The sequence below is a fragment of the Macaca thibetana genome, chromosome 4, assembly GCF_024542745.1.
Source record: "Macaca thibetana thibetana isolate TM-01 chromosome 4, ASM2454274v1, whole genome shotgun sequence".
Classification (NCBI taxonomy): domain Eukaryota; kingdom Metazoa; phylum Chordata; class Mammalia; order Primates; family Cercopithecidae; genus Macaca; species Macaca thibetana.
The window spans coordinates 74,753,546-75,330,261 of NC_065581.1; the positions used below are offsets into that span (position 1 = coordinate 74,753,546).

The following is a 576,716-nucleotide window of genomic DNA, read 5'->3' on the forward strand; positions in this document are numbered from 1 at the left end:
ATTGAGGAATAATTAATATCACTACTTTTCTAAATGTGAATCCAAATGAGAGGTCTATGCAAGGATCACACAGATGAAGAACAGACTTGATAAATTTGGATTGAGAATGCAGCTTTGACCAGCAGCCAAATATATTTCCAAATGCTTTACACTAGGATTTTACCTACCCACTCTCAATTGTTCTGGAAGTTAAAACTAGGAGGAGTAGAAGGGAATGTAAGTTTCCCTTTAACTGTTTTTTTTTTTTTTTTTTTTACCATGAATTCTATATTGTATTTTCTTTTTTTTTTTTTTTTTTTTTTTTTAAATTTATTTATTATTATTATACTTTAAGTTGTAGGGTACATGTGCATAACGTGCAGGTTACAGATGTAACTTGTGCCATGTTGCTGTGCTGCACCCATCAACTCATCATTTACATCAGGTATAACTCCTGCAATTCCCCCCTCCCCCCTCCCCATGATAGGCCCAATATACACCATGGAATACTATGCAGCCATAAAAAAGGATGAGTTTGAGTCCTTTGTAGGGACTTGGATGCAGCTGGAATCCATCATTCTTAGAAACTATCACAAGAACAGAAAACCAAACACCGCATTTCACTCATAGGTGGGAACTGAACAATGAGATCACTCGGACTCAGGAAGGGGAACATCACACACCTTTAACTGTTAAATGTCAAAATAAACAAAGCCAGACACCGGTGAAAGTGATAAGGATAGATTTTAATCAGTAATATACTATTGCAATTGGGAAGAGAGTCCAGTGTGAACTAAACTCAACTTGAATTTGTACAGAGGTGACTGGGCATTTTAGAGGGAGAATGAGAGAACAGGAGAAAGGAGGGGGATTAACAGGGGCTTGAGCAGTGACAGGGAAGTTAAGAAGTATAAAGGGTTGGTCAATGTAAATGCTATTTAGGCCAGCTGTATATTTTACCTGGCAATTATTTTAAGTTATGATGCTATGCCCCCTAACAACCACCACCAGACTGGGAGACAGAGGCTCTGTCCTTCCTGATGATTACATTTCTAAGAATGGCTTCCTGGTCCTTGTGGACTCCTGAGATGTAGGAGATATGTATATATCTTAAAGAACAGAAACATATTTGCAATCATAAGCACTTTTTAGAAAATGCTCTAAATAAAGGAGGTCAGGAGCCTATCTCAGATGTTCGCTAAAACATCATTAATTACTTTGACAGTCTTGAGCTTTCCCAGACAAAAATTTGAAAGAGGGATGGGTCTTCCTAGGGATTAAATCTTTGGTTGCCAGAAGATGTGTTACAGTTTGATCAAGTCTCTTAGTGCAGGATTTTGAAGAAAGTTTATGGACCAAGAGAGTTTGGCAGTTCTCAGTGGCCCACATACAAAAAAAAAGCTCCTAAAGGTCAAGGTTTGTGTATGCCCTGTTACTAAGAGTTACCTTGCCAACACAACCAGGAGGGCAAATGCTTCTATTCTTTGGAGCTACACAGGGCTACTAGGAGAGGAGTTGGAATGGATCCTCCCAAAGCAGTGGTTCTCAACCAGGACATTTTGCCCCTGAGAGAATATCTGGCAATACCAAGAGACATTTTTGTTTGTCACATCTACAGGAAGGAGGTACTGATAGTGTCATCTAGTAGGAACATGTTAGGGATGCTGCTAAACATCCTATAATGCCAAGCCAGCCTTCTACAACAAAGAATTATCCAACCTGAAATGCAAGCCAGTAATGACAAATGACAAAGACTTTTTGCTTGACCAAACTTTAGTCAGGTTCCTGAACCTTCTTCTAACCCCATATGTACACTACTCTGTACATTGCTTTGTAAAATCCAGTTTTGGCAGGGATACTGCTAAGTCATTTTAGCAAGAACACTTCACCCTCAATATCTTATCCATTCCTCATCCTCTATCCCCCAGTGTCTGATGATCCTGACCTGTCTTCAGCAGAAATCCTGTTAGGTTGGTTTAGCCAAAATTCCCCTTCTCCTTGAGGTTTCCTCTAAGTAATTTTATAGCCACTGACCCCCAGCCTACTCCTTCGCTATAAATTACCACCTGGTGATGCTATATGCAGAGTTGAACCCAATCTCACACCCCCACCACAAAATCCCACTGTCGTCGTCATTATACCAATCACAGTGATCCTGAATAAGGTTTTTCTTACTTGAATAAGTATCACTGAATAATTGTTTTAAACAATAGAATAGGATTTTTTTAAATTAGGAAAAAACTATAAAATTTGTATATATTCAATAGAAATTGAAAAGAACATGTGACTAATTTGTGGATCAATATGCATTATATAACATGCTATTGTTATTACAAGAAGAGAACTGAGCTGGAATTGAGAAGACAAGTAAATACTCACAGTCTTCTAAATGAGTGGCACTGTGGTAGACCAGGTCATAAAAAATAGCCAAATTAAGTCCCTGAGGACTCCTCAGTTTAATTGGGCAGAGAGACATATAAACAATTGACTATAATAAAATATGATGAGAGATATATATCAATATAGTGATGTAATATGAAACATAAAAAGAAGAAAGGAACAATAAGTGGAGTATGAGGGGATTTGAAAAAATGTATTTCTCATATGGAGCCTGGCTCTGTCGCCCAGGCTGGAGTTCAATGGCACAATCTTGACTCACAGCAACCTCCACATCCTGGGTTCAAGCAATTCTCAGGCCTCAGCCTCCCAAGTAGCTGGGATTACACATGCACACCACCACGCCTGGCTATTTTTTTTTTTTTTTTTTTTTGTATTTTTAGTACAGACGGGGTTTCACCATGTTGGCCAGGCTGGTCTTGAACTCCTGACCTCAGGTGATTGCCCACCTTGGCCTCCCAAAGTGCTAGGATTACAAGTGTGAGCCACTGTGCCCAGCCTGTTTCAGATAAATCTTAAGTCAGATATACATTATGTTTTTAAAAGGTGAAAGAGGTAACTGGAGGATAGAAAAGCAAAAACAAAGGCATGGGAATCCTACTTGATAATGAGGTATATATATTCCTACAAAAGTAGCTTAACCTGAAAGGATGAGGACAGAGAAGGTATGAAGATATAAGGTGGGCCCTTTGTAATCTTCGAAGTTTGAACTCTAAGTAAGGAAGAAAATTGACACCAGAGAAACACATTATACAACCTGAACCAGCACAGTAAATGAGAAAGAAGGAATATAATCAAGAGTGATTCACAAAGCAGAATGATGGAATTTGTGACGCAATTGGTTACAGAAAAAGAAATTTGAAAAATCAAAAATATCCCTGGAAATTTCTTGTTGAGCACCTGGTGGATGAACAGCAGTATAGTTAAAAGATTCTGATGAGTTAAAGGATGAGAAAGAGATTGAAGAAATGAAAAAATGACATAGTATATAATAAATTATTTTGTGTACATGTTAATCAAGTACCTATGCACAAACATCCAGTAGTACTTCAATATACAGATCTGAATTTTAAGAGAACACTAATGACTGAAAATATTTATTTATTAAATATCTGTATGTTGGTGATTTAGTGAGCATTTCTCAGCCAAGTGTAGAAAGTATTGCCTAAAGGAGATTGCATCTAATGGGGACCTAAGACGAGTACACAGTTTTACAGTAAGCAATGCATATGAAATGCATAATTAAGTACCAAGATGTACACAACACTGAGTGTATAGTCAGAGAAGATCAGAAGGAAAGAGAAATCGAGTAGTGTAAAAAGGCTTTACAGAGTTGGTGGAAGTAGGTTAGGTCTGGTAGGCTGTGCAGAACTTAAATAAGCAGAGAAAAATAAAGGTATTCCACTCCAGGAAAAAAAAAAAAAAAAAAAAAAAAACACAGGTGACAGCAGAGTCGAACATGATGTATTCTCTGGACAGTGGGGAGACAGTTTTTTTTTTTTTTAAAAAATGAAATTTCATATTTAAGGGGCAGTGGAAAATTAAGTTGACTGAGTGCAGCAAGAACAAAATCATAAAGAGAATAATATATACATACATATGTATGTGTGTTTGTATATATATGTATATGTGTATATAGATGTGCACAAACATACATATTTATTTTGTGCAGCGGAATAATAATAAAAGGGATTTAATTTTTCAAATGAGTAGATAATTAAATCAATGTTTAAGTAATATTTGCTAGGCAGTAGAATGCAAAAAAAGAGAATTCAATTTTTACCTAAGCACAAACTAATGATAACTAATTTTCTTTCCTTTTTTCACCAAATATTACTGAAGGATAAATATCTGTGTGCCATGCCATGTTCTTGACCTTGGGATACAGAGGTGTACAACCCAGATCTCACATCCAACAGTTAGGAATCTAGCTGGGAGAGACAGACAACAGGCCAGAGAGTTTCCTAGTGCCATGCCAGATCAAGGAGCTGACTTTAGACTGAGACAAGGGCACTAGGAATAAAATGAAGGCTCAATAGATTACTACCAGCGGAAGGAAAAGAACAAAATTTCTAACTTTATAAATGGACAAATACTTCCATTGTTGAAAAAGAAGGAAAAGTGAGAAACCAGTCTGGTTCAAAATGAAAAATAAGTTCATCTTAGGACATATTTAATATGATGAGACAGCAACACAATTAATTCAGTGGAGAAAAAGATAAAAATAAGAAAAAAGAAAATTTTACCAGGACATATGCATGAGCTTCTGAGAAAAATGTAAAAACTTACCTTCAGTGAATAGATTCTCTGCTATAAAATAAGCAAGCTATGGTATTAAACACATTTGAATTTGTACTATAGCACAACTATAGATAGCAAGTTATTAAAACCCACAAACTACACTTAAGAATGAGCAAATATTGTCTGTTCTATACAACTCATTTTAAATCAACCAAATGATCACCTACTAAGAAGACAGAATAAACCGGAATCAACAATCTGTAGCAACAAACAGACAAAAAACAAACAAACAAAAAAAACCACACCATTTTAATAGTGAATGGGTTTACCAGGTAGGTGTTATGATTAAACCAAAGCCAGACATTGTGAAGCCTTCTTGTTTTCATGAGTTAAAAGTAATTTTCTTCCTGTTAGCTGACTTCTTACTGTAGGGAAGGAGAACTTGAAAGTCAAGGAGAGTATTTACTGTTAAGCCATATAAGATGTTCCTGCCCTCTAAAGGCTGGTGTTCCTTCCAATGTCTTTTTCTAACATCCAACACAAAGAAATGTTGGGCTCCATTCATAGTTTTACAAATATCATTCAGTTCTCATGCTGAGGTTGACTGCTAAAACCTCCATAGTGCCATCCTCGGTGATTACATAAGATGGGCTACATATTAGAGTTGCTTATTACAAGTGGTTGAATAAACTAATAGCAAAATCATATCTATTTTCTTTACTACCAAACAGGGTGTGTGTGTGTGTGTGTGTGTGTGTGTGTGTGTGTGTGTGTGTTTTAGTTTGCAATTATTGCTTTATTGCTCCATTCATAATCTTCTATGGCTAATCTTATCATAGTTTCCTGCATGATGAGCATCTTTCTATTAGCTATATGTCTGGTGAATTTACTTTATAATTATTCATGTTAGGATTGGATTAATCTATAATGTAATTAGCCACCTATAGAGTTTTGAGAAATAATATTCTGTTCTTTTTTAGTGAGAAAGATAAGTAACACAATGGAAACATATAATAATCTGCTTCCTGGCTTCAGGTCACTTACCTGATCTCCTCTTTGGAGGAAGAACAAGGCCATAGCCATACAGTTTTGTTGGAAGCCAATGTCGCTTTAAAACATACATGTTGTCTATAAAGAAACTCAATAGTAAGGAAGTCAAATATTCTTCATAATTGGTAAATAGAAGCAGCAAAACAGGTCTACTGTTAAATACGTTAACATCTGCCAGAATTTTGTCCTGAAAGATTGTCTCACTAGAGGCAAAACAGCTATTGCTGTCAGCTTTCAGCTAATAAATTTAAGGAGACAACTTGCAGTTAGTCATACAAATTGCAGCAGTGTGGGGATTTGAGTATATCTTCTAGATGCCACCAAGAAAGCCTCCAATTCTTTACAATCTAAAACGTGAAAAATATAAAATGTACATTTTAAATTACCGAGAGATATACATTGCTTAAAACATAATGGTACATATTGTGTACACAATGGTACACAAAAATATCAATTCTTCCAATTTCTTACATATATGTTTAACTAATCAAAAACTATTGTTTCCCAAAATTCACTTTTGGCATTATCAGAGAAATATAACAATATCCAATGATCCATATTTATCATATTTTGAAAAACATCAAAAAGTAGTTATTATATATCATTAAATGCAAGTGTTACCTTGAGTTGATGTTGTGAAAATAATCTTCTAAAAGAAGTCAAGAAGGACAATGGGTTTCACATCTCATCTCAACCCAAATTGATTGGTAGTGGCTTCTGGAACACTGTTTTTTAAAAGAATTTCACTGCTGCCACTGTGCTTAGTCAGCAATAGTGCCACAATTGATAAGTGATGAGTACTGTGGGATGGGTGAGACAATTACTGCTCTAATGTCATCAGTTCGCCACACCAAGTTAAGGTAATGGCTGACAAGTTTAGTAATTAGAGCAGTGTAATGGTAACATGAATGGGCAGCGATTACCAACAAATTATCAAAGTTCTAGAAGATTGCTTCGTGATATACAACCACCTCTCTGCTTCTGACACAAGACTATATGTCCTATGAAGCTTCTCAGAAACAGCTTAATGAGTCAGTTTTACTCTGATGAGAAGTTTGTGACTTTTATTGAGTACCTACCACGAATCAAGTATTCAGCTAGATAATGGAGACACACACACGCACACACACACACACACATTCTAGCTTTCATAATCAGTAGCTCACATATGGCTGTGTTCAGTGGGTTAGAAATATTTCCATAATTTTGTGGTGATGAAATTAGATCATGTGAGGTAAAAATTCAGAAAAAAAGCAATATGTAAACTAATCAGGAGTCTGAATATGGAGTATACTTCTACTCAACTCATCAATCTCCTTCAAATGGGAAGCCAGTTTCTACATCTAGAGATGTAGGGGTCACGAGTATAGAAGCAGACGGCATGCCACAGCAGGGGATGGGGTTTTATGTTGGGAAACAGCTGCCACTGATTTCTTAAACCTTCAGAGAAACATGAACTAAACCATCCCATGATATTAAGAATATGTCCAAGTTGCTCTGGTGCACAAATTAGAACTCAGGATTAAAACTCACTCAAAACCATACAATTATATGAAAATTGAAAAACATACTCCTGAATAAGCCCTGGGTAAATAACGAAATTAAGGCAGAAATCAAAAAGTTCTTTGAAATCAATGAGAACAAAGAGGCAACATACCAGAATTCCTAGGACACAGCTAAAGCAGTGTTAAGAGGGAAATGTATAGCACTAAATGCCCATATCAGAAAGCTAGAAAGATCTCAAATTGACACAGTAACATCACAATTAAAAGAGCTAAAGAAGCAAGAGCAAATAAATCCAAAAGCTAGCAGAAGACAAGAAATAACTATTATCAGAGCAGTACTGAAGAAGATACAGACATGAAAAACCCTCCAAAAATTAATGAATCCAGGAGCTGTTACTTTGAAAAAATTAATAAAATAGACTACTAGCTAGACTAATAAGGAAGAAAAGAGAGAAGAATCAAATAGACACAATAAACAGTGATAAAGGGGATATCGCCATTGACCCCACAGAAATACAAACTACCATCAAATAATACTATAAACAACTCTATGCAAATAAACTAGAAAATCTAAAAGAAAGGGATAAATTCTTGGACACATACACCCTCCCAAGACTAAACCGGGAAGAAATTGAATTTCTGAATAGACCAATAACAAGTTCTGAAATTGAGGCAGTAATTAATAGCCTACCAACCAAAACACACACACACACACACACACACACACACACAGAGAGAGAGAGAATCAATCAATTCAGATTGATTCCCAGCTGAATTCTATAAGAGGTACAAAGAGGAGCTGGTACCATTCCTTCTGAAACTATTTCTTTTTTTTTTAAATTTATTTATTATTATTATACTTTAAGTTGTAGGGTACATGTGCATAACGTGCAGGTTTGTTACATATGTATACTTGTGCCATGTTGGTGTGCTGCACCCATCAACTCGTCATTTACATCAGGTAAAACTCCCAATGCAATCCCTCCGAAACTATTTCAAACAATTAAAAGGAGGTACTCCTCCCTAATTCATTTTATGAAGGCAGCATCATCCAAACTTGGCAGAGACACAACAAAATAAGAAAACAGGCCAATATCCCTAATGAACATCCATGTGAAAATCCTCAATAATAATAAAGCAAATTCACCAGCACATCAAAAAGCTTATCTACCACAATCAAGTCAGCTTCATCCCTGGGATTCAAGGCTGGTTCAACATATGCAACTCAATTAACGTAATTCATCACATAAACAGAACCAAAGACAAAAACCACATGATTATCTCAATAGATACAGAAAAGGCCTTTGATAAAATTCAACATCACTTCATGTTAAAAACTCTCAATAAACTAGGTGCTGATGGAACATATCTCAAAATAATAAGAGCTATTTATGACAAACCCACAGCCAATATCATATTGAATGGGCAAAAGATGGAAGCATCCACTTTGAAAACTGGCACAAGACAAGGGTGCCCTCTCTCACCACTCCTATTCAACATAGTATTGGAAATTCTGGCCAGGGCAATCGGGCAAGGGAAAGAAATAAAGAGTATTTAAATAGGGAGAGAGGAAGTCAAATAGCCTCTGTTTGCAGATGACATGATTGCATATTTAGAAAACCCCATCATCTCAGCCCAACTACTTAAGTTGCTGAGCTCCCCAAGCTAACAAGAAACTTCAGCAAAGTCTCAGGACACAAAATCAATGTGCAAAAATCACAAACATTCCTTTACACCAACAATAGACAAGTGGAGAGTCAAATTATGAGTGAACTCCCACTCACAATTGCTACAAAGAGAATACAATAACTAGGAATATAGCTAAACAAGGGATATAAAGGACCTCTTCAAGGAGAACTACAAACCACTGCTCAGGGAAATAATAGAGGACACTAACAAATGGAAAAACATTCCATGCTCATGGATAGGAAGAATCAATATTGTGGATAGGAAGAATCAATACTGTGAAACTGGGCATACTGCCCAAAGTAATTTATAGACTCAATGCTATTCCCATTAAACTATCATTGACATTCTTCACAGAATTAGAAAAACTACTTTAAATTTCATATGGAATCAAAGAAGACCCCATATAGCCAAGACAATCCTAAGCAAAAGAACAAAGCTGTAGGCATCATGCTACCTGACTTCTAACTATACTACAAGTCTGCAGTAACCAAAACAGCATGGTACTGGTACCTAAACAGACATATAGACCAATAGAATAGAACAAAGACCCTAGAAATAACACCACACATCTACAACCATTTGATCTTCGACAAACCTGAAAAAAACAAGCAATGGGGAATGGATCTTCAATTCAATAAATGGTGCTGGGAAAACTGGCTAACATATGCAGAAAACTGAAACCGGACCTCTTCCTTACACCTTATTAAAAACATAAGATGGATTAAAGGCTTAAATGTAAAACCCAAAACCATAAAAACCCTAGAAGAAAACCAAGGCATACCTTTCAGGACATAGGCATGAGCAAAGATGAAAATGCCAAAAGCAATTGCAACAGAAGTCAAAATTGACAAATGGGATTTAAATAAACTAAAGAGCTTGTGACAGCAAAAGAAACTATCATAAGAGTGAACAGGTAACCTACAGAATAGGAGAAAATTTTGCAATCTACCCATCTGACAAAGGTCTAATATCCAGAATTTACAGGAAACTTAAACAAATTTACAAGAAAAAAAACAATTCCATCAAAAAGTGGGCAAAGGATATAATAGACACTTTTCAAAAGAAGACATTTATGCAGCTAACAAACATATAAAAATAAGCTCAACATCACTGATTATTAGAGAAATGCAAATCAAAACCACAATGAGATACCATCTCATAACAATCAGAATGATGATTATTAAAAAGTCAAGAAACAATAGATGCAGAAGAAGATGTGGAGAAATAGGAACACTTTTACATTGTTCGTGGGGATGTAAATTAGTTCAACCATTGTGGAAGACAGTATGGTGATTCCTCAAGGGTTTGACCCAGCTATCCCATTACTGGGTATATACCCAAACGAATATAAACCGTTTTACTATAAAGACACACACACTCTTATGTTTATTGCAGCACTATTTACAATAGCAAAGGCATATAACTAACCCAAATGCCCATCCATAATAGACTGAATAAAGAAAATGTGGTACATATATACCATGGAATACTATGCAGCCATAAAAAGAAATGAGGTCATGTCCTTTGCAGGGGCAGGGATGAAGCTGGAAGCCATCATGCTCAGAAAACTAACACAGGAACAGAAAACCAAACACTGCATGTTCTCATTCATAGGTGGGAGTTGAACAATGAGAACATGTGGACACAGGGAGGGTGTCCACACACCAGGACCTGTTGAGAGGTGGGGGACGAGGGGACGGAATTTACAGGTCGGGTCAATAGGTGCAGCAAACCACCATGGCATATACATACGTATGTAACAAATCTGCACATTCTGCACATGTATCCTGGAACATAAAATTTTAAAAAAACCGATAATATATGGGGCCAGGCATGGTGGCTCATGCCTATAATCCCAGCACTTTGGGACGCCAAGGTGGGTGGATTGCTTGAGCCCAGGAGTTCGAGACCAGTCTAGGCAACATGGGGAAACACAGTCTCTACAAAAGATACAAAAATTAGCTGGGCGTGATTGCATGCTCCTGTGGTTCCAGCTACTCAGAAGGCTGAGGGGAGTGGATAGCTTGAGCCCAGGAGATAGGGGTTTGGATGACCCGAGATTACATCACTGCACTACAACCTGGGTGACAGAGTGAGACCCTGTCTTACAAAAAAAAAAAAGAAAGAAAGAAAGAGAGAAAGAAGAAAGAAAGAAAGAGAGAAAGAAAAGAAAAGAAAAACAAAGGAAAAGAAAAGAAGAAAAAAGAAAAGAAAAGTATGTGGAGGGAAACTGTCAATATAATGGTCAAAATGGTTTCAGCATTAGGTTTATCAATCAAATGTAAAATGATATTTATATTGGCTAAATAGGTAAGTGGTTGATTTATAGATACTTTAGTGTTAGTCTAATTTCCTCGTAACAAAAATATTTATGAAACATCTCTAGTAGATTATTGGCACTGATGACAGCAATAATTTTTTTCTATTTATGCACCCTCTTTGAAATGTGGCTTTGTTGGCCCTCTAAGTAAGAGGCAGAACCCATTTCCTCACCCCTGGAATCTGGACAGGCCTCTTAGTTTGAATTAACCAAGAGAATATGGTAGAAGATCTATTAGGGAAGTTCTAAACCAAGGCCTCAGGAGGCATTGCAGCCTCTGTTCTCATCCTGGAGTGCTACTATTACCATGAAAAGAAGTTTTCCAGCCTTCTTATGAAAGCAAGACAACAAGGAATGGCCTAGCTGTCAGCCAGCAACAATTTCCAGGCGTATGACAAAGACCACCTTAGACTATTCTGTCCCAGTGGAGTGGCTAGATAATTCACTGCCTAAGTGATTCCAGATGAGACCAGTAGAATCACCTAGTTGAGCCAGCCCAAAGTAATGATCCAAAGAAATGTGAGAAAATAAAATGTTTGGCTATATTAACTCAGTAAATTTTAGGGTGACTTGTTACTGAGAGCGTGGTGCTTCCATAGGAAAAATCTAAAACTGGTGGCATTAACAAAAGAACTGTTAGTAGAGGGTGGAGATGCAATGAAGAGGCTGCTATATGTATCTCAAAAAAGAGTGACTTAGGTAGTGCCAGAAACTTCGGCAAAACTGTCACTTGGAGTAATTTGGAAGATAGAAAATGTAACTGATGTAGACTTCATATGGTTAAAATGGGCTTTTTACACAAATTGAGCTATAGAGTCATTGCAATATCAGTAAAAGTTCTAGCAGGTGTTTTGAAGAAATTGGCAAGCTAATTCTGAAATTGTGAGTAAAGGTAAAATAACTAAAATAATAAAACAATTTCAAAAAGAATAACAAGATTGGAAGATTTCAAGACATTGTATACAACTACATAGCAGGGTGGTGAACTATTGGAATAATGATATTCATTTAGATCAATGGAAAATCAAGGAATAGACCCACCCTTATAATGTCACCTGATTCGGCATAGGGATGTCAAGGTAACTCAGTGGAATTCTGGAAATGCTGGAGATGAGAGAGAGAGAGAATGTGTGTGTGTGTGTGTGTGTGTGTGTGTGTGTGTGTGTGTGTAATATATGTTATACATTTTACATGTATATTACATATATGAAAAATTTATCCTTGGCTATTAACTTATGTACACAAATTAAATAAAAATGGATCACGGACCTGATGGTTATGACTAAAATTATAAAACTTCTGGAAGAAAACATGAAAAATCTTTGTGATATTTGGTTAGGGCAAGAGTTCTTGAATAGGAAAGAGGAAATCATGAAGCAAAAATGGATAAAATAGACTTCATCAAAGTTAAAGACTTTGGTTCTTTTAAAGACCTGGTTAAAAACATAGATAGATAAGACAGCAAATGGGAGAAAATGTTTGTTACACATTTATCTGACAAAATACTTGCATGGAGAATATATAAAGCACTCTTATACTAATATAATCTCAAGAAAAATGGCCCAGATTTTTAAAAAGGCAAAATATTTTAAAACGTATTTTACAAAAAATGTGCAAACAAACAATAAATCCATAAACAGATGGTCAACATCACTCATTATCAGGGAAGTACAAATTACCACCACAGTGATGTATCAGTACATATTCACTATAATGTCTCAAATTTAAAAGACCAATAATACCAAGTGTTGAAAACTCTATGAGCAACTGCAACTCTCATACGTTTCTGATGGGCTTGAAACATGGAGAGGGAGGAAAGTTTGCAGCTTCTTATGAAGCTAAACATGTACTTGTCATTGACCAGGAATCTCACTCCTAGGTATGCACTCAAGAGGAATAAAAATATATGGCCACACATACCTATATGCAAATGTTCATAAGAGTTTTAGTGATAGTAGCCAAACATTAAAATGCCAAATGTACAACAGCTAGTGAATAAGCACATAATACCACAGTGTAGATTATGGCATATCTACACTGTGAAATGTTAACAGTAGAAAGAAGTGAACTATAGATACATGCAAAAATATGGATAAATATATAAAGCATTATGATAAATGAAAGAAGTCACAAACAAAATAATATAATCTATGATAATATTAACACAAAATCTAGAAAAGGCAAAAGTACAGTAATAGAAAGCAGGTCAATGGCTGCTTAAGCCCAGGAATTGGGAGAGAGATTTGTCTGCAAAGGATTATAAGAAATCATTTTTGAATGTGTGTGGGTTGGGGAAGGGGAGAGTGTAACTTGACGTTTTACTTCCCTTGTCTCTGGATTAAAAGAAGTCACACAGGAGAAGCTATAGCCTTATCTATGAGGAGTTTGGCTTCTGTCTAAAATCTATGTGTGATTTTTCAGATCTGACTGTGGTCAATTACAAAGGTTTTAACTGATAAGCCTTATGGAAAAAACTTGCCCTCTCCACATTAGACTTAGTGCTGAGCTAGTGCGTTACATCACTAAGGAGAGTTGCAGTCAAGGACTCAGCCTCCTCTGTTCAGTCATGCTTTTACATACATTCACATTCTTAGCCAAGGAACCTTCATTCCTACACATCTTTCTGGGGTCTTCAGCCAAGGTTGTCTTCAAGTACATCTACCAAGGCCTCTTTATTGGGGGAAGGAATGGGAAACTTTGAAGACATTTTTCTTCAGTTCAACTCAGTGCTCAGTATTTTTTCACTCCTAGCCTGACTTCCTTCTCCCAGCCCCTGAGTCCGTAAAGCTACAGAATTCTTCTGTTCAGGATGCTCTCAACAGTGAGATGACCCCACATTTGTGCAGATCCACCTGACCCTTGACCAGTGCACCATTCCATGGGGGAAAATGGAAAAGGGGAAGTCCGCTCTTTCCACTTTAGACTCTGGCTTTATGGTTACCTTCATTTTTAGCTTTTTACTTTATTCAGCTGCTCCAAAACATGGCAGCTCATTCCTCCCCACCTCTCTCTAGCTCAGCTCAGCTCCTGACAATCCACATCCAGGCCTCATTTAGTTTTCATATCCCTCAATTTTGGGCCTGACGTATTAGTGGGAAGAGACTTGGGAGAAGGGATAAATGTATTTGTGTGAGAAGGATGAGAAAAATTGTGGCCACAGGGAAGGCTGTTTGCAAAGACAGATATAATAATGCTTCACGTTCCTGTATCTCTGTAATGTGACTTTGCCACTCTTTCCACCAAAGGTTGGATTTAATATTCGCAGTCTTGGAATCTGATCTGGCTTTGTGTCTTGTTTTGAGCAACAGAATTCAGCAGAAGATGGAGTTGTGAGCCTAGACCTCAAAAGACCTTGCAGTTGGTACTTCTGCCCTCCTGAAATTTTGACAACTGATCTGAGGCTCTATTCTAAGTCTAACAAGGGAAATTTCCTGGTCTTTCCTGGTAGGGACTGAGCAGGGAGAAGTGAAAGGGGGGAAAGTAGCAAAGAGAAAGGGAAAAACTGGGTTAGTCGATAATCACAATGAACTTGAACATGTTTTAGTGAATGTGGATGCAAAGGATGTTGGGCTGAGGATGACTGATCAGAGCTCAGGCTTGCAAGATGTAGGGTAATACTGGTCATAATTTATGGCCCAGAAATCCAAGGCAGATAAATAGAAGGACAGATGGTAGAACAAGGACCAAAGTAGGAACCTGTAAAATAATCAAACTCAAACTTCATTACTGGAGCTGATAGCCAAATGCAGTCATGTCCTTAGTGAGTGATTGTGGTCTGGGAGTTGGGCAATCTGTAAGCAGAGGCTAATGACCCAGGAAGCCAAGGAGTGGTGCAGTTGATGTGGTGCTGTTCACTTCAGCAGTAGCAAAATCGCTTTCGTGCAAGCCATGTTGTACTGATAATACTTGTGAGTGATTCCATCCTTTCAACCAGGCTACACAGTCATGTGACCTCAAAGAGAGCAAGTCAATGTATAATTAGTCTTTCCACTATGGAATGCCCAGGAACCAGACCTTAAATTATGGAGAAACATTTAAAAACCCAGAGACTAGTTGAAAACTTGAAAATTTAATATCCTGGCAAGTAAATATATTGACTTCATGTTTACATTACAATTCCCTACCAAATGTTTTTTAAACTAAAAATATATTGCATATAATATGTAATACATTTAGTTTTTATTTAATTAGGGATTATTATTATTACATGTCTATAATAATCTCATATTAAATTAAACTGAAAATATTTGAGAGAAAGATGGATATAGTTATCCATCTTTAGATGGATCTATAGACACATATATTGGAGAAATATATTGTTTTATTCATTAGGTATTATTAGTTACTTTGCTTCTTAGGGATTATTAATGAAGGTAGATCTATAGAGATATTAATATATATTCATATGCATTATTTAATCTATAAATATTCTTGATACCAGTGCAAAAAAAGAGTGAGAATGATAATTGAGAAGAGCTTGAATTTTTCTCAGCGGGGACTTGGCATCTCTAGTGATCCAGCTGCTTCAGACTGTAAAGAGCAGTGAACTGTCACTTTTCATTTCTAGTCATTCAAAGGACCAGTCACTTGCAGGGCTGCCCAGCATCTTTTCCTCACCACATTCTTAGCGATTGCCAAATGAACCTTGATTCTCAAAGAAGAAGGAAAGTATTTTTACTCAAACCTATGCCACTGAGATTTACTGTCTGCCTAAAACATCAAACTGCTTTTCATGTCATTTGCAAGGACCAAATCAAACATGGGAAATGTAGAGATGTGTACTCTTAGGATCATATGAATATGAAAGACACAACGAATGAAGTTGTCCTTCCCCGAGAGAAATAAGACACTGAAGAATAAGAAGTGGCATCCATTCAACACACAAGGAAGGCATGTGTTATATCTAGAGTCTTCTAAAAGAGCACAGGCTGAATAGCACTGTTTTTCAGGGAGCAGCAGAAATTAAATGCACAGCAGAACTGTGATGAAATAGTGCTGCAGTTGTTTTTAATTTTAGTAGCTGAAAAAATGTCTTACAGAGACATGTACATTTTTATCTATTACAAACCAGAGCCATTTTTAACAGAAAACTTACTTTGTTGAAAATCTGCATAAACTGTCAGGGGAAAAGTCTCTCTTTTACAAGGTAGAAGTAGTTTGAAATATAAGAACTTCTCTTCATATGGTCAACTTGGACTGACTATTATTACTGAGACAACTTCTAGTTAGGCCTTAGGCATAAATAGCATAAATACAGAAGCCCACAGAGAATTGTGGGGAAATTCTATTTTATCTATATATATATATATATATATTTTTTTTTTTTTTTTTACCCAGACACTTCATTTACTTCTCTGTCTCTCCTAATAAATTCCTTGAGTGCGTGGAGCATAACTCAGCTTTTTTTAGAACGTGAGTGCCCAGCACAGTGTTTGACCACAAAGAGCAGATGTGTAGTAAAAATTTTAATAAAAGAATCTGTTAATTCTCTGATTTTCCAGTGCATATTGACTGATGGTTGTTTAACAGAAGGTATAATGCAACAACTAATTTTGATAGTTTTAGTAGAGCTTGAAAAATATTTTGTAATCAAGGAGATTGAAATGAATGGCTCTGTAATGTGATGGTTACACATTGCATTTTCCCAGGCATGAATATTAGTATAATTCAAATGAACTGGTTCAAGCAGAACATTGTTCTTGAGACCACAGTAATGGCCAATACAGTTTTGAATGAAGATATGGCTTTTTGTGGAAGAAGGAATTGAAAAGCTTTTTTAAAAATTAGCAGACTAGGCAATTCATATGAAGACAGGGTCCTATTAAGTTTTCTCATCAGTGTCTCCCTGATGCTTAACACAATGCTTAGTAAATAGTAGGTATTCAACGTATCTATGTGGAACAACTTTATTTGCCTGGGAAACATAAACATAACCAAGAATGAACTGGAAAATGGTAAACATAAGACATTGATCTAGATTTGTGTGGACAAAATGACTTATTGGGTAAGCTATTGGCTCCTAGAGAGCAAGGTGCAGATCTTATACATTTTGTATCTCTAGCATATAACACCGAGCCTAGCACTCAGGCTACTTAAATATTTCAGGAATTAATAAATAAGTCACTATTCCAGATAGTGTGAAGGCATAGTGTGATAATTTTTCTTCTCACGGTGCCCAAGGTATTGTTGCTACTATTGAAATATGTGGGCAAAGATAACACATATTTTCTATCTCACTCTGTTGAAGTTCTATTCTGTTTTTCTGCTCTCTCTTTTCTTTGAGACCACCACTGTGCATGACTTATTTAGAACTAAAAGTTTTGAACATAAAGGCATCCAACAAAGAAATCCAATTTCAAAGGTGTTTTGACCTTAAAGTTCTGTCCCGCAATATTTATTCCAAGGATATGTGTTGTTGCAGTGGTTGTAAGATGCCACCAACCTTGAAAGTCAAGAGGGCCAACAAGAATAGAATAAAACAAATGAAGTGAAATAAAAGGAAACCCAGATTTCCCCACTGGTTTTTACCTTTCACCTTCTGAGGCTTTATGCTTAGAAGTATTCCGTCTGCCAGGTAAGGTATGTCAGCCACCATTTCAAAACTATGACCCCGACAGTCAAAGTGATTTGATCTAAGTGACTTAGTTGAAAAGGTTGAAGGAATATCGAACTGATATCCAGTATTGTGTGACTTTAACACAGTGTCTGCATTCAAAAATAGAGACAATAAGTACTTCCCTGGGTGTTCATGAGAAACAAAAGAACTAAGAGTCAGGATTCTGGTCTCAAGTTAATTCTCCAGGTCAAAGATTGTTTCTTTCTTTCAAAAAATAGACAGATAGCAATGAACAGTCATACATGTTCTGTCCTAAAAATTGGTTATTCTTACTATTTCCAAGTAATAACCGATGACAGGACAGAGGTCAAGCTTGTGTAATTTCTCACAGCTGTGGTCTACACAGCTTGAATAATAGCAGCTCAATATGTTTGAAACTCTGGAGGAATGAGTCCCTTTTGCAGCCACAAGACAAATCTGTCAGAATGATTTCTTTTTTCTTGATATATTACCCTGGGCAACATCTGACCAGTAGTAGTGTGGGCTCTTGGGAAGCTGGGAAGCTAGAACAAGTTTCACCTGGCATTTAATGCTTATTTCTGAGGACAGAATGTTTTGGACATGAACACTTGTATATATTGAATTGACAGTTTTCCTTTCAGGTTAAGTTTATTAATAAAGTTGAGGTCAGTGGCACGAAAAGAAATCCTGTTTGAAGTCCATTAAAACTACCTTTTGTTCTATCTGTTTATCAAAATGTGTTTTTTCCTTATTTTGTTAAGTTTTATAATGTTTTTATCATAGAAACTTACATACATAGGTTTTTTTTTAAAGCAAATACTGCTGAAAGCAACAAAAAACATTATCACACCTGTCTTATCACTCCCCTTTCCTACCTCAATGTCAATTCCGTAGTCACAGTTTCTACTTTCAGGTCTTATGGCTATTTCTTCACACACTTGAAATTGTCAAGGCTTCTAACATTGCCTGCCAATGATGCCAATGTCTGGTAAAGGCAATACTTAGTTTTCACTTTAGACATTAGCTAGCCCAACTAGATAGGCTTCTGTGAATTTTCTGGGCTTCAGTATGTTTTAGCAGAGCTTTCAAGTGGAAAAAGTACTCTCTCTTTCTTTCTTTCGTTTCTTTCGTTTCTTTCTTTCTTTCTTCCTTTCTTTCTTTCTCTCTCTCTCTCTCTTTCTTTTCCTTTCCTTCCTTCTTTCCTTCCTTCCTTCCTTCCTTCCTTCCTTCCTTCCTTCCTTCCTTCCTTCCTTCCTTCCTTCCTCCCTCCCTCCCTCCCTCTCCTCCCTCTCTCTCTCTCTCTCCTCTCTCTCTCTCTCTCTTTCTTTCTTTCTTTCTCTCTCTCTTTCTTTCTTTCTTTCTTTCTTTCTTTCTTTCTTTCTTTCTTTCTTTCTTTCTTTCTTTCTTTCTTTCTTTCTTTCTTTCTTTCTTTCTTTCAGATCCTCTGCGTTGGCTTCCCAAAGTGCTGGGATTACAGGAGTGATCCACCACGTCCAGCCACCTTTACTTTCTTTTAAGGTAAGGATCAATTTGGTCGATGTTTATTATGTGTCATCTGACTTCCCAAGGAAGCACTTGGCCCCCAGTAGAGCATCATGAGAACCAGCTAGAGCCTAGTGCTTAAGTCAGTCTACCCTTATCTAGTGTGGTGGTAGGTCAGGGCTGGGAGCCACTAGACCAGCATATAATTGCAAATGTAAGGCTTGGAACCCTGTCTTCTGATCACTCTAGTGGGCGCTTTTACACTCCAACCAAGCAAGGCAAAGAGCAGAACAGGGAGAGAAGCCAAGATCCTGCCATGTCTTTCTTATGGAGATGGGGGAAACGTGTGTGGCTTTTGTCTAACGTATTATAAGGTTTCCCTATGCCATTCATTTTTCTATTTAGACTACTTCTCCAGACTGACATATTATTTCCAGGAGCCAAAACCCTACTGTGTTTTCAAAGTCCAGCTAAAATACCAGCAGGACCATTGCCTTCCCTGAATAACCAGTAACATTCTCTTTTTCTTGCTCTGAATTGTCGTAGGATTACCTTATAGCAGTTAAAACTTTCTTTTAGTATAATAATATTTTAATGTAATAATAATTAACATAATACTCTGTATACATTTCTTATCTCCTACATAAGCAGAAAACCATATGATGGCAGGGACCCTTTTTATAGGTACGTAATAATCATGCAGCTATAGTAAGTATTTCCATCTTTTGCCTTGTCAACAGTGTGATTATCTTTGTGATTTTTTATTTAATGCCAATCTACTCCATAGGCTATTACTTGTATTTCAGCAGAGAGAATACATGTCTTATCCTCAAGTATATTCTTATAATTTAGGAAAATACCAAGTATATAGTAGAAATTCAAGAATATGTGATGAGAGGATGAATAACAAAAAACATAAGGCATTGAAAGATTCTGGCATTCGTTTTGAAGTTAAAATTAAGTAAAGTTTAGTATGACTTTAGAATCACGAACATATTTTATATATTAATTGCTTGAAAAATGATAATCTCCTTATTATTTGCATAACTGGAATATTAAGCAAGCACAATTTGTATTTGTAGAGCATAAGAATCAGAAAGTATTTTTATTTTCATCTTCCATTATCTCTTTAAAATTTATTTATATGAGAATGGGAGAGAATTTTCCCTGATCCATGATGAAAATTCTGGCAATCTCATTATTTTTAAAAATCTTTCTGGCCAGGCTTGGTGGCTCACGCCTGTAATCCCAGCACTTTGGGAGGCTGAGGCAGGTGGATCATGAGATCAGGAAATGGAGACCATCCTGGTTAACACGGTGAAACTCTGTCTCTACTAAAAATACAAAAAAATTAGCCGGGTGTGGTGGCAGGCGCCTGTAGTCCCAGCTACTCGGGAGGCTGAGGCAGGAAAATGGCACGAACCTGGGAGGCAGAGCTTGCAGTGAGCCGAGATTGTGCCACTGCACTCCAGCCTGGGCAACAGAGTGAGACTCTTTCTCAAAAAAGATAAAAATAAATTTAAAAAAATCTTTCCTATCTAACACAAATACTTCTGCTCTTTTAAGTAGTAAAATTTACCCACACTCCTTCAGAAATTAGAATATCCAGTCAAACATATTAATCAACACTTCAATCTTCAATCACAGGTAAGACTTTTCCCCACTTCTCCAGGTCTGGCTATCTGTAGGCAAATTGCATGCCAACTGGATAGGGTTTGGCCTTTTCTTATATATAATGGCCCTGCCTTATTTTTCTACCCTTTCTCCCCCATTCAGCTCCCACTCCCAGGTTAAATCTGGGGAAGGAAAAATGGAAAAAGGAGCCAGAAGGTCTGGCTTGAAGACACTGTACATTTTAGTCTGGCAAATGTTTCCAGATATATTTATTTATTTGCTTATTCATTGCTCATGAGTGTTTTTAAGGATTCCTCAGTGATTCCTCACTGATATTCAGTGGTGCTACCCCTGACAAGGGAATAGTGACAAAGAAATGCTGCGACCTGTGTTTTCCTCTGACTGTCATTCCTATTAGTATCCTTGTTTTAAGGAATATACTCTAGGTTCTCTCAGTATAGGCCTTGTTACCCTTCCAGAGATCTTTGGAAAGTATACAAAATATCTCCAAGATGGCTTATATCTAGTCCATGAGAGAAACATACGTCCTTTGCCTCTGCTAGAAATGGGAGTATAGCTGGTTTCCAATTGGCATGCCTTTTGCTCTGATAACTCAGAACAGTAGACAAAATCTCTCTCATAAATTTCCAAGTGTAAGTCAGACTCTAGTCTGTTGAGTTTATAAAATCAAGGAGATAGCTGTCACATTTAATTCATGATCCCTATCAAGCCTGTCTCTGTAGGCTTGAGAGGAAGGGAAAGCACGTCTTCACCCCTGCATTGAACAGAATAGATTGAGACACATAGCATAGATTTCTTCATAGAAATAATATTCCCCAAATCTCTTCTATATATTTTGTATGTCAGCTGTTTATCATCCCAATAGTGTTGTACAATATTTTACATGTTGTCCAACATGCTGCAACTCAATAATCTGGTTTGTACTTAGTTGAACTATCCAGTCGTATGTTAGCTAGATTTGTTTATCTGCCTACACTCAGCTGTGAGTTGGCCAATCTAGAATGGCCTTTGCTGAGGTGAACCAGATGTCTTAGTACTACTACTCAGGTATCATCCTCTAGCCAGCTAGTTTTGCCATGTTCTCATAGTAATGGCAGAGGAGGAAAAGAGAGCATGCCCACGCATCACGTTTTCCAACACCTTACACACCAAAACAAGTCACCTGGCCAAGTGCAGAACCTGAGTAGAAAAGAATTACAAAGCTATATGTCAAAGTACATGGAAGCAGAAAGGGGAAAACATTAGAGCCATTAATGCAAGCAATCTCCTGCATTCCATACAGTAAAGTCATCTCACCAATTCTTTGCTATAATGATATGTTGAAAAACTAACTTGGGAATATAGGCTTTGACGAATTTAGGCCTAAGTTGAAACTGAACCAGGAAAGGTTCGTTTTAATTTACTGTTACAAATACACGCTTTCAATTTAGAAAATTAAATAGCCAATTTCTAAAGAATATAATTAGGAGATTTTTAAAAGAATTAAAGAACTTATTGAGCTTAGCAGTAGAATGCATAGTAAAAACTAAATCACTCTACCAACATATAAATGGTTGATGAACTAATTACAACACATGGATGAAGATAAATGTAGTTTTATAGTATTATTGCAGTAAATTACATAACTGTGGCATTGTTAGAGTATTTCGCTGCATTCAAGAGAAATCATGATTTTTTTTTGGGAATAATATCAGAGGACCTACAAATCTGTGGCAACAGTAGGAAGCCAGGGTCAGAATTTGGGCAGAAAAATAATCAAGTCACTGTCCCAGGAACATTCTGGCTAGGATTCTACCATCAGAACTGGACTCTCAAAAATATAGCCACAGCGATTAATTTCACCATTTCCCTTCAAATTTGCCTCAGTCACCAAGTTGCAAAGTCCTAGTTGAAACCATGCAATTGCTGCATCTAAATCACATGTCTACATACTGGGTGTCAGAACTGGACAAGGGAAGAGCTGAGCCCTTAGACTCCTGTACTAGGAGGACTGACAGAAAAGATGTTCAAATGGTTAGAAGGTATAAAAGGAAAAAAAAATGCTCACTATTGAACCTCACCAAAAAGTAAGGTTGAGATTCAATAGTCAGTCTGGGAAGGTAAAAGCAGGTATAAACCATGGTGTACAGGGTGAGAAGAAAAACTGTTCAAGAAAGTATATAAAACATAAAAACACTTAGGGCCAAGCTAAAGAGATTTCAACTTAAAAATTGGTATTGCCATGTTATAAAACCACACACTAAAATTCTGGCTCAGTATTTATCAAATCTTAAACTCTGCGACTAGACATGAAACAATGAATCCTTTTTCATACCTTTTGAATAATTGATTTGTATTGGCATGTATGAATTGAGAAATGCTGGCACCAGTAAATATAAGAAAACAAAAACCAAAACCATAATATTTGCAGGAGTGTACATTTTAATTGGGTACAATAATGTCAAATTGTGATAATGCCTTTATGAATCTGTCACTCATTAGGTCAAGGAGATGAAGTATTCAAGATTAGTATTTGCTCTCTTTTAAATAAGCTAAGGCTCTTTAATTATCTAGATTAAGAAAGAAAATAAAATAAGCAAAGAAATGAACTCTGGATCTGCCCCACTGATATTCCTTTCTCACTTTATCCCTGCCCCCAAGATCTGAAAAATTAATAGATATAGCAGAGAAAGCATTAAAGAGGGAAAAATGGCAAAATATAATTATTTAATGTCTTTGAGCATTGCTCCATGACTGTCTGTTCATAATTCAGCTTATCTCTCTCACACCTGTATGGGGAAAAATTGGGTATGATGACATCTATTTAAACATTGTGTGGACTGCAATGTGTTCTATTCGAATTCATATATTTTCTTTGAGTTTACCTGTGGGGGTACGCATAGGATGGCCAATAAGCTTACCCTGAGGTATGGGAAATCAGATATTTTGCTTTTAAACAACAGTCTGTGAGAATATACTCTCGGGAGTGGGACAATGGGTAGTACTACTTAAATCTACTCTGACTCAAAAGTTTTAAACACAGAAAAAGTGTGAGGAGAAAAGGGAGGGAGGGAGGAGGAGAGTAAGAGGCAAAAAGAGGAGAAACACTAGCAACAGGGAAACTATAAACAGAAAGGACTGACCTATCCTTTATAAATGAGAACTACAAGTGGTTCTGGTAGGATGAAGGAGGAGAACATAAAGGATTAAAAAAAAAAATAGCTCAAAGCAACTGTGTGGTGGAGCAAGCATATATTAGCTTGCAAAGCTTTGTGCATTTCTTCCCATCTCTGCCTTCTGAGGTATCATATTGGTAGCTTGAAACTGGCCATAATGGGAGTATTTATATCATAAAAACTGGGAAATGCTACAGATCAGTATTTTTTCTCTTCCCTCCAGAAATTGTGAGGCCAGTGATGAAGCCAGAGGTGTTCAAGTTCATGTTTAAACCATCAGTAATTATGATCCCATATATGGTTTAGAATTTCAGTGAAATTTTGGTCAAACTGCTCTAAAGTGATGTAGAACCTGGGCCTGCTTTTTGAATATTTTCTCTTTTTTCTTTTTATTATTATTATACTTTAAGTTCTAGGGTACATGTGTGTAACGTGCAGGTTTGTTACATATGTATACTTGTGCCATGTTGGTGTGCTGCACCCATCAACTCGTCAACACCCATCAACTTGTCATTTACATCAGGTATCACTCCCAATGAGGACCAAGATGCCATGTGCTGCTCCCAGTGATGTGTCTTGGTCTCTGCATTTGAGAAGCCTCCGTGAACAGCGCTATTGTGCTGCATTGCCTCCAGAAGTCAAATATTATTTGGAGGTGAACAGAGGTAATGATGTTGTGTTTTGACAAATCCAAAATCCAGACAAATAGTGCTACAGAATAAAAAGTAATAAAAAGCCACTATAGTGGTCTTGGTTTACCTCTAGAGATTATTTACAATAGCTACACATGTGAAACTCTTTATGAATGAATCACAATTCTTAGTCTTTAGATCCACTTCTATTTATTTTGTTCACTCACTAAATTATCTTTTAGAAAATAATTTTAAGACTTACCCCCAATCAATAAAATTTTAATCTATTTCATCATATTTTTTCATTACTACATGGTTTATTTATTAAACACTATCATAGTTAAAGTTATAGGGATAATTGCATTTGCATTAAAAAACCTTGAGGAAATTATACAATTAGAACTATGTTAAGCTTTATTTTTAGTGCATTAGAGAGTCAGCCTGCTTTAACTACCACAAGTAGTTGGCTTCATCCATCTCTTCTATTTTCCCTGATTCACAATTAGAGAACAAAGTTTGTGTGTCCTTGCTGAAACACCTGCAGAAGAAATTAACCATGGTATGTATCACAGACAGTTTTAATGTTTTCTGACATTTACCCACTATTGTTGGGAAATTCCTGTATTTCTACACATAATTTAGATATATTTATATATATTTTTTCACCATATACCGGGGAAAACTAATGAATGCTTTAGGCAAAAACATAATGCATGTGGTAGAATCATATTTCCATAGTATAGGTATTCTAAAATCAGGTTTTAAGTCCCTATCATTAAACCTGTATTCTCAATTAGGTTTAAAGTCCCTATAATTAAATATATATTTTCTATTATATTCAAATGATTCTAAAATTTTAGCTATATAAGGCACTATGAATATTATAAAACCCAAACTCCTTATACTAAAGATAAACTGAGTTCCAGAGAAAAATGAGGACCACAGAAACACAAGCCATAGAAATATGAGTCATGAGTTCCCATTCTACAGAAAACATGAGCATTACATTTGGAAGAGAGAATAAAAACCTAAAACTGTTAATACAATATCATTATTGTTTGCTTACAAATAAAGTCAATCCCCTGACACAAACCTATAATTGACCTCAAATTCCTGGGCTCAAGCAATCCTTCTGCCTCAGTCTCCCAAGGAGCTGGGACTAGAAGCACACGCCATCATGCACATAGTTCAAAATACGTTTTTAAATTTTCATTCTGTTTTCTTCTTTGACATATACATTACATAGAAGTGCACTGTATTGTGGCTAGAGAATTGTTTCTTAAGGAAATTGAGATTCCAGTTTAATTGTGCCAATTGTGTTAAGAGAAATATATTAAAAATTTTAAGGCTTTATCAAATTCTTCCTAAGACTTTTAGACTATATATTTCCAAGTTTTGTGGTTAGTTGCATCAAGGTTCATGGTTATTACATCTTACTTATGCAGTGGAATTTTATTAATATGAAATGTCTTTTTTTTTCTTTGATACTTTTTGTGTTGAATCTATTTTGTCTAATTTGATGTACTAACACTTTCTTAGCTCTTTGGATACTGCATTATAATTTTTAAACATTTTGCTAAATGAGCCTTTTTTTATTCTGTAATTTGCAATTTCTCTGTGTCGGCAGTGTATGATTGAATTTTTTAGTTTAGCAATCTGAAGTTTGAGACATTTAATAGAAAAATAAGTACATTGATATTTAGTTTTGCTATTGACATTTTGTCATAATTCTTTCCATCTTATTTTGTTTTCTACTTTCAATTTTTTTTTGTTTTCTTTCTTGATATCTTTCTGATCATATTTGATATGCTAGAATATTTGATTTGCTAGAATATTTTATACTTTTAGTAGTATAGAAGATAAAAATAAATTTTTTGTATTATATATAGATATTTAGTCCAGTGATGAGTCCTAAGTAATATGCATATTTACAATTATTATTTTTTATGAATGGCTAAAACCAATTGATATATATATACACCCTTACTTTCATTCCTTTTTCTCATTTGGCTGCAGCTTACCTCTTCATAAGTACTTCAAAAATGTCATAAATGTTCTCAGTTATTACTTAAGGATTAATATCACTGTTTTGTGATTCTGTATTCAAATTTACTTTCTGTCAGAATGTTGAAACTATTAATTAAATGTCTTCCATTCTATAATGTTGCTGAAATAGTCATGTGGTTTTAGCTTTTTTTGTTTCCAGTTAACTTTTATTCTCTCTTCTCAGTTTTGTCTTCTTTATATTCATAGAGCTCTGAAATGTGAAACACACCATGAGGGGTTTATGTATGTCACTTTTTTTTTTTTTTTTTTTTTTTTTTTTTGACAGAGTTTCACTCTGTCACCCAGGCTGGAGTACAGTGGTATGATCTTGGCTCACTGCAATCTCTGCCTCTCTGTTTCAAGTGATTCTCCTACCTTAGCCTTTCGAGTAGTTGAGACTACAGGTGTCCACCACCACACCCAGCTAAGTTTTGTATTTTTAGTAGAGACAGGGTTTCGTCATGTTGGCCAGGCTGGTCTTGAACTCTTGACCTCAAGTGATCAGCCTGGGCCTCCCAAAGTACTGGGCTTAAAGGTATAAGGCATCACACCTGGTCTTATGTATATCCTTTTAAATTTACCTTATTCATCTTTTGGAATCTTTCAATCCAAGATTTTAGAATTACTTCAGCCCTGGAATATTGTTTCTATTTTTCCTTTGCTTCCAATACCTCATTAAACACACACCTATATATTATTTACTTGTGGGACTTCTTTTAGCAATTTCAGAAATTTTTATTATATTAATGATATCTTTTTAAATATAATTTTTTTTTATTTTAGACTAGGACAATCTTTCCACTCACTCTTCTAACTAATGTATTCATTCTTTAGCTTAGCCTATTCTTTATTCCATTTATACCTTACATTTTCATATTTTGAAGATCAGTTTTTATGTCATCTGTTTCCTAATCTTTTGTGAATGGGATATAATCCTTTGAAGCATATTAATCACACTCACCTTAAAACTTTCTTTTTGCTTACTTTACTTCGCTTGTCAAGTTGTTGATTTATTGCTGGGTTTGTTGCCTTTCATACATAAATTTATTTTTCAAAGTCTGGTAATTCTTGTTTTTCTTCATATCTTTGTATCTCATACTTCCTATTTGTCTGCTTGTGGATGCAAATTACAAACACTAGATTTTCTTTTTTCTTTTATAGCAGCAGAAGTATAAGGTGTGCAGAAGGAAAGATATGTAATTAACTTGTTTTCTATTTTCGTGGTTTCTATTTGCCTACTGAAGCTTGTAAATTGCCTTGGCTACTGTTCTGCATTTCAGGTTCTATCTCCTACTTAGCATGGACCAAACATTTCTGCTGTCTGCTTCTTTGCAAGAGAGTGAAGGTCCAGTGTGAAGGTGTCAAAGACATAGTCCACTCTCAGCACCGAATAGGTCTTTTAGGGAGCTTAATTTTAAATTTGCTTACCCATCTAGCCAATCCCAATTATTATTATTATTATTATTGTCAAAATGTGTTCTTACATTTTGTCTTCCAGCATGCTTACACATGCTTATAAAATGTTTTTGTTGTTGTTGTTGTTTTTTGTAATTTCAAGCTATTGAGGTGAGTGGGAGATACAGAATGTGTGCTCAGCCAGCCATCCTGATTGAAACCAAAGCACAAAAAGGGACAAAGTTGTAAGTCTAACCCAGTTATCTGACACAAACATTATTCTTGCCTCACTATGCTATGTAATAACACTCAAAATGCATGATAAACATAAATTTGGTAACCAGATGATAACATGACCCTCCTGTTCTCATTGGATTGATTAACTTTTTTAAGTTTACCCTTAGGCATGTGAAAAGAGAACTGTTTAAATCCTATGGACAGAAGCTCCTTATGTAAGATCAGATCAATTATGAATTCAGTTGGTGCCTGCAAATCTCCGTGGAGGCGGGATGGCTTAGTTGCTAGCTTTGCCTTTTAAGGTAAATAATAGAACCAATTAGCAATATTCTTGTTCAACATGGATAACAACATTTGTTTACTATACATAAAGCTTACTCAATATAAAATGAACTGCCTTTTATTTGGTGATTGAATTATTACCTCCATTGGCAGAGCAAAATTCCTATGCCATCAAAGTTTTATGAAGAACCTAACATTCTCATTTCCATCTGAAATCATTTATAATGATGTCATTTATTATTAGAATTATTGATTAGGTCAAAATTAGGAAAAACTTACAATTTAAATCTTTCTGTTTCATTTTATTCCCTCTCCTGGCTTCTCTTTATCACCTACCAAGGCTTACTAAGAGACAAGTAAAACCAGCACTAGGTTCACAGAATTAATTGTTCATACACCAACATTTGTGACATCTGTCTATTTTAGCTAATAAGATAGACTTATTTGTGTATTTCTCCTTGCTTGAATTAGCTCACACAAACACTTAACAGGCCTCTTTCCGAGAACAGTCTGATTCATTAGTATGAACGTGTACTGGGCTATCATGTTACCGCTAGCAGTCATTTCTAGTAACTTAAAAGATACGAATATGAAAATATTTTCCTCTCAAATTAGTTCTAGGTCACCCATAGAGATGTTATCTGTTACCTGAAAATTGCTTCTAGTGTGCGTTCATTCCTCTGCTTTCTCTGCTACATTTTTAGAAGTCAATGTCTAATAAATGACTAATTTTCCTAGGGAACCACTGGAACCAAATTTCCCTTGTAACACTTCTAGTCAACAAAATAAAACATCACATTGAGATTCTTTGTGAGCTCCATTATGGTGCTTGTAGCCAAATAGTCAAGTCATTAAAAGTATTTTACCATGCAGTTTCTCAAACAGTTTTTTTTTTTTGAGAACTGTTTGGATAATTATGCCACTATTCAACTTTCCAGGGGATCAGTTTGTCTACTTAAGAACTTTGTCATGATTTGACAGCAGGAAAATTTGCTCTGTAATTATTCAAGTTATACCATCCTGATATGAACCAAATAAATGTGAGAAATGTCCATCAAAACAAATGAAACTTTGCCTAACCAGAGGCATGCTCTAGGTAAAAGCTTTCTGGTACTCGTGTGCTAGAGATCGCATGAGTGGTAATACATCGATTTCCTCAACCTTTGGGGTTTTCGAGGTTAGCTTAAGAACCTTAAGAACTTATGCATTGAACTTGCAGTCATAGCATTCTTATACTCCATCATGCCTTACAAGTTGTTTTAATCCATGGGTTCATGACTGGAAAAACAGAGAATTATTCATCTGCATAACTACTAACAGGCAGAAATCAACTCAAATAACTTTCAGAAAATAATTTATTCACTTCTCAATGTCAAAAATAACCACCAGGCTGGGCGCAGTGGCTCACACCTGTAATCTCAGCACTTTGGTAGGCCCAGGAAGGCAGATCACCTGAGGTCAGGAGTTCAAGACCAGCCTGGCCTACATGGCGAAATCCCATTTCTACTAAAAATACAGAAAAATTAGCCGGCCGTGGTTGCATGTGCCTATAGTCCCAGCAACTTAGGAGGCCGAGGCACGAGAATCACTTCAACCCAGGCAACAGAGGTTGTAGTGAGCATAGATTGCACCACTGCACTCCAGCCTGGGCGACAGAGTGACACTCGGCCTCAATAAAAGAAAAAATCCCACCAATTTGGCCATAGATGCGCTGCATCCTCAGATGGTGATATTGTGTTACGGTAAAACAATTCAAGTATTACTGAGAGAACTAGGTTATTTTTATCTGACACTTTTCAAATGAAAATCATTAAATATACTAAAGAGTTACTCAAGTGAAAAATTCTTTATAAACAAGCTATCAATTTTCAAAAAAAGTTTAATAAAACTTGCTCCATTCTTACTAATACTTAACTTTTTAATTATCAGCTTTTAAACATATAATCTTATGCATTCTTATTAGAATTTTCCCTTATTACTTAATCTGCTTATAAATTGAATTCAGAACCCCATGGTTTGCCATTTACATATTCTTTTTCACTCATCATTAAAAACCTCCATTACATTTTGCTTATCTGCTGAGGGTAGATTTGGGAGCAAACTACACTGCCTAGAACATAGCAGGGATTCAATAAATTAATTGATTCACTGACTAATGTTAGTTTATTTTTTGCTTGTTCTCTTGAAGACTCATTTCTTCTCTCTTCAGTACAGAAAAAGAACTATACAACAAAGAAATAAAAACGCACTACTAGAGAATTGATACTAGAAAGATAATTTCCTTCCAGTCCAGCATCCTTTCTGGGATACCTTTTTACCCAACAAAAAACAACTTCTTTTTTAGTAGGTTTTTCGTTTGTTTGTTTATTTGTTTGTTTGTTTTTTGGCCTAATGTTATGCAACCAGAAGTTTGTTGGTCCATCAACTTGCCACTGAAGCAATGGGTTTAAATAAAACCTGCCTGAAATAAAGGAAACACATCTCTTACAACAAAGTAGAACATAACAAAGCAGAATATGTTCAAACAGAAAATTGATGTAGGATTTCAAATTATTTCATTGCAAGCTTCAGCAGAGAATTTCTTTGTGGTCAAGCTAGGTCACAACTGGGCTGTGAGGATTTATAAGGTGGAATCATCAGGGAGTGGAAGAACTAAGATGTAAATTACAATTCATTAACTGGGTCTCCAGCAATCTCAAGTGTTAAGAATTTTGAGCACACTTGGAAAATTTAGGAGAGTACTTTGAACAGAGCCAAGAGAAACACAATGTATAGGTCTGAATATAAAAGTAGTAATTAACCATAATGAATACCCTCAGTCTTTTAAGACAATAGAAAGTTATTATTACTGAATACACATAAGCTGACTTATTTTTCCCCTCAGTATCCTACCAATTGGAAGCATATGGAACATATAGGAGAACAAAGTCTTACTACAGCAATCTGCAATGATATCATGGTGAAGGAAAAAATGAAAATACCCTCTTCTAAAGGTGCGAGTAAAAACAACAAAATACAGCTGCCTTTGCACCTGTTGGTGATGCTCTTTAAAAGAGGGATACTATTAATATAAATGCCTTCCTTCTCCACACTTTTCTCAAGATCCTACAAGCAGTAGAGCCAGTATTTCGTGCAGAGAAGGAGGTCTGCTTACACAACTCAGTAGTGTCATTAACATCCATTGTGAGAACTAGACTGAGCCTTCTCACTACCCTGGGTGGCCCTGCCCAGTATCAGAGGATGAGATTTGGGTCTGTGAACAAGAGTTGGGAGTCATTGCTTGGTGTCAGAGAGAAAAAGGGCCATGTCAGAATGCAGCTTTCCAGGTATACACAGCATCTGAGAGGGTTGGCTTTCCTAAGGTCAGGGGTCAGACAGGATGTGATTTTTAAATATTTCCATAGTGTAGGAGTAGCGCTGCTGTATTAGTCCATTTTCATGCTGCTGACTAGGACATTCCTAAGACTGGGTGATGTATAAAGAAAAAGAGGTTTAATGGACTCACATTTCCACATGGCTGGGGAGGCCTCACAATCATGGCGGAAGGCGAAAGGCATGTCTTACATAGCAGCAGGCAAGACAGAATGAGAGCTAAGCAAAAGGGGAAACCCCTTATAAAATCATCAGATCTCGTGGGAATTATTCACTACCATGAGAGCACTATGGGGGAAAACACTCCCACGATTCAATTATTTCCCACCAGGGCCCTCCACAACAGGTGGTAATTATGGGAGCTACAATTCAAGATGAGATTTGGGTTGGGACACAGCCAAACCATATCAACTGCCTGTAAAACAGAAGCCTGAACTAGAGGAACTTTTGAGGACTGTTTTCAGTCTTCCTGCTTTTCTCTACTGAGTAAACATGAAAAAGACACAAATGTCTGTCACATTAAAAAAGCAAACGAATAAGAAAAAGTGGTTAAAATATAGAAAGAAGGAGAAAAAAATCCTAAGGGATGATTTTCCTAGGACACTTTGCCTGTGAAAATCTATGGGGCCAATTTTGGTATAAAAGGTATGGATGGAATTATGTCAGGATCTTTTAAAAGAAGTTCTGCAATGGAAAATAGGTCAGTTAATATATGAAAAGCAACATGTGATTAATCATGACTAAAGTATGAGGAGATAAAATATAAAATTTAATAGGAAAAGTTTCTGGAACGATTTAAAACAATAAAGTACTCGGAGGGAAAAAAATGCAAGCAATTTAAAAAACATATTTAAAGTATGCAAGTATATAGAAGCAATCCAGACAGCACATATCTAAGTGTGTTAATTGAATTAGTTGCAAAATGACTTTAATCATATGCTGGTGAAAAGAGAATAAAAGCAGTTTTGAAGTTAAAATGTGACAAATTATGCAAGTATAAATATAATCAGGAAGTAAATATAGAGAAAAAATGATGAAAATTAAATATAATGAAACGAAAATTATATATAAATACTTTTAAAGGTAACATAATAGGAAACAATTAAGATAATGGGCTCAAGAGCAGTCACATTTATAGGAAAAGTGGGTACTAGAGATGACACTCAAAAGAGGTAGCTCTTCTGGAACTCTTCAAACTGGGTATACATTTTGTCAGGCTTCCCACCTTTCCCTCTTTGTTTCTAGCTTACCCTTTCTTCTTCAAAGAACTCTTGGAGAGTAGTTGAGAATATTTGATTCAGGTAAAGAGAGAGGAGCCACAAATACTGAGAAAATATTTGCAAAAATGTTTTTTAAAGTAAGTGTACATTAAAAAACATTTTAAAAACATAAACAAGCAGATGTATACGTCTCAGATTCTTGGCATTCTGATCCTATAACCATCATTACCAGCTGTGTAATCTTGAACAAACCTCTTTGCCCCTGTGTGTTCCAAGTTTTGTTTTGTGGTTTTTGTCTTATAAAATGACTGGAGTTGGCAAGATACTCTCTGATGTCATTTGTTCTATGTTATGTATAGTGTTATAATTTTAAAATCAACCTTGTCACACAAACCTTTGATGAGACATTTAGAGAGGCATTATAAGGCATTTGCTAAAGCTTGTATGTATAACAAAAAGCTAGAAAATTAAGTTGAAGAGTCTCACTTTCTAAATGTACTTTTAAAATGCTGAAATAAGTGCTAAAATCATTCATTGTCAGAAGTAACTCTGCCAGTGGCCACAGAACATGTAATGTCTTGAATGTTTTCCACTTCTGGCTTTTATAATAAGACACCAATGTTAGATTTGGAAGACAGCAGATCTGGGAGAGAGTTGTAAGTATTAAAATCCTGTCTGTCCTGAGGAATAAGTAATCTGAAAAGGAAGAAAGAAAAGCATTTAAAACTAGCTCTTGTCAGGCAGTTAACATTGTGATTTATTATTTTTATAGGTTATTATGTAACTATTAACATGCTGCCTTTTCTTCAAAGTTTATCCTACATAATAAAAGCTGGAGAGCTAGAAATACTGAGCATGTATTTCTGCATGAAGGAATATGCTGCAGGCTTGAGCTAAAGCTTTTAGACATCTACATAAGAATTATTATTGAAGTTAGTTGATGAGATTTCAAAGAGAGACAAAGAAAGCAAAGAGAACATAAGACTGATCCTGGTGATACCTATCTTTAGAGCACAGGAAGGCACAGTTAGGTAAAAGGAATATCAAGGAGCCTAAATCTAGAGAAGCAGGACTTTAACAAGGGAATGCTTAAGAAAACGAAGAGCAGCGGCCAGGAGCTGACTGGACGCGGTGGCTCACGCCTGTAATCCCAGCACTTTGGGAGGCCAAGGCCAGAGGATCACCTGACATCAGAAGTGAAACCCATCTTTACTAAAAATACAAAAATTAGCTGAGGCAGGAGAATTGCTTGAGCCTGGGAGGTGGAGGCTGCAGTGAGCCGAGGTCAAACCACTGTACTCCAGCCTGGGCGACAGAGCAAGACACTGTCTCAAGAAAAAGAAAGAGCAGCACCAAGATAAAGGGAAAATTATCCACAGTATTTTCATGGCTATAATATACATAGTTTTAGAGAGACAGGGTCTTGTTATATTGCTAGGCTGGTCTCAAACCCTAGGCCTCAAGTGATCCTCCTATCTTGGCCTCCCAGACTGGGATTACAGGCATGATCCACAACTCCCAGGTGATTTCCATGGATATAGACAGAGATTTTCTTGCAGCCAAACCTTTACTGACAAAGAACTCCCTCTTGTCTAGTAGAGGAAGGGTGAGAGAGCTGCAGCCCACGCTCGACCTTCTCCCACATTCTCTCTAAACTATACCCATTACTCTTGTTCCTTTCTCTTTAAAAATCCAGAGAACTGATTTCAAAGCCTGAGACAGGCGAAGGTCACTTTTAAACAAGGTTTTATCAGTGGAAATAGCAGCGTTTACTAACTCAGAGAAGAGAATTCATGTAGAAGCTTCATGACACATCAGGCAGAAAGCAGCGGCACCAGAACAGAGGGCATGCTTCAGAGTCTAGATGAATGCTGGGTGCTCTGTGAGACTCAGTTGCTTCTCAGAACTTCACTGGCAGCACTGCCTTTACTTTTTCTGGTTTCCCCCCTTTTATGTAGCTTAGCCAGATCTCTCTGTCTCTGTTTCTCAATTTCTCCCTCTCTTCCTCTCCCCACAACACCCTTCTCTCTCTCTCTCTCTCTCTCTCACACACACACACACACACACACACACACACACACACACAAGCATCCTCATCAAAAAATGCCTTTTCTTTTCCAAGGAAGGGTTATAAGTGAGCCCCTACTTTTGATCTCTCTTGCGGGTCACCAAAGTTAATTAAAACTCATACATAAAGAAAAGTCCTAAAACTTTTTACCTACTCAGAAAAGTATCAAAATGTTGACAATTTCAAGGATCAAGCAAAGGCTTTAATATTAACAAAATTCACATTTAAATTTTAATAATTTTTAAATAACCACAAGGCTCATCTTCAAAGCAAAGACTATACCAGATGGTTCTTTGCCGGCACAAACTGTTCTCCATGTTTATAGTAGGTTTCTGTAAGTGCCTTTGATAGACAGCAACCAGTTGCGTTACAAAGCAGTGTGACATCAGGTCAATCATGATGAAACTTGATAATGCCACATCAATAATATGACATTTTATGCTGCAGTTTGGAACAAATTGCTGGAAGGGAAGAAAGTGATATCTAGTAATGAATGACTATTCTGAACAAATGTTAACTCATCATATTGTGGTCTTTGTTGATGAAGTTCAAGGCCAAAGGCATGATAACATTGACTCTCAGAATCCCTAATGACTCTTTTTTTTTTTTTTTTTCCCGAGACGAAGTCTCGCTCCGTCGCCCAGGCTGGAGTGCAATGGCGCGATCTCAGCTCACTGCAAGCTCCGCCTCCCGGGTTTACGCCATTCTCCTGCCTCAGCCTCCAGAGTAGCTGGGACTACAGGCGCCCACCACTATGGCCGGCTAGTTTTTCCTATTTTTTAGTAGAGGCGGGGTTTCACCGTGTTAGCCAGGATGGTCTCGATCTCCTGACCTCGTGATCCACCCATCTCGGCCTCCCAAAGTGCTGGGATTACAGGCTTGAGCCACCGCGCCCGGCCCCTAATGACTCTTACATCGAAAAATAAATACATCTCCTGATATTGAAAATAACATGTCCTGTTGTTCTCATAAAAAAAATTGCACTACATAATTTATCTAATTTCACATCAAATTATTAGGCACATTTGGATACATATTTCAGGGGTGTATACAACTCCTGAAGTACTACAGGCCCTAAAGCCACAATCACAGGATTGGCAGGTAGGAACAATTGGTTGATCTTCTGTAGGGCAGATTATTCAAATCAGCAAATCACCACATAAAATAAACAAAGCTGATCCACCCCGGCTCCATTAGTAAAGCCACTGTGCTCTGCTCCCCCTGTTTGTGATGGTCATGCCAGCAGCCCAAGCATAGTGGGGAGTGAGAGTTTAACTTAGCTTCAGGAAATTGAAGCAGACAAACAAATCATAAAGGGCCTAGAGTAATATAGGAACTATCTGGCTTGCAGGAAACTTGATCCAGAAGGAGTGGGGTGGGTGATGCAGAGAGCAGAAGAAATGAGGTTGTGTCAACTGATAGAGGTGAACTATGAAGGGAAACTCAGATACATCTATTGGGGAATTTCATCACTTTTCTGACTTGTGTGCTATGAAGACTTTTCCCCAGATACCCACTAAATCTTTACATAATTTCATATTTTTAGTTCATGTGTTAATGGGTGGATCTGTTTGAAGGAGGGGGCATTGTGTGGTTTTGAGACACATGAAAGTAAGAAGTAAATCGTTAATGGAAGCTTCATGTAACCTAGTCTCCTGCTTCTTTGTAGGACTAGTTGACTTGCTATTCTCTAAATACATTGACAAAGATTCTATGCTTGACTAAATTTTAGTCAGGTTCCTTCAACCTTCTAGGCTCATCTGAGCCCTTCCTTATAAAATCCAGTTTTAGTAAGAAGTCCACTAAGTCAGTTTAGCCAAAATGGTCCATTCTTAATATTTCATAGAGTTTCTCATCCTCTACCATCCCTCAGGTAATATCTCATCTTTCTGGCCTGTTTTCAACAAGAATCCTGTTAGGTTGGTTTACCCAGAATCTTCCTCATCCCTGATGTTTCTTAGAAACACATCTGTAATCCCAGCACTTTGGGAGGCCAAGGCAGGTGGATCATGAGGTCAGGAGATCAAGACCATCCTGGCTAACACGGTGAAACTCCGTCTCTACTAAAAATACAAAAAATTAGCCAGGTGTGGTGGCAGGCGCCTGTAGTCCCAGCTACTCAGGAGAATGGCACGAACCCAGGAGGCAGAGTTTGCAGTGAGCCGAGATCGCCCCACTGCACTCCAGCCTGGGCTACAGAGGGAGACTTTGTCTCAAAAAAAAAAAAAAAAAGTGTCATTGATTTTTTTCTATCCTGCTTTAGTGTCATGGCTCTTCCCCTTCTCTTCCTATGAACTATATTCAGAATTTCTTCAAGATTTATCCCAAGTGCTGTATCCTTGATAAAGTAGGTTCTAATTTCCTAATTTAATTTTCACTCTTCCTCCTTAAAATATACATAGCATTTTGTAAATATATTTCTTACTATACTTAAAATAATCTGATTGTATTCTAGCCTGCTATGGAAATTAGCTGGAAGCGAGGAATTGTGTTTTACTTATCTTCATGGCCACTGAGGTAGCTAGTCCGGTACTCAACAAATGTTAGTTAAAGTACATTGAACTAAAATGCTAAATTGTCAATAATACTGAAATTAGTGTCTTTTTATCTGTCCTGGTCCAAATTTAAATATTTTAATATCTTAATTTAAATATTTAATCCAGATGGGTTCTTGCATATCCTTGCAAGGTAAATTTATTTTGATAATCCCTTTTAACTATGGTACGCAAGCAGACCTTTCTTCAAAAGAAGAGTGTGACTTTTAGCTGTAATCTGCCATCTTTTAGATGTCAAGAAGTGAAGTTCCCTGAAAACTTTCTATTGGAAGGCACAATTGAGTATTTACAGCAGACATTATGTGTGGCTGTATTCTGTGTTAGATTTTTGTTGGAATGCAGGTTATTTTATTCAGCAATTGATCAGAGAAATATATTCGAAAGATATATTGTCTTGACAAACGTTTTTTTAAAAGAAGACTTTTTATGCTTTGTCTATTTTTGTACTTTTAATTATTTCCTTTGGAAACAGTTAATTGGGAGCTACATTAAACTTGCCCCAATATCATTTATTTTGTAGCTCACTGTCTTGACAGAGACACAAAAAATGTATCTCACATGGTGTCCTATATATTATCCAGTGTCTTTTTCAGTCTCAGGTATCAGCAGGAGTCAAAAGTGATTGATTAGAGCCACAAAAGCCCTTGTATTCTTCTTTCACAAAATTAATATTTTTCTTTGCATTTGCAAACCCTGACTTATATTATTAATACATTCTTGCTATTACGTGAAGAAAAAAAAAAGCAGCCAAACAAGACTAGGTAAAATACCATATGCTGCAGACCAGGGCAAGAAAGCTTATGCCTTTCAGTTTGGGCCGTTTGTTATGAAGATAACACAATGTAGCAGCCATTCACAAAGAAAGCACAAGGGAAAAAAGATCATTTAAATGTAACATGCTTGGAATTGACTGCTTTTGCACACAAATAGAAAAAGGAGTCTTGTCTACTTCAAAATAAAACTATTACTACATCTTCACTGCCACAGTCCTTCAGATTTTGTTTACTGGTAGCTGTTGGAGATATTCTGACTTTCTGTAAATAGAATTCCAAGTATTCTAAGAGACAAAATAGAATGAAAGTGCACTGCTAAAGATATGGATTTATTTCTTTAACACATTAAATTCATAGTCAGCACTAATGTATATCCAGGTGTTTTATCTCAAACACAATATGGCAAATATTAAAAGCCTTCCAATTTTTGAAAATTTCTCCTTTTCATAAGGTTTTTTAGATTATTTTGGCCTTCAGAATTCCCTATTTCAAAGCACCTGGTCAAAAATGTCATAGCTATTCATTGAACATATATATACTGAGCATCAATGGTATGTCAGACAGTGTCCTAAGAACAAAAATAAATAAGAAAAAACTCTGTCACTCAAGGTGTTCAGAAAAAGAAAAAGAAGAAATAAAACATACTATTGAGTCCAGGAATGGTAAAGTAGCATATATTAGATGTGCACACTTACCTATATGAAATATTAACTCTTTTTGCAAAATTTTTATTTACTTTATACATTGCATATTTTTTATATATTTATTTATATTTATATATATAATTTCAATAGCTTTGGAGGTACAAGTGGCTTTTGGTTACATGGATAAATTGTGTAGCAGTGAAGTCTGACATTTTACTGTATCCATCATCTGAGTAATGTACATTGTACCCAAAATAAAATTTTATATCCTTCCCTCCTTTTCCTCCTTTCTGAATCTCCAATATCCATTATACCACTCTGTATGCTTTTGCGTACCCATAGCTTAGCTCCCACTTATAAGTGAGAACATGTGGTAGCAAATATTAACTCTTGATAAAATAGAAAAAGAACTGTTGATGACAGCATAGGTAAGAAAAAACAGTAGGAAAAATTGAGGGGAGTCCGTACTCAAATGAAGAGAATCATGCTGTGTTGTAGCTGGATTTATATTAACAGAGTAGCTGGAAATTGAAGGGGAAAAAAACTCAGAAAGGAGGCTGGGCGCAGTGGCTCACACCTGTAATCCCAGCTATTCATGCGGCTGAGGCAGGAGAATCCCTTGAACCTGGGAGGCGGAGGTTGCAGTGAGCAGAGATTGCGCCACTGCACCGCAGCCTGGGCGACAGAGTGAGATTCCCTCTCAAAAAAAAACAAACAAAAACTGGAGAAAGGAGGCTCCACAGACTAGAAAGCCCAAAATCTACATACACACTTTCTTCAGTTCTTGGCCAGTTGTTAACCTGTACATAGAAGGAGGAAACTACAGAAGCCCAGGAAGAAAATAAGAACTGGAAGGCTGAAAGAACTTAGCAGAGATTTCAGTACCAGTTGCAAAAGAAAAAAAGGTTGGAGTTCAAATTTCAATATACAGGTAGTCCCTGAATTACGATGGTTGGCTTTACGATTTTCTACTTTAAGATGCTGTAAAAGTGATATGCATTAAGTAAAAAACAGATTTTAAATTTTGAATCATGATTCAACATTCTTTAAAATGTCTTTATTGTAAAATAGGCTTTTTGTTAGATTATTTTGCCCAAATGTAGGCTAGTATAAGTTTAGGAGCACATTTAAGGTAGGTTAGGCTAAGCAATGATGTTTGGTAGATTAGGTATACTAAATGCATTTTCAACTTATGATATTTTCAAGTTATGATGGTTTGTTATGCCCAGACCGTTTATTCCCTGAAGAAGACCACCAGAGTCCAGAGTCAAAGCTAAGCAGCAAGGATCTTTATTACAGGTTCGAACCTGGAACTCTCCCTCGCTCGTGAAACGAGACGGGCAGGAGAGCTCCCCAACTCAGCTCCGAACAATGTTATATAGTCTAAGAAAAGTGGGCATAGAGTTATTATACAAATCAGATATATGATTGGCTAGTGTTTGAACAAGGCGATTTGGCTAACTATGATTGGTTCCTGCCATTTCTGATATTTTGGTTCAAACTTTGAGGCGGGAGAGCAGGTTTATGGCAGCAAGAGTTTATCTTACTTAAACACGTCTTGTGACCTTGCCTCAGAACTTACAAAATCTCTGGTATGTGCAAAACAAAATCTCTGGTACGTGCAGAAAACCAGGTACTCACAGAACTTACGAAATCTCTGGTATGTGCAAAGATTAGAGAGCAGAACAAGGGTGTAGCGGGTGGGGGGCGGGTACACATCTATCTTTGTGTCCTTTCATTCCCCCCTTCTCATAAGTAACTGGATGTCCAATCTTGGATTTCCAGAGTCTTATAATAGCCTCACTTTCTGGGTGTAGGAGAGGCTGGTGATGGCTACGGAGGACCATTAGTTGGATGGTATCAAACCTTTCTCTGACAAATTGTAAAATTTTATTTACCACACAGGGGCCTATAGTGAATAGAAGTAGTAAAGACATTAGGGGGCCTAAAAGGGGTGCCAGAAGGGAAAACATTGAAGAGCTCCACCAATTGTTAGCGGCTGTAGTGAATTGTTGCTTTTTCATTTCTAAGCTTAGTTCGTGTAGGCATTGGACTCTTTCCTCAACTAACCCTGACTCATTTATATAGAAACAGCATTCTTCTTTGAGGAACATACAGGTACCTCCTTTCTCAGCCGTGAGTAAGTCTAAGGCTCCACGGTTTTGAAGGGTGACCTGTGCTAGGGAGGTGAGCTGCCGCTGAAGGGAGGCTAGGGAATAGGCGGAGTCTTCCATAGCAACAGAGAATTGTTGTAACAGCTTGTCGTTTTCTATCATGGAGTGTTGTAGGGCCCCTCCTGCTAACCCCGCTGTGACAACAGAGGTGGTTAAGGATATTCCGGCAATTAGTGGTAGAAAAACTGCTCGTCTATGTCGCGCAGTTTTAGTTGGGGCGGTCCCTGCCCAGCCTATGAACTCTGCCGGGGTTAGCAGTGTCAGTCGGGGAACTAGGGTAACAGGGATACACAACTGTCCATCAGAGATGCTTTTGGACAGAGTTTTTAACAGAGTCATATTACACCAGAAGAACACACCAGGGGGAGCATATATGGGACTATTAGGGTATGTAGCCGATTGGTTACAGAGGCTGTTGCTAAATGCCGAATAACAATAGGGGTATTTCTCTTGGTATGGGTCACGGTACAGGGCCACATCGGGTATCGTGACTATCGATGAGTTAAAACCTGTATAGTTTGTGGGAGGGGAGGATAGAGGAACAGCCGTTAATGGTGGTCTTCCTAGGGTTGCACACATAAAGCAAGAGGACAGGTCGCCTAAACCAGTGAGGTTGGCGAATGCTAGCCCTTCCCGTAATAGAGTTAGCCAGGAGAAGGGCTGCAAGTCTTGTGATAGCTTGGTTTCTTGCCTGTGGATTTGTGTGTGGATTAAGGGTTGAATCTGGACTAGACTTCTCCACAGATATAAATGGCTACTGGGCCAGGTACTAGTTGATGAGTAATATACTCCCCCATGTTGTGGGGTTGTCCACCGAGAGTCCCATGGGTCTCTAATTATTCAAGTGTAAGTGACGGGAGACTCAGTTTTGTAAAAATACCACCCTTGTCGTTCTCTCCAGTATCGGACAGAGTGCGTCTTACAGTAGCTATATGGGCAACCTGCACTCCGGTGCCACCAATAATTTTTACAATTATATTCAGTTTGATCATATTCAAAACAGATCATGGGTATTGCTGGTTGGGCAATCTGGAACCTAGTGAAATTGAAGTAAACTATAGTATTACACCCTGGGGGGGGCAGTCTGCGCTAGCTAGCAGTTTACCCGCTTGGGGGGTTTCCCCGGGGTGAGTTTTTTGTTCTCATAGAGCCAGAACCTCCAGACATAGGGATTAGACGGCGCAGCAGTGAGGAGAGTCAGATGCATAAGGCATAAAAGCATAGATAAGCTAGACATGGTTACGGCTTTGGGGATGACGGCGCAGGGTTAGCTTTAAGGGATTGTTCTTAGCTTTGTCTACAGTCCATGTAACCGGTGCTCCAGACGGCTCGAGAAGGTCGGATGTTGGGTCCACTGGTTTGACGTGTGTGTAGTGGATCCACGAAGCGATGCCTTCTACTTTGAGAGCGGTGGGAGTAGTCAGGAGTACTTGCAGTGGTCCTTTCCACCTGGGTTGAAGAGTTTCTTGCCGGTGGCGCTTGACTAGGACCCAGTCTCCCGGCTGGAACGGATGAGGCGTCGGCGGAGGTCCTGCCTCGTACAGTTCTTGTAGTCTGGGCCAAATTTCCTGGTGAATTTTCTGTAAGGCTTGTAAGGAGAACAGGAGCTCAGAGACATTTTCAGTTTCAGGTTTGAGTAAGTCATCTTTTAGACTGGGGACCAGGGGTGGGGGTCTGCCATACATGATTTCATATGGTGTGAGGCCTAGTCTGTAAGGGGTATTTCGGGCCCGGAACAGAGCGTAGGGGAGAAGTACTACCCAATTAGCGCCAGTCTCCATGGTCAATTTAGTTAAGGTCTCCTTCAGAGTCCGATTCATCCTTTCTACCTGTCCTGAGCTTTGGGGCCTATAAGCACAATGTAATTTCCAATTTGCCCCCAGAATGGAAGCCAAATCCTGACTTACCTTAGCAACGAAGGCTGGTCCATTGTCTGACCCTATTTGGACGGGAAAGCCATACCTGGGGAGGATTTCTTCCAAAATTTTCTTTGCTACAACCTGAGCAGTTTCTCTCTTAGTTGGGAACGCTTCTGTCCATCCTGAAAAAGTATCTACAAAGACAAGTAAGTACTGATACCCATATTTTCCAGGCTTTATCTCAGTAAAGTCTATTTCCCAATAGATACCAGGCCTAGTTCCTCTACACCTAATTCCTGCGGTGGTCTGGGTTTGGGGGCAAGCGTTGTGTAGTTGGCAGGCTTTGCAATTTGTTGTGACATCGCTGGCCAGTTCAGCTATGCGCCTGATTCTAAACTTGGCGTGCCTGATTAAGTCCATCATTCGCCGGGCACCCAGGTGGGTTGTCCGGTGGATGTGTTCCAACACCTGCCGTCCTAATTTTTCTGGTAGGATGGTTTGGTCATTTATATCAGTCCACCACCCATTTTTAACCTGTTTTAGGGGAAGCGTGTTCATCCATTCGCGATCCTGTTCGGTATAGTCGGGAAAACATGGCAAATTTCGTGGGCCAGGATCGGGGAGCTGGAGCGCGAGGAGCTGACTGGGAGCTTTTGCTATGCTCCTTGCGGTTTGGTCGGCTAAGAAGTTGCCTCGAGCAATTGGCGTAGTTGGTTTCTGATGCCCAGGGCAATGTATGATAGCCAATTTCTTTGGTTTCCACAAAGCAGTTAATAGAGCTAGGATCTCTTGCTTGTTTTTTATTTCTTTGCCTTCGGCTGTTAATAGTCCCCTTTCTCTGTAGATGGCCCCATGTATGTGCGCAGTAGCGAAAGCATAGCAGCTATCCGTGTATACTGTTAGTTTTTTCTCTGCCCCTAGGGTGAGGGCCTGTGTAAGGGCTATCAGTTCGGCTCTTTGGGCCGATGTCCCTGGAGGCAAGGGTTCCGCCCAGATTACCTCAGTCTCTGACGTTACAGCCGCTCCTGCATACCGCTGGCCTTGGTGGACGTAGCTGCTGCCATCAGTGAACCAGGTGAGTTCTGTGTCGGGGAGCGGATGATCTTGCAGGTCCTCCCGCACCCCATGCACCTGAGCTGGTATCTCAGTGCACTCATGGGACGGGGCGTCCAAGTCTGGATTTGGCAGCAGTGAAGCAGGGTTTAAAGAGGTTGGGGGCAGAAAAGTTATTCTGAGGGGGTTTAACAGCAGTCCTTGATAGTGGGTGAGCCGGGCGTTACTCATCCATCGGTCCGGCGGCTGCCGGAGGACGCCTTCAATGGCATGCGGGGTTATAACGCGCAACTCTTGCCCCATGATAAGTTTATCAGCGTCTCGGACCATTAGGGCGGTCGCCGCGATTATCCGGAGGCAGGGTGGCCAGCCAGCAGCCACTGAATCTAATTTTTTTGACAAATAGGCAACTGGCCTCTGCCAGGGGCCTAGGTACTGTGTTAACACGGCTTTTGCAACACCCTTACTTTCATCCACGTATAAGTGGAAGGGCTTGGAGACATCAGGGAGCCCCAGCGCGGGGGCTGATAACAAGGCAGTTTTGATTTGCTGAAAGGCCAGCTCAGCCTCTTCCGTCCAATTGAAGGGCTGCCGTTCCTTTGTTGCCTGGTATAAGGGCTTGGCTAACTCAGCAAATCCGGGTATCCATAACCTACAGAACCCTGCCGACCCCAGGAATTCTCTCACTCGCCGTGTTGACTGGGGTCTAGGGATGCGTAGGACTGTTTCCTTTCGGGCTTTGGTTAGCCAGCGTTGCCCCCCTTTTAATAGGTACCCCAGATAAGTTACCTCCGACTTGCAGATCTGAGCCTTCGTTGCTGAGGCTCGGTGTCTTCAGGAGGTCCTCAGTCCCTTGAACACAAGTTTCCGGGGACCTGGCCGCTATTAAGAGATCATCAACATATTGCAAAAGAGTTATTTCAGGGTGTTGCCGCCGGTACTCACCCAGATCTTCATGAAGGGCTTCATCGAACAGGGTTGGCGAGTTCTTGAACCCTTGTGGCAGTCTGGTCCATGTTAGCTGACCGTTGATGCCCCTCTCAGGATCCGTCCATTGAAATGCAAAGAGTTCTTGACTTTTGGGAGCCAGAGGAAGGCTGAAGAAAGCGTCTTTTAGATCAAGAACGGTATACCACTGTTTTTTGGGATGTAAGGCACTCAGAAGGGTGTATGGATTGGGCACAGTGGGATGTATGTCCATGACCCTTTTATTAACTTCTCTTAAATCCTGTACTGGCCTGTAGTCCGTACTGTTGGGTTTACGAACAGGCAACAGTGGAGTATTCCAGGATGAGTGGCAAGCCCGTAGGACTCCCTGGTCTAGGAGTCGGCGGATATGGGGTGTAATTCCTTCTCTTGCCTCCAGGGGCATAGGATATTGCCGAACCCGAACCGGGTCCGTTCCTGGCTTAACTTCCACAAATATGGCAGGTCGATGTTTAGCTAGCCCCAAGCCCCCAGTTTCTGCCCACGCTTCAGGGAAACGCTGGAGCCAAGGGTCAATTCCCTGATCGGGGGGCTTTTGCTCTTGATGGAGTCGGTACTCATCTTCTAAGGTGACAGTCAGGATAGATATTGGCCTGTTTTGGGAATCAGTTATCTTGGGCCCTTCTGGCTCAAAGTGGATTTGGGCCCCCATCTTTGTCAGCAAGTCCCTCCCTAATAGAGGGCAGGGGCTCTCTGGGATAACTAGGAAGGAATGGGAGACTTTTCCCGTTCCTAAGTCTACAGTCCTCTGGGTTGTCCAGGGGTATTTTTTGATGCCTGTGGCCTCGTGCACCCAGGATGTTTTCTTAGACATTTTTCCAATTGGTTTGGTTAGGACTGAGCGTTCCGCCCCAGTATCGACCAAGAAGCGAACTGGGGACCCCTCCACTTGCAAAGTTACCCTGGGTTTGGGGAGGGGGTCCGAACCCCGTCCTCCCTAGTCAGAGTCCTGGGTAACGAGTATGGAGGTAGGGTTAGCTGGTCTCCGTTTCTTTGGGCAGTCCTTAATCCAGTGGCCACGTTCCTTGCAATAAGCACACTGATATTTTTCTAATCCTTGCCTAGGGCCTTGCTTTTTCTGCTTTCTGTTTTGGCCATTTCCTGCCTGGGGGAAAGCTGCTATTAAGACTTTGGTCATTTCTTTGGTTGCCTTGAACTGTTTTTCTTCTGGAGTATCCCTATTATTATAAACTCGCTGGGCCATCTGAAGGAGGTCCTGAATCTGCTTTCCCTCTAAACCTTCTAATTTCTGGAGTTTTCTTTTAATATCTGGTGTTGCCTGGTTTACAAAGGACATTACTACCGCTGCCTGATTTTCCGGTGCTTCCGGGTCCATAGGGGTAAACTGTCTGAAGGCTTCCATTAATCTCTCTAAATACACAGTGGGGCTTTCTGTCTTACCTTGTAACACAGAATATACTTTAGTCAAATTGGTGGGCTTGCGAGCTGCAGCCCGGAGACCCGCCATTAGAGTCTGGCGATAAATGAGCAGTCGTCCCCTATCTTCTGCCGTGTTGTAGTCCCATCTGGGCCGGGTCAAAGGGAAAGCCGCATTAATGAGGTCAGGATTTGCAGTTGGCTGGCCGTCATCTCCTGGAACCAGTTTTCTGGCCTCAACTTGGATTCTTTCCCGCTCCTCCGTTGTGAACAGGATTCGGAGGAGCTGTTGACAGTCATCCCAGGTTGGCTGGTGAGTAAACATGACACTGTCTAACAACAAGGTTAGATCTTTGGGATTATCTGAGAACCGAGCATTTTGGGACTTCCAATTGTATAAATCACTGGTGGAAAAAGGCCAATACATGAGACGGGAGAGCCCGGTATCATCGAGCGATCCTATTTCTCTGAGAGTCAGGGCTACAGTGGAGTCAGGGAGTCGGGAAGCTTGGTCCCGCTGTACGCGGCCTCGTGTTCGGCCGGCCAGCCCCCCCAGGTTACTTTTGCTCTCGGCTGCTTCCGCTTCTCGGTTTCCCTCTACGGAAGCACCACCCTGGGGGACTGGGTCCTGCGGGATAAGGTGCGGATATGGTGGGGGAAATGTGGGTTCTAACGTTAGGGGGTCCTGGCTGTCCGGCAGCACAGGGGCCGAGGGAGCAGAGGGAGTCTTTTGTCTTGTAGGTCGCGTTACTAGGACTTTGCAGGGCTCAGGGATGAATGGAGTTATCCAGGGTGGTGGGTTTTCCATAAGATCCTGCCACACTAGAATATAAGGAATTTGATTAGGATGTCCTGGCTGCCCTGGCAGGAAAATCTTAGTTTTTACCTTAGTAATAATAGAGAGACAGAAAGTTCCTTCGGAGGGCCACCCTACGCCGAAAGAGGGCCACTCCGAACGGCAGAAAGTAACTAGCTTTCCCTTCTTTAGTTCTACGCTTAAGTTACGCCCCCGAGCCTTCACATCCTTAAAATTGGTAACAAGGAGTGAGAGCGGCGTGCTCTGGTTGTTGCCCATCTTTGGACTGCTCCTACAAAGAGAAAGGGGGACGAAAATGAGTGTGAAGCAGAGGGGAGTATCCGACAGGTCCGGTCCTGGAAGGGGAAGAAAAGGTTTTATGTTTCGTTTTGGGCTTACACTTAACACTTAACAATAACGGACAGACAGTAATAATGATGAGCATTCGCGAGCGCGTGTCGGACTTCCGACCTGAGTCAGACGGGGCAACCAAGGATGGAGGCCCCCAGATGGGCACTGGGGAACGTCTCCCACCAGTCCCGAGTGGCTGTCTTCTAGCGCGTCCGCCAAGACCGTGCCACTTACAGAACAGACCAATACAGATTACAGATTACGGATTTCGCGAAATTTCAGGGAGACAGACAGAGACAAAGACAGAGACAGTGACAAAGCCGGCTTACCTACAGATTAAGATCCGTTGACTTGGGGGTCTGGTGGGCTTGGGGGAAATCCCGGACGAGCCCCCGTTTGTTATGCCCAGACCGTTTATTCCCCGAAGAAGACCACCAGAGTCCAGAGTCAAAGCTAAGCAGCAAGGATCTTTATTACAGGTTCGAACCTGGAACTCTCCCTCACTCGTGAAACGAGACGGGCAGCAGAGCTCCCCCACTCAGCTCCAAACAATGTTATATAGTCTAAGAAAAGTGGGCATAGAGTTATTATACAAATCAGATATATGATTGGCTAGTGTTTGAACAAGGCGATTTGGCTAACTATGATTGGTTCCTGCCATTTCTGATATTTTGGTTCAAACTTTGAGGCGGGAGAGCAGGTTTATGGCAGCAAGAGTTTATCTTACTTAAACACGTCTTGTGACCTTGCCTCAGAACTTACAAAATCTCTGGTATGTGCAAAACAAAATCTCTGGTACGTGCAGAAAACCAGGTACTCACAGAACTTACGAAATCTCTGGTATGTGCAAAGATTAGAGAGCAGAACAAGGGTGTAGCGGGTGGGGGGCGGGTACACATCTATCTTTGTGTCCTTTCAGGTTAACCAGGACATAAATGCATTGTAAATCGATGAGCATCTGCATTAGAATAGCTCGCATATTTTATTGAAATGCCACAAAAACATGGCTTAGGAGTAAGAAATGTGTTCCAGAACTAAGAAATTTGCCATAGACCTATTGACAAGACTGAAATAAGTCCGCTTAAAGCCAAAAGCAAGCCTCCGAAAGCTCTAAATGATCCATGAGTAATATAACAACATACTAGAGAAAAAGAAATAATTTTTGAAGGTTTTACACACATCATCCACAATGTCTAGTATATAAACAAGAAAAGCTAGGAGAGGACAAAAGATATTAATAACTAAAATCAGAGAAAAACTAAATGAAACCAAGATGCAAGAATCGACACTAAAGATTAATGAAACCAAAAGCTGGTTCTTTGAAAGAATAAATAAAATTTATAGACTGCTAACTAGATTATCCAAGAAAAAGAGTGAAGTTCCAAATAAGCACAAATCAGATGACAAAGATTACAACTGATCCCACAGAAATATAAAATATCCTCAGAGACTATTACGAATACCTCTATGCACAAAAATCAGAAAATCTAGAGGAAATTGATAATTTTTGGAAACACGCAACCTCCGAAGTTTGAGCCAGGAAGAAAGTGAAAACCTAAGCAGACCAATAACAAGTTCCAAAATTGAATCAGTAATAAAATACCTACCAAGTTAAAAAACAAAAAAAGGTGAATTTACAGCAGAATTTTATCAGAAGTACAAATAAGAACCTTTACTAATCCTAACAAAACTATTCTAGAAAGTCAATAGTATAGTTCTAAAAATTGAGAGCATGATATCCTACTGCGTATATCTCAAAACAGAAAGAGGATCCTCCTCATTCTGCCTGAAGGACCAAGTGGAACAGAAAATGCTTCATTGAAGAAATAATACTTAAGCTGAGGGTTGAATAGGAATTTGCCAATGATGTAATTTGGGAATGAAAATTGCCAAAAAAAAAAAAAAAGGCATAAAGCTATGTGAGATCTTGGCCCATTTGGGAAACACATCTTGGTTTAAAAGAGAATAGCATGGGCTAGAGACAGGAGATGAGTCTAAAAGAGTCGAAGTTGAGATTAGAAACCTCTCTGGGAGAGGAAGAGATAGTTGAAGAGGACGCTCTAAGATTTAAGAAGATATTCAAGAGACAATTAACATTTAACACTCTGAAAAGTAGCCAGGAAACCTGGATAGTACTCTAGAACCTCAGAAACGTAGGGTAAGACAAGCATCCAGTTAAGTACTATGTGACAATGAATAAATCTTACAGAAAAAACCTTGAGTTTCTTCCCTGCAACGGAGAAAGTTTCATCATCCTTCAGAATTTTCTTCTGATTGTGTCACTGCTGCTTCCCTTCTTCTTTTTTCTTTCTTTACATTTCAGGAGAGTTTTCACAGTTTAAAAGGTTCTGCTGCTTACAATTTCTCAGTTCAAGAATGGCTTTGCAATCCAGGCAGGACAGGTAGTGTTCATCTCATTTTATATTGAAAGAACAAATTATAACATAAATTTCATACTTCATCACATAACCGTATCAGTTATAATTAAACTTTTTAAGCTTTTTATTTTTTAAATCTCACCTTACCATACTTTGAACAAAACTGATGCTCCGGAAAGATGCTATATGTTTATTCTTTAACTTTCAGCCCACTTGGAACATCAGTGCCTATGCCAAAGAGTGAATAGTGGGCCAATGGAATCCAGTGTTCATATGCCCTTGTGCTCTGACTCCTCCTGACTTGTCCAGCCTTATTAACTGCCATGCTCATGCTGCCATGTACACTACCCAAATACAGCACTGCTTGTATCATCTTAAGCCAAGAGATTGATAAACTCCAGAAATCATCTCAGAAATAAATGTTAAATATTTCTAAATCTGACTGATTTTGCTGGTATATGACTGCTATGGAATTGACATCTGTATTCCCAAGCAGACTCAGTAAATAAAAATAAAAATTAAAAAAAAAACAGAAATAGTTTAATTGCCCATAGTAAAAATCTTCTAATGAACAGTCAATATCATAAATGGAACATGTGACTAAAATAACATGACAGGGGCTTCTAGTATTAAAATTCCCTTACCAATACAATAGGAGTTTCTATTAGGAAAACTCTTAGAACTCTCACTCATAATTTCATTTTGATTTATTCTCCTACTCTTCCTTTTCCTCCTCCTCTTCCTTCTCTTGTTTTCCACTCCTACTCCCCTCTCTTTATTTTAAATATTTTTAACAACTGTTATTGATTTCACAAAATAAACATATATTTTGATGAAATATTTGGCATCATGTTTATGTTGGTTGTCAAAATTCAGAGAGACTTAAAATTCAATTTTCCTGTTGTTTTGTCTGCTCTTTTATGAGACTTTATACATTGGTATCAAATTCACATTTAGTTATTGGGATAAAGTTTCATAAGGCTTATTACTGAGTTCATTATTCCATAGGGTTTCTAGAAAATGTTCTCCCCAAACATCTTTCCACACTGTCTCATATCAGAAAACAGCTAAAAGCTTCTTTACACTAGTAAAATTTTCTCAAATTTTTAAAGTTACCCAAAGTGCTCTAAGGGCATATTTCAGTGTTGAAAGAGAATCAGCTGGGCATGGTTTCCTACACCTGTAATCCCAGCATTTTGGGAGGCCAAGGTGGGTGAATCTCCTGAGCTCAGAACTTTGTGATCAGCCTGTGCAACATGGTGAAACCCCATCTCTACCAAAAATGCAAAAAAAAAAAAAAAAATTAACCAGTCATGGTGGTGTGCACTTGTCATTCCAGCTACATGGGAGGCTGAGGTGGGAGTATGGCTTGAGCTCAAAAGGTGGAGGTTGCAGTGAGTTGAGATCACACCATTGCATTCCAGCCTGGGTGACAGAGCCAGACCTTGTCTCCAAGAAAAAAAAAGAAAGAAAGAAGGAAAGAAAAAAAAGAGAGAAAGAATCAAAAGTCTTTGACAGATGTTGCAGTTATATTCTGCAAGAGCCAAACTTGTGGCAACCCATAACTTCCTTAGTATAAAGACAATCTGCTACCAGAATTCACAGCTGACACCCTTTACCCTTTTACCCTTTAGGGTAAAAGTTACCTACTTTCCATTACCAATAATTCTTCCAGTTTCTCAGGGCTCCCCACTAGAAAAGCGAAGAATTCTTAATGAATATTTTCTTTAGCAGAAAATACCACACGTTGTTATTATGTTTGAAAAAACAATAATTTTTTAAAGAGATGTGAACAATAATTTTAAAATGTTACATCTTTAACAGGTAGTTATCATTTCCAGAGCTCTTTATTTTTTTCTGCAAATTCATATTTTCAGGCGTTAGCATTTTCCTTCTCCATGAAGGATGAATTTTAACATTTCTTGTAGTGCATTGTTGTCTGCAATCATTTCAGGTGTTCTTTTCTCCAGCCATCAATAGGTTCTTCACACATATGTGCTGATCAGTATTCAGCTGAATACTCAAGGCGGATGTCTGCAGATTTCCAGGGTTTTCTCTTCATTCAGCTCTCTTCTCTTCAGCACTCGGTCCAGCCATGTTTGTCTCCCCAAACTCACGCCCTTCCCCATGTCTCACAGATGTATATCCTCATGTGACTTTCCCCTTTTTGATTTGTTTCTGAGCTCTATGAGGAGAGGGCCCCTACCTGCAAGTCCCATCCTCACAGGGCTCAGAAACAAATCAAAATGCTAAGCCAAGTGACCAATATCTGAGACTGACAACAAGCTATTTTCCTATATGGTAAATGCACCTGATAGCAGTAACTTAACCATACCCTGAGAATGACCCTGTATGGCAGACACATCTGACAGCAATAACTTAAGTATACTCTGAAAATTACCCTACGTTCTAAAAATAATGTGTGTTCAGAGTTCTGAGCTAAAAATCTGAGAGTGGCTCATCTGAATCCCTGACCCATCCCACATAATGTGGGCCATGCAGGGGATCAAGGCCTTTTGTTTTGGGTTAAGTGAAAGTTTCTGGGTGAAGTTTGCTAAGGGGATAGTACTACATGAAAATGCTATTAAGAACTGCATGCTTTTTGTAAATGGTAACACTTCTCCTGCCCAGCCTGCTGCCAATGTACTGCCCTATATATAAGTCCACTCAATAAACAGTTTGTCTTGTTCACTGGCTCCAGATCTTTTATTTGGCCTCTCTAACATGGTAAGTCAATAGGGGTCTGACACATTCTACATTTAGATTTTGACCCAGACTCTGTAACAAAACATACTTTTTCTTTTCTGCCTGTTATGAATGGAATTACATCCCCTCGAAAAGACATGCTGAAGTTTCAATCCCCATTATCTCAGAATATGACCTTTTCTGGAAATAAGGTTGTCACCAATATAACTATTTAAGGTAAGGTCACACCGAAATGGAGTAATCCATTAATCCGATATGACTGGTATTCTTATAAGGAGATGACCTGAAGACAAAGAAAGAACTCACTATGTGAAGAAGCAGAAAGACACAGGGAGAACATCATGTCATGAAGGAGAGAAGCAGAGATAGGAGTAATAAAAGTTGTCAAAGCTCAGTAACTGAGGCCCTAAAATATGGTACTTTGACATGCTGGACTGAAGAAGAGGCTTCAAGGTCTGCATGACCTTCCCCACCCCCACCCTCCTGTCTCTCAATCCTCTCTCTCCCAAAGCACAGGATGGAGTTTTCTCTGAAGTTCTCTTATCTGCCTAAAGTCCAGATCTACTAAAGAAGAAAACCTCTGGTCCTTATCCTGGTTTTTCAACAATTGAATGCATATTGCAGAAAGGAAGACTGAAGCTGTCAACACACCTGGGCTGACTTTTGTCACAAACCAGTGTCTGCTCTGCACACCCAACAGACTTGTTCCAGGCCATTGTGTATTCTTCCCCTAAAGAATTATAAGATGTTTAATCTGGCCATTAAGAAAACCCAAGCTTTCTCATTTTTTAGCTGGGGGCGATAGTCTCTCCAAGTAGACATTTTAGGGGAATTCATATTAATGAATTCATATTAATGAATTCCCCTAAAAATCATTTACTCCTCCCCAAAACCATCCACACTTCCCATCTCTCTTTCCCCTAAAATGTAGTGTATACAAGCAACCGTACCCCGTTGTTTTGCGAAGTTGCCACTCTGTGATCCCCCAACCCACCTCAGACACACTAATAAATAATTATGCTTTTATCGTATGAATATGCCATTTGTCAGTTGATGTTTGGTGAGGCTTCAGAAGACAAAGGAAACTTTTCTTTTGGCCCCTATGAGCTGCAAGCCAAGGAGTGCCAAGGATTTCTGGCCACCACCAGAAATGAGCAAAAGGCAAGAAAAGATTCTACCCAAAGTTACAGATGAAGCATGGCCCTGATGACACCTTAATTTTGAACTTCCAGCCTCTAGAACTGTGAAAGAAAGAATAACTGTGTTTTTCTAAGCCATCCAGCTTGTGGTACTTTGGTAGAGCAGCGTTAGGAATCCAATACACTGCTTAAAATGCTTAAGCAAAAGACATTATTTCATTACTTTTATGGCTGAGTAGTATTCTGTGGTGTATATATACCACATTTTCTTTATCCATTTGTTGGTTGATGGGCACTTAGATTGGTTCCATATCTTTCCAATTGCGAGTTGTGCTGCTGTAAACATGCATTTGTATGTGTCTTTTTCATATAATGACTTCTTTTCATAGGGTAGACACCCAGTAGTGGGATTGCTGGATCAAATGGTGGTTCCACTTTTAGATCTTTTTTTTATTTATTACTTTTTAAATAACAGACAAGCTTTATTTTATTCTTTTTTTTTCTTTTTTATTATACTTTAAGTTCTAGGGTACATGTGCACAATGTGCAGGTCATTAGTCTAAGTGAAATAACTCAGGAATGGAAAAACAAATATCATATGTTCTCACTTATAAATGGGAATTATGCTATGAGAGCACAAAGCCATAGAATGATGCACTGGACTTTGGGGACTTGGTAGGGAGAAAGTTGGGGGGAGCGAAAAAGGCTACATATTGGTACTGCTTAGGTGACAGGTGTGCTAAAATCTCAGTAATCACCACTGAAGAACTTATCCATGTGACCAAAACCCACCTGTACCCCCAAAACTATTGAAATAAAAAAATGAGCTCTTATTGAAAAAAAACGCTTAAGCAAACTTACTCTTCCAGTCCACACCCAAGACTTTATCAAATATTACCACAAATGTCTGAACCCTATTTGAGCCCAATCTGGATTCATGTAAAAGCAAAAAGAAAAACTGCCTGACTTTGCCTAGCGGATGTCAGGAAAATTCATAGAGGAACTTACTTTTAATCTGCACCTTATATTTTGGTCAGATTTTGCCAACCAAGAGTACCTAGAAAGGGATTTAAGGCAGAGGAAATAGCAAGCATATTTTTCCGATTTTTATGCCAGACAGTAATACATTTTAAAGGACTATATCAATAAACAGTTTTATCATTTTTTTCTTTTGCTTTCACAATTCTTATATCTGTCTTTCATTTGGAAATAGAGATGATTTTTCACATAAGAACTGTTGATCAGGTTGGATAATCACAGTTTAGATAATAGAACATTAAACACCATAACACTCCATATAAAAGCACAGATTGATCGTGCATCTGACAGAGCCTGCAATGAAACCAAATGGTAGTAAATTGTACACATTTGAAATATATACATAGATCTAAAACTAATAAAACCTCAAAATACAAAGAGATTCTGCATTTATAGCAGAGATTATTTTTACTATTCTTTTTTTTTTTTTTTTTTTTTTTGCTTTTCAGAGCAAGTACATTCACTAGTATACATCGGTATAATTTTTTAAATTTTATGCTGATATAACAAATCAAATCATACAAAAAAAACTGCTTACACTGTATCTATTGTAGTCCATAGACTCCTGTCCTTGGGAATAAAAGATTATTGATTATTGACCTTTTCTCTATCATTTCTTAGTAGGAAAATGAACCAAGTAGAGATTTTTTCCACATACAGAAATCTTATAAGTATAGGATATGAAGTTTATGGTAGGTGGATTGATAATGTTTCTCTGTGGAAATATCTAAGGCCACACTAACTGTGGAGTTATGCTGGTTTAATATGATCTTTTCAACATCATAGTTAGTGTCAAAACTTCTTTAGGATCCAACTTTGAAATCCACAGATGAGTTATCCTATCATCTCTCTCAAAATCAGTGTATTCTGCCTTTCTATAGACTGACTTCATATCTTTTAACAGTTATGGAATAATACCACATTTCAAATATACACTGATTAGAAACATATCAGTATAGAAGTAGATATTTACATGAACAATAACTTTTATTAATAAATGCAAAAGCTTTGAGTTTCACCTAGATCAGTTTACTAGCAATATTCTATAGAATTCTGGATTCCTCAGAGGATCTGAAATGGTTCCCCAAACACATTTGAATTAGGTAATAAAAGTGTACCTATAGCATTGTTCGAATTAAGATATCACAACATAGGAGAAGCACTTATTATGGACTGGGGAGAGCTATTTAAATGTGTGCTGCTGATACTGCAGCACACATAGATAAGACGAGCAGGCAGCTATAAAAACTTATTCAGTAACACTGATACTACAGTTCAAGCAGATTACAAAATCTCCATCTACCTTTCTTGATTGATCAGCTCAAAAACAGAGATTTTATGACATTTTTATAATTCTGGATATTTAATGAATCGTCTCATTTTGTTAATTTTTTATAACATTTTCAAGGAGATGAGTACAACAAAGAAGATTATCTATTTATTTATAAAACAGTGTAATATATTTTATAGATATATGTATATATATAAAATAATACACTGATAATTGAGCCATTTGTAATAAACCACATAACTTCACAAAAACAAAGCTACAGCAGAAGTAAATGAAGGATTTAGATTCCTGTAAAAGCTATTGCTGAAATGTCTTCAGTTTATCTGAATGTTGTATAGTACACAGAGCAATAATTAAGAACATGCCAACATCTTTCAAAAGTAACCATTTTATGAAGACATTTACCATTCTTTACAAGGATATGCTTTTCAATGACATTATTCATTGGCTATTCTGAAGAAAGATGCTGCCAAGGCTATTTAAAACAAAACAAAACAAATTCTCCTTTTTTTGATAAAGAAACTCCAATAGCTAAATAACTTTGAACAGTCACATGGCTATAGTAGGTAGCATATTGTTGTAATTGCAATAATGGAAGTGAACATGATAACGCAGGATTTGAAATGTTTTTGTGATTACAACAGAAGATAAAATGTCAGCAATAAAATTAAAAGTTCAATATGGCACTCAATAGCCAAAACTAAATAAATATGCCTACTTGGAGAGACTATCTGCCAGAGCTAAAAAATGAGAAAGCTGGAGTTTTTTAATGGCCAGATTAAACATCTTACAATGGTATAAGACCTTTTATTAATTTCTGTCAAACAATGAAGACTTAAACTTGTTGAGGAACAAGTTGTTATTACCTTCTAGTTTTATGTCTGATCCACTAAGAAATCACCAAATAATTGGACATGTTAATGTTCAAGTTCAAAACAATTATTTCCTTATATTCCTTACACGTCTTGCCCTCCTCCAAGTTTGCACACCAGCTTAATTGAGATCTTATTTTTTATTATTATTTTCTGTAGCCACATAGCTAGATGAAACAGGATATTCTTGATTTGAGGTTTTTTAAAATCATACGTAATTTTATTAAAAACTAGTTAATTAGAAAACAAAATTATTTACATGATATTTTACTTTTGATGCAATATAAAAGCACATAACTTCCCTAGACAGAAGAATATTCATATGCATATTAAAGGAATAGAGACAGTGTATCACAATGCTGAGAAATGTCTTTGAGTTCAAAGTAAATGAAATTTAAGATATTCTGTATAAATTGCTGTATTTTCCAAATTCCTAGAAATAAAACTTTACTATTTTTTCAGCCTTATGAGGTATAATTGGCAAATAAAATTATATATATTTCTGATGTGCAATGTGATGTTTTGATATATGTAAATGTTTTGAAATGATCAAGTTAAGCTATTAGCCTAGCTATGCTTTCAAGACAAACACATATACCCATTCACTCACACATTCACACAGAAAGCAGTTTGATTTTCAAGCTACTATAAACTTAATGTGTGCCACTGAGGAATTTGAATTCCTCAAAAAAGTCATATTGTTTTCATTGGTTGATAGGAACATTTGATAAATTTAAGCTCATAAAATTTATTTATACTTATAAAGTACTTTCAAAGGTAGACAAAAGGATAGATGCTGTGTATATTCAACTTCAAAATAATAACATTATTATATAACTATTTGCTCTGGGCCAGCAAAATAGTACTCCAACCTTCTCTAGAAAATGATTATTTGGGTACTGACATCTAATAAATGATTCCTAGTTACTCCCAAATCAAAATTCAAAAGTTTCTAATGTCTACCATACATTTGTCTTGTTCTTTAGCTCTATAATTTTTGCCCTGATCTTTAATGGAACTGAAAAACCACTTCATAGAATAGACTACAGAAAGAAATTATATCACTTTTCTAAGCTTTATCTTCTTAAGGCTAGACAAAGTAAATCTCTTTTAACTTCAATTATAGGGGTTATTTTACAATAAATAGTTCTACAATGAATAAAGGAAATCAAAATCTTTTGTCACCAATGACCTTTGGTAGAAGAGCTGGCCCAGCTCTGAAAATTAAACAGAAGCCTAGCGTCCTCACACCTGGCCTGATCAGCAGAGATAAGCTTGATAACCTGTTATCTTTATAAACTTGATGAAAGCGAAGGGACTGTAGCTTATTCTTACACCGCCCTATACAGGAAAGGGCAGAAAGACAGGACTGAAAATTGTGTTAAACTTAGTGTTTCCAGACCCATTAATTTTAAAAGTTTGGATTAGAATGCATGTTCTCACTCATAGGTGGGAACTGAACAATGAGATCACTTGGACTCCGGAAGGGGAACATCACACACCGGGGCCTATCATGGGGAGGGGGGAGGGGGGAGTGATTGCATTGGGAGTTATATTGATGTAAATGACGAGTTGATGGGTGCTGACGAGTTGCTGGGTGCAGCACAGCAACATGGCACAAGTATACATATGTATCAAACCTGCACGTTATGCACATGTACCCTAGAACTTAAAGTATAATAATAAAAAAAAAAAAAAAAAAAAAAAAAAAAGAATGTATTTCCTTCAACTGCATCCCAGGAACATTAAGCTTCATCTTTAAGGACATTTTAAAATTATCTTCAGAGGTTCTTCAAAGAATTTTCTCTTAAGCATTTTAGAGAAACTCAAGAGGTCTACATCTCAAAGCTAATAGAGCACCATAAAGTTTTCTATTCTCTCATGTATGCAAAATTGGAGAAAAAAATTCTTTTCAAGCCTTTTTTACAAATACGATACCCTCCATGTAAATCAGATGCAGTAATTTTTTTTCTCTTAGGTTTTATGTTTCACTTTTTGCTCAGCTGTTAGTCAAGTCTAATTATTGTAGTTTCAAGGAACCTGTTTTTCATAACCTCTTCTTTTCCACTGCTTGAACTTTTAACGGTTTCTCTGGTTTTTTACATATTTTTTCTTCTTTAATTTCTTTACATGGCTTTGATTGGCTCAATTAAAAGTCAGAGGTTTTAGTTGCTTATGCTTTCATTTACATTGTAGCAGATTTTCAAATTTCTAATTAGTACAGATGTAGTGAGTTGAGTTAAATCACTCCTAATCAATTTACATTTTTTGGTTGAAAACTCTCATATATAATCTAAGAACACATTGACATTTCATTTGTTGGAAACAGAGAACAGATTTTTCTCATCAATTTTAATTTTTTATTTTAATTACATAGCACATTCTCCCAATACACAGACAAAAATACTTTAAACTCATACATGTATGTATACATGTATAGAGGATTAGACAAGTATTGTAGTAAAATCTGATGCTGTCTGAAAAATTATTTGAATAATCACCCTTCAACTTTAAAAAAACATTTTTAGACTATACAGCATTTTGTATGCCTACCCAAGTAATTTAACATGTTGACAATAAAAATAGACATCACCATTCATTTTGTTACTCTACTTACTAGAATTAGTACTACTATATTGTCCAACCCTGATCATTATGAAAAATAAAATAGATTGTTATCAATAGTGTGGTAAGACAACAGAAATAAGCCAGAAGTATCCTAGAAGAAACCTGGAAAATTTTAAGTAAACACTAGAGTAACAAATAAAATTTTAATCTTCCTCATGTAAATAAACAGTTAAATTTTACCAGCCTAATGTATAAATATCTATAAACCCAGTTAGGTTTCAGGCATATATTGTTGGCCTTGATAACAGAACCCCAGTATTATTTATTCCAGGGGAGAGTAATGTCAGGGAAAGAAGTCTCTTTTTCCAGCCTCAAGGAATGAACCATGCTTCCTGTTTATACTAAGTATAATTTATCATCTAATACATCATCATCAAGTAAAATTTACAATGTCATAATTTGTCTGACATTGTATGTGTATTCTCTCTTTATATATATATATATTCTTTGTGTATATGTATATATTAGTTTTTCATATACTCTAGGGGCTGTTATCATTTGAAATATACATAATCTAGGTGTGAATAGTTAGAAGCTGAAAGATTCTATTCAGGTGCCAACATTTCAGAGCATCTACTGTAAGTGCTTCCACTACTATTATCTCTAATTAATAGTAGTGGGTTGGGCTTTTCATCATTTCATGGAAAGGGTAGAAAAATCTAGTGATCCCAGTAGTCTGTTGTCCTTAGAACTTGAGACTTACTCCTAACGTAGGCTTAATAACGGTATTAAAATATTTGTGGAGGATCTTCTCACCTGATCTGACTAGAAGGTTAGCAGAACCCTGTTATTACACAATGGTGAAACTGCCTCCATGGAACCTTGTCTTACTAAATGTTTTTGTCAAGTACTTACAAGAACAGAAACTGGGATTTCATTGAGTTACAGAATTGATTGTATGAGTATTTTCATTCCTACTGGCTAACAAATGCTGAAGAATATGGCAAAATTTGGTCTAAGACATGCTGTTATTGTAACGTACCTCCTGTTAAAAAAAAATGAAAAAGTTATGTAGTAGTCCTCACGTATCTCTTTCTTTTTGAGGATATCCATGTCTTCCAGAAAAAAAAAAAAATGTGAATGACACAAAATCAAGATGAAATCATTAAAACCAAAACCACTACAGCTATTTTAAAAGAGTGAATTTTATACACAGAATTGATAAACTGGAAGATGTTGGGAGACTACAAGGCAAAAAGGGAATAGGGAGGTTGCAATGATAGAAAATTACGGGCCTTCAACAGCAGGTCTTGAACAAACAAGGGAAGAGTTTGGGTTATGAGAACCTAGATGCTAGGAAAAGAGCTGTACTCAGACCTTGGAGAAGGGGCAAGTTCTATTTACTCTGAGGCTAGTCTGAAACTGTGGAAAACCACCTGAAAACTGAATCAATTGACTGTGGAGAGACCCATTGCCTGGGATGGTGACAGAAGGATACATAACAGGAAGTCACATATCTCTTCTCTCTCCTAAGGTTTTCTGGTTCCCTGTAGTGTCAGGGCCTAATAGGGGAGAAGCCGGACAAGCAGAAATGCTTGCAGAATCCCAGCCCAGTATCACAAAGCAAAGTATAGAAGAATGGGATTGCAGCTATGAAGAGAAAATGGTTTTGGTCATCTTGCAACACATAGAAATTCAATACAATTTTGGAACTGATTGGATTGGAGAAAGCCATGTAAACTGGTTTTGGCTAATGGAACCTATGAGGACATCAGCTTGGGGTTACTGGTCTTAAACGTTCTTTTGAATAATGTGCTTGCTTCCTTTATAATTTCACAACTTACCTATGAATTGTTTTTAAAATAAACTGTTTTAACTGGGCGAAGTGGCTCATGACTGGCATCCCAGCACTTTTTGTGGCAGAGATAAGAGGATCGCTTGATGCCATGTGTTCAAGACCAGCCTGGGCACCAGAGTGAGACTCTTGTAACTACAAAAAAAACTTTAAAATTATCCAGGAGTGGTGGCACATGCGTGTAGTCCTAGCTACTTGGGAGGCTGAGGTGGAAGGATCACCTGAGCCCAGGAGTTCAAAGTTACAGTGAGTTATGATCACACCACTGCACTCTAGCCTGGGTGACAGAGCTAAATGTTGTTCTAAAAAATAAAATAAAAAATTAAAATAAATTGTTTTAGAAAGAATAATCCTGAAATGAACCCACATGATAGGGACAACTGAGTTTTTGGCTGCAGTGCAAAGTACTATAGTAGAGAAAGGAGTCTTTTCAGCAAATGGCATTGGAATAATCGAATATTCAGATACAAAAAGAAACATGGACTTTTATTTATGCCTCATACATATTTTTAAAATTCAAAATAGAGCATAATAAAACCTAAAACCATAAAACTTCTAGAAGAAAACATAAGAGAAAGCCTTTGCAGGTTTGGGTTTCTCAACTTATTTTTTTATATATCATACCAAAATAGTAATTCCTAAAAGAATATATTGATAAACTTCATCAAAATCAAGAACTTCTGCTCCTTGAAGGACATAAGAGAATAAAAAGCCTAGAAATAAATATTTTTGCAGCTTACATCTGATAAAGCGCTTGTATCCAGAGTATGTAAAGAATTCTTAAAACACAATAAGAAATAAAGACACGCAAATTTTGAAAATGAGCAAAATATTTGAATAGATATTTCACCAAAGAACATACAGGGATGACAAACATACATATGAAGAGATGCTCCATATCATCACTCACCAAAGACATGCAAATTAAAATCACAGTGAAACAATACTACACACCTATCAGAATGCCTAAGATAAAATAGACTGAGCATACCAGGTGTTAGCAAAAATATGGAGGAACAAGAATGCTCACACTCTCCTAGTGAAAATGTAAAATGGTACAATCTCTTTGGAAAATAATTTGGTAGCCTCTTAAATAGTTAAGCATACATCTAGCATAGGTTTAACTGTTTCACTTGAAAAGAAAATACATGTTCCCTCAAAGACTTGTACAGGAATGTCCGTAGCAGGTTTACTTATAATAGCTAAAACCTGGAAACAATGAAAATGTCTACCAACAGGTACATGGATTAAAAAGATAATAATAATACAATGGAATACTACTCAGAAATAAAAAAAGAGATGTGCTATTGATACAGCAACATGGATGATCTCAAAATGGTTATGCTGAGTGAAAGAAACTAGACCAAAAGATTATATATACTGTATGATTTTATGTGTGCAAAACTGTAGAAAAGGGAAACTAATATATACCAAGAGAAAGCAGATCAGTAGTGACTTGGGAATAGAACAATGTGAAGCAGACAGAGATGGAGAGGAAGAATTACAAAAGGGTAGAAAGAAACTTCTTGGAGTGATGGTTATCTTCACTGTCTTGACTTGGTTATAGTTTAACAGATATATTCATACATCAAAACCTATTGTATTGATGTACAATTCATTGTATGTAAATTGTGCATTAATCATGTTTAAAATTGTTTTTATGTTTTTGATCTTTATATAATCAAATCACATTGAAATAAATATCTTGTGGTTTGCTTCTTTCATTCTAGATTTTTTTTGACATTAGCCCTGTTGATTATTAGTGGCAGTTTATGTGTACAATGTATTGAAATATATTTATCAATTACACTGTTGATGAACATTTAGGCTCCTCCTAGTCTTTGTCCATGGTGGCAATGCTGTTTCACACATTCGTATGTTTGTCCCCTGGGGCATTTGGAATTGTTTTCTTAGGATAAGTTTCTAAAGTGAACTGTAGGATTATTTGCATTTTCAATTTCTCTAGTGAATGCTAAACTATTTTCTAACATGATTGTTCCGATTTACACTCTTACCAGTAGTGAATATTCTTTTAGTTCACAAATTGACCAACACACATATAATAAAATCCAATTTTTCAACGGCTGCCTATCTGAAGTATACTATTGTCTTAGCTCATGCTGCCATAACAAAATACCATAGTCTCAGTGACTTAAAAACAGATATTTATTGTCTCAGAGTTATGTAAGCTGGAGTTTAAGATCAGAGTGCCAGTGTGGTCAGGTTCTGGTGAGGGCCTTCTTCCTAGCTTCTAGATGGCCACCATCTCGCTGTGTCTTTACCTGGCAAGGGTGTGCACTTAGAAAAAGAATTGCACTCTCTTTCTCTCATCGTAAAGGCCACTAATCCCATCATAAATGCCTCGCCCTCAAGACCTAATCTAACCCTAATTACCTCTCCAAGCTCCTATCTCCAAAGCATATATAACAATGGGTCAATAAGAAAAATACAAACATTTCAATAAAAAATTGACAAAAGGTATATTCGAACATTTTACACAGAGGCAAAAAAAAAAAAATCCTTAAGAGACATCCAACTTATTTAGTAATTGGGTCATTAATAATTAAAACTATAGTGTGATTTCATGGCTGTTATGAACTGAATGTTTTTGAACTCATAGTAACAGAGAATAGAATGGTGGTTACAAGGGAATGAGTGTGGGGAAAAAGGGAAGCTATTGATTAGAGGGTTCAAACCTTTAGTTATAAGATGATAAGTACTGGAAACCTAATATACAACATGGTAACTATATTGTATTATATACTTGAAATTAGCAGAGAGTAGGTCTCAAGTGTTCTCACCACACTCACACACACACATTCACACACACACACACAATGGTAAGTGAGCTACTCATGTCTGAGTATTCTTTTTTTTTTTAATTTATTTATTATTATTATACTTTAAGTTGTAGGGTACATGTGCATAACGTGCAGGTTTTTTACATATGTATACTTGTGCCATGTTGGTGTGCTGTACCCATCAACTCGTCATTTACATCAGGTATAACTCCCAATGCAATCCCTCCCCCCTCCCCCCTCCCCATGATAGGCCCCGGTGTGTGATGTTCCCCTTCCTGAGTCCAAGTGATCTCATTGTTCAGTTCCCACCTATGAGTGAGAACATGTGGTGTTTGGTTTACTGTTCTTGTGATAGTTTGCTAAGAATGATGGTTTCCAGCTGCATCCATGTCCCTACAAAGGACACAAACTCATCCTTTTTGATGGCTGCATAGTATTCCATGGTGTATATGTGCCACATTTTCTTAATCCAATCTGTCACTGATGGACATTTGGGTTGATTCCAAGTCTTTGCTATTGTGAATAGTGCTGCAATAAACATACGTGTGCATGTGTCTTTATAGCAGCATAATTTATAATCCTTTGGGTATATACCCAGTAATGGGATGGCTGGGTCATATGGTACATCTAGTTCTAGATCCTTGAGGAATCGCCATACTGTTTTCCATAATGGTTGAACTAGTTTACAATCCCACCAACAGTGTAAAAGCGTTCCTATTTCTCCACATCCTCTCCAGCACCTGTTGTTTCCTGACTTTTTAATGATCGCCATTCTAACTGGTGTGAGATGGTATCTCATTGTGGTTTTGATTTGCATTTCTCTGATGGCCAGTGATGATGAGCATTTTTTCATGTGTCTGTTGGCTGTATGAATGTCTTCTTTTGAGAAATGTCTGTTCATATCCTTTGCCCACTTTTTGATGGGGTTGTTTGTTTTTTTCTTGTAAATTTGTTTGAGTTCTTTGTAGATTCTGGATAATTAGCCCTTTGTCAGATGAGTAGATGGCAAAAATTTTCTCCCATTCTGTAGGTTGCCTGTTCACTCTGATGGTAGTTTCTTTTGCTGTGCAGAAGCTCTTTAGTTTAATTAGATCCCATTTGTCAATTTTGGCTTTTGCTGCTGTTGCTTTTGGTGTTTTAGACATGAAGTCTTTGCCCATACCTATGTCTTGAATGGTACTACCTAGGTTTTCCTCTAGGATTTTTATAGTATTAGGTCTAACATTTAAGTCTCTAATCCATCTTGAATTAATTTTCGTATAAGGAGTAAGGAAAGGATCCAGTTTCAGCTTTCTACTTATGGCTAGCCAATTTTCCCAGTACCATTTATTAAATAGGGAATCCTTTCCCCATTTCTTGTTTCTCTCAGGCTTGTCAAAGATCAGATGGCTGTAGATGTGTGGTATTCTTTCTGAGGACTCTGTTCTGTTCCGTTGGTCTATATCTCTGTTTTGGTACCAGTACCAAGCTGTTTTGGTTACTGTAGCCTTGTAGTATAGTTTGAAGTCAGGTAGCGTGATGCCTCCAGCTTTGTTCTTTTGACTTAGGATTGTCTTGGCGATGCGGGCTCTTTTTTGGTTCCATATGAACTTTAAAGCAGTTTTTTCCAAGTCTGTGAAGAAACTCATTGGTAGCTTGATGGGGATGGCATTGAATCTATAAATTACCTTGGGCAGTATGGCCATTTTCACGATATTGATTCTTCCTATCCATGAGCATGGTATGTTCTTCCATTTGTTTGTGTCCTCTTTTATTTCACTGAGCAGTGGTTTGTAGTTCTCCTTGAAGAGGTCCTTTACATCCCTTGTAAGTTGGATTCCTAGGTATTTTATTCTCTTTGAAGCAATTGTGAATGGAAGTTCATTCCTGATTTGGCTCTCGGTTTGTCTGTTACTGGTATATAAGAATGCTACTGATTTTTGCACATTAATTTTGTATCCTGAGACTTTGCTGAAGTTGCTTATCAGCTTAAGGAGATTTTGGGCTGAGACAATGGGGTTTTCTAAATATACAATCATGTCATCTGCAAACAGGGACAGTTTGACTTCTTCTTTTCCTAACTGAATACCCTTGATTTCTTTCTCTTGCCTAATTGCCCTAACCAGAACTTCCAACACTATGTTGAATAGGAGTGGTGAGAGAGGGCATCCCTGTCTTGTGCCAGTTTTCAAAGGGAATTTTTCCAGTTTTTGCCCATTCAGTATGATATTGGCTGTGGGTTTGTCATAAATAGCTCTTATTATTTTGAGGTACGTTCCATCAATACCGAATTTATTGAGCGTTTTTAGCATGAAGGGCTGTTGAATTTTGTCAAAAGCCTTTTCTGCATCAATTGAGATAATCATGTGGTTCTTGTCTTTGGTTCTGTTTATATGCTGGATTATGTTTATTGATTTGCGAATGTTGAACCAGCCTTGCATCCCAGGGATGAAGCCCACTTGATCATGGTGGATAAGCTTTTTGATGTGTTGCTGAATCCGGTTTGCCAGTATTTTATTGAGGATTTTTGCATCGATGTTCATCAGGGATATTGGTCTAAAATTCTCTTTTTTAGTTGTGTCTCTGCCAGGCTTTGGTATCAGGATGATGTTGGCCTCATAAAATGAGTTAGGGAGGATTCCCTCTTTTTCTATTCATTGGAATAGTTTCAGAAGGAATGGTACCAACTCCTCCTTGTACCTCTGGTAGAATTGAGCTGTGAATCCATCTGGTCCTGGACTTTTTTTGGTTGGTAGGCTATTAATTATTGCCTCAATTTCAGAGCCTGCTATTGGTCTATTCAGGGATTCAACTTCTTCCTGGTTTAGTCTTGGAAGAGTGTAAGTGTCCAGGAAATTATCCATTTCTTCCAGATTTTCCAGTTTATTTGCGTAGAGGTGTTTATAGTATTCTCTGATGGTAGTTTGTATTTCTGTGGGGTCGGTGGTGATATCCCCTTTATCATTTTTAATTGCATCGATTTGATTCTTCTCTCTTTTCTTCTTTATTAGTCTTGCTAGTGGTCTGTCAATTTTGTTGATCTTTTCAAAAAACCAACTCCTGGATTCATTGATTTTTTGGAGGGTTTTTTGTGTCTCTATCTCCTTCAGTTCTGCTCTGATCTTAGTTATTTCTTGCCTTCTGCTAGCTTTTGAATGTGTTTGCTCTTGCTTCTCTAGTTCTTTTAATTGCGATGTTAGAGTGTCAATTTTAGTTCTTTCCTGCTTTCTCTTGTGGGCATTTAGTACTATAAATTTCCCTCTACACACTGCTTTAAATGTGTCCCAGATATTCTGGTATGTTGTATCTTTGTTCTCATTGGTTTCAAAGAACATCTTTATTTCTGCCTTCATTTCGTCATGTACCCAGTAGTCATTCAGGAGCAGGTTGTTCAGTTTCCATGTAGTTGAGCGGTTTTGATTGAGTTTCTTAGTCCTGAGTTCTAGTTTGATTGCACTGTGGTCTGAGAGACAGTTTGTTATAATTTCTGTTCTTGTACATTTGCTGAGGAGTGATTTACTTCCAATTACATGGTCAATTTTGGAGTAAGTACGATGTGGTGCTGAGAAGAATGTATATTCTGTTGATTTGGGGTGGAGAGTTCTATAGATGTCTATTAGGTCTGCTTGCTGCAGAGATGAGTTTAATTCCTGGATATCCTTGTTAACTTTCTGTCTCGTTGATCTGTCTAATGTTGACAATGGAGTGTTGAAGTCTCCCATTATTATTGTATGGGAGTCTAAGTCTCTTTGTAAGTCTCTAAGGACTTGCTTGATGAATCTGGGTGCTCCTGTATTGGGTGCATATATATTTAGGATAGTTAGCTCTTCCTGTTGAATTGATCCCTTTACCATTATGTAATGGCCTTCTTTGTCTCTTTTGATCTTTGATGGTTTAAAGTCTGTTTTATCAGAGACTAGTATTGCAACCCCCGCTTTTTTTTGTTCTCCATTTGCTTGGTAAATCTTCCTCCATCCCTTTATTTTGAGCCTATGTATGTCTCTGCATGTGAGATGGGTCTCCTGAATACAGCAGACTGATGGGTCTTGACTCTTTATCCAGTTTGCCAGTCTGTGTCTTTTAATTGGAGCATTTAGTCCATTTACATTTAAGGTTAAGATTGTTATGTGTGAACTTGATCCTGCCATTATGATATTAACTGGTTATTTTGCTCGTTAGTTGATGCAGTTTCTTCCTAGCCTCGATGGTCTTTACATTTTGGCATGTTTTTGCAATGGCTGGTACCGGTTGTTCCTTTCCATGTTTAGTGCTTCCTTCAGGGTCTCTTGTAAGGCAGGCCTAGTGGTGACAAAATCTCTAAGCATTTGCTTATCTGTAAAGGATTTTATTTCTCCTTCACTTATGAAACTTAGTTTGGCTGGATATGAAATTCTGGGTTTCAAATTCTTTTCTTTAAGAATGTTGAATATTGGCCCCCACTCTCTTCTGGCTTGTAGAGTTTCTGCCAAGAGATCTGCTGTTAGTCTGATGGGCTCCCCTTTGTGGGTAACCCGACCTTTCTCTCTGGCTGCCCTTAAGATTTTTTCCTTCATTTCAACTTTGGTGAATCTGGCAATTATGTGTCTTGGAGTTGCTCTTCTCGAGGAGTATCTTTGTGGCGTTCTCTGTATTTCCTGGATTTGAATGTTGGCCTGCCCTACTAGGTTGGGGAAGTTCTCCTGGATGATATCCTGAAGAGTGTTTTCCAACTTGGTTCCATTTTCCCCCTCACTTTCAGGCACCCCAATCAGACGTAGATTTGGTCTTTTTACATAATCCCATACTTCTTGCAGGCTTTGTTCATTTCTTTTTCTTCTTTTTTCTTTTGGTTTCTCTTCTCGCTTCATTTCATTCATTTGATCCTCAATCGCTGATACTCTTTCTTCCAGTTGATCGAGTTGGTTACTGAAGCTTGAGCATTTGTCACGTATTTCTCGTGTCATGGTTTTCATCTCTTTCATTTCATTTATGACCTTCTCTGCATTAATTACTCTCGCCATCAATTCTTCCACTTTTTTTTCAACATTTTTAGTTTCTTTACGCTGGGTACGTAATTCCTCCTTCAGCTCTGAGAAATTTGATGGACTGAAGCCTTCTTCTCTCATCTCGTCAAAGTCATTCTCCGTCCAGCTTTGATCTGTTGCTGGCGATGAGCTGCGCTCCTTTGCCGGGGGAGATGCACTCTTATTTTTTGAATTTCCAGCTTTTCTGCCCTGCTTTTTCCTCATCTTTGTGGTTTTATCTGCCTCTAGTCTTTGATGATGGTGATGTACTCATGGGGTTTTGGTGTAGGTGTCCTTCCTGTTTGATAGTTTTCCTTCTAACAGTCAAGACCCTCAGCTGTAGGTCTGTTGGAGATTGCTTGAGGTCCACTCCAGACCCTGTTTGCCTGGGTATCAGCAGCAGAGGCTGCAGAAGATAGAATATTTCTGAACAGCGAGTGTACCTGTCTGATTCTTGCTTTGGAAGCTTCCTCTCAGGGGTGTACTCCACCCTGTGAGGTTTGGGGTGTCAGACTGCCCCTAGTGGGGGATGTCTCCCAGTTAGGCTACTCGGGGGTCAGGGACCCACTTGAGCAGGGAGTCTGTCCCTTCTCAGATCTCAACCTCCGTGTTGGGAGATCCACTGCTCTCTTCAAAGCTGTCAGACAGAATCGTTTGCATCTGCAGAGGCTTCTGCTGTGTTTGTTATTGTTTACTGTGCCCTGTCCCCAGAGGTGGAGTCTACAGAGACAGGCAGGTTTCCTTGAGCTGCTGTGAGCTCCACCCAGTTCGAGCTTCCCAGCAGCTTTGTTTACCTACTTAAGCCTCAGCAATGGCAGGCGCCCCTCCCCCAGCCTGGCTGCTGCCTTGCAGGTAGATCACAGACTGCTGTGCTAGCAATGAGGGAGGCTCCCTGGGGGTGGGACCCTCCCGGCCAGGTGTGGGATATGATCTCCTGGTGTGCCTGTTTGCTTAAAGCGCAGTATTGGGGTGGGAGTTACCTGATTTTCCAGGTGTTGTGTGTCTCAGTTCCCCTGGCTAGGAAAAGGGATTCCCTTCCCCCTTGCGCTTCCCAGGTGAGGCAATGCCTCGCCCTGCTTCAGCTCTCGCTGGTCGGGCTGCAGCAGCTGACCAGCACCGATCGTCCGGCACTCCCCAGTGAGATGAACCCAGTACCTCAGTTGAAAATGCAGAAATCACCGGTCTTCTGTGTCGCTCGCGCTGGGAGTTGGAGACTGGAGCTGTTCCTATTCGGCCATCTTGCTCCGCCCCCTCCGTCTGAGTATTCTTTTACTTACTCTTAAACATTTGCTGTTTGATAAAAGGTATTACAACTACCTGGGCACGTTTTCCTAAGCAAGAGGCACATTTTCCTAAGTAAGACTGGGAAACAGAACAAAAAAGTCCAGACAAGCTAGCACAACCCTGACCCAATTATTAGATTGGTGCAAAAGTAATTGCAGTTTTTGCATTGTTTAAATTTGCCACTTGATATTGGAACACATTCTTAAATAAATGTGGTTATGTTATTCATCATTTTAGTGCATATTTCTCACTTTTTTTGTGAATGACATTACTTGCTGTATATTTTGTATTTATTTTAGACTATGGAAATGATGTTAGGCAAAAAGCAAATTAGAGGGATTTTCTTATTCGAGTTCAAAATGGATTGTAAAGCAGAGGAAACAACTCAAAACATCAACAGCACATTTGGCCCAGGAGCTGCTAATGAACATACAGTGCAGTGGTGGTTCAAGAAGTTTTGCAAAGGAGACTAGAGCCTTGAAGATGAGGAGTATGGTGGCTAGCCATCAGACGTTGACAACCACCAATTGAGAGCAATCATCAAAGCTGATCCTCTTACAACTACAGAAGTTCCTGGCCAGGCACGTTGGCTCATGCCTGTAATCCCAGCACTTTGGGAGTCCTAGGGGTGGATCACTTAAGGTCAGGAGTTCGAGACCAGTCTGGCCAACATGGTGAAAATGGATTGTAAAGCAATCCGTTAATAGAGACGGTGAAACACTTTCTCTATTAAAAATACAAAAATTAATTGGGTGTGGTGGTGGGTCCCTGTAATCCCAGCTACTTGGGAGGCTGAGGCAGGAGAATCACTTGACCTCGCGAGGCAGAGGTTTCAGTGAACTGAGATTGCACCACTGCACCCTGGTCTGGGCAGCAGAGGGAGACTCTGTCTCAGAAAGCAAACAAACAAAAAACAAAACAGGGGTTGTCAATGAACTCAATGTCAACCATTCTACAGCATTTGAAGCAAACTGGAAAGGTGAAAAAGCTTGATAATGTGCTCCTCATGAGCTGACTAAAAATCAGAAAAATTCTCATTTTGAGGTGTTGTCTTTTATTCTATGCAACAACAATGAACCATTTCTCAATCAGATTGTGATGTGTGACAAAAAGTGGATTTTATACGACAACTGGCAATGACCAGGTCAGTGGTTAGACCAAGAAGAAGTTCCAAAGCACTTCCCAAAGCCAAACTTACACCAAAAAAAAAGGCATGGTCACTGTTTGGTGGTCTGCTGCCCGGCTGAGCCACTACAGCTTTCTGAATCCTGGAGAAGTCATTACATCTGAGAAGTACGTTCAGTAATTCAGTGAGATGTACCAAAACTGAAATGTCTGTAGTCAACAGAAAGGGCCCAGTTCTTCTCTACTATAATGCCTGACCACAAGTTGCACAACTAGTGCTTCAAAAGTTGAACAAATTGGGTTACGAAGTTTTGTCTCATCAGCCATATTCACCTAACCTCTCGCCAACCGACTACCACTTCTTCAAGTATCTCGACATCTTTTTAAAGGAAAAACACTTCCACAACCAGCAGGATGCAGAAAATGCTTTCCAAGAGTTCACTGAATCCTGAAGTGCAATTTTTACACTACAGGAATAAACAAATTTATTTGTCATTGGAAAAATGTTTTGATTATAATGGTTCCTATTTTGATTAATAAGATGTGTTTGAGCCTAGTTATAATGCTTTAGAATTCACAGTCCAAAACCACAACTACATTTGCACCAACATAGTTGGTGCAAAATAGTGGATTTGTTTTTAAAATATTAAAATACACTAATAGTTTTCATCTTTGTTACTGGAGTTGACATGATGCCTTTATTGTTACCTAATTGTACCAGTTACCTTCTCTCTTTTGAGGATCCTACTCAGGTTATCAGTTTCTGTTGCAAAAAAGGACACAGTTTCAGTCTTGAAAACAGCCCTCTCTCTTGGCTTCTTGTTATTGATACTAAGAATCAGCAACCTCTTGAAACAGCTCTCCTGAAACAACCTTGATGCTAGTGACTAGCGGGGCCTGAGAGAGATCTGACGTACTTTTAATAGTACACGTGGTGCCATTTTGAGAACACTGCACTTGACGGAACATTATTGCAACGAAAGAGCCATATTAATGTCTTATGAGACCGTAAACTTGTTGAAAATACACCTGAATTCTCAGATGTAAGGACAGGAAGATGTAAGTAAGCCTGGGGCAAGTGTTTAGCTTATTTTCTGCTTAACAATAATCGGGAAAAGAGTAGCAAACTCCTATTACTTATGATTCATGCAGCGATCCACTTATACCTCAGGTGGACAACTTAGGGAAGATGAAGCTGTTTGCATCATTATACCCAAGAGAGTGATTCTCAAGATCTGGACTGTGAAGATCTGACAGTGTGAAACACCAGACCATTTAGAAAAACCCATTATGTGCAATTTGTTCCAATTAATATGAAAGCCTAGCATTTCCCCGAAAACACCTCCTAGGGTAAGCAGTGAATGGATTGATATTTTGCAGATTCTGTTGATTAGGTTAACCAGAACATAAGGCATTATGGCTCTCAGTCACCAATTATTATGCTTTATTGGTATAACAAAGTCTCTCATTTTCCAGCAAAATGACCTCCTTAGTTTGACCTTTCAAACCCCAAATCACTTTATATCTGTTCAATTTCTTTTGTAGAATATGACCTCCAAATAAAATTTATTAGTTAGTAAAGATTCGTGGAAAAGTCCTGTACAAAAGAGACACTCACTTCAGAAATAAGGGTGCAGAGCAGAACACAAGTGACAGAGGGAAGTCAGGAGACCATGGAACTGGGCCGGACAATGCCTCTAATGCATCAGGGTGAATTTAGGTAAAGTTTTTCTATGCCTAATTTTTCTCATCTGTTTCTTAATAGGAGAAGTTGAGCTAGATTTCCTTAATAAAAGTAGATGTCTTCACTTCCTTATTTCTGGATTCTTCTAACTCATATTTTATTCTGCCTTTGTCACTGCTCAGGACATTCCCTGTCATCATCACCTTTAAAAACTCCCATTAAACAACCAACAGAATCCTATGCTTCTTAGAAAATGTCTTAGTTTTCTAAGAAACGTTAGAGCTCATAACCTTGTAACAATTGAAAGTCTTAAGGTGTTTGTGTATGTGTTTGTTTTTCTCAAATAATCAAGAAAGAGATGGAGCCTGTGACTGGCTTCTAAAGTGAGAAATTGGTGATGAAGCATATCTTCACACCCATGTACACAATATTATGTTGGAGTAATGTGGTAGAAAATGAGTGAGAGGAAGGGTTCTGTCAAGATTTCACAATAATGAAAGCAAGGAAGCCATGGTCACATGGTGTGGCAACCTGGAGATATACTACTTATAGCTCCCTACCAGAGAGAACTTTCAGAAGGACTGAGCACAGAGTGGTTTCAACACAAGACTTATTTAATGGGAAGCATTTTCTCTACAGGAAGTTCATTCATACTCAGTCATATTCGTTCATATCCTGTGAATATACCTGTGATAGTTATGTACACCAAAGACTGATCAATGTGAATATCTGCCACTATTGGTCTAAAGGCTTTATTTAGTCACAAAAGCATACTCAGACATGCATACAGCAAAGCAGAAGTTTCAAAGAATCAATGTCCCCCAAATCAGCAATAACAGACAAGGAGCTGGTGGATAAAATCTAGGTTTTTCACCCTGGGACAGGGGTAAGGTAGGTAACTCAGTCATATACCACTTTTCTCAGAGTTCCCCAGAGTGTACACATTCTAACTGCCCACAGTAATTGGCTTAATGATATACACTTTATATTGACTTCCCACTTCTCCCTGTCTTACTTCCACACTCATCTACTAGTTTACCAAACAAACTACTTTCACTTACATCCTTGTCTCAGTGTCAATTTCTAGGTAAATACAAACCAAGACAACTGGCTTGGGTTTGTTATAGCAGGCAAGACTCTAAATAATGCAGAAAGCTTCCCTGAATCTTCATGCCTGTTCATCTTCCAGAGCCTCTTATGTAAACCTCAGCACTTTGTACTTACCTGACATAAAGTAGCAGTTCAACAAATATTTGTTGAACAAAAGAATGAATGAAGAACAAGAAGAAATGAATTATGAGAGAGGAAATATTCTCAATACTATATTCTCAGCACAATGCCTGTATTAGTCAGGGTTCTCTAGAGGGACAGATATATACATATACACACACACACACATTCATGACAATTACACATATATATACACATATACATATATGTATATACACATATATACACATATACATATATGTATATACACATATACATATATGTATATACACATATATACACATATACATATATGTATATACACATATACATATATGTATATACACATATATACACATATATGTATATACACATATACATATATGTATATACACACGTATATGTATATACACATATACATATATGTATATACACACGTATATGTATATATACACATATACATATATGCATATACACACGTATATGTATATACACATATACATATATGCATATACACACGTATATGTATATACACATATACATATATGCATATACACACGTATATGTATATACACATATACATATATGCATATACACACGTATATGTATATACACATATACATATATGCATATACACACGTATATACACATATACATATATGCATATACACACGTATATACACATATACATATATGCATATACACACGTATATACACATATACATATATGCATATACACACGTATATACACATATACATATATGCATATACACACGTATATACACATATACATATATGCATATACACACGTATATACACATATACATATATGCATATACACACGTATATACACATATACATATATGCATATACACATGTATATACACATATACATATATGCATATACACACGTATATACACATATACATATATGCATATACACACGTATATACACATATACATATATGCATATACACACGTATATACACATATACATATATGCATATACACACGTATATACACATATACATATATGCATATACACACATATATACACATATACATATATGTATATACACATATATACACATATACATATATGTATATATACACATATATACACATATACATATATGTATATACACATATGGGAGTTTATTAAGGAGTATTAAACTACATGATCACAAGGTCCCACAACAGGCCATCTGCAAGCTGAGGAGCAAGGAAGCCAGTATGAGTCCCAAAGCCAAAGAACTTAAAGTCTGATGTTTGAGGGCAGGAAGCATCCAGCATGGGAGAAAGATGTAGGCTGGGAGGCTAAGCAAGTCTATCCTTTTCATGTTTTTCTGCCTGCTTTATATCCTGGCCTCACTGGCAGCTGATTAGATTGTGCCCACCCAGATTAAGGGTGCGTCTGCCTTTCCCAGCCAACTGACTCAAATGTTAATCTCCTTTGGCAACACCCTCACAGACACACTCAGGATCAATACTTTGTATCCTCCAATCCAAACAAGTTGACACTCAGTATGAACCATCACAAATCTACCCTTGTCAACTTGAACCCATATACATCTCTTACTCTTCAAATAAAGACAATAATAAGGTCATAATTATGCCTAATATAATACAACTATACTTTGTACAACCAGAAACACGCCAATCCCTAACCCAAATACTATTTCATAAAGTTAACAGTACTTAAATGCTGATATAAAGTCAATAAATCTTATGTCACATGATAAAGGAAAAAGGAAATAAAATGAAGATATTTTCTTAGTACAAGTGTATATATGCACAAATATGTTTTTAACAAAGGAGGAGGAAATACTCATGACAATTACAGTCTTCGTTTCTGCAGCTGGTCACGTAGTCGTAGCTGATATTGATGACTACCTTCTTCTACTACCCATTCTGTATTCCGTTTGCTTTCAGCAAGCACTTCAGCAGGTTGTGTTTTTTTCCCTGGTGGAGTGACCCAAACCTTCATTCCTGAGAGGTATAGGCTATTTGTAGTCCTGCCTGGATTGGGCTGTTGTAGTTTCCCATGGACCTTAATCACAGGGCATGGTAATACTAAAAGATACCCTAATGGATCTCCTGTATTCCATTCATACTCTTCCTTACCTCCATTGTGGAGTAGACTAATTTTTGATAGTCTGGGTCAGTCACCCCAGTCAACACTGTAACTCACTTCTTAGCCTGTTGACTTAAAGGCAGGAGAAGCCCAAAGCATCCAGGTGGCAATATTAACTTCCAGTTTAATGGAATCGTTGTTGTGTCTCCTGGTGGCTGTATTCCTCCCTCTGGAACTAAGACCTCTAGACCAGCAGAATGTAATGTTGCGGGAACAGAAAGCAAAAAATTTGCTAGTGGATCACTAGCGGTGATGGTGAGTGGTGCCACTTCCAATTCCACCCCTTGATTCCTGGACCCATGGATCCTGGCTATGGGAGAAATGGTACCATATATTGGATGCTGATTCAGAGTGTACATGGCCTTCTGGAGAATTTGCCCCAGTCCTGCAATGTATTGACAGCTAGTTGGCATTGTAATTGTGACTTTAAAAGGTCATTCCACCATTCTATCAATCCAGCTGCTTCAGGATGATGGAGAACATGGTAAGACCAGTGAATTCCATGAGCATGAGCCCACTGCCACACTTCTTTAGCCATAAAGGGAGTTCTTTGATCAAAGGCAATGCTGTTGGAATACCATGACAGTGGATAAGGCATTCCATGAGTGCATGAATGGTAGTTTTGACAGAAGCATTTTGTGCAAGATGGGCAAACCAATATCCAGAATGTCTATTCCAGTGAGGACAGACTTCTGCTGAGGTCATCCGTTGGTTAGCATTCACATGGGATACAAATACCTTCATAGTTTTTGACAACTCAGAGAGGTTCATCCAACCTACCTCTTCCCCAAAGTTTTTGTCACTAATTTTCCAATCATGCTTCTTCCAAGTTCCTGACCATCCAACCAAACCACTGGCTACAGCCCATGAATCAGTATATAATTGCACATCTGGCCATTTCTTCTTCCATGAGAAGTGCATAACCAGGTGCACTAATCAAAGTTCTGTCCACTGGGAAGATTTCCCTTTACTGCTGTCCTTCAGGGATGTTCTAGAAAGTGGCTCTTAGTGAAGCAGCTGTCCACTTTTGGGTGGTGCCTTGGTATCGTACAGAACCATCTGTCAACCAGGCCCTAGTACTCTCTGCCTCTGTCGACTGATCATAGGGAACTCCCCATAAGGCCATCAGTGCAGCCTGGGGGAGAAGGCAGGGTGGCAGGAGTGGGGACCACAGGCATTTGAGCCACTTCCTCATGTAACTTACTTGTGCCTTCAGGACCTGCTCAAGCCCAATTACATATATACCACTTGCATTTGATGATGAAATGCTGCTGTGCACTACCTACTTTATGGCTAGATGGGTCAGTTCATGATAGTCAGTTCAGGTCACATGGTAACTTGATGACATAACATTCAGTTTCCGCCAAAGCCCAGTAACAGGCCAAGAGCTGTCTCTCGAAAGGAGAGTAGTTATCTGCAGAAGATGGCAGGGCCTTGCTTCAAAATCCTGGAGGCCTCTGCTGTGATTCATATATGAGGGCCTGCCAAAGGCTCCAAATAGCATCCCTATATGCCACTGACACCTCAAGCACCATCGGATCTGCTGGGTCATATGGCCCAAGTGGTAGAGCGGCTTGCACGGCAGTCTGGACCTGCTACAGAGCCTTCTGTTCTGGACCCCATACACCATGGAATACTATGCAGCCATAAAAAAGGATGAGTTTGTGTCCTTTGTAGGGACATGGATGCAGCTGGAAACCATCATTCTTAGCAAACTATCACAAGAACAGAAAACCAAACACCACATGTTCTCACTCATAGGTGGGAACTGAACAATGAGATCACTTGGACTCGGGAAGGGGAACATCACACACCGGGGCCTATCATGGGGAGGGATTGTATTGGGAGTTATACCTGATGTAAATGACGAGTTGATGGGTGCTGATGAGTTGATGGGTGCAACACAGCAACATGGCACAAGTATACATATGTAACAAACCTGCACGTTATGCACATGTACCCTAGAACTTAAAGTATAATAATAATAAAAAATTTTAAAAATTTTTAAAAAATTAAAAATTTCAAAAATAAAAAAAAATAATAAAAAAAAATTGGCAGCTGTTTGAGTTACTCAATAAATGGGCCAGAGTAACACACCCAAATGAGGAATTTGTTGCCTCCAAAATCCAAATAGGCCCACTAGGCATTGTGCCCTTTTTTTGGTTTTGGGAGGGGCTAAATGCAGCAACTTATCCTTCACCTTAAAAGGAATATCTCAACAGGCCCCCACACGTTTGGACCTCTACAAATTTCACTGAAGTAGAAGGTCCTTGAATTTTAGTCAGATTTATTTCCCATCCTCTGACATGCAAATGTCTCCCCAGTAAGTCCAGTGTGTTTGCTACTTCTTGCTCACTGGATCCAATTAGCATAATGTCATCAGTGTAATGGACCAGTGTTATATTTTGTGAAAGTGAAAAGCAATCAAGGTCTCTCAAATAAGATTATGACACAAAGCTGGGAAGTTGATATACTCCAACGTAGGACAGTAAAGGCTGGCCTTGTCAGTTGAAGGAAAATTGCTCCTGGTGGGCCTTATGGACAGGAATGGAGAAAAAGGCATATGCCAAGTCAATGGCTGCATACCAGATACCAGGAGATGTGTTAATTTGTTCAAGCAATGAAACCACATCTGGTACAGCAGCTGCAATTGGAGTCACCACTTGATTAAGCTTATTATAATCCACTCTCCTTCTCCAAGATCCATCTGTCTTCTGCACAGGCCAAATGGGAGAATTGAACAGGGGTGTGGTGGGAATCACCACCCCTGTATCTTTCAAGACCTTGATGGTGGCACTAATCTCCACAGTCCCTCCAGGAATGCAATATTGTTTTTGATTCACAATTTTTCTAGGTAGAGGCAGCCCTGATGACTTCCATATGTCATTTTCCGCCATAATAGTCCTCACCCTGCCAGTCAGAGCTAATGAGGGGGTTCTGCCAGCTGCTAAGGATATCAGTGTCAGCTCAGAGCCAGTGTCCAGTAGTCTCCAAAATGTCTGATCATTTCCTTTTCCCCAGTACACAGTTACCCTGGTAAAAGGCCAGAGGTCTCCCTAGGGAAGGATGGGAGAAAGATGAACAGCATAAACTGTCGGTAGTATAGCAGGATCCTTCCTTAAGGGGGCCTGGCCTCACCTTCATTCAAGGGGTTTTGAGTCTGTAAACTGGCTCACTTCTGGAAATTGATTGAGGGACAGTGATTCTCTGTTTTTACAATTCAAATTAGTCTTTTGTCCACTCAACCTTGAAGCTATCTGCTTATATAAATTAAGTAGGAATGCAGTAGGCCTCCTATCAATTTCTTGGAACTTCTAGGAACACCATGATTAATTAGTCAATGCCAAAGTTCTACATGAGTCAGACTATTCTGATTGCTGCTTTGCCTCTGCTGGTCCATTATGGTAGCCATGCCCACCTTGCCTTTGATGGTTGAGTGTCACCACTTGACCCCTACCACCTCAGGATCCAATTACTCCTAATGTATTTAAATTCTGTAGTTGAGCGACTGTGGTTCCCACTGTTAGATCTGACATACAGAGAAGAGCAATTAAAGGGCTCTTCAAAGATGCAGGTGCTGTCCTCACAAATCTATTTCAAAAGACATTGCTCAAGGATATATCTTCTGGACCTTCACAGCTGGGATAAGTAGTTCTAAAGTGATTAATCCACTCCACCATCCCAGTCTCCCTAAGCCTTTAGATTCATTCCTCTACATTAAACCAAGGGAGACTAGGTATTTCCAGCTTCCTTACAGTGTGCCATCTTTTAATCCATATTTCAGTTAACCAAGCAAACAAACTATTAGAACCTTTTTAATTCCCCAAGCTGCAACATTAAATGCGGAATCCCTATTTAGGGGGCCCACATCAATAAATTCAGCCTGGTCCAAATCTATGTTCTTTCCACAATTATCTCACACCATTAATATCCATTCCCATGCCTGGTCTCCAGATATCTGCTTACATAAATTAGAAAACCCAAGCAGTTCTTTTCGAGTGTAGTACACTGCCTCATGGGTCATACTCGCAACCTCACCTCTAGGGTCCTGCTGGGACTTTAGTCTAGTTATAGGTTTAGCAGCAAACAGGGTTGGGGTGGCCCCTGAGTAGAATCAACATTATCTCGCCTGGCTGTTGCCTCAGGCAGTGCAGGGTTTATCTGCTCAGGCAAATGCAGAAAGGCTGATGTCAGCACGGGTTGGGAAGGGGATGTTGTCACTAGTGGGGATGGGGAAGCTGTTTCTTCTGGCAAAAAGATTCATCAGCGTTTACAGACTCAGTGTCCCCAGCTCCATCAGGGTCCTCCTAAAAAAATCCATATTCCAAGTTGCAGGATCCCATTCTTTTCCAAACAATGCCCTCACTTTAATAGTAGACATCTGGAAAGGCTTTGCATGCACCTTTCATTGAAGGTCAGCTACTCCTTGATAAGAGCTTGTATCTGTTTTTCCACAGTTTCAGCTCTTTCTCTGCAGGAAAGAAGACTCTCACTCAGGGCAAGTTTAGCAGATTTGAGGCCCAGTATCTGCTTCTGAAGCCAGGAGATAGAATTCCTGAGCCTATCACTTTCTTTCATTGCTCTGTCCAGTGAACTTAGGAGCCACCAACCTTGGTTCTCCAGATGTTGTCAAAAGTATTATGTATGAGTCAATAAACTCCTTGCCTGTCATGAGTGGTGAATCAGGAGTGACAAATGGATATATTTTATATAAATCTCTAAACAGTTAATGCCAAGGACTATCAGTGTTGTCCATACTATTAGAAGTACAGTCCTTAGCATTTTGGGGCTTAATTATAGTAAGCAACCAACTCCAGAAACCCCAAAACCAATGAAAAAGCTTCATCCTTAATATTCTGTTCCTCTAGAACAACTACTGGTACCAAAATCTGTATGTCAGGGTTCTCTAGAAGGAGAGTTGATAGGATAGATAAGTAGATACAAGGGGAATTTATTAAGGAGTATTAAACTTACGTGATCACAAGATCCCATAATAGGCCATCTGCAAGCTGAGGAGCAAAGAAGCCAGTCCAAGTCCCAAAGCTGAAGCACTTAAAGTCTGATGTTTGGGGGTAGGAAGCTTCCAGCATGGGAGAAGAATGTAGGCTGGGAAGCTAAGCCAGTCTATCCTTTTCAAGTTTTTCTGCCTGCTTTATTTCCTGGCCATGCTGACAGCTAATTAGATTGTATCCACTCAGATTAAGGGTGGGTCTGCTTTCCCAGTCCACTGACTCAAATATTAATCTCCTTTGGCAACACCTTCACAGACATATCCAGGATCGATACTTTGCATCCTTCAATCCAATAAAGTCGGCACTCAGTATTAACTGTCACAATGTCCAACACATAATAAGACACTGAAAAAAATCTATAGATGGAATTAATAGCTGAATGAATTTGGTGATAACTAGCTGAGAAGTTAAAGTTGAAGATCTAAGGACTGGGTGTACTCTTTGGAGAACTGTATAAATAGAAAGGAGAATTTTGCTATTGAATAAGGTGCCCTTTTTTAGCAAGACAACTATAGTTGAAGCATTTGAATTGAAGAAATATAAAATATAAACTCTAATAAAATCATTTCCTATAATTTCCTTGAAATGACATGAATCAAAAATCAGGGAGATGTCTAAAGAAATCAATATGCAGTATGAGTATTCAAACTCACATCAAAATCAAGCATTTAGACAATGGAGGCTAGGTTCAGATACAAAGTTGGAAAATTAACTAGAATTAGCTTCAAGAAGAATATGATGCACTTGAAATTTATTTAAAATTTTATTTTAAAATTAGTTTCACTCTAGTTATGTGACTTACTAATCATAGGCTTTTTCTTCAAAAATAGGTGTCCTGAATTTTTTGAGAGGTCATTTTTTTTTAGTCATACACTTTTTATTTCATCCCTTAAAAAAGGATTTAGAAGAATTATACAAATCACCTAATTTCCTTAACCAGCCCAAAGTATAATGAATCAAAGTCATTTCCTTCTTAAAAGTTTCTACTGAAAATCCAAACATAAATCTTTATAATCTGTTGTGGATTTTGGTAACCATCTAAAATTGAAACAATTCAAGCAGAATATATAATTTTGAATTTAAGTTAACTTTATGTACCCCTAAAACATATTTACAGAATCAGATCCTTTAAAAAGTTACAGTCAGATACATAACTATGAAATGTATAAATAATATGCTTAGTGCTACATTGCCAGAATCACATGAGAAGAACACACAGAAGAATACTTTCTGTTTGTTTATTTTTACAAAGATTTCTTAAGATAGAGATTTCATGTCATGAATCCTGGGGAAAGCCAGACATCAGTGACACTGACTGTTGATATGAGCCAAAATAAAATCAATCTGAAAAGATCGCTTACTGTTTACGCTTCTTATCTGTCTATTTCAGACTCCAGAGTAAATCTTTGTTTTTGTCCAAGGTTTCTCATTCCCACTGAAAGCTTCTAATAGCTGTATATTTGATAAACAGCAATTGCAGACTTCCCCAATGCAATCCTCAATAACGTGAGCTATGTGTTTTGCAAGTATTAATTCTCAAGAGGACTGAGCACAGAAAGAAACTAAATATCACTGCTATTTATTTTATGGTTTTAAAGGCATTGTTCTACCCATTTATTGAAATTTATCAGAAATTAATTATATATTAATATAAGTAATATATCTACTAAGATTTGTCACTATTAAAATATAAGTAATAGAGCTGGTATCTGTTAGAAATGCGAAATTCTAAAAGAGATTTTTCAGAAAAGAAAGTCAGTTTTCCTGAATCAATCTATGTTCATCTAAGCTTCTTCCTGATATTGATAACCTAAATTCAATTGCATCATATAAGAGGGAGACAAAAAAGCATCAGCTTATTTCATTCCTACTTTCCCACCCCTTAGCTATGTGTTTTATTTTCATTTTTAGTTAAAGTCTCATGTGGAAACGGTTTTTCCTTAAGTTAACATTGCTGTTTGTCTTACTGCTTGCTCGTCTACCACCCTCATTCCAGTATGAGACATTAATCGAATTAGAACATGAGGAAATGGCTCATAACTTATTGAGATAGCCTATAGAACAGTTCAGTTAAGCTTTATATAACTCCAACCAGGTACCGTTCTTTTTAGACTAAACAATCATTTAGATTTAAAACTGATGTTGGAAGAAAGTTTAAAATCTATTTTAACATCTTAATTCACATATGAGAAACCTGAGGCTCATAAAGTTTAAAAAGATCAGACATAGGTCATATTGCAAGTTAGTGGCAAAGCACTCAGATCCCAACTACTCTACCTTTTAACTCAAGAGATAGTTTAATTATAAAATTATCCTTGGCCGGGTGCGGTGGCTCAAGCCTGTAATCTCAGCACTTTGGGAGGCCGAGACGGGAGGATCACGAGGTCAGGAGATCGAGACCATCCTGGCTAACACGATGAAACCCCGTCTCTACTAAAAAATACAAAAAAATAGCCGGGCGAGGTGGCAGACGCCTATAGTCCCAGCTACTCGGGAGGCTGAGGCAGGAGAATGGCGTAAACCCGGGAGGTGGAGCTTGCAGTGAGCTGAGATTCGGCCACTGCACTCCAGCCTGGGCGACAGAGCGAGACTCCGTCTCAAAAAAAAAAAAAAAAAAAAAAAACAAAACAAATAAATAACTTATTCCAATCTGAGTAAAATATAAGAAAACATTTCAGTGAGGATCCTTTTAGTCTTCTTTCTCTATACTTATGGTAATTTTAAAATTTTGAATCAATTGTTTTTATTTTATTTATTCATCTCAATTACACACCTGGAACCTTAGGGGAGATGATTCTACATCCTCTATTTCAAGAAGCTTAACATTAAGACAAGGTAAGGAGGAGACACCACATATTATAATCCAAAAGCTTACAAAAAATATGTTACTTTATCAAATGAGTTGTCATAAGGCAGTTTTATGCAAGTTCCAAAGGAGAATAAACCACAAGTTTACAGAAATTCAGAGAAGGGAGAGTTCTCAGTGGACTAGATGAATGATGAGACATTGATTTAATATTAGGATGAATAGAGAGGGAAGGTATACAACAACAGGGGGACAGAAGAGTAAGAGAAGAGAGGATGCATAGTAGACAGTACTGGATGCTGGACTGAGCAGCTTAAACTTCAGTGGTGGGCAGTAAGGAAGGCTCCCAATTATGTATTATTAAAAATAATACATAATTTTATTATGTAGTCATTTTACATAATAAAATTGGTCATAAAAATTAATCTGACATTAAAATGCAGAAGGAAGTGGAGGAGGAGTTGTTGGAGGCAGGAGGAAGAGTTGGGAACATTTCTGTAAAGAGCCACACATGAGACAATAAGGGCCTAGACCAGGATGATGCAGATGTCAAGAAAAGGGACAATGGGAGGAACTTCCTGAAATTGATGTCACTTTACATCATTAATATTATCTGACTTTTAAAATTTATTACAATATTACAAAGGTTATGGATAGCATTCTATTATTTTTATTTTCATATCAATATGACAGTCAAAAAGCTTTAAGTGACAGCGACAACTTAAAGGCAAATTTAATGAGTAACACAATTATTGAAAATCAAATTTCAATCCTTATTCTCCTGATAATTAAAAAATATGAATTTTCATATTTCATAATAGGACAGGTATAGAAAGCAAAATATCACAATTCTTCCCTTGAATTATCTAAAATAAGAGGAAAAACAGTCACAAAATTATTTACTGAAGGTATTAAATTTGCCTCAAATAGACCCTGAAATTTATAAATTACTAAAATATAAAACGAATAAACTTGTATGTATGTATTTCCTGCCCTGAAATATAGCTTAAAATGTGACCTAATCCTGGGAAAATTGAATAAAAAGTATAGATTAGTTTTAAATCAACAAACTGTGTAGCAACTCTCCTTAATACTTGCTTTGTATCAGAATGTTAAAAATTCCAGTAAAAATGACTAGCATACACTATTGCTCTATAAAGTCTTTATTCTTATGAAGTTCTTATGAAATAAATTATCATTTGACTTTAGAGCAATACTTACAATAGAATTAGAACTTAAACTGAGAACGGTTTGAGGTCCAGAGTATGAGGAAAAGATGGCCATTCTATTTATCACCTTGATTAGTCTCACTTGTTTTACCCATACTTTGAAGATACATGAGCACCAAAAATGACATATCACATATGCTGACTTTTTTAGTTGTGCTATGTTTTTGCCCAACATGAGCCTGTGGAGATGATTGAGAAATGAGACATTACCTTATATGGGGACAAAGAAGAGGGTCACTTTGTTACAGGGAAGTCTAGACATTGCCAGTCTAAGTTTGAACAATCTTTAGGAAAGAAGAATGACTCTTGAGTTTTGTATGTGGTTCCGGACTATATATTTTACGAAACTATAAAAACCTCGACTGAAATATGCAAAATGAAGAATGCCATTAATTTTTCAGGTATTGGTTTGTTTTCAGCTGGACCTAAAAAGAACTCAAACTATAGTCACAAATCATACAGTCTATATTTGGGGTACCAAGATGAGGCAATACTGCAAAAAATTTGTCTACAAGCTACCAATTCTATAGCTGGTCCCTCAGGCATGGATTTTACACTGTACTGTTTAGGTAAAAAACAATCTTCATCTTTATGTCTCCCATATTGTCCTGAGAAGAAAGTCTGATTTGATTGGCCACCTACGAATTGCCAGAACCTATGTTAAACACCTTTACGTATGTAATCTCAAATAATACTAGGCATTCACTGGGAGAGCAAAACAGTCATGTAGGAAGTAAACATAGTCAGTTGATTGTATTATATGACTTCAAGATGTATTTTTTTGCAGTACAATTTTTTTGCAGTACTTACATTGAATAAAACTTCAGTATTACAAAAATTACCACATATTTAGGAAAAACATTTTTCATTTTATACACTTGCTTTGTTTTGAAATATTACTGATATCTATCTGTCCAGGACTATTTAAATCCCATTTTATTTAGAGACAGATTAAATATGAGACGTTCTTACTTTTAGGATATTCGAATTTTAGAGCTCCAGAGATCCACAGAAATTATATGATCCAATGATCTGATTGGAAACTGAGGTCCCTAGATGTTAAGTGGCTTGTCCAAGGTCATATAGCTGACTGGTAGCAAAGTCAGACTAAAATACTTCAATCTTGTAGGAACAAATTATTATATCATCAACTTTCTTTTTCTTTTTTAAAAATCAGTATCAACTATGAATATGTAACCAAAGTAATTACTTAGCTTTTATCTTAATAAATATGCATATATAAAATAAAATCATTTTCAATCTTAAATGATCTGATATTCTAATATGATATATGTCTGAGTAATCACTAAAATTTGTGGACTCTTAACACTTTGTTGATTATAAAATCAATTAACCTCTATAAAAAGTCTTTCATAAAGTTCTGTATCAATAATACAACATATGACATAAATATTTGATTTTGTTCCCTAAGTACAATAAAAATAACTTTAAAATTTACTTAAAAATCTATGTATTTACTCTTCATATACCCTAGCAAGATGAAACAAGAGCCTGATAATATGTAAACAAGATACTGCTTTCTCTTTTTCTCTATGGCTTTCAAGACTTTCAAAACAGGGTAGTAGAAAATGTCCATGATCTGGGGGAATGAACTTCTGGCTTTGTTAGAACTCCTAATTTTCTTCTCATTGTATTGTTTTCGGTAAAATTAAAGTAGTACATTTTTATATGTGTGAGAAATCTACACAAACATGTACAGACTGGTAGAGTGGTGGACTTCAATCTCAGAAAAAGGGCTATTTTTTTTTAAAAAAAAGAACATAAAATTTTACTTAAAAGAAGATAACATACTGCTGCAAGCAAACTAAAGCCAATGCTCTCCAAAACTTTCATTTAGTCAGCCTGTAGAAGACTGCTGCATGCCTGTAATCACTATACAATGCAACCAACCGACCATGTGTACTTCCTACATGACTCTGTTTTGCTCTCCCAGTGAATGCCTAGTGTTCTTTGAGATTATACATGTAAAGGTGTTTAACATAGGTTCTGGCAATTTGTAGGTGGCCAATCAAATCAGACTTTCTTCTCAGGATAATATGGGAACCATAAAGATGAAGATTACTTTTTACCTAAACAGTACAAAATAAAAATTAAGGAAATACTTTCTAGACCATAAAGTTGAAAGCAATGACTTACATATTCTGGAAAGTTTCAGAGTGAAGGAAGCTCACATAACTGGACTAACATTCATTTTTCCCTCTTGAAGTGCTGGTAATCATTGGAAGAGGTGAAATCCATGTTTAACTCCCACATTAAAAGTATACAAAATGATGTAGAAAGTCATTTCTATGAGAACTTCTCTCCCTCTCTTCTTGTTGCTGAACTGATATCACCCTACCTTCCCTGGCAACTCCTGCCCATTGTACTAGAAAGTCTAGATTTTCTCTCTCATCATTTTTCTTTTACTGTTATCTTTCCAATCCTTTTTTCAAAAAAAAATCTCTGCTCTTTCTAAATGTGAAACAATGTTAAAGGAATGTAGTGGACACATGATGGTTTTCACCTGCCCATTTCTCCTTGGTCTTCTTTGCAAACTGTCTCTTTTCCACACTTAGTCCTTATCATTTAGATTGGCATGACCCTATACCCCACTCTTTCTAAGTAAAGTCCCTTCTCCAGCCCTGACTGCAGGAATGGACATGTGGCACAAATTCGCCAATCAGCATATTTTATCTCTTTGGAAACAATGAAGAGGTCACTGACACATATGTGGCTTACCTTGGCTGAAATTATTGAGTGAAAGGGGCCCACACTTTGTTTCGGTGGGGTGCAATTGTGGAAATGTCAGCATGTAGTTGCTAGTAGACATGTCACAATAATGGAACAGCTTTTCTTCGTGAGAGTGAAGCTACATGCAGGAAGTCATAATTAAGAGAGGGGAGAAGAATACTAGTTACATAATTTGAGCACCTGGAACCCTGCATTTATTTCAGTTATGTCAGAAAATAGAACTTGGTTTTGCTTTAACTTATTTGAATTGGGCCTCTGTTATTTGGAAAAGAGTAAGGTTTGAGAACTACACTTTCCTTCTCCATATTCCACCTTAGAAGCAATTTGGTTCTCCTGTTGATAGAAAATTCAGAGCCATGTCACAGCCACTCCTCAGGTGGGAATTAATTATTCAAGGGTATCTATCTTAAAACACATCTTATTCTAAATCTTGTGAGGTCAACAATGTTTTGTACCAAAGTATTCTGAAAAAGAACGTGTCTAATCACTGAGTAGCAAATAATACATAACTAATGATTTTCCTAGTCTAACCATGTTGTATCATTATTTGGTCCATATATTGATATCATCTAAATACGAACCTACAAATCAGTCACCTAAAAAAACCCTAATTTAGGCTGACAAAGACCTGAGATGAAGTTGGTATATAAATCTAGTCAAATGGACTAATGGCACATAGGTTTTCCATATAATATTCTAGAAATTGCTGAAGATAAAGAGGAAGAAGGATATTATAAGTCAGGTATTATAATTATAGTATTTATTCATTTCCATATTCAGTGCTAGGAGAAGATTTTGTGACTTGAAAAATCTGAGAAAAATTTATGCCCTAGACTATTGTGCTTAGGAAAATAAAAGATACAAAAAATGTTGAATATACCCACAATGTAAATATACAGTTATTTTGTGTTTGCTTGGAAAAAATGAAAAAAAAGTATTCACGCAATAGAAATCGAAATTGTAATAAATTTTTTATTTCTCTGAAAATGAAAACCTGATTTTCTTGTTATTCTTTTATACAAGAAATTTATAAAAGATATATTTAAGAGCAATGTGATACATAGTGTACCTAGAAAAAATAAAATTTTGTTTTGTTAGATATGTTGTTTTTTTTAGGCACAAGCTTTTTAAAAATGTCTGTAACAAAGACCACAGGATTCATGATTCTCTATCACTTTAAGGGAGTTCTCTCTCTGTCTCTCTCTCTCTCTCTCTCTCTCCTCTCTTTCTTTCTCTCTCTCAAGCCAACAGGAAGATTTATTTATTGAATACATACTCTGGGATAAAAATTAAACATGCTTTATATATACACAGAAACTTACATAAAACATTATAAAACATATATATTTTGTATAATCTTCACCTCTTGGGAACTGAGAAATTGTATTGCCCTCAACTGGATTTTTTTCTCTGTTGCACACACGACAGTCATTGATGACTGTGGTCAAGTAGTTTCAGCGGCGTATAATAGAATGCATAGCAGTCTGTTATGCACTCAGCAAATATTTGTAGAGAACGTACTATATCCCAGGCACTGTTCTGTACTATGGATACACAGCAGTGAAAAATTAACTAAGTCCCTATCCTAAAGAAACTTACGTGTTAGCTTCTTTCTAAGAAGCAAATAGCAATTATATAAAATCAGATACTAAGTGCTATGGAGAAGCATAAAACTAAATAAGAGATGTGATAGTTAATTTTACATGTTAACTTGTTTATGCCATGTTACCTAATTTTTGGTGAAACACCGGTCTATATGAGGCTGTGAAGGTATTTTTTAGATGTGATTAACATTTAAGTCAGTAGATTTTGAATAAAGCAGATGATTCTTCAAAATATGCGTGTGCCTTATCCAATCAATTGATGGCCATAAGAGAAAAAACTGAGGTCCTCACAAGAATTAATCTTGCCTCTAGACTGCATTTGGATTAATCACTGCAACAGTTCTGCCCTGGATCTTCCTGACTGCCAGCCTACCTTCCGGACTCAGACTTGCCAGCCCCTACAATCACATGAGCTGATTCCTTAAAATCTTTCCCAAGACAACAGAGGTGGGGGTTGAGGTGGGGGAAATCCTGTTGGTTCTGTTTCTCCAGAGAACGCTGACTAATAATACAAGAAGGATGGTAAAGGCAATTGTGAGAAAGAGATTGCGATTTTACATAGGGTAGTGAAAAAAATTGATGAGCTTGTATTTGAGTAAAGGCCTGCAGGAAATGAGAGAGCTAGCCACATAGTCACCTGAAGAAATTAGTCCAAAAAATGGGAACAGCTAGTGCACAGGCCTTGAGGCAGGAGCATATTCAGCATGATCAAGGAACAGCAAAGTAGCCAGTGTAGCTGAAGAGGAATAAAAAATAGGTAGAGAGAATGGTCAGAGTGGTGAGGGAAGGGGCCAATCTTACAGGTCTTAAAATATAATGGCTTTTATTTTGAAGAAAATAGTAAGTTGCTAGTGGGGGTTTTCAGCAGAGAGGTAACATGGTCTGACTTCTGTGATTAAAGAACAAACATGACCACATGGTGAGGGTAGAATCTAGGAGAAAATTGCACTAAATCAAGTAAGAGATAATGGTGTATTGCATTTGGATGGTATTAGTGGAGGTGGTGGCAGGTATTAGTTTCTGGACAAATTCTGTAAAAGATGTAGCATGTAAGAGAAAGAGGTCAAAGTTTCTGAGCTGAATAATGGAGTAGGAATAGTGGATTGGCTACTGACTGAGATTAGTAGCATCGGGGGAAGAAAAGTAATCATGAGTGGAGAGATCCACAATTTCTTTGGTCATGTTCAAGTTTTCAATGCTGATTTCTCATCAAGGGGCTGTGTGGAGCAGGCCGTTGGAGGTCGTCTGGCTTGGGGGATAATGGTTTGTGAATAATTTGCTTAGAAACCTTAACTCTAAACCTGAGTGTTACTACCTCTTAGAGGGTATTTTGAAAAATGATGAGGGAATTTTTGTGTCATAATGACTGGAGAGAGTTAGCTGGCATTTAAGGAGCAAAGACTAAGGATTGTGGGATTCTCACAATGCACGGAATAGTCCTGAACAACTAAACTTCCCTGAGTTTTACATTATCCTTGACTGTCCTACTGGCGTTAATTCCAGTAAGGTTAACAATTTGTTTTCTGATATATTGTGAAATTTTCAGGAATGTGACTGCTGTGCAAATCAGCATTCCTTTGCACTTTGTTTGGTTCTGAATTTTCAGAGTTTTAGTTTCATAAAATCATATGACCAACAGCATCATCACTGCTGATGATACTTGAGATAACAACATACTAGTTCCCAAATACTGGTCTGTCTTTACAGTTGTCTTATTCAATTGCATAGTAGAGATAGTTGAGACTCTTTTTTTAAACATACTTTGAAACAAATACTATTAAATTAATGGATACATGAAATTCAAGAATCTTATTAAATATTATTAGTAAATCTTAAAATATTTCATCTTGCTGCTAGTCTTTCTATTTTCTAATTTTATAGCACCATACTAAGAAATCATGTTGTGAAATTGTTGAAACTTTTTAAATTTCTGCTTCTTTTTTTTTCAATTTATGTGCTATTCTCAGTTGTCTATCAAATAATGCCATTAAATTTTAGAGATATTTAGTAGAATTCTAGGTAAAGATGTATTTTGTGTGATAACATATGTATTTTGTGTGATAACATAGATAACATATATATATAGCATAGAGAATTTTTTGCTTTTTTGAGATGGAGTCTTGCTCTATCACCCAGGCTGGAGTGCAGTGGCACAATCTCAGCTCACTGCAACCTCTGCCTCCCAGGTTCAAGTGATGCTCCTGCCTCAGCCTCCCGAGTAGCTGGGACTATAAATGCACACCACCACACCCTGCTAATTTTTGTATTTTTAGTAGAGACAGGGTTTCACCATGTTGGTCAGGCTCATCTCAAACTCCTGACCTCAAGTGATCTACTTGCCTCTGCCTCCCAAAGTGCTGGGATTACAGGCATGAGCCATCAGGCCTTTGAGACAATGCATGTAAATATACACCAGCCCATTTACTATAGTATCAGAGTTTTATATTTTACCGTTTCTATCAATCATTTCAATAGTCTACAGTTTGAGTTGGAACATTATTCTTACTTCAAAGTTATTTTTCTCTCTCCTTATCAGAGAACAATACTGGTCTTTATAATTGTCTTCTAACTGTAGTTTTTACTTTAGTGTGCACCAAAAACCTTTATTTGCTGGTACTTCTGGTAGAGAATAACTTCTGATCTTTTTTCTCATATTATAGCTAAAGTTCTTATAAATTATTGAAAGTTTTATTATGTATTTTAGCATAGTCAAGCCTGTGCATTTGCATAATAAAATATGTATTATTTTTGTAGATATATATTTTATTTTACTATGCATCACAGTGACAGCATTATATTGACTTTTATGAATTATTTGGTAGGTTATATTATCTATAAGCTAAATTTTAGGGTGAAATTTTTGAGCTATTAGCATATAATTGTTATAAAATGCAACATCATTTTTGATAAAAATAAAAATACTCAATCTAAGAAAAAAGTTGCTGTTCTAGTCAGGGTTCTCCAGAGAAACAGACCCAATAGGGCAAGTATATACACAGAGAGAAAACTATTTAAAGAAATTGGTTCATGTGATTTTGCAAGTTCAAAATATGCAGGCTGGGCAATCACGCTGGAGGTAAGAGAATGAATCCTACATTTTGCAGTTCAAGTCTGAAGGCTATCTGCAACAGAATGACTTTCTGTTTGGGAAAGTCAATCTTTGGCTCAATTCAGGCCTTTAGATGATTGAATGAGGCCCACCCATATTAGAGAGGGCTCTCTGCTTTATCCAACATTCACCAATTTAAATCTCATCCAAAAATGTCATCACAGAAACATCCAAAATAATGTTTGACTAAATATCTGAGCACTATGACTCACCTAGGTTGACATATAAAATTAATCATCACAATAGCATACGTTAGCTGCAGGGTAAGACAGACAAATATCTATATGGCTTGATAAATAGGGCTCCACTGAACAAGTGTCTTCCATATAGAAGTGTTCAAATTGGTGAAATACCACAATTAGAGGAATAATTATGTTGAAGAATTTATTATAAAAATGAATAGAACATATAAAAGTAATATTTGGAATTTTTAAGAAAGGACTTTGGTTCTGTTACCATAACATAGCCATTTTTTAAGTTTTAGATTTTCTTCAAAATATTTTATATTTTGTCTTTGTAAATAAATAAATACTTATACATATAATCAAAGATCTTTCTAAGGCACTCTGATCTTATTTACTTCCATCCCCTCAAATATTCATATTTATCTTTTCAAAATACTCAATTTGAGATGGTTTTAAACTACATGGGAATATGAAAATACAATAGAAATTCTTCTATAATTTAACTTTTAATTCACATAATTTTTAATTTAAATGATAAAAATTCTATATATTCATAATATAAAACATGATGTGTTGATGGATATATATATTGCAAAATGGCTAAATCAAGAAAATTAACATACGCATTACCTCACAAATGCATTATTTTTGTGTGTGTTGAGAACACCTAAAATTTAACCTCTTAGCAACTTTCAAGTATATAACACATTGTTATTAACTACATTCATCATGTTGTAAATAGATTTTTTAAACCTATTCCTCCTATCTAATTTAAACTTTCTATTCTTTTGACATCTCCACAATTCCCTCCGACCCCAAAGCAGCCCTTGACGACCACCACTCTATACTCTGCTTCTATAAGTTCCTCTGTTTTTAGATTCCACAAATAAATGAGATCATGAGGTATTTGTCTTTCTGTGTCTGACTTATTTCACTTAATATCATGTCCTCCAAGTTCATCCATGTTGTCACAAATGATAAGACTTCCTTCTTTTTTAATGCTGAATAGTATTTCATTGTGTATATATACCAAATTTTCCTTATTCATTCACTAACGGATGCCATATCTTGATTGTTGTGAATAATGCTGCAGTGAACAGGGAAGTGCAGAGATCTCTTCGACATACTAAGTTCATTCATTTGGATATACACCCAGTAGTGGGCTTGGTGAATCATATTGTAAGTCTATTTTTGATTTTTGGGAGAGCCTCCAAACTGTTTTTCATAATGGCTGTACTATTCCCTCCTATAAGAATTTGAGAAGAATTGGTATTAATTCTTTTTTAAATGTTTAGTAGAACTCAGCTGAGAAACCATCAGGTCCCGGGCTTTGAGCTTAGTTTGTTCTTTACCTAATTCCTTCAGTTTTTGTTTTTCTGGGAAAGTCTTTATCTCTTCATTTCTGAAACACAGCTATTTCAGCTAAAGTATTCTTGGTTAACAGTTTTCTGGTTTTGTTTTTTGCTAAAGGAGTTTGAATATACCATCCTACTCTCTCCTGGCCTGTGTGGTTTCTGCTGATAAATGAGATGATATTAAAATTTCCTTGTATGTGATATTCTTCTTTTCTCTTGCTGCTTTCGGAAGCCTATTTTTGTCTTTAATTTTTGACAGTTTGATATATGCCTTGTTGTAATCCTATTTGCACTGAATCTGATTGGAGACCTTTGACCTTCCTGTATCTAAATATTTACATCTATCCTCAGATTTTGGTAATTTTTAGCTGTTATTTCTTTAAATTAGCTCACTTCCCCTTTTTGTTTCTCTTTTCTTTATTTAACTCCTATAATGCAAAAGTTCGCTCTCCTGATGGAGTTCCATAAATTCTGTGTTTTTCTTTTTTGCATTTGTTTCCTTTTTCTTCTTTGTATATTTCAAATAACACTTTTTTGAGTTCACATATTCTCTTTAGTGCTTGATCAATTCTGATGTTGATGTTTTCTGTTGCATTTTTAATTTTATTCATTGTAGTCCTCAGCTATAAATATTTTTGTTTTTTATTATTTCAATCTCTGCCAAATTTCTAGTTTTGTTCATTTATTATTTTACTGATTTAATCATATTGTTTCTCTATATTTTATTGATGTTTATTGAGCTTCCTTTAAACAATTATTTTTAATTATTTGTCAGGCAGTCTAGAGATCTCCATTTCTTTGGTCTCAGCTACAAGGAAGTTATTATGTTCTGTGAATGCTGAAATATGTTGTTGGTTTTTCATGTTTCTTGTTGCCTCATGTTGGTGTTGGCACATATGGTGGAGCAGACTCCTTTTCCAAACTTCATAGGCTGGTATGGAGGTGAAAAACCTTGCCCTATGGGAATCTGAGGTGGTGTTGCCTGAGTGGAGAGCATTGGTTCTGGCAGCAGTTAGGGTACAGAGCCATAGTTTCTGTGCAGCTCCAAATAAAGTTTGACATTGAAGATTTCAGGGATCCATAATGATCACTTCAGTGGGGGTCACAGTGGCAGCAAGGTCTGTTAAGGCTTTTGGTGTTGATGGTTGCTAAGATCTTCCTAACCTCTTTTTATCCCACTGGAAAAAGTTGTGTCTGAGGGAATCCCTATTGTCACTAGGTTTGGTTTGTGGGTCCACTTGTGATAGTGGTGGTACAAATGTCTTATGAGTTGCACCCATGGGGCAGTCACAGAGCTGAGGTCTAAAACATGGGCATGTACTTAGGGACTATAGCTCTGTAGACTGGAGTGGTGATGGCACTAGTGCCTGGAGTGCAGGCATTCCTGCTTTTGGGTTGTTAAAGGTGTGTAAGATTTAGTGCTTGTGAAGTATGGGAGCTGGGCTTGGGAACAGGAGCATGTGTACAGCTGCAGTGACTATAGATTCAGGGTTTAGGGCATAGATCTCTATAACAGCTCAGCTGGTGACTGAAGTTCAGGCCCCTATACATTATGTGGTCTGAATGTGTCCCTCAAAATTCATGCCCTAAAAACTTATTTCTCAATGCAACATTGTTGATAGGTGGGACTTTTTGGGAAGTGAATAGGTCATGAGGCCCTTGCTTTCATAAATGAATTAATGCCACTATTAAAAAGGCCTATGAGAATCAGTTCACTCTTTTTGTCTTTCCACCTTCTGCCATGGGAAGATACAGCAAGAAGGCCCACACAAGATGCCAATGCCATGATTTTGGACTTTCCACCTCCTAGAACTATGAGAAAAAAAAAATCATATTCTGTAGAAATTACCCAGTCTATGTTATGTTGCTGTAGCTGCACAAATGGACTAAGACATAAAGAAAGACCTTGGTTTCAGGATCCACAGTGTGAGCTACAGTAACAGCATAAATTTATTTTTATCATTTTTAGATGTTTAATAGGTTTTTAATTAATTGTTCTTAAGGTCAAATTTTACTTTCAAGTATTACTTAATGTACACCTAATATGTTTTACTATGTTATTCAGGTATGACTGTTCATAGTTTTCTCTATAATTTTCTCATGAATTAGCTATTTATAAGTGAACTTTATATGAAAAAATTATATGAATAAATTTTACATATAAATTTTACATTTTATATGAAAAATTGTAGTGAAAATCATTGTTAGACTGGATCAAAAAGAAAATGGAATGTCTGTTCAAAGATTACAATACTTGTAGCTAGACTGGAGAAAATGACTCCTCTTTACATTAACAGCTATCTAGGTGAGGTTCCCATAAGGGGCTCTTAAACTCATTAAGTCTTATATCAGAAATAATTTTTAACCAGAGGAACAGCTGATACTATCAAACTCAAAGCTATATCCCAGTTTATGTTTGATACATTATCATCTATCTTACTATGTACACAGCAAACTACTAAAATTGCAGGGTTTTTTAAACTTAATATGTATTTAATTTAGCCTATTCCTGTTCTCCCTCCATCCCTTCTCCCACTCCCACCAATACTGGCTAATTGGGAATCCAGATGGAAAAAGGCATTAATTAAATATCTAATCTAATTGTAGCTTTTTTAGATTAAAAAATAGTCAATAGTCTCTTCAGGCAGTGTTTAGTCTCTGTTGAATAAAGGTTTTGTTTTTGTTTTTCGGATAGCTTCCTTCCTCTTTCTTCTTATAATAATACCATGTGGTGTTTTTAAAATAATTATGCAAATTCTGAAATATTCTTCCCATCATTGAGATAGAGTTTATGTTACCTCTACTTGAACTTGGCTCAACTATTGTGGCTAAATAAATAGACAAATACAACTCAGGTCAAAGCAATGCTATGTGACTTTTGAGGCTAGGATTTAAAAGGTCAGGCAATTTGTCTGTTTACCTAAACCGATTTACTTTTAGCTGCCATGTAACAAGTGCAGTTACCCTGAGGCCATCATGGAAAGAGACCACATGAAGAAGAGTTCAAGATGATTTCGGCCACCCCTGATTATAATTGCATGAAAGACTCCAAGTAAGAACTCCCTCGGTCCAGATTCTTGAGGAAAGCAAATAATTGTTATGGTTTAATTGATGTGGTTTATTTTAAAGTGATAGATAACCAGAACAGATAGCATAGGGTTAAATGGAGAGACATGACTATTATGTGGCTTAAGTGTCTTGGAGCTTTTTGGGAGAAAGGGTGCCACTGTTATGATGCTCTTCCTTTGGCATGTAATATCTGGAATTGACTTCATTCTCCTCCTCCTTACACAGTATATATCTTCCCCCATCTCCCTTCATGTACCAAATACTTGGAGATGGAAAATTGGGATATGGCATAATTGTATAATTTGGAATATTCTTTCTTAAGATAATAAGCTTGCCTGCAAGGCTACTTTTTTATTGGATAAAACTACTTTGAGTTACAGAAGCTATTACCTCTTTTTCATAGCAATCCTCCCGAACAAATTCTAATCTCTAACCACTTCCATCACCATTTCCCCAGCTTGAACAAAATGATTCCTGGGATAAACTGATAGGAGGTCATTACTCAGAAAGGGAAAAACACATTAAAGTTTTAAATTATATCTCTCCTTCCACAGAACTTATATTGTTGGGCCAGGGCAACCACCAGTAATGACATTGGGGTTACTGCCAATCAATCACCAAGCTGGTGGAATAACAACCCAGTGCATGCCTCAAGTAATGTCTACTTCTTCCTGCACCACCACATCCTGGCTTTACTCTGGCCTCCACAGATCAGCAGCTTTATTTTAATTACTGCAGCAGGCAAATTCAACTGTAGTCTTTTTCTGACTTCAAGAATATAAGAATACCAATCAACTCTGTTTTACAGGAAGTAAAACTGACTTAGGTCCTCAGCTTTGCATGGGAATTTTAATAATTTAAGTTTAGGTATAAACACACCATAAAATGCACAGGTTTCAAACCTACAGCTCAGTAAATATTTACATATGTTGATACCCTGCAACCACTACCTAGATCTAGATGTCACTCATTTCCAGCCACTAGGAGGCTCCCTCATACCCCTTGTCAGTCAATAGCTGCCACAAAGGTAAGCATTATTCTAATTTCTACTACAACTGTAGATTGGTTTTGCCTGATCTTCTTCACATAAATGGAATCCTACTCTTTGGCTTCTTTAATTCAACATTATGTCTGAAATCTCTTCAGGCTGTTGCTTTGTAGCTGTATGGTATTCCACTGTATGAATATACCACAATTTATTGATCCATTTGAGTGTTGATAGATATTTTGTTTGTTTCCCGTTGGACTGGAAACCTTTTTATGATAAAATATGTGTACCATAAAATGTGCCACTTTAACTATTTTAAGTACAGTTCAGTGGCATTAAGTACATTCACATTATAGTTAAACCATTACCACTATCCATCTCCAGAACTTTTTCATACTCTCAAACTGAAATTCTATACACATTGACAACAATTTTCTGTTTCCCCTTCCCACTAACCCCTGGTAACTGCCATTTCACTTTATCTATATGAATTTGTCTATTCTACATACCTTATAAAAGTGTAATCATGCAGTATTTGCCTCTTTGTGACTGGCTTATTTAACTTAGCACGATGTCTTCAAGGTTCATTCACATTGTAACATATGTTAGAATTTTCTTATTTTTAAGCATGAATAATACTCATTACATATGTATATACTGCATTTTGTCTATCTATTCATTGACAGACACTTGGGTTGCTTCTACCTTTTGGCTATTCTGAATAATGCTGCTATGAATATGGTTGTACAACTATCTGTTGGAGTCCCCACTTTCAATTATTTTGTGCCTATAGCCATAAAGATCATATAGTAATTTTATGTTTAATTTTTGAGGAACTACACTACTGTTTTCCACAGTGGCTATACCATTTTACAGTCCCACCAGCAATGCACAAAGATTCTGATTTCTTCATATACTTGCCAACATTTGTAATTTTTTGTTTATTTGTTGTTGATACATATATATGGTCATTTTAATGGGTGTGAGGTGGTATCTTATTATAGTTTTAATTTGCATTACCCTAATTACCTCTGATGTTGAGCATCTTTTCATGTGTTTATTGGCCATTCCTATATCTTCTTTGAAGAAATATCTCCTCAGGTCTTTTGCCAATATTTTCATTGGGTTGTTTGGTGGTTGTTGTTGCTGAGGCTGGAAACTTTTTACCTCTGTTTTTCTGCAAGGGTAGAATTCTTCTTTACCTTTGCTTGTTTTTGTACTTGATATGGTTTGGCTGTATCCCCACCCAAATCTCATATTGTAGCTACCATAATTCCCATGTGTTGTGGGAGCGACCCAGTGGGAGGTAACTGAATCATGAAGGCGGGTCTTTCCTGTGCTGTTCTTGTAATAGTGAATAAGTCTCAGAGGTCTGATGGTTTTACAAAGGGGAGTTCTGCTGCACATGCTCTCTCTCTTGTCTGCTGCCATGTAAGATGTGACTTTGCTCCTACTTTGCCTTCCACCATGATAGTGAGGCCTCCTCAGCAATGTGGAACTGTGAGTCCATTAAACCTCTTTTTCTTTATAAATTACCCAGTCTCTAGTATGTCTTCATCAGTAGCATGAAAACAAACTAATACAGTATGCTGTCCATATACTTCTGTATGTTTCTTCTCATTTTTCATCTCTAAAAGTAGTTTTCTTATGTTAAACACAGAAATGCACTTTTGTGATTTCTTTTTATGTGTTACAAGTTATTGTTACATGTTTAAAGTACGTGAACAGCTTCAGATTTTATACTGACAAAAATGAGTTGAATCAGAATTCTCACCCCCCCCCCCCACCCGCTCCATATAATTCTTGAGGGCTTTGGGAAATAAATTTGTAATCATGTAATTATTTAGGGTGCTCACTTTTAAAAATATTTGAATAACTAAAGACTAAAGGAATAAACATTCAATACATGAAGGTGAATACTTTTAAATGAGCATCCTCTAACAGTTTCAGAGAAATCAGTAAATGAGACAGCATAGTGCATGTAGCAGAGATGTCCAGATGGACAGGTGGGGAGTGGTCAGAGATAAAGCACACCTGTCTTCCAAATAGTCAAAGTATTGTACTATTTCACAGAGAACCAATGAGCTTAAAGTAGCATTCATCAACCTTGATATTATTGATATTTTGGTTTATTGATATATCTTTGTTGTGAGGGGCTATTCTGTGTATTGTAGGAGGTTTAGCAACATCTCTAGTCTTGATCCACTAGTTTCCAGTAGCATCCTCACCCCTGCAAGTCATAACAATCAAATAATGTTTCTAGATTTTGCCAGTGTGCCCCAGGGATTAAAAATTTTATCTTATTCAACTATTGGTTCAGTGCTGTGAGTGTTCGTTTAGAATGTGATGCATTACTTAGAATGATCCCTTAGTTTCCATGGCCAGTGTCATATCTCATTGGGGTCATAATAAAATGTAGGGTATATTGTATTTAAAACACACAGACCTGTGTTTGGATGCTAGATGGCACTGTAACTTTACTCAACCATGTTCCCCTTCAGTGTCTTTTTCCTTTAATTAATGAAAAAGGAATAGTAATGATCTGTGACCACTCTATAAACACATGGTGAAAGTAAGTTCAGATCAATGGAAAGACCTAGGGAAAACATTTGGGCAAATCATATAAGATGTTCTTATCTAAAGGATATAGAAGGAAGTCAATATGGTGAGGATACAAGGCAGATAAACATCATTCAGGGTAGAAGAAGAGCTTCACCCCAGAGGTAGGATGGGAGACAAAGTGGAGTTGGTGGAATTGGTGGTAGGGTGCATATTTATGGTTGATTATACAGTGAGGAAGTGAGGTAGCATCAAAAATTCATGAAGCCTAAATGTTACTGAAGATATGCAGCTTTATGTATGTAAGACTAGGTCACCCTTCAAGTAGCCTTGCCTAAAAACACGCTGGCAACCCTTTTACTTGAGCCAGGTGCTCCCTGTTGATCACAGAATTATTTAATTTATGATATACGTTAAGTTTAAATGAAATTCTTATGATTTATTATCAGCCTCCCTAGACTAACAGAGCCAGGTGGAAGTAGATATAAAAACCCCTAGGTGTGAATCCACAATGATGAAAATGTACCCAGAAGTCTCTAGGAGTCCTGCTAACAGGTCTTAGACCAGCGTAGGACCTATCCTGCAATTTTATTGCTGAGAGGTTTACTTTGAAGATTAAATGGAATTAGGAGAAACAATATAAGGAAAATTACTGATACACAGGGACTCATTGAAAAAGTAGTGTTTGAGTCAATTTTCTGTTGCTTATAACAGAATATCTAAAACTTGGTAACTTACAAAGAAAAGAAATTTATTTCTTGCAGTGATGTAGGCTGAGAAGTCCTATGTAAAGGTGAGAGCCTTCTTGCTGGTGGGGATTCTCAGAAGAGTCCTGAGGTGGTGCAGGGTATCACTTGGTAAGGAGGCCGAGTATGCTAACACACTAGCCTAGGTCTCTCTTTGTCTTCCTTTAAAGCAACAAGTTTACCTCCCATTATAATCCTTTAATTCATTAACCCGTGAATCCATTCATTCATGAATTGAATGGATTAATCAGTTCATGAAGGCAGTGCCCTCACGATCTAATCACCCCTAAAGGCTCTGACCTTTCAATATGGCCACATTAGGGATTAAATTTCAACATGAGTTTTGGAGGGGACAAATATTCAAACATTGTTATTGGCATCATTTCTGTCATAATTATATTACTATTCTTAAGGTAGCACAGTGTAAACACTTAATATTGAGGACACTGGTAGAAATGGAGCCCAACTGACTTCTAGCTTTACTTATAACAATTGGTTTATAGAAGATCAGAAATTAGGACTCCTGGTGGCCTCTAGATGAGTATATTCAATATATTATTTCCGTTTAACAATCTTTTAGCATCTATCTAGGAAAGAAATAGTTGAAGTATAAGAAAATCTGGATAGATTTAAGCATCAGAGTAAGATTAAGACTAACAGAAAAGTCCTTTCAACTTTTTCAAAAGACTTTAAAAATACGTGTACTGATAAGATTGGTGACTTCATTTTTTGCATATTCCTATGGCAACTAAATGTCTTAAAGTGGATTTTTGAAAATACTTTGGATAGAACTTGCTTGAGAAACTGAGGAAAAAAATCAGTTTTTCTTGACTCAGCATTTTAGTTCTACAATTTGTAAAACTCAAACGATAAATGTTGTATAAATAATCACACTTCATTTAAAAATGATTACAGCTATAGTTAAAAGTACTGCATATTTACTTTGCGTAAGCCAAGCTAATTAACGGGACATGATTTGTTCTTTAGCTAAAACTAAAGCTAAAAGTTTAGTTAAAAGTCCTGTGTGTCACTGCCTGAAGAGGGAAGGAGAAGGTTTTCCATAGCACTGGCCCCAGGACAGGGACCCCCTGGGCATGTATCTAAGAGCATTAATATCGTTGGAATAGAACATGTAATTCCTAATCTTCTATACATATTATCAGATTTGCATGCAGGCAACCTTAGTAAATATTTACTGAGTTAAAATTAAGTATATAATAGTATTTTGCCATATTTTTAATTCCTGGAATAAAGTTTATACAATCATTAAAATGTTAAAATATCATTCTATTAAATGCACCAATGTTTTATTAAATATCCAAGCTAAAATTCTTCATTCTCTGAGAAAAAATAATAAACTTGTAAGGTAATTCAGATGAATAAATAACTTTTAAGATTTTTTTTAAAAAAAGTACTGTGTGTTTACTTTGTGTAAACTCGGCTAATAAGCAGTAAGCTATGACTTGCAAATTTTCTCTACAAGTTGCTGATAAATGTTAAAGAAAACCATTTAACTTAATCTTCGTATATCACTTGTAAATTTTAAGATATTCTTATCACCTTTCTTTTCATAAATTGGTCACAAACTAAAAATAACGAACTTATAAAATCAGGGGAAAACTAAGAAATTCTGGTATTTCTTAATTCTATTGTGTTAATGAAGTATCTGAACATAAACTAATTTTGTTAAAGTGTAGATAAGATTGATATGATTTGGCAATCTATTTCAAAAACATGGAAAGAATACTTAAGATTGTCATGAGGAAATTAATTATGAATTTGCCTGTAATGAAATAAAGCAGAGATATGTGAAGGCACTGAATGTAACTTAATGGGTCCCAGGCCAACATAAGCCTATAGAAAAAAACAAGTCATGTGTTAGGAGAGTGAAAAAAAGAGATGAAGAAAGCTAAAAAAGAGATGAGGTAGAGTCCCTGCATTGGCTGTACACAGCCTATCACTGCCCAAAAATAAGGTGTCCGGGCCCAATGTATCTGACATCTCTGTCCACCTAGCTAAAAACTGTTTTTAAGGCTATTATATATTCTGTGTAATCAAGTGTATAATTTCTTTACTAATTCCCTTCGCTTTAATTTCATGTTTATAAAACCACTATTTCATTATAATCTAGTGTTCGGGGCATTGAGAAAAAAGTGAGAATCATGCTAGTGTGGGCATTGTAATTCTACAAAGAATTATAAATTAATAAATTGCCATTGTGATTTTAAGTTACTGGTTGTCAATAATTGTAAAATAATAAATTTTCAGTCATTAATAAATTTTCATACACATTATGTCTTATGAGTCTGAGTAACATAGATTTGCCCCTAAAAGATGACCTTTCAGAGTCTGATAGATCAGAGTTCTAATTCTGCTTAGCAGTGATCCAGCCTCTAATGTGTGGTGGATTCACCAAGGCCAATGCCATGTTGTAATGTAATGTCCCCAGCAGCCACCAGCTGACTGCCCTAGATGACAACCACATCTCCAGCTTCTTTATCAATATATTGGCAATCTACATAAGAGCAACATATTAAACTAGCAAGCATATTATTATTATCCTAAATTTTTGATTATCAATTGCAGTTTGGCCCCCAAGACTGCCAGATTCTCTTCCATGCTTCTCTAGTCAGGTCATTCTCCTAATCTCTATGGAAAATATTTCCCATCCTCTTCACTCCCCAGAGAAATCATGCCTCACCCCCATCAATTCACTTTCAGTGAAGATCTTCCCATTTATTTCCAGCAAAAACAGAAGGCATCAACAATTTACTCTTCTATTTTCTCATCACTTAACCCACAAATTTATTTGTACTAGAAAGTATTTCAGGGGAAGATAACCTATTTTAATCTCAGAGGTGAAAGTCTTTCTACCAGGAATCAGGTTTATCATATATCCTTAGAATATATGATAAATTTCATCCCAATCTATATTCTTAGAGATTTCATCCCAATTTATATTCTTAGAGATTTTGTTTCATTGAGTGTGCTGTTTCCCCATCTCTGATAAAGCTGTAATGGGACTCTCCTATTAACATTAAAATATGCTCTCTTTCAATTTAAAAATAATACAAATTAATAAACAAATTAATGAAGCAGCAAATCTATCTTTGCACATCATAACACTGTCGAGCAACCATCCTGTTTCTTTTATTGCCTTCACGGCCATGCTTCTCTCCAAAGAGTTGACCTAATTTGCCATTCCTCTCTTTCTCATCCTCCATTTATGCCTCAGTGCTTTCTTTGGCAACATCTCCATTAAAGGCCCATTTGATAAAGCAAGCTTGTCCAACCCACAGCCCACAGGCCACATGCAGCCCAGGATGGTTTCAAATGAGGCCCAACACAAATTTGTAGACGTTCTTAAAACATTATAAATTTTTTTTGCCTTTTTTTTTTTTTTTTTTCAGCTCATCAGGTATCACTTCTGTTAGTGTATTTTATGTGTAGCCCCAAACAATTCTTCTTCTTCCAATGTGGCCCAGGGAAGACAGAAGATTGGACACCACTGTCCTAAAGTCATCAGTGAATTTGATGTTGTTCTGTTTAATGGAAACTATATTTTTCATTGTAAGAAATGTGTCACCTTTTAAACCACTGGCAAAGCTCTTCTTAAGACATTTTTTCCCTTTGCTCCTGTGACTCTCCATCCTCTTACTCCTTGGCCCCTGTTTTCAGTCTCCTTTGGGAGTTTTTTTTTTTTTTTTTTTTTTTTTTTCCCACTAATATTTGGGAGCAAATCAAGGGAAATGGGCTTAAAATCTAAATTATTTGAGATAAATCACTACCATCAGCAACTGAATAAAGTTAGGGCCATTCCTGAGATGAGAAACACTAAAGGAAAGATTCTCTTAGGAGTGGGAGGAAGAGCTCTTTGCAATGAATTCTGGGCATGTTTATTTTGAGATGCCTGTGAGATATCAAATGGAGAGGATCTATAGGCATGTGGGAAAAGGGATTAGAGTTCAGAAAATAGGAAGGAGATTGCCAGCTAGAAAAATTTTCTACTTGTAAATAATATTTGAAAGCCTAAAGTGAATAATACCACCCAAAGAATGAGTGCATAGTAAAGAGATGCATAGTAAGTGCACTGGAGTGTGTAGTAAGATGGCCTGGTACCAAGGCCCAAGGAATTCCAAAATACAAGAGTTTGTACATGGTATTTAGAGCCTGGAAATTGATTCAATAACCTAGGGAAAATGTAACGATTATAAAGGCATACAAGCCCAGGATCAAGTACTGGGCTTAGTAAACTTTACAGGTTGAACAAAAAAGGAGGAGCCAGCAAGGAGACTGACAGGGAGTGGCCAATGCTGTGTAAATACATCTTGAGATCATAGCCTCAAGGACAAGAGAAGAAAGTGTTTCATTTGTTGAAGGAAGGAAAGAAAGAAGAAAGGGAAGAGAAAAAGAAGGAAGAAAAGACAAAAGAGAGAGTGTGTTGTGCTTTGATTGTGTCTCTCCTCAAAAAATATGTTGAAGTTAAAATCCCTGGTAGAGTGGGAACAAATCCAATGATGTCCTTACAAGAGATGTTCATGTAAGAAGAAATAAATTTAGACAGACAGTCACAGAGGGAAGATAGCCACGCGAAAAAGGAGGCAGAAATTAAAGTGATGAAGGTGTTGCTAGTAACAATTGGAAACTAGTAAGAGGCAAGGTAAGATTCTTCCCTAGAGCCTAAAGAGGAATCCTGGTGCTGCCAACAACTCGATTAAACTTCTAGCCTCCCAGAACTGTGAGAAAATAAATTTCTGTTATTTTAATCCATCATGTTTGTGGTAATTTGTATGTCAGCATTACAAAACTAATCTTGAGGAATCTTGATATATAATTAAGACATTCTCAAGTCGACATTCATAATGAATCCACAATAATATAAAATTTATTCCTCTTTTGCAGAGAGGAATATAGACTTTTTACTCAATTTCTTATATACACTCAGGTATCCTATGTTTTCTAATCATTGACATTGTCCCAAAGACTTTGAAATCTCTTTCATTGTGTGAATTTTTTTTATCATACTTCAAGTTCTGGGAGACATGTGCAGAACGTGCAGTTTTGTTACATAGATATACACGTGGCATGGTGGTTTGCTGCACCCATCAACCCGTCACTGACATTAGGTATTTCTCCTAATGCTATCCCGCCCCTAGCTCACCAACCCCTGACAGTCCCTGGTATGTGATGTTCCCCTCCTTATGTCCATGTGTTCTCATTGTTCAACTCCCACTTATGGGTGAGAACATGCGGTGTTTAGTTTTCTGTTCTTGTGACGGTTTGCTGACAAAGATGGTTTCCAGCTTCATCCATATCCCTGCAAAGGACATGAACTCATCCATTTTTATGACTGCATGGTATTCCATGGTGTATATGTGCCACATTTTCTTTGTCCAGTCTATTATTGATGGACGTTTGGGTTGGTTCCAAATATTTGCTATTGTGAACAGTGCCGCAATAAACATACCTGTGCATGTGTCTTTATAGTAGAATGATTTATAATCCTTTGGGTATATACCCAGTAATGGGATTGCTAGGTCAAATGGTATTTCTACTTCTAGATCCTTGAGGAATCACCACACTGTCTTCCCCAATGGTTGAACTGATTTACACTCCCACCAACAGTATAAAAGCATTGCCATTTCTCCACATCCTCTCCAGTATCCATTGTCGCCTGAAATTTTAGTGATCATCATTCTAACTGGCATGAGATGGTATCTCATTGTGGTTTTGATTTGCATTTATCTAATGACCAGTGATGATGAGCATTTTTTCATATATCTGTTGGCTTCATAAATGTCTTCTTTTGAGAAGTGTCTGTTCATATCCTTTGCCCACTTTTTGATGGGATTGTTTTTTTTTTTCTTGTAAATTTGTTTAAGTTATTTGTAGATTCTGGATATTAGCCCTTTATCAGATGGATAGATTGCAAAACTTTTCTCCCATTCTATAGGTTGCCTGTTCACTCTGATGATAGTTTCTTTTGCTGGGCAGAAGCTCTTTAGTTTAATTAGATCCCATTTGTCAATTTTGGCTTTTGTTTTCATTGCTTTTGGTGTTTTAGACATGAAGTATTTGCCCATGCCTAAGTCCTGAATGGTATTGCCCAGATTTCCTTCTAGGGTTTTTATGGTGCTAGGTCTTAAGTTTAAGTCTTTGATCCATCTTGAGTTAATTTTTGTATAAGGTGTAAGGAAGGGGTCCAGTTTCAGCTTTCTGCATATGGCTAGCCAGTTTTCCCAACACCATTTATTAAATAGGGAATCTTTTTCCCATTTCTTGTTTGTGTCAGGTTTGTCGAAGATCAGTTGGTTGTAGATATATGGTGTTATTTCTGAGACCTCTGTTCTGTTCCATTGGTCTAATTTTAAAGCAGAAATTCCTGCCTTGTTTACTTGAAACAAGACTCATATTTCAAGGTGTACCATGTAAGAAACTCCAGGTAATGAGAGCATGAACAATTTCTGTATTCTCTGGGTACTAAACACATTTCAGTTTCTGTTTGCACATCACTCATGCCATGTTTCACGGACTTTATAAAGACCCATGCTTTTTGAAAGTACCCAAGAAGCATTAAAGTATAAGATGATTTTATAGAAAATAACAACAATTATGGCTTCCTTTGATATCACCTTTCAATTTCCACAGTCAGGAGGAATTGAAATTATGTATAGTTACAGAAATGACTTATTCCAAATATAATTACTAGTAAAATTTACATCAAGAGCAATAGTCATTTTTAAAAGTATTATGTATTTTTAATTATAAATCAAATGTGTGCCCATTAGATGCAATTTGGAAATCAAGACAAATACGGATACGAAAGTGATGATTATCCATAATTGCTGCTGATAAATAAGCTACCATTAACATTGGAATGTGTTTCTATTATTATCTATGCATGTAAATTTTAACATGATTTAGGTCATGTTGTATGTCTACTTTGTAGTCCTACTTTTCACTTAAAATATTTCATTCTAATAGATTTTTTCATGTAAAAAAAGATGTTTAAATCATCTTAAATTGTACAATAATAAGCCATGGTTTAGATATCATAATGTATTTAACCATTCTCTGTTTTTTGTTTTGTTTTGTTTGTTTGTTTTTTGAGACAGTCTCTCGCTCTGTTGCCCATGCTGGAGTGCAGTGGTGCAATCTCGGGTCACGGCAACCTCTGCCTCCTAGATTCAAATGATTGTCCTGCCTCAGCCTCTGGAGTAGCTGGGATTACAGACATAAGCCATCACACCCGGCTATTTTTTGGTATTTTTAGTAGAGACAAGGTTTTGTCATGTTGGCTAGGCTGGTTTCAAACTCCTTTCTTCAAGAGATCCACCTGCCTCGGCCTCCTAAAGTGCTGGGATTGCAGGCATGAGTCACTGCGTGTGGCCTTAAACATTCTCTATCGTAGCACTTTCAAGTTTTTATACAACCTTAAAAATGCAGTTATAAGCATACATAGATATGTTGGCGCTCATCAGGACACTGTGACCTTCCATTAATTTAGGAAATGCTATTACAAATGGAATTTCTCAGGAGCATGCTGTTAAAATGACAATTGAAAATGGCTCTCAGTTTTCTTACTTTCGGAGTAACCACTCTGATGAGGTGACTAAATAATTTGTGTAGAAGCAGCTATGGATATGTGTATATAATTAAACTGTGAACTTTCATGTCTATTGAGGTATGTTTTTTTTTTTTTTTCGAGACGGAGTCTCGCTCTGTCGCCCCGGCTGGAGTGCAGTGGCTGGATCTCAGCTCACTGCAAGCTCTGCCTCCCGGGTTTACGCCATTCTCCTGCCTCAGCCTCCCGAGTAGCTGGGACTACCGGCGCCCGCCACCTCGCCCGGCTAGTTTTTTGTATTTTTTAGTAGAGACGGGGTTTCACCGTGTTAGCCAGGATGGTCTCAATCTCCTGACCTCGTGATCCGCCCATCTCGGCCTCCCTGAGGTGTGTTTTTAATTTATTCCCTGAGCAGATAGTTTTGCAAACCATATTGGTTGTTCAATTTGAACATGAATGAATGACCTTGGGCAAATTAATTCACAGTTAATTTCCTATGTGTAAAACAAGTAAGATAATAATTTGGGGGAAAGAGGGCCAATATGAAAAATGGAAAGTACAGATTTATTTTTAAAAAGTTATCACCAATGGCTCATGCTTGTAATTCCAACATTTTAGAAGGCTGAAGTGGGAAGATTGCTTGAGGCTAGGAGTTCGGGACCAGCCTGGGCAACACAGCAAGATCTCATTTCTAAAACTGAGATTGATCTGTCTGTCTATCTATCTATCTATCTATCTATCTATCTATCTATCTATCTCTAGCTATTTAACTAGAGAGATATGTATCTCATATATATATGAATATGAATACTATTATATGAGATCTCTCTATGTATTTAAAAAGTAAAGTTATAATTATTACCATTATAAACAAATAACTGATTCTAACCAATTATTCAGTATCTCTAGTTCTTGCAAATTTTAGCTATTGTAATACTACATTTAAATTGTGTTTTCTGATATTCCCCTCCCCAAATTCCTACATTAATGTTGAGAAAGAGCCGATAAAGTATCATTTTTACTTTACAGTTCATAAAATTATATGAAAAAAATCACTGAAGCAGTACTTTGGCAATATTACATATTACATTCTAGGCTTCTGTTAATAACTTGTGTGGAATATTGGAATATGCAACCAATATGACATATCAAATCCATAATCATTTCTGGAAGGTTTGTCAGAGTATATTTTCCTATCAATCTAATAAAGTTGACCATTAAAGGCTAAACTCATAAAATACCATAGACCTGAGTTTCCATTTCCCTGTAAAAATATATTTTAGACCATTTTAGTACTATGTTTTCAATCTGAAATGATGTAATATTTATCTGATCTTTGAAAATTTTATTTAAGATGACAAGATTTAATACAAACTAGATGCCATAAGCAATAACTTTCAAAGAAAATTTTAACTGATGCAACTTGATTGACTTAAATGTAAAGAATCTATACACTGGGGCACAGGTATAACATCTTCTTTCTTCAAAGAAAAATTTTATTGAGCAAGAAAGAAGTTTTCTTTATTTTAATAGTAAATATTATATTACTATTACTTTTAAAGATGCTACTCTGCACAAGTTCTGTGTTGTTATAGAAAGGGCTTTAGAAACAAATTTAATAAATAATAACCTCAACTATTCTGATTTAAAATATTTGGACTAAAATTCTCACAGAATTTTAGAGTTATTTTTTAGTACCTTTGTATTTTTTCTTAAATATAAAGATAAAAAACTTCTGTAGTTTTTGTCATCTCTACTATTCTCCTATTGTCTTCTTTCTCTGATATTCTTTAATCTGGTTTCCTATTTTTGACAGCTGATTTTTCACTCTGAAGTTTTTAAATTGAATCTTTTAAACTGAAGATTGTAATTTTCCATCATTTGATTTGCTTTAATCACCATTTTACATGGCCTACATTAATTCTATCCTTATAGATTTGACCTGTTTTTCCTCAGCTGTCATATGAACAAGGTGGTATTTCTGAATGTCCACGAATGGAAAAAAAATTCCACTCAGTTTCTCTTCTCATCTTTCCCACCCTTTATTGTAATTTCCTTTAAGCAAGCAAATCAGGGGCAACCTTTGATCATTTTTCTTTCATCTTACTTGGCTAAAAATTTACTTTGCCCTTCAGGAAATTTCTGTAATTTATCCCTTTCTCCCTGAAGCTATTACTAGACAAATTTCATCCTTGTTTTAATGTTACCATTTTGGTTCTTGTAAATTCCTTTCTCATGCTATCCTATCAAAATTCAGTGTGGACACAATATCTGTAAAAATATTTTTTCTCATTAAAATAATTACTTAATTCATTTGTCAATCAGTCTTTTAGACTGCATAACTATTGCATTTCTTTTTAATTGTACTCCTGCCATTCTTTTTTTGTAATTAATTTCTTTATTGGTTTTGTTTTTCACTCAGTGTGTATCCCACTTACTCTCTTTATAGCTACTTGTCTTCAAATACATTCTAAAATTTAAAAAGGTGGATAAACTCTTCCCGCCAATTTTTGTTATCAAATAACCAATAATTCACCTAAATATGACCAACAATGAACCAGATAGTTTTTTAAGTCCATGTATTTTTTAGTTACCTTTAAGCAATTTCAATTTTTTTTCAACCTAGTGTGTAGTTTTTTAACCTCTGACATCACACTTTATTCCATGTTCTCTCTTTTTGAACATAAGAATGTGCTTTCTCATAGAAAAGATATTTTGAAAGAATGTTTAGCTTCCATAAGGTGGATTCAAAAAAAACTCCTTGTGTCATATGTAATGCAGCTAAGCAATAGTACTACTATTACTACTGTATCTGTTTATGACATTATTTTTTGGAAAATAATGTCAGTTATTCAGTAAAAAAACTACATGTTTTTAGTTTCAATTTGTATGCAAGAATCCGTCTCCATTTGTCGTGTTTTGGTGTTGGGACTTCCTTTCCGGTACTGGCTAGGCAACCTTAAACAAGATACTTAACCTCTTTAGCCTCAGTGTCCTCATTTGCAAGATGAAGAATAGAAATAATACCTATTTAATAGGCTAGTTGTGGAAATAAATGAGGGAGTTCGTGTAAAGGGCTAAGCACAGATGCAAGAAGTTTTCTGAAGGCATCTGGGAAAATTCTTCATCATTCTTAAATGGAAGGAAGTCTACTTCTCCCTCACTGGCCTTGAATAAGAAACTATGTAGTGGTTGCTGCTCACGGCCAACTTCTAACCACAAGCTGTTTGAATTTGACTCTGGGGATAAGAGAATGGAGAGATGAAAAGAACCTGGGTTCTCGAAGACGTTGTTCAGCTGCTGAATCAAACCTGAAATCCAACCTAGTTGGGGCATCTTGTTATGTATATTTATATATTTCATCCAGTTTGAATTGAGGTTTCTGTTTATTTCAGATGAACACTAACAGAGAATTTGGTGAGTTATAGAACTTCTGAGGAGCAGAAGTGCCACAGGCTACAAATGCAGGAGTCAAAGAAAGTTCAAGTCAAATGTGAGCTTCACTGATACCTATATTCCTGCCAAGTCTGTGGATCCCTGGAGGCTAGTGAAGTCAGCCTCACCTCTGGATCTGGCCGTGTTGTTCTCAGGGGGGGATTAATGAAATACTTAAAAAATTAAGAAAAGAATGTAGTAATGTCAGAGGTGTTTAAACCAGAGCGACTCCATGTTTGAATAGGGGCTGGGTAAAATAAGGCAAAGACCTACTGGTTTGTATTCACAGGAGGTTAGGCATTCTTAGTCACAGGGTGATATAAAAAGTCAGCACAAAATACAGATCACAAAGACCTTGCTGATAAAACACATTGTAGTAAAAAAAAAAAAAGAAAGAAAGAAAAAAAGCTGGCCAAAACCCACCAAAACCAAGATGGTGATGAAAGTGACCTCTGGTCTTCCTCACTGCTCATTATACGCTAATTATAATGCATTAGCATGATAAAAGACACTCCCACCAGTGCCACGAAAGTTTACAAACACCATGACAATGTCCAGGAGTTACTCCATATGGTCCAAAAAGGAGAGGACCCCTCAGTTCCTTGAATTGCCCACCCCTTTCCTGGAAAACTCACAAATAATCCACCCTTTGTTTAGCATATAATCAAGAAATAACCATAAAAATAAGTAGCTGAGCAGCTCACATTACTGCTCTGCCTATGGAGTAGCCATTCTTTTATTCCTTTACTTTCTTAATAAACTTGCTTTCCCTTTACTCTATGGATTTGACTGGAATTCTTTCTGGCGTGAGATCTGAGAACCCTGTCTTGGGGTCTGGATCAGGACACCTTTCCGGTAACAGTAATATAAGAATACATCATTTTACTAAAAGTAGTCTAAACTTAATGCACTCTATGGTTCTGTGAGGTGATGGGGCTGGGGAAGAAGAGTCTGAGGACTAGTTTCTCCTTGTTCTTAGAAATGAGAAAACTTTGTTGCTGGAGTTACGAATTGGCAGAAAAATGATTAGAGGATTTGGGGCATGTATGTCAAGAGAGAATTATTATAGTTTTAGTGCGTGCATGAAGCTCCGCATTTTAGCTTTTATCAATAAGCTGCAGAGAAATGGACATCATCTTCAAAGAACGAATGTTCCTTAATTTTAAAATAATTGGCTATTAATCTTCATGCTAGGGAATAGGAGGATAAATACTTGAAGACTTTTTTTGCAAAATCTTTATTAACAAAATAACTTTTTAAAAATATGCAGTTTAAAATCCATAGACCTTTACAAATGTATTAAATATCTGCTAAATAACAGAGCTTTCAGAGAATGCAAACATTATAATTCTTTCATCATCTGTTAAGTTGAAGGTTTGTATCTTTGGAGTTCAGTAGCTCTTCACAACCTTTTCATCTCAAAGCATGAGTTTGAATATGACTATTGGTGGCATGAATAAATAAGGTGGATTATTCTGAATAATGTCCAGAAAACTAGGTATTGTATCATTTTAAGAATTTAAAACATTGTGAGAGGAGATAAATGATTATATAAATTTTGTAAGACAATATCCTTTATTATTGGGATTATTAACAGAGTCAGTGCTTACTCGGTGGTCACAGAGCTGTGAACCAAAATTTTTTACCCCAGTATTTTACCTTTCAGACAACACAATATCCCCCACTCATGTTCAATCAAGAAAAAACTTGGTCAGTTTTGAACCTTGGTTCAGCTTAATTTTTGAGCTGCTCTGTTTTTCTTGGCTTTCCCTGACTCCTTATCCTCTGCTGCTTCTCCTTGTCAAGACCCCCTCCTGCTTTTAGCCACTGATGCTCCATGACTTTGACCCTTACTTTGAGTAGGAGGACTTGTGTTCAAAAGATCCTCTTAGCATTTCTGGTTCCTGGTATAATCAGGTAGGTCCTCCAGGTGGTTTAAGCCCATTCAGACCTTTATGTTTGCCATAACCTGCCATAGTCAGGAAATCTATATTTTCCCTTTATTCTTTAAGCATAATTTTTTTTCAAAATTTGGTGAAAATCCTAAGCTCCTATAATGAACCTTTAATTCTTATTATCATTAACTTTAAAATAGCAGTATTTTAACTGATGAAATATTAGCCCAAGCAAGAGACTAATAGCATATATAATAAACTTTTATAGATCACTAAAAATATTTGGTCATATTAATTACATGTAAACACTGCAAAGAAATAGGCATTGGGTTATAGTTTATTTTACTAATAGTAGCTCAGAAATTGCAAGTAAGGAGCACTGACTGCTTTTGAGACATTTTCTCACCAAAAAATAAGGGCAATATTTGGATAAAGTAATTAATTTCAATGCATGTGAGATATGTACACATAGGGTATAGTTATACATGAGATTGGTGCTAGGAATAAAATCAGCAGGCACCAGAATTTGATAGTATCTTCCTTGAACTTGATTGGGACTTTGCTTTAGATAAAACTAACTCTAGAAATTTGGGGGTATTGAGAGTCCAATATTTTGAAGGGGTGGAGCATGTCCCTTTTTTTTTTCTATTACCTACTAAGTCTAACATAGTACCATATGTTAAGTTTATAATCATTTATTAAATCAGTGAATAAAGAGAATTATAAAGTGATGATCAAAAGAGCCAATACACTTGTGAGACAGTAGAACTGGAAGAAAAACCCGTCTCTACTAAAAGGTGGGGGCTGGTTTGCAGACTCTGGTTTAGTGTCATGTCAATTTGAGCATCAGGAGCTGCTTACATGCAAGCTTGTCTCTGATAAAATGATTACAGACATATACACTGAAATTTTGAAAAATCAAATATATTTTGATTATAATGAGACTTAGGAAACACTTGCCAGCCGAAAAATCATTTGACCTAATTTAAAACTTTAATGTATTTTTTTTCCATTTTCAAGTTTTCATGCTTTGCTTAAAAGTAGTCAGATTCCCTACAAAGTGTGCAGTGTTTTTGGTAGCTATGTCCAAGGCCTTTGCTACATTGAGTAAAAGTGATTCTCCTTTATCTTTTCTGGAGCTGAGTCAGTGGTAACAATATATTCCGTTTTGCAAAGAAAAAAATGTAAAAATCTTGGATAGAGTCATTATTCAAATAATTTATTATTGAAAATACAGAAACATTAAAAGATTCCAGCAATATTTTTTTTGTTTCTGCTAGAAAATGCATTCTGAGATGAATACTGTCTGAATTACTTTTCCCTGGTATCTTTGGCTTCCTTTTCTACATATAATAGATAAATTCTGTGTGAGCCTTTTCAATTTTACCGTTAAAAGGCAGCCAAATAGCCAAATAGAATCAATTCAAACAGAATAGCACTCTTTTGCTCACATTCCAATTTTGAAGAGGAAATCTGTGTGAAGAAAGTACATTTCCTATTAATTCTTCTTTTGATAAGCCAGTATGAACGTGTGCTGGAAATGGAAACTCATATAATAGCAAAAAAGCTGCATATCTGCATGATTATTAAATGTATTAAAATGTGTAAAGTGCTTATAACAATTGCCTAGCCACAGATTTTGTGCTCTGTATGGATTTGAAAACTAAAAATATAGACATAATAGGCAAGTTATACATGTATGGTAAGCCTAGGCCTAAGTTCTAAGAAAAACTGTAATTTCTAAGCCCGTGATACATTATTCACATAAAAAATATTGTTTTTCATTATTGTTTGCTTGATTCTGGAGGCAGTAAATAACAATTTAGTACACGATATCATTTATTTTTACTTCTATGTAAATAAATATTTTTTTCTTATTCTGTTTTATAATTTTTAGAAAATTGTTAGATATCTACATTCTGTTCCTAGAAGAGACAATACATCAGCTCAACTCATTCATTGATGCTAAGTAGTAACTCCTTTCCTTCAATCAGTCATACATGGGAACTTTGAGGAACAGCGGTTCTCAAAGGTCGGTTGCATAAGAACCACATAGGGGTTCCTTTCAGTGTAGCTTCCCAAGCCTGGGCACTGAGATTTTTACTCAAAAGGCTAAAAATTAGCCCTGGAATATGCTAGTTTGGCAAGCCTTGTCAGCTGTTCCTGATTCGGGCTGTTTCCAACAACACAGGACATTATCGACATCCTTTTACAGTTGAAGCAATGTAGAAACCAGGAAAGGTTAAATTACATGATCAAAGGCACACAGCTAATTGTTTAAAAGCTAAAATAGGCATGTTGAATACAGCTAGCTTTGGTTGCAAAATTAGACGTTTAATTAGAATTCACTAGTCGGCCAGGCGCAGTGGCTCCTGCCGGGGACGGTGGCTCATGCCTGTAATCATAGCACTTTGGGAGGCTGAGGTGGGCGGATTACTGAGTTTAGGAGTTGGAGACGAGCCTGGTCAACATGGCAAAAACTCGTCTCTACTAAAAATACAAAAAAATTAGCCAGTCGTGGTGGCGCACGCCTGTAGTTCCAGCTACTCAGTAGGCTGAGACACGAGAATCGCCTGAATCCGGGTGACCCGGAACTTGCAGTGAGCCGAGATGGTGCCACTGCACTCCAGTCTATTCAACAGAGTGAGGCTCTGTCAAAAAAAAAAAAAAAAAAAAAAAAAAAAAAAAAAAAAAAAAAAAAAAGGCCGGGCGCGGTGGCTCACGCCTGTAATCCCAGCACTTTGGGAGGCCGAGGCGGGCGGATCACGAGGTCAGGAGATCGAGACCATCCTGGCGAGCACGGTGAAACCCTGTCTCTACTGAAAAAAACAATCTAAAAAAATTAGCCGGGTGTGGTGGCGGGCGCCTGTAGTCTCAGCTTCTCGGGAGGCTGAGGCAGGAGAATGGCGTGAACCCGGGAGGCGGAGCTTGCAGTGAGCAGAGATCGCGCCACTGCACTCCAGCCTGGGCGACAGAATGAGACTCTGTCTCAAAAAAAAAAAAAAAAAAAAAAAAAAAAATTCAAATCTCTTGACAAGACAAGGACTGATATGAGTTCAGTTTTAAACCTTCCCTAAGCAGCCTCTCAATCTTAAACAGGATGCTAGTATTATTCTGTTTTGTTATTCAATCTACTCTACGTATTTTTTTTTTTTTTTTTTTTTTTTTTTTTTTTTTTTTTTTTTTTTTTGAGACGGAGTCTCGCTGTGTCGCCCAGGCTGGAGTGCAGTGGCCGGATCTCAGCTCACTGCAAGCTCTGCCTCCCGGGTTTTTACGCCATTCTCCTGCCTCAGCCTCCCGAGTAGCCGGGACTACAGGCGCCGGCCACCTCGCCCGGCTAGTTTTTTTTTTGTATTTTTTAGTAGAGACGGGGTTTCACCGTGTTAGCCAGGATGGTCTCGAACTCCTGACCTCGTGATCCGCCCGTCTCGGCCTCCCAAAGTGCTGGGATTACAGGCTTGAGCCACCGCGCCCGGCCTACTCTACGTATTTTGTATATTTCAGTTCAAGTTAGCAACTATTTACTAAGTACATACAATATGCAAGGCATTGCCTAAAACATACAGATTAAAACAAATGAGAAAATTGTAACTTTTCAAATTTGATTTTAATAAATTAATGACTAATCATATTTTATATTTAACAATTTTGGTATTTTTAGATTGATTCAGTAAATTAATTAACTACTTAGGCAATGTAGAACCTTACCGTGTTGAGTTATAAATTTTTAATATGCAATTTTTCTTTTCATAGTTATAATATGCTCCTGGCAATAATTTGTGAAGTACAAAACATTTGTACCTAATTTTCTCTTCTGTTGTTCTGTTCTAAATTTGGAAATAATATCTCAAATCTAAACTTCTAAATTAAGTTTGGACTTATAGACATAAACATCTTAAACAAAAACACAATTGAATGTATTTCTCAGAAAAAATGTTGAATATAAAATCATAGAAATGATTTAAAAATAGGGATGATACTGTCTACTTTTTCCTCTAATACACATACTCTCACCCTGACACATAGTCATACAATGCTGATGGCTTTAATGGGCAAGCAGCATGGTCATTCTGTAGAAAATCTTGAGTATAGTAAGAAAATTAGTATGTCTATTTATCTTTTAATAATAATTAACATATTGGACATTTTCCATGTGTCATACCCTGCTATGCACTTGAAATACTCTCATTTAATTTTCACAATCCTATTATAATCCTCATTTTATAGATAGGAAAATTGAGGCTTGGAGAAGTTAAGTAACTTTTCTGAAGTTAGCATTCGAGTTGAAGAAATCTGATTCTAGAATTTGCAGTTTTAGCCACAATGCTGACACATGTGCCTCAAGCTTACAACAGGATGGGATTTCAGAAAGGATTTTTCTATACTTCCCTTACCATTCTTATAAAACATTTCTGGCCTATCACTCATGTTTGAAAGACATTTGGACAAGAATTAATATGATCAGCAAATGGGCCTGCTGTGCAGGCCCAGCAGCAGCAGCCAGGTGGGGTGCCTTAATATCACAGCTTTCTCCTACCAGCTTTCTTAACCTTCACTGCTATTTTGTATATTCTTCTAACAAAAAACTCGATTGGCTTTCTTAACTTTATATGAGAAATCATTGCATTTTATTTCATCAAAATATTTCAAATAGAAATTATATGCTTTAAAACAAAGAAAGCTTATTTGGAGCAATGTATTCAAATATTAATATCTTCATGGGTTTGACTTGAAAAGTAGTTTCCAGAATATTATTACCCTAAGAATATTAGAGTATTATCTAATATTAATTCTAAAACACATGCATAAATATTTCAATTAATATTTTCCTGTTTTTAATTCCTTTCATCTACAGGGAGGCTGAAGGAAAGCTGTGTAACAGAGATCACAGCTAAGGGTGGTACACCATGTGGCTCAAAGCTGGAAATGATCATTATGGATGTCAGAGGCTTCTTTTGGTAATGCATGGAGATAAAGCAACTATGTGATGTGTTAGGACAGGAACAATTCATAAATGAAGTTTTAGCTCTTCCAAATATATTGACAGGCTGTTGCTGCATCTGTCTCATTAATATGCCCTATCAAACCAAAAAACAAACAAAAGGAAAGGATTTGCTTAAGGATGGATTCAAAAGCAAGAGCAAGAAAAGAATGAAGACAATAAGCTCCTGATGAGTTTACCATGAAGGCAAACACTCACCTCCAGCTGAGATTTTGAAATTTGTTTTTCTAGAGGAGGCATTAGATAGTATAAAAGCAGTGCTCAACAGAGTAGCATTTATAAAAGTTAATCAAATAGTGAAATCATTGAGGACAAAGAGCTTTAGTTATCTGAAGATACAGTATCAGATATTCACTTTTAACTCTTAAAATGAATTATTATTCATGTACAAAAGCTACTGATTTTCAGCCTGAGGAAAATAATTTGAAAGAACAGGTAAGAATTAGAATAGGTAAGAATACTATAATTTCTGATGAGCACACAGGTGCCAAAGATTCTTTCACAATAAATAACTGGAAATAACTTTTCCAGCAGAGAGTTGAGTAGAATGTAAGGAAATGAGAATTTAGGTATCATTAATTTATCAGCACAGCCAAGCTTATTTTGATAACATATATGAGGAATATGAATTTAAAAGATTTATTTTCAAAGAGATAACAATTTACAATTACCAATAGATGTACTTTGATATTCATCCTGGTGAAGTAGGATATTTCCCTGACCCCTTCATGAAACCTGTGACAGGAGTGCCTTGTTTACTCAGCCCACCACTCTCAACTCCTCGTGGAAGGGAGTGCCCAATTGAATAAGGTGGGAACTGGAGCGCGTGCGCTCTCGAACCGTTTCAGCCCTGGCAGGATCAGACTCCACTCACTTGGACCCCCTGCATTCCACCTCTTGTGGGAGGGAACGCTCAGGGGAGTGGGTACTGGCTCAGGTGAGTGAGCCAGAGTGAATGCTTTTGGGTGCCGGCAGGAGTGAACTCTGTGCAGGCCCAGCAGCAGCAGCCAGGTGGGGTGCTTGCAACTCGGGAAGTCCCAGAGGACATGTTACAGTACTCTTTTAGCTCTGCTGACCGCTGATGGCTTAAGTGTTAACAGTTCAGTGGGCCCTTTGCCTTTCCATGCAAGGCGGCTGCCCTCCACCAGCAAGGGCAAAGGGCCAGTGTGACAGCCTTTTTTATCTGCACTGGTGACTCCCAAACTCTTGTCCAGCGCCCAGGAAAAATGAGGTCACACAAACGAATTGAAGGATGGTAATGTGGGGGGTTTTATTGAAGGATGGTAATGTGGGGGGTTTTATTGAAGGATGGTAATGAGTGGGGTTTTATTAAAGGATGGTAAATGTGGGGGTTTTATTGCAAGTGAAAGTGGCTCTCAGTGGGAAGGAGTGCTGAAAAGGGGATGGGGTGGGTAGGTAATCTCCTCCTGGGTTTGGCTGTCTCTGGCTGTATTCTTCTCTGAAGTTATCCCATCAAACTGTTTCTTTGAAGTCAAGCCACTTCTCTCTCTAACGTGCAACTGTAGTCCCTGACATGCAGATGCTTCTCCCTTCTGCTGGCTCAGTCTAGGGTCTTTATAGGCACAGGCTGGTGGGTGGGGAGGGCCATGGGTAGTTTAGGAAAAGGCAGCATTCAAACAGGAAAACAGGGATAGAAGTTCTCACTTTGGGCCACGGGTTTCAGGTTTTTCAGCTTAAAGGTGGAGTTTCTATCGGGGACCTGCCCTTTTCTGCCTAGAATTTCTCTGCTGCCTGTCCTTGTCACTGGTACTCCAGGCCCTTTGGCCTACGATCTAGGCTAGGCACTTTCTCCCCAAAACACTGTTACTTGTCTTGTTAGAATTCAGCTTCTCATTACCTCTTCAAAAAGCCACTCCTAACTACCTTCCCCCTAAAATCTGGTATCCATTACTCTGTTTCCCATGGCACTCAGTGTTGGCTCCCATTAAAACACAGCTATAATATTTTTTAACTCTTCTGCATTCCCCAAGAGACTCTGAAGTCCTTACTGTCAATCCCTACAATGTTTACTCAATGTTCTGAGTAGCACGTCACAGGTGTCTAACCAGCATTCCAGTATGGGCCATCAATAAATTAATACAGTATTTTCAGAGTCTTCAAGACCCAATGGTGCAACATTTTCATGGTGCAATTCTAGAAACAACTGAGGCAGCCTGATTTTTGCCATCGATAAACGCAAACACTTAAAGATCAGCAACTGAATGCACTTAAATAACACATACAACCAGCATTATACATTTATCAATTTTTTTCTTAATATTGCTACATCTGTCATGTTTAAAAAATAGGGAGTGTGGAAATTGTAGACCAAAAAGTACCCGAGACAAGTCTCAGTTTAGAAGTTTATTTGGCCAACATTACGGACATGTCCCTGACATAGCTTCAGGAGGTTCTGACATGTGTCCAGGTGATCTGGCTGCAGCTTGTTTTTTCACATTTTAGGGAGACATAAGATATCAATCAATACCTGTAAGATGTACATTGGTTCGGTCTGGAAAGATGAGGCAACTCACAGGGAGGTGGGCAAGGTTGGGTTCCAAGTCATAGATGGATTGAAAGGTTTTCTGATTGTCAAGTAGTTGAAAGAGTTCATCTGAAGACCTGGAATTAACAGGATGGAGTTTCTGGGTTAAGATAAGGGGCTGTGGAGAGCAAGGTTCTTATTGTTCAGATGAAACCTCAAGATAGCGAGTTTCAGAGAGAATAGATCAAATGTTTCTGATTAGGCTTACCGAGTAGTCTGTTCTGTTAGTCTTAAGGTCTCAGTTTTAGTGTTAATACTGGTCAGCTGTGCCTGAATTCCAACAGGAGGAAGGTATAATGAGGCATTTCCTTTTTTTTTTTTTTTTGAGACAGAGTCTTGCTCTGTCTCCGAGGCTGGAGTACAGTGGCATGATCTTGGCTCACTATAACCTCTGCCTCCCAGGTTCAAGCAGTTCTTCCTGCCTCAGCCTCCTGAGTAGCTGGGATTACAGGCACCCACTACCATGCCAGGCTACTTTTTGTATTGTTTAGTAGAGACAGTTTTTTGCCATGTTGGCCAGGCTGTCTTGATCTCCTGACCTCAGTTGATCTGCCTGCCTCTGCTTCCCAAATTGTTAGGATTACAGGCGTGAAAAAGTTTAAGGAAAATGGCTACTACTCCATAGGCAGAGCAGTTGAGGTATTTCCAGTCACCCATTCCCATCATGGCCTGAACCAGCACTTCAAGTTTACTTTAGAATGCCCTTGGCTGAGAGGAGGGTTCCATTCATTTGGTTGGGGGTGGGTTACAATTTTATTTTTGGTTTATAAAATACTTTTTTCCCTTGAATAATAATAGAAACGTAGGGGTTATGCAGAAGGATAAAGGGACAACTTCAGTAATTTGAAGCAAGTTGAAAATTAATAATAGAGTCCCGGGCATAATTATTTAATCTAATTTAAGAGTAGAAAGGTGTTTCCAAAGTCATCTTGCCCAAATCCTTTCCTTTACACAGAGGGAAGCTGATTTTCTCAGGGTCACAGTGCAATAAATGGCAGAATACAGATTAAATCCCAAGTGTTCTGACTCTAAATCCAATCTTTTTCAGGATATCACAGCCCCTTCAATAGTGCAAGTAGAAAGGGCATGTTTCTGGCTTTAAGCTAGCAATGGGAGAAAGATATGTTTATTGTTAATGTAACATAAATGGGGAAGAAAATGTTATCATTTGTGATGCAAATTTATTCCACTGTAATAAGGCAGTACACTAGCATCAAAGTAATAATTCTTTGCATAATATCATCTGGAAGAGGATATGTAAATGAATGCTGGCTAACTAGCAGAATACACAGCAATACAGTTTTAGTGTACAATTGGTCCCCATAGTTTGTCATGATTTACAACTGTGTTTCAGTTAGCCCTGAAGGTGAATCATCAGAGTCTCACATGTGTTAGGTTTTCTGACCCAGATCAAAGCCACCTATTTTCAGTGTGTGTCAAGGGAGTGGTGGGGGTTGAAGGGTTGAAGGGTTGAAGGAAGGGTGGGATTTTGCTTTAGTTGGAGAAAATAACCCTGAGGCCAGGAAGTCACTACTTAGGATTAAGGGGTGTCAGAGCCTTGACTTTGCTACTTAAAATGTCTGAGTGACTTTGGAAATGTTAACTGCTGTAAATTGTTAATGGAGGGGAATATAAAATAAGAATACTTTATAGATTTGTGAGGTTTGTATGCATGAGGTCTGCAAAGTTCTAGGCAAGGGGTGCGATATTAATAAACAATAGACATTGTTGTTACTTGTGATTGTCTTGACATATCAGGTTTGTACCTTAAACAGTCTATGTTAATTTTTGTACCCACATAAAAATACCTAACAAATAGAAGATGAAGCAGAGAAAAATGTATGAAACTGAACATCATAACTGTCAATGACAATGTGACTATTAAAGTTAAGATTGTATTAAATTAATTAATTGATTCTTTTTTCTCTTCCTTCAGGTTGTATGTCATATACAGAAAAAAAAAAAGATACTACTGTTGCTAGGTCAGTCTTCTCTCTGAATAAAAATGATCTTTTAGATAATCTTAAAACAGCTCTTTAAAATTTACATTTTGAGGATACAATCAAGTAAGAAGGTTATTTTGGATGCTTATGATAAGTTATCTATATTACACCAAATACAATATGTTTGGTTTGGAAAACGTTGTGCTCAAAGGCAATGATCTTCTATGTAATTTTTGGGTTGCAGTGCATGACAAAGTAATGGGGAACTGAGGAGGTTGTGTTTCTTTGGGAGATCCAAATTCACTCATAAATTATTACTACTAAGATTAATAATAATTGAGGGTTTCGTTATGAAAAAAATCATCCATACTCATTTGCTAATGGGCAAAGAAAACTGCAATATCTACTACAGCAATCTATTTACTTTTACACTTGGATTTGCTAAAAAAAAAATCACTAGGCAAAGGGAGGTAGGAATTCAGGCAGTAATAATAGCAAATATTTATTTAAAATTTAGTATGGTCCAGACACTCTTTAAGGTGCTATATACATGAATTATATCACTTGATGTAAGTGCAATTCTTATCTTCTCCATTTTATAGATTAGGAAATTGAAGTTATAAAAGCAAAGCAATTTATACTGGGTCAACTGACTAGTAAGGAGCAAAACTAGGAGTATAATCCAGGCAGTCTTTATTCAGAGCTCACGCTCATATTTACTATACTATATGCCTGCTATTCAGAGCTCATGCTCATATTTACTATACTATATGTCTCCTATCAAGGTCAAAAACAAAACAAGTAAAGCAACAAACTCATCTCAATTGAAGATAAAACAGATATATTGCTAGATAACAGAAGATGATGAGAGTTTGTTTTTTCTGTATCCCTAAGCATTTTTAGTACCAACCTTTCTATTTTTGACAGTTTGCATGCCATACTGAGCTATAAGCTGTGGTGTCTACACAGTCAGAACCACACTCTTCCACTAATGGATTTTCCACCACTCTGCTTTTTCTTCCTCTCCTGAAAATAATTGGTGAGTTTCTTTTCCCCAACTAATCTTAATAGTCCTTCATTTAACATTATATTTTACCCTGAATGTTTATACCGATTAATATTTCCATTATGAAATAAGACCTAACAATTGTGACTTTAAAAACTTCCCTATCATTAAATAAACTTTTACTTTTAACGTTGATCTTGGCAGCATTTAGTTCTGAATATTTCTTAATATTTCTGCCTAATTCTCGTATTTCTTTAATGCAAATGGAATGCTTTAAAAGTATATCTTCTTCAGAGAACCTCTTTTGCCTTACCTTTCTTTGTTATCCGTTCTTTCAGAAAGTCACAATGGCTCCAATAGTAACTGAACAAGCTCTTTTGTCTCCATGGAAGGTTTCGCCATATGCACCTCTAAAGTCCCTTTTCCAAATTGTTAATGTGCCTCAGTGATTTGCTTTTTTACTTGATATCTTAATAGAGTGCCTTTCTTCTTTCCTAGTAGACCTAAAATGGCTTCTATGGTGCTTATAATTTTAGTAGTTTAGTCTCATTTGTTTTGCATGTCTTTTCATCAATTCAGTTGGTAAAACCGTGGAACTTCTCATTCGTTCCAAGAAGATAAAATAGCACGAAAAACTGAGCTCATAAACACATAAATTAGAGTGCAATATTCATACAACAAAGACTTATTTACTTTAGAAACAGATTTTTGTTTGCAGTGTTTCTTTTCAAAGCCTAAACATTCTCTGTATATTCAAAATAGAAATTTCAGTGAAAACACTTTTGAACATTCTTCACAAATATAAGTAGACAAATAAAATACTTCAATTCGGGGAATAGTTCTTTTTACAATGTGTGATTTAGGTATATTAAAATGAGATATTATTCATAGTTATAAACACTGCCTCTGCTCAGCTGTATTCTCAATCTTTCCACTTTTCTACAATTCTACACTTTATGCTTCAAATTTAAGTATTTTTAAAATACATTTTTTCTTATGTCTTTCATAGTTTAATAGATTTAAACACTATAAACTCTTACGGACTTTGCTCTTTTAAAGCAAAGATAGCAACTATATTGACAAAGATTGGGAAAAAGTTGCAAGATATGCTAATAATTATGTAAATGACATTATAAATTACAAATTTTGTGTTAATAGCAATTGAATTCTTAAAGATAATGATATGTGGGATTCTGTGAAATAATGTTAAATCAAATAACCATAGGTTTATTATCTATTGAAGATTACGCTAGGCTGTTAGACCAATTTGAAGGAAGTACAGCCAATAGTTAAGTGATGACCAATATGAATATGAAGCAAAAGCAGGTGTGAAAGTTATCAGGTAAAATATTAGCCAAAATTCCGAGAAACAGTTAAAAGACATGAAAGAGTTGTGAAGGTAGCTGCCTCAGATACCATGGAGAATGTTAAAGACATTAATGGATGAAACACTCTGAACAGGAAGCTTGTAAGACAAATTAAAGGGGGGCAGCTAAAGAGAGACTGAGCTGGCCTCCTGGATGTGCTGGAGTGAAGGGTTAAGTTTATGCACTTTAAGTTTATGCACCTTGAAGTAAGATAGGGTGGGTGGAGGTCTTAGCTCTACCATCTACTAGCTGAATGTCCTTGGATGAATTAATCAATCAGAGTTAGCTTATTGTAAACTAAGGATTAAAAACATTACATGACCCGTAAGGATTTTGTGAGGATTAATCAAATCAGATAGTCCATGATTACCTGGTATAGTATGTGTAATATTTGCTAGTTATTATTAATCATTATACTTGACTTTAAAATTTGGTTCTCTTACTAGGCTGCTAGAACATTGTAAACAGGGGTTTTATTATTTCTAAGTAGTACCTAAGATGATAAATGTTTCCTAAACTGCTTAACTGAACACAAAGCTAATTTTTTTCTGTGTAAGGCATGTTGGCTTATGAATTATTGATGACATTTCTATTTTGTGATAGAGCAGTTTATATCATTTTTATAATTGTATATAATAAAATAATGCAAAATGTCATTCTTTAATGTTTTTAAACAATAGGTATTTTTAAAGTAACTCACATCTTTATTTGAGATTTTATTAGATATTCTGCTGTTTTTGATTAAACTAACCATCTTACAATTAATATTCAAATAACACACAACAGCAACTAAGGTGTTATTTGTGTTACTGTGTGTTATTTGATTACATTTTTGTACTCATTTTATCCATTTCAATAATTTTGTTTTATAGTAAACCGACTAATAATAATTTAGTGTTCTCTTCATCTAAGGTTTTATATTTTGCAAACAGAGAAACCATTTTCTTTTGTGTTTTTGTTCAAACTCTGAAAATTTATACATCATTACCATTAATAGTTTCCTTTGCTAATTTATAGACTGACTTTTAATAACCTTGCTCTCTTGAAACTGTTACATGTGAGAAGCATGATTTTTGAAAATATTCTGTTCTGACTGTCTGCTCAAGCCCCATTCAGATCCTCTGTATTTAAATGCAATGAATAACAGGAAGAGGTAAAAGACCTTACACATATCTTTTCACATTTTCACCTTCTGTTATTTATAAACTCCTTTAGAAAAGTGGCTTGGGTCAAAGCAAATGATGTTTTTAGAAAAGTAGTTCCTAAAAGGCACAGAATTAAATACTTCAAGTACCTGGAGTCCATTAATTTCTTTTTACAACAAAAATGTACTTATTACCTATTATGTATTCTCATTAAAAATGAGAGAGGCCAAAATCAGTACAAAAACGTACAATTTTCCTGAAAGTTATTCTATGTTATATACTTTTGGAAAATTCATAACCACATTATTTTCAGAAGCTCAAAGAAAATTATAAATTTTACTTAGATTAAGAGATACCTACCTAAGGCTTAATGTGAAAGGGTACGATTTCATTAAAATTCAGTTTGCAGTTTTCCCGTGGATTTCAGTGATTGCACTGTATTTTGGTTGTTTACCCATTTGGTTTAATTATCAGACTGTGCACTTGTATAGGGCAATAATCATGACTCACCCTGTGAGTTCAACAGGATTGAACTCCAGTTATGTGCTGGCAATGAATGTGAAGCAAGTACAGTCCGTAAGTGATGACCAATAGGAATACAAGGCAAAAGCAGGTATGAAAGTGATCACGTAAAGATTAGCCAGAAGACTGAGAAACAGTTAAATGACATGAAAGAGTTGTGAAGGTAGCTGCCTCAGACACCATGGAGAATGTTAAGACATTAGTGGATGGAACACTCTGAACAGGAAGCTTGTGAGACAAATTAAAGGGAGGCAGCTAAAGAGAGACTGAGCTGGCCTCCTGGATGTGCTGGCATAACACGAGTTCATTCCAGTATGTTTCAATGAATGAATGAGTGGAATTGAAACGGAATTTCACACATGCAGGGACACAGGCAACTTTTCTACATTTCCCCTACTTGACCCTTGTTTATCTCTCTGAGAAACGAATTGTGATGATTGGATTTTACATTTGTTAATAAGAACAGCAAATACAGTAAGCCATTAATTTACTGTTCATTACTTTGGAGTTCAAGATAATTCAATCTTGGTTTATCTTAAATTTATCTTTGCAGGATTTAAAGATGAATGGTATCAAACAAATTACAGTAGACTTAAAATCCTTGAATTTCTTTAATGGGCAGATGGCTAAAGCAATCATGCTTAACATTGTATAGAAATTTAAAATAACTGATTGGATGCAAATGAATGTCTTAATAAAATAAAATCCATTTAGTAAAATAAGTTTAATAAATCTCTATTTAAAAATACTTGATATTTTATTCTATAAATAACACATTAAGATTTCTACTTAACAGCAACTAAGCATTGTGTGTAATACTACATACTACAGAGAATCTGCCTTCAGGATGTTTAGAATCCAGCTGAGATTCTAGCACATGAAAGAATTATAAAACAACATATAAGGCAAAAATATATGATTAAGAATAAAGGCAAAAATACAATGTGAAAAATAGGAAGGTGAGAAAAATCACTCTACAATCATAATTTCTTGCAAGAAATAAAAATTTAATTTCACTTTTGGAAAAAGAAAAATCGTTTTATAATTCATCTTTTCATCAGGTCCCGAAGTCCCCCTTTCCCATCCTGCTCCCTCATTAGAATCAATGCACTTATTTCCGTGATATGTCTCTCTAGCGATTTTTTTTTTCTTCAAGGCCTTAATCTCACTTTCAGGCGAGCAAGCTCGAGGGGGCGCTCTCCGGAGGAAAAATACTGGGCCTGCGCCATTTCCGGCCCCGAGCCCAAATTACAGAACGCCTGGTCCGTAGAGCCGAGGGCCCCAGTTGACTAGGCTCCTGCTCAAAGCTAGAGTTATTTTCTCTAGACTCGCTGTGGAGCCCTGGGCTCCTCCTGGGAACAAGCCGCCTAGAGGGGCAGTAGGGGCCGAGTCGGCCGCACGGGCTTCTGGGGCTTGTGGTCTCCGGAACCGGCTCCCGCCTCACTTCCCCGAGGAGTGGAAGGCCTTGGGCGGGCCAGCGTTTCCGGGCTAGCGCTGGTGACCACCTGCTGGGCAGCACGTGGAACCCCGCCCCTGGGGATGGCGCAGAGCGCCTGCTCCAGGGCGCCTGTGCCCGCTTGAGGGCGCCTTCCCCCGCTACAGGAACCCAGAAGGTAGGTGGGGCGGGTCCTGCACAGATTTCCAAGACGCCCTCCCACCGCGCGAGGCCTGGCTTTCTGTGCCTGTGGACCACTTGTCCCTTCCACGTGCCCTGGATTTGGACGTGAGCTCGCAATATTCGCAGGTGTGTATGGAGCTCCGCACACGTTTGGACATTTCTGTTTGCCTAATTGATTATAGACTGCATCTGCTGTGGAGCTACTGAAGCATCGGCCCACACCTGTGTGGATTTCTGTGGTATATTCCGGAGTCTGAGCATGTTGTAGTCTGGCTTGACCACCAAAATGGTTCTTGAGCTTGGAAGAGAGGCCTGTGTTTTGAGGTCTTTGGTGGAGTTGTCAAATCCATTCACTGAGCAGATCTTTTATTAAGCACCCATTCTATTGGACAAAATAGGTGAAGTGCTGTAGGTGTCAAAGGTGGGACAGCCGTGGTCTCTTGTCTCAAGGACCTCACAGGCTTCAGTTAGCAAGGGATTTATAGATCCATAGCAAGCATTGAGGGTAAAGGGTGAACTTGTATAAGAAGGATTTGATAAAGTAGTGTGGGACATGGGGGCTTGATGGAGAAGCTTCATGGAGGAGGTGGCCCTTTAAGGAGGGATAAAAAACATTTGAAAAAGGCAGAAGTGAGGAGTACAGTACAAATGAAGGGCTTGTTAAGAATAAAGGCAGGAAGCCACATATGTATGGAGAAAACACAATGTCTTGGTAAGTCTAGATTGTTTGAAGAGGCAGGAATTAAGTCTGCCTCTTGGACTGAAAAGCTTTGAATGGTTTTAAAGTCTGGAATTGCAGACACATTTGGACTTGAATTCCATCAGGAACCATAGATAAGGCAATGTGCAGTTGTTTAATATTCATAGCATGCACATAATGTAGAAAAATATGAATAGAATATATTGTTCAATAGCAACATTTGTGTCAAATTGATTACACACATTGATCACTTTTGGAAGACTTGTTTGTATTTTTGTTGTCTATTTAAAATCGAGAGATTTACAGCATGTCATATGACTGCAAAGAGACTCAGTCACTTGACGGGGATTTGTGAGTTGGTATCCATTATTCTGTTTATTTTTATATGTGAGGACTTAGTCCTTCAGAAGAGTTTCAGATCAAATGCAATAAAGGGCATGTGTAATTTGAAACATGTATGGATGATTTTGAGGACATGATAATGGACCATAAATGACATAATTCAGATGTAAAATTTGAAAATGGTCACACAAAAATTGAAAACCATGAGTATGTTTTTTATTCTTTTTTTGTGAATGTGTCTGGATGCCAGTATTTGGAATCAGCTTTGCAAAAAGTGTTTTGTAGGCCTTGTTAAAGCTTAGAAAATGTTACGTTATACCATGTCTTTAGTGTGTATGAGGATGTTAACGGTCCATTGGATATTGTGGTGAAGATCAAAGAGAATATTTTAATTCTTTCGTAAGGCATGTGTACATTAAACTGTGCCATACCAAGGTGCTTGAAGCTGAAGATCAGGGTGACAATTTATTATAACAAAGCTAGCTAAATTAGGCTAGGTCACTTAGGAGCATTGTTGAGGCAAACATACGTATGACTACATTGTGGAGAATAGATTGGAGGGAGTTAGAGATCAGTTAGAAGGCTGATACAATCATAATGACAAGATACTAAGGGTTTGAGGAAAAAATGTAGACACATTTTAAAATACAGGACAATAATCATGGGAGTAAGGCTGCTGAAGTCAGAGAACAAAGTGTTTTAAGAGTAGAGGAGAGTGGTTGTCAGGGTCAAATACTGTAGAGAAATAGAATGGGGGTTTGCAAGTGGTCTTAAGGTTTGGCAGTTGTGATGTCATTTGCGACCTTGGTAAGAACACCTAGGTCGGGTGGGGGTGATTGGATAATTTTTTTTTTTCTTTTTTTAAAACTGGGAGCAACCTAAACATGATTATGTATTGAAAGGTAGAAGTCAATTCAGGAAACGACATTGAAAGAGCTGAGAGGAGAGGATTGATGGAAAAGGTATAAGGGTTTGGTATGCAATTAGTGCACTTTCTTAGAATATAACTTATGTTAAAGGATAGGAAGGAAGATATTGGCTATTTTTGAGGAGATTATTATCGAGTAATCATAGCTTCCTTATGTGTCAGCAGAGTGCCTAGAATCCAGCTGGCTTATCTATCCATTCATGTTAAGTTATTCAGCTAAGATTTTCAGAGCTTATCATGTGTTAGCCACAGAGATTTCTGCTCTGAACAGATAGGCAGTGGGCTCAGTGGAGCTCTCTTACGACTAAGGCCAATAGACATCAAACAACTGACTACATACGGATTATCCAACTGTAATTGTGATAACTGAGAGAAACAGTATAGAATTTTAAGAGCACCTGTAATCAGAAGGAATTGACATGGCCTGAGGGTATCAAGGAAGGAATATTCAAGAATAGAATGTTTAAGCTGGTGCCTAAAAGGGATCTCTCTTGTTACCAAGTCAGCCCTCCCACCCCTAATGTGGCCTTCTCTTGCCCTGTTATCATCCCATTTCCTCTTCTCTGTTTACTGGTGAGCTGGTTCTCCACTCTTGAGCACTTGAAATGTATTTTGCCAATAGGTTGATAAAGTGGGAAAACTTTCAAAAACCAAGGCTTTGTAAGGATCTTTCTCAAGCCAGTTATTTCTGCATTATGGTGGCTAAATATGAACTAAGTAGCCATTAAATTTTATTCATGCTACATTAATTCCCATTAGGGAAAGAAACGGTTTTGGGTTTGGCAAATCGATTTTCAGCCACAGCCTTAGCGTCTTAACATCCTTTGGTGGAACCACAGTGAGCACAGGGCCTGTCACTTCTTATTAGGACTTTTTGGTAACAGCCAGTGAAGGTTAGTCTTCTTTTCTTTCATTTAAAATTTTAACGCTCTCTGGATCAAGTGATTGGGGATTAAGTATCCACTCATGTATCTTCAGGGAAACGAAGGTACTATTGCTGCTATGATTTTGCATTTATATAGCACTTGAGTGTTGGCTAAGTGCTTTTACAATCAATTTTATTGTTCAATTTAAAAGATAGCCTAAAATCACCCCTGTCAAAATTTATTTGATTTGATTCAGAGAAAAGAATCTTTTCTGAAAAATGGGCCTTCTATGATGTGAAGAACTCTGATCTATCAAAAGATTAGACGTAAGACAATGTTAACATCATCTAAGGAGAGTAAGCTGTTAATAGAAGATAGTAGCCACATAATGCTTTTGTTGTTACCTGCCTTTACAAGGAAAGAAAGTGAAAATAAACATTATAGTGGTAGAAATACATCCCTGTAGGAAGTCAACCCCCCATCATATAGTTTGTAACTAAGGAATTCAGAGCTGTTTTATGAGTGACAGTCTGTATCTTTTAATATACATCCTTAAAGCATTAGGTTTTATTTAGAGCAAGGCTTGGCAAACTATTTCTGAACAGTGCCAGAAAAAAATAAATATTTATTCAATAGAGTAAATATTTCAGGCTTCGCAGGCCATACTGTTTCTGTTGCAACTACTAAACTGCAAAGCTGTAGTGCAAAAGTAATGATACATGAATGAATGAGCATGTCTGTTTGGATGAAATGTGGTTTATAGAAGCAGGCCAGCCAGATTTAGCCTGTGGGCCAGTTTTCCAATCTTTGATTTACAGCATTTCTGAGATTCCTTACTGAACAGGGAGTGTTATAGATTGGAATGATTGATAGCCAAAAGCTCCATGAAGGCAGAGATAGACTTGTTTTGTTGACTGTTATATCCTTGTGTCTACCACAGTGCCTGACAGATTGGGGATAATTAAATATATCTGTTGAATAAGAGAGTAAGAACAGAATATTTGATGGAAAATTACCTGAGGTAGGCTAAATGGTTCTATATTCAGATTTTCAGGTTCTATGACATGCTATGGTACTGCCATTTTGGGTAGAGCAAATTCAGTAGACCTTCCTTATCTGTGGGTTCTTTATCCATAGATTCAAACCAGCCACAGATTGAATATGTTTAAAACATTGAAAACAATAATACAACACTAAAAAACAATGTAAATAAAAAAATAGTACTACTACTATTTGTTTTTTATGTTCATTATTGTTCCCCTCGCATTTTGGAAATACAGCAAGATATATTGAAATCCAGTAATTTTTCATTGATAATCCAGTTCAATTTAGATGCATCTGGTTGATGGAATATTGTATACACAACTTCTCTCCACTGTCCTTGTTCTTTACATTGGGATTTTGTAAATGAGTCAAATTCACATTTTAATCCTCTGTTCTTCAGACAGTAAGTTTTTGAGTACTTTACCATTTCTATCTGTTTAAAACAGGGGGGCTAGAAGAGAAGCTCTTTTTCTTTTTCTTTTTTTTTTGTTTGTTTTATTTTATTTTTAATTTTTATTTTTTATTATACTTCAAATTTTGGTATACATGTGCAGAACGTGCAGGTTTGTTACATAGGTGTAACAAATGTAAGTTTTTGAGTACCTTACCATTTCTATCTGTTTAAAACAGGGGGGCTAGAAGAGAAGCTCTTTTTCTTTTTCTTTTTTTTGTTTATTTCATTTTTTATTTTTATTTTTTATTATACTTCAAGTTTTGGTATACATGTGCAGAACGTGCAGGTTTGTTACATAGGTGTACACATGCCATGGTGGTTTGCTGCAACCATCAACCCGTCATCTACATTAGGTATTTCTTCTAGTGCTATCCTTCCCCACCCTCTGACAGGCCCTGGTGTGTGATGTTCCCCTCCCTGTGTCCATGTGTTCTCATTGTTCAACTCCCACTTATGAGTGAGAACATGCAGTGTTTGGTTTTTTGTTCCTGTGTTAGTTTGCTGAGAATGATGGTTTCCAGGTTCATCCATGTCCCTGCAGAGGACATGAACTCAACCTTTTTTATGGCTGCATAGTATTCCATGGTGTATATGTGCCACATTTTCTTTATCCAGTTTATCACTGATGGGCATTTGGGTTGGTTCCAAGCCTTTGCTATTGTGAACAGTGCTGCAATAAGCTCTGTTTCTGTGTTGTCCGATAGAGCTTAGTTAAGCATGAGCCCTCCAATGACTATGAGAAGAACCAACATTTCCTCTTCCCTTATTTGCAAATTTAAGGGAGAATATAATCTTAACCCTTTTTATACTTCCTCCTCTGCTGTTAAAATATGAACAGTTGTCTTGGATGAGGGCTTTTTTCTTTCTGTTATTAGACTTACATATATTTCAAGGCTTTCTATCAAGGAGATAAAATAGTTTACAAACTGTAGATATTTAGAGGGCTGTGTATACTATCCCATTTTTCTTTAGGTTTTCCTTAAAATAACAAAAGTACAGGAATCATTCTTTTATTACTATTGGGAGCACTATTTAAAGTAATTTGTTGAACTTTTTATTATTTAGGTTTCAGATTTAAACGACAGACATCAGTAGACTCAGAGACTTTTAGTATCTTGTTCTGGGATTTTTTGTTTGGACATTTCACTCTGTTCTTATGTCCATTATTATACTCCTTAGATTTTGGAAATATGGTAAAATATATTAAAATACAATATTTTCAGTTGATAATCAAATTGTCTTTAAGGAAATGTTCTGAAGTAGGTTCTTAAGTATATCCTTCATTTAAGTCAATTTTTATAATGAAAGTCCAATTTACTTTTTAACAGGCTTTCCAAGTATCTGTCAGCTCTTTAATTCTTCCTTCCGATTTATTCAGTGAGCTCATTCTTCATTTCATTTTTGATTAGATTGCTTTCACCATGGCAGAACTCCGGAAAATAAATCCTCTTGTATTTAACATGTGCTTTAGTTTAATCTGGATGAGTAGAAGAATGAAAACAACACATTAAGATGTAATTTTGATTGTTGGAGAGAGAGAGATATGGCTTTGTTAATCTTTAAGATAATTGTTAGAAAATATATTTCAGAGACTGCTGATTGATTGCTTGCTTCTTTTCTTATGACTTCCTATTTTCATGAATGTCTGTCTCTTGCAAGATTAAAAAATAAAACAGAGCATATTTTAAAAATTCTCAAAAATAGGTTTTACAATACCTGATTGTTTATGATCCATTCCTTTTTATTTCCTGGCAGGAGAAAGCTGCTTTCTTTCTTGTCTGAACTGTTGTGTACTTTATCTATGCTCTATTATTCATGCATTAGTTGGTATTTTATGTATTTATTTATTTTTCTATTTTCACAGTAGATTAAATGTTCCTAAGGGGAAGGATATCCTTAACTCTAGTGCCTGGCACAACCAATAAGTGGTTCTGAACATTTACTGAAAGAATATTAGTTTCTTATGATAATCTGCCTTTTCATAACGGTGCATAAAACACTTAGGTAGTTCTCAAGAGATTGTTGTTTCCTAAATAATTATTTCTCTTATAGATATGGCTCTAAATAATTTACTCTTAATTAATAATCCACTCTTAATAATTTAGTTTCCTATTCTTATAAAGATTATCTTTTAATTAAAAAATTCACCCACTGTCCATCATCCATCATTTATTTGATGATTACTAGACAGTATTTAAACTATGTAACAAATAGGTTTTAAAAATTACAAATATTTCTGGTAAACCCTCTTCATCAAAATCAGTTTCCAAAAACCAAAATTGTGTTACCTTATTGCTGTGTGAATACAAGTAACTACAGCATAATCGCAGACACCAAATGAAGCAACTGTTTCAGCTCAAAGACTTTGGCAGTATGTTTCATGCTGAATTGCTGCTGTAAAAATATAGTGGCAAATAATAGACAAATTCCCAGTTTCTCAGCCTTTTTTCAAAAATATAGCTACTGCATAAGATCACTGAGAAACTTACTGATTCAAACTACTTGGCTGGAACTAGATTCCTTAATTATTAATGTACTTACCTCGTTTTCATTACTCATTGATCTAAAAGCTGAAGTTCAGTAAAGAATTAAAGAAACAACTTCAGAGAATAGTTCAAGTGGGCTGAGTAAATATTATATCAGTATTATTTTGTACATGTTGTACTTTCCAGTAATTTTAGTAGGATTTCCAACTGGGATCCATCACTTCACCGACCTAAGATTGGAATCATACTCCAGTCTTCAGTCACCTGCCCTCTCTTTTAACAATCTGGAAGCAAGCCCTTCAATTTCACAAACATCTTTTAGAGCTTCCTGTATTCTTTGTGCACACTGTTAGCATCCTGGCTTAGTTCTTCCAGCCCTTCTTTACTGTGTGGTGTCAACAATCCCTCAGCTCCTTCTGTCCCTGCTTAATCCTCCTAAAACACCGCTTGGAATTTTTTTTTTTTTTTTTTTTTTTAACTCATCCACTCTGAAGGCTGCATTGGTTTCCAGCTGTCTACTTTAAGAAGTCAAGACCCCTCTGACTGACTTTCAAGACCCCAACTTCCCTATGCTATTTTATTTTATTCCTTAATACCATATTCTTTAGTCAAGGAGCTTATGCATTCTTCCAAGAACACCTATGCCATTATATGCTGTCTGCTCTGTTGACCCAATTTGAAGTGCTCTTTTGCCCCTCTTTTGCCTCTCTGAATTCCTCCCATCTTCAAACATTCCAGGTACACTTCAGAAGTCCCTCCTCCTCCTGTTCACACTAACCCACACTAGTTTGTTTCTTTGAGTCCTTCATAAATGTATAGTCAGGTCCATGTGGAGACACAGGATTTGGAGGCAGTGGGCCTGGGATTGAATCATGGCTGTATATTAGTCTCAAGTGGATCAAGCATTGCAATGAGTGTTTACAGTGTGATTGATAGAGTTCATAGGGATCACATGTCAATGAACTAATTTTGTCTCCTCAGCAACTTTTTAAGGTAGGTGCTATTTTGATTCCCATTTTACAGTGAGTAAACTGAGGCACAGAGCGGTTGCATAATCTCTGTCTGAGGTCACATAGCTAGTAAGGGGCAAAGCTAGGAAGTCAAATTCTCCTCCTCTTCTAGCCTTTATGTTAGTCTTGCCTCTTTACGATATATTTGAAATGATTTTTATGGTGATTTTTAGAATTGATTGATATGCAGTATTACTTCCTCCTGTCTCACTGGGGAAGTCTTTAGAAAAAAACACATGACTCCTTTATCCGTAAGTGCTTTTGGAGTTAATGTTTCTACATGCCTTTGTGTGTGCATGTGTGTGTGTGTGTGCATGCACACATGTGTTGCTGTGTTAGTAGGCTGAGATGGTGGTCATCAGGACAGGCACGAGATGACCACTGGTAGTTCAGGGAAGTGCATTCCTATCAAGCTTACATTTATTTCCTACTCCCAAGCCCATAAATTGTAATATGGAAATAATATGTACAGAAAGATGAATATTATAAACACAGTTTTACCGCTTGTTAACTGCATAGCCTTGAGAAAGCCACCTTCTCTGAATTTTAATTTCCTTAGCTCTAAACAGTGATACTAAATTTCACATTACATAATTCTAAATGAGGTAATAAAATGAAGTAATTAAATGAGTAAATGAATATAAAGTGAATTCAGGTATCCAATTTTCAGAGGTATCCAACAGACATTTGTTACATTTCCCTTTGAGGCTCACCATGCCCCATACTCCAGCCAGTCTCATGGCTTTTCTCATCTCTGTTGATGCCTTTTCCATTGCCTGTATGATCTCATTTCCATATCAATAAATTTCCCTAATTTATCCTGTCTTTCCCTAAGTACCATCTACTTCCTGAAACTTTCTGTGATTCTTTACCTGGAATTAATCACTCCTTTCTGTGAACTATTTCACTCACAACCCTTTATCATTTAGCATTCATATATAATATGGCTTAATCTTTCCCACTGAGCTGTGTGCTAGAAACAACACAAAGAAGACATAGTGCTTGATTGGCTCTAATGGGCTCCCTCGCTCTCAGGGGAGAAAGACCCGCAGATGGCTGTAGATACTACCTTGCGATAAAAAACATGGATGCAGCTGGAAACCATCATTCTTAGCAAACTATCACAAGAACAGAAAACTAAACACCGCATGTTCTCACTCATAGGTGGGAACTGAACAATGATATCACTTGGACTTCGGAAGGGGAACATCACACACCGGGGCCTATCATGGGGAGGGGGGAGGGGGGAGGGATTGCACTGGGAGTTATACCTGATGTAAATGACGAGTTGATGGGTGCTGACGAGTTGATGGGTGCAGCACACCAACATAGCACAAGTATACATATGTAACAAACCTGCACGTTATGCACATGTACCCTAGAACTTAAAGTATAATAAAAAATAAAATAAAAATAAAAAATAAAAAATAAAAAAAATAAAAAAAAAGTAAAGGGATGATGGAAACATTCTATATTATGGTAATGATAGTGGTTACATGACTATACATTTGTCATACTTAATTGAATTATTCACTTAAAATTGGTGAATTTTATTATATTTAAATTGTACTTCAATAAAGGTTGATTAAGAACAAACAAAAAAAAAGCATCCCAGAGTGCTGTGGTAATGCAGATAAGAGAGCAGTTAATTTCAGAAGGGGCAGTTGAACTAGACCATGAGGGGTGAGTGGAGAACCTGTAGGCAGGAAAACGGGGGAAGGATGTATTCCTCAGAAAGTATCAGTGACAAAGATTCACAATCATGAGAGCAAATGGTTTGTTAGGGAGGCAGCAAGAATCCTGTGTAGCCAGACTGTCCACAGGCAGTGGAGAAAAGTGAAGCTGGAAGAGTAGCAGTGTTTTTGGTCCTCAGCAGAATCAGTTGTGTGGTTAGAAATCTAGCTTAAAAATAAAAATTAAAAAAAAAAAAAAAGACTTGTAATTTGTTTCTCCATTGTGACAGTCTGAATCACCACTGAGACCTGACAGTTCCACAACCTAGTGGCATCTTGGGTGGAATTGAGAAAAAGGTTGAATTTGTAACTGATTATGTCCACCACCAAACTGAATACTGGGTGTTACTGGAGAGGGATTTTGACGAATCAAGGACTCATTAGAGGGGCTGCCAGAATGAAAAGGAAACTTAATATTATGATGTTATGAGAAATGAGGAATTTTGCAGGGGGAGAGCATGATGGTTTGCTTTAGATCCTTGGAGGGTGATTTGAGAAAGTGAACATTATACTCTTTTGCTTTCTAGGGCAAACCTGAGATTAATAAGCAGAAGTTACAGAGTGTCTGGGAGTAATTTCTAAGAGCTGATTGTTAGGTATTTTCAGTACTGTTCATGCCCATGGAGGCTGGGTAGGATTCCTGACCCTATCCTTGGGCAACAGACTGTATCATTTCTTTTAGTGGAAAGCTCCTTAGTGTCCGTGATATACATTATATTCAGCATAGTATTGATGTTAAGTATATTTTATTGTATTTGAAATATACTGAAATAGATTATCTGTGTCTAACTATGCTAATTTAGTGTGTTCACTTGGCAGTCAATGAAGAGAGATTAAAAGTTTTGGAGTCAAACTATATCTTCGTCTTTTACTGTCTGAGCCTCTATTGATAAAGCAGAGATGATAAAAGGTACATCACAGGATTATGAGGAGGATTAAATAAGATGATAGATATAAATCCATACATACACTATTATATCATAAAAATGTTATTGTTTTGAAAGTAATCATTTTCTTTTCTATGATCTATCATACCATGACTTTCTAAAAGCAGTGAGCTTCCCACGGCGGAAATAAAGCATAGTAATATTTTCTGTGTTTTTTCTAAACTGCAGGCTTTCTTTGATCATTCAGGTCCATTCCTGAATGTCTTCTTTATGAATAATAAATGTTACCATTTCCAGAGTGACAAAAGAGTGATGGTGAATTAATCTAAAATTGTGAACTCACTTTCCATCATCTAGAAGCATCTCCAGACTTCAGCATACAGATGCAACTTTCTATATTTATTTGTCCTTCATTTTCTGTTAATACAGACATGGATACATAAAATACTTGCCCCCATTAATAAATGTCTGTAATCATTTTATTTATTAAGATTTAAATAAAAATATTCTTTGGCTTTCTAGGTTAGCACCCTTATTTTGAAAGAGGAAGCATGTGTGTGTGTCTATGTGCATATATGCACATGTACACTTGAGTTCTTGCACACACACATCGAAAACACAGATGAAGATTGTTAAATATCATTTCTCATACTGAAAGACTGGATTTTTAATTGTTGTTTCAATTAAGAAAATTATGATTTTTCTTTCATAAGTTTTAAATTAGTGCCTAAAAGGTTTAAAAGATAAACTTTTCTGCACCATCTTTTGTAGAATAATGCAGATGATAAAGAGAGATGTAATATGAAATGATTAGGCTAAGAAGCTGACTTTTTAAGGGTTTAATTATTACTGTTATTGTTAGTGTCCTCATGTAATTGTGCTTCAGTTTTGGATACTGAACTAGTCTTACTGCTGAATGAAAGAGTAAAAGCAGAGAGAGGAAAACAAATTTTCACATGTTTTACATATTATGTATACATTTTATATACATCCTCCTAAATATACATGTTTGTATCATAACAGCTAAACTTTGCAAGTTCTTACTATGTACCAGGCACTGTGTTAAATCCTTTACCTGGAATATCTCATTTAATGCTCACAACAATTCTATGATGTAGCTTTTGTTATTAGCCTCATTTCAGGTAAGGCAACTGAGACTTACAAAGGTAAAGTCTGTAATTGGTGGAGCCAGCATTTTAACTAAGCTGTCTGACTTCACAGCTGGAACTTTTAACTGCCACACGACTCTGTCCAGGGGCTTGTGTAGTCACAGAATCAGAATTGGAAAAGACATTGGTCAATCCTTGTAGTCTTCATATCAGTGGATGTTAAGTTTGTTCTCATCTCAGACAGATGGCCACGCAGCCTAAGCTTGAGTAACTTAGTAATTGGCATTTCATACCTTCACCAGACAGACCATTTCATTATTGGACAGCTCCCATTACTAGAAAACTTTTTCAACTATTTATGGGAAATTTGTCTCCCTGCAATTTGCACATACTGGTTTGAGTTCTGCTTTTGGAGAAATATTGAACATCTCTCTTCCCTCTTCTCCTTGTGGGAATCTTTCAAATGTTGTATTCCTCTAAGTCTTCTCTTTTTTCAGCAGCTCTATGTGGTTTGTAGACTCATCACTATTATGTTCACCCTTTCTGACAGTATAGTTCATTGGTTATTTATGACAAGATTTAATACACAGAACTGAACACAGCTAGGAGGCAGTCATTGAGGCAGAAAAATTTTTGGACTGAACCATAACACCTAGGTTAGAATGTTAGCACTAATGCCTACTGTGTGACATTGGGCAAGTGGCAACATGGCCAAGTCTCTGATCTTCATCTGTGATAGGGCCATAATGACAACCCTGATGCACAGGATTATGTTGTGACTAAATAAGATGTTGCTTGGAAAAGTGCTCTATGTATCACAGCCGCTGACTCAGGCTTTGCAGCTTCCCTCTCCTTGGCCTGCCTTTTCGTGCTTTTCACATCAGCATTTCTTGTTCCTTTGTTTCCCTTTGCATCTTTGCTGAAAAAGTCAACTAACTGAAGCCTTTTCTGGTGCTGTATTTAAAACTGCGAACAACCCTTACCTTCTGTCTTCATCTTACCTGCATTTGTATTCTCAGCTGTGTTTATCACAATCTGAAATACATACATTTTACTTATTTATTTTGTGACTCCCCAACTAGAATGAAAACAATATAAGCTCATTACTTTATCTCTTTCTATCACTGCTGTGTTCTCAGGATGTAGCAGGTGATTTACAAATAAAAAAATTACAGTCACATTTATGTTTCTGATGTGGTCTGGTCATCAAAAAGGACAATACAATGCTTTTCCTTTTTTAGCAGGAGAAAGGTACAGTTACCAAATTTGTGAATTGTTCTTTATTTTATTTATTTATTTTTTGAGATGGAGTCTTGCTCTGTCACCCAGGCTAGAGTTCATTGTTGCAATCTCAGCTCACTGCAACCTCCACCTCCTGGTTCAAGCAATTCTCGTGCCTCGTGCCTCAGCCTCCTGAGTAGCTGGGACTGCAGGTGTGCACTACTGTGCCCGGCTAATTTTTGTATTTACTTTAGTAGAGATGGGATTTCATCATGTTGGCCAGGCTGGTCTCAAACTCCTGACCTCAGGTGATCTGCCCTCCTTGGCCTCCCAAAGTGTTAGGATTACAGGCATGAGCCACAGCACCCAGCCTGTTCTTTTAATATTTCAATTCCATATATTTATTAGTCTGTTAATTTCCTTGTACTGCAAGGTTGTTTTCTGACAAAACGATTATCTGAGCTGGACTCCCAAGAGTGAAATATGATTATAAAATTCTAAAATGTTAGTTAAAATGAAAAAAAAAAAGAAGTTTATTACTGGTTTCATTTTCTTATGTCTCAGGGTCACAGTTTGATGGATACAAATTTTTATTTTAAAGTAGCAACAAATCATTGCATTTTGTATTTATTAACTCATTGTAGCCCATCATTATCTTGATATCTGGTTTCTGATTGACAGTGTATCTATAAGGCCTTTGTCTCAAAGTGGTCACAGCCCAAGCTAGTTGACTGTTCCCACGTTATTATGGTTTTTGGAGCTGGTAGATGAAGGGGAATGAACAGGGTAGGGGAAGCAGAAATTCAGATGTGTTTAAGACCTATACATAGGAGATTAGGTATGCCCAGGGGGATGCTGGGATCTCAGCTTGAGTCTCAGGATGAACAGAGTCTAGGAAACATGCTACCTGCCTAGATAGAGTTCTCAGGAAAATCTCATTCATCTGCCTGAAGTAGGTTATGAAGTTAAGATTACTGGGGGTGTAGGGAGTGCCGAATTTCCACACTGATTCCTATCTTTTGTTGTTTAGTGACATGCATATAGAGCTAGCTCTCTGCCTAGTCTTCATGGAAGAAAACAACTGAAGTCAGCAGAATGTCTGATTGTAACAGGTGATCTGTCTACTGGCAGGGGAAGAGGAAATAATTTTCTCGCAGCAAAAAAGCATCTTAGGATATAGGAAAAGAAATAGAAAGATACATTTTCCTTGCTCAAGAGAGTTGACTTTAGACCTATAAATTATTGACACATGCTTTTTGGTGTTCAGTGTTTGCACATCTACCCAGATCAAATAATGCTGTTAGCAGTTAGTGCTGTGTCAAACTTTCCTGAATTTAAATCTGCAGAATCACGTTTGCTCAGAGTACCTGAAATATCCTACAGCTGCTTATTTAAATTATGTTTAATTTGCTTTAAAATGCATTTTAATCACCAGGGTGCTTTCAGAAGAATGCTATAAATCTATCATTGCTAAATACCAAAGCATTGCAAATATACTTTGTATGGTAGAATAATGACCAGATTAATGCATTGTACATTTACATTCTGTTTTTTTTTTTTTTTTTTTGAGATGGAGTCTTACTCTGTTGCCCAAGCTCGAGTGCAGTGGCTTAATCTCTGCTCACTGCAAGCTCCATCTCCCAGGTTCAAGCAATTCTCCTACCTCAGCCTCCTGAGTTGCTGAGATTACAGGTGTGCACCACCATGCCTGGCTAATTTTTGAATTTTTAGTAGAGACAGGCTTTCACTTTGTTGGCCAGGCTGGTCTCGAACTCCTGACCTCGTGATCTACCTGCCTTGGTCTCCCAAAGTGCTGGGATTACAGGTGTGAGCCACCACGCACGTCTTACATTCTGTTTTAAATGAGAAGGGATTTATATGTTTTAGCAGAATCAGTATTTGTAATGAATTTATGAAAATATCTATGATTTTACAAATATATTGGAATTAAATTATTTTAGCAGATAAGAGAGGGATACAAGGTCAGTGCAAACTTTAATTAATAACAGCAATCGTGATAGATGCTTTTGTTAAGTAAACAATTACCATTGCTGGAGGAATGAACATTTGGGCACAGAATTGACTAATTGTTTTTCTAGTTACACAGGATCTGCATTTTGGATTCAAGATTACTGATTGGGTGTCAAGGAAGACATTGATCAATATAATGGTTAAATTAATAAAAGGAAGGAGACTTTTAAATGAAGCATTAAGTGGTTTCCAAGACTCATTTCTTCTCTTCACATAAATGGCATAATAGTATAGCTGTAATAGTAGTAGTAGTACTAGTACTAATAATGATAATAACTAATAATTCTTAAGTGCTTACTATGTGCTAGGTACTATCATAAATGTTTTTCAACAATGATTTACTTTCATCTTTGAAACAATTTAAAACAATTGTGACTAACATTTTTGCTTTATGGATGAAATGAGATGCAGAGATTGCTCTGAGTCATTCAACTGGGAAAACATAAAGCTAGATTCAGCCTACAGGCCCTCTCTTCTGAAGGTTAGGGCTTAGTTTCTCTACTCCCCAATTCAATTGAGAAAATGTCGACTTACGCAGACACTCTTGGGGGTGTTAGTGGAGGAGTGAAGAAGGAGAAGATGACGTAGGCCCTGACCCTCAAGGAATTTTAATAGAGGAGAGAAGGGACAAAAGCAGATGGTGATTGTTTTAGGTGATGAGTACTCCAACAAGAGTTACGAGAAGGGACAGTCACTATGGGATGAAATGGTTAGGGAAGACGACCTCCTGGAAGAGGTGAACTTTGGCTTAGGCTTTCCCTACCTGCTGAGTAAAGTTGCCACAACAAATTGTGTCCTTTAGTGTTCAGGTTCTGCTAAGAATTGTATGAATGGTGTCCTGATGTGGTGCCTTGCTTAGGTTTAAAGGGGCTTTGGGCACTTAAAAACCAATGTAAATGTGCATATATTTTTGATGGAGTTTATATCTGAAAACATAATTTATTGCTTATCCCTTCTAAAATGTGGAAGCAGTTAATGTTTGATTATTTAAAAGATCTTCTATATATGTGGAAGAAAGAGTTCAGAGAGGTATTTCAGGTAGAACTGAAATGTAATGTTCTGCGGCAAAAGGTAGAGCAATGCTTTAAAAAGACAACTTTCTGCATTTTTTTGGTAACATTCACAGTGAATACTCCCTTCAACAGTGGGGTTGGGCTTGACTATATTAATGATGTGAATTCTTTATTCAAATTCTATGTTCAGACCCTTGTTTTTAAGTCACGTCTAAGATTATTCAGTTATTCTAAGGAAAAATAAGAGTTTTAAAATATGTGTATTATAAAAAAGAACAACAAAATACAGTCATGTACTACATGATGTCATTTCAGTAAACAGTGGTCTGCATATACTGTGGTAATTCCATAAGATTATAATACCACATTTTTACTGTATTTTTTCTATGTTTATATATGTTCAGATCCACAAATACTTAGCATTGTGTTGCAGTTGCCTAAAGTATTCAGTGCAGTAACATGCTGTACAGATTTGTAGCCTAAGAGCAATAAGCAATATCATATAGGGCCTATGTTTGTAGTAGGTTATGCCATCCAGGTTCCTGTTAAGTACTTTCTTTGATGTTGGCATAATGATAGAACTACCTAATAATGTATTTCTCAGGACGCATCTCTGTCATTAAGCAACAAATGACAGTAATACAACAAATATGAGTGTATACACATCCCATATTAAAAAAAAAATAGATCTTTGCAAGACAGAAGAAATTTCTCTTTTTCTGATTACAACTCCTCCTTCACCTGCAGAAGTAATCATAGTGCTTGGGATATACAACTCCATATATTTCTTTATACTTTGTCTACATATGGATATGTTTTTAACCAATATATAGTATTATTCATATTAATTACATAAATTACATGCATTTTACTACCTTGCTTTTTTCTTTTAACTGTGAAATTTATTCATTTTAATGGATGTAACTCTAGTTCATTTATTTTTTATTGCTTAATAGTATTTGTTTGTATTAATATGCCTCAGTTTATTTAGCTGTTTTATCAACAGATACGTAATTTATTATTTTTATGATAGACAGTGAAGGCATGAACAGTTTTTAACATGTCTCTTTTTGTACATATGTCACTGTCTTTTTATATGTTTGCATAGTATTTTCTTTTTCTGTGCATTGCTTGTTATATGTTTTGCCCATTTTTAATGGATTATCTTTTCTTTATTAATTTATAGGTGCTCTTTAGATACTAGGAATAGTCACCTTTTATTGAATAGTTGTATTAAAAATGTCTTGCCTAGGCTGTGGCTTACCTCTTTACTTTTTCATGATGTCTTTGATGAACACAAGTTTTAATTTTAATGCAGTAAAACTGGTCATTTCCCCCTTACCACTTAAATAGGTTTAATGTGCTATATGTATCTAGTTTAAGAAGTCTTCCATACTGGGTGAATAAAATTTAATTTAAAAGTGCCCCTTAAGGCATTTTAGATGGTTAAGATGAAACAGGAAGCATTGCTGTTTTTTTTTTTTTTTTAAAGAAAGGTTGAGTCAAAATTGGCTGACATCCAGTTAAAATATCTCTTATCAATACCAGTTTACTCAAAGCAGAGCCCACTATCATACCTTAATTACAGTATATATACCTTTTCTGCTCAATCTCAATATTTACAAAATATTATTTGTAAATATGAGAGTTTAGGGAGGGAAAACCATAGATATAACATCGATTTTCACAGAATTCTGTGGATTTACACATGTGCATATTTCTTCCTGTACAGAAAGCTAATGGTAACCATAAGTAATTCAAATGGGACACTACTAACTATAATGAAGGAAGAAGAAGCCTAGGCTTTGGATACAGTTACAGCCGAGTGTCCTTGAGGTGTTTCATTGCTATGGCTGTTCTCATGGCCATTTCAAATTTCTCTGCTTACTTGTCATCTTTCTTTGATAAATTCAATCTTAGTTACAAAGCAATTTAATGGCCTCAGTTATACAGTCACAGTCTAGCCAGGCCAGATAGAACTTGTCAACCATGAAGCTTGGAAGTTGAACTGCCTTGGGTTTGGGTGGTCAGTGTCCAAATTTCCTGAAATTTTGTTCCACTTTCTATAACCATTTACATGAAGTACAAGGACTTATATGGAGAGATCCTCATGAAAATTATTGGTTTATTTCTTGGTGTCTCTTAATTTATCCATCATCATGGCCTCAATTATTTGTTTAATCTCCATTTTTATAATCATCATTCATAAATTGTAGTTGTACTTTACTATAAAATAGTTATAATTATTGTGATTAATAATAATAAAAGATAAGCCTGGGCAACATAGGGTGATCCCCATTTGTACAACAAATAAAAAAAAAAATTAACCAGGTGTGGTGGTGCACGCCTGTAGTTCTAGCTACTAGGAAGGCTGAGGTAGAAGGATCGCCTGAGCCCAGGAGTTTGAGGCTACAGTGAACCGTGATCATGCCACTGCACTCCAGCCTGGGTGATGGAGCAAGACCCATCTCAATAATAATAATAATAATAATAATAATAATAATAATAAATGTTAAATAACCATGGAAGCCTTCAATAAGATTCCTGTGGTATTTGCATGTTTTGTAGAAAAGCAGTGATATGGGTGGATGGTGACTTCAGGCAATCCAGCCATTCTTTTTCTTAGAGAGTCAGTGTGAGTTTAAGAGCTTTTGGGTAGGGGAGCCTGGCAGTTAGGATGATCCTATGGGTGTCGTCCTCTGTTCTCTGACTTTATTTTATCAGATTGAATTCTTCTTAAATTTTTCTTTTTTCTTTCCATCATTTCCCCCATCACTATGGACTGTAAAAAAAGCAAGAAATATATCTAATTCATCTTTTTATGTTTGGATTCTAGCACAGTTTGGGCCTCAAGTGTGATATGCTGTCAAAACATATTTGTGGAACTGAATTTCTGTCATTGAGCTGTCACACACTACACAGAATGGTTATTAGAATGATGAGCATAGGTTTAGTCATTGTAGGTAAAAATACAACGTTAATGGTCTATAGAGAGGCGAATTATGTGGGCTTATGGTTAAGATGTTTATGTTACTTCAGTCATTTTATGCTAGAAAAGTTCTCTGAGAAATATAAGGTTTATTATTACCTTTGAATTAAGATAACAGTTGATAGAAACAGAATTGTTTTAAAATATTTAAAACAACCTTTGCTACTGCAAAAGTGAATTTGGATTTTTTGCCTCAGTCTATTTCATGGCTTCAACTGCCACCCGCATGATTTCTCAATATCCATCTTTTTTCTGATCTCCAGTTTCATTTTCCCAATGGCTTAGCATAGCTCTACCTTGCAGTTAGGTAAGAAACATGTGGCGCTAGCTGGCCCTTCCTGCACGTCTCTTTTGTTTCTGCCTTCTTTTCTCAGTTTATATTATTACTGTCTAGATAGTTGTGCAAGCTGGAACTTGGGGGTCATTCTTGATATCTTTTCTTCCCTAGTATAACTTATCTAAGGGATCACAAAGTACTTTTGATTTTACTTCAGTTATATCTTTTCTGTCCTGACACTTTTTCTCCTGTTGCCCTGTTTGTACCTTTCATTTCTCAGACGGAAGTGGGATTGTGGCAGTATTCTGTTAAATGGCCTCTCAGTTTTGGCCTCTTCACTTTTTTTTTTTTTTTTTTTTTTTTTTTTTTTTTTTTTTTTTTTTTTTTTTTTTTTTTTTTTTTTTTTTTTTTTTTTTTTTGTTTCTTTTTTTTTTTTTTTTTTTTTTTTTTTTTTTTTTTTTTTTTTTTTTTTTTTTTTTTTTTTTTTTTTTTTTTTTTTTTTTTTTTTTTTTTTTTTTTCCTCACCTCTCCACGTGTCCTCACCTCAGCCTCAGTAACAGTTGTCTTTCAGAAGTCCAGATCTGAGCCATGAGCCTGCATATCTGTAATCTCCTGTAATGACATAGGAAAATAAATTTAGCAGAACAGTCTTTTCATCCAGCAAAATACATGTTTTTATTATAAGAATATCTCTAAAGTTTTATTTTAAGATAAATTGTCACATATACTATATGTGTAAATTATTTTCTTTTATTTTCTGTATTGCAGTAATATTTGTAAGGAGGTGATACTTTTACAATTTTTTTATAGTATCTGAAAGGACAATTAGACTCAGAAACCATGTTAAGGTAAAAATCTGAGTATCTTTTACAACAGGAACTACTTTGAAACATTTTTATGGTTTTAAACAATTGATTTTAATTGATTACCCTGGAGTTGAACTTAACATGCTGATACCTCCAAGGCTAGTCCTTATTGCTTGAGTATTCCACTTATTAGATGAAATAGATTTATGCTATTACCAGTAAAACACCTCTTTCATTATCACAAGATAGCATGACAAAAAAGACTCTAGAAAATTGCATAATACAAATGGCATCACCAAAAATAAAAAAACAGATGTCCCTTCTGCTGCTATTCTGCCTATATCTCTCATGGGAACCAGGGCCTGGCTGTGATGTCAGCTTGAGGCCAGTTTTTGACTGTCATGAATTTGTTTGGATTCATGATCTCTAATTGGTTAGATCCAAATTTTGAGGAAGGCAAATTCCGATTGGTAGGTGAAGCATGGAGTTTGGAATGTTTGGTATACAGTCATGCCCTGCATAACAATGTTTCAGTCAATGACAGAGTGCATTTATAAGATTATCATGAAGCTGAAAAATCCTTGTCTTCTGGTGACTTAAGAGCCATCATAATGTTGTAGCCCAACACATTGCTTACACGTTTGTGGTGATGCTGGTGTATACACACGTACACTTGCTGTCATGTACAAGTATGACACAATTATGCATGATACATTAATATTTGATAGTGATAATGAACAAATATGTTACTGGATTATGTATTTACTATATGTTTTATCATTATTTTGGAGTATACTCTTTGTACTTACTAAAAAAAAGGTAATAGCAAAACAGTCTCAGGCAGATCCTACAGGACACAATCTGCAAGAAGGCATTATCAAAGGACAGGTCCATGCATTTTATTGCCCCTGAAGACCTTCCGGTGGGACAAGATGTGGAGGTGGAAGACATTGATATTGATGTTCTTGACCCTGTGTAGGTCTAGCTAATGTATGTTATTATGTCTTAGTATTTAACAAAAATATTTAAAAGGTAAAAAATAAATATAGAAAGTTTAAACTAGGAAAAGCTTATAGAATAAGGACATAAAGAAAAAATATTTTGGACATGGCTGTACAATGTATATATGTATATGTGTTTCTAAGCTAAGTGTGATTACAAAAGAGTCAAAAAGTTAAAAAAATCTAAAATGTTTATAAGATAAAAAGTTTTAGTAAGCTAAGGCTAATTTATTATTGAAGAAAGAAAAAAATTTTAAATATATTTAGTGTAGCCTAAGTGTATGGTATTTATAAAGTTGACATTAGTGTGCAGTAATGTGCTAGGCCTTCACATTCACTCACCACTCCCTCATGGACTCACTCGGAACAACTTGCAGACGTGTAAGAACCATTCATCTAAGTGCCCTATACAGGTATACCATTTTTAAATCTTTTATATCGTATTTTTACTGTACTCTTTCTATGTTTAGATATATTTAGATACATAAATATATATGATTGTGTTACCGTTGCCTATAGTATTTAGTAGAATAATGTGCTGTACAGGTTTGCAGCCTAGGAACAATAGGCTATACTGTATAGGCTAAGTGTGTAGTAGGCTATACCATGTAGATTTGTGTAAGTGCACTCTATGGTGTTCACACAGTTATGAAATGGCCTAAGGATGGATTTCTTGGAAGGTGTCCTCATTATTATGGGAGACATAATTATATTTGTCTAGGATGAGAAGATAGCAGTTGTTAGACTGCAGGATTTTTGACTCTTTTGACCTTGAACGGTTCTTGTTACAAGGAGGAGACCTAGAGATGAATTTCTGTTTTGTGTGACCTCCCCTAGTGCCCATGAACATATGCTTTATGCTGTTTATTGGTGTTCCCTGTCCCCTACCCCGAGACGGAGTCTCGCTCGGTCCCCTAGGCTGGAGTGCAGTGGTGTGATCTCGGCTCACTGCAACCTCTGCCTCCTGGGTTCAAACAATTCTCTTGTCTCAACCTCCCGAGTAGCTGGGATTACAGGTGCATGCCACCATGGCTGGCTAATTTTTGTATTTTTAGTAGAGATGTGGTGTCACCATGTTGGTCAGGCTGGTCCCGAACTCCTGACCTCGTGATCCGCCCACCTTGGCCTCCCAAAGTGCTGGGATTGCAGGCATAAGCCATTGCACCCGGCCATAGGTATTATATTTTTTAAAAATGGTCTTCTAGTATTTAGCTTGTTTGGGGTTGTAGTGGTACTCAGTGGGGTTGTGGAGTAAGTAACATGAATCCTATGAATTGATGGGTTTTTAGTGGAGAAGAGCAACTTCTGTGGTATAAAAGTGGATTGAATCTATTATTCTCTGATGTCAGGGGATACTTATCCACAGAACCTGGAAACTAGAGGACCAGTCCTGAGTTATGGCTAACCTGCAACAAGAGCTATATTACCTTTGTGTGTTTGTTATCTGGAACAGGTTAAAGAGCGAGCTTAAAGGGCCAGAAATGCAAAGGGCATCATGTGCCAGAAGATGTATAGAATGGAAGGGCTCCATGTTTGTGAAACAGTCCCTTTCTCTCTTAATAGGCTATTTTAGGCTAGTGAAAGTAAGAACTCTATTTTGTTTTTAGGCATGCAAATCCATGTAGACTGTAATAAAGGAAGTATTAGATTTACTTGTAAAATGGAGCCCTGAGAGAAGCCATGACACACTGTCACTTGCTGTCTGAAATTTGTGGTGTTCTCCTCGATTAAATTTAAATGAATGAGACTGATGAGAAGTAGAATCCTTTATCAGAATTAATAATGAGCCCTAAAGAAAACGTTTCTGTGGGACTGCACTTTTTTGAGTTTGTATCTTCAGTATACTCAGAAGGCTTTACATAGTAGAAGTTAGGAAAAAAAAAATCAATTTCCTAATTTGTCATTTACAAAATGACTTTTTGGATAGGGCCATTTACCTTTTCCAAGGGACTCTGTACCTCATCATCTCCCCTCTTTAATCTCCTCTTTCTGTTGAAGCTCAGGCCCTGGCTCAGCTGGTCCTGAAAAGCCTGGTCTCTCCTCTGGGATTGACACAACCTCTCTCAGTTGTCTCTTCTGGTTATTTCTTTGCTTTGTGCATGCATCGTATGTTCGTTCTTATTTTATGACACGAGACTTTTTTTCACCGCCAGGGTGTATATAGCCTTATCAAGAATCCAAATTTGTGACGTTTATGAATTTGAGTTATGTAATTCATCAGACTTTTTAAATGTACTGTATGAACAATATGTTCATCTTTGTGATGAGGATTATGTCAATTTCAGTGTGTGAAATACCAGTGTAACCAAGAAACACCTATAGTTCTTCCAAAATATTTTTAAAAAATCCGTGTTAGTAGTACATATCTGTTCCCTTTCCTCTTACGGATTTACGTAGTGGAATGCGATTGCTGGTTCTGCCATGTATACATGGTTCTAAATCTCTGAATCACTGTCCTTTCTGTTAGCTTATAAAATATGTGTGATGCATGTTCCCATGTGAACTTCTGCCAGAATCCAGAGATCATTCCTGTGACAAAATGAAGAAGCAGTTTGAAATCAAAAGGCAGAGTGTGGGATGGAATTTTAAAAAAGTAGTGTTAAGAGACTGTAGACAACTAAAATCCATGCTTAGTTAACTCTTTTTTCAATAAGAGGAAAATGATAGATAGTTGATTTGTTTTGACGGGAACAGAAAGAAAGAAAGAAGCCTGTATCCTTTTATCTTTGCAAGCCTCCTGTCACGCACAGACTCTGCTGGAAAGGCTTCTACAGGTGCCCTTAATAATTAAAGTAGAAAAATTTGAAATCTCGAGTAAATCTTCATTCTTTTATGTAAAATTTCATATGACATTAATCTACTGAACGCTTTACAGTACAGTATGTGTTGAAATGCTAACAATAATTAGGAAATTTGTCAGATGGATCTAATCCAAAAATTACATGTTAGACCTTGTCCAAACTTTACTGAAACTGTTAAACTAATTATCTCAAAAGTCTTGTAATTTCTTACTGTTCTAGCATTGCCAGCTCTGCTGCACCCCACACTGGGATTTGATAAATGCATATTTCACCATCACGATACATGAGGACTTCCTCCTGCACTCATGCTTTGCCTTATTACATTCATCTCAGTAATTTAAGGAGTGTTAGCCAGCATCTTTCAGTTTCTTTCTTTCTTGGCAAGTATTTAGATAGGCCTCACATTAGATAAAATCTGGTTTTCTCCCTTTTAGCTTAGCCTCTGACCTAAAACTGTATGTGAATTAGATTTTATCTTTCCTGTATTTTCTTTACTCAATAATTATTTTGGTGAAAGTTTAAGGTTAAACTGTAGAAGGGCATAGTTTGGAGAGAGTAGACTCAGTGGAAATAGTCAAGAAAGGATGTCTTAGTGAGTGAAGAGAGACAGATGTGACCTTTTGGTTAACTACTTAGGTTCCCTTCCTAACCTATTCTCTCTCCAATGCTATTCTCCTAATATGTAATTGACAAAGGCTTACTGATGAGAGCCAGAGTTAAGAGTTGGCCAAGTAGCCCTGTGATTGGAAGACCTATATTGATGTATTCACTCATTGATTTACTCACTAGTATTTAGTAATGTGCCTACTGTGAGCCAGATTTAAGAGTTGGCCAAGTAGCCCTGTGATTGGAAGACCTATATTGATGTATTCATTCATTGATTTACTCACTAGTATTTAGTAATGTGCCTACTGTGAGCCAGTATTCATGGCATTGGGGATACAGGTCATAGTAGCTTGCTACTTGGTCATACTGGAAAGTTTTCTGCCACATTTCCAAAATCTGTGTGTCCTTTGAATTCATGAAAAGAACAGAAAAGGCATTCAGAGGAAGGGATATGGAAATGGGCTGTGGAAATGGCTGAAGTCAATGGGCTTAGTGGAATTTGGGAAAGCTGATCAGGAAGGTAGATTAGAGAAGCTAGGAGGCAGAATTCTCATTTCATGGACCATGTTTCCTCAATTCTGAAAGCCCTTTAAAATTTCGGTTAAAGTTATGTTTAATGTGCAAATTCTGTTCTTTCATTCTCATTCCCCTTGTCTACACCAAAGCTGTTGTTGAATCAGTGGTGTAGTTTACAGTTGAAGATGGCTCAGAATTGCAGAGGTAAGCGCTACAGGCTAAGCTTCTCTTCACAATCAAAAATTGATCGGTGTAGAGCTCTGAGACTTCATACAAAATGCTTCTTCATTTTTTTCTTTTTTTAATTAGCTAAAATCTTTTTTTATTAATTTACTTATTTATTTTTGCAGCTTTATTAAGGTATCAATAAATAAAATTTTATAAATTTACAGTATATAATATGGTATTTTCAATATATAGACATTGAGAAATGATTATGTCAAGCCAGTTAACATAGCAGTCACCTCATTTTTGTGTGTGGTGAGAACACTTAAGATATATTCTTTTAGGAATTTTAAAGTGTACAAAACATTATTAACTGTGTCACCATGTTATATCATGGAACTCCAGAAGTTATTCCTCTTGTCTAAGTGAAACTGTGCCCTTTAACTAACATCTCCCCTTTTCTCTCTGGCCCCCCACCCTTGGAAACCGCCATTCTTTCTCTGCCTCTATAGGTTTGACTTTTTTAGATTTCACATATAGTGAAATCATGCAGAAGTTCTCTCTCTGTGCCTGGCTCATTTCACTCAGCATAATGTTTTTCAGGTTCATTAGTGCTGAAATGACAAAATTTGTTTTTAAAGACTGAGTAGCATTTCATTATTACATATTTTTCTTTATCTGTTAATCCATTGATGGACACAGGTTGATTTCACGTCTTTTCTATTTCGAATAATGCTGCAGCAAACATTGGAGTGCAAATATCTTTTTGACATGCTGATTTCATTTCCTTTGGATATATACACAGAAGTAAGATTGGTGGATCATATGGTAGTTGTATTTTGAGTTCTTTGAGAAATCTCCATATTGGTTTCCATAGAGGTTGTACTAATTTATATTCTTACCAACAGTGTACAAAGGTTTCCTTTTCTCCATGTCCTCATCAACACTTGTTTTCTTTTGTCTTTGATAAAAGCCATTTTAACTTGGGTAAGATGATAGCTCATTGTGGTTTTAATTTGCATTTCCCTAATGATTACTGATGTTGAGCTTTTTAAAAAATACACCTGTTTGTTATCATATGTCTTCTTTTGAGAATTTTTTATTCATATATTTTGCACATTTTTAGTTTTTTTGGCATAGAATTTTAAAACTTTTATCTTTTAAAAAATTTTTGTGGGTACATAGTAGGTGTATGTATTTATGGGGTACATGAGATACTTTGATACAGGAATGCAATGTGAAATAACCACATTATGGAGATTGCAGTTTCTGTCCCCTCAAACATTTATCCTTTGAGTTACGAACACATTATTGACTGTAGTCACCCTATTGTGCTATTGAATAGTAGGTCTTACTCATTCTGTCTATTTTTTTCATACCCATTACCTCCCCCACCTTTCTCCAGGTCCCCCACTACCCTTCGCAGCTTCTGGCAACCATCCTTCTACTCTCTATGTCCAAGAGTTCAATTATTTTGATTTTTAGATCCTACAAATAAGTGAGAACATGCAATGTTTGTCTTTCTGTCCATAGCTTATTTTACTTAATATAATGATCTCTGGTTCCATCCATTTGTTGCAAATGACTGTATCTCGTTGTTGTTTATGGCTGAATATAGTACTCCATTGTCTATATGTACCACATTTTCTTTATCCATTATCTGTTTTTTTTTTTTGAGACGGAGTCTCTCTCTGTCGCCCAGGCTGGAGTGCAGTGGCCAGATCTCAGCTCACTGCAAGCTCCGCCTCCCGGGTTTACGTCATTCTCCTGCCTCAGCCTCCCGAGTAGCTGGGACTACAGGCGCCCGCCACCTCACCCGGCTAGTTTTTTGTATTTTTTAGTAGAGACGGGGGTTTCACCGTGTTAGCCAGGATGGTCTCGATCTCCTGACCTTGTGATCCGCCTGTCTCGGCCTCCCAAAGTGCTGGGATTACAGGCTTGAGCCACGGCGCCCGGCCCTATCCATTATCTGTTGATACACAATTAGGTTGCTTCCAAATCTTAGTTATTGTAAATAGTGCTACAACACACATAGAATGCAAATATCTCTTTAATATACTGATTTTCTTTCTTTTGAGTATATACCCAAAGTGAGATTGCTGCACCTTATGGTAGCTCAATTTTCAGTTTTTTTGAGGAACCTCCAAATGGTTCTCCATAGTGGTTGTACTAATTTACATTCCCACCAACAGTGTACAAAGGTTCCCTTTTCTCCACATCCTCACCAGCGGTTGTTATTGCCTGTCTTAAGCCCTTTTAATGGGATGAGATGATATCTAATTGTAGTTTTGATTTGCATTTCTCTGATGATCAGTGATGCCGTGAACACTTTCATATGTCTGTTTGCCATTTCTGTGTCTTCTTTTGAGAAATGTCTCTTCAAATCTTTTGCCCATTTTTCATAGAATTATTAGATTATTTTCCTATAGAGTTGTTTGAGCTCCTTATATATTCTGGCTATTAATTCCTTGTCAGGGGGATAGTTTGCAAATATTTATTCCCATTCTGTGGGTTGTCCCTTCACTTTGTTGATTGCATTCTTTGCTGCACAGAAGCTTTTTAACTTGGTGTGATACCATTTGTTTATGTTTGCTTTGGTTGCCTGTGCATATGGGGACTTGCTATTGAGTTTTTGGAGTCCCTTGTGTATTTTGGATATTAACCCCTTATAAGATATGTGGTTTGCAACTATTTTCTCCTATTTTGCAGGTTGTTCCTTCAGTCTGTTGATTGTTTCCTTTGCTCTGCAGAAACACTTAAGTTTGATACAATCCCATTTGTCTATTTTTACTTTTGTTGCCTGTCCTTCTGTCATATTCAGAGTATCTTTGTCAAGACCCAAGTTATGCAGCTCTTTCCTTATGTTTTCTTCTAGTAGTTTTATGGTTTCATGTTGTGTTTAAGTCTTTATGGCATTTTAAGTTGATTTTTATATATGTTATGAGATAAGGGTCCAGTTTGTCTTCTGCATATTCCATAATTTCCACTTAGAAAAATATAGAATAGGGACAATTTCTGTAGGATCAGTACTAAGATAGTTTTCTGTCTTATATGTCTTATAATGTTTATTGTGACAGTTTGGGAACTATAGTGATATGGTTTTCCTATTTGTCCCCTCCAAATCTCATGTTGGAATGCGATCTTCAAGATTACAGGTGGGGCCTAGTGGGAGGTGTTTGGGTCATGGGGACGGCTTTCTCAGGAATGCCTTGGGACCTCCCTGTGGTAACCATTTCACTTGAGATCTGGTTGTGAAAAAGAGTCTGGGACCTCCCTCCCTTTCTTGCTTTTTCTCACTGTGTGACACACTAGCTCCCCGTGTCTTCTACTACGAGTGAAAGCCTCCTGAGGCCTCACTGGAAGCAGAAGCTGGCACCATTCCTCTCTACAATCTGCAGAACCATGAGCCAAATAAACCCATATTCTTTATAAATTACTCAGCCTCAGGTATTCCTTTCTTGCAGTACAAAATGTCTTGCAGTACAAAATGGAATAGTGCATCTAGAAAAGTATATGTAAGGAAAATAATATCTTTCAGACTTCCTCAACTCATGGTCAAGGTTTGCTTTTATTTTGGTCAATAAGTCTGTCTTTTCTCGTCTTTACCCCTTTTTCTCTTTCTCTTTTTCTTTTGTTCCTTCCTTCTCTTTTTCCCTTTCCCCTTTTGTCTCTAAATCTATCACTACATTAATGTCTGTATATCTGTAGATTTTTTAAATTTGTGGTTTCACTGCATTTACTATTTCATGTTTTACTGTACATTTAATGTCATGTGGGAAATATTTTTCCATAGCTTCAGATATTTTCAAAAACATTTAGTTGAGTTATATGATATACCACAATTTGATCTCTATTATTAGATGTTCAGACTGGTGACAGGTTTTTTTTTTTATATTGGTAATTATAATTCTACAAATCATGTATGGGCATAAAGTTTTGTATGCAGCTCTGATCATATATTGAAGATGAAATATTAGAACTTGTGTTTCTGGGACAAAGGGGAATACATATTTTGAAGATGTTTGATACATATTAGGAAAATATTCTCCTGAATGGCTGTGTAATTTAAAATTCCCACCAGTCTTGAGTAGGAATTGTCTGTGGCTCCTTTTTTTTTTTTTTTTTTTTTTTTTTTTTTTGAGACGGAGTCTCGCTCTGTCACCCAGGCTGGAGTGCAGTGGCCGGATCTCAGCTCACCGCAAGCTCCGCCTCCTGGGTTCATGCCATTCTCCTGCCTCAGCCTCCCGAGTAGGGGGGACTACAGGCGCCCGCCACCTTGCCCGGCTAGTTTTTTGTATTTTTTAGTAGAGACGGGGTTTCACCATGTTAGCCAGGATGGTCTTGATCTCCTGACCTCGTGATCCGCCCGTCTCAGCCTCCCAAAGTGCTGGGATTACAGGCTTGAGCCACCGCGCCCGGCTTTTTTTTTTTTTTTTTTAAAACAGATGTTTCATCAGTGATCTTGGTGATGAAGTAACTTTTGAATTTGAAGTTATAATATAAAATAAATATAATGTAAAATACTTGACGGTTCAGAAAATTAGCGAGTTGATAGCAAATTAAAGTTCAATAAGGAAAAATTAGGGCAGGAGAAATAAATGATACAAGTGGCCAAAATTATGTTTGGAGTAGCTGTTTCTACATGCATTGCTTGAAGGAAAATCCAGGGTCATAGGGAATATGACTAAATTTTTTCACAGCCCCATGGGGAATGTTACTGTGGTAAGAACTGCTCTGAAATGAAACACACACACACACACACACACACACACACACACACACACACAAGTAAGCCCTGCTGGAACTGACGCTCTGTTCTAAAGAGTGTTTGACTGATTTTATACTTTAAACTATTAAGAATTAAGCGACACTACATACCTTCTTGGGAGATATTAAATGTTCATTTTCATTATTTCCTCTAATTATTTGAGCATAAATTGAATTAAAAAGGCTTTCTGAAAGTTACTAGCTGATCTTTCCTCAGTGAAACAGAGAGTGTATTTAGGAAGCTGGGGTGTTTTCCAGTAGCAACAACCAGTTCTGATTCTCTGGGTACGAACTAGATGTTCAACAATTCAACTCAATTCTGACACTAACTACATGGAGTTAGCTTAAGACTTCACAGGTTTAAGGGCTCAGTTCCATCAGACTGCACTCAGTTTAAATGCCAGTTGCAAGTATTGGGTCCGTAGGTTACTTGCACTCTATCTGACCTAGCTATAATGTCAGAGGTTCTCACACCCTTCTAGTCAGGCTTGATAACTTGCTAGAATAACTCACAGAACTCAGTAAGGCACTCTATTTATTACCAGTTTACTATAAAGGATACAGCGCAGGAACAGCCAAATGGAAGAGATGCATAGGGCCATGTATGGGGGGATTGCACGAGCTTCCACACCCTTTCTAGGTGTGCCACCCTCTTAGCATCCTGATGTGTTGACCAACCTGGAAGCTCTCTGAATCCCACTGGTTAGGGGGTTTTATGGAGATTTCATCAAAAAAGCATGATCCATCATGAATCCAGTATCCAGTCCCTCTCATCTCCCTGGAGGTTGAGGGGTGGGACTGAAAGTTCCAAGCTTTTAATTATGGTTTGGTCTTTCTGGCAACTAATTCCTATCCTGAAGCTTTCTAGGGGACCTGCCATAATCTACCTCAGGAAATTCTAAGGGATTTAGGAGCTTTGTGTCAGGAACTGGGGATGAAGGCCAAATATATCTTTCTTATGATGCCACAGAAGTTCAGTTTTCTTCCATGAAATATTAGGGGAAACTGAAGTATCTTTATTTTGCAAATGATACTTTGAAGATAAGAATGCTGTTCTAAAATTAAGAAGGCATACGTTTATACACACAAACATGAGGAAGCAGTTTTAAAAACCTGGTTTTGTTTGGTTGTATGTTGTAGTTCTGTGTGTGTTTTAAATGTGATTTATATCCTACAAGCCTGCACTAAACCTCTTTATTAGCAATTATTTCTTTTCATTTTTAGTACAAATCTAGTTAATGTTCAGACAGATGACCCTATCTTGATATAATTAAAATCCAGAAGAATTTTATAATTTGATATTTCTTTCTGATAGCTGATATTCAGCATGATTTCCAGACTATTAAATCATATGCAACAACTTAAAAATCAGAACCTTTAATTAATCAGTTTGCTTAAATCAATTAATTAAATATCTCTACATGATGACAGAGAATTTGCTGTGTTTTTGTTATCCAGAGTACTTTGTCTTCTTGTGCTAATAAACTGTTTTTCTATTTTTTTCTTTTAGCCTGGAAACCCACTATTTATAATTGAATGTGAGATTCTTTTCTAACTGAAACAACTTTGAATAGGCAACTTTTAAAAAATCAGTATTATTATATATATTAGCAAACTTACATCTTGAAGGAGGGTCTCAAACATCATATGTATGTCTTGTGCACATAGGGTGCTTTTCTGAGAGTAATGAGTGTCAGAGTCCACTGCTGCCATCGCTAATGACAGATGGAGGATGATCCAGGGAGTGAAATGGTTGTTGAGAAAGCTAAAAATAAGCGGAGCTATAATTCTAATTAGTTTGTTCATCTTAACAATATCTAGTCCTTGGTGTAGTCAACAGCTATGAAAATATAAAGCTGTGTACTTTGATTTTGGAAATCTGGTTTCTTTACATTTTTAATTATAATTTGATACATGTTAATTGAATGAAATTAGAAAAATAACAAAGAAATGAAGATAAGAGGATAAAAATCACCAATAATTCTGCAGTTATACATTCTGTTTAATTTTTTTGTATTCCCCATTTTACATGTAACTGGGGTCCTATTGTACATATAATTTCATGTCCTCGTTTTTTGTACTTAACACTTTCTCAGGCTGATAAAAAATTTCTGAAAATCTAATTTTTAATGGCTAAGTACTATTCATTTGTATAGTCATACCATTATTAACTATTTGTCAGTCCATTTTCAATAATGCTGTGAGGAACATATTTTATACAGATTTTTGTGTTCATTACTAATTATAATAAAACAGCATTAAGCTATTTATTAGATTGTACATTTTCAGTGCCAAATTACAGGATATCAGATAGTTATACATGGCTGTGGGTGGGAATAGACCTGAGAAGATTTTATATGGTGGTATATGAGTTGTTCTTTAAATGGTGTACAGTCAGGGCTTGGGCAGCTATATAAGAAAGTCAGGGCATCACAGCAGTGGAAAATTTATGAGCAGAGATGTGTACAGGAGTACACTTGGGGCTGTATCTGTTTGGTTGAGTGTGATCCAACCATAATGGAAGGATAGGCTGGGGAAATGGAAGGAAATAAAGTTTGAAATGTATGGTGAAGAATTTGAAATTGTGTTAGGATAGATGGGACAACTGAAAGTCTTGAATATTCTGGATCATCTTACTTTTCACTCTTCATTAAACATTTTTATTTAGCACATTTTATGTGCACAACTCTCATGATAATCTAATAAAGCCTGGCGGAGGCCACAGGGGCTTATACTTGAGTAGGGATGATATTAAACCAGTGTATGCAGTGGTCTGTCATGTGGCCTCCGTAAGTATGTTTATATTTTAAGACTGTGACACACTGTTGGTTTGGAAAAGTACGCTCGGAGTGACGATTGGAAATCTTTGAAAGTGAAGAATCAGAGTAGACTCACAACTTAAATGATGCAAATATTTAAAAGATTGTTCTCCATATAGATTGGAGGGGGATGGTTAGAGGCAGGAACAGCAGGTAAAAGGTTCATTAAGGAATGCAAGATTTAACAGATGGGTTGGAGGAAAGGAAGGACTTGAATTTATGAATAGATGTTTTAATTTAATGGTTCTGGTTATTTAGTGCACTCTTTTCAAAATATAAGAGCCTCGGTCCTACTCAAGATTTGCTGAGTCAGAATTTTAAGGGAATATATTTTAAAAGCTCCCTCAGAGATTCTGATACGTTTCTCTGGTTAGAAACAACTAAATGAATTAGTATGTGTTTTTTCCACCCCAAGAAATTGTCAAATAGTCTAAACCTACTATTGAATCTTAGTATATTTAATATGCATGTGTGTGTATTTTTCTTCTGCATAACTTTCTCATACTGTTTTCAGTCCTGAATTTTTTTTCTGTACTTGGTGCCAAGTCTTATTATAAACTTGTTAATTAGTGTTACTCTGCAAAATCAATTTTAAGCAAATGAAATGCACTGCACAAGTTAAAAAGAATTTCTGTAACTTTTTTCTTATTAAATGATAGGGACAAAAGCCAGGATGGATGTTCAAAAATGGTATTTGAGAACTTCAAAGCTGGCTCTGGCCTTGGCAATTATCCGCTCAAAACCAGCAGACAAAAGCAGCAGAGAATACACAGAGCACCTTGCTATGTTGCTGTCTGAGGAGGAGTCAAAATGGAAATCAAAAGTTGAAGTCTTGGAAGCTGAAGTTATGCAATTACGTCAAAAACTTCTTGTGGGCAGGCTTTGTTCAGGATCCTTAAAGAGTGGTGAGTATATACAATTGCCTTTTGGTAGTATGTCAAACTGTTTTATTTCAGCTGCACAATTATTTAGAAATGTATTCCCAAAACATGAAAATTTTTAGTTTCCATGAAAGCTCGACATCTTCTAGTCTTATACTTTTTTTAACTTCTGGTCATTCATTAAAATTTTATTGTCACTTTCCTACATTTGACTTTGGAATGAAGTTGGAGAATGAAAATAGTATAGATGTGAAGGCAAAAAGGTCTTTTAAAATCTCATTGTTCAACTGTATTATTTTACTATTACATTTTATTTTGCTTTTATATTCAGTAGTTAATCTAGCAGTCCAAAGTGAAATACCAGCTATTGGCCAGGCTTGTGTGGGTGGTGAGGACCCCAAAACACATAGAAGGAGGTGCTGTCTTTTCTACTAAGTACCTACCATTCTAGCAGAGAAAGCAGACCTATAAATAATTAACCTAGTTGTGATACATACTATAATAGAGAGACTGACAAAATACAGAGGAGGAAGTTATTCCTTCTTCCTAGTTTCTTGGAAGGCTTCTTACCTGTGGCCCTTAAAGTTCTGTCCACTTGTCAGTGAAATGGTTACAGAACATCCAGTAAGATACAGGAGCGTGAGCAAAGACACTGGAGTGGTGAATACAAATTGCATTCAGGATACTGCCACAATTGCATTTCAGAGTGACCAAAACACTTGTAAGGCAAGGGCGTGATGGAGAAAAAGGTACAGAGGGAAGTTGGGACCGGATTCAGAAGGGCCTTGAATGTCAACCTAAGGAATATTTTACTGTATTACTTATCAGTAAGCTGAGCATACAATTTATGGTTTCTACTAGAACCCTTGTGAGGGTGAATGGAAGGGCCTATTAATAATTACACTGGGAACACAGGGGCAACCCTGGGTTTACTTGAGCAAACTAGAACATGTGGTTACCCTGTTAATCAGGAGCCACTGGGCTTTTTTAAAGCAGAAGATTGACACTCATGATTGGGAAACATAATTCTGGCAAGTTAAAAAATAAAACATAAATCAGGCAGTGTTACTTTTTTGCATAAAACTCTTCCCTGACTTCTAATTAGGCTTTGCATTAGATTCAGACTTCTGATAGTGGCCCAAAATGCTGTGAGTGATTTCACCTCTACTCACCTCTCCCACCTCATCTCATACACTCTCCCCATTATCAGCTAGGCCCTAGTCAACATGGCCTTCCTTCCAGCCCTTGAAATCTCTTTATTGCCATGGAACTCTCCTAGGTTCTTCTTCTCTTTGACTCTTTGAGGCTGGTTTCTTCTTTTCCTTAGGTCTTATTCTAAGTGACACCTCCTCAGTGAGGTATTCCCTGACCCCTCTAATGGACTTCTACTAGTTATTCCCTACACAGGCACCTCCTATGTGGTATTTACTTATTTGTTTATTTGCTTGGTTGCAGATTTATCTCCTGAACTTGAGCTTATGTTCACTGAGGAGAGACTTTTGATTTTTCCAGGTCTCTTTATTTATTGCCCAGCTCAAAGCCTGACACATAGAAGGTGATCAGCAAGTATCTGTCCAATGAAAGAGGAACATAGAGGATATTTTAGCTACAGTGGTGATTCGAGGCAGGGAGATCAATTTTTAAAGCTTTGACCAAAGCCCACATGAGGAATAGTGAGTTGAATTAAATCTGTTATAGCGAGAAATAAAAGGACAGATATATATGAACAACTTGAGAGTAGACACTTTAGAATTTATGAATGGTTTCAGAGAGTGGTTGAGGGAGATAGCAGTATTTGGGGTAATACCTAAATACCTAAATAAGGTTTCCCTCCTAGCCTACTAAATGGCTTGTGATACTTTGAATTCAGATGGTGAACACAGAAATAAGCTTATAGGATAAAAGGTTGAGCCCAAGTTTCTCTGAGTGTAGGCTAATACCTAGAATGTGGATTACCTAGAAGGAAGGTGGAAGTATGGTCAGAGAGGATGAGCAGGCTGTAACTACAGACACAGACTTAGGATCTGTTGGATTTAAGGAATAGTGAAGTTATAGCTATAGATGAGACTCAAAGAGAAAAGGGCCATGAGTTTAGGTGGGAAGCCTGCAGATTCCAATATTTCAAGGGTGTCAGAGGAAGATGAGGCTTATCACCTTAAGAGCATGCAGATGTAAGGTGCACATATATGCTGTGGGTAATAGGAGACTTTAGTTTTGGGAATTATCATGAAAATCCAGTAACCTAATACCCAGGTGTTACTAAAATCTTACTATTGCAAGAGCAAAAATAGTATTACACAATTTGCAGCCACATTTTAGTTTCTCTGGAGTCCTTTTGATAATGGGCTCTTTGAGTATACCCAGTGAATGAATGGCAAACATAGTCAGTTTTTCTTCATTTTTTCCTGTGTAGTTATACAATTAATATAATGTCTCAAATGTTAAAATTTCCAGGAATCTTAAACTACGGCTATCATAAGCATCCATGAAATCAAAACTCTTGTTTACTATCCAAGGGTCTATTCGTAATACTGATAAAATGTGCATGTTATTTTTTTTGTAACACGAGTATGCCTAATAGGAGGAACCTAAGCGATAGCTTTTTTATGCTGAACACTTTCAGTTACAGTGCGTGTGATAAAATTTTTCAAAAATCATATAATTAAAGTCAGTTTTACAGCAGGAGTTGCAGGTACAATGTTTCTGTGCAGATGTTTGGAGGTAATCTGTTTCTCTGTTACCTTAAACTTCAAAAATGAGGAATAAATGAATAGATTTAGATAAATGTTAAAGGGGACAGAAAAAATACACAAAAGGAGAGCATACAGTAACAGGAAAATAAAGGAAGAACATGGCAGTTATATAAGGATGACATGAAATAGTGACATGCCTTGCTCTAAGAAAACTCCATACCTGAAAATCAAAACTATATTACAAGTGTACTTATATTATTAAATATTTTTTCTAGAATTTTCAGTGCTTTTTTATATGTACAACTGTTGTTGAGTGTTTAGAGAAAGCAAGTACTCAATAAATGTTGAATTGAATGATTCTTGACAGATTGAGAGGCTGGGGAATTCAGTTTACAGCATCAACTATTCATTGAAGCAACTGAGCAACCCAAAATTAAATAAAGCAAAGCCACAATGGCAAAATAAACAAATAAGAAAGTATGTATGCTTTCTATGCAACATTTCAGGAACTCAGCTATTTCTTTATTCTTGTTTTTCTACAGCTTCTTAATGAATATACCTCTTTATTATATTTACTAGGGGACTAGACTATATAGAGGAGGGATACATAGAACTTGATTATAGAATAATGTCACATTTTCATCTTACTTAAATGCTCTTTACTAATTTATGGAATGAAAGAATGAAAAACAAAAGGAAGGAAGAAAGGAAGGAAGAAAAAGAAGTCTACATACCCAGTGACACATTTCTCAAAAACTGTTTTGTGATGTGTGGCAGGCACAGTTAATCATCTTCCTGATCTGTGGAAGAGAAAATAAGAGTGAAAAGCTATGCTCTTTTTCTTTATAAAAGATTATGTATATTTTATTTTATAGAATCTCTTTTTAAATTTATTTTTATTAATTTTTAAAAAAATTTCATGGACACTGTAACAGCTTCCTGTTAAAGAAGGACTCTTAATGTTGGCAAGGATTTAGTCTAGGTCTGAGAAGTTGGATGAGAAAGACTCATAGCACAGAGACTAGCCAGGAAGATGTCAGTGGCTGTTTCTAAACTGGACTAGGGATTGAAGGGTTTATGGTGACAAGAGCAGGACTTTGTTAATGGAAAAAATGGCATAGACTTCCGTAGGCAGATTTAAGATTAGAATTTGAGTGTGCGTGTGGGTGGGGCAGGGGGAATCAGGACAGTTGCTATTATATTACACAGTCGTTTGATATTCACAGAAGGGAAGTAGATTGATGAAGTGTCAGGTATGTGCCTTTTTGCCTACAACTTTAAGTAGTTAATATATTCATAAATCATAGATAGGCTATAGGATGAGCGGTTGGCTAGAGTAAAAGGATGAGCAATTGACTAGAGTGAAAAGAAAGAAAAAATCAAACTAAATTAATTCATTGATGTACATGTTTAGTAAATGTTTATTAATTACAGGGCACTTATATAGAGTGCTTAGGGTAGTGGAGGTGGAGGGCAGTATGCAGAGCAGTATAAGTAGTTATGGTTGAACTGAGTTTTAAGTTTTGGGTCCCGAGAACCAACCAACCCAGCCAGATGGCTTTGGGAGCTTCCTGATCCTCTAGGTCACATTGCTCAGGTTGATCCCCTCACCCTTCTTTTCTGCCTTATAGCCTGAGGACTGAATTCTCACTGTTCCATTGCCTCCCCAGTTCTTGCTTTCTCATCTTGTATAAGCATGGATTCAGGAAATAGTTTTTAGCTAGACTGGTGGTTATTGACAAGAGAACAGAACAGGGGCCAGATGTTGCAGCAGCCCCATCTGCATCCTGACAGATCCAGGATGGGGCTTGCCTTAGTCTTCTGATGACTATTTTCCTGGTCCCAGCCCACACAGCCTCTGTTTCACCTCTTTGTGCTTCTCACCTTGTTCCAGACCACGTACTGAGGAAACATTGCAAATAGCTGACTTACCAACGCAACTGGGGAGCTCAGCATTTATAAGTTGGGGCATTCACTGTTTCACGGATGCTGAAAGAGTATGAAAATTGAATGCGTAAGCATTTCTCTGTCAGTTTCCATATAAGCTTTCATAATATAAATTGTCTAATATACTATGAAGTTTGTTTAAAATTGTAATTGATTTAAAACATACTTGAATAATACACATAAACATAAAAAGATATATCGTTATTTGATAGAGATTCTGAGAGACTCTATAATAATTTAATTTATAATTATATATTAGACATGTTTTACTCATATAAAATTTAATTGATCTTTGGATATTAGAGACAGTCAACATACAAAGAAATTAAAGATTAAAAAGCTCAGAATATCAAATGACTTTAATAATGACAAGGCAATAATTTATAAATGTAAATATTTTAATTATCATAACAGGAGCCGACACTGCTAGGGATGATATATAGAGATTAGGAGTGAGAAGGGCCAAATTCTGGCACGAGGAACTGGGGCTGAAAAAGCAACGGTGCTTCAGAGACTGGGCTTAGGTTAGGGCATTCCAAAGTATGTAGCATTCCTAAGAGAAAACATTATCCCTCCCAAATCTGTTCCTAGTACTTGGTTCTAAATCTCACCGTATTATACAACCATTTTCTTTGCCTCAACTGGGTTCCAGGAAGGTATATTGGAACTCCAAGTAATGCCCAAGTTAGGTGGACTCTACTTTCTGCGTATCTCTGGCATGTCTGCATTTCTGTCCGTTCCAGATGCCACTTCCTTGGTCATACTTAATTTATCCCAATAAGACTGGCATATATTTAGTTGTAGCCTTGCCCCTTTCTAGTCTAAATTGTGGCCCAGTCTCAAGTCATCTTATTTAATTTCAGATATAACCCAAACGCCTTAAACTGGACTACAGACTTTTCCAGAATTTGGTGCTTACTTACTTCTCCAGCCCAACCTGTCGCCACCATGTCCTTCACATTCTGCACTGAGACGTACTGAATTTCTTATCACTTGTTTGAATGGACCTTCTTGCTGAGCTCCAGGCTTTTATACATATTCTCTCTGTAAGATATGTTCTCCCTCTCCTTTTGGTCTGGCTATGTACTATTCTTTCTTTTGTGATGCAGTATCAATATTGCTTTTGTCTTCACTAACTACCTCCTTAGACTAGATTAGGTTCTCCTGATGTGGGTCCCTGTTATATTTTGTACTTTATTATATGTGAGCTAAATTATAATTGTTTAAGCAGTCTGTCTTCCCTGTGAGACCCAAACTCTATGCTTTCAGAGACTATTTTCATCCCACTGTATTTCTATAGTTAGCACGGTTCCTGTCATGGAGGGACATGCTTGGTGGTTATTTGGTGAATAAATAAGTTTAGAAATGGTCTGTGTGAGGGTTCATACTTGGAACAAAATGGCCTTGCTAATCTGTAGTTGCTAGATATCTGCCAAGCCCCTGTAACAGTGGAAGTAGAATAGAGAGAGCAAGATCCTGAATCCAGGAACGAGGCCCAGTAAAGTAGGGTGAGTATTAGAGCTCCTAACTTTAAGAGAGCCACACGTGTTTATAAGTAATGAATCAGAACGTAACAAATGAAGAATGACAATGTTAGCTTCTCATCAGTGTGACAAAAGGCTAAAACCATTCATAGTACTTTTGCATTCCTAGGTCTTTGCTTACTGTGATTTTTTTTTTTTTTTGGAATAGCTTAATGCTATAACAAATTGCAATCATCTTTATGTTTAGGATTACATTTGTTTTTGGACAGGTTTTGTCTTTTAAATGTCCTACTTACCTGTTTTTGAATGTTAAGATTCTACCAGAAATCCAAATGTACCATGAGGATTCTGGATTTAATATGGATCCTAGAAATCCTGAAATTGATTTTTTATATAAATTTAATGTGCGGTGAATAAATCCAGGTAGATAGTTCTAGACTTTAGGCTGGAAAAATGTATGGTATAATATCAATCCCATTATCCAATTGAAAAGGAAATTAGATAAACAGAGTAAATAGGATAAGCCTGAGATTTTGCATTTCTGATACGCTTCCAGATCATATTGATGCTGCAGGTCTGAGAACCACTATTTGACCAGCAAGGGACTGTGTGTGTCGGGGGCGGGGCGGGGGAGGAGAGCTTGGCTGTGAAGGGAAGAAAAAGAGATAGGTTGGTAGTTGAAGAGAGTGCAAATGGAAGGACGGCGTGCTGGTACTTTGGGAAGGAACCAGCAGAGAGAGAAAAGTAGAAGATACAGAAGGAAGAGGATAACAAAAGAATCATTGCTGGCTCAGGTTCTTAAATGTAGAAGAAATACAGAGCACAAGTGGAAAGACTTGTCCTGGATCTCAAGAATATGTCAGCGTCTCTTTTTCTGAGACTTTTCTGAAGGTAGGAGTAGGTGCCCCTTTATCTTTGTTTTTGCTGAGTTCATTTCTGACAGGTTTTCTACAAGCTATTCTTTAAAGTTTATTTTCTTCTCCCACTTCTCCCCCAGTGCCCTTTATTCAGAAATCTGTCTCCTGGCCCCATTGTTTCTTTTTTCAACTGCTTTGGGTTTTCATTCTGGAATTTCTTTCCTTGCTGCTTCAACTGTTGTCTAGGAAGTTGTGCTTACCTCTTGCCTTGATTATAGATAAGGAAATGGGAAAATAAGTTATCTAAAAGGTTAAATATATAGTGAATGGAATGGGGTTCCTATAGAATTTGAGAACAATGACTTTTAGTACTTTAAAGTGGGTTCATCAGATCAGTGAGTTCCCCACAAGCTGCATGAGCATCAGCTGGGAAGTTGTTAGAAATGCAAATTCTCAGATCCCACCATTCCTGATTCAATTAAGAATCAGAAATTCTAAGCGGAGCTCAGCAGTTTGTGGCTTAACAGGTCCCCCCAGGTGATTCTGATGAATACTGGAGTTTGAGAATCACTGGTTTAAACAAAAGTAAAACATATGTTCAGGGAGCGTAATAAAAAATTTTACCAGAAAAGAGTCAATAGAAATGTAATCATTCAAAACACCCGAGTGCAGTAAATTTAAAACACCGAAGTGCAGTAAATTAAGAGGGATTTGTAGACCAGCTTCTAAAAGACTTCTCAGTGCCAACTGACATTTGGCAACTGGTCAATAAAAAGTAAGTGTTTATTAAGAGCCTGATTGAGCTGAGTGGCAGAAATGAGAGAAAATGAACCAACAACAACAAAAAAAATTGTGCTACAATGACCCTAACAACAACAACAACAACAACAACAACAAAAATAGTAGTGCTACAATGACCGTAACACTATGTTTGATACTGTTTCATACTGTTCAGTGCAATATATATATAAACATAATAGGGATCTAACGATTGGGTGTTGTTGATTCTTGTTCTAGGAGAATTCTCTCCCTCCTCCCCTCCGTCTTACTGCCTTCCTTAGTTCTTAATAAGCACCCATATGTGAGTGTATAAAACATCCTTTTTTTTTTTTTTTGGCAGGGAAATACATCTTCTTTCTTATATCAACTTCAAATAATTTTAGAGACATCGTGGAGGGGAAACATTTTGGGTAGGAAATTCAGTGTATTGTACACTGGAAACCAGTAGAAAACCTTAAATTCTAATTAAACTATACTATTATATCAATCCATAGAAAAGTACATAAAGTGACATAGCTAAAAAGAAATGTATCGCATAAATGAATGCTAACATATTGTAGGCAATAAGACAAAACAAATTTACTTGTAAATAAAGTTTACAAGTAATATCACACATGTGGAACTATAAACACACATACTTGCATTATATTCTGAATCATACTGAAAGCTAAAATAGTAAGCTTGATATAACATGAATTTGAGTGAATTCCTAACTAGAATATGCAGACAAAGCACATGTATCAATAAAAGTGGTACAAAACCAGCAGAGAAGTATAATGCTTTGGAATGAGTATCTGTAAAGGGAGACCCAGTGTGTATGTGGGATCCACATTGGCTTTACTGTGATTTGGGAGGTAGCACCCACCGATCACAGGACGGGAAGTTATTACATTTTATATTACAAGTCAATGGTGGTCTTTTCACATGAATTTCCTCTTACAGAAACATTGTTTACATGAATTTTAAATTTAAGTTGTGTGTGGGCATTTATTAGCACTGGCGTAGAAATTAAATACATGAGAGAATACCACTGTTGAGAGATGTGTGTGCTGTGAAGGAGACATTGAGGTGTTGTGAGCTGCTTTCAGTAATGGATCAGATCCATTGTTTCTCATTTTGGTGGACTCAGAAAATGACACCCTAAAGTGTGGTACTTTGGTGTGCTGAGTACTTCAAACTGAGGAACATGAAGGGTCTCAGAAGCAAAGTCTCTTTCTGACCTTTTCCCCTGCTTTCTCCTACTCCTCTTTCTCCCCAAGGCAGGCCATATAAACTAGAATTATTTTTCCCTAGGCAGGTCTTTGAAACTAGAACCCTTTTCTGAAAAAAGCTAGACATAAAACCTAGAAACATTACTTTAACCTTCTTCTGCCTTTCTGTGTAAGCTGACCATAGGGAAATTCTCTGACCTACGTTGTCTGAAAGTAGATCATAAGACACTCATTTCAGAAGGTGTCTTTCCGTGTGCCCACAAGGAATGAATGCCACACAGAGAGGCCAGGAAGAATCCAAACAGACAGGCCTTGCTGGGTTTCCCCTCTTTGACTATTACCATTAGGTCATATCATTTTTGTTCAGTTACATTTCTATATGGCTGTCCATTCTGGATCAAACCTAAGCATAAAACAGACAATTTTCTATGAACCTTTGAATTGTCAATTCCAAAGGTTCCCATATCAAGTAAAATTTTGATTAAGTAAATGTGTTATCTTTTTCTCCTATTAACCTGTTGATATGGTTTGGATGTTTTGCCACCTTCAAATCTCATGTTAAAATGTGACCTTCAGTGTTGGAGGTGGGCCTAGTGGTAGATATTTTTTCATGGGGATGGATCCCTCAAGAATGATTTGATGCTGTCTTCATGGTAATGAGTGAGTTCCTTATGAGTTCATGTGAGCTCTGGTTGTGTAAAAGAGCCTGGCACTTCTCTCTCTCTCTCTTGCTCCCTGACTCACAATGTGATACACTGGCTCCCTGCCTTCTGCCATGATTATAAGCTTCCTGAGGCCTCACCAGAAGCCAAGCAGATGCTGGCACCATGCTTATACAGCCTATAGAACCATAAACCAAATAAACCACTTATAAAGTTCACAGTCTCAGATATTCCTTTATAGCAATACAAAACAGACTAACACAGAAAATTGGTACCAAACAATGTGACATTGCTATGAAGATACCTGAAAATGTGGATGTGGTTTTGAAAGTGGGCAATGGGCAGAGTTTGGGAGAGTTTGGAGAGCTAAGAAGAAGACAGGAAGTTGAGGGAAAGTTTGGAACTTCTTGAGACTAAATGGTTCTGACCAAAATGGTGACAGAAATATGGAAAGTGAAAGCCAGGCTGATGAGGCCTCAGATGGAAATGAGGAATTTATTGGGAATTGAATAAAGGTCACCCACTTTATACCCTAGTAAAGAACTTGACTGCATTGTGTTCATGCCCTTGGGATCTGTGGAAGTTTGAGCTTAAGAGTCATGATGTGTGGTATCTGGTGGAAGAAATTTCTAAGCAGTAATGCTTAGCATTCAAGATGTGCTGTGGCTGCTTGTAACTGCCTATTATCAGATATCAGAGCAAAGTAATGACTTAAAGTTGGAAGTTACATTTAAAGTGGAAGCAGAGCATACAAATTTGGAAAAGTCTCATCCTGGTCATGAGTTAGAGAAGGAAAGAGCATTTTCATGGGAGGAATTCAAGTGGGCTGTGGAACAATCACTTTCTAGAGAGATTTGCTTGACTAAAAGGGAGTCAAATGCTACTATCCAAGACAGTGGGAAAAAGGGCCTCAAAAGCATTTCGGAAGTCTCTGAGGAGACAGCCCCTTCCATCACAGGTCCAGAGTCCTAGATGGAAGGAATGGTTTTCTGAGTCAGGCCCAGGGCTCTGCTGCTGTGCATCACCTTGAGAAGCTGCTCACTGCATCCCTGCTACTACAGCTCCAGCTGTGGCTCAAAGGGCCCCAGATACAGCTCAGGCAGCTGCTCTAGAGGGCGCAAACCATAAACCTTGGCAGCTTCCACTTGGCGTTAAGGCTGCAGTTGCACACAATTGAAGAGTGAAGGAAGCTTGGCAGCCTTCACCTAGATTTCCAAGGATGCGAGGGAAAACTTGGGTACCCAGGCAGAAGCCTGCTGCAGGGGTGGAACCCTTGTAGAGAGCTTCTTGTAGGGCAGCATGGAGGGGAAATTTGGGATTGGAGCCCCCACACAAGAGTTCCCACTAGGGCACTGTCTTGTGGAGCTGTGAGAAGGGGACTGCCATCCTCCAGATTTGAGAATGTTAGAACCACTGGCAACGTGCACCCTGAGCCTGGAAAAGCTGCAGGCACTCAACTCTAACCAGTGAGAGCAGTCACAGGGGTGGAGCTGGCCAAGGCTTTGGGAGCCCACCCCTTACACCAGTATGCCATGGATGTGGGACACTGAATCAAGGATTATTTTGAAACTTTAAGATTTAATATCTGCCTGCTGGGTTTTAGATTTGCATAGGATCTGTTGTCCCTTTGTTTGGGCCGATTTCTCTGAAATGGGAACCTGTACCGCCATTGTATCTTGGAAGTAAATAACTTACTTTTGATTTTACAGGCTCATAGGTAGAAGGAACTTGTCTTGAGTCTCAAATGAGACTTTGGACTTTAAGTTGATGCTAAAACAAGTTGGGACTTTTGGAGACTATTGGGAAGAGGTCATTGTTTCATGCAATAAAAGGACATGAAATTTGGGGTGCCAGAGACAGAATTATATGATTTGGATATTTGTTCCCTTCAAATCTCATGTTGAAATGTGATCCCCATTGTTGAGGGAAGGGCTTAGTTGGATCATGGTAGCAGATCCCTCATGAATGACATCATGTCCTTCTCTCAGTGAAGAATGAGTTCTTGCTCTGAATTCATATGAGATTTGGTTGTTTAAAAGAGTGTGACACCTCCCCTCTTTCTTGCTCCTGTTCTTGGCACTTGACACTCTGGCTCTCCTTCACCTGTTCTCATGATTATAAAGTTCCTGAGGCCCTCAACAGAAGCAGATGCCAGCACTGTGTTTCTTGTGTAACCTGCAGAAACATGAGCCAAATAAACTTACTTTCTTCATAAATTATCCTGTTTCAGCAATTTCTTTATAGCAACGCAAACAGACTAACACACCTATCTTTTGTTACAGGAATATTGACCGTGACCCTTATAAAGGGTGAGGAAAGATATCATTCCTTTTCTGCCTCTATAGCATTATTAATTATTTTGTAATAAATGTGTGATAATTTTTCTTGTTTTCTCATATTAGGAGAGAAATATTGCTTATATATCTTTAATACATTCAGACTATGTCAGCTATTTTTTGTGCTTCAAAGTACACAAGAAAACGATTGCATCCAGAGGAAGCTGTTTCTTATGTTTCGAAAAGCTGAGCTCTAACAGTTCCTCGTTACTTTTAAAAATTAACACATCACATGAAGAACAAAGATTAGGTCACCTTTGTGTCCTCTTATGGTGCTGGATTCCATGAGATCTTGTACCCAGTGGTTTCTCAAAGATGTTTCTGGGCTTGATATTTAAAATGATCATCTCTGACTAGGCTTGTAAATACAAAGCAGCAGAAATTATTTTCATGAAGTAAAGTAAGTTTTTGTATGTAAATTATAATACATGTAAAATGTTAACACTTTACATCAATTTCACAAATACTAGTTTGTGAAAAGTTAACTGGTAAAAATAATGCTTCTGATCCTTATATGTACTTTTTATATACTTGAAATTTTCTAATTTATTAATTAAACAGGATATGCAGAACTTAGGCACCTTCCTCTCATCCTTTGATATTCTAATAAAAAAATACCTTCTTTCCTGGAATTAGTATAATTCATTTCTTTCTGTAAAACAGTATTTTTGACAGAATGACCCTGACCCAGTTCGTACAAATTATATGGCATTTTGCAAATTTGAAACCTAAATGTGTTAATAACTGTGCTTTTAATAACTCCAAAGTTATTTCTACCTGTGTAGTTTTAGGGAGTGTTTATTCTCATCTGTTCATTTTTTATTCTGTGAACCACAAGGCATCTTCTTCTGTTTGTCTCCCAAGCAGAAATCAGTCCAAAGTAGGCTAAGTCCATGCCTGTGGGCTGCTTTATGTGGCTGTGTAGCTCTGTTGTCTGCTAGGGTGAGAGATACAGTGGGGGATGGACCTGAAGGCATGTGTGCCTCAGTGATTTATACTTTTCTAGTCCCTCTGAAACTTCTTTTTAAAGAAGTGCCTTGCCCGTGCGCTGTTGTCTGTGATGGTAAACACAGTGACAGCCAACTTAATTGTTCATGTAACCTTTTTAACAGTAAATACCATATGAATCCAGGCCTTTTGTACGTGGATTCCTGCAGGCCTGTAGTAGTGCTGAGGGGCTTCCATAGGTATGAAAAATAAAGTGTTGCCTGTAATCCCAGCACTTTAGGAGGCCGAGGCGGACAGATCATGAGATCAAGAGATCGAGACCATCCTGGCCAACATGGTGAAACCCCATCTGTACTAAAAATACAAAAATTAGCTGGGTGTGGTGATGCACATCTGTAGTTCCACCTACTTGGGAGGCTGAGGCAGGAGAATCGCTTGAACCCGGGAGGCGGAGGTTGCAGTGAACCGGGATTGTGCCGCTGCACTCCAACCTGGCGACAGAGCAAGACTCTGTCTAAAAAAAAAAAAAAAGGAAGGTACAATAAAGTGTCATTAATTAGATTTACAACATTAGTTTTAAAGGTTTATTTTTGTTTTTTAAAAGACTTTCTGAAAGTCTTTGCCTCTTTTGTATTGGTAGACTTAAGGCTAGAGTTCTAGGCAGTGACTCTCAACCCTAGCTCTACATTACAATCATCTGGGGAGCTGTTAATAGTCTTGATGTCCAGGTTGTACCCCAGACCAATTACATCAGAATATCTGGGGTTTAGACTGAGACACGATTCTTTCACAGTCCTTAGGTTATTCCAAAATACAATTGAGATTGAGAACCACTGGTTTAGGGTGAACTATTTTTTCTATAGTCAACCCAAATGCCTTCATTGGCAGTTTTCATTATTCATCTTACCTAATTTTAATCTTTTTATTTTACTGGGATATTCTCTGAAGTACACTATAGTTACCTTTTAGAAAGAATGGAACCACCATTCTATTTTCTACTTCTATGAGGTAGACTTTTTTAGATTCCACACATAAGTGAGATGATGCCATATTTTCTTTCAGGAATCGACAGTTGGGGGAGAATAGAGAGATGTTGTTCAAAGGGTCAAAGGGTTGCAGTTAGGATGAATAAATTCCGGTGATCTATTGTACAGTATAGTGACTGTAGTTAGTAATAATGTTCCATATCCATGAAAATTGCCGAGTAGATATTGAATGGTCTTACCACAGAAAATGCTAAGTATGTGAGGTGATATTTATGTTAATTAGCTTGATTCAATTATTTCACAAGGTGTGTGTATATATGTATACATATATATATATATATAAAACACAACATGACCTTGTACACTGAAAATATATATAATTTTTATTTGTCACTTGTATTTTATAAAGCCAGAAAGAGAAAGAAAGAATGGAAGGAACTGATGTGACCTTTCTGACATGGGCCTTTTTGAGGGATGAATTTGACTGTATTTTCCTACATGAATCTCAGAGTTTTGAGAGCATGAATGACAATGGTGAGTGGGTAGTGGTTCTGTGGGCAGCTGGAGGTGTCTCTGTGCATATTTGGAAGTGCTGCTGGCATGGCTGGGTTTGGAGTTCGGCTCTTGGAGGTAATCTCAAACTCCCTTGAGTGAGTACTGAGCAACTGTAAAATGAGAGCTAGCATTGATTCCAAACCACCCCTCGCCTTTTTTTCTCTTGTAAAGGTAACTAGTAGAAGTAGATAGTTTCTTCTACCATCAAAAGTAGTATCATAAGGTACATCTTTAAAAAATTAGAAATAGTTGTATATCTCCTTTTCCTTCAGTATTTTGTTGTCATATGTAGCTTACTGAACATTTGGGGTATACTTTTGAAACAGAACTCCTTATCATAGTACCATGATTTCTATGGTGTTAAGAGTCCTTAAATTGGTAGTAATACTCAGAAGCCCATAATTAGTTAAAATGCCTTTTCAGAAAGGGGTAAATATCATTCCTTCCATTGATTCACTTTGTAGATGACTTCTTATGTAAGCTGGCTATGAAATATTATTGGCAGTACGCTGAACATTTGCAAGAAACCCTGTATCAATTGATGCAGAGGTGCTTTTTATTGCATGATTTACAAGTAAATGTTTAAGAGGGTACTTTGTATATACACACACACACACATTACTACATGGTTTTTAGTTAAAATTACACTAAAATCTTGTGGCACCATTTGTCTTAATTCACACTTTTTAATATTAATACTGTTAATAAACAACTTTTACAACAGTTCAAAGCTGTTAAATTTATTTAAATAATTAGGATATTATCTTTTAGGTAGTTCTGTAGAACATGCTTTTTTCCCTCAACTAATGAGGATTTTTATATTTAAAGAAGGTAGCAGACACATAATTTTTATGGATGAGTATCATGGATTTATATGTTTACTAGAACACATTTTGGAAATAAATAGAAGTGGTGTGATGTTAACAACCATTCTGACAACAGATTTGGTTAAGGAAAAGGGCAAGGCTTAGAATGCCGTGCTTAATATAAAACACTTATAGACACTAATGAATGATCATAATCAACGTTTAGCATACAGTAGGTGCTCTGTGATTAATTTAGGAATGAGCATGTATAAATTAATGAAAAAAGAAAAGGAGAAGAAGCATTATTGATGGAGCAGTAGGGTTTCCAAAGATGAATTCTTGGAGACAGAGTGCTTATTGGAAAGAGCACTCTTTCCATTAAGAAAAAGTGACTTTTAAAGTCAGAAGAATCTGAATTTGAATATTAGCTCTGTCAATATTAGCTAACTTCTTTTGAGCAAGTTGCTTACCTCCATAATACACACTCTCCTACTCTGAAAAATGAGGAAGACAATGGTTTGGATAATGAGGAACGTAAGATTCAGGATTAATGAGGAATGCTTCACACACTGCTTCCTGTCACATAGGCAACAAATAAATACTAGTTTTCTTCCCCCTTGGCCTTGATAATCTGAAGGGAAGTTAATTAATTCCTTAGCAGCAGAAGAACGTAAGAATTTTTTTTTTTTTTGGAATTGAGAATTTTATTGTTTAATTCTGTCTTAAAAACTACTGAATCTAGCTGTTAAGTAGATTATGTTGTGGAAAAGGGTAGGGCAAATATTTAAGAGTGTTGTGTGAGTTTTTTTCTTCCAGTAAAATTGAATGATGGGCATCATGGCCACATTCTCCAGTTTCAGTCTAGAATCAAAAGTGAAAGATCCTCAGTGTGTTACAGGTCTGCTTCTCTTAGGAATAAATTGTTCAGAAAATGTAGGAATTCGGGTGTTACTGTATTCAGTTATTTTGTGAGTTACATTAATGGAACTTAATTTTCATTCTCGATTCCATCTCTGTATTTTTATAAAATGCTCTAATCTGATTGCTATTCTTTTGTTCTGATTTCTCAGTTATATAATTTTCAGTGTTCTTCCCCTTCCACAATGAGCTTTGTGATTTCTGTCATCTGTTAAACATCATTGCTACTTGGCTGTTTCAGGAGCCCCATAATAGGTTGTCTGCCATGCTTTTTGCCTCTACAGTTTTTTTTCTGGCACAGTTAAGATCATGTCTTATGTGTTGCCATCATTTAGCTCCTACTTATAAGTAAGAATATGTGATATTTGGTTTCCTGTGTTAGTTTGCTAAGGATAATGGCCTCCAGCTCTATCTATGTCCCTACAAAAGACATGATCTCATTATTTTGTATGGCTACATAGTAGTCCATGGTGTATATGTACCACATTTTCTTTATCTAGTTTATAGTTGAGGGACATTTAGATTGATTCCACGTCTTTGCAATTGTGATGAAATTCTCTGTACAACACACTCCATGACACAAGTTTACCTATGTAACACTTGAACTTAAAAAAAAAAAAAAAAAGTAAAGCAAACAACACCATAGTCTATAAAATGTCAATTCTTTTTATTATACTTTGAGAATTGACTCTGACTTATTTTTATTATTTCTTTATAACATGAATGTTTGAAACAATACTATCTCATTCCATAAATTTCACACACTGTAATATCATTTAGTTCTTTATTTAACAATTTATGTTTGTCACTGTGAAAAACAACATTTCCACAAATTTAGTTTCAAAGATCTAATTGGCTTTTTATTTGCAATTCATAAACGAGGTTGCATCTAGTCTACAAAATAAAAAGGAGCTTCAATGAATGAAAATCATGTCTTAAACAATGAAGATCATGTTTTAAACAGTGAATGGATGGATGTACATGATCTAGGAGCTGATTCCATTCAAGGTCTTGTCTATTGTGCACCCAGAATCTCTTTTCAGCCCCATATTCCTATCTTTGCATTACCTCTGCTCCAGCTCTACTTTCTCCACACGATTGCTTGTGCCCCTGCCTCGGTGCCCTTATCTGTGCTTCTTCCTGGTATGAAAGACTGCCCCCCATCCCAATAAATGCTCCATGATCTCTCAACACTCATGCAATATCAATTATTTTTGGCCCTTCCCTAGTTTGAACTAATTTGTTTGTGACCCTCTGGCATATCACCTGGACCTGTGTTTGACAGAAATGCCTTTTTGCCTTGAAGTAGAGTCAGTTGTTGCCCTGCATTTTCTGAGTTGTCTGATGGTAGGAAGCCATGCCTTATTTGTCACTTGAGTCCTTTTAGTCTTATTTCAGTGTCCTTCCATTGTAACATCCAACATGGATTTGATGAATTAAACAGAATGCAGTATGAGTTGTGTGAAGTCTTTTATTATGGTAAGGCAGAACCTATTTAGTTTGGTTTATTCTCTTCTGGAAAAAAAAACGTGTGTTAATTTTATTTTTTTTTTTTTATTATTTATTTATTTATTTATTTTTTTTTTGAGACAGAGTCTCGCTCTGTCGCCCAGGCTGGAGTGCAGTGGCCGGATCTCAGCTCACTGCAAGCTCCGCCTCCCAGGTTCAGCCATTCTCCTGCCCAGCCTCCCTGAGTAGCTGGGACCACAGGAAGCCCGCCTTATTTGTCACTTGGTCCTTTTAGTTTTTTTCAGTGTTTCCATTAGTAACAGACGGGGGATTTGACTGTGTTAGCCAGATGCAGTCTCGATCTCCTGACCTTGTGATCCACCCGTCTCGGTCTCCCAAAGTGCTGGGATTACAGGCTGAGCCAAAAAAAACGTGTGTTAATTTTATTTTTTTAATGGTAAGAGGTTATTCTGCTCTTTTAGTCAAGTGTTTTTAATTTCCTAGACCTCTGATGTTTTAGTGAGTGATGGATGGATGAACTGTAATACTAAAGCTATGATGTTTCACTAGTTTTTAACTAGTTATAAAAGCTGGAAACCCCCTGAGAATGGACTTTATTTTGAGGACCAATGCAATAGTAAAAATCAGTGGAAATGAGTTCTGCTTGATTGAGGTATCTACAGAAAATTGACTTTGAGCTCTCCTTTCTACTAATCACAAGAATATATTAGGTTGATGCCAACGTAATTATGATTTTACCGTTTTAATCATATTTGACAGGGTAATGATTGACCAGTGAGCTTTTTTCGGCTGTGCTTCTTTTTCAGAATTAGGAATATTTTTGTTTTGTCTTCCTATGCTAGAGAATAGACTCTGCAGAATCAAGCTTATGGCTTTTGGCCATATCCCTAATGTGCTTACAGAGTTCTCATTTGGGCTTTACTGGTAGATAGACTATACTTAAAAAGAGTGTTAGCTATGGAATCACATATATCTCCAAACTTCAGTGTGTGAATAATTCTTGTCTTCATAACAAGCCTATAGTTAGTTCATATACTTATGGCATGTGATGAGTTATTATGTCATCCTTCAAATATTTCATTCAATGACAAAATGAAAGGCATTTAATTTCTTAGTTGAAAATTGGCCTGTTAACAGTTTTTTTTTTCTTTTTTTTTTCTATTTCTAGGTTGTCTGGGGTGATATGTTTTCACACAGTTTTGTAAGTTTTTAAGAAAAGAGTAATTTATGTGATTCCACAGCGACATAATCTTTTCACCTCTGAACTTTTGTAATACTTTTTAAAAGAGTATTATTGTAAGATTCATTTAGCAGAAATTTCTGAACACTCACCTTGTGCCTGGCACTATGCTCAGTGCTTTAATACACTGGTAAAACAGATATGGCACTTTCTCTTTGGACAGTCAAAGGCAGAAAACAGATGGTTAACATATATTAACAGGTTCCATGGGAGCCAATTACAGGGGAATCAGATCTGATGTACAATATCAGAGATGGCCTTCTTGAAGAGAAGCATTTAAATTAAAATCTGAAGATTGAGCATTAGTCAATCAGGATAGCTGAGTTTTGAGAGGTGAGAGAATGTTCTGGATAAAAGAAATACCACAAGGTGTGGAAGTGAATATGGTTAGAGGAGTTATTCTCAAACTTGGCTGCACATTAGAATTACCTGTATTGCTTGAAAAAAAAAATGCAGTTTTTATTGAGGTATTGTCAGCAGATGAGTGACACAATAAGATTTGCAATTGAAAAGACCACCCACTGGGCTCCATCAGGAGACACATTGGCAAGTGGTGAGGCTGAATGTGCGGGGACCAGTTAAGAATTCATTGCCCTGGGATTGGCAGAAAAGGGTAGTAACTTGGGCAAGGGTAGTATCAGTTGGGAAGGTGAACAATGGTGAGAATAGAAGTTGGCAAAAGGTAAGTAGAAATGGTGAATTAGGTAGGATAATTTTAGGAAAGGTAGCATATAAACCAAGTGAAGAGAATATATATATATATATATGTATACACACACACACACACACACACACATACACATATATATATTTTTAATTTTATTTTACTTTAAGTTCTGGAACAGAAAACCAAACACCGCATGTTCTCACTCATAAGTGGGAGTTGAACAGTGAGAATATTTTCAGAATGAGGAAACAGATGAGATGTCAAGCAAGGTAGAAACGGATGACTGTGCATTAAAGTGACCAGGAGGTCACTTGCTTACTTACAGTTTTGTTGAAAGAAGTAGCATATATATGGAAGATCCAAACACCTGAGACCAGCAGTGAGTGTCATAGAATATTAATGGAAAGAAAACTGTGGGCATGTGGTTAGGAATTTTCAGAGAAGAGACAGCATGTGAACAAGGAAGCATAGAGTATCAGTAAGCAAGGGTTTATACAACCTGGGAAGGGAAGAACATCCTGAGGTTTGCATTTAGTATGTCCAGGGCAGAAAGTATGATTGTTCTTATGAGGTTTGCCCTAAGACATTAAACAGAGGGGAGACATTAAAGGATGGTGTCATAGGAATGGTGTAAAATCTACACCAGTTGTGTATGGGATTTAGGAGAGAGGAAGGAACTAAGGCAGAAAAATCTGGTAGGAGAAGATGGGTGTATTCTAAGCATGATGAGAAGAGAATGGACTAGGATGCCAGCAAGGCTAAAGGGTAAAGGTTTCAGTGTGGTGCATTTTGTAACAGATAAAAATAATGCAGCTTATTTAATAACCGACTAACTGTAGGAGAGAATAAAAAGGAGTGCTCAAAAGGAATTCAAGATTTTGAAATTGGTGCTTTGAAGAAATAACTTTTTATCCAACAGTGTTGTATGTATATGCTGTTCAATTACTTTGTTGTTTATAAGGACTAAAGATACTCTTGGGAGGGAAGGGGGACATGTGTTTAATAAGCCAACGATTATAATTTTTTTTGGTACCTGCAAGATCCATTGTTAGATTTCTCTTGGGGTGACACCTCCACAAATAAGGGAGAGGGTCTCTCAGATGTGAGTGGTGATTCTGGACCCTCCAGGGTTAGTGAAGGTCAGAACAGAGTTCCCCTTCTTGGATCAACAGAATTTATGGGGAATTCTGGCACCCTGGGGGAAAAGGAGGTAAATGCATCAAGACCTTGAAAGGCACTAATAGGATGACTGATGCATGTCATGGCCTATATTATAATCTTCAGCACGTGGGAGAAAAACTATCATTAGTCATCAGAAGTGAAGATTAAAGGGGATTTTATCAATATTTTATGTATCCTAGGACTATGAGATTATTTCCTTGGAGAAGGCTAAGTTATTTGAAGATACATGTTTAGCACTTATTAGGGACAGTCTGAACTATTGATTCCAAAATAAATAAGAAGAAGGTGTTGGAAGGTAGTATTACCCACTGTAATAATATTTTATGTAATACTAGCAAAATATAGTAATTACCATGATTTTCTGAAGTTTGTGCTTTCTTGTCCTCTGTTTCATAGAAAGCAATTTCTTTGGTGTCTGTGATTGTCAGTAAGGTTTTAGAAAATAAATTATTTGATTCTAGTCTTTCACAGTGAAGTTTTTGATAGGTTTTAAACAAAGCCTACATTTCATGGATGGATTTTGATGTGTCAGATGTAAAAAAATAAAATGAAATCTTGAAACCAGAATCCATAAACCATAAGCCTTTATAAAGCCCACTTTAAAAATGTTCCAGTCACAGTAAGGCCTTACCCCTGGAGAAGCAGCTCGGACTTGGAGCATTCTCACAGGAGTTTCCTGATTGAAATCTCTGTCTCTTTGATCTCAACAGATGTACATTAGTTAGAGAAAGATATGCTTGACTCCCTATCAGACGAATCAATGCCCACATACAGGCAGAGTCTGTAATTGTGAGATTTATAAGTTGCACAGTACCTAGTAAGACGAATGTGATTCAGAGAGTGAAAGTGAAAGGTGAAAGAATTGGAAGGTGAATTGAAATTGCAGACTTGTGCTTGTTCAGGTGTGATATAGTGAACATTCAGTTATGCAGATGTTTATTGGTTGGATGATTATGTAGGTAACTGAAAGTTAAAAAATATTTTTCAATACAATAATGAAGATGTTCTAAAATAGCCAAAATAATTAATAGGTACTTAAATGTATACTAGCTTACTTCTAAAGATTGGAAAAGAAGAAAAAGTCTGCTTACTGCTCATTAGGAGCTTATGGTATGGTTAGAAACGTATGAGCTCCTAAAGTAGTCACGTGTAAAGATACTACACATGATGCATCTAGTTTTGTCTTGGGTTATATTCATATTCATTTGTTTATTGATTAATTGATTCATTTCTTTATTCAACCAAAACACTTTGATTTCTGGAAGTCTACCAGGAACAAGACAAAAGTAATACAATTTATATTCACATGGAGGATGTAGACATTAAAAAATAAACCTGTAAGCGAGAAAACTGACTGTTGAAATCTGTGAACAAAATAAGCCAGATTGAAGTGATGGAGTACCTGGAGATAGAGCAGGGCTGCTAATTTAGACTGGATCATCAGGAAGCCTTTATTCAGAAGGGAATGGTTGAGTTGACCCCTGCAGGAGTGGAGCCATCCAGGTTGGTTTGAGGCAGAAAGTTCAGTGAGCAGAAACAGCCAATGTGGCTGTGGAGCAGAGCGAGTAAGGCATAGAGGGTGAGTGATGAGGCCAGAGAGGAGGCAGAGGAAATGCCTGTTCCAGTGGGTAGGACTTTCAATACAGTGGAAATTCTTTGGTGAACATTAACGAGGAGTTTTAAACTTCTTGCTCTGGCTGCTGTATGGAGAATGGGCTGTAACTGAGAGTGTATATAACAGGACTGTGCCCATAAGGGAGGTGATAATGGTTTAGCTTAAGGTGGGTGATTAGAAGTAAGTGATTAGAAACCCTGGAAAGGGAGCAGAGCTCCAGCTGAACTTGGAAAGATTAAGCAAATTAACATGAACTCACAGAGAGGAAGTAGGAAGACATTCTTGGAGTCACAAAGTTGAGAGTGGAGATGGCATAAATGGGGCATATCCTACTTCTCTGCTAAGAATAGTAGTATAAACATACATTAACCCATTTATGCCTAGTGTTCCATTATCGGAATGTTAAGCTTGTGGGAGTTCTTTATATCCTACTAATCAAGGTCATCGCCAAGGTCTGATTTCAAAATCCAAAAAGTTGTAACCTTAGGCATAAATGGATTATTGTAAGATAGTGTTTCTCACATTGGAATCACGTAGGAGCTTTAAAAGACAGTAGTATCTGGGTTTTACACCCAGAGATTCTGATGTGTTTGGCATAGGATGTGGGTTAGCATTGGTGTTTTTAAAAAACTAAGTCACTCTAATGTGCAGGCAAGATTGAAAACCAGAGATGTAAGATCTTTCATTATAGTGACTTAGTGGCCACAAATCCAGCAAGAAACAGGTAATGCAGGCTGAGTGCAGGAGTTTGGGAATAGAGCAAAGCAGTACTTTAGAGACTTCTTCAATGAATCACCCCCTTTTAATTCAGCATTTATAGGGTACAAACAATGTAGAGAACATAGAGATATGAGAATCCCGTGAATATTTACTTAAAAGACAGTTTTCTGGAACTTCTTAGGAAACACTGAATGCCCATGTTTAGGAATAATTACTTTTAGTATTTTCTTCTTATGATAATATAACTTAAAGAAACATTGCATTGGGTAAAAGGTATCAGTGCATCTGATTTTCAATAAATAGAGTGAAGTAGAAATAAATAGCAACCAGAGTTGCCTAGCAAGGGAGGCTCAGGGGACCAACTCAGCCTAAAGGTAATATCCCAGGAGAACAGATGTGAACAGTTAGAACTGTGTGGCCAAGAGCTGAGGTCAAAGCAGTGTCTTCAGTGTCTTAGTGGGAAACAAAGTCAGGCAAATTCTCTTGGAGGAAGGCTTGTTCAAGGAGAGAGAGAAGATCTGTGAGATCTCAACCGGAAAGGTAACTGGGGCTAGACGGTGGAGAGAGCTGTGTGGTTTGGCATTTATAGTGTGTAGGGGGCACTGGATTGGGTGTATTGCTGACTTCAGTATTTTTTTTTTTTTTTTTTAACCAGTTCCTCATGGTAGCATTCACGCATTGATGAATGAAAATTATGCAGGTGGATTCACTGTTTCACTTTGTAGCAGATTGTATCGTCATGGCTTTGACATTATTCTATAGGGCTATGTGTGATATTGACATCACAATATAAGTGTTTGCCTTCTCTCATCCTGACACTTCCTGTTTCTTAGGAAATGAAATTAGGACTATGCTTTTTACTATACTGCAAGTTTTTGACCTTTAAGTAATGGAATCCAAAGAGAGATGGTTTCCTCTTATCAGCTCCCAGTTTTTGCCTATTAACTCTTTTCTTTCAGAGCAATTATTCTCATTTATTCAGTCTCTTTTAATTCAGTATTTGTAAGGTACAAAACAGTGTAGAAAATACAGAAAGATAAAGTTTAAGCCCTGCCCATAGCATCACACAGTCTAGTGAGAGTAAGATCACATCGTTAATTGTACCCAATGCGACCCTGTAGTCCAGAGAAAGATACTAATGTTCAGAGGAGAGAGAGAAAGTGATTGTGTTGTCTTAGAAAACAGGACTTTTAAAAGTCTTTTTGAAGGAAGTTGCTTACCTTTAAGGATGGATAGGATTTAGAGAGCTATGGGTACTAGGCTGTTTCAAGCAAGTGGGAACAATGTAAAGTATAGCTAGAGGAATATACTGGCAAATGATGTAATATGACTGTGGCATACAGAGCATGAAGAGGTGTTCTAGAAAATAAGATGACAAACTAGATTGGAGCCTCTTAAGAAAAAGTGTGACAGCCAGTGGAAAACCTGCTGCATTCTGTAGGCAGTGAGTGGCATTTTAAGGATTTTCCAGCAGGAAAATAACGGGGAAACTTAACATTTATTGGGTGTATGCTATGCGTTTCTAAGACAGTATACTTTCCATAAGTTATTTCTTTAGGTTATCTGATGGATAAGGTTATTTAGACAGAGTAATTAAGCATCAGTGTTTAGAATTCTTTGGGAGAGGGAGGAGATTGGAAACAGGGACATCACTGTCATAGCTCAGGTCTTACATATAATTACTTTGGCATGGAAATAAAAGAGGTGCTGGTATTTTTAAAAGGATTTTAGTTGTTGAGAAATATTGAGCTCTTACTCAACAATAAAGGCTTGGAGTATAGCAATAAATTAGGGAGTCCAGGACACTTAAGGAGTGCACGTTCCTAAGGGCATGGACAGAGTATACCATTAGGAAGTGATCAGGAAGTGGTAGTAATATTTAGAGAATTAAAACTGGATGATGTGATAGAAATTAGGAGATCAGGGAGACCTTTCTGAAGAAGGGACATTTAAAGAGATGCTTGAATGATAACAAGGAATAAGCCTTGAGACTACTGTGGGTGGGAGTGAGGAGAGCATCCCAGGCAGAGGGAAAGTTTAATGCAAAGCCCCCAAATGGGAACAAGGAAAGAAGGGGGAGATAGGATCAATATCATCTGTCAATGAAATATATATGGAAGTCAAGGAAGCAGTCAAGGTTGACTCTCAGGTTTCAAAGCTTGGAGACTGGAGGGTAGTAGCAGTCCTAGCAGGAAGTTGTACCAAGAGTAAGTGGAAACGATGATTTTTTTTGGACAAACGAGGTTTCAGGTACTGAAGTCAAGTCATATTGAGATAGTAGCAAGCAAGGATACCTGGTGACTTGAACTTGAGAGAGGTGTCAGGATTAGAAATACAGATAAGAAAGTCATCTGCCTAAAGGAATTCTTTGAGGCAGTGGGAAAGATGGGAACATCTATGAGACTGGAATGAGGGGTGGTATCAAAAGCACAGCAAGAAGGAAGGTTTGTGTTGGAGAGTTAAAGGATGGTTTCAGAGAGAAAGTGACAACCAGGAAAGTCCAGAATTTGAGCACCTATAGGCAAAGGGAGTTGTATTGTCAAATAGTTTAGAGCCAAGCTGACCCACAAATCTGCTGTGTTGTTTTTTGAAGCTCAGGTAGTGAAGACAATTCAGCTAAAACGAATCTTCTCATTAGTTTATAATTTCACGCATTTGAAAGTGGTATCTCTTTTGGTATATTCAAAGTTAGAAAAGTGATGCAAGTTGCTAGAATGGGATAAATTAACTGAATTTTATTTGGCTCTTCTCTCTTTTCTTCATTAGTCTAGCTAGTGCTGTATCTATTTTATCAGTATTTTCTTTATCCAGTCTATCATTGATGGATATTTGGGTTGGTTCCAAGTATTTAATATTGTAAATAGTGCTGCAATAAATATACATGTGCATGTGTCTTTATAATAGAATGATTTATAATCCTTTGTGTACATACCCAGTAATAGGATTTCTGGGTCAGATGGTATTTTTGATTCTAGATCCTTCAGGAATTGCCACACTGTCTTCCACAATTGTTCAACTAATTTACACTTCCACCAACAGTGTAAAACATCCTCTCCAGAATCTGTTGTTTACACTTCCACCAACAGTGTAAAAGCATCCTGTCCAGCATCTGTTGTTTCCTGAATTTTTAACGTTCTCTGTTCTAACTGGCATGAGAAGGTATCGCATTGTGGTTTTGATTTGCATTTCTCTGATGGCTAGTGATGATGAGCATTTTTTCATGTGTCTGTTGGCTGCATAAATGTCTTCTTTTGAGACGTGTCTGTTCATATCCTTGGCCCCCTTTTTGTTGTTTTTTTTTTTTTTTCTTGTAAATTTAAGTTCCTTGTAGACTCTGGATCTTTGCCAGATGGGTAGATTGCAAAAATTTTCACCCATTCTGTAGGTTGCCTGTTCACTATGATGATAATTTCTTTTTCTGTCCAGCTCTTTAGTTTAATTAGATCCCATTTATCAATTTTGGCTTCTGTTGCAATTGCTTTTAGTGTTTTGGTCATGAAGTATTTGCCCATGCCTATGTCATGAATGGTATTGCCTAGGTATTTTTTTTTTTTTTTTTTTTTTTTTTTTTTAGTTTTGAGCTTTACATTTAAGTCTTTAACCCATTTTGAGTTAATTTTTTGTGTTAGGTGTAAGGAAGAGGTCCAGTTTTAGTTTTCTGCGTATTGCTAGCCAGTTTTCCCAGCACCATTTATTAAATAGGGAATCCTGTCCCCATTGCTTGTTGGCACATATACACCGTGGAATACTATGCAGCCATAGAGTAGAATGAGTTCATGTCCTTTGCAGGGACATGGATGAACCTGGAAGCTATAATTCTCACCAGACTAATACAGGAACAGAAAACCAAGCACTGCATGTTCTCACTCATAAGTGGAAGTTGAACAATGAGAACCCGTGGACACAGGGAGGGGAATATCACACACTGGGCCTGTCAGGGTGGGGAGCAAGGGGAGGGAGAACATTAGGACAAATACTTAATGCATGCTTGAAACCTAGATGACGGGTTGATAGGTACAGCAAACCACTATGGCACATGTATACCTATGTAACAAACCTGCATGTTCTGCACATGTATCCCAGAAACTAAAATTTAAAAAAAAAAATGCAAAAAACCAACTCCTGGATTTGTTGAGCTTTTGAATTTTTTTGTGTCTCAATCTCTTTTAGTTCAGCTTTGATTTTGATTATTTCTTGTCTTCTGCTAGCTTTGGGATTGCTTTGCTGTAGGTTCTCTAAATCTGTTAGTTTTGATGTTAGATTATTAAATTGAGATCTTTCTAACTTTTTGATGTGGATGTTTAGTGCTATAATTTTTCCTCCTAACACTGCCTTAGCTGTGTCCCAGAGATCCTGGTATGTTGTATCTTTGTTCTCATTAGTTTCAAACAATTTCTTGATTTCTACCTTAATTGCATTATTTACCCCAAAGTCATTCAGAAGCAGGTTATTCATTTTTTATGTAATTGTATGGTTTTGAGCTATTTTCTTATTCTTGAATTCTATTTTAATTGCAGTGTGGTCTGAGAGAGTGGCTGTTATGATTTCAGTTCTTTTTCATTTGCCGAGGAGTGTTTTATGTTTGATTATGTGATCGATTTTAGAGTATGTGCCATGTGGTGGCACATGAGGAGGAGAAGAATGTATATTGTGTCGTTTTGAGGTAGAGAGTTCTGTAGATGTCTCAGGTACCTTTGATCCAGTAATGAGTTTGGGTCCTCAGTATCTTTGTTCATTTTTTGCTTCCATGATCTGTCTAATATTGTCAGTGGGGTGTTGAAGTCTCCCACTATTACTGCAATTGAAGCCTTTTCTTTGTTACCGTTTCTCAAAAATGCTTTGCAGTGTGCTAAAATATATCCTTCTAGAGGCAGAAGTCAGTTGCTTTAAACTGAAACACTGTCATATCACAATATGAATTATGAAATATTTAAAAATATCATTTCCTGTTTGACCACCAGTTGGCATAAACATTACTTTTAAATTGTCGAATTTAAGGCATCTGTATATGTGAGTGATTATTATTAATGCTAGGAAATCATAGATGGTACTGACAAATTGTGTACACCTGTGATGTTATTTCAGTGCATTTGAAGAGATTTCTATTTGATCTCAACCTTTGTTTATGTGTGTAGACACACACACACACTCATATATATTTATAAATAATGTTGAACATATATATTTTGAAAAAAATTTGTATATATATGTATTCAGACCACCAATTATGTAGGAGAGCAGGCATCAAGCAACAGAAATACCCACAAAATAAACTCTGTGTCTGCCCTGAAGAGCTTCCTCTTTACAATAGGGAGTCACTAAAGCACTTAAAACAGGTTAATGAGTATAGTGATGTAATTATGTATAAGGTACAAGATAGCATAGACAGGGGAGATACTTTTCACAGAAAACTTGTAGCAGGGTTTGAAGAATCAGTACATCTCTGGATTATAGTATAAGAAACACACCAGATGAGAAAAAAACTTTGCAGTTACGTTAATTAGTGTGGTGTGTTTTTGGTGAACTGTAAGGAGTTTAAAGTTGCTTGCATGTAAATAAGGATGAGACTAGAGGAAAGGCTGGAGAAGGAGAAAGTGGCCACACAGTGAAAGGCTTTGTAGGCAAAACTGAGGAACATGAACTCTATCCTGTAAGGTATGGGTAGCCTGTGGGAGATTTTAAGGAGAGAATTTCTGTTATCAAAGTAGTATTTTAACAGGGTGACTCTGATTGGTCTAGAGTGTGGCCTAGGGGAGGACAGAACCAGAAGGCAGTAATCAACTAGGTGAGGTAATTGTGTTAATCAGTTCAAGAGATCATAATGGTGTGGATTCAAGTGGTGGAAGGGACGAGGGAAGGACAGATTCTGATACATATGTTATGACAGTGAATTTTATGTGTCCACTTAATGGGTCATGGAGTACCCAGATATTTGATCAAACATCATTCAGTATGTTTGTGAGTGTGTTTTTGGATAAGATTATTTGAACTGGTAGGCTGAGTAAAGCAGATTACCTCCCAAATGTAGGTTGGCCTCATCCAATAAGTGGATGCCCTGAGTTGAAACAAAAAAGTTAACACTTCCTTAAGTAAGGGGGGACTCCCCTTGCTTGAATGCCTTGAGCTGGGATGTGGGTTTTATCCTGCTTTCACACTCAAACTGCAACATCAGCTCTTGAGTCTTAAGTCTGCTGGTTTTTGGACTAGAGCTTACAGTATCCTGGGTCTCCAGCTTGCTGACTGCAGATCTTGGTACTTCTCAGCCTCCATGATTGCTTCAGCCAATTGCTCAACTCAGTTTCTTAAAATATATGGTGTGTGTGTGAATATATATATATATATATATATATATATATTTTTTTTTTTTTTTTTTTTTTCTCTGAAAAACCTTAATACATGTGTCAAAGTTAGAATCAGCATAACATAGTGCTTTCACTGTATGTAGAGGGTAGAAGAGAGAAAGGAGCCAAGGATGGTTTTTTACACTGGGCCTAGTGACAGGAGGGATAGCCACAATATTAGTTGAAATGGAGAACATGTAGGGCAAACATAAATTGTGTTTTTATGTGCGATGCATGAAGACTGTTCAGTTCTATAAAGTTTGTGAGCTTGTAGAGAGTTCAGAAAAAAAATTACCCTTTTGACATTTGGTTCTACGAGTGTTTTATTTCATTTTCACACTGCTATAAAGAACTGCCTGAGGCTGGGTGCGGTGGCTCATATCTGTAATCCCAGCACTTTGGGAGGCTGAGGCGGGTGGATCACCTGATATCAGGAGTTCAAGACCAGCCTGAGCAACATGGTAAAACCTAATTTCTACTAAAAATACAAAAATTAGCTGAGCATGGTGGCACACACCTGTAATCCCAGCTACTAGGGAGGTTGAGGCAGGAGAAGCACTTGAACCCAAGAGGCAGAGATTGTAGTGAGCCGAGATCATGCCACTGCACTTCAGCCTAGGCAATAGAGCAAGACTCAAGACTCCATCTCAAAGGAAAAAAACAAAACAAAACAAAACAAAACAAAAAAAAATGACGGGCTGCATGGAGACTGGATAATTTACAAAGAAAAGAGGTTTAATTGACTCACAGTTCCAAATGGCTAGGGAGACCTCAGAAAACCCACAATCATGGTGGAAGGGGATGCAGGTATGTCTTACATGGCAGCAGGTGAGAGAAAGAGCAAAGGGGGAAGAGCCCCTTATACAACCATTAGATCTCATGAGAACTCACTTACTATCATGAGAACACCATAGGGGAAACTATCACCATGATCCAGTCACCTCCTACCAGGTCCCTCCCTTGAAACATGGGGATTACAGTTCAGGATGAGATTTAGGTGGGGACACAGAGCCAAACCATATTATTCCACCACTGGTCCCTCTCAAGTCTCATATCCGTCTCACATTTTAAAACACAATCATCCCTTTCCAACAGTCCCCCAAAGTCTTAACTCATTTCAGCATTAACTCAAAAATTCAAAGTCCAAAGTCTCATGTGAGACAAGGCAAGTCCCTTTCACCTATGAACCTGTAAAATCAAAAGCTGCTTAGTTACTTCCAAGATACAATGGGGGTACAGGCATTATGTAAATGCTCCTGTTCCAAATGGGAGAAATTGGCCAAAACAAAGGGGTCTACAGACCCCATGCAAGTGCAGAATCCAGTGGGGCAGTCAAATCCTAAAGGTCTGAAATGATCTCCTTTGATTCTGTGTCTCACATCTGCTGATGCAAGGGGCGCCCATGGCCTTCAGCAGCTCCATCGTAGGCTGGCATTGAGTGCCCATGGCTTTTCCAGGCACGCAGTGCAAGCTGTTGGTGGATCTACTATTCTGGGATCTGGGGGACAGGAGCCCCCTTCTCTCGGCTTCACTAGGCAGTGCCCCAGTGGGACTCTACCGCGGCTCCAACCCCCATTTGCTTTCCACACTGCCATAGCAGTGGCTCTCCATGAGGGCTCTCCCCCTGCAGCAGACTCACGCATCCTCTGAAATCTAGTCAGTGGTTTCCAGACCTTAATTGTTGAATTTTGTGCACCTGCAGGCCCAACACCATGTAGAAGCTGCTTGGAGCTTACACCCTCTGAAGCAATAGCCCAAGCTTTACTGTGGCCCCTTTCGGGTAGAACTGGAGCTGGAGCAATTGGGATACAGGGCACCAAGTCCCTAGGCTGCACAGAGCAGGAGTGTGGTCCTGGGCCCAGCCCAGGAAGCCATTTTATCCTACTAGGCCTGGGGACCTGTGATGGGAGGGGCTGCGTTAAAGGTCTCTGACATCCGTGCAGACATTTTCCCCATTGTCTTGGAGATTAACATTAGACTCCTTGTTATTTATGTAAATTTCTGCAGCTGGTTTGAATTTCTCCCAAGAAAATAGGTTTTTATTTTCTAAGACATGGTCAGGCTGCAAATTTTCTAAACTTTTATGCTCTGTCACCTCTTGAATGCTTTGCTGCTTTGAAATTTCTTCATCTGGATTCCCTAAATCATCTCTTTCAAGTTCAAAGTTCCCAGTAGGGGCCGACAGACATGTCATACAGGAGAGCTCTGGCTAGCATCTGGCAGGTGCCCCTCTGGGACAAAGCTTCCAGAGAAAGGAACAGGCAGCAATCTTTGCTGTTCTCCAGCCTCTGCTGGTGATACCCAGGAAAATGGTCTGGAGTGGACCTCCAGCAAACTCCAACGGACCTGCAGCAGAGGGGCCTGTTAGAAGGAAAAGTAACAAACAGAAAGGAATAGTATCAACATCAAATAAAAATAAGTCCACTGAGACCCCAGCTGAAGGTCACCTACTTCAAAGACCAAAGGTAGATAAATCCATGAAGATGGGGAGAAACCAGTGCAAAAAAGCTGAAAATTCTAAAAACCAGAACACCTCTTCTCCTCCAAAGGATCACAACTCCTCACCAGCAAGAGAAGAAAACTGGACAGAATGAATTGGATGAATTGACAGAAGTAGGCTTCATAAGGTGGGTAATAAACTCCTCCAAGCTAAAGGAGCTTGTTCTAAGCCAATGCGAGGAAGCTGAGAACCTTGGTAAAAGGTTAGGCAAATTGCATACTAGAATAACCAGTTTAGAGAAGAACATAAATGACCTGATGCAGCTGAACAACACAACACGAGAACTTCATGAAGCATACACAAGTGTCAATAGCTGAATTGATCAAGCAGAAGAAAGGATATCAGAGATTGAAGATCAACTCAATGAAATAAAGTGAGAAAACAAGATTAGAGAAAAAAGAATGAAAAGAAACAAACAAAGCATCCAAGAAATATGGGACTATGTGAAAAGACCATATACTATGCTTGATTGGTGTACCTGAAAGTGACTGGGAGAATGGAACCAAGTTGGAAAACACTCTTCAGGCTGTTAGCCAGGAGAACTTCCCCAAACTAGCAAGGCAGGCCAACATTCAAATTCAGAAAATACAGAGAACACCACAAAGATACTTCTCAAGAAGAGCAACCCCAAGACACATAATCATCAGATTCACCGAGGTTGAAATGAAGTAAAAATGTTAAGGGCAGCCTGAGAGATAGATGGGGTTACCCACAATGGGAAGCCCACCAGACTAACAGCAGATCTCTCTGCAGAAATTTTACAAGCCAGAAGAGAGTGGGGGCTGATATTCAACATTCTTAAAAAAAAGAATTTTCAACCCAGAATTTCATATCCGGCCACACTGAGCTTCGTAAGCGAAGGAGAAATAAAATTCTTTACAGACAAGCAAATGCTGAGAGATTTTGTCACCACCAAGCCTGCTTTATAAGAGCTCCTGAAGGAAGCACTAAACATGGAAAGCAACAACCAGTACCAGTCACTGCAAAAACATACCAAATTGTAAAGACCATTGACGCTATGAAGAAACTGCATCAACTAACGGGCAAAATAACCAGCTAGCATCATAATGGCAGGATCAAATTCACATGTAACAATATTAACCTTAAATGTAAAAGGGCTAAATGTCACAATTAAAAGACACAGACTGGCAAACTGGATAAGAAGTCAAGACCCATCAGTGTGCTGTATTCAGGAGACCCATATCACATTCAAAGACACACATAGCCTCAAAATAAAGGGATGGAGGAATATTTACCATGCAAATGGAAACCAAAAAGGCAGGTATTGCCATCCTAGTCTCTGATAAAACAGACTTTAAACCAACAAAAATCAAAAGAGACGTAGAAGGACATTACATAATGTCCTTTCTCAGCAAACACAACAGCAGATCAATATAACAAGAAGAGCTAACTATCCTAAATATATATGCACCTAATACAGGAGCACCCAGATTCATAAAGCAAGTTCTTAGCGACCTACAGAGAGACTTAAGACTTCCACACAATAATAGTGGGAGACTTAAACACCCCATCGTCAATATTAGGCAGATCAACAGGACAGAAAATTAACAAGGATATCCAGGACTTGAACTTAGCTCTGGACCAAGCAGACTGAACAGGCATCTACAGGACTCTCCACCACAAATCAACAGAATATACATTTTTCTCAGCACCACATCACACTTATTCTAAAATTCACCACATAATTGGAAGTAAAACACTTCCTAACAAATGCAAAAGAAGGGAAATCATGACAAACAGTCTCTCAGACCACAGTGCAATCAAATTAGAACTCAAGATTAAGAAACTCACTCAAAACTGCACAACTGCGTGGAAACTTAACAATCTGCTCCTGAATGACTACTGAGTACATAACGAAATGAAGGCAGAAATAAAGATGTTCTTTGAAACCAATGAGAACAAAGACACAACATAGCAGAATCTCTGGGACACATTTAAAGAGGTGTGTAGAGAGAAGTGTATGGCCCTAACATCACAATTTAAAAAAAAAAAAAAAACTAGAGAAACAAGAGCAAACAAATTTAAGAAGTAACAGAAGACGAGAAATAAATAAGATCAGAGCAGAGCTGAAGGAGATAGAGACACAAAAAAACCCTTGAAAAAATCAGTGAATCCAGGAGCTGGTTTGAAAAGATCAACAAAACAGATAGACCGCTAGCCAGACTAATAAAGAAGAAAAGAGAGAAGAATCAAATAGATGCAGCAAAAAATGATAAAGGGGATAATCACCATGTATCCCACAGAAATACAAACTACCAACAGAGAATTCACAACCTCTATGCAAATAAACTAGAAAATCTAGAAGAAATGGAGAAGTTCCTGGACATGTACACCCTCCCAAGATTCAAAGCCCTGAAATGACTAATAACAAGTTCTGAAATTGAGGCAGCAATTAATAGCCTACCAACCAAAAAAAGTCTAGACTGATTCACAAGCCAAACTCTAGCAGAGGTACAAATAAGAGCTGGTACCATTCCTTCTGAAATTATCCCAAACACTAGAAAAACAGGGAATCCTCCCTAACACATTTTTTGAGGCCAGCATCATCCTGATACCAAAACCTGGCAGAGACAAAACAAAAAAAGAAGATTTCAGGCCAATATCCCTGATGAACATCGATGTGAAAATCCTCAGTAAAATACTGGCAAACTGAATCCAGCAGCACATCATCAAAAAACTTATCTACCATGATGAAGTTGGCTTGATCCTTGGAATGCAAGGCTAGTTCAGCATACTCAAATGAATAAACATAATCCATCACATAAACAGAACCAATGGCAAAAATCACATGATTATCTCAATAGATCCAGAAAAGGTCTTTGACAAAATTCAGCAGCCCTTTATGCTAAAAACTCTCCATAAACTCGGTATTGATGGAACGTATCTCAAAATAATAAGAGTTTTATGACAAACCCACAGCCAATATCATACTGAATGGGCAAAAACTGGAAGCATTCCCTTTGAAAACCCACACAAGACAAGGATGCCCTCTAGCTCACCACTCTCATTCAACATAGTACTGGAAGTTCTGGCCAGGGCAATCAGGCAAGAGAAGGAAGTAAAGGGTATTCAATTAGGAAAAGAGGAAGTCAAATTGTGTCTGTTTGCGGATGATGTGATTGTATGTTTAGAAAATCCCATTGTCTCTGCCCCAAATCTCTTAAGCTCATAAGCAACTTCAGCAAAGTCTCAGGATACAAAATCAACGTGCAAAAATCACAAGCATTCTTATACACCAAGAACAGACAGACAGCCAAATCATGAGTGAACTCCCATTCACAATTGCTACTAAGAGAATAAAATACCTAGGAATCCAACTTAGAAGGGATGTGAAGGACCTCTTCAAGAACTACAAACCACTGCTTAAGGAAATAAGAGGAGATGCACAGAAAATGGAAGAACATTCCATACTCATTGATAGGAAGAATTGTATCGTGAAAATGAACATACTGCCCAAAGTAAATTTAGATTCGATGTATCCCCATTAAGCTACCATTGACTTTCTTCACAGAATTGGAATAAAACTAATTTAAATTTCATATGGAACCAAAAAAGAGCCCACATTGCCAAGACAATCCTAAGCCAAAAGAACAAAGCTGGGGGCATCACGCTACCTGACTTCAAACTATACTACAAGGCTACAGTAATCAAAACAGCATGGTACTGTTACCAAAACAGAGATATAGACCAATGGAACAGAACAGAGCCCTCAGAAATAACACCACACATCTACAACCATCTGATCTTGGACAAACCTGACAAAAACAAGAAATGGGGAAAGGATTTCCTATTTAATAAATGGTGCTGGGAAAACTGGCTAGCCATATGTAGAAAGCTGAAACTGGATCCCTTCCTTACTCCTTATACAAGAATGAATTCAAGATGGATTAAAGACTTAAATGTTAGACCTAAAACCATAAAAACCCTAGAAGAAAACCTAGGCAATACCATTCAGGACATAGGCATGGGCAAAGACTTCATGACTAAAACACCCAAAGCAATGGCAACAAAAGCCCAAATTGACAAATGGGATCTAATTAAACTGAAGAGCTTCTGCACAGCAAAAGAAACTATCATCATAGTGAACAGGCAGCCTACAGAATGGGAGAACATTTTTGCAAACTATCCATCTGACAAAGGGCTAATATCCAGAATCTACAAAGAACTTAAACAAATTTACAAGGAAAAAACCCAACCCCATAAAAAAGTGGGTGAAGGATTTGAACAGACACTTCTCAAAAGAAGACATTTATGCAGCCAACAAACATATGAAAAAAAGCGCATCATCGCTGATCATTAGAGAAATGCAAATCAAAACCACAATGAGATATCACTTCATGCCAGTTAGAATGGCAATCATTAAAAAGTCAGGAAACAACAGATGCTGGAGAGGATATTGAGAAATAGGAATGCTTTTACACTGTTGGTGGGAGCGTAAATGAGTTCAACCTTTGTGGAAGACAGTATGTCGATTCCTCAAGGATCTAGAATCAGAAATACCATTTGACCCAGAAATCCCATTACTGGGTATATACCCAAAGGATTATAAACCATTCTGCTATAAAGACATATGCACATATGTGTTTATTGCAGCACTGTTCACAATAGCAAAGACTTGGAACCAACCCAAATACCCATCAATAATAGACTGGACAAAGAAAATGTGGCTCATATACACCATGGAATACTATGCAGCCATGAAAAAGAATGAGTTCATGTCCTTTGCAGGGACATGGATGAAGCTGGAAACCATCCTTCTCAGCAAGGTAACACAACAGCAGAAAACCAAACCCCGCACGTTCTCACTCGTAAGTGGGAGTTGAACAATGAAAGCACATGGACACAGGGAGTGGAACATCACACACTATGGCTTGTAGGGGTTTTAGGGGGCTTGGGGAGGGATAGCATTAGGAGAAATACCTAATGTAGATGATGGGTTGATGGCTGCAGCAAACCACCATGACATGTGAACACCTATGTAACAAACCTGCATGTTCTGCACATGTACTCCATAACTTAAAGTATAATATAAATAAAAAGAAGTGAAGCTCAGAACAAACAAAGTTCCACAGATCTCTAGGGCAGAGGCAAAATGCTGCCAGTCTCTCTGCTAAAGCATAGCAAGAGTTACTTTTACTCCAGTTCCCAATAAGTTCCTCATCTGCACCTGAGACCACCTCAGCCTGGGCTTTACTGTTTACATCACTATAACATTTTGGTCTCAATCATTTAACAGGTCTTTAGGAAGTTCCAAACTTTCTGACATCTTCCTGTCTTCTTCTGAACCCTCAAAATGGTTACAATCTGTGCCTTTTACCCAATTTCAAAGTTGCTTCCACATTTTCAGGTTATCTTTATAGCAGTACCCCATTCTCTACCCACATTGCTATAAAGAACTTCCCCAAACTGGGTAATTTACAAAGAAAATAAGTTCTGTTGACTCACATTTCCACATGGCTGGGGCGGCCTCAGGGAACCCACAGTCATGGTGGAAGGGGAAGCAGGCACGTCTTACATGCGGAGAGAGAGTGTGAAGGGGGAAGGAGCTCCTTATAAAACCATCAGGTCTTGTGATAACTCACTATCATGAGAACAACATGGCAGTAACCACCTCCATGATCCAATTACCTCCCACCAGGCCCCTCCCTTGACATGTGGGTATTACAGTTTGAGATGAGATTTAAATGGGGACACAGATCCAAACCATATCAATGGGTTTAATTTTATGGGTAAGTTAGGGAATGTAGAAATAAGTAAGAAAGGCATCAAGAATTCATGTGACTGGGCAGAGTGGGTGGCACCTGTAATTCCAGTGACTTGGGAGGCTGAAGTGGAAGGATCCCTTGAGGGCAGGAATCAGGATGTGAGACCAACCTGGGCAACAAGTGAGACAGTCTCCTGAAAAAAAAAGAAAAAGAGCTGGTGTGGTTGTGAATAATTTTGAGGGGGAGCTCAAAATATACAGATTTACTGTTAATCTTGGTGTGGGTATTCCTAGGGCAGGATGTGTGACAGGTGGGTCCCATCTCTATTTTGTTAAGTATACTTGAGATCCACTCTAAAATGGTAAATGAGTTCAAGGTGGACCTTAAAAACAAAGAAAATGGAAGGGTGAAGGGTTCAGCAAAATGAAATAGAAAGTCTGTGGGATCCAATGCATAAGAGGGACTTAGAATATTGTAGATGGACTATGTAGGTTTTGTTTATTAATTTTTTTTTTTTTTACAAGACGAAGTCTCACTCTGTCACCAAGGCTGGAGTGCAGTGGCACCATCTCGGTTCACTGAAACCTTCACCTTCCATGTTCAAGCAATTCTCCTGTCTCAGCCTCCCGAGTAGCTGGGATTACAGGCACACACCACCACACCCAAATGACTTTTGTATTTTCAGTAGAGACAGTGTTTTACCATGTTGGCCAGGCTGGTCTTGAACTCTTGACCTCGTGATCTGCCCACCTCAGACTCCCATGTGCTGGGTGTTTATTATAACTTTTAATTGACATTTCATGTACTTTTGGTTATAATTGCATACTTTAGCATAATTTAGATTTCTGATCTCCATAATTATGTAATAATAATAGAAAACATGAAACAACATGTGTCAAACTGTGCTGGAGTGGGGGGTGTGTGTGTGTGTGTATGTGTGTATTTTACCTCTATTAAATCTAATGACAAACAGGTAGGTGCAATAAATTGGAGAGACGTTATCCCAAGCTCATCTCCCCAATAAGATATGAAGAGAGAAACCTTACTTGACTTTTGCTTTACCTTAGTGTCTTCTGGAAAAACGGGAATTACATAAAGCGGCACCAGCATGGCTTCGTTACCTTTTCTCTCCTTTGGGCATGATGCTTCTTTGAAGTCTAACTCAGTCATACAAGCAGAGAATGGAATCTGATTGTAGTTTTGAAAGAACCATTTAAAGGCACAAGGATGTATTAGTCTATGTCCATGCTGTATATTACTCAAATGAGAAAGGGTACTTAAAAATCTTATCTTTATGAATAAATATTTATGACTATTATCAGATATTATAACCCATTAATAATAATATTGAAAATGTTTAATCTTTTCTAAGAAAACTTTTTTCCTATTTATGTTTTTCCTCTTGTAAAGACACATACTATAGTCACAGCTGCCCAATATTATTCATCTTATTAGGGAATGAGTGGTTTCCAATATGGAAGCATTGGCTTCCAGTGTAAATGCTATTTGTAGTTATCAGAGTTTTCATCATTGAGGACAGATAGGAGCAGAACTAAATTGGTTATGGGTTACAAAAGTTATTAATAGTAGATGCTATGAAAAAGCATATTATTGGCTTTTTGTTGGTTGATTTTAAATAATTATTGCAATAGCCACATTCTTTTGGTTTCTGTCTCTCTCTCTCTCTCCCCCTCTCTCTCCCCTCCCACTCCCTCTTTCCCTCTCTCTCTCTCTTTCTGTCTTCCTCTCTCTCTTACCCCCGGCCTTCTCCTTCTCTCTGTTTCTAATTCTGTCCTTCTATCTGATCTTTCTAGGCTATCTATGTAATTGTTGTGGTTTGGTATAATTTTCCAAGGAGTTGATCATGGTTCATTATAAATATTAAAGATAAGAGAAGACCTGTTATAGCCCGCAGCAAGTTGCAGCTCTAAGCGTTTCCCCTGATGAAGTGTCTGCTACAGATGATTCTATTGTTTAGTGAAAGGATCACAAATATGACAAGAGACAGAGCCTCTGGCCTCAAGGAACTCATAAACAAGTGGATAACATGTAGAAATCAATGAACACTATAATGGAAATGTACAGAAGCTGGAATAGAGCATACAGCCTCTTCGCTGTCATTGGAAGGTGATTGGACTTGGAATGTAATGATTTTGCTTGTTCACCGTGTGGCTTTTCTCAGTTGTCTTAATCAAACTGAGCTCCGTTTTCTAATTGGCAAATTAGATATCAAAATAACATACTTTTCAGGGTTTTTGTGAATATCAGTTGAATTATTTGATGAATCTAGTTCGTATAATAAAATATGAATATAAGATTCTTTTATTCAGCTTGATATTTTGACTTTAACAATGGAAGCCATATTGTGTGAAATCCCAGCGTAGTTCTCTGTTGCAATGTTAAAGCATTCCTTTAGAGCACTGAAAGGAGATTCTTCTGTGTATGTTTTTCCATATTAGCATTTCTAACATATGCTCTCATGACATTTTTTCTGATTGTATAGAAATAAAGCAGCCCGTAAGAAAGGTGGTCAATTTTGTGTATTCCTGTCCCCATAGCATACATTGGTAGAGGTACTCCTTCAAATTTGTACTTGTCATGCCTGAAGGGGATTAGATGGAGTGGATGTGGCTTGCCAAAAGGCATGGCAGTGAGAAGTAAAGAGAAAAACTAGCAATCGCATTTTTCTTCCCAATTTATCCATTGGTAGAATTCATTTTCTGACTTTTTCTTGAAATAATGACACATGAAGTTAAGCTTACCTTTAAGGTTAATGCAATTGTTCTACTTTTTAAATTATTTTAACTTACATGAAAGAAAAGTATAATTTTCTAGATTACTGTAGTCCATATTTCCCGTTTATTTATGTGAAGAATGAAGTTGATGTCTTGAGAAGTCATTTTCAGTGTCTATTTACTTAAAATGATCAGTCCATCTGGCTGTGTTAGTATAGAAATAGGCCAGGCGTTGTGACTCATGCCTGTAATCCCAGCACTTTGGGAGGCGGAGGCGGGCGGATCACAGTGTCAAGAGATCGAGACCGTCCTGGCTGACATGGTGAAACCCTGTCTCTACTGAAAATACGAAAATTAGCTGGGTGTGGTGGCATGTGCCTTTAGTCCCAACTACTCGGGAGGCTGAGGCAGGAGAATCGTTTGAACCTGGGAGGTGGAGGTTGCAGTGAGCTGAGATCACGCCACTGCAGTCCTGCTTGGCAAGAGAGCAAGACTCCATCTCACCAAAAAAAAAAAAAAAAAAAAAAAAAGCCACATGCAGTTTAATGTTTGCTGATAGGTCATTGTTCTGGTTACAACTACTTTTTGAACTTTCTGCATTGTCATCTCCTTTTAAGCATGGCATATAGAAGTTGTAGTGATCATTAGGAAGGACATATCTGCACATTTTTGGTGGTTATAGTAGACACTTGTTAAATGAATGAACTCTAAGTTAAAGCTGAATCCTCCAGTTCTACCTCATCAGCTTCTGATTTTTCTGAAGGACAAGAGCGACACATTAGATAGATTTAGGAATATATGGTGGAGAATGTAGAAGATGTCACGTTTACCATTATTTTTGTGCACTGTTCAACTACTGTCCCCCTTTCTCAAAATGTAAGAAAATATGACTGTCAGGTGAAATCTCCTTTAACTTCCTGTATGCCAGTAGTAGTTCTGTACAACCCTATGCTTTCTTATCCTCTTTCCTTCAGCTTAGAGAAAAGTGTTCACTTTGACATTACAGATCCCAGCCCATCCACTGGGTCCTTGACTCAGTCTCCTATCTTCTCCAGGGCCATGTCTCACCTGCCATTCTTTTCTCTTATTTCCAGCCTCTGCTTATCCATTGTGTTTTTTCTTTGTTTTTAATTGCTCATTTCACTCAATTTGTCATGCCACGTTTGTCTGTAGTTGCTATCCATTTTATGCTTTCCTGATCTAAGTCCTCAGAAGTGTCCTTCACTTACTTTCCTCACTTACTTCCAGTCTTCACTTACTTTCTTCACTTCCAGTCTTTGCTTACTTTCTTCTCATTCACTCTTTAGTCCGTTGCAATAAGTTCTCTGTCTGCCACCCTGTCCAATTGATCAAAACTGCTCTGGATAAACCTGCTATGAATGAGGTCACTTATTTTTTTTGTTGCTTTTTTAAATTAGCAATTCCAACAGATATTTTTTCAACCTATTGTTTTGGTGGATTTTTTTGCTTCATGTATGTAACTCTTCTTGAAACTGTTTCCTTTACTTTTATGACACAATCGTTTTTTTCTTGTACCTTTTAAATTGTTCCTTCTCTATTTGCTTAATGACTGTTATAGCTTCAAATATTGATCCTATTCAGGGTACCTTTTTTGATCCTTTGTTTACTCAGTGCCCATACTCTCTCTGAGTGATTGTAACCATTTTTATGGTTTCTACTATCTATACACTGATAACTCCTAAAATGCATTTTCAGTCTAGACCTTCTCCCCGGTCTTAGGCTTGTGTGAACAGTTTCTAAAGGATCATCTCTGACTAGATTTTCTCCAGCTGCTTCAGAGTTTACATGACTAAACCTGAACTTTTTATAGTCTCTCCTAAGCCAGTCCTTCTATCTTTTTACTATTTCAGTTGGTAGCACCATAATCTACCTTGTCACCTAAGTCAGAACCATGGAATGCATTTATTCATACTTCCACTTCATTGCCCATATTCAGTCAATAAGCTGGTCTGCAGATTACATGTTGATATTTTGTGTTTATTTTCCCAGTCAGTCCTTTTCTTTCTCTTCCACTGCAGCTGCTTAGTTCATTTCACTCTTCACCGATGTTGGGACTAATAGAAGTGTTTTCAGTTGATCTCTCAATGTTTTATCATGTTCTCCTCAAATAAGCCCTTCCTATAACCAACAGAATGATGGAATTAAAATAAGACCATTTCATTTTTCTGCATTACAACTTTCAGTGCCTCATTCCTGCTCCCACTGCTGACAGTAATATTTCTCATACTTAGTTTCATGGATATGTGTGTGTGCTTCAGAATATTCAATGAGAACTTTTCAATTTGGTTTGTGCGTTTCACTGATAATCATTTTAAAAACAACCACCACTTTGTGTTTATGATGGCGTGTCTGTCAAAGAGTGACCTAGAGTAATTAGATTTAGCTTTAAATGCAGTATTTTTCAGCCAATATGAGGAAATTCTAGAAGTCATAGACATAGTTTCATGGATCTATACTACATACACATATGTACATACACAGGTACATACACATGTATATACATATATATACACACACATATATATGATATGCATACACAGAAATATGTAGATATCTGTATATATTTATATTTGTATATCAGATATTTTATGTGTGTATCTGCATAATTTTTCCAAAGGGGTCTTAATATTATTCAAGTTGGAAATTCACTCTACACTTTATAGGATGAATTGTAAGATTCTTAATATGTCCTGTATTATCTTTTATGATCTGCCCTCTACATTATGTATCTTAGTCTCTTACCTTATACTTTCTGTGGAAGCAACATCAAATTACTTGAGAGTCCTCATAAACACAAATGCTATTATTTTTCCTGTTGTATTTATGCGTTTACACTTACCCCTTAGGTGTATGGAATTATCTTGCCCTCTCTCTTCTCCTAACTTTAACTTTGAACTCCTACTTTATAAGTAGTTCCATCATGACCTCTTCCAGGATACACTTATCTAACAAGGTAGGCTGTTCAGTGGCCCTCCTGATTTTATAGTTCCCTCGGCAAATCTCTATGTCTGGGTACACCTTATTGCTTTGTAGTTACTTATTGGATTCACTACCAGACTGTGACCTTCTTCGGGTCTTGTGGCTTTCTCCTCTGCATTTTTCAAGCATGGCATTGTAATTGAATGAAAGATAATGACCTGAAAATACATGAATGAATCACCTTTCTACCCAAGAAGATAAAGACCTTTTTTCTACAGTCTCTGCAATTTCTTTCACAGTTTTTTCTTTACTCAGTTTTGACACTACTGCTTGTTAAATGCTTAATGTGTATTTATATACTTCATTTCTTATTTTAAATAAGTATCAATGGCTAGTTTTACATGAAGAAATTTCAACTGCATGAAGATAATCCTTCTATTCCTTTATTTTTCAGGAAACCTATCTTCCCAGTTGGAGGCTCAGGAACCTAAGAGTTCTGAAAGTACATTAGCTTCGATGGAAGATTCTGGATGTGATTTGTCAAATGAGCAGAGAACTGAATCCTCAGACCTGTCCCAGCACTTTGTAGAAAGCTGTACCCCCACTCACTTTCCACCACTGCCTCTTGTGAAAAGACCTTGTGCTATCCTGCAAAATCCTTTGTCTTCTCACATGCAATTCTTGCAATATCTTCTTGAATTAAAGAACTTGACAGAATCAGGTAATCTTAAAAGAGACTTAACCCACTTTGAAAAAGACTCTTCCACAGTCTCTGATTCTGTTTTTCAGTTGCTGGATGGCCTGATCACTTTTTACCGTAATCCCAAACTTCCTTTTTCAAGATTTTGGACAGAAGCTGTTGGTACTTTAGCTAGTCTGATCAGTGACTGTAACTTATCTAGTCATATTCTTAAAAAGTGTTCCAAGAAGTTGGAAGAATTTGAGAAAACCCTACTACATGCTATTTTAGGAAACAATCATATAAATCGGGTAAGTAATAAATCCCTCTTTTATTTATAAAATGCTAGTAATTTTAGTGAGCATCTCTTTGAGTAATGGCTGTTGTTGTCCCTTAGCCTTGTGGTTCAAGGAGTCCCTTAATGGGTCTTTTTCTGCAGCTGTCTGCAGCTCTTATCTGTCATGATGTCTCCACCTCTAGCCTCTGATTTCTACAATATAGTTTTCTGCATAGATGCCTTTGCTTCAAGCTTGTTCTTCTCTGCTTTGAATTACTTTCTCTGTTTTATTATCAGCACCCTTGGATTCTTTTCTTCTTTCTGTTTTCCCTTTTCCGTTTCTATTTCCTATTGTTCAAAAAGTCTCAAAACTTTTGAGAAAACCACTAACAAATAAGGTTGTCTAAACTTAACTTCTGTGAGTGTTAAATTCCTCACGATGGATTCTCTGTACTGTATTGAATTTGCTCTTTTTCTGTCATTGACTAGCAAATATCTTGGGGTTGAGGAATATTTTTCTCTTCTTTTGACCTTTCCCTTGTAAGTGGCAAATGCCTCATGGACCCTCTGCAGGTGTGGGTGAATTGGATAAATTGGCTAAGGAGCACATAATATAAAGCTTTATTATGTTTTTTTCTTATTTATTTAACATGGCTTAGAAAGATTTACTCAGGGATTCTTTTTTAACAAGTGACATTGAGATAACCTGAAGTTGTTTTGTTGTTTGGCTCTTGAGACATGGTAGAGAATTTCTTTTTCAAATTATTTCTGCCTTCTTTGCTATCTGATCCTTTTACTGGGAAATTCCAAATGGCTTCACATTTTAATCCTCTTGAATTGACTACCAAAATATAATAGAATAAACCAAACGGTCTATCTAACTTATTTACTATATTTCACTGTAGGAAACAGGTTATTGGAGCTTGTTTCTTTGGATACATCATTGTTAAATATTTGCCTCAGTGCTACGATCTAACATTTAGAGTTTTTGTACAGTGGAGGCTTTATCTGAGTTTTCAAAATTTTGATAAAATTTGCACTGCTAAACCAATTTGTTTCATGTACAGCTGTTCTTTCCTTCTCTATTAAGGTATGATTGGATCAATATTTTATAAACTTTATGATTAAGCTTTTGGCATTTGTGAAAGATATTGAATTTTCTGTCTGGAAAATGGAAATCTTTTTCTTTGGACATGGTCAATCAGGAATTAAATATCAGATTTGCCATAGTTGTATCTGAGATATAAAATCCATTTCTAAATCATCAAAATATCTTAAATACTTCATATTTTTTAAACTTCTTTTTATACTTTTGCTTTCTTTTAAAAACTACTTTAAGCAGTCTTTATGTAACTTGGAACCTTGAAGATACTGGCATTTATATTCCATATCAGAGTTACTGAATGATGCAAATATTTTCCAGTCTAGTCTTTGCCTTTATATATGTATTGGAGGTTGATATGACTTACTCCTACACAAGAGTAACCTTGGGAATTGTATGGAAGGAGGAGTATGTGTAGAATAAACTACACATAAACTTGTGAAAGTCCTCTTTACTCTTTCCTCCACCTTCCTCAAGCCGATGGACAGAGTCTTGGAGGTGCAAGATATGCTGCCTGAGGTTGGTGGAGGCGTGACATAAACACTTCCTTGGTTGCCTCAGCTGGTATCTTGCTAGGTTCCATGCAGTCCAAGTTCCCTGACTCTGAGCCCAGCACAGCACCAAGACTTGTGCAGGAATTGCAGTCCTTGTGGTCTAGGTTGCCCTTCATGTTTATTTATAACCCCAAAAAAGTTTAGTCCATGGTGGCAGGGCTTGCCAAAACTCAGGTTCCAACTGCAACAGTTACCCCTGTAAGAAAGCCATTCATTCACTTGTTCTTCTACTGTTGACCAACTTTTCAGCAATGGCTGGCACGATGGCAAGTGACATAAGAAATATATACTTCATCTATAGAACCACCTATACCATCACAAGTTTGAAATGAAAACTATAGTTTTCATTTGTTGTAGAGACTTCCTGGTTTTGGTATCAGGATAATCCTGACCTCATAAAATGTGTTTGGAAGTGGACCTTTTTATTTTCAGGAAAAGTTTAAGAAAGATTGTTCTTAATTCCTCTTTGAATGTTTGGTAGGATTCACCTGTGTGGTCAGCAGATTATTTGTTGGGAGACTTTTTTTTTTTTTTTTTTTTTTTTTTAGACGGAGTCTCACTCTGTCACCAGGCTGGAGTGCAGTGGCACTGCAACCTCCACTTCCTGGGTTCAGGCGATTCTCCTGCCACAGCCTCCCGAGTAACTGGGACTACAGGCGCATGCCACCACGCCCAGCTAATTTTTGTGTTTTTAGTAGAGATGGGGTTTCACCATATTGACCAGGATGGTCTCAATCTCTTGACCTCATGATTTGCCTGCGTCAGCCTCCCAAAGTACTAGGATTACAGGCATGAGCCACCACACCCGGCCTGTTGGGAGACTTTTGATTGCTGATTCAATCCCCTTATTTGTTACTGGTCTTTTCAGGCTTTCTGTTTCTTCCTGATTCAGTTTTGGTAAGTTGCATGTTTTTAGAAATTTATCAATTTCTTATAAGTCATCCGGATTGTTGGCATATAATTGTTCATAACATTTCCTCTATGATGCATTTTCTGTCTAAGGCATCCATTATAATATCTCCTTTTTGATTTCTGATTTTGTCTTCTTTTTCTTTTCTTACTCTAGGTAAGGGTTTGTCAATTATTTTATCTTTTCAAAAGGCAAACTCATAGATTTTTTTTTTATTTTTAAACTGTTTCCTTGTTCACAATTTATTTTTTTGCTCCAATCTTTATTATTCTCTTTCTTCTGCTTATTTTGGGCTTAGTTTATTCTTTGTAGTGGACTTTAATACCTCAATTACAATAATGGATGGAACATCCAGACAGAAAAATCAATAAAGAAACAACTGACTTGAACGATGCTGTAGAGTAAATGGATTTAATTGACCTATACATAACTTTCCACTCAACAGCAGAAGAATACACATTCTTCTCAAGTGCACACAGAATGTTCTCCAGGATAAATGAAATTTTAGGTCACAAAACATGTCTTAACCATTTTAGAAGTTCAAAAGCTTTCTAGATGTTTCTTTCTGACCACAATATAATGAAATTAGAATTCAACAACAATATGTAAAATGTTAAAATTTATAAGTATGTAGAAACTAAACAATAAAATTTTGAACAAACTTTGTGTCAAAGAAGAAATCAAAGGGAAATTCAAAAGTATCTCAAGACAAACAAAAATGGAAACAGAATTTACCAAAACCTGTGGGATGCAGCAAAAGTAGTAATAAGGAAATTTATAAGGATAAATGTCTACATAAAAAAATAAGAATCTTAAGTGAACAAGTTTTCAATTATTTTTAGCATAGAGATTAATAGCTGGAATTAGAATTCTGAAGCTTTTACTCACTAGCTATAACCTTAGATAAGTTAACTAACTTCCACGTTCTACATCTGTAAAATGTAGGTAATAAATGTGACTTCATAGGGCTAAATACTTAGCATAATATCTGACATCATATAAAAACTTAATAAATGTTTCTTTTTGTTATGTTTCTCTTGAGGAAGTGATTATATCTTATTTTCTCCACTATGCCCAAGACAATGTTGAGTTTGTTGTAGCAGCAACGTGAGGTATTTTTTTGAATTGAAAATAAGATATTGAAAAGAAGTGACAACTTATATTTCGTATACCCTCATAAACTTAAATACCGTCAGCTGATTTTCTAAGCAACAGCTCTTATTAATACCATGACATTCCTGAAACACCTCCATATATATTAGGAAGTTGTATATTATCTCTTTGTGTCACTATTTTCCACAGCTACAGCTTCCAATTGACCAATGAGCTTAGTAAGGCATAGTGGATATTTTTCTTTCTGTTTTAATTATGGAAAGTCCTTTGTAAATTTAACTATTTGAATGTCATGGTTTTAATTACTCTTTCCACTGGTCCCTTCCTATAGAGCTGTGCTATGTTGCATCTCTGATATAGCATTTTGAAGTTGGTGATTCCCTCTTAATACTGTCAGTTTTGCTTCAGTCACAGTCATTTGTGCTTAGATCATTTCAGGCAGTTTATGGATAAATCTGAAGATGATGGATCATGAAATCAGAATTTTTTTTTTTTTTTTTTTTTTTTAGGCAGAGTCTCTGTTGCCCAGGCTGGAGTGCAGTGGCGTGATCTCGGCTCACTGCAAGCTCTGCCTCCTGGGTTCACGCCATTCTCCTGCCTCAGCCTCCTGAGTATCTGGGACTACAGGTGCCTGCCACCACGCCTGGCTAATTTTTTTTTGTATTTTTATTAGAGACAGGGTTTCACCGTGTTAGCCAGGATGGTCTTGATCTCCTGACCTCATGTTCCACCCGCCTCAGCCTCCCAAAGTGTTGGGATTACAGGCGTGAGCCACTGTGCCCGGCTGAAATCAGTTTTTTTTTTTTTTTTCCTAGTATGTATCCCTTAGTTGTATCTTGAAACTTATTCATGCCATAATTGTATTGACCAGTAAAATATGTTGACTTTTTAATTTAATTCTGCTCAGGTAGCAGTATTTGTTGTATGTTTCGCTGCTGCAAGTTAGGACACTGTTTTAGTGATAACACTGGATTTTCTTCCTGAGCTAACTTTCCAACAGCCTTATCCTCTGTGTTTGTGATTTTTTATGGTCTTGGCTATTAACCAGTTACTTAACCAGTCTGCTTTGTTTGAGAATATTCCTTGGGAAATATAAAGAAAGTCTAAGGTTAAGGGTCATTTCATCCTTGTGTATAGCTGTATTAAAATAAACAAACAAAAAACAGCTGGGTGCAGTGGCTCACACCTGTAATCCCAGCACTTTGGGAGGCCGAGGTGGCCGGATCATGAGGTCAAGAGATAGAGACCATTCTGGCCAACATTGTGAAACCCTGTCTTTACTAAAAATACAAAATTAGCTGGGCATGGTGGTGTGCACCTGTAGTCCCAGCTGCTTGGAAAGCTGAGGCAGGAGAATCGCTCGAACCTGGGAGGCAGAGGTGGCAGTGAGCCGAGATCGCACCGCTGCACTCCAGCCTGGTGACTCAGTGAGTCTCCCTCAATCAATCAATCAATCAATCAATAACTGGAAAAGTCAGGCACGGTGGCTCATGCCTGTAATCCCAGTACTTTGGGAGGCTGAGGTGGGCGGATCACTTGAGCCCAGGAGTTTGAGACCATCCTGGGCAACATGGTGAGACCCCCGTCTCTACAAAAAGTACAAAAAAAGTTAGCCAGGCATGGTCTTGCATGCCTGTAGTCCCAGCCAGTCACGAGTCTGAGGTGGGAGGATTGCTTGAGCCCAGGAGGCAGAGGTTGCAGTGAGAACAGATCACATGACAGCACTCTAGCCTGGGCCACAGAGGAAGAAACAGATACACACACACACACACACACACACACACACACGGAAAAATATGGGTTAATGTTCCTGCAATTTTACTTTAATTAGATAAACATTTACTGAAACATTTGTATCATAAACCAAAATTTTAATACTTCTTTTGATCACTGCATCAGTATATAAATCAAACATTTTCTGAATTTTCAAAGCGGTGTTTAACTTTCATTGCTCATGCAGAGGAAGGAGGAAGAGACAGAACGGAACTTTCTTCAATTTACTTTCAAAGTATACTATACATTTAAATACCTCATTAAAATAATAGCAGTCTTCCTATTATGCTTTATAGTATATAAAGTACTTTCACATGGAGCTTATTATCTCTGTGTCATGGTTGTTATTACTGTCTTCAGTTTATAGATGAGAAAATTGAGGTCAGGCAGGTTAATGGATTCACTGGAAGTACTTAACCAGTACTAGAAGAGCTAGGTCTCATGTTCAGGTATATGATGCTGAATATTTTCCTCTTGGTATTATGTCATATTTCCATCGTTAATTTTTACAGTTTTCTAGATTTTTTCCTAAGTGCAAAAGAAAGAAACTGACTTTTGTTAATGTATTAAAGAAAATATTCGTTGGTAATGAAAGACCTTAGTGCCATTTTTCTAAATTGCATAAAGACAATATTTACACTGGTTTGGTTAAATTGCTAAATTATATTATGTGTAAAAATTTATGTTTTTAGGACTGGGCACGGTGGCTCATGCCTGTAATCCCAGCACTTTGGGAGGCTGAGGCAGGTGGATCATCTGAGGTCAGGAGTTCGAGACCAGCCTGGTCAACATGGCAAAACTCCACCTATACTAAAAATACAAAAATTAGCCAGACGTGGTGGCATGTGCCTGTAGTCCCAGCTACTTGGGAGAATGAGGCAGGAGAATCGCTTGAACCTGGGAGTCAGAGGTTGCAGTGAACTGACATCGTGCCACTGCACTCCCGTGTGGGTGACAGAGCAAGACTCTGTCTCAAAAAAAAAAAAAAAAAAAAAAAAAAAAAAAAAAAAAAAATTGTGTACAGATATACAGACAGCAAAAGCAGAAAGAAAAGTCCTGTTCTGCAGTACAATATAAGATCACCTGTTTCTTGTTCTTTTTTATTGGCTATAAACAACAGTCTTTTGGAAACTTTATAATTGCCTATACAACCTTGTCATCTTAGTTTCTAATTGAATATAAGTTATATGGTTTTGCTTGTGTGCACATACAAATAAAACTGTCAAAGGAGGCAGAGCAAGATACCCGAACACAGTAGCAATTGCTGCACCCCCTTCGCCTCCACAGGAACACTAAATTGAACAACTGTCCACACAGGAAAGGACCTTCATGAGAACCAAAAATCGGGTGAGCTATAATAGTACCTGATTTTAACATTACATTAAGGAAAGAGTCATGGAAGAGGGCAGGAAAATCTGTCTTGAATTGCCTACACCACCCCTTCCCTATTCCCTGGCAGCGGCCATATGGCACAGAAAGATGATCTGTGTGTTTGAGGTAGAGAGAATATACTGATTGTGGGACCTTGCTTTGCAGCTTATTGCTGTCCTATCAGTGGGAAGCAACAGGGAGCAGAACTCAGCTTCTGCCCATAGAGGCAACATTTATACTAGGCCTGGCCGGAGGCAAATCATCCATCCTAGCTGGATGGATCCAAAACTTTGCCTGAGTTTTGGCAAGTTCTGCCACCATGGGCTAAAGTGTTCTGGGGTTCTAAATAAAACGTGAAAGGCAACCTAGACCACAAGGACTGCAATTCCTGCACAAGTCCTGGTGCTGTGCTGGGCTTGGAGCCAGGGAACTTGGAGTGCATGGAACCTAGTGAGATACCAGCTGAGACTACGGAGGAAGTGCTTGTGTTACCCCTCACCAACCCCAGGCAGTACAGATTGTATATCCAAGACCCCTTCAATCTGCTTGAGGAAGGTGGAGGGGAAGAGGAACTTGTTTTGTAACTTGGATTCCAGCCCATCCACAGTAGAATAAGGCAACAGGCAGACTCCTAAGGCTCCCATCTCAGACCCTAGTCTCTGGATGACATTTCTAAACACACCATAGGCCAGAAGGGAACCCATTGCCTTGAAGGGAAGGGCCCAGTGCTGGCAGAATTTATCATGTGCTGAATAAAGAGCCCTGTGTAATTAGTATTGGTAGCCAGGCACTATTTACCACAGGCCTTGAGTGAGACCCAGACCTATGTTGGCTTCAGGTGTGACTCAGCACATTCCCAGCTGTGGTAACTTTGGGGAGAGACTACTTCTGCTTGAGAAAAGGAGACAGAAGAGTAAAGGGGTCTTTGTTTTGCAGCCTGAGTACAGCTTGGCCACAGTTGGGTAAAACACCAAGAGATCGCCTGGGATAAACAAAATCAACAAACCTTTAGCTAGACTAAGAATAAAGAGAGAAGACCCAAGTAAAGATAATCAAAGACAAAAAAAAGAGACATTACAACCAATACCTCAGAAATTCAAAGTATCATTAGCAGCTACTGTGAGCAGCTATATGCCAATAAATTGGAAAACCTAGAAGAATTATATAAATTCTTAACATACACAACCTACCAAGATTGAACCATGAAGAAATTTAAAGCCTGAATCGGCCAATAACAAGCAATGAGATTGGAGCCCTAATACAAAGTTTACAATGAGAATTGTAAAACATTGCTCAAACAAATCATAGATGACATAAACAAATGGAAAACATCCCATGCTCATGGACAGGAAAAAATAATATCATTTAAATTTCTATACTGCCCAAAGCAGTTTATACATTCAATGCTATTCCTGTCAAAATACCAATCACATTCTTCACAAAAAAAAAAAAAATTAAAAATTACACAGAACCAAAAAGAGCCCAAATACCCAAGGCAATTTTAAGCAAAAAGAATAAAGCTGGAGGCATCACATTACCTATGAACTACAGTGCAGGGCTACAGTAAACAAAACAGCAAGGTACTGGTATACAAACAGAGGCATAAACCAATGGAATAGAATAGAGAGCTTAGAAATAATGCTCCACACCTCCAACCATCTGATGTTTGACCAAGTAGACAAAAACAAGCAATGGGGAGAGGACTCCCTACACATTAAATGGTATTGGGATAACTGGCTAGCCATATGCAGAAGATTGAAACTGGACCCCTTCCTTACATCATGTATAAAAATCAACTCAAGAAGGACCAAAAACTTAAATGTAAAACAAACAAAATAACTACTAAAACCCTGAGAGTTAACCTAGGAAATACCGTTCTGTACAGTATTTCATGCTGAAGACACCAAAAGCAATTGCAAAAAAAGAATTGACAAATTGGATCCAATTAAACTTTAGAGCTTCTTCACAGCAAAATAAACTATCAACAGAGTAAACAGGCACCCTACAGGAAGGGAGAAAATATTTTCAAACTGTGCTCCGACAAAGGTCTTATTTATCCAGATCCTATAAGGAACTTAAACAAATTTACAAGCAAAAAACAAACAATACTATTATGAAGCTGGAAAAGGACATGAATAGACACTTTTCAAAAGAAGATATACATGTGGCTAACAAGCACCTGAAAAAAATGCTCAATATGACTAATTAGAGAAATGCAAATCAAAACCATAATGAGATACCATCTCAACCAGTCTAAATGGCTGTTATTAAAAAATCAGAAAAAGATGCTGGCAGGGTTGTGGAGAAAAGGAAACACTTATACATTGTTGGTGGGAGTGTAAATTAATTCAGCGATTGTGGAAAGTATTGGGGTGATTTTCTAAAGAACTAAAAAGGAATTACTCTTTTGCCCGGAAATTTCATTATTGGGTATGTACCCTAAGAAATATGAATTATTTTACTATAAAGACAGATGCATGCATATGTTCATTGCAGCACTATTCACAGTAGTAGAGACATGTAATCAACCTAAATGCCCATTAACAGTAAACTGGATAAGGAAAATATGGTACATATACACCATGGAATACTATACAGTCATTAAAAGAATGAAATCACGTTCGTTGCAGCAACATGGATGGAACTGGAGACCGTTATCCTTGGCAAACTAACAAAGCAACAGAAAACGAAATATTACATGTTCTCACTTAGAAATGTGAGCTAAATAGCAAGCACAGATGGACACAAGGAGGGTAACAATAGACACTGGATCCTACTGTAGGGTGGTTGGTAGGAGAAGGGAGAGGATTAGAAAAAATACCTATTGAGCACTGTGCTTAGAACCTGGGTGATAAAATAATCGGTACACCAAAGCTGCATGACGAGTTTACTTATATAACCTGCACCTGTACCCCTAAACCTAAAATAAGACAAAATTATATACCTGAAATTCTAATTATAGAAATTTGTTGTTATTTTATACATCATTCTTTTTGTGACTATCATAAAATAAATTTTAAACTGAAATAAAAAGATAATATATGGCGAAATTAAAAAGTCTCCCAGTGAAGAAAATCCCGGAATCAGTGACTTCACTCTGAATTTTATCAGACATATAATTTTGAACTAATACCAATCCTGTTCGGACTCTTCTAAAAAATAGAGGAGAAGAGGATATTTCCAAACTCATTCTAAAAGGCCAGTATTAACCTGAAAGCAATACCAGACAAAGACACATTAAAAAAAGAAAACTACAGGCCAGTATCCCTCATGAACACTGTTACAAATTCCTCAACAAAAATCTAGCAAACCAAATTCTACAACACATTAAAAAGGTCATTCATCATGACCAAGTGTGATTTAACCCAGGATGCAAGGGTGGTTCAGCATACACAAATCAATCAATGTGATACATCATATTATCAGAATGAATGACAAAAAATATGATTATTTCAATTGATGTGGAAAAAGCATATGATAACTTCAATATCCCTCCAGGATTAAAACTGTCAAAAAACTGGATATATTAATAGAAGGAACATACCTCAACAGAATAAAAGCCATATTTGACAGAGCCACAGCCAGTATCATACTGAACGGGAAAAAAACTGAAAGCTTTTCCTCTAAGATCTGGAAGATAAGGATATGCACTTTCAACATAGTATTGGAAGTTCTAGCTAGAAAAATCAGACAAGAGAAATAAAGTGCATTCAGATTGGAAGTGAATAATTCAGATTATTTTTGTTTGTAGATGATATGATCATTCATTTGAAAATAAAGACTCCTCAAGAAAACTGTAAGAACTGAAGACAAATTTAGTAAATTTGCAGGATTCAAGATCAACATAGAGAAATCACTAGCATTTCTATATGCCAACAGTGAAAAATGTTAAAAAGAAATCAAGAAAGTAATGCCATTTATGATAGCTACAAATATAATAAAAGACCTGTGAATAAACTTAACTAAAGAAGTGAGAGATGTCTTCAATGAAAACTGTAAAACACTGATGAAAGAAACAGGACAGGAAACACAGAAAACAAAATCTATTTCATGTTCATGGATTGGAATAATCAATATTGCTAAAATGTTCACGCTACCCCAGGCAATCTATAGATTCATTATAATCTCTATGAAAATACCAATGGCATTTTTCAACAGAATAGAAAAAAATAGTCCTAAACTTTATATAGAACCACAAAAGACCCAGAATAGCCAAAGGTATCTGGGGCAAAAACAACAAAGATGGAGGATCACATTACCACTATACTGGAGAGCTGTAGTCATCAAAATAGTATGGTACTGACATAGAAACAGACACACAAATCAATAGAACAAAATAGAGAACCCAGAAATAAATCTGTGCATCTACAGTGAACTCATTTTTGACAGAGGTGCCAAGAACATACGTTGGAGAAGGAACAGTATGTTCTGTTAATGGTACTGGAAAAGCTGGATATCTATATGTAAAGTAGTGGTACTAGACCCTATCTGTCAACATATACAAAATCAAATCAAAGTGGATTAAAAATTAAATTTAAGGTCTCAAACTATGAAGCAACACTGGGGAAACTTTCCAGCAAATTGGTCTGGGCCAAGGTTTCTTGAGTAATACCCCACAAGCAAAGGCAATCAAAGCAAAAATGGACAGATTGGATTACATCAAGTTAAAAAGCTTTTGCCTACCAAAGAAAACAATTAACAAAGTGAGGAGATGACCCACAGAATGGGAAGAAATATCTGTAAACTACTTATTTGACAAGGGACTAATAACTAGACTATATCAGCAGCTCAAATAACTCTATAGGAAAAACATCTAATAATATGATTTTTAAATGGGCAAATATCTGAATAGACATTTCCCCAAAGAAATACAAATGGCAAACAGGTATATGAAAAAAGTCCTCAGTGTCATTGATCATCAGGAAAATGCAAATTAAAATCGTAGTGAGATGTAATCTTACCCGAATTAAAATGGCTTATTTAAAAAAGATAGATAATAACAACTGCTGGTGAGGATGTGGAGCAAAAAAAGACCCTTGTACACTGTTGTAAATGTAAATTAGTACAACCACTATGGAGAACAGTTTGGAGGTTTTTCAGAAGAATAAAAATGGAACTTCAAATGATCCAAGAGGAAGTTAAGTAGGTAAAGAACAGTTTGGAGGTTTTTCAGAAGAATAAAAATAGAACTTCAAATGATCCAGGAACGCCACTGCTAGGTATATACCCAGAAGAAAGGAAATCAGTACATCAAAGAGATATCTGCACTCTCATGTATACTGCAGCCTTATTCACAATAGCTAAAATTGGGGAGCAATCTAAGTGTTCATCATCAGATGAATGGATAAATAAAATGTAGTACATACACAGAATGAAGTACTAGTCAGCCATAAAAAAGAATGAGATCCCGTCATTTGCAACAACACTGATGGAACTGGAGGCCATTATTTTAAGTGAAATAAATGAGACCCAGAAAAACAAACTTCACATGTTCTTACTTATTTGTGGTATTTAAAAATTAAAACAGCTGAATCCATGGAGATAGAGAGTAAAATGATGTTTACCAAAGGCTGGTAAGCGAGGACTTAATTTAGATTGTTGGGACATAGAAGGCCTAATGTAGGAAGTAGCTTTTAAACAAGATGAGAGGAAGTTAAGTAGGTAGAGAGTTGGAGTAAGAATTTTTGTGGTCTAACATGTCATTCTAAGACAGTTATCATAGCATATATGCCTGAGCCAGGATGTTATTTGAATATTTGCAAGGAAGCAGTGTTTTAAGGTTGAGAAAGAGAAGGGTAGAGAGCTACATAATGAGTTTAGGAAAATATAGACTGGAAAAGATTGGTATGTTGCCTATACTGTATTAGTTTTCTATGGCTGCTGTAACAAATTAGCACAAACTAGTGCCTTAAAACAACAGAAAGAGGCCGGGCATGGTGGCTCACGCCTGTAATCCCAGCACTTTGGGAGGCCAAGGCGGGCGGATCACGAGGTCGAGAGATCGAGACCATCCTGGCTAACACGGTGAAACCCTGTCTCAAATAAAAATACAAAAAATTAGCTGGGCATGGTGGTGGGCACCTGTAGTACCAGCTACCCAGGAGGCTGAGGCAGGAGAAGGGCGTGAACCCGGGAGGTGGAGCTGGCAGTGAGCCGAGATTGCGCCACTGCATTCCAGCCTGGGTGACAGAGCAAGACTCCATCTCAAAAGAGAAAAAAAAAAAAATATATATATATATATATATATATATAAAAAAATATATATATAAAAAATATATATAAATAAATATATATATATATAAAAATAAATACTCTCTCACAGTTCTGAGGCCAGGATTCTTAAATAATAGTGTATTCATGGCCACACATCTTCCTGTAGCATGAAAGGAGAATCTTTCCTTGTCTCTTAACATCTTTTGGGGACTGCCAGCATTTCATGACTTGTGGCTGCATCTCTGTCTGCTCCATCTTCACATAATCTCCACCATTTGTCTAATATCTCTCTGCCTCTCTCTTACAAGCATATTTGCGATGACATTTAGGGACCGCCTAGACAATTCAGGGTTACCTCTTAATCTCAGATTCTTTATTTAATCACCTCTGCAAAGACCCTTTTTTCATTCTTCCTTCATTTTATAGGATTTGGGGGAACAGATGGTGTTTGGTTACATGAATAAGTTCTTTAGTGGTGATTTCTAGGATTTTGGTTCACCCATCACTCAAGCAGTGTACACTGTACCCTGTGCTTGGTCTTTTATCACTCAGCCCCCTCCCACCCTTTCCCCTGAGTCCCCAAAATCCATTGTATCATTCTTAACGCCTTTGCGTCCTCATAGCATAACTTCCACTTATGAGTGAGAACATACAATATTTGGTTTTCCATTCCTGAGTTACTTCACTTAGAATAATGGTCTCTAATACCATCCAGGTTGATGTGAATGCCATTATTTCATTCCTTTTTATGGCTGTGTGGTATTTCATAGTATATTTATATACCACAATTTCTTTTTTTTTAAATTATACTTTATGTTCTAGGGTACATGTGCACAATGTGCAGATTTGTTGCATATGTATTCATATGCCATGCTGGTGTGCTGCACCCATTAGCTCATTTACATCAGGTATATCTCCTAATGCTATCCCTCCCCCCTGCCCCCACCCCACAACAGGCCCAGTGCGTGACGTTCCCCTTCCTGTGTCCAGGTGTTCTCGTTGTTCAGTTCCTACCTGTGAGTGAGAACATGCGGTGTTTGGTTTTCTGTTCTTGTGATAGTTTGCTGAGAATGATGGTTTTCAGCTGCATCCATGTCCCTACAAAGGACACGAACTCATCTGTTTTTGTGGCTGCATAGTATTCCATGGGGTGTATGTGCCACATTTTCTTAATCCAGTCTGTCATTGATGGACATTTGGGTTGGTTCCAAGTCTTTGCTATTGTGAATAGTGCCACAATAAACATATGTGTGCATGTGTCTTTATAGCAGCATGATTTATACTCCTTTGGGTATATACCCAGTAATGGGATGGCTGGGTCAAATGGTATTTCTAGTTCTAGATCCTTGAGGAAGCGCCACACTGTCTTCCACAATGGTTGAACTATTTTACAATCCCACCAGCAGTGTAAAAGTGTTCCTATTTCTCCACATCCTCTCCAGCACCTGTTGTTTCCTGACTTTTTAATGATCGCCATTCTAACCCGTGTGAGATGATATCTCATTGTGGTTTTGATTTGTATTTCTCTGATGGACAGTGATGATGAGCATTTTTTCCTATGTCTGTTGGCTACATAAATGTCTTCTTTTGAGAAGTGTCTGTTCATATCCTTTGCCCAGTTTTTGATGGGTTTGTTTGTTTTTTTCTTGTACATTTGTTTGAGTTCTTTGTAGATTCTGGATATTAGCCCTTTGTCAGATGAGTAGATTGCAAAAATTTTCTCCCATTCTGTAAGTTGCCTGTTCACTCTGATGGTAGTTTCTTTTGCTGTGCAGAAGCTCTTTAATTTAATGAGATCCCATTTGTCAATTTTGGCTTTTGTTGCCATTGCTTTTGGTGTTTTAGACATGAAGTCCTTGCCCATGCCTATGTCCTGAGTGGTATTGCCTAGGTTTTCTTCTAGGGTTTTTATGATTTAGGTCTAACATTGAAGTCTCTAATCCATCTTGAATTAATTTTTGTGTAAGGAGTAAGGAAGGGATCCAGTTTCAGCTTTCTACTTATGGCTAGCCAGTTTACCCAGCACCATTTATTAAATAGGGAATCCTTTCCCTATTTCTTGTTTTTGTCAGGTTTGTTAAAGATCAGATGGTTGTAGATGTGAGGTATTATTTCCGAGGTCTCTGTTCTGTTCCATTGGTCTATATCTCTGTTGTGGTACCAGTACCATGCTGTTTTGGTTACTGTAGCCTTGTAGTATAGTTTGAAGTCAGGTAGCATGATTCCTCCAGCTTTGTTATTTTGGCTTAGGATTGTCATGGCAATGTGGGCTCTTTTTTTGGTTCCATATGAACTTTAAAGTAGTTTTTTCCAATTCTGTGAAGAAAGTCATTGGTAGCTTAATGGGGGTGGCATTAAATCTATAAATTACCCTGGGCGGCATGGCCATTTTCACAATATTGATTCTTCCTATCCATGAACATAGAATATTCTTCCATTTGTTTGTGTCCTCTTTTATATTATTGAGCAGTGGTTTGTAGTTCTCTTTGAAGAGGTCCTTCACATCCCTTTAAGTTGGATTCCTAGGTATTTTATTCTCTTTGAGGCAATTGTGATTGGGAGTTCACTCATGATTTGGCTCTCTGTTTGTCTGTTATTGGTGTATAAGAATGCTTGTGATTTTTGCACACTGATTTTGTATCCTGAGACTATACTGAAGTTGCTTATCAGCTTAAGAAGATTTTGGGCTGAGACAATGGGGTTTTCTAAATATACAATCATGTCATCTGCAAACGGGGACAATTTGACTTCCTCTTTTCCTAACTGAATACCCTTTATTTCTTTCTCCTGCCTGATTGCCCTGGCCAGAACTTCCAACACTATGTTGAATAGGAGTGGTGAGAGAGGGCATCCCTGTCTTGTGTCAGTTTTCAAAGGGAATTTTTCTAGTTTTTGTCCATTCAGTATGATATTGGCTGTGTGTTTGTCATAAAGCTCTTATTATTTTGAGATACGTTCCATCAATACCGAATTTATTGAGCTTTTTTAGCATGAAGGGCTGTTGAATTTGTCAAAGGTCTTTTCTACATCTATTGAGATAATCATGTGGTTTTTGTCTTTGGTTCTGTTTATATGCTGGATTACATTTATTGATTTGTATATGTTGAACCAGCCTTGCATCCCAGGGATCAAGCCCACTTGATCATGGTGGGTAAGCTTTTTGATGTGCTGCTGAATTCTGTTTGCCAGTATTTTATTGAGGATTTTTGCATCAATGTTCATCAGGGATATTGGTCTAAAATCCTCTTTTTTTGTTCTGTCTCTGCTAGGCTTTGGTACCAGGATGATGTTGGCCTCATAAAATGAGTTAGGGAGGATTCCCTCTTTTTCTATTGATTGGAATAGTTTCAGAAGGAATGGTACCAGCTCCTCCTTGTATCTGTGGTAGAATTTGACTGTGAATCTGTTTACTTGTTGATTTATGGGCATTTGCGGCAGTTTCATATGTTTGCAATTGCAAATTGTTCTGATATAAACATGGGTGTGTATGTATATATATATTTTTTGTATTGTGACTTCTTTTCCTCTGGGTGTTTACCCAGTAGTAGGATTGCTGGATCAAATGGTAGTTATACTTTTAGTTCTCTGAAGAATCTCCAAACTGTTTTCCATAGCAGTTGTACCAGTTTCCATTCCCATCAGAAGTGTAAAAGTGTTCTCTTTTCACTGCATCCATGCCAACATCTATTATTTTTCTATTTTTTGGTTATGGCCATTCTTGCAGGGGCAAGGTGGTATTGCATTGTGGTTTTGATTTGTACTTCCCTGATCATTAGTGATGTTGAACATTTTTTCATGTTTCTTGACCATTTGTATATCTTCTTTTGAGAATTGTCTATTAATGTCTTTAGCCAACTTTTTGATGGGATTTATTTTTCTTGCCGATTTGTTGAGTTCCTTGTAGATTCTGGCTATTAGTCCTTTGTTGGATGTATAGATTGCAAGGATTTTCTCTAACTCTCTGGGTTGTCTGTTTACTGTGCTGATTGTTTCTTTTGCTGTGCAGAAGCAAAGACCCTTTTTCTAAATAAAGTGGTAACAGTCACAGATTCTAGGGACTTCATGTGGATATCTTTTGGGGGCTTTTTTCTGCTTACTGTACCTAACCAGTATTAATTTTCACTCTTACTCTTTGATTTTACTAAAATATCTGTGCCTTCTTCCAAGTAGACCATGCCGCTATCCATAGAGCTCCTTGGACTAAGGATAATTCTAATTTAATCTCCTTTGCCAGGAATAGAAACTTGGTGCATTTCAGTCCAGTGAGTCCTCAGTAGTGGCTTCTTTCAGACTTCTGAGAACTTTTCTCCTCATTCTCTGGAAGATTATGAGAGGCAACTTTTATTGCTTTCTCTGGCTACTCTCTTGTGAAGGATGTAAAATTGGAACTCTTACAGTTATCTTGCTGCCATCTGAAAGGATAAACAGCCACATAAAGAAGGATAAAACCTAGAGAATCAAAGTAAATCTAAGCCAGAGCCATGTTAAGTCAACCCTGAAGTCTATGCAGTTTCTGGATTTCCAATGATATGAGTCAGTGCATTTTGATACCATTTAAGGTAGTTGGAATTTGGTTTTCTGCAGTTTGCTAACACAAAACATCTTAACTAGCTAGGCCATGGCAAGGAGTTTGGGTTTTATTTGATACATGATGGAAAGTCATTGATTGTTTTAGGTTTTAAAACCTTACTTTAAATAGCATTAGGATAATTGATTAGCAAGAGATAAGAGGTAGCAAGAGAAACAACTTACGCTATGTAGTAGTCCAGGTGAGAGTGGATAGTGGCTTACTTTGGTGCTGTAAGTAGAAGTGGAGATATGTATGCACCTAAAATATATACTGGGGGTAAAGTATACACTGGAGGCTTTTGCTTTAAAGTTGGTAGATTGAGGACACAAATCTAAGCTGGCTCCTATCCTGATGAAAATGATAGTAAAGAACTTTTTTAAAAAGGCACAAACATATGGAGAACATGAGACTGTGCAACAGCAAAAAAATATTAGAAGCTAGAAAGAAATAGACAATTGATGAATCCCTTAGCAGACCCAAGAAAACAGAACCATAAAGGAGAATTTGAGAAAGCCATTAACTAATTTAATACAGTAGAATCTGCCAAAGACTCATAAAATAGCTCTCCTAGTTACCTCTGGAAGAGAGAATGGAAGCTAGGTGCTAGAATATAAAATAAGGACGATTGGTCAGAAGTGTGATTTGGAAGCACTTAGAATCCTGGATCCCCTCTTCTGCCTCAGGAAAGGGGAATTGTCCTCCCACAATCAGTAAAAGACTGGATATTTTTTCATTGGAAATAAAAAATAGAATAAAAAGACCATCCCAAGAGGAAAGATATGAACGTATTGATATCAAAGTTCCCTAAAGGAGAAAAAGCAGCCAAATCATCCTACACTAAAGCTTACAGTGCACAAGCCTCACCCATGAACCAAGAGCTTCTAGTTAGCTTTCAGTCCTTGCTCTTAAGTATACCCATATAATCAGGATTAGCAGATACCTGAGGAAATAATCTAATGACAAAACTTAGATCCTGAAGACAATATGGGGAAACCAAAGAGCAGTTAGAAATGCAAAACTTACATTTAAAATGCTTATATTCTCAGAAAGGTAAAAGCATGTTTTACAACTAGGAAAAAAAGAAAATGGTATTTTAAATTTTTCAGGGAATTAAAAAAAAACCTTTAAATTTAAAAAAATATGGTTATGAAAACACATAAATTAATAACGGTTTGGAAGATTTGGTACATAAAAATTATGCCAATGAATAAAACAAGGTAATTACAATAGGAAAAATGTACCAAAATGGAAAAGTTACATAGTATTTTACATGGCTTGGCTGTGTGTAGTTTAAACATTGAGTAGTGATATAGCAAAATTACTGAAGAAATGTGTGTATATAGGTGAGAGAGCAGGCAAGAGAGTTGGGGGTGGTGGGAAGAAAGGGAAGGAGGGAGAGAGGGAGAAAAGGGAGGTTAACGCAGAGCGAAGAAAGTCAAATTATAAGCATCCATAGTAGAAAATCAGTATTTTTTATGTTATTGAGAATAATACAGGTAAATACAAAAACAATCAGCTAGAAGAGTTGCAAATAGAAGTGATGGTGGAAAGGAGTAGGGTGCTACTTGCTGCAGAATAAATGTTATAAAACTGTCCTTTGGCATATATCTGAACAACTTTAATACAAGTAAAAATCCAGGCCAGGTATGGTAGCTCATGCCTGTAATTCCAGCACTCTGGGAGGCCGAGGCAGGTGAATTGCCTGAGCCCAGGAGTTGAAGACCAGTCTGGACAACATGGAGACGCCCTGTCTCTACTAAAAATACAAAAAAAATAGCTGGGCAGTGTGGCGAGTGCCTGTAGTCTCAGCTACCTGGGAGGTTGAGATGGGAGAATCCTTGACCCAGGAGGTCAAGGCAACTGCAAGCCATGATTGCACCACTGCACTCCAGCCTGGGTGACAAGAGTGAGACCCTGTCTCAAATAAATAAAATTAAATAAATAAATAAATACCAAAATCCAGTAAGTATTAGGGGGAAAATGTAAGGATTTGATGTGGAGAAATAGACATCAACAGTATTCATAGTTTCTGATCACTAACAACTGGGTGCATAGAGGTGCCATTTAGAGATATAAGAAGGCCTGGAAGGAGAACAGTCTTGGGAAAGGAGGGGAGCCCAAGTTCACTTTCACACGTATTGAGTTTAATGATAATTGTAAGATGACTGCAAGACAGATTTGCAAAGCAAAGCAAATCAGTGGCCTTATCAATCTGGAGCTTAAAGGAAAGTACTGGCCTGGAAATAAATTTAGTCTTTGTCAGAATATAGAGGTTTTTTAAGGCTATGGGAAAACAAATGAGGATTAGAAAGAGAGGAAGACCTAATACTGAGCCCAGAGGACTGCCAACATTTAGTGGTCATGTAAAGAAGAAGCCTGCAAAGAAGTTAAAGAATTGGAGGATTAAAGCAATAGGAGAAAAATTAGGAAAGTATTGTCATGCAAGCCAATAGAACAGTATAGTCAGCTTTGCTGCATGCTACTCAGAGGCTTAATAAGGTAAGAACTTAAAGGTGTTCCAAGTCATAAGCTTTTCATATGATTAATATGTAACCGTGATAACCAGATAATTTAGTACCCTTGTCACAAATTTGCTGAAGATAGTCTCAAATCTTAATGTGCTGGCAGTCTTATTATTACTTGCATATAAACAACTTAATTTTCTGAGCTAATGCTGGGGAAGAATAATATAAATAATCCAAAATAATAATTTAAAATTACAAATATATAAGCGTTGTTATCATATTTGCGCATGATTTTTGCTGAGCTTAAGACACATGTGCCTTTTAATTGCTGTTTCTGTTACTAGTGACTGTGAATATGTTATGCCATTTTACCATAGCTGCTTTTTGGTGTTAATAATTTGCCCTTTTCCCTGGTTTTCATCTCCCAGTTATCTCTTTCAAAATACAAAATTCCCCCTTACTTCTATGCTTTAGTTTGGAAACTCTTAGAAACAGACAACAGAGGGACATGGCATGCAGACGACTGTGGTTGTTCACGTTCATTTCGAGAATTAACGCTTTAAAACAAGCACTATTTTTCCTGATGAGGAATATCTGACTCTCTTAACATGATAGGCATTTGAAATTATTGGGAATATCTGAAAGTTAGAATTATAGTCAGTAGTTAACTAAAATGGATGGGTATTGGAAAATAACAGGTATTCTAAAGAGTTTGCAAAGAATGGAGACTTCTTCAGGTCAACTTAAGAAAAAGCAGAGTATTTCAAGGGTCACTGCAGACGAGCTTGCAGTCTGATTACGTGCAGTGTTGGAGTCCAGTCTGAGTGGTGGGAAAAATTTAAAGATAAAGTTATAGGAAATAGACACAAACCTTCTTGGAAGACTGGGAGGTTTGCATAGCATCAGTAAAAGATTTGGCTGAAGGCAGTGTAATCCTCTTACTTTGAGTTAATAGCTTAGAGTAGGTACAAAGGAATATAAGGGAGTTTATCTAAAGAATTGTTTACTCATGTGGTCCTAAGACTGACCTTTTGCGGGCAGGACTGATCTCTCTGGGGGAAGGTGACCAGACTAATTACCCACAGGTGTGTTGACTCAAAGCCTTTGTCATTAAATCCGTGCTGAATAAATGTCCGCAGGGCCAGCTAGTCAGGGCACAGCTGCCACAAACTTTCTGTGAGTGGCCCGGCCCCATAGCAGCTCTTTCACTGAATATCGGAGTCTGAGTACGTTATTCATCCTTTGTGCAGCCTGGGTCTGCAGGTAGGACCCTGGCAGTGCAGCTGTGGGCAAAGGCTTCTTTCTTTGACCTTCTTGTGGTTTCTGTTTTCAAATTATATATGTGTTAATCTATTAATTAATCTACTGTTTATCTCTTCTCTATATCATGACCTTTTGTTTCCCCCATATTTGAAACTAAACTAAGGACCTAGCACAGTCCTTAACATATTATAGTCCAATTGAATTAAGTAATACTAATTCTAATATTATCTTATTGAATAGTTGAATTAATGACTATCTAATGTCTCTTCTTTTAAAAGTGTATGTCAGGATCATCATGCCAAAATCATCAAGTGTGCTCCAATAAGCCACATATATGAATATTAATATTTATATATAGAATTTACTCTTTTTAGAAAAAGATGGGGTCGTGCTGCTACCTAGGCTGAAGTACAGTGGTGTGATCATAGCTCATTGCAGCCTTGAACTCCTGGGCTCAAGTGATCCTCTGATCTCAGCCTCTCTGGTAGCCGAGATTGCATGCACACAGAACCATGCTCAGCTAACTTTTAAAACTTTTTATTTTTATTTATTTTTTAGTTTTTTATAGAGACAGGGTCTTGCTTTGCTGCCCAGGCTCTTCTTGAACTCCTGGCTTCAAGCGATCCTCCTTTCTTAGTCTCCCAATGTGCTGGAATCATAGGTTTAAGCTACCATATCTGGTCAGATTTACTTTTAAAATAAAGTGTGGTAAAAATTAATCTGACACTACTATGTTTACTGATACTGTATCACATGATAATTAGGTATTGCTTTTGTAGAGCTAAATGGACATCTGTTTTTCTTTTATTTTTCTAATACTTACGACCTGTCTATATCAGTGCAGTTAGATTTCCCAGAAATTGCGCGTTATTTTCCTCCACAGCATGTTAATATACATTAAAAACTTGCTACTCAAAATGTGGTCCGTAAACCAGCCATGTTGGTATCACCTGGGAGCTTATTAGAAATGCAGAATCTCAAGCCCCATCCCAGATCTATGGAATTCAATTCTCATTTTTAATAATATCCCCAGGTAATTCACATAAACATTAAATTTTGAAAATATTTTGATTCTAATTTCTCACTCATTATGGTCTACATTAAGTTCTTTCTATGTGTTTTGCAATTATTTAATCTTTGTAACAACCCAGGAAAGGTATTTTATTATCTCTGGTTTACAGATGAGGAAACTGAGGCATAAAGAGGCCCAGGCAGGCCTACTTAAGAGACTCTATTCTTAAACAGGACAGTTGCTGCCTTGTCAAAGCTATGGTTTCCTTACTTTCAGCTCCTGAGAGCCCAAGGCCCTGTAGTCTGCTATTGTCTTTCCTCTAAGCTCAGAGAACTCTTCTTCCTTTTAGTCTCTAAATAAATCTTTGATGAGAAGCATCTCTGCAGTGGTTACCCACCAGGTTTCAGGGCCAAATGGATGGGTTGTGTGCTTTTTTTAACCCTTTGCACTCTCAAGGGAAATCATGGTGACATTTTTGTCTGGGAAACAGAATTATTGACCTTTTCCTGTATCTTCTGCTCTGAGAAGTCACAGGCCACTGGTACTCAGAATGGAAGGAGGGGAATGTGGAATGTTGTGAATGCAGCTTGAATTCTGGTATTTAGAAGTTCTGTAGGAAATAAAAGTTAAACTGTTGGTTAGGATTAAGGAAGGGATGAGAGAAGGGGAGAACTTGAGTCCATTTTGACTAGGCACCCTAAAACAGTGAAAGTAGATGAATCTTCATTATCAGCCTATAAGACATTATGTGATTTTATACATGAGGAAAAGGACTGCTGTTTCTAAAAGATATCTTCTTCATCTACTCATGGCTTTTAAAGTGGCTTTACTGAGTTATTACTTAAGATACAGCATTCAATAAATTTTCATTTACTCAGTTTTGTCTGAAATTCTTTTCCATTTTACACCACGAAATATAAAAATGAAAGTATTTTGGAGACTTTATTCCAGTATGGTTGAGATATTGGCCAGATGACATTGAATCTTTTTTATTTTTTCATAAGGGAAGAGGTCTGAAAGAGGGAAGTCACAGGTTGCTTTTAAGGGGAAAGAGGATGCAACTTAGAAAGCAATGAGAAGATTAGGGCCACTTCTCTAATTTCACAGTTTAATCTGTTGAGTGTATCTATAGGTTCTTATATGTAGCTTTGATTGAGCTGGAAACATAGCCATTGCTGATACATGTTTTGCATATAAGAGTAAGATTTTAAATATAAGTTTTGAATGAATAACTTAATAGATATATGTAAAATTATTATTATTTTCAATCAAACACCTAGCAACTTCAAATCTAGAGCAGCCTATGACTGAGTAAATATAGCACGTATTGTAATCAGCAACCATTTAAATTAACTTCATTTCTCCTTAGAGCTTTTGCCTGAAAATATGAAGGGGTTATTATATTTTTTTGAAAATCTATTGGTTTTTTTCCACTGTTTATGTTTGTGGTCAACTGCAGCTTTGTTTAACCTTCTGCATGCTCAAGGGAAATCATGGTGACATTTTTATCTGGGAAACAGAAGAAATGACTTTTCCTACATTTTGCAGTGATCACTATTTGAAAGATGGAGCCTTTCTGCCTTTCTATTTCTTGGCAATCACAAATCCAATAACTTTAGGTTTATCTAAGAGAAGTCAGTTGGATGAATCCTGGGATGCAAGTGAGCATATATATAGCAATGTCTGCTTACCCTGTGATAGGCATATACCTTAGGATATAGAAAAGACAAATGGCAAAATAACTTAAAAATATACCTTCCTTCATGATAAAAAGCTTGTTTTACTTTACAGATGTGTTCAATTTTATTTTCATGGATCTTAATAAAAACCATGAAAAATCAGATGAAGCTGACAGCTCTACATGACAGTAATAACTTCAGATGCTAGAAACTATAGAAAATATAACAGAAGTATGTATTTTTTTCTTGGCTTTGTAAGTACTTGAAACCAGAACAGGCTCAGAAAGATGTCTTAGTTTATTTCATCAAGAGTTTTAATTTGTGTTGTGGAAGCAAGTTTTTCTAAAATATAAGATCAATTTTAGTCCAAAGTAAGAGGCCTCTTTTTTATTTTATTAATTTTCATGAATCTCTCTTTTTTTATGGTAAGCATTTTTTATGAGAAAGAACAGCAAGTTAAACAAGATGTTAGGAATTAAATGTTGCCAGTAGGATATGCTTTACATGATTTCAAAGTAAAATCAAATCACCTCAAATCAGAACATTTGAACACTAATTCATCCTACATTTAAACAAAATTTGTGTATGTCCACTTATCAATATATGTTTACTATTGTTTAGTTTTTATATTTTGCCAGAAGATACGTTCTTTAGAGAATAATACTGAAACCTCTTTTTATAGCAATCTAATCTTAAATAATTGAATTAAGAGAAATCAAGTTAAACAGCTACAGAGAAATACAGTGTGCATTTCTTCTTCCAATTTTTCTGCTAACTGACATAAAATTAGCAGTAGTCTTTAGCCTATTTTTTAAGCAGTGATGCATGAATTCCAGCCAGACCCATTGAATCTCTGGGAATGTGAAGTTTCTAAGTTTCACAGGCAATTCTAATGCTCATTGTTCATGGAGAACCACTGTGCTATAGAGGCAACTGATTTCAGAATATACACACACACCAATACGTAACTGAAAGAACAAACTATCTTTCCTTTTTTTTTGATGATTTAATATGGGTACTACTGAAGTTTTCAGATGCTGTAGTGATCACCAGTCTCTCAATATGATGCTATGTGTTTTCTAATTTAAACTGTTACTGAGGAGACACTGTGTGTTGAGCAGGCATCACATGCTAGCTGTTTTGGCAAATGATGGGTTGACATAACCTGACTCAGCAACTGGGGGAGACTTTCTGCCCATCAACAAATGCTATGTAAAAATAGATTAATGTATCTCTTTGATACATTTCAAATCTATGAACATGAGACTTCATTCCTTATGAATTAATTAAATACCAAGGGAATTCATACTGAAGAAACTGTACATCGTTAGGTACAAGAGTGTCAATTAAATCTGGCAGAACAACAATTCAAACACAGGGGTTATTACGAAGCACTTTTAAAATTTGCAGTCTGGTAAGTAATAGCAAATGACTGGATGTTTAGCATTGTTAAATGTAAATGTCAAATTAAACTGACTTGCCCCAAGTTGGTTTTTCAGAATACCATATTTGATGGAATAATTTCTCCTTTTATACCCCATGATAAATGGAAGAAAAAATGTAATTGGCCATCTGAGTCCTGTTCACTTGCCATCCTAGGCGACTCGTATTAATGTTTCTATTTCTCATTCTCACTTTATAAAGAGCTACTTGTCCAAAGTTCCCAAGATCTCAGTTGCAAAGCACAAAGGATATTCAAGCACTGAGGCTTATTAGAAGTTTGCCCATATGCCCTATTCCCATTCTACTTACTTTTATGACATACTAACGCTGAAATTTCTCCGTCTGCTGATCACTGGAGCTAAGATAGTATAGAATTCGGGAAATCATTGGGGATTTGGATTGGGAAATCAGTTTTTCACTTATTGGAAAAATATATGCCTTCTCTGAGACTGCATTTTATCTTTTGCAAATGAATTGGAGGAGGATAAAATGATGTTTTTGGAGGCACTTTGTAAATATGTAAAACTTTATGCAAATACTCTTATTTTATTCTTAAATGCAGCTCTCTGGAGTGAGAGATGATCCATAAAGGCCACATGTAGCATTAACATCTTTGTGAAAATTTGTTTCAAGCACTTCTCAAGTATATATTACCACTTGGAGATAACAGGCCTAATTTGGTATCTAGAAATATCATATTTTCCATATTTGCAGTAAACTCTTTGGAATGGAGAAAGACATAGCAGAAGGAATAAGAGGGAGGACCTTGAGTGAAGGCAATGATAGGGCACAGACTAGACATTTCTCATATCTCACTACTTTTCCCTTAAGTTTTATCTGACTCTAGTACATGATTCTGCAAAGCAGTTACCAAGAATGAAAAAGCAAAGCAAGGATATTGTGTATGTATATTGTGTATGTATATGTCACTACATATACATAAAATTTGCTTATTTTTATGAGAAGGTTTGTTTTTGTGAGAAGGTGAGATAAATTACTAGTATTTAATTTGGAAAGAGTGGAGATGAGTAGAGATTTCAGTTTACTTTTCTTTGTTAGAGAGCTTTTGGCCTCAGGCTCTTACTTTTACAGCTAGATAGCAGGAAATTGAGGAAGGAACTGCCATTTTTTTCAACTGTAGTTGGATATAAATGGTTATCAGCTTTGTTGGCTTAACCAGAGTCCCTCATCCTCACTGGATATTAAAATTACCTAGATTGCTCCCATCAGATTTACAGTATTACAGTCTTCGATGGTACCTGTCACATATTTAGTTTTGAATGAAGGCCACAGAAACATCTGAAGCACAACCAGAGTTTTACCTTATTTTTACCTTTCACAGTCTCTGAGTTAACATTCCTAAATGCGTTTCAGGTATCCACTATTCCTGTTTAAAAAAATAAAAATAAAAAGTTATGGAATGGGAATTATTTGATTAAACTATTTTCTTTTTTTTTTTTTTTTGAAGATGGTAATTTGTATGTATATTTTACTACAGTAAAAGAAAAATAATCTCTTTGTGAGGAGGGCCAAATTTATTAACCAGATTAAACTGTTTTCTTAATGTTCTTGTGAAAAGTATATCTATGGGGAAGATTCGTAAAGGAAAAATATAGTGGAGTGAAGAGGTTTTTGTTGGGGAAATTATATATATATATATCTCAAATTTTGAGTGACTGTCATGGTAACAGCTGATACTGAGTGATTTTATGCATGATTTCTTAATTATGAGCAGTCTCTCACTAAGGTAAAATTGTAAACATGTTATTGAATTTAGAATAAATAGAGTAATATATATTAAATAATTAATAATTTTCTTTAAAGGAATCTAAGTGGGGATCATGTATTTCAATAAAAACTAACATTGCTACAAGTAAAGGTACTATATAAACAATTGTAAACATTCCCATTTTATAGTAAATATTACAAGGATGTCAAACATTCCTTCTATACAACATTTAACAGGAGGTGCTAGGAAATGTAATAAGACAAGAAAAAGAAATAAGTAATAAGGCATAGAAGGGGAGAAGTAAAACTGTTTATATTTGTAGTTAATATGATTAATGCATATAGTAAATCCAAGAGAATCTACAAATGATTAGAAATAACAGAACTTAACAAAGCTTTAGATGGGAAGGCATTACTCAAATTTAAAGCTTCTTTATGCCATTAGTGATATGTTAGAAAGTTGGTTAAGAAAAAAATTTCGTTGACAATAGCAACAAAAAATGTATAAGACTAAAAATAAAAGTAGTATCTCTGTGGGAAAAACTTAAGAATATTAACAAAAGAAGTAAAATAATTAAAGGGATAACTATATCATGTTGATGAATATGTGTATTAAAAAAATATGAAAGCAGTCCTGCCTACACAGTTGGGAGATACGCCTATCTGTGCTGCCCAGCAAGCTTGACAACCCTGGACCCACAGCAGATTCTGAAATGGTCTTGTATTTTGGCTCCAGACCTTCTCAGATGTACTCTGAGAGAAGTTCTGCTTACCCAGGGGCTTGGAGGTAGACACATTGTCTGTGTTCCCTGAGGCAGATGTGCAGACTTTGATCTGAACTGTGGACACTGAAGCAGCCAGGTGATCCAGTTCCTGTAAGCCATGTTCTTTAGCAGAGACTTTCTACTAGAGAAACAGCCAATGACCTAGCAGGAGCCCTCCCAGAGACCCACAGGAAGGCCACATTCATCTGTGCACCTGCTAATGGGGCCTTCCATTTGCAGACCAAGAAGCTGACCCTGAGTTTATTTCCCGGCCTACTGACCAAGGTCCTGAAGCCAGTCTAGTTCACTTAGGGACTACACATTATCCATACCTGCTTAAGGTCCTGGTGGTTGGTGGGGTGGTAACCATCCCAACAGCCTTGGACCTCACTGCAGATCCAGCAACAGCCATGTGCTCTGGCTCCAACACCACTAGACTGCAATCCCAGGTGCAATTCTATCAGCCCAGGGGTCCAACAAGATAAAGCTTTTATTGGCATAAATCAGTCTAAAAAGATTGGAAGAGGTATTTGCTCCTTCAAATGCACAGACAACCATGCAAGGCTATACAGGTGACAAAGAATTAAGCAAATATGGCACCACCAAAAGAAACTAATAAAACTCTAATAACTAATCATAAAGAAATGGAGATCTAAAAATTACCTGAAAAATGTTTCAAAATAATCATATTAAGCTCAGTAAGATGCAAGACAGCACAGATATATAACCACATGAAATTAGAAAAATAATACATGAACAAAATTAGAAGTCAAAGAAATAGAAACCATAAAAAAGAACTAAACAGAAATCCTGGAGGTGAAGAATTGGAGAACTGAAAAATTCTATATAGAAATTCTATAGCAGATTCAATCATATGGAAAAAGAATTAGTAAGCTCAAAAACAGATCATTTAAAATTAGCCAACTATAGAGAACAAAAGGAAGAATAATTAAAAAGTGTAAAAAAGATGGATCTATGAAACACCAGAAGCTTATAGATATATGGATTATGGTAGTGCCAGAAGAAAACACAAGAGACCAAAGGAAAGATTATTTAAATAATTACTTAGTGAAATCAGTAACAGAAAAATACTCCATGTTCTCCCTTATAAGTGGGAACTAAACAACAGGTACACTTAGACATATGGAGGAAATAGTGGACATTGATGATTACAAAAGGGGGAAGGGAGGGAGAGTGAATGTTGAAAAATTACCTATTGGGTACAATGTTTACTATTTGGGCAATGACCACACTAGATGTCCAAACTCCACCACTATGCAATATATTTATGTAGCAAACCTGCACAGGTACTTCCTTAATTTATAAAAATAGAAAAACTAAAAATTAGCAAAATACTTATTGAAAACTTCCCAAATCTTGGGAGAGATATGGGCATCCAGATTCTTTAAGTTTAGAGAACTGAAAGCAAGATCAAACCAAAGAAAATTGTTTTGAGACTCATTATGATCATACTGTGAAAAGTGAAGGATAAAGAGAGTATCTTTTCTCAAATTAACAAAAAAATTGTATCTATCTTATACAACATGGTGTTTTGAAATATCTGTACATTGTGGAGTGGCTAAATCAAGCTAACTGACATAAGTATTACATCACATACGTACCATACCTTTTGTGTTGAGAGAACTTAAAATCTAATCTCTAGTAATTTTCAAAAATACATTATTATTAACTGTATTTATGTGGTATAACCATTTTTACAATAGATCAATTGAACTTATTTCTCCTATCTAACTGAAATTTGGACCAACATCTGTGATCATCCTTTGACCAACACCACCCACACCTCCTCACTACCTCAACCCTGCACTGATAACCACCATAGCACTCTTTACTGCTATGAGTTCAACCTTTTTAGGTTTCTGATGTTAGAGAGATTATAGAGTATTTGTCTTTTTGTGCCTCGCTTATTTCGCTTAATATAATGTCCTCCAGGTTCATCCATTTTATTGCCGGTGACAGGATTTTGTTTTTTTTTTAAGGATGAATAGTATTCCATTGTGTATATATACCACATTTTCTTTATCTATTCAGATAAAGTATTGATGGACAATTAAGTTGATTCCAGCTCTTGTGAGTAAGGCTACAATGAATATGGGAGAATATATGTTTTTTCAAAACACTCATTTACTTATTTTGGATATATTCCCAGGTGTAGGATGTCTGGATCATATGATAGTTGTATTTTTACTTTTTTGGGGAACCTTTATAATGTTTTCCATAATGACAGTACTGATTTACACTCACACCAACAGTGTACAAGGGTTTCCTTTTCTGCAAATTCTTGCCAGTACTTGTTATCTTTTGCTTTTTTGATAGTAACCATTCTAAAAGGTGTGAGGTGACATCTCATTGTGGTTTTGATTTGCATTTCTCTGATGATTAGTGATATTGAGCAGATTTTTTTATATGCCTGATGGCCATTTGTATGTCATCTTTTGAGAAATGTCTGTTCAGGTTCTTTGCTCATTTGTAAATCATATTATTTGTTTTCTTTCTATCTTTTAAGTATTTAGATATTTTGGATATTAACCCCTTACCTTATACAGGGTTTGCAAATATTTTTTTCCCACTCCATAGGTTGTCTTTTAACTCTTTTCATAATTTCCTTGGCTATATATAACCTTTTCAGCAGAATGTAATTCTACTTGTTTATTTTTGCTTTTATTGCCTGTCCTCTTGAATCATATACAAAAAACTATTGCTCAGACTAATGCTATGAAACATTTCTCCTATGTTTTCTTCTAGTAATTTTACATTTTTTGTCTTATGTTTAAGTCTTTAAACAATTTTGAGTTGATTTTTATATACGGTGTGAGATAAGGATCTAATTTTATTGTTTTGCATGTGGATATCCAGTTTTCCCAACACCGTTTTATTTATTTTTTGATACGGAGTCTCACTCTGTCATCCAGGCTGGAGTGCAGTGGTGCAATCTTGGCTGACTGCAAGCTCCACCTCCCAGGTTCACACTATTCTCCTGCCTCCTATTCTCCTGTAGCTGGGACTACAGGCACACGCCATCACACCTGGCTAATTTTTTGTGTTTTTAGTAGAGATGAGGTTTCACTGTGTTAACCAGGATGGTCTTGATCTCCTGACCTCATGATCCGCCCACCTTGGCCTCCCAAAGTGCTGGGATTACAGGCATGAGCCACTGCGCCCGGCTTTCCCAACACTATTTATTGAAGAGAATGTTTTTTTTTCCCAGTGTGTGTTAATAGCAACTTTATTGAAAATCATTTGACCATAGTGTATGGATTTTTTTTTTTTTTCTGAGCTTACTATTAAAGAGAGACTCTTAAAAGTGGTAAGGGAGACTGAGCACATACAAGTAAACCTCCATAACATTATCAGTAGATTTCTCAATAGAAATTTTACAAGCCACAAAGGAGTAGGATTATATATTCTAAGTGCTGAAAGAAAAAAGACAACCAAGAATACTCTATCCAGCAAAGCTGTCCTTCATGAATGAGAGATAAAGAGAGTCTCAAAGAAAAGCTGAGGTAGTTCATAACAAGACCTGTCTTACAAGAAATGCTATGGGGAGTTCTTTGGGTTGAAATGAAAGGACACTAAATAACAACATGAAAATACATGAAATGATAAAACTCACTGGAAAAGGTAAATATGTAGTGAAAAGCGGAAAAGTCTAATATTATAATGGTGTGTATAAGTCATTTTAACTCTAGTATAAAAATTAGACAAAATTGTCAAATATATTTATAGCTATAATAATTTGTTAATGGATACACAGTATGAAATAATGTAAAGTGTGATATAAATAGCATGTTATTGATGGAAGAGAGGAAAGAAGAGGTTAGAGGAGAGGTCAAAGTGTAATTTTTGTATGTGATTAAAGTTATTATCAGCTTCAACTAGAATGTTATAAATAAGATGCTTTATGCGAGCTTGTGATATCCACAAAGAAAAACCTCTAATTGATACAGAAAAGATTAAGATAAAAAATGAAAGCATACCACAGGAAGAGATTAATAAATCAAAGAGGAACTCAGCAAGAGAAGAAGAAATGTACAAAGGAATTACAAAACAGTCAGAAAATAATTAAGAAAATGGAAGTAGTAAGCCCTTACCTGTCAATAATTACTTTAAAAGTAACCGGATTAAATTCTTCAATCAAAAGACACAAAGTGGATGAATAGATTAAAAAAAAAAGATTCAACCACAGGGCTGCCTACAAGGAACTCACTTCAGTTTTAACAACACAGCTGGGATGAAAGTAAAGGGATAAAAAAGAGATTCCATTCAGATAGTAAATAAAGGAATGCAGGAGTGGCTATACTTATATCAGACAGAAGAATCTTTTATTCCAAAACTGTCATAGACACAAAAATGTCACTGTATAGTGGTCAGTTCCTCCAAGAGGATATGACAGTTGTTAACATCTAAGAACCTAACATCAAAGCACCTAAATATATTTTAGATACAAATATTAACAAAACTGAAGAGAAAGGGCCATTCAATAATAGTAAGGGGCATCAGAACCACACTTTCAATAATAGACCATCCAGACAGAAAAAAAAAAATTGGACTTGAATAACATTGTAGTTAAAATGGCCCAAACAGACATATTTCATCTTACAGCAGCAGAATACACATTTTTTGAAGTCTATAAAGAACTTTCTTCAGGATAGGTTATATGTTGGTCAACAAAAGAAGTCTTAACAACTTTAAGAACATTGATATCATCTCATATATACATACTTTGACCACAATAGTATGAAGTTAGAAATCAATTCCTGGAAGAATCTTGTAAAATTCACAAGGATGTGCATTTTGAACAACCAGTGGATAAAACAAGAAATAAAAATGGAAAGCAAAAATGTATTAAGATGAAGAAAAATAGAAACACAACATAGCATATCTTATGAGTTGTAGTAAAAACAGTTCTAAGGGTGAAGTTCATAGCAGTAAATGATCACCTTAAAAATGAAAAATCTCAAACAACCTAACTTTACACCTAAAATAACTAGACAAAGAAGAATAAACTAAGCCCAAAGGCAGCATAATAAAGGAAATTAAAATGATTAGCACAGAAATAAATGAAATTAGAAAGATGATAGACTTAAAAACAACAAATCTCTGACTTAACTGTCACCAATAATTTTACTCCTTGCTCATGCTTTGTGGAGTTTAAAGATCCAAACTGATTAAAAAAGTCATACTTTTCCCTCTGTTAGAGGCAGCCTGCCTACAGTCATGCATGCACTCACACCAAAATACAAGCCTTTTGTCCTACCTACCCTTGACCTAGCTTAAATCACACACACACACACACACACACACACACACACACACACACACGACAATAGAAATGGTAAACAAAACTAAGAGTCGTGTTTTTGAAAAGATAAACAAAATTGACAAATCTTCAGCTAGAATAAGTGAAAAAAGAGAGAAGATTCAAATAGTATTATAAATGAATGAGGAGATATTACCAGTGATACCACAAAAATGCAAAGAAACATAGGAGACTACGGTGAACATTATATGCCAACATATTGGATAATCTAGAAGAAATTGATAAATTCTTAGAAATACACAACCTACCAAGACTGAATCCTGAAGAAATAGATTATCTTAACATAGCAATAATGAATAAAGAGACTGCATCAGGAAAACAAACAAACAAACAAAAAACAAAAAAAACTCCCAACAAATAAAAACTCAGGACCAGAAGACTTTATAGGTGAATTCTACCAAACATTTAAAGTGCAATTAATGCCAGTCATTTTTCCAAAATGTGAAGAGAAGTGAACACTTCCAAACTCATTTTATGAGGACAGCATTACCCTGATACCAAAGCTAGACAAGGACAGTACAAGAAAAGGAAGTACTGGTGAATATCCTTGATACATATATGCAAAATGCACAACCAAATAGTAGCAAACTAATTTCAGCAGCACATTAAAAAGATCCTATGCTGTGATAGGGTACGATTTATCACAGGGGTCAAAGTATGATTTCTTCATAACCACATTAAGAATGAAAGATTAAAAATCATGATTGATCACATACAGAAAACCACTGGAGAAAATTCAATATCCTGTTATGATACTATCTCTCAACAAATTATGTATAGAAGGAGTGCACTTCAACATTATAAAGACGATGTATGATAACTCCACAGCTAACATCATACTCAGTGGTGAAAAGTTGGAAAGTTTCCCTCTACCTCAGGAACAGAACAAGGGTGCCCACTCAGAACACTTCTATTCAGCGTATCAGTGGAGGTCCTAGCCAGAGCAATTAGGCAAGAGAAAGAAAGAAAAGATTCAAATTTGAAAGGAAGAAGTTACTTTATTTCTGTTCACAGATGGCATAATTGTATATAGAACACCCTAAAAATGCCATCGAAAAACTGTTAAAACTAGGAAATGAATTCAGTAAAGTTGAAGACTGCAAAACAAACATTTTAAAAAATCAGATGTGCTTCTATATTACTAACAACAGACTATCTGAAAAATAAAGAAGCAATCCCATTTATAATAGCATCAAAAATAAGAGTAAGTTTAACCAAGGAGGTGTAAAATCTGTACAATGAATACTTAAGATGTTTGTGAAAGAAACCGAAAGACAAGTATTTAAACATATCCCTCGTTTATGAATTGTAATAATTTATATTGTCCATACCACCCAAAGTGAGCTACAGATTCAGTGCCATCCTCATTAAAATTCCAAAGGCTCTTTTCACTGAAATGTAAAATGCTAAAATTCCTATGGAACCTCAAAAGACCCCAAGTAGCAGAAGCAATCTTGAGAATGAAGATCAAAGCTTATGCATTTACACTCCCTGTTTTGAAACTATATCATAAAAAGCTATAGTAATATAAACAGGGTGATACTGGCATAAAAGCAGACATGTAGACCAAGGGAACAGAATAGATACCTAAAAAAGAAACCCACATGTGTATGATTAACTATTTTTGACAAGGGTGCCAAGAATACAAAAGGGTTAAAGGATAGTCTCTTTAGTAAATGGTGTTGGGAAAATTGGATATCCATGTGTAAAATAATGAAAGTCGATTCTTATCTCACACCATACTTATAAATTAAGTCTGGATGTTTTAAAGACTTAAATTAAGACCTGAAACTATAAAATTCTTATAAGAAAGCATAGGGAAAAAGTTCTTTGACATTGGTCTTGGCAGTGATTTTTTGGATATGACACCAAAGCACAGAATGTAAAAACAGAAACAAGTGCATCTGCATTAACCTAAAATGTTTTGCACAGCCAGGGAAACAATCAATAGAGTGAAAAACCACCTTATGAAATGGGAAAAAATTTGCGAGTTTATTAAGGAGAATTAGCTCACAAGATCACAAGGCAAAGTCCCATGATGGGCCATCTGCAAGCTGAGGAAGAAAGAAGCCAGTAGTGGCTCTGTATAAGTCTAAAAGCCTCAAAATTAAGGAAGCCAACAGCCTTCAGTCTGTAGTCAAAGGCCCGAGAGCCCCTGGCAAACCACTGATATAAATCCAGGAGTCCAAAGGTGGAAGAAATTGGAGTCTGATGTCCAAGGGCAGGAAGAACAATGGATGGAAGCATCCAGCACAGGAGAAAGTTGAAAGCCGGAAGATTCATCAAGCCAGCTTATCCCATCTTCTTACACCTGCTTCGTTCTAGCCACACTGGTAGCTGATTAGATGGTGCCCACCCATATTAAGGGTGGGTCTTCATCTCCCAATCCACAAACTCAAATGTTCATCTCCTGTGGCAACACCCTCACAGACACACCCAGAAACAATACTTTACCAGCTATCTAGGCATCCTTCAATCCAATCAAAGTGACACCTAGTATTAACTATCACACTTATTAAAGTAAGAGTCTCACACACAAGCATATGTATGTCTGAATGACTACACTGTTGGGTTTATAATAGAAATAATAATAGCAAAAGATACTAAACTAGAATAAGTTTGCTTTGTTTTACTGACAATAAGTCAGTACTTACTTGAAGGATATTATTTTTTAGTTTAAGATTCATATTGTAATAATGCAACCATTAAAATCAAACTTATAAATAAAACCAAAAAATCAACAGGTAAATATAAAATGTATACATTTGATGCAAAGAAGGTAGTAAAGAAGGAAGAGTGGAATAAAAAATGAGAAAAAATTAAAAAGCAAAATGGCAGGTCTAAATCCTAACGTATTGATTACTATTCAAATAATTAAATACTTATCAAATATTTGTTTAATAAATATGATGTAGTAATATTAATAATTAAAAAAACATGAAGGAGTAGACATTCTAATTAAAAGATAAAGATTGTCAAATTGGTAAAAAAATAGGTTCCAACTCTGTGCTATTTATAGATGAGGCACTTTAAATTCAAAGAGTAAAATAAGTTTAAAGTGAAAAGTTGGGATAAGTTACAACATACAAACAGTAAGCATAAGAGAGCTGGAATAAGTACATCAACATCAGGCAAAATAGACTAAGAAAAGAATAATGCAAAGAAAGAAGAATCATAAGGATAAAAGTGTCAATACATCGGGAAGAAATAGCATAATGTATTTTTACCTAACAGCAGAGCCACAGAAGTGACAAAATTGAAAGGCCTGATAGATAACTTCATACTCATTCTGCAATAAATGATAGAAAAAAGTAGGTGGAAAAATCTGCAAGGATATTAAACACTACTGACAAAATCGACTTAACTTATATAGAAAATCCTAGCCAACAATAGCAGTATGCACATTCTTTTAAAATATACATGAAAATAGTCCATATGCTAGACCATGAAAGTATTTGCTTGTTCTCTGGTGAGCAGGTGTATGTAAGCCTACCCTCAAGGGCTAAGGGAGCTGAGAGGCAAAAAATAAAAAAAAATTAAAAAAAAAAAAAATAAATAAATGAATTTCTCAGAAAAGAGTTAGTAGGGACTTATGAACAGAAGCAATGCTTGGAGAGGCTGTGAGATGGTGGATCCTTGCACCCACTCTCCAAAAAACATCCCTCATGTATCAAGCTTTTAGTGTAAAACAGGTACAGACGGTCACACTTCAGACTTTCTTGCCAACATTTGTGACCACTGGGGAGGTTAGATGAGCATCTTTATGAGGCATTGTCTCAAGACCTTGCTGCAGAACAGCTTGGTATGCGGAATCAAATATCAGTCATCAATTTTGCTTCCATATGGCATCATTCTTGCAATGCAGCAGGCTATTTTCCTATACTCCACGGTTTAAAACCAGCACTTACATTTTCTTTATACACCATGGAACACTATGCAAGCATTAAAAGATGAGTTCATGTCCTTTGCAGGGACATGGATGATGCTGGAAACCATTTTTCTCAGCAAACTAACACAAGAACAGAAAACCGAATACCACATCTTCTCACTTGTAAGTGGCAGTTGAACAATGAGAACACATGGACACAGGAAGGGGAACATCATACACCAGTGCCTGTCAGCAGGTGGGGGGCTAGGGGAGGGCGAGTATTAGGAGAAATACCTAATGTAGGTGACGGTTTTATGGGTGCAGCAAACCACCATGGTACGTGAATACCTGTGTAACAAACCTGCACGTTCTGCACATGTACCCCAGAACTTACAAAGTGTATATGTATATATATACACTGCACTTACAATCTCACATGCCTACCTTTTTCATGATAGTCCCTGGGCTTAGAGGGAGGGTGCTTGATATTTTATAGCTTTAGCAGCAGTGCATTGGCTCCACTGAAGGCAAATGTTGCAGCAATAGAAAAGGCAAAAACAGGATAGTAAACAACATGTAACACCTAAACCAAGAAGCAGCTTCTGCCCCTAGATAGCCCAGGACCCAAAAAATCCATGAAGCTGATCATTCATAGTGGGAGTTTGGTCTGAGAGATTGGTTATTTGGGTTTTCATATCAGTCATTAATTTAGTGATACTTTCTTTTGTATCAAGGATATTAACATAGCATTCATTCATTTGTTAGGTTCACACAAGTCCCCCCTTGTGCAACAGTGAATATGTCAAAACCATGCAATTTTGGAGGACAGCTTTTCTCATGAGAGTAACTTGTGTATTTAAAAGGGAGATTTTCATGAAGCAATCGTTCAAATTTTTCTTTGTATAATTTGTTAGAGCTTCCACATGCCAAATAACATCTTCAGTGCCTGGTTAAGGAAGGAAAACATGACTATACCAATGGAAAACAGATATAACTCAGCAGGATTTCATATGAGGGAGATACACAGGCTTTGTAAGGCTATGAACTATCTGGCCTTGTACCCATGTATAACCCAAAGAACATCTTCCTAACAATTGGTGGCGGGGTAGGGGGTGGTAAAGAGGGTAACCAAGGCCATAAGTTGGTGCCACATATCCAAAGCGTTTCATTTGGGACCAACCAATAGATTCCTGCATATAGTGCCGATTCTGTACATACTAATCAGTACTTTGTAATATTATGTAAACATCTGTATCTTGGTACCCATCTCCTATCCTTGTTTAATTTGGCCAATTATCTTTAAAATGTTTCTTTGGTTTACAGTATAGTGCAGGGCAAGTGACTAAGCTGACCAAAAGATGGAGTTAACCAAAGAAACTCATTCCATATTTGGGTTATACCATTGTGGTATCTGGTCATTTTGTTCTTTAGTTGGGATATTACCAGTGGAGAGTGAGTGAGTTAGTTTCAATGTCAGAAAAACTCTCCCCATGTCCATTTTCAGAAAGGGTGGTATTATTAATGGGCCATTCAATGATTTTTATCTCTAGTCATACGTGAGCTTAATACCATTATGTAATTTTGGGAATGATGATATATTCCTCATATTCTATCCAGTCCTGCTCTTGGAAGGGAGATACCCACCATGGCAGGCCAGGATCATCAGAGAGTGGTATGAGACTGCATACCCAAAAGGTGTTTTTCTGTAAGCCATCATCATAGTTTTTGGCCCATTGTAGGTTTCATTCATGGGCAACAGCTGGTGAGAGTAGTGACAGAAGATAGCAACCAAGACCAAAAGGGGGGGAAAAAAATAAAACAACTTAGTGGGTACTTGCAAGGAAAGATTTTCTTCATCTTTTAGAATAACATTAGTTGGCATAGTTTTTTTTTTTTTTTTATTTCTGTGGAGAATGTCATTGGTATTTTGATAGGGATTGCATTGAATCTGTGGATTGCTTTGTGTAGTAAGGACATTTTAACAATATTGATTTTTCTAATCCATGAACATAGAATAATTTATATGCAACCACAAAAAAGAAAAAAACAGTGTTATCCTAATGAAAAAGAACAAATTTGAAGGCATCCCATTACCTTACTTCAAATTATACTACAGAGCTATAGTAACTACAACAGCATGGTACTGGCATAAAAACACATAGACCAATGGAACAGAATAGGAAACCAAGAAACAAACTCTTCAAAAATGAGTTCAGTTGTTGGGATCACACAAGTCCCCTGTTGTGCAGCAGCAGTACTGGAATAAAAACAGAAACACAGACCAGTGGAACAAAATAGAGATCTTAGAAACAAACTCATTGAACATGAGTTCAGTTGTTATGATCACATATTCCTCCCTTGTACACTTGTTTCTTCTTTGGTTATAACTTATTTTCTAGAGGAGGATGCTTAATGCAAGCAAGAATTTACTTTCCTCGGAATTTAGAATGGGAACTAGAGTCTGAGACAGCTGCTGGTGAACTCTAGAGCTTTTGGGTTGTTACAAGGGTTGAACAAAATGCTTGGTTGTGGGAAAATAGTAGAATCCAGCTTTTATAGAGAGTGGAGTGAACAGAAGAGTAGAAACAATAAGTCATGTGGTTTCCAAGAGACACAGAGAAACTCACTGATGAGACAGTAAAACTAGCAAATTGACAACTTCTCATTTCTCATGAGTCTGTCTGCTCTTTCTACACATTTGGTCCCTTTCTACACATTTGCCCCTTTCCTGCCAATAAAATTACAGTTTTACTTCAGTTGGCTAAGTGGGTTTCTCTTTCTTTAACCTCAACTTGCCCTTAGATGGGAAGGACTTGCGAGTTCTAGTGTATGCTGAATATAAAAATCATTTCTTTTTGTTTTATCAGTAGTTCACATCCCTTTCTCTGGGCTAGAATCATTTGACCAGCATCTGAATATACTGATGTCCAGAACCTATCCCAGAAAAATTAAAATAAATTTTTAAAAAGTATATCCAGGTAATGGATACATGATCATTATCTAGTCTTCTAAGAAAAGCATTGTCTGAGGCCGGGCGCGGTGGATATCATTAATCCATTTTGGGAGGCCGAGACGGGCGGAACGCGATTCCAGGTGATTCTGAAAAAATACAAAAAAATATCACAAAAAAGGGCAGGTGTGGCAGGCGCCTGTAGTCCCAGCTTTGAGAGGCACTCATTTATACATGATCATTATCTAGAGCAAGACTTCTAAAAAAAAAAAAAAAAAAAAAAAAAAAAAAAAAAAAAAAGAAAAGCATTGTCTGTCAGTCTTATGTAATAGAGTTTTAGTCACATGTATCCTTATAAATGTTGTGATTTTGGTATAATATGACAAATATATTTTGTGGGTATTGGATTTTGGTCAGCAGGTTTTATCTGTACTTTTGGCATCACTATTTGGCATGTGCCATTTTAACTATAAAACATTTTGAAAGTATATTGAGAAGTGTGTTGTTTGGAACTTTTATTATTATACAATACAATCAATTAATAGAAGATATTTTTATATTGGATGATAAAGATTATTTTATTGAATAGAAAAATACCTTTGAGTTGGAAAGGTAGATAATATGTAAAAATATGATGAAACATAGATACAAGTAAGAATTCCTTCCCACCATGTCACCCCTTCAGCCTTCTAATTAGATACCGTACTTCTGTACAGTAGTGCTTTGAATATGAATGAATAATATTCTGTGAACTATCACCATTCCCTGCTATGTTTTTCTTATTCAAGGTGACTCGTTAAAATTTCACGAACTTTCCAGCCTCCCACGTTTGATGACACTGTGTTCGTTTTATTTTCAGTTAGATATTGTGCTACATAAAATGTATATTTGATAAACCTTTTATGTAAGATCAACTTAAGAAAACTGTGTTGGGGGAACATTATTGCTCAAGGTCTGAAAAGAATAGGAGTTGAATTTTAAATTCTGTTTTTTATTCAATTTAAATAGTAATTCGAGCTTTACATTTTTACAAGTTGTAGGGAAATAATGACAGTCTAAGCAGTTACTTAGTTTTAGTGTCTTAGACCAGGAAAATATTTGTAAATAAACTTCAAACACCTTATAGTTTAAAAATCAGGATTATTGCTTCAAGGAATGAAAATTCAACAAGGATAATGGCAAATAGATTAAGGATAATTTATTGTTTAAAAATATATACAAGTCTCTTACGTAGATAATTTTTGCTGTTTTCTCTTTCCCCAAGAACAGAAAAATAAACGTTTCATTCTGTAGCACAAGGACTTACATGAAGATTTGTTTTCTAATGACAAAATTTGTTAAGCATTAGAACAGATTATTAGAGAAAGTTATAAAATCTCTTTCTCTTGATATCTCTAAAAATAGAATCATAGCTCCTTTTCTTAGGATGTAAAGAATGTTTCTTCCTAAGAGAAGAGGGATGAAAATAACCTGACCTCTCACAATCCCTTCATCTGGCCTGTTTCATATTGCTTTGCTTGAGGAAAATATATGGCCAAAATCTCATTATGGTCTTGGCCAAAAGAATAACTTTAGAACAGAGCATGTACATGAAGTGCATAGAAAACATGCTGTTAATTTTCCATGAAGTCGTACTTCTGCATATTTATTGCTTTGGGCTTTAAGAAAAAGAAATAAGGTTCAATTTAATCAGTGTTGTTCAGTTGTCTTTTCTTAGAAACAATATAATATCTACTCTGAGAGACTGAAGTGCCTCTCAGTGTCCATGATAGTATACTTATTGTTGTTTTGGAGCGCCTAGAAATGCCCTTGATAAACCCTTTGGTTAAAGGTTAGCAGATGCAGTAATGGTAAACAGAATTTAAGGAATCTATAATATATAATTGCCTTCATAGAAGTTTATATAACAGGTATTTCTATGGGGTGATTCTCACTCTGCCAATATTCCAGGTATGTATAGAATATAGGGAAAGCTTTATATATAAAGGGATACTTGTTCTGGTTATTGGAGTATTAATAAGTATCAAACCAAAGATTTATCAAGGCCACGGTGATGTAAAAAATAAAAATGGAAGAACTTCTAGAGCATGGAGTTGTGCAGGAAATACAGGTATATGGGTGGTTTGAGGTCATATTTACTGAATGTCTTAGATCATTATTTTAAAGGAATTTGGTTGTTACAGAGTTTCAATTACTGTTTTATGGAATTTGTTTATTAACAGATCAGGGATTGGCAAACTATGCCATTGGGTCAAATCCAGCCTGCCACTTGTTTTTGTAAATCAGGTTTTACTGGAACATATCTACACGCACGTGTTTATGTGTTGTCTATGGCTGCTTTTGTACCACAGTGGCAGAGTAGGGTAGTTCCAACAGAAATCTAAGGTCTGCAAAGCCTAATATATTTAGTTGCTGACCTTTAAAGATAACCACCATCATAGATGATAATTTTGCTTTGTTTTGTTTGTTTTCCCTGGAAAATGGTCTGATCAGATTTATGACTTAGAAAACTAGCTTTGGCAGCCCTGAGAGGATATCAGCTTCTTGCCATATGCCAGTTCTTTGGAAATAGATGTGCTTCATATTTTTTTTCTTAAGAATGGATGTGTGAATCAATGAATTATAAATTTATTAGGAAGTACTTGTGTGAGTTAAGAAGTAATTTTAGATTTCAGTTAAAATCTAATAAAGGCCGGAAATAGGGTGGTGGCAGGAAAAGAGCAGAAAGAATGTAATTTAAAAGTTATTTGAGAAATAGAATTAGCTGGACTTCATGTCATTTTAGTTAAAATCCTGTTTGTTTGTTTTACCAGTGGCCCTTATTTTAAAGCTCTTTGTTATGGGAATTGTGAAACATTTACAAAAGAAGGGAAGAACAACTATGTAATATACCCCCAGTCTCAACAACAGACATTTGCCAATCATGTTTTTATCTACCCTTGCTCCTTAAAAACATGACACTGTTGCTGGAGTATTTCAAGTAAAACCAAGAACTAATCTAAGGGTGATCGATACTGCTAAGCCTGCTAATAATCTCACTGCAGATATGGGTACACAATCAATGTTAGTATATTTCCTAGTTTAATTTAAAAGGTAGCTTGAACAGTGCTTGTCATAGAATAGTGTAATGGCTCTTACCTAGGAAGGTTTTCCAAAATGCACATGCCTGGGACTATCCACAGACATTCGGATTTTATGATTCTTGAGAAGTGTTATGGTCATGCGTCTTGAAAATATCTCAGAAGTTATTCCAATGAACACCAAAGGCTGCAGAGCACTGGATTAGTTAAACACCTTGGCTGCATGAGATATCTTTATGGGTTTTACACACAAAAGACAGATGCGAAATTTGCGACCATTGCATCTTTTTGAAGCCTAAATCAATACCAAGGCTGTGAATACTATAACAGTAATACTACGTCTAAGCATTTTTAAACTTCAGAAAGTTTGAAAACAGTGCAGAGAACACCTTACACATAGAGTGAACCTGTTGCTGTGATTGCCTGGGCAAGTTCTGTTCTTGCCTGTTGTCCTAGAGTAATTGTTAATAGCACTCCATTTCATTCTGAAAAGGATCCCAGTTACAAATATGGTGGAATATGAAATGTCAATATTCACTAATATAAAAACTATTCAGCCTCCTTTTAGATCAGAGAAGATGATTTGAATTTATGTCTGAAATGAAATGGAAACCCACTGAACAAAAGAATAATGTGATTCCATTTTTGTTTGAAAAGATCAGTGGTCAGTATTGGCAAATTGATTAAGGGCAGCAAGGGTATCCCTAATTCCAGATGATGGCACTAAAAGGAGATGCTATTCAAATCAACTTTTGGCTCTAGAAGTGTGAAACTCAGAACAGAGGTATAGACTAGAGATCAGTGTGGAGACGCTCAATGTCAAGATAGAAATGGCTGAGATCACTTAAGAGACAGTGTAAAAAAAATGAAAACAGGAGAGGACCAGGATTGGTCCTGGGTTAGTCTGGTATTTTAATGTTTGCAAAAGGAAAAAGGAGGTCAGGCAATGGATGAAAAGATGAAAGCCGTGAGAGGAGGTTGTTTCAGAGAGAGTTTCATCACTATTAAAAGCTGTTTTGAGGGTGTCACAGGTTGAATTCCCTGGGAAGCAGACTCTGAGAAGATGTGTAATGTGAAGGATATTTATTTAGAAGGCCTTTGGGATGAACCCTTTTGGAAGAGAAAGAACAGAAACAGGATAAGAAGGAGACGTGGAGCCTCAGTAGGCTCACTGATACCCTGGGGATTCCTGGAGCTAGAATGATTTTTCAAGGCTGTCCTAAGTTGGGCCGGGACACCAGGTCATTATACTCCTGCATTGATCAATTCTGGAATGTGGGCCATTCTATGAAGGGACATGACTTTGGGTGACGTGGCTGTCTGCAGATGAGGCAATGTCTGAAGGAGCTGGCAGCTGAAGGCTGTCTATCGACAGCACTCCGTACAGTTGGGGCAACAAGTGCTTCATTGAAATGTGATCTGGGTGGCACATCACAGTGTCTACCAGAGGACAAGTTAGAGGAGTATATTTAAGTGACATTTGTTTATTTACTTACTCAACATATTTATGGAACATCTACATTGTGCTTAACAGTGGACTAAGTACTAGTGGAAAAATATGTAAAACAACTATTGCATATTGTAGTAAATGTAGTGAAATAAATGAATAGGGTTAAGTAATAGAGAATTCAGGGTGAGGATTTACTTAGTTTATGTAAGGAAGTCATTGTGACCTTTACAAAAACGGTTTAGTGGAGTGGTTTGGGTAGAAACAGATTGGAGTAGTAGGAGAAATGAATGCAGTGGTTTTATTTTCAAACAGATGGGTTGTAATTTATTTATATGTGAAAAGATAATGTGAGCTTCCTATATTAAACGCTTACTAATTATTGATGACTCATATGTAGGTCTCTTATATTTAGTTTTTAGAATTATTTCACTTCTGTTCACTTAGTTGATTCTCAATCTTGTATGGTTTATAGGAAAGGCGTATTATCCGTTTTGTAAGTAATGATAATGGAGCTCATAGAGGCCAGGGAGTATACCCAGAGTTACAGAGTCTGGTGGAAAATAGAATGAGGCTGAGAATTCTGTCTTTTGACATATCCGCCAGTAGTCTTTCTACCAAGTCAAACTAACCTACTAACTGGTTAATATTAGGGAGGGTTTAAATATCTTTTACCAAATTTAAATAATCATAATATTGCATGTAAAATTGTATTATTACAGATGAAATACAATATCTGAGACATGCTTATACTGAAAAAAATGCATTGTTTATTTAAAATTTAAATTAGTTGTGTTTCCTATATTTTAGTTTGCTAAGTCTGGCAGCTCTAGTTGTATGGCTCAATGAGATTTTCACATTTCTTTACAGTCTATGCTGTGAAAATAAAAAAGAATTTTCTGGTATCATATGCAGTTGGCAACACTAGAAATGTAAGACTTGCCAAGTATGAGACCTATGTTGTTGGGCATACCTAAATGAATGTAAGTTGAAGTAAGCGAAATCAATGCATGCTGAGCAAGTCTGGCCACTATGTGTTGCCCACCATCAGATGTGGAATCTCATTAATGTCCACCCAGTCTTCCCAGGTGAGAAGAGACATGACAAGATAGTTTTAATGAGTGTTGAGGTATACCTAGCAGATGGTTCAGCATTTTCTGGTGCCAAATAGGAAAACTCTGTAGTTAACACTTGAATGGATCTCCAAATCTTCCTCCAGGCCACCTGTTGGGGATTCTGTAAGCTTAGCTCTGGCCTTGGGATAGTAAATGTTGTGGAAAAAAAGGAACAGGAGCAGTTTGTCCCAGTCTCTCATGATTAGATACTGATCTCTAGGCCAGCTGCTGTCTGGAAAAAGCACATTTAAGAGTATGATCATACGAGTAAAACTGTTTATGAGCCTGATAAGGGGTGAAGAAGGCATCTGCCAGGTGCCAGAAAACAAAAAGTATAGGCAATAGTTTGGCAACTACATGTCACACTATTAAACACATGTGTGTCCTTAAATATATTTGTTTTCTAATACTGGTGATCATCTAAAGGCAATTTAGTCAATAAATTTCACATGCACTTGTTTGCACATTGCTGTTAAACTTAGAGAAAATTCCTAGGCTTTCATTTTTATAACATGAAAAGTAATTAAAACTAAGACTTCATGAGGCTTTTTAGCATTTGGCTAGAATCTTGCTATTAAAGGAAAAATACGTTTTAGACTCCTTGAACTTATAATAATCAAAGGTTAATACATAAATAGTCACAAAATATACAAGGAGGTATTCACAAATAACATGCATTTTTCAGGCATAAAACAGCAGTATTTATTCTTGTGTGTATTTTGGATGTTATAAATGATTCCTTTTTGTATTGTGAGAATCCATGGTCTGTCTCCAAATTAATGTGTTTCAATACATCTTCTTGATTAGATCTTTTGCTGTGAGCAGGAGAAAAAGAAAAAAAAAATCTGTTTACCTTAAATCAGAACTGCTTATATTGAATGTGATTGCATGATTGGATATTCAAGAGTATTTAATTAAAACTCAGTTGCAGTCTAATTTTCTTTTAACAGTTGATTAAAGCTGTGTAAATAGATATCAGAGACCTCATTCCATTGTTTATAGATGATCTCCAGTATTAGAAAACAAATATATTTAAGGCCACACATGTGTTTACTAGTTTGGCGTGTAGTTAACAAGCATAGACTAGTATCAGATTGTCAAAGGTCTTGATTTGAGTACTGACTTCATCATTTATTTGCTGTGTGACCTCAGGAAAGTAGTTCACCTCTCTGAACTCCAATAATTTTGTAAAAGGTGAATAATCATAAGGTGATTCTGAGGATAGAAAGTCCAATCTAGAGAGAATGCTTAAAATACTATCTAGCATAATGAACTATGTAAAGTATGTTTTGATATGTGTTCATAGAATAAATTTTATGAGAGTTTACATATAGAGGATAAGATAATTTCAAAATATTCCATAGAAGAGCACCTGAAATAAGCCGTGTTAGGAGTAAATCTTAATGTATTTGAACATTTTGATCCCAGCACTTTGGGAGGCCGAGGAGGGCGGATCATGAGGTCAAGAGATCAAGACCATCCTGGCCAACATGGTGAAACCCCATCTCTACTAAAAATACAGAAATTAGCTGGGTGTGGTGGTGGGCACCTGTAAACCCAACTACTGAGGAGGCTGAGGCAGGAGAATCCCTTGAACCTGGGAGGTGGAGGTTGCAGTGAGCCGAAATCATGCCACTGCACTCCAGACTGGCGAGAGAGTGAAACTCTGTCTCAAAAAAAAATTTTTTTTTTATACTTTTGATGCATATTAAGAAGTTATATTTGGCAGGACTTACTATGTAGTGTTTTTAAAATAGTGGTTACATTTAGATAAAGATGCTCTCATTAACTGTTTTATTTTCTAATTTTGGACATTCACAATAACTATATATATTTTTTATTATTATACTTTAAGTTCTAGGGTACATGTGCACAACATGCAAGTTTATTACATATGTATACGTGTGCCATGTTGGTGTGCTGCACCCATTAACTCGTCATTTACATTAGGTATATCTCCTAATGCTATCCCTCCCCTCCTCTCTCCACCCCAAAATAGGCTCTGGTGTGTGATGTTCCCCTTTGTGTGTCCCAGTGTTCTCACTGTTCAATTCCCACCTATGAGTGAGGACATGCAGTGTTTGGTTTTCTGTCCTTGCGAAGTTTGCTGAGAATGATGGCTTCTAGCTTCATCCATGTCCCTACAAAGGACACGAACTCATCCTTTTTTATGGCTGCATAGTATTCCATGGCGTATATGTGCCACATTTTCTTAATCCAGTCTATCATTGATGGGCATTTGGGTTGGTTTTAAGTCTCTGCTACTGTGAATAGAGCCACAATAAACATACGTGTGCATGTGTCTTTATAGCGGCATGATTTATAATCCTTAGGGTATATACTCAGCAATGGGATGGCTTGGTCAAATGGTATTTCTAGTTTGAGATCCTTGAGGAATCACCACACTGTCTTCCATAATGGTTGAACTAGTTTACAGTCCCACCAACAGTGTAAAAGTGTTCCTATTTCTCCATATCCTCTCCAGCACCTGTTGTTTCCTGACTTTTTAATGATTGCCATTCTAACTGGTGTGAGATGGTATCTCATTGTGGTTTTGATTTGCATTTTTCTGATGGCCAGTGATGATGATCATTTTTTCCTGTGTCTGTTGACTTCATAAATGTCTTCTTTTGAGAAGTGTGTTCTCTTCTTCACCCACTTTTTGATGGGGTTGTTTTTTTTCTTGTAGATTTGTTTGAGTTCTTTGTAGGTTCTGCATATTAGCCCTTTGTCAGATGAATAGATTGCAAAAATTTTCTCGCATTCTATAGATTCTGATGGTAGTTTCTTTTGCTGTGCAGAGGCTCTTTAGTTTAATTAGATCCCATTTGTCAATTTTGGCTTTTGTTGCCGTTGCTTTTGGTGTTTTAGACATGAAGTCCTTGCCCATGCCTATATCCTGAATGGCATTGCCTAGGTTTTCTTCTAGGATGTGTATGGCTTTAGGTCTAACATTTAAGTCTTTAATCCATCTTGAATTAATTTTTGTATAAGGTGTAAGGAAGGGATCCAGTTTCAACTTTCTACATATGGCTAGCCAGTTTTCCCAGCACCATTTATTAAATAGGGAATCCTTTTCCCATTTCTTGGTTTTGTCAGGTTTGTCAAAGATCAGATGATTGTAGATGTGGGAATTATTTCTGAGGGCTCTGTTCTGTTCCATTGGTCTATATCTCTGTTGTGGTACCAGTACCATCCGTTTTGTTTACTTATAGTATAGTTTGAAGTCAGGTAGCATGATGCCTCCAGCTTTGTTCTTTTGGCTTAGGATTTTCTTGGCAATGCGCGCTCTTTTTTGGCTCCATATGAACTTTAAAGTAGTTTTTTCCAATTCTGTGAAGAAAGTCATTGGTAGCTTGATGGGGATGGCATTGAATCTATAAATTACCTTGGGCAGTATGGCCATTTTCATGATATTGATTCTTCCTATCCATGAGCTTGGAATATTCTTTCATTTGTTTGTGTCCTCTTTTGTTTCATTGAGCAGTGGTTTGTAGTTCTCCTTGAAGAGGTCCTTCACATCCCTTGTAAGTTAGGTTCCTAGGTATTTCATCCTCTTTGAAGCAATTGTGAATGGGAGTTCACTCATGATTTGGCTCTCTGTTTGTCTGTTATTGGTGTATAAGAATGCTAGTGACTTTTGTACATTGATTTTGTATCGTGAGACTTTGCTGAAGTTGCTCATCAGCTTAAGGAGATTTTGGACTGAGACGATGGGGTTTTCTAAATATACGATCATGTCATCTGCAAACAGGGACAATTTGACTTCCTCTTTTCCTAATTGAATACCCTTTATTTCTTTCTCCTGCCTGATTGCACTGGCCAGAACTTCCAACACTATTTTGAATAGGAGTGGTGAGAGAGGGCATCCTTGTCTTGTGCTGGTTTTCAGAGGGAATCTTTGTAGATCTCTAAGGACTTGCTTTATGAATCTGGGTGCTCCTTATTGGGTGCATATATATTTAGGATAGTTAGTTCTTGTTGAATTGATCCCTGTACCATTATGTAATGGCCTTCTTTATCTCTTTTGATCTTTGTTGGTTTAAAGTCTGTTTTATCAGAGACTAGGATTGCAACTCCTGTCTTTTTTTGTTTTCCATTTGCTTGGTAGATCTTCCTGCATCCCTTTATTTTGAGCCTATTTGTGTCTCTGCACATGAGATGGGTCTCTTGAATACAGCAAACTGATGGGTCTTGACTCTATCCAATTTGCCAGTCTGTGTCTTTTAATTGGAGCTTTTAGCCTATTTACATTAAAGGTTAATATTGTTATGTGTGAACTTGATCCTGTCATTATAATGTTAGCTGATTATTTTGCTTGTTATTTGATGCAGTTTCTTTGTAGTATTGATTGTCTTTACATTTTGGCATGTTTTTGCAGTTGCTGGTACCAGTTGTTCCTTTCCATGTTTAGTGCTTCCTTCAGGAGCTCTTGTAGGGTAGGCCTGGTGGTGACAAATTCTCTAAGCATTTGCTTGTCTGTAAAGGATTTTATTTCTCCTTTACTTAAGAAACTTAGTTTGACTGGATATGAAATTCTGGGTTGAAAATTATTTTCTTAGGAATGTTGAATATTGGCCCCCACTCTCTTCTAGTTTGTAGAGTTTCTGCTGAGAGATCCGCTGTTAGTCTGATGCTCTTCCCTTTGTGTGTAAGCCGACCTTTCTCTCTGGCTGCCCTTAACATTTTTTCCTTCATTTCAACTTTGGTGAATCTGACAATTATGTGTCTTGGAGTTGCTCTTCTCGAGGAGTATGTTTGTGGTGTTCTCTGTATTTCTTGAATTTGAATGTTGGCCTGCCTTACTAGGTTGGGGAAGTTCTCCTGGATAATATCCTGAAGAGTGTTTTCCAACTTGGTTCCATTCTCCCTGTCACTGTGAGGTATACCAATCAGACACAGATTTGGTCTTTTCACATAGTCCCATGTTTCTTGGAGGCTTTCTTCATTTCCTTTCACTCTTTTTTGTCTCAACTTCTGGCTTCATTTTATTCATTTGATCTTCAATCACTGATACCCTTTCTTGCAGGTGATCAAATCAGTTACTGAAGCTTGTGCATTTGTCACGTAGTTCTCGTGCCATGGTTTTGAGCTCCATCAGGTCATTTAAGGACTTGTCTACACTGGTTATTCAAGTTAGGTATTTGTCTAATCTTTTTTCAAGGTTTTTAGCTTCTTTGTGATGGGTTCGAACTTTCTCCTGTAGCTGGGAGAAGTTTGATCATCTGAAGCCTTCTTCTCTCAACTTGTCAAAGTCATTCTTTGCCCAGCTTTTTTCCGTTGCTGGCGAGGATCTGTGTTCCTTTGGAGGGGGAGAGGCGCTCTGATTTTTAGAATTTTCAGCTTTTCTGCTCTGTTTTTTCCCTATCTTTGGGGTTTAATCTACCTTTGGTCTTTGATGATGATGACATATAGATAGGGTTTTGGTGTGGATGTCCTTTCTGTTTGTTAGTTTTCCTTCTAACAATCAGGACCCTCAGCTGCAGGTCTGTTGGAGTTTGCTGGAGGTCCCACTCCAGACCCTATTTGCCTGGGTATCAGCAGCGGAGGCTGCAGAACAGCGAGCATTGCTGAACAGCAAATATTGCTGCCTGATGGTTCTTCTGCAGGCTTTGTCTCAGAGGGGTACTTGTCCATGTGAGGTGTCAGTCTGTTCCTACTGGGGAAGCCTTCCAGTTAGGCTACTCGGGGGTCAGGGACCCACTTGGGGAGGCAGTCTGTCTGTTCTCAGATCTCACACTTCGTGCTGGGGGAACCACTACTCTTTTCAAAGCTGTCAGACAGGGACATTTAAATCTGCAGAGGTTTCTACTGCTTTTTATTTGGCTATGCCCTGCCCCCAGAGGTGGAGTCTATAGAGGCAGGCAGGCCTCCTTGAGCTGGGGTGGGCTGCACTTAGTTGGAACTTCCAGGCAGCTTTGTTTATGTACTCAAGCCTCAGCAATGGCGGGCGCCCCTCCCCCAGCCTCGCTGCTGTCTTGCATTTAGATCTCAGACTGCTGTGCTAGCAATGAGGGAGGCTCCATGGGCATGGGACCCTCCAAGCCAGGCACTGGATTTAATCTCCTGGTGTGCCATTTGCTAAGACCCTTGGAAGAGCGCAGTATTAGGGTGGGAGTGACCCGATTTTCCAAGTGCTGTCTGTAACAACTTCCCTGTGTTAGGAAAGGGAATTCCCTGAACCCTTGCGCTTTCCGGGTGATGTGATGCCTCGCCCTGCTTTGGCTTTCAGTGGGCTGCACCCATTGTCCTGCACCCACTGTCTGACACGCCCTAGTGAGATGAACACGGTACCTCAGTTGGAGAACACGGTACCTCAGTTGGAGAACACGGTACCTCAGTTGGAGAACACGGTACCTCAGTTGGAGAACACGGTACCTCAGTTGGAGAACACGGTACCTCAGTTGGAGAACACGGTACCTCAGTTGGAGATGCAGAAATCACCGTCTTCTGCATTGCTCACCCTGGGAGATGTAGACTGGAGCTGTTCCTATTCAGCCATCTTAGAACCGCCCCCACAATAACTATATTTGATATGTGTACATGATTTCTAAAATTCTTTTTAGGCAATCAATAAACTTATAGTACATAAAGTGGTGTATTTTAGGATCCTGAAAGATGTATGTGGAAATAAACCTTATTTCTGTTCAAAAGGAGGTTATTTAGATAATAACAGTGAACAACTATATTCTGTGAAGTTATAGCTAAAATGTGTGGCTTGTAACTTTTCTTTGTTTTATTTTATTTTTTCCTAAACAGTTGCTTTTATGTTTGGGATTAATATTTGTAATGATTCTTGAAAAGTTAACACTGGAACATATACAAGCAGTTGTTGTAAACTCATATGAATAATTATTCGTTGGACAGTCCACACAAAAAATTTCCTATAATTGTTAATTGTCAAAAATTTGAATACCCACAAAGATAAAAAATACAAATAAAGAAAAATAAGAAGGAAAAAAAAGTTGAATATGCAAAATTCTAAATATTTAGTTATGTATATAACTCATATTGCTTAGAGATTATTATTATTATTATTGTTATTATTGGTTTGAGGAATAGGTTAAGAGGGTAGAAAGTTTTGAAAGAGAAAACAGAAAGTTAGACTGAACTATATGCATAGAGTGTTCTGTAGGGATTGTTTCTAACTCTCTTTCCTTGATGTCACCTGTAGTTAGAAGAGGAAATTACCCTATATGAAGTAAGTGATCATGGGTGATACAAAGTTTGACTCCTTGTTGGTGGAGGGCTGGAAAGCTAGGTATATATCAGGATGCTTAGATTGATCAGGTCTCTGGTAGTTTCCCCAGGATACCACAAAAGTGAGCCTTTGTGTTTCATAGTCCATGGATATTTCTATGCAGTAATGCCTATTCATTATGTGAGCAGGTGAAACTATGTGGGCTATTGATTCTAAGCACCCCAAAAGACCACTGGAAAATTAAACGTGTTGATCAAGCAAACCTAAGTTTATAGAGCACCCCTTTGACAGAGATGTAGGAGAATCTCCAACTGGGAAAATTAGGGAAAGGTTATTTAAAGAATTTTAGGGCCTGAAATGAGTAGTTTTCAGGTGAGTCTTGCCAAGCAGGAACACGGTTGGGATTGGGATGAATTTGTGACTTATATTTTTTGATTGATGGACATAGGTAAGTGAGTATCCTGAAGCAAGTCTGGATGAGTAGGTTATTTTCACTGGATAAAAATCTTATCTTCCATGAGTAAATATATCCTAGAGCAACAGCTAAGTTTTTGGTGCCTGATCCCAGTATTTTTTAACACAGAGCTGGAAAAGATACCTTTGTGTCATTATTGCTTAACATAAGGTCAGTAAATTATGCACAGGCCCATTTTTGCTTTATTGCTTAATAGTTTGTTTCAGTTCTTAGTGACTGCAGCTATAAATGAGTTTCCTTTCATTTGCCTGAACAGTATCAGTGAGAGAGGCAACAGCTCTAGAGTACCTCAGAAGTTTTCCAATATGCAAGCATAGTTTAACACATATATACAAACCTACTCCCAAGAAAAGCAAACAAACAAAAAACCAACGATATTTTTTTTCCCGTCTTCCTTTCTCCTGTCTCTTGTGACTCTCCCCAGATTGTGGGCCAATCTCTTCTTCAGGACATTCTTATGAGAACACTACTCTGAAACTATATTGGGCACTTGATCCTGATTCTTTCCACCATCACGTCATCCTAATATGCAGAAGCTTTGGTGATCAAAGTAACCTTTGTTTCCTGAGCATTATTTCCTTTGGACTAGACCTAATGGTGGTTGATTTTGAGTATTGCAAGTCATTTGATCATTTTTCTCTGATCAAAACTACATTTAAAATATTATTTCTGCCATTTATTTTTTAACCATAGCTGTTATTAAACTTGTCCACTTGTGGTTCTGGAAGAGGGCTGTTGGCATTTACTTATGTCTGATTATTTTAAAATGTCATTGGATCTAACTGTATATTTCATTTTTAATGTACATCAGTGATGATTTTCAATAATAACATTTTAAAATTCATCATAAGTAGGACAAGAGAATCTGTTTCCCTTGGGATTTTTAAATATGGGAAGATTTTTCACAAGACCTTCAGTTTAATTTGTTGAAACCTATTATCCAAAAACCATCAGTGTACACCTCCAATCAATGTTAGATGTAGTTAGTTTGTCGAACCCCAGACGATGACCCCTGTGGGGTGATCTTCAACAAGCCAAGTACATCTAACATAGGAGCATCTCAGTAAGGGAGGGTTAGGAGATTTTGATATGGGATTTGGCTTATGCTGCCTGAGTCTAAGCATCCTTTAGGAAGTGTGAACTGGCTCTAGATTTGGTTACTGTTACAAAGCAGGTGACAGTTTAGCAGATGAATATCTTAGTAATCTTTCTTCAGGAGTCCAGAGAAATAAAACAGGCCTCAACGTTCATTGATAAGAAAGCAGCAGTCATGCAAAAGGAAGACTCGTTAACCATTGTTTGCAGCTATGCTATGACTCGGCTAAATCCTGTTAGAAAATTATTTGGGAACACCATGGGCCAAGTGGTAGCTGGGTTTATTTTCACTTTCTCAAAGTATAATCCTGTCTATGTAAACCCTTGGAAGGAATAAAAACTCAGGACCCCAATTCACTAAGCCAAAAGGAAAACATTAAACTGAAAACTGAGTCATGCAAACAACTGCCTTTTCCTTTTGTTCCTAAAACGTTAAATATCTCCACAGGTAGCTACTCTATGTTCCCCTTATCTTATGTAAAGTGCTAACTTACTGAGAACAAGAATAATACAAAATTGACTGTTCCCCTACCTGGTCCTTTTATCTTGCAACATGTGGATTACCATACCTTCCCTTTCCCTCCTCCATCCCACTTTTCCCCTTTAAATATTCAAACTCTCAAAGTCGTCTTTGGAGACAGGCACAGACCACAGACTTTCTGTGATTCCGTATTTCTTTTCTCCTGGCCATTGTCCTTAACTTTGGCAAAATAAACTTCTAAGTTGATTACTTGTCTCAGATACTTTTTGGTTTACATACATATATCATATGGATTGTGTTCTGTGCCCACTGTACCAAATAGTGGGAGCTCATTTCTTCCTTTTAAGCCTCCTTAAAAGGATTACTATGACTACTGTGTAGGACTGAATGGCCCCTCGGTGCTACTTTTTAAGCTGTTTGACAAACTTCCACCATATCCTCTAACCCCCACAAGAAGGGGTGCTAAGTAGAGTGCACGATCTCCAAAGTTTCCCTCTCCTCCAGCAGCCAAGGCAATCAGTCACACAGACAGGCTTGCTTTCTTCTGAGGGTTATATTGCTTATCACTATGAGGAGCCAGAAGTTAACAAACTTAGGCAAATTATAACTAATATTCTAGATCCATGTTATTAAAGGATAATATCTGTAGCCATGGCATGTGAGCAATAATAATACTCTTCAGCTCTTTATCTGTTCTGTTGTTTCCTCATCAGTCAAGGCCATAACATTAAATCATAACTTAATAGAGGCATTTCTGAAGGCAAACTAGCCAACAGAGGTCAGATACACTGTTTAGTAGTGATCTAAGGTGATATTTGGCTGAAATTAGAGATGTCAGAAGAATGATGAGTTGACTTTTTCTTTTTTGTTAAATATTGGTTGTCTCTGCCTTGCTTTTGATAAGGTGTTGGATGATATTCATTCAATTGTTCATTTGTCACAGACAATATCTGACCTTGCCAAGTATGAGAACTTAGATACTAAGTAAAGTCTGAGAACTGCAGTAATGAAGGCATGTGCAGGAATGTTAGGATCACTAGTAACTGGTACTGCTGGGTTAGAACTTTAGAGAATATGGAACTCTCTGGCAAATATCTGAAGTGTTTATATTATGTAGTAATAGCTGAGGATCACACATTTTGGCCATCTGGTAACTAAGCAGAAAAACTGACAAGTGTGAAAATTAATAACATGACTTGAATCTTTAGACCAAAACAAAACAAAACAAAACAAAAAAACCAAAACAACAACAACAACAACTTCTTTGCAGGGTACATGAGGTTTATATGAGCGCTTATAGGCAGAGCCAATTTTTTTCCTCAAAAAAGGAATGTAAAATTCTTTCTGAGAAAAATTTCAGAACAGTCATCCATCCTTGAAAAGGTATTACATAGTCCCTATTTAACATTTAATATTCAGAAAATCTCTATCCTTATGAGCTCTCCAAAAGGAAAGCACTATAAAATGTACCTCTGGGTTAGTGAATCAGCTGTCTTTTTGTGAGGGAATTGCCTATGATATATTTGTATTTTAGATAGTGTCTACTCAAATTATAATTTTAATTTTAGCATAGTTAATTCTAATTTGCTCTTTAAAACATCATTAACTAGTAGATTTCATTGTTTTTTAAAACTACTTATTTGTCAAAGTGTGTCATCAGTAAGAAGGAGGTTCTCAACTTAATCTGTAGTACACAGGCATAGTTCTTTTTAAAAAGTTGATCTAGTTAATCAATATAAATTAGGAGGAGGACTGGGATTTAGTCCTGTTGAAATTTTAGTTTTATTTTTAAAATGCATTTCAAAAATTTATTTATTTTACTATGACAGTAGTTTCCTGGCTTGATTCTTATACATTACAACATCGTCATTTTGATTTTTATATAATCTCTGCGTATGAAGTCAAGAGAGATGATAAATCCTTGAGCATTTAGAAGATAATCTTTTTTTCTGTTTTTAGCTGTTTTCCGGTGAGATTAAACCATGTTTAGTGATCATTGGTATAGCAGTTGTTTTAAACTAGCTAGTTCCTTATAAAAGATTGAGGTGCCTAAAACTAACCTGTGTCAAAAAGGTAGTATCAAAACTAAAGAGATTCTCAACAGAATGATATATGACATTCAGTAGACATACATGGTTATTTTACTCAATGATTAGACATTCTTATTCCTGTTACTATTGCTGCTTAACAAATCACTCCAAAACTTCGTGGCTTGAAACAAGAATCTCATTTTATGATCTCTTACAGGTTCTGTGGGTAAAACATTTGGGAAGGGCTCTGCTGGGTTGTTGTGGCTTGAGGTTTTCCGTGAAGTTTCAGCCAGAGAGTGATATGGATCTGAAAGAGCAGGAGCTGGAGCAGCTGGGTACTGGACACATATACACACACATACACACACATTGTAACTATATGAGGTGAAGGATGTATTAAATGTTGTCATCACAATGTTGTTGTATATCAAAACATCATATTGTACACCTTAAATATATCATTTTTGTCAATTATACCTTAATAAAGCTGGGAAAAATAAGAATGCAATCCTTAGTAACTTAAAACAATAAAAATAGGAATGGAAATCTGATGATAGTTTTTCACAACAGATGGGAAAAGATATACATCTGATTCATGTTAGGGTAGGTTGACTGCTGTAATAATCAATCCCCAAATCTCAGTGGTTTAGTGCAGTGCAGGGTTATTCCTTCTATATACATTCTAAGCAAGTGTTTTTGAGAAACTTTACAAGTGTTTCTTCAGGAATCCTGGCTTTTTTCTTGCTGTGGCTTCACAACTCCTGAAGGCACTGGAATTCTCTGCTGGATTTTCTGTATCCAGCTGAAAGACAGGTGGAGATAAGATCTGAAGAATAATGTGGGAGTGTTTAATGGACCAGGACTGGAAGTGGTGTGCTTTCAGTCCTGGCCATTGTACATTGGCCCAGACCCAGTCACATGCCTTCTCCAAGTGCAAGGGAAGCTGGCAAATGTGCTTGGAGGGAAAGGAAAGGAATCTGCTGGTGAGCAGGTAGGCAGTCTCTGCCACAAAATTTTCAACTGTCTTTTTCAAAGAGGCTTATGTCCTAATGAACTAAAATATTCCTCCAAACATAATTACTGTTACATTCTTTTGTATTCATATAATAATGCACAGAATTTTAATGATGCCTAGGAGTTTACATTGAATAACAGCATTAATATGTATTTTTTCTCTTCTGTAGTCTCTAGCCAAGTAACAAGTAGAGTCTTTGAGTTTATGTGAAAAAGGGATATGGCATCAGATATAGCCTGAAGGGCTAAGCAAATATAAAATGTAATCCTTGAGACAAAAAACATTCAGATAATGGCAAGAATTTCATCAGGACAAGGTAGAATTGGATATTAAACAATGGGTTATTCCAAATAGTGGTATTCACAATTACAGTAAGTTTACAGCTCAAAGCATCATTTAGAGAGTATTTTTTAAAAGATTTACTTGTAGTCAGGTTATTACTATTTACATTGACAATCCATCTTTGACACTTGTTTGTTCTGAAGCTTTGACTTAATGTTTTACAGAACAGAATCAAATTGGATTGTATTGGAGTTTTTATGCATCAAATAATACTGAAAAAGTACATTTTAAGCTCAAAAGTTGCTAACAATACTTTAAATATATACTACTGATAGTAATTTAAAATATGCATTCAAACGAGGATGAATAAAAGCAAGATAGTGTTTTAGCTTAATTCACCTGCTTATGTTGTGATGAAGTCATATTGTTTTTATAGTTATGTGACTCTAGAAGGGGGAATAATATCATATTGATATTTATTCATGGTTAAAGAGGAAAAAGTCAAACTGAAGCCACTGAGATAAAGACAACAAGATTGCTTACGGAAATGTTAAGAATGAGAAGGCATAAGTGATCAGTTGTTACTCTAGAATATGTAGAAATCTAAGGGAAAATAAACCTTTTATGGTGATCAAAAAAGAGAACTGCTTAGTTTCTGATGTCAGTAAGAAAATAAGCAGTAACCATTTTTGTTAATAAAATTATCATGGTTCTAAAATATTAGCTCCATACTTCTAGTGCTCAACAAAGTGACATCAAAGGTATTATGGAGATGTACTAAAGGACTCTGTACCAGTGCTCTGTATAGTGAGGGCATGTTCAGAAATTAGTTTTGGCCTCTAGTGGACAATAAATCTGCCTCAGCTCAATAGTATTCAACCCATAGACAAAGGAAAGTGAAACCCAGATGAGGCAAAACAAAATGCAGTAAAGACCTAGGAATCAGAGGAACTCATCCCTAGGCATTTCCATACCATCCTCTTGACACAGCCTTCCCAGTCCTTTCTTCTGCTGGTTATCTTTGCGTGTTGTGGAAGCCCCTGACGCTAAACTCAACTGACTTTGCTGCATGCTAGATACATAAGTATATTGACACTTCAGACAAGCAAACTGTCTCTTCCTGTAATCCCTATTACTTTTTCTTTTCCTTTTCTTCATTTGTAGAAGGACAAGGAAGCATAAACAGGCAGTGCTGATTAAAAGATAGGTGGATGCTCAGAAATAGACAGACCTTCAGTTAGCTCTAAACAAATTCCTAATTGCTACCTTTCTCCTTGGGGTGGGGTAGGAGCAATGGAATGTCTAAGTGAAACTATACTATGCCTATTAAAATTCTAGATTCAGACCAAGGACAAAATTTGTTAGAAACATCCAAAAGAATGTGCCCCTAAACTTTAAATCTGTTCCTATACATGTCTTTCCCATATTATTTCCTACTTGATTTTACTACTAAAAAGAATTTCTATGTTTATTTAGCTAATTAAAGCAATTTCTTCTTATTGGAAAACCCATTGTTGAACATACTGAATGCCTGACTTGTATGTTAGTACTTTTCTTTTTAAAAGTAGTAATATTACCTATATATGTGTTTTTCAAGAACATAATTCAGCTTTGTCTTTTTTTTGAACTTTTTGTAAATTGAATTACAACATAAATATTCTTTAGTAACTTGCAGGGCTTTGCTCAATGTAGTGTCTGTTAAGACACATATCTGTTAAGATCCAGTCATTGAATGAAGCTGTAATTCATCCTGCATTCATTGTTGGATGACACTATTTTGTGTGTGTGTGTGTGTTTGTTGTTTTTGTTTTTAGTTTCCTAAATATTCACGCTTGCCAGCATTTTACCTGTAGCTAAATTCTATTCTTATTATACACACATTATTCTTGGTATCTCTGAGGTACTGCAAAAAGAGAATATATAATAGGTATTAAGGGCAGAATTTTTTTCTACTTTATAGGTTAGGTTCAAATAAGGCCCTGGAAAGCAGAAACTTAGTAGAACTTGTTCTTCACAGTACCATGCATACTTGCTGTTTCACAAGCATGCATGGTACTGTGAGGATAGAGATGGTGAAGTTTCCTGAGTTGCGAGGAGCATCCTTGAGTTCAGGATCATCTGGATTTCATCTGTAATATCCAGGGTGACCTTTGTTGCCTGATAGTGACTTGTAGGGAGATCTTTATGTGTAAACTTCTGCTGACCTGAGTTCTGATTATCATTGATGATTAGTTGGGTCGTCTCTGAACTTCATGCCCTTTTCATTCCCCATATCTGTGTCATCTCAAATGAAGTTTGCCATGTGCCACAAAGTGATAATTTAGCTTTTATAGACTTTAACATCTATTGTTATTTCTCTAATCCTACTCTCAATTTTTATTTTTTATTTTTACTATATACTAAAAATTATAATTGCATATATTTATGGGGTACAATGTGATGTTATAATTTTTAATACAATGTCATTAAAAAAAATCTTGTTCTAGTGTTTTACTTTTCTATCCTCTTTCTTTTCTTCCCTAAATAGGACTGAGCAATGAAAGAAAAGTGGCTTTTAGGGCCCAGGTGTTAGGTAACATGAGTCGAGAAATTTTGTATTTCCTGTGGCCTCCCATGTTTTACATCCGACATCTCTCAATCCTTGTGTCACTCACTTAGGCAATGTCTTCTTTCTGCTCACTGTCCATTGTTTTTTTTGGCAGCAACTTGAGCTGCATTGCTCACGTACTGCAGAGATTTTAGCCAGTGTGTGCAAACCTACCAGTTAGAATCTATAAAACAAACCATTGAACAGTTTTTCAGTGTGGCATTAAATTAGAACTAGTTTTGTGTTTTCTGCATTTTTTTATTTTGTTTCTTTTTGTTGTTGTTGTTATCATCTACACTATTAGTCTGAAAAATTTACATTGCTGCATAGCCTGTTTTGGTAATTACTGTAAGTTTTTAATTGACAATCAGTGTTTAAAATGAACATCTTTGGAAATTATTTTATATCTAATTTTCTTTTTTCTTTTTTTTTTTTTTTTTGAGATGGAGTCTCGCTCTGTCACCCAGGCTGGAGTGCAGTGGCCGGATCTCAGCTCACTGCAAGCTCCGCCTCCCGGGTTCACGCCATTCTCCAGCCTCAGCCTCCTGAGTAGCTGGGACTACAGGCGCCCGTCGCCTCGCCCGGCTAGTTTTTTGTATTTCTTAATAGAGACAGGGTTTCACCGTGTTAGCCAGGATGGTCTCGATCTCCTAATTTTCTTTTAGATTATATCTGAAAAGTGGTAGAGAATCTTTCAAAATAGAAGCCTTATTTTGCATATCTTTTTATAAGGTAAAAAAAGTGTGTCCCATTAGAAGTATAATGGTGTATGATCTATATTTATATCAGTCTAATTGATTTCTGAAATTTACCTTTTCTAGTTTTTTAAACAGAAACATCAACACCAGTAGAAGTCGAAAATTAAATTGAATTGATTTTCACAATCTTGCTGCTTTGGAAACTTTAAAAGTTTCTTTTCCTGGTCTTTTTTACACAAATTTTTAAACCTGTTTTAAAACCACCACTTGCTTTTCTTACAACATTATATTTCACATTTTTTTTTTACTATATTATACTGTAAGTATTCTGTGTTATTACGTAATTTTAATGTTGTGATTTGTGGTATTTATTTAGTAGATTTAACCTAATTTTACCTATTCGTACATTGTTACATTGTTGGATATTTAGGTATTTTGTTTTTAATAGTGACAGGGTCTTGCTTTGTCACCTAGGCTGGTGTACAGTGGCACAGTCATAGCGTACTTACTGCAGCTTTGAGCTCCTGGGGTCAAACAATCTTCAAGCCTCAGTGCACATAGGTGTGCACCATCACACCCAGCTGTTTTATTTTTATTTGTGTGTTTTGTAGAGATAGGGTCTCACTATGTTGCTCTGGCTGGTCTTGACCCTAGCTTCAAGTAATCCTCTTGGTTTCCCAAAGTTCTGGGATTATAGGTGTAAGCCACCACACCCAGCCTGATATTTAGCTTTTTTAAGAAAATAAAATTTAAATGTAGATATACCGTACTTTTTTTCTTTTACATTATTTCAATATTCTGTTCTAATTTAATAAGTATAAAGTGATATCTTAATTTTAATTTGGTTATTTTGCGGTAGAGAATTTTATATATGTATTTACCATTTCTGTGTCAATTAGCTATTCATATGTTTTGCTATTAATCTATTTTGAACTCATTATTGTTTTAACTGATTTAAATATTTTTTGACTAGCACCATTAACTCTTTTTTGTCATACTTTATGGATTTTTTTCTGAATGATCTTTTTTTTTCACTTTAGTTATTATTTGTGCTACTAGTTTAACATTTTTATAGAGGTAATGTTTTGTTTCATTCATTTTACTGCTCAAAACTGAGAGAAATCATTATTGGACCAGAAACCTAATGATAATTGGTATTATTTTAGGGAATATTCCTAGAATTTAAAAACTACCCCTGATTTACTTTAATCTGATTAGGGTTTTATAACTAACATCCCTAAGTGATACCCTAAGCTCTTTCTTTTCACCCAGAGTTTTCTTCGCTCTGTCCTTTCCTTCACCCAATGAAAACATTAATCTATGATGTAGAAAATACTTTAGGACTGGAATTTGGCAGATATCTTTCCTTTATTAAAGTGGCCCAACAGCTAATTTCTTAGGAAGTAATAAAGGCCTTTCTTTTTATTTGTGATTTAATATCGCCTAGATGTATATCTTGGTGTTGGATTTAGTATGTCAGTTTTATTTGGAACCTAAAGAATTCCTTCTGTGTCCTCTGTCTGATCTTTTGTTGGTTCCAAGGGAGAGTCCTTTACTTGGAACAGCTTTGAGGATTGGTTCTGATCTATTTCTGTTTTCTTCTTCAAGAACTTTTAGCTTTTACAGTATCTTACTTTTACGTGTACCTGCTTTTCTTTCTTTTCTTCATTTATTTTTTTCATGTGCTGATTAACTATGAGTTTGGTTTTTATTGTAAGCTTTCTGAAGGCCTAAATCTTATTTTTTTCTGAATGGTTTTCCTTTTATCACTGTATACTTGGCAGTGTCAGTATCAGGATATGGGTTGTTTTGATAGAAACTTAAAATAAAATACAAATGTAGGTATTTTAAAACTTTAAAATAAATAGACATAAGAAAAGGGAAGCAGACCTCTTCAGAATATCAAACACAAAGAGACTCCTGGGACTAGTTTTCTTTTCCTTTCTTTTTTTCTTTTTTTTGAGATGGAGTCTTGCTCTGTCGCTCAGGCTGGAGGGCAGTGGCACGATCTTGGCTCACTGCAACCTCTACCTCCCAGGTTCAAGCAGTTCTCCTGCCTCAGCCTCCCGAGTAGCTGTGACTACAGGTGCCTGCCACCACGCCTGCCTGGCTAATTTTTTGTATTTTAGTAGAGAAAGGGTTTCACCATGTTGCCCAGGCTGGTCTTGAACCCTTGACCTCAGGCAATCCGCCTGCCTTGGCCTCCCAAAGTGCTGGGATTACAGGCGTGAGCCACTGTGCCTGGCCTGTTTTCTTTTTTAAATCCCTTTAGTATGATTCTATCAGTGTTAAAATAAACTCATATTTATACATTGAAGATGTCTTATTTTCTCTTTGTTCTTGAAGGATAGTTCTCGTGGTCACACAATTATAAGTTAATACATATTTTGTCACAGTAGTTTGAAAATACTAGATCAAAGATATATGGCTTTTATTGTTGCTATTATGTTGTCAGTCTAGTTGGTCTTTTCTGTTAGTATACATTATACTTCTTTCCTCTATGAATTCTTGTTGTTTCTTAGGCCTAAAAAACTTTCTTCCTTTATTTTTTCCCATATTATTTATTCTTCAGTAGTCTCTCTTAGTTTTTTCTGTTTCTTTTTTTGAACTATATTTAAAGATACTGTATCATCTTCTTCAATTCTCTATGTCTCTTAACCTCTACTCACATATTGCATGCACATCATTTCTCTTTCCAATATTATGGATGATTTCTCTATGTACATTTTCCAGTTTATTGCCCTTTCTCTTTAGTTGTAACTAATTTGTATATTATTTCGTTCACTGAGTTTTAAATTTTAATGTTTTTATTTCTTTTTTGATATTTTTATTTTTCTCGGACTTACTGTCATTCCATTTATAGTTATTCTGTATTCTGTATCAGATAAGTGTAATTAAGGTCTGAAGTCTTTGAAGGTCCAATTTAAAAAAAATTTTATTATTTAACAGATTTCAAGTTTAATTGGTCAACTTTTATTATTAACCCACATTTGTCTGAACTTAGTCTATAAGAATTCTGAAAACCTGAACTGAGAGTGTTTTCCTCAAGAGTGGTTTTGTATTTGCATCTTGCAGTTGTCAGAAAAAAAAAATTAGCTTCATCTCCCAGCATGCGGTTTCCTTGTTGCAGACCCAATGTAGATATGGCTGGATTTGCAGATTCTTAAAGGTGACTATTAATAGTGCTACTGGCTGGGCACGGTGGCTCACGTCTGTAATCCCAGCACTTTGGGAGGCCAAGGCAGGCGGATCACCTGAGGTCGGGAGTTCGAGACCTGCCTGACCAACATGGAGAAACCCCGTCTCTACTAAAAATTCAAAATTAGCTGGGTATGGTGGCACATGCCTGTAATCCCAGCTACTCAGGATGCTGAGGCAGGAGAATCACTTGAACCCAGGAGGCAGAGGTTGTGGTGAGCTGAGATTGCGCCATTGCATTCCAGCCTGGGCAGTAAGAGTGAAACACCATTGGGGGTTATTTGTGCTGGCACATTAGATCTTTACCAGTCTACATTTCATTAATACTATAGTCCTTTAGGCTTCATCTTAGAAATGTTAGTCTCTCTCCTACTTAATAAAGGCCAAAGTCTTATTTGAAAATTTTGTGCTGATGGTGCTTTTTGCCAGCAGAGCAACCCCAACTTACTCTTTTTCTGAAAGTTTATTGTCTGATTTAATGTTATATCTGTTTATATTTTTCCTTTTCTTTTGACCATTGAGGACCTCTCTTTCTTTCTTACGAATTCTGCAATACATTAAAATTTACTGATTTATTTAATGTTAAGATATACTATCAAATTCTGGAAATAAGGCAAAGGTTGATTGATTGTCCGGTCAGTGACATTACTGGGGCTTCATCTAACAGGACAACCTAATTATTACTTACATTTCTAGGGGAATGTAATTTGGCAGGGCCCTGACCCTGTGAAGTTTCATATTAACCTGTAGATCCCTTGATAATATAGATGTAAATGATTCTTGTACAGTAGAAAATAAGTCCTGAGGTTATGGTAAGGATTTATCATGTAAGATATTAACCAGTTTTGTGTCTAACGTAATGGTCTAATTCAACTTTTTAAAAAAAATTCAAAATTCAGTTCCTCAAATGTTTTTTACCCTCATTGATGCTATAAATACATAATTGACGTGTGTTAATTCTAAATTTGTATGAGAGTAAATGTTTTAACTTTTTGAAAAGTATCCTTTCAGATCATGGTAAGTTGGATTGCATTTTGATACCTTTTTTTTTTTTTTTTTTTTTTGAGACAGTCTCACTATGTCGCCCAGGCTGGAGTCCAGTAGCAGGATCTTGGCTCACTGCAATATCTGCCTCCTGAGTAGCTGGGAATACAGGGGCCCGCCACCACTCCTGGCTAATTTCTTTTTATTTTTAGTAGAGACAGGGTTTCACTGTGTTAGCCAGGATGATCTTGATCTCCTGACTTCATGATCTGCCCGCCTCGGCCTCCCAAAGTGCTGGGATTACAGGCCTGAGCCCCAGGATAAGCAGAAGTAACTACTGAAGCAAAAGTAATGTTATTTTATTTTATTTTATTTTATTTTTTTAATTCTAAGTGATAATAGGGACTAGCTGAGTCACTGGCACATAGATTACATTCAATATTCAATATATAAAGAATGAATGAATACATAACTAATTTCAACTGTTATAGCTTTAATTTTGTTTTGTCCTATTCTTTAGAATTATGGCATTTTCAGGAATAATCTCCTCCCTTGTAGGGAATCTTAACACATCTAATTATTTTTAAAACAACATTTTATGTAATTAATTACAGCAGAAATTTTTACTCTAAACTATGTATTTTTATAGTATATATATTTTCTATGTGAGCGAGAGCCTTTGAACGTTGTTTCTTTTGACTTTCAGTTGAGATTGAAGCATTTACCTTCACTCTAAGTGCACTGAAATTTTACGAATTTTGTAAAACAGCTTTTGTTCTACACCACACATTGGAGCTGCTCTGTTCTTAGAGGGACAGTGGGATAACAGGCTCTCTCTTTCTTCTTTAGTTAACATGTGGGTTAATTCCAGTGGTCATTTCTCTGGACATTTTAGCCACTAATTGCTTGCCTGTTGTGTCTTCTCTACTGTGAGAAGCTGGACATATGTTAATAGCTATGGTTGCTAGACATTTTGTTTATTTCTAAAGTTTTATAGGCACACCTGTAGCATTTCTGCAAAGAGGGTTTTTGTACTTTCTTATTTTCCAAACTTCCCACAAATGACATCTAGGGTTGGTTGGTTTGTTTTATTCTTGCTTTGAGCAGAGAGTTATTTCTTGGTTTAGGCAATACATATTCATTATAGAATAATAGGAAAATAAAGAGGTTGACACATAATTCTGGATGCTTCAGAAAGTAGGAAACACATTAGTGGCATTACTGTATCAGCCACCAACATTTATGCATGATACCTGTCCCTGGGTCTCTGTGTCTCTTTGTCTTCCTGTCCCGCTTGCTTACAGTGCTGGCCTGTTACAGAGGTTGATGGTGCAGTGTAATAGTTGTGTTTTCTTAATTCAGAGTAGTAATTAGTAATTTTTTAAATCTGGCAAGTGGTTCAACACTTTTTATGGATCCCCTATGGACTATCAAAGTTTTTATGCCTTAAGAGAAATTGAGATATGATACATTTGGGTATGCAATGGGTTAATAAACAGCACAAGTCACTACATTTTTTTTTTTTTTTTTTTTTTTGACGGAGTTTTGCACTGTTGCCCAGGCTGGAGTGAAGTGGCATGAGCTCAGCACACTGCAACCTCCACCTCCTGGGTTCAAGCGATTCTCCTGCCTCGGCCTCCCAAGTAGCTGGGATTACAGGTATGCACCACCACGCCCAACTAATTTTTGTATTTTTAGTAGAGATGGGGTTTCACCATGTTGGCCAGGCTGGTCTGGAACTCCTGACCTCAGGTGATCCACCTGCCTGGCCTCCCAAAGTCACTACACATATTCTTATGTATATTTTTAATCTAACTTTGAACAAGTTAACTTACTCTCTTTAAAGTATGGGTCCTTAGTATTTAGTTTGAGATTAAACTTTCTCATAGTCTCATGGTTAGGATTAAATGATACAGTATATGTAAGCAGTAAGTATTGTACATAATGCAAAGTAGATGCTTAATAAATTGTCTTATATAAATATTGATATTATTATATTCTCATTTATTGCTATTTTATCCTGTAAGTTCTTTATGTTTTACTTTATAAGCATCAACTATATTAGACATTCAAGTAAAAAAAAAGATCTAGGTCTAACTTTGGACTCTACCCCTTACAAGTGACTTTAATGTTCCTGATTCTCAGTTTCTTCACATTAAGAAAAGAAAGGGAATGTTATGATCATTGTTATTGGGATACTTGATGTAGTATACCAAGTCTTTCACCTAAATTCTTAGTTCACATTGTTCCAATAGACATAATTAGTTGGTTTAATTTTATTTCTTTCATTAGTAGGGCTGTACAAATAGATATTATAGAAAAAGAATTGTTCCTCATTCTAACATGCATCCATAGACAGTCCTTCCATATAATCAATCTCTATCACTTGTTCACTTTTTCAGTGATAATTATGTACCTTTGATCTCAACTTTTTTTGTTAAATTTTATTTTACAGAATTCAGTTGTGAGCTTGTGGCACTCATCTTTTTTCGTTATTCTCTTATAATTTGATGTATCTGATATTAGCAATGTGTATACATCTTTAAACAAATGTCAGTGACTCAATAATAAAAATGATTTTTATAAAATCAGAAGGGATATGGTTTCTACAGCCCCCCACATTCTTTTGACCTCACAAAATATTATGTTCTTCTTCTTATTTTTTTACATCTATTCAAATGTCATCCACTCCCCAATGATAAGGGAATGAAATTCTGTTTATTAAGCAGTTGCCTTTGAGAAGTTGGTCATAAATAGGCACAATTCGCTCTACATACTGACAGATGGCTGTTAATAAAGGTTGTTAGGGAGGGCCCCAGAGCTTTCCAGATTCTCAAAAGAATCACATTGGTGTGAACAAGTCATTTCCCACATTACAAAGTCTAACAGAAATCACTGCCTGCCCCATCTCCAAGCCCACAGGAGACATTTTCATAGGAAATACAAGGACCTTTATGAAGGTGCCCACCATCCCTTCTTGTGGCTTTTGGATATTAATTATCTTTAGCTTAAATCTTGATAAGTGCTTAGTAGGTAGGAGATGTTTTAAATATCTGTAATTTTGATTCTTGTTTTCAACAGGTTATAGGAATTTAAATAGACATAACATATATATGTCTCTATTGCATTTTACTTATTTGGGACACATTGTTTTAGTTTAGAGGGTTTATTTGGATCATCTTGATCTGCTACTCACAGTATGTGTCTCTCCGGCTATTGCATAATCTAAAATTTGATTTTTAAACTTTGGTTCAAATTAATTGTTTAAAAAACATTATAGTAGGGTTAAGTGCTGTGGTATGCTGTTGGAGGAGTGTCTTCAGTTACAATCTATACTCTGTGCATGCAGTTTATTCATCCACCCTGAAACTCATGTGGGAGAAGGAGCATCATATATTGGCCGCTAGCTGGGAATATAAATTCCCTACTATTGAACAGTATCTCAACCTTATAAGAGGAGGTCTACCAGTTAGAACTATAAGTACTGAGTGATCAAACAACACCCACTTCTGCTTTTAGTTTTCACTTGATCCTAGTTTTATTTATACTTTGGCTACTTGATGGAGTATTGTTGTGCGTACTTAAATTTATATAGCACCTCATTCAAATGAGTAGTTCTGGATATACACTTACTTGGTGTCCTACAATCAGGCAGACACAGTTTATGGCAGGGTTAAATAACATATGTAAATTTTTATTTTCTATAGAGAATAATGTTTACTTGACAAGAAAGATATGACTTTGTTCTATACTCAGGGTCCCTCCTTTTTGATTTTCTAATTAGAGTAGGCTATAGACTCCATGTAATATTCTGATCAACTGCAAGCACACTGGATCTTCCTGATCATGATATCCAAAGGACAGAGCTTCTTATTTCCCAACTTAGACCAGCTGGAGATCTTTATATACTACTCCAGCCCCTTCTCAAAGTGTAGAGCCTTATGATTTACTTGAAATGTGCTTCCAAGTGATAAACCAAATGGTAATATGTTGTCTCCAGAATTCACAAAGGCCTATCAAGCATTGTATCTTTTTCTTAGTGATAGTGAATACATACTAAAGCAACTTGTTTTTCACTTTAGAGGGAGTATTTCTACATGCATTAGACCCACAAACTTCTGAAGAATTCAGGGCTCTACCTAACGAGTGTCAGGGGCAGTGTTGATCCTTCCAGAAAATCACTACTTCTAGAACAACAGAACTGTGTAATTGGAAACATACCTAATTAACTTCACAGTAATTCACAGCTCTTCTCCAAGTTTCTCCTATCTTCTGCACAGTTAATGTAGGGAAATTAATTAGGAAAATGATAAGAATTTCTACCCATTTCATTCATATTTCAAGACTAATGTGGCACTAAAGTTTGTGAATCCTCTAGGTAAACATATAGGTCAAAATACCTTTGGGAATGCTACATTTACAGGAATAATTCCCTAAACTACTGGGCAACCAAGGTAGCTGCTACTTCTATTGTGATTAAAAGAACCTGCATAGGCCCTGCGCGGTGGCTCACGCCTGTAATCCCAGCACTTTGGGAGGCCGAGGCAGGCGGATCACGAGGTTAGGAGATCGAGACCATCCTGGCTAACACGGTGAAACCCCGTCTCTACTAAAAATACAAAAAATTAGCCGGGTGTAGTTGCTGGCGCTTATAGTCTCAGCTACATTGGGAGGCTGAGGCAGGAGAATGGCATGAACCAGGGAGGCGGAGCTTGCAGTGAGCGGTGATCGCGCCACTGCACTCCAGCCTGGGCGACAGAGCGAGACTCCGTCTCAGAATAATAATAATAAATAATAATAATAATAATCTATATAATTAGGTAACTCTGAAACAGCTGTGGGATGAGCCAGAACTCGGACACCTCAGCTGCTATCTGTAGCAACAAAATGCATGCCCTGTACTGTACCTACTTCTTTTCCTTGGTAGTGCATTTCTAAATCAAGGGCTCAAATGAGTACTTTTAATTGGCAGAACTCACATCCAAAATCCTAACTGCAGAGTAATCTGGGAAGAATTACTTCTAGTTCCCCAGCTTCTGAAATACAGAAAGATGTGAAAGAAAAAGATTATCATGTGCGTTGAGTGTGTCCTCCCATGATTTGGTCCACAGTAGCCTCACGTATAATATTGTTGTCAGTCTTGGTTTCCATATCAGCCTTTCGAAAAAATTCCACTGTATTTACAAAAGGGTAAGTGTCAATTAAAATGTAAGGAAGAATAGAGATTGTTTTAATAATATTCATGTAATTTTGAACCACATTAATGGTTATATAGTCTTTGTATGAACTTCAGTCATGTCGGGGAGAAACAGTTCATAGATACACTATGGAATAGCTCTTTATGATGAAATTCTCTTCTCAGCAATCTTCTCCAATAGGATTATATTAACTCTGGAAAAATATATTTTATTTATAGTATTTAACTTTTCAAGGTTCAGTGAACTAAATTCGTGTTATATAGCCGTGAATGCTCTTGTATTGTCATCCTAAATTATAACATTTCACTTATTGAGCACTTACTAGGTGCCTGTCACTATGGTAAGCATTTTCACTATCTAACTTAATAGACGTTTCTCTTCAACTCTATAATCCAGGGATCCCCAGCCACCAGGCCGCAGACCAGTACTGGTCCATGGCCTGTTAGAAACCAGGCCACATAGCAGGAAGTGAGCAGCAGGGGAGCTAGCGTTACCTCCTGAGCTTCCCCTCCTGTCAGATCAGATGTGGCATTAGATTCTCATAGGAGTGCAAACCCTATTGTGAACTGTGCATGTGAGGGATCTAGGTTGCACACTCCTTATGAGAATCTTGTGAGTGATAATCTGACGTTGAACAGTTTCATCTCAAAACGATCCACCCTGCCCCCCTTCCATGGAAAAATTGTCTTCCACAAAACTGGTCCCTGGTACCAAAAAGGATGATAGATGACCTATCTATCATTTATCTAGCTAATCTATCTAAAAGGTAAGAGCTTAAATATCTTGATTTATCATCTCCTTTATTCATTTTGTATATAGCCTATTATCTAAACTATTATCTTTTGCTACTTCAACTAAAGCTTCCATTTTAGCACCCTGTTTCATGTTTCAAAATATTAACTGCTATAGAAAATCTTAGAGCCTATAATATTATAATTTGTGTACTTTATGATTGTGCTTGAGACTGACCCAGAATTACGTTGATACTTTTTATACTCCTCACAGCATTTAGCTCAGTAGTAAGGTCTTAGAAAATACATTTTGATTTGACTTGATGGAATACAGAAACTTACTCATTTTTATCTTTAGTTTCAGGTGCAGCGTTATGTCTCTCAGAGTCTGGTAACCCTGGGAAGCTGCCACTTGTTGAGAAAATCTATTATATCTCTGCTTCTATCAGAAGTAAATGGCTTTGCCGATGATCTGGGAGCCATCAATCAGGTACATATAACTTGAAACTGTAGCTCTCATTTATAGTTAATGTCCCTATATGTTTTTCTTTTCTTTCCCCTTCTTTCCTCTCTTGCCAGGCTAATATTTTAGTTATTACCTTATGTCTAATATATGTGAGTAATATTACTGCCTACCAAAATTACAGAAAGATACTTTCAGAAAACAGTTTTGAAAATAAAACCACTTTATAATCCTTACTTGCGTATATGTGCCAAAGATGCTGTTGGTGACAGCAAAAGAGTGCTTAGATGAATGGCTTTAAATTCGTCCAGGCAGGCAGCAAGTTTCTAAAGCAAAGTGAAAGAAAAGTGAACTGGGGAGGATTCTAAATGGAGAGTAGTCCTTAACCAGTATTTTTCATTCCTCATTGCTTATGAAAATCATCTGGCTAACTTTTAAATATCCTATTGCCAAGTCGTATGCCAATCCTATTACATAGGGGTCTCTGAATTTGGAATTCTGGTATTGGTATTGTTAGAGCACTTCAGGTGATTTCAATATGCAACCAAGCTCGAGGAACACTGCTCTAAGCCCTTCTATCTGTGGAAGGTCTTCTATATCACTGGTGACAAATGTGTAGAAGGAACATAAATCATTCCCATATTTTAATGTTCACACTGGTTTATTACATGTATTCCATTTGATAGCTCATTTAATATTTTTATCATTTCTGTAGTCAAAGTCACAAAGGAAATTAGAGATAGGTAGAAACGTCTTGGTAAAGAGAAATAACTTTAATAAAATATTGTATATACATATAATTTAAACAATTTTTAACAAAGTACTGACATCTAATGACATAGTCTAAAAATATTATACAATCTAATTGAATTTGATGTTTGACATGGTGTATCTAGTAAGCAAATTTTCAGTTGACTACCAAATGTAAACTCTCTTAAGAGCTCTGTTGGATTTTTTTAAAAAGTCATTTTCGGCTGGGTGCAGTGGCTCACACCTGTAATCCCAGCATTCTGGGAGGCCAAGGGGGCGGTGGATCACAAGGTCAGGAGATCGAGACCATCCTGGCTAACATGGTGAAACCCCATCTCTACTAAAAGTATAAAAATAAAAAATTAGCCGGGCGTGTTGGCGGGTGCCTGTAGTCCCAGCTACTCGGGAGGCTGAGGCAGGAGAATGGTGTGAACGTGGCAGGCGGAGGTTGCAGTGAGACAAGATCGTGCCACTGCACTCCAGCCTGGGTGACAGAGCGAGACTCCATCTCAAAACACAAAAAACTCGTTTGCACTGTTGTCGAGGAGAAAAAAGTAAGCTATATTGATTAATTGAAAAAGAGCAAAGTGTTAAAATGTATGATGCTTTTTGTAGGCGTTCCAAGATCAAGGAACTGACCATAGTAGGTTGCAGGTCCCTGAAAATAATTTACAGAAAAGGAAGTACTTGAAAAATGCCTTTGAATTGAATAAGCAGAGGATAACTGAATGTAGAGGCATTAGGATGTTATTTAACAAGAGATGCCAAAGATTCTGGGGAAACAAGGTGAAGTCTTAGCGTTTAACAATAGGAAGCAACGTGGAAAGTGAGTTTAATTGAATTCAGTTGTTTGGAGGATATCAGTAAGTGCAGAAAAAATGATGTATATATTCTCATTTAATTTTCACAATAGCTCCATGAAGCAGTTACAATTTTCACATACTTTATAGATAAGAATACAAAACATTAGAGTGGTGAAGTAGCTTGACCAAGACTGAAGAAAGAGCATATGCTAAAGCCATAATTCAAACCCAGATGTTCTGACAGTTAAGATACTTTAAAATAATAAGAAAAATAGCAATAATACAACAACAATAACTAGTGTTTGGCAGGTTTATGTTGTTGAATTCTGTTTGCTTGTATTTTGCTAAGGAGTTTTGCGTTGGCCAGAGGACAGTGTATTTAATAATTGATGCCAGGAAAACTGGATATCCATATGCAAAAGAACAAAACTATATTTCATTTTTTTATCATATACAAAAATCAAATTAAAATGGATTAAAATCTTAAATGTAAGATCTCAAGCTTTGCAACTACTAGAAGAAAACTGGGGAAGTGCTGTAGGACATTGGCCTGGACAAAGATTCTTTTGGGTAAGACCTTAAAAACACAAGGAATAAAAGCAAAAATAGACAAATGAGAATATATCAAGGCAAAACGCTTCTACACAGGAAAGGAAACAATTAGCGAAGTGAAGAGAAAACCCACAAAATGGAAGAAAATATTTGCAAACTAGCTATCTGACAAAACCAGAATATATAAAGAACTCAAACAACTCAATACCAAGAAAACAAACAATCTGAATTAAAAAGGGGCAAAATACCTGATAGATATTTCTCAAAAAAAGACATACAAATGGCTAGCAGGCATATGAAAAAAAGAAAAAAATAAAAAATAAAAAGCTCAACAGTACTCATCATCAGAGAAATGCAAATCAAACCACAATGAGATATCATCTCACTCCAACTAGAATTAAAAAAACAAAAAGTAACAAATGTTAGTGAGGATTTGGAGAAAGGGAAATACTCATAGACTGTTGATAGGAGTGTAAAGTAGCATAACCATTATGGAAAACTGTGGACATTCCTTGAAAAATCTAAAAATAGAACTACCGTATGATCCAAGAATCCCACTGCTGGCTATATGTCCAAAAGAAAGGAAAGAGGTATCAGACTCACATGCTCACAGTAGCCAAGATACGAAATCAACCTAAGTGTCCATCACTAAATGAATGAAGAGAATTTGGTGTGTGTGTGTGTGTGTGTGTGTGTGTGTGTGTGTGTATATGAATATTATTAAACCATAAAAAGAATGAAATCTCATCATTTGCAGAGCATGGATGGAACTGTAGGTGATTATATTAAGTGAAATAGGCCAGGCATAGAGAAACAAATATTGTATGTTCTCACTCATATGTAATGGGAGCTAAAGACATGGATCATATAGAGGCAGAGAGTAGAATGATGGTTACCAGAGGCACGGAAGGGAAGAGAAGTTGGTTAATGAGTATGGAAATACTGTTAGATAGAAGCAATAAGTTCTAGTATTCAATAGTACAGTTAGTGAATTTTAGATATCGTTAATTATAACTAAATATAATTGTAGAAATTATAACTTGTTTTATATTTCAAAATAACTAGAAGTGAAGAATTGTAATGTTTCTAACATAAAGAAGAGATAAATGTTTGTGGTGATAGATATCCCAATAACCCTGATTTGATAATTATGCATTGTATATGTGTATGAAAATATCTCATTTACCCCCAGTATATGTACAACTCTGACATGTCAAGTAAAAATGCATAAAAATATTCATTTAAATTCTGTGCATTCTACTATGTGTAAACTGTACCTCAACTAAAATATAGTTTTTGAAACCTTAACAAATTTTTGAACCAAAAGTAAATATAATTTTTCTCATTGCTTTTATACTCAGTGTTTTAGCTCACTTTAAAGACTTTATTTCTCTGTCAATATAATGAATGCTAAGATCTTACTAAGAACTTTCTGAAGAATAGTTTTAGTTTTTAATGATATAAACTTTTCTAAGTAGTCACTAATTCAAAAAATGATTGTGTATGTATATATATGTAAATCATATTGTACTCTATGTAAGTCTGATTGAATTTCTAAGGTATTTGATGGCAGAAGATAGATCTGTTTAATAAAGATTAATGGATGGTTCAATAATAATTATTATCATAAATATTCACTGAGAAGCCTTATGTGTCAAACACTATTCCAAACATTTCATAGTCCTCCAAATATTTTGCGCATATTTTTGTTTGAAATACATAGCGATTAATTTTAATTTTATGTCATTTAATTCTCCTAACTACACTAGTAATTTGTATTATTCCCATTTTACAAAAGAGGGCAATTAGGATTAGGGAGTTTAAGTAGCTGGCCCACTATCATAGGAAGTACAGCACCAGTTTGTCGAACCCACAAAGTCTGACTCCAGAATCTAGAAGATAAAATATGGACTAATTTCTGTTACTGACTAACCATGTCAGTTATTTGTATTTCACTAACACCATTTTATTTAATTTGTCTCATGCAACTGGTATGTGTGTTGTCTCACCTACTTTTTAGCAGGGTAAGTAAAGTAGATATTTGTGTTAAGTTTAACATGTTTTTTATGTATATTCTGTGACCATTGAATCAGATTTTTGAAAGGTGGTTTTGTTGCCTCTTATCCTAGTATCCTTTCTCTAGCTGTGTTCCTTTGAATGTCATTTTCTTGGGTCTTGTTGAAATTATTTACACAATGCTGAGGATAAAAGTTTCCTAATACCTTCTCAAATGTGTATTTTGGATTTCCCCCTTCATTGCCTTTTCTTTATCAATATGTGTCCAGAATTGGTGGGTTCTTGGTCTCACTGACTTCAAGAATGAAGTCGTGGACCCTCACGGTGAGTGTTACAGTTCTTAAAGATGGTGTATCCGGAGTTTGTTCCTTCAGACGTCCAGATGTGTCTAGAGCTTCTTCCTTCTGGTGGGTTCATGGTTTTGCAGACAGGAGTGAAGCTGCAGACCTTTGCGGTGAGTGTCACAGCTCTTAAAGGCGGCGCATCTGGAGTTGTTTGTTCTTCCCGGTGGGTTCTTGGTCTCATTGGCTTCAGGAGTGAAGCTGCAGACTTTCGTGATGAGTGTTACAACTCATAAAGGCAGTGTGGACCCAACGAGTGAGCAGCAGCAAGATTTATTGCAAAGAGTGAAAGAACAAAGCTTCCACAGTGTGGAAGGGGACCCAAGCGGGTTGCCGCTGGTTGGCTCAGGCAGCCTGCTTTTATTCCCTTATCTGGCCCTGCCCACATCCTGCTGATTAGTCAATTTTACAGAGAGCTGATTGTTCTGTTTTGACAGAGTGCTGATTAATGCGTTTACAGTCCTTGAGCTAGACACAGAGTGCTAGACAGAAAAGTTCTCCAAGTCCCCACTAGGTTAGCTAGATACAGAGTACCAATTGGTGTATTTACAAACCTTGAGGTAGACACAGAGTGCTGATTGGTGTATTTACAAACCCTGAGCTAGACAAAGAGTGCTGATTGGTGTATTTACAATCCCTTAGCTAGACATAAAAGTTCTCCAAGTCCCCACTAGACTCAGGAGCCCAGTTGGCTTCACCTAGTGGATCCTGCACAGGGGCTGCAGGCCCAGCTGCCCGCTAATCTTGAGTGCCTGCACAACTCAGCCCTTAGGCGGTTGATGGGACCCAGCACCAGGGAGCAGGGGGCGGCGCCCATGGAGGAGGCTCCCGTTGCACGGGAGTCCACCTGGAGGGGGGCTCGGACATGGTGGGCTGCAGGTCCCGAGCCCTGCCCCATGGAAAGGTGGCTGAGGCCCGGTGAGAACTTGACCACAGCGCTGGTGGGCGGCACTGCTGGGGGATCCAGCCCACCCTCTGCAGCTGCTGGCCCGGGTGCTAAGCGCCTCACTGCCCTGGGCCTGCGGTGCCGGCTGGCTGCTCTGAGTGTGGGACCCCCCCCCCCCCCCAGCCCACACCCATGCCGCTGGAACTTGCGCTGGCCTGGGAGCGCCACACGCAGCCCTGGTTCCCACCCGTGCCTCTCCCTCCACACCTCCCTGCAAGCAGAGAGAGGCGGTTCCCGCCTTGACCAGCCCAGAGAGGGGCTCCCACAGTGCCCTAGCAGGCTGAAGGGCTCCTCAAGCACCACCAGAGTGGACGCTGAGGCCAAGGAGGCACTGAAAGCGAGGGCTGCTAGTACATTGACACCTCTCAATCCCCACTCTAAACAGGACACCCCAACTGCTGTTGGGAATTTGGGTGATGACCACTCTAGCTAATTCCTGCTGGATAGGGGCAATGAAGGGGCCCTGCAGTTGTAGTGTCCTCCAGAGGGGAGCTCTCTAGGCCAGTGAAAGTGTCAGTGAGTCAGTCCAGGGATCCTTGGTAGAAGTTGTTAGTTGAGCTCATTTGGGATTTGTAAGACCATCTATGGCTTGATGGCCTCAATTCTAGAGGAAACAAATTTGACAAGAAGGTTAAAGATACAGGACCCAAAGGTGAGTAACAGCAAGATGGCTGCCATGGGACCTAGAAAGGGGAGAAGCCATGTTGCCCAACTCCAGAGGTTAGTATAAGAATTTGAAAGGTGTTGTCTGATTTCAGAAACCTTTTCCTGTAAATGCCAGGTGGCATCTCATACTATCCCTGACTGTTTAGTGTAAAAACAACACACTTTCCGTAAGAAGGTGCAGAGTCCTCCTTTCTCAGCAGTGAGGAGGTAGGTCTAGGCCTCGGCGGTTTTGGAGAGTCACTGCTGCTAAAGAGTCTATTTGGGATTGTAAAGTAAGGATAGGTTTCATTATTTCTTGCAAACTGTCTGAGAAATCCTTTGAGTGTGTGGTAGTAGGATAATGAAGTGGATAAATCAGCTATTCCATTTCCTGTAGCAGTAGCCATTCCTAACCCTATAAGTAGGGGTATTAGTTGTATGGCTCTGCACTGATGGACTTGAGCTTTGAGGGGTACTGATAAGGTCTGATTTCTTGGGGCAATATTAATGTTGGGATTTAGAAATACTAAGGTGCAGGTGCCTGTCCAGGTAGTGGGGAGGCAGATATAGGTTGACATTCCACGTAAGAAGAATATACCTTGACTGGGTAGACAGAAATTTACCCTGGGGGCTTTTAAAGGAAGAGGGTACTCTGTTTTCTCTTTACTACTTTCATCTCTCTTTCTTTCTTTGACTTTCTGTATCTTTCTCTCTTTCCTTTCTGCTGGTCTTTCCCTGCTACCAGCCACTTATGCTGCTGTTCTCCCCTCTCCTTCCCCTTTCTGATGGCTTTGGCAGTGTAAGACTGCCACTTCCTTGGGTTTTTGCACTGTGTGCAATAACTCCATAATTTCCTTGTGGCATTTAACGGGGGTTCCCCCAGAGGTTAGGAACTCCCTTTCTTTCCATATTGTAGCATGGACACATAGGATTAGATAAGCATACTTGCTATCTGTATACACATTTATTCTTTTTCCCTTTCCCAGTTCTAAGGCATGGGTAAGTGCCTCTAGTTCTGCTAACTGGGCACTGGTCCCTGGGGGGAAGAGGCTTACTTTCAAGCACAGTTACATCACTAACTATGGCATAACCTGCCCTTTGTATCCCATTCTCCACAAATGAACTTCCATCAGTATATAGGTTAAGGTCAGGATTAGCTAAGGGGACTTCTAAGAGATCATCTTGGGCAGCATAAGTCTGGACTATAATTTGGTGGCAGTCATGCTTGATTGGTTCCCCATCCTCTGGGAGAAAAGTGGCAGGGTTGAGGGCCATGTATGTACGCATTTGAAGCACCGGTCCCTCAAGGAGTAGCGCCTGGTATCTAAGTAGGTGGTTGTCTGATAGCCATAAACTTCCTTTGGCACCTAGTATGCCATTTACATCATGAGTAGTCCAGACAGTGAGATCCTTTCCTTGTATTATCTTGATAGCCTCTGACACTAAGACAGCCACTGCCACAACTACCGGTAAACAGTGAGGCCAGCCTTTTGCTACTACATCAATTTCCTTACTTAGGTATACCACTGGTTGTGGGGTTCTCCCACGAGTCTGAATAAGGACTCCAAGAGCTATACCTGCTCTCTCTGTGACATATAGAGAGAAGTTTTGTCCTGTAGGAAGGCTTAAAGCTGGAGCTTGTACTAGGGCCTGCTTTAAAGTTTTGAAGGCTGTTTCTGCCTCTGGCTCCCATTCTACTAGATGAGTATTTGCCCTCTCTGTTTCCTTGGTTAAAGTATAGAGGGGCCTGGCTATCTCGCTGTATCTGGGGGATCCATAGTTGGAAAAGGCCAGTGATTCCAAGGAACCGCCATAACTGTTTTAATGTGTTAAGGTGAGGATAAGCCAGTATAGGCTGTATTCATTCCTTGCTGAGGGCTCTGGTCCCTCTGGCTAAGATTAGGCCTAAATATTTGACCTGCTGTAGGCATAGCTGGGCCTTTGACCTAGGCACCTTGTACCCTTGATTAGCTAGAAAGTTCAAGAGATCTAGAGTAGCCTGCTGGCATGAGGCTTCTGAACTGGTAGCCAAAAGTAAATCATTCAGATACTGAAGGACCAGAGTGCCTGGACTTGAGAAGTGGCCTAGATCTTGGGCCACTGCCTGACCAAACAGACGAGGGCTATCCCTAACCCTTGGGGCAAGACCGTCCACGTAAGTTGGGATGTGTCTGTGGGATCCTCAAAGGCAAAGAGGAACTGGGAGTCAGAGTGCAGGGGATAGAAAAAGGCATCCTTGAGGTCCAGAACAGTGAACCATTCTGCTTCCTCTGCTATTTGAGAGAGCAAGGTATAGGGGTTGGGTACAACTGGATATAGAGAAATTACCGCCTCATTGATGAGCCTAAGATCTTGCACTAGTCTTCACTGACCATTTGGTTTTTGTGCTCCTAGAATTGGGGTGTTGCAGGGACTGCTGCATTTCCTTACTAAACTTTGAGCTTTTAAATGTTTAATAATATCCTGTAATCCTTTATGAGCTTCAGGCCTTAAGGGATATTGCCTTTGGTAAGGAAAAATGTTGGCATCTTTTAACCTGATTTGGACTGGGTGGGCATTTTTTGCCCTTCCAAACTGTCCTTTGAATGCCCAGACTTCAGGGTTGATTCCGTCCTCAAGTAGGGGACAACAAATGGATAACTTGTTTCCCATATTCATGTAGATAATAACTCCAGCCTTGGCTAATGTATCCCTCCCTGATAAGAGTCTGGGACTTTCAGGCATAAGAAAAGCATGTGAAAAGAGCAAAGTCTCCCAATTACAACTGAGGAGGTGGGAGAAATACCTGGTTACAGGCTGACCAGGGATTCCTTGGATGGTAACATATATTGAGGACAGTCATCTGGGACAGGAGATTAACACTGAGAAGGCTGCACCACTGTCCAGGAGGAAGTCAATTTCCCGGCCCTCATTGGTTAAGCATACCCAGGGCTCAGTGAGGGTGATGACATGAGCTGGCGCTTGCCCCGGTCACCCAGAGTCCTGTTGTTGGATCATCTGGTTGAGGGGGCTTCTGACCCAGAAAACCTTCATCTTCTGGGGCAGTGCACCTTCCAGTGATTGCCTCGGCATAGTGGACATGGATGAAGGGGCAGCTTGTTTCTCATTGGACAGTCTTTTTTAAAGTGTCCTAGTAAACCACACAAAGCTTACTGGATGATTGGCCTACTCCATTTTCCATCCTGTCTGGATCACCAAGGTTTGTTTGTCTGAGGGCCATGACTAAGGCTGCAGCCTTTCTCTGATCTCGCTTTTCCTTTTGGGCCTGCCCCTTTCTGTCCCTATCATAGAACACCGAGGTTGCCAGGTATAATAATGCCTCCAAGTTTTGTTCAGGATGCAGGGCTTGCTTTTGGAGCTTTCTCCTGATATCTGCGGCTGATTGGGTGATAAACTTATCTTTTAGGATCAGTTGGTGATTTGGGTGACAGGGACCATATTTTCTTTAGGCCTCCTGTAGCTGCTCTAGGAAGACAGAAGGATTTTCTTCCTTTCCCTGAGTTATGGTGGACATCGAGTAATTCATTGGCTTTTTCCTAATTCTCCTTAGTCCTTCTAGAACACAGGTCAACAGATGTTTACGACTCCAGTCCCCATGATCTGAGTCAAGGTCCCAGTGGGTATCCATATGGGGGATGACTCGCTGACCAGTAGGGAATTTGTCCCTTTCTTTGGCTGTCATTCTATCATTTACTTGACTAAGATACCAGGTATCTCCAAACTCTCGGGCTGCAGCCAAAGTCACATTCTTTTCATTAAAGGCCAGGGTTTGGTCTCACAATAGCATGACATCTCTCCAAGTGAGGTCAACGGTTTGCCCTAGACCCTGTAGGACATCTGTGTACCTATCAGGATCATCTGAAAACTTCCCCAGGTCTGCCGTGATCTGCTTTAAATCAGAGAGGGAGAAGGGGACATGTACCCTGGTTGGACCAAATTCCCCTCCCCCTACAGTTTAAAGGGGACATAACCGATAGCCTGGGGGTTTTTGTGGTCCTTTGAAGATTTCTTTGCTTATTTCTGGGCAGGGGAGATTAGAGGAGGCTTATCATTAATAGGAAGGGGAGCTATAGGGAGGCTAGGATATGGGGGTAAGCTGAGAGGTCCTCCTGTGAGATGTAAATTATAAATTTGCATAGTTGTGGATTCTCCTTCAGTGAAAAGAAAGCTTGGACATAAGGTATTTCACTCCATTTGCCTTCCCTCTTACAAAAAAGATCAAGCTGCAGGATAGTATTGTAATTTATACTTGCCGTAGGTGACCATTTTTCCCTGTCAGAGAGAGACTATTGGGGCCAAGCCATAGTGCAGAGAAAAATGAGTCACCTCTTTCAGAGTTTGTGGGTCAAATTGGTCCCAATGGTTTAGGATGCATTTCAAGGGTGAGCCTGTTGATGCCTGAGTGTTTCCCATCTGAAAAACAAAACTGCCCTTAGTTTTGGTTTGTTTTGTTTCTCCCCCTGCCCAAGAACCCACAATGGTCCCTGGAATCTGCTGATTGGAATAGTTGTGCTCACCAACGCAGCAGCAGAAACAACCCCTGTCCAGGAACCCGCAATGGTCCTTGGACCCTGCTGATCAGAATAGTTGCGCTCACCAACGCAGCAGCAGAAATACTAGCTTTTCCCCCAGACCACATGGAGGACCGAGGAAGGTTGGATTTAGTGGCTCTTACTGACGCATTCTCAAAAACCTGCACCCTTGCCTGTCCACTAAGACCACATGGAGGACCGGACTGAGAAAAATCGAATTTAGTGGTCCTTACCGACGCATTCTCGAAAACCTGTTAGAGTCCTAAGCATTCTCCTGTTAGTATTGGGACTTTACCCTTGTCCTATAAAGATGTTATGCCCCAAAAGTGAAGTAGAGGGCCATACCCTGTGGGAGGGAAGGGATTTCCAGGGTCGGAAGAGTGACACCTTTTGTCCTCACTTGTGTGAAAAGGGAGGATACAACACTGTCAGATACTATGATTATGTGGGGAAATATAATTTATCACCTGGGAAAATTAAAGATGCATATCCTGTAAAATATAGCAAATTCGCTGTACTGAGGAGATCTGTACAAGGATGTTCATTTTAGCATGTTTATAATAGCTTAAATTTGGATATAACAAATTTCTATTTTAAAATATGGCTTGATATGGTATATATAAAATGAGTATTTGATAATAGTTAAAATGAATAAATTATTTCTGTATTAACATTCATAGATTTTGAAACAAATAATGTTGATCTAAAAGGAAGGATGAAGTATTTGAGAAGGAGAGATACCCAAATATAACATTTTTTACAAATTGTAAATGAAAAATAAATTTTACAAATTATAAATACAATACAAATTATAAGTACAAAACACATGACACTCTCACTGCATGTATACTTTTAAAAATTTATTTTAAAAATACAAAATCTGTAATGTTTTTAATTTATATATTGCCTGTCCTCAAGATGCATGTTTTTGCATTGTAAATATTTTTATATAGGAAAGAAAACAGCTCTTTAGGTGTCAGACATATATTGATTTAAAATGAGTCCTCAATTTTTAAGCGATTTTTCACAGAAATATTCTTCTCCGAGATGCAGTTCATACCTCTGTCTAATCAGCATGTTTCTGGGTACAGTAGCCAAGCTATTAAAAATGAATAATGCTTTTGGAATATTGATAAGCATGGGTGAAATCTGAATTTAGAGTATTACATGCATACTTATATTAAATACTTCAGAGACCTAATGTTTACAAAGTAGATTAAATTTCTACATTAAAATAGATTTTAAAATTTGGAAGAAAAGCATATTAGCAGGAGAAATCTCAAAAGTTCTGCAGCCTACACCAGGAAGCATTTTTACTTTTCTGTTTTCCTTGTAAAGTAAAATAAAAGCTAAGCAATTCATTAATAAAAATACAACATGCAAATGAAATATTCTGAATCTGCAATGAGTTTATACATTTACTTCTCTAAAACAAACTAATTTTCTATATCAAGGCAAAATGTAGCAACAAAATAAGCATTTTTAATAAGATAAAGAAAAGTAATCATAGCTCTGAGCATGAAACACTTGACCTATTTCAGTTGAGAGAGGACCCATATTCTTTTCTGAAATTATGCATGTCTTGATCATATCTAAGATCTATGAAGCTTGGCTCAGTCAGCAATCAATCCATCAGAGAGAATAGAATTAGAATTTGCATCAAACTGTGCTCAAGTAGACAAAATAGAGATTATGGGCCCTGGGCATGAACTTTTTTCATTTAACTTTGTTTTGTTTAACAAGAACTTAAGAGAAATTCTGGATAATGAGCCCTGTTTTATCAGATTTGTGCAGTTTTCTTCATTACTGGTGTTTGTAATTCAAATAACTATTAGGTATAAATGAAACAAGGCTGAACATTCCCCCAAAATACCCTATTGGCCTAAAAATTTCCACATCACTGAATACCTTTTTGAAACTGCTACTTATTAAGAAAAACTTCCATTCCTGAGCTCAGCTGGCAACAAAAATAAAAGTTAGCTAGGGCATTTGCCACTTATAGGCTAGAACATTTTGAGAGACTCTCCAAGGATAAACTAAATCAAATGGTAAAGTGCATGAACTTTAGAATCAGATGTCTAGTTAAATTGTAGTTTGACCTTTGAAGTAGTCTTGTCAACAAATCAAACCTAAGGGTTCTAGAATGAATTGCTAACTTGCAGGTAAAACAAATAGAAGAACACGTTAAGTTAACCAAGTGGATGCAGTCAGTAAAACCTAGTTTGTGCAGGAAAAACAACTCCTTTTCCTCAACAAATAGATTACATTATAGTGAGAAGAAAGAGACCCAGGCGAAGAATGTGCCTGTATTTTAAAAGAGACCAAAGAGACTTTATTAACTTATAGCCATGTATCAGGAGTGGATGAACTATGGTCCATGAGCCAAATCTGGCTTTCCACCTGCTTTTGTAAATAAACTTTTATTGGAACACAAATACTTGAAATGGTTAGACATACAACAATCTTCAAAGCATTCAATATTTACTGTCTTGATCTTTACATAAAATGTTTGTCAATTCCTGGTATACATAAATCTTATTTGTTTCCTGATTTAAACAAACCAAAAAATAGAATACATAATTAGATAATTGGGGAAAATCTGCACAAATGTATATTATGATTTTAAGGAATAATTAATTTTTAAAAATTTGATATTTTATTGATTTTTAAAAAGGTGCTTATTATCTTTTATAGCTACATATTTAAATGATTAAATGAAAATTAAAATAATACTTAATCGTTTTAAGCCTCAATTTATCTTTTCTTAAGATATTGACAACAGTGCCACCTATCTCATACAGTTTTTGGGGGGTCTCATGAGGTAATTCATATTTGCATTTAGCAAACTTGTCATAATTGCACCATTGCTGTTAGCTGATATTATTATTACTATTCAACAACATATAAAACTTAAAATATAAAACACCACTGACATTAATACACATTTATAAAAACAAACGTTATTACAACTATCTTCAGGAGCAAGTTTTCAGGTATTATGTTTGACAGTGTTTTTTAAACTTTTTCTGTGGAAGACAGTTCTAGGTAACCAGAAAGATTTTTTTTTTTTTTTTTACTGCAGGTATGTAAACTTATGATGTTCATCATCCTTTCAACATAAATATTGGACAAATAGTTAAGAAATATTTTGGAGAGGTACCAAATTAGTCTTGTTGTGATTTCTGAGTTTCGTTGTGTGACCATGGCACTGAGCATCTGAAGGGGACTGAAAGATTTTTTATGGGAGGCCAGAATATAAAGGTTGCTTCATTTATAATTTTGCCTTTGCAAAGTGAATAAAGCTTTAAACTCTTTAAACTTGAATCTAAAATGTGACTTAGGGTACCAGATGAGATATAATAAAACCACTACAATCTATCATTCTCACTAATTAAAGCTAACATAATTTGAAAATAAATATAAAAGTCAACTACCTAGCCGGGCACAGTGGCTCATGCCTGTAATCCCAGCACTTTGGGAGGGCGAGGCGAATGGATCACCTGAGGTGAGGAGTTCGAGACCAGCCTGGCCAACATAGTGAAATCCCGTCTCTACTAAAAATACAAAAAAAGTAGCTGGGTGTTGTGGTGATACCTTAATACCAGCTACTCAGGAGGCTGAGACAGGAGAATCACTTGAACCCAGGAGGCAGAGGTTGCAGTGAGCCAAGATCGTGCCATTGCACTCCAGCTTGGGCAACAAGAGCAAAACTCCATCTCCAAAAAAAAAAAAAAAAGTCAACTACCTGAGAACCCTGAAATGTTAAAAAGTAGCATGTGAATTGTTAAAGAAGTCAAAATGAAGGACAAAAACCTACAGAATATGTTTCTTATGTTTTCCTTTTTTTTCAATATCCAAGTTTTGATTTAACAGCAACCCCAGTCAAGGAACTCTGTTGTACTTCAGAGCAGCAAAATCTTTAACAGAAACAACTTTTGGGCAAGAGGACTGGTAATGGGGACTATATGAACTGGAGAGTATGGAAGGAATCTTTGGGACTTTTGTTTTTCTTTTTGTATTTTTTTTTTTATCGAGTCCCTACAATGGGTTTTGTAACTATGTACAAGTAGCATGAACGGTGAAACTCTGAGAAAAACTCAGTCTCTCTGACAGGAAAAAGTAGGTAAAAAGACTTCTGGGAACAGAAGAAGGTGGTGGTGAATTAAGGTGAATCTTCCTACAGAGAATTAAGGATATCCTTCTCCAGCCCTTTACTATCTCTGGACAACTCTTTGGACTAGGGAGAGTTGGAAAAGGGCATCCTTAATTCTCTGTAGGAAGGATATAATTTCCAGACTCACCCCTGACCTGTGTGAGACAGACTCCAACATAGAAGAGGCTTTGACAACAGAATTATGATGTAAACCACTGTATATAACCCAGGTAAACTCCCAAAAATAATGGGATAAACCCAAACTTCAGAGTAAAGACATTGAAAACTGACAGTGAAACTACCATTAACAGAAGGTAGGGCAGAATTTGTACTCTGAACCTAATTATTTTGGTTGTTGGTGTGCCACCTGCTTCTGTAAATAAAGTTTCATTGGAATACAGCTTTTCTGTAGCTGCTTTTATACTACAAAAAAGATCAATATTCTATAAAAACAAAACAACTTAGTAGTCAGTGTCTCCCAATATAATGTTTAGTATTTCTGGGATACAATCTAAAACTACTCAATATGCACAATTACAAAGAATCAGAAAAATGTTAACCAGTTCTCAAGGTAAATGACAATCATCAGAGGTAATCCCTGAGGTAACCCAGATATTAAAATAACCAAGGACTTTAATGCAAATATTATAACCATGCTCCTTGAGGTGAACATCAGTAATCCTGAAAAGAATGAAATGGTAGAAATTCTAACCATAGAATTAGGAAATATATATGTGTTGTGTGTGTGTATTTTGTGCGTTTATATATGTATACATATATACCTGCATACATGTGTGCATAATTTTAACATATCCATGTTTTAAAAAGTAAACTTTAGAACTGAAAAATATACCATCTGAAATAAAGTATTCCCTGGATGGGCCCAAGAGCAGAATAGAGATAACAAAGAAGTCAGTGTACGTGAAGACAGGTCAGTTGAAATGTTCTAATTTTAAGAAAAAAGTTATACTGCAGAAAATTGAACAAAGTCTCAGGAATCTGTGAAATAATACCAAAAACTACAGCATATATACTATTGTGGTCCATAAAGGAAAAGAGAAAGAAATTTGTGACAAAAGTATATTTGAATATAACAGTCAAAGGCCTTACAAATTTGGAGAAAACCGTAAATGTATTAATTTTCTGTGAGCCATAAACATAATAAACTCAAAGGAAACCTCACCCAAACACATCATAATAAACTTTTTGAAAACTAAAGATAATTCTTTCTCCTTTTATGTTTAATTTTTAAAACTTGTAATGATCTTTTAAATTATATTTTATTTTAGATTCACAGGGTACATGTGCATGTTTGTCACATGGGTGTATTGCATATTGATGGTGATCGGGCTTCTAGCGTACCCATTACCAAAAAAATGAACATTTAACTACCCGTCTATTTCTTTTTATAGATGCCAGAGGAAAATGGCACATTACATTTAGGGGAACAACATTTCAAATGACTGCACTTTTCACATCAGAAACCCTGGTGGCTCCAAGATTGTGGAACAACATCAAGTTGCTAAAAGCTATAAACTGTCAACCTAGAATTCTACATCTAGTAAAAATAATCCTTCAGAATAATAAACTGTGCTTCACGTGTAGGAAAGTTAACATAATTCATTGTCAGTAGACCTGTGAAATAAATGCTAAAAGCAGTGCTTTAGACTACAGGGAGTTGTGATATAACAGAGAAACTTGTAATTTCAGGAATAAAGGCAGAGCAAAAGTGATGCTTAAGGGGATTAAATATAATAGACCATGTTGCTTTTATTACATTCTTTAAAAACGTATATGCTGATGAAATAAAGCTTAAACATTACTTGGTGTATATGGATGCAATGTATATGATAACTAAAATATAAAGTTATTAGGATATCAGGAATTTTCAATTGTATGGCTTCTAATTGAAATGGAAAATGTTAACTGTAAATACACTGAGAAAGGTTACAAATGTGTGTGTGTGTGTGTGTGTGTGTGTGTGTATATATATATATTTATTTATTTTTTTTTGAGATGGAATTTTGCGCTCGTCACCCAGGCTGAAGTGCAATGGCGTGATCTCAGCTCATGGCAGCCTCGCCTCCAGGGTTCATGTGATTCTCCTGACTCAGCCTCCAGAGTAGCTGGGAACACAGGAGTGTGCCACTTCTCCTGGCTAATTTTTCTTATTTTTAGTAGAGACAGAGTTTCACCATGTTGGCCAGGCTGGTCTCAAACTCCTGACCTTGGGTGATCAACCCACCTGGGCCTCCCAAAGTGTAGGGATTACAGGCCTAAGGCACCACACCCAATCCAATAAATGTATATTTTACCTTCTAGAACAAAATAATAAATATAAAGACCTTTAACAAAAAATAATTAAAGTGGAAGCTAATAAGTATTTAAATAATGTAAAATAATGTAGTTCTATACTTTGCAAACACTAATCCAAAGAAAGTTAGATCGACTGTGTTAATATTAACAAAAATATATTTCTAAACAAAGAACATCAACAGGGTAAACGGCCGGGCGCGGTGGCTCAAGCCTGTAATCCCATCACTTTGGGAGGCCGAGACGGGCGGATCACGAGGTCAGGAGATCGAGACCATCCTGGCTAACACAGTGAAACCCCTTCTCTACTAAAAAATACAAAAATCTAGCTGGGCGAGGTGGCGGGTGCCTGTAGTCCCAGCTACTCAGGAGGCTGAGGCAGGAGAATGGCGTAAATCCGGGAGGGGGAGCTTGCAGTGAGCTGAGATCAGGCCACTGCACTCCAGCCGGGGCGACAGAGCGAGACTCTGCCTCAAAAAAAAAAAAAAAAAAAAAAAAAAAAAACGGTAAAGACAGATATTACATAATGATAAAAGTGTCCATTCACCAAGAAAATATAATGATAAATGTGTGTGAGCCTACCAAATGCTTGAAACTTCCAAAACATGTGAAGCAAAAATTGATAACACTGTAGGGAAGACTGGATAAATATGTTATACTTGAAGATTTCATTATTCCTTTCTCAGTAATAATAAAGTTAGGCATAAAATCGGCAGTATTGTAGAAAACCATAACAAAGCCATCCTAGTTCGACTTGTGTCATTTCTAGAACACTTCACCCAATAACAGAAGAATTCATAATCTTTTCAAGGGGTGTGGAGTAGGGATTGAGATACCATTCTAGACCATGAAACAAACCTTAACAAGATTTAAAGAATCATACCTGGGATGTTCTCCAACCATAATATAATTTTGCTAGTAGTAAATAACAGGAGGACATCTAGAAAACCCTTCAACAATTTGGAAATAAACAGTACATTTCTAAATAACCTATGGATGAAACATAAAGAGAAACTGGAAAAAAATTGAAGTAAGTGAAAGTATGACATGATAATTCATGAGATGCACTTTCTAAAGCAGTAATAATTTGAGAAATATATGGATTTATGCTAGTCATTGAAGGAAAGTTTTAAATCAATAATATAAGAAACTAGAATAGCAAGGAAAAATCAAGCCCATACCACACAAAAGGAAGAAAATAATACATATAAGAGCATAAATGAATGATGTTGAAAAGATGAAAACAGTAGAAACTACAGGTGTTATCCTTTTAACACCTGTAATGATATCAACTTCCATTACAGTCATTGGTAACTTGTATATTTTCTTTCTTCCTCCAAATTATAAGCATTCTTTCCCCAAATTACAAGCATTTGGGGGAAGAAAGAAAAGATACAACTTGCCAATGACTGTAATGGAAGTGGACATCATTACAGGTGTTAAGAGGATAATAAGGGACTACTATAAACATCTCTAGTCTGTACAACAAATTAGATGAAAAGGACCAATTATTTGGAAGATACAAACTACCAAAACTCCTTCAGGAAGAAATAGGTAACCTTGATAGCCTTACCCAGTTAAAGAAATTGATTTCAACGTTTAAAATATCCCAACAAAGAAAATTCTAGACTTTGAGGGTTTCACTCGCATACTCTACCAAAGTTTAAGAAAGAAATATTACCATTTATATATAATCTATTCCAAATATTAGAAGAGAGAACACTTGACAACTCATTTTATGAAGCCAGGATTACTATTATTTAAAAAAAAAAAACAGGTAAAGACATTACAATGATGCCTCAAAATATAGAGAACAGTGAAATGTTGGTTTTAATCAAGAAGCATTCTCTGAATTAGGCTATGCCTTAGTTCCCTGGGAAACCCTGGGAAAGACTTAGTTTAGAGAGGCAGCTCATGGAGTACTTTAGAGCCAGGCAAATCATGAGTCACACATTTTTTCATATAATTTTAATTGCATTTATTATTGAATATCTTTGACACTTCATCAGAAAAGCTGGAAAGGATGTTGAATCAATCTAAGACTCAAACAATCCTAAACTAAAGGAGCAGTTTGGCAGAAAATCCCATAGTGATTTTGGAAAAATATTCTCTATTAAAATATTAAATATTTAGTAATTTAAATTACTCTTTCACTGTTTTAATTCAAAGCCATAGGCCATTTGAGAAAAACCGACCAAGGGGAAAGATGTCAAAATGTAGGCAGACATATTAAAAAAAAAAAAAAAAAAAAACTATTACAGAACAAGTTGTTCAAAACAACCATCTGAACCTCTGGCTAGTTCATGCTAAAGAGTATAATCAGTGTATCACAGATAAAGACCAGGATGATTATCACTAAAAGCCATAGATCGTTATATACTTGTGTTGTAATGGCCTATAGTTTCTAATTTCAGAAGACATTTCTGAAGATGCTGTGACAATGAAACTCAAAATATGAAAATAAGCTATATGTCCCCATTTAAAAAGGATAGACTGACATTTACAAATAATCATTAATTTACTCATGATTTGATCATGACATTATCATAGACATTAAGACAGACATGTAATAGAATGGGTAAAATGTGAGGACAGAGAACAGAGTGCTAGTTGGAAGCCCTGAGTTCTAATTCTAGCTCTGTTGCTAATGAGTTTAATGGGTTTGAAAAATCCACTCCTCTGAGCCTAATTCTATAATCAAGCATGGTGGTTAAGTATAGGTATTTTTATCTCTAGGGAGTTAAAGACTTTACAGGGCAGTCAATCCAATGTGAAGTTTATGAGTAGTCTTCAAACAGATTACATCGTAATCACTTTTCTGGAGAGTGTCTCAAGGGTCATATACAGCAGTTGCTGACATAGGCCTAATGTCCCTACTGATGCTAATAAGAATGACTCATGAATCTGTTTGCATTTGTCTTTCTCTTGTCACAATCACCATACACAGTTTTATGCCTCATGGTATTAATAATTCTTTAAGAATTCGAATTAAGAATAGAGTTCCTGGTCACAAAGCTGGTCTTAAAATGTAGATTTGGAATTTCTGATTACTTTTATTCCTGTAAACAAAATCTCTCCATCTACATTGGAGGGTCATAGTAAAACATCTTTCCGAGCCTTAAGAACATAACAGAAACTTTCCATCAATATATGAATACATCATGGTTAATTTCAACAATCTTCTGAAGATCTAGAGCAATCTCTCAGTGAACTGCAAATATCCCTCTCAGCTCTTGAAATTTCTGCATATCAATTCAAAAGTTTTTATTGCAAATTGAAATCTTTTTTGTTAAAGAGTGAAGGTAATACAAAACATTAAATGAATATTCAGAAATTGGCAATTTTGTGTTTTTTATTCTAAAATTTAAATTATGCAGGGAATATATCAGAGTATATTTAATGTTGTATTTATAACAGTGACTGGCCATACCTGAATCCGTCCTCTAATCCTTGTCACATGTTGAGGAAAGCAGTTAAAGGCCATGATTATATTAATAATATTAGAAAAGGAAAAGTGTCCAATATCTTCACATCCCTTTCCTCCCAGAAAAATGATGAAGTAGAGATGGCTATAGGAACTAGGACTCATTAACCTGTAAGGAATAAGACAATCTCTATAAATTTTAAACTAAATGTGAACCACATTCCCAGCTTGTGTGAGGGGGGTAGGTTAATGACTTCAAATTTTCAGAGACCTTTTTTCACTTTCTGCCATTCCCTGGGAACCAATTAAACCTAGCAAGAATTCACACTACCTTGCCCTGTGAGTCTTTTTCCCCCCTAGCTTGCCTACTGGTGCTGCCTTTTGAAGACTTCAGCTTCATGTGGGTGCCTCAGCTTTAATATTTCATATTGTACAGCTAGCAACTTTTGTCTTCTACCTTGTGTTGAGGTGGTCAGGTAAAATCCAAGATGCTGGGCAGGAGGAACTGGCAAATTCTCCTAATGGGTTACCTTCAGTACTGTCTGACAGATCATCTTTTTGTATTTAGTCTTTCTTATTGTTTCCAACTTACGAAGATAATCCTTTTTCAGAGAATTCTCCTCCAGTAGTTTTATATCTATGTGTCTACATGCGTCTGTGAGGGGGAATGTGTTTATTACTTTCAAATACTCTCTAGCAAGAGGGTTAATTTGGTCACCTTATTCACTGTATGACTGGATCTCTATGCAATTTTATATCTTAATTTTCTACATTCAGTTATTTAATATATTTGGAAAGTATATTAATGCATGGAGTGAGGTGGGACACTAAGTGGGAAAACATTCAGTTTCTCAGTTATTTGTTTAGTAATACTAACCTTTTTGTTTGGGATATTTCTTTTATTATGTACTTCGTTTTCACATATATAGTGTTTGTTTATTGATCTGCCTGTTAGTTTGTACACTGCTATGGCACTAATTTAGTTATTTTTATTATGTATTTTATTTTTTATTTATTTATTTTTTTAATTTATTTATTTTTATTATACTTTAAGTTGTAGGGTACATGTGCATAACGTGCAGGTTTGTTACATATGTATACTTGTGCCATGTTGCTGTGCTGCACCCATCAACTCGTCATTTACATCAGGTATAACTCCCAATGCAATCCCTTCCCCCCTGCCCCCTCCCCATGATAGGCCCCAGTGTGTGATGTTCCCCTTCCTGAGTCCGTATTTTAATACCTAATTATTTTAACTTTTTTATTAGATGTTCTTCCTGTTTATATATCTAAGTGTCCTTGAGAATAATCTTTTCAAGTTCAAAAGTAAAACTGTAGATTTTCATTGAGATATTTGTTGAGTGCACTGAATTCTTAAAACAGCATTCTTGTTTTTTTTCTTCTAAGCTGAGGAAACATTTTAAAAATTAGGTCTTTGAAAAGATCGGTCATTGTGGGGTTTATGGAGCTCCAATTATTTATAAGTATTGTCTTTTCTCATTATTTTCATTTCTTCTTTTCTATTACATATCAAGTGAATTTCTCAAAATTTTTTATCATTTACTCAATTTTCTGTAATAATTCTTGAGTTTATCTTCAATATGAATTTCAATTTTTTTTTCTTTTTATTTATTTTTATTATTTTTTTTTTGGAGATGGAGTCTCACTATGTCACCCAGGCTGGAGTGCAGTGGCGCAGTCTTAGCTCACTGCAAACTCTGCCTCCCAGGTTCATGCCATTCTCCTGCCTGAATTTCAATTTTCTTGTTGGAATTTTAATTCTTTTTTAATTATCTCATTAGTTCATCACAATCCATTTTGATTTCACTCCTTATATATGCTTTTTTGTCATTCAGTGTGTTTGTCTTTTTATCTTTTATTGCATTTCAGCTTTTTATAATGGACATGTATCACTTCATGCCACTGAACATGTCAAATTATCTTCTCTGGTTATTTTCATTTCTTTAGTAAGTTATTTTCAGAGTTTTGCTCTGCTTTATCGAATTTAGGGCACTATTCCTTGTATCATTTACTGTTTCTCATAGGATCTGTATTGTTGTTTGTTTAATTGGCTTTTTTCCTTTTACTTATATCTAATGAGAAAATCATCACTGGAACTGAATACAATTTCTCTAAAGAAGTCCATGTGGATTTTCCCTGTCCCTGGTCATTGTGTACTTAGGCACCAGTAAAAAACCCATCTTCACTCCTCTGCTGGAGAGCAGGTTGTGGCACTTGTGTTCAGTGCTTTTTACTTGACCTTAACATGGAATTCTGCACCGTTAGCTATAGTACTTTTTGATTAATTTATGGGATACAGAGAAACTGGAGTACTAAGCATTGACAGTTCAAGGGCCTTTGTTATATCTTGCAGTATACATAGCATTAGTGCCCCTCAATCCCCCACCCTGTTGTTTAGCAAGTCTAGGAGAATTTTTTTAGGCCATCTATTACATTTTTCTACGCAACTCAATCAACCTCTCACTTAGAGTTTATTTTTCCCTCATAGATTCTTTCATTGAGAAACTGAAGGATTTTGTGTTGGGGAAATAATGGTTAACAATAATGACTGTCATCTTTTTTTTTTTTTTTTTTTTTTTTTGAGACGGAGTCTAGCTCTATCGCCCAGGCTGGAGTGCAGTGGCTGGATCTCAGCTCACTGCAAGCTCCGCCTCCCAGGTTTACGCCATTCTCCTGCCTCAGCCTCCCGAGTAGCTGGGACTACAGGCGCCCACCACCTCGCCCGGCTAGTTTTTTTTTTTTGTATTTTTAGTAGAGATGGGGTTTCACCGTGTTAGCCAGGATGGTCTCGATCTCATGACCTCGTGATCCGCCCGTCTCGGCCTCCCAAAGTGCTGGGATTACAGGCTTGAGCCACCGCGCCCGGCCAATGACTGTCATCTTAAAATGTTCTGTGCTTTTACTAGGAGTTGAAAGGAATGAGGGAATATTATTTTTTTTGGTGAGTTAATGAAAAATGAAAATGAGTTTAAATAAAAGATTCAGTGGTGCTTTCTCTCAACGTTATGAAATGGTATGCATGGAGCCAGTATATACAGAACAAATGGTTGTGGAAGATCCAGGTGTATGGTCACTGTCAAAATAATTCTGTGCCTTAGATTATAATTAATTAAAGAGAAATGTTGAGTAAATACAAGAAATACAGCCAATTATTTCCTCTGTATTTGTCTGCGCTAGCAATAAAATGTCAATTAAATATGATTAATTCTTTCTTTTTTCCATAAGCATGAGAATGTATTGCTGCAGTTTTAATGGCTGCCATGATGAGGTCTATCAGTCACTGAAAAGAAATCAGCAGAGTCATTTCAGTGTCATGAGAAAATATCAAATGCATTTCAATAGCATACCTTTACTGATTGTTTTTCTCTTGTTTCCTGTGGCAAGTAAAATATATTTGTTCAGAATAAGTTTCTGATGCAATCAAAAGCCAATGATTTCTATGAAGACTTCTCTAATCAGCATGGAAAGGAGCAGCCATTTCTTTCCTACTCCTATCTTTGTATTACAGACATTAACACTTTTTAATGGAACCAATTGTAATCCAGTGTTATTTATATGCCTGTTTTTTGTATGTACTGAGGTTAGTGAAAATGTCTTATTTATTTTCTATTTATATTACTCACCTATGAAAGAATGTGTTGACTGAATAAGGATTTTCACTTTAAATAAAATGTAGTAATCTGTAATCAGTAACTCTCACTGACCCTGAAACTCACTTGTTTTCCAAGCTGTAATTCACTCAGAATTAGAAAGGAAAAAAAGGAAGGAAAGAATGTTGGAATATGTATCTCCTCTTCACTTTATGTATCTTTATGCAGGAATCCTTTGAGTTCTTAAAAAGAATGATTTCAGGTACAAACTAATTTAAGGTTCTCTCTGTTTTTCTGAGAGTATATGAGATATGCATGGCACATATTTGGTACTTTAAAAGTACTTATGGAAAGATAGAAAGCAAATATAAAGTGCAATGATAAAGAGAGGGTTCTGGATGGCCTAATTGTGTCCAGTGGCAAGTCCAGGGATTAAAAGAAAGAAACAGGAAAATTAAAGCTGCATTTGAGTGTGAAAGTTGGGAGTTTCAGGTTTTAGAACTGGAACACTTCTAGTTGTTAGTGTAGAGTAGGTATGAAGTTCATTGCAATTGACCAGGCCAACCATTTGTTCACTGAAAAGCCTTAGAAAGTTCTTCCACAGGGCAAGGGAATCATTTCTGATGATGGCAGCATGGGAAGCAGAAGAGGGCCTGGGAGACAGTTCCCTGACATTTTGATCAGTGCCCATAAGAGTGATAGGCACATTATATCTTAATAAGTAAATAAAAACTAAAGAATAAAAGTTATTTGGTTGAGAACTAGACAAAAAAGAGCAGTATGAGGATGCATCATTAGGGTCCCTGTTGAGGGCCATGGGCTGGACTCTGCCGGGGCCTCGGGGAAAGTACACTCGGTGGTTGTAATGCAGCACATCTAGGTCTTCTGCTGTGTAGTCCCACTCCCTTCCCAACTAGATTGCCAACCTCTAAACTCCTCTCTTAAGGAAACTCTGAAGTTGTCACACTAAATACAGAGCCAGGTCAAGGAGACAAAAGGTAGTCTCAACTCTAATTATGATTGCAGTACTAACTAGAATGATCTCATACTTTGTTCTCGTTTATTAACCAATTTATTTTCAATATGAACTGTAGCTTCTTTCAAAACTCTATTGTTGTATATTATTATTAATATTGTGATATTTATTGAGTTCTTAATATGGGGGAAGTGTGATGCTGAATGTCCTGGGGTAAGCCATAGGGATACTTAGAGTTTAATTGGGAAGAGAAATGCAGCTGCAGTGTCCAAACCAGAGTAGGTCATCAATAATTATTTTGAATGAACACACATATAATATAATTGCTGAGTTTTTTTTTAAATGGCATCATTAGTATTAGGGAAACACAAATGAAAGAAACAAAAATAAAAAGCTATTTCTGTGAAAAATAACAATAATAAACAATTTATACATTAACCTAAAAATAATTGTTGAAGAAACAGCTATGTATATTATTTAATATATTCAGATTTATAAATAGAGAAAATGTTAATATTTTAATGTAGAGAACAAGTCAAAAACATTTAAGATAAAAGAAGTTTGTGTGCTGGATTGGCATTCCCTGACAACCTCACAGAAAATAAAGGATTTAAGCCTCATGGGAATGAGAGTAGGACTGAAAGAAAGCATTTCAGGTCAGCTGAAGGTAGTGATGGCGCAATAAGGTGCCTGTGTGTGTGAAAGGGGTGAACTGACAGGAGCATAACTGCATTTCTGTTCACTATGAGCCGAAGTGCATTTCGTTTTTTTTGCTAACAGTTTCCTTGGAGATAACAATTTTAACTATAACTTATGGTTCATGGCATTTTATATAAGCGTTAGTTTCTTTTTGGTATATTTTCTTGATGATGCTTAGATACTCAAAGAATGCAAATAAGGGAAAATGAGAATTCCAAATAATTTTTTGAAGAAAGACCTCTTCTTTCCAGTCTGGGTGATTATAGAGCTGTAGTGCATACTGTAAAGTAGAAAAGATATTTAGTGGTGCCTGGAATGTCAAAGTAGCAACTTAGTGTGATTCTCTGTAATGGTATGGGAAAACCTCTTTGATTCAGTTAGTTGATGTTTATCCCTGACAATATGTCACTTTTTGTTGGAATTGCTACTTTATACAATATTATGTTAACATTTGAGGCAGCATTTCCATAAATATTTATCCCACGTGGCATATTGGTTTTAAACCCATACTGAAGAGCAAATCTAATATTAAAGTATAAAAGCAGTGGCAGAACCCGGTATAAATTAATAGCAATTTTATGTCTGTTTTTATGTTAAACATGTTCAAATTAGTTAGGCATGTGAGAGGATAACTATATTGTATATTCTATTTCATTTGTCCTTTAGTTTTTTGAAAAGCACCTACAGAGTTGAAAGTAGGGATTTGAAAGGGGAAATAGTGATAGCTTCTAAAAGAGTGAACTTTTACTACATGATATCTGGTTAGTCTTTAATGACCTAGACGTACATTCCTATTGGAATATAACTTAACTTGCTTATTTGTGAATGGGTCTGTGAACTTAGATGTGAACATCTAAGTTCTAGACATAAGTGAACCAAATTAGGGATTCAAATTTGTAATTAAGTTTTATTCTTGGAATTTTAATCAAATTCTCTTATTTAACTTAAACATAATTAAACTATTTTGTTTCCTTTCTGTAGAAATAAAAATAACAGCTAAGCCTGGTAGCTTTGCTCTAAGAATTTAAGTGTCCCTCTCTTAGCTGAGCCTCAGTCTCCCTGTATCAGAAAATCTTAGCGGGTCATGGGACGTGGCACATGGTTAAAAATGAACAAAAGAAACAACAGCAATAAAAAACTTTGAAAATAAAAATACATGAGTAAAGTAAATTTCTTCAAGTGATGCTGCAGTCATCAGAAGGGCTAAGATGCCCACAGTTTTATTCACCATGGCTTATACATAATCAGTGCAAATGTTGACACAGTGAAAGAGACAAATAATGTATTAATATTAGTTTTGTTCTGATAGTTTTTACCTCACATTAGATTGTGAACCATACTTTGGGAATTTCCCATGTGTCTTATTCTGTTCATGCTACTATAACAAAGTACCATAAACTGGGTTGCTTATAAATAACCAACTTTTTTTTTTTTTGCTTTTTAAATTTTTTGTTTTTGTTTTTTTTTGTTGTTGTTGTTTGTTTTTGTGTCTCACGGTTTTGGAGACAGGAAAATCCACAATTAAGGCATTGGCAGCTGTTTCCTGATTCATAAATGGTGCCTCCTAGCTGCATCCTCACATGGTGGAAGGGAGAATGAGTTCCTTTGGGACTGTTTTATAATGGCACTAATCCCATTCTTGAGGACTCTCCCCTCATGACTCTAATCATCTTCCAAAAGGTCCCATGTCCTAGTTCCATCACATTATTTAGTTTCAACATATGAATTTTAGGGGGTCCCAAACATTCAGACCATAAAACTATGTATAGGAAAAGAAATCAATAAAGCCAATAAGACAGGTTAGGCCAGATGCAGTGGCTCACGCTTGTAATCCCAGTACTTTGGGAGGCCAAGGAAGGTGGATTACCTGAGGTCAGGAGTTTGAGACCAGGCTGACCAACATGGAGAAACACCATCCCTACTAAAAATACAAAATCAGCCAGGCGTGGTGGTGCATGCCTGTAATCCCACCTACTTGGGAGGCTGAGGCAGGAGATCACTTCAACCCGGGAGGTGGAGGTTGCAGTGAGCTGAGATTGCACCATTGCACTCCAGCCTGGGCAACAAGAGTGAAACTCCACTTCTTGAAACAAAACAAAACAAAACAAAACAAGGACAGGTTAATGCCAGCAAAATATGGTTTTCTAATACATCAGTTATAGGACCTAGAGCATTGTGCCCTGGTGCATTATAGCTCATAGATTTATAGAACATCAAGAGAAAATAAAAGATAATCCAGACCAATCCTTGCATTTTACTAATGTAAGATAAAAGACCTTTTAGGAGTTTCAGTGACTTGTCCAAGGTTGTTCATTTTAATAGAGCAAAAACAAAAGTGCTATGCTATCTCTGCAATTTCAGGGATTTGTGGCCTTAGGAAAAAATGGCATTTAATATCTTTAACTCTCAGCTCCTTTATTATAAGTCAAAGATCACAATGTCTACACTACATAACTTAAAGGCCTATGAAAAGCATGAGGCAACGTGCATCAGGGTGCTTTGAAAACTACAGTGAAATCTTGTGGTAGACCAAGGTCTGGAGAAGTATTGCTCTCTGTGAAATTGCTGAGGTTTAGTCTTTCAGAAGAATCACATCTAAAATATGGCCTGTACCCCTCACATGTATGTTTCATGAATAGTTCTACATCAGGACATAAATTAAGTTCTGTTAGAAGAATAGGGAATGAGATAATGAGAGGTTTAGAAAGTACAGTCTAAAAAATAACAACATTGGAGATCTGTTTTTGATTATTCATTCTTCAAACACTACAATATTCTACTAGAATAGCCAACTAATGGGCTACTCTAGTTAATTGTATTTTGTTTAACAAAGAGTTAGTTCAACATAATTCAACATTTTCTTGACAGTTATGAATCTTTGAGAGTATGATACTTGTAAATGTCAGTTCTTGTTGGAGATTAGCTGAACTAAAGAGATTGTGTTAATTCTATATGACCATGAGCTTCTTTTTAAAAAATAAGCCCTATGGTTTCTGAATTATTTTACGTTTCTCCAAAAGTACGATATTGAGAGTTCTAAGTCATTTGGATTCTGGTTAGTTGAGAAATTTATTCTATTCATGACTCACTATTAATTTTACCCCTTATATCTAAATAAGAGATAGTATTATTTACCCCAACAATTTTTCCCCTCAATATTTGAAATTTAATAGTTGACCAATATGCTCAATGTCTTGTATACTTTTCTTTTAAAATGTTTTTCTTAAAAAACATCAAAACAAAAACCAGAAATGAATAGAAAAATGAATAATGTACAATGCAGTGTTAATGTCAACAGTAATTATAGAGTGGTGGATTATAGATTACTTACTTTGTTTTATTGCTAATCCAAATTGTCTAAATTTCCATAGTACTATGTATGCTTTTTTAATAAGATAAAAATATATTATTTTTATTTAAAAATTAAAACATATGATTGGAGATAAAGATAAGAAGGAGGAAAAAAACGTGGCCAGTGTGTAACTTACCCTAGTAATAATAGCCACATAACCGTAGCTTATCTACAGAGCTTTATGTAGACACCATTTGTGTCTGGCTTGTGACACTTATCACAAGCACAGAAAAGGTAGTAATAATAATAGGTGGTTGTGATAGTGGGGTGGTCATAGTAGTGATAAACATGTCCTGAGTGCTTGCTGTGTGCTAGGCAGCAAGTTACACACTTGACTTACATTATCGCATTTAATCCTCAAAGCACCCCTCTCATATAGGTATCATTTCCTCTGTTTAATAGATGAGGTGATAACTTTTCTAAGATCAGAAACTGGTGCCTGAGCTAAAATGAAAACCTCACTAGTTTCAAAGCCACTACTTTGAGGATCAACTTATGCTATTCCCAAAATAATAATAATAGATATTGTGTGTGGGGGGGGGGGCGGGGCGGTTATCCCTTCCTTATGTAGAAACTGTGCTAGATACTTAAGAAAATTACTGCATTTCAGTCCGGGTGTGGTGGCTCATACCTGTAATCCCAGCCAGCACTTTGGGAGGCCAAGGTAGGCAGATCACCTGAGGTCAGGAGTTTGAGACCAGCCTGCCCAACATGGTGAAACCCTGTCTCTACTAAAAAAATAACAAAAATTAGCCAGGCGTGGTGGTGGGTGCCTGTAATCCCAGATATTCGGGAAGCTGAAGCAGGAGAATCGCTTCAACCTGGGAGGCGGAGGTTGCAGTGAGCCGAGATTGTGCCATGGCACTCCAGCCTGGCCAACAGAGCAAGACTCCATCTTAAGAAAAAAAAAAAAAAGGAAAATTACTGCATTTAAACATTACAAACCTCCCTATGGAAGATCTATTATACTTCAGGAACTGAGGTTCAAAGAAGATGGAAAAACTGCTTATGGTTAGTAAGGCTGACGTCTATCTTTCTCTAAACTCTAGTTCCTTAATGAGTATGCTTGGAAGATTATTAAAATAGACAAAAGATTTCCATGCTTTACTAATGGGATTGGTTTTAGGAAGTAAAGATTAAATGGGAATAACTGTACTACTGTTGAAAAGGTGGTGTCTCACCCCTTCTCTATTTGAAACACAACTGTCACATTATTAAGGAAATACATCTGTGTTTAATGCCATGTGGAATGAGTAGAATCAGGAAATGATCATTGAAACAGTGGATTAAATAGAACTTTAACAAAGTTCTTTACAAGGAGAATTTAAAATATGCACTGTGCATTCTTATGAACTATCCATTTTAATATTGCTAAGAGAATAATACTCTATTGGCATATTCTAATCTTATCACAAAAATGTTAAGTATTTGAGGTCATGATATGCTAGTTTAATCACGCCACATTGAATTTAAAAATCATAACATCACTTTATACTTCATAAATATATACAACAGTAATCTGTCTATACAGTAAAAAAATTGCTGGTTTTCTCCTAATAAAATTTTCTTCTTCTGGTATCTTGCCCTGGAAATGAGTTCTTCAGACGATTTCCAGAATGCTCTATCAAAAACTATTTCTTACTTACATCCTTTCTCTGGCAAGAATTTTATCCTGTCTCTTTAGTGACAGCGTAAAATTCAAGTTCCTCTGCACAGGGAACAAGCTCTATGAACCGGCCCTGTCTGCCTTTTCAGCCTCATCTCCCACAGTGTACACTTAAGTACATTATTGTCTTTCTTTATATCTTTGCTGTAGTTGACACTGCTCCTCTACATGGAATGCCATTCCCGAGCCCACCCTTCCTTCTCTTTTCTGACTCCTTCCCTTCCTTCAGACTCAACTCAGGTGCCTACCTAATCTCAGAGTCTGGTATCCCAGATTTCTTTATGAGAAATAAAGCCCTATCTATGCCATTGTATTCATAAAAGTTTGCCTCAGTTTATCAGGAAGAACAGACTTCATTAAATTAGTATTGCTAACAGTTTGATGAATTGAGAAATGAGGAAGGAAAATAGAGTAATGAAAACCTATGTAGTGACATGGGTCATGAGCATGTTGCATGATTTTGGAAATGCCCTGTCATCTCCAGCTGTGAGTCTAGGTTCCCAATGTTGGTCCTCTCAGGGCTACAGAGGGTAAATTGCAAGAGCGTGGCTAAAGCCTGGCATCCAGACCCACTCACAGCTACACAGATTGTGGCAAACAGCTTTGAGGCTGTTATTTATATATATATTAGATATATTAGATATATACATATATCTAAATACGTAGATATAAATTATAGATAAAATGCAGATATATATGAAATATGTAAGATGTATATAAATATAGATATATGTCTAATATATATGTTAGATATCTCTATGTATATTAGAAGAATATCAATGCACCTGTCTCACGGATGCTACAATCAAGTGTGTGAAAGAACATTGGAAACCCTACAGTGCAATTCAAGTGTCATTAGGTATAAGACAGAAAATATCTGGCAAATAAAGTACAGCATGTGAATGAATGCATTACTTAACAATTGGGATATGCAGACTTTGAACAAAATCCACTAATTTTAATGTTTTGAAATTTTGAAAAGTTTAAATCTGAACAATCTATTGCCTGATCACTATTACTGCTTTTATAGAGGTGATAACAGATTTCTCAAGCTGAATTCCAAGTAGAATGCAGCCTCCGAGTACAGCTGATTTGCCATGTATCTGATAGGCAGCGTGAGGCTTTGTCGTACTTTTCAATTATATGAGTCAGATCCTGGGGTTTTAAAAATATATTTATTAAATTTTGATAATTTTGATATTTTCCTAGTTAACTTTACAGTTATGATATGCTTTTACATATCATTAATGATAATGATATTAAAGTATTTTTTAAGAATTTTCACTGAGATTGCAATTTTTTTTAGTATCAGAAAATTTCACACTTTTACAATATTGAGTCTTGTCTCTTTATTTCCAGGTGGTTTGAATTTATTGTAGGCACTCTTTCTCTTCTATTTTTTTAATTCAAATTTAATTGCATTATGGTTAAAAAATGACCTTTGACTTATACTTTTTGTTGTGTTTTGTAATTTTCTTTGTGACCTAATACATGGCTATTGTTATTTTTCTTAATATTCCATGATTATTTCAAAAGAAAATATTCTGTTTCTTGCATAACAATTTCTGTGTATGTTCATTACCTAGTTATATTTTTGTCTTCTTCATCTTGTTATCTTAGAAATGTTAATTTTTTTCTAATATTGTAGATATATTTGCTGCCTCCGTTTTTGACAGTTTTTTTGTTTGTTTGTTTATTCACTTTTTGCATCTCAGTTGTAAGTTGACTGGTATAGCTTTGTGGGGGATCATAACTTTTCTCAATATGAAATAACTTTATCTTACTCAGTGGTTTCACCTTGAGTTCTATCTATTATACATCCACACTTACTTGGGTTTTTTAGCATTTCTCTATTGTATCTGATCTATTCATTTATTTAGTGCTTTATTAATTTATTTTATATGTGTCTAAGGTAAACATCATATGGCACTATGCAAGTTACTAAGAACGTATTAGTTAATAACAAGGTGATAACCTCTTCCCTTGTTGCACATACTTTTTACTAGGGTAGAGCTGGAGGGGGAGACCCTGAACAAGAAGAATAAAGTAATTGCAAATTTTGATAATTTTTATGAAAGAAGAAATTGAGTCCCTATGTTGAGATGAAGTTAAATACGGTAATTAGTGATGTGTTGTTTTCTTCTACCTTACATTTAATACTTATTCTTACCACTTTTTTGTTTGTTTACTATGATAATTTATTTTTGTTTTCCCTTTCCTGTCTTTTTTAATGGTGCTTTCCCTTCTATTGGTTTGAAGTAATGTATTCTAGTTATACATATACTGAAATGTATATTTTTTGAGTCACTGCCTAGAGATAATCAGTATTTTTCCTAGACCAAAAAAATGAAGACCTATTGAAATTGAAATTGAAAAAACTCTCATCTTATCCACCTACCTATACATTGAACAAGGCACACCTCTCTACATTTTGTGCCCACTTGAGATTTCAGTTCCATATTTCGAGTACTTTTTATATTATATATTTGTTATGTATTAATAATTATTTGGCCTACACTCTGCATTATGGTAATCTCCTTACTACAATTTTGATTTTATTGGTTGGTGTTATACATTAATATCAGTTCATATGTCTGTGTGTATTCCATTTTTATAGCCACAAATTTTTTTTCTAGAATCTATTTTTTTGTTTTCTATTTACTGGAGTACATCTACCAGCAGTTTTTTTAGAGAGGGTTTAGAGTGAAGTTTTACATTGTGTTGGCAACTTTGAACTTCTGTATATTTCACACAGCCTGGATAGTTGTATTTCAGAGTCATATCCAGGACAAAATTTCTCATTTTGGTAATTACTGATTACTTAAAAGACCTACAGAGGAGAATATTTTAAAAATATGGATCTAATTTAATTTTGTTTGCTATTAAGCAAATAGTTGAAGCAGTGGGAAGTTTTTACTGATGAATTCATTGGAGAAAGAGCATTGTTCAAAGGAGTGGGACATTGGCTTCATCACAAAGAATGATTTCTGTTGCTTTGATAAAAATTTACCATTCACACAGGCAATAATTTAAAGGTATTTCTGATTATCCCATGTAAGTGATGAGTACAAAGCTCCAGTGCCACTATTTGTCACCTGTTGTCCCCTACCCCATTAAAGCAAAGCTACAAGTATATGAGTTGTGTTGGAATACTCTCCTACTCACGAGTTACCTAATTGTATCCGTCCATCTAGCCCCTCTGACCTTGTCACTTTAAATCACTGGGGCCACTTTGACCACATTATCCATGACGGCTGCAAATTTTGTTAGGCTGAGTTGCATGAATTCCTTTAACAGAGTGTAGAATCACAATTTTTCTCTCCATAAAACAATGTTGCTAAATGAAGTTACCTCCCACAGTAACTTTGAAATCCAACGGTTGGTGAATACATTTGTTTCTTTTTGACATGCAGAATTTCTTCTAATGAAGCCATGTTTTTAACCATATGTACTCAGGGAATACTGTGCATAGTGATGTTCAAGTCACTGCTGATCGGATGTAATCTGCATCACTGTTCATTCTAAGTACATAAGAAACATCAGCTTTTGTATGGGTGTGTACTTTTTAGTAATTTGTGTGCTAAAGTGATGACATATTTTCTTTATATCACTTATAAAATATGATGCCATATTTTATAACACCTAAAACTATAAAAGGAATCATATTCAGGTATAAGTTTTATCTGTTATATCTACAATGAATGAAGTCTTTCATCTAAAATTATACAATAGTTTCAGTTATCTAACAGATAGTAATTTGTTTAGGAATCTTTATTATATTGGCTGTAAAGAAGTGCCCTTGAATAAAGAAATAATATGACTTTGTTTTCCATTGCTATGTTGTTTGTGAACAAAAGAGTTGGACTTTTATTTTTATTTTACCATCATGGCATATTAAGTGTGTCACCTGATAGATGTACCTAGTCTAGTTAATGCATTAATGCTCAAAGGCATATACAACTGATCAGAACATTTTAAATAAATAATAATATTATTCAAAAAATAATTGCAATGCCAAAAAGGATTATACATTAAATTATTTGAGTTATTTTGTTAAACAAGATTTAACTTACATGGTACAATACATTATCTATGCATATAGCAATTGGAGTTATTTTTTTCTTTTTCATTTAATTATAATTCATGATCCTGCTATACCAGATTTCCATAAATATTTGTTGGCTAATAATGGTGTCCAAAAAACATCATGTGCCTTTTAATAAAAGTTAAGGTGGCTTTTCAAGGACTGCAGTTAGGAAGACCTGTTTACTGAATATTAGAATATTTTTAAAAGCCTGATTTAGACCTTTGGCCAGTTAGTAGGATTTGTCGGAATAGTTATTTCCTTTAAATTATCTTCTATATATTTCCATCACAAATTATTTTTATTGAGTTTCTATACAGTTTAAGCAGGATATACTATAAGTGTTTTTGTTTGTTTGTTTGTTTGTTTGTTTTGTAATTCCCTTTAATCTGGCATTCTGAATTTTAGGCACCTTTAATGGAAAAAAAATTTTTTTTGTAAGGAAAGGATTCTTTTATTTCTTCTAAAGAAAAAAAACAAAAAACAAAAAACAGGATACATGTGTAAAACATGCGGGTTTGTTACACAGGTATACGTGTGCCATGGTGGTTTGCTGCACTTAGTGACCTCTCCTGTAAGTTCCTTCCCATCACCCCCGCAACAGGCCCTGATGTGTGTTGTTCCCCTGTCTGTGACCATGTGTTCTTATTGTCAACTCCCACTTATGAGTGAGAACATGTGGTATTTGGTTTTCTGTTTCTGCGTTTGTTTGCTGAGGATGATGGCTTCCAGCTTCATCCATGTTCCTGCAAAGGACATGATCTCATCCCTTTTTGTGGCTGCATAGTATTCCACAGTGTATATGTACCACATTTTCTTTATCCAGTCTATCATTGATGAGCATTTGGGTTGGTTCCATGTCTTTGCTCTTGTAAATAGTGCTGCAGTAAACATACATGTGCATGTGTCTTTAGAGTAGAATGATTTATATCCCTTTGAGTAAATACCCAGTAACAGATTGCTGAGTCAAATGGTATTTCTGGTTCTAGATCCTCGAGGAATCACCATACTATCTACCATGATGGTTGAACTAATTTACATTCCCACCAACAGTGTAAAAGCATTCCTATTTCTCCACAGCCTTGCCAATATCTGTTGTTTCCTGACTTTTTAATAATCGCCACTCTGAATGTCATGAGATGGTATCTTATTGTGGTTTTCATTTGCATTTCTCTGATGAGCAGTGATGTTGAACTTTTTTTCATATGTTTTTTGGCTGCATAAATGTCTCCTTTTGAGAAGTGTCTGTTCATATCAGAAGGGATTCTTATTGGCGCTAATCATGCATATTAAACCATGGAAAAAGGGTCTCTTGATTTTTGCTTACTGATCTTATGTACTCACAGATGCATTTGAAATGCAATATTTGGTGATTCCCACACTTTCATTTTAGAGGTGAAGCTCTGCCCACCTGGGTACCAGTAGCAGAGTGCTTCTGATCCACAGTGATCATTATCATCATAAATTGCTATTGATCAAAAGCCAGATGCAAATCTTATAAATATTCTGAACTGATTTTATTAGCTTTTATTCCATTTGATCTCAGGATATTATTAAATTCATGTATTTCCAGGAATTATAAATTATTACAGGATAACCAAATCTTACAGCTTATGATTTCCAAAATTCGTTTCACATCACTTATTTGCATCTTAAAATAATGCTACAAGCAGCATGATGGACACTGAGCATTCTCATTTTGCAGATGAATAAACTGAGACTCAGTATCCCTTATTAATTAGCAGCAGGATGTGAATTTTCTGGCCTTGTTCCACTTCTCTCTCTACTGTAATATATGATGTTCTAAAAGTGATTGTGGAAAATCTATTAAATAAAATTTGAACGATGTCAGAAGGGGGGAGTTGATAGCAGCTGCTATGTGCACCTAAATCTGTTACTTAACTTCTTTATGATTCCAGTGGAAAGTGGAGCCATAATGTAGTCTAGAAAGATTTATTAAGCATTCTGGTCAGTGTACTTTAATAGAAAACCTGTTCACACTCAGATAAGTGTTAACAGGGATAAGAAAGATGGATTGAAATGCTATAAAATGATTTTATTTCATTAAGAAACATCTTTTTATTATTAATAAACTACATTTCTTATTCTAAGCTCACACTTCCTAATAGTGCCTTTATGACATTTCAAAGTATTTTATATCAAACCACTTATAAAATGAGAGTTTTTACTTTATATTTATGTCTCCCTGGCTATATTAAGAGCAAAATGGATATATAGACATATATTATATATATAGTACATGTATATTGAATATCAGTGTCTCCAAAATATAACTCAAAGCTCTCCACTTTTCACTGTCTCCTCTGTAACCACCATAATTAATGCCACCAACTACCACTTGAATCACTGAAATTGCCTCTCCAAAATGATCTCATATCTCTTTCCCTCTTCATTTGAACATTTTTTTCTGTTCTTCTATTTCTTGAACACGTTCCTCACATTTCTGGCTCAGAGTATTTCACTTGTTCTTTGTCCTTGAAATGCAGCTTTCTCGTATCATGTTCAGCCACTTCTTTTCTGTCAGAGCAACATTAATCTAATAATAATATCACCTTCTCAGAGAGGATTATCTTGGCAATGTCTGATGCAGAATTTCTCCCAACCCCATCACCCTCATGGAAGTTATCTGAATTGATCCTTCCCATCCAATAATGGTCTCTTCATTGTCTGCCTCTCTTCTCTGTAGCACAATCTCCATTTGTATGTCTTGTTCCACAGTGCCCTTTTGATTGGTTGCAGAGGCTTAGATTTGAAGGAATTATAGGTTGGTACAAAAGTACTTGTGGTTTTTGCCATTGCTTTAATTGCAAAACCACAATTACTTTTGCACCAACCTATATCGACCTCTTAAAGCTTGATAAAGTTTGTCTATAAAATTTTGTAGGCCTGGTTCTTTCATCGAAAGCCTTTGTTTTTGTTTTGTTTTTGGACAATAGCTTCCACTTTTTAAATTTTGGTTTTTGGATTCTTAAACCATTTATAAACTATTTATATCAACATAGATCAACTACTTATGTCAACATAGATTAAATGCCTGGAAAAATCAGGCATTAGTAAGATTTAAACTTCCATGCCACAAAAATTTTTATTCTCATAAATTTTAAGTTTTCATGTCTTGTTTCAAATGTGCTTTCTCATCCTAAATTTTGCAACTGTTTTCTCTGAAAGGCTACATGTATATTCATACAAGTTTGAGTTCTGGAGTCAAGCAAATATGAGTTCAAAATCTGCTCCAGGCATGCAGTACTTGGATGAACTTAAGCAAGTTAGATAACTTCTCTAAGACTCAGTTTTATCATTTGTGATAAAATTGTGAAGATATTGTGAAGATTAATGATGTAGATATGAAGTGCTTAGTCCAGTATCTGACACATAGTAAATACTTAATGATAGTTCTTGTATTGTTACTATTCTTACTGGTAGACATAATATTTCTGATTTTTTAAATAATTAGACCATATGGTTGTCATTATTATCATGCATACTTCAAACATGTCTAGATGAAACATCTTTTAACCAAACACATTTTGGGAAACATCATTCTAGGACATGTTTTGTAGCCAGTGAGTATCAAAAGCTTTGGTAGATCCACAATAAAGAATTAAAAAAACGTTAAAAGCAAAGAACAAAATGTCAACAGCAAGAAATATAAGCAATTGATGAGGAGAGGTAGCATTATTCTGGTTGCAAATCTTATACTGATTTTATCAGTTTCACTCCATGAAAAATTATACAAGTAAATATGGTAGTTTTAATGTCTCAAATTATTTAAGGAAATCTAAGATACAGAATATTTGTTAGTTTGACTGCAGGACTTCTGTGAACAGATCAACAATATCAATACTTAATGAAAGGAAAAATCTTCCATGTAACAAAAATATAAATATAGTTTTTATATATATATATATATAAAACTAATATGCAGATTTAAAGTAAAAACTCTTAAAGAGAGAAGAGTCTAGAGCACTCTGCAATAAACTGCCCTCTTGATTCTCCCTTCTTTTTTCAAATAACTGTTGTATAAATCTGTGTTTTTAGAGTAGAAGAAGTCTAGATGTTGAAAGTGATCAAAAATAAAAGAAGATAAGAAGCCATATCTAAAGTTATTGTCCTCAGTCTTTAAGTCAAAAGAAAGACAAAGCTATTAAGCAGAACTCTCCCAAGAATGAATCTATGATAGACAATCTAATCTACCTATAGAGTAGGCGTTAATTCACCTTTACTCCTGATCCTGTGATCATCCCTGAGGTCCCAACCAGCAGTGCCCATATGCAGCACAATCTGGCCACTGAGGTGGAAAAGAAGAGATTGGCAACTAGAAGAACATCACCCATGGTTCATATGGTACTGCTTGTTTGAGATCTGCTCCCTTGCCTTTCATCTGGATCCATCTCGTACTCAGCTCAGCTGGATGCCTAATGCAGAAGGAGTCCTCAGAAAAGTTATTCAGTATTTATATACTGAATATCAACTCTGTGCCAGAGACTGATTTAGGTGATGGGAATATTGCAGTGAGCAAAACAAAGTGCTTCCTGGACCTTACATTCCAGGGGAGGGAGCCAGAGAAAAAGCAAATACATATAAATTATGTCAAATAATAAGTGCTACAAAGGAAACTAAGTTACAGTGAGGAGAGGGAACATTATGAAGCTGTGTTATTAGATAGAATAATGAGTTATGACATTTGGATTAACCTGTGTTCTCACATATTCATATGTTGAAGCCTTAATCCCCAATATTATAGAATGTGATCATATTTAGAAACAAACCTTTTGAAGAAGACATTAAGTTAAAATGGATTCTTTAGGATGTGCCCTAATCCAATCTGACTGATGTCCTTATTAGACGGGGAAATTTGGACATAGGAAGAAACAGTAAGGGTGCATGTACAGAGAGGGATAGCCATGTGAAGGGGCAACAGAAGGGCAGTCATCTGCAAGCCAAGGAGAGAGGGCTCAGCGGAAATAAACCCTGCCAGCATCTTGGTCTTGGACTTCCAGTCTCTAGAACTGTGAGAAAATAAGTATCTGTTTTTTAAGCTACCCAGTTTGTGGTGTTTTGTTACAGTGGTCCTAGCAAACGAATACAGTTAGGATGAACCTCTCTGTCGGGATAGCAGAGTTGACATTTGAACACTAGCCAAGATGAAGTAAAGGAGTGAGTTGTGAATATTTGATGAAGAGAATATCAGGAAGAAGGGGAAACAAGTACAGAAGTCTTTAAAATGTTGCATGCTTGGGATAAATATTTGGTGAATATGAGAGTGGCTGATTGGATGGGTAAAAGTGGGTACTCAATACATACCTGTTGAATTGGGAAGTATAGAGATGTAGTGAGTGCCTATCAGCTCCCCACAACTCCTGGACATTCCCTCTTGTCAGAGATCTGGCTGGACACAGACATGTCACTGTCTTATAGGGAGGCTTCTCAGGGCTATCCCATCACCCAATAAAGAGAGGAAAGAGGGCAAGTACTACAATACAGGTGGTCCCCAACTTGCAACAATTCAGCTTATGATTTTTCAAATTTAAGATAGTATGAAAGTGATACACATGCAATAGAAAGTATACTTTGAATTTTGATGTTTTCCCAGGCTATTCCTGATACAGAGTACTCTCTCACCATGATGCTGGGTAGAGACAGTGAACCACAGCTCCCAATCACACAGTCACCAGGGTAAACAACAGATGTGCCCAAGTGTCCTCTGTTGCCAGATATTTTACTAAACTGTAGGCTAATGTAAGTGATCTGAGCACATTTAAGGTAGGCTAAGCTGTGGCATTTTGCAGGTTAGGTGGACTAAATGCGTTTCCACATTTAGAATGCCAAGGAAATGAACAAAAGAATCATCTCTTAAGTTTAGATTAAGTGATGTAATATTGCTGAATGTCACTTTACTTTGTAAAGTAGTATGTCCAAACTCTAAAGTTAAATGGATATACCTTTTACTTGGCTTCATTTAATTCTGGAACGACTTTTTAGAAGCATTTAACAGAGAGGATCAGGGACAGTTTTAGGAGAGAACATATAATTACATGCCATTCGAACTGTTTACAAACATGAATGTTACAGAGCTAGCAAAACTGTAATTACATTCTGAGTGAAGCTGTGATATGCTGGTTTTCATCAGGTAGTTGCATTATTAAAAGTTAATTTTTACAGCAAAGAAGTGAAGTTTCCAAAAGAAGCTTGTGTTTTGAATCTGTAATGACTAACTGCTCATCATGTTGTTTTCTGATAATAAATTACTGAAACTACTTCTCCCTTTAAAAATGACTACTGAAGTACAGTTGTTTTAGATTAAATATGCCAGTGTAGGTTTGGTTTGAGGGAGATTTTCTGCTAATTTTGCATTTTTTACAAGTGCTTGTGAATTATATGTAAAGAAGACTTTTATAGTAATGATGATACATCTGATTTTTCATATTTGCATGCTTAGCACCATGAGTTGGATTCCTTAACATTCAGATGAAATCTCACTTTGTTTTTGATAATCATAGAATTCTACAGTTGGAGGTGACTTAGACCATATAAGTTCCTCACAGGCATTCCATCTTTTTTATAAATGAAGAGACCTCAAGTCAAATAAAGAGAAACCAGGACTCTTTCAGGACCACAGAGCAAGTGGCAAAATCAGGGTAGGCCTGGAATCTTGACCCCCTCATATTCTTTCTTCCTATTTAAAAGCAAACAAAAACAAAAGCCTACCTAAAAAAGATATTTGAGAAAGTATAATCATGCTGTAAATTTATTTTAAATTGAGTTTTTGTAATCTAAATACAGATGTTATAACATATCATAAAAAGTTGCTTTCTTTGAATAAACACAGGAACAGAAAACCAAATACCACATGTTCTCACTTACAAGTGGGAGCTAAACATTGGATATGCCTGGACATACAGATGGGAATAACAGACACTGGAGACTACTAGCGGAGAGAGAGGGAGGAGGGCAAGGGCTGAAAAACTATCTATTGGGTACTATGCTCAGTACATGGGTGACAGGATCATTTGTACTCCAAACCTCAGCACCAGGCAATATACACGTGTAACAAACCTACACGTGTACCACTGAATCCAAAATAAAAGTTGAAATTATTTAAAAAAGTAAAAAATATGTATTTTTAAATTTTTATTTTTATTATTCTGGTAAAGGTGACATGTCAACTTTATTCAAGTTGGAACTACACAGAAACGGGGAGTCACATTTCTTCCTCAGGATTTTAAAGTGTAGAAGGACATAGATGTACGAGGACACAAAACACTAGTGAACATAATTGAATGATAGACCTGGATACCATTAGGACATCTACATTTCTAGAATATTATTGGCTTAATTAAAATTGTCATGGGAAAGTTTCCCTCTAAGATAATTTTTTGTTTTCAAATTGATTTTATCTAGATTTCCCCAAGAGTCCCAAGTTTGCTTGGATCATTTTGATCTTAACATTAAATTACAGTAATATAAGGAAATGGGAAGAATATGGTACCAATATTTCTTCGGCTCCCTTAAATGGTGTGCAGTGTTCCCATGCCAACATTTAGAGCCTTTTAATAGCTTTGCATTTTTACCAGAATAGGGTTTTTTGTTTTTGGGGGAATTTTTTCAAAGAAACGTAACTCTGTTGATGCCATGCATGTTGCTGCTGGTCTTTTCTCACATTCACTCCTGAATCTTGGCCTTGCCTTCTGTGGCCAGGCACAGTGACATGCACCTGCAGTCCTAGCTGCTCAGGAGTCCAGGGCAGGAGGATTGCTTGAGCCTAGGAGTTCCGAGGTGTAGGGTGCCACGGTCGTGCCTGTGTATAGCCACTTTAATCCAACCTGAGCAACATAACAAAACCCAGCCTCTAAAAATAAATAAATAAATGAATAAAAATGTTGTTTTCTGGAGACATGTTTATGTAAGGTGGCAGAGTTGTTTTTTGTGACCCCAGAGAAAGGCAGGCAGTTTAAAAGCTTCACCTGCTTTTAGTTTGCTTACTTTTAAAACTAAGGGGTCATAGCTGAAGGAACCCTTAGCTTTTTTGTATGTGTACACGGACCTGATCATCTAACCCACCTCATGCTAATTTATCTACCTGGAGTGCTCTTCCTGCCTCCCTACATGAAAAGGTGGTTATTCTCTAGGCCTTCAGCTTCCTTGAGGGTCCCATCACGGATATGTCCCCATTCCCTGTTTTGGTCTGTCTCAGTATTCTATTTGTTTTCTTCATTTTACTCATAATTCTGTGTGTATATGCATGCATATGTATGTTTAGCCATTTGTTTCCTATCTCCTCTTCTAGAGTGTAAGCTCCTACAAAGCACATACTACATCTTCTGGTTTCGTGTCCATAGAACCCCTGTATTTTTTGTAGCATATAGTAGCCCATTAGGTAATGCTAGGTGAATGAATGACTGCATGAATAAGTCACTATGTGATACGTGTGATCAGAGTGTTGTTTAACAATGGTTTTAGCTTTTTGCTATATTTAACATGATTGTAAAAGATATAGGACCCTTCAAAGCACGTTTTAAATCTCTGAAACCTTGAAATGGGTATGTAAACTAGACAGAAAGTAGTTTCAGCTATTGTTGGCGATTTGCCAGCCTTCAAAAAATCAGAAATTCAAGATCTTGGAAAGAGATTTTTATCGTTAACAACAAACACTGAATACTGTTACATATTGTTTTATACTAAATAAATGTCAAAGTTTTATGACAACATAATTTAACAGATTTTGAAAATGTGAAAATTGTTAAGAGTTTCAATGAAATGCATATTACATGGTAAGATGCATATCATATAGCATGAGAGATGCATATACCCCTTAATCTTGACACTTTGGGGGAACTCTAGGACACAAGGAATTTATCAAATGATACTCTTGAAGGGATTAGTGAGTTGAAGTCTTTATTTTTTTTTGACAAAGAAATTGTAATCCAGAGAGATTACATGATTCAACTATTTCAAGTCCTTTTTCTGGAATGTGATGATATAAATCAATACATAACTGACTTCTCCAAGGTCACACCAGCAGATAGTGGAATTTAAAATAAGAAAGAGGACATGCTTCAGAGCCATAGAGACTTTGTGAGAACCTCAGCTCTATCATGACCCAGCTCAGCTTCACTATTTCTTTATCTATATGACAGTGATAATTATACTAATGCTATGGTTGGAATATATCCCCCAAATGTTCGTGCGTTAAAAACTTAATTGGCTTTGTAACAGTTTTAAGAGGCGGGGCCTTTAAGAGGTGATTAGGCCTGAGGGCTCTGCCCTAATGAATGGATTCATGCTATTATCGCAGGAGTAGGTTAATTATCATGGGAGTGAGTTCTTGTTTAAAGGACAAGTTCAGGTCCATTTTCTCCCTGTGTCCTATGTTCATTTACCATCTGATACCCTCAGCCATGGGACGGCCCTCACCAGATGCTGGCACCATGCTCCTGGACTTCTCAGCCTCCAGAATCATGAGTCAAAAAAAACTTCTGTTCTTTATAAATTACTCAGTCTGTGGTTTTCTATTATAGTAGCAGGAAATGGACTAAGGCAACTACCTAACCCATTGTGGTTTAAATAAGAATTTATATATCAAGTATCTAGCACAATGCCTGTCCACACTTGGTATTCTGTAAATATTAGTTTCCTCTGCCTTCTCTTAAATGTCACCTCTTTTTATATAATGTCTAATAACAGGAACCCCACCGTGTTTCTGCCAAATCAATCTGTTTATTAATTAAACCCATTAAAAATACTAATCATAATGACTTACAAAAATATGAGGCAAAGTACCATAGTAAGTCCGATGACAAAATGTCTCAGGCAGTACCTCTCAAATTAGAAAGACAAATAGAAAAGATGTGGAAGATATGAAGGAAGAGGAGCGGAAAAAGGAAGAGAAAGAAAAATGCAGAATGAAATTTTAAATGTTAGGGTCATGCCCATTAATACAAGTCTTCTATTAATCTCTTGCAGAATAGATACTTGCCTCTTGTGAGGCAGCTACCAATTTAAGGCTAAAAGTATAATGTGCAACATTTAAGAAAAAAATGGACTTTAAAATTCATACTGATAGAAATCCTAGCAATACCCACTTTTAATTTATTTCACAAAGATATAAAAACCTAATTTTTAGCTGAAACGAATGAATGTAATCACAATTCACTCTTACTAGTAAAAGTGTCACTAGCTACCAACAGGGTGTGTGTGTGTGTGAAAAAAAAAATATATATATATATATATATATAAAATGTATGTGTGTTTACATATGAATTGTTTATAATTTTTCTAAATCTCTTATAACCCTTCAAAGTTGTGTTGAAACATATGTCATTTTTCAGATTTTTATGGCCAAGTATTCAGAAAACAATCTTTTGACAGTTGAAATGCCAGTTTTCAGAAAGAAGGAAAATTAAGCCATTTCCCTCAAGCATCATCTAGCTGATGGTTGCTGACAACAGAAGATTTTCTTACACTTAGATTTTCCAACCTTTCTGACTCACATACATATCTATGTAGATGGCTTATGGTTCAAACTTGAATAACCATCTTAAATTGTGATATTCAGAAATATCAGCTCTGGCCCTTTACAAAATGAATACTTTGAAATTGTTGTGTCTGTCTCCCTAATAGTTTTGTTTTGGAGGGGGGAAAATGCTGTGCTCCAGGAACCAAGCAGTCAGCCTTTATTTATTTATTTTATTTGGAAAACTTATGGATAAGGAGCCCAAAAAAAGGCACTGGAAGATGTGAGAATTATTCTCTTTCCCTTCAAAAAGTTTTATTCTTATTGAGGCACAGTAAGAAAATAAAAAACAGTTTAAGTGAGAACAAAAAAAAGATTGCTTGTAAAAGATAATCCATGGTATGACTATTCTGACAACTGCACTGGTACTTTTCACAAGGAAATACAGATGACCAAGTCATAATGAGTTGAACTTGATGAAAATAGATGGGCAGGGAGTATTTAATGATGCTTAGTCTTTAATAATTAAAATATAATTCAGCCAATTAGTAATATAATGCACCAAACAATTCATTTGCAGTACCAGTTTTGAAAGATTGGTTTGATTCAGGTACTAAGTAGTCGTCAGAGGTGACATTGTGCCACCAGGGAAAAGCTGGTTTCCTTGGGTTTCTACATACATTTTTCTATTTGAATCAGATAAAATAAGTAATAAGTAAATATATAAGAAAACCTCTTTATATTAAGGCCTATTTTAGATGGCAAATGCAAATCAATTAGTAAATTAAATACCACTGATTATTGATATTCCAAACATGAAGTGTTAAATAAATCATAGGACTTTTCCTGATGCCTACTATAAATGATTTTAAATAGTTTTTTAGGTCAAATTCACAATTAATAACAAATGAGCTTTTAAGTCTTCAGAAAACATGAACATAATAATAGAGAAATTATGGAGACATTGTGCAAACTTTAGATAGTGATCATTTAAAAGTTAATTTCGGCCAGGCGCGGTGGCTCAAGCCTGTAATCCCAGCACTTTGGGAGGCCGAGACGGGTGGATCACGAGGTCAGGAGATCAAGACCATCCTGGCTAACACGGTGAAACCCCGTCTCTACTAAAAAAAAAATACAAAAAACTAGCCGGACGAGGTGGCGGGCGCCTGTAGTCCCAGCTACTCGGGAGGCTGAGGCAGGAGAATGGCATGAACCCTGGAGGTGGAGCTTGCAGTGAGCTGAGATCAGGCCACTGCACTCCAGCCTGGGTGACAGAGCGAGACTCTGTCTCAAAAAAATAAATAAATAAATAAATAAAAATAAAATAAAATAATAGTTAATTTCATGAAATGAATAGTTGGCCATTAACAATCTGGGCCTAAAGAATGTTAACATCCTAAATCATAAATAACCACTTTATTTTATAATGGATGTTTTAATTTCAAATGACCTGTAGATATTTGTTCACAGGTTTGCTGTTGTATTTATTCTGTTTCCTTTTGTTTTGTTTATTTTTTTAATTAACAGATAACACAAACCACTCAAGTGAATTTTATTTATTGCTATATAAATATATTTTTATTACATTAAATCATGTGAAGTTGATATTTTTGTGGATCAAAACTGTCAAGTCAAAAAATCTCATGGTTTAACTTAAAATAACAGAGGTCTGGGTCTAGGACTGAGCATTTTAAAGTTTAATCTGTAATCCAGGCTTCTACATGAAAATGCGTATAGTATGGCAACATATAGACACTTACTGAAGGTGGAAAGCATTTGAAATCTCATGAGGTTTGCATACTCAGTGACCTAAACTACTTACCTTTTAAAAGCAATCAGAATCCAATTTTTTTCAATGTTGCTGAGAAATAGAATCATTAAGGAGACCATATATTTATTCCTTCAGCATGAAAAGAGTATTATTATATCTGTCTAAACATAAGTAACCTGAGAAAACAAATTAACATATATGTGTATACTTGTTTTCCTTTGAATTTAAAATAAAAAGCATGTAAATATTATTTTCTCATATTAAGCAATTAAATATATTAAATAAAACATGACAGTGTTTTCTGTTTATATACTATGAACATTGTGAAAGTATTCACTGCCTGTTTCTTCATTTCTAAAACTGAGTCAAGCATCGAGAATTATAAAATGATGACATGAAAAGTATGTTTTGGAATTCTCTTGTGTTATATATAGAATAAACACCATGCATATCAACCACATTTAAAATGATAAACCACATGGATGGAGTTAAACCAAATTAGAAATTAATTATAAGTGGCTTATTCTGCCCTTCAAATCTAGTTTTTAAATGTTCTGTGAGACTATGCAGAATACTGAATTTAGAACTCTTAGGTCACACATACTTACATTTTGATTTCATAACTATGGTATGGCAGACAGCATACTTGTCTCAATATTAAGGGTTGAAAAATCCCTTTCTCCATGCTACTCCAAGCCTATTACTAGTTGAAGAGATAAAAGTGCCCCAGAGATCTGCGGTATATATTTCTGCAGCTTTAGAAGTTGTCTGAGATGGGATCTATACAAGGAGAACATGCCATGCAAGGAATAACCTGTCAATGTACACAAGACCAGGGGCCTTACAGGATCTGCTTTCAAAAATACACATCCCAGATTATTTGGGGCTTCACATTCCATCCTCAGAATCCATATCTGATCCCCCACATGTATGAAGCAAACCCAAAACAAGGAAGAATAGAGAGACTGTTACATATACTTAAATAAACTATCTCAAAAAAACCTATTCTATTTGGGCACCTGTGCTTTAGAATGTGGTGACTTTTATTATTGATGAAAAACTGAAAAGTAACTGAGAAGTAGTATTATATGCAGACAGAAATAACTGTGATAAGTGGAGTTCTATCAGAGAATTCTGTATTTCTCCATCGTAGAACTTAATTATTTACACAGTTACTCATTTAGTGTCTATCTGCATTGCCAGAGTATAAGCCGTATGATGGCAAGAACTGTATTTGTCTCTCTTGAATGTATTATTGTGGGGATTTTTTTTTTTTTTTTTTTTTTTTTTTTTGAGATGGAGTCTCACTCTGTTGCCCAAGCTGGAGTGCAGTGGCATGATCTTGGCTCACTGCAAGCTCTGCCTCCCGGGCTCATGCCATTCTCCTGCCTCGGCCTCTGGAGTAGCTTGGACTACAGGTGCCTGCCACCATGGCCGGCTAATTTTTTTTGTATTTTTTAGTAGAGATGGGGTTTCACCGTGTATTGTGGGTATTTTTTAAATCACTGATATGACTTTGTATTTATGCCATTTTGTATAAACCTCTTCAAGGAGAACTACAAACCACTGCTCAATGAAATAAAAGAGGACACAAACAAATGGAAGAACATTCCATGCTCATGGATAGGAAGAATCAATATCATGAAAATGGCCATACTGCCCAAGGTAATTTATAGATTCAATACCATCACATTAAAGCTACCAATGACTTTCTTCACATAATTGGAAAAAACTACTTTAAAGTTCATATGGAACCAAAAAAGAGGCCGCATTGCCAAGACAGCCCTAAGCCAAAAGAACAAAGCTGGAGGAATCACACTACCTGACTTCAAACTATACTACAAGGCTACAGTAACCAAAACAGCATGGTACTGATACCAAAACAGAGATATAGACCAGTGGAACAGAACAAAGCCCTCAGAAATAACACCACACATCTACAACCATCTGATCTTTGACAAACCTGACAAAAACAAGAAATGGGGAAAGGATTCCCTATTTAATAAATGGTGTTGGGAAAACTGGCTAGCCATATGTAGAAAGCTGAAACTAGATCCCTTCCTTACACTTTATACAACAATTAATTCACGATGGATTAAAAACTTAAATGTTAGACCTAAAACCATACAAACCCTAGAAGAAAACCTAGGCAATACCATTCAGGACATAGGCATGGGCAAGGACTTCATGTCTAAAACACCAAAAGCAATGGCAACAAAAGCCAAAATTGACAAATGGGATCTAATCAAACTGAAGAGCTTCTGCACAGCAAAAGAAACTACCATCAGAGTGAACAGGCAACTTACAGAATGGGAGAAAAATTTTGCAATCTACTCACCTGACAAAAGGCTAATATCCGGAACCTACAAAGAACTCAAAGAAATGTACAAGAAAAAAACCACCCCATCAAAAAGGGGGCAAAGGATATGAACAGTCACTTCTCAAAAGAAGACATTTATGCAGCCAACAGACACACGAAAAAATGCTTGTTATCACTCGCCATCAGAGAAATGCAAATCAAAACCACAGTGAGATACCATCTCACACCAGTTAGAATGGCAATCATTAAAAAGTCAGGAAACACCAGGTTCTGGAGAGCATGTGGAGAAACAGGAACATTTTTACACTGTTGGTGGGACTGTAAACTCATTCAACCATTGTAGAAGACAGTGTGGCAATTCCTCAAGGATCTAGAACTAGAAATACCATTTGACCCATCCATCCCATTACTGGGTATATACCCAAAGGATTATAAATCATGCTGCTATGAAGACACATGCACACGTATGTTTACTGTGGCACTATTCACAATAGCAAAGACTTGGAAACAACCCAAATGTCCATCAATGATAGACTAAGAAAATGTGACACATATACACCATGGAATACTATGCAGCCATAAAAAAGGATGAGTTCATGTCCTTTGCAGGGACATGGACGAAGCTGGAAACCATCATTCTCAACAAACTATCGCAAGGACAAAAAAACCAAACACCGCATGTTCTCACTCATAGGTGGGAACCGAACAATGAGAACACTTGGACACAGGAAGGGGAACATCACACACCGGGGCCTGTCATGGGGTGGGGGTTTTGGGGTGGGATAGTGTTAGGAGATATACCTAATGTAAATGACGAGTTAATGGGTAACAATATGTAACAAACCTACACATTGTGCACATGTACCCTAGAGCTTAAAGTATAATAATAAAAAAAAAAAGAGTATGTTATTTTCAATGATAAAATTCGGGAGAAAATTAATAAGGAAAACATTTTGTCTTTCCCAAAGTCTTAAGTGAAACATAAAAGTATGAACAGAAAGAACAGAAAGTCACTTTTTTGCTTACTCTGAAAGAATCTGCAAAGAACTCACCCAAGCGTTCTTGACCTCTTAAGTGACGCTAGTTATGAAAGAAGACACCACCTATCCTCCTGCTGCACACTTCAAAAACAGACTGCCTGTAGAGGAATGTAAATGACTCTTTGAAACAGAAAAATTCTTGAAAGCTTACTAATGGATTTCTCTTCAACAAAACGATTTCAGGAAAATGGATAGAAATTTTCTTTTCTGAGTTCACCTTAGTGAAGTAGTCTTTTAGCTCTGGATCTAAAAAAACATTAGGTTCTACATATAGAAAGTCAGATACATTTTATATGGTTTTTAATTGAAATTAAAAATCAGCCTTCAGTAATGATTAGTGTATTTTTTTTGGAGTACATATGTTTATTGATGTCAGTAAACATGACCTCATCTTTTTTTTTTTTTTTGACACCTGAAAGTGTCTAGATTTTTTTTTTTTTTGTAACTACTTACTGTCTTTTAAAGCTTATGTTAGCCTTTTTAAAATTACTTCTTAGTCTCAACATTGTATTCTGCAGGACACTGATTCTCTGTGAATAAACAAAAAAGCCTTCTATGTTCAAAACATTGTGGTAAACAGACTAGTTTGCTGAAAGCATCTGAAAGTTCCTATTTAAATTATGGGTCTCCAAGAAGATAATTATAGTATTCAATCATTTTAATCTTTTTCAACAACAGAACCCTTTTTTCAGGAAGAGCCTCCTGGGTCTAATGTTTAGCAAAAAAAACCACCAAAAAACAAAAAACAAAACAAAAAATTCAGGAAAAGTATACCTTTTTCAAAATTTCATTTTATTATATAGAAGTATTGCAAAACAACATTTAAGTGTTTCTAATGACTTCTGACTCATTCTATATTCTGAATAACTGCCTAGGTCAAATTTGTGGAAACCATACATACAAACACATAGCTAGTTGCATTTTCCACATGGTTAGCTATATGCTGCTGCTCTTGCATCTGGGTTTAAATGGAAAACACAGGGGTAGATCTATTTAAATGTGCTCCTTATCTGTTGGTTATGTCTCTCCCTTCTTCACACCTTTGGTGCTTATGAGCATCTATTTTTTGGACAGCCTGTGCCATCTTCTGTATTAATTGAATGATTATGAGCTGGAAAAAGTGAGTGTCTTAAACATCAAGGGGTAGCTAATTGAACAGTATTATATGAGGTCATGAAAGTGTGAAATTTAAGGGGAAATTCTTGTAAAATTTATTTTATATTTTTGTGACTTCCTTAGGTCATTTGCATACATTCCCATAATTTAACTCAATTTCCAGACACATTAGTGTATTCCAATTCAGTTCAGTTATGATGGTAACCACCTGGAATTAGTGCAGGCACTACAGGTTACAGGTGCAGTTACCGGTAAGATTACTCTCACTTCAGGTGCCAACTGCAAGTTCAGAGGTTTCCAAGCCACCTACATTTCTGAGCAAATAGATTCAAATATGGGAGAGTTCCTGCGATTTCCTTTTAAGTCAATAATTTGCTAGAGTGACCTACAGAACTCAGGAAAGCATGTGCATAAATCAAGATCTACCAAATAAGAAATACATAAAGTGAGGTCTGGAAGAGTCCTGAACCCAATTCTTATGTGTCATCTTTCGGTGGAATCAGAGTGCATCACCCTGGTATATCAGTGTGTTCACTAAACAGATAACTACACCAAACCTGGTGGTTCACAGAATTATTAGTGTTTTAAATAGCCATGATTGAGTGGATCATCAAGCACATGATTATACTCAATCTTCATCATTTCCACATTTTTCAGAATAATCATCTGTTTTTGAATTGTGTCATAGTTATATTCTTGGAGGCGATGCAAGTATATTGAGTTTCTTTCCCACTCTAAAAGACCCAGAAAGTTTAATGTTGGAGTTGTATGTTACCCTTTGCTCTCAATTTTCACCTTTAGGAATCTCCTTTGGTAGCATTTTGTCCTCTGACCTTCTTACCATTAGAATTAGCTCTGATGGGGGTTGAGAGGATATGAATTAGCTCTGATGTGAGTTGAGAGGTATCAGTGACTTCCCTGCATAGACTACTTCCTGTAGTCTACCAGGAAGGGTTTAGTGGTAGCCTTTTCACTGTCTCAGGGCCTGCAAATTACCAGATGCTTGACATTTAGAAACTAGACATCTAGATAAGTGGGCTTTGTTCCCAATAAGTGGAATATTTTACAAGGAATTGCATTTCTTTACATATGAAACAATGAATTACAGTATGAAAAAGCTTTTATATAAAATATTTTTATTCTGCTGAAGCCACTTTCTTGGAGTATTTAGAGGATTTTCGTTGTAGTATTAAATATATTGTCTTATGTAAAGTTCTTAATGTCATTTTTATATCAAATCCAGACAATATATTGGGATATTAATTTGAAGAAAGAATGTAACACTCTTCTAATTTAGTTCCCCCAAAATGTAAAATTTACTAAAATTTCAGACTAAGAAAAAATACAAGTACTTTTAAAATGTGCTCAATTTTTATTTGAGATATATCTTTGATATTAACTAATGATAGTGAACTTACTATGGACATTTTTTTCCAGAAAATAATTGCTCATAAAGCATATGTCCAGGTTCATACATGCATTGGTTGAGTAAATTAATTGATCCATCTCACAAATGTAAGTAGTTTCTCAGAATACATGGTATTAGTTTTACCATATGTATCTGAAAAAAGATGAGCTTTTTTAGTAGTGTCTTTTTTAATGTATGCATAATTGCACATATTTATGGAGTATGTGTGATATTTTGCATATGATATGTAATGATCAAATCAAGGTATTTAGGATATGCCTCATCTCAAACATTTATCATTTCTTTGTGTAGGGAACATTTCTCATCTTCTAGCCATTTTGAAATATATAATAAATTATTGTTAATTATAGTCACCCTACAGTGCTATGGAACACAAGAACTTACATTTTCTAACTGCATGTAAACATTAAGGAACTTGTCTTCATCTCCAACTCCCCCACCCCTGCCGTGAGCCTCTAGTAAATATTCTAATCTCTACCTTCATGAGAGCAACTTTTTTAGCTCACACATATGAGTGACAATCTGCAATGTTTGTCTTCTCTGCCAGGCTTACTTCACATGACATAATGACCTTCAATTCCATCTGCAAATGACACTTTGCTGCAAATGACAGGATTTTTTTTTTAATGGAACAATACTATTGTGTGTGTGTGCACATTTATATACATATATTCACAATGAAATGCTTTTGTGTGAGATATACATATATATATCACATTGTCTTTGTTTATTCATTTATTGATGGACAGTTTGTTTTTTTCCGTATGTTGGCTAAGGTGAATAGTGCTACAATGAACAGCGGGGGTGCATGTGTATATTTGATATACTGATTTCCTTTCTTTGGATAAATACTTGGTAATGGTATTGCAGGATTGCCTGGTAGTTGTACTTTAAGGTTTTGTCAGAAACTTCCATACTGTTTTCCACAATGACTATCCAGATTTACATTCCCTCCCCAACAGTTATTTTCCTCTGCATCCTCACCAACAGTTGTTATTTTTTGTCTTTTGGATAATAGCCATTGTAATACTAAGTGAGATGATATCTCATTTTGTTTTTGTATTCACTTCCCTTATGACTAATGATGTTGAGTATTTTTCCTTATACCTATTGCCCACTTGTACATCTTCTCTAGAGAAATTATTCAGATTCCTTTCTCACTTTTTAATTATATATATATAATATATATATTATTATATATATATATATATATATATATATATATATATATATATATATATTTTTTTATTTTTGGTGTTGACTTCTTGAAATTCTTTGTATATTCTGGATATTTGTTCCTTGTCAGATGAACAGTTTGCAAATATTTTCCCACATTTAACAGGTTGTTCCTTCGCTCTGTTGATTTTTCCTTTGTTATGCAGAAGCTTTTTAGTTTAATAGTAATATGTGTCTATTTCTGTTTTTGTTGCTTGTCATTTTGAATTTATAGCAGTAAAATCATTGTCTACACCAATATCCTGAAGCAGTTCCCCTGTTTTCTTCTAGTAGTTCTATAATTTGGGCTCTTACATGTAAATCTTCAATCTGTTTTGAGTTGATTTTTATATATCATGAGACATAGGGGTTTGGTTTCATTATTTTTTCCTTTGGATATCCAGTTGTCTCAGCACCATTTATTGAAGTGAGTGTCTTTTTCCTAATGTGTGTTTCTGATACCTTTGTTGAAAATCAGTTGGCTGTAAATACATGTATTTGTTTCTAGGTTCTCTATTCTGTTACTTTGGTGGATGTGCCTATTTTTATACCAATACCATGCTGGTTTGGTTACTATAGTCATGTAGTATATTTTGAAGCCAGGTAGTGTGATGCTTCCAGCTTTGTACTTTTTGCTAAGGATTGAATTGGTTATTTGGGTTCATTTGTGGTTGTATACAAATATTAGGATTGTTTTTTCTATTTCTTTGGAGAGTGTCTTTGGTATTTTTATAGGCATTGCATCGTATCTTTATATTACTTTGAGTAGCATGGTCATCTTAACAAGATTGACTCTTCCAATCCCTGAGCATGGGATGTTTTTCCATATGTTTGTATCCTCTTCAGTTGCTTTCATCAGAAGTTTTGTAATTTTCCTTGTAGAGTTTTTTCACCTCTATGGTTAGATTTATTCCCAGGTGTTTTTTGTGTGGCTATTTAAATGGGATTGCTTTCTTGATTTCTTTTTCAAATAGTTTGTTTTTACTGTATAGAAATACTAGTGACTTTTTGTTTTAAATTTTGAGATAGGGGCTAACTCTGTCACCCAGGCTAGAGCGCAGTGGTGCAGTCATAGCTCACTGCAGCCTCAACCTTCCAGGCTCAAGCAGTTCTCTCACTTCGGCCTCCGAGGTAGCTGGGACTACAGGCATGCACCACTATACCCAGCTAATTTTTATTTTTGTGTTTTTTGTAGAGATGAGGTTTTGCCATGTTGCCCAGGCTGGTCTCAAAGTGCTCGGCTCAAGCAATCCACTTGTGTCAGCCTCCCAAAGTGCTGAGATTATAGCATCTGGCCAAGATAGTGACTTTTGTATATTGATTTGTATCCTTCAACTATACTGAATTTGTTTATCATGTCTAAGAGTTTCTTGGTGGAGTTGTTAGGTTTTTTAAAATGTAACATCACATCATCTGCAAAGAGGGATAATTTAACTTTCTCTCTTCCAATTTGGATGCATTTTATTTCTTCCTTGTCTGATTGCTCTGCCTAGGACTTCCAGTACTATGTTGAATAGGTATAAAGTGGGCATCTTTGTCTTGTTCCAGTTATTAAAGGAAAGGTTTTCGGCTTCTCCCAGTCCAGTATGATGTTAGCTGTGAGTTTTTGTATATGGCCTTTATTATATTGAGGTATGTTCCTTCTGTGCCTACTTTCTTGAGAATTTTTATCAGGAGAGGATGTTAAATTTTACCAAATGCTTTCTCTGAATCTAAGATTATAACTTTTTCCCTCATTCTGTTGATATAATGTATCTTGTTTATTGATTTGTGTATGTTGCACTATTTTTACATCTCTAGGATCTGATTATGATGTATTACCACTTTGATGTGCTGTTAGATTTGGTTTGCTAGTTTTTTGTTGAAAAATTTTGCATTTATGTTCATCAGGGATATTGGCCTGTAGTTTTCTTTTTATAATTGTTTTCTTATCTGTTATGTTCTATGAGAGTAATACTGGAGTAATATAATGAATTAGGAAGAATCCCTCCTCCTCAACTTTTTTGGAATATTTGAGAAGAATTCATGTTAGTTCTTCTTAATAAGTTTGACAGAACTCATCAGTAGTGCCATCAGTCCTGCATTTTTCTTTGTTGAGAGGCTTTACTGATTCAATCTTGTTACTCATTGCTTTGCTCATGTTTTCCGTGTCTTCCCAAGTCAATCTTGGTAGGTTGTATGTGTCCAAGAATTGACACATTTCTTTTAAATTTTTCAGTTTTTTTGTTTTGTTTTGTTTTGTTTTTGTGAGATGGAGTCTCACTCTGTTGCCCAGGCTGGAGTGCAGTGGTGTAAGCTTGGCTTACTGCAACCTCTGCCTTTCAGGTTCAAGCGATTCTCCTGCCTCAGCCTCCCAATAGCTGGAATTACAGGCACCCACCATGATGGTTGGCTAATTGTTTTGTATTTTTAGTAGAGATGAGGTTTCACTATGTTGGCCAGGTTGGTCTTGAACTCCCAACCTCAAGTGATCTGCCCACCTCGGCCTCCCAAAGTGCTGGGATTACAGACATGAGCCACTGCACCCAGCCCTGTTAGTGTATAATTGTTTATATTAATATTTAATGGGGTTTTGTATTTCTGTGGTATTGGTTTTAATGTCTCTGTATTCATATTGATTTTATTTGGGTCTTCTCTCTTTTTTCCTTTTTTGGTTGCCCAGCTAATGGTTTATCTATTTTGTTTATCTTCTCACAAATCTAAGTTTTGGATTAATTTATCCTTTGTATTTATTTAGTCTCCATTTCATTTAGTTCTGCTCTATTTCTTATTACTTCTTTTTGTCAACTAATTTTGGATTTAGTTTGTTCTTTCTTTTTTAGTTCCTTGGTGTTATTGTTATGTTGTTTATTTGAAATTTTTCTACTTTTTGAGGTAAATATTTATTGCTGTAAGCTTCTCTCTGAGCACTGCCTTTGCAGAATCTTATTGGTATCTCATAGTATGTTATGTTTCCATTTTATTTTGTATCAAGAGGTCTTTTTATTTTTCCTTCTTAATTGTTTCATTGACCCAATGGTCATTCATGGTCATTTTGTTTAATTCATATTTATTTGTACAATTTCCAAATATCCACTTTTTATTTTTTCTTTTTTTTTTTTATACTTTAAGTTCTAGGGTACATGTGCACAACGTGCAGGTTTATTACATATGTATACATGTGCCACGTTGGTGTGCTGCACCCATCAACTCGTCATTTACATCAGGTATAACTCCTAATTCCATCCCTCCCCCCTCCTCATAATAGGCCATGGTGTGTGATATTCCCCTTCCGGTGTCCAAGTGATCTCATTGTTCAATTCCCACCTATGAGTGAGAACATGCAGTGTTTGGTTTTCTGTTTTTGCAATAGTTTGCTGAGAATGATGGTTTCCAGCTGCATCCATGTCCCTACAAAGGACACAAACTCATCCTTTTTTATGGCTGCATAGTATTCCATGGTGTATATGTGCCACATTTTTCTTAATCCAGTCTGTCACTGATGGACATTTGGGTCGATTCCAAGTCTTTGCTATTGTGAATAGTACCGCAATAAACATACGTGTGCATGTGTCTTTATAGCAGCATGATTTATAATTCTTTGGGTATATACCCAGTAATGGAATGGCTGAGTCATATGGTATTTCTAGTTCTAGATCCTTGAGGAATCGCCATACTGTTTTCCACAATGGTTGAACTAGTTTACAATCCCATCAACAGTGTAAAAGTGTTCCTATTTCTCCACATCCTCTCTAGCACCTGTTGTTTCCTGACTTTTTAATGATTGCCATTCTAATTGGTGTGACATGGTATCTCATTATGGTTTTCATTTGCATTTCTCTGATGGCCAGTGATGACGAGCATTTTTTCGTGTGTCTGTTGGCTGTATCAGTGTCTTCTTTTGAGAAATGTCTGTTCATATCCTTTGCCCACTTTTTGATGGGGTTGCTTGGGGTTTTTTTTGTAAATTTGTTTGAGTTCTTTGTAGGTTCTGGATATTAGCCCTTTGTCAGATGAGTAGATTGCAAAAATTTTTTCCCATTCTGTAGGTTGCCTGTTCACTTTGATGGTAGTTTCTTTTGCTGTGCAGAAGCTCTTTAGTTTAATTAGATCCCATTTGTCAATTTTGGCTTTTGTTGCCATTGCTTTTGGTGTTTTAGACATGAAGTCCTTGCCCATGCCTGTGTCCTGAATGGTATTACCTAGGTTTTCTTCTAGGGTTTTCATGGTATTAGGTCTAACATGTAAGTCTCTAATCCATCTTGAATTAATTTTCATAAAAGGAGTAAGGAAAGGATCCAGTTTCAGCTTTCTACTTACAGCAGGGAATTTTCCCAGCACGATTTATTAAATAGGGAATCCTTTCCCCATTTCTTGTTTTTGTCAGGTTTGTCAAAGATCAGATGGTCGTCAATGTGTGGTTTTATTTCTGAGGGCTCTGTTCTGTTCCATTGGTCTATATCTCTGTTTTGGTACCAGTACCATGCTGTTTTGGTTACTGTAGCCTTGTAGTATAGTTTGAAGTCAGGTAGCGTGATGCCTCTAACTTTGTTCTTTTGACTTAGGATTGTTTTGGCGATTTGGGCTCTTTTTTGGTTCCACGTGAACTTTACAGCAGTTTTTTTTCCAATTCTGTGAAGAAATTCACTGGTAGCTTGATGGGGATGGCATTGAATCTATAAATTACCTTGGGCAGTATGGCCATTTTCACGATATTGATTCTTCCTATCCATGAGCATGGAATGTTCTTCCATTTGTTTGTGTCCTCTTTTATTTCACTGAGCTGTGGTTTGTAGTTCTCCTTAAAGAGGTCATTTACATCCCTTGTAAGTTGGATTCCTAGGTATTTTATTCTCCTTGAAGAAATTGTGAATGGAAGTTCATTCATGATTTGACTCTCTGTTTGTCTGTTACTGGTGTATAAGAATGCTTGTGATTTTTGCACATTAATTTTGTATCCTGAGACGTTGCTGAAGTTGCTTATCAGCATAAGGAGATTTTGGGCTGAGATTATGGGGTTTTCTAAATATACAATCATGTCATCTGCAAACAGGGACAATTTGACTTCTTGTTTTCCTAACTGAATACCCTTTCTTTCTTTCTCTTACCTGATTGCCCTAGCCAGAACTTCCAACATTGTGTTGAATAGGAGTGGTGAGAGAGGGCATCCCTGTCTTGTGCCAGTTTTCAAAGGGAATGCTTCCAGTTTTTCCCCATTCAGTATAATATTGGTTGTGGGTTTGTCATAAATAGCTCTTATTGTTTTGAGATATGTTCCATCAATACCAAATTTATTGAGAGTTTTTAGCATGAAGGGCTGTTGAATTTTGTCAAAGGCCTTTTCTGCATCTATTGAGAAAATCATGTGGTTTTTGTGTTTGGTTCTGTTTATATGCTGGATTACGTTTATTGACTTGCATAGGTTGAACCAGTCTTGCATCCCAGGGCTGAAGCCCACTTGATCAGGGTGTATAAGCTTTTTGATGTGCTACCAGATTTGGTTCGCCAGTATTTTATTGAGGATTTTTGCATCGATGTTCATCAGGTATATTGGTCTAAAATTCTCTTTTTTTGTTGTGTCTCTGCCAGGCTTTGGTATCAGGATGATGTTGGCCTCATAAAATGAGTTAGGGAGGATTCCCTCTTTTTCTATTGATTGGAATAGTTTCAGAAGGAATGGTACCAGCTCCTCCCTGTACCTCCGGTAGAATTTGGGTGTGAATCCGTCTGGTCCTGGACTTTTTCTGGTTAGTAGGCTATTAATTGTTGCCTCAATTTCAGAACCTGCTATTGGTCTATTCAGAGATTCAATTTCTTCCTGGTTTAGTCTTCGGAGAGTATAAGTGTCCAGGAAATTATCCATTACTTCTAGGTTTTCTAGTATATTTGCGTAGAGATGTTTATAGTATTCTCTAATGGTAGTTTGTATTTCTGTGGGGTCGGTGGTGATATCCCCATTATCATTTTTTATTGTGCCTATTTGATTCTTCTCTCTTTTGTTCTTTATTAGTCTTGCTAGTAGTCTATCAATTTTGTTGATCTTTTCAAAAAATCAGCTCCTGGATTCATTGATTTTTGTGGAGGGTTTTTTGTGTCTCTATCTCCTTGAGTTCTGCTCTGATCGTAGTTATTTCTTGCCTTCTGCTAGCTTTCGAATGTGTTTGCTCTTGCTTCTCTAGTTCTTTTAACTGTGATGTTAGGGTGTCAATTTTAGATCTTTCCTGCTTTCTCTTGTGGGCATTTAGTGCTATAAATTTCCCTCTACACATTGCTTTAAATGTGTCCCAGAGATTCTGGTATGTTGTATCTTTGTTCTCATTGGTTTTCAAAGAACATCTTTATTTCTGCCTTCATTTTGTTATGTACCCAGTAGTCATTCAGGAGCAGGTTGTTCAGTTTCCATGTAGTTGAGCGGTTTTGATTGAGTTTCTTAGTCCTGAGTTCTAGTTTGATTGCACTGTGGTCTGATAGACAGTTTGTTATAATTTCTGTTGTTTTACGTTTGCTGAGGAGTGCTTTACTTCCAACTATGTGGTCAATTTTGGAATAAGTGTGATGTGGTGCTGAGAATAATGTATATTCTCTCGATTTGGGGTGGAGAGTTCTATAGATGTCTATTAGGTCTGCTTGGTGCAGAGTTGAATTCAATTCCTGGATATCCTTGTTAACTTTCTGTCTCGTTGATCTGTCCAATGTTTACAGTGGGGTGTTGAAGTCTCCCATTATTATTGTATCGGAGTCTAAGTCTCTTTGTAAGTCTCTAAGGACTTGCTTTATGAATCTGGGTGCTCCTGTATTGGGTGCATATATATTTAGGATAGTTAACTCTTCCTGTTGAATTGATCCCTTTGCCATTATGTAATGACTTTCTTTGTCTCTTTTGATCTTTGATGGTTTCAAGTCTGTTTTATCAGAGACTCGGATTGCAACCCCTGCCTTTTTTTGTTTTCCATTTGCTTGGTAGATTTTCCTCCTTCCCTTTATTTTGAGCCTATGTGTGTCTCTGCATTTGAGATGGGTCTCCTGAATAAAGCAAACTGATGGGTCTTGACTCTTTATCCAATTTGCCAGTCTGTGTCTTTTAATTGGAGCATTTAGTCCATTTACATTTAAGGTTAATATTGTTATGTGTGAACTTGATCCTGTCATTTTGATATTAGCTGGTTATCTTGCTCGTGAGTTGATGCAGTTTCTTCCTAGCATTGATCGTCTTTACATTTTGGCATGTTTTTGCAATGGCTGGTACCGGTTGTTCCTTTCCATGTTTAGTGCTTCCTTCAGGGTCTCTTGTAAGGCAGGCCTGGTGGTCACAAAATCTCTAGGCATTTGCTTGTTGTAAAGGATTTTATTTCTCCTTCACTTATGAAACTTAGTTTGGCTGCATATGAAATTCTGGGTTGAAAATTCTTTTCTTTAAGAATGTTGAATATTGGCCCCTATTCTCTTCTGGCTTGGAGAGTTTCTGCCGAGAGATCTGCTGTTAGTCTGATGGGCTTCCCTTTGTGTGTAAGCTGACCTTTCTCTCTGGCTGCCCTTAACATTTTTTCCTTCATTTCAACTTTGGTGAATCTGACAATTATGTGTCTTGGAGTTGCTCTTCTCGAGGAGTATCTTTGTGGTGTTCTCTGTATTTCCTGAATTTGAATGTTGGCCTGCCTTACTAGATTGGGGAAGTTCTCCTGGATGATATCCTGAAGAGTGTTTTCCAGCTTGGTTCCATTTTCCCCCTCACTTTCAGGCACACCAATCAAATGTAGATTTGGTCTTTTCACATAATCCCATATTTCTTGGAAGCTTTGTTCATTTCTTCTTCCTTTTTTTCTCTAGACTTCTCTTCTCACTTCATTTCATTCATTTGATCTTCAATCATTGATACTCTTTCTTCTAGTTGATCGAGTTGGTTACTGAAGCTTGTGCATTTGTCACGCATTTCTTGTGTCATGGTTTTTATCTCTATCAGTTCGTTTATGGCCTTCTCTGCATTGATTATTCTAGTTATCCATTCATCCATTCTTTTTTCTAGATTTTTAGTTTCTTTGCACTGGGTACGTAGTTCCTCCTTTAGCTCTGAGAAATTTGATCAACTGAAGACGTCTTCTCTCAACTCGTCAAAGTCATTCTCCGTCCAGCTTTGATCTGTTGCTGGCGATGAGCTGCGTTCCTTTGCAGGGGGAGATGCACTCTGATTTTTTGAATTTCCAGGTTTTCTGCCCTGCTTTTCCCCCATCTTTGTGGTTTTATCTGCCTTTGGTCTTTGATGATGGTGACATACTGATGGGGTTTTGGTGTGGGTGTCCTTTCTGTTTGTTAGTTTTTCTTCTAACAGTCAGGACCCTCAGCTGCAGGTGTGTTAGAGATTGCTTGAGGTCCACTCCAGACCCTGTTTGCCTGGGTATCAGCAGCAGAGGCTGCTGAAGATAGAATATTGCTGAACAGTGAGTGTTGCTGTCTGATTCTTGCTCTGGAAGCTTCATCTCAGGGGTATACCCTGCCGTGTGAGGTGTAAGGTGTCGGTCTGCACCTAGTGGGGGATGTTTCCCAGTTAGGCTACTCAGGGGTCAGGGACCCACTTGAGTATGCAGTCTGTCCATTCTCAGATCTCAACCTCCATGCTGGAAGATCCACTGCTCTCTTCAAAGCTGTCAGACAGGGTCATTTACATCTGTAGAAGTTTCTGCTGCTTTTTGTTTATCTATGCCCTGTCCCCAGAGGTGGAGTCTACAGAGACAGGCAGGCCTTCTTGAGGTATGGTGGGCTCCACCCAGTTCGAGCTTCCAGGAGACTTTGTTTCCCTACTTAAGCCTCAGCAATGGCGGGTACCCCTCCCCAGACCTTGCTGCTGTCTTACATTTAGATCTCAGACTGCTGTGCTAGCAATGAGTGAGGCTTCTTGGGCGTGGGACCCTCCTGGCCAGGTGTGGGATATAATCTCCTGGTATGCCGTTTGCTAAGACCCTTGGTAAAGTGAAGTGTTAGGGTGGGAGTTACCCAATTTTCCAGGTGTTGTGTGTCTCAGTTTCCCTTGGCTAGGAAAAGGGATCCCCTTCCCCCTTGTGCTTCCCAGGTGAGGCTATGCCTCGCCCTGCTTCAGCTCTCACTGGTCGGGCTGCAGCAGCTGACCAGCACTGATTTTTCGGCACTGCCCAGTGAGGTGAACCCGGTACCTCAGTTGAAAATGCAGAAATCACCTGTCTTCTATGTCGCTCATGCTGGGAGCTGGAGGCTGGAGCTGTTCGTATTCGGCCATCTTGCTCTGGGCTTTTTCTATTTCTTTCTTTTCTTTTCATTTTATTTTTCTTTTTTGAGATGGAGTCTCACTTTTGTCACCCAGGCTGGAGTGGAGTTCAGTGGCCTGATCTGAGCTCACTGTAACCTCCACCTCCTGGGATCAAGCAATTCTCCTGCCTTAGCCTCCTGAGTAGTTGGGATTACAGGCACCTGCCACTACGTCCAGCTAATTTTAGTACTTTTAGTAGGGACAGGTTTTCACTATGTTGACCAGGCTGGTCTCGAACTCCTGACCTCAGATGATCCACCCCCCTCGGCCTCCCAAATTGCTGGGATTACAAGCAACAGCCACCGTGCCTGGCCTCTTATTATTTATTTCTAGTTTTATTACACTGTGGTCTGAGAAAGTATTAAATATAATATTGATGTTTAAAATTTTGTTGAGCCTTGTTTTGTGACCTAATGTGTATGCATCCTAGAGAATGTTCTATGTGCTGGTAAGTATCATGTGTATCTGCAGCTGTTGGATAAAATATTCTGCAAATATCTGTTAGGTTCATTTGGTCTATTGCTCAGATTGTTTTTCTTAGTTGATTTTCTCTCTAAATTATCTGTCTAATGCTAGGAAGGGGATGTTGGAATCGCCAACTGTTATTGTATTGGACTGTCTGTCTCTTTAGATATACTGGTATTGCTTTATATATCTGGATGCTTCAGTGTTGGGTGCATGTGTATTTAGAATTATTATATTATCTTCCTGAATTCATTCCTTTATCGTTATATAATTACTGTCTTCATCTCCTTTTATACTTTTTGATTTAAAGTTTATTTTGTCTGATACAGGTATAAGTACTTCTATTTGCTTTGGTTTCCATTTATATGAAATACCTTTTTCATTCCTTCACTTTGTATGCATCTTTGAAAGTGAAGTGAACTTTTTGTATGCAGCCTATAGTTTGGTAATATTTTAAAATCAATTCAACCAGGCTATATCTCCTAAGCGGAGAATTTATTCTGTTGACATTTGAGAATATTATTGGTAGACGAGGACTTACTCCTGTCACTTTGTTAATTGTTTTCTAATTTTTTTGTATATCCTTTTTCTTTTTTTTTTTTTCTTACTGTTTGTCATTATGGTTTCCTGACTTTCTGTAATAGCAATATTTGACTCCTTTGTTTTTCTTATTTTTGCATTTGCTATACCCTGAGTTTAATACCTTCTGTTTCCATGGTGATGTATATTGTCCTTTTGCTTCCAGATGAAGGACTGCCTTAAGTGTTTCTTGCAGAGCTAGTCTACTGGTGATGAATTCCCTCAGTATTTATCTGGGAAAGACTGTTTTTCCTTCACTTTGGAAGGATAACTAATGGACATAATATTCTTGGCTGACAGATTTTTGTTTTCAATGCTTTGAATATATTATCCCATTCTCTTCTGGCCTTTAAGGTTTCTGCTGATAAATCCATTCTTAGTCTATTGGGAATATCTTTATATGAGATTTTATACTAATATGACTTGGCTGTATTCTCACCCGAATCTCATCTTGATTTGTAGTTCCCACAATCCCAGTGTGTTGTGGAAGGGACCCAGTGGGAAATAATTGAATCATGGGGGTAGTTACCCATATATTGTTCTCGTGATAGTGAGTGAATTCTCATGAGATCTGATGGCATTATAAGGGGCTTTTTGCCCTTTGCTCACCACTTCTACTTCCAACTGTCATGTAAAGTACATATGTGCTTCCCCTTCCTCCATGATTATAAGTTTCCTGAGGCCTCCTCAGCCCTGTAGAACTGTGAGTCAATTAAACCTCTTTCCTTTATAAATTATTCAGTCTCAGGTATTTCTTCATAGCAGCACTCAAACATAAATTGATACCACAGAGAGTGGGATGCTGTTGTAAATCCCCTCAGTCTCTGTGGTATCTGCTGTTGTCCCCACCTGAAAATGTGGCAGCAACTTTGGAACTGGGTAACAGCAGAGGTTGGAACAGTTTGGAGGGCTGAGAAGACAGGAAGATGTGGGAAAGTTTGGAATTTCCTAGAGATTTGTTGAATGGCTTTGACCAAAATGCTGATAATGATATGGACATGAAGTTCAGGCTAAAGTGGTCTCATATGGAAATGAGGAACTTCTTGGGAGCTGGAGCAAAGGTGACTCTTGCTATTCTTTAGCAAAGAGACGGGCAGCATTTTGCCCCAGTCCTAGAGATCTGTGGAACTTTGAATTTGAGAGAGATAATTTAGGGCATCTGGTGAAAGATATTTCTCAGTAGCAAAGCATTCAAGAGGCGACAGAGCATAAAGTTTAGAAAATTTGCAGCCTGACAATGCAGTGGAAAAAGTTAAAAACATTTTCTGGGGAGAAATTCAAGCTGGCTACAGAAATTTGCATAAATAGCAAGGAGCCAGATGCTAATTGCCAAGACAATGGGGAAAATGTCTCCAGAGCATGTTGAGACCCATCATGGCAGCCACTCCCATCACAAGCCTGGAGTCCTAGAAGAGAAAAATGGTTTTGTGGGCCAGGCCCAGGGCCGCCCCCCCCCCCCCGCCCCGCCCAACCCTGCTTTATGTAGCCTCGGAACATAGTGCTCTGTGTCCCTGCTGCTTTAGCTCTAGCTGTGACTAAAAGGGGCCAAGGTACAACTCTGGCCATTGCTTCAGAGGGTGTAAGCCCCAAGACTTGGAGGGTTACACTTGGGGTTGAGCCTATGGGTACACAGAAGTCAAGAATTGAAGTTTGGGAACCTCTGCCTACATTTCAGAGCATGTATGGAAATGCTTGGATGTCCAAGAAGAAGTTAGCTGCAGGGGCAGAGCCCTCATTGAGAACCTATGCTAGCACAGTGTGGAAGGGAAATATGGGGTTGCAGTCCCCATATAGAGTCTCCACTGGGGCACTACCTAGGGGAACTGTCAGAAGTGGGCCAACATCCTCCAGACCCCAGAATAATAGATCCACTGACAGCTTGTACTGTGTGCCTGGAAAAGCTGCAGACACTGAACACCAGCCCATGAAAGCAGCTGGGAGGGGGGCTATACCCTGAAAGCCACAGGGGCAGAGCTGCCCAAGACCGTGGGAGCCCACCTCTAGCATCAGTGTGACTTGGATATGAGACATGGAGTCAAAAGAGATCATTTTGGAACTTTAATGGCTGATGTATTGGATTTCAGATTTGCATGGGGCCTGTAGCGCCTTTGTTTTGGCCAGTTTCTTCCCTTTGGAACAGGAGTATTTACCCAATGCTTGTACCCCCATTGCTTGCAGGAAGTTACTAACTAACTTTTGATTTTACAGGCTCATAGAGAGAAGTGACTTGCCTTGTTTCAGATGAGACTTTGAACTTGGACTTTAGGGTTAATGCTAGAATGAGTTAAGACTTTGGGGGACTATTGGAAGGGCATGATTTTGTTTTGAAATGTGAGGACATGAGATTATGAGGGGCCGGGGTGGAATGATATTGTTTGGCTGTGTTCTCACCCAAATCTAATCTTGAATTATAGTTCCCACATTTCCCACGTGTTGTGGGAGGGACCCAGTGAAAGGCAATTGGATGATGATGGTGGTTACCCTCATGTTGTTCTCGTGATAGTGAATGAGTTCTCACAAGATCTGATGGCTTTATAAGGGGCTTTTCCTCCTTTGCTTGGCACTTCTTCCTGCTGCCATGTGAAGAAAGACATGTTCACTTCCCCTTCCACCATGATTGTAAGTTTTCTGAGGCCTCCTCAGCCCTGCAGAACTGTGAGTCGATTAAACCTCTTTCCTTTAAAAATTATCCAAGCTCAAGCCTTTCTTTATAGCAGCATGAAAATGAACTAATACAGATACTTCTTTCTTGCTGTTTTTAGAATTCTCTCTTTGTCTTTTACTTTTGACAGTTTTACTGTAACATGCACTGGAAATGAATTTTCTGAGTTGAATCTTTTTGGGATTCTTTGAGCTCCTTGTATTTGGATGTCTGTGTCTCTTTCAAGACTTGGGAAGTTTTCTGCTATTAATTTGTTAAATATGTTTTCTATTATTTTGCCCTTTTCACCTTCTACAGCACTGAAAATTCATATATTTCTTCACTTTCTGGTGTCTCATATATCATATATGCTTTCTTCATTCTTTTTCTTTTTCTCTTTTTCTTTCTCTTTTTTTGTCAGACACGTTATCTTCAAGTTCAACGATTATTTTGCTTATGAAGTCTATTGTTGAAGATGTCTTTTGTGATTTAGTTGTATTTATTGAAATCTCTAGTTCAAGTATTTCAGTTTGATTTCTGTTCTGATGATATCTATCTCTTCTGAATTTCTCTTTTAGATCATGTGTTGTTTTCCTGACTTTTTTTGTGTAGTTTAATCTTTGCTCTCTTGTATCTCACTCTTTCTTCAATATTATTATTTTGAATTTTTTTTCAGTCATTTCATGGATTTCCTTTTTGTTGGGATCTTTTAATGAAGAATTATTGTGTTCCTTTGAAATTGTCATGTTTCCTTGCTTTTTCATATTTTCATGTCCTTACATTGAAATTTGTGCGTATGTACAACAGTTGCTTTTTCAAGTTTTATGGATTGATTTTCGTAGGGAGAATTTTTTATTGATGTATCTATAATGTTGATTCAATAAGATTATTTTGCTTTGAATGTGGGTATGCACAGTAGGTTAGATTTTGTATGATTTGAGGCGGCTGTAATCAATGTCAAATTTGTCTGTGTCTTCCTCATTTGCTTGGGCTGCAGTTGTTAGTGGATAGTGTGGTGAGACTTTGCTGGGGTCAGGAGCATCAACAAGGCAAGTCCTTGGGCACAGGTTTGCCAGTTCTCAGGCCCCCAGGCAATGTCCACTGACACCAGTGGTAATACGTCTGGGTGAGCCAGTCCTTGGACTTCCAGGCATATTGCTTGTGTGTTGTCAGTAGCAGTGGTGGACTGGGTGGACAGGCATGTCCTCAGGCCTTTGAGTGGCGTACATAGTGGGTGTGGTGATAGTGGTAGTCTGTGCAAGCCACCCCCTCCTCCCCATGTTGGTGTTTGCATGTCATTGCCAGCAGCAGTGGTGGTAAAGGCAACCTTTCCTCAGGCTTCCCTGTTGAGTGCTGCCAGTAGTGGTAAGGTCAGGTTGATCTCCAGGCTTCTAGACATTATGCATAGGTGCTACTGCAAGAGGCTGTTGGCAGGGTAATCCTATCCCCAAGTTGTGCACATGGGATTGGGCTGACTTGGGTACGTTTATCCCTGGATCTCCAGATGGCATGTTCAGACCTTGGAAGTGGTGACAGTTGGTGGTATAGGCTTGTCCCAGAACCCCCTTAGGGTGCATGCAGGTGTTCTCTGGCCCTACTGCTGGAGGGGGCAGGGTTACTGTCATTGGCATCAGTCTCAAGCAGGTGGCTCTCAGGCTGTAGTGAGTGCATTCTATTACTCTCTCTGTCCTGGAGGCAGCCCATTTCCTGGGCTATAGGACACTGCATGGGTGAGAATGCTTGAGAACTAGCCCCTCCACTCAGTCCAGCTGGCCTTATGTCACTGAAGCTCTCTGGATAAATGTAGGATGATGTCATTAGGACTTCAGTGATGTGGAGATAGAGGGGCTGTTGGGCCCCAAAAAGTATCTAGTTTGGTGGGAGCTGGACTCTCCAAATGGCTCCAGGCTGCATCTGCTTGGTTCTTGGAGAGGGTGTGGGACCCAGTACAAACTCCCTCCCTGTAACAATGGAATTGCGTGGATCCCAGGAAACTTTACCTGTTACTCTCAGGACCCACAAAGGCTTAAGAACTCTTCCATGGCTGGGATTGCAGGAGCCTGCAATGGGGATGTCCGTGGAAAAAGATATTTTTCCCACAATGGAGAGTGCCTTCTGGCTCCACGCCAATCCTGGCCAGGCTGTCTTCTTTGCTTCTTTGCTTCTTTATCTTTCCATGCTTTAGAGGTTCTCTGTCATTGCCCTGCTGCATCCCAATGTTCTCTGTTAGACACTCTATTTGATGACTGTTTTTGCTCCTGCTTTGTAGAGAAGGTGAGTGCCGGGTGCCGCTCGACAGCTATCTTAAAAGGCTACAAGAACCACTTTTTAAAAAGTGTGTGTTAACATAGGCATCCTAAGTAGTTGTTCTCCTATTTTCATTATTTTCCGAGCAATTAAGTTAATGTGAATTTCCCAGAATGTATTTAGTTGTACTTTGAAGATTTTGCTAGTTTGATTTTCTAAACAGAGATTTGCTGAGTGTTGACTTCCTTTAGACTATACCTCATAACACTATTACAGTAACACTCTGGACATAACCATCTTACAGACATATCATATTGTTCTATAATTATTTACATATGTAACGCCACCATGAATGGTAAGGTCTAAAGGATACAAAACTGTACTCTTTGTTGATTGTTGTGTAATTTCTGTCTTAGCACTGTGCTTGACTTAGCCACTAAGGAAGTGTTATTTGAAGTGAATCTATAAAAACATCAACGAGCCAAAGTTCCTTTCTTTTTATATACTCCTTTTTTAAAAACATTTATAATCAGATAATAACTCTTGCCAGCCACTAACACAAGAAAGCTTTTTCTGGGACCATTTGGCTTTTACTGTGACAGATAAATTGCCCCAGCTGTTTCTTAACATGAAGATTATGAAAATAGTTAAATTAGAGAAACTATCTCATAGTTTGAAGTCTAGTTCCTTCTCCAGAGCTTTTTGTATTACATATGAACCTTTTTAAAAAATTTTCTCCCATATAACAAACCTGCTCATGTAACCCCTGAATCTAAAACAAAAGTTTAAATTATTTTAAGAAAGGAAAATCATAACTAAGAGAAAATATGTTTACTGTTTATTAAGTGGAAAAAATTCTCTAGATTATCTTCAGGCAACAAAATTATAGTTAAATGTGAAGTATTTTATGAATTGTAGTTAGAAGCAGACTTACTGAATGGTGTATATATTTCTTAATAAAAATTATGTAGAATGTGGCAAAGTGTTTGAAATATTGAATAATATATACTTGAAGTATGATTACTTTTTCTTTATGCAGAAATTTTTAATATTGTGATATTTCTTTGTTCTAAAAAGTAATTTATCAAAATTAGTACATAAAGACCTGACAAGGTGAATTACACTGTACCTAAATTATACCTCAAAAAACTTGATTAAGAAAGGCAGGTGTGGTGAATGGTGATTGATTGAATTAAAAAAAAAAACATAATACAAGTGTCTGTAAGAATACAGAATACATACAGCTTTTTTCTTCTTTTCTTTTGTTGTGCAGTTCACTAAGTCTTTCATATCATGTTCTGATAAACTGATTGTATCGAATTAGTGATGATACATAGTAAAAATAGGAATAAAATGGGACAAATATGATGCCTTTTAATTTCTTTGAGTCAGCTCTATTCAGTTGTCTTTTGTAATGTAATAGTCTGAGGTCAATAAAATTTGCTTTCAATTTCTAAACAAAGTTATTGGAAAGGTTCTGCTCTCTTGTGAGCCAATCTTGTTGTCACTAATCATGGGTTTTGTATCTACTGCTCCTAAAAATTATACCTGCTCACTTTGGTAAACTTTTCAAAGTTTAAGCACTACCTAGGAAATGATTTTAGCCTGTAGCTTTTGCCTGGCTGGGCAGTCACTGATGCTTCTCCAGCAAATCTGGCTCCTGTATTTTGCCTGGTTGGGCAGAGTTTGATGCTGTTATAGAAAATACTTAGAGTCCTAGGCAGAATATTTCCTGTTGATTTTACCTTCACTGGATATTTAAACATTTGTTTTCCATCAATAATGGACATACAGATCTCTACTTTTCAATATATACCATATATTTCACCAGCTTTGATTTCTTTTCTCTAGCTCTGTCTTGATTAGTAGCCTAACACAGTGAAATATTGCATTCTTTCCCAAGAATACTGCTTTTATGCTTCCTCTTGTCTATACATATCTTCCTTCAGAGAGATAAGTATAAATTTAAGTAATTATAGACCTCATGGACGCCAACACACTCTTTGAGATTTTGTTAACACATAAAACTGATTTGGCCCTTGACTGCCCACATCAGGGACATCTGATTCCATTGTCCTATAAAAGGCTAAATTGTAAGGATTATTCTGAGTTGTTTCAGAGATTAACAACACCTCTCCCTACTCTTCCTTTAAGTTCTCTGCCTCCTCCTTGCCCCAATGCATCATCACTAAGCAGAGCAGATACTCCTTGGTAGCAGCCAAACAGACGTTTTTCCTATACCAACAGCAATTTTCAAGTCACCTCTCCTGAAGAATGCTGCCATACTCTTTAGAAGGAATTGAGTCTGCTGGATCATCACTCATAGTTCAGCTCATTTCCTGCCCTTCAGCGTCTTCTCCCACCCTATGACTATTCCCTTTAGAGTTCTTTTATAATTTACAGCATGCACTCTGCATTGCCATTATTAATTTACTTCTTTATCTCCCTAGATGTATACTAGGGACTCTTAAAGGTGGAGATCATGTCCTATTCATCCCTGTATCCCCAGCACCTACCCTTGAGTTAGATACATGAGAGTACCCAATAAATATTTGTGATAGGACAGAAGGGAGGGAGTAGAGAAACGCAGACGGATATGTAAAGTTTTAAATTCCGAAGTACCACCAGCTGAGTCAGTCCTTAGAGAATTTAGCTGCTTTTATTCCAGTTTCTGAGCCCTGTTCTTTCACATAATAAACCCTGTATTAATAAACAGATTGTCTGATCAGTATTGTTTTGTTAAGAACTACTGTGATGATGGAAGTCCAGACTAACAAATGATCTATTTACTTTTCATATGTACTTGAAAAAGATTTCCAGCTTTAGATTGTAATATCATAGTATAAAACAGGGAAAGTTTCTTATAAGTGGGGTTGACAGCCCCATAATTAAGACAGTGATACTGAGAAAGTAGTGTAGCTGCAAGGTACAGTTTTTGAACGTTGACTCAAGAGATCTGTGAGAACAGAGGAATGCAAACCCTATTTTTTTTTCTTTTTTATTATACTTTAAGTTCTAGGGTATATGTACACAAAGTGCAGGTTTGTTACATATGTATCACGTGCCATGTTGGTGTGCTGCACCCATCAACTCCTCATTTACATTAGGTATATCTCCTAATGCTATCCCTCCCCACTCCCCCAACCCCACAAGAGGCCCTGGTGTGTGATGTTCCCCTTCCTGTGTCCAAGTGTTCTCAGTGTTCAATTCCCACCTATGAGTGAGAACATGTGGTGTTTGGTTTTCTGTTCTTGTGATAGTTTGCCGAGAATGATGGTTTCCAGCTGCATCCATGTCCCTACAAAGGACATGAACTCATCCTTTTTTATGGCTGCATAGTATTCTATGGTGTATATGTGCCACATTTTCTTTTTTAAAAAAATTATATTTTAAGGTCTAGGGTACATGTGCACAACGTGCAGGTTTGTTACATATGTATACATGAGCCATGTTGGTGTGCTGCACCCATTAACTCATCATTTACATTAGGTATATCTCCTAATGCTATCCCTCCCCCTCCCCCCTCCCCACAATAGGACCCAGTATGTGATGATCCCCTTCCCGAGTCCAAGTGATCTCATTGTTCAGTTCCCACCTATGAGTGAGAACATGCGGTGTTTGGTTTTCTGTTCTTGCGATAGTTTGCTAAGAATGATGGTTTCCAGCTGCATCCATGTCCCTACAAAGGACATGAACTCGTCCTTTTGTATGGCTGCATAGTATTCCATGGTGTATATGTGCCACATTTTCTTAATCCAGTCTGTCACTGATGGACATTTGGGTCGATTCCAAGTCTTTGCTATTGTGAATAGTGCCTCAATAAACATACGTGTGCATGTGTCTTTATAGCAGCATGACTTATAATCCTTTGGGTATATCCCCAGTAATGGGATGGCTGGGTCATATGATATTTCTAGTTCTAGATCTTTGAGGAATCGACACACTGTTTTCCACAATGGTTGAATTAGTTTACAGTCCCACCAGCAGTGTAAAAGTGTTCCTATTTCTCCACATCCTCTCCAGCACCTGTTGTTTCCTGACTTTTTAAATGATTGCCATTCTAACTGGTGTGAGATGGTATCTCATTGTGGTTTTGATTTGCATTTCTCTGATGGCCAGTGATGATGAGCATTTTTTCATGTGTCTGTTGGCTGTATGAATTTCTTCTTTTGAGAAGTGTCTGTTCCTATCCTTTGCCCACTTTTTGATGGGGTTGTTTTATTCTGTAAATTTGATTGCATTCTTTGTAGGTTCTGGATATTAGCCCTTTGTCAGATGAGTAGATTGCAAAAATTTCCTCCCATTCTGTAGGTTGCCTGTTCACTCTGATGGTAGTTACTTTTGCTGTGCAGAAGCTCTTTAATTAGATCCTATTTGTCAATTTGGGCTTTTGTTGCTGTTGCTTCTGGTGTTTTAGATATGAAGTCCTTGCCCATGCCTATGTCCTGAATAGTATTACCTAGGCTTTCTTCTAGGGTTTTTATGATTTTAGGTCTAACATTTAAGTCTCTAATCCTTCTTGAATTAATTTTCGTATAAGGAGTAAGGAAAGGATCCAGTTGCAGCTTTCTACTTAAGGCTAGCCAGTTTTCCCAGTGCCATTTATTAAATAGGGAATCCTTTCCCCATTTCTTGTTTTTGTCAGGTTTGTCAAAGATCAGATGGTCGTCGATGTGTGGTTTTATTTCTGAGGGCTCTGTTCTGTTCCATTGGTCTATATCTCTGTTTTGGTACCAGTACCATGCTGTTTTGGTACCAGTACCATGCTGTTTTGGTTACTGTAGCCTTATAGTATAGTTTGAAGTCAGGTAGCATGATGCCTCCAGCTTTGTTCTTTTGGCTTAGGATTGTCTTGGCAATGTGGGGTCTTTTTTGGTTCCATATGAACTTTAAAGTATTTTTTTCCTATTATGTGAAGAAAGTCATGGGTAGCTTGATGGGGATGGCATTGAATCTACAAATTACCATGGGCAGTATGGCCATTTTCACAATATTGATTCTTCCTATCCATGAGCATGGTATGTTCTTCCATTTGTTCGTGTCCTCTTTTATTTCACTGAGCAGTGGTTTGTAGTTCTCCTTGAAGAGGTCCTTTACATCCCTTGTAAGTTGGATTCCTAGGTATTTTATTCTCTTTGAAGCAATTGTGAATGGGAGTTCACTCATGATTTGACTCTGTTTCTGTGTTACTGGTGTATAAGAATGCCTGTGATTTTTGCAGCTTGATTCTGTATCCAGAGACTTTGCTGAAGTTGCTTATCAGCTTAAGGAGATTCTGGGCTGAGACATGGGGTGTTTTTAAATATACAATCATGTCATCTGCAAACAGGGACAATTTGACTTCTTGTTTTCCTAACTGAATACCCTTTCTTTCTTTCTCTTACCTGATTGCCCTAGCCAGAACTTCCAACATTGTGTTGAATAGGAGTGGTGAGAGAGGGCATCCCTGTCTTGTGCCAGTTTTCAAAGGGAATGCTTCCAGTTTTGCCCATTCAATATGATATTGGTTGTGGGTTTGTCATAAATAGCTCTTATTATTTTGAGATACGTTCCATCAATACCGAATTTATTGAGAGTTTTTCGTATGAAGGGCTGTTGAATTTTGTCAAAGGCCTTTTCTGCATCTATTGAGATAATCATGTGGTTTTTGTCTTTGGTTCTGTTTATATGCTGGATTACATTTATTTATTTGCATATGTTCAAATTTTGTTGATCTTTTCAAAAAATCAGCTCCTGGATTCATTGACTTTTTGGAGGGTGTTTTGTGTCTCTATCTCCTTCAGTTCTGCTCTGATCTTAGTTATTTCTTGCCTTCTGCTAGCTTTTGAATGTGTTTGCTCTTGCTTCTTTAGTTCTTTTAATTGTGATATTAGAGTGTTAATTTTAGATCTTTTCTGCTTTCTCCTGTGGGCATTTAGTGCTATAAATTTCCCTCTACACATTGCTTTAAATGTGTCCCAGAGATTCTGACATGTTGTATCTTTGTTCTCATTGGTTTCAAAGAACATGTTTATTTCTGCCTTCATTTTGTTTTGTACGCAGTAGTCATTCAGGAGCAGGTTGTTCAGTTTCCATGTAGTTGAGCGGTTTTGATTGAGTTTCTTAGTTCTGAGTTCTAGTTTGATTGCACTGTGGTCTGAGAGACAATTTGTTATAATTTCTGTTGTTTTACATTTGCTGAGGAGTACTTTACTTCCAACTATGTGGTCAATTTTGAAATAAGTGTGATGTGGTGCTGAGAAGAATTTATATTCTGTTGATTTGGGGTGGAGAGTTCTGTAGATGTCTATTAGGTCCGCTTGGTGCAGAGTTGAATTCAATTCCTGGATATCCTTGTTAACTTTCTGTCTCTTTGATCTGTCTAATGTTGACAGTGGGGTGTTAAATTCTCCCATTATTATTTTATGGAAGTCGAAGTCTCTTTGTAAATCTCTAAGGACTTGCTTTATGAATCTGGGTGCTCCTGTATTGGGTGCATATATATTTAGGATAGTTAGCTCTTCCTGATGAATTGATCCCTTTGCCACTATGTAATGACCTTCTTTGTCTCTTTTGATCTTTGAGGGTTTCAAGTCTGTTTTATCAAAAACTAGGATTGAAACCCTTGATCTGTTTTTGTTTTCCATTTGTTTGGTAGATCTTCCTCTATTCCTTTATTTTGAGCCTATGATGCTTAGTTTCAAAGGATTGGCTGACTTTACTGTTAAAGATTAATGCAGTTGGTGGCTTGAATTTGAAGTCAGTGCACATATATCATTCCAACAATTCTAGAACCCTTAAGTATTATGCTAAATCTACTCTGGCTGAAATCTATCAATAAAACAATAAGCCTGGATGAAAGCATTGTTTATTGAATATTTTAAGCCTACTGTTGAGACTTACTGCTCAGAAAAAAAAATATTCCTTTCAAAAGATTACTGCTCATTGGCAATGCACCTGATCATCCAAGAACTCTGATGGATGCATAAAGATATTAATGTTTTAATGTCTACAAACATCTATTTTGCAGCCCATGGATCAATAAGTAATTTTTATTTATAAGTCTTTTTAAAGAAACTTATTTTATAAGGCCATAGCTAACTTGGATATTGATTCCTGTGATGAATATGAGCAAAGTAAATTGGAAACCTTCTGAAAGGGATTCACCATTCTAGATGTCATCAAGAAAATGTGTAATTCATGAAAGAAATACAAAATATCAATATTAACAGGAGTTTGGAAGAATTCGACCCTAACCCTTATTGAATGACTTTGATGGCTTCAGGACTTCAGTGGAGGAGGTCACTGCAGATGTGGTGAAAATAGCAAGTGTAATAGAATTAGACATGGAGCCTGAAAATGTGATTGAATTGCTGCAATCTCATAATAAAACTTGAATGGATACATACTGGTTTCTAATGGATAAGCAAAGAAAGTGGGTTCTTGATATGGAATCTTCTTTTGGTTAAGATGCTATAAACATTGTTGACAACAAAGATTTAGAATACTATGTAAAATTAGTAGGTAAAGCCATTGAAAAATAAGAAAAAAATACTAATACTGTTTAGAGCTGAAAAAATCATATGAAGACCACACAATGGATGCAGCCAGAATCTGATCAACATCACCCAAACTAAGCAACACTATGTGCCTAATATAACCAAAATAATGGATTTATCTTTAGGAAAAAGTCATCTAAAAAACAAATTTCAAAAATGGGAAAAGCCACTCATATACCAGATGTTCATATATCAAAGTAAGGACACAAGAAACATGATAAAAGGAAAGATTGTGCCTCCAAATAAACACAGTAATTCTCCAGCATCAAATTATTATGGAAAATAAATTTATGAAATCCTGGAACAAGAATTCAAAATATCAATTTTAAAAAAGCTCAGTGAGATAGAACACAAATAATACAAAGAAATCAGAAAAAGTAATTCATGATATGAATGAGAAATATATCACTGAAATAGGTATCATTAAAAAGAACTTAAGAGAATTTTTAGAACTGAATAATTCATTGAATAAAATACAAAATATATTTGAAAGCTTCAATCAATTAGATCAAGCAGAATTTCAAAATCCAGACCTTGAAAACAGGTTGTTTGAAACAACCCAGTCAGATAAAAATAATGATGACAGAGGGAAAAAGAATGAATAAAGAATGTGCAACATATGGCACATGATAAGGGAAACAAATATTTGAATATTTAGAATATTACAGATATATTTGAATATTTAGAATATGACAGAGCAGAAAATTAAGTCAAGGAGTATAGCCACATAATATATATGTTAAACTAAACGTTCACTGAATATAATATACCACTGGGTCGGTATCCTTTGTGCCAGATTTTATAGGACAGAAGTAATAACAACTAAAATGAGTTGTCTCTAAAAGAATACATTCAACATGGTACTTTAAAGGAAAAGGTCAGTTGTCACCATGATAATTCAGTAGGAAACTTACCCTGACTTTTAATAAATTATCCTTTGTTATTTAGTAGAAAGTAAAGAAGGCAGTCAATTTTAGTCCTGAATTCTAGGGGGATGAAGTTAACTCTCTATAAGTCATTTACTAACTAGCTTGAAACTTCTAAAGCATAGGAGAAAGCAACAAAGCAGCTAACAAATAAGCAGGGGCTAGGCTAGGGGCCCAGTGCAGTAGAGCATTGACCATGCTTGCAACAATGCTCAAATGCTCAAGAACAGAGTCAAAAAATCACATGCAGGTTATATACATACTTACATATATAAAATCATGATTACAACAGAAGCACATATGGTTTAAAAGTATGTTTCTTCCAAAGGTTGTGTTATATTCTTTCTCCCCATAACCTAGGTGTTGGGCCTATATTGAGGGAGTGTAAAGCTCTGGTTAGAGCAGAGTATGGTTAATTAGGAGAAATTTCCTAGAGCAGAATTGTGAGGCAGGGCACAAAGGGAGTGAGGGGTATAGATTGGTGAATCATCTTTTGATACAAGTGCCCATAAAAGAAGGATGGAAAAGACTCAATAAGTATTAATCCATTTTGCTTTATACAGATAATAGTATTATCTGCCTAAAATGTTGAATCCAGGAGACTAGTTCTAAAGGATTTATGTTTAATATGTGTGGTAACTTTGATGAAAAGTTCTGAAACTGTTAGTACCTTAGATCTTGACATTTTACCATTTTTTCCTATCGGAAACAGTTCAACAAGTATGCAAGTTGTGTACATAAGTATACGTGAAAGAAATATATATATATATACACATATGTAAAACATAAAATTAAAAAAAATCTATTTGTCATTGTATGACTTATTTAAAAATAATGATTTTCTCATTATTTTACTTTTCACAAATCTGTTTCTTGAAGCTGAATTTATATAACAAGGTAATAGCAAAATGAGTAAACTGAAAAAAAGGTCTGCAAAGAGGAGTTTGTACAGGAATCACAAAAAGAAAATGATGATTTGTATTTGTCTGACACAAACATCTACTGAGACTCCCAATAAGGACATATGTGGCAGAGGCCCTTGTTGGTTGAGATCTTTGAGAAACTAGAATATTACTTTGTAAGTAACATTCTTTGTGGGGAATTCCTTCTTTGTAAAGGAATAATATCAAATTAACATATATTAATATCTTTATTAAATCCCAGTTCAGTCATTTACTAGCTATATGATCTGGGAAAGTTATTTAACCTTTGTAAACTTCCTTTTCCTCATCTAAAACTTGGAAATAGTAACAATAACTCCTCTATTGGGTTGCTGGGAGAATAAGATTATATATTTAACCAGAGCATAGGAGTATACATTTTCAAATAAGTGTTATCTACTATCTGTTATCATTATCATTACTGTCATATTTTTACCCAAAGTGAAAAAATACAGTCTCAACTCTTAAACTACTTTGTATCTAGAGAAAAATTACTAATATTATTTATTAGTATTATTGAAGTACTACACTGTGGTGAATTATTGAAGCCATTTCAAGCTCATTATGAATTGCACATCTAGAGATGTGTAAAGAACCTGAGAATGCATCATTATCTGTATTTCCCCATCAAGAAAGTCCTTCATAGACAGTAGTAATCTAGAAGATAATTCCTTTTCGCATAGAAGGATGGTACTAAGGAATCTAAATATGAATTGATTATTTTAAAGCTTTTCTAATATCATAAGGCCCTGAAAGGCCTTCTTCAGGGTGTGTGTGTTAAAAAGAGTCTTATGAGATATGAACAACTGAAAAAAGGTCCAATCAACCAATTCCCTATCTCCAACACCCTAATGTAACACAATATTTACAAAACTATCTTGATTTCATTATTTAAACATATTCTCTGCTTATCTGAATAATGTCAGATGGATAAACTTGTTCAAGTCTATTCTAGAGGAAAGTTGATGTGATTTTCTGATCCCTAAGTAATGTGCTCTTTTACTGTCTAGCACAATATCATCATAGATTAAATCCCAAGTGCCTTAAAAATTTATCTTCACACATTTCTTTGGTGAAACATACTGTGATTTCGCTCACATTTATAACTTTCTTGGTCACTGGATTGAGCAGACTGGTGGATATGGTGATAAAATAGATGCCACATTGATATAAATTCTTGATCTCTTTACAATGAGAGTTCATGTTTGCAGATGACATGATTGTATATTTAGAAAACCCCATCGTCTCAGCCCAAAATCTCCTTAAGCTGATGAGCAACTTCAGCAAAGTCTCACGATACAAAATCAATGTACAAAAGTCACTAGCATTCTTATACACCAATAACAGACAAACAGAGAGCCAAATCATGAGTGAACTCCCATTCACAATTGCTTCAAAGAGAATAAAATACCTAGGAATCCAACTTACAAGGGATGTGAAGGACTCTTCAAGGAGAACTACAAAGCACTGCTCAGTGAAATAAAAGAGGACACAAACAAATGGAAGAACATTCCATGCTCATGGATAGGACGAATCAATATCGTGAAAATGGCCATAGTGCCCAAAGTAATTTATAGATCCAATGCCATCCCCATCAAGCTACTAATAACTTTCTTCACATAATTGGAAAAAACTACTTTAAAGTTCATATGGAACCAAAAAGACCCCACATTGCCAAGACAATCCTAAGCCAAAAGAACAAAGCTGGAGGCATCACACTACCTGACTTCAAACTATACTATAAGGCTACAGTAACCAAAACAGCATGGTACTGGTACTGAAACAGAGGTATAGACCAATGGAACAGAACAGAGCCCTCAGAAATAATACCATACATCTGCAACCATCTAATCTTTGACAAACCTGAGAAAAACAAGAAATGGGGAAAGGATTCCCTATTCAATAAAAGGTGCTGGGAAAATTGGCTAGCCATAAGGTGAAACTAGATCCCTTCCTTACACCTTATACAAAAATTAATTCAAGATGGATTAGAGACTTAAATGTTAGACCTAAAACCATAAAAACCCTCGAAGAAAGGCTAGGTAATACCATTCAGGACATAGGTATGGGCAAGGACTTCATGTTTAAAACACCAAAAGCAATGGCAACAAAAGCCAAAATTGACAAATGGGATCTAATTAAACTAAAGAGCTTCTGCACAGCAAAAGAAACTACCATCAGAGTGAACAGGCAACCTACAGAATGGGAGAAAATTTTTGCAATCTACTCATCTGACAAAGGGCTAATATCCAGAACCTACAAAGAACTCAAACAAATTTACAAGAAAAAAAAATCCCATCAAAAAGTGGGCAAAGGATTTGAACAGACACTTCTCAAAAGAAGACATTTATGCAGTCAACAGACACATGAAAAAATGCTTATCATTACTAGCCATCAGGGAAATGCAAATCAAAACTGAAATGAGATACCATCTGACACCAGTTAGAATGGCAATCATTAAAAAGTCAGGAAACAACAGGTGCTGGAGAGGATGTGGAGAAATAGGAACACTTTTTTTGTTGGTGGGACTGTAAACTAGTTCAACCATTGTGGAAGACAGTGTGGTGATTCCTCAAGGATCTAGAACTAGAAGTACCACTTGACCCAGCTATCCCATTACTGGGTATATACCTAAAGGATTATAAATCATGCTCCTATGAAGATACATGCACACGTATGTTTATTGCAGTACTATTCACAATAGCAAAGACTTGGAACCAAAACAAATGTCCATCATTGACAGACTGGATTAAGAAATTGTGGCACAGGGGCATGCCCAAGATGACCGAATAGGAACAGCTCCAGCCTCCAGCTCCCAGCATGAGTGACACAGAAGATGGGTGATTTCTGCATTTTCAACTGAGGTACTGGGTTCATCTCACTGGGGCATGTCGGACAGTTGGCGCTGGTCTGCGGGTGCAGCCTGACGAGCAAGAGCTGAAGCAGGGCAAGGCATCGCCTCACTTGGGAAGCGCAAGAAGGAAGGGAATTCCTTTTCCTAGCCAAAGGAAATTGAGACACACAACACCTGGAAAATCGGGTAACTCCCACCCTAATACTGCACTTTACCAAGGGTCTTAGCAAAGGGCACACCAGGAGATTATATCCCACACCTGGCCGGGAGGGTCCCATGCCCATGGAGCCTCCCTCAATGCTAGCACAGCAGTCTGAGATCTAACTGCAAGATGGCAGCGAGGCTGGGGGAGGGGCGCCCGCCATTGCTGAGGCTTAAGTAGGTAAACAAAGCTGCCAGGAAGCTTGAATTGAGTGGAGCCCACCACAGCTCAAGGAGGCCAGCCTGCCTCTGTAGACTCCTCCTGTGGGGACAGGGCATAGCTAAACAAAAAGCAGCAGAAACCTCCGCAGAGGTAAATGCCCCTGTCTGACAGCTTTGAAGAGAGCAGTGGATCTCCCGGCACAGAAGTTGAGATCTGAGAATGGACAGACTGCCAGCTCAAGTGGGTCCCTGACCCCTGAGTAGCCTAACTGGGAGACATCCCCCACTAGGTGCAGACCAACACCTTACACCTCCCACGGCGGGATACACCCCTGAGACAAAACTTCCAGGGTAAGAATCAGACAGCAATACTCGCTGTTCAGCAATATTCTATGTCTGCAGCCTCTGCTGCTGATACCCAGTCAGAGGGTCTGCAGTGGACCTCAAGCAAACTCCAACAGACATACAGCTGAGGGTCCTGACTGTTAGAAGGAAAACTAACAGAACAGAAAGGACCCCCACACAAAAACCCCATCAGTACGTCACCATCATCAAAGACCAAAGGCAGATAAAACCACAAAGATGGGGAAAAAGCAGGGCAGAAAAGCTGGAAATTCAAAAAATCAGAGCTCATCTCCCCCTCCAAAGGAACGCAGCTCATCACCAGCAACGGAACAAAGCTGCACGGAGAATGACTTTGATGAGTTGAGAGAAGAAAGCTTCTGTCAATCAAACTTCTCAGAGCTAAAAGAGAATCTACACAACCAGTGTAAAGAAACTAAAAACTTGGAAAAAAGAATGGATGAATGGATAACTAGAATAATCAATGCAGAGAAGACCTTAAAAGAACTGATAGAGATGAAAACCATAACACGAGAACTACATGACAAATGCACAAGCTTCAGTAACTGACTTAATCAACTGGAAGAAAGAGTATCAATGATTGAAGATCAAATGAATGAAATGAAGTGAGAAGAGAAGTCTAGAGAAAAAAGACTAAAAAGAAATGAACAAAGCCTGCAAGAAATATGGGATTGTGTGAAAAGACCAAATCTACGTCTGATTGGTGTGCCTGAAAGTAAGGGGGAAAATGGAACCAAGCTGGAAAACACTCTTCAGGATATCATCCAGGAGAACTTCCCCAATCTAGTAAGGCAGGCCAACATTCAAATTCAGGAAATACAGAGAACACCACAAAGATACTCCTCAAGAAGAGCAACTCCAAGACACATAATTGTCAGATTCACCAAAGTTGAAATGAAGGAAAAAATGTTAAGGGCAGCCAGAGAGAAAGGTCAGCTTACACACAAAGGGAAGCCCATCAGACTAACAGCAGATCTCTCGGCAGAAACTCTCCAAGCCAGAAGAGAATAGGGGCCAATATTCAACATTCTTAAAGAAAAGAATTTTCAACCCAGAATTTCATATGCAGCCACACTAAGTTACATAAGTGAAGGAGAAATGAAATCCTTTACAACAAGCAAATGCTTAGAGATTTTGTGACCACCAGGCCTGCCTTACAAGAGACCCTGAAGGAAGCACTAAACATGGAAAGGAACAACCGGTACCAGCCATTGCAAAAACATGCCAAAATGTAAAGACGATCAATGCTAGGAAGAAACTGCATCAATTAACAAGCAAAATAACCAGCTAATATCAAAATGACAGGATCAAGTTCACACATAACAATATTAACCTTAAATGTAAATGGACTAAATGGTCCAATTAAAAGACACAGACTGGCAAATTGGATAAAGAGTCAAGACCCATCAGTTTGCTGTATTCAGGAGACCCATCTCGCATGCAGAGACACACATTTATTTATCCCCTGTAGCTACAAAATTCCTAGATGTCATCTTCTTTCAACAGAAGGCTGTTTCATCTACACTGAACAACTGTTGTTTAGTGTAGCCACCTTCTTTTATTATCTTACCTGTAACTTCTTGATAACTTTCTGCAGCTTCTGTATCAGCATTTGTTGCTTCACCTTGTAATTTTATGTTATGAAGGTGGCTTCTTCCCTAAGCCTCATGAATCAGCCTTTGCCATCTTCAGATTTTCTTCTGTAGCTTCCTCACCTTACTCAGCCTTCATAAAATTGAAGAGTTAGACCTTTTCTCTGGTTCAGGTGTTGGCTTAAGTGAATGTTGTGATTGGTTTGATATTGCATTCAGACCACTACATTTTTTTCCGTGTTACCAATCGGGCTGTTTCCCCTTCTTATTATTTGTGTGTTCAGTGAAATAGCACTTTACTTTTAATTTCCTTCAAGAACTCTTTCTTTGAATTTACAACCTGGTTAACTTTGGCACGAGTCCTAGCTTTTGGCCTGTTTCAGCTTTTGACATGCCTTCTTCACTAAGCTTAATGATTTCTAGTTTTTGATTTAAAATGAAACATAGGCAAGCTTTCACTTGAACACTCTGAGACCATTTGTAGGGTTATTAATTGGCCTGATTTCAATATTGTTTTGTCTCAGAGAATAAGGAGGCCTAAGGAGAGTAAGGGAGATGGATAATGGCCAATTGGTGAAGCAGTCAGAACACACACACTTATCAGTCAAGTTCGCCATCTGATGTGGGCATGGTTTGTGGTATCTCAAAACAATTAAAGTGGTAACATCAAAGATGACTGATCACAGATCACTGTAACAGATAAAGTAACAATGAAAAATTTGAAATATTGTGATAATTACCAATATGTGGCTCAAAGTGAGCACATGTTGGAAAAATGACTCTGATAAACTAGTTTGATGCAGGGTTGCCTCAAATCTTCAATTTGAAAAAATCGCAGTATCCGGGAGGTGCAATAATGTAAAGTACACTAAAATGAGGTATGCCTGTATATATCTTACTCTGCTTATTGGGTCACCTTGTTGAAGAATATATTTGTCTCAACTCTGAAACAATGTTCTTTCATTTTTGTATTAATACAGTGAATATATTTCGTAAATGGTTCTAAAAGAGTTTTCTTTTTTTCCCAATGTTAATACTTTCTTAATGAACTTGAACGAAATGTATCAGGAAAATAAAAAAAAAAAAAAGTCCCTGGTTAGCATCTGCAGATTTGAGTTCTAATTAGTCTACTTTTCAGAGGATCCATTTCCTTGACTGTAGAATAGTGATAAGCAATCTGCTCACTTCATCGGGCTTCTGACACATTTCATAATTAATTAGCTAATGATAAAGCCAGTTTTCATTTTTATACTGATTCTGCCATTCTCTCATCTTATGCTTGCTATTATCTAGTTTTTAGGCCTTTCTGTGACTTATCTATCTCACATTCAAGCATCTAGGCCAAATTAAAAGTTCTACAAGATGCATCTACATTTCTTCTCATGACTGTGTATATGATTCAATGCTACTCCTCCCTGAGTTGTATCAGGAAGATTCAATATGATATCACATCTTGTCACCTACAGACTATGACTCTACCTACTCTAGGATTGTTTTATATCAATCAAAATAAGTCCCATGAATTAAAAAGTTTTGGCAAAAGACTGAATTTAGCACTGGTATGACTCCTTGCCAAGTCATTGGTAAGACTCCTTGCCAGGTATTCTCAGATTCATTTGAGTATTCTCTGCAAGAATGCAGGGAAGGGATTTGGAGCTTCATGAACTAGCAAGAAAGAGAAGTCATTCACCATGATTGTAAAGTCTTTGAAAAAAGGAAATGTTTTAAATTTCCCCATTGTTCACCAGTGACAGGATGACAGAAGGTTTTAAAATTTATATATCAAATATTTTTATTTTGCCTGAAAATCTGGTATCTTCATATGACATTTTTCTTAGGTAATTTATAGCCAATTTTTTAAAGGAGTTTGTTGTTTATTTGTAGGAGCAAGCGAGTTACGATGTGTCACGCTATGAAAACATTTTCTACCTGTTCTGGGTTCTGGAGCAGCTTCTTCAAAAGGAAACCAAAGAAGGCAACACTTCAAGTATAGGTCATGATGACCAAGAAATCAAGAAATTTCTTCAGAAGCATGATGAAACTATTTTCCAACTTTCTGATGCATTTCCTTTGTTTACTATTTATTTATGGAGAGTGGGCATTCTTTTGAACTCAGCACAGATAGAATCTCTTAAAAATAACTCCATTCCTTAGCAGTTTACCACGTTTGAAGCATAATAAAGTGGAATATATGAAAATCTCATACTGAAAAGATTTTCAATAGTATTTTAATTAGCATTTTAGAATTGATCTCTAAATATAATTATCAATTCAACTTAATGGTTAAATTGTATGAAATTTTATGAATCATATTTCTATACTAAAATCAGTCAGTTTCAGTTGGTAATGCCATCGTTATTCCCATGTAACTATATCTTATTTCACTCAATATAGTTTAGCTCTATTATTCTGTAAAATGGACCATTAATTGTCTGTCTCTTAAAAGATACTGAAGTTGTGAAAGATTTCCATGCAATTGATGCTAAATGGTAATCAAAGAGATTTTTAAAGTTTAGTTGCATTATCAACACAAAGTGTTGGAATATAAGTGGTCATAAATGCAATTTTAAAAACTTTTTCTTACATAGTTGAACTTACATCATTGCTTTCATCTTAGATGAGAATCATATAGAAGTAGAATTTTTTTAACATTTGGAAACTTAATTGTTTTTTATTTCAATTTCATATGGCCAATACATTTGTCGAGCTCTTTTGAAAATACTATTAGTTGTTTAAAATCTTCGTTTTTCAACAAATACTTGTTTCAATTCTGTTGATTAAATATTTATAATATTTAATATATATATAATATATAATATATAATATGTAATAGTTATACTATTGTCAAATAGTATACAATTAAGTCACTAGAGATACCTTATAAATTCTAATATCCATCAATCAAAAAATGCAATTTATAGTTATTTGGTTGGTTGAATTTTTCAGTTACAATTTCATTGACAATTTCATTGACATCATTTCAGTGATTAAAATCATAACCACAAACTTAATGAGCACATGTTACGTATTTTCCTATAGTGCCACTTAGGGAACACAAAATATAAATTTCCTTAATTATATGTGATAGTGTTTCATAATTAGCATTCATAAATGTCATTGGCATTAAAAATAATCTTGCTAATTCCATCCACAATGTATATACAAGTATGTCATCTGGCACAATTATCTTTGGAATTATTTCTAGCATTTTTGAAAAGATAATGCCTTTTTGATAATCCTGAAACTAAATGTATGTCAGTCAGCTTTTGTTATGTAACAGATGATCATAAAATATCAGTGGCATACAACAATAATGTTTCTCAGATATATGCAGGTCACTCAAGGATCAGCTGATTTGGACTGGACTTTAATGAAAAACCCTGCTCAGGTTGCACATACCACAGGAATTGGCTTCTTGCTAAAAGTCAGGCTTTCTTCTCTTCCACATGTGCATATTCTGAGAACCAGACTGAGAGGGAAATAGCTTCTCAGTGGAAGCTCCTCTCATGGCAGTGGCAGTTGAGCAAGACAAAAGGCTAGGCTGAGAAATGTCACATTAGCACTTTCATCCACATTTGTTGGTCAAAGTACACCAAATGGTCAAGCCCAAAGAAAAGTGACGGGAGCAGACTTCACCTTGAGTGGGAGAACTTGCAGTTACATGGCAATGATCATCGATGTACGTAGGTAATTAGGGCCAATAATTTACTTCACCACAAGTACCAGTTGAATACAAGAAGGATAGTCCAAATCTTGAATTAGGAGGGATTTTTCTAATGTCTGATTCCTGTGAACGCCTGTGAAGGCTAATGGAAATCATTTCAGTTGATGGCATTACACAAAAGCCACTTTCCATGACACCTTCATCTTCTTTCATTATGATTAAAGAAGATTGGTAAATACACAAGTATCAGCAATGGCCCTTTCCCCATTGCAGCCAGGCAATGTAATGATCAGCCAAGAAACTTTTGGAGCTACAACGAATTTATTAATTTCAGTGGTCTCCAAGGCTTCAAGGTCTGAAAATTAGCCTAGGAAATATATTTATTATAAAAGAAGATGCAAGATATTGGGATCATTGTAAATGCACAAAATGGAGAAACATTTTATTTCCATTTGGTATCCATTTTATATAAACATTTAACTTCCACCAAGTATATGATACTTAAACTTTCATTATCCTGTGTTTCAGTCTATATCAGAGTGAATTAGTATTAAGTAAGTATTAGTAAATTAGTATTAAGGTCCAAATCTACTCATCAAAAAGAAGATAAAATGATAAAAATGAGACATTTGTATCTGTGTTTCAGTAAAGCAGTGAATTAATGAATGATTTTAACTAGTATTACAATGTTTAAGAATATTATAACAGTTTATATTTAGGTAATGTCTAACTTTAGAATTAAGGTTTTAGGGATAAGAGTAATGGAGTCAGTAGAAATTGGGCAGCACTGAAACTGGATATAAGATAGGATAGGAAATAAAGAGAACCATAGAATGATCATAAAAATGAAGGAAATTGCCGGGCGCGGTGGCTCAAGCCTGTAATCCCAGCACTTTGGGAGGCCGAGACGGGCGGATCACCAGGTCAGGAGTTTGAGACCAGCCTGGCTAACACGGTGAAACCCCGTCTCTACTAAAAAATACAAAAAACTAGCCGGGCGCGGTGGCGGGCGCCTGTAGTCCCAGCTACTCGGGAGGCTGAGGCAGGAGAATGGCGTGAACCCGGGAGGCGGAGCTTGCAGTGAGCTGAGACCCGGCCACTGCACTCCAGCCGGGGCGACAGAGCGAGACTCCGTCTCAAAAAAAAAAAAAAAAAATGAAGGAAATAAAAAGTGATGATACTTGCTGAAACTCATATACTATTCATTATAATATATATTTTATGAGTAAATATAAAATATTTTATGTTTATATAATAAAATATATAAATAAGTAATAATATACATACATATGTATGATATGCATAATACCAAATAGTCAGGGACTTACATAAGCATTTTACATATATTAACCTTTTTGATTCTCCCAGCAACTATATGAGAAAGGTACGATTATTTCCTGAATCTGTGTTTTAGAGATGAAGAACTCAGGCAAAGGAATATTAAACAGCTTGCGCAAGTTCACAACACCAGGAAGTGGCAGTTAGGTTTCATCCTGAGGAAGTCCGTCTTCCAATTCCACACTCCTACTTTACTGCACTGCCTGTTATATGCAGCTTTCCTGGCACTTCAGGAAACTTTCACAAACACAACTTCTTTGCAATTGTCATCAAAGCTTTATACATGCTTAACTATGAATGTATAGTTCATAGTTAGTGGACATTACTAGCTTATGATTAGCTTATTTTGGATTTTGTAACCGCTGTAAACAAGTTGTCCTATCTACAAGCAAACCAGAGGAACAGCATCTTTGACCTCTTCAGGGTTGTAGCATTTTGCTACTCAAGACTGTAGCCAAGTTACAGATTGTCTTCAAACAATAATGTCCTGAAAGGTACAAAGCTCCCTCCAGAGGTGTTTAGGTAGACTGTGAGGCTGTAGTATAGCAAAATGGGGAGAGAAAACAAATCTGATTGGTTTGTTCTTGGAAAAATATATACAATTATCTCACAGGCTTTGTACTTTTTAATAATATTTGTTATCTTTTAGCCAAGGTCAGCATATTTCAAGAGAGGCAGGGAAACAAGTCATTTGCATTTCCAAATTTGTATATACATTTACAGATTTTCTGAAGGCCATATTGTGGGGAAAATATTGACAGCTCTGCTTTATTATAACCTAATTTCCTTTATTCATCAAATATGAAGCACCAATTGTCTACAAACCAATTATTTGAAAAAATAAAGCATACTAAGCTTTAACTTTTGTCAGATTTATAAAACCAAGATTTCTCTTAGCAGTCAACATAACGACCCAACTACATCAATGTTTGCTGAAGGAGATAATTAACTTATTAATGTTTATCTATTATTGAAAAAAAGATAGGATTTTATTATTGTTAAAAGTTAATTTATTCTTCCCAAATTATTTCTAGAATTGCACAATACAAAAGTTATCTGGTTAATAAATATACTGGTCTCGTAAGAACTTTCTAAATATTACAGAGTATTAGAAACACATAAGAAATAAACAGCCTCTTTTTTTGTTTTTTACTTAATATGAAAGTCCTCTGTTTTTATTTAATATGAAAGGAATTTTAAGGATCTATTCCTAATAGGAAGCAAAACTTCTGAAAATAAACTAATGTTCTAACATTTAAGACATTTAAATAATTCAGTTATATACTTCATAGGCATATACCCTGTATTTGTAGTATTTTCTTCTGACATAGTAATCTAAATTTTGTTCTAGCTGCTTAAATGGTTGGTGAACTTTTGTTGTATTTCTGTCAGTAGTTGTGTTTATGTAAGTAAATGTTTAGTCAGTCCACTAGAGCAGCAAGATTTCCAGGTGATAACGTTAATTAACCTTAGTTGTCTCTGACCATATACAAAGCAGTGGTCCTCAAATGTGGTCCCCAACCCAGCCATATTAGCATCACTTGGAAACTTGTAAGAAATAAAAATTCTAAGCCTTCACCCCAGACCTACTACAGGATCAGAAACACTGGGGTTGTGGTTCAGTAATCTGTGTTTTATCAAGTCTTCCAAGTGAGTCTGATGTCCACCAATGTTTGAGAACCACTGATATTGTTTTTACTGATCAGGAAGGTTTTATACTTATAAAATCATTCAGAAAGTAGAAATTTAGTCATCCCATAGTATTGATTTTTTTTAAGTTTCCTTATATGTGCCTTAAAATTCCAAAGGAGGATTTTTTGGAAACCAAATGATTCCAAGTTCACTGAAGTAGCATATTTATAAACAGATCAACCTTAATAGCACCTAAAAATAGCATTTTAATATTTAGCTTTTAGCTCTCTAACTAAAACATATCTTTATTCTCCATGATAGTACTTTAAAAAATTATTGTAATCTGAGTTTAGGAGATCAAATTGACTATAGCTTTTTTCATTTGTCCTGGGATAGAGCGATGAATGGGCAGAGAGAGAGATGCACACATGATGTTACTTTCCTCTTATTAGCTGCCCCAAGTAACATCAGAATATTCCTTTTATTCCAGGAGATCTGTTTAATACATATAGTAAATATAACTGAATTATAAACATATTATTCTATTTCTCAACCCTGGAGATGAAATTCTAACTGCCATAAATCCTTCTAGAATATGGTGAGCTATAAATAAATAATTAATAAACAGTGCTTAATTTGGTTCAACTTCGCTGCTTAATTTGATTCTGCCACTTTGGGTCTTCAGAGTTGCCTAAGGACAGCACCCCTGACACAGGAGGAGGGAACAGACCAATCTCTGCTGTTAGCTTTAATGACTTAACTAAGAAGACATTTTCATGAATAAATAATCATTTCAGGAACACTGGAAATGCCAGACACTTCAACCAGCATTTGTTCTTATTTCTCTCACACACACACACTCAAATTCCACATTTTCTAAAAAGAGATCCAAACCTCTTGAAATGAATTCTGAAGTTTGAAAAAGAAAGTCTTTCCTGTATTTTACCTTGGGTTTTTAAGGGGAGCCACTACAAGCAATAGCAGGATTGTTGGTGCCTTTTTGTTTTATCTTGCATTGAGGGCATGGAACACACCCTGGAATCTCCCTGGCATGACATTTCTCTTTAGAATAGTTCCAGAGCCAGTTCATTGCAAGGAGTGACATGAACATACATTTATTTATTTATTTATTTATTTATTTATTTATTTGAGACAGAGTTTCGCTCTTTTTGCCCAGGCTGGAGTGCAATGGCGCAATCTCGGCTCACCGCAACCTCCGCCTCCCGGGTTCAAGCGATTCTCCTGCCTCAGCCTCCCGAGTAGCTGGGATTACAGGCATGTGCCACCACCCCGGCTAATTTTGTATTTTTTTAGTAGAGACGGGGTTTCTCCATGTTGGTCAGGCTGGTCTTGAACTCCCGACCTCAGGTAATCCACCTGCCTCGGCCTCCCAAAGTGCTGGGATTACAAGCGTGAGCCACCACGCCCGGCGACATGAACTTTTAAAATGAGGAGGGTAGCCAGGCATGGTAGCTCACACCTCTAATCCTAGCACTTTGGGAAGCTGAGGCAGGATGCTCGCTTGAGGCCAGGAGTTTGAGGTAAGCCTAGGTGACAGAGAAAAACCTTGTCTGTTAAAAAAAGAGAAGAAGAAGAAAAAGCAAAAAATAGTAGCATGTCCCCTTCCACCATGGCCCAGGACTAAGAAGTGGAGTTTGTCATAGCTGACTAGGCATTTTATCTTGCAACTTGATAAAAATCTATTAATAGAAGAGAACATAAGACACTGGGCGAAGAGAATACAGCCATTCCAAGTGTAAAATGAAAAAACAAAAGCTAGAACAAACGTTATAGAAATGTGACGATGTCTCCAACTCCAAATTAATATGCTGATACTATTCCCAAGTGAGGACTTCAAAAAATAATTTCTAAGGCTTGTATAATCGTGGCTCATGTGGTGAATCCCTTTTAAATAGAATTCTATTCCAGAGATTCTATTTAAAAGAAAATCACATACCATAATCCATATGGCTTTTCACCATCACTTTAGTAAGGCAGATAGTACCCAGCATTTAATCAGCCTTTGATATGTGCTAGGCACTCCATACTTGTTCTTTATTATTTTGTTTAATCCTTCTAACAACCCTATAAGGTAAGTATACTGATTATCTCCAATTAGGTGAAAAGCAAGCACAGGGCATTTAAGTAATTTGCCCAAGGTGACAGCTAGAAAAAGAAATCAAAGCCAAGATTTAGATAGGCAGCAAGCAACTGAGTCAACATGTACTCCACATTCTTGGCACTCAAATACAAACAGCTGTCATGTTCCTAACAGCAGAAGTAGAAACTGAGTGTAGAGCATAAAGTTATCCTGACAGCAGAACTCCAGTTTGCACACTTCTTAAAGTGTTCTTTTTAGACATATGCAGCATGCGCTTATGATAATTATAGTGGTGGGAAATTTACATTATATTAAGTAAAATTTGATAATTGAAATATTCCTTTATATTTGGAAGAATAAAAGAAGTGCAGTAAGATGCTAGAGATGGCCAAATTGGTGGCATTTGTTTAAAAGAAATAGATGTAAATTCTACTTTGCTATCTGATTGCTTTGTAAGTCAGTCTGAGTAACACTTTCTGAGGATAAAGTGAGTTAAATCTTTCAAAACACAAGGATCAAGATCAGACATCCATACATGGATTACAGTTAATTCCTAAGACTTAGAAGTGGAAATAAATAATACATTTGAAGCATAGTTTACACTAGCTTCAAAATTGTACTTTTTGTCATAAAGGAGAAGAAAAAAATTTCTATTTCAAGATAACCATTAATCAGTATGATCCTGTTGACAATGTTTGACATTTCTGAACCATCTTATGAAGTTAGAAAGAAAATGTCTTTATAACTTTTGACATCGCAGGAGAAAATACATAAAATTTAAATAATTAAAAACATTGCTGATATTTTCCCCCCCAAAAAACTGTATTTGGACAGTTATTGTTTACTCATTTTGTTAGGTTTGGGGAAAAGATGTAAGGACTTTTACTTGCTCTGTGCCTTGTCAATCAGCCCTATATTAAAGTTTCATTTGAAAATGGGCCTTTCTGTTTTTTACCATATTAAAACAGCAATGAAGCCCAGAGAGACCAATTTACAGAAGATACAAATAGAAGTGGGGAGGTGTGGGGTTGTGGGTGGAGATGGAAGTAAAGAGGGTAGAGGACCATCGTTGGCCAAGTAATCCTGTGACTTAGGACAAATCATTTAATAGTCTTATTTTCTCATTATAAAAGAGAGCATCTGTTTTTTATTCAGAAGGTTAAAGAACAAAGACTATCTGTATTTCTGCTAGAATCATTTCTGTATACATATCTGTATACATCATTTATGTATATATCACTAAAATTGTGAAATATAACTACCAATTATTATTAAATGTTAAATGTAACTACCAATTATTATTAAATGTTATTACCCAGCATTGGGGACTTTTCTTTTTTCTGTCTTCATGGAGGTCCTTCAGTGATATAATTTTGTATACATCTATAAGGTCTGGTAGAATACACTCATAGTTAAAAGATGAGAGTATCACTATCCACATCATAAAAGTAAAATATCTATTTTTTATTGTTAAAATTTTAAAGAAGAATACTTTGACCATAGAATTGTTAGCATGAATGAAATCAATATTGTGAAAAGCACTTTGTGAACTCTAAAGTAATAATAATGATACTAAGAAAAGGAGATAACAGTTATATAATGTTTATTATGTATCTGGCACGGTCCCAAGCACTTTTCATGTGTTACCTCGTTCATTATTCATAACGACCCTATGCAATAAGTAGTATTACTATTCCTATTAATTCCATTTTACATAGGAAGAAGCAGGTGCAGAGAGGTTCAGTGACTTGTCCAGAGTCACAGAGATAGTGTCAGAGACAGTATTAAATTTTATTTATTCATATCTTCTTCTATTCCAAGTATTCTGCCTGAATTCTAAGTGAACTTATAGCCAAACCATACTGAAATAGTTTCTCTGCCTGAATCTCTTCTCATTCAGCCTATGTTTAATGGCAACTACAGTGATTATGTTATAATAATGTTATATCAACATTCATGTTAATAATTGTTACCCATAATTTCTGTGTGCTTGAAACTGTGGAAAGTGCTTAATTATACACTTAACTTGTTAGTATGCCAGAGATGAATCAGTCCTTCAGAGGTTTTCAGTTAGCGAGATCTGGAACCGGTGATATATTTAGGAGACCTCTTTCCTACCAGTGAGGGAGCTGTGGAATAGATTTCAGGTGCCTACACACTAGGTGAGAATTCTTTGTGCAAGGTTCATATGCCAGGCTTCCTGCCCTAGCTCCTTGTTACCATTCTAATTCTCCATGAATATGGATCCTGGCCTTTGCTCTGGCTAAGGATAGTGGATTTAGAAATAACATCCTAATTTACTTTTGTGAATTTTCTTGCCCATTATGCTCAGTCTTCTTTAAGGCTGAAAAATCAAGATGCTGTTTTTTTCTAGTTGAGAAGTGTTCACATATTTGCTAGGCCATTTGGAAACTCCTTTTCTGGAATATCAATCCTGTGCAGAATCACTGAAATCAGTTGTAGGTCATCCTTTATGATGGCAACAGACTGATGAAATTGTTGAATAGTTCTTGCTGCTAGGCCCTCAGAGCTACCTGCTTCTTGCCTTTTTCCAAATATGATCTTCCAACTTTCCAGTTGAATCTATGAGCTACCACAGACGTTCTTTAAGCAAAGCTATTAGTAGTCTGCGTACTTTAAACAAAGACAGTTTCTGTAGCTTAGAACCACTGATCCCTAACAAATATACCTATAGAACTACTGTCCTATTACCCTTCTTTGTTCCTATGAGTGCCTTCCATAACATAGCTAGAACATACTTGCAGTATTTTATTCTTCAATTCTCTCAGCATCCAATGATACTCCAGCCACTAGCTAATACTGCTTCAGTCAACATAGGCCTCATGTGAACTATAACTTTTTTAGTTACTTTGCACTAAAGTCCACTTTTCTTTGAAGCATAAGCTACCACACACCCACCATCTCCCAATCTGACCTGCCTGAACTGAATTTGAATTCTGCACACCCCTTGGACCATGTGATTTCATTTATTGACAATTTCATTGGCAGTCCACTCAATTTTTCAACTGAAAAACACTTGGCACCTTCAAATTCATTTATCCTCATTTTATAGATAAAACAATGTTGGAAAGATCAAACAGTAAACTTGACTCACACAGTTGATTGGCTGAACTACAACTACTTTTTAAATAAAATTAATGTGTGTAAACTTGATATTGGCCACTACACTTTGAACATTTTGGAAGAGTATTTCTTTTCTTTTCTTTTTTTTTTTTTTTTTTTTTTTTTTTGAGACAGAGTCTTGCTCTGTTGCCCAGGCTGGAGTGCAGAGGCGCAATGTAGGCTCACTGCAACCTCCGCCTCCCAGGTTCAAGCGATTCTCCTGTCAGCCTTCAGGGTAGCCGGGATTACATGTGCTTGCCAACATCCATGGATAATTTTTTTGTATTTTTACAAATAGAGACAGGGTTTCACCTTGTTAGCCAGTATGGTATCTACCTCCTGACCTTGTGATCTGCCCACCTCAGCCTCCCAAAGTGCTGGGATTACAGGCATGAGCCACCACACCAGGCCATTGAAAGAGTATTTCTAAACTTAAATCTTGATGTTTAGCGTAGGTTTGTGCTATGTTTCTGGAACATAGTAAATGATCAATAGTTGCTGACTGCATTACTATATTAATTTCTAAACTTACTATTAGTTTCCTTATTCTCTGTCACACATGGGAGTTAGAAAAGTTGAAGCATGTTTTGCAATGGGGAACAATTTTCCAAATTGTGAATGATTTGCTGCACCCAAGTAGGTGAGTGAATAATAGGTTTGAAGCACCCTTGACAACTTCCAGTCCAGGTGACTCTCCTTCCCTTTCCTTCACAGGGTCCATAACTGAATATAAATCTGCAAATTTAGACATATAGGCAGATGTATTCTCTCATGTAGTTATCTTGTTTTTAGATGCTGTTGCCTAGGTGAAGAATGAATTGAAATTTAGAAAATATTTTTTCTTTAGGAAAAAAAATGTTGCCAATTGTGGGTAGTTATAAATCAAATAACACTACAAGGTACATTAAAGTTAATCATGAATTAAGCTAATTTTATGTCCTGATGAAAAACCTCATCACTATGTATAAAGTTATTTTTGTGGGAAAAAAATATTCAATTTTTAGTTATCCTCCTTACAGATGAACTTGGGTGTCTCAACTCATTTGTAATATGTAGACTGATAACAGACATTTCAAACCTTTTCCACCCTTGACACCCATTGCTTGTTATAGTTTTGAACTAGGTTACTGAAGAACCACATCAAGTGTTGCGCAGCCTGTCAGTGACAAAGTTGTCATGTGTGTCTTTCCCTTTAGTATCTTAAATAAAACAATGCTGAGAGAAAAGAATATATTGAAGTTATGTGTATTGCTCAGACACAATGGAAAGAAAGATTTAGGATTTTTTATATTTATGTGTAGTTTTTATTGACTATTGGATAAATGAATGAATGAATGAACGATGCTGTGCTTTCAATTATCATTTTCCATGAGGTGCGTTTAGTAATAAGAAAGAAGGACCAGGCAGCTGATTCAGTCCACTACTGAGTGCTTCATTATTCTACAAATTTGGAATGCTGTTAGGCCCCCATCTTTTTTTCCAACTCAAGAGAAAGGGAAGTTACAAAAATGGGGAAGAGCATCAGCATATGAACATAAGGATAAGAAATGAGCGCTTAGTTTACTTTTGCTTCATTTTCAACAGTTACTGTTCACTGTGTCTGCTTCAAACCTTTAATCACTCAAAAAACAGATGAGCCTTTATCTGCTCATGGATACTTTTGCTGAACAATACAGAGAGTAATTCATAGCAAATTTTGTGTATTCAAAGGGATTATATGCAAATTTATCTGTATTTTCTCCTCAAAATGGGGCAAAGGAAACATAGCAGTAAATGGGAACAATTATGGCAGAATGATAGCAGAATTTATTAATAGTCGGAGGACTATCATTATGTCAACCTGCTATTCAGAGGAAATACACAAAACTCATTAGAAAGTCACAAAACATATATTGTAGAAGCAGTGTTTACAGGCAGAATGCACTGAACAGACAATAATATAATAAAGAGTTAGACATGATCCTGTTGGCCAGGGGATGCAATATGATTTGCCTTTCACCGATTTCAGTTTTGGAAATAAAATTACTGGCATTGTAGTAATTGTGAATGTGTTAAAGTAGGTAGAGATAATACAAAAGCAGTATGTCACATTGTAGGAAATATTGGAAATCTAACAATTTAATAAAAGTTAATAAGGCAAGAAGTGATAGATTTATGAATATAGAGGTAATCTTCCTGAAAGTTGTTCTTTATAATGGAGAAAACATTTTCAATATTTCCATATAAAATTGACCTTATTCATCTCCTTGTGGCATCATATACCTGCCAAATATTGGGTTATAACTGTGTCAGTATGACGTTTTATTTACAATTAATCTCAATGAGTATAAGGAAATGAAAGACATTATGACAAAATGAGCTTCTCAAGATACAAGCACACCCATTTACAAGTCATTTTTCTACATTATTTACTGTTGAACTCTTTCAAGTCAAAAATAGATCATGTTACTTTTGAAATGTCATTGAAGAAAAAAGACTTGCTATTTGTTTTCCTTTCTTAATTTAGTTTTAAATAATGACTACTAAAGCTGGATAAATATCCATAGCAAATATAAATGTATCCTATAGTATAGTAATTGCCTTCCTAAGTATATACCCAGAAGAATCTCCTCCATAAGTACAAGAGGGAACATTTATTAATTAAAGAATATTCCATCACTGTAATAGCAAAATCTTTAATGCTCATGAATTAGAGGGATGAGTAAACTGTATTATCTTTATCAGATGAAATACTATCCAGTAGTTAAATTACAGCGATACATAGCAATATGGTTCAAAAGTGAAAAAAAAGATTACATACAACATGCAACCTATTTTGTAGAATTAAAAATAATAAAAATGAAAATATATGTCTGTGGATGCATATACATGTGATAAGCTCTCTAAAAGAGACTTGTAGGAAGCCATGAGACATTTCACAATAATGTTAACAAGTTAGCAGAAGGCAGGGGAACAGATTAGCCAAGATCAACCATATATTAGGTGTAAGTTATTATTTAAGATTTCCTAAGTTTTGTTTTGGATTTGTTAATGATTGTTTCACTATAAAAAGAAAACTAATACACATAATAAAGAATGGAAGGAAGGAGAGAAAGAAGGGAGAGAGGGAGGAGAGAATACTATGAATGGACCAACAATGAAAGTGTATCATGACCCAAGAATCATGATTAATCCAATTCTGCATCTGCAGAACAAAAACAAAACATAAAAAGCAACATACAGAGCTATTTTTTGTGAAAAAATACTGGACTCAATTCTTTATCATTTGTAATTGTGCATTAGGCTAAGCCTGATTTGCATTAAATATAGTTGTCTTATTCAATAATTTATGTTAAGAAATGGGCAACTCAGATACTTTGGCCACAGTTTAGGGCCACTAGCTGACCTCTGAAGTGGTCATAACCATTATTACCCTATGTAATCTGAAATAAGTGAGCAAATAATTTGTTTAAGCATACATCGGTAAAACTACCTTCCATCAGAACCTCATGTGGGAGCTAATTGGGGATAAATAAATATATCCTTCAGTTAATACAGAATAGCTTTGAAGCAGTTTTATAAAGCAAACACTAATTCTATTATAACTTCTATTTTAAATTAGGTATTGCTTTCTCCTTGGGAAGAAATATTAACCAACATGCAATCAGATATTTGGAAAGCCTACAAATCTTCTAACATTTTACATTTAAAGTGTATTAACTTTCTGATAAAACACTCATAAGTATTCCCTAAACAGTAACAATGAAAGTGATCTATTCTTGCTGTTCAAAAAAGTGGGAAAATATAGTATATATAAGAAACAAGATAGATAGAAATACTCAAACTCAAATTCTCAGCCTCCAGTTTAGCAAATTTAACTTGCTATCTATAGAAGATTATTTTACTTTTCCTGTGTTACCTCAGTCACTTTAATGACTACTTTCCAGACACCATAACTGATACCCCTTGTCATACTGTTTTTAGATCATAAGAAACATCACATAAAAGTAACTGATAAGCTCAGCACTAACCAAGCATTGGAAAGTAAAATCCCAGAATGTTCTGAGAAATGTCTTTGTTTGTTTGTTTGTTTGTTTGTTTGGTCTTGTTTTGTAAATGTAAATGCTGGTTTATTGATTTTTCTATTCAATTGATGGCTATATCTGCCTAAGGCCCTACCAGCACAGTAAAATATTATTGTTAATTATATCAAGGTGCTAGTTATTGCTTGATATTACTAGATACCTGAATGTATCTGCAGTGTCTTGAGTAATTCTGCCTAGACTCTCCAGGTGATCCAGGTGTTACTGACAAGATGGTAATACAAGATATCTAAATGAATTGAATTGAGTTTAACAACCTAAATTTAACATTTCATGAGAAACATGTATGAGCTGTTTTCCTACATTCTTTAGAATGCATAGAGAGTAGATTATCAAAACCAACACATTTTCAGAGGACATTGCTTTTGTTCTGAGTACTTCTCCACCTCCCATACACCCAGTCCCCAAGTCTTCCATTTACTCAATTAAGGGGCACCATCTGTATGAAACAGTCCCACATTAAGGTCAGTCACCCCCTTCTCCTTGACCACATTATTCTCTCTGGTTTTTATCACAGTGTCTGTACGTCTACATTCCACTGACAAAGACAATGGCAAGTATTTTTATCTTGTGTTTCCAGTTCCCCTACTCAGGATAAGTGTAGTGATTGCAGTCATTGGTCATTTGTAGCCTAAACACATTTGATGGGCTTTCCTTGAGAAAAATCACATAGGAAGACCTAATTTATACATAACACTGAACTTCTTCTGTTCTTCTAATTACTGTACTCTCATTTCTGTAAGATCTCTCTCAAACCATTTATTTCCTCAGACCTATAATCTCTCATTTCCTCTCTTAGCAGATAACCTTGTCCTGTACTTTACATAGAAATTAGGACAAACAGGAATTCTCTTAACATCCTGCTAGCAAACATAAACCTTTCCACTATCTGCCATCATTTTCTCTTCTTCACCAAGTTTATAATAAAAAAAGACTCATTGAAGTATCTGTGTTTTGGATCGTGTATTCTCTATGTTCACAAGAAACAGGCTCATATGCCTCTGTTTTTTATCTTTAAATTTCCCTAACTTTCCATACCACAAACCTTCCTGAACCCCCTGTCTTTCTCCAACTAACATTCTTTTTCTCATCACAATTAAATAGTTATCTACAATGTCTACTATTATTTCCCTGCCATCTCAATTATTCTTAATTCATGACAACAATTATTAGCTCTCTGATAGGGTTCTTGTGATGATGAAATTAGATAATCAGGTAAATATCACGAAGATTATTATTACTCACTTATTGCTCATTTGGGAGCATTCAACAGATCGATCACTCTCCTCTTGAAACACTCTCAAGTTTGGATACCATGATCTATGCACCCTGTATTGTTTCCCTACCTCTCTGACATCTCTTTATCCTTATCTCTTGTTAACTTCACCTACTTCACATGATTCAATGTAAAGTTTCTCAGGAGTGTGTTCTCAGACCTTCTTTAGCTTTACATGCTCTATTCAAATGTGAAATGATTTATTCTTATGGTTTCAGTGTCCATAATTTTACTGTATGGGTCACAGTACCCAGGTGCAAACAACTGTATACAGACCAACTTACACAGAAAACAAATTTATTTGGACTATTTTACAAAATCTCAAGGAGACTCAGAGCCAGGCTAAAGGCTAATTATAGAAACAGTGCCTACACTGGGAAAATGTGCTAGTGACAATGTTACTGCCACCTCTGAAGAACGGGAGGCTTCTACCACTATTCTTCCCCCCATATAGAACAGGTTTCTTCCTTGTCTTGTTTAATGCATTCATGTCTCTTAAAGTCATATCCTGATTGTTGGAACTTAGGTCATATGTCTGTTCTTATCAAAACTGCAAGCAACCTACAAATGTGAGTTTTCTGAATTCTCGTCAGGAAAAACAAGACTCATAGTTTGAGAGATTACAGAAAATAGAATTTTCCAAAATATTAGATGACAAGAAATGGCACACATCCACTACAGTCCACCTCTACAGCTAATGTTAGCTGCCTGACATTAGTGTATATTCTTCTGCTAAATTTAATCCTCCAAATAGCAAAATGCTCACACCTATTCTAATGTGACTATCCATAAACAAATACATCTATCATGTTCTCAAAAAGGAAGAGTTTTATCAATTGCAGTATCTATGGTAGGACCAGTGAATTTCTTGACAGTTGAAATTGAATTCTGTTCATAGTGAACCCTCTTCCCTATTGCAATAATTTATCACTAATTAAAATTTGTCCTTAACACTTTAACTAGTGTCTGGTTTTGTTATCCTTGACAGAAATATCTATTCATGCAACTTACTTGTACTTCAGGACCTGCTTGAGGTCGAACCTGTATTTATAACATTTCTAATTGACGGATCATTTCTGGACCCAACCAATTGTATAGCTTGGAGTATTAGGTAACACCAAGTCCATGAGCATAAGCTCAGGTCATTTGGTGCTCTATCATCAGTTGTTTAGTGACTCCCGGGACATCGTTTCTGGCAAAAACAAACAAAAACAACGGCAACAACAAAACAAAACAAAACCCAGAAACTTTTAATCAAAACAATAGTTATTTGCCACAAACTTTGCCTTAAAACATTAGGTACCTACAGCATGACTCTCCTATTAAGGCTTGACACGGACTTTATACAGTATCGTCTTCTGCAACAGATACTTTGGAAATGATTGGATTTACTATTAAAAAGCTCCTTGCAAAGGTGCTTTCACGGAGTGTTGTCCAGCCTAAAGATTTTCTCTTGCTAAGGCTCCATTTCAAAATGTCATGCTTTTGACTGGGCACGGTGGCACACGCCTGTAATCCCAGCACTTTGGGAGGCTGAGGCGGGTGGATCACGAGGTCAGGAGATCGAGATAAGACTGGCTAACATGGTGAAACCCATCTCTACTAAAATTATGAAAAATTAGTCAGGTATGGTGGCATGTGCCTATAGTCCCAGCTACTTGGAAGGCTGAGGCAGGAAAATTGCTTGAACCCAGGAGGCAGAGGTTGCAGTGAGCTGAGATTTATGCCACTGCACTCCAGCCTAGGTGACAGAGTGAGACTCCATGAAAAAAAAAAAAAAAAAAATCATGCTTTTGCATCCCTAGCCAAATCAATTGGAGCAGCCAACTGAAATGTAGTGATAATTTTCTCCAATAGCCAAAGAAATCCACTGTACCTCTTTCTTTGTGACTTATGGAGCAAAGAAAAGCAACTTGCCCTACACTTTCCATAGTATATTCTATGTTGTTGTATATTACAGGATATTCTGAAACTTCAAAATGGCAGGGCCTTGTGTGAAGCAATTTCATTATTTTCTGGTCACCAACGTGTCTGAGTCTGGTGAAACAGAACATATTCATACTCAACAAGTTACCTGAAGTGGATTTATTACTTACAAATAGGCAGAAAGAGACAAGAGAAGCCTAGGATTCATTGAGAGCCAATCCCCAAGTCTCAGAAAGCTGCCCAGGGTAGATGGAGTCTTGACTGCACTTGAATACAGCTATATCTATTAACATCTACATTCTGATCTTCTGGATCTTTTCAGGGAACCATTTAGGGAATAGAATCACTCCAACTTTGCAATAATTCATTAGATTTATCTTCTTTAATTCAAAGGATTTTATGGCATCTTTCATTCATTCAGCATAGGTCACCTTTGTGCCTGAGTTTCAATCAACTAACTGAGCAACCAATTAAAATATTCTGGCTATTAAATTATAGGCAATAAGAGGTAACAGGAAGGGACATACAAGAAATTTGCTTTCCTTGCCAAGTACTTATCTTAGGGATATTGAGGCAAGGCATTAATAGCCTAAATGGAAAAATAGGTGCTGTTTTGCTGGCAAGACACTCCGTGAGTGTTTGGGGTTCTGTCAAATTTCCCCCTTTTGATTCTGGTATCGCATTCTTTTTCATTCAACATGCTGTTATTTAAAAATCTGACAAAGATATGAATTCAACTTAAGTTGAAATTCAGCAACCCAGAGCATCAGATAGGATGCTTGGTTATGTTAATACTGTTGTTGCAACAAAATGTACTTTTGGCACAACAAAATATACTTTTGGCACAGACATAGTAAGATCCCAATTCTCTTACTACACCTTGAGCCAAGACTTTGAATTTTAACCTTACATTTTTTGTCATTAAGCTCTCCAGTGCAGCTGGAAACAGCCAGCCTTCCTCCTCTTTGTAATCCTTAATACTTCCTCTCATTCTGTATCAATAGCTACAAGGTTTTTAAAATTTTTTTTTTAAGTCTTGACTTCAGTAGCCATTCTATTTGACAGGATAATTTAAGTAACTGTTTAACACGCAATGACATTAACCACCAGAGTTCCCAGTTCTGTACTAACTAGATCTTCAATGCCTTCCATGACAACCTGCTTAAATAAACTATTCAGTGATTTCTATTTATTTGACAGCCTATTGCCTCTCATGAGGCCAAATATTATATTGGTCAGGGTTCTTAGTTGCAAACATGAGAAAACATTCTGGCTTATTTAAGGAGAAAATGGAATTTTAAAGTGATATTATATAACTTTTACACATCTAAGGAAGAACTAGAGGGCAAGATTTTGAAGCTGCCCTCCCAAAATCAATGACAATACAATACACCACATGGGCTGCTCGGGAAAAGATACCATGACCTTGCCACTTGGAACAGATTGCCCTTAGGATTGGATGCCTGATCTTCTGCTCCCTACCTCCCCCACCCACACACCTACACAGAAAAAAAAAAAATACCTCTGTCATTACATGTATCAGACATGTGTATTCACTTTTAAGTGGTCACCTCTTTGTAGCGCTAACTTTTTAATGCAAATTTCAAGTGGATTCAACTAACTATAGAAATCTAAGTCACATGCCTTCTCCTAAAATGTTAAGGGAGTCTGGCATATAACTATCCTGGCCTTTGCCTTGGGAAAACTGACTAAATGATGAGTGTCCACTGCATAGGACACATCTTAAAGACACCTAAATTAATACTATCAATCCTGTGACAGATATTACTAGCACTCATCAAAATTTCTGCATCTTTTCTTCTACCTAAATAATAACGAGAAACTACTAATTCCCTGTAGACATCGGTAGAGGTCATATAATTTACTTTGGCTGATGGAATGTAAATGGAAGTGACAAATGTCACTCAGGACAGAAATATTTTTGAGCTTATAAGCCTTTGCACACATTCTCTTGGCCTGCTGTGGTGAACACTGAAGCCTCAAATAGAGATGAAAGCATCACAACATGGGAAGGCGTCATTCAGTCCAAGTGCCTGAATAACAACCTGAGTGAAAAGCTCCCTTCCTGACCTGCAGTGGACATACAGCAAAAGCAAGACATAAACCTTGTTGTTCTAACTCACTGAAATGTTTTTGTGAAATATCTAGCTCATGCTGACTGACAGAACCTAGAGCTGTCTTCTCACTATACATTTTATAGTGTATATACCTAATAGTTTGCAAGGCAGGATGCTGGGCTGTCACACAAGCACTCCAAACTCAACATGTCCAAAAATGAACTCATGAACTTTTCCTATTCTTCCTGCAGTGTTTTCTGCTTCAGTGCATTAGCCAACAGCCATGTGTCTATTTAATCTAAAAACTTAAGTATCTTTCCTGATTCTCTTCCAGTTTCCACCACCTCTCCTTTCTACTGCTCAGGCGTGTTTGTTTACATCTCTGCTTAATATTATTGCCTCAGGAAACATACCTTCATTCCTTGATCTTCCAGACCTGTTATATTCTCCTAAAGAAGTTCATACTTAATCGTCACTCTTGCCCTCTTCTTGTTATAACTTGTATGGGGTCCATTGTCCCAGGACAATCTTTAAATTCTATGATGAAAAAACAGTGACCTCTTTACCATAGTTTCTTCAATTCCAGCACACAATAAGTCATCAGTAATTTTTTTAAATGAAGGTTTGAAATTAAGAAAATAAATGGGCCCAGTGCAGTGGCTCACGCCTGTAATTCCAGCAATTTGGGAGGCCGAGGTGGACAGATCACAGTGTCAAGAGATTAAGACCATCCTGTCCAACACGGTGAAACCCCGTCTCTACTAAAAATACAAAAATTAGCCGGCTGTGGTGGTGCACGCCTATAATCCCAGCTACTTGAGGGGCTGAGGCAGGAGAATCACTTGAACTCAGGAGGTGGAGGTTGCAGTGAGCTGAGATTGCACCACTGTACTCCAGCCTGGCAACAGAGCAAGATTTCATCAAGAGAGAAAGAGAGAAAGAGAGAAAGAGAGAGAGAGAGAGAGAGAGAGAGAGAGAGAAGAGAGAGAGAGAGAGAGAGAGAGAGAGAGAGAGAAAGGAAAATGAATGAATGACTAAAATGGCTCCTAGAAGATACTTTCATGTACTTATCTTACTTCTAGCTTTTTGCTCTGTCAACTTAAGTCCTTGTTCAGACTTTTTTCTTTTAGCAGGGTAGATTTTAAAAGTATCCTGTTCACTGAATACACCATGTTATGCCCATCTGTTCTACATTTTGTTTCATTTGTTCTACTTATATATGCCTACTGTTTGCATGAAATTATTTTAGTGTCTATCTTCTTAACTGTTTGGAAAACAAGAGTTTATTTCTTATACCCCATGCTGGCACAGAATAATGACACATTTTTTTTTTTTTTTTTTTTTTTGGATTAAAGTATTTTCAGGAAATATCCTCCACAATCTGAGAAGGTGGAGAAGAAAATAAAAAAAATTTGATATTTTGATATTTTTCCTCTAAATTGAAAGAAATTCTGTTTTGGAATAAAAATATGGCTTGATTCATTCTAACTCTTACATCTAGAAAGGATTTCAGTACATTTTAATACTTGAGTGTTTAAAACTAGATTTTAAATAACATCTTTGAAAATTGTTTTTAGTGTTTAATGTGACTGATAATATATGGTTAACAAAAATTCTGTGTTTCTTTTCCAGCTATGTAATCTTGTAATAAAACAACCCTAGTAATGAACTAGAAAGTAGAACAGAATTTTTTTTTTTTTTTTTTTTTTTTTTTTTGGTTCAAATGTATCTAAAGCATAATACATTGGTGGGATATAAGAGAGGATGTTTAAAATCCCATCCAAGGAGTAATTGTTTACTTTTCCAGGATATTTGGTCTCTAATCAATAAATCATGCACTAAGGGGTGTTTTAATGAGCACCGTGTGTGGGATAGATAGCAGCAACTTGTCAGGTCCCACAGGTAATTCTTAATAGTGAATCCACATTCTTCATAGATCTCTCCTAACTTCATCACAGTGTTTCTCTGAAGGGTGCATGGGAGCTATCATAATATATTTTCCCATACCATGTTGAAGAATTGGGAAACTGGTAAAAAAAAATGAAAATTTGAGGACATTAACAGATATTCCCTTGCAGCTGCCTGCATATCATTCAGAGGGAAAAAAAAAAAAAAAAAACATATTTGGTAAACAGCAAGAAAGATAACAAAAGCAGTTGCAGTGTGGTGTTATGGTATATTTTAAAAAGCAACTTTGGTATAATAAAATAAGATCTGCAATGAACATTTTTTTCTACATGAAGAGAAAAGACATAACTTTTAGGGGCAAACATATAAGTCAGAAATTACTTGGATCTTTATTGAAGACATCACAATATGTTTACTATCATGCCTAGGTTAAAGATCCTTTTAACAATTTTCTCCAAGTAGAGAGATTTGCAAACTGGTAGGCTCCAGGGTATTCTAATTATAATCTGAAAGCTCTTTTAAATTCTCTCTTCTAGTGAAAGAAATGTAAAATCTCCTCATACATCTGCTTTTTGTATTGTAGTTCATACACAAGGAAAATCCATTTTATATTTCTTTTGGGAGTTATTAGGTATATGTTACTATGTTCAAGGAGACACAAGCTCCTCTAGACATGGATATAAGCTTCAATATCTGTATTAACCATTTGTCTCTGATGTTTTGACATCTGGGGCCTTGTTGACTCTGAAAAGACTGCCCCTCCTAGAGCCTGCCAATTTCTAGAGGTAGTAAGTGACTGGGCTGCAAGCACCACTTTCACATGCAAACCAATCAATCCAGAGGCCATACCCCAAACATCCCCTTTCTGGAGCTTTCGCAGGGCTTACGCTATGGACCATTATCTACCTACACTGACCAGATACCAGATAACTAGAGACAGATCCTATATCTCAGAGACCCCTGAAATTACTCAAACCAGCCAATCATTATATTGATTACCCTGCCTTGCCCATTTCTTCTGGGAGAAACTACAATAAAGGCTATTTCCCATGTTTTCCCCTGCTGCCTTTGCCTCCTCACTGATCCTGGTGTTTCCATATGTGCCACTGTCCTCCTCATGGTGGGTCATGCCCTCTCATTTCTGGGGGGGTCTGTGAGCTTAAATAAGTTACCTTTTGATTGGCAATTGTTTCCTGAACTATTGGCCTCACCATACCTTAATAACATCAATACCTACTTTTTAAAACAATATCCAAAGTTAGACGATATTCCAGGAATACTATGGGTTATTCTTTTGGTCAGAGTAGTCATTTCTTTTCTAGGTGATTTAAAAGATGCCAACGAGTTTTATTTTGTTTTGTGTTTTCCAACTTTTATTTTAGGTATGGGGGATACATATGTATCTTTTTTACATGGATAAATTGTGTGTTGCTGAGGTTTGATATACAAATGATTTTCCTGCTCAGGTAGTGAACTTAGTACCCAATAGGTACTTTTTCAAAATTCACCCTACTCCTAGCCTTATTCTTCAAGTAGGTCCCAATGTCTGTTGTTATCATCTTTGCATCCATGGGAACTCAAAGTTGAACTTCTACTTATAAATGAGAACACGTGGTATTAGGTTTTCTGTTCCTGCATTAATTTCCTTAGGATAATGGCCTCGAGCTCCATTCATGTTGCTGCAAATGACATGATTTTATTTTTTATGGCTGTGTAGTATTCCATGGTGTATACGTGCCACATATTCTTCATCCAGTTTACCACTGATGGGCATCTAGGTTGACTCCATGTCTTTGCTGTTGTGAATAGTGCTGTGATTAACATATGGGTGCATGTGTGTTTTTTATATAATGAATGTATAGAATGATATATTTCCTTTGGGTATATAACCAATAATGGGATTGCTCATTCTAATGGTAGTTTTAAGTTCTTTAAGAAACCTCCAAACTCCTTTCCACAGTGGCTGAACTAATTTACATTTCCACTAGGAGTGTATAAGTGTTTCTTTTTCTCTTCAACCTCACCAACATCTGTTATTTTTTGACTTTTTAATAATAGCCTTTCTGACTGGTATGAGATGGTATCTCATTGTGACTTTTATTTCCTTTTCTGTAATTATTGGTGACATTGAGCATTTTTTCATATGCTTGTTGGCCATGTGTATGTCTTCTTTCTTGTTGTTGCTTTTTTAGTTGTTGTTGTTTTGTTTTGTTTTATTTTTGGTGGAAGTGCCAGGGATATGTCTTCTTTTAAGAAGTGTCTGTTCATGTCTTTGGCCCATTTTTTTATTGGATTGTTTTTTTTCACATGTTGATTTAACTTCCTTATAGATTATAGATAGTAGTCTGTCATTAGATGCATAGTTTATGAATATTTTTCCCATTCTGTACATTATCTGTTTACTCTGTAGATAGATTCTTTAGCTTAATTAGGTCCCATTTATCTATTTTTGTGTTTGTTGCAGTTGCATTTGGAGACTTGATCATGAAATATTTGCCAAAGCATATGTCGAGAAAGGTATTCCCTAGGTTTTCTTCTAGAGATTTTATAGTTTTAGGTTTTACATTTAAAGTCTTCTCTTTGCATCTTTGAGGTTTAAAGTCTGGTTTTATCAGAGGACTAAGGTATTGCAACCCCTGCTGTCTATTTTGAGTTAATTTTTGTATATAATAAAAAGGTTCAGCTTCAATCTTTTGCATATTGCTAGCCAGTTATCCACACATCATTTATTGAATAGGGAGTCCTTTTCCCATGATATATTATTGTCAACTTTGTTGAAGATCAAATGATTGTAGGTGTGTGGCTTTATTTTTGGGTTCTCTAATCTTTTCCATTGATCTATGTGTCTGTTTTTGTACCAGTACCATGCTGTTTTGATTACTGTTGCCTTGAAGTACAGTTTGAAGTCAGATAGGGTGATACCTCCAGCTTTGTTCTTTTAGCTTAGGATTTCTTTGGTTTTGGGGGCTCTCATTTGATTCTTTGTGAATTTTAGAATATATTTTCCTAATTCTGTGAAAAACGGCATTGGTAATTTGATAGGAATTGCATTAAATCTGTGAATTGCTTTGAGTGGTATGACCATTTTAACAATATTGATTTCTCCTATCCATGAGCATGAAGTGCTTTTTCTATTTGTGTCTGTCATCTCTGATTTCTTTGAGCAGTGTTCTGTAATTCTCATTGTAGAGATCTTTTACCTCTCTGGTTAGCTGAATTTTTATATATTTTATTACTTTTATGGCTATTGTGAATGGGATTGCAGTCTTGGATACCATTTGTTTATAGAAATGCTACTAATTGTTTTACATTGATTTTGTATCCTGAATCTTTACTGAAGTTGTTGATCGGTTCTAGCACTCCCTGAGCAGAAAGTATGGGGTTTACTAGGTATAAAATCAAAATAGAAAATCCAAATAAACACAATCAGAAATGACAAAAGGGACATTACCACTGCCTTCACAGAAATACAAAAAAAAAACTCTGAGACTACTATGAACACCTGTAGACACACAAACTAAAAACCTAGAAGAATTGGATAAATTTCTGGAAACATCCACCCTCCCAAGAGTGAACCAGGAAGAAATTGAAATACTTAATAGACCAATAATTAATTTCAAAATTGAATCAGCAACAAAAAGCCTACCAATATCAATCAGAAAAAAAGCCCTTTACCAGATGAATTCATGGGCCAATTACACTGGACATACAAAGAAGAGCTGGTACCATTCCCAAAGAAATAATGCCAAAAAATCTAGGAAGAGGGGACTCTTCCCTAATTCACTGTTTGAAGCCAGCATCATTCTGGTACCTAAACTTGGCAGAGACACAATGAAGAAGAAAACTTCAGACCAATAGACCAATACTCCTGATGTACATGATGCAAAAATCTTCAACAAAATACTAGCAAACCAAATCAAGCAGCACATCAAAAAGCTAAACCACCATGATGAAGTAGGCTTTATTTCTGGGATGCAAGGTTTGCTCAACAGATGCAAATCAATAAATGTGATTCATCACATAGATATAACAAAAACAAAAACCACATGGTCATCTCAATAGATGCATAAAAGGATTTTGATAAAATATAACATTGTTTTTTGTTAAACACTCTCAACAGACTAGGTAACATAGATTAGAAGGAGTATACCTCAAAATAATAGCCATCTATGAGAAGCCCAGAGCCAACATCATACAGAATGGGAAAAAGCTTGAATTTATTTATCTTGAGAACCAGAACAAGACAAGGATATCCTCTCTCACCACTCCTATTCATCATAGTACTAGAAGTTCTAGCCAGAGCAATCAGGTAAGAGAAAGAAATAAAAGGTATATAAATAGAAAGAGGAAGTCAAACTATCTCTCTTCACAGATCAACAGGTTGTAAAAATCAAAAATACCTGTGCCCTACCCCCTCAAATTTATACCAGACATTTTCACTAGATTAAAGAATGACATTATTTGATGTCAGTAATATAGTGATCTTCCCCTTAGCCACATCTCATAAGAAAATCATCTAAACTCTTAGATACCTAGCTGAATGCAAGATGTAGAGAAAAATGAGTCATAACATGAAATCTTGTGTAAGAGTGAAGAATTTCTTAATTCACATAAGAATAAGGAATGTCTTAATTCATAATTTGATATTTTTCTAAAATTGTTCTTTTTAGTAACATAACCGTTTATTTTTATTAGAAGAAATATTTTACAATTATTACATTTTGGTTTGCTAATCTAATGAGCTTTGCCACCATTTAAAGAAAAAAAATGGTAAAGTCAAAATGTGTTAACCAGATGAGGTAAAACTTGCCAGAATTAAGTTCCCAAGATAGGTTGAGCACTCTGGTGATTTGAAAGAAGTAGAAAACATAGTGTCTAGAAAACTAAACGCGAGAGCTCTGGAAGTCAGGAGCCAATACCAAATACTACTGTAATGTGTACTCCTTTTTTTAATCTTTGTTGAAAATATCCTGGCTTGATCAGTTTTCCTTGAGCACTTCATATTCTGTGTCCTACCTAACCCACTGCCATGGTCTGAATGTATGTGACCCTCCAAATTCATATGTTGAAACTAATATCCAATATGATAGTATTAAGAGATGGGCCCTTTCAGAGATGATGAGGCCATGAGGACTCGTTTCTCATGAATGCAATTAATGCCTGTATAAAAGAGGCCCATGGGATCTTGTTCATTCCTTCAGCCATGTGAAGATGTATAGAAGGCACCATATATGAGAAAGGACTCTCACCAGACACCAAATCTATTGGCATCTTGATCTTGGATTTCCTATTGTCCAGAACTGTGTGCACAGTTCTTTCCTCATCACTGAAGGGATGGCAAAGAAGTGTAGACATTACCAACATGGAATATAGGTGTTCTCATCAGTTAGTTATCATGCCATTTGAAATACAGCCATTAAAAATTCAGATGAATAAATTTAAAAGGGTTAATTTTATGAAAATTCTGAGGAGATTCTCTAAATACTGCTCCCTATTCATTTAAAATATTTGGATTTTAAATTTAAATAGGCTTGCCTATTTGTGCTTTCCTATTTTGTAAAATCATTCAGTATTTGTTGAGTACACCCTCTGATATGGTTTGGCTGCGTCCCCACTCAAATCTCATCTTGAATTGTAGTTCCCCTAATCCGCACATGTTGTGGGAGGGACCCAGTGGGAGGTAATTACATCATGGGGACAGTTACCCCAATGCTATTCTCAAGATAGTGAGTTCTCACATGATCTGATGATGGTTTTATAAGAAACTGTTCCCCCCTTGCATGACACTCATTCTCTCTGCTGCTGCCCTGTGAAGAGGTGCCTTCCACCATAATTATAAGTTTCCTGAGGCCTCTCTAGCCATGTAGAACTGTGAATCAATTAAGCCTCTTTTCTTTGTAAATTACACATTCTCAGATATTTCATTATAGCAGCATGAGAACAGACTAATACAGTAAATTGGTACTGAAGTGCAGTGCTGCTATAAGGATACTGAAAATGTGGAAGCAAGTTTGGAACTGGGTAACAGACAGAGATTAGAACAGCTAAGACAGGAAGATGTGAGAAAGTGTGGAACTTCCTAGAAACTGGAAGGTTCAGAAGACAGGAAGACGTGGGAAAGTTTGGAACTTCCTAGAGACTTGTTGAATGGCTTTGACCAAAATGCTGATAGTGATAGGGACAATAAAGTTCAGACTGAGGTGGTCTCAGATGAACATGAGGAACTTTTTGGGAACTGGAGCAAAGGTGATCTTCCTGTGCTTTAACAAAGAGACTGGTGGCATTTTGCCACTACCCTACAGATCTATGGAACTTTGAATTTGAGAGAGATGATTGAGGGTATCTGGGGGAAGAAGTTTCTAAGTGGCAAAGCGTTCAAGAGGAAGCAGAGCATAAAAGTTTAGAAAATTTGCTGTCTGATGATGCGACAGAAACTAAAAACCCATTTCCTTGGGGGAAATTCAAGCTGCAGGCTGCAGAAATTTGCATAAGTAACCAGAATCTGAATGTTAATCACCAAGACAATGGGGAAAATGTCTCCAGGGCATGTCAGAGACTTTCTTGGCACCTCGGAGGACTAGAAGGGAAAAATGGCTTCATGGACTGGGCCCAGTGCCCCCTGCTCTGTACAGTCATGGGAGTTGGTGCCCTGCATGATAGCTGTGGCTAAAAGGGGCCAGTGAACAACTCAGGCCCCTTTGAGCCACAGCTGTCATGCAGGGCACCAAGTCCCATAACTGTGCAGAGGGTTCAAGCCCCAAGCCCTGGTGGCTTACATATGGTATTGGGCTTGCAGGTACACAGAAGTCAAGAATTGAGGTTTGGGAACCTCCACCTAGATTTCAGAGGATGTATGGAAACTCCTGGATGCCCAGACAGAACTTTGCTTCAGGGGCAGAGCCCTCATGGAGTACCTCTGCTAGAGCAGTGCAGCAGTGAAATGTGGGGTTGGAGCCCCCACAAAGAGTCCCCACTAGGGCACTGCCCCCACTCGTGGAGCTGTGAGAAGAGGGCTACATGCTCTAGACCTCAGAATGGCAGATCCTCTGACAGTTTGCACTGTGTGCCTGGAAAAGCCACAGATACTTAATGCCAACTGTGGAGGCAGCCATGACAGGGGGATACACCCTGCAAAGCCACAGGGATGCAGCTGCTCAAGGCCATGGTATCCCACCTCTTGTATCAGTGTGGGAACAGACTAATACATTCTCTGTGTCAGGCCCACTTCTAGGGACTGGAAATGCAAATCTAAACAAAACACGTATCACACTATTGATTTGCATATGTTGAACCGTGCCTGCATCCCTGGGATAAATATCACTTGGTCACGATAAATGACCTTTTTAGGTATTGTTGAATTCTATTTGCTAGTATTTTGTTTCAATTGATGTTGAAAAAGCATTTTCCATAATACTGGAAATCCCAGTAAGAGCAATCAGATGAAAGAAATAAAGGGTATCCAAATTGAAAAGAAATATGTCAGATTATCCTTGCGATATGTTTTGGCTCTGTGTCCCCACCCAAACAGCATGTTGAATTGTAATTTCCATGTTGGGGCAGGAACATGGGAGGTGACTGGATTATGGGGGCAGATTTCTCCATTGCTGTTTCATGATAGTGAGGGAGTTCTCATGAGATCTTATTGTTTAAAAGTGTGTAGCCTTCCCCCTTCTTTCTCTTTCCTGCTCTACCATTGTAAGACATGCTTGCTTCCCCTTCACCTACCTCCATGACTGTAAGTTTCCTGAGGCCTCCCAGCCATGATTCCTGTACAGCCTGTGGAACTGTGATTCAGTTTAACCTCTTTTCTTTATAAATTACCCAGTCTCAGGTAGTTTGTTAGAGTAGTAAGAGAATGGACTAACACAGAAAATTGGTACCTGAGAAGTGGGGCATTGCTATAAAGATACCTAAAATGTGGAATTGACATTGGAACTGGGTAATGGGCAGATACTGAAACAGTTGGAGAGGGCTAAGAAAAAGATAGCAAGATGAGAGAAAGTTTTTAACTTCCTAGGAACTTGTTAAATTGTGATTAAAATGCTGATAGTGATGTGGACAATGAAGTCCAAGCTGAGGTGGTCTCAAATGGAGATAAGGAACTTATTCACAACTGGAGTAAAGGTCACTCTTGCTATGTTTTAGCAAAGATGCTGGTGACATTGTGACCCTGCTCTAGAAACCTGTGAAATTTTGAACTTGAGAGAGATGATTTAGGGTGTCTGGCAGAAGAAACATCTAAGCAGCCTTGTTCAAGATGTGGCCTGGCTGCTTATAAGTGCCTGTAATCATTTGCATAGAGAAAAAAATTCTCTGAAACTAGAACATATATTTAAAAGGGAATCAGCATATAAAAGTTAAAAATAATTGCAGCTTGACCATGAGGAGGGAGGATTTTTCTGGGGAGGAATTCAGGGCTGCAGAAATTTGTACAAGTAAAAAGCATCCAAATGTTAATAGCCAATTCAATGAGGAAAATGCCTCCAGAGCATTTCAGAGGCCTTCACAGCAGCCCCTCTTATCACAGGCCTGGAGGTCCAGGAGGGAAAAATGGTTTTGTGAGCCAGGCCCAGGGCCTCATTGCTCTCTGCAGCCTTGGGACATGGTTCCCTGTTTCCCAGCCATTCCAGCTCTAGCCATGGCTATAAGGGGCCAGGGTATAGTTCAGGCTCTTGTTTCAGAGGGTGCAAGCCCCAACCCTTGGTGGTTTACATGAGGTGTTGGGTCTATGGGTGCAAAGAAGGCAAGAGATGAGGTTTGGTAGCTTCTGCCTAGATTTCATACAATGTATGAAAATGCCTGGATGTACAGGAATAAGCCTGCTGCAGGGGTAGAGCCCTCAAAGAGAACCTCTGCTTGGGCAGAGCAGACAAGAAATGTGTGTTTGGAGCCCCCACACAGAGTCCCCAGTGGGGCACAGCCTAATGGAGCTCTGAGAAGAGGGCCACTGCCCTACAGACCACAGAATAATAGATTCATTATGCTTGTACCATGCACCTGGAAAAGCCACAAGCCTCAATGCCAGCCCATGAAAGCAGCCACAGGGTCTATACCCTGCAGAGACACAGAGTTGGAGCTGCCCAAGGCCTTGGGAGCCCACTCCTTGCATAAGCATGGCCTAGATATGAGACATGAAGCCAAAGGAAACTATTTGAGAACATTAAGATTTAATGACTTCCCTCCTGGGTTTCAGACTTACATGGGGCCTGTAGCCCCTTTATTTTAACAAATTTCTCCCTCTTGGAATGGGTCTATTTACCAATTGTATCTTGGAAGAAACTAACTTATTTTTTATTTTACCAGCTCACAGGTACAAGGGACTTGCTTTGTTTCAGATGAGATTTTGGGTTTAGACTTTTCAGTAAATGTTGGAATGAGTTAAGATATTGAGGGACTATTGGGAAGGCCTGACTGTATTTTGAAATGCAAGAAGGATGTGATGTTTGGGAGAGTGCAGGGGCAGAATGATATGGTTTGGCTCTATGTCACCCTTTGAATCTCATGTTAAACTGTAATTTCCAGTGCTGGGGGAGGGACCTGGTGAGAAGTGATTGAATCATAGGGACAGATTTCCCCCTTGCTGTTCTCTTGGTGAGGAGTGAATTCTCAAGAGATCTGGTTGTTTAAAACTGTGTAGCACTTCCCCTTTCACTCTCTCTCCTGCTCTGCCATGATAAAATGTGCTTACTTCCCCTTCACCTTCCACCATGATTGTAAGTTTCCTGAGGCCTCCTAGCCATGCTTCCTGGACAGCGTTTGGAACTGTGAGTCAATTAAACCTCTTTATTTGTAAATTACTGAGTCTCAGGCGGTTCTTTATAGCCATGTGAGAATAGACTAATACACCTTGTTTGCAGATGACATGATCTTATATTTGGAAAACCCTAAAGACTCCACACAAAAAAATTTTAGAACTGATAAATAGATTCAGGACAGTTGCAGGGTACCAAATCATATACAAAAATTAGCAGCAGTTCTATATGCTAATAGTGAACAATCTGAAAAATAAATTTAAAAAGCATTCCCATTTATAATTGCCATGAATAAAATTGAATACCTAGGAATTAACAAAGAAGTTAAAGATCACTACAATAAAAATGACAAAACACTGATGAAAGAAATTGAAGAGGACACCAAAAGATGGAAAGACATTCCATGTTCATGGATTAGAAGAAACAATATTGTTAAAATGTTCTTACTACCCAAAGCAATCTACCAATTTAATGCAATTCCTATTAAAATACCAATGACTTTCTTCACAAATAGAAAAAAAAATCCAAAATGCATAAGGAACTAAGAAAGAGCCCCCAAAACCACAACTATCCTAAGCAAAAAGAACAAAAGGAGAAGAATGACATTACCTGACTTCAAAGTATCCCACAGAGCTATAGTAACCAAAACAGCATGGTACTGGTGTAAAAACAGACACATAGACCAGTGGAACAGAATGGAGAACCCAGAAACAAATCCATACACCTACAGTGAACTCATTTGCCAGGAATATATATTGTGGAAAAGACAGTCAGTTCAATAAATATTGCTGGAAAAATTGGATATCTATATGCATAAGAATGAAACTAGACCCCTGTCTCTTACCATAAATAAAGATCAAATCAAATAGATTAAACACTTAAATCTAAGCCTTCAAACTATAAAACTACTATGAGAAAATATCAGGAAAACTCTCCAGGACATTGATTTGAGCAAAGGTTTCTTGAGTAGTATCCCACAAGCACAGGCAACCAAAACAAACATGGACAAATGGGATCCTATCGAGTTAAAAAGCTTCTGCACAGCAAGGGAAATAATCAACAAAGTGAAGAAACAATCTACAGAATGGTAGAATATATCTGCAAATGACTCATCTGACCAGAGATTATTAGCCATAATATATAAGTAGCTCAAACAATTCTATAAGAAAAAAATCTAATAATTCAATTAAAAATGGGCAAAAAATATGAATAGACTTTTCTCAAAAGAAGACATGCAAATGGCAAACATGAATATTAAAAGGTGCTCAACATCATTGATCATTAGAGAAATGCAGATCAATACTACAATTAGATATCATCTCACCCCACTAAAAATGACATATCCAAAAGACAGGCAATACCAAATTCTAGCAAAGACATAGAGAAAAGGGAACCCTCGTCCACTTTTGATGGGAATGTAAATTAGTACAACCACTATGGAGAACAGTTTGGAGGTTCCTCACAAAACTACAAATAGAGCTGGCATATGATCCAGCAATTCCAGCCCTGGATATATACCCAAAAGAAAGGAAATCAGGATATCAAAGACATATCTGCACTTCTGTATCTGTTGCAGCACTGTTCACAATAGCCAAAATTTGGAAGCAACCTAAATGTTCATAAAACAGATGAATGGAAATGTGATACTTATACATAATACAGTAAAATTCAGCCATAAGAAAATAATGAGATTCTGTCATCTGCAACAACATGAATGAAACTGGAGGTCATTATGTTAACGGAAATAAGCCAGGCACAGAAAGACAAACATCACATGTTCTCACTTATTTGTGGGATCTAAAAATCAAAACAGTTAAACTCATGGACATAGAGAGCAGAAGGATGCTTATCAGAGGCTAGGGAGGGTAGTGGGATAGTTGGTATGGGGTGGGGATAGTTAATGGGTACAAAAAAAAATAGTAAGAAAGAATATTTAAGACCTAGTGTTTAACAGCACAACAGGGTGACTATTGTCAATAATAATTTAATTTTACATTTAAAAATAATTAAAATAATATAATTGGATTATTTTTAACATGAAGGTTAAATATTTGAGGGGATGCATACTTCATTTTACATGATGTGATTATTACACATTGCATGGCTGTATCTAAACATCTCATGTACCCCATAAATATATACACCCACTATGTGCCCATAAAAATTAAAGTATATATTAAAACACTTTGTTACCACACTAAAAAAGCAAACAAAACAAAACTAAAAAATTTCTTGCTTCATGAAATTTACAACCTGAGGAGTGTTTGTGTGTAATAAATAAACAAATATGTTGTCAATTAGTGCAAAATAGTATAACAAGTAAAGCAATGCAATGTAATAGAATCCTTCACTAATTCCTCATTGCTTTAGAAAGGAATGGGGCAGTCAGGGAAGGACTTTGAGGTGATGACATTTGAGAAGAGTCTTGAAGGGAGTGGATCTTAAGAAAATATGGTGGAAAATCATTTCAGGCAGAATGAAAGCAGTTGCATAGTTCTTGAAGCAAGAACATGTTTGGGAACTGTAAGAAGAGCAAGAAGGTCAATGTGTCATGAACACAGTGATGATGGGAAAAGCAGTTAGAGACATAGTTGAGTTACATCACATAGGATTTGGCAGGGCACCGTGGCTCAATCCCAGACTTTGGGAGGCTGAGGCAGGTGGATCACTTTAGGCCAGGAGTTCAAGACTGGCCTGGCCTACATGGTGAGACTATGTCTATTAAAAATACAAATATTAGCTGGGTTTTGTGGCAAATTCCTGTAATCCAAACTCCTTGGGAGGCCGAGACATGAGAATCACTTGAGCCTGGGAGATGGAGGCTGCAGTGAGCCATGACTGAGCCACTGCACTCCAGCCTGGGCAAGAGAGCAAGACTCAGTCTCCAAAAAAAAAATAAAAGAAAAATTTGTAGGAACTTGTAGATTGTGACCTTTCTATGGTAAGGACCTTGAAATTTATTTCAAGGGGGATTGGAGGCCATTTGAGAGTTTTGGAGGAAAGAATGAAGTGAGCTAATCTACATTCACAATTAATTTGGCTGCTCTGTGGAAAATAGACTGTAGGGGTCCAGAGCAGAAGCAGGAAGGTGAGTTAGAGGGGTATTATGTTAGTCCTATTGAACAATAGTGGGGGCATTTACTTTTCTATATAGTCATTTGTGGTTTTGGCTGTACATTGTTTAAAGGCAGACCTTGATTTATTCACTCTTATTGTCAGTACGCAGGAAATGCCTTGCACAGTAAACAAATGTCTGTTCGATAAACACGTATAGAGGGAAGGGAGGAATAAATGGATAATGAGTTTTAATATTCTTGAATCTAGTTAAAAGAAATTCACATGGGAAAGCATATCTCTTCCCAAACAACAATATAATTTTTAAAAATTTTTTAAAAACAAGACTTCATTATTTTTTCTGGTGAAGGCACACGTGTGTTTTTCTATTTAAAAACTGAAAATGTTGGAATTACTCATGTACCAGCACTAAATGAATGTGCAACTATGGAGGAGACTTTTGCAAAAAGTGACCGATTGTTTTTAAGGTTTATAGGAAACAGGAAAGGAAGAGTGGCTCATATTTATGAGAAGCAGGCAATGCCTTTAAAGAGGATAGAAGAAATTATCCCTGCATTCTCTCTCCCTTCCTTCTTTCTTAGTGGGTAGCACTGTGTTCTCTTGGGCTTACAGAAACTCAAGGTCATGGAGCAGATGGTTTATTATTGGGGTGGAGTAAAATAAAATAAATCTTTCATCTAAAATCAGTTTTATTTGGAAATAAAATATTCACTTTCACAGATGTACTTAAAGTTGACACAAAAATGAGAACATTTTGAATTTGAATCAATTGCTCTGATTCCTTATGTTTTCTGTTAAGTGATAATCTAATGCTTTTCTGCTGTCATTGACAAAATAACAATAAATAATAAACTTTAATCCTAAATACAATTATTAATTATATAAGAAACAATTGCAACAAGATTGTATTTGGAACTTCAGTTAACCCCAATTCAGGCTCTACTACAAGAAATTTAACATTTAAATGATGAGTTTCATTCACAAATCAATGCTTTTGGTAGGAAAATAAGGAAAAATGGTCGTGTCAATATGTCATTCATTTGACTATACTGTAAAATTACAGAACAGTTGAACCATGCACCTTGCCTATAAAGATAGTAAACATGTTCTGATGAGAATTGCTGATGAGCAATTCCAGATGGCTGCAATGTCTTTCAGAAGTTGGGGTTAAAAAAATCCAACTGGGGGCTGGGCTTACAGTGAACACTCAGAGTTGTCTAAATGTGTGACGGACATTAGGGAAACTTCTGCTTGAACTATCTTTACCTCCTGTCATCCCATATCAGTTTGATTTTTACAGAGACTGTGGCATCTGTCTTAATCTTAGGATATTCATTGACAAGTGACAATTTCATTTTCAAGTTGTTCAGATTAAAAAAAAAAATGGGCTGCTCCTTGATTTCTATTTATTTCACATACTGCATATCCAATTTATCAATACATCCTGTCAGCTCCATTTGAAAAGATATATCCAAAGTCTTCCTGCTTCTTACCCACTATTGCCTTCATTATCTTCCTCCTGAATTACTGCAGATACTTCCTGTCTTCCTTCTTCTTCCCTAGAGCCCCCTCCACAGCTACAGGGATATCTTATATTTAAACATAAGTCCAACTATACCTCTCCTCTCCTCAAAATCCCACAATGGTTTTTCATGAAAATAAAGACAAAGTCAACAGAATATAAGCCTCATGTAATCTATGTCCTCTCTCTCCAATTATCTTTCTGACTTCATCTCCTATAATTTTCCCTTTTATTCAATCTGAACCAGGCATACTGGCCTTTTTGCTGTCTCTAGCACAGATATACTCTTGTCTCAGGGCCTTTGCACTTGCTGTTTATTCTTTTTGGAGTGCTTGTCTCCAGGCATTTACACAGCTCACTTCATTATTTATTTCAGGATTTTAATGCAGTGCAACCCTCTTCTTAGTGAAGCCACCATCTCTAAAATTACAATACTATACCACACAAATCTATTTCCTTTCCCTCTATTTTTCTTCCTAAAACTTACTCCAACAAAATAGACTGTATATTTTACATACATATCTTTATTGTCTTTTCCCCTAATGATTTTGTCTATGTTCACTGCTGTGTCCCCCCACATCTAGAACAGTCTCTGGCACACACCAAAGAATCAATAAGATTCTAATAAATATTTGTTAATCTATTTATCATTCTACATTTTCCCTACCTACATACATTTTATTTTACGATTTAAAATTTTATGGATTAAAGACATGCAGATTTGTTACATGGGTATATTGCATACCCCCTTACTTTTCTTGTGGTAGTGAATACGTCTCACAAGATCTGATGGTTTTATCAGAGGATTCTACTTCTAAATCATCCTCATTCTTTCTTGTCACCACCATGATTCTGAGGCCTCCTCAGCCATGTGAAACTGTAAGTCCAATTAAACCTCTTTTTTTCCCCAGTCTCAGGTTTGTCTTTATCAGCAGCATGAAAATGGACTAATACACTAGGTATTTTCTTTTTTTCATGGCTAATATAAGTGGGATTGTTTTCTTGATTTAGTTTATAACTAGACCATTCTTGGTATATAGAAATATTCATGATTTTTTCCATTGATTTTGTATCCTGAAACTTTACTAAATGTGTTTATCAATTCCAGGAACATTTTCATGGAGTCTTTGGGGCTTCTTTGTATAGAAGAATTATATTGTCAGCAAAGATAGATAATTAACGTCTTCTTTTTCTATTTGCTTTTTATTTCTTTCTCTTGCCTGATTGCTCTCGCTAGGACTTCCAGTGCTATGTTGAATAAAAATGGTGAGAGTGTCTTGTTTAGCTTCTCAAGGGAAAATGCTTCCATATTTTGCCCATTCAGTATGATGTTGAATATGGGTTTATTGTAGATGGCTTTTATTATTCTGAGGTATATTCCCTCAATGCCTGGTGTATTGAAGGCTTTTTTTCTGCATCTATTAAGATGATCGTATGTTTTTTGTTTTTGATTCTTTCTTTTTATGTGGTGAATCATATCTTTTGATTTGTGTATGTTGAACCAATCTTGCATCCTAGAAATAAAACCTACTTTATTGGGATAGATTGGCTTTTTGAGGAGCTGCTGGGCTCATTTTTCTGGTATTTTGTTGAGGACTTTTGCATCAATCTTCATGAGGGATATTGGCATGAAGTTTTCTTTTTCTCGTTATATCTCTGCCTGATTTTCGTATTACAATGATGCTGGCTTTGTAGAATGAGTTAGGAAGAAACTCCTCCTCCTTGATTTCTTGGAACAGTTTCAGTAGGATTGGTGTCAGTTCTTCTTTGTAGCAATCTGAAGAGTTTAATTTGGGACTTTGGCCAGATAGAGTATTTGTAAAAATCTGTGGCCCTTTTGCTTTAGTTATAAAGTGAAAGTAGTTAGACAATCAGCATATGAAAGGTGAAAAATTTAGCACTGGGAAGAAAAAACATAATATCTACACAGATTACTAAACCAAGAGGACTGTCTTCGTAAGCTCTTGAGGTAAAAGTCAGGTGAATGTGAAAGTCAGGAATGTGAATGGCACACTCAGCAAAAATAAGAACTAATGTCCACACCACATCTTTAGTTCTTCTAGATATTAAACAATGACTCAAGCTCTATGAGTGTCAATTTCTTCATTTGAAGTAAAGGAGTTGAACTAGGTTGTCTCCTTAAAATATTTCTCTAAGTTCTACTGTCATGAATCCTTTTAGTAAAGTCTTTGGTGTACAATAATAGAATCAACATAAGGAAGTTTCAACATTAAAAGAAAATTTACCACAGTAAATTTTATAACATTTTATATTTTATAACATTTAAAAAAAAAAAACAACTCTTGGGAAAGGATGCAATGGGGAGTAAGGATCTTAGCATCAACAGTTTGTGGATCTTTCATTAGAGTCCACCATTAAAATGACTCAGCACACAAGTCCTATCCTCTACATCCCTCAGTTCATATTCTTGAAGGAAAATATATTAGGCCAAATATAAGTCAACTGCTTACCATAGTCTTCCAATCTTGCTAGAGAACCAGGGTAATGTGGTAGAATTGTGGTTCTTTGGGACCCACCATTATAGATGGACTGACTATTTTCAGAGAAAGGGACCAAGGAAGACTTTTCTAAAGGGACTGTGAAAATTCTAAATCCTACTATGTCTAAAACAGCAGGATTTTTACCTCAGGACAAGTTCTGATATTTTACAATGGAGATCATTCTAGTCAGATGATACATTTCTAACTTTTAAACCATCAATATTGAGATCAATAATTTTTACTTGAATTCAAGTGGTAGATTTGCTACTGACATGATAATGAACTGTAGATAAACTTTAAAATACTACCTGTTTAGTCAATAATGATCACAATAACTTTTACAACCTAATTTTATAAATCATAAAAATAAGTTTATATGCTTTCTGTATTCCCACATACAAGCCAGACCCCACATTAAATAGAATCCTCTTCAAGTTTATCAATTTCTCATGAATGAACCAAGATAAAAATTTCTAGACATAACAAATAGATTTTTATTTACTTTAGCGTTTTTACTTATTATGTGAAAATATTTCTTTGTGACTAGTTATCTTAAGATTAATTGTGAGAACAATATTGTGATTCTTCAATCCCCTTTGCCTCATCATTCTAAAAGTTTAATTATAGGGCTAGCTTAAAAAATAATTAAAATTTATTTCTAAATGTGTATATATGCATGCTTATATGTATGAATGCTTATATGCCTTCTTACCTAAACTTAGCGTAAGTGTAGTAGGTTGCAACTCTAGGTGTAAGTAGGTTGTAACTCCAAATGTAGTAAGTTGCAAATGTCATTTATTTGACATCTTAAAATGTTATCTACTCTTTATTTTAGGATCAGCTTCTTTACCCCTTCATAATACTGAGCTAGCCCAGCTTACATAGTTCCTTGTTGACTTTGGAGCAAATCTTAAATTCCCAAAAAGCATTCTTTCCAATCTTCTGCCAAATTAAATTTAATTTGTTAAAACAAAAATATTATGCAAGGCTATTTTGAGAGGAATGTTTTGACTCTGATTTCCCTGAACTAAAATTTTTGCAGTCTCTAAAGACTAAGTGCTTATTCTCATTTCTAAGTTTCTTTGATTGGTAGTACAGGATTTTTTTTTTTCCCAGATAACATTGGTGGAAATTAAATGGTTTGTTGCTTTTGGGAAAAATTTTACTCTTCGTCTGATGGTTTAAATTTAAGATACTTTTCTTCCCTTGCTTTACTTCCACTTGACAAGCTTTAGGCAGAATTTAAACTAGGAATCCAATATACCTAAATGTTACAGTAATAAGATCTATATGAGTTTTCCACAAAATCTTTCCTTGGAACTTATACCTCAATAGTGCCCTCTCTTATCACAATAAGTTTAATAAAAAGTTTAAGTAGGCTCTTCTCAAGAAAAGACTTCAAAAAACTAAGAAAATCTCCAGAATAAGTTTTGGGGAGATGTGGAGTTATAACAGAATGTAAACAAGACCAATAGGCAATCACTGCTTCAAAGAATAGTGAAATGTTAATACACTGTAAGAATGTGTTTACAAAGGAATGATAGGTAATTGTTGATAAATGTTGCCATTATAATTAATGTAAAGCTTTTTATTTAACCTTCTGTCTTTCACCTTTCAACAGATTTACCATTTTAAGAATTCCTCCTGAGAATTACAAAAATAATGATAAGAATGGAAAGGCTTCTAAGAGGCAAAGTGTGAGACACTAGTTTGAGTCATCTGAGAAAAGAGACTGAAGGGTTGATTTATTTTCAAACTTTTAAAGAACTGTTCTAGAATACCCAGGGCATTCTTTCCTTCATTGTTACAAAGGGCAAACCTAGAGACAATGGGCTAAATTTCCAGTTAAAACCTGAGAACACAGGTCTAAGGGCATAAAGCAGTAGTTCAGAGACCTAAGTTTATATTGATTCACCTGGGAACTTTAAAAATTACCAATTCCCAGAACAATTAAAGCAGCTTGAGGATTGTTGTATTTTAAATGTTCTTATGGTGCTGCTAGTATCAAGCCAAGCCTGAAAAATCACTGGTGTGAAGCAAGAAGATTCTATGACATATACTTCATTGGAGCATATTAAGGCTTGAGTAAAAAAGTTATGAACATAGAAAACATGCCCACCTTTCTTGAAAGACACTTCTTTCCAAGCCCTTATCCCTTTGGGAAGCCCTCACATTTATTTTTATATATTTGTGATTTTAGAAGAATAAAAGTGCTATTTGTGTCAAGAATGTAGACATGGAGTTGAGGTAGTGTTTCCTGCTTCCTGTAATGGGTTCTTAATTGTAAAATCAAACCTAGCCTCCTAAAATTAACAGAAAAATAAAAATCTTTAGGTTTCTAAGTGGCTCTGACTTTGCCATTACCCTGTTCCTTCAAGTCATTTCATTGGTCCTCGGGCTGGGACCAGAGGACAGTGCCTTGACCCCACCTCCAGCACTTTGACTCAAATCTGTGTCCTTTCTCTTTGGAAGTGAACTGGAACTCTCAAAAGTAAGAACAGGATAGTAAGAGATATTTAAAGGAACATAAGCTCATACATGTTGTTAAAGTTCAAAGTTCTATTTATGTCTTAGTCACCTTATTTGTGAGACCTTTTCCAATTCACCCGCTGCCTTGAGACATCTATTTTCTAGCCCTCCAATGCAGGAACAAGCTACAAGCACATGGCTAGATTTTTTCATTTGCTTTCACTTGGTCCGTCCCCATGTGACAACTGTATGGTTTTGCCACACAGGTATTTTTTTCCTACTCTGCTTTATATCTCTCTGGGTAAATTTTAGATAAGAAGATTCTGCCCTTTAGTTAATAGAGAAAGAAATAATAGGAGAGGGAGAAGGAAATCTGATTTTTTAAATTAATACTGTGTGTTTTATATGTAGTATAAAACTTTACATTAAAAAATAAAGAATACTTTATACTTAAAAATAATTTTTATTAATGGTATGTGCTTTATATAAAGCATGTCTATATATACTGATCTTCACAACCACCAAAACTTTTGAGTATTATTTTCCAAATGATGAGACCACAGCTCAGGGAGGTAAAACAACTCTACTAGGGATGTGCAGATGTAAAAACTAGGCTGAGATTCATGATCTTTCTACTTTCTTTCCTTCCTAAGTCCTGTTTCTGGGAAAAAGGAGTCACATGTGCCTCGAGTTGCCAAAACTCCAAGGTATCCCAATCTTACAGTAGTCCATGTGAACAACACCTGACATAATTGTGCAATGCTTTCATAGGCCTGTCTCTCCTTAAGGATTTAGTATAAATGGTCTACTGTTCAGGTGAAATGCTACATCCCCTCCAAACCAGCTGTAATAGTTATAATACTAACAGTAATTGCAGCAAATATACATTGTGCAATTATTATGAGCTAGACACTTTTCTGAAACATATTTTGTGAATTAATGAATTTAATCTTTACAACATTCTATCAGTTAAGTAATATAATTGCCTTCATTTTACAGATGAGGAAACTGAAACAGAGAGAAGTTGTTAAAGGTCACATAACTGGCAATTTACAGAACAGGAATTTAAACCTAGACAACAACAATTATAATTCAACAAGATAACAATAACATTAGTGCAATAAGAATTATGTATGTCAGCCAAAAGTTGTTTCCTCATACTTGTCATCTGCCTAACTGTGAAAGGAATGATCTAGATGATTAGAGGTAAAGACAGAATTATCTTGAAGTTTTAGGAGACAGGCTTGGAAATAAATTTGAAATGTAAGAGAAGTGGACAAGTAAATACTACAGTACACTAAATATTTGGATATATTTTAACAGGATTTGAGAAATGGCAACTGAGATTATAATTTATCTTAGGCATAACTTAAACTGAACAGTTGGCTTTGCGTTTAATATGATAAAGCCAGACTGGACCATTCTTTCCTTCCAATTTTGAAAATGGATATTTAGTTAGAGAGAGGACAAACTGTATTCTCAGAGGGTTGAAGAAACCTGCTGGAAGGTTTAAAATATTTTTAAAAGTAAGGTATTTTCCCCAGTATTAAGATTCTACAAATAAAATATTATAAGTAGAGTATTTCCAGGATATTTTGAATAGAAAATACCTATTAATATTACCCTTTGAATTAATTCTCATCTCGCCTATTACTCTTCTCATGGAAATTTGTATTTCAGTTTTCTAGTTCACTACATAAACCCTGGCTTTCATTAGTCATTGACATCACTGGAACTGTAAACTTTATATATGTCTGAGTATCTATATATCCAAGTAGTATCAAGCAACTTTATGAAACTAGAGAATAAAAGACAAAGTAGAGAGGAAATATCCTTAAGATAAGTAAATTATCATGATTGGACAGGAAGGGGAGAGGATCATGGGACAAGAAGGAGAAAAAAAGTTAATTTAAAAAAATTATATTTCTTTCTCTTATTTGATTTCTCTGACTAGGACTTCCAGTACCATGATAAATAGAAGAGGTCAGGCAAGGGAAAGAAATAAAAGACATTCAAATAGGAAAAGTCAAGCTATCTTCCTTTATGAACAATATGATTCTATACCTAGAAAATCCTAAAGACCCTGCCAAAAGGCTCCTAGAACTCATAAATCACCTTAGTAAAGTTTTGGGATACAAAATCAGTATACAAAAATGAATAGCATTTCCATACACAAACAACATCCAGGCCAAGAGTGAAATCAGGAACACAATCCCATTCACAATGGCTACAAAGAAAATGAAATACCTAAGAATACAATTAACCAAGAAGGTGAAAGATGTCCTCAAGGAGATCTTTACAAAACGCTGCTGAAGAAACTACAAAACACTGCTGAAAGAAATTAGACAACACAAATAAATGAAAAAAGATTCCATGATCATGGATTGGAAGAATCAATATCATTAAAATGGCCATACTACCCAAAGTAATTTATAGATTCAATGCTATTCCCATTAAACTACCATTGACATTCTTCACAGAATTAGAGAAAGCTATTTTAAAATTCATATAGAACCAAAAGGAGAGCCTGAATATCCAAGACAATCCTAAGCAAAAAGAGCAAACCTGGAGGCATCATGCAACCCAACTTCAAACTATATTACGAGGCTACAGTAACCAAAACAGCATGGTACTGGTACAAAAACAGACACATAGACCAATGGAACTGAATAGAAAACTCAGAACTAAAGCCACACACCTACATTCATCTGATCTTCGACAATGCTGACAAAAACAAGCAGTGGGGAAAGGACTCCCTATTCAATAAGTGGTGCTAGGATAACTGGCTAGCCATGTGCTGACTTGATGCTGGACCCCTGGCTTTCACCATATACAAAATTAACTTAAAATGGATACAAGTTTTAAATATAAGCCCTCAAACTATAAAAATGTTAGAAGACAACCTAGGAAATACTCTTTTCATCATCAGCCTTGGCAAAGAAGTTATGGCTAAGTCTCCAAAAGCAATTGCAGCAAAACCAAAAATAGACAAATGGGGCCTTATTGTACTAAAGATCTTCTGCATAGCAAAAGAACTTATCAACAGAGTAAACTGACAACCTACAAAATAGAATAAAATATTTGCAATCCATGCATCTGACAAAGGCTTACTATCCAGAATCTATAGAGAACTTAAATCAACAAGTAAAAAGCAAATAACCCTATTAAAAATGGACAAAGGACATAAACATACACGTCTTAAAAGAAGACATAAAAGTGGCAACAATCATATGAAAAAATATTCAACTTTACTAACCATCAGAGAATTGCAAATCAAAACCATAATGAGATACCATCTCACACCAGTCAAAATGACAATTATTACAAAGTCAAAAACAATAGACACTCATAAGGCTGCAGAGAAAAGGAATGCTTATACACTGCTGGTAAGAATGTAAATTAGTCCCAACCCTATGGAAAGTGATTTGGAGATTTCTTAAAGAACCTAAAACAGAACCCCCATTCAAACATGCAATCCCATTACAAGGTATATACCCAAAGGAAAATAAATCAGTCTACCAAAAAGACACATGCACTCGTGTGCTCATTGCTGCACTATTCATAATAGAATAGGCATGGAAATAACAGGTGCCCAACAACAGTGTATTGGATAAAGAAATTATGGTACATATACACCGTGGAATACATTGTAGCCATACAAATAATGAAATCAGGTCCTTTGCAGCAACATGATGGAGCAATCCTAACTGAATTAATGAAGTAACAGAAAACCAAATACCACATGTCTCACTTATAAGTGGGAGCTAAACATTGAGCGCACATTGACATAAATATAGATACCATGAAAAAATAGATACTATGGACTACTGGGGCAAAAAGAGGGAGTGGGGGCATGGGTACTATGCTCACTACCTGATTGACGAGATCCATACCCCAAACATCAGCAGATGCAATATCTCCATATAATACACCTACATATGTAACCCCGGTATCTAAAATTAATTGAAATTAAAAATAAATAATTCCAAACGATTGTTTTTAGGAATTTTATAATATCTTCTTGCTTTAAAATGTTGCAAAAATGATCCTCTTATTATTTTTTTAAGAACTTATTTCCATTCTTTAGAGGCAAGTAAATTGGTGTGAACTATTTCCTCATATGACAATTTATTTTTATTGAGAAAGCGGTGACAATTTAGTTAGTATGAGTCAGCAATATCTAAACCATTTTTAAAATATTCTACAGATGCAATTAGGACTACTAAAATGATGAGAGAAAAACTTTGCAAGTTATTTAATTGGACGATTGTAGAACATATCCCCTTGCCCACAATTTACCATCACACAAAAATAGCTGGTAGCGTAAGAGTAAATCACAGCTGAACGATATGCAAGACACGGGTCCTCCCAGACAAAGAGCACATAGGAAAGGCCAAAGTTAAGTGTGGAGAGAAAAACAAGGACAAAAAATGAAGTTAAATTTTCTGGTGCCTGTAGCTATGACAAATATTAAACACAGTCCAACTGCTAGCGAGATGAGCATAAATCCCCATAGCAGAGACCTATTTATCTCACTTCCTATTACCCAAATCACTGTATCTGGTTTTAAACCAAAAGATTGCCAGGTATGTTGAAATGCAAGGGAAAAAAAAAAAAAAAAAAACACACACTCTGAGAAAAAGGCAATCATCAGAACCAGACTCATGATATCACATACATGTTGGAATTATATGACAGGAATTTTAAAATAACTATGATTAATACGTTAAGAGCCCTAATAGCAAGAGTAAACATCATGGAAGAACAGATAGGTAATGTAGGCAGAGAGATAAGAACTCTAAGGAATAATCAAAGGGAAACTTTAGAATTAAAAACCACAGTAACTGAAATGAAGAATACATTCAGTGAGCTTATCAGTAGACTTGAAATGACTGAAGAAAGAATCAGTAAATCTGAAGATAGGTCAATAAAAACTTTTCAAATTAGAATGCAAAAATAACAAAAATTAAAACAAACAAATGAGGACAAAACATTGTCCTCATTGTGGGACAATATATAAAAGTGTAACATACACTTAATTGAAATACTTAAGACCTTTCCAAAATTAATGAGAGACACCACATCACAGGTCCAGAAAGTTCAGATAAAATGAAGCATAATAAATAAAAAACAAATAGATTTTAGCATGCCATGTTTAAACAGCAGGAAACCAAACACAAAGAAAAAAATCTGAAAAGAATACAGAGGGGAAAAACACTAATTTATAGAGGAATAAGAATCACTGTCATCAGAGACCATGACAGCAAAAAGAGAGTGGAAAGGAAGTTTTGAAAACCATTGATCCAACAAAATTATCCATCAAAAGTGGAGGGTAAACAAAGAAAAAACAACCTATATGACCAGCAGACTTGCAAAAAAAAATGGTTAAAAAAAAGTTCTTCAGAGAGACAGAGATAAAGAAAATGAAAACGATAAAGGTCAGAAATTTGGATTTTACATAAAGAAAAGAAAGCATTGAAGAAGGAATATATGAAGGTAAATTACAATCTTTTTTTCTAATTTTTAATTGGTGTAAAAGATAGTTTTTAAAGCAATAATAGTAACAATATATTGGGTGATTATGAATGGGTGAAATGAGTGACAGCAATATTGGGGGAAAGGAGGGAGAAACTGGGAATAATTTCTTATAAAGTATTTGCACTACATGTTAATCAGTATAGTGTTATTTGAAGGTGGACAAAACAGATAAAAATGTAAATTGTAAATTCTGGGATAACCAATACACTTTTTAAAGTAATATAATTTGTATGCTAAGATAGAAGATAAAGTGAAATAATGTAAAATGCTCAATTAAATAAAGAAAAATCAGAAGGTAGGGAAAGAAATAAGCCAATAAATTGTAAAAAGACTTTGAGATATCATAAATATTAGTCCACATTAATAATCACTTAATGTATAAATGGTTTAAATAAACCAATTGAAAGAAAAATTTTGTCAGAGTAGATTAAAAACAATGTTTCCAAACCATATACTGTCTGCAAAAACCTACTTTGTATATAAATTTAATAATAGTTTAAAAGCAAAGGGTTGGAGAAAGATACACCGTATTAACACTAATTTTGAAAAGCTGGGGTAGGGTGGGTGCATTGGCTCCCTCCCGTAATCCCAGCACTTTGGGAGGCTGAGGCGGGCAGATCACCTGAGGTCAGGAGTTTGAGACCAGCCTGGCCAACATGGCAAAGCCCCATCTCTACTAAAAATACAAAAATTACCCAGGCATGGTGGCACGTGCCTGTAATTCCAGCTACTTGGAAGGATGAGGAAGGGAGAATTGCTTGAACCGGGAAGCAGAGGTTGCAGTGAGCTGAGATTGCACCACTGCCCTCTAGCCTGAGTGACAGGGCAAGACTCCCTCACACACACACACATACACACACACACACATACACACACACACACACACAAGCTGGGGTAGCAATATTACATATAGACAAAAAGGACTTCAGAACAAGGAAAAGCTTCAGAAGTAAACAAAAGTATTCCATAATGATAAATAATCAATTGTTGAAGAAAGCATACTAATCATAAATGCATATGTAACTCACAAAAGAATGTGAAAATACATGAAGAAATTGCTGATACAACTGATTGGAGAAATAGACAAATCCATTCCTATTTGAGGACATCAGTATCTCTTTTAGCATTTGTTAGATCAAGCAGGCGGAAAATCAGTAAAGACATAGATGACCAGAATAGCAGAATCCATCAATTTGTTCTAATTGACATGTAGAGAGTATCCCATTCAGCAATAGCAGAAGACACATTTTTCTCAAGGCTACTTGGAACATTCACCAATGTAAACCATATTATGGGCATAAAACATATCTTAACATACTTAAAAACCTAGCAATCATACAAAACACGTTCTCAGATCACAGTGGAATTAAACTATAAATATACTATAGAAAAATAGCTGGGAACTCTTCAAATATTTGGAAATTAAATAACACTTCTAAATAATCTATGAGTCAAAGAAAAAGTCTCAAGAGACTTTTAAATACATTTTGAACTAAATGAAAACACAAATTATCAAAATCTGTTGGCTGCACCAAAAGCAATGCATAAAGAGAAATTTATAGCATTAAATCCTCATGTTAAAAAATAAGAAAGACCTAAAATTTAAAAAGCCTAAGATTTTACTTTTGAAAACTAGATAGAGAAAGAAGAGGGATTCAAGTTCTAGTGCATAAATAAAAAGAAGTAATACAAATTAGAGTAGAAATCAATGAAATTGAAAGTAGAAAACCAATAGGGAAGATGGTTTTAGAGATTCATTTTTTTGTAAAGATCAATACAATATATTTTTAAGTAACTCAACCAAAAACAAAAATGGGAGAACACACAAATTATTGCTGTTAGAAATAAAAAAGAGATCAACACTCCGACTAAGGAAATACTACTTATTCATGTAACCAAATATCACTAGTTCCCCAAATATCTATGGAAATAAAAAATCAAAATAATAAAGCCAGTAAATTAAAATAAAGGTAATAATTTAAAATTATTATTTTTCTCTAATACATGTGTACTCTCTAAAGCGTCAGATATCAAAAATTTTAGGCTTTGTGGGTTGTGCAGTCTCTGTTGCAGGTCTGCCATAGGATTTCTGAAGCAGCCACAGACAATATGTAAATGAATGAGCATCGCTGTTTTCCAATAAACTTTACAAATGCAGGTGATAGGCCACAGATTGCCCTCCTGGCTCTAAAAGATCTTAAATAACTGCTTGTACTGAAGAAACAGCTTAGTGACAAAGCAAATATAAAAATTCTTAGGCTAGATATGGTGGCTCATGCCCGTAATCCAAGCACTTTGGGAGGTTGAGGTGAGAGGATTGCTTGAGTCCAGGAGTTCAAGACCAGCCTACTCAACATAGAGAGACTTCATCTCTACAAACAAAAATTAGCCTGGTGTGGTGGCACATACCTGTGGTCCCAGCTGCTTGGAAGGCTTGAGTGGGAGGATTGCCTGAGCCTGGGAGGTCGAGGCTGCAGTGAGCTCAGATTGTACCATGCACTCCAGCCTGGGCTACAGAGGGAGACTCTGTGTCAAAAAAGAAAGAAAAAATTTCTTCATTCCTGAGAGCATAACATTTCTAAATCTGTTTCTTATATACTCATTGCCATTGTTTTCTGATGTTGCTTAGAACCTTAACTTTGAGATAATTTAACAAACTAGTAATAATACATATATGAAATATATTTTTACTTTAATAAATCATTACAAATAATAGGGAAAAATCTTTAAAAACTTGTCTCAATGATATTTTAACCACCAAATGGAAGGGTTCAATAAGCAGCAGTCAAAATTAACATAAAAATGTAATAAAATTAATGGAGTCAATATCTTTAGTCTCTAAGACCGTTAGTTCTCATTTCTCAGTTTTGTAATTTAAAAAATGCTTTCCTACTGTTCATGTGTTCATCCATTCATCAAATAATTTTAATGACCACCATGTACAGTATTGTTCTAAGTGTGATTTGAAAAGTAAATGTGATGGTACACCGAAAAAAGAATTGATAATATAGATGAAATAAAGCAATTTCTTGGAAGACAGAAAGGACTAAACTCCACACGAGGAGAAATAGATGACCTGAATTGCTCTATACAGGAATTAATTCAATATTTTATAAGATTCTCAAAGAAATTACCAGGTCAGATATTTTCACTGGTGAATTCTACAGAGTACTTAAGGAAAAAATAATACCAATTTTCCACAACCTTATTCAGAAAATAGAAGCAGCGAAAACACTTTCTAATGTATTCTCTAAAGCCAGAATAATCTTAGTATGTAAATTGGCTGAAGACATTACAAAGAAAGAAAACAACAGAACAACCTCTCTCATGAACATATATGCAAAAATCTTAAACAAAATATCAACAAATGGAATCCAACAACATGGAACAACAGTTTATACAAGAAACAAGTGGAATTTATTAGTGGTATATAAAGCTAGTTCAGCATGTAAGAACAATGTAACCTACCACATATACAAGCAAAAGAAAAAAAAATCGGATAGTATGAATTGATGTTGATAAAGCATTTGATAAAATCTAATATCCATTCATGATAAAAAGTCTCAATACTGTGAAATAAATTTCTTTTTTTTTTTTAATTTATTTATTATTATTATACTTTAAGTTGTAGGGTACATGTGCATAACGTGCAGGTTTGTTACATATGTATAATTGTGCCATGTTGGTGTGCTGCACCCATCAACTCGTCATTTACATCAGGTATAACTCCCAGTGCAATCCCTCCCCCCTCCCCCCTCCCCATGATAGGCCCCGGTGTGTGATGTTCCCCTTCCCGAGTCCAAGTGATCTCATTGTTCAGTTCCCACCTATGAGTGAGAACATGCGGTGTTTGGTTTTCTGTTCTTGTGATAGTTTGCTAAGAATGATGGTTTCCAGCTGCATCCATGTCCCTACAAAGGACACAAACTCATCCTTTTTGATGGCTACATAGTATTCCATGGTGTATATGTGCCACATTTTCTTAATACTGTGAAATAGAGTGTAATTTCTTCAACTTTTTTTTTAAGAAAGGAAACCTACATCTCCTACATCTAACATCATGCTCAATGGTAAGAGACTGATGCTTCACCCCTAATATTGTGAAAAAGGCAGTCACCTTATGACTCTTGTTAAATATCCTACCAAAAGTCAGAGCTAGTGCAATAAAACTAGAAAAAGATAAAATGTGCACAGATTGGAGGGAAGAAATAAACTTTTTAACTTGCAAATGACATAATTGCCAGAACAGAACTCCCCAAAGAATTTGAATAACAACAGCAACAACAACAACAAAATACACTTCCTGGAACTAATAAGCAAGTATAGCCAAGTCACAAGATACAATATCAATATTAATCTCAATTACTTTCCTTTATAAGAACAATGAATCATTGAAGTTTGAAATTAAAGCTATACTGTTTACAATACCACCAAATTAATGGAGCACTTAGGTATAAAACAACATACAGAATTTATATGCAGAAAACTACAAAACACAGATTAAAAAAAAGTGTCTAAACAAATGGAGAGATATTTTATGTTCTTAGATTGGAAGACATAATATTCTTAAAATACAATTTCCTCCCAATTTGATCTATTTATTTGATAATCAAAATCTGAGCAAGCTATTTTATATAAATAAACTAATTCCAAAATTTATATAAAAATGCAAATGAGCCAACAAAATGCTAAAGAACAAAAAAAAAGTTGCAGGACTCACAGTATCCAATTTTAAGGCTAATTATGGAGCTATACTAATCAAGAGAATTTAAAAGGATGGCAGATGTTAAGGGCCAGACTTTCTCACTGTTGGATTGGAAGATTATGGACCAGCAAGGGGATAAATCTAAAATGATTTATGTGGTATTAGAGTTGCAAACATCAGTATAAACTCATGTTTAGCTTATTAGTATATACTTCCTCTGTCAGCTGAAAGGGCTTAGAAGTACTGACACTCCAGTCATAATGAACATAACTAGCACACAAATCTTGGATTCTAATACCACACTCCAATGAAAGGCAGTGGGCTCCATAGAGAAATACTTGATTCTAGGATTGAGTCAGAAGATAAACAAGATGTATTCAGAGCCTTTTGTAGTGCTAAAAACAAAACAAATAACAAACAAACTCTCAATGATGGTACTATGTCAAAGGGATAAAGTCACTAAACAAAAGGATGTCCATGACCAAAGCTAAAACAATTTGAACAAAATGGATAAACTTATATTAAATAGTAATCTAAAATATAAAATAAAATTGTATAAGTCCATATTGACATAAATGAATGATTAAATAAATAAATAAATAAGAGGAATAGATAATTCTGTCATTAGAATAATTCCAAATAATTCATATAGCTAATCTGTACTCAGGAAGATGGAACATACTTCTCCATTCATTATATATGGGCTGTATGTAGTGACTGCCTTCCAAAGTACCACATGGAAGGTGGGGAGTAACTTTACAATGAAGAAATCTGACAACACTACCATAGCCGGGTGTTCAAAGATAACATTGACAGGGATAAAGTCATGTTAATAGCATGTAGGATTATTGATATATTGTGATGAGAATGGTGTTTTACTTCTGTAGATTTTGTCCCCCCAAAAGTATAATTTCAGTCTAATTATGAGAGGAAAACAGAAAGAAACTAGCATGGCATGTGAGGAGTCATCATAATGAAATGTAGTGTGACATACTGAATGGGATCCTCAAATAGAAAAAGGACATTTGGTAAAAACTACAGAAATATGAATAAAGTATGAATTTCAGTAATAATATAATAATATTGGTTCATTAATTATAACAAATTGAAACTTATATTAATGTAAGATGTTAGCAATAGGGAAACTTGTGTGGAGGGTATATAGGAACTCTCTGTACTCTCTTCCTAACTTATCTGTAAATCTAATACTCTTCTAAACTTTAACAGTGAACTAAAAAATAAAATTAAAAAAGCTGAGGTAGCATATTATGAAGCCTATAGCTTCTATTTTGAAATTTTATTTTCCATATTGATGCTATTTATTGAAATTTCACTGAAATCTTCAATTTCCAAAAGGCAGGCATTCAATAGCCGAATAAAAGCTAAATGGCATAATTCATAATATTGTACATCTATATTACATGTATGGACTGGGTATAATCATTTAATGTATCTCTATATCTTTTAAATGCTCAACACATTAAGAGAATAATTAAATAGCAAGAAACATAGTGACAGCTGCATGAAAAGCAGTATAAAGAGAACTTTATTGTGTGGGAGTCTAAATCTCCTTGTAGGTCTCCAAGAAATTGCTTTATGAATCTGAGTGCTCCTGTATTGGATGCATATATATTTAGGATAGTTAACTCTTCTTGTTGAATTGAGCCCTTTAGTATTATGTAATGCTCTTCTTTGTCTTTTTTGATCTTTGTTGGTTTAAAGTCTATTTTGTCCAAAACTAGGATTGCAACCCCTGCTCTTTTCTGTTTTCCATTTGCTTGATAAAATTGTCTCCATCCCTTTATTTTGAGCCTATGTGTGTCTTTGCACATGAGATGGGTCTCTTGAATACAATATACTGATAGGTCTTGACTCTTTATCCAGCTTGCCATTCTCTGTCTTTTAATTGGAGCATTTAGCCCAATTACATTTAAGGTTAATATTGTTATATGTGAACTTGTTCCTGTCATGATGCCAGCTGGTTATTTTGCAGAGTTGTTTATGTAGCTGCTTCATCGGGTCACTGGTCTGGGTACTTCAGTGTGTTTTTGTAGTAGCTGGTAACAGTTTTTTTCTTTTCATATTTAGTGCTTCCTGCAGAATCTCTTGCAAGGAAGGCCTGGTGGTGGTAAATTTCCTCAGCATTTGCTTGTCTGAAAAGGATCTTATTTCTCCTTCACTTATGAAGCATAGTTTGGCTGGATATGAAATTTTGGGTTGGAAATTCTTTTCTTTAAGAGTGTTGAATATTGGACCCCAATCTCTTTTAACTTGTAGCATTTCCACTGAGAGATCTGCTGTTAGCCTGATAGGCTTCGTTTTGTAGGTGATCTGGCCTTTCTCTCTGGCTGCCCTTAACATTTTTGTAATATAGCCATTTGACAAATGTCTAACATCCAGAGTCTACAAGAAACTTAAACAATTCCCAAGAACAAAACAAACAACCCCATTAAGAAGTGGGCAAAGACATGAACAGACACTTCTCAAAAGAAGACATTTATGTGGCCAACAAACATATGAAAAAAGAGCCCAGCAACACTGATCATTAGAGAAATGCAAATAAAAACCACAAGAGATACAATTGAAAACCAGTAAGAATGGCAATTATTAAAAAGTCAAGAAACAACAGCTGCTGATGAGGTTGTGGAGAAGAAGGAATTCTTTTACATGGTTGTTGGAAATGTAAATTAGTTCAACCATTGTGGAAGACAGTGAGGCAATTCCTCAAAGATCTAGAAGCAGAAATACCATTTGACCAGCAATCCCATTACTGGGTGTATACCCAAAGGAATGTAAATCATTCTATTATAAAGATGTATGCTCATGTATGTTCACTGCAGCGCTATTCACAATAGCAAAGGCATGGAATCAACCCAAATACCCACCAATGATAGACTTGATAAAGAAAATATGGTACATATACACTATGGAATTCTATGCAGCCATAAAAAGGAACAAGATCATGTCCTTTGCAGGGTCATGAATGGAGCTGGAAGCCGTTATCCTCAGCAAACTAATGCAGGAACAGAAAACCAAACACCACATGTTCTCACTAATAAGTAGGAGCTGAATGATGACAATACATTGACACATGGTAGGGAACAACACACACTGGGGCCCGTCTTGGGACAGGGGGAGGGAAAGCATCAGGAAGAATAGCTATTGGATTCTGGGCTGAATACCTGGAAGTTACCTATGTAACAAACCTGCACATCCTGCACATGTACCGTAGAACTTAAAATAAAAGTTGAAGAAAAAAAAGAGAACTTTATTAGTTTACTAAGAGGATACTAGCTGAAATGATTGACATGACTAGTAACACCTCAGTTCTGAAAGCTAAGAAATAATCACTTCAAGAATAAATGAAAAATTATGAGCACCAACTTGACAAATCTAGACATGCCCAAAACAATACTTTGTCAACTCTGACTTCCCAACAAATATAAACACTATTTCTGTACTATGAAAATTTTGTCAAAAAATGGAATGTCTTATCTTGACAGGGCAGTAGGACTTCTCTTCCTTTATAGTAGCTTCTCCATTTCTGTGATGCTGTGATGATTAGATACAATTACAGTGACTGATTGAAACTCTCTCTTCCTCTCTCTCTCTCTCTCTCCCCACACCCCCACCCTGCCCTGTTGCCTAGTCTTCTTACTAGAAATGTTCTCATATTTCACTACTGTGTAGAAGTAGAGCTGCCTTGTTTTTTATGTGCAAGCCACTTAATGAGAAAATAAAATTCTACAAAGACAAATGCTACTCACTGGGCCACAAATCTACTCCCAAAGAAAAGCTTTCATGTGGAACCAAATGGAAAAAGCAGCCCCTGAAGAAGTTTTAAAATGCATAACAGTTTTAATGTCACTTGATAATATTTATGAAGATAGTATTTATGACGAATATTGATGAACTTCTTCCACTGAAAAAGTGTCCTCCCTTCAAATGGGATTTGAGGCTGTACACTTTCCTGCCTTTTCCCTTGAATTAGGTTAGCTTTAAACCATATTTGAATGGCAAAGAAGCATAAAATATCTTTTAAAAGTCAATTTAGAAAAATTAATCCTTTCTCCCATGTGAGCTCTGTAAAGATAGCAGAATATCCAATCAGGAAGTGAATATACAAGATGACCCTGACTTTCAAGCAAAACCTTATTAAAATGGGAAAGTTACACTTACTTATGATATTAACATGTTTCTCTCATGGGAACCAAATTGCAAATAAATGAAATCTGTGCAAACGTAACAGTTTCCCTTTACATAACTTTTACTGAGAATATTTTATGTGTCTTATTGACCTTAAATATAGTAAGATATATATTTCCATAGATTGAAATCTGTTGAATCAGCGCAAAGCAATACTTGGCTGCAATGCACATACAGATTACTCAATTTGGAAATTTTACCTTTTTTAAAAGTAGTACTTTTCTTTAAATCACATCTCATTGCACTTGGAAACATCTGTGACAATCAGAGAGGAGGATGAGCTATCAAGACAAAGTGTGGTATTTTCAAGCTCATGAGGCCTGCCTCTTGCAGAGTCTCAGCAAGCAGTGAGGTGGAAATTCACACGGAGAGCTAGATAAGGAGCCTGCCCTACTGCAACAACTAGACTTTCATTCTCTATTTATATTTGAAATGTCTTTTGTTTCTTCAAGATGCATGAAATAAAATTGAGGAGTACATAACAGAAAGTTAAAGGACTTTGATAATGACTTTGGAACTGAATAGAATGGCCTATGAAGAGTCAGAACAAAAGCATATTCACATTTACATGTAAAACAACATTTTGAAACTAGATTTTTATTCTCCTTACAAAGTAGATATTGCATATCACAATCTGTCAAAAAAATAAAACTACCTATCTTATTTTTGGAAGAAATTTTCATCCTAAAGAATCATTTCATCAGTGGTGTTCATTGCACAGCTGCTAAGCACCTGTGCATGCATGCATTGGCCCATGAAGATAAGCAACTAGAAATTTTGGTCCCCAGGTTGTGGAGATTCTATGCGCACACACACACACACACACACACACACACACACACACACACACACACACGGAGAGAGACATTATACATATTTTCATATATACACTTTATATATGTATGTTATATACATTTATTATGCATCTTACCATATAAACCAAAATGAGTAGTGACACTGCTGCATTTAAACCGATCATTATTCCCTAAGTGCTTACCCTTATGGAAACCAACTTTGGAGGTTAGAACATCCTTTTTGGAGTATCCTTTCAGAAAGCTGGGAGCCACATCCAAGCTCCATCATTCATTACTTAGGAAACCAGAGGCAATTCATATAACCACTGTCCTTTATCTCCATGTCAATGACCTGAGCGATGTGTACAGCACATGGTAAAAGCTTCATAAATGTTAGTAATTATTATGCTTATATTTCCATAAGCTGAAATGCTCTTTTCTCCCTTTCCCATCTGTTTTTACCCTTTTAGTCCTTCAAGGCTCACCTCAAATATAGAAAGAATAATCATAATAGCACTAGAAATTTCCCTTCTCCAACTCTACATTACACAAAACCATTTGTGTATCACCGCTCTCATGGAACACCTTGTTGGAAACACCACATAGTGCTTATAAATTGGTGCGAAGTTTGGAAATTTTGGAGTAAATCAAGCCCTGGAAAGCTTTTTCATGTGAATAACTCCTAATTTTGATAGATCTGCAGATGAGCATTGGGGAACAAAAAATTGGGGCATTGGATGCTTTGATAAAGATCCCCAGGAGTATATGTAAGACCTCCTTCTCCCAGACTTCCTACAAATCTACTAAAGCATTTCATTATATTAGAATATAATGTATTTCACTGTATTATAATATCAATGACTTATCAATTTCCAATTTTTACCTCTTACCACAGAGTCTAACACATTATAAGTATTCAATAGACGGATGTTGACTGATTAAATAAAAAATAGCCTTTGTTCTTCTCTGTGTTAAACAGTTCTAACTTAAAGAAAACAGAAGTTATCTAATGTAGACTTCAAATTGGTTGACTAGAAGCATTTCATGCTCACCTCTCCACTTAAAAGATCCACAATAGTGCATAGATAATCATACTTCAAATACGTTATCCAAGAGATAACACTGGAATTCAAATGAAAAATGACAGGAAACAAAAGCAAGGGAAAAAAAAAAGAGAGACAGCCTGCTTGACTGGCATGAGCTGGGAGCCAGGAGGGACTGCCCAATGTAGGGAAAGAATAAGTGAGAGAGTCCTAACATCTCACATCCCCAGCATGGAATCATAAAATCCTGGCAACAGGAGAGCCCCTCAACACTTTCAAGCCCTGAAACTAACACAAGGAGGTGCCAGGAGACAATGAGATGGAACTACTTTAGGGAGAGAGTTTGCACTTGTTCCCGCATGCTTTCTGAGTCATAGGTGGCTACAGCAAAACACCATTTTCAATCCCAGACTTTATTATACTGCATATTGTCCTTGGGTTCAGCAGTCCTCACACTGAAGTGCTAGGAAAACTTGGGCAGTTGCCGTTGGGACTGGGCCATGACTTGGTAATAGGCTGCTGCAGCCAAGGCTGAGAAGCCAGTGAGGTGTGGGCTTCAGCTACTGATGTTGAGAAGCAAGTGCTGCCAGGACTGAGAAGGGGACATAAGTGGGACATGAGTTACCACTGGGTCTTACGGTGGGGACTCCTGTAGCTGGGCCTGGGGTGTGAGCTAGGTGTGGGCTACCATTACCAGGGCTCAGGGGTGAGACCCACTGTGTCTGGGGCATGAGAGAGACATGTGTTCCCCACCTGCTAGCTTAGATTTTGGCCACTGAGTCTGGCCTCACCTTCCTCAGTGGAGCTAATACCACTGCTCACCCAGCATTCCACCTGGGTGCTGAGGATCACCCTCAACCCACCAACCTTGGCTAGTGGCTGTTCTAATATTTGGAAGGCTTGAGCACAAGCATGCCCAACTCAGCTTTGCCCCCATCTCTAAGACAGAGCACATGGTTCAAGGTCCTAGAGATTGCCTAAAGCAATTCACCACCTTGGGCACCTGAGCACTCCTCTTGGGGACCTAATGTTCAGCTTAAACCCTGGCCCTTACCACCTTATCTGGCACCTACCTACAAGCACCACCTGAGGGCCCAGAGATTGGCCTCTCCAGCCCATTGCAGCCACTGCTAACATCAGTGTACATGATTTGGGACTCAAAAATCATCCTACTAATGCTACTGGCATTGCCCATATAAACAAGCTGTCCAGGGACCCAGCAAATTGAAAACCTGCCTGGTCCATCTCTGCAACTATCAGCATTCAAGCTAACCACCTGGAGGCCCAAGAATTGGCCCTCCAGTAACCACCACCACAGGTGCCAGTGTATGCCACCCTAAGGCATAAGGATCAGAATGCTCAGCCCACTGCTGCCATCACTAGGGCCTGCAAACTGGCTACATGAAATCCCTATCTCCAGTATGACTTTACTACAACCTCCACTAATAACTGCACCCTAACCTACTAAGGAAATCACAGATATCTCTAATGTTGTTTACAGTCAAAGAAATCATACAGAGACTACACTATTGCATGTATACAGAATCAAATGCAAACTGCCCTACCCAATCAACACCATAGATACATCTTTGGGAAAAGTCATCCTCTACAAAAGTCCATTCAAAAATATGAAAAAATGGCTATCACACCAGATGCATAGATACCAACATAAGGACAGAGGAAAAATGCAAAAGCAAGAACATTTGACACCTGCAAAGGAACACAATGATTTTCCAGCAATAGATTTTTAAACAAGCAGAAATTCTCAAAATCCCAGATAAAGAATTCAAACTATTAATGTTAAAGAAACTCAATGAGATACAAGATAATTCTGAAAAATAGTAGAAATAAATCAGGAAATCAATTCAGTATATAAATGAGAAATTTTCCAAAGAGATAGATATTTTTAAAAAGAAACAAATAGAAATTCAGAAACTGAGGAATTCAATGAAAGAAATACAAAATACATTAGAAAGCTTCAACAATAGACCAGACCAAGCAGAAGAAAGAATCTCAGAAAATGAAGACTGGTCTTTTGAAATAATTCAGTCAGACAAAAATAAAGACAAAACAGTAAAAAAGAATGAGCAAAGCCCCCATGACGTTTGGGACAACATAAAGTCACCAAATATTCAAAGTCTTTGTATCCTTGAGGGAAAATAGAGAATTAAAGAATTAGAAAACCTATTTAACAAAATAATAGATGAATGCTTGCTAGGCCTAGCAAGAGATTTAGACATCCAGAAACAAGAGACTCAGTGATCTTCAAGCAGATACAATGTGAAAGGTCTTCCTCAGGGCACATTATAGCTAGACTGTCTAAACTCAAAGAGCAAATCCTAAAACGAGCAAGAGAAAAGTTTTTAGTCACCTCTAAAGGAACCCCCACCAGATTTCACAGCAGAAACCTTACAGGGCAGAAGAAAATCAGATACTACATTCAAAGTACGGAAAGAAAATCATGACAGACAAGAATATTATTCAGCAAAATTATCCATTATAAATAAATGAGAGATACAGTATTTCCCAGAGAAGCAAATGTTGAGGGAATTTGTTACCACTAAACTGATTCTGCAAGAAATGCTCAAAGGAGTCCTATACCTCTAAGCAAAGGATGATATTTACCATTATGAAAACACAGAAAAAAATAAAACTCCTGGTTAAGCAGTTACACAAAGTAGGAAGAAAAAAGACTCAATTGGTATCACTACAGAAATCCAGGAAACCACAATGACGAATACTAAGATAAAAAGAAAGAAACAGAAAATATGTAAAACAGCTAGAAAACAATTAGCAATGTGACAAAAACAAAGCCTTATATATATATCAATATTAACCTTAGACAAAACGGATTAAATTCTCTATATAAAATATATACAAAGGTTTAGTGAATTTAAAAAATTGATCCAACTATCTGTTGCTTACAAGAAGTTCACCTTATCAGAAAAACTTATATACACTGATAACAAAGGTATGGAAAGATGTTCCATGAAAAGAAACCAAAAGTGAAAAGAAGTAGCTTTATTTATATTAGATGAAACAAACTTTAAGTCAAAAACATTTTTTAAAAGACAAAGCATGTCCTTTTGCTAAATTGATGCCTTATATGTGCCTCATTATAATGATAAAGGCATCAATCCAGGAAAAGGATAAAACAATTCTAAATATATATGCATCCAACACTAAAGAAACCAGAATTATAAAACAAACATTACTAGATCTAAAAAGAGAGGTGCACTACAATACAAGAATAGTGGGGGACTTCAACACCCCACTCCCAGTATTAAACAGAACATCTAAGCAAAAAATAAACAAAAGCACTTTGGATTTAAACTGGACTTTAGACCACATGGACCTAACATTTACAGAACATTTTTGTAAATTTTTTTTTCTTTTATTATTATACTTTAAGTTCTAGGGTTCATGTGCACAATGTGGAGCTTTGTTACATATGTATACATGTGCCATATTGGTGTGCTGCAACCATTAACTTGTCGTTTACATTAGGTATATCTCCTAATGCTATCCCTTTCCCCTCCTCCCACCCCACGACAGGTCCTGAAAACTATAAGCATTGTTGAGAAAAATAAATAAATGAAAGTTATATTGATGGACTGGAAAGCACAATGTTATTGAGATCCCAATTCTTCCTCCTAAATTGGTCTATACATTCAAAGTAGTCCTAATTAAAATCCTAACCAGCTTGAAAAAAATACAGAACATTTTTTCAACAACTACAGAATTCACATTTTTCTCATCAGTGCATAGAACATTCTGCGGGGTAGACTATATGTTAGAACAAGCCTCAACAAATCTAAAAAAAAAAAAAAACCACATAATATCACATCAACTATCTTTGCAGAGCGCAAAATAAAAGTAGAAATCAATACAAAGAGGAACTTTGGAAACTACAAACACATAAAAATTAAACAACATTCTCTTGAATCACTATTGGGTTAATGAAGAAATTAAGATGGAAGTTTTAAAAATTTCTTGAAATGAATGAATGTGGCAACACAGCATGCCAAAACCTATGAGATACCATAAAAACAGTTTGTGGGAATAAATGCCTACATCAAAAAATAGAAAGATTATAAATTAACAATCTAACAATGATCTTGAAGGAACTAGAAAATCAAGAACAAACCAAACCGCAAATAGCAGATGAAAAGAAATAATTAAGTACAGAGCAGTACTAAATTAAACCAGAATTTTTAAAAAAATGTACAGGGTTAACAAAATGAAAATTGGTTCATTATAACTTAGACAAAAAGTTGCAGATTTTGCTGAAGATGTGGAGGAAAATAAACTCTTATATACAATACATTATTGGTGTGAATATAAATTAGCACAGCTATTATTGCAACATGTGATTTCTCTAAAAACTAAAAGTTGAGTTACCATTGAATTTAGAAATCCCAGTGCTAGGTGTCTACCCAAAGGAAGAGAAATCAGTATATCAAAGGGATATTTGTGTTCACAAGTTTATTGCAACTTTAATGACAGTAGAAAATATATTAATTCAACCCATGTCATCAATGGATGAGCGAATAAAAAATATATATATTCCATTGTGAAATTATATATATATGATTTCTATATAATGAAATATATATTTATGTATAAATGCATTTATAAATATATTTATGTAAGTATAATATATACTTCTAAATATGAATATGTACATATATTTATATCACTTACATATATTATATGTGTATATATATCACTTACATATATATTTTATTATTTTTTATGGTTACATACTATTGCATTGTGTATGGAGTGCAGAAACATGGATAGAGGAGGTCATTATGTTAAGTGAAATAAGCTAGGCACCAAAAGACAAATATCACATGTTTTCTCACTTATATATGGGAGTGAAAACATTTGATCATGTAGTGATAAAGAGTCTGGGAAGGTTGAGTGGGGGATATAGGGAAGGCTTAAGAGAAGTGTGTTAAAGGGTATGCATACAGTTAGCAAGAAGGAGCAAATTAAATGTTTTACAGTTGAGTAGGGTGACTACACTTAACAAATACGTATTGTACTCAGGAGATAGAAACCCTAAATAACTGACTTGTTTACTATGCACTAGATATGTGTAATAAAACTTCACATGTACCCTATAATTTTGTACAACTAAAAAAAATCAAAATAAGAAAACAAAATGGATTTGCACGAGGTAGGTAAGTGGAGCTTACCATTTTAGATTTAGGAACTGTCATCACCATCAGCCTTACTCAACACTGAAAAGTCTTATTTATCATAAGAAAAGATATAGATACATAAAGATATTTATACAGAAATAATGCTGCACATTCAAACATTCAATTTTGTGATGGCTTGCCTGAAATTTTATGACAATGTTATCAGAAAATAAAACAGTTTAAGAATGCATGCCATCATTTTCAAATTATTATATTAGCCCAGTGATTCAATGTATTTTAACCCTGATATCGCCTTTGCAATGTTTTATATGTTTAAAAATTCCCGTGAAGATGGCATGTAATATCTACTGGATAATTTAATAACTGGATTTTCACAGTGTGAGGAAAATATGACAAACTGTTTAATTCCAAGTTGAATAAAAAATAGGTTTTGGTTTAAATGGTGTCCACTATTTGGTTCAAGAATAACATTTAAAAGAAAGAGGAGGTGCCACGTGCGGTGGCTCATGCCTGTAATCCCAGCACTTTGGGAGGCTGAGGTGGGCAATCACCTGAGGTCAGGAGTTCAAGACCAGCCTGACCAACACAAAGAATCCCCGTCTCTACTAAAAATACAAAACAAAACAAAAAATTAGCTGGGCATGGTAGCACATGCCTGTAATCCCAGCTACTCAGGAGGCTGAGGCAGGAGAATTGCTTGAACCTGGGAGGCGGAGGTTGCAGTGAGCCGAGATCATGCCATTGTACTCCAGCCTGGGGAACAAGAGTGAAACTCTGTCTCAAAAAAAAAAAAAAAAAAAAAAAAGAGAGAGAGAGATAAGAAATTTGAAAGATGGCAGGGAGCAGTAGGAAAAGTGAGAAGGAAAGGAAGGTTTGGTTTTCTCCATCTACATTGAATCTGTTTACTTTTGGTGTGTCCAAAACATGAAACAGGTTTTCAGAAAGTGTTCGGATTTAAAATCACTAACGTAACAAGAAGTTCAAACCAAGTGTTTTTAATAATAAAGTAAAACACTAATCTGTATATTGATCAATTCATACAAAGACAGCCATTATAACAAGATCACTAGCAGTCACATTTTTAATTATTCATGTTTTGAGATTCAGGAATGTAAAACATGAACTTGTTTTGTTGAATACATTAGAGAGTAAATTTGGCTCAGGCTGAAAATTAAAGCATGTTTTTAAATGTAAGACACACCAAGAGACTGTTGTCTGGTAGTTTAGTAATTAAATTCCTCATGGAAACACTTTCATCATCTGTACAATTAGGATACTTTCATTTGCAAGTGTTAGAAAGCCAACTCCAACCTAAGAAATGGAATTTAATGACTTATATAATTGAGAAATCCCACACATGATGGTGGTTTAAGGCACAGCTGTTATTAGGCACTTAAAGATATCTTTCCCCTTCCTCTCCCTTTATTTCCCTTTCCTTTCTCTCTCTTTCCTCCTTTTTTCCTTTCTTCTTCCCCTTCCTCTCCCCTCCCCTTTCTGGCTCTCCTCTCTCCTCCCCTGTTCTCCATTCTCTTTCCTTCCCTCCCCTCCCCTCCTCTCCTTTCCTTTCTTCTGCACTCCTCCCCTCCCCTCTCCTCTCTTCTCCTCTCTCTTGTTTCAATCTGTCCATTGCTCTTTCCATCTCAACTTTATTATATCCCTCTGTGTCCGTTTAATTCTTAGGCAAGCACTCTCTATGTAGTGAAAAAGTTGGCCATCAGGAATATGGAACTTAATTCCAAAAGCTAAGCAACCTTAATAAGAAAGAGAACTGCTTTCAATAGCCCTGGCAAAAGTCTCATGAGAAATGTTGGCTTCCGTGGCTGGGCCACTTAATCATCTCTGAACCAATCAAGGAAGTCTTAAATTTGTGGGTTCTGATTGGCCAAGGGTAGGGTGCATGACCCCATATGACGCTAGAGAAAACAGAATCAACTGCTTTCAAATGTCGGGTCTGTTTAGGCACAAGTAAGTAGTGGTACATGATAACAGTGCTTCTGAAACTTTTATGTGTATTGATTCAAATTAATATGCATTTGTTATAAATGCATGTAAAAATGCATTTTTAACAAATGCATATTAATTCAGTAAGTGAGGTGTGAGACCAGAAATTCTAAACTTCAAGGAACTCTCAGGTGATTTTATGCTGCTGGTTTGGGAGGCATAGTTTGAAAACCACAGCTAGTTGGTAAAAGGATACGAGATAGCCAAAAGCGACAGAAGAGAGATAGAAATTAAACCATCCAAATAGGTTTAGATGAATTCCATAATTATAATGTTAGACACATATACTTGATCAAAATTTAAATTTTTAATTAGAGCAGAAGCAGTGCTTCATGATTCTACATATACCAAAGGAAATCTTAAAAAGAGTTACATAAAGAATGAATAGCATGATTTCAGTCTAGGTTTGCACAGAGGACTATGTTATTTGTATTAATACAATAGATTATGAAATACCCTATGCTAAACCACATGATAAATTCTACTCTGGTTGCAAATATATTTTCATGTTAAAAATATAGCTTTCATTTACATATATTTTCACATATTATTCAATAATATGTATACTATATATCTCAATTTCTGCTGAAATAGTTCCACACCACAGTATACAATTACAGAAAAAAAATTTCTAGGTCACAACTGACTATCCTATTATTTTAAATCAAAGTTCTTGGAAGTATTCTTGTACACAGTAAAATTTAAATAGCCTACTACCAATGATTGAGAATTAGTAGGCAGAAGGGGTGCCAAGGTCTGGGTCTATGGATGGCAGAGAGGCACCCCTGTGACTATTTTGCCTACATTTTACATCTTCCGGGTTGCTTGCTAGTCAAATGAACCCAGTAAGTAGATGAGCACATGATCAGATACGATGAATTTTTCATTGTCAAAATGGTCAAAGAACTACAATTTAAAAAAAAAAAAAAAACCTATATTGTAAGTGAAATCTTAAGTCCATGTTATTTTTTTTTTCTGATTTCAAACTACCTGAAAGTTTAACTAGTGTTGAAATGCAATTGTTTTGGTCTACATTCAGCTTACTACATTTGTAAGAAAGAAATCACAAGTAAATGAGTCCAAATAAGGAATTTGTTTTTAGGAATATGTAGAATATGACCTATTAGGGATTGGGATAATTCAACCAATTCAATTAATATTTTGTCTGGATTATTAAACTGATTTGATGCTATATAAACATATTTACATTTCAAGTAAATATTTTAATGTAAAAAATGAATGTATGAAAAAGTAGAGACATGCTTAAAGAAGCTTATTTGAAATTGTAATGAACTCTAGTACCTTGTCTATCAATTAATTTAATCAGTATTTTTAAAAGCTAACATTATGAAGAAGAAACTGTGCAGGAGGCAGAAGTGATGGTGAATGACACTGACTTGAGCCCCATCTCATGCAGTTTACAGCATATCTGGGCAAGCAGACATTAGTCACATGTTTATAAGTTCAATAGCTAGCACAAATGGGAAATGTAAGTGTGGCCAATGGGGGTTGTTCTCAAGAGTAAGGTGACATATCTTAGGTTTCAAAAATTGAATTGTGTCTTAGGTCATTTTCTTGTATACATTGCTCTAAATTCTTTTCTAAAATTAATTTTTGAAATTTTGCTATGTTTACAGGAAAGCTCACTTATCTAGAATGAGCATATTTATTGAACCTCATTTCTATCTTCTCAAACTGGTTTATCCTAAAAATTGAATTTCCTTGGATAACCTTGAATCTGAATTACCATATATGAGCAATAATAAGACACCTTCTAAGGCACAACCCCTTAAGTGTTTCAGTCATTTTTATGGTTAATTCAAGCCTCAGCACCAAAAATTTAATTGTATATGCAGCAAGCAGCCATTGTTACAATGTACCTAAGAATGCTTACTGTGATGGTTAATTTTAGGTGTCAACTTGGCAGAATTAAGGAACACCTAGAAGCTTGGGAAAGCCTTGTTTTGGGTGTGTCTTTAAGGTTGCTTCCAAAGATTAGCATGTGAGTCTAAGAGGACTAGGTGAGGAAGATCTATCCTCAGTGTGGCTTCTTACTCTTACTTCTTACTTCTTTATTTAGTCACTTGTCTTCTCAGCTGTATAATTGGTAATATGTGCTCATAATATGTACTATAAAGGATTATTTGAAGATCCAGTGGGATCCCATTATATAAAGCACTTTCTGGTATCTGACTTCAAATGACAGAAACTGTTACTCTTGTACTAGCTTTCAAATGCAATAGCTGGGCACCATCCAATCTTCTGGGAGTTCAGAGAAAACAAAAACAGGAAAAGGCTAATGTGTCCATCCATCTGCTGCAACTGTGAAACACTCTTCCTCTCCTTTCTTGGATGAAAACTCCAGTTTCATGGCCTCTGGATTCCAGGACTTAAAGCAGCAGCCTCCTGAGTTCTGAGGCCTTTGATCTCAGACTGAGATTTACATCATTCACTTCCCTGATTCTTAGACCTAGGAGCTTGGACTGAGCCATGCTACCAGCATCCCAGGGCCTTCAGCCTGCAGATGGTCCATCTCAGGATTTCTGTCTCCATAATCACATGAGCCAATCCCCCTAATAAATTCCCTGTCACCCATCTGACTCGCTCTCTCTCTCTCTCTCTCTCTCTCTCTGTCTCCTATTGACTCTCTCTAGAGAATCCTAATACACTCTCTAATAATGCCATATATTAGATTAACCATATGTTCTGTTCTGAAACACATTAAAATAAAGTACAAACATGGAGAAAGGGAATGGCCTAGGATAAGACATTCTTCAACATTAATACCAACTCTGTCTCTTATTTACTCAGTTATTTATTTTCTCCACTGTAACCATATGTTCTGTTCTGAAACACATTAAAATAAAGTACAAACATGGAGAAAGGGAATGGCCTAGGATAAGACATTCTTCAACATTAATACCAACTCTCTCTCTTATTTACTCAGTTATTTATTTTCTCCACTGTAAAATTGGTAAATATGTGCTGATAATAAGTGCTGCAGAGGATTATTTGAAGATCCAGTGGTGTAACACTATATAAAGCACCTTCTGGTAGCTGACTTCAAATGATAGAAACCACTACTATTGTACTAGATTACATATGGCAATGGTTACCTGAAATACTTTTTTCAATTCTCTTGTGAGTTTGACACTCCTCATGTTTTTGATAGGTTTTATGAAATAGCAAGAAGATAGGTGAACAAAACTGTTAATCCCTACAGCCAATGGTACTCTAATTCATCATAGCCTAAAATACAGACTCAGAAGAAGCCACAGAGTAAACCCATGGTATTCCACCACTGCAGTTCCAGTCATCCTTCATTTTGCTAGAATGTCAGCTTGTGTTAGTCTGTTTGCATAATCAAAATATCTGAGGCTGAGTAACTTATAAAGACAAGAGGATGTTTTGGCTCATGGTTCTTCAGGGTGCACAAGAAGCATGGCACCAGCATCTGCTTCTGGTAAGGGCCTCAGGAAGCTATAAGTCATGGCAGAAGGGAAAAGGGGAGTAGGTGTGCCCCATGGTGAGGCGGTGATCAAGAGAGGATGACTGTTATGCTCTTTTAAACAACCAGCCCTCCTGTAAACTCAGATAGTGAGAACTCACTCATTACCTCAGGGAAGGGAAAGCAAGCTATTCATGAAGGATCCACTTCCCACTACGCCCTACCTCCAACATTGCAAATAAAATTTCAACATGAGATTTGGAGAAGACAAATATCTAAACTGTATCACAGCTTGAATAAGAAATAGCACAAGACTGGAAGATCTGAGTTTTAGTTTTTATTTGCCCATAGCTTGCATAATCATGGACAAGAACTTGACTGCCATAGCTTTTGGCTTATCCATGTGTAAAATGTAATGGATCTATGTTGGCATTAATAACTTCATGTTTTGGGGACTAAATTGTGTTTTTCTTCTCCATGTACACTCAATTCATTTCCTTTTGCTTCCCTGAATGTGTACATTATCTTATTGTTCTGAGAAAAACCTGCTAATTAGAAAGGATATTTTTTAACATTGTTATTTTTTAGAGAAGGTTACATTATATAAACAAGTTTGGTGATACATATTTACTTTATAGGCTTCACATCACACTTACAACAAGTAGGGTTACATAAAGTAGTATATATTATAATATCTTGTGCAGATGGCTCCCTAGTGACTACACTGATCTTATCTAGTGTAGGTTCATGTAACTCTACAGTACTTATAGCAGAATAAGTCAGTGTTTCCATGTGGCTACAGAATGTTTCTCAGGCTCATTTATAATATTTACTAGCAATAAAATGAAGGCATTATTAATACAGATAGGCCTTTAAATGGACTTGGAGAGTAATTGCTAAGAGTGGGGAATGAGGCGGGAAAAGTTAGCTGCCCACCAAAAATGTATGACCTCCTTCAGTAGTTGGGAGTTTATTTTTAAGAAGTGACTACACAGTAATGGACCGCACTTGCCTATCATTCTTGTATCTCAGTGGGGTCTCATGACTAATTCTTATCTGTAAAACATGGGACAAATTTACATGGGTCACTTTTCTGCCAAGGTGGTTTGAAGTGGGAATACTTTTATATTTTTTTTTTCTCTCTTTACCTACTGAATATCCATGCAGGGCAACTTGCTGTCTCTCTCTACTAGCTGAAGCACCCAGGTAAATATGTGTTGGCAATGGCACAACCTTCATCATCCTGGTTCCCTAAATGACTGTATGAAGTAGAACCCTATACTTCATCAGCCAAGAGCATCTACATAGGACTATACATCAATGAAAAAATAAACATTCACTGTCTTGGGGTACCGAGTTTCAGTTTTTATTTGCCCATAGCTTGCATAGTCATGGACAAGAACTCGACTACCCTAGCTTATTTGGGAGCTGGTTTGTTAAAACAGCAAGCATTACCCTACCTAACATAGAAGAGCTACATCTGACTCAAGGAGCTAGAGAAGGAAGAGACTATTTCACAAATCAGAGAATAATCTAGGTGTGTAAAAAGTATGGGAAACTTGAGCTTTGGCCTTAATTAAAACAGTTAAATCAAGCTGGGTACAGTGGATCATGCCTGTAATTCCAACCATTTGGACGGCTGATGTGGGAGGATTGCTTAAACCCAGGAGTTCAAACCCAGCCTGGGCAACAGAGGGAGACCCTGTTTCTAGGAAAAACTAAAAATGTAGCCTGATATTTTGGTGCACACCTGTGGTCCCAGCTACTGGGCAGGTTGAATCACTTAGGTGTAGGGGTTTGAGGCTGCAGTGAGCCATGATTGTGCCAGTGCTCTCCAGACTGGGTGGCAGAGCAAGACCCTGTCTTAAAAAGTAAATAAATAAATAATAAAACAGTTATATATCAACTCATACAAGCAAACCCAAAATGAACCAGTTGTCTTGGGTATACATTTTTTAAAATGAGATTTACTAAGGTATTTCCCTAAATATTTATTTCCTAAAGCTAAATATATCTATGTATATTAAGCATTAACTTTAAATATTTGTATTACCCTTAAAAATCATAATGATAATTTGCTGCTAGCAAAATAATGTTTTTTTTTTTTTTTCTTTTCACTGAAGAGAGAGAGAAAGAGATGGAATCTTGCCATATTGCCCAGACTGGTCTCAAACTCCTGGGCTCAAGTGATTGGCCCCGTCAGCTTCCTGAAGTGCTGGGATTACAGGTATGAGCCACCATGCTTGACCAGTAAAATAATGTTAACATGATCATATAATACATTTGTTCTTATAGATATAAACCTAAAAAGTGTACTAGCTGTTAGTACTATCATGTTCTAACATATCTAGAATTATGCCAAGAATAGTTTAAGATAAATAACTATTTCACTTTTCACTAAGAGGGAGTTGGCATTTATTACCTGGTTTCAGGGGAACTACTATCTTTCAACACAATAGCTCTTATAAAGAATGATTTTCCTATCATCAAATTATATTTATGCTATTAACATGTTTTATGGGAGAAATATTCATCCCCCAGCACAGAAAGAATGTGGGATAGATTGACTCTTCAAAGGAAGGTGGGTCTCATTAGCAGGTTAGTTAATCCCAAATGTTCAAAAAGCATGTGGTACAGAATAAGACAGCAAATACACAGTCACACAAGGTTTATGCTTGTGTGACAGTTTGACCACATTTTCTTTTGTTGATCTGTTTGTTTTGCCCCTCCACCATTTTCCCATGACTATTTGACGGAATAAAAAAAAAAGATAAGTGTGTCAGGATGTACATTTTGTTACTTTTTAAACATTGAGAAAGATCAGAAAAGAGACAGTATCTTTTTATCAGAATGCAGAAAAAGAGTCTATGAAGGCTCTGAGATTTTTGTCTTCTTTGTAAGCTAACAAGACAGTCTGCCACAGTTTCATAAATGCCTGCAGAAAACACAAGATGCTTGGGTCTTAATATGCTTATATCCTATTTTATATTTATTATGTATTTATGTTTTATATTAAATATATATTTAAGGTAAATATTTGGTTGGTAAATAGCTAATTCATTCAACACGAAAGTGAGTACTCATTAATTCCTATTAAAAATAGTCTCACTGTGCCTTAGTTCCCTCACTTCTCAAACTAAGACAATTTAAGAGTATTCACTAATTGAATTATTATGAAGTTTAAATGAGACAGTGTATGTAAGCACCACAAATTGTAGTTGGTTTACATGTCAGTCCAAAACATGTTAGTACATTATTCTATTACACTAATGTTTATATTTTATTATGTTTTCAATATCATCTGTTGGTAACTACTTATTTTACTAGACAATTAATAATAGTTCATTTATAATTACTATCACACATGTCTACTTAGATACATATAAATTGCCTTGTTACATATAAAACATTTTTTGCATTATAAATATATTATACCTACAATTAAATTCACCTTCTAAAGAACTTAACTAGAATGCTCTTCTTCAGAATCTATAAAGGTCTGGTTTTTTTATTACTATTAATTAAAGTACACTAAAGTTGAAGTGTGGAATCAAGTTAAAACAAAGGAAAGATACTAGCAGTGGGATAATAATTCCCTCCTATTTTGTTGATAGAATACTTTTAATAAACTGAGATCCACCAAGGTATGGAAAAAGAAACAGATGCACAATATAGAAAAGAAATAAAAAGAAAGGACTTTTATTAAAAGCAATATGATTTTTTCCTTCAAAGAGTATGCATGTAGAGCCTGTTCAAAGGGAGTAAAATCCATTTCCCTGCAAGAGAACACATCAGAAGATGGATCCTTTTTTATATATACTTGCATTTACTAAGAATTTCCTTTCTAATAGCAGGACTAAGTCCTGCTGCCAAATATATGCTGCTATAAATGGCATTTTGCCAGTTTCTCGGTGGCTTTGATCATCTTTCATTTCTCAAGGAATGAAAATTTAGTGGGAAAGGGAAGCTCAGTTAATAGTGAAATGGCACTATTAGTACTATGTGTATAGGGTTGGGGTTGTGGGTGGGAGTAATTTAGAGATGGAGACAGCAGGACGGTAAAGCCTATAAAATTTATTCTTTCTTTAAAAATTGACATGGGTTTTCCTGGGCAAAACAGCCGAGTAGGAACAGCTCCTATCTGCAGCTCCCAGCAAGACCAATGCAGAAGGGAGGGTGATTTCTTCATTTCCAACTGAGGTACCTGCTTCATCTCATTGGGACTGGTTAGACAGTGAGTGCAGCCCACAGAGGGCAAGCAGAAGCAGGGTGGGGCTTTGCCTTACCTGAGAATCACAAGGGGTCAGGGAACTTCCTCCCCTAGCCAAGTGAAGCCATGAGGGACCATGCCCTGACGGATGGTGCAATCCGGCCCAGATGCTACAGTTTTCCCACAGCCTTCACAACCCGCAGACCAGGAGATTCCCTCGGGTGCCTACACCACAAGGGCCCCGGGTTTCAAGCACAAAACTAGGCAGCCATTTGGGCAGACACCAAGCTAGCTGCAGGAGTGTTTGTTCGAACCCCAGTGGCACCTGGAACACCAGCAAGACACAACTGTTCACTGCCCTGGAAAGGGGGATGAAGCCAGGGAGCCAAGTGGTCTTGCTCAGTGGATCCCACCCCCATGGAGCCCAACAAGCTAAGGTCCACTGGCTCGAAATTCTTGCTGCCATCACAGCAGTCTGAAGTTGACCTGGGATGCTCGAGCTTGGTGAGGGGAGAGACGTCTGCCATCACTGAGACTTGAATAGGCATTTTTCCCCTCACAGTGTAAACAAAGCTGCCAGGAAGTTCAGACTGGGTGGAGCCCACTGCAGCACCACAAAGCCGCTCTAGCCAGACTGTGTCTCTAGATTCCTCCTCTCTGGGCAGGGCATCTTTGAAAGAAAGACAGCAGCCCCAGTCAGGGGCTTAAACTGCCATCTCCCTGGGACAGAGCACCTGGGGGAAGGGACAGCTGTGGGTACAACTTCAGCAGACTTAAACGTTCCTGCCTGCCAGCTCTGAAGAGAGCAGCAGATCTCCCAGCACAGCACTTGAGCTCTACTAAGGGACAGACTGCCTCCTCAAGTGGGTCCCTGACCCCCATACCTCCTGACTGGGAGACACCTCCCAGCAGGGGTTGACAGACACCTCATACAGGAGAGCTCCAGCTGGCATCTGGCAGGTGCCCCTCTAGGACAAAGTTTCCAGAGGAAGGAGCTGGCAGCAATCTTTGCTATTCTGCAGCCTCTGCTGGTAATACCAAGGCAAACAGTGTCTGGAGTGGACCCCAGCAAACTCCAGCAGACCTGAAGAAGAGGGACCTGACTGTTAGAAGGAAAACTAAAAAACAAAAAGCAATAGCATCAACATCAACAAAAAGGATGTCCACAGAGAAACCCCATCTGAAGGTGACCAACATCAAAGACCAAAAGTAGATAAATCCATGAAGACGAAGAAAAACTAGCACAAAAATGCTGAAAATTCCAAAAAACAGAATGCCTCTTCTCCTCTCAAGGATCACAACTCCTCACCAGCAAGGGAACAAAACTAGACAGAGAATGAGTTTGGTGAATTGACAGAAGTAGGCTTCAGAAGGTGGGTAATAAACTTCTCTGAGCTAAAGGAGCACATTCTAATCCAATGCAAGGAAGCTAAGAACCTTGAAAAAAGGTTAGAGGAATTGCGAACTAGAATAACCAGTTTAGAGAAGAACATAAATGACCTGATGGAGCTGAAAAACACAGCACGAAAACTTCGTGAGGCATATGCAAGTATCAATAGCCAAACTGATGAAGTGGAAAAAAGGATATCAGAAATTGAAGATCAACTTAATGAAATAAAGTGTGAAGACAAGATTAGAGAAAAAAGAATGAAAACGAACAAACAAAGCCTCCAAGAAATATCAAACTATGTGAAAAGATCAAACCTGCATTTGATTGGTGTACCTGAAACTCACGGCGAGAATGGAATGAAGTCAGAAAACACACTTCAGGATATTATCCAGGAGAACTTCCCCAAACTAGCAAGACAGGCCAACATTTAAATTCAGGAAATACAGAGAACACCGTAAAGGTACTCTTCGAGAAGAGCAACCCTAAGACACATAATTGTCAGATTCACCAAGGTTAAAATGAAGGAAAAAACGCTAAGGGTAGCCAGAGAGAAAGGTGGGGTTACCCACAAAGGGAAGCCTGTCAGACTATCAGCAGATCTCTGGCAGAAACCCTGCAAGCCAAAAGAGAGTGGGGACGCATATTCAACATTCTTAAAGAAAAAAATTTTCAACCCAGAATTTCATATCCAGACAAACTAAGCTTCATAACTGAAGGAAAAATATGATCCTTTACAGACAAGCAAATGCTGAAGGATTTGGTCAACACCAAGCCTGCTTTAAAAGAGCTCCTAAAGGAAGCACTAAATATGGAAAGGAAAAACTGGTAACAGCCACTGCAAAAACAAAACAAAACAAAATGTAAAGACCATTGAAACAGTGTGAAAGGGTTCTCTTTCCACCACAAGTTCAGAAACACATATTGTATCTTGTCTTTGTGATGGTAGCCATTCTAACAGGTTTAAGATGAGATTTTTATATGAATTTTTCTGATGATTAGTGATTAGTGCATTTTCATATACCTATTGCCCAGTTTTATGCCTTCTTTGTGAAATGTCTGTTCATGTCATTTGCCCATTTTTAATCAGGTTATTGTTATTATTAATTATTATTCATTGCTATTAAGCTGTATGAGGTTTCTATATATTTTTATATATTTTGGATATTAACCCCTTATCAGATACATAGCTCACAAATATTTTCTTCCAATTCATAGGCTGCTTTTTAATTTTGTTAACTTTTTTCATTGCTGTGCAGAAGCTCCTTAGTTTGACGTAGTCTCAATTGTTTATTTTGCTTTTGTTGCCAAGATTTAGTTGTGATATTCAAAAACTAATTCCTAAATACAATTTCCAGGAGCTTTTCCCATATTTTCTTCCTGGAGTTTTGTGGTATTAGATTTTATATTTAGATTTTTAATCCATTTTGTGTTGAATTTGTGTGTGGTGTAAATAAGTGCATGTATTTATTTGTTTGCATGCGGATATCTAGCTTTCTTAACACCATCTATTGAAGAAACTATTCTTTCCTCATTGTGTCTTCTTGGTATGCTTGTCAAAATTTAGTTGATTGTATATATTTGGGGCTCAGTCACTTCGTGGCCCAGAGGACTTAAAGAAAATGGTTATAGTCTATAGGCCTCATATCATCAAATAAAAAGGAGATGATTTATATGACCCAGCAAGGTTTGGGTAATTTTTTTCAAATCCATCCCATTTGGCAAAAAATATGTTCAAAAAATAAAAATAATTCCTTTGAGTTTAAATTTTGTTTTTGCAAAAGTATAAAATCCAGACATAAGAAAACGGCATTTACTATATGTCATTTACTAATATCTGAAAGAAATTATTCTGTATCAAGAGATTAATGATTTCTAGTCTTTCTCATACAACTTTAATTGTGTGAAAAAAATCAATTAACAGGATTAAAAAATGTTTAAGAGAAATTTGGAATCATATATCTTTCTGTTAGTAAAGTTGAAAATAATGATTACTCATATAGCCGATAATAAAAAGTTATGCTTTCTTTTTAACAGCAATAAAACTATCAGAAAGTATCAAAGAGAATGCAATTTTAAAAAAGCAAATGTAATGCCTTCCCACTTCATAATATTTAATTTTGTTTCATATCTATTAAGGGATTACCTCAGCTAACCTCAAACAACCTAGATCTATTACACATATTAGGGTGGGTATAAACTATGATAATACTGCATCACAAAATCTCAGTGGCTTAAAAAATAGTTCTTAAGCTTTTCTACTTATAAAGCTTACTGTAGATGTGGGGCTTTCCAGGGTGATGAACTCAATGTGATGGCTCAGCATTTCAAATTTTAGAGTTTCCAATAACAACATGTGACCTTCACTGTCATTCTCATGGGTAAGAGCTGAATGGAGAATCCTGAGGGGATTTTCTCTCTCTCCAGTGGGAAGTAATACTGACTGCCTCAGCTCACATTTTATTGGCCAGAACGTCATATATCACATGTTCCCTTCTCACTGCAAAAAAATTGGAAAGTATGGGGGTTCAGGGGACAGTTTAAATGTTTGGTAAGCATCACTGTCTTTGATCAGTCATATTATTAAACTTTTTTTAAAACTAGCTCCAATTAAGAGTTTAAGGTTTTTAATATTCTCTTTCCCAAAGATTATTTGCCAGATTTCACATGCAAAAATTTCTGTAAGGTAGGATAAGATTTTGATTATATGGATTTTTAAAGTTTGGTGGAGAAATAGAAACAAAAGAGCTTAATCAGATTTACTGATTTAGACTCACAAATGTTGTGTTCTAGTCCTTGCTGCCCTCCTCCTTATTAGCTAATTCTTCCTCCTGGGTGAGAGAAAACACAAGCATTTCCTTCTAGACCCCCGGAGAAGTAGCAATAAATACCTCTCTCTCTCTCTATCTCTCTCTCGCCCCCTCCCTCTCTCATCTTTATCTCCTTTCTCCCTCTCTTCCTTTATTCCTCTGTACTCCCTGTTTTTCTTCCTTTCTCTCCCTCTCCCCTACTCACCACTCTCCCTGCTATGTTCTCAACTAAAGACTCCATCCTCTCTTAAAAATAACCCATGAAGTGATTTTCTTCTTTCCATTACTCTTGACTTAAAATTTGCTGCTGCCTCTTATTTGGGAAATATAAAAAAGAGCCCTCAAATTGAAGCGAACATTTTTTACTTTATATTATTACAAATTCCAGTTGTTTTGTATTTCTCTGTGTTTTATATTCACAGGTCACTGATCTCACAAGGAACACAATTAGTTGAAACCAAATGAGAAAAATGTAACAACATGTTATAATGATGATAATAATAAGATAGCTATGGCCCAGTATGAAAGCATTAAACTATTATGTAAAAGTACCTCTGGCATTTTCTGTTTGCTTTCATTTCTAGGGCACAAAATTATCCTTTTAATATCCTGGCATACAAATCTGATTTTGATGTATAATCTATAATTCTGAGAGACTTAACAGTGAAGTAGCAATTTTCTCTAAAACAAAATCTGTTTAATGCTAATAAAATTGTTTTTACTTTTGCTGTGACTAGCAATCAACTCAAGATATAAATGTCTTTTTTTCATTAACTATTTTAGGTTTATAAATTTTTATACATTAATTATGGTATTGAAGGGGTATATTATAACCTTTCTCACTGATATATTTTCAAGTATTATATGAAAAGTTCTTTTCTACCATCCTAGATCAATCTCTATAGTAGATTGAATAGGACCCCAAAAAATAAATTCACCAGAAGTATGTGAATGTGACCTTATTTAGGAAAAGATCTTTGAAGATGTAATTAAATTAAAGTTCTCTAGATGAGATCATCCTGGATTACAGTAGGCCCTATATCCGATGGCAAGTGTCTTTATAAGAAGAAGAGTGGGTGTGGAGAGCAGCACAGGGGAAAATGGCATGAGAATAGCCTTTCTGTAGGGATTTGGGTTTTGCTGCCACAAGATTGAAGCCTCCAGAAGCTACAGGAAGCAAGGTAAAGTTCTCCTCCGGAGTCTTTGGAGGGATTGGAGCCCTGCCAACACATTGATTTCTGACTTCTGGCTTCCAGTACTAAGTTAGAGAATACATTTTTGTTGTTTTAATCAATGAAGTTTATGGTAATTTGTTATGACAATTCTAGGAAAGTAATAGAGCATCTTAATAGTTGTGCACTCCAGGACAAATCTTTGAAGCTGGTTGCGTAAGAAAAGCTGTCCTGTGCTAGATTCACATATTTTGAGAGCCTTGCTCAGAGTGTACAAATTAAGTATCACAAGCTCCTAGCTTACCTGCTAGGTGATTTTTAAATTTCTTTCTGTCACTTATTTTTTAAATTAAAAGTGATAATATTTTTTAAAATCTCAAACAAGAATCCTTTCATCCTCCTCACTGACAAAATGAGTTATCTTTGGGAAAATGATTTTTTAAAAAAGGTTATTTCTCAACAATGGTTCCAAAATGAATGTGATTTATAAATGAGAAGATTCAAAAATCCAGCATTGGGCATGGATGTGTGCAAAAAAAAAAAAAAAAAAAAGAGTATTGCCAGTAATTACCAGTAATTAGTCTTTCCTCATGACTTGAGACCCACATGATGGCATGTGATGGGAAATTAAACAAGAAAGTTCGTCACATTTTGGAAATATCATTACATTTTTGAAACAATTAAAAAATATAAGAGATACACCATGAACTTCAAGTTCCTTTCCCACTTTTTGGAAAAAAAAAAAAAAAAGGCAACAACACAAATAGAACCCATACTTAAACGGTTAAGAAAATTGAGAGTCCATGTTTCCAAACTCAGATCAGCTAAGTAGAATGGATGATCAGTGCAGCCTGTGTTCCATGTACCATGATTGTTTGGAGGAGCAGCTCCACTGCAATTTCCTGAAACCCCTGTGGTGGCCCCAGGGCTCAAATATAGAGAGCAGCCACCTCCCCAATTTCAGAATGAGGCCCACCAGTAACATTTGCAAGGGCCAAAGTAATCAAAATGAGAGGACGCAGGCCTTATATTTACCTATTTTGAATATATATTTATATTAGCAAACTTAATTTCAATTCTCTTCCCATTAGTTTCTCTTCAGTACAAGACTTTGAACTGGAAGGAGCTCCAGTTGGTTAGTGTGGAAGATTCATTGAGTCCAGATTTGCCAACATCAGTAGATCTTCCTGCAATCCTTTTCCGCTCTTCTGAGAACTGGAGCCTGCAAAAGCCCGTCCCAGTTTCCACTTCTGTCCTTAGATTGCTAATCTAACTTTCTGGTAGTGGGTCTAACTGACTTTCTTTGTATCTTGCTTTTTCTCTGCATTCTAATAGTCAATGATATTACATGGATCCAGTTTGTCCTCCCTCCATCATATTTTGGGGTTCATGAGAATTTCTTATTATCTTGTTTTAGAGTAGATGTTTTCTGTGGGCTTTTTGTTTGCTTGCTTATTTGTTTACCTGTATAGTTGCTCTATCAATTTTGGAAGGGGAGAAGTCAGAAAGATTAAAAGACTCCACTCAGAATGCTTGTTTATCTGAGTCTCCTTGTTCAACTCATCTGTAAAATATGGGTAATAATAGTATCTATTTTATAGGACTAAGAAAGGAATAAAATAACATGAGACATATACATTTTTAAACACTGGCCTAAAATTAGAGATTGAAATACTTAGCTCTTATTTGTAGCCATTAGATTCAAGCTCTCTCAGAACTTTCTAGATTCTCGTTTATCATGAAGTTTCAAAGAAGCCTTTCTTATGTGTTTTCAGAACACATAGCATGTAAGAAGCAGCAAACTAACAGGTGGTAGGAGGTGCCATTACTTACAACTGCAATTATATCAAAAAGGTTCTTGACAGCCTGCTATTTGAGGGAAGATACAACTAAAAAGCAGTAAAGAACTATATTACTCCGCAGTACAATAATGAACCCGTATTTTTCACACAGAGAGTATAGCATTGTTAGCTAATAGCTTTAAAAACATTCAAAGTATTTTAAAATAAAACATCAGAAGTTAACTCCATTAAAAGTTTCAAAAGAAAAAATAACTTACCTATAAAACATTTTGTTATAAACATAGTTACCTTTTCATCCTTTCTTAAATAAATGACCATATTTATTTAATATAATATATAATGGTTAGTATATATAAACCACTTATTTAAATACATATATTCTTTTAAAAGCAACAAAAGAAAAACCCATTAAAAGTTAATTATTCAAAGTTATAGTGAAAGATGAATCGTGTATCATTAGTTATGTAAGACATCTATCCATAATAGTGCAGAAAATTCATTGTAATGTATGATGTTTATTATTCATCTATTCTCTGTCAGCATTATTTTTGGGGAGTGTAAAGTCTGTATCAGGTTTCAGCTATGCGCAAAATTGAAGGGTTTGGTGGTAGGACAAAATTATCCCTAAATGAAGAAACTGATACCAAGAGATTCGGTAAAGTCAAATTTGAAAATCTATTTTCATTCCACTTTAAAACATATTGGCACTTTAAGGATCTCTCAGTGGAATATTGGGCTATTTGTCTTTGGCTTTTTTTTTTTTTTTTAATTTCCCCAGAGAATAAATGACAGAAGTGTAGAGGCTGGAAGCTGATTCCTGGTTATGATTGGAGAAAGAACCTTGGAGGCTTGTATGACACATTAAAACTATCAGTAAAATCTACCTAATACCCAGTTGTCTGTATAGATAGGTAATTTTCAACAATTGAAGTAGCATGTGACCCGATGTCCCCATCTGTACATAGTGACGGGCTCACTTCATAGCAAGGTCTTAAGACTCTCACCACAACATGGGTGTTTAGTGAATTCTTATGATTTTACATTGCCTCGGCACCTATTTTGAATACAAGTTTAAGTTTCTCATACTAGAAGCAAGGTTCTTAACACAGCTTTCAGTTCTACACCATACCCGAATGGCTCAAGCTGATGCCAGAGAGAAGAACTGAGAAACATCTCTCCTGCCCAACAGACTATGCTCCCTGCTTTCCAGCTATTTTCTTTAAATGGACCATTCAGACATTTGCCCATGGACTTGAGGTGACCCACGTCTTATTCCCATATACATACTGCTGGTGGCTACTCACTGCCTCTCTCTCTCTTCCTGACCCTACACTTCTGCCTCGTGTGACCCATAATTTCCTCTCCATTAATTATGTCCTCCATGCCCAAAATATGTAAGTAAAAATCTTTGGGCCGGGCACGGTAGCTCACACCTGTAATCCCAGCACTTTGGGAGGCCGCAGCGGGTGGATCACAAGGTCAAAAGATCAAGACCATCCTGGCCAATGTGGTGAAACCCTGTTTCTACTAAAAAAAAAATGCAAAAATTAGCTGGGCATGGTGATGCACACTTGTAGTCCCAGCTACTCGGGAGGCTGAGGCAGGAGAATTGCTTGAATCCAGGAGGCGGAGGTTGCAGTGAGCCGAGATCACACCAGTGCACTCTAGCCTGGGCAACAGAGCAAGGCTCCGTTAAAAAAAAAAAAAAAAAAAAAAAAAAAAAAAATTGGCCTTGTTTCATCCTGTGGTAGTGTCTTGTATTGAATGTTCAACTTCCATCTGCACTCTAGCCTGGGCAACAGAGCAAGGCTCCGTTAAAAAAAAAAAAAAAAAAAAATTGGCCTTGTTTCATCCTGTGGTAGTGTATTGTATTGAATGTTCAACTTCCATCTGAAAAACAATGGGCTGTCCCAGCCCAGGTTTTCCCCAGTGTGCTGGAGAGGACACAACATTTGGCTTTCATCACCAGAGAAATGGTCAGGTAGGCATAATGTAGTCATGGGTCATACAAGAGCCACAAGGTCATCTTCCACTGTAAATAAGGTCCCTGTGTGAGGGACCAGGGTTGCAAAACAAGGTAGTAGACCATCCTCCAGCTAAAAGAAGTATCTCATGAAAAGCACACTGTACACACTCATGTCTGACTCCCTTTCATTTTTCTTTAGCACAGGGCTGATAGCCTTCCTGGTACTGGATCCCCAACGTAGCTGGGGCTCTCAAAATAGAGTGGTACTGTTGAGAAAAGCAGAAAGGCAAAGGGAGCCACAGGGCTGTCAGAGGAAAGAATTGGCCACTTGATACTAGAAAGAAGCATCTTGCTGGAAAATAAGAATTAGACAAGGAAAGACAAGGATAGGCAGTTTAAATTCCATGGTCTCTGAAAACTCAGTAGCATTTAATACTGTTAAAAATATTCCTTATTCTCGAAGTACTCCTCTCTCTTTTCAGACATTGCACAACCTCAATTGTTGTCCTAGCCTCTTGGACTACTCCTTCTCTACATTATTTATATTTTCTTTTCAGCCCCTGATTCTCTTATTTTCTTTCTGGCCTTGCTTTTTCTCTTACAAACTCATCATTCATTATAGTGTTTTCATAAAATGCTTTTAAAAGCTAAAACAGTGTATTTAATGCCTTTTTGCTTTTTAATATATTAGCATTCCCATTTTGACTGAGCTATTTCACAGGAACAACATATTATCATGTCATTTTAATAAATAAATAAATGACAACATTGATAAACTTGAATACATTCAACAAAGAACTACTATTTATCAAGTGATGCCACAAAACAGAATGAAAAGATAAACCACAAATTGGAACTATTATCCATGAAATATTAAAATTCCTACAAATCAGTAAGATGAAAATAGGTGATTCATTAGAAAAACAGGAAAATATCTGAACAGGCCCTTCAAAAGGATGATATTCTAATGGCCAGTAAACACAAGAAAAGTTATTACACCTCATTAATTATCACATGTATTAAAATTAAAATGATTTCAAAATATCATTACTCATCTGCCAGATTAGTAAACATTAAAATATTTAATATACCAAGTGTTGGTAGGATGTGGTGCTATGAGAATTCACATAGCTTGCATATGGGAGTGTTGGGTTTAGCTACTTTGAAAAGCAGTTTGACTTATCTGATTAAGTTAAATAGTTTAATTTCTAATGCCTATTAATTCCACTTCCAGGTATAAAGAGAAAATACTACAAATCTGCATAAGAAGTCATGTCCAAGAGTGTTTATAGCCACATCATGTGTAGTAGACACATGGAAACAACCCTACATCAATCTAAACTGAAATGGGTATGTAAAACCCAATAGATTCATATCATGGAGTTTGCACAGAAATGTAAAGGAAAAAAAAGTCAGCATACAGTAACATTCATGGTTACAACATAAAGTTGAACAAATCTCAAAAATGCATAGAGTATAGTTTCATTTGTATAAAATTCATAAACAAAACTAAACTATATTCCCTTCAGCTATGTCCAAAGATGGTAAAGCTCTAAGGAGAAGGAAAGAAATGATTCTCACAGAAGTCAAGATTGTGGTTCTCTCTAGTGGGGAGTAAGGTCATTGTGTTCAAGAGGGGTGCACAGAGGGTGGGATCTGAGGGTGAGGGAGTTTCTATTGTGTTAGCCATATTGTTTGTTGATCTAAGTGGTATTGCATGAGTAAATATTTGCCTTATAGTTATTTTTTAAATTTCTCACAATTAAAAATAACAAGTAATAGGGGTTGAAAGAGAAATATGATAATTGGCCTCCAAAGGTGACCCTCCAAAGAGTCATCACTTGGGTAATTTAGGGAGTCCCCTACGCAAAGGTAGTCTGTACTGTCTTTGACCCACCCAATATAGTGAAAGTGATGCTGCTTGACTTCTCATCGATGTGACTTTTAATTTGTTCTCTTCTAATGCTGTCTCTGGGAAAAGCCAACTACGATGGCAGTAGTCTGACTACTCTGAGGCCTCCATGCTCTGAGGACAAACTAGTCAAGTGGAGTAGCTACTGGAGCAGCTGCAATTATTCCAGTCATCCCAAACAAAGATCTAGATATGTGAGTAAAGAAGTCTTCATGTAACTCTAGCCCTGTAATGATATGACCACAGCTACATGAGAGACTCTGAGCACTAATCATCCAGCTACCCCCCAAAGTACCGTGAGATAATATTAATGAATTCATGTTTTAGGCCACTAAGTGTTGGGGTGGTTTTCTATTCAGAGGTAGATAACTGGAACAGAGGAGGAGTGGAACAAGTAGACAAAATAAAATAAGAAACCAAGAGAAAGAAAAAAACAGAATCTAATATAATTATTTAAATAAATAAAAATGTAGCATTGCTAAGAATAGGGCTCATTTATTTATTTCAACAAACATCCTCTATTCTGAGAGCCACACTCATATTTACAACTATCTGCTAGAGATTTCTCCACCTGAGTATCCTCTCGAGTTTTTTAAACCAATAAATTTAAAATGAAGATACACCTTCCCCTGAAATTGGACCCTTCTCCTAAATTAATAATTTTGTTAGTTTCAGGCTAAGCTTGACTCATTTTAAATTCACACTCTCACTTAGTTACAGTCCTTTAATAAGATGTAAAATCTTATTCAATCACTCATTTATGAACTCCTTCAATAAATATTCAGTTACTATTAAGTTCCAAGCAATAAACTAGGTTCTGAGCTGTAGCCTCTGTAGAGGTGACCAAACCAGTTATGCTTCCTACCACCTATAATATACTTGTAACAGCCTCTCCCATTTTGTTTTGATTATCTCCATTATCTTTCTAGGCTTCATTTCTTCTTGCTTGAACTGGCGGCCAATTCCTTTAACTAAGGAACAGTTTTTTCTACCTCTTGTTTTCACTGGAATGGCTTAGCCATACTTCCAGATTGATCCACCCTCATTACCGTATTTCTTGGTAAAAATGATTCACTGATATAATACTAATCTGCTTCCTCCTCCCAAAACTTTAGGGTAATATTTAATATAGCATTTACATCATCCCTATGTATTAATTTCTGCTCATTATTCAAGGCATCTTACAAATATTACGTCTTGTATGAAACATTTACTGTGTGTGAGATATCCTTTTGTTCATTTTGAAACCAGTTCATATTGCAGAGGGAGGGGCTTTATATTTTGCCAGGAGGTATAATTATTTAAAATGAATGACTTCCCTTTCCAAAATGTGGATTTAATCATGTTTCTTTGACCTGGAATAACCTTTTTCTCAATTGTTTAACTTATTTTACACTAATTCAACAGTCCATTTTCATAGTCTATTTTTCAATTTAATTGTGTTTACAACTTGTAAATGTGTTTTATGAATGTTAAAGTTCTGTCCCTGCAAGGTAACATACCTACGATTTTAACTGCTATGAATAGAGAAATGAAACATCAGATGTCTCAGAAATTTCTGTGTGAGTTTATATTAATGATTCTGCAAATTGGCATAAAGATAAAAGCTAATTCAAATAGATTTTTAAAATATTGATTTTAAAAAAGATGATAAAACTAAAGAATTTGATCCATCCTGATTTATGGATATGCAGAGAAAATACCAGATTTTTTAAATATAAACTTTTTCTTCAAATATTTTCCATAAATCTGTTTAATGAACTACAGAATCAGTTTAATGAACTATCAGCTTAATTAATTGAACTACAGAATCTCTCCCATGTTTTTTTAAACACTAAAAGTTGTTAATATTTTCATGCAAGACTAATCTTTATATTCCAAATTTTTTTGTTTAAAGCCTTGTATATAATGATACCTAAAAAAAAAAGAAATTCCCAGATATCTGAATGATTTTTCAGCCACACATATCATTTCCAATACTGTCAGTTTAACATGAAGAGCTGCACAGATTTTCATATGCAAGTCTTTTTTACAGAATTTTGGTTTCAACCCTTGTTCACAATGATGCCATAAAAATATAATTGCCAATAATTTGGCTGAGTTTTTTCTACTACACCTAATAAAATACAGCTGAGGTAGTTAATGACACAAAGCTCTTTAACTTAAAGAAATCCATAAGGTGTGCTACACCACACCTAACTTGGGGGAAAGGAATTACTAAGATTACTAAAAGGCTCTCTCTTTCCTAAGAATTCTGCATTTAATGCTTCTACAGTTTTGAGGTCGGAGGCTGGCAGGACTTATTTTCTGGTCAGAACCCTACTGACCAAAACAGGCTGTGGTTCAGACATGATAAAACAAACTGGCAGGAACCATCAGATGACTAGGAAAGTAATCCCTATCTACCCTCATTGCTTATTAGCATAAGACACTGACACCAGCACCATGACAGTTTACAGATGCTATGGTAATGACGTGGAAGTTACCACCCCTTTCCGTGGCAATGACCTGGAAGATACCGCTGCTTTCCTAGGACGTTCCAGATAATGCCCCCTCTATTTGTATTAACCTGCCCCCTAATTTGCATGTAATTGAAACTGGGAATAAGTGGGTATAAATAGAATAATCAAGAACTCATACTTTGCCGACCGTGTGTGCGCTACCAATGAGTTAGTCCTGCTCTGCAAGGAACAATACCATTCAATAAAAGATTGCTGTTTAACACCACTGGCTTGCCCTTGAATTCCTTCCTGGGTAAAGCCAAGAACCCTCCTGGGCGAAGCTCCAATTTGGAGATTTGCCTGGGCCTGCATCAGTCTGAAGAAAAAGGAACAACCTTTTAAAACACATCTTTACCCTAATTGTTAACAACCATATTTCTTTGTAAAATATGAGTATTTTGGTGTAATTAAGTTTTCATAGGTGGCAGCCTGACATAGGAGCATAAGCATAGGGCTTATCAGAGAGCCTCTGTACTCTACCATAGACAATGGGAAACTTGGGGCAGTTTACTTAACTCTGTGAAGCTACCTCAGCTTCCCTATCTGCAAAACGAGAATAACTTTTCACTTTCAAGATTCAGATAAGAAATTTTAAAAAATGTGGGCAAAGGATATGAACAGACACTTCTCAAAAGAAGACATTTATGCAGCCAACAAACATATGAAAAAAAACTCATCACCACTGGTCATTAGAGAAATGCAAATCAAAACCACAATGAGATACCATCTCATGCCAGTTAGAATGGCAATCGTTAAAAAGTCAAGAAACAACAGATGCTGGCAAAAATGCAAAGAAATGGGAACGCTTTTACACTGTTGGTGAAAGTGTAAATTAGTCCAGCCATCGTGGAAGACAGTGTGGTGATTCCTCAAGGACCTAGAACCAGAAATACTATTTGATGCAGCAATCCCATTACTGGGTATATACCCAAAGGATTATAAATCATTCTACTATAGAGACACATGCACACGTATGTTTATTGTGGCACTATTTACAAGAGCAAAGACCTGGAACCAACCCAAATGCCCATCAATGATAGACTGGATAAAGAAAATGTGGCATCTACCATGGAATACTATGCAGCCATAAAAAAAGAATGAATTCATGTCCTTTGCAGAGACATGGATGAAGCTGGACACTGTCATCCTCAGCAAACTAACACAGGAACTGAAAACCAAACACCGCATGTTCTCACTCATAAGTGGGAGGTGAACAGTGAGAACAGATGGACACAGAAAGGGGAACATCACACACTGAGGCCTGTCAGGGGGTGGGGGGCAAGGGGAGGGATAGCATTAGGACAAATACCTAATGCATGCAGGGCTTAAAAACTAGATGATGGCTTGATGGGTGCAGCAAACCACCATGTCACATGTATACCTGTGTAACCTGCACGTTCAGCACATATATCCCAGAACTTAAAGTAAAATAAAAACTAAAAATAAAGAAAGAATGAAATAAAATAATGTAATGGGTAGTTGATCTTGTGATAGTAGTTGCAATAATAGTAATAGAACAAAAGATTCCTACTGTTCAAAGTGGCAGATGTCATTAATCATAGGAAATTGAACCTGCTAGTGGTTAGGAAAGATAATATTCTATTTTGTTGCACAGAAACACATTAGGAAACAAAACTCATGTTTCACAAGGCTATAAGTAATCTGGCATCTGTGAAGGAAATATAACAGAATTGCCACATGTTGACACTAAAGAGTTCAATTTCTTAAAGCCATGCCATTTGATTTATCCTGATGGTCATGACTAAACCTAACCATGTGTCAATATCTCTGGATAGTTCATCACCACGGTTGAACTGAACGATGTTCACTGTTGTATTCTGGCCGCTTAACTAAATAAGAATATGATTAACGAGTGCATTTACAAAGCAGTTAGAGACTTCTAATAGCTGACTCATGTCTTGGGCTTTCCACTCTCAAATATTGACCTGAATAGCTAAAAAATATCCCCTCAGATGACTGTGTAAATCGAGTAGGAATGTGAGTCGTAGCTAAAGCTGGAATATTTCTACATGATATTATATATTCTACTAGTCAAATAGCTTCAGTTTTAGTTTTGTATTGATGAAATGAAGCTACTGACTCCCCAAATACCCACATTACTTATAATATCCTGGGCAAGGGATACAATAGGAATTGTAAAGAAGGCAATGTGTTAACACTGAAGAGTCACTGTGCCACACAGAGACTGCAGTTCAGACACAGGCCACATGCAGCATATCTATCTCACAGCAGCCATTTTTAGGTTATTATTATCCAGACATCTACCAAGAAAGGTTGGCTCTTCCTTGAATTTATGGTGTTGGGAGGGACGTGACATCTAGAGCTTCAGGTTGGGAATTCGTAGGAAAGGTGATTCACTGTGGCCTATACAAAGTGCTAATGGGACTGTGAGATAATTTCCTTGTAGTTAAGAAAGTAGAATTCAAAAGGAGGGGAAATGAATTAACATTTACAAGAAGCTTCCTGACTTCTGTTACTTCCGTAAATTATAGTCATGACTGAATTTTGGTGTGCGGCAGCTTTGCTACATGATAAGATGATGAGTAGGATGTATTAGTGCAAGAATGAACACAGTGTCAATGGTAATGACATCCTCATTATAATAATATTTGCTGGTAGTAATAAATAGTCATGGTCAAATTCAAGGAAAGACAGGCATAACATCTTGTGGGGTTGGAGAGGGAGGGAGCATTCAGGGAGTATTTCACAGAGGAGGTGAAAATTGACCCAAGATTAAAGGAAGCTAAACCACTAAGCTTTTGACAGATCCTTAAATAAATTTTTCTAGCCCATTTTCTAGCCCTGTGCAAAAGCATGAATTTTCCTTTTATATCCTTCTCACTTTGTCTCTAGCTTTAAGGCAGCAATTCCTAGTAACAGGATTATCTCATGAGTAAATTATTGCTACCTCTTTGGAGCTGTTCCTACTTTCAGCACTATTTTCTCAACTAATATTTCTTCTAAATGTATTTTAGTAAGCAGTACTTTGATGAATAATAAACCCCTTCTCCATTTCAACTCTGCATATCCCTTAAACACTTCCTCTAATAAACTTCTTGCATCCAGTTGAAAGCTTCTGAAAATGTACTAACACCACTGTTTTCAAGCCTTTCTCTTCTACTACACTGCAAACACCCAGAGGGCACAGAATTGCCCACAGTAGATGGTGCAGTCATTTTCCAAGAAATGCTGAAATTGCAACTGGAAAGGTTGATGCTTTCCTGCCTTTTCTTTATCCCTTCTAGAAATATTTCAGCTTCAGCTACAATTACATTCCTACTTTCAAATACTCTCAGAATCTTTTACCTATATTCTGAGTAGGGTTCCATTTCTCAAGATACCCTTCAAAGTCTCAAGATACTCTTTTGTTAACCTTCAGCAATTGTATAGAATTTCCCTAAGCTTTTATTCCCCTATGTACCAGCTATAGCCTGATTCCACACATTCACAATTATTTCATCTTAAGTCTGAACTTAAATTAAGAAGCTGTAAGTCCAAATACGAATACCTTTTACTAGGTTTGATATATTGGGCAAGACAGCTTGCTCCTTCAAGCCTTAGTCCTCTCCTTGGTTACATTAAATATTAATACTTATCAGGGCCACAGAATTGTCATAAGGATCATGTGAAATAGAGTCTGTATAGAGCTAGGCATCCTGTAAGGTACTAGAAACATAAATACCATTATTATGCTGAGATACTGGGTATACCAACAGATATATGTGGCCAGACCATTATGAAAATAGAACTCCAACCCACAACCTCTGCAGCAACCAGCCCAAGAAGCCAAACTATAACGTCGCCAGCTATTGGCCCCCAAACACAATTTAGTCAATAACTGATAGATTCCCTGATTTTTGCAAACCTTCATACCCACATCAAAAGCAGTACCAACTGGAGAAACCCAAATATGGTTCCTAAACCAATCACATAGGCTGCCCCCCTTCTAGTTAGCCTGCCTCCAACTTCTCCATGCCAGCAACCTTCAATCTGAGCATTCCTAAAGGATCCTCTCTCTTTCTGCTTTATTTACTACAAAGCTTTTCAACTCCTCTGTCTGCGTTTGAGTCTCTGCTAAATGCAAGTGATGGCGACTGACTCCTTTGATAGAGCAAGCTGTGCATAAATTGCCTCTGTTTGTTCTTTCTTTCTTTCATTCTTTCTTTCTTTCTTTCTTTCTTTCTTTCTTTCTTTCTTTTCTTATTCTTATTATACTTTAAGTTCTAGGGTACATGTGCATAACGTGCAGGTTTGTTACATATGTATACTTGTGCCATGTTGGTGTGCTACACCCATCAACTCCTCAGCACCCATCAACTCGTCATTTACATCAGGTATAACTCCCAATGAAATCCCTCCCCCCTCCCGCCTCCCCATGAAAGGCCCCGGTGTGTGATGTTCCCCTTCCCGAGTCCAAGTGATCTCATTGTTCAGTTCCCACCTATGAGTGAGAACATGCGGTGTTTGGTTTTCTGTTCTTGTGATAGTTTGCTAAGAATGATGGTTTCCAGCTGCATCCATGTCCCTACAAAGGACACAAACTCATCCTTTTTTATGGCTGCATAGTATTCCATGGTGTATATGTGCCACATTTTCTTAATCCAGTCTGTCACTGATGGACATTTGGGTTGTTTCCAAGTCTTAGCTATTGTGAATAGTGCCGCAATAAACATACGTGTGCATGTGTCTTTATAGCAGCATGATTTATAATCCTTTGGGTATATCCCCAGTAATGGGATGGCTGGGTCACATAAGGTACATCTAGTTCTAGATCCTTGAGGAATCGCCATACTGTTTTCCATAATGGTTGAACTAGTTTACAATCCCACCAACAGTGTAAAAGTGTTCCTATTTCTCCACATCCTCTCCAGCACCTGTTGTTTCCTGTCTTTTTAATGATCGCCATTCTAACTGGTGTGAGATGGTATCTCATTGTTGTTTTGATTTGCATTTCTCTGATGGCAAGTGATGATGAGCATTTTTTCATGTGTCTGTTGGCTGTATGAATGTCTTCTTTTGAGAAATGTCTGTTCATATCCTTTGCCCACTTTTTGATGGGGTTGTTTTTTTCTTGTAAATTTGTTTGAGTTCTTTCTAGGTTCTGGATATTAGCCCTTTGTCAGATGAGTAGATTGCAAAAATTTTCTCCCATTCTGTAGGTTGCCTGTTCACTCCGATGGTAGTTTCTTTTGCTGTGCAGAAGCTCTTTAGTTTAATTAGATCCCATTTGTCAATTTTGGCTTTTGCTGCCATTGCTTTTGGTGTTTTAAACATGAAGTCCTTGCCCATGCCTATGTCCTGAATGGTACTACCTACGTTTTCCTCTAGGGTTTTTATGGTATTAGGTCTAACATTTAAGTCTCTAATCCATCTTGAATTAATTTTCGTATAAGGAGTAAGGAAAGGATCCAGTTTCAGCTTTCTACTTATGGCTAGCCAATTTTCCCAGCACCATTTATTAAATAGGGAATCCTTTCCCCATTTCTTGTTTCTCTCAGGTTTGTCAAAGATCAGATGGCTGTAGATGTGTGGTATTATTTCTGAGGACTCTGTTCTGTTCCATTGGTCTATATCTCTGTTTTGGTACCAGTACCATGCTGTTTTGGTTACTGTAGCCTTGTAGTATAGTTTGAAGTCAGGTAGCGTGATGCCTCCAGCTTTGTTCTTTTGACTTAGGATTGTCTTGGAGATGCGGGCTCTTTTTTGGTTCCATATGAACTTTAAAGCAGTTTTTTCCAATTCTGTGAAGAAACTCATTGGTAGCTTGATGGGGATGGCATTGAATCTATAAATAACCTTGGGCAGTATGGCCATTTTCACGATATTGATTCTTCCTATCCACGAGCATGGTATGTTCTTCCATTTGTTTGTGTCCTCTTTTATTTCACTGAGCAGTGGTTTGTAGTTCTCCTTGAAGAGGTCCTTTACATCCCTTGTAAGTTGGATTCCTAGGTATTTTATTCTCTTTGAAGCAATTGTGAATGCAAGTTCATTCATGATTTGGCTCTCTGTTTGTCTGTTACTGGTGTATAAGAATGCTTGTGATTTTTGCACATTAATTTTGTATCCTGAGACTTTGGTGAAGTTGCTTATCAGCTTAAGGAGATTTTGGGCTGAGACAATGGGGTTTTCTAAATATACAATCACGTCATCTGCAAAGAGGGACAATTTGACTTCTTCTTTTCCTAACTGAATACCCTTGATTTCTTCTCTTGCCTGATTGCCCTAGCCAGAACGTCCAACACTATGTTGAATAGGAGTGGTGAGAGAGGGCATCCCTGTCTTGTGCCAGTTTTCAAAGGGAATTTTTCCAGTTTTTGCCCATTCAGTATGATATTGGCTGTGGGATTTTAAACCCAGAATTTCATATCCAGCCAAACTAAGTTTCATAAGTGAAGGAGAAATAAAATCCTTTACAGATAAGCAAATGCTTAGAGATTTTGTCACCACCAGGCCTGCCTTACAAGAGACCCTGAAGGAAGCACTAAACATGGAAAGGAACAACCGGTACCAGCCATTGCAAAAACATGCCAAAATGTAAAGACCATCGAGGCTAGGAAGAAACTGCATCAACTAATGAGCAAAATAACCAGTTAATATCATAATGGCAGGCTCAAGTTCACACATAACAATATTAACCTTAAATGTAAATGGACTAAATGCTCCAATTAAAAGACACAGACTGGCAAACTGGATAAAGAGTCAAGACCCATCAGTCTGCTGTATTCAGGAGACCCATCACACATGCAGAGACCTACATAGGCTCAAAACAAAGGGATGGAGGAAGATCTACGAAGCAAATGGAGAACAAAAAAAAGCAGGGGTTGCAATACTAGTCTCTGATAAAACAGACTTTAAACCATCAAAGATCAAAAGAGACAAAGAAGGCCATTACATAATGGTAAAGGGATCAATTCAACAGGAAGAGCTAACTATCCTAAATATATATGCACCCAATACAGGAGCACCCAGATTCATCAAGCAAGTCCTTAGAGACTTACAAAGAGACTTAGACTCCCATACAATAATAATGGGAGACTTCAACACTCCACTGTCAACATTAGACAGATCAACGAGACAGAAAGTTAACAAGGATATCCAGGAATTGAACTCATCTCTGCAGCAAGCAGACCTAATAGACATCTATAGAACTCTCCACCCCAAATCAACAGAATATACATTCTTCTCAGCACCACATCGCACTTATTCCAAAATTGATCACATAATTGGAAGTAAAGCACTCCTCAGCAAATGTACAAGAACAGAAGTTATAACAAACTGTCTCTCAGACCACAGTGCAATCAAACTAGAACTCAGCACTAAGAAACTCAATCAAAACCACTCAACTACATGGAAACCGAACAACCTGCTCCTGAATGACTACTGGGTACATAATGAAATGAAGGCAGAAATAAAGATGTTCTTTGAAACCAATGAGAACAAAGATACAACATACCAGAATCTCTGGGACACATTTAAAGCAATGTGTAGAGGGAAATTTATAGCACTAAATGCCCACAAGAGAAAGCTGGAAAGATCTAAAATTGACACTCTAACATCACAATTAAAAGAACTAGAGAAGCAAGAGCAAACACATTCGAAAGCTAGCAGAAGGCAAGAAATAACTAAGATCAGAGCAGAACTGAAGGAGATAGAGACACAAAAAACCCTCCAAAACATCAATGAATCCAGGAGTTGGTTTTTTGAAAAGATCAACAAAATTGACAGACCTCTAGCAAGACTAATAAAGAAGAAAAGAGACAAGAATCAAATAGACGCAATAAAAAATGATAAGGGGATATCACCACCGACCCCACAGAAATACAAACTACCATCAGAGAATACTATAAACACCTCTACGCAAATAAACTAGAAAATCTAGAAGAAATGGATAATTTCCTGGACACTTACACTCTTCCAAGACTAAACCAGGAAGAAGTTGAATCCCTGAATAGACCAATAGCAGGCTCTGAAGTTGAGGCAATAATTAATAGCCTACCAACGAAAAAAAGTCCAGGACCAGATGGATCACAGCTAAATTCTACCAGAGGTACACGGAGGAGCTGGTACCATTCCTTCTGAAACTATTCCAATCAATAGAAAAAGAGGGAATCCTCCCTAACTCATTTTATGAGGCCAACATCATCCTGATACCAAAGCCTGGCAGAGACACAACAAAAAAAGAGAATTTTAGACCAATATCCCTGATGAACATCGATGCAAAAATCCTCAATAAAATACTGGCAAACCGGATTCAGCAGCACATCAAAAAGCTTATCCACCATGATCAAGTGGGCTTCATCCCTGGGATGCAAGGCTGATTCAACATATGCAAATCAATAAACGTAATCCAGCATATAAACAGAACCAAAGACAAGAACCACATGATTATCTCAATAGTCGCAGAAAAGGCTTTTGACAAAATTCAACAGCCCTTCATGCTAAAAACGCTCAATAAATTCAGTATTGACGGAATGTACCTAAAAATAATAAGAGCTATTTATGACAAACTCTGTTTGTTCTTATTTGAGTGGTCTTCATTTATTTTTATACTTTGGTATATATTTAAATTTACTCCTATAAAATTTGACAGTACTCTATTTTTTTTCCTTAGAGAAATCAATTCATTCATTGGCTTAATGCTGATATTTATGAAACATCTCCTATGTAATAATACTATGACTGCTCCTCAAGAATTTAAAAGCAGATTAATTTATGTAAAACCAGGCATATGTCCTTGAGATACCCATGGACTGGCTTGGAAGATATGTTACAGCACATGGAAAAGTAATTTAAAAAGAAAGTGTGGTCAAGTTGAAAATGACATGTGTAAAGCTGTCAAATCAGTTATAGAGGCAATAAATATGCTAATTCCAAAAAGCAGATATCACCTGTGCTTAGCTGTGGTCTAGGAAGGCTTCAAGCAAAAAACTGGGTTTGAATTGAGACTTGCAGGAAAATTATACATTTATGGTGGGGGCAGAACATGAAGACAATCTAGACAAGAAAATGCCTATTAGGCACATCCATGGCAGGAATGTGCAAATCCATATAGGAGAGAAGATAATGAATACAAAAACAGTCTGTGAAGAGCAAAATGAACTGAAGAGAAGTGGTGGGAATTATGATTCTAAAATTGTCCACAATCTAGATGTGCTACTAAATACTTATGATCAGAGGAGTAATACATGTAGACATAATTTCAAATTTAGAATGACTTTCCTCCAGATTTATATTAACCTCTCAGTATGTGCTGGAGATACTTCTCTATATTTTGGTCCCATTTGTAATAATTTCTGAGTAAAATTGTCACTTTTAATATAATTAACTTTACAGTATTTTAAATTATCAATTTCTGAGTATTGAAATTAAGGTCTCTAGTTACATTTCTTGGAAAAATCGCCTTTTAATACTTGCTTACTTAAAAAGCATGCAGAGAGAAAGTCTTTGGAGAACATAAAGATGTTATGAATATTCATTTTATTATTAAGTCCTCAGTGGATTTTGTTTGAAGGCCCTTCGTCAGCAAAACTTCCGTTACAAATTTTGCCAAGCTGATTATTATAAACTAACATGTTGTAAAATCCTATGGTGTATAATTGTCACAAACAACCCTAAACACAAACAAAACCAGTACAAAAACCTACAAATAAATTCAGGAAAGTTTATAGTACTTGTTACTTTTCTGAAGTAGAAATGTTCAGCTTTTCAATAATTTGTAAGGTAATCTGTAAGTTAAAATTTACCTTTTTGGTAGATACATAATAATGAAAAGACTTTAGACAAAGCAATCTGAGTCATGAGGCAAAAAGGAAAGGGTAGAAGCATCTACTGTGGATACTCACTAGCCCACCAACCTCTGAGCACTGCAGTGGTCCCCTTCCTGGCCATAATCCCCTTTTCTCATCACAAGTTATCCGTCAACATAGCCAAGTCTGTCACCCAGCCTTGTTCTATTCAGCTGTATTTTGATGCATTTCATCTTTTAAAACTTTCAAACCTGACTTTTAAAAATATTCTTATTATATGTTCAAGGTTTGATTTCAGTGGAATATCAAATGTACATATCAAACTGCTCTCCAAATATCCAATTTCAAGAATGTATAAAAATCACAATTATCTTACTGATGTGGAGAACTTATTTCATTTTCTTTCTCAACCCATTTCCTGCCAGTCTGGTTATCAAACACATACAAAATATATTTAACTCATTTCATATCACAACTTGGTTTTGAGAGGATGATATTTTTTCTGTATCTGTTACAAAATACATCAAGAAGTTAATGTTTGGTTGACACTACTGACAGCCTTGTTAAAGCTAATATCTATAAAAGTCTGGGTTCACAAGCATTTAGTGGCCTGGAGTAGGGCAAGTAATCCCTGAAAAAGAGAAAGTTTTCCCTACAACCATAAGAAGAGTGAATATATGAGGTATCCTGAATCTAGAATAGCCTGATATCTATTTAGAAGCTCAGAGTAAATTATATAAACTTGAAAAGCTACTCAGACCACCCTATGAAACCCCAATTCTATGAACACTATATGGTTTTAAGAATAGTATTTAAACCTTGCTCAAATATTGAGTCTGATTGTACATTCTTTTGGAATATCCATATGCTTGACTGACCAAAAGTAAGACTGGTTTTTAATGGATTGTTCCATCTTCCCTTGAATGATTATGTGTGAATTATTGAAGTAAAAGCAATGAATTTTGAAGTGCATCTTTTCTGGTAGTTATTAAATATCAATAATCTGAATATCTCTTTTCCATGAGGAGAATAATGGTTGTCAGGAGAGAAAGAAATACAGAAAAATTATCTTGCATGATTGAAGAAATAAATTAGCCACATGTCACAGATACAATAAAATACTTTGCATTTATAAAATTAATGCTTGTATATTTAACACTCATTTTATAGATAAAATGATGGTAAATATATACATTAAAATGTTTTAAGTGGGAATAAATTTTAAAATATAAATACAGTATTACAAGAAGAGGTTATAAAGTTGTAAAGACTGAAATTCATATTCTTTCAGATGTTTTATAATGAAAAGAAAATAAAAAGCCTGGCTAATAATAGGTGAAAGTTCAGCAGAGTGAAGTGTCAATCACAGCTCAGTCAAAGAAAAGCTGGAAAGTAAAACGTAGCCAATCATAGGAGGCAAATAGTTCTAGAAAGATAAGGCTTCAGCAATAAGTCATCTGAGGAGAAAAAGATAAGAGGAGCACAACAAGCGAGCAGAAGCAGGCATATGCACAGATGAAACATTATGTATGTATAGAAAAAAGAGACTATGAAGAACTTTGAAAATGGGAAATGATTTTACTGCAGGTTAGCAGGAATTCAGCAGCTCTGTAAACTGGCCCTATTATTAACAGTTCCCATCATCACATAGGATGAGAAAAACAGAACCATATAAATTCAGCATTGAGGTGCTGATTGGGAGACCAGAGGAAGTAATATTGTCTCCACAAAAAAGATGGAAAATATAAGAAAGCATAGAATCCCAGATTTGAAAGCATCTGAAAGGCATTAGTTGCTTGAATCTCATCTACAAATTATCTCCCCAAAGCTTGTCTTCTGACCAGTGCTCAAAATATATGGTTTTAAAACTCTGTCACCAACAGGAATGCTCTCTGTGCATGCTCCACTTAATGTAAGTCCCTCTATAATCTGATTAGCCTTCTTGAAATTATATTCTGTTACTGTAGTATAAACCGAATGGGTTTTGTATTGAGCCATATCATAATGTTAACACTTATTCAATCAGTTTAAGTTAAACACATGATTTTGCTAAGCCATATTTGTTTGAGCCATACATATAGATATGTAAGTAATTTTGTTTTTTCCCTCAATTTTGATACCTTATGTTTACATCTAATGATGTCTTATTTTATTGATTTGTTCTGACTGTCAGAATTTCTTTTAGCTGTTCATTTGGTTGCTAGATTACACATTTTGCTCAGTGTGTATGTCTTCCTCATGTCGTTTAATTACTTGATGTAAGTCACTAATATAAAAATGATCAAAACAGGGCCAAGAACAGAGCACAAAGCATGACGCTGTAGACAATATGCAAATTTAGCATCCAAAGATTCCTATGTATATGATCAACTAAAATAAATTTATCCAACTTGTGCTCAGTGACTTCCTGATAAACTGTCAAATATCATCCTTCTCTACATTTCTCTAAAATACATGATTAGAAATTCTCTATAAAAGTCAAACAAGGTGACAAAAATGTTCTTATTGAAGTTATGCAGGGTCCTAATGCTTCATGGCCTTTTTTCCCTCTCCTCATGCCCCAGTTTTTTTTTTAATATTTACAAAATACATAAAAGTAATACATTATCATAATAAAAGTCATACAACTATGAAATGTAATTCTTCCATTCTCACCAATGACCTCCATAATTCCTTAAAAGTAAACACAGTATTTTGGCATATATATTTTCAAATATATTTTTATTTTATAGATATTCAAATGTACAGATAGAAATCTAGTGATATCCTATACCTATGGGTATTAATATAGGTAGAAATAATATATAGATATTTTATATCATAGGTCTACTATTTATTAACACAGCCACCAATGTATCTATCCTGTTCAGCTACTTCCCTTTTTAATTTAAATACCCTAATTTGTTTTAGTGGATAAATGCAAATTACTTTGAACATTGTATCAAGTGTAGATGATTTCTTTTTTTTTTAATCTTTATTTATTTTATTATTATTATTATACTTTAAGTTTTAGGGTACATGTGCATAATGTGCAGGTTTGTTACATATGTATACTTGTGCCATGTTGCTGTGCTGCACCCACCAACTCGTCCTTTATATCAGGTATAACTCCCAGTGCAATCCCTCCCCTCTCCCCCCTCCCCATAATAGGCCCCAGTGTGTTATGTTCCCCTTCCCGAGTCCAAGTGATCTCATTGTTCAGTTCCCACCTATGAGTGAGAACATGTGGTGTTTGGTTTTCTGTTCTTGCAATAGTTTGCTGAGAATGGTGGTTTCCAGCTGCATCCATGTCCCTACAAAGGACATGAACTCATCCTTTTTTATGGCTGCATAGTATTCCATGGTGTATATGTGCCACATTTTCTTAATCCAGTCTGTCACTGATGGACATTTGGGTTGATTCCAAGTCTTTGCTATTGTGAATAGTGCTGCAATAAACATACGTGTGCATGTGTCTTTATAGCAGCATGATTTATAATCCTTTGGGTATATACCCAGTAATGGGATGGCTGGGTCATATGGTACTTATGCCATTCCATATTTATTTGCCACCTTTTTCCATCCTTTTTTGTGTCGTGGGAGGCCAGCTTGCGTGGAGTACATCAACAGCCTCCCTTACCATTTGACTTACAGCTTGGTTAAGCCAAAATAGAGCACCAGTAACAGATTGGAGAGGGTAGGAGAGTTGTTCTTCCCTCTCTAGAGGATTGTCTTGGACTGGCTGTGTGATTTGACCACAGGTCCTAGTTCCAGTGAAGGTAACCTTTTCCTTTTCTACTCTGGTGACGGCTCTCCCCTTTCCTCTTTAGGTACAGAGGTAGCAGCTGGTTCCTCTATTAGAAGCATCACTTTCCCCATACCTTCCTAACACGTTGCCAACACATCTTCAAATTGTTCCACTTAAATCTTCCTCAAATTTCATAATTTAAGTGGGCAATCTGTTTCCGGCAAAAATTCTGATGAATACACTTATTGATTATTTTTTAAAGTATTTATAAGATTTCCCTTCTTCCAAAAATATTTTAGTAAACATCTTTGTACAAATATCTGTGCAAAACTTAGGAGGCTATTTCTGTAGAAGAATATTCTAGGAAAGGAATTTATGGGCACCTATCTGAATTTTTTAGATATTGTCAAATTTATCATAAAATTTTAAATTTGTATTTACAATAACATTGTGTGAGGGTTGGTGGGATTATAGACTATGTTCCCCTGTACTGTATGACATCAATTTAATGACAGATTAAGTAGTTCATTCTAGAACATTTTCTTGGTTTCAGATAAAAATTATCAATCACAGCTTATAGAACCCTCTTAAAATGTTTTAAGAAAAATTGGAAAACTACACACTACACTTTCCCAGCTTCCATTTCCATTCTCTCTTCTCTTCCCATACACTTTTTTTTCTTTTGACTCCCAAATTCAATGTTCTTAAGGGTGATTATGGAAACAAATATGCTGACTATCCTTTTTTGTCTATAATCAGCTAATCTTGCTTTCCCACATACTGGATTGATTCCTACTTCATAGTAAGCCCCACTCTTATGTGGTCTTTTAAATTTTAGCAAATATCTTTTCATTTCATTTAATTACAGCAAACCAAGAAATCTTAGCTTTGGTCTCTCCTTTTCTTAAATCTACATCTTCTCTTTTATATTTGTATTAGTCAAGGTTCTCTAAAGAGACAGAACTAACAGGATATATGGATATATGAAAGGGAGTTTACTAAGGAGAACTGACTCACACAATCACAAGGTGAAGTCCAACAACAGGCCGTCTGCAAGCTGAGGAGCTAGGAAGGCAGCATGAGACCAAAAACTCCAAAAGTAGGAAGGCCAACAGTGCAGTCTTCAGTCTATGGCGGAAGGCCTGACAGCCCCTGGCAAACCACTGGCATAAGTCCAAGAGTCCAAAAGCTGAAGAATCTGGAGCTGATGTTCAATGGCAGAAAGCACTCAGCATGGGAGAAAGATGAAGGCTGGAAGACTCAGCAAGTCAGCCTCTTCTGCCTGTTTTACTCCAGCCTCACTGGCAGCTGATTAGATGGTGCCCACCCAGACTGAGGGTGGGTCGGCCTCACCTAATCCACTGACTCAAATGCTAATCTCCTTTGGCAACACTCTCACAGATACACTCAGGAACAATACTTTGCATCCTTCAATCCAATCAAGTTGACACACTGTATTAACCATCACAATATTTAACCTTGGTTATGCTTCCATTGGCACTGACCCTTTAATTTACTTTCCCTAATTGTTATTTTCATTAAAGTATATACTATATAAGACACATACATTTTAAATATATAATTCAATGGCTTTTGACTATATATACATTCATGTGTGTGTGTATTACTGTCACTTAAATATATGCAACATTTCCCTCACCCCAGAAAATTCTCTTGTGTCCCTATCCAGTCACTCTTTCATGAGAGTAAACATCCTTATCCTGTCACCCCTCCATGAGAGTGAACATTGTTCTGATTTATATCACCATACATTAGTTTGGCCTGTTATAGAACTTCATATAATTGAAATCATACATTATGAACTATTTCATGTCTGGCTTCGTTGATAACAATGTAAATGTTTTAGAGATTTGTCCATTTCATCCATATTGATCCATGTTGGTATTTCATTCTCTTTGATATTGAATAGCATTCTGTTGTGTGACAAGGCTGCAAAATGTATGCCTTCAGCTCTTGGTGGACATTTGGGTTGTTTCTGATTTTGGGTATCATATATAAAGCTGCCATAAATATTCATGTTCAAATGTTTGTGTGAATACATGTTTTTACTTCTCATAGATAAATACCTAGGAGTAGAATTGCTGAGTCATGAAGTATATATTTAACTTTATTTAAAAAAGATCAGTTTTCAAACATGATTGTATCATATTCTTGCCAACCATCAATGTTTGAGAGATCTGGTTGTTCTGGTTGCTCTATGTCTTTCCAAGTATTTGGTATTGTCAATCTTTTTCCTTTTAGCTATTTCAGGGATATCACATTGTGGCTTTAATTTGTATGACTATTAATTATGGTTAGCATTTTATGTATTTTTTCACAACTTCTTTATCTTTTTATGTGAAGTATCTGCTTAAGGCTTTTAGCCAGATATTTTTAAAAATAGCTTATTTGTCTTTCTATTTTTGAGTTTAAGGGAACATATTTGTACTCTAGATACAAGTTCTTATCAATTATATGTACTTCAAACATCTCCCATCTTGTGACTTGTGTTTCACTTTTTAGTTAGGTCTTTTAAAAAGCAGAAGGTTTTAATTTTAATATAGCATATATGGCATTTTTACTGCTAAATTTATGTTTTTCTATTTTTTAAAAAAACTATGTTTGTAATGCCCTCTCCAGGAAATCTTTGCATACCCACAAGATGGTGAAGGTTTTTTTTCATGTTGATTTTTAGATATTTTATGGATTTAGCTTTTAAATGTAGATGTTATTCATATAATCCATCTCAAAATTATTTTTTATATGGCATAAAGAATTGCCATACAATTTTTCCATTGAGATACATAGTTATTTAAGGAATATTTATAAAAGAATGAATACTTCCTTGTTTTAGTAAAAAACTGATTGTGTATGTATAGATTGGAATCCGTATTCCAAGTCAATCAACTAATTGTGTATTCTTATTCCAATATTCCCACTGTCTTGAATGAAACAGTTGTAACACAATGGTAAGTATTTGTGTATCTAGATATAAAATGTATGGTGAAAATGTAGTGTAATAGATAAATGATATACCTAATGATAAAAAACATGGCACACTCCTTTACACACTACTGTAGACTTTATAAATGCTGAATACTTAGGCTAAACTAATTTTTTTTTTTTAAATTAAGTTTTCAAATCAGGTCTTTCAAGTGTTGCATGTTTGTTCTTCAAAATTGTTTGACTATTATAGGTCCATTGAATGTCCACTTTAATTCTGAAATTTACTTTTCAGTTTCTGTAAAAATAGCTACTGGGATTTTGATTTGTATTGCATGGAATCTGTAGATCAATTTATGGAGAATGTCCATCTAAACAACATTGAATCTTTCAAATAAGGAACATGAAATATCTCTTCATTTATTTATACCACTTAAAATTCCTGTCAGTATTTTTCAATATACAGATCTTACATATTTTTTATTAAATTTATTTCTAAATACTTTAAGACAGTAGGCACTGTTCTCTTCATCCAGTTAGAAGTATAGAAGAAGCTTTCTCTCAGTACTTTCTGATCTTTCCTGTGGCCAGCCCATGGGATAACTGGAGAGAAAGATTGCAAGAGAGCCCTAGCATCCTTCTGTCTGATGCTAGGGACTTTATACTCATTCTCATACTAGCCTTGCCTAACAACTGGAATACCTTCTGAGAAATGTGTTGTTAAGCAATTTCATCATTGTGTGAATATCACAGAGTATGCTTACACAAGCCTAGATAGTACTGGCTACTACACGTCTAAGTTATATGGTATAGCTTACTATTCTAGGCTTGAAACCTGTGCAGGTTTTTTTTTTTTGTTTTGTTTTTTTTTTTTTTTTTTTTGAGACGGAGTCTTGCTGTGTTGCCCACACTGGAGTGTAATGGCACAGTCTCAGCTTACTGCAACCTCCGCCTCCAGGCTTCAAGCGATTCTCCTGCCTCAGCCTCCTGAATAGCTGGGACTACAGGCGCATACCACCACACCCGGCTAATTTTTTGTATTTTTAGTAGAGACAGGGTTTCACCGTGTTACTCAAGATGGTCTTGATCTCCTGACTTCATGATCCGCCTGCCTCAGCCTCCCAAAGTGCTGGGATTACAGGCGTGAGCCACCACACCCAGCCTGTACAGCATATTACTGTACTGAGTACTCTAGACAATTGTAACACAATGGTAAGTATTTGTGTATCTAAACACATAAAATCTCCAGTGAAAATACAGTATAAAAGAAAAAGAGTGGTACACTCAGGCCCAGGACATTACTGTACATTACTGTAGACTTTATAAACACAGTATTCTTTGGCTACACTAAATTTATTTTTTAAATTTCTTTTTTCAGTAATAAATTAATCTTAGCTTATTGTAATTATTTTACATTGTAAACTTTTTAATTTTTAAAACTTTTTCACTACTTTGAAATAACACCTAAAACACAACCACATTGCACAGTTGAACAAAAATATTTTCTTTCTTCATATCCTTGTTATATAAGCATTTTTCTATTTTTAAAATTTTTTATGTTTTACTTTTTAAATATTTTTGTTGAAAACTAAAACAAAAACACACACATTATCCTAAGCCAAAACAGGGTTAGAATAATCAATATCACTGTCTCCCACCTCTACATCTTATCCTACTGGAAGGTCCTCCAGGCAATAACACACATAGGCTGTCATTTCCTATTAAAAGAATTCTGTCTTCTGGAGTATCTCCTGAAGCACCTGCCTGAGGCTGTTTTACAGCTATATTTTTCTTAATTAGTAGAAGTACACTCCAAAATTATGCTAAAATGTATTCTATAGTAAATACACAAACTAGTAACATAGCCATTTATTATCATTATCAACTATTATACACTGTACATAATTGTATGTGCAGTATTTTCATGACTGGCAAAACAGTAGGTTTGTTTACACCAGAACCACCACACACGTGTGAATAATGTATTGCACTATGATGTTAGGATGGCTATGAAACCAGCAGGTGATTGAAATTTTTCTACTTGACTATAATCTTATGGGGCCACTGTCTTATATGCAGTTTGTCATTGATCAAAAGGTCATAATGTGTTGTATGCCTGCATTGTAGAGACTCCGGATTCTGTTATTTCCCTCCAAATAATGATGAATTTTGTTCAAGCAGGCATTTGTTTCATGGCCTTTATCTTGTATAAGAAGTTTGGTTTTAGGCTTTGTTAGGTGGATTAATTTAAGATGTGCCATCATGTCTGAAACGTGTTCCTTAGTCCTAGGTTGTGACCGTTCTGTAGCGGTTCTCATGAAAATTCTGAGGTGTTTACCAAACTTCTATAACTTGGAAGGATTAAACTCCAGCTTTGTGTTCCCTTCACTAGAAAGAAGCTGTTAATATTTTTGTTCAGCACATTCAGCCTTCTAGATTTTGTTTTCCCTCTCAGCTCCATGCACTGTTACAGCTCATTCGTCCACCAAGAATGCATGGAAAGTTTGTATGAAAATTGTTAGACTTACCTGTCTATGATGTTCCTTTTCTGAGATACTGGCATTCTTATTTTCCAGGTTCTGTGAGAGCCCTGAAATCCAAATCGTGACTCTTCAACCCAGTAAGACTACAACTTTGTGCCTGAGTATTATCTTTGTGTTGTTATGGAGACTGAGGAATGTCCTAAAGAAAAAATAAATAAATATGGATATTTTAAAAGTTATGTGTTCGCTAGTTTCTAAGTTGCTTCAAATAATTTGTTTAATATTTTGTTCACAATTCATTCTTATTATTATTGGCAGTAGGATTAGTATTTCCAAGCTAATTCACCATTACCAGAAGCAAGAACTTGCTGTATGATCTCTTCAAAATGTAAAAAGGAAAAGGAAAAGTCTTGGTGTTTACGGGAACACTGTAGTAATTTTTGCTAAATTTTAATAAGTAAGGAAATTGATTATACTTAGAAGTTAAAATGAAATAAGTGGTTTTCTACTTTATATTCCAGATGATAATGGAAATTCAGGGCTTAAAAACACAGAATTTTTAGTTACTAAATATATATTGTAATTGTCATAGTAATATATATACATTATATAGCTCTAGCTATTACAATGTACTTAAATTGTACATCATTATCCCAGTTTTTTCTCAGAAATTCTTACATAAAACAATATTAAATAACTTCATAGAAGTTTAATTGAAAAGTTTTAGAAATGACTAAAATGTTACATGCAGATGTTGCATATTTAGGGGAGAATGTAGGCCTTCAGTTCAGAGGCATATGAAACTCCCTATACTGAGGACACTCTATTTTCTGAAAGTGGTTAATGTGAAAAAGGCTGTGCTTTTCCATTAATTCACATTTCTTCTTTACCTTTACATTATTGGTTTAAAAAAGGCTATATAAAAATGAATTTAACAGTTTAAAGGCTATTAGCATAGGTACTTAGTTTAATGGAGAAAGAATGCATTTAAGCACACTTTTGTAGTTTAAAAGTACACATTTAAAACCAAGCAATTAGAAATAATTCTTATCTTTTTGCTAAAGCATGAACAATCATGTGAGCATGGTTTAGGATCCCATCAGCTTATTTCTAATATTAGTATTTAACATTTTCAAGTTTCTTTTCTCTGTGTGTATCTTCAAGGTTGCTGCTAGCATCACAGTGTGTTGCTATTATTAGTTCATCGATCTGTTCCGATTGCCTTTGTCCTACCCAGCTTCTTGGTTCCTGTACTCAGCAGGGTGCTTTAGATGCGGTAGGTACATAAGTACATAGTAAATTTTGACTATGTGTGTATTTATTTTTGATGACTAGTATTGTACAGTTTGTGAAATATCAGTCATCAAAAATTTGAGTGATTGATATTTTACTAAACATTTAAAGGAAACATTAACAAACTCCATTATACCAAAAGTTTAGATAAACTGTACAAGTTAGGGTACAGAAGTTTTGTAAAGGAAAGTCCACGAGGCCAGAGTTGAAATTAGGGTTTTTAACTAATTTGACAAAGAAGAGCTGTCCATCTATTTGTCAAAGCTCCTCCATTAGTTTACTGATTCTGTTAAGTTCAGGACTGTGGTGCTGGGCCCTGCCATCTCAGAAACCTGATTTCCTGACTCTTAGTTCAGGCACCTCATCTAAACATATCTGTACAATGTTAGAATGCCAGTGTCTGAAATGTAGAACTCCTACAGATGTTAGCTACTCCTGCCTTCTTTTTATGCATCCTTTCTGTGAAGGCACAGTGTATTATAGTACTTGCAATTAGAATCTGAAATTTGCTCTCTGAAGATAAAATATAAAAGGACAATATTAATTATAATAACAATAATGTAAACAAGTAGTAAATAATAAGTAACAGCTATTATTTATAGAGCTCTTATCATAGACCAACCTCTTTTCTAAATACCATTGCATCAAAGATACTTACACAGTAGGAACATATATAAGAACAAGGTAGATTCATATTTTTGACCAGAATCTTTGGATCTCTTTTATAAAAGCTACTGTGACTAAGAAATCTCATTCTAATTTACTTCTTTTTTTGTAGATTTTACAACCTAAGTCAGGTTATAGAGAAGTCCAGCTAGCCTGTGAGACCTTTGATTTATTTCAAATATCTTTGTATATAGCTTCATCATTTGCTATGTTCTGATTTCATGTTGGATTCTCAGAGAAGAATAACATTGCCTATTTTTCCAAGTTATTTGCAGGTAAGGGACTATGCTGTTGTAAAATGGTGTGACTACTCTCCTATCTTTCTTACACACTTTTAGTGAGAATCAATAATGGTTATAATAATAGTAAATGTTATTAACTTGTAACACTGAATATGTACCATTCACTGTTCTATGCATAACAGATATTGGTCCTTTTTACCTGACAATCAGATACTGATAGAATCCTCATATTTTAGAAGACAGTGAAGCACAAAGAAGTCAAATATCATGCCCAAGGTGATGTATCCAGTAAGCAGCAGACTCCTAATTCAAACTGGGTGGTTGTCTCCGAGTAATGAAAGTTGATTAGGGCTTTCTTTTTACTATAAAAGCATTGTTTTTATTTTTTTCTTTTTATCATGGGAGATGCCATTCATTCAATGAGACAGTCTTGTCTATTGAAAAGAGAGCTCCTTTCTCTTTTCATCATTTTTGCTTAGAAGGCTACTTAAATCTACATGTGGCTTAGATGGAAGATGTGGAACTAACGTGAAATTTTAAAATTAGAAATATAAGCCTAGAAAGTAGGGTAATTAAAGGAAAGAGAATCAAACAGAATGAAAGTGTCAGCTCCTTCAGAAATAGGTTTAGAGATGATGGTGTCCGGGTGTGTCTTTATTCGCTTTTTCACAGATTCAAACAATATGTTTTGTGAAAATGTTTTCTGTTCCTGAAAATAACGCCAGGAATGGTTCAGATATTAAAAAGTACTTTAATTTTTATTTCCATATTAAAGTCAGAAAAACATGATAGTTAAAACTACAATACAGTATTAGCAGGATTGGGTAATTTTGGAAGCTATAATTAAAGAGATGACAATTGTGGGATAAAGTAAGCTCATCTAATGAGAAGTATATAATTACATATTCAATAACTTTAAAGAAGAAAATAAGAATATTTTTTCTCTTATTTCTTCTTTTATGAACAAGACATTAAAGAATTGAAGACATAAATAATATTTTACTAGATTTAAATGAAAGAGATAAATAATGAGCAAAGAAAAATTTATATTAGGGTGAAAATGGAGGGCTTGCTTAAAAGATCAAATGCAGGAAAACTAAAGACTGCACTAAAGTGTATTAAAAAGATTGTCATTTTCAGAAAAATCTTCAATTATCAGACATAAAAACAGAAATGCTTATGTTTCTGAAAGAAATATTTATCATACAATTAATTCTCTCTTTGATTTGAGAGAGACAAGTTTTCTGAGATTTAAATTTTCCTAATTTTTCTTTTATTATTAATCAATGATTCATTCGTTCATTCATCCATTCAACAATTATGTATCCAGGGCCAACCATGGATTAACGGTAACTGACTTAAGAGTTTTAATATATTAATAATGTCTCATAAAGATACTTTGAAAATTGGCTGCATAGTATTTTTATTGAGGTAAATTTACATTTAGTGACATGCACAGATCTTACGTTTTTAATCTACTATTTTATACCTCAGTTATAATAAAGCATTATTTGAATACATGAAAAGTCACCTACCTTTTTGGAAGTAAAGTTATGTGACTTTTGACAAACACATGAAGTCATATAACCACTGCTACCTGAGGATGAAAAGCCATTCTTTTACTTCAAAATAGACCACTATACTCTCCTTTTGTAGTCAAACCTACTTCTACCTCTAACCCTTAGTAAACCACTCATAAATTCCTCATTCTTATGGTTTTACATTTGCCAGAATGTTATATAAATGAAAATATATGAAACTGAACATCATTGTGTCTGGCTTCTTTCACTTAACATAATATATTTGAAATTCATCAATGTTGTTATCTGTATCCGAAGTTTGGTATTTTTAATTGTTGAGTAGTATTTTATTGCATGATGTACCAGAGTTTATTTATCCATTCACCCATCAGAGGACATATGAATTGTTTCCAGTTTGGGGTGATTAAGAATAATGATATTATAAACATTCAAGTACAGGTTTTTGAGTTTTTGAGTACACATAATTTTTTCTTTCTTTAAGCTAAACTCCTAAGTGGAGGATTGCTCAGTCAAATGGTATGGTTTAACTTCATAAGAGGCTGCCAAACTGTTTTCCATAGGGATTGAAGTATTTTGCATTTCTATTGATAATGTATGAGTCCAGTTGCTCTATATCTTGTTTGTTAGGTCATTCTTGCATTGCTATAAAGAAATAGCTGAGATTGGGTAATTTATATGAAAAGAGGTTTAATTCACTTGTGGTTCTGCAGGCTATACAGGAAGAATAGTCCCAGCATCTACTTCTGGTGAGGCCTCAGGAAGTTTAAAATCATGATGGAAAGCAAAGAGGGAGCAGGCATGTCAAATGGCAGGAGAGGGAATAAAAGAGAGAGTGCAGGGGTAGCGGGGCGGGGAGTGTCACACACTTCTAAACAACTCAATCTTGAGAGAACTCACTTACTATGTTGAGGTACAGCACCAAGCCATGAGGGATCTGCCCACATGACCCAAACACCACCCACCAGGTTTCACCTCTAACACTGGAGATTATATTTCAACATGATATTTGGGGAGAGAAATATGCAAACCATATCATTCTGCACCTATGCCTGTCAAATCTTATGTCCTCATATTGTAAAATACAATCATGCCTTACCAATAATCCCCCAGAGTCTTAACTCATTATAGTACTAATTCAGAAGTTTCAAATCTCAAGTTCAAAATCTCATCTGGAGATAAGTTCCTTCCACCTATGAGCCTGTAAAATAAAAAAAAAGTTTTACTTCCAAGATTCTATGCAGTTACAGATATGGAGTAAATATTCTTGTTCCAAAAGGGAAAAATTGGCCAAAAGGAATGGGTTATATGCCCCATGTAAGTTTGAAACCCAACAGGGCAGTCATTAAATTGTAAAGCTCTAAAATAATCTCATTTGACTCCATGTTCCACTTCCAGGGCATATTAGTGCAAGAAGTGGGCTCACAAGGCCTTATGAAGCTTTGCCTTTGTGGCTTTTTCATGCTGAGATTGCAAGCTACTGGTGGAACTACCATTCTTGAGTCTGGAGGATGGTGACACCCCAACTCGTAGCTCCACTAGGCAGTGCCACAGTGGGGACTCTGTGTGGGTGTTCCAACCCCACATTTTTTCTCACCACTACCCTAGTAGAGGTTCTCCATGAGGGCTCCACCTCTGTGGTAGCTCTCTGCCTGAACATCCAAGCTTTCCCATACATCCAAGCTTTCCCATACATCCTCTGAAATCTAGGCAGAAGCTGCCAAGCCTCCTTTATTCTTGCACTCTGTGCTCCCAGAGGCTTAACATCACATGGAATCCACTAAGGCTTATGGCTTGCACCTTCCAGAGCAACAGCGCAAGCTGAGCTGTACCTGGGGCCCTTTGAGACAAGGCTGGAGCCATAGCAGCAGACATGCAGGAAGCAGCACCTGGAGACTGCACAAGGCAGCAGAGCCCTGGCCCGGGCCTATAAAACTATTTTTCCCTCTTAGGCCACTGAACCTGTTATGGAAGTGGCTGCCTCCTTAGAGACTTCTGAAATGTCTGTGAGGCCTTTTTCTCATTGTTTTGGCTATTATCAGTTGGATCCTTTTTCATTTTGCAAATCTCTCTAGCAAATGATTGCTCCACAACCTGCTTGCATTCTTCCCCTGAAAACAGGAAAGTTGCATTGTTCCCCTGAAAATGGGGAAGACCCCATATGGCCAGTCTGCAAATTTCCTAAACTTTTACACTGTACATCCCCCTTTTAAATATAACCTCCAAATTTAAGTCATGTCTTTGCTCCTGCATCTCAATTTAGGACGTTAGAAGCAGCCAAGTCACATCTTTAATACTGCTGCTTAGAAATTTCTTCTGCTAGATACCCTAAATCATCCCTCTGAAGTTCAAAATTCCACAGATTCCTAGGGCAGGAAGAGAATACAGCCAAGCTTTCTGCTAAGGTATAACACAGGCAACCTTTGCTGCAGTTACAAATAAGCTTGTCATATCCATCTGAGAAACAATTTTGTAACATTATCAGCATTTTGGTCACAATCCTGTAAACAGACTCTAAGATGTTAAAAACTTTCTCTTATCTTTCTGCCTTCTGAGCCCTCTAAACTCTTCCAACTGCTGCCCATTACCCAGTTCCAAAGTCATTTCCACATTTTTAGATATCTAATTTATAAGAAAAGAGGTTTAATTGGCTCATCGTTCTGCAGGCTGTACAGGAAGCTTGACACTGGCATCTGCTTCTGGTGAGGCTTCAGAAGCTTACAGTTATGATGGTAGGAAAAGGGAGAACAGGCACATCACACTCTCATCATGGGAGTGGGAGCAAGAGAGAGAATAGGGGTTAAGGGAAGATGCCACATGCTTTTAAACAACCAGATCTCAAAGGAACTTATTCACTATCTTGAGTACAGCACCAAGCCATGAGGAATCCACCTCCATGACCCAAACATTTCCACCAGGCTCCCCCTCCAGCATTGAGGATTACATTTCAACATGAGATTTGGGAGATAAATATCCAAATCATATCATCATGTAAGTGCTTGGTATTGTCTGTTTTTTAAAAACATCATAATAAGCATGTACTAGTGTCTCATGAAGTTTTAATTTGCATCTGTATAATGACTAAGAGTACTGTATATCTTTTGTCATCATTTGATAAAGTGTTCAAATCTCATGGACATTTTTAAATAATTAGATTGATTTCTTATATTTGATTTTTGAGGGTTCTTTACACATTCTACATGCAAGTCTACTATCAGATATATGATTTGAAAATATTTTCTTCCCAATCAGTAGCATATCTTTTCATTCTCTTAACAGTACTTTTCACAGAACACAAGTTTTTCATTTTTCTGAAGTCTTATTTGTGGTTTTAAATTTACTGATTTTTAGTCTTGTATTGAAGAAATCTTTGTCTAACCTGAGAAACTTGGAGGACATTATGCCAAGTGAAATAAATCAGGCACAGAAAGAAAAATACTGCATATATTAGAAATAAAAAATAGTAAAATTCATAGAGGCAGAGAGTAAAATAGTGGTTGCCAAAGGTAAGGGGTGGGGAGACTTTTGGTTAAAAGGTGAAATGTTTCAGTTAGACAGTGGAATAAGTTTTGAAATCTATTGCACAGAATGGTGACTATTGTTAACAATAATGTATCATATATTCAAAAATTGTAAAAGAGTGGATTTTAAATTTTTATACCACATACAAGAAAAACATGTGAGGTCATAGATATGTTAATTAGATGGATTTAATTATTCCATAATGTGTACATATATCAAAACATTACAGTTTACCCTACAAACCAGAATAATAGAAAGTATTAATTGATAATTGTTTTGTTTAAGAGACAAGATCTCACTCTCTCACCCAGGATGGAGAGTGGAGAGTAGTGACAGGATCATGGCTCACTGTAACCTCAAACTCTTGGGCTCAAACAATCCTCCACCCTCAGACTGCCAACTACCTAGTATTACAGGTACATGCCACCACATCTGGCTATTTTTTTTTTAGACACAGAGTCTTGCTATGTTGTCCAGGCTGCTCTCGAACTCCTGTACACAAGCAATTCTCCCTTCTCATCCTCCCTAAGTGCTGAGATTACAGGCATGAGCCACTGCACCCAGCCTGATAATAGTCTTTTAATAAAGGTAACTCATCTGTATTGAAAAAAGGACTTTTACGTTTTTTCTAAAAGTTTTATAATTTTAGATATGAATAATAGTTTTGTGTATCATTTTAAGTTGATTTTATATTTTGTGTGAGGTATGGATTGAGGTTATTACTTTTTATATGTGAATATTTAATAGCTCCAGCACTATTTGTTGACAAGACTTTTCTTTAGCTATTGAATACCTTTTTCCCTTTTTTAAAAAAATCAGTTGACCAAATCTGTGTGTTTATCTCTGAAGTCTCTGCTGTTTTCCATTGATCTCTATGCTTATTATTTTGCCAATAGTATATTGTCTTGGTTACTGTTGCTTTATATGAGTCCTTCAATTTTGTTCTTCTTTTTTAAAATTAGATTTTTTTGAAACTATTAATTTTTGTTCATTTATTTGTTTGCTTTCTGACTTTATTTTACAGTCAACTTGTACATATTTCCACACAATCCTGTTGGGCTTTTGATTGAGGTTGTGTGAAATCTGTATCAATTTTAGAAGAATTAACATTTTAATAATATCTATATTTATATTTTGGACTTATTTGATTTTTTATTAACATTTTACAGTTTCATCTTTCAAGTTCTGCCTGTATTTTGTTAGATTTATACTTTGCTATTTTATGGTTCTGATTTTTGTAAATGGTGATTTTAAAAAAAGTTTTGGGTTTTAGTTTTTAGTAGTTTAAAACCAGCATGCAGAAATAATTATTTTTGTATATTGACTTTGTATTCCATGAACTTATTAAATTCATTTATTAGTTCCAAGAGGTATTTCTATGGATTTCTTGAGATTTTGTGCATTCTATTTAAAAAAAAAAAAAGGGGGTAATATATCTTCCTTTCCTATCTGTATGTCTTTTCTTTCTTTCATTCTTTGTCTTTTCTTTTTTACTTTTTTCATTAGCCAGGATTTGTAGTATAATATTAAATATAAGTGATGAGACAAACATGTTTGCCTAGTGTGTTAGTACATTCTCACACTGCTATAAAGAATTTCCCTGAGCCTGGGTAATTTATAAAGGAAAGAGGGTTAATTGATTCACTGTTCTACATGGCTGGGGAGGCATCAGGAAACTTACAATCATGGCAGAAGGGGAAGCAGTTACCTTCTTCACAAAGTGGCAGGAGAGAGAAGAAGAGAATGTGAAAGAGGAAAAGCCCCTTATAAAACCATCAGATCTCATGAGAACTCACTATCATGAGAACAGCATGGGAGAAACTAGGCCCATAATCCAATTACCTCCCTCTCTTGACACGTGGGGATTACAGGTCCCTCCCTTGATCTGTGGGTATTACAATTCAAAATGAGATTTGGGTGGGGACATGGAGCCAAACCATATTATTCCACCCCTAGTCCCTACCAAATTTCATGTCTTTTCACATTGCAAAACCAATCATGCCTTCCCAAGTCTAAAATTTTAATGCATTTCAGCATTAACTAAAAAATGCAAAAGATGAGTCCAAAGTCTCATCTTTTATGCTGTGCTTCCTTTTTAAACATAAGTTCCAGTTTCAAATCATCTCTCTCAAATTCAAAGTTCCACAGATCTCTAGGGCAGAGGCAAAATGTCACCAGCCTCTTTGCTAAAGCATAGCAAGAATAACTTTTGCTCCAGTTACCAATAAGTTCCTCATCTCCATCTGAGACCACTTCAGCCTGGACTTTATTGTTTATATCACTATCAGCATTTTGGTCAAAACCATTCAACAAGTCTTTACAAAGTTCCAAACTTTCCCACATATTTTCTTCTTTTGTGTCCTTCAAACCATTCTAACCTCTGCCTATTACCCAGTTCCAAAGTCACTTCCATGTTTTTGTCTATCTTTATGGCAGCACCCCACTCCACCAGTACCAATTTACTGTATTAGTCCATTCTCACACTTCCTGAGACTGGATAATTTATTAAGGAAAGAAGTTTAATTGACTAACACTTCCACATGGCTGGGGAAGCCTCAAGAAACTTACAATCATGGTGGAATGGGAAGCAAGTACCGCTTCACAAGGCAGCAGGAGGGAGAAGAAGAGAAAACTGAGAAGGAAAAGCCCCTTATAAAATCATCAAATCTCATGATAACTCATTCACCATTATGAGAACAGCATGGAGGAAACCGCCCCCATGATCCAATTACCTTCCTCCATTGACACGTGGGGATTACAGGTCTCTACTCGAGACATAGGTATTACAAATTGAGATGAAATTTGGTTGAGGGCACAGAGCCAAACCATATCACCTTGGTTTTGATTTTGAGAGGAAAGTCTTAGGTTTTTATCATTAAATATTATATTACTTGTAAATAATGTATAGATACTCATATTAAATATTTATTTCTTGCATTTATAGTTTGCTGAGAGCAATTATCATAAATGGATGTTTATATATCTCAGTTCATTTTCTACATCTATTAAGTGATGCAGTTTTTCTTCTGTAGTCCATTTGTTGATTACATTGATAAATTTATTGTGTTTTATTTTTATAAATTTAGGGGGTACAAGTGCAGATTTCTAACATGCATATATTACATAGTGATAAAGTCCAGGCTTCTGATGTACCCATCACTTGAATAGTAAACTTTGTCCCCAATAGGCATTTAGTCAACTCTCAGTTCCCTCCCACCCTCCAACCTTTGTAGTCTTCAATGTCTGTTATTCCACTCTGTATTTCCTGGTGTACTCATTATTTAGATCCCTATTGTAAGTGAGAACATGTGGTATTGACCTTGTATTTCTGAGTTATTTCACTTAGGATAATAGCCAGCAATTCCATTCATATCACTGTAAAATACATGATTTCATTTTTTGAATAGCTGAATAGTATTCCATGAGATACACACACACATGCACACACACATTTTCTTTAGCCAGTTCTCTGTTGATGGTCACAGGTTGATTTTGTGTTTTTGCTATTGTGAATAGTGCTGCAATAAACATATAAGGGCAGGTATCTTCTTGATATAACAATTTATTTTCCTTTGTGTATATATTCAGTAGTGAGATTGTTGGATCAAATGGTAGTTCTATAACTAATCCTACTATTTTCCATAAAGGTGGTACTAATTTACATTGCCATCAACAGTTCATGAGTTTCCTTTTCTTTCCCTTCTTACCAATATCTGTTGTTTTTTTGACTTTTACATAATGGCCATTCTGAGCAGTGTAATATGGTGTCTCACTGTGGTTATAATTTTCATTTATTTGATGATTAGTGATATTGAGAACTGTTCCATACATTGACCATTTGTATGTCTTCTTTTGAAAAATGTCTGTTTGTGTCCTTTGCTCATTTTTTATTGATATTATTTGTTTAGTTTTTGTTGAGTTGCTTGAGTTTCTTCTATATTCTAGATATTAGCCTGTTGTAAGATGCATGGTCTTCAATTCTCTAAGTTGTCTATTGACTCTGTTGATTGCTTATTTTGCTGTATAGAAGCTTTTTTAGTTTAATTGAGTCTCATTTGTTTACTTTTCAGCTTTGTTCTGTTTGCTTTTGAGGACTTGGTCACAAATTCTTTGCTTAAGCCAATGTCCAGAGAGATTTTCTTAGCTTTTCTTTGAGAATATTTATAGTTTCAGATCTTATATTTAAGTCTTTAATCCATCCTGAGTTAACTTTTGTTAATATATGGTGAGAGGTATGGGTCTAGTTTCATTCTCCATATAACCATTCAATTTTTCTAGTGCCATTTATTGAATAGGGTGTCTTTTCCCTAGTGAACACTTTTGTTGACTTTGTTGAAGATCAGTTAGTTGTAGGTATCTGGATTTATTTCTTGGTTCTCTATTCTGTTTCATTGGTCTATGTGTTTATAACAGTCATATACTATTTGGGTTAATATAGCCTTGTAGTATAATTTAGAGTCAGGTAATGCGATGGACTGCAGCTTTGTTCTTTTTGGTTAAGATTGCTTTAGTTACTTGGCACTTTTTTTATTCTCTATGAATTTCAAAATTGTTTTTTCTAATTCTATAGAAAAAGACATTGGCAATTTGATGGGGATTGCATTGAATCTGTAGATTGCTTTTGGCAGTATGGTCATTTTAATGATCTTAATTCTTCCAATCCATGAGAATGGGATGTTTTCCATTTGTTTGTGTCATTTACAATTTCTTTCATCAGTGCTTTGTAGTTCCCCTTGTTGAGACCTTTCACCTCCTTGGCTAAATATATCATAGCTATATTTTTTAGCCATTGTAAATGGGATTGCCTTCTTGATTGGATCATTGGGTAGATCATTATTTGCATATACAAACACTACTGATTTCTGTATGTTTATTTTGTATCCTGAATCTTTACTCAACTCATTTATGAAATCCATGAGTTTTTTGGTGTTGTCTTTAGGGTTTTCTAGATATGAAATCATATCATCAGCACAAAGTGATAATTTGACTACCTCTTTATTAATTTGGATGCATTTTCTTGCCTGATTTCTCTAGTGAGGACTTTCATTACTATGTTGATTAAGAGTGGTGAAAGTAGGCATCCTTGTCTTTTCCAATTTTTAGAGGGAATGTTTCCACTTTTCCCTATTAAGAATGATGTTGGCTGTGGGTTTGACATATATGGCCTTTAATACTTTTAGGTATGTTTCTTCCATGCTTAGATTGTTGAGAATTTTTATCATGAAGGAATGCTAAATTTCATTGAATGCTTTTTTTACATCTACTTATATGATCATATGATTTTTGTCCTTAATTCTGTTTATATGATGCATCACATTTATTGATGCATATGTTTAACCATACTTGCATCCCAGATAAATCTCACCTGATAATGGTATGTATTATCTTTTTGATGTGCTGTTGGAGTTGATTTTCTAGTATTTTATTGAGGATTCTTGTGTCTATTTTCATCAGGGATATTGTTCTGTAGTTTCCTTTTTTGGTTGTATCCTTGTCTGGTTTTGGTATCACTGTGCTATTGGCCTTGTAAAATTAGTTAGAAGGTATTCACTTCTCCTTGATATTTTTAGAATGCTTTCAGAAGAATTGGAATTAGTTTTTCTTTGCATGTTTGCTAGAGTTTGGCTGTGAATCTACCCAGCCGTGGGCTTTTTATTTTGGTTGGGAGATTTTATATTACTAAATCATCTTGCTATTCATTATTGATCTGTTCAATACTTCTATTTCTTCCTGATTTAATCTCAGGAGGTTACATGTTTCCAAGATTTTTTCCATCTCCTCTAGATTTTTCAGTTTGTTGGCATGTAGTTGTCTGTAATAGTATCTGATGATATAGTAATAAATTTTTTGTTGTTGACTAGCCTAGATAAACCATGTTTGGTCATAATGCATTATCTTCTTTTATATATTGCTGCATCCAATTCAATAATATTTTATTGAGAAATTTTGTGTCTATGTCCATCTGGAATACTGGTATGTAGTTTCTTTCTTTGTAGTGTCTTTCTTTGTTTTAGGTGTAGGGTAATGTTGGCTTTATAAAATGAGTTGGGAACACTTCTTTCCACTTCCTGGAAAGATGATACAAATTGTGTAATTTTCAATAGGAATAATCTGAAACAACAGGTTTTTTTTTGTTTTGTTTTGTTTTTAAGGTTTTAAACTAGTAATTCAGTTTTTTAAAGAGATATAACACTACCAAGTATTCTGTTTCTTCTTCATAAGTATTGGTAATTTTTGTGTCTCAATGAATTGGTCCATTTATCTGTGTTTTTGAATTTGTATGACTAGAGTTCTTTATAGTAACCCCTTATTATCCATTTAATAATTGTGATATTTACAGTGATATCCCTGAAGTGATATTTTTCATTCAAGTAATTTGTTTCTTCTCCATCTTTTTCTTAGACCAGCTAACACTTTATCAACTTTATTGATCTTAAAAATAAAACAAAGTTTGGTTTCAATTATTTTCTCTATTTTCTAATTTCAATTTTATTTACTTTTCTCTTCTTTTTAGTATCTCATTCTTGGTTTCCATGGGTTTAGTTTGCTCTTATTTTTTCTAGAAAAATAAAAAAGAATAAGTTTTCTCTTATTTTATCACGGTGGAAGTTTAAATTTATCTGAAATTTTTTTCTTAATATGTGCATTTTAATGGCATAAATTTCTCTACAAGGATAGCTCTATCTGCTTTGCATATGTATTAATGCATTGTATTTTAGCGTAAAATCAATTCAATGTATATTCTGAACCCACTTTGACCCATCCACTATTTAGAATTGCATTATTTGATTTTCAATAATTCGGGCAATTTTCTTGACATTTTCCTGTTATTGACATCAGGTTTAATTTCTTTAGGGTCATGTGACCAAAGAAGACATTTTTTTATTTCAATTCTCTTTAATTCATTAATGTTTGTGTCATATCCAGGATATGGTTTGTTTTGGCAAATGTTTCATGTGCAGTAGTAAAGAGTAGTTATTCTGATAATGTTGGATGGGGTATTCTATAAATGTTTATTACATTAAGATTTTCTATATCTTTTTTCAAAGAAGAGAGAAGTCTTTAACTGAAAGAAGAGAGTGTTGAAGTCTCTAATTATAATATTTTATTTATCTCTTTCTTGTTTGTTCTATCTAAACACTGCAACTATAAAATATAGATTGGAAGATTGGTTTAAAGAGCAAAAGCAAACTATTGTCTACCAGAAACCCATTTAAAATATACTGAAAAAGATAAGTTTAAAGAAAGAAGGATAAAGAAGTTATACCCTAGAGAAACCAATGAAAAGATTGGTGGACATAATAATATCAGAATAAATTTCACGACAAGGAAATTAGCAGAGATAATAAGGAACATTTAATAACGATGGAAGAACAAATACACCAAGAAGATAGAACAATCTAAAATGTGTGTACATCTAGCAACAATGCTTCAAGATACATGAAGCATTGCTTTATATTGAGGTATCATTCATATACATTAACTTAATCTATTTTAAGAGTAGAGCCTGGGTGCTGTGGGAAGGAGAAAGTAGGTAATTATAGTCAATGGGCAGATTACCTATAATCAATAGGTAATTATAATCAAGTTTCAGTTAGGCAAGATGAATAAACTCTAGACATTTGCTGAATAACATTGCATTATAGTCAACAATAACGTATTGTACACTTAGCAACATGTTAAGAGGTAGATCTCATTTTGTTTTTATCACAATAAAATGAGATTTTTAAAAAGAAAGTAGTTGAATGAATTTTAATAATTATATATAACTGTTTACCACCACCACAGTAAAGATTTATCACTCATTTGGAATGAATGCCCTCATCCTAAAATATTTTCTCCTAACTTTTCTGCAGTTGATCCTGCAACCTTGTGCCCACCTTCTTCTTCTATCTCAGGCCACAGGAAATCATTTATTGTTCTGTTAAAACAAGTTTCATATTTTTTGGAATTTCAAATTAAAAGCATCATTATAAAATACCTCTTTTATTTGAATTATTTTACCAATAATACTTTTTAAAGTTACTCTACATTGTGGTGTATATTGTGTTTCTTTTTCTGGCTAAATAGTGTTTCACTTCATGGATATGTCATACTAGTATACTATTCATCAACTGGTGGATATTTGTATTGAATCCAGGTTTTAGTTAGTGTGAATAATCATCCTATGAATATTTGCAGAAATCTCTTTGTGTTAACAGATGTAATCACTTCTCTTGTATAAATACCTAGGATTGAAATCAAAACCACAATGAGATACCATCTCACACCAGTTAGAATGGCGATCATTAAAAAGTCAGGAAACAACAGGTGCTGGAGAGGATGTGGAGAAATAGGAACACTTTTACACTGTTGGTGGGATTGTAAACTAGTTCAACCATTATGGAAAACAGTATGGCGATTCCTCAAGGATCTAGAACTAGATGTACCATATGACCCAGCCATCCCATTACTGGGTATATACCCAAAGGATTATAAATCATGCTGCTATAAAGACACATGCACACGTATGTTTATTGAAGCACTATTTACAATAGCAAAGACTTGGAATCAACCCAAATGTCCATCAGTGACAGATTGGATTAAGAAAATGTGGCACATATACACCATGGAATACTATGCAGCCATAAAAAAAAAAAAAAAAAAAAAAAAAGGATGAGTTTGTGTCCTTTGTAGGGACATGGATGCAGCTGGAAACCATCATTCTTAGCAAACTATCACAAGAACAGAAAACCAAACACCGCATGTTCTCACTCATAGGTGGGAACTGAACAATGAGATCACTTGGACTCGGGAAGGGGAACATCACACACCGGGGCCTATGATGGGGAGGGGGGAGCGGGGAGGGATTGCATTGGGAGTTATACCTGATGTAAATGACGAGTTCATGGGTGCTGACGAGTTGATGGGTGCAGCACAGCAACATGGCACAAGTATACATATGTAACAAACCTGCACGTTATGCACATGTACCCTAGAACTTAAAGTATAATAATAATAAAAAAAAAAAAACAACAACAAAAAGAAATTACTTGGTCATATATTTTTTAACCTTTTAAAATACAGCCATCATTTTTTCAAATGCTGAACGTTTTCCCCAAATCCTGTACCATTTTGCCTTCCCATCAGCAATGTATGACATTTTCAGATGCCCTATATCATCACTAACAATTGATATTAATAGGCCTCTTAACTTTCATCTAGTGAATGTCTAATGCTATCTCATTTTGATTTTAATTTGTATTTGTTTGATGTCTAGTCATCTTTTTATGTGTTTATTGCCTATTCTTACATATTATTCCTTTTGTAAAGTGCTCAAATCTTTCATAATTTTTTTAGGTATATTTTCTACTTATTATTGAGTTGTCAGAGTTCTTTTTATAAAAAGGATACAAACTCTCTGTTTGTACATAGAGTTTTGAATGTGCAATGAAGTTAATTGGGCATTGTTTTATATTTTGTGCTTTTAGGGTTCTGCCTAAAAAAACTTTTGCATAACCTAAAGAAACAAATATATTTACCTATTTTTTCTACAAGATTATTTTTAAATTATTGCCAGTATATACAACTAAGTTTGTATTGACCCTATATCCTGATTTCTTGCAAAATCTCTTATTAGTTTTAGTAGGCTTTTTGTAGATGCCTTAGCATTTTCTGTGTTAATAATCATATAAACTTAAAACAATTTTGCTCCCTAATTTACAAACTTTAAGCTCTTGTCTTTTCTCTTTTTTTAATAAAACTGGTAGGATCACACATACTTCTCCTATCCCCAAACTTTGTAGTAAATCATTCAGTACTGTGCCTATAAATATAATTTTAGTTGTAGGTAATTTTTAAGATACCATTTATCAGTTCTAGTGACCTCTCTTCACTTCCTAGTTAATTTATAGTTTTATTATAAATGAAAGCTGAATTTTGTCAAATGCTTTCTCTGCATTCATTGAAGTACTCATTATTTTGATCATTCTATTAAAGTGGTAAAATACATTGATTTATCTTTGAATATTAAATTGACCTTGTATTTATTAGATAAACATCACTTGGTCAAAATTCCTTACTATTTTAATGTTTTGTTGGATTTATTTGCTATAATTTTGTTAAGAATATTTGTTTCTGTGTTCATGAAGGATATTGATCTATAATCTCTTTTCTTACCAGGATTTTGTCTAGCTTTTATATAAGACAAATGCTAGCCTCATTAAATGAATTGAGAAGTATTCCCTCCTCTTCTATTTTCTGTAAGAATTTGTACAAGCATTCTATCATTTCTTATTTAAATATTTAACATAATTGACTAGAAAATTAATTAGCCTAGAGCTTCCTTTATAGTAAGTTTTGGAAAACAAATCCAATTATTTTATTTTATGTAGAGTTTTTCATATTTTCTGCTACATCTTACCTGATCTAGATACTCTCACTCCCAGCTTGCACCTTGTTTGCTAAGAGGTCTGAGCCCTTAATCACCATGTCCTTCTCAGAGTGTAGCTGCTTTGATGACACATTTACCATCAAAATTGAGTAAGAAAATAAGAAGAAATACCCAACCGGATTGCTTGAATGTCAAATCTAGTTTTCCATGCCTTCATAACCAGTCCTAAGGCATATATATATATATATATACACACACATACATACACACACACATACACACACACATTCCTACCATCTCGATTCAAAATTGTATTGAAAATGCTATCAGGTAAAATAAGTCCAACATCCTTTTGGTTATGAGGATCAATTATCCCTGCTAGTATGAAAATTTCTTCCTTGAAGGTCTCTTGTTAGAAGGAGCATGAAATGACCAAGTATCAGCCATAGCTTAAAGTTTAAAGAATTTTTATTTTGTCTACTTGTGGATATGTCACCTCTCTCAAAATCAGAAACTCTAAACCCACACAGGAAAAACAGATTGCCCAAGTGAGTCACTGAGAATGATGATAAGGAGAACTTCTATTCCTTGGTTCTGAAACCTATTTACCTGTTGGAAGCATACTATTACATAATTGTCAATGTTATGGAGGTCATTCTGCATTTAAAATATGGTATCTCATCTTTGGAGGAAATATTCTCCAAACTGGCAACACATCTGACCTCCATGAGACTCTTCTGTCACTGGATCAGGATGGAAATTACTGGTTGATGAGATTTATGGTAAGACCAGTTGATTCTGTGGTCATGTAACCTCTATCCCACTTCTTTTGCTGTAAAGTGGATTGCCTAGTCCAAAGAGTTATTATGCATGATACTGTATTGCTGGTTCAAACACTTTGTCAGTTTTCTGTTGTTGTACTGGTTAAAGTCATTCAAAAAGAAAAGGCAAAGAAACCCATGCTTGGAATATATATCAGATCCAGTCATGATAAATCACTGCCTCCTCCAGTGTGGAAGATCTCCAATGTAATCAACTTATCATTGAATGGGTGGCAGATTTACTGGATAGGTAGTGCCCTATCAGAAATTCAGCATTGATTTCTGTGGCTGCCAGGTCATTTAGCAATAAAAGGCAATAGATTAGTCTTGGTGTTAACACATGCTGTTTGGCCCAGGCTAAGCATCCATCTTTGCCTTCATCTCTACTTTATTTATATCCTGACTAGTCCAACACTAGGAAGACCAACTGCAGAGGCTAGCTAGTGTTGACCCACCAAGTCTTTCTTGTACTTGTTTGTATAATGCCTTTTCTGTGGTAGAAGCTCTCTGGTGGGCTAATGCCATATATGTGGTACAAACACTTTGAGCCCACTTTCAGAGTTTCCCATTTTTCCCCCTTTCCAAGCTTCCTTATCCCTGAGTTTCAAATGCTTTTCTTTCCAAATCTCTGACTAACCAGTCAAGCTTTCGACCATGGTCCAACAATCTATAAATATTCTATCCGTGGGATATGGCCTGTTAATGATGTTCACAAATTATTTGACACTACTCCCATTGAGAGGTGAATTTCATTTATTATGCTTTTGAATTTGGGCTGGCCTAAGTCTGTTTTGACCAACAGATTATGGGAAAGTAAATTCTACTCCAACCGTGGCTACTCCAACCGTAGCCTGAACTGCCATGGAAGAATTCCAAAGGCCCCAGAGGACAGGCTGCACTGATCATTTCAGTGATGTCCCTCTCAACAATCCATTGCTTTGGTAAATGGAGTGTTCTTGCAGACTTTCCCAGGGAACATAATCATCTGGAAGGTTTTCAGGCTTGATGTAGTGTGTGCACTCTAGCATGCCCAATTCTCTGACCCTTTGGTTCCTTCTTCCAGCACCTATTACTGCAGTTATGCATTTCTACCTTACTTAATCTAAGCCATTGTTTTCTCAAAACTCCCAAGGATCTTTGTGGCAGTAAGTAAGTATCATAACCCAGGATCCTTGACAAGGCATTAAAGTATCATGGAAGAGTGCTTTATAGTGATAAAATTTCTCTTCCTCATTCTTATGTCTCATCCTCCTTGATTCAGAGTCCTCAGGTTATTTTTCTATATATACTTCCCTGGCTGCTTTCGCATATATTGGTTAAGTCCTGTATTCATTTGGTGTAGAGGCTCTTTTCCTCTTAGTAGTCTCAGTACTTTCTCAGCCAAATTTTGTACTGAGTTACTGTTATTATTAGACTGGTATCCTAGAAAGGAAGTATGGGTAGATCCTGAGGGGATAATTTGTTTTCTAGGAAGGCAGAGCCTCTCTATGATATTCAAGAATTGTGTAAGCACTAGCTAGCTTTTAACAGCAAAAAGTAGGCCAATTTTGTAGGCCAAAAGGTCCAGGGAAAATCCAAGAATTTCTATTGCCTCAATCCAGATGACTCCAAAATGGCAAAATTCCACTCTTTCCCAGTTCAGGGCCTTTACCTTGAAGTCCACACCAGATGGTGTTGAAAATGTAACATCACTTAGATTTCCCTTAATTTTATGAATAACCTCTAGGCCTGATCACCCTTTTTTTTTCCTTCTGGGTGCAGAAGATGTGCTATGCTGCCATATTGGCTCTCTGTCTTTCACATTTAGCTTTTAACTGGTAATTAATCACGCTCACCCTTTATTCCCTTTCTCTAAAGCATCTACTGGCCCCAGCCATAGCCATCCAATTCCATATGGAGTTCTTGTAGTTACTATTTCTCTTTTACCTTCAAGTAATCCACTTTTCTTCACTGGTATCCCTTTTCAGTTTACCACTACACTGCAAGTTTTAGTAATTGTATCATAATTATGTAAGGGTTGGTCAGTGCTCCACCAAACCACCTCTAAAGAGTTCCTCATTGCTGATCAATCTAATTTCAAAACGACATTCTAGAATCTGCTTCCTTCAACCACTTCTGGTACCAGCCGTTGCAGGTCAGGTTTCCTGGGAAGCAGACTCTGAGATGGAGATTTGCATACAGGAAGTTTATTCAGAGGTACTCTTTGTTTGTTTGTTTGTTTTTTGCAGTACATTGTTGAGTTAGTGTTTCTTTTTTTTTAATTTTAATTTAACTTTTAAGTTCAGGGGTACATATGTAGGTTTGTTATATAGGTAAAGTTGTGTTATGGGGGTTTGTTATACAGATTATTTTGTCACCCAGGTATTAAGCCTAGTACTCTTTAGTTATTTTTCTGATCCTGTTCCTCCTCTCACCCTCCACCCTCCAATAGGCCCCAGTATATGTTGTTCCCCTCTATGTGTCCATGTGTTCTCATCAGATAGCTCCCAATTGTAAGTGGGAACATGCTGTATTTGGTTTTCTCTTCCTGCCTTAGTTTGCTAAGGATAATGACCCCTGGATCCATCCATATTCCTGCAAAGGAAGTGATTTCATTATTTTTTATGTCTGCATAGTATTCCATGGTATATATGTACTATATTTTCTTTATTTAGTCTACCATTGATGGACATTTATACTGATTCCATGTCTTTGCTATTGTGAATAGTGCTGTGATAAACATGCAAGTACAAGTGTCTTCTTGGCTGAATACTGTATTTTCCTTTGGGTATATAGCCAGTAATACGATTTCTGGTCGAATGGCATTTCTGTTTTTAGGTCTTTGAAGAATCACCACACTGTCTCCCACAGTGGTTGAACTAATTTACCTCCTACCAACGGTGTATGAGTATTCCTTTTACTCTGCAACCTCACCATCATCTGTTATTTTTTGACTTTTTAATAGTAGCCATTCTGACAGGTGTGAGATGATATCTCATTGTGGTTTTGATTTGCATTTCTCTAATGATCAGTGATGTTAGGCTTTTTTTTTTTTTCCTGATTTTTGACCATATGGTATGTCTTCTTTTGAAAAGTGACTTCATGTTCTTTGCCCACTTTTTAATGGGGTTGTTTTTTTTTTCCTTGTGCATTTGTTTACATTCCTTATAGATAAGTACTAGATTTTTGCCAGATGCATAGTTTGCAAAATTGTTCTCTCATTTTGTAGGTTGTCTGTTCACTCTGTTGAAACGTTCTTCTGCTATGCAGAAACTCTTGCTTGTGGTGGAAGTGATGGAAGTAGAATTGGGCAGAAGAAGCTCTAGCACTAGCACAGCAAATTTGTCTTGCATTGAGTCTAGGGTGCCAGATCTGCCAATATTTTATCTTTATGTTTATGTATATAACTATGAATTTATTATTGATAGAGAAAATGGGACATAGAAAAGAAGAGGGCATTTTATAATATTAAGCATCGCTCATATAAATGTTACACAGGTCATTTGGTCATTCAAACACCTGATTTAGGCAAATACCTTTTTAGTTAAGATGGTTAGGCAGCTAGAATATATTTATAATAAAAGAAAATCTGTTGATAGTTGAAGTAAAACTGCATATGACCTTTTCTCAATATAAATATTGCCTCATTATGTAAAATTGCATATCCACAGAAAAGTCTGTATCTCTTTGCACTTATGTAAGGAAATGGAAAATAACAAAAGGTTTTTGCTTAAGTCATCAACTTGGTTTTCACCAAGTGGTAGAGATATGTACAATAGTAAAGTGTATCTGCATGCCTAGTGTACTACTCTGCACCTCATGTATATAAATAAACACATGCAACTGAATATCTACATGTGATTTTCAATAGTTTGTAAAAAGAAGAAAGGAAAACATTCTATTTTATTCTTCATCATTGGTATGGACAGGAAGCATCGTGCTGCCAAAGAATATTGATTTAATTTTTTTCTTGTTATTCTGTCAATACAGCATCCAGTCCAATTAAAAAGCATTTCTTTTCCTGTTAGAGAAGTCAGCATTCATGCTTAATGTGGTGTTCAGCTCTCAGTTATTAATAACTCTCTTGACATCTTATTAAATTGGAGAGGCTTTCAGACTCAAGATTAAACAACATGTATGAATCTCTTTATATTATTTGAAATATATATTATGTTCACATAAACTATTATTTCTATTATCTTCATTTTGTATAGCACAAAATGAATTATATAAATTATTATTACCAGACCCTCAGAGAGGGTTATTTTCTACAAAGAGAGTAGCCAGATAGAAAAAAAGTCAAACGTAAAATCACAAAAGAAAATGACTCATGTGTTTTCCAAGGAAGATGGAACAAATCAGTCATCAACTATTCTTTACCAATGTATATGATATTGAATAAATAAATATCTCCCCAATTTTATAAGATACATTTTTCCTCCCAGATTCAGATAAATTGAATTAACTAAAAATAGCTGTTCTTATTTAAATGATGTGTCTAAGACTTAAGCCCAAGGTATTGAAAACTATTTTTAGTAGAATGGAATTTGAGGATATATCTTGAAAGTTGTAAGCACAATTTGTAAAATAAATTGAAGAGGCTTCCAGTCAAAGTGACACTGAAAGTTCATGGCTGCAGTGTTCCCTAATCTTCCAGCTCCAATCACTTATAGTACCCTTATTTATAACGGGATTTTAAAAACTTTATTGGGGTATAATTTACATACAATAAAATGCACACATTTTAAGTGCAGAGTTTTGACAAATACATATATATACACACACACTTATCAATGTGACAATAAGTTATAGAATGTTTTGTCACCTCTGAAAATACTTTGTGTCAATTACCAGCCAATCCCTAATCCAATCTCATCCCTGGACCTAGAGATTGCTGATCTACTTATTCTCTATCACTAAATACTAGAATGATCTTCCTTATACTTTCACGCAAATGAGTCAATGCAGTATATATTCTTCTGTTATTTAATTTATTTTACTAAATGTCATATTTTTAAAGTAGGCTTTTTACTTTAGGATAATGTTAACTGTACGCAAAAGTTGCAAAGATACTACAAAGAGTTTTCACATACCTGAGACCCAGCTTCCCCTATTGTTAAAACCTTACATTAGTCTGGTGTGTTTGTCACTCCTAATCAACAATACTGAAGCATTGTTAACTAAAGTCCAAATTTTATGCAGATGTCTTTATTTTTTGCCTAATGTCCTTTTATCTATTCCAGGATCCTTGTTAAGTGATCGTGTCTCCCCGGCTACTGTTGGGTGTGTTAACTTTCTCAGATTTTCCTTGTTTTTGATGACCTTAACAAATTTGAAGAGTACAGCTCAGATATTTTGTGGAATTTTTCTTAACTGGAATTTGTCTGAGGCTTTTTACTCATAATTAGACTATTTTTAGTGGTTTTGAGAGGAGAACCACAGAGGTAAGGTGCTATTTTCATCACATAATATGGAAACAAAAGTGACTCCATCTTTATGCTAATCTGCCATGTTGACTTCTGATTAGCACCAGTCCCTAAATGCCTCCTCGTTTCTACTATATTTACTGTTACTAGACTAAGAACAAAGCAATTTTAATGTTACTGCACAAACTAGAGGCTATGATGCATACAGCATTCTTGACTTTTCTGGAAGGTTGCCTTTAATTGTCTTGCACAGAACTTTCCTGTATCATAAAGAAAGAATCTGAGGAGTAACAGTGTGGAGATCAAACTGCCTTGCAGCCACCCAAGACCAGGCTTCTGTCTGTAAGTTCCCCTAATCAATCACCCAAAACTGATAAACTGGATTCATTTGGCTCCTTTGGTTTCTTGGCTCCTTCAGCTTTTGGGAGCTACTGTGCATATAGGACCTTTTCACTGAACAAATGAACAGCTAGCCAGGAGTCAGGTAACTACAGTATGGGGAAGGAGAAAGAAACATCCATGGGGGAAATCCTGGGGGTTCCTCCTCTTCTATGTGGAGTGGTGTTGCCCATTTGCCAGGTGCTTGTGGACTACAGTGTATGAGAACATTCCCAGAACATGAGAAGGTCTAGAAAACTTGTTAATAAAAAAGCAATATGATTCATTGTAGTAAGAAAGTTCTTGGAGCTATGACCCTGAGTTTGCTGCTGTTATGATCTGTGTGAGTGGCCACAGGTGACTGCTGAGGTGAGTGAAGGAAAGCTGTAGAAAGAATTGCAGTGAAGAAGGGATATGAGAACTTCCACATCTGTGTTAGTGTCTGGTTTGGTTAATAAGCTTGAAACTCAGGAGGCACAGTTGGAAACCTTAGCTTGCCACTCTGTATGTCTCTGAGGAAGAAAGCTGCACAGGCTGAAAGTGAAGATTGTCCTTGCCAAAGCAGGCTAGGATGCACATACCTGGAATTCCAGCAAACCAATCTGTGAGTGAGATGATGGCATAGAGGTTTACTCTGAGGAAGAAGATAATTATTCCTTCCCCTTAAGAGCAAAACTGCTCATACTGCAGAAAGCAAAATCCCAAAGCACGCAGCACTCAGCAGGAATATTGGACATAGCAAAACCTTTTAAACAGCAGCCAAAAGGAAGCTTAGCCACTATGGAATATCAATAAGGACTACATCTCCCTGGAAAGGAGTAAAGCTGAAAAAATGAGACAAAGTGGCCCCCAGAAGTGGCATGTCTCCCTTGTGGGACAAGATGTGTGTGAGGTGAGAGAAGCCATTTCTGATTTTGGAAAAAGGAAACAGGAAAGAGATAAAGCCCAACTGCTAACTAAAGGAAAGGGGCAAATGAGATAAATAAAGTTTGCTGGATTGAAAAAGGGAGGTCAAAAAGGCCCAGTTAGGATTTCTAGGAAGTAAATGTGGCATGATCTGATCTCAGCTGCGGTAGACAACAAACAAACAAACATAGACCAGCATCCTAACTCTATATTGGTGAGCCTTTGGGAAGACCTGACTCCTAATCAACAGTTTAGACTCCTTCCTGGTGCCCCAAAGAAGGAAAAGTAGAAACCCCATATAAAAGAACCCCAATCTCTGCGTTCCAGGAGTGGTACTCCTTTCCAGCCTGGAGACTAGAGGTGGGACCAAACTTGCCTTCATGGAAAAGCTATAGGGGTGATCAGAAGCCCCAGGTGGAGCTCATAATCTATTGGAGTTCAAAAACAAGCAGAGAACCTTAGCTTTAGTGGACACAGGTGCATAATACATCTTAATTCATGAAACCCAGAAAAACAGTTGAGTAAATGGGCAGCTGCAGATGGTCACAGGGGGTAGGGAGGGCAAATAATCTGAGGGAAACGAACTCCCCCCCTCCTTGGTTTTGAGTGGAGTCCCCTGCTACTTACTCTACTGTCTTTATCTCACTTATTTCAGAAAATATCTTGGGTATGAATGTCCTTTTAGGATGTGCTTTATAAATGTCTGTGGGGGAATTCCACTTATGACTCTGGCTGGTAAAAGGTATTTCAATCCTACAACTCCCTCCCGCACAACATATTGTTAAAGTGAAACAATATTGTCTTCTTGGTGGGATAGAAGAAATTACAGTCACCATGCAGGAACTGGCCAAACTTAATATTATGCAGCTAACTTAGAGTTCTTTCAACAGTCTTATATGACCAGTAAGAAAATCTGACGACACATAGATGACCAGTAACTAAATAAGGTGGTGTCCAAGGTACACGGTGCTGTGCCTAATATAACTCAAGTGATATAACAAATAGTATAGGCACATATTGTGCTGTGTTAGATTTAGTTAATGACTTCTTCAGCATCCCTTTACACCCTGACTTGTAGGCATTATATTGATGATATTATGCTAACTTCTGAAGATTTGTCATTGCTACAGCAACACTTTGATGCATTGTGCACCCTTTTCCAATGCAGAGGATGGGCCATCAATTGCCAAAGACAAAACTCCCAGGACCAGCTGTAAAGTTCCTAGGGGTTGCTTGGTTGGGTAACATATGCCTTATTTCAGGCAGTCATTGACAAAATACATTTTTACTTGCCTAAAACAGTTAAATGGTTACAACATTGTCCAGGCCTTTTGGGATATTGGCAGGCTTTAGTCCACATTTAGCTCAATATTTGCATCTCCTATACAGAATAATAAATGAAGAGATCTAGTTGGTGCGGGATAAATAACAAGAAGAAGCATTTGCTAAGGCTAAAATACTAGTAAACACAAGAATTAGATTCCCCATTTCCCAGGATATCAGTGTCTTTAGATGTGACCATAAGGGTCACATCTCACAAGTCCAGCATGACAAAGAAGTTCCCCTAGGATTCTGGTCACTGCTATGAAAGTATGTTGAAACCCATTGTTCCCCAATTGAACAGGTCCTGGGCATATACAAAGCTTTGCAGCAAGTTGAACCCATAAGTGCTGCTTTGCTGGAAACAGAGAGAACATGTCTCCCTACTAAGGTCTGGCTAGAGGGACTGTTTTCCAGGTCTGCCTCAACTATTGCTCAGGCCTTCACTTTACAAAAGTGGCATGCATGCCTGCAACAATGTAGGGCTCCTCTCACAAGTCCCTTAAGAAATAAACTGCATGCTCAGGGCCAGCACACTATGAGACTAGTGCTGCCCCTGCTGTGGAGCTTCCACAGGTGATGCCTCCAATGATACATAAAGGCATGACGCTTATCCCTAAATATGCTTGGGATTAAGACAGGTCGAACCAAGGTAATCTCTGTATACAGATAGTATTAACATAGCTGTCTGTCCAAAGACAGATACTATCTGGTTTGGGACAGGAATGCAGCAAGGCAGTCACTGGGCAGAACTCTGACCTGCATAGTTGGTTTGGACCCACAAGCCATGGCTTATAGTTGTCTGTACAAATAGTTGGGCATCACTGAGGCTCTTACAACTTGACTTGCCCAATGAGCCTAGGATGACTGGTGTGTGCTTTACAAACCCCTGTAGGGAGCTGCCATATGGAAAAACATTTGGAAAAGGCTACAATAACCCACTGAGAGTGTAATTGTGTATCATGTTTCAGCACACTTGTTAGATTCACTTCCCACTGGTAACATGGATGCTGATGTCCTAGCAAAAATGAGAACATTGGCTCCCTTGCAATCTTCCAAGCTATTTGATTGGGTAATAAGCATAGTGGACATCACAGTGCATCCATGGGCTGGAAAATAGCAAAGGGAGCAAGATTGCCCCTCCACTATGCAAATTTAGCAGCAGGAATAACAAACTGCTTAGTTTGCTCTCACTTATGCCCTTGCCACATACACATATATCTGGACATATGCATAGAACAGCTGCACCTGTGAGAGACTGGCAGATACACTACATTAAACCCCTTCTGCCAGTAAGCTTGGAACAAAAATGTGCACTGACATATGCCATGGAATTTTTGCAGGACTTCTCTTGCAAAAGGGCAAACAAAATAGTCACCATTAATGGCTTGAGGCAAAACAGTGTCATGTAAGGATACTCTTGATGCATTGTTAATGACTGAGACACGATATTTCAGTGGACATGATGTCCAAGATCGAGTCATATAATCCCCAAGCAGTAAGGTTGATTGAAAGGAAACATGGTATTTTGAAGGTAAAACTTCAAGCATTCTCATACTCCAATACTTTGCATGGGTGGGTGAACGTTTTGCTTCAAGTCATTATAAACTTGAATTCATTGAGAAAATACAGGGCTGGCAACATACCAATGACTCAGGATCACCGTAGAGAAGTGTTCATTAACTGTGAGTTGTAAAGAAAGTCTGACCACACAAACATCTACTGTAGTTGATCAGAGGTCAACAGCAGATGTTATTTGCGACCCCCCAAGATCTTGAGCCAGGGTAGGGGACAACAGAATGAGAATTGGACTAGTAATTTTCTTAACGTTAGATAGGTTATTTCTCGCCAGAGAACAAGGAATTTTCTGGACAACTAAAGTGGTCTCCATTGATCCTTTTGGAGTCTGGGTCAAGATGATCCAAATACCAACACACCGGAACAGTTTGGCCGGGCGCGGTGGCTCAAGCCTGTAATCCCAACTTTGGTAGGCCGAGACGGGCGGATCACGAGGTCAGGTGATCGAGACCATCCTGGCTAACACAGTGAAACCCCGTCTCTACTAAAAATACAAAAAACTTAGCCGGGCGAGGTGGCAGGCGCCTGTAGTCCCAGCTACTCGGGAGGCTGAGGCAGGAGAATGGCGTGAACCTGGGAGGCGGAGCTTGCGGTGAGCTGAGATCCGGCCACTGCACTCCAGCCTGGGTGACAGAGCGAGACTAAAAAAAAAAAAAAAAAAAAAAAAAAAATAAAAAAAAATAAAGTAAACTTTGGTCAGCCCTTTAGCATGGTATCTTGCTGCCCCTGTAACCTGACAGATAATACTGGCACCTTCACCCTTTAGGCAACATGTTTGGTATGCTCCCCATCACATAATCATTTGACTGCCTACGTCCTGTCCAGCAGAGGTGAGGCTACACAGTTATTTGCTTGTTCCACCAAGTACCTACTAAACATTGTATTTCCTCCAACAGTCATCTGTTTGTGTTGCTGTTCAGTGCTACAAAAAGCCTCTTGCTTTTGATCCTGGGAAACATGGGAGTTAAAGGCCTTATTAATTCTATGCCATATGCCTGGCATAAGTATCATTGCTTGTTGTTTGTATTTTTGTTTTGGCTTCTGCTTACAGGTAGAAAATTAACTGATGCAACGTGTCACTGAAACAATTGAAATGACTGCAGCACCCCTCCCCTCTGAATGATCAGGGACCATTATGGAAGAGGTGGGCGCATGAGATTGTAAGAGACAGATTAGAGGGGTGGAGACAAAAGTTATTTCATCTTGGATGCTAATCCATGTCTACTAGCCCCACTCTGTGCTATAGAATTCTATGGGTTTGTTAAATATGGAGTGTCAATACTGTAGTATACAGAATTGCTTAATTGCCCTAAAAATGGTGCTAATATATTCTGATTATCCCAGTTAAGTGAATGCCTTCTGGTTTCTACTTTATTTACTGTCCGTAGTATAAGAACAAAGTGACATTGATTTTATTGTGCAAATTATAGGCTATGATGCATATAGCATTCTTGCCTTTTCTGGAGGGTAGCCTTTAATTGTCTTACACAGAACACACATATTTTTTCCTTATGGTATATAAGCCTTAAGTCCGGGGAGTAACAGTATGGAGATCTACCTGTCTTGTAGCTGCCCAAGACCAGTCTTCTGTCTGTAAGTTCCCCTAATAAATCACCTAAAACTGACAAGCTGGATTTCTCTGCCTCCTTCTTTGGTTTCTACACTCTTTTGGCATTTGGGGGCTGCTTTGCATATACAGCCCTTTTATGGAGCACCTCATGTAAAGGGTACGTGCTATGAACCTGACTTTCACTGTTAATGTTAACTTTTGTCACTTGCTAAGGTAGCAATTATCAGATTTCTCCAGTGTAGTCACACGCCCCCTGCCTCCAACTTTCCATGCTGTATTCTCTGGAAGAATGCCACTATATGGAAGAATATCATTATGCGCTGGGCACACTTAAAGAGTGAGGAAATCACACTCCAGCTCCTTAAGGGTGGAGTATCTGTATAAATTATTTAAAATTATTCTTCATGGAAATTTATTTCATACTTTTGACTTATGATGCAGTAGTGTGCTATTCACTTTTTTTTTTTTTTTTTATCAAGGTATGTGAGCTTTGACTATTTGGAGCTCTTTCAATTGGCTTGTTTCTCTGATAAACTCCTATTAAAATAGTGTTTTTGTTTTGTTTGTACTTTTTAACCACTTTCTTACTTTCTAGCATTACAAGCTTATATATTCCCCACTAAAGTCCTGAATCTGCCATTTCTCCAGTAAATGCTGATTTCTCCTATTAGAAACCAAGAGCTGGGTGTGCTTATTGCTACTGGGTTATCATCATAGGCCTTCTGAGCTGGCAAACAAGAACATATATTTGTTTGTGTGCGTTTGTGTGTGTGTATATATATATATTAAACTAATCTGTGTATAAACAATCTATAAATATTTCTATATGTATCTATCTGTATCTACTATATACATTAAACTATATATGAGTTTATGCTAATGTCTCCAACTCTAATCCATTACTTCATGAATTATTCTAGCCTTCTCTGCTTATTTATTTGCAATCTTTCATTCCAACAGCAAAAAACTTGACTTTTACCATCTACTCTCTCTTGACTCAAGTGATCAACTCCAGTATACATATATAGTATAGGTATATCTAGGGGTTTCAGAATTGTTAACTGTATGCCAGTGGAAAAAATATGTCTCAAGTAAATTCTTATATACATGTTCTTTAGTCTTTAGTTTTATAATCTCCACTGAATTCCAAAATTACTTATTTCAGTAACTTTATCTTTTTAACACCTTCAGTGAGGTTGTTTCTTATATTTGCAATATGGTTATTTTTTTTGTCATCACAATCTACATTCTGTCCTAGGGTTCCTGGATCTCCTAAATAGTTTTATTTTTGACTTGCATGCATTAAGGCTCACTTTTTGTGCTATAGAATTCTACAGGTTTGATACATACATAATATGAATACTGTAGTATACAGAATTGTTTAACTGCCCTAAGAAGTCCTTTGTGATTCATCTATTTGATCCTTCACCTCTTTAAACCCTGGGCAACCAACTGATCTATTTATATTTCTAAAGTTTTGTCTTTTCCAAGATGTCATACAAATGGAATCATACATTATGCACCCATCACAGACAGACTTCTTTGGTTTGGAAATACACATTTAAGATTCATCCATGCTTTTTCATGACTTGATAGCTTTTTCCTTTTTATTGCTAAATTATACTCCAAGTATGTGTACCACAATGTATTTATGCATGTACTTATTAAAACACACTTCAGTTGCTTCTAGTTTTTGGCAATTATAAATGAAGCTGTAGGTGTTTTCATATATGCATGTTTTCGAATCATTTGAGCAAATACATACGAGTGCAAATGCTGGACCATATGGTAATACAATGTTCACCTTTATGAGAAACTGTCAAATGTCTTCTAAAATGACTGGACTATTTTGCCTTCCTACCAACAATACATGCAAGTTCTGATTGTTCCTTATTGTCAACAGCAATTGGTATTGTCAATTTTTTAATTTTATAAATTTTAATAGGTCTATAGTAGTACCTTACTGTTGCTTAGTTTACATTTCCTTATGACAAATGATATTGAGCATTTTTTCATAGTTTATTTGCTATTAGTATATTTTCTTTAGTGAGATCTCTATGCAGATATTTTTGTCCATCTTCCAACTGTTTTTTTTTTTTTTTTTGGTCATTGGGGTTTCAAAGTTCCTTGTATATTTTATATGTAAGTCCATGATCAGATGTATCTTTTGCAAATAACTTATTTCAGTGGCTTATCCTTTTATTTTTTAACAACGTGTTTCACAGAAGTTTTGATTGATTTAAGTATAATTTTTTATTTTTTTCTTTCATACTTTGTGCTTTAATGTATCTAAAAACTCAGAAGACAAAAAAGACAGTAAAAATGGACAAAATAGTTGAGGAGGCATTTCACAAATTAAGATCTACAAGTGGCCAATAAGCCTATAAAAAAGATGTTCTACAGTATTAAACACAGAGGGTAAATGAAACAAATTAATATTTAGAGACCACTCTAATTTCAAAAAAAAAATTAAATGACAATAGGAACTGTCGCTGCAGTTATGGAGAAACAAGAACTTATGTCTAGATGAATTATTTCTAGAATTCATCTAGAATTCATCTAGAATTATTTCTAGATGAACTTAAATATTTTAGATGAATTTAAATATTTCAAAAGTATAAGAAAATAAATGAAATAAATATACTTACATTTTGGTCTTAGACATTTTCTTTAAGATAACTTATTTTATAAATACTTATTTTTCACCTAAGATATATCCGATTCCATAATAAGTTTAGTTTTTTTCCAAGTTGCTGTTGTAGGTGTCATAATGAATAATTATGATATATAGGGTGTTTGAAGGGAAGTGAAATGCACTGTTACCTCTACTTTCCATTATAAATGCACTGCACAGTCTACTAACATATTAAAGTCACATTTTTCATAATATCAAATTTAAAATAAAATACTATAGTCAATGTTTAATTTGTGGGAACTAGGTCAAAGTAGCCCCAAATCAATTGAGTTTATTATAAGATAAAAACTGAACTGACTCACCTAAAGCTGCACTTTTATCAGTAATAATCTTGACATTACTAGCTCAACATTTCTATGAAAGGGAATAAGGGCCAAAAATGCAAAATGCTCCCAAAGGAGGAGACACAGGGTGAAAGAATAAAACTGTGTTTTATTTATTTATTTTGTTTTGTTTTGTTTTTGAGATGGAGTTTTGCTCTGTTGGCCAGGCTGGAGTACAGTGGCACAATCTTGGCTCACTGCAACCTCCACCTTCTGAGTGCAAGCAATTCTCCTGCCTCAGCCTCCTGAGTAGTTGGGATTACATGCATGTGTCACCACGCCTGGCTAATTTTTGTACTTTTAGTAGAGACAGGGTTTCAACATGTTGGCCAGGCTGCTCTTGGACTCCTGACCTCAAGTGATCCGCCCAGCTTGGCGTCCCAAAGTGCTGGGATTACAGGCGTGAGCCACCATGCCCAGTCTATTTAGTTTTTAATATACACATAGAAAAGAGGCAAGAGAAAATGTTTTAGAAGTGTTGTATGCAATTTGAACATGGATTCTAATATGGAAAGAGGCAGCAGGAAATTTGAAGAGAAGCTCAGCTTACATACTGATGTTTATAGTTCTAATATTTTATTAGTACTGTAGTTTACTTTCTGCGACATGGAAAACAGCTATAAAAATAATAAGACCATGCTTATAAATGGCAAGATTATGCTACAAAGGGCTTTGTGGTTGACATGTAATTGCCATTAAGGCCTCTGACTCTCTTGTCTGGGTTCATTAGCCTACAAGTAAACTACAGTTGCTATTTTTCTAAAAGAAGTGGATATTTACACAAAGTTATGCTCATATTTATCAATTAATAAACAAGTTTCTCTTGTCACTTTTAGCAAGTACAAAGTTAGATAAATAACACAATACCAATTTTCTTTAATGCTTTATCTAAAGCACACTTCTATTTTGCTTCCCTATTTGAAAATTTTAAACTACATGAGTATGGATCATCTTTTTCAGGAAACTGCAGATAAAAACTGAAATAGGTAGAAAGTAAGGGTGTGATAGGGAGACATTAGAAGTATTTCTTAGAAGTGTTCTCTAATTTCCCTCATAACTATGAATAGGCTTTATACTTGTTTTTTTTTTTTTTTCTTTGAGAACCTCAGAGCGTGAATTAATCCCACAGGTCTTAAAGCCATTTTTAAAAATACTGAGAAAAGGCCGGGCGCGGTGGCTCAAGCCTGTAATCCCAGCACTTTGGGAGGCCGAGACGGGCGGATCACGAGGTCAGGAGATCGAGACCATCCTGGCTAACACGGTGAAACCCCGTCTCTCTAAGTACTAAAAAAAAAAAAAAAAAAAAAAAAAAAAAAAATACAAAAAAACTAGCCGGGCGAGGTGGCGGGCGCCTGTAGTCCCAGCTACTCGGGAGGCTGAGGCAGGAGAATGGCGTGAACCCAGGAGGCGGAGCTTGCAGTGAGCTGAGATCCGGCCACTGCACTCCAGCCTGGGCGACAGAGCGAGACTCCGTCTCAAAAAAAAAAAAAAAAAAAAAAAAAAATACTGAGAAAAGGTAAAAGTTATAAATAGGCTTTTCCCTAAAGAGCCTCATTGAATTTACAAGTATGCATGCATACATCCCACATATTTTACACACACACGAAACTGTCAAGGTTGCACTGGCTGAGCTGATGTAGTAAAGCTGACCTTGGGAGATGATCTGATGGTAAATGAGGTGGCTGAGCATTCATTTGAAAGGGAAATTTTGGTCATTTTAATCAGAACAGTAGTTGGTTCTCCTGTAGAGAAGACAGATTAGCGATTGATTGGAACAATTAATTAATATTTATGAAAAGAAAATAATTATATAGTTTATTATAAATGAGCAAATTAAAGTTTTTATACTATAACTCTTGTCTAGATACATACATTAGAATTCCATTTTTTTTAAGATTCACAATAAAGGAACTGTAGAAAAAATTATAGGATGTTCATTAATCCAGTCAATATAAATGATGGCTATGAAGACTTAAAATTCTTTTAATTGGATGCTAAATTAAAAACACGATTTTCACTTACAGCTCAATATGTAAAATTACATATGGTTAAGAAAACAGCAAAATCCTATAAATGTTGAGTGGTTGCTGCTAAAACCAGAGATTACAAGTGACTCAAATTTTATCTTTATAGTTTTCTATGTTTTTCAGGCTTTCTACAGTCAGCCAGTAATGTTTTTTATAATCAGTGGAATACTTAAGTTTTATTTAAATGGCCTTATCTATCAAATTATATCTCTTGCTTACACATTATCTTGACACAAAGAATTTCATTCTAAAAGTGAGACTCTATCTGTGAAGGTCCTGACAACCATGGACAAGCCCTGATAATGATTTACAAATACTCCCGGGAAATTACCTCTATCTTCTAAACAACACAGCATCATGTTCACTTTAACTTATAATAACAAATTGGTCATGCGACTTAATAGACAATTTTAATTAATGCTGTTTTTATTCCAGCAATATTCTCTACTTCAGTTAAATTCAGAGAAGCTGCTATATTGAAAAACTGAAGAGGGAGCTGGATGTGAGTTTTTTGGCCATGAAGAAGATTTTTGCTTCCTCTGCAGTGATACAAATGAGCATGCTCATTCCTCACCTGGGAAACAAAACATTGAGGCTGCTGTCATTCTGATACTGAAAATCATAATGATGAATGTTGTTTCTTTAGGTGCAAGGGCAGAGTTAAGCTGTGTTGGAAGAGTAAACAACCTTTACAAAAACATAGCCACATGAAGGAAAAGTACTATAAAGAACGGAATCAGTCTTTGAACTAAAGCTATCATAAGATTAATCTGATTTATTTTGTGTAAAATGTTGAGCATGGCATATAGTAGAATCTCAATAAGTGTATATTGAATAAATTTGAAGTGTGACTATAAAGTAATAAGGCAGGTTCCACAGATTGCCACAATATTTTATGGCTATGGCTTGCTTGTTATTTTACAGTTGGTATAAAAGGGATCTTCTATATAAGACCAATTTTGTCCTTGTTTTCTGACCTTAATACCCTTGATTTTTGCAGTACTTAAAAAAAATAGATTTAAGAGTCAGACACATCTGGATTCAGTCCTTGCTCTTGTATTGTGAGCCTATGCCCTTGGGCAAATAACCTAACTTATATAAGCCTCAGTGTCTTCCTTTGTAAAATAGGAAAAATAAAATCCAACTCAAAGAGTTTTGATGAGAATTAAACAAAATAATATGAGTAGAGCAGTACACCTGAGTTATAGTAAGTGCTCAGTAGATAGGAGATATTATTATTCTTGAAATGAATTCATTCTATGGCGTTGAGAGCTAGTATCTTAGGCAACAATATAGCAGAATTGTTAAGACGTTGGGGTCTGAGTCAGACAATCTTTGTTTCATGTCCCATCTGTCTCTTACTAGTTGTGTGATCTAGTTATTGAGCTTTCTTAAGGCTCAGTTTCTGCACCAGTAAAATGACAACAAAACAGCTTCCTCACAGAGTTATTCTGAAGATTTAATTAGAGAATTCATATAAAATGTGCAGCAGAGTGTTAAGATTTACTAAGAGTTGAGTAACATTAGTTTGCATGAACTTGTTACTGGCAAGACCCAGTCAAGGGCAACATTGATCCTGTTGCTGGTTCCCGAATGTCCAGGCTTTCTAAAACCTTTGCTCAGCAAAGATCACTTATATAAGCATCTGGGGGAGGGCTATGTTCAAGTAAAAATTACTTGGTTGTGGGGTGTAGTCCTTTCTATACATTTTTGTTTTGATTTTTCTAATATTTGTTGAGAATTTTTGCATTTACATTCGAGATAGTTATTGCTGTGTCGTTTTCTTTCCTTCTAATGTATTTACCTGGTTTTTAGTGTTAGAGGAATGCGTACCTCACGGAATGAACTAGCAAGTGTTCCCTGGTTCTATTTTTTTCTGCAAAATATATGGAAAAACTGGTATTATTTTCTTCACAAATGTTTAATATAATTCATCAGTTAAATCATATAGGCCTGATGCTTTCTATTTAAGAAGGTTTTAAATTATTGATTAAATATCCGATATTCAGATTACTGTTTCTCCTCAGTGAGTTTTGGTACTTTGCATCTTTCAAGAAATTGGTCATTTCATCTAAGACTTAAATTTGTGGATATAGAGTTGTCCATAATATTTATTTATTATCCTTTTAAAGCTCATAGAATTAGTGCTGATGTTTCTTTTTTCATTTTTGATATGGCTCATTTGTGTCTTCTCTCTTATTGCTTTGTTAACCTGGCTAGACATTTATCAATTTTATTAATCTTTTTTAAAAATCAGCTTCTTAAAGAACTTTTCTTCCTTATGGATTTTCTTTGTCAATTTCATTTGTTACAGCTCTAATTTTTATTACTTCTACTTTTCTACTTGATTTAGGTTTTACTCTTCTTTTTCGACTTTTCTAATGTGGAAGCTCAGTTTATTTATTTTGAGTATTTCTTTTTTTTCTAATACATTTTATGCTATAAATTTTCCTCCAACCACTGCTGTGGCTGCATTCCACAAATTTTGATAACATGTATTTTTATTTGTATTTACTTAGTTCTAAATATTTTTAAATTTATTTTGAGAGTTCTTCTTTAACTCACATGTTATTTAGAAGTATGTTCTTTAATCTCAAATATTTCAGATTTTCCAGGTGTTTTACAGTTATTAATTTCTAGTGTAATCCCATCATTGTTTAAGCATATACTTTATATAATTTTTATTTTTAAAAATTTGTTAAAGTGTGTTTTATGGCACAAAATGTAAAGTCAGTATTGTTTAATGTTTTCTATGAGTTTGAGAAGAACATGCATTCTTTTGTTAGATGAAATATTCTACACATATGTATAATGTGGATCCAACTGATTGATTGTGCTGTTCAGTATAACTCTTTCTTTAGTGATTTTATGGTCATTGGATATGTTAATTTTTGATAGAGAGGTCTTGTGCTGAAGTCTCCAGATATTATAGCATATTCCTCTATTGCTTCTTGGAGTTCTGTCATTTTATTTGTTTCATGTATTTTAATATTCTCTTCACAGGTAAATGAATAAGATTTTTTATATCTTCTTGGAGAATTGACCCATTTTAAAAATCATTTAATATCCCTGTTTGTCACAAATAATTTTTCTTCATAAGAAGTCTGCCTTGTCTGAAATTAATATATCTATTTTTATGAATTAGAACAGCTTTCCTTTGATCAGTGTTAACATAGTATATCTTCCTTTAGCCCTTTACTTTAACTTGTCTGTGCTTTATATTTAAAGTCATGGGGGAAGTCCAGTTCAAAACTGAAGCCCATAGGTTCGAGAACCAGCAAGAATTCAGTGTTTCCATTTCAGCCTGAAAGCAAGAAAAACATTAATGTTCCAGTCTGAAGACTGTTTGGCAGAGAAATTCTCTCTTACTCATCCTTTTTGATCTATTGGGGCATCAACTGATTGAGTGAGGCTCACCGACATAAGGGAGTATAATCTTCTTTACTCAGTCTACCAGTAATTCAAAGGTTAATCTCATCCTAAAACATCCTCACAGACACAACCAAGAGGTGAAAGATCTCTGCAGTGAAAACTACAAAATATTGACTAACGAAATTGAAGAAAACACAAATAAATGGAAAGATGTCCTATGTCCAAGGATTGGAAGAATTAACATTGTTAAAATGCTGTACTTCCCAATCTACAGATATAATTCAATCCCTATCAAAATGCCAATGACATTATTCACAGAAATAAAAAAAAAAATCATAAAACTTGCATGGAACTACAAAAGACCCTGAAGAGTCAATGCAATCTTGAGCAAAAAGAACAAAGCTGGAGGCATTGTACCACCTGACTTAAAAATACACAACAAGGCAATATTAACTAAAAGAGCCTGGTATTGGCATAAAAAAGATGCACAGACCAATGGAATAGAGTATCTATATGACCCAGTAATAAATCCATGCATTTGCAGTCAACTAATCTATGATAAAGACTCCAAGAACACACATTGAGGAAAGGACAGTCTCTTTAACATATGGTGTTGGGTACACTGGATATCAACATGCAGAAGAATGAAACTAGAACCTCATCTCTCACTGCCTACAAAAATCAATTCAAAATGGATGAAAGATTTAAATATAAGACACACAACTGTAAAACTACTAGAAGAATACATAGGGGAAACATTTAACATTGATCTGGGGACGAGTTGTTTGGGTTTTTTTTTTTTTTTTTTTTTCAATACCTCAAAAGCACAGACAATAAAAGCAAAAGTAGACAAATGCATTATTTCAAATGAAAAAGCTTCTGCACAGCAAAGAAGACAATCAACAGAGTAAAAAGATAACCTACAGAATTGGATAAAATATTTGCAATTTACACATCTGAAGCAGGGTTAGTATCCAAAATATATCAGGAACTTAAATAACTCAATAGCAAAAAGATATAACTAAGTTTTTAAATGGGCAAAGGATCCAAATGTTTCTCCATTTCTCCAAAGAAGACACACACCTTTGTGTGTGTCTTTTTTGGAGAAAAGATGTTTTTTTTGAAAAAAAAAAAAAAAAAAAAAATTTTTTTTCTCAAAAAAAAAGGTGTTTTTTGGAGAAAACAGGTATATGAAAAAATGGTCAACATCAATAACCATCAGGGAAATCCATATTAAAGCCACAATGATATATTGCGTCACACCTGTTAGAGTAGCTATTATCAAAAAGACAAAAGACAACAAGAGTTGGCAAGGATGTGGAGAAAATGGAACTCTTCTACACTGTTCTTGGAATGCAAATTAGTATAGCCCCTATAGAAAATACTATGGAATTTATCCAAAAATTGAAAATAGAACTACCATATAATCCAACAATCCCACTACTAGGTATATATCCAAAGGAAATTAAATTGGTTGATTCAAGAGATGTCTGCACACTCATATTTATTGAAGCACTATTCACAATAGCCAAGAATGTGAAATTAACCTAAGTGTCCATCAGCAAACAGATAGATAAAGAATATGTAGTATATTTACACTATGGAGTACAATTCAGCCACAAAAGAATAAAACCTGTCACTTTCAGCAAAATAAATGAACCTGGGAGACACTATGTTAATTGATATAAGCCACGCACAGAAAGACAAATATTGTATGATCTCACCCATATGTAGAATGCAAAAACATTGATCTCAAAGAAGTAGAGAGTAGATTAGTGGTTACCAGAGGCAGGAAAGGGTAGAGGGAAGAGGGGCATAAAGAGAGGCTGGTCAACAGGTACAAACTTAGTTAGATAGGAAGAATGAATTATCATGTTGCATTGCATAGTAGAGTGCCTATAGTTAATAATACATTTTATATTTCAAAATAAATAGAAGAGAGGATTTTAATTGTTTCCACCACAAAGAAATAATAAATGTCGGATGTGATGGATATGCTTGTTATTCTAATTTGATCATTACACATTGTATACATACAGTGAAACATCACACTGTACCCCATAAGTATATACATTTTTTGGAGTGTCAGTTAAAAAGTAAAAACAAATAATGTTCGACTAAATATATGAAAACCTTATGGTCCTGTCAAGTTGACACATAATTTTTACTATCACAATATGCATTGTAATTTTTCACTAAAACCTGGAAATTGGGTAATAGGAGCTGAGGTTCATAAGCCTTTAGTGTGAGGTTTAATGTGAATCTGTCTAGGAGTTGGACTGTGTTAATGTTTGCGGTAGCTGTAGGGCCATAGGTTTTATCATCCTCTAATGTTCTTATTTTTGTCTCTTCTTTTGTCTTTGGATGTTTCTAATAATTTCTCCTTTTATTAAATCTGCATCTTCAAGATCTGTTCATTATAATGCACTGTTATTATTCTAGAACCTTTGTGATGTGGTGGTAAGGCATTTTGTGAGGGACGGGAAAGTGCTCTATAATGCTGTATATTAAATTTTAGTCTTTTAGTGGGTCTGAACTTCTGAGCTGTGACCTTCATATGTGTTTCTTAGGTTTTATCTTTCCCCTCAAAATGAAGACAGGAAAACTAGAGCAGAATTTGACTGATTGCCTTTTCCCCAGATAGATTAGGTTTGGTTCTGGTAGTTGTTTCCCTTGGAGAGCTGTTCTTAGTCATGCTCTAAACATATTTCAGAATGATTACTTTTCCTCTACCCCTGGTAGAAACATGAGGGGATGTGTCTTTAATCTTCATCATGGGAACCTATTCAGTTTCCTGGAGGAGAACTCATAAAAAGTGTAGAGTTTCCCTATGACTGTTGCCCCCAGGAGTTTCTCACATGCTAGTTCTTCCAGACTCAGCCTCCAGTAATTTGTCAAAATTACTTTGTGTCCAGTCAGTTTATGGCTATGTGTTTGCTCCAGGTAAGCTGATCTTTATTGTGATTCTCTGCGTTCATCTTTCTCTACAGATTTCTGGGTATTGGTTTACCTTGTGACCTTATTGCTCTAAGAGGTCCAAGAAAAGTGGTTTCCTTTCTCATGGGAGTGATGGATTCCAAGCACTTCACATGTTAGAAATACAGCAGAACTTTACATCTTCTCTACCAGTGATGTTTTTGGATTGCAATTAAAGGGGAAATCCATAGTTTCTCTATTTTTTCCCCTTATCTCTTTCTACCTTACACCATGGAATTGTTGATACAATTGTTTCAATAGCCCTGAGGGATTTTAAAATTGCATATTTTAAAATATAACCTAAATGCTTGTTAAAATGCAGAAATTGTAGTTAAAATACAAATATTAAAATGTGGTTTCTCATGTTTTAAGATTTAAGGACGTAGGAGTTAAACTAGGGGATCAAAATGGAACTGGGGCTGTCCTTAAATCTCAGGTTTTATTACTTAAGTAAATCTTATAGGTTACTTAGCAGATAAATACTAGTGATTGGTGACTCAAGAAATAATAAGTATTTACAAAAATTGATTAATACATATTAATTTTCATTATCAATTTCTCTATGTAAGCTGTTTATAGGTAGCAAATTTAAAAAATTTTAAAAAGCAAATTAAAGAGAAGATATTGTTTTTTAATGCAATTGATTAATATGCAGATAATAAAATTCTAATTCTTCCCTGTAAAAGAATGGGAATATGCAACATGTTTTCTTTTTTTTTTTTTTTTTTTTTGAGACGGAGTCTTGCTCTGCTCTGTAGCCCGGGCTAGAGTGCAGTGGCCGGATCTCAGTTCACTGCAAGCTCCGCCTCCCGGGTTTACGCCATTCTCCTGCCTCAGCCTCCGGAGTAGCTAGGACTACAGGCGCCCGCCACCTCGCCCGGCTAGTTTTTTGTATTTTTAGTAGAGACGGGGTTTCACCGTGTTAGCCAGGATGGTCTCGATCTCCTGACCTCGTGATCCGCCCGTCTCTCCCAAAGTGCTGGGATTACAGGCTTGAGCCACTGCGCCCGGCCGCAACATGTTTTCTATAGGTAACATTTTAGTATCATATGTATCATTTTCCTTAAGAGTAATATAAGTAGCCATATTTAATTCAGTTTATACAGTTTTACCTTTACTTTTCATACAGGTAATACCTTCATATAGTGCAACACTAATTAGTATTTAAACACAAAAAAATCTAATATTTGCTTACAGATTGAACTTTAACTTTTTGGCTGGTTGAAAGGTTGGGTTTCCATTAACTGAAATGAGTAGGACTTCAAGTAGAGCAGATTAGCAGAAAACATGCATAAATTGCATTGGGTTATTTATGTTTCATATTCCTACAAGATAGCCAAGAAGATAGGTTGTGTTGGCAGTCAGAAATATATCTAGAGTTCATCTTAGAAAGTTGGGCTGGAGATATGCATTTGAGAGTCATAAGTAATTAAAAGTTGTTTAAAACTATGGAACTAGATGAGATTACCAACTTAGAGCATATATGACAGAGAACCAAGCCTTGAGCCACAGGGTATACAATATTAATCATTCAGGAGAGTGAGGAGCACACTGTAAAGGAAAGAGATTGAGGAGGAGTGAAGTGGGTAGAAAGCATATTAGGAACTGTGGCTTCCCGCAATCCAAGTGAATAACAAATTTAGGAAGAAAAAAATGATCATCAGGAGCAAATGCTGCTCATAGGTTGAGTAAGATGGGGACGAGATGGTAACATCTGATTCAGCAACACAGAAGTCATTAGTCATGTTGACAAGAGACATTATAGTGGAGAGATGAAGGCAAAAATTGTATTGGTGTAGGGTCAAGATAGAATGGAAGAGGTAGAAATGGAGACACCAAGTACAGACAATTCTTGTTATGATAGCATTTTCTTCTCCTTCACATGTTTTACTGTCAGTTCCCTTTTGATGATCCAGTGGCCTGATTAAAGTAGTGAATGAGTTGACAGTGAGAATCTTCTTCACTTGTATTGTTCTCTCTGCGTAGAGAATATTCTTCCCTCAAAACTTGTTTCCCATAATTAGCCTTCCACTGAGGCTGGCTTCTTCTCCAGGTGGACTGTGTTCCTGTGTTTCTTATAGCCTGCTGCTGTAGGAGATAGTCTAATATTTTCAAATCTCTTAGTGTTCCCTTTATTTGCTTGCAGACATAGGGTACGAATTTCTCTACAACAATAATGTGATTTTGAGACGGGAGAGTTCCCTTGAGCCCCTCATGGTACTTACAACAGGGGTGGCTCCTTTACTGGGTGCTGCACTCAAACCTCTTGATGGAGAGGGAGCATGCAGGTGAACAGGTACAGAAGCCAGGGCAAGTGCCTTTGGGCACCAGCAGGAACAAACCCTGTACCAGCCCACACAGCGTCTCAGGGTTGCCTGTACCTCTGGATCCCCAGAGGGCATGTGTTACAATCAGTTCTCTTTTAGCATTTGTCATCCAAGGATGACTAAGTGTTAAAACAGCTTGGTAGAGAGTTAGCGTGACAGCCTCTTGCACCCGCAGCCAGGTTCTTTTCTGTGCCCAAGAGGAATGAGGTCACAACTTGAAGGATGACAGAATGCAAAGATTTTATTGAGTGGGGAAGTGGCTCTCAGTGGGATGGGGAGCTGGAAATGAGATGGAAAGATAATCTTCCCCTGGGGTTCAGCTGAATTCCTCTCTGACCATTGTCTCCGATGTCCGGCATCCTCTTTTCTCAACATTCAGATGCTTCTTTTCTTCTCTCCTTCTCTGCTGTGCCACTCTGCCCCTCTGCTAGTGGAGTTTTGGGTTTTTATGGGTACAGGATCGGGGGGCATGGAAAGCCAGGGTGGTTTGGGTAAAGGCAACATTTGGGCGGGAAAACCAGAATACATATTCTCATTTAGGGCTGCAGGTCTAGGTTTGAGGGTGGAGCCCTTGCCAATGATCCTGCTCTTTTCTACCCAGTTTTTCCCTGCCTCATGTCCATATCAGTTCTACCCTCAATGACTTTTTAGTTTTATCTGCATAATGTCTAGGAATTCTTTGGCATGGGTAGCATAATATGTCATTCTCTACCTAGTGTCCAAGGGTTATTTCAAATTTTCTGTTCTTTTTAATAATTTTTGGTTATTCAGGTTTATTTTGTCAGAGGAAAGTAAGGGGAGGAATGATCATCTATGTTCAATCACATTTCCGGCAACTCAGGCTCAATAAAATTAGATTCCAGCTGCTTACCAGCTGATTGCTGTTGAACAAATTACTAAACTTATCTATGTGTCAGTTACTTTATCCCTAAAGTGACTGATGAAACATAAAGTATTCCTATGAAAAACTGTAGGGCATGGCGTAAGTTAAACTACAGGTTTTTGCCATTCTGAAAGCACACAGTATCTTCATGATATGCAAACATCACTGCTTATCTGTTATATGCAACCATAAAGGTATCATTAAACACGGGAGAAGACTGAACATATGATGCAGAAAAAATACCTAAGTTCTGAATTTCAGAAGTGTTGGGAGGAGTTAGAAAGAGATGTATATTGTTGCCAAGATTTAAGAAAATTAAGTCTGAAAAAATTCACAGAATTTTTCTAGAAATAAGACACATGACAAAATCATGTTAGGAAGACTAAAATCCTAGCAGAGCACCAAGGGGCATACTGGTCTTGGATTTTGTGATTAATGGAAACATTATTGTGTAGCCTCTAAAATTAATTCAGAGTACTTTCAATGCCCTTAAGGCATATAACAGGATAATGTAAGGTCACAAGCTTTAAAGATAGCTATCATCACCCAATTCAATTTCTTCAAACTGACTGCAAATTAGTTGTTTTTCCTTTAAGAGCTATTCTAATTCAGGGAATTAATAAGCAAAGCTTAATATATAAACCTTCCTGCCTTGCAAACTATATTTCAGCCTTGTGGTAAATGTAGTATACCATCAGGATCTTTTTTGCTAAATCATGAGAATTTTAGAAAAATAAAAAGTTTGTATGTCTTATTTTTATTAAGATGTTGTGTATCTCATATTTAATTTAAAAACATTAAACAATCAAAAGAGATCTAATGTCGATTTTATTCATTCTATCATTTTTTAGCTTTAATTTGGGTAAATAGTTTGCTTTATTGTCAACAAGATCATCAAATAGTTTTAAAAATCAAATGCAAAAACATGTTTTCTATTGTTATTTATTTATAAATATTGGCAAACCATGGGGTATGAGATTCTTATTTCTGTAAATATTCACTTTCAAAGTTTCAACATACTTATATGTGAAAAGGTTATGAAAAAAATGAAAAAGAGAGAAAGGCATGGAGATTAATTCTTTATTCCGCAAACCTGTATTAAATAGCTATTATATGCAAGTTCCTATACGATGCAAAAGAACTTATTGTCTTGTGGAAAAGCCAGTAAATAAATAGGCAATACAGCAATTTAAAAATTGCTATCACAAAGGAAGTGCTTGGGGGAACAAAGAAGAATACTGACCCAGACAAAAGAAATAGGATTATTGTTTGTGCATAAAGTTGGTTTTCCAGTTATCTGTGCTGCATATGTTATTAAGAAATATGAGACACACATTCTAGAGAGAAGGAGTTGCATTTGCAAAAGCTTGGAAACTTAAGAAAATCCAGCATGGTTGGAACAAGGGGTAAGAAGTGAAGGAATGATGAGAGTTGACACTGTATGGGTAGCAGCCTGATTTTTAGAAATTATTTTGTTTCAAGGAGTGTTATTGAATGCTTGACAGTTGAGTGTTGACTTGCCAATGTCTGTTTATTGAGAGAGCTACTTCCCAGAGATAGTGGGCTTCTTAAGGAAAACAAGCCTAATAACTGCTGATAGGTCAAGATAAGAACCAAAATATGATCATATAACTTAGCAACATTATAACATTAGTGGCCTTGGCAAGATTTAAAATAGATGTTATGAGGAAAGTTAGATGGAAGTGACCAATGAACCTAGAAAAATCTATAGTCTATATTGAGGGCCTCCCTATTATAATTATGAAAAAAAAAAAACTGTAGAAATGTGCACATTGTGGATAGAGGTTAATAAAACATCTTTGAATTATAATAATCTAAATCTTTACTATTAAAAGCTCTTTTTCCAAGGATTTTACCTAAAGGTGTGTGCAGATGAGCTCTAATCAGTGCATAGAAAAAGCTATCCTCAGAATTCAGGAGCAGGGTCAGAAAATGCCCTCCTATGATATTGAGGGTATTTATCATCTTCATAAAAATGTGTGTGTTTATCCATATTAAGAAGAAATGGTTTATGGAGGCTCTGCTGAAAATACAAATTCAGATCACAATTGCTATCAGTTGACTAATCTGTCTTACAAATCTCATAAAATGACTAATGTATGGTAAACTGGCAAGTAATATAACACTATTGAAAAATTGATGCCATGATACCAAAATGGCACTTTCAATATACAACATGTTAGAGGTTAATGTTTGTTAAATTCAGTCTTCAACATAGGGTGTGTGCATCATATAGGGTCCACAAAATGCTCAATAGGTCTATCTGAAAAGTAAACAAATATTCCCACTTCTAAGCATACATATCGGTTTGTGTATATACACATGAATATATGTGCATATTTATCTATCATCTATCTATCTATATCTATAGTATGTTTTGTTTTGTCTGAAAAAGAAATTATTTACCCTTACTACTATTTAATTTAAAGACTCAAATTGGCTTCTTAGTTGGCCCATGGTTAGTTGCCATTCTGTAGGGGGAGCTGTCTCCCAGATACACTTCAATGTAAAGGTGTTTGTGATGGCATCCTTTTCTCGTCTTTCATCATGTTGCACATACATGGCAAAGGACAGCAGGCAAAGGACAAGTAGGACTGTTCAAATATTAGGAAATATAAAGGAGCAAACATATTCAGGAAGCTACAACACATCTGATGCTATGAGAAAGTAGGGAAAATATGGATGAGTAAGGAAATGAAATGGAAACCTAACTGTAAATGTCATAATATTGATAGTAAGGCATTCTTTTTCCTCCCTTTATTGTCTTCTTTACCTATATCTCTGATGGGCTCTGTGTTCATTGTTTTGGGAGAAGTCTGTGGCAGGGAAGAATATAGGACAAGACCCTATGCTCTTACAGCTTTTATTTCCAGAAACTAGATGCAACAATTAGGAAAAAGATTCCTGGTATACACAATATGAATCAAGAGAAATAGAAGGGAGCATGAGACTTCTGTTTACAAACTCCAAGATTAAAGAGAGAACTGTGGAGAGAAGGGAAGATAGATAAATAGGGAGAGGGAGGGAGGGAAAAATAAGACAGCTAGAAGGAGGAGATAGAAAGGGAAGAGATAGAGAGAGAGGGAGGGAGAGAGAGAGAGAGCTGTTAGAGAGAGAGAGAGAGAGAGAGAGAGAGAGAGACAGGGAGAGAGGTGTTGGCAGCTCCTGGCAGCTCACAGGGAATCTAGCAAGTCACCAGAGGGAAGTTTGTGGTGTATCTAAGAAAATAAAGGCATGGGTAATTTCTCTACAGTTCTGTCAGTTCTATGTGGCACAGAATACATTTGAGTCACAGATCTTGGAGTATCTAAGCCAACCGAGCTGACATATATCTCACTGTAAACCTGTTGGAGCTAAGCCAAGATCCACATTGTCCTCTGTTGGAACCGAACTGTCGATTCCCTCCTGGGCAGGGGTCGCCGCGAAGGATCACCGACACGAGATTCACAGCAGAGAGTTATTTATTACTAGCGCGCTAGGGTCCCAAGCTCTAAGTTGGCCCTGGGACCCCGACTGCTTGTTACAGGCTGTTTATATAGGCAAACACAAGTTCAAACACAGCTTAGGGCACGAAATTCAAACAAAGCTTAAGGCGCAAAATGATTGGGTCTAGCTATGGCCTGAGCAAGGTGTCTTATGCTAATTGGTTAGAGCAGGACCTTATGAGGTTTTTTCCTGGAGTTGTTGATTCCGGGAACTTCGAGGCAGGGTGGGACCCCCGGAATTGGCAGGGTGGGACCCCATGAGGTTGTTTCCCGGAAATGGCAGGGTGGGACCCTATCAGGGTGGGTCCTTATCGAGGCAGGGTGGGACTCTATCCAGAGCCACCTGGTGTTAATTTTTTCTATATGAGGCCTAGTTTCTAAGTTTCATGAGGCCTAGTTTCACCTCCTTCCTCAAATTTTTGCCTGAACACTACATGACACTGTGAAAGGAAAATAAATCTTGGGACTCCAAAATCACCAAGCTAAAGGGAAAAATCAAGCCAGGAACTGCTTAAGGCATACCTGCCTTCTGTTTCATTCGAAGTCATCCCTCTGAGGCTCACCTGAGATATATGCCTATCTGATTGCTTCCTCTGCCCTATCATTTATGTAAAAATGCAGATTCACTGAGCCAGAATAAATTGTGTATTCAGTGGAAGGCTGATCAAGGACTCAAAAGACTGCAATCTTTTGTCTCTTACCTACTTCTAACTTGGAAGACCCCACTTCCAGCTGTCCCGCCTTACTGAACTGAACCAATGTACACCTTACACATATTGATTGACGACTCATGTCTCCCTAAAATGTATAAAAGCAAACTGTACTGCCAACCACATGAGCACTGTAAGAGTTAAAGAAAGAGGAAAGAAACACCAAACACAGCTGGCAGTTAAAGACAGATTTACTTTAGCTCAAACCTGAGATGCGCTCCTGGCCCATTTCGGTCAGGAGCGCTTTCTCTTACAGACTAAGAGTATATATTGGTTTTAGGCTGAGGGGCCTTATCACAAGCTTGGAGTGTTTATATGTGTGGAGAAGCTTATGGCAGGGCTGGAATCTCTCTGGGAGGACGGGATATTATCTTGGGGCAGATGTCTTTCCCTCTTTCCAGCCCAGAGAGGGATTATCTCAGGACTAGCATCTTCTAGGCTGGTTGGAGAGGTTTTATCTTGGGGCTAGCATGTCCCTGATAGGGGAGGAGTTTGGAATGTTTCTGGTTGGAAATGTTATTTGTGCTTTATGGTCATGCTGACCTTAGCCATTAGGCTGATGCCCTTTGGATTTAGGCAGATTTTTATTAAGGTAAACTTTAGAATGAGGGGCTTGTCCAAGAGGCGATGCTCCTGCTCTGTCAAGCACATGTCTCAGGACTTCCTGAAGCTGTGTCACGGGTGCATCCTTAACCTGGGCAAAATAAACTTTCTAAATTTACTGAGACCTGTCTTAGATATTTTGCATTGACAAGACCTTGGTACTGTAACAAATCCCTGGAAGGTGGATGTGGAAAATCCCTAGAAGGGATTGAAATCAGAATGATAAAATAGAGACAGAAACTAACTTGAGTTATAGAAAAATAACTTGAGCTTGGTACTGGATATTTAAAAATCATTGTATATCTATAACGACTTTGTATTTAATCTGAAAAGTAACAGAGGACTCTTATAGAAGCTTAATTGCAAAAGTGTAACATCACATTTCTTATTAGAATATTCTATGGAGAAGATATTAGAGGAGAAATATAGCAAAACATGTTCCCTGATGAGTAGAAAGATAGTATTTATTACAAATTAACAAATTGGTACTGTACTGTAAAAATCAATATCTCAATTCAACTCAAGCTCATTTTAACAAAATAACTTCAAGTTTCAGAATCATCAACCCTGAAAATCAGATTCTTACTCATCGGAACACTGCTAAGAAATGGATCTTCCAATTAACTCAATCTGACCAGCTGGCATAATTCTCTTAATAACTAAAGAGTTTTGAGAGACAATGAAACCTCCTCATCCATATAAGCTCTAGAAATTTAACACTTTTTAACAGTCCTACAGGGTGTGAGGGGATGGGAAATCAAACCGGATGACAAATCAAAGTTGTGAGAGCAGCATTAGTAGAGAAAGAGGAAGCAGCACTTTCAAAACTGTTACTAGTGTCAGGCCTCTGAGCCCAAGCTAAGCCATCATATCCCTGTGACCTGCACATATACATCCAGATGGCCTGAAGCAAGTGAAGAATCACAAAAGAAGTGAAAATGGTCGGTTCCTGCCTTAACTGATGACATTCCACCATTGTGATTTGTTTCTGCCCCACCTTAACTGAGCAACTAACCTTGTGAAATTCCTTCTCCTGGCTCAGAAGCTCCCCCACTGAGCACCTTGTGACCCCTGCCTCTGCCCTCAAGAGAACAACCCCCTTTGACTGTAATTTTCCACGACCTACCCAAATCCTGTAAAACAGCCCCACCCCTATCTCCCTTTGGACTCAGCCCACCTGCACCCAGGTGATTAAAAAGCTTTATTGCTCACACAAAGCCTGTTTGGTGCTCTCTTCACAGGGACGCACATGAAAACTAGCATCTTAGGAACATAACTATGGCTTTATCTGATCTCTGATCCAAATTCTAAGGGTTAATAAATATGCAATAAAATTTCAAAAAGCTAAGAAAATAGGTACCCTGATAATATCCATCTAGATTACAGATAATGATACAGAATTAACAGTGGTGTCCTTTCCTTCTTCTCTCCTTCCTTCCTTAAGTATTTATGTACTTTCCTAGGGACCAAGGAAATAAAAATCTCTGTTCTCATACAGGCTTATGTAAGCTTCAAGAAACAGATAATAAATACATGCATACATTCATACATGTTATATCAGGTTGTAAGAAGGGTTCTGAAGAAAAATCAGAAAAGGAGATAGAGTGATTCAGGGGTAGAGTTGCAATTTTAAATAAACTGGTTGGTGGTAGTGACATAAGAGAGTGATCAATGATGATCTGCAAAAAGAGTATGCAAAGTGAATGAGAGTATAAAAGTAATGAAGCAAGAGCATGCCTGTCATATGTGAAGAATCAGGCAGGTGACACATGTGGCTAGATTACAGAGCATTAGATGAGATCACAGCGGCAACTGAGAGACCAGGCCAGGTAGGGCCTTTAGGTCATTATGAGGTTTTTGACATCCACTTCAAATGGAGAAGAAAGCTATTGATGTATTGTGTGCAAATTTATAATATCTTACATTTTCAAAGAATCACTCTATGAAGTAGGAAAAGACAGGAATCAAGATTAAATCTAACGTCATGCCCCCACCTCTCATCCATCAACAACTGGAACAATGACATTGACAGAGACAGTGAAGACTGGGAAGTTGTGTATTTGAGGTAAAGATCCGGAGTTTGGAGTTTAACATGCTATGTTTGAGATTTCCATTGAATACCAAATGAAAATGTCTAAAATGTAGTTGGACAAATATTTTGAAGTTAGAGGAGAAGTCTCAGCTGGAGAAAAAAACTGTTTCAATGTTTGCATCTAGATAATATTCAATGCCATGAAACTGGACGAGATCACCTAGGGAATGAGTTCAGTTAAGGAAGAGAAGAGGTCTGAAAATTGAACCTAGTCACACTAATTAAGCAGTGGAGAGATGGAAAGAACCAGTAAAGGAAAAATGGGCCAGTTATTTAAGAGGAAAATGAAATAGTTTGGTGTTCTTTAAGACATATGAAGAAAGTGTGGAAATTTTTAGTTATGCCAAATGCTGCTAGTTAGTCAAATAAATCTAGAATTTAGAATTGGATTTAAAAGTTTATTTGTGGCCTACACAATAATTTTGGTGGGTGGGAACTAAAATCTGAGTGTGGTAATTTTAAAAAGAATGTGAGGAGAAGGACTGTAAACACCTTCTCAATACTTGCTGAAAAAAGGAACTAAAATTTGTCGCAGTATCTGGAAAATTTGGGATTAACATGGAAATATGTACAACATGTTGCATGGTGATGGCACTGATTGAGTAGATTAGAAAAAGTTGGTAACAGGGCATACAGATGGGAGAGTTTCCAGAGCTACGTTCTTGAGTAGTTGGGGTAGAAATAGATTTGGGGCACAAGTGAAGGGGTTGCCTGAGGTATAAGCATTGTTAACTTATTAACAATAACATCAGGAAGGGCAAAGTATAAGGTCTCAGATGCAGGTGAGTAGATTGATATGGAGGTCAGAACTGGTGGATATTTTCTCTGATTGCTTCTATTTTCTCTGTGGAATGCTTGTGGGCAAAAAGGTGTGGGACATTTAAGGCAAGGAAAGGGATAAAATAGTATTCCCAGACTTGAAGTTAGCAGCTAGAGTGAAGTAAGTCAGCTGGCTATGTGTTTTTCTTCAAACAGAGCAGTTAGAGAAATGGATTATCCAGATTTGAAGTTTGGGCAAAATAGAGACAAATGAATTTAGGAATTGGCAAGAGTGCAATTTTAATGATGAACCATAGAACTTAAACTTGGTAAGGAGGAAACTGTCAAAGGAAATTTGCAGTTGAGAGAGTTATACAGCCAAGGACAACTTTATTCAAGACAATTGTACCAGGGAGAGAGATGGAAATCAACTCCACCACAACAAAAGATGAGAGTATTTTTAAGTGCAGGGTGAACTGCAGGATATTAGTGGGGAGGTTGGTCAATTGGGTATGTCCAGCACGTTGAATGAGTCACTTCTGAATTTGCAAATGTTTTTCTTTGTGATTAGGCTATTTGTGTTTGCTAACTGGCACTTAGCAAATTAGGCCGCTACCCTTCCACAGAGACTGAAAGAGGAGAAAGCGATCTTCCTTGATGATTACATTTCAGAGGGATGACTCCCAGATCCTTGAGAAAGACATTACTGGTTTATAAAATGGGCAGGAAGTTGGAAGCTGTGTCTACACTTTAAAGATGCAGATAAATAATTTGCAATTAAAGCTTTTAAAAGTAAGTACTCTAAGGAAAGGAAGGTTAGTAGCCTATGGTTAGGAGGAAATTTGTCTAAAGTTTAGTCAAGCCAAGGAGATAGTTAAGACTTGGTCTGAAGCCAGTAGAGGTGATGGTGAGAGACATGACTATAACAGAAGAAATGGGTTACAAACAGGTTCCTATTTGGTCAAATAATTTTAGATATTGGCATATTGGTGGGAGTTAATAGCGAATACAGGTTTTAGAAAGTAATATTTTCTCTATTCTGCCGAAGTAAGCTTTTCTTCCTCTGGAAGGAAAAAATTTTGGCATATTAGACACAAAACTGAGTTGCATAAAAAGCAATCTGACGTTTGTTTTCAGAGTTACTATTGACACTTTTTATATTTGAGTGATTCATTAGAAGCAAGAATTATAAATAAATTAACTTTGTAAATTGTGCCATAATGAATAAACCTCAACAAATAAGGGAATGTAATAACCATCTAGTGTATACACACTATATATCGATAGATGCTAGGTATTTTCTCAAGGATTATTTTATTTAATCTTCACAACAGTTAAACTGAGCTGGAATTAGTCCATATTTTATGAATGAAGAAAGTAAATCTGACAGTTTTTTAAAAAAAGTGACTAATAATCCAGCTCAGTCTACTTTAGTATTGATGAAGCCCTCTTTATTGTCGTTGTCACTATGCCATATGTAACTGTAATTGTAAGGCAGAATGAGTTTTACAAAAATAGCAGACTAACCTTATTTATTGAAAAGTTTGTTTTCTCTGGTGTAATCACTTCCATATTAAACTTTTTCAAATATAAATTTTCTTAATAAGAATTTTATGTCAAAAACAGCTATTGGATAGGTTCTTTTTACTTCAGGTAGGGACACTGCCAACATCCTGTAGGGGAATTTTTTTAATACAGGCACGATGAATAGTGATTTCCAACTGTGAACTAAAGAGTTACTCAGTAATAATCTAACTAACAGGTTTGCTGAAATATTTTTTAATTTGAAGCGCCATAATTTAATAAAGTTGGTTTCTTTAATATGCAATTAAGATCCTCTTAAAGCATTTTTTCCATCCACTTCTAAAGATGATATATTGAGGTTACTTTCATTTTAATGATGCACTCTAAATCCACTTAATACATGCAGAGAAAAAATGCTTTTAGACTGACCTTAAGGTAGCAATTCCTTCGAAGCAAAAACTGTATTTCTCCATTTCAATTTTACAGCAACGGCCAGTTTAAAGTGTTTCATTGGTATGAACATTCTCTTACAGGATTCTGGTAATATTAGATTTGAAAATATAAAAAATGTCAATGTGCTTTAACTACAAATCAATTTTAAGGCTCTGTCTTCAATATCAAAATACCTCTCCAACTCAAATTACTTTGTTTTCTATAAGCACTGTGTAAATACAAGAGATGAATCATATCAAAATATCAGATTGGTTGATTCTAGCTATTGATTATTGGAGAATAAAATAATGTCAATGGCATAGCTGAGCTTCAGGGAATTACTAAAATAAAGTTAATTCATGCTTAGATATCCAAAATCACATTTATTAAATCATGCACAAGCCTTCTCTTTTAGTTTAAAGGGCGAAATGAGTTTTTTTTTATGCCATGAAGATTGCCACAGTTTAAGGATGTGGTTGAGAGTTCTTAAAACATAATATGAATTGCATGGATCTGTTCCATACATTTAAGAAGGAGAATAAACATTAAATTTGCAGATCAACTGATCATATCCTTTGATATGTGTTCCTACTTCTACATCAGAGAACATTGTCTTCATTGCTATAGGCTAGTGAGTAGAGCAGTCGTCTGGCTACCATCTTGTAGGGACTCAAACGAACATGGTTGTGGCATGTGCCATTATAATTATCTTCGTTTCATTTACTCTTTTTTGAAAATGTGAGGAAAAAAGTGCTCTGACAAATAGCCACTACTCTGTGGGGATTTTATATAAGAACTTGAACTGATGTTTGCCAAATCCAAGGCACTAGGTAAATAAGCAGAGCTACACGGAAAACCACCAAGAGAAGATTCAAAAAGGTTTTTATAACTTTATAGTTCTGTGCTGACTTAAAAAATACTGACATTGATATTTAATGTAATTTCCTGAAGTAATTATTTTTGCCTATGTCTTTATTTTCAAGTAAAATATTATAAATAGGAAATAAACATTACATAGAATAAATAAGAGTGAAATTGTGTATACTCCATTTCCTGAATCATCTTCTCTATATGATGCCAGTGTGTAGTTGGCCACAAGAGAAATTTGCATGCGATTTGGACCAATGAAGCAGGAGCAATCATTCCCTAAAGATCATCACAGTTATAGGCAGGGAAAGACAAACATGGAGATACTTGTGGGTCCCAATTTATCCTCACTCATTTCTGAATTCTGCTCTTCTTCCTAACCATTGACCCACCTAAACCATAATCTCTTGGGCCCACCACTGCATGCTTGGCTAAAAATTCACAGTAGATATAGCTGTGGATGAGGCAATCAGCCTTCCTCAGACTCAATAAACTCAATAAAAGTATTTGTTAATTCTTACTACTTCTCTTCTTTTCCTTACTTCCTTTCCTTTTCACTCTTATTAGAAAATAGGCACAGTAAGAGCAGAGACTTAGTATATCTTGTTTCTCTAATATACCTTCCATACCTGCAACATATTGCCTATTTCTGGTAAAATATATATATGTAAATATATATATATGTATATATATTATATATAGTTGAATGAATGGAATAAGTACTATTAGCAACAAAGTAATAATCAAATTCTTAAGACCATATATTTTCCTAATGCACATTCTGATTAAGTATTGAATCTGAGTTCTCCACCAGCTTTATCAGTCTCCCTATAGTTAGCTATAACCCAGTGTTGTGTGGACATGATACAATTTGCCTTCATTTGCAGAACTGTTTATTGCCTCCTAAAAATAATCAACAATGTGATTCTGTAAATGATCATGAATCTGAAATAATATATAAAATACCAAATTTAAATTAAGCTGTCACTATGGTTATAAATAATATTTGCTGTTTTCTTTGTAAAATATTTGGTTTTCTTAAAATCCTTGCTCTTTGGGCTATTTATTATGTTAGCCAGCTTTAAAAATACTTTAAATCAGGAAAGACATTTAATCTGGACATTGTATTTATTAATGGCATTGTTTAATATTGACAAAGCTTAAAATATTGATTATTTACTTTTATCCTAACATGTCATTCTGTATGAGTCCAAATGGTTGATTTAAAAAAGAAAATAGGATTTTTTATTTGTCTGTAGAGTTAACTCTTTCTTCTGTAAAGCACATCAGAAGTAGTATTACCTTTTTATTTGAGGTCAGGGATATTGACATAAAAATTAGTAAAAATGCTAGTAAAAATAAGTACAATGAAAAGAATATTAAAATTCAGTACACAGTAGTTTATCAATAATCATTGTTTGTTGATGGTTATCGTAGTGAACCAGAAACTCCTAATCAAGACACTTTTTAAATTATAGAATAAGTTGGACACATGAAACTTCTGCATAGGACATTGGTTCATTTGCTACAAGTCTCTCCAAGCTTGTTTTCTCAGACTTTTACAATATACACCAATAATTACATTCATGGTTGTTGAGAGATTATATTTAAAAAATTATAAAGTATAAATTATCAGCATAAAAGATATTATAAGTACTGCAGATATCAATATTATTATTAATAATAATAATCATTGATCCCATTGACTCTGTAACTCTTTTTCAAGAATCAGCCCATTTTTATCATTTACTTTTAGTAACTCTGCCATACATGGATCAGCTGCAGATTATCTCCTTTTACTTCCTATATTTTACTCAACATTTTGTGTTCAAATGAAAAATTTGTAATAAAGAATTACCTAGCTGTATTAGTCATCATTATGTTCCTTGGTTCTCCACGTATGCTCAAAGGTATTACGTATACATCAGTAAACTCTTTGCTTCTCATGAGTGACAAATCATGATTGTCAAATGCATTTATTTTGCATAACTCTGTAAACAGTTCGTGCCAAGGACTATCAGCATTCTCCATACTATTAGAAGTAGAGTCCTTAGTAATTTGAGGTCTAATCATATTCAGCAGCCAACTCCAGAAACCCCCAAACCAATGAAAGAACTCCATCCTTAATATTCTGTTCCTCTAGAACCACTCCTGGTACCAAAATATCTGTATTAGTCAGGGTTCTCTAGAGGAACAGAAGCAATGGAAAGTATATATATATATATATATATATATATATATATATATATATATGTTTATTAAGTGTTAACTCACACAATCACAAGGACCCACAATAGGCCATCTGCAGGCTAGGAAAGAAAAAGAGCCAATTTGAATTCCAAAACTGAAGAACTTGGAGTTCAATTTTTGAGGGCAGGAAGCATCCAGCATGGGAGAAAGATGTAGGCTGGGAGGCTAGGTCAGTCTCTCTTTCTACATTTTTCTGCCTGCTTATGTTCTAGCCACATCGACAGCTGATTAGATTGTGCCCACCCAGATTAACTGACTCAAATGTTAACCTCCTTTGACAATATCCTCACAGACACACCCAGGATCAATACTTTGTATCCTTTAATCCAATCAGATTGACACTAAGTATTAACCATCACAATAGGCTATTTATTATTGATTCAACTTTGGGGCTCATTATTTGTCTGTACAGGGATTCAATTTATTCCTGGCTCAGCCTCTTCACTTTCTTTATATGTTGCATTATGTTGTGTTACGTTGATAAAACTGTCTCCAATCCACAGTGGCAATCCATTTGGAAACAGCACTGCACTGACACTGGAAAACACTTTCTGAATAGACATCTGATTTTTAAAACAGCAGCCAGGCTGGGGGAGGGGTGCCTGCCATTGCTGAGGCTTAAGTAGGTAAACAAAGCCACCAGGAAGCTTGAACAGGGTGGAGCCCACCACAGCTCAAGGAGGCCTGCCTGCCTCTGTAGACTCCTCCTCTGGGGACAGGGCATAGCTAAACAAAAAGCAGCAGAAACCTCTGCAGATGTAAATTACCCTGTCTGAAAGCTTTGAAGAGAGCAGTGGGTCTCCCAGCACAGAGGTTGAGATCTGAGAATAGACAGACTGCATGCTCAAGTGGGTCCCTGACCCTTGAGTAATCTAACTGGGAGACATACCCCACTAGGTGCAGACCAACACCTCACACCTCACACCTCACAGGGCTCGGCACACCTCTGAGACGAAGTTTCCAGAGCAAGAATCAGACAGCAACACTCACTGTTCAGCGATATTCTATCTTCTGCAGCCTCTGCTGCTGATATCCAGGAAAACAGAGTCTGGAGTGGACCTCAAGCAAACTCCAAAGACCTGCAGCTGAGGGTCCTGACTGTCAGAAGGAAAACTAACAAACAGAAAGGACACCCACACCAAAACCCCATCAGTACGTCACCATCATCAAAGACCAAAGGCAGATAAAACCACAAAGATGGGGAAAAGCAGGGCAGAAAAGCTAGAAATTCAAAAAATCAGAGCGCATCTCCCCCTCCAAAGGAATGCAGCTCATCATCAGCAATGGATCAAAGCTGGATGGAGAATGACTTTGACGAGTAGAGAAGAAGTCTTCAAGTTGAGAGAAGAAGGCTTTGGTAGATCAAACTTCTCAGAGCTAAAGGAGGAACTACATACTCAGTGCAAAGAAACTAAAAATCTTGAAAAAAGAATGGAAGAATGGATAACTAGAATAATCAATTCAGAGAAGGCCATAAACAAACTGATAGAGATGAAAACCATGACATGAGAACTACGTGACAAATGCACAAGCTTCAGTAACCAACTCAATCAACTGGAAGAAAGAGTATCAATGACTGAAGATCAAATGAATGAAATGAAGTGAGAAGAGAAGTCTAGAGAAAAAAGAGGGTAAAGAAATGAACAAAGCCTCCAAGAAATATGAGATTATGTGAAAGACTGAATCTATGTCTGATTGGTGTGCCTGAAAGTGAGGGGAAAATGGAATCAAGTTGGAAAACATTCTGCAGGATATCATCCAGGAGAACTTCCCCAACCTAGTAAGGCAGGCCAACATTCAAATTCAGGAAATAAAGAGAATGCCACAAAGATACTCCTCCAGAAGAGCAACTCCAAGTCACACAAGTGTCAGATTCACCAAAGTTGAAATGAAAGAAAAAATGCTAAGGGCAGCCAGAGAGAAAGGTCAGGTTACCCACAAAGGGAAGCCCATCAGACTAACTGGATTTCTTCTGAGATCTCTCAGCAGAAACTCTACAAGCCAGAAGACAGTGGGGGCCAATATTCAACATTCCTAAAGAAAAGAATTTTCCACCGAGAATTTCATATCCAGCCGAAATAAATTTCATAAGTGAAGGAGAAATAAAATCCTTCACAGACAAGCAAATGCTTAGAGATTTTGTCACCACCAGGCCTGCCCTACAAGACACCCTGAAGGAAGCACTAAACATGGAAAGGAACAACCAGTACCAGCCATTGCAAAAACATGCCAAAATGAAAAGACCATCGATGCTACGAAGAAACTGCATCAACTAACGAGCAAAATAACCAGCTAACATCACAATGACAGGATCAAGTTCACACATAATAATATTAACCTTAAATGTACATGGACTAAATGGTCCAATTGAAAGACACAGACTGGCAAACTGGATAAAGAGTCAAGACCCATCAGTTTGCTGTATTCAGGAGAATCATCTCACATGCAGAGACACACATAGGCTCAAAATAAAGGGATGGAGGAAGATCTACCAAGCAAACGGAAAACAAACAAACAAAAAAAGCAGGGGTTGCAATCCTAGTCTCTGAGAAAACAGACTTTAAACCATCAAAGATCAAAAGAGAAAAAGAAGGCCATTACATAATGGTAAAGGGAACAATTCAACAGGAAGAGCTAACAATCCTAAATATATATGCACCCAATACAGGAGCACCCAGATTCATAAAGCAAGTCCTTAGAGACTTACAAAGAGACTTAGAATCCCATACAATAATAATGGGAGACTTCAACACCCTGCTGTCAACATTAGACAGATCAATGAGACAGAAAGTTAACAAGGATATCCAGGAATTGAACTCAACTCTGCACCAAGCAGACCTAATAGACATCTACAGAACTCTCCACCCCAAATCAACAAAATATACATTCTTCTCAGCACCACATAGCACTTATTCCAAAATTGACCACATAGTTAGAAGTAAAGCACTCCTCAGCAAATGTAAAACAACAGAAATTATAACAAACTGTCTCTCAGACCACAGTGCAATCAAACTAGAACTCAGGACTAAGAAATTCAATCAAAATCACTCAACTACATGGAAACTGAACAACCTGCTCCTGAATGACTACTGCATATATAATGAAATGAAGGCAGAAATAAAGATGTTCTTTGAAACCAATGAGAACAAAGATACAACATACCAGAATCATTCAAACACATTTAAGGCGGTGTGTAGAGGGAAATTTATAGCACTAAATGCCCACAACAGAAAGCAGGAAAGATCTAAAATTGACACTCTAACATCACAATTAAAAGAACTAGAGAAGCAAGAGCAAACACATTCAAAAGCTAGCAGAAGGCAAGAAATAACTATGATCAGAGCAGAACTGTAGGAGATAGAGACACAAAAAACCGTCCAAACAATCAATGAATCCAGGAGCTGGTTTTTGAAAAGATCAACAAAATTGATAGACCACTAAAAAGACTAATAAAGAAGAAAAGAGAGAAGAATCAAATAGATACAATAAAAAATGATAAAGGGGATATCACCACCGACTCCACAGAAATACAAACTACCATCAGAGAATACTATAAACACTTCTATGCAAATAAACTGGAAAACCTAGAAGAAATGGATAATTTCCTGGACACTTACACACTCCCAAGACTAAACCAGGAAGAAGTTGAATCCCTGAACAGATCAATAGCAGGCTCTGAAATTGAGGCAATAATTAATAGCCTACCAACCAAAAAAATTCAGGACCAGGGGATTCACAGCAGAATTCTACCAGAGGTACACGGAGGAGCTTGTACCATTCCTTCTGAAACTATTCCAATCAATAGAAAAAGAGGGAATCCTCCCTAACTCATTTTCTGAGGCCAACATCATCCTGATACCAAAGCCTGGCAGAGACACAACAAAAAAAGAGAATTTTAGACCAATATCCCTGATGAACATTGATGCAAAAATCCTCAATAAAATACTGGCAAACTGAATCCAGCAGCACATCAAAAAGCTTATACACCATGATCAAGTGGGCTTCATCCCTGGGATGCAAGTCTGATTCAACATATGCAAATCAATAAATGTAATCCAGCATATAAACAGAACCAAAGACAAAAACCACATGATTATCTCAATAGATGCAGAAAAGGCCTTTGACAAAATTCAACAGCCCTTCATACTAAAAACTCTCAATAAATTTGGTAGTGATGGAACATATCTCAAAATAATAAGAGTTATTTAGGACAAATCCACAGCCAATATCATACCAAATGGACAAAAACTGGAAGCATTCCCTTTGAAAACTGGCACAGAACAAGGATGCCCTCTCTCACCCCTCCTATTCAACATAGTGTTGGAAGTTCTGACTAGGGCAATCAGGCAAGAGAAAGAAATCAAGGTTATTCAGTTAGGAAAAGTAGAAGACAAATTGTCCCTGTTTGCAGATGACATGATTGTTTATTTAGAAAACCCCATTGTCTCAGCCCAAAATCTCCTTAAGCTGATAAGCAACTTGAGCAAAGTCTCAGGATACAAAATCAATGTACAAAAATCACAAGCATTCTTGTACATCAGTAACAGACAAACAGAGAACCAAATCATGAATGAATTCCCATTCACAATAGCTTCAAAGAGAATGAAATACCTAGGAATCCAACTTACAAGGGATGTAAAGGACCTCTTCAAGGAGAACTACAAACCACTGCTCAGTGAAATAAAAGAGGACATGAACAAATGGAAGAACATACCATGCTCATGGATAGGAAGAATCAATATCGTGAAAATGGCCATACTGCCCAAGGTAATTTATGGATTCAATGCCTTCCCATCAAGCTACCAATGACTTTCTTCACAGAACTGGAAAAAATTCCTTCAAAGTTCATATGGAACCAAAAAAGACCCTGCATTGCCAAGACAATCCTAAGTCAAAAGAACAAAACTGGAGGCATCACGCTACCTGACTTCAAACTATACTACAAGGCTACAGTAACCAAAACAGCATGGTACTAGTACCAAAACAGAGATCTAGACCAATGGAACAGAACAGAGCCCTCAGAAATAATACCACACATATACAGCCATCTGATCTTTGACAAACCTGACAAAAACAAGAAATGGGGAAAGGATTCCCCATTTACTAAATGGCGCTGGGAAAATTGGCTAGCCATAAGTAGAAAGCTGAAACTGGATCCTTTCCTTACTCCTTATACGAAAATTAATTCAAGATGGATTAGAGACTTAAATGTTAGACCTAAAACCATAAAAACCCTAGAAGAAAACCTAGGTAATACCATTCAGTACATAGGCATGGGCAAGGACTTCATGTCTAAAACACCAAAAGCCATGGCAACAAAATCCAAAATTGACAAATGGGATCTAATTAAACTAAAGAGCTTCTGCACAGCAAAAGAAACTACCATCAGAGTGAACAGGCAACCTACAGAATGGGAGAAAATTTTTGCAATCTACTCATCTGACAAAGGGCTAATATCCAGAACCTACAAGGAACTCAAACACATTTACAAGAAAAAAACAAACAACCCCATCAAAAAGTAGGCAAAGGATATGAACAAACATTTCTCAAAAGAAGACATTCATACAGCCAACACACATGAAAAAATGCTCATCATCACTGGCCATCAGAGACATGCAAATCAAAACCACAATGAGATACCATCTCACACCAGTTAGAATGGCAATCATTAAAAAATCAGGAAACAACAGGTGCTGGAGAGGATGTAGAGAAATAGGAACACTTTTACACTGCTGGTGGGACTGTAAACTAGTTCAACCATTGTGGAAAACAGTGTGGCAATTCCTCAAGGATCTAGAACTAGAAATATATGACCCAGCCTTCCCATTACTGGGTATATACCCAAAGGATTATAAATCATGCTGCTATAAAGACACATGCATACGTATGTTTATTGCAGCACTATTCACAATAGCAAAGACTTGGAATCAACCCAAACATCCATCAGTGACAGACTGGATTAAGAAAATGTGGCATACATACACCATGGAATACTATGCAGTCATAAAAAAGGATGAGTTCATGTCCTTTGTAGGGACATGGATGTAGCTGGAAACCATCATTCTCAGCAAACTATCACAAGAACAGAAAACTAAACACCACATGTTCTCACTCATAGGTGGGAATTGAACAATGAGATCACCTGGACACGGGAAGAGGAACATCACACACCGGGGCCTATTGTGGGGAGGGGGAAGGGGGGATGAATGGCATTGGGAATTACACCTTATGTAAATGATGAGTTGATGGGTGCTGACGAATTGATGGGTGCAGCACACCAACAAGGCACTTGTGTACATATGTAAGAAACCTGCTCATTGTGCACATGTACCCTAGAACTTAAAGTATAATAATAAAAAAAATCAATGAATTTTTAAAAATAGTAACAAAATGATAAAGTGACAAACTTCAATATCTCAATAGTTTTATTATTTATTTTAAGTTTGTAACAACAAACATTTATTAAGACACTACTGTGTATCTATTACTTGGGAAGCTGCTAGAATGAAATGGAAAAACAAAAGCAAATTGGAGCCAGACTAGGTCTAAGTTTGAATCAACTCTTCACCACTTGCTACATGTGCTTTTGGGTTTATGTCACCTAATCTCTTGAACTTTAGTGGTCTCACTTGCACAATTAGAACAACAATTACTTCACAGACTAGCTGTGTGGATTCAGTCAATCTATGCATAGGAACATGTCTAATTGGTGCTTATAGCAGGCTGAATAATGACACGCAACGACATAAGGTTCTAATTCCTGAAAATTGTCATGGAAAAAATATTTACAGATGCCATTAAGTTAAGAATCTTGAAATGGGAAGATTATTCTGGGTGGGACATAAATGCAATCACAAGTGCCATTTTAAGAAAAAGGCAGAAGGATATTTGAATCAACAAAAGATACAGCAATGTGACCAAGAGAAGCAGACAATGGAGTGATGCGGCTACTAGCTAAGGAATGTCAGCAATTACTAGAAGCTGGGAGAGCCAAAAAATGACTTCTCTAGAGCCTCCAATATTAATGAAGCTCTGTCAACTCCTTGATTTCCAGTGAGTGAAACTGAATTTGGACTTCAGGAGTCCAGAACTGTGAAAGAATATTTTCTGCTGTTTCAAACCTCCAAGCTTGTTGTAATTTGCTTAGGAAAAAAAAAAAAAAAGACACAGAAAATAATATAAGGTTAATTTGCTTTCGTGTCTTGTTTTTAATCTAAATTGTGTTTTTAGTATGGCAAAAATGCAAAGAATCCAAATAGGTGTAAAATGAAAGGTAATTCTCCTTTCCACACATTGTCCCTCAGCCCCCCTCCACAAAGGCAACCACTGTTACAAATTTTCTATGTGTTCCTCCAAGATATTCTATACACAGACAAACATGTATCAAAAAGAACTTTGTAAAATTTTTTTTTTTTTATTATACTTTAAGTTCTAGGGTACATGTGCATAGCGTGCAGGTTTGTTACATATGTATACTTGTGCCATGTTGCTGTGCTGCACCCATCAACTCGTCAGCACCCATCATCTCGTCATTTACATCAGGTATAACTCCCAGTGCAATCCCTCCCCCCCACTCCCCATGATAGGCCCCGGTGTGTGATGTTCCCCTTCCCAAGTCCAAGTGATCTTATTGTTCAGTTCCCACCTATGAGTGAGAACATGCGGTGTTTGGTTTTCTGTTCTTGTGATAGTTTGCTGAGAATGATGGTTTCCAGCTACATCCATGTCCCTACAAAGGACACAAACTCATCCTTTTTTATGGCTGCATAGTATTCCATGGTGTATATGTGCCAAATTTTCTTAATCCAGTCTGTCACTGATGGACATTTGGGTTAATTCCAAGTCTTTGCTATTGTGAATAGTGCTACAATAAACATACGTATGCATGTGTCTTTAGAGCAGCATGATTTATAATCCTTTGGGTATATACCCAGTAATGGGATGGCTGGGTCATATGGTACATCTAGTTCTAGATCCTTGAGGAATCGCCATACTGTTTTCCATAATGGTTGAACTAGTTTACAATCCCACCAACAGTATAAAAGTGTTCCTATTTCTCCACATCCTCTCCAGCACCTGTTGTTTCCTGACTTTTTAATGATCACCATTCTAACTGGTGTGAGATGGTATCTCATTGTGGTTTTGATTTGCATTTCTCTGATGGCCAGTGATGATGAGCATTTTTTCATGTGTCTGTTGGCTGTATGAATGTCTTCTTTTGAGAAATGTCTGTTCATATCCTTTGTCCACTTTTTGATGGGGTTGTTTGTTTTTTTCTTGTAAATGTGTTTGAGTTTTTTGTAGGTTCTGGATATTAGCCCTTTGTCAGATGAGTAGATGGAACCAAAAAAGAGCCCGCATCTCCAAGACAATCCTAAGTCAAAAGAACAAAACTGGAGGCATCACGCTACCTGACTTCAAACTATACTACAAGGCTACAGTAACCAAAACAGCATGGTACTGGTACCAAAACAGAGATATAGACCAATGGAACAGAACAGAGTCCTCAGCAATAATACCACACATCTACAGCCATCTGATCTTTGACAAACCTGAGAGAAACAAGAAATGGGGAAAGGATTCCCTATTTAATAAATGGTGCTGGGAAAATTGGCTAGCCATAAGTAGAAAGCTGAAACTGGATCCTTTCCTTACTCCTTATATTAAATTTAAAATTAATTAAATTATTATTTAATTTAATTTAATAAAATTAAATAAAATTAAATTTAATAAAATTAAAATATATTAAAATTAATTCAAGATGGATTAGAGACTTAAATGTTAGACCTAATACCATAAAAACCCTAGAGGAAAACTTAGGTAGTACCATTCAGGACATAGGCATGGGAAAAGACTGCATGTCTAAAACACCAAAAACAATGGCAGCAAAAGCCAAAATTGACAAATGGGATCTAATTAAACTAAAGAGCTTCTGCACAGCAAAAGAAACTACCATCAGAGTGAACAGGCAACCTACAGAATGGGAGAAAATTTTTGCAATCTACTCATCTGACAAAGGGCTAATATCCAGAACCTACAGAGAACTCAAACAAATTTACAAGAAAAATTTATCCCATATAAATGGTATTTCAAAATGTCTACTTTCTTGAAAGCACATACCCTTTTCTATCTGAGACCAATCTATAGTACTGAATCTTCAGACTTGGAGTCAGGCACAACATAAGAAAAACTCAATCACAAGAGCAAGACTTCAAAGGAGCCACAATAAAGTTGGCAAATGCGTTTTATTTTTCATTAAATTCATTTAAATTTTTTATAGAAAAGTAAGGAGGAAGAATAGAGTCTTAATGCAGTAAGTTCCAAGGCTTGAGGCTGGTACTAGTTAGACAATTAAGTGACATACAACTGGTCTGTGCTATGATGTATCATGTCAAGATATCGAATACATTTAGGTAATTCTTTCTCCACAATTGAATGGAATCTAAAAAGAGGTGAAGTTGTACGCTGATTAAGAAAGGCACAACATAGATAGGCTTTTTCATAACCATGTCTTTTAGATGCTTTCATGTTTTTAGAGAAGTTTTTCTTTGTCTCTGCAGGTAGTACTACATTGGAACTTTTAATCAGTTTTTATTATTGGCAACAAGGTATCATCATATTCCTTGTAATATAACTCTTGATACAATTATTTTATCTGATTGTCATGATTGCCCAATAAATTTATTTGATTTAAATTATTCCTACCCATGTTTAATAGCAATCAACTATCAGCTATCTTACTAATACAGTGTAAGATATTGTATTATGAGATATAGAAGATTCCAAGATAAGTAAAAAAAGTCCCTGGCCTAAAAGAACTTCTAATCTGCTTTAGAAGTCATGCATGTATATGGCAATTTGTGTTAAAATGGTTTTAAAAAATTGGAAAATCAAATGGAGAAAAAGATTATTTCCTACTACGAATCAGGAAAGAAAGTCTTTATGGAATAATTCACATTTGATCTGCATCTTCAGGATGGCTATTCTTTATCAAGATTCAAAGTCTGGGCAGGAAAGCACAGTCAACATTGGAGGAACTATGAGAGAGCTTAATACATGGGGTCATAGATGCCTGAGAAAGTGTGGGAAGGAAAGGCTAATTAACCAGAGGAATAGAAAGACATACCTTCCTGGCAAACAGAGTTTCTGATACTGCCTAATTACCTGATATGGTTTGATATCAAGTCTGGCTCTTTATTTCTGAAGATCCCACTATGCTTCATTTTTAAACACCAGAGGCTCTCTCAGGGCTACAGAAGACTTTTAACACATAGGCCATGGGATACTAACAGTAATTTTCTTAAAAATTCACTAGGTAAAGTGAAGGAACAAAAAGAAATTGTCTGTATATTTCAAATTACTCTCTTTTAACTGCCAAATTCCTATGTGAATTTGATAGAATTGAAGTAGATGAGAATAACAAAGTGCTCCGATTTGCCAGCATAGATTTTTCCATTGTGTTTTAGTTTAAGTGCCTTATAGTTTTAAAATGTTTACCTTGTTATTTTCAGAAGACTGTGGAACTAAAAGCAGTCAAGTCATGATATAATTGTACTTTAAAAGTCTGTGGGGGGAAAAAAGACAATTAAAAAGCTGAATACAAGTCTCCAACAAACACAGCTTGCTGCTGTTTTTAGTATGACTATTAGATTTCTTTTACACCTGAATTTTCCCTAAGCCAATCCACCACTTTTGCTGTTTTGGGGCTAAATTGGAAGACCAATATTCATTATCCTCTGTGTTAGATTACCATTCCTTTTAATCTGATGAAGACTAAGTCAGAAGAGAACATGAAGAACAGCAAAACTACTCAGGTAGATGCAAGAGAGAAGAGATTAATGAGGCCATGGAAGCAGAGAGGGGACATAAGACAATTTGCTCCTGGAGCTTGTGTGCATCAATAACCAAAATGAAATGTATAAGTCACAGGATAGAGGGAAAACTATGATCAAATTCAGCTACACTTTAAAAATTATGTCTTACTACTTAGTCATTAGTAAGTAAAGAAAATCAGCCCTCATATACTTAAAAATAATTATGCATATTATGATATTGACTTATTAAAACATGTTTCTTTGGCACATAGTTGTGGAACACCAGCTGCAGAATCACTGTAGTTTTAACTGTTTTGAAGACAATAGATTAAATGAATAGATAGCAAGCCTTCACATCTGTATAAGATTTTATAACTTGCATTCAGTAAATATAATAGCACTTGCTTTTGTAATGATATAGATATGGAGATACGGGGGGTATCAGATCCACTTTCTAGTTTGAGATTCATAGATAGTGGCTTGCCAATGTCACATAACTTCTAGTTTGAAGATGGAGGACTCAAACGTAGGTTAAGATTGATTCCCATCATACAGTTAATACAAATACTGTACACAAAAACTAATGTAGCAATTGTTTGATTAAAGGCATTTATAAGTATCAGAAAATATCTATAACTATTAAAACTAATATTTTAAGCACTTACTATGTTCCAGATACTATTATTCTATGTGTTTATCCTCATAACCACTCTATGAGGTAAGTAATATTACCCCATTGTACTGATGAACACATTGAGTCAGGAAACGGTTGCATAAAACACCTAAATTCATACAGCTAATATAACACCATGACGTGAATCCAGGGAATTGGGCTCAGAGCCCATGTTCCTAAGTGCTAAGCATATTGTCTCAAAATTAGATATGTAAAAAACAAAATTGTTTTAGGTCTAGTTACTACTAGCAAACTGATAGGAATGTTTACATTTTGCTCCTCATCAATACATGGCCAGAAATGCTCAGCTAAATTAGAAAAGTGATTTGAATTACTACAGACAGTACATTTAAATAATTAAGACTCCCTATCCCATTTTGCTTTGAATATGCAGGACCTGGCTTTTGAAGAACATATAGGGTATGTTGACAGGACTTAGAAAATACTGCTCTTAATCAAAATCGAAAGTCAATAGGAAAAGATAAAACTGTTCATATATTTTATTAATAATTATAATAATTTCTGGCATCTTATCAGTTGAATTGCTAAGATTCCAAAATAGATCTGCTAGATAAATATTCAACTTCCTACTTTATTTATCTGGGAAGAATTTCCCAGTGCCAATCATTTAGAGTTTCATAGTAGAGAAGAATTTTATAATATAGATTCAGATACGTCATTTATCTCCTAAGATAAAAAACAAAAACAAAAAACTGGCTCCCTGGTGTTGGGCAGGGCCAGGTAGCTAGTTCTAGTTCACCTAGAAGGATGAGGTGTGAGCCTTCATCCTTCAGTGGTCAATCAGGTCCATGGGGGAATCTTAAAAGAAGGAACTCATGGAGTGAGTGGCTAATGCTCACTCTGCTCTAAACCTTAACAGGGGAAAGTAAAAGTAATCTGGAGGTTTCTGCCTCTTTCAAACAGCTGAGAAAACCAGACAGGAATTTGCATTGTAATCTTTACTAGGTGTTTCACTAAATGTTCTCCAAGCCAATAGAATCAATGTAACATGTACACACACACACACACACACACACACACACACACACACACACACACACACACACACACAGAGAGAGAGACAGAGACAGAGAGAGAGAGAGACAGAGACAGAGAGAGAGAGAGAGAGAGAGACAGATAGACAGAGTAAGAGATTCATTTCAAGGACTTGGTTCATGCTCATGTAGGGGATGGCCAGTCTGAAATTTGTACTGCAGGCCAGCAGTCTGAAAATCCAGGCAGGATTTTTATGTTAGAGTCTTGAGGTATAATTTTTTCTTCTCTGGAAAAGCTCAGCTTTTTCTTCTAAGGCCTTCAACCAATGAAATGAGTCTCACTTACATTATTAAGGGTAATGCCCTTCACTTAAAGTCTGCTGAGTATAAATGTTAATCACGTATACAAGATGCCTTCAGAAGCAACATCTAGACCAACATTTGACCAAACAACTGGACACCGTAGCCAAATTGACACATGACACTTTGTAATAGTCTTCTCCGCTTCTCTTCCTTTAACTCATCCATCTACATCAACAAACCATGTGCTCAATTCAATAAAGATAGCTATTAAGATATAATAATTGACCTAAACTCTTCATCTTTTTCCTGACCTGTTTCAATAATACCTTCAGTTCACCCTGAAATATTGATGGTTATTCAACACTGATGCCAAGCTGTCCTTTGATGATCTGGATAAAGGACTTGTTTCTCTTCTTTTTAGACACTCCTTAAAATGGATCTTACAGCACTGATCTCATGCCCAGCAGCCCATCTAGACTAATCTAAATGCTCAGAGAATGAATCAGATTCTGACCTTAAAAGAAATTTGAAATATCCTGTAGTACTTCCTGTAATATTCCCTAGAAACTAAAAAATAAAAAATGGGGATGTAAGACATGACTTTACATTATCTGGCTATAACCTGGCAATTATCTATTTCTGTATACTATGAGAATACATAATTAGGCCACTGGTTAAGTCTCCACTACTTTCCCTCTTGTGTAATTTAGCCTTCTGCTATGGTTTGAATGTCTGTCCACTCCTGTCACATGAGAATCCAGCCTTCTTCCCCTCTGGAGAACACAGCATGCAGGGCACCATCTTGGAAGAAGAGAAAGGTCTTACCAAACCTGCCTATGTTTTGAGCTGAGACTTCCCAGCCTCCAAAAGTGTGAGAAATAAATTTCTGATCACTCAGTCTGTGGTATTCTGTTATAGCAGCCCCAAATGGACTGAGACACCTTTCTTGTTTCTGGATCACATAAGGCCATTTCTTCTTCAGGGATTTTGCCTATTGCTGTTTCTTCTGCTTAGCATGCTCTTTCTTTGGGATTCCAAATGCCTTTTTCATTCTTATCATTGACATCCTGGATAAAGTCATCAAACATGCTTCTATCTAAATTATGCCTTTTTCTTCTACCCTGGCCATTCATATCCATTTCATCCTCTACATTTTCTTTATTGCACTTATTGCTATTGGAAATTATCTTATTCATATTTCTGCTTTCTCCACCTCTAGCTCCACTGTGATAAATGAGTTTTGAAATTTTCATCTTATTCATCACTGTGTCCTGGGGCATAGAAGAATGCTTATTAATTAGTAGATGTTTAAAAATATTGTCTGAATGAATACATCTGGCAAGATTCTTTTCCACAAGAGTAGGAATACGGCATTGGCATATTTTGAATGAGGACGAGTAGAGTGAATCACAAATGCCAAACATTTCTCACTGGATGTGTAGGAATCTTTGAGATTTCATGGAAAACAATCACTCCTGTGCCTCATTTTTAATTTAAATAAATGCAGAACATTTTGCTAATAGGATTATTTTACTAATAATTTAACAATACTCCTTGGCACAATTGTGTTAGAATCCATGTAACCAGGGCAAACGTACAGAACATATTGAGGTGGGAAAATTATAAATTAATTGTCTTTAATTCCTCCTTTTGCGTCATTTTCTTATTTCTATAACCACTTATCTTTGAACTCCAGGTCCTCCTACCTTTTAATTGTGACTCTTATTTTTATCACTAAAAATATCTATCTAAAAAATCCCTACACATGGTCTTGTCACTCCCAGTAAGAGAGTAGGAAGTTGACCCTCTGGGAGGATTATATATAAATGCACAGTATTTATCTTTCGCTGTCAAGTTTCTTTGACTAAACACTCGGTTTGTGAGATACAACAATGTTGCATATAGCTAAAGTTTATTCATTTTCATTGCTATGTACTATTCCATGACATGAATAAATCAGAATTAATGTATTCATATTAAAATTACCAGACATTATGATTGCTTTAATGATTGCTAGAATAAACCTTCTATGAACATTCCTGGACATTGATTTTCATGCACACATACATGCATTATTGTTGGGTATGTACCTACAAATGAAAATGACTAGATTTCATTAGGCATCTAGATGTCAGCAGATATAGTGTCTACAATACACAGATAAATCACAACCCAATACCAACAACTAAATATTTAGATTGTTTTCAATTTTTTTTTGGTGGGGGGAATGGAAGGTTAAACAGAAATTATGTAATTTACACAAATTTAGACAATCTTAAAAAGAGGGTTAATCAAATTATGGTAGTTTGTATATTATGATAAACAGCGTATTTTTTCTGAAATAAAGAGCTCATCCTAGGATCAGAGAAAAATCAAGTGATAGTTGCCTATCTTTATGACCAGCACTTTATTTGCTAACAGATCAACATCTCTTATTTTTGCTTGTGTAATAACTCCTGGGTGAAGTCATGGAAGCAACTCTGGGCATGGAGTAAGGTGAGCCGCCTTCTCATTTTACCAATGTCATAGACCATTGATGTAGCCTTTTACTTATTTTTTCAACCTTTATGAGGCTTGGTTTACTGATAAATAAAATGAAAATTTTAGAAACTCTTTAAGTTTATTTTAACTCTAAAGTAAATTCTAATATAATTTTGTAATATAATATTCATATTCCATCACTAATCTTACCTATAGGCTGTATTGAGTTTTACAAGAATTAGCAAGTGGTAAATATTTCCAACTACATTGAAAATAACAAATTACCTAGCATGTTATTAGAGAAGCCCAAAATGGTTTCTGATAATTTTCCAGCATGAATAATTATTCTTCATTTAGAGAAGAGATTTTTATCTGAGCATTCATCCTCTAATACCATTACTGTCATTTTAATAAATTAGATTTAGAGCACTGCAATTGCTATTTTAAGATATTCAATTAGAGAAGCAACATTTTGAGAATACACCACAAATCTGTGATTAGAAAACACTTTATTATACTCTCTAAAGTGACAAGTTTTTAGTTATTTTTCTATGAAAAAAAAAATCTAAGAATTTCAAAATGTAGTGTGACTGTATGAATTGGAGAGGGAGCAGAGACAAAATTAAAATGCTGCACTAGGTTTGAGAACTGGTTAACCACAAGGTGTTTGCTATTGCTTATGTGCTTTTAGAGCACAATATCACTTTCATTATCTTTGCTTTGATAGGGATAGCATCAGCCTTCAAATACTGAACATACATTTTAGATGTTAGACAATAAAATAGGGTCTAGAAAACGTGACTGTTTTAGAATAATAAAGAATGTATTTTATGTCCTCAGATCTTCATAAAAGAATATTGAAAGCAGATTCTTAGATAACAAAATAAAACACTTCTGAATGAGTCTGTTCCTTGAAGATAGAAAAAAGGAGTCTCAGTTAGTTTTGTTTGTATTTTTTAATCTATGAAAATATAAATCTCTGTTTTTAGTGTTCTGCTGTTTTTCTCTAATTACTATGTCTAATGCTTTTTCACACTTACAAAGACTCTTGTTATTTTTAGTCATTAGGGTTCACAATACTCAAAATTATGTTTTGAAGACCAGGTGCAGGTGCTCATGTCTGTAATCCCAGTACTTTGGGACAAAAACAGACTCATAAACATATCATGTTTAAGTACTCTGTCCAAAGTGAATTAATTTATAAAAACAAATCATTTGGTAAATGAGAGATATGATCTAGAATATTTTAGAAACTCTTTCTAAAGAGAAAAGTATTTTTTTGACATTCACAAATAATGAAATTCATTCCTTGTACTTTGATTGTGATGCTGGTTACATGTACTATACACACTTGTCAAATCTTAGTTTTGTAAGCTTAAACCTGTTGACTTTTAACACCTGTAAATTATGCCTCAATAAAGCCAATTTTTAAAAATCAAAAAATATATATATAAATCTCATTTTATGCATAACTACCTTATTGAATTGCTATCAGCACATATAATTACATATTCATGAATAAATATGTACCTATTATATATATAAAATATATATGTTTCAACATTTCAATGCAAATTAATAAATGAACGGCCACCTTCCCATCACAGAACTATTGATATGAGTCTCTCAGGTTTTCCATATATGCCATTAGAATTAGAATGATACTCTGTTTTAGTAATAATCAGGACAGTCTTTTTTTATTATTATTTCTTATACTCCTGGCTCCAGACTCCAAATTCTTGGTTTATCATATGTTTATGATATAAATGGCCAACATATATTTTGAAAATAATGGGAGAGGGAAAACAGACAGAAGCAGAATCTCCTTGATGCATTGAGAGATTAGTGTTCTTAAGAGACAGTGAAAACCTGCATAGCTCAAGTTTGTGTGTTTACGAACAAGCCTGTCATATTTCCAGTAAGACGCTAGGTGAGCACAACACATTAAGAACCTGGCAGTGCAGCACAGGTCATTTCATGATTGCATGGCTTCTTGTATCCCTTGTAAGTACAAAATACACACAAAAAAGCCTCATTTGGCTCCGATTTTACTACAAGGCAACAGTAATGCATAAACACAGAAGAATCAAATAAAGACAGAGTGGCTTTTTTAAAATAGAAAAAAAAGTGTCATGAAAGGAAAGCATTTCAAAGCAAATCAAAAGTTGCCTAAAAAATATGAGTAGAACAAAAATAAATCCAAAAAGGAAGAAGTGCAAAAGTAAAATGAAAATTGAAATGGCTTTTGAAGTTTGTAGCATGTTTCTGAACTGCTACAGAAAGATAGGGCTAGAACAGTGAAATAAAAATTAAACAATGGAATGAAATAGAAAGAAAAACAGTCCATATTTCAATGTGATTATAAGTTGAGATATTAAAAAGAAACACGTAGAAAAATTCACAAGTATTTTATGCATATGAATTAAATTTAGCATAAAAAAGGATCCCCTGGCATCTGTACAATGTCAAAGATTTTAAAATGACATTTATGATTCAGGATCAAATAAAATGCCTGAATGATTTGCAGTGAAAGATAGTATACATAGAACTACATTACTCATGACACATGCTAATAGATTATTATGTTTTATTCTAAAAGCAAAGCATTAGTCTCATATAAGGATTATAATGGTGATAATGTAGAGATAAACTTTTATTCAGATATTCTGCTATTTCGGAGAGCCCTCACATGGTTAAGCCCTAATATATGACCTGTAAAGTAGACTAACTGCTTTAATAAGGTCTCCCTTAAGCTTTCAAGACAGCTCGTTCTCTCTGTTGATAAAATGTGAAACCTTAGATTCCTTCTCTATAAAACCTTCCCAGAAAGCTCCAGCTGGTGACTTTACCATTGCTCAAGTTAGAGAACTTATAGTCTTCAATTAATCATGTGCTGATAGGAGTAAATCTATGATTTGTGGCATCTGAGGCACATATATTTGGGGAAGAGCTTTAGGAAAAAAATACAAAATTATAAATACAAAATGAAGTATAGGGCCTTGGAAGTCAAGTTAGATGTCCTTAGGTGGATGCTTTATTAACTTTTAGGTAAATCAGCCCCTGTGATGTATCTAAAGGTAGCTAACTCGTTTATTTGCCTAAAATTATTATAGTAGGATGTGCACCAGAACATTCCATGTTTTCCCAGAACTGTAGCCAAACCTTTGAAGCTGAAGGCAATGAATGATAAATATTCTAAATTCTGAGTACATTTCTTGAATAGATTTCCTAAGGGGTAGTCCAATTTACCCTTTGACTACTTTCTATCACACTCTGTAACTAGTTTTTGTAAGAGAAGGGTAAAGATCTACTGGATAAAATTTTAAATGAAATTCATAAGGCTAAACAGTTCTGTGGCTTTTCCCACCAATGAAATCAAGCTAACAGAGAGCTCGAGCGGTTAGGGTTATCCGCAAGAGAGGAGATACTTCATATACTGACTGGATGTTTGCTAACCTGTAGATATTCAAATGCCTGGCCTATACTATTAAAGAATTGAGCATGAAAAAAATCTCAGGAGAAGCTCACATGTGCTCTCAATAATTTGGAGCCATAAAGTGAATCCAAAAGTTGCTTAAAGTTGTCTACAATATTAGCAAGTTAGAAAGTTACGCCAATTTTTTTTAAAAAAATTAATTAAATAGACCACTAGCTAGACTAATAAAGATGACAAGAGAGAAGAATCAAACACAAACAATAAAAAATGATAAATAGGATATTACCACTGACCCCACAGAAACACAAACTATCATTAGAAAATACTATAAACAACTATATGCAAATGAACTAGAAAACCTAGAAGAAATGGATACGTTCCTGAACATATACACCCTACCAAGACTAAAAAAGGAAGAAGTTGAGTCCTTGAATAGATCAATAACTAGTCCTGAAATTGAGGCAGTAATTAATAGCATACCAACCAACAAAAGCCCAGGACCAGAAGGATTCTACCAGAGGTACAAAGAGGAGTTGGTACCATTCCTTCTGAAACTATTCCAAACAAGTGAAACGGAGGGACTTCTCTCTAACTCATTTTGTGAGGCCAGCATCATCCTGAAACCAAAACCTGACGAAGACAAAACAAAAAAAGAAAACTTCAGACCAATATCCCTGATGAACATTGATGAGAAAATCCTTAAAAAATACTGTCAAATTAAATCCAGCAGAACATCAAAAAGCTTATCCACCATGATCAAGTCAGCTTCATCCCTGGGATGCGAGGCTGGTTTAACTTAAGCAAATCAATAAACATGATTCATCACATAAACGATTAATGACAAAATCCACATGATTAACTTAATAGTTGCAGAAAAGGAACTTTGATAAAATTCAACATTCATTTATGTTAACAACTCTCATTATACTAGGTGTTTATGGAACTTATCTCAAAATAAGAAGAGCTATTTATGACAAACCCATAGCCAATATCATACTGAATGAACAAAAGCTGGAAGCATTCCCTTTGAAAACTGGCACAGACAAGGATGACCTCTCTCACTACTCCTATTCAACATAGTGTTGGAAGTTCTGGCCAGGGCAATCAGGCAAGAGAAAGAAATAAAGCATATTCAAATAGGAAGAGAGGAAGTCAAACTGTCTCTGTTTGCAGATGACATTATTCTACGTTTACAAAACCCCATTATCTCAGCCCAAAAGCTGCTTAAGCTGATAAGCAACTTCAGCAAAGCCTCAGGATACAAAATCAATGTGCAAAAATCACCAGCATTCCTATACACCAACAATAGACAAGCAGAGAGCCAAATCATTGATGAACTTCCATACACAGTTGCTACAAAAAGAATAAAATACCTAGGAATACAGCTAACAGAATTTGTGAAAGACTTCTTCAAGGAGAACTACAAACTACTGCCCAAGGAAATAAGAGAGGACGCAAACAAATGGAAAAACATTCCATCCTTGTGAATAGGAAGAATCAGTATCATAAAAATGGTCTTTCTGCCCAAAGTAATTTATAGACTCAATGCTATTCTTATCAAGCTACCACTGACTTTCTTCACAGAACTAGGAATAACTACTTTAAATTTCATATGGAACCAAAAAGGAGCCCATGTAGCCAAGACAATCCTAAGCAAAAGAACAAAGCTGGAAGCATCACACTACCTGACTTCAAACTACACTTCAAGACTACAGTAACCAAAACATCATGGTACTGGTACAAAAAACAGAGACATAGAGCAATGGAACAGAATAGAGATCTCAGAAATAACACTGCACATCTACAACCATCTGATCTTGGACAAACTGAGAAAAACAAGCAGTAGGGAAATATATTAGTCTGTTTTCATGCTGCTGATACTGACATACATGAGACTCTGAAGAAAAAGAAGTTTAATAGGACTTACATTTCCACATGGCTAGGGAGGCCTCTGAATCATAGCAGGAGGTGAAAGGCACTTCTTACATGGGGGCAGCAAAAGAAAAATGACAAAGAAACAAAAGTGGAAACCCCTGATAAACCCATCAGATTCTGTGAGACTTAATTCCCCATCACAAGAATAGCACAGGAAAGACTGATCCCCATGATTCAATTTACCTCCACCTGGGTCCTTCATACAACACGTGGGAATTCTGGGAGATACAATTCAAGTTGAGATTTGGTGGGGACACAACCAAACCATGTCAGAAAAGAATTCCCTATTCAATAAATCAAGCTGGGAAGACTGGCTAGCCATAGGCAGAAAACCGAAACTGGATCCCCTTATACAAGAATTAAATCAAGATGAATTAAAGACTTAAATGTAAAACTCAAAACCATAAAACCCTAGAAGAAAATCTTGCCAGCACCATTCAGGAAATAAGCATAGGCAAATATTTTATGATGAAATCACCAAAAGCAACTGCAACAAAAGCTAAAATTGACAAATGGGATCTAATTAAAGAGCTTCTGTACAGCAAAAGAATCGATCATCGGAGTGAACAGGTAACCTACAGAATGGAAGAAAATTTATGCAATTTACACATCTGACAAAGCTCTAATATCCAGAATTCACAAGAAACTTAAACAAATTTACAAGAAAAAAACATCCCAGCAAAAAGTGGGCAAAGGACATGAACAGACACTTCTCAAAAGACAAGTATGTGGCCAACAAACATGTAAAAAAAGCTCAACATCACTGATCATTAGAGAAATGCAAATCAAAACCACAATGAGATACCATCTCATGCCAGTTAGAATGGCAATTAAAAACTCAAGAAATAATAGATGTTGGTGAAGCTGTGGAGAAATAGGAATGCTTTCACACTGTTGATGGGAATGTAAATTAGTTCATCCATGTGGAAAACAGTGTGGTGATTCCTCAAAGATCTAGAACCACAAATACCATTTGACCCAGCAATTCCATTACTGGGTATATACCTAAAGGAATATAAATCATTCTATTATAAAGATACATGTACATGTATGTTTATTGCAACACTATTCACAATAGCAAAGACATGATATCAACCCAAATGCCCATCAATGATAGCCTGGATAAAGGAAATGTGGTACATGTACACCATGGAATACTATGCAGCCATAAAATGGGATAAGATCACGTGTTTTGCAGGGACATGAATAAAGCTGAAAGTCATCATCCTCAGCAAATTAACACAGCAACAGAAAACCAAACACCACGTGTTCTCACACATAAGTGGAAGCTGAACAATGAGAACACATGGACCCAGGAAGGGTAGCAATATACACCAGGGCCTGTTGGGAGGACAAGGGGAAGGAGAGCATCAGGACAGATAACTAATGCATGCTGGGCTTAATACCTAGGTGATGGGTTGATAGTTGCAGCAAACCACCATGGCACACATTTACCCATGTATCAGACATGCATGTTCTGTACATGTATCTTGGAACCTAAAATAAAATAAAATTAAAAACAAAAAAAAAAGAAGCTATATTATCACTGCTTTGCAGGAAAAGATGCATGAGGTTTTGTGGCCTGAGTTGGGTAGACTTTTTAATAAAACTTTTCAATTACTCCAAAGTGACCCTAAAGGGTAATCAGATGTGATCAAAGCAAATCTGGCAGTGTGTTTTGTCATGGTAGGAGAAGGGAAAATTTTTTCTTATTTATGCTCTATGGAGTTCAGGTTATTCAATGAAAGTTAAACTTATTTATTCAGTTGGTAAATTCCTTGGAAAGAATTAGGTTTATTTGCGTTTACATTTTCTGTGGCACTTGATATAATGCCTTCAATATTGCATTTGTTCCATGAATATTTGTTGGTTTGTTGATTACTTCCCTGTAATCTTTATTATTGTCAATTGAAGTCTAGGAGAGGAACACTAGTTTTCAGAAAACTGACTTAGCACAGACAAACAGTTGATTTCTTGCATTACTTTGTTACAATGAGGGTTCTTTTATAATTATAAAAATTCAGCATTTACTCCATTCATTTCAAGTGTTTTGATAGGTATATAGCAGTGAGGGATTGTTACTCATAATCCAACTATTTGTGAGAAATGGAATCCATACAAACTCTCCACAAGAAGAGGAAAACTCAAATTTTCATTGAACTTTCTTTCCTATAATTCCCAGAGATGGGACCCTAGATTGCTCCTGATAAAAATTAGGTTCCAGCTTTGAAATGTCAGTTATCAATTTCATATTGCTGTTTGACATGTGACAGTTTTTTCATTTGAACACATTCCTATAGATTCCAATCTAACATGATTTCCTTTGATGAGAGTCAGTATTGTTTTGAAACATTCAATATATGTTTTAAAAGAAAATTTTACAATTTTAATAAAACCATTAAACTAGACTCATAACATTACTAAGCATATCAAAAGAACGAGTTCAAATAGGATCTGCAAAAGATGACCAAATACATATTATTTAATGAGACCTGGGGATATCATTTGTCTCAGGTCATTTTGACCAGGTCTCTACTACACACTTTTGTTACCAGTGTTGCAGTCACATATCTTTTAGAATGCTATATATTGTACTTTTATCAAAGCTTGCAAACAATATTTAAAACAGAATATCACAGTGCTTGATAAAATAATCATTACAAAAGTCTTATACAATTATTGAAGTTGCACTGAGAAACTTCTGTGGATACTGACTAAGTCAGTAAGTCAGTGATGAAATTAACTGGAAAAAAGATGCTCACTTGAGGCCTTTAAACAATAGAACTCTGCAACTGAATGAGTAGCTCATTTTTGATATCAAAAATTTTAAAAGCCATAACATCTTAAAATTGAAGCTTGCAATAGTTAAAAATATGTGCAGATAATTTTTTTCTACAGTTGAGCCTTATAGATTCTTCCTTTTGAACTTTTTTCAGCAGGCTGTGTGTTCTCTGTTGCACTATAGAATTAAGTCTTCCCGTGCTTTGGGTACCAAGGTTCTTTGCAATGTGTTTGCTCCAAGTACAATCCTGGCCTACCTAGATACATCATTTGAGGAGTGTGTCTTCTTTTATATGTGAAGGAACTTCCTTTCTAGTGAATATTTAATATCATTATCTTATAGGGGATCTCCGGCAAATTTTTTCCGGAATCAGATTACCACTGAGAGCAGAGACTTACCCTCCAAGGTCATTCCTGCTCAATTGGCGAATCACACCAGCCAGCCACAAGAAATTTGCTCTTCTATTGAAAACCAGTGGAGCCCAGTCTGGCTGAACATAACAGATCTTTCCTCACGCAAATAACCGCTACCTTTTCATGGCACTACTTATGCCATCCCTCTCTCTCAATAAGAGGACCAATCTCAGGCTGGGCACGGTGGCTCACTCCTGTAATCCCAGCACTTTGGGAGGCCGAGGCAGGTGGATCACCTGAGGTTGGGAGTTCAAGACCAGCCTGACCAACATGGAGAAACCCCGTCTCTACTAAAATTACAAAATTAGCCAGCCATGGTGGCACATGCCTGTAATCCCAGCTACTCGGGAGGCTGAGGCAGGAGAATTGCTTGAACCCGGGAGGCGGAGGTTGTGGTGAGCTAAGATCGTGCCATTGCACCCCAGCCTGGGCAAAAAGAGTGAAACTCTGTCTCAAAAAAAAAAAAAAAAAAAAAAAAAAAAAAAAAAAAAAAAAAGGCCACCACTAAGAGGACCACCACTAAAAGGACCAGTCTCCTTCTCTAGGATATTTAAGTTCAGGGCTTCAGTGCACAGGTATTTTCATCATAGGTTCTCAGAGAAATAATACCTATATCCCTTTCAGAGTTTGGAGTCTCTCTCTTTACATCCCTCCTGCCAATCCCATCTCATCACTGAAAAAAGTCTCTGAGTAACAACTCTGTTTTCTCCTGAGGCTTATCCTTGCCACTGCCCAGAAGTCTTAAACACAGACTGCCACACTCTCTCAAAGCAGAGTTCCCTCAAGGAAAAGGGGCATGCCATATCCTCAGAGTTACTCCTGCACCCCAACTTCCTGATGCCTGGATTGGTCTCTCTTTACTTCTAAAATTAAGTACAGTCATCCATTTTAATTTTGCTGTATAAAATACTTTATATTAAAATATCAGAACAAATATTAAATATAATCTATAGAGAATATTTAGAATATGGGTTATCAATTTCTAAGTAAAACTAAGAAGAAGTTTCTACAATTCATTAAAGATTATCAATTGTCTTATTGTAAGATTATACACATAACTGTGCATATATAACTTCACTTTTTTGTAGATTCACGGAATGAGGAATGAGTGATCACAGTTTTCCTGGAGATAAGGCTACATCAAGCATCAAAACTAAGATTGGGTTACAAAGATATTGATCTTTCATTATCCAGCTAATGCAACAAGTTTAACCTAATAACTTTATTGAATTTGCACACTAGTGAGTGTTCATCATACCCTGTTGGTTTTGTGAGGGATAATTATTTCAAATTGGTTTAATGGCATACTCAAAAAGAAGACCCTCTGATTTTTGTACCTAGAAATTTTCTCCCTAGAGAGGATGACTTGGGGATGTTAATGCCAAAACTATATCCTAGTTCTTCATGAGTTCAGGAGTGTCTGAGGTATGGCAGCCCTGTTGATAAGCCATAAACAGTATATTGCACAAATAACCATGATCATGCTATCATAGTTATCACCAAAAGAATGACATATAAGCTGCTTTTAACAGAGGAACAAAACTTTGATGGGACAGTGATGATAAATTCTAAAAGCAGTAATTAATGTAAATTCACTATAATACAAAATATGACAATAAAAATTCAACTACCGTATTACTGGTGAGTGACTTCAATCCAGGCCTAGCTCCACTTCTCAAATGGTGTTGGGGTCATGCTCTTTCCTTCTTTGTATGAGTGTGTTCATAGAGAGAAGCTAGGAAAGGATTGCCTTGTGATCCTTTGGGAGCTAGTTCAGTGAACAGCTGGATTTCACTCTCTTTACATTTCTATTTGTTGTGGGTGAACCCAAAATATTTTTTACTACCTTCTCAATAATAAGACTCAATATGTTACATGATTTACAACCTAATATAATAAAAACAAATCTAAACGTTTCCAAATTATTTTTAAGAGAGTCTTCAAAAAAATGAAAAATTGTGATTTAGTAAGTGATATAATTTGGATGTTTATCCCTTCCAAATCTCATGTTGAAATGTAGTCCCTAATGTTAGAGGTGGGGCCTGATGGGAAGTGTTAAGGTCATGGGAGCAGATCCCTCATGGACATCTTGGTGCTGTCCTCACAATGGTGAGTGAGTTCTCTCAAGATCTCGTTGAATAAAAGCATGTTGCACTTCCTCCCTCTCTCTCTTGCCCCTTCTCTTGCTGTGTGATATGCTGGCTTTCCATCACCTTCCACCATGATTGTAAGCTTCCTGAGGCCTCAGCAGATGCAGATTCCAGCAGCACGCTTCCTATAAAGCCTGCCAAACCATGAGCCAATTAAACCTCTCTGCTTTATAATTTATTCAATCTTGGGTATTTCTTGGCAGAAATGCAAGAACTGAGTATTACAGTAAGCATAGCCTCCATGATGGGATAAGAAATTATTACAGAACATTTACATCAAAAGAGAAGATGGCTTCCAACTTCAAATTTCCTTGTCAATATCATGTATATGTGTGGATATACATGTGTCAATTTTGTGGAGCTCAATATTCTGTCAAATGTGTCATTTAAATTATACAGATACTAAATTAAACTTTATACTTGACAATTACACATGAAACTGTTTTAAGAAAGAAATAGCAAGGAATGCACTAGTAATTGTCTGAAACACTCTAAACATTAACACATCTAAGCCTCATCACAGTCTATGAGATAAGGAATATTCTTATCTTCATTTTAAATATAAAGGGACTGAGGCATGGAGGATAGGGAACAGAGTCACAATTTGAAACCATGCAATCTAGTGCCAGAGTCCATGTGCTTAACTACTAAAATTTTAAAGAAAAATCATTTCAATATTCTTTGGGGCATGAATAAAAGAACCAACAAAAATGGGTCAATACTTTGAATAAATGTACATGTAGTGTGACACATCTTTAAGTATGTATCATTTATTAGATTTTAAAAGAATAGAGATGCCAATCACCCCAAACTGACTAGAATAATCTATTGAAAAAACGCTCTTTGAAAAGTGAAGGAAGAAGTGGATATAAAGTATAATTAAGTTTTGCTGCCTCCACTTTAAGTATAGGATCTTACAGAGACCAAGAGACAAGGACCTGTTCAGTCTGCTTTTCATTTGCAGAAAAGTTCTGTGAGTATAATCATATTTATCACTGCATATTTTTTCACACAATGTCTGTTCTTCATAGGAGAAACAAGCAGAATTCACTGTCCAATACATTCTAGAATGTTAAAAATATATTTGAAAATTTAATGCTTTAAAAAATTTAGGCTGCTCTGACAAAAACTACTAATAAATTAGATGATAGAAGTAATAGATGTTATTGTATCAGATTCTGCATATTTACATTAGGTAAAAACCGTTCTGTGGCTATGATCAAATCGACAAAAAATAACAGATGCTGGAGAAAATGCAGAGAAAAGAAAACCCTTGTACATTGCTCATGGAACTGTAAAATAGCATGGTCCAGTCATTATGAAAAACAGTATGGAGCTTCTTTGAAAATCTAAAAATATAACTACCATATGATATAGCAATCTCACTACTGGGTTTATATCCACAGAAAAAAATTAATATGTCAGAAAGATATCTTCATATGTATTTTTGTTGTAGCACTATTCACAAGAGCCAAGATAGAAAATTACACTAAGTGTCCATCAACAGATGAATGGATAAAGAAAATTGGATTTATATATCTATAGATAGATAGATAGATAGATAGATAGATAGATAGATAACTATTCAGCCTTAAAAATGAACAAAACCCTGTCCTTTGAGGCAACATAAATGGGCCTGGAATATGTTATGCTTTTCTTTCTGTGTATGGGTTGCATCTTTCTGTTGGTTTGTATGTCCCTTATTTGTTTTCTTTTGCTAAAAACTGAACATTTCAGATAATATTTTGTAGCAACACTGGGTACTGATTTCCCCTTCACTACCTCCTCTCTGGGACTTGTTTGCTTTTTGGTGACTAGGCTGAAATATTTTACTGAAGTGTGTTTCCCTTGCAGTGCGCAGCCTCTGATGTTTTTCCTCATCTGCACAGTCACCCTGGCATGGCAGTGGTTCTACGAGGACTCTTGGTCTCTTTCCCTAATTTTCCTATTAAACTGTCTGCTTCTGTAAGTATCACATTCATCTGTTAGCTTCCACTATTTGCAGGCTGATTTCTTGTTTTCAACAATGTTCTGGTGCGTAAATTCCGTTTCAGTTTGATCCAATTAAATGTGGGATCCTTTGCATAAGATCAGTCTTTGAGGTTTGTTCCAATCCAGGAGGGCTCTTACTTGCTTCTTTCTCTGATTTTCTCTCTGGCAAACTTGTGGCTGGACTATAGTTTATGTTGTTGCTCTCATGGAGTTACCAGCCTCCTCTTAATTACTTATCAGCAAAATTTCATTGTTATCAAGAGTGCCCTTAGGCTTGACCTTCCCCACACCTTGTTTGAAACAGTCAATTCTCTTGAAGAGAGCTTCAGAGCCTTCTGCTTTTGCAGCTACACTCTACTCCAAAGAGCAAGACTCTGTCTCAAAATATATAAATAAAATAAATAAATACATAAAATAAATAAAAATAAATAGATGTATACAGGAGAATGGGCATAGTTTATTTGCAAATATTGTGCCATTTCCTATAAGGGAACTGAACATCCTCAGATATTGGCATTTGAAGGAGGTCCTGGAACCAGTCCTTCATGGATACCAAGGGACAATTCTGTGTGGTATGGTGTGGGGGGTGTGTGTATGTGTGTGTGTGTGTTTTTTTAACCAGATAATGGCTGTTTCTCTGGAGAGAGTGTTCATAGAGATCACTACTTTGCTATTTTGGAATTGCTGTATATGTTAATGTTTCCACTGTTGAGGGTGTGAAGTATTAATGGACTCTTCATTTTGTTTTCAAGAATACTTTGCAAAATTATTGAAGCCTTTAATCTATATGATGATAGGTAAAGTGGGACATACATTCCTTTTATATTGAAGAATTACTGTTTAATAGACTCTAAACCCCCTTTTATAATGATAAAATAATTTGATGAGTTTCACGAGATTAAATTCATGTGCTCAGTAATTTATAATAACTCATAAACAAAATGTACCAAATTATTTTTGTTTTACAAAGCTTCAAAGATTGAATGAGTAATGCTTTATGTCAACTGTTTACTTGCCTCTAACAAAAATACATTCAATCACAAATAAAATTTCATCTGTCCAGTTTATATGGAAACTAGTCAGCACCAGCACGTCAGAAGCCATTCATAACTAAGCACGAGTTGAGCCATTTGAGAAGTAAAACAAAACAAAAATATGTCTATATATTTTGTCAGGTTAGATCTAAGGAAATAGAAAAACAAGACTCCCTTTAACAGTAACATATCTAAGTTATCTAAGTCAGTATATTTCACAGAGGTCCAAAGATATACAAATTACTGAAAACTAAACACATTTTCTAAAATATGCAAATACATAATGTCTGAGATCTTTTAATAAAAGTCTCTGTGTGCAACATACTGTGGTGATATAGATTGACTCTGTCCCCACCGAAATCTCATTTTGAATTGTAATCCCTATAATCCCCATATGTCTATGGAGTGATCTGGTGAGAGGTTGATTAGATCACGGGGGCATTTTCCTCCATGCTGTTCTTGTGATAGTGAGTGAGTTCCTCACGAGATCTGATGACTTTATAAGGAGCTCTTCCCTCCTTGCTCCTCACTCTTCTCTCTTCTGCCACCATGGGAAGAGGGTCCTTGCTTCCCCTTCACCTTCCATCATGATCGTAAGTTTCCAGAGGCCTCCCCAGCCATTCAGAACTGTGAACTCTTTCCTTTATAAATTACCCAGTCTCAGGTAGTATCTTTATAGCAGTGTGAGAACAGAAAAATACATGTGGTAACATGTGGGTACTCCCCGTGGTTCATTTCTAAAATTGTTGGTTTTCAAGCTGTGTTAATTTTTCAATCTTCATCTTATGGCCAGTGAGGGAATTGGAACAAACAAAAGCATATAGACAAACATAAAACACCACAATGAACATGCACACACTCCCATACACACACATACACACACGCACACACACATATCAGATACAGAGAGAGGACCTAGTACTTTTAGTTGCCTTCTCTGAGATTTTCTGTGTATGTGTGTGTGTGTGTGTGTATATTTTGCATTTTCACCATAATGTGTATAGCTGGGTTTTTCTTTCTTATTCAACATGGTTTGAATTATGTATTTTTTTTTTTTCATTTTGAATATAAAACTTTTTCATTAATTCTGGAAAATTATCCTTCATTGTCTTTTCCTCATTGCTTCTAATTTATTTTTTTTTAAGTTGAACATTTTCATTCTGTTATCTATGTGCCTTTTTTCTAATTCTCATATTGCCTTTCCACTCTGTGTTCCATTTTGAGTAATCTCAGATATATATTCCAATTCATTAGTACCTTTTCATCTAAGACTAATTTAGTCTTTAACATCTATTGAGTTTTTAATTTTAAGAACTTTGGTTTTTCACAATACTTTATTTTGTTCTGTATATTTCATGTTTACTCTGTTTATAGTTTCTTTTGCTATTTAGAAACTCTATTTTAATTGGATGCCAATTGTCAATTTTTTTCTTCGTTTGATTTGCTTTTGAGGTATTAGTCATAAATTCCTCACCTAGGCTACTGTACAGCAGAGTATTTTCTAGGTTTTCTTCTAGATTTTTATAGTTTGAGGTCTTATATTTAAGTCTTTATTCCATCTCTAGTTTTTTTTATATGGTCAGAGGTAGGGTCCAGTTTCATTCTTCTGCATATGGTTAGCCAATTTTCCTAGCATCATTTATTGAATGGGGTGTTTTTCCCTGTGTTTTTCTTGGTCAGCTTTGTCAAATATTAGTTGATTGTAGGTGTGCAGCTTTATTTTTGGGGTATCTATTTTGTTCTATTGGTCTATAGGTCTATTTTTGTACCAGTATCATTCTGTTTTGATTACTATAGCCTTGTAGTATAGTTTGAAGCTAGGTAATGTTAAAATGACTTATATCCAGGATCTATAAAGAACTTAAGCAAATCAATAGGAAAAAGAATGTCAAAAAGTGGACAAAGGACATGAACAGACCCTTGTCAAAAGAAGACATATAGTTGGCCAACAAACATATGAAAAAAATGCTCAATATTAATAATCATCAGAGAAATGCAAATTGAAACCACAAAGAGCTATCCTCTTATACCAGTCATAATGGCTACTATTAAAATGTCAGAAAATAATAGAAGTTGGTGAAGTTATGGTGAAAAGGGAAGCTTATATGCTGTTGGTAGAAATGTAAATTATTTCAGCTCCTGTTGAAAGCAGTTTGAAGATTTCTCAAATAACTAAAATTAGAACTACCATTTGATCCAGCAATTTCATTACTGGCTATATACCCAAAGGAAAATAAATCATTCTGCCAAAAAGACACTTGTACTTGTATGTTTATCACGGCACAATTCATAAGAGCAAAGACATGGAGCTGGGCACAGTGGCTCATGCCTTGGGAGGCTGAGGCAGGCAAATCACAAGGTCAGGAGTTCAAGACCAGGCTGGCCAAAATGGTGAAACTCCGTCTCTACTAAAAGTACAGAAATTAGCTGGGCATAGTGGCACGCACCTGTAATCTTAGTTACTCAGGAGGTTGAGGCAGGAGAATTGCTTGAAACCTGGGAGGTGGAGGTTGCAGTGAGCTGAGATCGCACTACTACCCTCCAGCCTGTGAAACAGAGTGAGACTCCATCTAAAAAAAAATATGGTACAAATACATCATGGAATAGTATCCAGACAGCAAAAGAATGAAATCTTATTCTTTATGGCAACACAGATGCACCATTATCCTCAGTGACTTAATGCAGAAACAGAAAATCAAATACTGTATGTTTTTGCTTATAAGTTGAAGCTAAACACTGGGTACACATGGACATAAAGATTGGAACAACAGACAATGGAAGCTCCAAAAGTGGAGGAACAGAGAAGTCATGGTTGAGAAACTACCTATTAGGCACTGTGTTCACTATTTGGGTGATGAGTTCAATAGAAGCCCAAACCACAGCATTCCACAGTATATCCATGTAACAAATCTGTGTGTGTAGCCCCTGTATCTAAAATTTTTTTTAAATGATTTTTATTTGTAGTTGTATTTATTTATTTTCTTGTCATTTCTAATACTGATAGTTTTTATCTTATTTATCTTGTGATCACTATTCTCACTTTTGTCTCTAGCCAAATTACCTCATGTTCTTGAAGTATTAATTCTCTGGTTCCTACATTCTTTGGTTTTAAAATCCATCAGACGGTTTTTATTTTGAACTCTAGAATTTTGCAGATCATACTTGGTTTTACCAAAACTGTAAACATAAATATTTCAATCATTAAAACTTTAAAAGAAGAACAGCAACAAATCTCTGTATCTATTAAGAAAACAGCTAGCAGAAGGAAACCATCATTCCCTGAATTCTAAGCCACCAGTGGCTTTAACGTACTGGATCTTCATTCTGAAAACTTTTGAATATGCTCTTATGGCAGTAGTTCTTTTCTGCTCACCTAGACACACTCGATAAAAAGACAAAATTTCAGGAGATTCTAGGTACTTCTAGACAGTCCATGACTGTGGATCAAACTCAATTCCAGTGCATTCTGCCTCATGTACCTTAGTATTTACTGTTGAGAAAGTTGCTTGCTGCTAATGAAATAATTAAGCTATTTATGAGTTAAATGTTTTGCAATACCCTAAAAAGGGGGTTGATTTTCAGAAGATATTTTCTTTCCTAAGACATGCAACTGTGTGCAGAGTTTAAATGTGTCCCCTGAAGAAAGACAAGGTTCATCAATTTTGAAAGGAGAGCTTTACTTCTCATAAAGGTTTACAGGCTGCAGGGTGGCCATTCTGAGAAGCTGGGAAGCATAGCTTCTGGCCAGAAGCAGAAACTAGATACTTTGAGGTTGGGAAGAATAAGACAGGGATTTATACTGAGCAAGGTGGCCAAATATACATATTTAATAAGCCACAGAAGGCCATAAACATTTATGAAAGAAGAAACAAACACAATGTGTGCAATCGAGCTTTGTTTCTCCCCGTGGGACCCTTGTTCAAAAAATGGGGGTGGTTAGCATGATCTGTGGGTGGAGTTTTAAGCCCTCTCATGTCAAAAGGTGGAGCAGATGACACAAAAGCCCTTACTGTGTGCTTTCTGTAGACTGGCTAGACCACTCATTTTTTTTATCAGGCAGAAAAATGAAGGGCAACTTCAGGGAGTTGGTTAATACTAATGGTGGAGTCTTTTGAAAGGGCTAGCTTCTGTTTAGCTCTTAGGGAGTAAAGATTAATGGCGGTTAGCAGGGAAAAGGGCATAACAGGTCATGTATGACCTCCCATCCAGTCCTGGCAGAGAACTCAGCTTCCAAAGTTTCTCTGGTGTCTCATTGACCAATAGATGACTTGTTTAGTTGGTTGAAGGACTTAGAGTTTTATTTTTATTCCTCAAAAGTTTCCAGCTATGAAAATTCATAAGCAGAGATGCTTAAAAATATTTTCATATCCCAAATCTGGCTCAAGTTATAAAACTCATCTTTGTGTTAATTATATGACCTAAGAGCTTTCATGGTAAAAAGTAAAATTAACAAAATAGACATTTTCCAAATGTTATCCTCTGTCATTCCAGATTCCTTCTTCCATTCATATACACAAATATTTTTGAACTCCTACTTTTACAAGTAAGACATATAATTACAGATAATAAACCAGATAGTCTCTGCTAAGATTAATGCTAGATACACAAAATGTAGGAAGTAGCTATATTTATTAAAATAATACAACTATTAACATATACTTCTTAGTTGTATACTAAGTTCTTTATATGCATTATATCAATTAATCCATGAAACAATTCTAAGAGACACTATCCCACATATTATAGATGAGAAATCTGAGGACTGAAAGATTAATTTGCCATGACTACTCAAGAGTAGATTTTGGATAGAAACAAGACAGGCTGAATTGAACAGGGGAATTTATGGTAAGTTTGGAAAAAAATAACATGATAAACAAGTGAAGAATGTATAGCATTTAGTGCAAACTGGAGAAGGCTGTTCTAAGAATAAGCGAGTAAATAAGCCTGGAGGTGAGAAAAAGACATGATGTGTCTGGAAATTTTTAAGTAGTTCAGTCCAGTTTGTCAAGACATGCAAAGCTAGGCACATCAAAGGAAAGATGTTCAAGAACTAAAAATGCATCCAGGAAAAAAGAATCTGGAGTTTTGATAATGGGGTTACTGTAAGTGCAACGTAGAATCACACATATATTTTAAGCTTGAGAATGACATAATTAGAGTATGGGCAATAGGTTAGAGGGAAGCCAGATCAATTTGGATGCAATCGCAATAATCAAGGCTAGAGATAATATCGATTTACATGAGGGTAGTCAATGTGACAATAAAAAGCTGACCAGATTTGATAATAAAAGAATAGTAGGCAAATTAAGCAAGATTTATAGCTTCCTGGATATTGGATTAAAAGGAAAGTAAATAGTTGGGGATGACACTCAGGTTTCCAGCTTGAACAGCCAAGAAAATGGTGGTGTCATCGCAAAACAACAACAACAAAAACGGATATATTTGTGAGGTATATGATGATTTTACTCACATTATAAACATGCTGACTTAGGTGACTGGTCCATGCAGAGAGTTGTGTGTAGGAAATCTGATGGTGAAGTCTGCATTTCACCACAGAAATTGGAACCGGGGATGTCAATTGAGAATTCAGCAAATCAGAGATAACAGAGTGAATGAGATTGTCAAAGAGGTTTGGAATGAGATTAAAACTTTGCCCAGGGCAGAAACCTGAAAAGAAAAAACACTTCAAAGTACAAAAGGGGAAAAATAACTTGAAAGAGAGCTGATAGGGAATGAAGTAATCTGAAAAGAGGGCACTGGAAACAGAAAATGGAAAACTAATTTCAAATTTATTACTAAAGTTGTAACAGATGAAATAATGAAAATGAATAAACTTAGAAGAGTTATAACTTTAATTTTACTTTCTCTTTTTACTTATTATAAAAAGTACTAAGGTATCGGATATTTTTCCAAACTTCAAAATAGAAACTGAATATGCTAACCAAATTGGTAGTAGCGGAGGCAAGTTTAGGGAATATGATAAACCAGTTAGTGCAGTGCACCTTTTATGTGAAAAAATTCTCCGGTGAAAATGAGAACATAAAACAAGCAAGTGGGATCCCTGAGAGAAATAAACTGTATTATCAGTTAGAAAATGAAGTAGATATAAAGGATCCTCTTCACATTTTTGTTGTTACGAGAATAGTCCAAATGAAAAAGCAAGTACGACAAAGACAAAACAGTAGAGTCATCACTTAGTATCTGTAGGATATTGGTTCCAGGACCACTCTCAGATACCAAAATCCACAGGTGCTCAGCTCTCTTACATAAAATGGCATAATACATATAACCTATGGACATCCTCCCATATATTTTAAATCATCTCCGGGTTGGCTATAATAATACAGCTGTCTAAATACTGTGAAAATAGTAGTGTGTGTGTGTGTGTGTGTGTGAGAGAGAGAGAGAGAGAGTGTTTTGCATTTTCACCATAATATGTATAGCTGGGTTAGAAGTTAGAAAATGAAGTAGACATGAAGGATCCTCTTCACATTTTTGTTGTTACGAGGATAATCCAAGTGAAAAAGCAGATACGACAAAGACAAAACCATAGAGTCAAATACTGTCTAAATAGTTATTATACTGTATTGGTTGGGGAATAATGACAAGAAAAGAAATGCCCGTACTTTAGCAAAGATGCAAATTTTAAAAATATTTTTGAAATATTTTCAATCCACCAATGCAATACCCACAGATACTGAGGGGGTGACTGTACGCATCAAAATCAAGAAAAAGCCTCAAAGCATTAGAGATGGTTGTTCTTGTTTTGGCCTAAAAAATCAACTTGTAGATTCCTAATGTTTATCACTATTTATGAATAAATTCATAAATTTTTATTCAATATAGTTATTTCACTTTTAGAAAGATGATGTTAAAAGGGATAACATATAGCAATAGCTATTTAATGTTTTCCTGGAAAGGGAAACAAACCAGTGTTTCCTAGTTTCTCTTTACTTCCTCAATGATAACTTCTTTTCCCACATGGTTACATAGTTTACAACTTAGTTCCTTAGGCTGTGAAAATAAATTAGCCACCACGCCCGGCTAAGTTTTTGTATTTTTAGTAGAGGCAGGTTTTGCCATGTTGGCCAGGCTGGTCTCGAACTCCTGACCTCAGGTGATCTGCCCACCTAGACCTCCCAAAGTGCTAGGATTACAGGTGTGAGCCATCACACCCAGCCTCAGAACTATTTTTTATATCTCTTCATTGCTTCTCTGAAAGAAGCAATGAAGGAATGAAGGAATGAAGGGGTCTTTTGGAGCCTTGAGCTGTGCAGCCTAGGGTTAAGGGAGGGGTGACGCCAGCATTTTCCTGGCTGCTCCAGCTGGTGTCTCAGTATGTCAACTGCCCCTCAGTCCACTGTCTCTGAACTCAGCACCAGGATTCACCTAAGATCTGAAGTCTTCATGGTCCAGGCTGCCTTTCAAGATTACTTGGAGACACAGAGTGATTTAGCCCTCAGTGGCAAAGTTTGCAGCCACTCAAGTTCAACAGTTAGCATAGACAATTCCCCTCTGGCCAGGGCTGATTTAAACACTCCATCCTTGGGCCGGTAACAGCTGAGTTGGTCCTGGTTTCCTCTCTCCTCCAACAGGATAGCACTTCACATTTGCTGTGTTCTCCCTCCCTCAGTGCCCAGACATTCTGTCTGCACCATGTTGCTGGATGGGGTGGGAGACGGGTGGCATGGGTGATTTAAAACTGGTTGTTTTTGTTTTGTTTTGTTTTGTTTGAGACATAATGTCACTCTGTTACCCAGGCTGGAGTGCAGTGGTACAATCTCAGCTCACTTCAACCTATACCTTCTGGGGTTGAGTGATTCTCCTGCTTCAGCCTCCTGAGTAGCTGGGACTGCAGGCAACCACCACCACGCTGGGCTAATTTTTTGTATTTTTAGTAGAGGCACGTTTTGCCATGTTGGCCAGGCTGGTCTCAAACTCCTGACCTCTGGTGATCTGCCCACCTAGGCCTCCCAAAGTGCTAGGATTACAGGTGTGAGCCACCACGCTCAGCCTCAGAACTATTTTTTATATCTCTTCATTGCTTCTTTCAGAGATGAAAAGCTAAAACCAGGTATTCTGAGTGCTCACCTGGTTTTGGTTCTTATGAAGGTGGTTTTTTATTTTTGTTTGCTTGTTTTCCTGTATAGATAGTTGTTAACTTGGTGTCCTTGTGGAACAGGAAGATCTGTGGAGCTTTCTATTCTGCCATTTTGTTTTGACTTCTCCTCAAGGTAACTATTGATGGCAAAAACTTACCGTTGAAATTTTCTAAATTTTTTTCTTGTTGTTTTGGACATGCTTTCTTTATTTCCTCCTTTTTTACTGTCTTCCTTTGCAGTTTAATGGTTTTGTGCAGTGGTATGATTTGGATCCTTTTTATTGACATTTTGTATATCAACTATAAATTTTTACTAATGGTTACCATGAGGGTTACATAATACATCTCATACTTATAACAGTCTGTTTTTAAGCTAGTAACAACTTTGACTACATACAAGTGTATACTTTTACTCCTTCTCCACATGTTTTATGATTTGGTGTCAAAGTGTACATTTTTAATACTTTGTATCTCCTGACAACTTATTTTAGCTATAGTTTTTAATAGTTTTGTCTTTTATTTATCAAACTAGAGTTCAAATTTTATATACACCACTATTACAGTCCTATTTTGTATACAACTCTGTGCTATTTATAGCATTGAGATTTCTATTTTTAGATGTTTTGTGTTATTTACTAAGGTCCTTTCTTTTTAAGCTTAAGGAACTCCCTTTAGTATTTCCTTTAAGGTAAGACTAGTGATGATGAACTATCTGGACTTTGTCTAGAGACACAGAGAACTCAAATTTACTGATAGTTACATAAATGTAAACTGAAGTCACATTGAGAGATTCCATTACACTGATGTCAATGAAGATCAAGGAGGAGAGAATGAGATCAATATATTATGGTGTCTCTACTTTATGAAAGGCTATAGCTATTAATACAATAAATTGGGCATTTGCCAGTTATTCGTGGCAGTATTATAAAGTGAAAAAAGTAAAATTTATAAAAGGATATATGATTGCATTTTTTTAGAAGTAACATAATGATGACACTCATGTGTGTAAATGTAAGTATGTATGTGTCTGTGTATGTGCATTGATGTTGATGTTAAACATTAAGTGAGGTGAAAAGCAGAGCAAGTTGCTAATGTGGGTTTACTTATATTGGGAGAGAAGGGTGAGGGCCAGAAGAGATTTTTTAGAGGGAGAAGTAGAGTAAGGCAAGTTGAAAATACTGCTTCTAAAACAATTCTATCATGAAATGATCTACTTCCACTTATGAAAATATTTTACACACACACACACACACACACACAAACACACACACATAGCTGGGCATGGTGGCTACTCAGGAGGCTGAGGCAGAAGAATTGCTTGAACCCGGGAGGCAGAGGTGGCAGTGATCTGAGATGCGCCACTGCACTCCAGCCTGGGTGACAGAGAGAGACCCTGTCTCAAAAAAGAAGAGACAAGAAAAGAAAAAATAACCCATGTCTGATGACTTGACTGATATATTTTCAAATTTTAAAAATAAAATTGAAGAATAATGTGTATAATATAGGTCTATTTTGGTTAAAAAAAAAGATGCACCGATATCTCTTAAAGGTGGTTGTCATATGTATTAACTTAAAAAAGATGCAGGAAAATACATAACTAGCTAATTACATTGGTTATTTGGGGTACTGGGAATTAATTGAATGGGTATGGTCTGGAAGAGAAAATAATTTTGCTTTTATAAGACTTTGTAGTAAATTGTATGATTTGTTACAACAAACATGTATTGTAATCATTTGCAAAATATAAATGAAGTTCAACAGCTGAAATTTGAATTTTATTTTTTCACCTCAGTCTAATCTTAAGGTTTTTATTCATTGCCTATTGAGAATAAAAGCTAATTAAATTTTCTTTTTATGGATTTCTGGAAAATTACTGTATAAGCATCCTTTTTCTCCTGAGATGTCATTCTTTATTCTATTCTCTTATTTAACACATTTTATTAAGGACTTGCTATGTGCCAGATGCTATGGTAGATACTGGTTACACAGTAATATGTGAAACAGATTCAGGGTTTTTTTCCTCAGAGGCTATATTCCTGGGAAGGAGAACTGTTGGCAGTCAATGAACTTAAAAAAAAAAAGCATATATAAGTAAAGCAAATCTCTACAAAAAAATGAATAGGATGTTGCAATGGACAGTAACAAGTTGGGGAAAAAGGCCACTTAAATAGACTGGAAAGGAAAGCTCCTTTGGGGTATAAATAACCCATCTTCTTAGATTATGAGTTCAGATAACTTTCAGACTGGTGTCTATGCAAAATAATCACTCAGAAACAAAAATTGCTGGCATCGGGGAAGTGCATACACCCAAGCAGGGCATGCACCCCCTAATATGTTGCAATTCAGAAGGAAGAAAAGCAGTTATACAACCTGTAATCATGCCCATCCCTGTTAATCTTTGGGGATGGGACCCATTAGCCCAATTGGGGGGGGTCACTCTGCAGACCTCTTTTTAATTTTGGTCACTGTTGTTGTTCCTCCTCTACCCCTGATGTGGCTCTCTCCAGATCCAATTTGGGTTGAACAGTGGGTTTAAAGGGAGAGAAATTACAATGAGTGCATGAATTAGTTGAGGAGAAATTAAAAGCCGGCCATAAAGAACCATCAAGCAGCCCTTGGACTTTGTCCATTTTCATCATTCCCAAAAGGTCTGGCAAATGGAGACTTTTGCATGACTTACAGGCTATCAGTGCTAATTTGCAACTCATGGGGCCCCTTCAACAGAGTCTCCATTCCCCCACCATGATTCCTCAAGATTGGCCTTCAGTTGTTGTTATTGACTTAAAAGACTGCTTTTATACTCTTCCCCTTGCAGAACAGGACAGAGAAAAATTTGCATTTACAATACAAGCTATCAATAATGAAAGGCCAGCTTGCCAATTTAATAGGAAAGTACTTCCTCAAGGAAAGCTGAACAATCCTACCATGTGTCAGTATCATGTACATCAGGCTTTGCTCCCCAGTAGAAAATAATTTCATAATTGCAAGGTTATTCATTTTATGGATGATATTTTACTAGCAGCCCCAACGGAGACAGTACTTTTAAGTTTATATGCCTCGGTCATAAACAATACACAGTTAAGAGGTCTAATCATAGCACCTGAAAAAGTACAATTGTTCTCTCCTTGGAAATATCTTGGATACATACTAACTTCCCAGTCAGTAAGAACTCAAAAGGTTAAATTAAATAGTAGCAACTTACGCACCTTAAATGATTATCAAACATTACTGGGTGATATTAATTGGCTTCACCCCACCTTGGGCATAACTACTGATATGTTACAAAACCTGTTTTCTATCCTAAAGGGCAATACAGTCCTAAACTCTCCCAGGTATTTAACTTCTGCAGCAAAAAGGGAAATTGAGGAAGTGGAGCAAGCTATTTCTCAGAGGCAACTAGATCACATAGACCCACAATATTCAGTCCAATTATTTGTTTTTCCACTAAGCATTCCCCAACAGGATTAATAGGACAGATGGCCCCAGGGTTGTGCTTTCTAGAATGGGATTTTTGCTCACATACCAGGACTAAAACACTATCTCCCTATATCCAACTAGTTAGTAAAGTCATCTATACAGGCTGCAGATGATGCAGTCAGTTGCTAGGTTATGACCCTGAGGCCATAAGAATTCCTTTGAGTAAAAAGCAATTCAAAGCAGTATTGCCCCTATCTCTAGGTCTTCAGAGAGCACTCTCTGATTATGCAGGCCATGTAGAGCATACCCTTCCTGCTGACAAACTTCTTCAGTTCTTAACTTGTACTCTTGTAGTTTTGCCTACAAAAGTAGTTCACTCTCTCATACCTGTGGCAGGAAGTCAGGGACCGTGAACAGAGGGACTGGCTGGAACTGTGGCAGAAGAACATAAATTATGAAGATTTCATGAACATTTATCAGTTCCCAAAATTAATACTTTTATAATTTCTTACACCTGTCTTTACTGCAATCTCTGAACATAAATTGTGAAGCTTTCATGGTCATTTATCACTTCCCTAATAATATTCTCATAATTTCTTATGCCTATCTTTACTTTAATCTCTTAATACCATTATCTTCATAAGCTGAGAATATACATCACCTCAGGACCACTATTGTACTAATTGATTGTAAAATGTGTGTTTGAACAATATGAAATCAGTGTACCTTGAAAAAGAACAGAATAACAGCGAATTCCAGGGAACAAGGGAAGATAACCATAAGGTCTGACTGCCTGCAGGGTGGAGTCAAATACAGCCATATTTTTCTTCTTGCAGAGAGCCTATAAATGGATATGCAAGTAAGAGAGAGATCACTGAATTCCTTTCCTAGCAACGAATACCCTGGGGAAGGAATACATTCCTGGGGGGAGGTCTATAAATGGCCGCTCTAGGAGTGTCTGTCTTATGTGGTTGAGATAAGCACTGAACTATGCCCTGGTCTCCTGCAGTACCCTCAGGCTTACTAGGATTGGGAAATTCCAGTCTGGTAAATTTTGGTCAGACCAGTTCTCTGCTCCCAAACCCTGTTTCTGTTAAGATGTTTATCAAGACAATACATACACAGCGGGACGTAGACTCTCATCAGTAATGCTAATTTTGCCTTTGCCTGTGATCTCTATTGCCCTTTGAAACATGTGATCTTTGTGACCTACTCCCTATTCATACACCCCCTCCCCTTTTAAAATCCCTAAAGAAAACTTGCTGGTTTTGCAGCTCGGGGGACATCATGAACCTACCAATATGTGATGTTACCCCCAGAGGCCCAGCTGTAAAACTCCTCTCTTTGTACTATTTCTCAGACTGGCCAACATTTAGGGAAAATAGAGAGAACCTACGTTGAAATATTGGGGGCTGGTTCCCCCAATACATATCTAACACTTAAACACTTCTTACTGATGGCTCTGGTAAAAACAGAAAAGCGGCTATTTGGTGGAGACCACATAATTCCTTCCTCGTTCTGGATTTACTAGCACTCAGAGAGCTGAGGTTAAAGGCTTAATATTGGCCCTGGAGACCTTTTCCACTCAGCCTATCAATATTGTTGGTGACTTGGCTTACTCTGTTTATGTATTGCAGAACCTTGAAACAGCCCTCATTAAGTCCACTCTTGAGCCCACAGTGTGTGCACTTTTTCTTCAACTTTGAATTGCTGGCTCAACATACATATCCGATTTTTATCACACATATTCAAGCCCACAGCTCACTGCCTGGCCCATTGGCTTATGGCAATGATCAAGCAGACCTGCAAGTTATGACATCACTGCTTGACCAAACCACCCAATCCCATCAATTTTTCCACCAAAATTGGATAAACTTAACTAAACAATTTAAACTTACCCAAAGACTAGCTAAACAAATTATCCTGCAATGCCCAGCTTGCCAGCTCACATTCACGTCGCCTCCTTCAGTAGGTGCTAACCATAGAGAACTAGAACATAATCAGTTATGGCAAACAGATGTTACATGTGTCCCTGAATTTGGAAAACTAAGATGTGTACATGTATCTGTTGATACCAATTCTCACCTAATTAGCACATATGCTCTTCCTGGAGAGTCCACCCAATATGTCATCATACATCTTCTCTTAACTTTCACGTTTATAGGGCGGCCCACAAAAATTAAAACTGATAATGGTCCAACTTATGCCAGCTTACAATTTCAACAATTTTGTCACACGTGGAACATCCAACATTCTACAGGCATCCCATATAACACCCAAGGACAGGCCATGGTAGAAAGTGTCCATTTTGCTCTTAAAAATATGCTCAGAAAACAAAAAAGGAGAAATATGAGTAAGGACTCTGCAACACTACTATCACAAGCCTTATTTACCCTTAATTTCTTAAATTTAAATGATAAATTTCAATCAGCTATAGAAAAGCACTTTGCTAAAACCTCTCAAGACATAAAACCTGCAGTTTTATGGAAAGATGTAAATAGTAATGTATGGTGTGGACCAAATGAATTGCCAACATAAGGAAGAGGATATGCTTGTGTTCACACCCCCTCAGGTCCTCTTTAGATTCCAGCACAATGCATCAAACCATACCATGGAATCGCTAGGACCCAACCCGGTGCCAGAAATGAAGGAAATGACCTTGTAGGACCCAAAGCCCTGGATGATGTGGCTTCCTCAGATGACACAATCTCTACCTGGGGGATGCTGAAGAAGACAACACAGGAGGCTGAGTGAATCCTTCTCTGGACACGGACACCTTTCACTCCAGATAATTTGTTCCTTACTAAACTCTATGTTGTACATTGCAACACGTGTAGGGTACTGATCCTTTTTATGCTCTTACCTTGCCTGCAACCTGTACTGGCTATACTCTATTGGGTTCATATCTTAGATATGCCTTTCTTCCATGCTGTTACTTGGGTAGACACCCCCTTCCCAGCCTCTAATAACGTAACTACTTGGCTAGGAGGGATTGACTTACCCCCAGTGGGGTCCATCATTAATAGCACACATTGGACCAAGGTCCCAGGTAACACTACATATCACCCCACTATCCTCCCACTGTGTGTAAGTTATAAAAGTTCTAACCCTTACTGTGTACCAGCACAAACAAAATTATGGCTACATCATAGCAAAGCAAATGCCTTAACATCCTTAATTGCAGGCAGTTTCAAACCAGGCAGTGCAACCAATACCACATTACCCAACATTCCTTCCTGTGCTAAAGAATGTAGCTGGGAAAGTAATGGATTCCACTTTGGCTGGGACAAGCCTGTAGCCTCCAGTTAGGCAATTATAATATCTTAGACTGGAGACCCCATTACAATTTGCAGTGCAACCATACTGACGTTCACATTCATTGTGGCATCAATCACAGTTTCATAGCCACGTCTCATTCCCCTATGATTTGGGCCAATGGGGGGATGGAATATTCCAGACCCCAAGTAGAGTCCATGCCACCCCGTAACACTTTATGGTGCCTGGGACATCTTAGCACCTCTCTTAACACCTGGCATGGGACATTTCAAAATTCCAGTAACAACTATACTATGACCATTATTCATAATCACACAGATCAGTGCCTGATTTGCACTACTCATCCATATGTTTTCCTTATGGGAACTAATATTTCCATTACACCGCAAAACTCCATGTTTGTGACCCGAGTACAGGGACAGGCTTGATTCACCTCATGTATCACTAATTACTATATATCTAATTTAAATACTATTAGTGTCATGGTATTAAGGAGACAATCTGAGACATTCCTATGAGTCAATTTGACACATTATTGGCAAGGCTTCTCCGCTCTTGCCACCTTACAACGTGCCCTGTACCAGGTCAGACATAAAAGATTCATAGGCAAACTTACAGCCTTTATAGTCTCAGCCATAGTCATCTTAGCAACTGCTAGTGTTGCTGTGGTCTCTATTACTGAATCAGTACAAACAGGTACCTTTGTAGATAACTTGGCCAGAAATGTGTCTAATAAACTTCTCTTACAGAAGAGTATATATCAAAAAATTTTTGCACATCTGCAAACCCTCGAGGCTGCCTTAGAATATGTAGGGGAGTGACAAGATGCACTGGCATTCTGACAGCAATTAAACTGTGACTGGGAGCATAAGCATATCTGTGTCATCTCTCTACCTTGGAATCAATCAATACACACTTGGGAAGAGGCAAAACAACAGCTCTGGGGAACTTTACATGATAATTTTACTGCAGACATAAAGCAACTTAAAACTAAAATTCTAGAGTCCCTAAATGCCAAAAAAACAGCCATATAGAAGGATGTGTGAGAACATCTCTCCTGGATAGACCCCCCACTCCTGGGGGTCACTCCTTGATTGGAAAAGAATGTTATTGATTATACTCATGTCTGTCTTATGTTACTTACTAATTATATTATATAAAGCCGGAATACTAGCAGTAACCACTATGTCAGACAAACATGTTGCTGCACACATCTGCATTCTTAAATCAACAAAACCTGATGCAAAAAAACAGAAAATGGGGAGATTTAGGAGATCAGTCTGGGTGGTGGGAAAAGTTATAAAAAAAAAAGTTACAGGAAAAGATGCAAAACTTCTTGAAAGACCGGGAGATTTTACAAAAGCTTCAGGAGAGAATTATGGCTGAAGGCAGCCAAATTAAAGGAACTTATCTAGATAAATTTGTTTACTCCTGTCTCCAGAAACCAACCTTTGATCATTCGCATGCAGGACTGCTTTCTACTCGGGGGGCTGACAATGTTTGTTACTCACAAAAGGTGTTTGCTCTAAGCCTTTGTCATTAAATCTGTACTAAATAAATGTGAGCAGGGCCAGCTTATGGAGGTGGCACGACCTCACCAAATGAACTAAATAAGGCAGTAGGGACCAAACCTGGAGAAACAGACAAGTGTGACCTTTCAGACAGAGAACTCAAAATAGGTGTGTTGAGGAAACTCAAGGAAATTCAAGATAACAGAGAGAAGAAATTCATAATTCTGTCAGATAAATTTAACAAAGAAAGTGAAATAATAAAAAAAATTCAAGAAGAAATTCTGGAGCGAAAAAGGGAACTGGCATACTGAAGGATGCATTAGAGTTCTTTTATAGCAGAATTTATCAAGCAAAAGAATTATTGAGCCTGAAGGCAGGCTGTTTGAAAATGCAGTCAGAAAAGACAAAAGAAAAAAGAATTAAAAATTATGAAGCATGCCTACAGGATCTAGAAAACAGCCTGAAAAGGGCAAATCTAAAAGTTATTGCTCTTAAAAAGGAGGTAAGAAAATAGATAAAATTAGAAAGTTTATTCTAAAAGATAATAACAGACAACTTCATAAAATCAGAGAAAGATATAAATATCCAAGTACAAGTAGGTTATAGAATATCAAGCAGATTTAACTCAAAGAAGACTACCTCAAGGGATTTAATAATTTAACTTCCAAAGATCAAGGATAAAGAAAGGAGCAAGAGAAAAGAAACAAATAACATACAATGAACCTCCAATATTTCTTGCAGCAGACTTCAATGGAAACTTTACAGGCCAGAGGAGAGTGGCATGACATATTTAAAATGCCGAAGGAAAAATTTTTTTATCCTAGAATGGTATATAAGCAAAAGTATCCTTTAAACATGAAAGAGAACTAAATATGTTCCCAGGCAAAGGAAAGCTGAGGGATTTCAACAACACCAGTCTTACCCTACAAGAAATGCTAAAGGGAGTACTTCAATCAGAAAGAAAAGAATATTAGTGAGCAACAAGTAATCAACTGGAGGTAGCAAACTCACAGGTTATGGAAAGTACACAGAAAAACATGGAATATTATAACACTGTAACTGTGGTGTGTAAAGTGCTCTTAAGTAGAAACACTAAAGATAAACCAACAAAAAATAATAAGTAAAACAATGTTTCAAGATATAATCAGTACAATAAGATATTGTCCAAGAAAGAGTTAAAAAACAAGAGATGTAGTTAAGGCATAGAATTTTTATTAGTTTTCTTTTTGCTTGTTAGTTTGTTTATACAAACAGTGTTAAGTTGTTATCAGATCAAAATAATAGGTTACAAAACAGTATTAGCAAGCTTCATCACAATCTCAAAACAAAAAACATACAACGAACACACAAAATATAAAAATCAATAAACTAAATAATATCACCAGAGAAAAATCACTTTCACTAGAGGAAGATATGAAGAACATAAAAAAGACCACAAAACAAATAGCAAAATTTCAGAAGTCCTTACTTATCAATAATAACAATGAATGAAATGAAATAAACTCTCCAAACAAGACATAGACTGGCTGAATGGATGAAATAACAACGTCTGTTTAACTGTTGCCTACAAGAAAAATACTTCTCCTATAAAGACACACATAGACTGAAAATAAAGGGATGTAAAAAAATATTTCATGAAAATGGAAACCAAAAAAAAGCAGGAGTTATTATACTAATATCAGACAAAATAGATTTCAAGACCAAAACTATGAGACAAAGAAGGTCACTAAATGATGATAAGGGCATCAATTCAGCAAGAAGACATAATTTTTATGCACCCAACACTTGAGTGCCCAGGTATATGAAGCAAATATTATTAGAGCTAAAGAGAGAGATAGGTCCCACTACAAAAATAGATGGAAACTTTAAACACCCCATTTTCAGCATTGCACAGATATTCCACACAGAAAATTAATGAAGAGACAGCAAATTTAATCTGTGCTATAGACCAAATGAATCTAATAGATATTTACAGAACATTTCATCAAACAACTGAATAATACACCTTCTTTTCCTCAGCACGTGGATCACTCTCAAGAATAGATCATAAGTTAAGTCACAAAACAAGTCTTAAAACATAAAAAAAAATTGAAATAATATAGAGCATCTTCTCTGACCACATGGAATACATCTAGAAATTGATAACAGGAGGACTTTTGGGAACTACACACATACATGGAAATTAAACACTATGCTCCTGAATGACCAGTAGATCAATGAAGATATTAAGAAGGAAATTGAAAAATTTCTTGGAACAAATGGTAATGGAAACAAAACATACCAAAACCTATGGGATACAGCAAAAGCAGTACTAAGAGAGAAGTTAACAGTTATAAGTGTCTACATCAAAAACAAGGAAAAACTTCAAATGAACAATTTCACAATCCATCTTAAAGAACTAGAAAAGCAAGAACAAACCAACACCAAAATTAATAGAAGAAAAGAAATAACAAAGACCAGAGCAAAAATAAATGAAATTGAAATGACAAAAAAAACATGAAAGATCAATGGGAAAAAAAAATGCATTTTTCGAAAAGCTAAACAAAATCGACAAACCTTTAGCCAGACTAAGAAAAAAAGAGAGAAAATCCAAATAAATAAAATAAAAAAGGAGACATTACCTCTGATACTGCAGAAATTCAAAGAATAATTAGTGGCTACTATGATGTCAATACATTGGAAAATCTAGATGAAATGGACAAATTGCTAGATAAATACAACTTACCAATATTGAACTTAGAAAAAATCCAAAACCTGAACAGATCAATAAGTAATGAGATTGAAGCTCGAATAAAAAGTCTCCCAGTAAATAAAAGCTCAGGGCCCAATAGCTTAACTGCTGAATTCAACCAACTTTTAAAAACAACTAATTCCAGTCCTACTCAAACCGTTCTGAAAAATTAAGGCAGAGGAAAAACTTCCTAACTCATTCTACAAGGCTTGTATTTCCCTTTTACCAAAACCAGACAAAGACACATTAAAAAAAAGAAAGAAAAAAAGAAAAGAAAAGAAAACCACAGGCCAATATCTCTGATGAATATTGATGCAAAAATCCTTTCCAAAATTCTAGTATACTGAATTCAACAAAACTTTAGAAAGATCATTGATCATGACCAAGTAGGATTGATCCCTAGGATGGAAGGATGGTTCAACATAGGCAAATCAATCAATGTAATACATCATATCAACATAATGAAGAATAAAACTATCTGATCATTTCAATTAATGCTGAGACAGCATTTGATAAAATTTAACATCCTTTCATGATAAAAATCCTCACAAAACTAGGGATAGAAGGAACATATCTCAACATAATAAAAGCCATATATGGCAGACCTATGATTAGTATAATCCTGAATGAGGAAAAACAGAAAGCATTTCCTTTAAGATTTGGAACATGACAAGGATGTCCACTGTCATTGCTGTCATTCAACGTAGTACTGGAAAGTCCTAGCTAGAGCCTCAGACAGGAGAAATATATAAAGGGTATCAGAAAGAAAGAAGTCAAGCCGGGTGCAGTGGCTCACACCAGTAATCCTAGCACTTTGGGAGGCCGAGGCGGGCTGATCATGAGGTCAGGAGATCGAGACCATCCTGCTAACACAGTGAAACCCCATCTCTACTAAAAATACAAAATAAATTAGCCAGGCGTGGTGGCGGGCACCTATAGTCCCAGCTACTCTGGAGGCTGAGGCAGGAGAATGGCGTGAACCCAGGAGGCAGAGCTTGCAATGAGCTGAGATCACCCCACTGCACTGCAGCCTAGGTGACAGAGCAAGACTCCATCTCAAAAATAAATAAATAAATAAAAAGAAGTCAAATTATCCTTGTTTACAGATAATATGACGAAAAAAATCTAAAAACTCCACAAGAAATCAATTAGAACCGATAAATTCAGCAGTTGCAGGATACAAAATCAACATACAAAACTCAGCAGCATTTCTATATGCCAACTGTGAACAATTTGAAAAAGAAATTAAAAAGTAATCCCATTTATAGTAGCCACACACACAATTAAATACCTAGGAATTAATCAAAGAAACAAAAGATTTCTATAATGAAAATTATAAAATACTAATGAAAAAAATTTTAAAAGATACCAAAAATGACAAAATATTC

General features: G+C 36.5%; 1 protein-coding gene across 4 annotated transcripts; it reads left to right on the plus strand.

The window, feature by feature from the left end:
* The first annotated feature begins 130,080 nt into the window (after positions 1-130,080).
* MEI4 (meiotic double-stranded break formation protein 4) lies at positions 130,081-449,333 on the plus strand. 4 transcript variants are annotated; one of them, XR_007725107.1, is made up of 7 exons: positions 130,081-130,498; positions 163,603-163,848; positions 207,598-208,133; positions 280,194-280,325; positions 435,768-435,871; positions 448,226-448,341; positions 448,521-449,333. XR_007725107.1 is itself a non-coding variant. In XM_050788273.1 (6 exons), exons 2-6 carry the CDS (start codon positions 163,617-163,619, stop codon positions 448,281-448,283), a joined length of 1,062 nt encoding a protein of 353 aa, XP_050644230.1. In that variant the 5' UTR covers positions 130,081-130,498; positions 163,603-163,616; the 3' UTR covers positions 448,284-448,507. The 4 variants fall into 4 exon arrangements, 2 of the variants coding, with proteins under 2 accessions (XP_050644230.1, XP_050644229.1); XR_007725108.1 differs by having other exon boundaries at positions 448,973-449,333; XM_050788273.1 differs by lacking the exon at positions 448,521-449,333 and having other exon boundaries at positions 448,226-448,507.
* Positions 449,334-576,716: the final 127,383 nt, after the last annotated feature.

Excerpts from the sequence above, each read along its gene's own strand:
- MEI4 (XM_050788272.1), top strand. The coding sequence starts at position 163,617 with ATGGATGTTCAAAAATGGTATTTGAGAACTTCAAAGCTGGCTCTGGCC. Across the intron at positions 163,849-207,597 it reads TTCAGGATCCTTAAAGAGTG|GAAACCTATCTTCCCAGTTG; the intron begins GTGAGTATATAC and ends TTTATTTTTCAG. Across the intron at positions 208,134-280,193 it reads GAAACAATCATATAAATCGG|TTTCAGGTGCAGCGTTATGT; the intron begins GTAAGTAATAAA and ends TTTTATCTTTAG.